Raw genomic sequence first — 576,716 nt, 5'->3', positions numbered from 1 at the left:
ATCTCATTTTATTAAATTAAATATCTCAACGAAATCCCTCTTCAGTTCAAAAAGGAAAATTTTCAGTTCACTATTGATAAAAAATGAGTTAAATCAGTTAACTCCTTTTTCTACTGAAATTGAATCAGTTAACTCCTTATTTTACTAAAATTAAATCTGTTAACTCCCTTTAATTTGGAAATCTCCCTTTATGACTGAACTTCACCTTTAATCCTGTCCGCTGATTGAAATCGATCTCAACTGTTGATGAATTCCAGGAAAATCTATTTAAGATACCCTCATCTCTTCATTTTGAAAGGTTGAATGAGAATTTGCATCGAATTGTTGCTTAAATTCATAGTCACATTTGCTCATATTCACATACGCATAGATCAAGTTTGACCAAAATTTAATCAGATTTAACTACGATTGACTTGAGTTGACTAGTTTCGAAAAGAATTTTGAAATAATTAAATAAAATTATTTAATTAAATGGAGTACTTACTTCTATTTAATTAAATAAAGTCATTTAATTAAATGAGAAGCCATTCCTAATTAATTAAATGAAGTTATTTGATTAAATAAGAAAAGTGTCTATAATTAATTAAAGATTATTTAATTAAATAGAAAAAGTAATTATGAGAGCATATTTTATTTTATTAAATTAAATATCTCAACAAAATCTCTCTTCAGTTCAAAAATGGAAATTTCCAGTTCACTATTGATCAAAAATGAGTTAAATCAGTTAACTCTTTTTTCTAATCAAATTGAATGAGTTAACTCCTTATTTTACTCAAATTAAATCCGTTAACTCCCTTTAATTTGGAAATCTCCATTTATGACTGAACTTCACCATTAATCCTGACCGTTGATTGAAATCGATCTCAACCGTTGATGAATTCCAGAAATGTCTATTTAAGAGGCCCTCATCTCTTCATTTTGAAAGGTTGAATGAGAATTTGGATCGAAGTTTTGATGGAATTCATACTCACATTTGCTCATATTCACATACGCAAAGGTCAAGTTTGACCAAAAGTTGACCAGATTTAACCATGGTTGACTTGAGTTGACTAGTTTCGAAAAGAATTTTGAAATAATTAAACGAAATTATTTAATTAAATGGATTACTTGCTTCTAATTAATTAAACCAAGTCATTTAATTAAATGTGAAGCCATTCCTAATTTATTAAATGAAGTTATTTAATTAAATAAGAAAAGTGTCTCTAATTAATTAAAGATTATTTAATTAAATAGAAAAAGTAATTATGAGAGCATATCTGATTTTAGTAAATTAAATATTTCAACAAAATCTCTCTTCAGTTCAAAAAAGAAAATTTTCAGTTCACTTTTGATCAAAAATGAGTTAAATCTGTTAACTCCTTTTTCTACTCAAATTGAATCAGTTAACTCCCTATTTTACTCAAATTAAATCTGTTAACTCCTTTTAATTTGGAAATCTCCCTTTATGACTGAACTTCACCTTTAATCCTGACCGTTGATTGAAATCGATCTCAACTGTTTATGAATTCTAGGAAAGTCTATTTAAGAGACCCTCATCTCTTCAATTTGAAAGGTTGAATGAGAATTTACATCGAATTGTTGCTCGAATTCATACTCACATTTGCTCATATTGACATATGCAAAGATCAAGTTTGACCAAAAGTTAACTAGATTTAACCACGGTTGAATTGAGTTGACTAGTTTCGAAAAGAATTTTGAAATAATTAAATGAAATTATTTAAATAAATGGAGTATTTACTTCTAATTAATTAAACAACGTCATTTAAGTAAATAAGAAGCTATTCCTAATAAATTAAATGAAGTTATTTAATTATATAAGAAAAGTGTCTATAATTAGTTAAAGATTATTTAATTAAATAGAAAAAGTAATTATGATAGCATATCTCATTTTATTAAATTAAATATCTCAACAAAATCTGTCTTCAGTTCAAAAAGGGAAATTTCCAGTGCACTATTGAGCAAAAATGAGTTAAATTAGTTAACTCCTTTTTTTTACTCAAATTGAATCAGTTAACTCCTTATTTTACTCAAATTAAATTCGTTAACTCCCTTTAATTTAGAAATCTCTCTTTATGGCTGAACTTCACCTTTAATCCTGACCGTTGATTGAAATCGATCTCAACCATTGATGAATTCTAGGAAAGTCTATTTAAGAAACCCTCATCTCTTCATTTTGAAAGGTTGAATGAGAATTTGCATCGAATTGTTGCTGGAATCCATACTCACATTTGCTCATATTCACATACGCAAAGATCAAGTTTGACCAAAAGTTGACCAGATTTAACCACAGTTGATTTGAGTTGACTAGTTTCAAATTTTTTTTTGAAATAATTAAACGAAATTATTTAATTAAATGGAGTACTTACTTCTAATTAATTAAACAAAGTTATTTAATTAAATGAGAAGCCATTCCTAATTAATTAAATGAAGTTATTTAATTGAATAAGAAAATTGTCTCTACTTTATTAAAGATTATTTAATTAAATAGAAAAAGTAATTATGAGAGCATATCTCATTTTATTAAATTAAATATCTCAACAAAATCTCTCTTCAGTTCAAAAAGGGAAATTTCGAGTTCACTATTGATCAAAAATGAGTTAAATTAGTTAACTCTTTTTTCTACTCAAATTGAATCAGTTAACTCCTTATTTTACTCAAATTAAATCTGTTAACTCCCTTTAATTTGTAAATATCCCTTTATTACTGAACTTCACCTTTAATTCTGACCGTTGATTGAAATCGATCTCAACCGTTGATGAATTCCAGGAAAGTCTATTTAAGAGACCCTCATCTCTTCATTTTGAAATGTTGAATGAGAATTTGCATTGAATTGTTGCTGAAATTCATACTCACATTTGCTCATATTCACATACGCAAAGATCAAGTTTGACAAAAAGTTGACCAGATTTAACCATGGTTGACTTGAGTTGACTAGTTTCGAATTTTTTTTTGAAATAATTAAACGAAATTATTTAATTAAATGGAGTACTTACATCTAATTAATTAAACAAAGTCATTTAATTAAATGAGAAGCCATTCCTAATTAATTAAATGGAGTTATTTAATTAAATAAAAAAAGTTTCTCTAATTAATTAAAGATTATTTAATTAAATAGAAAAAGCAATTATGAGAGCATATCTCATTTTAGTAAATTAAATATCTCAACAAAATCTCTTTCAGTTCAAAAAGGGAAATTTCCAGTTCCCTATTGATAAAAAATGAGTTAAATTAGTTGACTCCTTTTTTTATTCAAATTGAATCAGTTATTCCTTATTTTACTTAAATTAAATCTGTTAACTCCCTTTAATTTGGAAATCTCCCTTTATGACTGAACTTCACCTTTAATCTTGACCGTTGATTGAAATTGATCTCAACCGTTCATGAATTCCAGGAAAGTCTATTTAAGAGAACCTGATCTCTTCATTTTGAAAGGTTGAATGAGAATTTGCATCGAATTGTTGCTGGAATTCATACTCACATTTGCTCATTTTCACATACGCAAAGATCAAGTTTGACCAAAAGTTCACCAGATTTAACTACGGTTGACTTGAGTTGACTAGTTTCGAAAAGAATTTTGAAATAATTAAATGAAATTATTTAATTAAATGGAGTACTTACTGTATATGAGCAATGTTAGTATGCTAATAGAAACCAAATTTAAATGAAGCTTCTACAAACTAAACAAAATTCATAAACTTCAAGATAGACTAAGATGAACTCTCAATTGAGAATATGAGCCATTAATGGGCTCTCTCAATGAGAAGTTCTCTTGTTGAGTAGCTTTGTCTAAATAGATAGGATGTTTGCTCAAGCTTATGCTTCAAAAAGGGCTTCAAATGAAATTGGAATTTGAGTGTGAGTGTATGGTTTTGATGTAAAATGGCTTCTCAAAATGGCATTATGACTTTACTTCATGGATTGTGTTATTTTGCAAAGGGAAAGGATCCAATTTATAGGCAAGAGGCTTGAGGGATTGAGGGCTAAGATGCAAGGATGGGAAAAAGCTTATGGAGGGCTCAGATTGCATGAGAGGAGAGCACATGGATTGTGCTTCTTTACAGCCAATCAAAGAGTGACACATGTCACATGGTGAGAGGATGGAGGAAAGGGGAAGGATGAGTCAACAAAGGAGGCTCAAGAGATAAAATCTTCATAAAGACCCTCATAATGGCTTGTAAGAGCAATAAAAGGGCTTGGAAGAGTCATTTATGGCCTAGTGGACTTCATAAAGTTTTATGGTTGAGATATTTTGAGGGAGATGAGAGCAATTTAGATTTGGGCTTGATTAGGAGGGTTTTAAGCTTGCTTAGGATTGTGCAAATGAGTAGAGGATGGATTATGATGGTTTAGGATTAGCTTAGGGATAGGCAAGTGGATGGCATTTAATGAGGGTGGGTGAAGGAGGAGATATTTGTTAACTTTGGCTTGGGTTAGTAAGTTTTAACCCATGTTTAGGGAATGTGACAAGGTTAGGAGGGGATTAGGATTACGGTTAAAGACATCTTCTAGAAGAGTCTAGGCTTTGGATGAGGATGAAGACTTTCTAGAAGAGTCTAGAATTTCTTAGGATGAGGATGAAGACTTTCTAGAAGAGTCTAGAACTTCTTAGGATGAGGATAAAGACTTTCTAGAAGAGTCTAGAACTTCTTAGGATGAGGATAAATTAGATTTTTTGGAAATAAATAAATTTTTATTTATTTCAAGGGTTTGGGTTGAGAAGATATTTATTAAAACTTTTTTAATAAACATGAGGATTAATATTTAATCTTAATTAAATATTTTGAGTTGGGATTAGGGGTAGCAAATGATGGGATTATCCTTTAATCAAAATTAAAGAAGGATTAGAAGATTTTGGAAGAGGTTAGTGGTCTTAAGGAAATTGGCCAAATTTTGGGCAAAAAATAATTTTTTTATTTATTTTGGGTTTTTTGGTCAATTTATTAATTAAATAATTAATAAATAAGGAAATAATGTTTAAATAAGATTTAAACATTTTTGGGAGGGATTCCTTAATTAAATATTTTTAATTAAGATAAAGGGATTTAATGGCACAAAAATAAATAAATTAATTAATTAATAAATGATGATTTCATCAGAAATTTTTCAGAAAATAAAAATACTTTATTTTTTAAAGGTTTTTAGGTGTCTACACTTATTTCTAATTAATTAAACAAAGTCATTTAATTAAATGAGAAGCCATTCCTAATTAATTAAATGAATTTATTTAATTAAATAAGAAAAGTGTCTATAATTAATTAAAGATTATTTAATTAAATAGAAAAAGTAATTATGAGAGCATATCTCATTTTATTAAATTAAGTATCTCAACAAAATCTCTCTTCAGTTCAAAAAGGGAAATTTCTTGTTCACTATTGATCAAAAATGAGTTAAATTAGTTAACTCCTTTTTCTACTCAAATTGAATTAGTTAACTCCTTATTTTACTCAAATTAAATCCGTTAACTCACTTTAATTTGGAAATCTCCCTTTATGACTGAACTTCACCTTTAATCCTGACCGTTGATTGAAATCGATCTCAACCGTTGATGAATTCCAGGAAAGTCTATTTAAGAGACCCTCATCTCTTCATTTTGAAAGGTTGAATGAGAATTTGCATCGAATTGTTGCTGGAATTCATACTCACATTTGCTCATATTCACATATGCAAAGATCAAGTTTGACCAAAAGTTGACCAGATTTAACCACGGTTGACTTGAGTTGACTAGTTTTGAAAAGAATTTTGAAATAATTAAACAAAATTATTTAATTAAATGGAGTACTTATGTCATGCCCAAACTATGAGGGTAGAAACAAGCAATTTTTTTTTTAAAATTATAATTATTAAATAAAGTGCTCTAACTTGAAATGTTTGAGATAACAGTTTAAGTATAGGTTCTCTACATTAAGTCTTAAGATTATAAACTTGAGGAGAAATAAATCGTTAAATGGAAGTTTCACTATAAGATTGATATTAACATCTGTTTCATTAACTCATTAGTCTAACATAACCTCATTTTTAACAGAACATACTTATTGGTTAAAAATTTTACTTAATTTAAATCTAAATTAATCAATCTACAACCAACTGTATGATTAGTACTAATCTTATAAGATAAGATATAACTACACAATGTACTTGAAACCCTTTGGATATACTAATTAAATTTGTTACTTAATTAAACTAATTTCTAGATAAAATTAATGTATCAAATTTCAACCACACTATTCTATGAACTAACGTAACTTACTTTATCATTTAGGTGGGATGCTTAATTACACTAATATAAGAAAAATTTAAAAAATTGAACTAACCAACAACATGCATACCAACTATACCAAAAAAAGTAAAGAAAAATACTCAACTATCTTCTAACAATAATTGTCATAATTTTGAAAACTTACTAACAAGAAATAATAACAACTAAAACATATACTACACTATTCCACCGACATGTTTAAATTATATCCTAAATTAACACTAGAACTAGAATAATAAAACATCTTGCAAATATCGAAATTACCAAATGATACTAGTCATTAATATTTAAAATGTTACAAATACAAACATGAAACTAATTAACTAGTCCTAACTAAAACAAATTTAAAATCAACATAATACTAGACTTACTTAATTCAAAACTAGAAGAAAATAACTAAGCCAATTTAATACTTTAAACTTTAAACTATCCTAACATTACCACTACAAGGGCTATACATGCTAACAACAAAATAACATTAATAACTACTAACTTAATAAAATGAATTATATAAATAAAGAAAACTAATAACAATACTAAGTAATATTAATCCATGAATAAATGTACATGATAAAATTCCACCAATTTTTAAAGCTAATATTTTTTAAATGGCAAACAAACTAAACTAAAATAAGGTAACTAACATTCTAACTTAAACGAATTTATTCTAAAACTATCCTAACATCTAATCCTACTAAACCAATACTTAAACTAACAATCTTAACACAAAACTGACTTACTATCTTAAGCATAGTTTCCTACTCTAACTCCTAACTGAACAATCCCCTAACCCACCCTCAACTAACTTACACTTGGCAAAGGGGACAAGTGGACTGTCCCATCCACTTTCCCCATTCTCCCATGTAAGAACATGCTACCCTAGGATGCTTGGCACGCTACCCAAGGAGTTGGAGCGCTGCCCAATAACAGTCCACTTTAAGGGAATTTTGGAGATCCCAAAAAGGAAGGTGGTGTCAGCAAAAGGGAGTTAAACCTTTTCTTGGTTTGAAAGCTGCCCCACCCACTTGCCTTGGACGTCCATCAAGGAAGTGACTCGCTGTCCCATGACTGAATTTTGCAGTCCAAGTACACTCTCTCCTAGGGAAGTACGCTTGGGGTGGTAGAGGGGTGAAGGAATAAGAGTTTTGGAATAATAACAGACTGCACACCATTAATGTCTTTTTTCATTCAAATTGCCATATCTCATGGGTCAAGGAAAAGATGTTGACAAGAATTCGCTGGCTATGAGGAGAATTAGAATTAATTACATTGTCCTGAGAGATATGACTAGCCTTTCCTTACCAATTATGTTTGTATGGACATAGAAGCCTAAGGTCACAAGGGTTAATAGCAATCAAGTCTAGTGATTAGGTTAGGATAGCTATAAGGTGGTAGTAAATGCATAAAGTTTTGTTGGTGAGAAGTGTCACAAGATGCCCATTTGATATTTTAATTATAAATGCATTTAATTTATAATCTTTTTTTTTTTAAAAGTTTAATATTAGATTTTAGTTGCAAACCGAAGAAATAATACAGAGAATATTCTTTGTGACCTAGGAGGGAATTAAATTGTTTTCCCATACATTTTCTAGAGAGGGTTTTTATACCTGGAGATGCACTTTTTTTTTTAAGCCCATTTTAGACTAAGTGTTGGCATATTACTTTTGCTATATTTATATTATCTTAAGAGTACATTCTTCCCTAAGGATTACATGGATCCTAACAAACATACTAACAAGGATGAAAACAAGGTTTATAATTTCTCCTTCTCTCCAATAATCTAAGTTTTATCAATCATACTATATTCAAGGTGTGTGTTCATGCTTTAAAATTTCAAGAAGATACATAATCTCTTAGTTCAATTGATTTGTTCATAAGGAAATTTAACAAGGAAGAGATAATTTGAGTTCCCAAAGTAAGAATTTTAATTCATCTAATACTTATACATCAACTTGGAAGTTTCATTCTATCAAATTATTCTTCATTAACAATTTAAAAATTTGAAATATCACAATTCATGACATGATCCATTATTCTATTTCCTCATCTACATATGCAATTTTTTTGAAATCACATGAGAACAATGCAAGGAGATTCCCATAATCTTTTCTTTTCTCTATTATTCATCCTGGTTCAAGGCTCCATCGAGAAAGAACCAGTAAGAAAACTCGATGTCTTTGCCACTACATCAATGTCAATTACAACTTACAAAATATTACAATTCAAGGAGTTTTCTTCAAGGATTCCACAAGAGGACTTTTATCAAATGTCTACATTGCATCAAGGGTAAACATGAAAGAGACAAGAACCAACATGGAGGTAACAACACAAGGAGATAAGAAAATTGAACATGCATTCCCACCCGGTTGCACAATAGGTCCAACAATGAACCAATATAGGGGAAAGGTTGATTTTCTCAATAGGAGAAGCCAATCACCATACCTTCACTTAGCCCTTTCAGGGCTAAAACTTCAATAATTTCCATTCTTTCACAAGGCCCTTTCGAGGCTATATCCACAAGGATTTTCATTCTTTTCCACATTCAAAAATTCTCAATAACAACAACATATGGGATGACAAGTAGGGGCCCATACGCCCTACCCTTTCTCCCTCCTCTCTCCATGAGAGGAGACTCTACACTATTGAGGTCCAACTAATGCCCTTTCCTCAAGCATGGCCACTTCTTCCCTATCCAAGGGTGAGTGTTGCCAAAAACATCCACATGAAAATCTCTCAAAAACAATCAACACACCAAGAAGGCATATGAATAACATCAAAAGAAAACAAGATAAAATTCCTCCCAAATCCACCCCCAACACACAACAAGAAATGCAAAACTACATAATGTCTCCAACATGATTCAAGCAAGATTCAAAATATGAACACACATAAAGAACCATTCATGGAGTGAAGAACTCCTACCTTCATAAGGAGTTATGGCAATGCTGGTTTGAGAAGAGCTTCCCTTTCTTCCTTCAATCTTCAAGACATCCTCCAAAACTAGAGGATTGGGTGACAAAACTAAACTCCCCCAAAAATGCCTCTAAGTATGTTCCTTGACTCCACTAAGCTTCAAGTAACTCAAGATGGAGGTCTGGTTTCACTAACCCAAGTAAAGAGCAACACATTTTGGAAATCAGCCTATAATAGGGTTTTTAAGAGACCCTAAGAGTCAACCTAGGAGGCTAGAGGGTTGGGAAGTACCCCCACCCATACCCTTACCCATAGGGATACTTAAATTTAGTGTTTCTATGCCTTTAAAGGCTTACTAGGAACAATTAAAAGTTAGGAGAATAGTAAGGTCAAATTACAACCTTTAAAGAATTACAATATAAGGTTAACACAAAATTAACAAGTAGTTTAGCTCCACTTTTTCGTTGAGTTGTCTCGGCTAATTTTTCTGCACACTCATTGCACACATCAGTAGATCCAAAACCACTTGCATAATGTGAATTACATATTAGATGAATTATATAAATTAAAGCATCCATTTCCCAATAAATAATTGTTTATCTAATTCTACTCATATTTCTAACCTTTCAACTTGCATAACCAAATGTGTTAGTGTTGCATAAATTTTCTTCATCGTTATGCATATTTATAAGCATTAAATGACAAAATCAAATAACTGAAGTAAACATCACACATCGTAAAAATAGCTCAACAATGTTCAATGTATCCAATAATGTTCTGACATAACAAGCATGAGTATCAAAATAACAATGTATCATCAGTGCTAGGATGGGTCAAGGCGAGGCCTCACAACTTACTTCTAATTAATTAAATGAAGTTATTTAATTAAATGATAAGCCATTCCTAATTAATTAAATAAAGTTATTTAATTAAATACGAAAAGTGTCTCTATTTAATTAAAGATTATTTTATTAAATAGAAAAAGTAATTATGAGAGCATATCTCATTTTATTAAATTAAATATCTCAAAAAAATCTCTCTTCAGTTCAAAAAGGGAAATTTTCAGTTCATTATTGATAAAAAATGAGTTAAATCAGTTAACTCTTTTTTCTACTCAAATTGAATCAGTTAACTCCTTATTTTACTCAAATTAAATCTGTTAACTCTCTTTAATTTGGAAATCTCCCTTTATGACTGAACTTCACCTTTAATCCTGACCATTGATTGAAATTGATCTCAACCATTGATGAATTCCAGGAAAGTCTATTTAAGAGACCCTCATCTCTTTATTTTGAAAGGTTGAATGAGAATTTGCATCGAATTGTTGCAGGAATTTACACTCACATTTGCTCATATTCACATACGCAAAGATCAAGTTTGACCAAAAGTTGACCAGATTCAACCACGATTGACTTGAGTTGACTAGTTTTGAAAAGAATTTTGAAATAATTTAAAAAAATTATTTAATTAAATGGAGTACTTACTTCTAATTAATTAAACAAAGTTATTTAATTAAATGAGAAGCCATTCATAATTAATTAAATGAAGCTATTTAATTAAATAAGAAAATTGTCTCTAATTAATTAAAGATTATTTAATTAAATAGAAAAAGTAATTATGAGAGCATATCTCATTTTATTAAATTAAATATCTCAACAAAATCTCTCTTCAATTCAAAAAGAAAAATTTCCAATTCACTATTGATCAAAAATGAGTTAAATCAGTTAACCCCTTTTTCTACTCAAATTGAATCAGTTAACTCCTTATTTTACTCAAATTAAATCTGTTAACTCCCTTAAATTTGGAAACCTCCCTTTATGACTGAACTTCACCTTTAATCCTGACAGCTGATTGAAATCGATCTCAACCATTGATGAATTCCAAGAAAGTCTATTTAAGAGACCCTCATCTCTTCATTTTGAAAGGTTGAATGAGAATTTGCATCAAATTGTTGCTGAAATTCATACTCACATTTGTTCATATTCACATACGCATAGATCAAGTTTGACAAAAAGTTGACCAGATTTAACCATGGTTGACTTGAGTTGACTAGTTTCAGTTTTTTTTTTTAAATAATTAAATAAAATTATTTAATTAAATGGAGTACTTACTTCTAATTAATTAAACAAAGTCATTTAATTAAATGAGAAGCCATTCCTAATTAATTAAATGAAGTGATTTAATTAAATAAGAAAAGTGTCTCTAATTAATTAAAGATTATTTAATTAAATAGATAAAGTAATTATGAGAGCACATCTCATTTTATTAAATTAAATATCTCACAAAAATCTCTCTTCAGTTCAAAAAGGAAAATTTCTAATTCACTATTGATAAAAAATGAGTTAAATTAGTTGACTCTTTTTTCTACTCAAATTCAAACAGTTAATTCCTTATTTTACTCAAATTAAATCCGTTAACTCCCTTTAATTTGGAAATCTTCTTTTATGACTAAACTTAACCTTGAATCCTGACTGTTGATTGAAATTGATCTCAACCGTTGATGAATTCCAGGAAAGTCTATTTAAGAGACCCTCATCTCTTCATTTTGAAAGGTTGAATAAGAATTTACATCAAATTGTTGCTGAAATTCATACTCACATTTGTTCATATTCACATACGCAAACATCAAGTTTGACCAAAAGTTGACCAAAGTAAACCACAGTTGACTTGAGTTGAGTAGTTTCGAAAAGAATTTTGAAATAATTAAACGAAATTATTTAATTAAATGGAGTACTTACCTCTAATTAATTAAACAAAGTCATTTAATTAAATGAGAAGCCATTCCTAATTAATTAAATGAAGTTATTTAATTAAATAATAAAAGTGTCTCTAATTAATTAAACATTATTTAATTAAATAGATAAAGAAATTATGAGAGCATATCTCATATTATTAAATTAAATATCTCACCAAAATCTCTGTTCAGTTCACAAAGGAAAATTTCCAGTTCACTATTGATAAAAAATGAGTTAAATTAGTTGACTCATTTTTCTACTCAAATTGAATAAGTTAATTCCTTATTTTACTCAAATTAAATCCGTTAACTCCCTTTAATATGGAAATCTCCCTTTATGACTGAACTTCACCTTTAATCCTGACCGTTGATTGAAATCAATCTCAACCATTGATGAATTTCAGAAAAGTCTATTTAAGAGATCCTCATATCTTCATTTTGAAAAGTTGAATGAGAATTTGCATCGAATTGTTGCTGAAATTCATACTCACATTTGCTCATATTCACATACGCAAAGATCAAGTTTGACTAAAAGTTGACCAGATTTAACCACAGTTGACTAGTTTCGAAAAGAATTTTGAAATAATTAAACGAAATTATTTAATTAAATGGAGTACTTACTTCTAATTAATTAAACAAAGTTATTTAATTAAATGAGAAACCATTCCTACTTAATTAAATGAGGTTATTTAGTTAAATAAGAAAATTGTCTCTAATTAATTAAAGATTATTTAATTAAATAGAAAAAGTAATTGTCAGAGCATATCTCATTTTATTAAATTAAATATCTTAACAAAATCTCTCTTCAGTTCAAAAAGGGAAATTTCTAGTTCACTATTGATCAAAAAAGTGTTAAATCAGTTAACTCATTTTTCTACTAAAACTGAATCAGTTAACTCCTTATTTTACTCAAATTAAATCTCTTAACTCCCTTTAATTTGGAAATCTCCCTTTATGATTAAACTTCACCTTTAATCTTGACCGCTGATTGAAACCGATCTCAACTGTTGATTAATGCAAGGAAAGTCTATTTAAGAGACCCTCATCTCTTGCTTTTGAAATGTTGAACGAGAATTTGCATCGAATTGTTGCTCGAATTCATAATCACATTTGCCCATATTCACATACGCAAAGATCAAGTTTGACCAAAAGTTGACCAGATTTAACCACAGTTGACTTGATTTGACTAATTTCGAAAAGAATTTTGAAATAATTAAACAAAATTATTTAATTAAATAGAGTACTTACTTATAATTAATTAAACAAAGTTATTTAATTAAATGAGAAGCCATTCCTAATTAATTAAATGAAGTTATCTAATTAAATAAGAAAAGTGTCTCTAAATAATTAAAGATTACTTAATTAAATAGAAAAAGTAATTATGAGAGCATATCTCATTTTATTAAATTAAATATCTCAACAAAATCTCTCTTCAGTTCAAAAAAGAAAATTTTCAGTTCACTATTGATAAAAAATGAGTTAAATCAGTTAGCTCCTTTTTCTACTCAAATTGAATTAGTTAACTCCTTATTTTACTCAAATTAAATCTATTAACTCCCTTTAATTTAAAAAATTTCTTTTATGACTGAACTTCACCTTTAATCCTGACCGTTGATTGAAATTGATCTCAACCGTTGATGAAGTCTAGGAAAGTCTATTTAAGAGAACCTCATCTCTTCATTTTGAAAGGTTGAATGATAATTTGTATCGAATTGTTGCAGGAATTCATACTAAGATTTGCTCATATTCTCATATGCAAAGATCAAGTTTGACCAAAAGTTGATCAGATTTAACCACGATTGAGTTGAGTTGACTAATTTCGAAAAGAATATTGAAATAATTGAAAAAAATTATTTAACTAAATGGAGTACTTACTTCTAATTAATTAAACAAAGTTATTTAATTAAATGAGAAGCTATTCCTACTTAATTAATTGAAGTTATTTAATTAAATAAGAAAAGTGTCTCTAATTAATTAAAGATTATTTAATTAAATAGAAAAAATAATTATGAGAGCATATCTCATTTTATTAAATTAAATATCTCAACAAAATCTCTCTTAAGTTCAAAAAGGAAAATTTCTAGTTCACTATTGATAAAAAATGAGTTAAATCAGTTAACTCTTTTTTCTACTGTAATTGAATCAGTTAACTCATTATTTTACTCAAATTAAATCTGTTAACTCCCTTTAATTTGGAAATCTCCTTTTATGACTAAACTTCACCTTTGATCCTGACCGTTGATTGAAATCGATCTCAACCGTTGATAAATTTCAGGAAAGTCTATTTAAGAGACCCTCATCTCTTCATTTTGAAAGGTTGAATGAGAATTTGCATCGAATTGTTGCTGGAATTCATACTCACATTTGCTCATATTCACATACGCAAAGATCAAAATTGACCAAAAGTTGAGCAGATTTAACCACAGTTGACTTGAGTTGACTAGTTTCGAATTTTTTTTAAATAATTAAACGACATTATTTAATTAAATGGAGTACTTACTTCTAATTAATTAAACAAAGTTATTTAATTAAATGAGAAGCCACTTCTAATTAATTAAATGAAGTTATTTAATTAAATAAGAAAAGTGTCTCTAATTAATTAAAGATTACTTAATTAAATAGAAAAAGTAATTATGAGAGCATATCTCATTTTATAAAATTAAATATCTCAACAAAATCTCTCTTCAGTTCAAAAAGGGAAATTTCCAGTTCACTATTGATCAAAAATGAGTTGAATTAGTTAACTCCTTTTTCAACTCAAATTGAATCAGTTAACTCCTTATTTTACTCAAATTAAATCTGTTAACTCCCTTTAATTTGGAAATCTCCCTTTATGACTTAACTTCACCTTTGATCTTGACCGTTGATTGAAATCGATCTCAAACGTTGATGAATTCCAGGAAAGTCTTTTTAAGAGACCCTCATCTCTTCATTTTGAAAGGTTGAATGAGAATTTGCATCGAATTATTGCTGGAATTCATACTCACATTTGCTCATATTCACATATGCAAAGATCAAGTTTGACCAAAAGTTGATTAGATTTAACCATGGTTTAATTTAGTTGACTAGTTTCGAAAAGAATTTTGAAATAATTAAACGAAATTATTTAATTAAGTTGAGTACTTACTTCTAATTAATCAAAGTTGTTTAATTAAATGAGAAGCCATTCCTAATTAATTAAATGAAGTTATTTAATTAAATAAGAAAAGTGTCCTTAATTAATTAAAGATTACTTAATTAAATAGAAAAAGTAATTATGAGAGCATATCTCATTTTATTAAATTAAATATCTCAACAAAATCTCTTTTTAGTTCAAAAAGAGAAATTTCCAGTTCACTATTGATCAAAAATGTGTTAAATCAGTTAACTCCTTTTTCTACTCAAATTGAATCAGTTAACTACTTATTTTACTCAAATTAAATCTGTTAACTTACTTTAATTTGGAAATCTCCATTTATGTTTAAACTTCACCTTTAATCCTGACCGTTGATTGAAATCGATCTCAACCGTTGATTGAAATCGATCTCAACCGTTGATGAATTCTAGGAAAGTTTATTTAAGAGACCCTCATCTCTTCATTTTGAAAGGTTCAATGAGAATTTGCAACGAATTGTTGCTCGAATTCATACTCACATTTGCTGATATTCATATACGCAAAGATCAAGTTTGATCAAAAGTTGACTAGATTTAACCACGGTTGACTTGAGTTGACTAGTTTCGAAAAGAATTTTGAAATAACTAAACGAAATTATTTAATTAAATGGAGTATTTACTTCTAATTAATTAAAAAAAGTTATTCAATTAAATGAGAAGCCATTCCTAATTAATTAAATGAAGTTATTTAATTAAATAAGAAAAGTGTCTCTAATTAATTAAAGATTACTTAATTAAATAGAAAAAGTAATTATGAGAGCATATCTCATTTTATTAAATTAAATATCTCAACAAAATCTCTCTTTAGTTCAAAAAGGAGTTAAATCAGTTAACTCCTTTTTCTACTCAAATTGAATCAGTTAACTCTTTATTTTAATCAAATTAAATCTGTTAACTCCCTTTAATTTGAAAATCTCCCTTTATGACTGAACTTAACCTTTGATCTTGACCGTTGATTAAAATCGATCTCAACCGTTGATGAATTTCAGAAAAGTCTATTTAAGAGACCCTCATCTCTTCATTTTGAAAGGTTGAATGAGAATTTGCATCGAATTGTTGCTGGAATTCATACTCAGATTTGATCATAATCACATATGCAAAGATCAAGTTTGACCAGAAGTTGACCAGATTTAACCACGGTTGACTTGAGTTGACTAGTTTCGAAAAGAATTTTGAAATAATTTAAAAAAATTATTTAACTAAATGGAATACTTACTTCTAATTAATTAAACAAAGTTATTTAATTAAATAAGAAACGTGTCTGTAATTAATTAAAGATTATTTAATTAAATAATAAAAGTAATTATGAGAGCATATCTCATTTTATTAAATTAAATATCTCAACAAAATCTCTCTTCAGTTGAAAAAGAAAAATTTCCAATTCACTATTGATAAAAAATGAGTTAAATCAGTTAACTCCTTTTTCTACTCAAATTGAATTAGTTAAGTCCTTATTTTACTCAAATTAAATCTTTTAACTCCCTTTAATTTGGAAATCTCCCTTTATGAATGAACTTCACCTTTGATCATGACCATTGATTGAAATCGATCTCAACCGTTGATGAATTTCAGGAAAGTCTATTTAAGAGATCCTCATCTCTTAATTTTGAAAGGTTGAATGAGAATTTGCATCGAATTTTTGCTGGAATTCATACTCACATTTGCTCATATTCACATACGCAAAGATCAAGATTGACCAAAAGTTGACCAGATTTAACCACAGTTGACTTGAGTTGACTAGTTTCAATTTTTTTTTTGAAATAATTAAACAAAATTATTTATTTAAATGGAGTACTTACTTCTAATTAATTAAACAAAATTATTTAATTAAATGAGAAGTCATTCCTAATTAATTAAATGAAGTTATTTAATTAAATAAGAAAAGTGTCTCTAATTAATTAAAGATTACTTAATTAAATAGAATAAGTAATAATGAGAGCATATCTCATTTTATTAAATTAAATATCTCAACAAAATCTCTTTTCAGTTCAAAAAGAAAAATTTTCAATTAACTATTGATAAAAAATGAGTTAAATCAGTTAACTCTTTTTTCTACTCAAATTGAATTAGTTAACTCCTTATTTTACTCAAATTAAATCTATTAACTCCCTTTAATTTGGAAATCTCCCTTTATGACTGAACTTCACCTTTGATCTTGACCGTTGATGAATTCCAGAAAAATCTATTTAAGAGACCTTCATCTCTTCATTTTGAAAGGTTGAATAAGAATTTGCATCGAATTGTTACTGAAATTCATACTCACATTTGCTCATATTCACATACGCAAAGATCAAGTTTGACCAAAAGTTGACCAGATTTAACCACGGTTGACTTGAGTTGACTAGTTTCAAATTTTTTTTTAAAATAATTAAACAAAATTATTTAATTAAATGGAGTAATTACTTCTAATTAATTAAACAAAGTTATTTAATTAAATGAGAAGCCATTCCCAATTAATTAAATGAAGTTATTTAATTAAATAAGAAATGTGTCTCTAATTAATTAAAGATTACTTAATTAAATAGAAAAAGTAATTATGAGAGCATATCTCATTTTATTAAATTAAATATCTCAACAAAATCTCCTTTCAGTTGAAAAATGAAAATTTTCAGTTCACTATTGATCAAAAATGAGTTAAATCAGTTAACTCCTTTTTCTACTCAAATTTAATCAATTAAGGTAAATTGAATTTGGCTAACTCTTAACTCCATTAAGGTAATTAGACAAGTTATCTAATAATACATAACATAACAATTCTACTTATAGTAATGTTATAATAATAACTCCATGTCAATTAATCCATTAACATTACATTCTCTTCATTATCATTTCTTAAATTATTTAATATATATTAAATAATATTTAATATACATTAAATAATTAATATTAAAAGTCATCCATTCTCTATTGAATTCAATATCTCTGTCCATCAGCTCTATCTACAAACTTTCCATTAAAAATCTCCATTAATTCAGTTAGAACATTCTTATTAGTCTTTAGACTAATTATTAAATTCTAATTATATTGCTTTGATATATTATTTTTATGAAGTTAAAGCATAAAGAATTGTTGGTTATGGGAAATGGAAAAATATCTATCCTTGAATAAAATAGTCCAAGTACGACGACCATATCTCCCTAATGAACTGTTGGATCGAGCTGAAATTGAAATAATGGTGAGAGGGCCAAGTTGCGTCAATTCTGACCAGAGCGATCGAATAAATTTGATCTCAATAAAAAGTTATGAATGACCGAGTTCAAGTCTATCCAAGGGGCAGCGACAAGACAGTTTGTGATGAATTAAGAATTTTTCCTAAAAGGTAATTATTTTCTAAATTTACCCATTCATCCATCTAATAGGTTTGTCCGTACACATATGAAAATATAATTTGATAGAAAGATTACATCTAACCATTCAAATTTTTAACTTAAAATTTTTATTTTTATTTGAAATCTTATCTATCTAATTTCACAATATAAATTCGAACCCAAATCCGATTCAAATCTAATTTCTTTCTCATTTAGAACTAGGGTTTTCTATTATTTTTTTTGCAACCCTACATATCTAGATTCCAATTTCAAATTGTAAATTCAATCACAGAGAGTATTCAGACACATATAACAAACACGATGAAGACTTGAAGAGAAATAGTGGAAAGAGAGTATGTGAATATCACGAGTGCACCTAGACACTGATGCTAAATTTGTCATGACTCAGAAGTCCATAGAAAATCCCTTCCTTCTCCATCATTCACAATTCCTTCAAGATCCAAGCCAACTGAATCCTTCAAGTGACTAGAAGTCCTAGAAGGAACATAGAAGCATGTAGAAAATATATGAGCATATGAACTTCTCCAATGCATGTAAGCCTTGAAGCTTCCATTTTAAGCTTGTAGCTTGTAGCTTCCATTTAAGTTTGTAGCTTCCATTTAAGCTTTCATTTAAGCTTGTCCAAACACACTAGGAGAGCCTCTATTTAAAAGCCTCTAAGATGCATCTAGAGTGTCTCTAGAAACAATTAGAAGATAAGCATGACAACCAAGCATGAGTCTTCTCCAACCTTCTAGATAAGTCTTCAAGTTGTAGACACCATGTGCTCAAATAAAATGCTAACTTTTAAGTGTAGATAATTAGTGCATTCTTAGAGTGCAAACTCCAGTGTTGTCTACATGACAACTCTCGAGAATTTGCAAACTCCTATGTGAGCAAATATTACAAATAATGCATAATAATTAATATAATATTTACTTTACTCTTTCCAATTTAATTTATTTATTTATTAAATCTCATTCACTAACTTTAATAATTCCACTTTTTAATTTTAATATATTTATATTTTAGTCACATGAAATTTAGAATATTTTAATAATTTAAAATATATTTTCCACTTTTAAATTTCATTTTCAAAACTTAATTTGCTAAAATATTTATTAGCTTTAATAATATTATTATTTAGTTATTTATTTAAAAATGAGCTCCAAATATATTATTATCAGAATAAATATTATCACATTCCAAATTTAAACTTTTAACTTTTTATCTTCAAATTTAATAATTAATTTTCTAATTAATTAAATAAAATAAATATTAAAATATCATATTAATTTTTCATTTAATTAAACCATTAATTAAATCTTTTAAGTAGGCTTAATTAATAAAAATTACATCAAAGACTCACAAGGTAAAAATATGAAAATCTATCATAGTCAAAATACATACAAAATCAAACCAAAGGTTTAAATCACAAATTACGTCATCTGACGCATTTGGAGGGTACTCAACTCAGATACTTGTCCTAATTTTTCAATTAAATCAAATAAATTAAAGGGTTGGGATTTGGACTTGAGATTTTATCTCTCCTCTCTTATGATTGAGATAATGTGATAGGGTACGCTCATCCTGGCAATTCAGAGAAGTCAATACCCAGTACCTGCAACCTGCATAAAAACTATGCATGTACAAGCACAATATATACTAAACTAAACAGGCAATGGAAGGAAGTGGTGCATCGTATAGATCCCGACTAGTAGGTGACTACGACTCCCTTCTTTAACCACATTAAACACGGCATACAAAAACAAACACGCACACCATACACATTCAAGTATGGGGTAAGTATCCATAAGAAAACACATATGATAATAAATCACCTTACTAATCATCAGTAATCACTACAAACACTGAAAATAATCATCATGGATACATGAAATGCAAAATCTAAGTAATCTCATCACATAATAAACTGAATCCATAACATAATATCTTATAATCATAGCAACATTGATAACCATCAACATAAAACTAGCTCTTAACAGAGTTCAGTGATTAGCAAAAATGTGAACTAGGGGCAAGCACTACAATTCACATACTCAAATATCAAGTTTGACAAAAAGATGACCAAATTTAACCACGGTTGACTTGAGTTGACTAGTTTCAAAAAGAATTTTGAAATAATTAAACGAAATTATTTAATTAAATAGAGTACTTACTTCTAATTAATTAAACAAAGTTATTTAATTAAATGAGAAGCTATTCCTAATTAATTAAGTGAAGTTATTTAATTAAATAAGAAAAGTGTCTCTAATTAATTAAAAATTATTTAATTAAATAGAAAAAGTAAAAATGAGAGCATATCTCATTTTATTAAATTAAATATCTCAACAAAATCTCTCTTCAGTTCAAAAAGGGAAATTTCCAGTTCACTATTGATCAAAAATGAGTTAATCAGTTAACTCCTTTTTCTACTCAAATTGAATCAGTTAACTCCTTATTTTACTCAAATTAAATCTGTTAACTCCCTTTAATTTGAAAATCTCCCTTTATGACTGAATTTCAACTTTAATCCTGACCGTTGATTGAAATCAATCTCAACCGTTGGTGAATTCCAAAAAGTCTATTTAAGAGACCCTCATCTCTTCATTTTGAAAGTTTGAATAAGAATTTGCATCGAATTGTTGCTGAAATTCATAATCACATTTGCTCATATTCACATACGCAAATATCAAGTTTCACGAAAAGTTGACCAAATTTAACCACAGTTGACTTGAGTTGACTAGTTTCGAAAAGAATTTGGAAATAATTAAATGAAATTATTTAATTAAATGGAGTACTTACTTCTAATTAATTAAACAAAGTTATTTAATTAAATGAGAAGCCATTCCTAATTAATTAAATAATTATTTAATTAAATAAGAAAAGTGTCTCTAATTAATTAAAGATTATTTAATTAAATAGAAAAAGTAATTATGAGAGCATATCTCATTTTATAAATTAAATATCTCAACAAAATCTATCTTCAGTTCAAAAAGGAAAATTTTCAGTTCACTATTGATCAAAAATGAGTTAAATCAGTTAACTCTTTTTTCTACTCAAATTGAATCAGTTAACTCTTTATTTTACTGAAATTAAATCTGTTAACTCCCTTTAATTTGGAAATCTCCCCTTATGACTGAACTTCACCTTTAATTCTGACCGTTGATTGAAATCGATCTCAACCGTTAATGAATTCGAAAAAAGTCTATTTAAGAGACCCTCATCTCTTCATTTTGAAAGGTTGAATAAAAATTTGCATCGAATTGTTGCTGGAATTCATACTCACATTTGCTCATATTCACATACGCAATGATCAATTTTGACCAAAAGTTGACCAGATTTAACCATGGTTGACTTGAGTTGACTAGTTTCAAAATTATTTTTGAAATAATTAAACAAAATTATTTAATTAAATGGAGTACTTACTTCTAATTAATTAAACAAAGTTATTTAATTAAATGAGAAGCCATTCCTAATTAATTAAATGAAGTTATTTAATTAAATAAGAAAAGTGTCTCTAATTAATTGAAGATTATTTAATTAAATAGAAAAAGTAATTATGAGAGCATATCTCATTTCATTAAATTAAATATGTCAACAAAATCTCTCTTCAGTTCAAAAAGGGAAATTTTTAGTTCACTATTGATAAAAAATGAGTTAAATCAGTTATCTAGTTTTTCTACTCAAATTGAATCATTTAACTCCTTATTTACTCAAATTGAATCTGTTAACTCCCTTTAATTAAGAAATGTCCCTTTATGACTGAACTTCATGTTTAATCTTGACCATTGATTGAAATCGATCTCAACTGTTGATGAATTCCAATAAAGTCTTTTTAAGAGACCGTCATCTCTTCATTCTGAAAGGTTGAATGAGAATTTGCATTGAATTGTTTCTAGAATTCATAGTCACATTTGCTCATATTCACATACGCAAAGATCAAGTTTGACCAAAATTTGACCAGATTTAACCACGGTTGACTTGAGTTGACTAGTTTCGAAAAAAAATTTGAAATAATTAAACAAAATTATTTAGATAAATGGAGTACTTGCTTCTAATTAATTAAACAAAGTTATTTAATGAAATGAAAAGCTATTCCTAATTAATTAAATGAAGTTATTTAATTAAATAAGAAAAGTGTCTCTAATTAATTAAAGATTATTTAATTAAATACGAAAAGTAATTATGAGAGCATATCTCATTTGATTAAATTAAATATCTCAACAAAATCTCTCTTCAGTTCAAAAAGAGAAATTTTCAGTTCACTATTGATAAATAATGAGTTAAATGAGTTAACTCCTTTTTCTACTCAAATTAAATCAGTTAACTCCTCATTTTACTCAAATTAATTCTGTTAACTCCCTTTAATTTGGAAATCTCTATTTATGACTGAACTTCACCTTTAATCCTGACCGTCGATTAAAATCGATCTCAACCGTTGATGAATTTCAGGAAAGTCTATTTAAGAGACCCTCATCTCTTCATTTTGAAAGGTTGAATGAGAATTTGCATCGAATTGTTGCTGGAATTCATACTCACATTTTCTCATATTCACATGAGCAAAGATCAAGTTTGACCAAAAGTTGACCAGATTTAACCACGGTTGACTTGAGTTGACTAGTTTCGAAAAGAATTTTGAAATTATTAAACGAAATTATTTAATTAAATGAAGTACTTAGTTCTAATTAATTAAACAAAGTTATTTAATTAAATGAGAAGCCATTCCTAATTAATTAAATGAAGTTATTTAATTAAATAAGAAAAGTGTCTCTAGTTAATTAAAGATTATTGAATTAAATAGAAAAATTAATTATGAGAGCATATCTCATTTTATTAAATTAAATATCTCAACAAAATCTCTCTTTAGTTCAAAAAGGGAAATTTTCAGTTCACTATTGATGAAAAATGAGTTAAATTAGTTAACTCCTTTTTCTACTCAAATTGAATCAGTTAACTCCTTATTTTACTCAAATTAAATCTGTTAACTCCCTTTAATTTGGAAATCTCCTTTTATGACTGAACTTGACCTTTAATCCTGACCGTTGATTGAAATCGATCTCAACCGTTGATGAATTCCAGAAAAGTTTATTGAAGAGAACCTTATCTCTTCATTTTGAAAGGTTGAATGAGAATTTGCATTGAATTGTTGCTGGAATTCATACTCGCATTTGCTTATATTCACATACACAAAGATCAAGTTTGACCAAAAATTGACCAGATTTAACCACTGTTGATTAGTTTCAAAAAGAATTTTGAAATAATTAATCGACATTATTTAATTAAATGAAGTACTTACTTCTAATTAATTAAACAAAGTTATTTAATTAAATGAGACACCATTCCTAATTGATTAAGTGAATTTATTTAATTAAATAAGAAAAGTGTCTCTAATTAATTAAAGATTATTTAATTAAATTGTAATGCCTCGCCAAGGGATCCAAAGAATTTCACTATGTTTGTCAAACAATTTTTTTTTAAAATATGAAAGACAAATCATTCACAACACTTACGGAAGCAATAGTAACATCCAACTGAAAATAAACATAATATACATAACATATTATATTCTTTAAAGATCTCTTAACGTTGAATCACATCTAAATTAACTTATTCATCTAACATCACATCTTTATGAAATAACAATGATACATCCAATGTTCTTAAACAATAGACAAGTATCTTTCTGTAATTACATTTTAATTTGGCTCAACTATCCACTGTACATGTTACAAGGTATGAAAAACTTAAAAGAATATACATCTATATAAATAAAGTACATCATCATCTAATATTAATCCATGATGCGATTAAAGTAAATGAAACCACATATCATACATGATACATCATCACAAAAGATATAAACATCCATCACAAAATATAGTCATATATCACAAACATAATAAATTAATTGCACGGTTCCTCCCAACCGTAAATAGCATTATTAGACTATCGTGGATCCTAGCCATCCCTCTGTGCGTAACATTCCAAAGCACCAAAGAGATCATCGGTATAAACATAGTAGGAATGTCACTCCTAAAACATCCTACTAACATGAAAAGTAAAGCATAAGATATCATCATCTAACATATACAAATCATCAGTATAAGAAACATACCAATAAATACATCCATCATAAGGTATATCATCTATCATAATGATCCAAGAACATAATGAAGATAAATACCAACCAAGAATGCTCCAACCACGGTGTCTCGGACGAATCTCAAATGATAAGAGTGGAAAATACACTACCACCCGATCGCGTGAAACTTAAGTGGTCCACTCCCACCGTCCTGAGGAGATAATCTCAAGTCTTAAACAGTCTATCAAAGTCACATAGCACGAAAACTCTCTAAGTCCAGGAATCCTAAAAGTATACTAACTCAAAGGTTCCAATCACACAAAATTGACATCTAATTCTCAGAGGCACACAATGACATGTAAGAAACCTACTATGCAAGCGAGAAAGTGTCATCGCAATTATCACGTACAAGTTACCCTGGCAGTTAGCTAAATTCCATAGGTCCATACTGATCTCATGCGGCCACTAGTATCCTCTCATACTGACAAGGCATACTACGGAATGCACGGTCGTAACCATGCGTTCTCACTACTCCCATCCTAGCTTGTACAAGCGCTCAAGGCATGGGCGAGAACCAAACAATTATTTTTTTAGGCTCATTTAATCCCCATTTAATGTGTAAATGTTATCACTTATTAACCAAACTTACAATGAGTTACCCTGACAGCCACTTAGGGCCCCGACCCTCATTGCAAGCCACTTCCCGACACTACAAGTAGATTACCTACCCTAAGCTCATGGAATCATAAATCACCACAGTCCTATACAAGCGACTGTAAAGAAAATCCAAAAGATAATCCTTAAAAAAGAATCATCAAATATCCATAATAAAAGCATCAAATGTCCATAAGAAGAATCATCAAATCACCAAGATAAGAATCATCAAATCTCCATGAGCATTTGAAAAAGCATCCATAGAAAATCATGACCACAACAGTTCTCTATTGGCAACTGAAGGTAGCACTGATAATCATAAGTATTCATTGGTTCTTAATAACCAAAATATATCTCAAAATAAATCACAATATCCATTAGTTTTCAACAAGCAACCAAGAATATTTTAAAATCATACTGATCGAAGACTCTAAAATGGTTGAGTCAAACATGTCACAACATGACATCATCAAAAAATAAATCAACATTTTAGTCCCATCATGGCAACTACAAAATAATACAAGGATAACTAATTGATGACTCAAAAATGATTAGCTCAAGTGTCTCATACACATATCTCAGCTTCATACATGAAGACTGATGAACAATAACAATCAGTAAATACAAACATTTCATAGAGCATACGATCACATAACCATGGTTGGACTTATAAAGATCGAGACCAAATAAGATCAACATACCATCACATCTCATAACCCCCGAGCCTTTGGTAACAACCTAGGACTCGTCAACACTAGTCAACCCAAAACCCAAAACAAGAAGCATTTAGAATACACGATGCAAACACATGTTTTGGTTTACTAAATTCACATAGTTGATTAATGTGTAGGGGTTTTTTCAATTTTCATTTCAAGTATACTTCGTGTCTAAGTTTCATCATTTGACCTACAGGTCTACCCAATTGTTTCCCGATAGCATTATCCTTTCATTATTAAGAATTACATTCTATGAATAACTTAAGGATGAATATTCACTAAACTGATCATTATTGACCTTTAATCAACTTGTTCTCTTTATTTAACTATGATCTATATTCTAATTGATTAACTCTTCTCTAATTTTACTTCAACTCTCAACATAATCAAAGAATCATTATTCGTTTATAAAAGAATCAATTACTAGTCTTCGAATAAGAAGAATATAATTTTATTAAAATGATCAATTAAATCAATAGGTACACCATCCATGACCTATTAACATTCTAATAGTTTTCAATTCAATATTACTAAGTCTCACCATTAAAACATCTAAAGTCGTTATTCAAGTCATAAGAATAAGACCTATCAACTTGATATCAATATTTCTACAATCTCATTAAAAGAATTATATTAATTAAATCTTCTATTACATAACATAATTATTAATTAAATCTAATTAACTCTAATTAATTCAATTAATAATTACAAATTCAGTTGACTAATAACTAACAATAGTTTGTGCGTAAAAAGTCATCTACAATCCAAATATTCATATTAATAGTTCAATAACTAATAACAAGTTTAAAAAAATCTACGATAACAGATTCTTTATTAGTTTTGCTAACAATGATGTCACTAGTAAATTAAATATAACTACCTTAAGAATCGTTCTCCGGATAAGATAATTTGTCCAAAATAATCTTTGATGATTCTAAGTATAATGATCACCAACTTCATTAATCACAATTTCATTCATGATAACATGAATTCATTTCCATTGTATTTTTCCCCTCTTAATTTGATCTCAACTAAATTCTTAATACTATACTTCAATTATTAACTAATCTCAATTAGATTGAACTTAATTGAATCTATATATAAACTTATCTATACTATCTTTCATTAATAATTTGTTAAACTTAACAATTATTAATAAATAATAACTTACTAATAATTTCAATATTCAATTATAATAATTGATATTCGAACCAATCAATGAATAACAACTAAATCATTAATATCTCTTTTCTTTTAATTTTCTCTCACTTAAAAATTCATTTACTTAAATTGTCTAATAATTAATTACACTTCTTCTATTATTAATTAATCTTAATTAAATTTGATTTAATTAGATTAGATAATAAACTATATAAAACTACTGCATATTAATAAGATTCTACTAAGGGAAGATTACAATAATATCTTTAATTCATTTCATGCTTTGATATATTATTTTTGTGAAGTTTAAGCATAAAGAACTCTTGGTTATGAGAAATAGAAAAATATTTGTCTTTGAATAAAACAGTCTCAATACGACGACCATATCTCCTTAATGAACCGTTGGATCGGGCTAAAATTGAAATATGTTGGAGAGGGTCAAGTTGCGCCAGTTCTGACTGGAGTGATCGAATAAATTTAGTCACGATAAAAAGTTATTAATAACTGACTTCGGGTCTATCTAAAGGGAAGCGACAGGAGAATTTGTGATGAATTAAGAATTTTCTCTTAAAATAATTGTTTTCTAAACATATTCATTAATCCATCCAATAGGTTTAACTATAAATTTGAAATCATCTTTCTCAATTTGATTCTAATTCGAACCCAAACCCGTTTAGATCCAATTTCTTCCTTAATTGGATCTAGGGTTTTCTATTATTTTCTTCACAACCAAATAAAATATCTAGATTCCAATTTCAAATTGTAGATTCAATCACAGAGAGTATTTAGACACATATAACAAACACGATGAAGACAAAAAGAGAAATAGTGGAAAGAGAATATGCGAATATCACGAGTGCACCTAGACACTGATGCTAAATTTGCCATGCCTCAGAAGTCCATAGAAAATCCCTTCCTTCTCCATCATTCGCAATTCCTCCAAAATCCAAGCCAGCCGAATCCTCCAAGTGACTAGAAGTGCTAGAAGAAGCATAAGAATATGTGGAAACATATGAGCATGTAGAAGCATATGAGCTTCTCAAATTCATGTAAGCTTTGAAGCTTCCAATTTAGAATGAAGCTTGTAGCTTGTAGCTTCTATTAAGCTTTCATTTAAGCTTGTCCAACCACACTAGGAGAGCTTCTATTTAAAGGCCTCTAAAATGCATCCAGAGTGTCTCTAAAAACAATTGGAAGATAAGCATGACAACCAAGTATGAGTCTTCTCCAACCTTCTAGATAAGTCTTAAGGTTGTAGATACCATGTGCTCAAATAAAATGCTAACTTCTAAGTATAGACAACTTGTGCATTCTTAGAGGGCAAACTCCTATGTTGTCTACATGACAACTCTCGAGAATTTGCCAACTCCTATGTGAGCAAATATTAAAATACTGCACATTAATTAATATAATATTTACTTTACTCTTTCCAATTTAATTAATTTATTTATTAAGTCTCATGCACTAACTTTAATATCTCCACTTTTCAATCTTAATATTTTTATATTTTAAGCATATGAAATCTAGAATCTTTTAATAATTTAAAATATATTTTCCACTTTTAGATTTCATTTTTCAAAACTTAATTGCCAAAATATTTATTAGCTTTAATAATATTATTATTTAGTCATTTATTTAAAAATGAACTCCAAATATATTATTATTAAAATAAATATTGTCACATTCCAAATTTAATATTATAACTTTTATCTTCAAATTTAATTATTTTATTTAATTAATTTTTCAATTAATTAAATAAAATAAATATTAAAATATCATATTAATTTTTCATTAAATTAAAAAATTAATTAAATCTTTTAATTAGGCTTAATTAATAGAAAATACATCAAAGACTCATAAGGTAAAAATATGAAAACCCATCATAGCCAAAATACATACAAAATCAAACCAAGGGTTAATATCATGAATTACGTCATTTGACGCATTCAGAGGGTACTCAACTCAGATACTTGTCTTAATTTTTCAATTAGGGAAAATAGCTTAAAGGGTTGAGATTTGAACTTGAGAATTTATCTCCCCGCTCTTATCATTGAGATAATATGATAGGGTACGCTCATCCTGGCAATTTAGAAAAGTCGATACCTGGTACCTATAACCTGCATAAAAACTATGCATGTACAAGCACAATATATACTAAGCTAAATAAGCAATGGCAGGAAGTGGTGCATCGTGTAGATCCTGACTAACAGGTAACTACGACTCCCTTTCTTAACCACATCAAACATGCCATACAAAAGAAAACACACAAAACAAACACGCACACCATACACATGCAAGTATGGGGTAAGTATTCATAAGAAAACACATATGATAATAAACCATCTAACTAATCATCATCAATAACTGAAAGAAATGTAATGATCATCATCAATAATTGTGAACACTAAAAATAATCATCATACATACATGAAATGTAGAGTCTAAGTAATCTCATCACATAATAAACTGAATTCATAGCACTATATCTGATAATCTCAAAAGAATGCTGCTAACCAACAACATAAAACTAGCTCTAAAAGAGTTCAACAACGATTACAAAATGCAATCCAAGGGCAGGTACTACATAAATAGAAAAAGTAATTATGAGAGTATATGACATTTTATTAAATTAAATATCTCAACAAAATCTCTCTTCAGTTCAAAAAGGAAAATTTCCAGTTCACTATTGATCAAAAATGAGTTAAATGAGTTAAATCTTTTTTCTACTCAAATTGAATTAGTTAACTCCTTATTTTACTCAAATTAAATTTGTTAACTCCCTTTAATTTAGAAATCTCCCTTTATGACTGAACTTCACCTTTAATCCTAACCATTGATAAATTCTAAGAAAGTCTATTAAAGAGACTCTCATCTCTTCATTTTGAAAGGTTGAATGAGAATTTGCATCGAATTGTTGCTGGAATTCATACTCAAATTTACTCATATTCACATACGCAAAGATCAAGTTTGACCAAAAGTTGACCAGATTTAACCACGGTTGACTTGAGTTCACTAGTTTCGAAAAGAATTTTGAAATAATTAAACGAAATTATTTAATTAAATGGAGTACTTACTTCTAATTAATTAAACAAAGTTATTTAATTAAATGAGAAGCCATTCCTAATTAATTAAATGAAGTTATTTAATTAAATAAGAAAAGTGTCTCTAATTAATTGAAGATTATTTAATTAAATAGAAAAAGTAATTATGAGAGCATATCTCATTTTATTAAATTAAATATCTCAACAAAATCTCTCTTTAGTTCAAAAAGGAAAATTTCGAGTTCACTATTGATAAAAAATGAGTTAAATTAGTTGACTCCTTTTTCTACTCAAATTGAATTAGTTAACTCCTTATTTTACTCAAATTAAATTTGTTAACTCTTTTTAATTTGGAAATCTCCTTTTATGACTGAACATCAGCTTTAATCCTGAACGTTGATTGAAATCGATCTCAACCGTTGATGAATTTCAAGAAAGTCTATTTAAAAGACCCTCATCTCTTCATTTTGAAAGGTTGAATGAGAATTTGCATCGAATTGTTGCTAGAATTCGTACTCACATTTTCTCATATTCACATACACAAAGATCAAGTTTTACCAAAAGTTGCCAGATTTAACCACGGTTGACTTAAGCTGACTAGTTTCAAAAAAAATATTGAAATATTTAAACGAAATTATTTAATTAAATGGAGTACTTACTTTTAATTAATTAAAAAAAGTTATTTAATTAAATTAGAAGCCATTCCTAATTAATTAAATAAAGTTATTTAATTAAATAGAAAAACTGTCTCTAGTTAATTAAAGATTATTTAATTAAATAGAAAAAATAATTATGAGAGCATATCTCATTTTATTAAATTAAATATCTCGACAAAATCTCTCTTCAGTTGAAAAAACAAAATTTTCAGTTCACTATTAATAAAAAATGAGTGAAATCAGTTAACTCTTTTTTTTACTCAAATTGAATCAGTTAACTCCTTATTTTACTCAAATTAAATCTGTTAACTTCCTTTAATTTGAAAATATCCCTTTATGACTGAATTTCACCTTTAATCCTGACGGTTGATTGAAATTGATCTCAACCATTGATGAAATTCAGGAAAGTCTATTTAAGAGACTCTCATCTCTTCATTTTGAAAGGTTGAATAAGAATTTGCATCGAATTGTTGCTAAAATTTCATACTCACATTTGCTCATATTCACATACGCAAAGATCAAGTTTGACATAAGGTTGACCAGATTTAACCACGATTGACTTGAGTTGACTAGTTTCGAAAAGAATTTTGAAATAATTCAATGAAATTATTTAATTAAATGGAGTACTTACCTCTAATTAATTAAACAAAGTTATTTAATTAAATGACAAGCCATTCCTAATTAATTAAATGAAGTTATTTAATTAAATAAGAAAAGTGTGTCTAATTAATTAAAGATTATTTAATTAAATAGAAAAAGTAATTATGAGAGCATATCTCATTTTATTAAATTAAATATCTCAACAAAATCTCTCTTCAGTTCTAAAAGGGAAATTTTTAGTTCACTATTGATAAAAAATGAGTTAAATCAGTTAACTCCTTTTTCTACTCAAATTGAATCAGTTAACTCCTTATTTTACTCAAATTAAATTTGTTAACTCCCTTTAATTTGGAAATCTCCCTTTATGACTGAACTACACCTTTAATCCTGACCGTTGATTGAAATCGATCTCAACCGTTGATGAATTCTAGGAAAGTCTATTTTAGAGACCCTCATCTCTTCGTTTTGAAAGGTTGAATGAGAATTTGCACCGAATTGTTGTTGAAACTCATACTCACATTTGCTCATATTCACATACGAAAACATCAAGTTTGACCAAAAGTTGACCAGATTTAACCATGGTTGACTTGAGTTAACTAGTTTCGAAATTTTTTTTGAAATAATTCAACGAAATTATTTAATTAAATGGAGTACTTACTTCTAATTAATTAAACAAAGTTATTTAATTAAATGAGAAGCCATTCCTAATTAATTAAATGAAGTTATTTAAGTGAATAAAAAAAGTGTCTCTAAATAATTTAAGATTATTTAATTGAATAAAAAAAGTAATTATGAGAGCATATCTCATTTTATTAAATTAAATATCTCAACAAAATCTCTCTTCAGTTCAAAAAGGAAATTTTTTGTTCACTATTGATAAAAAATGAGTTAAACCAGTTAACTCCTTTTTATACTCAAATTAAATCAGTTAACTCTTTATTTTACTTAAATTAAATCTGTTAACTCCCTTTAATTTGGAAATCTCTCTTTATGACTGAACTTCACCTTTAATCTTGACAGTTGATTGAAATCGATCTCAACCGTTGATGAATTTTAAGAAAGTCTATTTAAAAGACCCTCATCTCTTCATTTTGAAAGGTCGAATGAGAATTTGCATCGAATTGTTGCTGGAATTCGTACTCACATTTGCTCATATTCACATACGCAAAGATTAACTTCGACAAAAAAAATGACCAGATTTAACCACGGTTGACTTGAGTTGACTAGTTTCGAAAAGAATTTTGAAATAATTAAACAAAATTATTTAATTAAATGGAGTACTTACTTCTAATTAATTAAACAAAGTTATTTAATTAAATGAGAAGCCATTCCTAATTAATTAAACGAAGTTATTTAGTTAATCAAGAAAACTGTCTATAATTAATTAAAGATTATTTAATTAAATAGAAAAAGTAATTATGAGAGCATATCTCATTTTATTAAATTAAATATCTCAACAAAATCTCTCTTTAGTTCTAAAAGGAAAATTTTTAGTTCACTATTGATCAAAAATGAGTTAAATCAGTTAACTCCTTTTTCTACTCAAATTGAATCAGTTAACTCCTTATTTTACTCAAATTAAATCTATTAACTCCCTTTAATTTTGAAATCTCCCTTTATGACTAAACTTCACCTTTAATCCTGACCGGTGATTGAAATCAGTCTCAACCATTGATAAATTCCAAGAAAGTCTATTTAAGAGACCCTCATCTCTTCATTTTGAAAGGTTGAATGAGAATTTGCATCAAATTGTTGCTGAAATTTATACTCACATTTGCTCATATTGACATACACAAAGATTAAGTTTGACCAAAAGTTGGCTAGATTTAACCACAGTTAACTTGTGTTGACTAGTTTCAAAAAAGAATTTGAAATAATTAAACAAAATTACTTAATTAAATGGAGTACTTACTTCTAATCATTAAACAAAGTTATTTAATTAAATGAAAAGCTATTCCTAATTAATTAAATGAAGTTATTTAATTAAATAAGAAAAGTGTCTCGAATTAATTAAAAAATTATTTAATTAAATAGAAAAAGTAATTATGAGAGCATATCTCATTTTATTAAATTAAATATCTCAACAAAATCTCTCTTCAGTTCAAAAAGGGAAATTTCTAGTTCACTATTGATCAAAAATGAGTTAAATCAGTTAACTCCTTTTTCTACTCAAATTGAACAATTAACTCCTTATTTTACTCAAATTAAATCTGTTAACTTGTTTTAATTTGGAAATCTCCCTTTATGATTGAACTTCACCTTTAATCCTGACTATTGATTGGAATCGATCTCAACCGTTGATGAATTTCTGGAAAGTCTATTTAAGAGACCCTCATCTCTTCATTTTGACAGGTTGAATGAGAATTTGCTTTGAATTGTTGCTGGAATTCATACTCACATTTTATCATATTCACATACCCAAAAATTAAGTTTGACCAAAAGTTGACCAAATTTAACCACGGTTGACTTTAGTTGACTAATTTTGAAAAGAATTTTGAAATAATTAAACAAAATTATTTAATTAAATGGAGTACTTACTTCTAATTACTTAAACAAAGTTATTTAATCAAATGAGAAGCCACTCCTAATTAATTAAATGGAGTTATTTAATTAAATAAGAAAAGTGCCTCTAATTATTTAAAGATTATTTAATTAAATAGAAAAAGTAATTATGAGAGCATATCTCATTTTATTAAATTAAATATCTCAATAAAATCTCTCTTCAGTTCAAAAAGGAAAATTTTCAGTTCACTATTGATAAAAAATGAGTTAAATCAGTTGACTCTTTTTTTTGCTCAAATTGAATCAGTTAACTCTTTATTTTACTCAAATTAAATCTGTTAACTTTCTTTAATTTGAAAATCTCCCTTTATGACTGAACTTCAACTTTAATCCTGACCGTTGATTGAAATCGATCTCAACCGTTGATGAATTCCAGGAAAGTCTATTTAAGAAACCCTCATCTCTTCATTTTGAAAGATTGAAAGAGAATTTGCATTGAATTGTTGCCGGAATTAATACTCACATTTGCTCATATTCACATACGCAAAGATCAATTTTGACCAAAAGTTGACCAGATTTAACCACGAGTGATTTGAGTTGACTAGTTTTCAAAAAAATTTAGAAATAATTAAACAAAATTATTTAATTAAATGGAGTACTTACTTCTAATTAATTAAAAAAAGTTATTTAATTAAATGAGAAGCCATTCATAATTAATTAAATGAAGTTATTTAATTAAATAAGAAAAGTGTTTCTAATTAATTAAAGATTATTTAATTAAATAGAAAAAGTAATTATGAGAGCATATCTTATTTTATAAAATTATATATCTCAACAAAATCTCTCTTCAGTACAAAAAGGGAAATTTCCAGTTCACTATTGATAAAAAATGAGTTAAATCAGTTGCCTCCGTTTTCTACTCAAATTGAATCAGTTAACTCCATATTTTAGTCAAATAAAATCTGTTAACTCACTTTAATTCGGAAATCTCCCTTTATGACTGAACTTCACCTTTAATGCTGATCGTTGATTGAAATCGATCTCAATCGTTGATGAATTCCAGGAAAGTCTATTTAAGAGACCCTCATCTCTTCATTTTGAAAGGTTGAATGAGAATTTGCATCGAATTGTTGCTGGAATTCATACTAACATTTGCTGATATTTACATAGGCAAAGATCAAGTTTGACGAAAAGTTTACCAGGTTTAACTATGGTTGACTTGAGTTGACTAGTTTCGAAAATAATTTTGAAATAATCAAACAAAATTATTTAATTAAATGGAGTACTTAGTTCTAATTAATTAAACGAAGTTATTTAATTAAATGAGAAGCCATTCCTAATTAATTAAATGAAGTTATTTAATTAAATAAGAAAAGTGCCTCTAGTTAATTAAAGATTATTTAATTAAATAGAAAAAGTAATTATGAGAGCATATCTCATTTTATTAAATTAAATATTTCAACAAAATCTTTCTTTAGTTCAAAAAGGGAAATTTCCAGTTCACTATTGATCAAAAATGAGTTAAATGAGTTAACTCCTTTTTCTACTCAAATTGAATCAGTTAACTCCTTATTTTACTCAAATTAAATTTTTTAACTCCCTTTAATTTGAAAATCTCCCTTTATGACTGAACTTCACCTTTAATCTTGACTGTTGATTGAAATTGATCTCAACCGTTGATGAATTCTAGGAAAGTCTATTTAAGAGACCCTCATCTCTTCATTTTGAAAGGTTCAATTAGAATTTGCATCGAATTGTTGCTGGAATTCATACTCACATTTGCTCATATTCACATACGCAAAGATTAAGTTTGACCAAAAGTTTATCAGATTTAACCACGGTTGACTAGTTTCGAAAAGAATTTTTAAATAATTAAACAAAATTATTTAATTAAATGGAGTACTTACTTCTAATTAATTAAACAAAGTTATTTAATGAAATGAGAAGCCATTCCTAATTAATTAAATAAAGTTATTTAATTAAATAAGAAAAGTGTCCCTAATTAATTAAAGATTATTCAATTAAATAGAAAATGTAATTATGAGAGCATATCTCATTTTATTAAATTAAATATCTCAACAAAATCTCTCTTTAGTTGAAAAAGAGAAATTTCCAGTTCACTATTGATCAAAAATGAGTTAAATCTGTTAACTCCTTTTTCTACTCAAATTGAATTAGTTAACTCCTTATTTTACTTAAATTAAATCTGTTAACTCCCTTTAATTTGGAAATCTCCATTTATGACTGAACTTCACCCTTAATCGTGATCGTTGATTGAAATCGATCTCAACCGTTGATGAATTCCAGGAAAGTCTATTCAAGAGACCCTCATCTCTTCATTTTGAAAAGTTGAATGATAATTTGCATCGAATTGTTGCTTGAATTCATACTCACATTTTCTCATATTCACATACGCAAAGATCAAGTTTGACCAAAAGTTGACCAGATTTAACCACGGTTGACTTGAGTTGACTAGTTTTGAAAAGAATTTTGAAATAATTAAACGAAATTATTTAATTAAATGGAGTACTTACTTCTAATTAATTAAACAAAGTTATTTAATTAAATGAGAAGCCATTACTAATTAATTAAATGAAGTTATTTAATGTGAGGCCTCGCCGCGACCCTTTGTAGCCTTAGTTTTTGCTTTATCTTTTTGTTACTAACGACTCGATATGTCGAGATATTATCTGATACTTAGAACATATTATATTATTTCATATTATGTGATGTTACTTTCAGATATATTGATGTTTGTCATTTAATGTTTTATGTATATGTATGTTGATGAAAACGGTAAATGTACGATTGATACCTTGATTTAAGAGTTTATTTTTATGGTTAAGAATTAAGTAGGATGAAAGAAACCCTGATTGATGTATGGTTCAATTTATGTGAATTTTTGATACATATACATGTGATTTTCAAGACTACTGATGTGTGCAATGAGTGTGTAGATATGTACAGAACTGATCTCTATGTGCTAATTTTGGAAACCTTATTGTTCGTAATTCAAGTATTGTACTATGAGATGTATGTATTTTTATTTCTATGTTCAGTGAATATTAATGTTGTAATTATGTTCTTTTAGTGTCGCTTGACACTCGTAAATTGTTTATGTGCTTCAGTGTGTTTTTTAGAGTTATTTGTTTAAACTTTGGACCGAGGTTGGTTTAGTTGGTGTCAGTTTTCTTTTGGGTTCTTAATCGAGGTTAGTCTTCCCTTAATCCAGATTAGTGTTTAATCTGCATTTTAGAGTTTTTAGTTTGATCCTAATTATTTCCTAGCCTTTGTTTGGCTCTAAACCTATTCCTAAGGCTTCAAAACATGGAATATTTATACCCCAGGGGTATGGGTATGGGTATGGGGTAGGGGTCTTTTCCAACCCCTAAGCCCCCTTTGTTGACTTTTGAGGCCACTCAAAAAGTCTCTTTTTGCCTATGTGCGAAAATTGTAAGTGGTTGCCATGAGTTGTCTTACCCCACCTCCACTTAGTGTTTAACCATGGTATGGGTTGAGTTAGGAGTTTCTATAACTGTAAGTGGGTGTGTGAAGTTATTGGTCATTTTGGGTGGTTGAGTTTGAGGCTTATTTAGAGGCCCTTCTTGGACTTATGGAGGTGGTTACCAAATCTCTACATTTAGAGAGGAGTTTTGAAGATTGAAGGAAGGAAGTGGAAACTCTACTCAAATTTGTTCATTGCCATTACCTCTTTGTGCAAGTAGGAATTGTCATCTCCCTTGTTCAGATTTCATTCTTGTTTCATGCTTATGCTACCTTGTTGTTGTTTCAATGTTTATATGTTTTGTGGGTATGTTGAGAAGCTTTGAAAACCATGTTATTTTTGGATGATTTTATTTCATGTTCATGTTTGCAATTTTGAGATTTTTTCTGCATGGGTGTTTTGGTATTACTCACCCTTGGAGAGGGTAGAAGTGACCAATTTTGGGAAAGGTCTGTTTAGTCGGACTCCAATCAGTGTAGAGTCTCTTCTCAGGATGAGAAGAGGGAGAAAGGGTAGGGTGTTATGAGCCCCTACCTATCAGCACAAACCTTGTATAATTATGGTATGTTGAAATGGAAGAACGGAAGTTTTTGGTATATAGCCTCGATTGGGCATTTATTGGTGTTGTGCTTGACTTCTCTTGGTTGGAAGAATCCACCTTTCCCTAGTGTTGATTCATTATGAATCTTATAGTGAAAACCTTTTATGAATATGCATGTTTGTCTTGTTTCTTGGTCATGCTTGTTATCACCTGTTCAGATTTTGTTTCCTCGGTTTCTAGAAATGTGTTGCAGAATTGGATATGGAACCCTTGTTGAGGGTCATGAAGGAAATTTCATTTAAGTTTTATATTCAGAATTGAAATCCTATGTAATTTGTATCTCAAAACTATGTTGTAATGGCAACGAAGCCGGGTTTTCTTCTTGATTCTTTCCCGGCTGAACCCTTGAATCAGGTTGTTAATAAAATAAGTGATTGAGTAATCCTTGGTTCTCTTGAAGTTTTTGTATTTTATTTCATCACTTGAATGTATATTAAAGATGAGATGAATCGATGATGTTCAATTATGCAAGATTCAATTTGTAAATGTATGGTATCTCTTTTGAGTTTGATATGATTTAGTTCATGGTTGTTTGTGTTGAAAGTAAATTTGCAAGAACATGTAGGAAAGAATTATGTTAAGATATCCAAACTTAAATTTGAAACATGATAGAGGAAAGAACTCAGTGTGTTTTGATACTCCCTACAAATGAATAGAGCATTATCTTTTTTTGATCTCTTTATTTTCTCAATTGCCCTAAGATTAGTTAGTCTCTATGTTATTCAAATTTTGCTCCATCAGTTATAGTAGATAGTTAAATGAATATATAGTTGATTTTGTTGAGCATGATACATAATAAGGTGATAATTTAATATCATTATGAATTAAAACACTAATCTTATAAAACTCCATAGTAAGACTTAAACCTACAAGTAAATTTTCAAATGCATGTAAAAAAAAAAAAAAAGGCCTGTAGGAGCACATATATCATTCTGAAAATTGTATGGCAAAAAAAAAAAAAGTTCATACTATTACAGTTTAATATAGTAATAGACCCTTAATGATTTAAAAATAATACTTTATAAAAATCTAAATATCCTAGCTTCTTATATCCTTTCCTACCATATAAACTTTATTGTCATTAATGTTTCCTCACCTCTACTTGGACATCAGTTGGAGGAAGGTTTCAAAATATTTATATAAAAATGTTTTATTTACTTACTCTTTGTATCATCATAATGATGACATCACCCCTATTCTGCACCCCACCTTGACTTTGTGCTTGTCTCAGCTCATGAGGAAACGTGAGGCCTTGGGATGAAGTGACAACATATATTTAAAACCTTATTCTTTTCCCCATGTCCCATCCCCTCTGTCTGAGCGCTCAATTGCATTCTCATTTATGAAAGTTGTTGTTGCTATGTTTAAAGTTTGCTTGGGCATTGTTTCCTTTGTTGGGGCCTACCATCATACTGCCCACGTACTTGACCCAAGGTTGGACTCCACCTTGCAGACCTTGGGCTACGTGGGGTAGCTTTGGTATCTGCCCAAGTATGTTGGTAGGGGGTGTAGGGGTGGGGGGGGGGGGGGGGGTGAGGGTTAGGTTAGATGGTTAGGTGTAAGTTAGTATTAAGTTTTGTTTTTTTGTTAGTTATTTTGTTTAATATTAGATTAGTGTAGAATATGTTTTAGTAAGTATTTATTTTTATTATTGTCTTTTCATATTTTTTTTAATTAAGCAAATTTTAAATGTAAATTAATGTGTTAGTTGATATTAGTAGATAGTTAACTATTTAAAGATTAAGTTAGTTGTTCATTTTGTTAATTTAAATTATTTTTGTTTTTAGTTAGTAGCATATATTCAATTTTATAGTTACTTTATTTATGTTTTTGCTAATTGTTATTTATTTTAATTAGTTAAGTTGTAAACGTAAATTAAGTAAGTTTTAGTTAGTTATTACTTGTGTTATTGGTGTAATCCATTGTTCAAAATTTTAATATATAATTTTCTTAGTAATGTTAGTTTTTATATTGATGATATATTAGTTAAATATAATTTAGCTTAGTTTTGTATCAAAAATTAAGATAGAATTCAATTGGAGTTAGTTTAGTTTTAAAGCAATTTAGTTGTTTTACTATTTTAGAAAGTTTTAAATTAATGATTGGTTAATTAATAGACTTTATTAAAATGATAATCAGAATGATTGCTTTAAAATTATAACTAATAATGTTTTAGTTTTGCTAAAGTATTGTTAAAAATTGTAGATAATGTTTCATAAAATATTTTTATTATCTTAATTTAAATTCATCTGGTCATTATATTAGAAATGTTTTATTTGATTTTTTATAAAATTATGATTGGAATAAAATTAAGTATAGTTTATCTAGGTGTATGGGTACATGCAATATGTCCCTTAATGAGTTCTTGTTTTGATAATTCGAATGAATTTAAGAGAAGTCAGTTTTAATTTATTTAAGTATAGATATTAGATTTAGATAGTTTAGGTTTTTAGATTTGTTTTAATTGTTTTTTTTTTTTAGGAAGCTTTAAATTTCATAATTAGTTAGAATTTATTTAGTTGTTAGTGGATTAAATTTAAAATTAGTAAGTTTATGATAGTTGATCTTTATGTTAAAATAGTTGGAATGTTTAAGTTAATAAATTATATATATATATATATATATATATATATATGTATATATATATATGTATATATATATATGTATATATATATGTATATATATATATGTATATATATATGTATATATATATATATGTATATATATATATATATACATATATATATGTATACATATATATATGTATACATATATATATATATATATATATATATATTCAGTTTTAATTTTAGTTAATTGTTTTCTTAGAGTGACTTTTTTATATCGATTAAGATTGTCAATCGATAATTGTCCAAGAGATTTATAGTTGATGTTGATTAGATACTTTCAATTAATCTAAACTCGAATACATTATCATTGTCATCTAAATAATGGTTTCATATTGTTGTAAGTTAATTATATAACGTATCCTTTGATCGATATCAAGCTTATAACAAAAACTTCAATATCTTAACGATGTAATCGTACTCATGTTTATAATCTTAAGACATAATGGAGAGAACTTTTACTAAAACTTCTATCTCAGTCATTTCAAACTTAGAGAAATTTAATTATTATTAAAAAAAAAAAAATTGTGTTTATTTTTATTGCCCTCATAGTTTGGCCATGACATTTAATTAAACAAGAAAAGTGCCTCTAATTAATTAAAAATTATCTAATTAAATAGAAAAAGTAATTATGAGAGCATATCTCATTTTATTAAATTAAATATCTCAACAAAATCTCTCTTCAGTTCAAAAAGGGAAATTTTCAGTTCACTATTGATAAAAAATGAGTTAAATGAGATAACTCCTTTTTCTACTCAAATTGAATTAGTTAACTCATTATTTTACTCAAATTAAATCTGTTAACTCCCTTTAATTTGAAAATCTCCCTTTATGACTAAACTTCACCTTTAATCCTGACCGTTGATTGAAATCGATCTCAACCGTTGATGAATTCCAGGAAAGTCTATTTAAGAGACCCTTATCTCTTCATTTTGAAAGGTTGAATGAGAATTTGCATCGAATTGTTGCTGGAATTCATACTCAGATTTGCTCATATTCACATACGCAAATATCAAGTTTGACCAAAAGTTGACCAAATTTAACTACGGTTGACTTGAGTTGACTAGTTTTGAAAAGAATTTTGAAATAATTAAACAAAATTATTTAATTAAATGGAGTACTTACTTCTAATTAATTAAACAAAATTATTTTATTAAACGAGAGGCCATTCCTAATTAATTAAATGAAGATATTTAATTAAATAAAAAAAGTACCTCTAATTAATTAAAGATTATTTAATTAAATAGAAAAAGTAATTATGAGAGCATATCTCATTTTATTAAATTAAATATCTCAACAAAATCTCTCTTCAATTCAAAAAGGGAAATTTCTAATTCACTATTGATAAAAAATGAGTTAAATTAGTTAACTCCTTTTTTCACTCAAATTGAATCAGTTAACTCCTTATTTTACTCAAATTAAATCTGTTAACTCCCTTTAATTTGGAAATCTCCATTTATGACTGAACTTCACCTTTAATCCTGGCCGTTGATTGAAATCGATCTCAACTGTTGATGAATTCCAGGAAAGTCTATTTAAGAGACACTCATCTCTTCATTTTGAAAGGTTGAATGAGAATTTGCATCGAATTGTTGCTGTAATTCATACTCACATTTCCTCATATTCACATACGCAAAGATTAAGTTTGACCAAAAGTTGACCAGATTTAACCATGGTTGACTTGAGTTGACTAGTTTCGAAAAGAATTTTCAAATAATTAAACAAAATTATTTAATTAAACATAGTACTTACTTCTAATTAATTAAACAAAGTTATTTAATTAAATGAGAAGCCATTCCTAATTAATTAAATGAAGTTATGTAATTAAATAAGAAAATTGCCTCTAATTAATTAATGATTATTTAATTAAATAGAAAAAGTAATTATGAGAGCATATCTCATTTTATTAAATTAAATATCTCAACAAAATCTCTCTTCAGTTCAAAAAGGGAAATTTCCAGTTCACTATTGATAAAAAATGAGTTAAATCAGTTAACTCCTTTTTCTACTCAAATTGAATCAGTTAACTCCTTATTTTACTCAAATTAAATTTGTTAACTCCTTTTAATTTGGAAATCTCCCTTTATGACTGAACTTCACCTTTAATCCTGACCGTTGATTGAAATCGATCTCAACCGTTGATGAATTCTAGGAAAGTCTATTTAAGAGACCCTCATCTCTTCATTTTGAAAGGTTGAATGAGAATTTGCATCGAATTGTTACTGGAATTCATACTCACATTTTCTCATATTCACATACGCAAAGATGAAGTTTAACCAAAAGTTGACCAGATTTAACCATGGTTGACTTGAGTTGACAAGTTTCGAAAAGAAGTTTGAAATAATTAAACAAAATTATTTAATTAAATAGAGTACTTACTTCTAATTAATTAAACAAAGTTATTTAATTAAATGAGAAGCCATTCTTAATTAATTAAATGAAGTTATTTAATTAAAAAAGAAAAGTGTCTCTAATTAATTAAAGATTATTTAATTAAATAGAAAAATTAATTATGAGAGCATATCCCATTTTATTAAATTAAATATCTCAACAAAATCTCTCTTCAGTTCAAAAAGGGAAATTTCCAGTTCACTATTGATAAAAAATGAGTTAAATCAGTTAACTCTTTTTTCTACTCAAATTGAATCAGTTAACTTCTTATTTTACTCAAATTAAATCTATTAACTCCCTTTAATTTGGAAATCTCCTTTTATGACAAAACTTCACTTTTAATCCTGACCGTTGATTGAAATCGATCTCAACCGTTGATGAATTCCAAGAAAGTCTATTTAAGAGACCTTCATCTCTTCATTTTGAAAAGTTGAATGAGAATTTGCATCGAATTGTTGCTGCAATTCATACTCACAATTGCTCATATTCACATACAAGAAGATTAAGTTTGACCAAAAGTTGACCAAATTTAACCACGGTTGACTTGAGTTGACTATTTTCAAAAAGAATTTTTAAATAATTAAACGAAATTATTTAATTAAATTGAGTACTTACTTCTAATTAATTAAACAAAGTTATTTAATTAAATGAGAGGTCATTCCTAATTAATTAAATGAAGTTATTTAATTAGATAAGAAAAATGCTTCTAATTAATTAAAGATTATTTAATTAAATAGAAAAAGTAATTATGAGAGAATATCTCATTTTATTAAATTAAATATCTCAAAATAGTCTATCTTCAGTTTAAAAAGGGAAATTTTCAGTTCACTATTGATCAAAAATGAGTTAAATCAGTTAACTGCTGTTTTTACTTAAATTGAATCAGTTAACTCCTTATTTTACTCAAATTAAATCTATTAACTCCCTTTAATTTGAAAATTTGTCTTTATGACTAAACTTCACCTTTAATCCTGACCATTGATTGAAATCAATCTCAACTGTTGATGAATTCCAGGAAAGTCTATTTAAGAGACCCTCATCTCTTCATTTTGAAAGGTTGAATGAGAATTTGCATCGAATTGTTGCTGGAATTCATACTCACATTTGCTCATATTCACATACGCAAAGATTAAGTTTGACCAAAAGTTGATTTGTTTTAATCACAGTTGACTTGAGTTGACTTGTTTCGAAAAGAATTTTTGAAATAATTAAACAAAATTATTTAATTAAATGGAGTACTTACTTCTAATTAATTAAACAAAGTTATTTAATTAAATGAGAAGCCATTCCTAATTAATTAAATGGATTTATTTAATTAAATAAGAAAAGTGCCTCTAATTAATTAAAGATTATTTAATTAAATAGAAAAAGTAATTATGAGAGCATATCTCATTTTATTAAATTAAATATCTCAACAAAATCTCTCTTCAATTCAAAAAGGAAAATTTTCAGTTCACTATTGATCAAAAATGAGTTAAATCAGTTAACTCCTTTTTTTACTCAAATTGTAATGCCTCACCAAGGGATCTAAAGAATTTCACTAAGTTTACCAAACAATTTTTTTTTTTTTAAATATGAAAGTAAAACTATTCATAACATTCGCGGAAACAATAGCAACAATTCAAGTAAACATATCATACATAACAGATTACATTCTTTTAATATCCGTTAACATTGAATTACATCTAAACTAACTATTCATCTATCATTACATCCTCATGAAATAAGAATGATACATCCAACATTCTTAAACCATATACAAGTGTCCATTTTGTAACTACATTTTAGTTTAGCTCAATCATACACTATACATGATACAAGGTATGAAAGACTTAAAAGAATAAACATCTGTGTAAATACAGTACATCAACATCCAATATTAATTCATAATGAAATTAAAGTTAATAAAATCACATGTGATACATAATACATCAACATCATAAAGATATAAACATCCATCACAAAATATAACCATATATCACAAACATAAATAACTAAGTGCACGGTTCCTCCCAACTGTAAATAGCATCATTAGACTATCATGCATCCTAGCCATCCCTCCATGCGTAACATTTCAAAGCACCGAAGAGATCATCGGTATTATCATAGTAGGAATGTCACTCCTAAAACATCCTACTAACATGCAAAATAAAGCATAAGATAACATCAACTAACATATGCTAAGCAACTATGAAAGGATACCACCCGACCACGTGAAACCTAAATGGTCCACTCCCACCGTACTGAGGAGATAATCTCAAGTCCCAACAGGCTATCCAAAATCACATAGCAAAATTTTTTATAAGTCCAAGAATCCTAAAAGTATACTAACTCAAAAGTACCATCACAAAATTGACATCTAATCCTAGAGGCACAACAATAAGTACACCACCAAAGGTACAAAAAATCTATAGAGGAGACTCAGGCTACATACTAGGGAGTGTCATCACATAGCTGCTTGAGTTACCCTGGACTGGTCTCTCATTAGACCCTGAACCCTCAAGCGTTGAGTTACCCTGGACTGGTTACTCTGAACTCCGGACCCTCAACGTGGCACATGTGAAAACCAAGAAGCCCTCTCAAGAAGACGAGACACTTCTCCCATCCTTAGTCTATACAAGCACTCAAGACATGGGTGGTTTAAATATCTCTAACTTATCTTTTTATTGTGTTTTCCCTCATAAATTTTAATTACTAGATTATCACTTGTTACATAACTTGCATTAGGTTACCCTGGTACTGACCACTTTGGGCCCCGAACCCCTATGCAAGCCACTCCCATAGTCATGTACCTAGACAACCTCTCCTAGTAAATCCACAGTTGTGTCCCATACCACAACACTCATAAAAATCAAACTCAGTTCCTTAATAGACAACCTGATAGTAAGATGGTTCTCCCATCCAAGAACACATAAAATCTCCACAAAATATGAATCACAATATCGATTGGTTCTTAACAAGCAACCGAAAATATCTCAAAATAATACTGATCAAAGACTCCAAAATGGTTGAGTCAAACATGTCACAACATGACATCATCAATAAATAAATCAACACTTTAGTCCCATCAAGGCAACTGGAAAATAATCCAAAGATAACTGATCGATGACTCAAAAATGGTTAAGTCAAGTGTCTCAGATACAAATAACTCAGCTTCACTCAAGAAGATTGATAAGCAATAACAATCAGTAATACAATCATCTCATAGAGCATACAATCACATAACCATGGTTGGATTTATAAAGATCAAAATTAAGACATCATCATGATATCACAATCATAACCCCCGAGCCTCTGGTAGACATCCTATAATTGGTCAACACTAGTCAACCCAAAACTCAAAACAAGAAGCATATATAATACACAATGCAAACACATATTTTGGTTTATTAAAATCACATACTTGATCAATGTGTAGAGGTTTTAGTTTTCCATTTGCAAGTATACTTCAAGTGTATAGGATTTATCATTTGACCTACACGTCAACCCATATGTTCTCCGATAGCATTATCCTTCCATTATTAAGAATTACATTTTAAGAATAACTTAAGAATAAATATTTACTCATTAAACTGATCATCATTGATCTTTAATTAAATTGTTTTCTTTATTTAACTATGATCCATATTCTAATTGATTAACTCTTCTCTAATGTTACTACAACTTTTCGAGATAATCAAAAGATCATTATTCATTAAATTATAAAAGAACCAATTATCAATCTTCGAATAAGAAGAATATAACTTTATTAAAGTGATCAATTAACATAAAAACACAATCCATGACCTTTTAACATTCTAATAGTTCTCAATTAAATATTACTAAAGTTTGAGCCTTTTAATTTATTCGTTATCATCGTTGACAACCATATAATATCTAAAGTCATTATTCAAGTCATGAGAGTACGACTTGTCAACTTTGATATACATACTTCACAACTTTGCTAGAGGAATCAATATTAGCATATCAATTAAAAATTTATTACATAACTTAATTATTAATTAAATCTAATTAACTCTAATTAATTTAATTAATAATTACATATTCATGACAACGTTCCAATTAATATTAGTTGACTAATAACTAACTATAATTTTGTAAGTTAAAAGTCAACTATAATCTAGTACACAAATATTCATATTCATAGTTCAATAATAATAACTTGTTAATATTTAATAACAAGCTATATTGGGAATCTTATTAATAAATCTATAATGACCACATTCGTCATCCTTTCAACAATGTTTCCATTTTTATTTTAATAATAAGTTATAATAAATCCTCAATACCAAGTATTATTATCTCAAATAAATTTTCCCTACATACGTTGATTCAATTAATTAATACTCTTCCAAATTATTAACCAATTCAATTTGATTAATATCTTTTACAGTACTTAAATCATTAATTAATCTCCTCTAGATTAACTCTAATCATATTAATTGATAACTATTTAAACTATTTACACTATTATTTATTAATAGTTTGTTAGACCCAACAAACATTAATAAATAATAAACTCATCAAAACTATTATTAATCGATCTAGAGAACTTTACATAAGCTTCATTAGTTAACTCTTAATACTATTAAGGTATATCAATAATTTAGTTAATAATATATAACGTATTAATAATATCATAGTAATTCAAATTATAACAATGTTATAACAGTGACTCCATGTCAATTAAATCTTAATCCATTATTATTAAAGTCTCCTCATTTAAAAACGTAATATAAAATTACCATCTCTAAATTATTTAACATATATTAAATAGTGTTTAATATACATTATAAAAAGTCCACTATATAAACTATATTAAATTTTTTTAAAAAAAATTTTCTCTTATTTAAAAATTCATTTACTTAGATTGACTAATAATTAATTACACTTCTTCTACTATTAATTAATCTTAATTAAATTTGATTTAATTAGATTAGATAATAAACCATATAAAACTAATGCATATTAATAAGATTTTAATGAGGAAAGATTACAATAATATCTTTAATTCATTCCATGCTTTGATATATTATTTTTGTGAAGTTTAAGCATAAAGAACTCTTGGTTATGAGAAATGGAGAAATATCTGTCTTTGAATAAAATAGTCCCAGTATGAGGGTCATATCTCCCTAATGAACCATTGGATCGAGCTGAAATTGAAATATGTTGGAGAGGGTCAAGTTGCACCAATTCTGACTGGAGCGATCGAATAAATTAGATCACGATAAAAAGTTATGAATGACTGAGTTCGAGTCTATCCAAGGGGCAGCGACAGGGCAGTTTGTGATGAATTAAATTTTTTTCTTAAAAGGTAATTGTTCTCTAAATTTACCCATTCATCCATCTAATAGGTTTGTCTGTACGCATCTCAAAATATAATTGATAGAAAGATTACATCTAACCACTCAAATTTTTAACTTAGAATTTCTATTTTAATTTCAAATCTTGTCTATCTAATTTCACAATATAAATTCGAATCCAAACCCAATTCAGATCTAATTTTTTTCTTAAATTGAGGCTAGGATTTTCTAATTGCTTTCTTTGCAACCAAATAAATACATATCTAGATTCCAATTTAAAACACGATGAAGACAGGAAGAGAAAGAGTGCAAAAGAAATATGTGAATATCACGAGTACACCTGGACACTGATGTTAATTTGCCTTGCTTCAGAAGTCCATAGAAAATCCCTTCCTTCTCCAACATTTGCAATTCCTCCATGATCCAAGCCAACCAAAATTCCTACGTGACTAGAAGTGCTAAAAGAAGCATAAGAGCATGTAGAAACATATGAGCATGTAGAAGTATATGAGCTTCTCAAATGCATGTAAGCTTTGAAGTTTGAAGCTTCCATTTTTAGCTTGAAGCTTGTAGCTTGTAGCTTCCATTAAGTTTCCATTCAGCTTGCCAAAACACACTAGGAGAGCCTCTAAGATGCATCTAGAGTGTCTTTAGAAATAATCAGAAGATAAGCATGACAACCAAGCATGGGTCTTCTCCAACCTTCTAGATAAGTCTTAAGGTTGTAGAGACCCTGTGCTCAAATAAAATGCTAACTCCTAAATGTAGAACACTTATGCATTCTTAGAATGCAAACCCCTATGTTGTCTATATGACAACTCTCGAGAATTTGCCAACTCCTATGTGATCAAATATTAATATAATATTTGATTTACTTTTTTCCAATTTAATTAATTTATTTTATAAATCTCATGCACTAACTTTAATAACTTCACTTTTCAATCTTAATATATTTATATTTAAATCACATGAAATCTAGAATCTTTTAATAATTTTAAATATATTTTGCACTTTTAAAATTCATTTTCAAAACTTAATTGCTAAAATATTTATTAACTATAATAATATTATTATTTAGTCATTTATTTAAAAATGAACTTCAAATATATTATTATTAAAATAAATATTATCACATTCCAAATTTAATATTATAACTTTTATTTTCAAATTTAATTATTTTATTTAATTAATTTCTTAATTAATTAAATAAAATAAATATTAAATACCATATTAATTTTTCCATTTAATTAAACTATTAATTAAATCTTTTAATTAGGCTTAATTAATAGAAAATACACTAAAGACTCACAAGAATAAAATACGAAAATCCATCATAGCCAAAATACATACAAAATCAAACCAAGGGTTAATATCACGAATTACGTCATCCAACGTATTCGGAAGGTACTCAACTCAGATACTTGTCCTAATTTTCAATTAAAATAAATGGCTTAAAGGGTTGGGATTTGGACTTGAGAATTATCTCCCCTATCTTATCATTGAGATAATGTGATAGGGTACGCTCATCCTGGTAATTCAGAGAAGTCGATACCTGGTACTTGCAACTTGCATAAAAATTATGCATGTACAAGCACAATATATACTAACTAAACAGGCAATGGTAGGAAGTGGTGCATCGTGTAGATCTCGACTAGCAGGTGACTATGACTCCCTTCCTTAACCATATCAGACATGTCATACAAAAGCAAACACGCAAAGAAAACACGCACACCATACACATGCAAGTATGGGGTAAGTATCCATAAGAAAACACATATGATAATAAATCATCTTACTAATCATCATTAATAACTGCAAACACTGAAAATAATCATCATGCATACATGAAATGTAAAATCTAAGTGATCTCATCACATAATAAACTGAATCTATAACACAATATCTGATAGTCTCAAAACAATGTTGCTAACCATCAACATGAAAGTATCTCCAAAAGAGTTTGGCAATGACAGCAAAAATGCGACCTAGGGGCAGGCACTACACAAATTGAATCAGTTAACTCCTTATTTTACTCAAATTAAATCTGTTAACTCTCTTTAATTTGGAAATCTCCCTTTATGACTGAACTTCTCCTTTAATCCTGACCGCTGATTGAAATCGATCTCAACCGTTGATGAATTTCAAGAAAGTCTATTTAAGAGACCCTCATCTCTTCATTTTGAAAGGTTGAATGAGAATTTGCATCGAATTGATGCTGAAATTCATACTCACATTTGCTCATATTCACATACACAATGTAATGCCCCACCAAGGGATCCAAAGAATTTTACTAAGTTTGCCAAACAATTTTTTTTTTTTAAACATGAAAGATAAAATTATTCATAACATTTGTGGAAGCAATAGTAACAATTCAAATAAAAATAAACATAACATATATACATAACAGGCTACATATTTTAAAAATTCTTTAACGTTGTATCACATCTAAATTAATTATTTATCTAACATCTCATCCTTATGAAATAACAATGATACATCCAATGTACTTAAACAATATACAAGTGTCCTTTTGTAATTATATTTTAGTTTAGCTCAATCATTCACTGTACATATCACAGGGTATGAAAAGCTTAAAAGAATAAACATCGAAGTAAATAAAGTACATCATCATCATCTAATATTAATCTATGATGCAATAACATAAATGAAACCACATATCATACATGATACATCATCACAAAAGATATAAACATCTATCACAAAAGATAACCATATATCACAAACATAAATAACTAAGTGCACGGTTCCTCCCAACCATTAATAGCATCATTAGACCATCGTGGGCCCTAGCCATCCCTCCGTGCGTAACATCCCAAATCACCGAAGAGATCATCGGTATTAACATAGTAAGAATATCACTCCTATAAACATCCTACTAACATCCAAAGTAAATCATAATAAATCATCAACTAACATATGCAAATCATCAATGTAAGGAACATACCAGCAAATACATTCATCATAAGGTATATTATCTATCATAATGCTCCAAGAACATAATGAAGAATAAATACCAACCAAGTATACTCCAGCTACGGTGTCTCGAACGAATCTCAAATGATAAGAATGAAAATACACTACCACCCGACCACGTGGAACCTAAGTGGTCCACTCCCACCATGCTGAGGAGATAATCTCAAGTCCCAAACAGGATATCAATACACATAGCATAGAAAGTTTAAGAATCCTAAAAATATACTAACTCAAAGGTTCCAATCACACACAAAACTGACATCTAATTCCTAGAGGCACACAAAGACATGTAGGAAACCTACTCTGCAAGCGAGAAAGTGTCATCGCAATTATCACGTACAAGTTACCCTAGCAGTTAGCTAAACTCCACGGGTCCATATTGATCTCATGCGGCCACTAGTATCCTCTCATACTGACGAGGCATACTACGGAATGCACGGTCGCAACCATGCGTTCTCATTACTCCCATCCTAGCTTGTACAGGCACTCAAGACATGGGTGAGAACATCAAAACAATTATCTTTTTAAGTTTATTTAATCCCCATTTAGTGTGTAAATGTTATCACTGATTAACCAAACTTACAATGAGTTACCCTGTCAGCCACTTAAGGCCTCGGCCCCCATTGCAAGCCACTTCCCGACACTACAAGTAGATTACCTACCCTAAGCTCATGGAATCATAAATCTCAAAATCATAAAAGATAATCCATAATAAAATTATCAAATATGCATAAAAGCATCAAATATCCATAATAAGAATCATCAAATCTCTAAGATAAGAATCATCAAATCTCCATGAGCATCTGAAAATGAATCCATAAAAAATCATGACCACAACAGTTTTCTATTGGCAACTGAAGGCATCACTGATAATCATAAGTATCAATTGGTTCTCAATAACCAAAATATATCTCAAGATAAATGGCTCTCAACAAGCAACCAAGAATATTTCAAAATCATATTGATCGAAGATTCCAAAATGGTTGAGTCAAACATGTCACAACATGACATCATCAAAAAATAAATCTATATTTCAGTCCCATCATGGCGACTAAAAAATAATCCAAGCATAACTGATCGATGACTCAAAAATGATTAGCTCAAGTGTCTCATACACATACCTCTCAGCTTCACACATGAAGACTGATAAACAATAACAATCAGTAAATACAAACATTTCATAAAGCATACGATCACATTACCATGGTTGGGCTTATAAAGATCGAGACCAAATAAGATCAACATGCCATCACATCTCATAACCCCCGAGCCTCTGGTAACAACGTAGGACTGGTCAACACTAGTCAACCCAAAACTCAAAACAAGAAGCATATAGAATACATGAACCAAACACATGTTTTGGTTTACTAAATTCACATAGTTGAATAATGTGTAGGGGTTTCCAGTTTTCTATTTGCAAGTATATTTTCAAGTGTATAAAGTTATCATTTGATCTACAAGTCAACCCATCTGTTCCCTGATAGCATTATCCTTTCATTATTAAGAATTACATTCTAAGAATAACTTAAGGATAAATATTCACTAAACTGATCATCATTGACCTTTAATTAAATTGTTCTTTTTATTTAACTAAGATCCATATTCTAATTGATTAAATCTCCTTTATAAATCAAGGATCATTATTCATTTATAAAAGAACCAATTCTCAAACTAATAAGAATTATAACTTTATTAAAATGATCAATTAAATCAAACAATTAACATAAGTACACCATCCATGACCTATTAACATCTAATAGTTTTCAATTCAATAATACTAAGTCTCACCATTAAAACATCTAAGGTCATTATTCAAGTCATGAGAATAAGGCCTATCAACTTTGATATCAATATTTTACAACCTCGTTAAAAGAATCATATCAATTAAATCTTTATTACATAACATAATTATTGATTAAATCCAATTAACTTTAGTTAATTGATTTAATTAATAATTTCACAACCAAACCATCAACCCAATGAATATTTAGTTGACTAATAACTAAAAGTCAACCATACACAAATGTTCATATTCATAGTTCAAAAATATTAACTTGTTAATATTTAATAACAAGCTATGTTGGGAATTTTATTATTAAATCTTTAATAATCACATACATCACTCTGCAATAATGTTCTCATTTATATTTTAATAATAACAAGTTATAATAAATCCTCAATACCAAGTATTATTATCTCAATAAGTTTTCCCTATGTATGATAATTCAATTAATTAATACTCTAAATTATTAACCAATTCAATTTGATTAATATCTTTTATAGTACTTCAATCATTAACTAATCTCCTTTAGAGTAACTCTGTTCGTATTTATTGATAACTATTTAAACTATTTATACTATTATTTATTAATAGTTTGTTAGATCCAACAAACATTAATAAATAATAAACTTATCACAACTATAAATAATCAATCTAGAGAACTTTTACATAGAACTTCATTAGCTGACTCTTAATACCATTAAGGTATTCAAACGTATTAACCAATAACATAATAATTTAATCTTAATCCAATATCATTTAGAATTTCTTAATTTAAATCAACATAATATAAATTATCATCTTATAATTATTTAATCAATATTAAAATCAACCATTAGACTCCATTTTCTAATTGTTCTAATAATATTTTGTCTATATAAAAGTTGTTTGAAAAAGATCCCTATCACAAACCAATAAGACTCATTGTAGATTTTAATATGAATAATTTTCAAATTCTTAGCATTATCATCTTCATTAAACAACTCTAAAATTGTTTGATAGTATTCAATATACATTACAAAAAGTCCACTATATAAACCATATTAAAATCTCTTTTCTTTTAATTTTCTCTCATTTAAAAATCTATTTACTTAGATTGACTAATAATTAATTACACTTCTTCTACTATTAACTAATCTTAATTAAATTTGATTTAATTAGATTAGATAATAAATCATATAAAACTAAATATCTGTCCTTGAATAAAACAGTCCCAGTATGACGGCCATATCTCCCTAATGAACCATTAGATCGGGCTGAAATTTAAATATGTTGGAGAGGGCCAAGTTGCGCCAATTTTGACTGGAGCGATCGAATAAATTCGATTTTGATAAAAAGTTATGAATAACTGAGTTCGAGTCTATCCAAGAGGCAGCGACAGGACAATTAAAAATTCATTTTTAAAAGATAATTGTTCTCTAAATTTAACCATAAAAAAGTTTATTCATATGCATCTAAAAATATAATTGATAGAAAGATTACATCTAATCATTCGAATTTTCACCATAAAATTTTTAATTTAATTCCAAATCTTGTCTATCTAATTTCACAATATAAATTCGAACCCAAACCCAATTAAGATCTAATTATTTCTCCTTAATTGGATCTAAAAATTTTCTTTTGTTTTCTTTTCATCCAAATAAAATATCTAGATTCTAATTTCAAATATAAAGAGTATTCAGACACATAAAATAGATATGATGAAGACAGGAAGAAAAATAGTGCAAAGGAAATATGAGAATATCACGAGTGCACCTGGACACTGATGCTAATTTGCCATGTCTCAGAAGTCCATAGAAAATTCTTTCCTTCTCCATCATTCACAATTCTTCCAATAATCCAAGCCGATCGAATCCTCCAAGTGATTAGAAGTGCTAGAAGGAGCATAGAAGCAAGTAGAAAATATATGAGCATATGAATCTTCTCCCATGCATGTAAGCTTTGAAGCTTCTATTTTTTTTTAACTTGCAGCTCCCATTAAGCTTGTAGCTTCTATTAAGCTTTTCATTTAAGCTTCTATGAATGCTTGAATATCAAGAGCTCTCAAGAAACTTTTGGAATGCTTCTTGAAACCGCTGAAAAGTGTAACCAACTAAGCATGGGTCTTTTTCAATTCTTTTTGATGAGTCATAAAATTGTAGACACTTTGTGCTTAATTGATGCACTAACTCCCATGTTGTTGACACATGTTAATTCTCATGCAAGCTTATAACTTCAATTTACTTTTTAAATAATCTCTATTTAAATTTTATAACTTTTCAATTTTTATAACTTTTATTATTATTTTATAATTATTATTAATTTTAATTTCTAGTTTTCTTTTATTTAATTCTTTTTCTCCAATAATTCACATTTAATTAATTACAATCAAAATATCAAAGATCATGATATTTTATTAATTTTCTCAAATAAATAATTTGATAATTAAATCTATTTATTAAGACTTAATTAATGAAAAATTCACCATAGACTTCCATAGTAAAATATGAAAACCCATCATAGAACAAATCATACAAAATAAATTTAAAGTGTTAAAAATCATGAAATATGTCATCCGACACATTCGGTGGGTATTCAACTCAGATACTTGTCCTAATTGAAAAATTAGGACAAATGGCTCAAAGAGTTGAGATTTGGACTTGAGAATTTATCTTCCCTCTCTTATCATTGAGATAATGTGATAGGGTACACTCACCCTAGCAATTCAGGGAAGTCGATACCCGGTACTTGCAACCTGCATAAAAACCATGCATGTACAAACACAATATATACAAAACTAAATAGACAATGGTAAGAAGTGGTGCATTGTGTAGATCCTGACTAGTAGGTGACTACGACTCTCTTCCTTAACCACATCAATAACGCCATAAAAAAGCAAACACGCAAGGCAAACACACACACCATACACATGCAAGTATGGGGTAAGTATCCATAAGAAAGCACATATGATAATAAATCATCATTAATAATTGAAAACAATGTAATAATCATCATCAATAATTGTGAATACTAAAAATAATCATCATACATACATGAAATGTAGAGTCTAAGTAATCTCATCACATAATAAACTAAATTCATAGCACAATATCTAATAATCTCAAAAGAATGCTACTAACCAACAACATAAAACTAGTTCTAAAAGAGTTCAGCAACGATAACAAAATGTGAACCAGGGGCAAGCACTACACGCAAAGATCAAGTTTGACCAAAAGTTGACCAAATTTAACCACAGTTGACTTGAGTTGACTAGTTTCGAAAAGAATTTTGAAATAATTAAACGAAATTATTTAATTCAATGGAGTACTTACTTCTAATTAATTAAACAAAGTTATTTAATTAAATGAGAAGCCATTCCTAATTAATTAAATGAAGTTATTTAATTAAATAAGAAAAATGTCTCTAATTAATAAAAGATTATTTAATTAAATAGAAAAAGTAAATATGAGAGCATATCTCATTTTATTAAATTAAATATCTCAACAAAATCTCTCTTCAGTTCAAAAAGGGAAATTTTCAATTCACTATTGATCAAAAATGAGTTAAATTAGTTAACTCCTTTTTCTACTCAAATTGAATCAGTTAACTCCTTATTTTACTCAAATTAAATCTGTTAACTCCCTTTAATTTGGAAATCTCCCTTTATGACTGAACTTCACCTTTAATCTTGACCGTTGATTGAAATCGATCTCAACCGTTGATGAATTCTAGAAAAGTCTATTTAAGAGACTCTCATCTCTTCATTTTGAAAGGTTGAATGAGAATTTGTATCGAATTGTTGCTGAAATTCATACTCACATTTGCTCATATTCAAATACACAAAGATCAAGTTTGACCAAAAATTGACCAGATGTAACTACAGTTGACTTGAGTTGACTAGTTTCGAAAAGAATTATGAAATAATTAAATAAAATTATTTAATTAAATGGAGTACTTACTTCTAATTAATTAAAGAAATTTATTTAATTAAATGAGAAGCCATTCCTAATTAATTAATTGAAGTTATTTACATAAATAAGAAAAGTATCTCTAATTAATTAAAGATAATTTAATTAAATAGAAAAAGTAATTCTGAGAGCATATCTCATTTTATTAAATTAAATATCTCAAGAAAATCTCTCTTCAGTTCAAAAAAAGAAATTTCCAGTTCACTATTGATCAAAAATGAGTTAAATCAATTAGCTCTTTTTTCTACTCAAATTGAATCAGTTAACTCCTTATTTTACTCAAATTAAATCTGTTAACTCCCTTTATTTTGGAAATCTCCCTTTATGACTGAACATCACCTTCAATCCTGACCGTTGATTGAAATCGATCTCAACCGTTGATGAATTTCAAAAAAGTCTATTTAAGAGACCCTCATCTCTTCATTTTGAAAGGTTGAATGAGAATTTGCATCGAATTGTTGCTAGAATTCATACTCACATTTGCTCATATTCACATACATAAAGATCAAGTTTGACTAAAAGTTGACCAGATTTAACCACGGTTGACTTGAGTTGACTAGTTTTGAAAAGAATTTTGGAATAATTAAACAAAATTATTTAATTACATGGAGTACTTATTCTAATTAATTAAACAAAGTTATTTAATTAAATGAGAAACCATTCCTAATTAATTAAATGAAGTTATTTAATTAAATAAGAAAAGTGTCTCTAATTAATTAAAAATTATTTAATTAAATAGAAAAATTAATTATGAGAGCATAACTCATTTTATTCAATTAAATATCTCAACAAAATCGCTCTTCAGTTCAAAAAAAAAAAATTTCAGTTCACTATTGATAAAAAATGAGTTAAATCAGTTAGCTCCTTTTTCTACTCAAATTGAATCAGTTAACTCATTGTTTTACTCAAATTAAATCAATTAACTCCATTTAATTTGTAAATCTCCCTTTATGACTAAACTTCACCTTTTTGACTAAACTTCACCTCTAATCCTGACCGTTAATTGAAATCGATCTCAACCGTTGATGAATTCCAGGAAAGTCTACTTAAGAGACCCTCATCTTTTCATTTTGAAAGGTTGAATGAAAATTTGCATCGAATTGTTGCTAGAATTCATACTCACATTTGCTAATATTCACATACAAAAAGATCAAGTTTGACCAAAAGTTAACCAGATTTAACCACGGTTGACTTTAGTTGACTAGCTTCAAAAAGAATTTCGAAATAATTAAACGAAATTATTTTATTAAATGAAGTACTTACTTCTAATTAATTAAACAAGATTATTTAATTAAATGAGAAGCCATTGTTAATTAATTAAATGAAGTTATTTAATTAAATAAAAAAATGGTCTCTAATTAATTAAAGATTATTTAATTAAATTGAAAAAGTAATTATAAGAGCATATCTCATTTTACTAAATTAAATATCTCAACAAAATCTCTCTTTAGTTCAAAAAAGAAAATTTCCAGATCACTATTGATCAAAAATGAGTTAAATCAATTAACTCCTTTTTCTACTCAAATTGAATCAGTGAACTCTTTATTTTACTCAAATTAAATCTGTTAACTCCCTTTAATATGGAAATTTTTCTTTATGACTGAGCTTCACCTTTAATCTTGACTGTTATTTGAAATCGATCTCAACCGTTGATGAATTCTAGGAAAGTCTATTTAAGAAACCCTCATCTCTTCATTTTGAAAGGTTGAATGAGAATTTGCATCGAATTGTTACTGGAATTCATACTCACATTTGCTCATATTCACATACGAAAAGATCAAGTTTGACCAAAAGTTGACCAAATTTAACCATGGTTGACTTTAGTTGACTAGTTTTAAAAATAATTTTAAAATAATTAAATGAAATTATTTAATTTAATGGAGTACTTACTTCTAATTAATTAAACAAAGTTATTTAATTAAATGAGAAGCCATTCTTCACTAATTAAATGAAGTTATTTAATTAAATAAGAAAAGTGTCACTAATTAATTAAAGATTATTTAATTAAATGAAAAAAGTAATTATGAGAGCATATCTCATTTTATTAAATTAAATATCTCAACAAAATCTCTCTTGAGTTCAAAAAGGGAAATTTTCAGTTCACTATTGATAAAAAATGAGTTAAATCAGTTAACTCCTTTTTGTACTCAAATTGAATCAGTTAACTCTTTATTTTACTCAAATTAAATCCATTAACTCCCTTTAATTTGAAAATCTCCCTTTATGACTAAACTTGACTTTTAATCCTAACCGTTGATTGAAATCGATCTCAACCATTGATGAATTCCAAGAAAGTCTATTTAAGAGACCCTCATCTCTTCATTTTGAAAGGTTGAATGATAATTTGCATCAAATTGTTGGTGGAATTCATACTCATAGTTGCTCATATTCACATACACAAAGATCATGTTTGACCAAAAGTTGACCAGATTTAACGACGGTTGACTTGAGTTGATTAGTTTTGAAAAGAATTTTGAAATAATTAAATAAAATTATTTAATTAAATAAAGTACTTACTTCTAATTAATTAAACAAAATTATTTAATTAAATGAGAAGCCATTTCTAATTAATTAAATGAAGTTATTTAAATAAATAAGAAAAGTGTCTCTAATTTATTTAAAATTATTTAATTAAATAGAAAAAGTAATAATGAGAGCATATCTTATTTTATTAAATTAAATATCTCAACAAAATCTCTCTTAAGTTGAAAAAGAGAAATTTTCAATTCACTATTGATAAAAAATGAGTTAAATCACTTAACTCATTTTTCTACTCAAATTGAATTAGTTAACTCCTTATTTTACTCAAATTAAATCTGTTAACTCTTTTTAATTTGGAAATCTCCCTTTATGACTGAACTTCAACTTTACTCCTGACCGTTGATTGAAATCGATCTGAACCGTTGATGAATTCTAGGAAAGTCTATTTAAGAGACCCTCATCTCTTCATTTTGAAAAGTTGAATGAGAATTTGCATCGAATTGTTCCTGAAATTCATACTCACATTTGCTTATATTCACATACGCAAAGATCAGGTTTGACCAAAAGTTGACCAGATTTAACTACAGTTGACTTGAGTTGACTAGTTTCGAAAAAAAATTTAAAATAATTAAACGAAATTATTTAATTAAATGGAGTGCTTACTTCTAATTAATTAAACAAAGTTATTTAATTAAATGAGAAGCCATTCCTAATAAATTAAATGAAGTTATTTAATTAAATAAGAAAAGTGTCTCTAATTAATTAAAAATTATTTAATTAAATAGAAAAAAAAATTATGAGAGCATATCTCATTTTATTAAAATAAATACCTCAAAAAAATCTCTCTTTAGTTCAAAAAGAGAAATTTTCAGTTCACTATTGATAAAAAATGAGTTAACTCCTTTTTCTACACAAATTGAATCAGTTAACTCCTTATTTTACTTAATTTAAATCTATTAACTCCCTTTAGTTTGGAAATCTCCCTTTATGACTGAACTTCACTTTTAATCCTGACCGTTGATTGAAATCGATCTCAACTGTTGATGAATTTCAGGAAAGTCTATTTAAGAGACCATCATCTCTTCATTTTGACAGGTTGACTGAGAATTTGCATCGAATTGTTGCTAGAATTCATACTCACATTTGCTCATATTCACATACGCAAAGATCAAGTTTGACGAAAAGTTGACCAAATTTAACCACGGTTGACTTGAGTTGACTAGTTTCAAAAAGAATTTTGAAATAATTAAATAAAATTATTTAATTAAATGGAGTACTTACTTCTAATTAATTAGACAAAGTTATTTAATTAAATGAGAAGCCATTTCTAATTAATTAAATGAAGTTATTTACTTAAATAAGAGAGGTGCATCTAATTAATTAAGGATTATTTAATTAAATAGAAAAGAAATTATGATAGCATATCTCATTTTATTAAATTAAATATCTCAACAAAATCTCTCCTCAGTTCAAAAAGGGAAATTTTCAGTTCACTATTGATAAAAAATGAGTTAAATCAGTTGACTCTTTTTTCTACTCGAATTGAATCAGTTAACTCTTTATTTTACTCAAATTAAATCTGTTAACTCCCTTTAATTTGGAAATCTCCCTTTATTGTTGAACATCACCTTTAATCCTGACCGTTGATTGAAATCGATCTCAACCGTTGATGAATTCCAGAAAAGTCTATTTAAGAGACCCTCATCTCTTCATTTTGAAAGGTTGAATGAGAATTTGCATCGAATTGTTGTTTGAATTCATACTCACATTTGTTCATATTCACATACGCAAAGATCAAGTTTGACTAAAAGTTGATCAGATTTAACCACGGTTGACTTGAGTTGATTAGTTTCGAAAAGAATTTTGATATAATTAAACAAAATTATTTAATTAAATGGAGTACTTACTTCTAATTAATTAAACAAAGTTATTTAATTAAATGAGAAGCCATTTCTAATTAATTATATGAAGTTATTTAATTAAATAAGAAAAGTGTCTCTAATTAATTAAAGATTATTTAATTAAATAGAAAAAGTATTTATGAGAGCATATCTCATTTTATTAAATTAAATATCTCAACAAAATCTCTCTTCAATCCAAAAAGGGAAATTTCTAGTTCACTATTGATCAAAAAGGAGTTAAATCAGGTAACTCTTTTTTCTACTCAAATTGAATCAGTTAACTACTTATTTTACTCAAATTAAATCTGTTAACTCTCTTTAATTTGAAAATCTCTGTTTATAACTGAACTTCACCTTTAATCTTGACCGTTGATTGAAATCGATCTCAACCGTTGATGAATTCTAAAAAAGTCTATTTAAGAGACGCTTATCTCTTCATTTTGAAAGGTTGAATAAGAATTTGCATCGAATTGTTGCTGAAATTCATACTCGCATTTGCTAATATTCACATACGTAGAGATCAATTTTCACCAAAAGTTGAGCAAGTTTAACTACGGTTGACTTGTGTTGACTAGTTTGAAAAAGAATTTTGAAATAATTAAACAAAATTATTTAATTAAATGGAGTACTTACTTGTAATTAATTAAACAAAGTTATTTTATTAAATGAGAAGTCATTCTTAATTAATTAAATGAAGTTATTTAATTAAATAAGAAAAGTGTCTCTAATTAATTAAAGACTATTTAATTAAATCTAAAAAGTAATTATGAGAGCATATCTCATTTTATTAAATTAAATATCTCAATAAAATCTCTCTTCAGTTGAAAAAGGGAAATTTCCTGTTCACTATTGATCAAAAATGAGTTAAATTAGTTAAATCCTTTTTCTACTCAAATTGAATTAGTTAACTCCTTATTTTACTTAAAAATTAAATCTGTTAACTCCCTTTAATTTGGAAATCACCCTTTATGACTAAACTTCACCTTTAATCTTGACCGTTGATTGAAATCGATCTCAACCATTGATGAATTCTAGAAAAGTCTATTTAAGAGACTCTCATCTGTTCATTCTAAAAGGTTGAATTAGAATTTGCATCGAATTGTTGATGGATTTCATACTCACATTTACTCATATTCACATACGCACAGATCAAGTTTGAGCAAAAGTAGACTAGATTTAACTACGATTGCCTTGAGTTGACTAGTTTTGAAAAAAATTTTGAAATAATTAAACGAAATTATTTAATTAAATGGAGTACTTACTTCTAATTAATTAAACAAAGTTATTTAGTTAAATGAGAAGCCATTCCTAATTAATTAAAATAAGTTATTTAATTAAATAAGAAAAGTGTCTCTAATTAATTAAAGATTATTTAATTAAATAGAAAAACTAATTATGAGAGCATGTCTCATTTTATTAAATTAAATATCTCAACAAAATCTCTCTTCAGTTCAAAAAGAGAAATTTCCATTTCACTATTAATAAAAAATGTGTTAAATCAGTTAACTCCTTTCTCTACTCAAATTGAATCAGTTAACTCCTTATTTTACACAAATTAAATCTGTTAACTCTCTTTAATTTGGAAATCTCCCTTTATGACTGAACTTCACCTTTAATCCTTACCGTTGATTGAAATTGATCTCAACCGTTGATGAATTTTAGGAAAGTCTATTTAAGAGACCCTCGTCTCTTCATTTTGAAAGGTTGAATGAGAACTTGCATCGAATTGTTGCTGGAATTCATAGTCACATTTGAGCATATTCACATATGTAAAGATCAAGTTTGACCAAAAGTTGACCAAATTTAACCACAGTTGACTTGAGTTGAGTAATTTCGAAAAGAATTTTGAAATAATTAAATGAAATTATTTAATTAAATGGAGTACTTACTTCTAATTATTTAAACAAAGTTATTTAATTAAATGAGAAGCCATTCATAATTAATTAAATGAAGTTATTTAATTAAATAAGAAAAGTGTATCTAATTAATTAAAGACTATTTAGTTAAATAGAAAAAGTAATTATGAGAGCATATCTCATTTTATTAAATTAAATATCTCAACAAAATCTCTCTTCAGTTCAAAAATTTTTTTTTTTAGTTCACTATTGATCAAAAATGAGTTAAATCAGTTATCTCCTTTTTCTACTTAAATTGAAATAGTTAACTCTTTATTTTACTCAAATTAAATTTGTTAACTCCCTTTAATTTGTAAATCTCCCTTTATGACTGAACTTCACCTTTAATCCTGACCGCTGTTTGAAATCGATCTCAACCGATGATGAATTCCAGGAAAGTCTATTTAAGAGACCCTCATCTCTTCATTTTGAAAAGTTGAATGAGAATTTGCATCGAATTGTTGCTGGAATTCATACTCACATTTGTTCATATTCACATACGTAATGATCAGGTTTGACCAAAAGTTGACAAGATTTAACCACGGTTTAATTGAGTTGACTAGTTTCGAAAAGAATTTGTGAATAATTAAACGAAATTATTTAATTAAATAGACTATTTACTTCTAATTAATTTTAAAAAGTTATTTAATTAAATGAGAAGCTATTCCTAATTAATTAAATGAAGTTATTTAATTAAATAAGAAAAGTGTCTCTAATTAACTAAAGATTATTTAATTAAATAGAAAAAGTAATTATGAGAGCATATCTCATTTTATTAAATTAAATATCTCGACAAAATCTCTCTTCAGATCAAAAAGGAAAAATTTCTACTTCACTATTGATAAAAAATGAGTGAAATCAGTTAACTCCTTTTTCTACTCAAATTTAATCAGTTAACTCTTTATTTTACTCAAATTAAATCTGTTAACTGTCTTTAATTTGAAAATCTCTCTTTATGACTGAACTTCACCTTTAATCCTGACCGTTGATTGAAATCGATCTCAATGGTTGATGAGTTTCAAGAAAGTCTATTTAAGAGACCCTTATCTCTTCATTTTGAAAGGTTGAATGAGAATTTTCATCGAATTGTTGCTGGAATTCATACTCACATTTGCTCATATTCACATACGCAGAGATCAAGTTTGACCAAAAGTTGACAAGATTTAACCACGGTTGAATTGAGTTGACTAGTTTTGAAAAGAATTTGTAAATAATTAAACAAAATTATTTAATTAAATGGAGTACTTACTTCTAATTAATTAAAAAAAGTTATTTAATTAAATATAAGCTATTCTTAATTAATTATATGAAGTTATTTAATTAAATAAGAAAAGTGTCTCTAATTAATTAAAGATTATTTAATTAAATAGAAAAAGTAATTATGAGAGCATATCTAATTTTATTAAATGAAATATCTCAACAAAATCTCTCTTCAGTTCAAAAAGAGAAATTTCTAGTTCACTATTGATAAAAAATGAGTTAAATCAGTTAACTCCTTTTTTTACTCAAATTGAATCAGTTAACTCCTTATTTTACTCAAATTAAATTTGTTAACTCTTTTTAATTTTAAAATCTCCCTTTATGACTGAACTTCACCTTTAATCCTGATCGTTGATTGAAATCGATCTCAACTGTTGATGAATTTCAGGAAAGTCTATTTAAGAGACCCCCATCTCTTCATTTTGAAAGGTTGAATGAGAATTTGCATCGAATTGTTGCTGAAATTCATACTCACATTTGCTCATATTCACATACACAAAGATCAAGTTTGATTAAAACTTGACCAGATTCAACCATGGTTGACTTGAGTTGACTAGTTTTGAAAAGAATTTTGAAATAATTAAACAAAATTATTTAATTAAATGGAATTCTTACTTCTAATTAAATAAACAAAGTTATTTAATTAATTGAGAAGCCATTCCTAATTAATTAAATGAAGTTATTTAATTAAATAAGAAAAGTGTCTCTAATTAATTAAAGATTACTTAATTAAATAGAAAAAGTAAATATGAGAACATGTCTCATTTTATTAAATTAAATATCTCAACAAAATCTCTCTTCAGTTCAAAAAGAGAAATTTCAAGTTCACTATTGATCAAAAAAGTGTTAAATCAGTTAACTCCTTTTTCTACTCAAATTGAATCAGTTAACTCCTTATTTTACTCAAATTAAATCTGTTAACTCCCTTTAATTTGGAAATCTCCCTTTATGACTGAACTTCACCTTTAATCCTGACCGTTGATTCAAATCAATCTCAACCGTTGATGAATTCTAAGAAAGTCTATTTGAGAGACCCTCATCTTTTCGTTTTGAAATGTTGAATGAGAATTTGCATCGAATTGTTACTGGAATTCATACTCACATTTTCTTATATTCACATATGCAAAGATCAGGTTCGATCAGAAGTTGACCAGATTTAACCAAGGTTGACTTGACTTGACTAGTTTCGAAAAGAATTTTGAAATAATTAAACAAAATTATTTCATTAAAAGGAGTACTTACTTCTAAATAAATGGAGTTATTTAATTAAATAATAAAAGTGTCTCTAATTAATTAAAGATTACTTAATTAAATAGAAAAAGTAATTATGAGAGCATATCTCATTTTATTAAATTAAATATCTCAACAGAATCTCTCTTCAGTTCAAAAAGGGAAATTTTCAGTTCACTATTGATAAAAAATGAGTTAAGTGAGTTAACTCTTTTTTCTACTCAAATTGAATCAGTTAACTCTTTATTTTACTCAAATTAAATTTATTAACTCCCTTTAATTTGAAAATCTCCCTTTATGACTGAACTTCACTTTTAATCCTGACCGTTGATTGTAATCGATCTCAACCGTTGATGAATTCGAAGGTTGAATGAGAATTTGCATTGAATTGTTGCTGAAATTCATACTCACATTTTCTCGTATTCACATACGCAAAGATCAAGTTTGACCAAAAGTTGACCATATTTAACCACGATTGACTTGAGTTGACTAGTTTCGAAAAGAATTTTGAAATAACTAAATGAAATTATTTAATTAAATGGAGTACTTACTTCTAATTAATTAAACAAAATTATTTCATTAAATGAGAAGCCATTCCTAATTAATTAAATGAAATTATTTAATTAAATAAGAAAAGTGTCTCTAATTAATTAAAGATTATTTAAATTAATAGAAAAAGTAATTATGAGAGCATATCTAATTTTATTATATTAAATATCTGAACAAAATCTCTCTTGAGTTCAAAAAGGGAAATTTTCAGTTCACTATTGATCAAAAATGAGTTAAATCAGTTAACTCCTTTTTCTACTCAAATTTAATCACTTAACTCCTTATTTTACTCAAATTAAATCTATTCACTCCCTTTAATTTGGAAATCTCCCTTTAAGATTGAACTTCACCTTTAATCTTGACCGTTGATTGAAATCGATCTCAACCGTTGATGAATTCCAAGAAAGTCTATTTAAGAGACCCTCATCTCTTTATTTTGAAAGGTTGACTGAGAATTTGTTGTCATGCCCAAACTAAGAGGGCAAAAACACACACAACTTTTTTTTTTTGAAAATTGATTAATAATTAATATTTAAACATGCTCTACGTTTGATATGACTGAGATAGAAGTTTTAGTATAGGTTCCCTACATTGCATCCTAAGGTTATAACATGAAGACGATTGCATCGTTAAGATATTAAAACTTTTGTGATAAGATTGATATCGATCATTAATTTAAACAGATAGTTAATTAGTCTAATATGATTCATGGGACTAACCATCTTAATTAAACCCATTAATATTTACATCTAATACTAACTATCTTTTACAAAGTTAATTTAATAAAACAATTTATTAAAAACCAAATTAACAAGATTCAATTTACTATGAACATCTCTAAAATCTAAGATTTAACTTAAATCTAACCAAAATTTAACTTAAATTAAATACCATATTCAGTTTTACATATATCTAAAACAATACTAAAAAAAATATTACAAAACTAAATAATTTAACATTAATATAAAAACAACTAAATTAATCTAAAAACAAAATGAATTAACTTTAATATAACCAACCAATCATAATTCTAAACTTAATTAAATATTAATCTAACTTTAATGACTATTACTCAAATATACTAATAAATTAATACTACTTAAAAAATATATATATATAAATATTGAAATGTAAACAAACATAACTAAACCACAAAAACAATTTAACTAAACTAACTAATCTAAACTAATTCTAACAATCATGAAACTAAAGCAATTAACTCTTAAAAAAAAAAATTAATAAATCTAACTTATACTATCCTAAACCCCTAACCCCCTACACTAACATGCACCCTAGCCTCACTAGCCCTTGGGACAGCGCTCTGCCCGAGGCCACAAACTACAGAGCCGCCCCCTCTCTAACAAAAACTTGCGGCCAAAAAGGGTAAGGCACGAGTTGCGATAGCAACTCAATAAAGGCTCATTTCAGCCAAAGAAAACTGAGGCTATTATCATGTGCAGGAGGATGGGACATGGGGTGACGTCATCCCATGTGATGACCTACCCAAACTAAAATATTAAAATCTCTCCCTCCAAAACTGACGTCCATCACACATTGATTGCAAAAAGTTTTGCAGATAGCAAGGATGGATAGGAATAGGATATTTAGTATAATCAAAAATTACTCATAACAATTTTAAATGTTATTTAAATTAGAATGTATTTTATATTCTTAAATCAAAATATAAAAGGAATCTTTTAAAAGATTCTCTGTTGCAATGAGGGAAATTAAATTTTCTCTTCATACAAAAACCAGAGAGATAAATGGACACCTATAGCAAGTTATTCTTTGCTATTATTCATTTTATGTTATACACATGATTTTCTTCTTTTGTAATCTAGGATACTCAATATACGATAGTGCAAGGATAATTTGAAAATATTTATAAATTAAGTATAGTCTTTAAAAATGGTGATTCACTTAACATTCAAACATTAAACTTAATACAATGGATATACATTCCATGATAAGGCTTGCTATGGAACTATCTGAATTGTTCCTATCTATGCATTATGAAGTTTAAAAACCACTTTCTCAAAGATGGACATTATATTCTCATGCAAATTTAAATTTGAATGTACATTCACAGCTACTATACACTAGAACCAAAATGATAATAATAATCAACAAGGATAATCATTTCTATGAATACTATCTCTGCTATGATATCAAATTTAATTTGGAAAATACTTTTGTTTATCACTCAAACATCAAGTATTCTAAATTCTTGAGAGATGTTTCTATCCAAGACAATGAGACAACCAAATTTTGGCAATGAAATTCTCTTCCTTGATGTTCTTATACTAGACAAAGGTGGTGGTCACAATAATGCATGGTAAATTTGATCTCCTAAATAACTTGAATTGCAATAGATCAACTATAGCCATTGTTTTCTTTCCTCAATCATAATTTTCATTTTGAACATAAAAAGAATTAGAAAATTTTGCTTACTAAACTATCATCATTTCAACCTAATTTTTGATGTGCATCCATCCAAAATAATGTGTTACAAAATTTAATCACATGCCCAACAATTATGCTCAAAACACCAATTTTATTTGTAAACCTGATTCAAGGCTCAGCCGGGAAAGAATCAAGAAGAAAACTCGGCTTCGTTTCCATAAACAATAAGGTTTAAAAAACACAATTTACAATAGGATCTCAATCCCAAATTTCAATAATTTAATCAAATTTTCTTCATGATCATAATCAAGGAGTTTGTAATGTTTTTTGAATCTCATTTCAAGAACCCTGGAGGAAACCAATATCAGATCGGGTGACAACCAAGCAGAACCCAAAAGAACATCAAGCATGCATAATCATACGTGGTTTACACAATAGGATTCACAATGAATCAAGACTAGGGAGAGGTGGATTCTTCCAACTGGAGAAGTCAAACACAACACCAATTTAGATGCCCAATCAGGGCCAATAACCAAGAACTTCCGTTCTTCCATTTAAACTTGCCATACTCATACCAGGTTTGTGCTAATGGGTAGGGGCCCATAACACCCTACCCTTTATCCCTCTTCTCATCCTGAGAAGAGACTCTACACAGGCTAGAGTCCAACTAAACAGACCTCTCCAAAAATTGGTCACTTCTGCCCTCTCCTAGGGTGAGTAATACCAAAACACCCATGCAAGAAAACTGAAAATTGCAAACATAAACAAGAAAGGAAAACAACCAAAATAACATGGTTTACAAATCTTCCCAACATACCCACAACCATACAACAGTGAAACAACAACAAAGTAACAAGAACATGAAATAAAACATAAAAATTGAATAAGGGAAATGGGAGTTTCCTACCTTCACAAAGAGGTAATGGAAATGAACCAGTTTGAGTAGAGTATCCCCTTCCTTCAAGCTTCAAGAAAACTTCTCTAAATGTACAGATTGGGTAACAAAAAAAACTAGTCCAAGGAAGGCCTCTAAAATAAGCCTCCAACTCAACCACCCAAAAGGAGCAATAACTATCTCCACCCACTAGCCACTCTAGAAACTCCTAACTCAACCTACACCATGGTTAAACCTTAAAAAGAGGTGGGGTAAGACAACTCATGACAACCACTTGCAATTTTCGCACAAAGGCAAAAAGGGGACTTTTGAGTGACCTCAAAAGTAAAAAAAAGGGGCTTAGGGGTTGGAAAAGACCCCTAACCCATACCCATACCCTTTGGTTAGAATAAAAACATGCTAAAAGCCTAAGAAAAGAGGTTTAGAGACAAATAAAATCTAGGAATGAGATAGGTCCATCTAACAACTCTAACTTGCAAATTAAGCACTAATTCGAATTAGGGATGACTAACCCTAATTAAGAACCTAATAGAAAATTCACACTAACTTGAATCCAAAAGTTAAACAATTAACCCTAAACAGCACACCGAGGCACATAAACATTTTACAAGTGTCAAGCGACACTGAAAGAACATAATTACGAACATTAACACTCACTGAACAAGGATGATGCATACATACATCACACAATACAATTACGTGAATTACGAACAACAAGGTTTCTAAAATTAGCACATGGAGATCAGTTCTGTTTCTCCGTAGAGTTTCTCGGCTAAATATCTGCACACTCATTGCACACATCAGTAGTCCCATAAAATCACATGTACATAAATGTATACGTATTCAGAATTCACATAAATTAAAACATACATCAATAAAGTTTCTTCATCCTACATAATTCTTAACCATTTGAAATATCTTAAATCAAATCTCAATCCTACATTTACTGATTTCGTCAACATACATATACATGAACATTAAATGACAATCATCAAATATATCTGAAAATAACATCACACAACATGAAATAATAAAATATGTTCTAAGCATCAGATAATGTCTCGACATCTCGAGTCGTGGATAACAAAATAAGAGTAATGTATCACTATGCTACGATGGGTCGGGGCGAGGCCTCACATTTGCATCGAATTTTTGCTGGAATTGATACTCACATTTGCTCATATTCACATACGCGAAGATCAAGTTTGACCAAAAGTTGACTAGATTTAACTAGGTTGACTTCAGTTGACTAGTTTTGAAAAGAATTTTGAAATAATTAAACGAAATTATTTAATTAAATGGAGTACTTATTTCTAATTAATTAAACAAAGATATTTAATTAAATGAGAAGCCATTCCTAATTAATTAAATAAAGTTATGTAATTAAATAAGAAAAGTGTCTATAATTAATTAAAGATTATTTAATTAAATAGAAAAAGTAATTATGAGAGCATATCTCATTTTATTAAATTAAATATCTCAACAAAATCTCTCTTGAGTTCAAAAAGAGAAATTTCTAGTTCACTATTCATCAAAAATGAGTTAAATCAGTTAACTCCTTTTTCTACTCAAATTGAATCAGTTAACTCCTTATTTTACTCAAATTAAATTTGTTAACTCCCTTTAATTTGAAAATCTACCTTTATGACTGAACTTCACCTTTAATCCTGACTGTTGATTGAAATCGATCTCAACCATTGATGAATTTTAGGAAAGCCTCTTTAAGAGACCCTCATCTCTTCATTTTCGAAGGTTGAATGAGAATTTGCATCGAATTGTTGCTGGAATTCATACTCACATTTGCTCGTATTCACATACGCAAAGATCAAGTTTGATCAAAAGTTAACCAGATTTAACCACGATTGACTTGAGTTGACTAGTTTCGAAAAGAATTTTGAAATAACTAAATGAAATTATTTAATTAAATGGAGTACTTACTTCTAATTAATTAAATAAAGTTATTTCATTAAATTAGAAGCCATTCGAAATTAATTAAATGAAATTATTTAATTAAATAAGAAAAGTGTCTCTAGTTAATTAAAGATTATTTAAATTAATAAAAAAAGTAATTATGAGAGCATATCTCATTTTATTATATTAAATATCTCAACGAAATCTCTCTTCATTTCAAAAAAGAAAATTTTCAGTTCACTATTGATCAAAAATAAGTTAAATCAGTTAACTCCTTTTTCTACTCAAATTGAATCAGTTATCTCCTTATTTTACTCAAATTAAATGTGTTAACTCCCTTTAATTTGAAAATCTCCCTTTATGATTGAACTTCACCTTTAATCCTGACCGTTGATTGAAATCGATCTCAACCGTTGATGAAATCTAAGAAAGTTTATTTAAGAGACCCTCATCTCTTCATTTTGAAAGGTTGAATGAGAATTTGCATCAAATTGTTGCTGGAATTAATACTCACATTTGCTCATATTCACATACGCAAAAATCAAGTTTGACCAAAAGTAGACCAAATTTAACCACGGTTGACTTGAATTGACTAGTTTCAAAAAAAAATTTGAAATAATTAAATGAAATTATTTAATTAAATGGAGTACTTACTTCTAATTAATTAAACAAAGTTATTTAATTAAATGAGAAGTCATTCCTAATTAATTAAATGAAGTTATTTAATTAAATAAGAAAAGAGTCTCTAATTAATTAAATATTATTTAATTAAATAAAAAAAGTAATTATGAGAACATATCTCATTTTATTAAATTAAATATCTCAACAAAATCTCTCTTCAATTCAAAAGGAGAAATTTTCAGTTCACTATTGATAAAAAAATGAGTTAAATCAGTTAACTCCTTTTTCTACTCAAATTAAATCAGTTAACTCCTTATTTTACTCAAATTAAATATGTTAACTCCCTTTAATTTGGAAATCTCCTTTTATGCCTGAACTTCACTTTTAATCCTGACCGTTGATTGAAATCGATCTCAACCTTTGATGAATTGCAGGAAAGTCTATTTAAGAGACCCTCATCTCTTCATTTTGAAAGGTTGAATGAGAATTTGCATCGAATTGTTACTAGAATTCATACTCACATTTGCTCATATTCACATACGCAAAAATCAAGTTTGACCAAAAGTTGACTAGATTTAACCACGGTTGACTTGAGGTTACTAGTTTCGAAAAGAATTTTGAAATAATTAAACGAAATTATTTAATTAAATGGAGTATTTCCTTCTAATTAATTAAACAAAGTTATTTAATTGAATGAGAAGCCATTCCTAATTAATTAAATGAAGTTATTTAATTAAATAAGAAAAATGTCTCTAATTAATTAGAGATTATTTAATTAAATGGAAAAAAAAATTATGAGAGCATATCTCATTTTATTAAATTAAATATCTCAACAAAATCTCTTTTCAGTTCAAAAAAAGAAATTTTCAATTCACTATTGATAAAAAATGAGTTAAATAAGTTAACTCCTTTTTCTACTCAAATTGAATCAATTAACTCCTTATTTTACTCAAATTAAATCTGTTAACTCATTTTAATCTGGAAATCTCCCTTTATGACTGAACTTCACCTTTAATCCTAACTGTTGATTGAAATCGATCTCAACCGTTGATGAATTCTAGGAAAGTCTATTTAAGAGACCCTCATTTCTTCGCTTTGAAAGGTTGAATGAGAATTTGCATCGAATTGTTGCTGGAATTCATACTCACATTTGCTCATATTCACATACGCAAAGATCAAGTTTGACCAAAAGTTCACCAGATTTAACCACGGTTGACTTGAGTTGACTAATTTCGAAAAGAATTTTGAAATAATTAAACGAGATTATTTAATCAAATAGAGTACTTACTTCTAATTAATTAAACAAAGTTATTTCATTAAATGCGAAGCCATTCCTTATTAATTAAATGAAGTTATTTAATTAAATAAGAAAAGTGTCTCTAATTAATTAAAGATTATTTAAATTAATAGAAAAAGTAATTATGAGAGCATATCTCATTTTATTATATTAAATATCTCAACAAAATCTCTCTTCAGTTCAAAAATAGAAATTTGCAGTTCATTGTTGATAAAAAATGAGTTTGATCAGTTAACTCCTTTTTCTACTCAAACTGAATCAGTTAACTACTGATTTTACTCAAATTAAATCTGTTAACTCCCTTTAATTTGGAAATCTCCCTTTATGACCGAACTTCACTTTTAATCCTGACCGTTGATTGAAATCGATCTCAACCGTTAGGGAATTCTAAGAAAGTCTATTTAAGGGACCCTCATCTTTTTATTTTGAAAGTTTAAATGAGAATTTGAATCGAATTGTTGATGGAATTCATACTCACATTTACTCATATTGACATACGCAAAGATCAAGTTTGACAAAAAGTTGACCAGATTTAACCATGGTTGACTTGAGTTGACTAGTTTCTAAAAGAATTTTGAAATAATTAAACAAAATTATTTAATTAAATGGAGTACTTAATTCTAATTAGTTAAAAAAAGTTATTTAATTACATAAGAAATGTGTCTCTAATTAATTAAAGATTCTTTAATTAAATAGATAAAGTAATTATTAGAGCATATCTCATTTTATTAAATTAAATATCTCAACAAAATCTCTCTTCAGTTCAAAAAGGGAAATTTTCAGTTCACTATTGATAAAAAATGAGTTAAATCAGTTAACTCCTTTTTCTACTCAAATTGAATCAGTTAACTCCTTATTTTACTTAAATTAAATCTGTTAACTCCCTTTAATTTGGAAATCTCCCTTTATGACTGAGCTTTACATTTAATCCTGACTGTTGATTGAAATCGATCTCAACCGTTGATGAATTCCAAGAAAGTCTATTTAAGAGACCCTCATCTTTTCATTTTGAAAGGTTGAATGAGAATTTGCATCGAATTGTTGCTAGAATTCATACTCACATTTTCTCATATTCACATATGCAAAGATCAAGTTTGACCAAAAGTTGACCAGATTTAACCACAATTGACTTGAGTTGACTAGTTTCGAAAAGAATTTTGAAATAATTAAACGAAATTATTTAATTAAATTGAGTACTTACTTCTAATTAATTAAACAAAGTTATTTAATTAAATGAGAAGCCATTCCTAATTAAATAAATGAAGTTATTTAGTTAAATAAGAAAAGTGTCTCTAATTAATTAAAGATTATTTAATTAAATAGAAAAATTAATTATGAGAGCATATCTCATTTTATTAAATTAAATATCTCAACAAAATCTCTCTTCAGTTCAAAAAGGGAAATTTTCAATTCACCATTGCTAAAAAAATGAGTTAAATAAGTTAACTCCTTTTTCTACTCAAATTGAATCAGTTAACTCCTTATTTTACTCAAATTAAATCTGTTAACTCCCTTTAATTTGGAAATCTCCCTTTATGCCATAACTTCACCTTTAATCCTGACCATTGATTGAAATCGATCTCAACCATTGATGAATTCCAGAAAAGCCTATTTAAGAGACCCTCATCTCTTCATTTTGAAAGGTTGAATGAGAATTTGCATCGAATTGTTGCTAGAATTTATACTCACATTTTCCCATATTCGCATATGCAAAAATCAAGTTTGACCAAAAGTTGAGTAGATTTAACCATGGTTGACTTGAGTTGACTAGTTTAGAAAATTTTTTTGAAATAATTAAACGAAATTATTTAATTAACTAGAGTACTTCCTTCTAATTAATTAAACAAAGTTATTTAATTGAATGGGAAGCCATCCCTAATTAATTAAATGAAGTTATTTAATTAAATAAGAAAAGTGTCTCTAATTAATTAAAGATTATTTAATTAAATAGAAAAAGTAATTATGAGAGCATATCTCATTTTATTAAATTAAATATCTCAACAAAATCTCTTTTCAGTTCAAAAAGAGAAATTTTCAATTCACTATTGATAAAAAATGAGTTAAAAGAGTTAACTCTTTTTTCTACTAAAATTGAATCAATTAACTCCTTATTTTACTCAAATTAAATCGGTTAACTCCCTTTAATTTAGAAATCTCCCTTTATGACTGAACTTCACCTTTAATCCTGACCGCTGATTGAAATCGATCTGAACCGTTGATGAATTCCAGGAAAGTCTAATTAACAGGCCCTGATCTCTTCATTTTGAAAAGTTGAATGAGAATTTGCATCAAATTGTTGTTGGAATTCATACTCACATTTGCTCATATTCACATACGCAAAGATCAAGTTTGACCAAAAGTTGACCAGATTTAACCACAGTATGACTTGAGTTGACTAGTTTCAATTTTTTTTTGTAAATAATTAAACTAAATTATTTAATTAAATAGAGTACTTACTTCTAATTAATTAAACAAAGTTATTTAATTAAATGAGAAGCCATTCCTAATTAATTAAATGAAGTTATTTAATTAAATAAGAAAGGTGTATCTAATTAATTAAAGATTATTTAATTAAATAGAAAAAGTAATTATGAGAGCATATCTCGTTTTATTAAATTGAATATCTCAAAAAAATCTGTCTTAAATTCAAAAAGAAAAATTTCCAGTTCGTTATTGAAAAATATGAGTTAAATCAGTTAACTCCTTTTTCTACTCAAATTGAATCAGTTAACTCCTTATTTTACTCAAATTAAATTTGTTAACTCCCTTTAATTTGGAAATCTCTCTTTATGACTGAACTTCACCTTTAATCCTGACCATTGATTGAAATCGATCTCAAGCGTTGATGAATTCCAGGAAAGTCTATTTAAGAGACCCTCGCCTCTTCATTTTGAAAGGTTGAATAAAAATTTGCATCGAATTGTTGCTGGAATTCATACTCACATTTGCTCATATTTACATACGCAAAGATCAAGTTTGACCAAAAGTTGACCAGATTTAACCACAGTTAACTTGAGTTGACTAGTTTCGAAAATAATTTTGAAATAATTGAACAAAATTATTTAATTAAATGGAGTACTTACTTCTAATTAATTAAACAAAGTTATTTAATTAAATGAGAAGCCATTCCTAATTAATTAAATAAAGTTATTTAATTAAATAAGAAAAGTGTTTCTAATTAATTAAAGATTATTTAATTAAATAGAAAAAGTAATTATGAGAGCATATCTCATTTTATTCAATTAAAAATCTCAATAAAATCTCTCTTCATTCCAAAAAAAAAAATTTCCAGTTCATTATTGATAAAAAATGAGTTAAATGAGTTAACTCTTTTTTCTACTCAAATTGAATCAGTTAACTCCTTATTTTACTCGAATTAAATCTGTTAACTCCCTTTAATTTGGAAATCTCCCTTTATGACTGAACTTCGCCTTTAATCTTGACCATTGATTGAAATCAATCTCAACTGTTGATGAATTCCAGTATTAATTAGAGACACTTTTCTTATTTAATTAAATAACTTCATTTAATTAATTATAAATGGCTTATCATTTAATTAAATAATTTTGTTTAATTAGTTAGAAGTAAGTACTCCATTTAATTAAATAATTTCGTTTAATTATTTCAAAATTCTTTTCAAAACTAGTCAACTCAATTCAACCGTGGTTAAATCTGGTCAACTTTTGGCTAAACTTGATCTTTGTGTATGTGAATATGAGCAAATGTGAGTATGAATTCCAGCAACAATTCGATCTAAATTCTCATTTAACCTTTCAAAATGAAGAGATGAGGGTCTATTAAATAGACTTTCTTAGAATTCATCAACAGTTGAGATCGATTTCAATCAACGGTCAGGATTAAAGGTGATGTTCAGTCATAAGGGGAGATTTCCAAATTAAAGGGAGTTAACAGATTTAATTTGAGTAAAATAAAGAGTTAACTGATTCAATTTGAGTAAAAAAAAGAGTTAACTGATTTAACTCATTTTTGATCAATAGTGACGTAAAAATTTTCTTTTTTTGAACTGAAGAGAGATTTTGTTGAGATATTTAATTTACTAAAATGAGATATGCTCTCATAATTACTTTTTCTATTTAATTAAATAATCTTTAATTAATTAGAGACACTTTTCTTATTTAATTTAATTACTTCATTTAATTAATTAGGAATGGCTTCTCATTTAATTAAATAACTTTGTTTAATTAATTAGAAGTAAGTACTCCATTTAATTAAATAACTTCTTTTAATTATTTCAAAATTCTTTTCGAAACTAGTCAACTCAAGTCAACCGTGGTTAAATCTGATAAACTTTTGGTCAACCTTGATCTTTGCATATGTGAATATGAGAAAATGTAAGTATGAATTCCAGCAACAATTCTATGCAAATTCTCATTCAACCTTTCAAAATGAAGAGATGAGGGTCTCTTAAATAGACTTTCCTAAAATTCATCAACGGTTGAGATCAATTTCAATCAACGGTCAGGATTAAAAGTGAAGTTCATTCAAAAAGGGAGATTTCCAAATTAAAGGGAGTTAACAGATTTAATTTGAGTAAAATAAGAAGTTAACTGATTCAATTTGAGTAGAAAAAGGAGTTAACTGATTTAACTCATTTTTTATCAATAGTGAACTAAAAATTTCCCTTTTTGAACTGAAGAGAGATTTTGTTGAGATATTAAATTTAATAAAATGAGGTATGCTCTCATAATTACTTTTTTTTATTTAATTAAATAATCTTTAATTAATTTGAGACACTTTTCTTATTTAATTAAATAACTTCATTTAATTAATTAGGAATGGCTTCTCATTTAATTAAATAATTTTGTTTAATTAATTAGAAGTAAGTACTTCATTTAATTAAATAATTTCGTTTAATTATTTCAATTTTTTTTTCAAAACTAGTCAACTCAAGTCAACCATGGTTAAATCTAGTCAACTTTTGGTCAAACTTGATCTTTGCGTATATGAATATGAGCAAATGTGATTATGAATTCTAGCAACAATTCGATGCAAATTCTCATTCAATCTTTCAAAATGAAGAGATGAGGGTCTCTTAAATAGACTTTCCTGAAATTCATCAATGGTTGAGTTCGATTTCAATCAACGATCAAGGTTAAAGGTGAAGTTCAGTCATAAAGGGAGATTTCCAAATTAAAGAGAGTTAGCAGATTTAAGTTGAGTAAAATAATGAGTTAACTGATTCAATTTGAGTAGAAAAAAGAGTTAATTGATTTAACTCATTTTTTATCAATAGTGAACTGAAAATTTTCCTTTTTGAACTAAAGAGAGATTTTGTTGAGATATTTAATTTAATTAAATGAGATATGCTCTCATAATCACTTTTTCTATTTAATTAAATAATCTTTAATTAATTAGAGACACTTTTCTTATTTAATTAAATAACTTCATTTAATTAAGTAGGAATGGCTTCTCATTTAATTAAATAACTTTGATAATTAATTAGAAGTAAGTACTCCATTTAATTAAATAATTTTATTTAATTATTTCAAATGTAGTACTTGCCTCTAGTTCGCATTTTCTATTCTTTGCTGAACTCTTTTAGAGCTAGTTTTATATTGTTGATTAGTAGCATTTTTTTGAGACTATCAGATATTGTGCTATGGATTCAGTTGATATGTGATGAGATTACTTAGATTTTTCATTTCATGTATGTATGATGATTATTTTCAGTATTTACAGTTATTAATGATGATTAGTAAGATGATTTATTATCATATGTGTTTTCTTATGAATACTTATCCCATACTTGCATGTGTATGGTTTGTCTGTTTGCTTTACGTGTTTGCTTTTGTATGGCGTATCTGATGTGGTTAAGTATGGGAGTCATAGTCACCTGCTAGTCAGGATCTACACGATACACCACTTATTGTCATTGCCTGTTTAGTTTAGTATATTGTATTTATACATGCATAGTTTTTATATAGATTGCAAGTACTGGGTATCGAGTTCCCTGAATTGTCAGAATGAGCATACCCTATCATACTATCTCAATGATAAGAGAAGGGAGATAAATTCTAAAATACAAATTCCAACCCTTTAAGCCATTTGTTCTAATTGAAAAATTAGAACAAGTATTTGAGTTGAGCACCCTCCGAATACATTGGGTGACATAATTTGTAATTTAAACCTTTGGTTTGATTTTGTATGTATTTTGGCTATGATGGGTTTTCATATTTTTACCTTATGAGTCTTTGATGTATTTTCTATTAATTAAGCCTAATTAAAAAAAATTAATTAATGGTTTAATTAAGTAAAAAATTAATATGATATTTTAATATTTATTTTATTTAATTAATTGAAAAATTAATTAAATAAAATAATTAAATAAAATAATTAAATTTGAAAATAAAAAGTTAAAAGTTTAAATTTGGAATGTGACAAAATTTATTTTAATAATAATATATTTGAAGTTCATTTTTAAATAAATGACTAAATAATAATATTATTAAAGCTAACAAATATTTTAACAATCAAGTTTTGAAAATGAAATTTAAAAGTGAAAAATATATTTAAAATTATTAAAAGATTCTAGATTTCATGTGATTAGAATATAAATATATTAAGATTGAAAAGTGGCATTATTAAAGTAAGTGCATGAGATTTAATATATAAATAAATTAAATTAGAAAGAGTAAAAGTAAATATTAAATTAATTAATGTGCATTATATTAATATTTGTTCACATAGGAGTTGGTAAATTCTCGAAAGATGTCATATAGACAACACAGGAGTTTGCACTCTAAGAATGCATAAGTTGTCTACACTTAGGAGTTAGCATTTTATTTGAGCACATGGTGTCTACAACCTTATGACTCATTTAGAAGGTTGGAGAAGACTCATGCTTGGTTGTCATGCTTATCTTCTAATTTTTTCTAGATACACTCTAAATGCATCTTAGAGGCTTTTAAATAGAGGCTCTCCTAGTGTGTTTGGACAAGCTGAATGGAAGCTACAAGCTACAAGCTTCAAGCTAAAATGGAAGCTTCAAAGCTTACATTTATTGAGAAGATCATATGCTTCTACATGCTCATATATTTTCTACATGCTTCTATGCTTCTTCTAGCACTTCTAGTCACTTGAAGGATTCGGTTGGCTTGGATCTTGGAAGAATTGCAAATGATGGAGAAGGAAGGGATTTTTTATGGACTTCTAAGGCATGGCAAATTAGCATCAGTGTCCAGGTGCACTCATGATATTCACATATTCTCTTTGAACTATTTCTCTTCCTATCTTCATCATGTCTATTATATGTGTCTGTATACTCTTGTAAATGAATCTACAATTAAATTGGAATCTAGATATGTAGAGTTGCAAAGAAAATATTAGAAAACCCTAGATCCAATTAAGGAAGAAATTAGATCTAAATGGGTTTAGGTTCGAATTAGAATCAAATTGATAAATAGATTTGAAAAAAAAAATTCTTAATCTATAGTCAAACCTATTTAGAAATTAATGAACAATTATTTTAAGAGAAAATTCTTAATTCATCACAAACTGTCTTGTCGTTGCCCCTTGAATAGACCCGAACTCAGTCATTCTTACATTTTTATCGTGATCAAATTTATTCGATCGCTCTGGTCAGAAGTGATGCAACTTGGCCCTCTCCAACATATTTCAATTTCAGCCTGATCCAACAATTCATTAGGGAGATATGACCATCGTACTGAGACTATTTTATTCAAGGACAGATATTTCTCCATTTTCCATAACCAAGAATTCTTTATGCTTAAACTTCACAAAAATAATATATCAAAACATGGAATGAATTATGATATTATTGCAATCTTCCCTTATTAGAATCTTATTAATATGCATTAGTTTTATATGGTTTATTATCTAATCTAATTGAATCAAATTTAATTAAGATTGGTTAATAGTAGAAGAAGTGTAATTAATTATTAGTCAATCTAATTAAATAAATTTTTAAATGAGAGAAAATTAAAAGAAAAGAGATTCTAATATAGTTTATATAGTGGACTTTTTATAATGTATATTGAATACTATTTAATATATTAAACAATTTTAGAATTGTTTAATGAAGATGATAATGTTAAGAATTTGGAGATTATTCGTGTTAAAATCTACAATGAGTCTTATTGGTTTGTGATAGGGATCTTTTTCAAACAACATTTATATAGACAAAATATTATTAGAACAATTAGAAAATAGAGTCTAATGGTTGATTTTAATATTGATTAAATAATTGTAAGATGATAATTTATATTATATTGATTTAAATTTAGAAATTCTAAATGATATTGGATTAAGACTGAATTATTATGTTATTGGTTAATACATTTGAATACCTTAATGAAGTTAACAGTTAGCCAAATATTAACTAATGAGTTTATGGAAGGATTCTATAGATCGAGTATTTATAGTTTGAAGAGTTTATTATATATTAATGTTTGTAAGGACTAACAAACTATTAATAAATAATGGTTTAAATAGATATCAACAAATTTGATTAGAATTAATCTAGTGGAGATTATTTATTGATTGAAGTTTTGTAAAATATAATAATTTTTGGAATTGGATTATAATTGATTTTAATCAATTGATATTCATTGAGTTGTCAATATAATTATATTATGCGATATAATTTTAACTTGAAATGATTATCATTAATACGAAATCGTTAAGAAAGATGAATGTAGTCATTATGGATAAGATTTCTAAAATAACTTATTAATAATATTATTATTAAAATATTAATATTTGTGTATTGGATTGAAGTTGACTTTGACATACAAACTATTGTTAGTCAACTAATACTCATTGGGTTGACGGTTTGGTTGTGAAATTATTAATTAACTCAATTAACTAGAGCTAATTGGATTTTAATTAATAATTAAGTTATGTAATAGAGATTTAATTGATATAATTCTTTTAATAAGATTGTAGAAATATCGATATCAAAGTTGATAAGTCTTATTCCGATGACTTGAATAATGACTTTAGATATTTTAATGGTGTAGACTTAGTAATATATAATTGAGAATTATTAGGATGATAAAAGGTCAAGGATTGTGAACCGATATTAATTGATCGTTCTAATAAAGTTATAATCTCTTATTCAAAGAATGATAATTGGTCCTCTTATAATATAACAAATAATGATCTTTGATTATGTTGAAAAGTTGAACATTAAAGAAGAGTTAATCAATTAGAATATGGATTATAGTTAAATATAGAGGGCAATTTAATTAAAAGTCAATGATGATCAGTTTAATGAATATTTATCCTTAAGTTATTCTTAGAATGTAATTCTTAATAATGGAAGGATAATGCTATCGGAGAACAATTGGGTTGACTTGTAGGTCAAATGATGGAACTTAAGACACTAGAAAGTATACTTGTAAACAGAAAATTGGAAACCCCTACACATTATTCAACTATGTGAATTTAGTAAACCAAAACATGTGTTTGCATCGTGTATTCTATATGCTTCTTGTTTTGGATTTTGGGTTCACTAGTGTTGACTAGTCTTAGGTTGTGACCAGAGGTTCGGAGGTTATGAGATGTGTTGGCATGTTGATCTTAATTGGTCTCGATCTTTATAAGCTCAATCATGGTAATGTGATCATATGCTCTATGAAATGTTTGTATTTACTGATTGTTATTGTTCATTAGTCTTAATGTGTGAAGTTAAGATGTATGTGTATGAGACACCTGAGCTAATTATTTTTGAGTCATCAATCAGTTATCTTTGAATTATTTTCTAGTCACCATGATGGGGCTGATGCTTTCTTGGTTGGTATTTATCTTCATTATGTTCTTGGATCATTATGATAGATGATATACCTTATGATGGATGTATTTATTGGTATGTTTCTTATATTGATGATTTGCATATGTTAGATGATGTTATCTTATGCTTTACTTTGCATGTTAGTAAGATGTTTTTAGGAGTGACATTCCTACTATGTTAATACTGATAATCTCTTTGGTGCTTTTGAATGTTACGCATGAATGGACGGTTAGGATCTACGATGGTCTAATGATGCTATTAACAGTTGGGAGAAACTGTGCACTTAGTTATTATGTTTGTGATATATGGTTATCTTTTATGATGGATGTTTATATCTTTTGTGATAATGTAACATTTATGATATGTGGTTTCATTTACTTTAATTGAATCATGGATTAATATTGGATGATGATGTACTTTACTTACACATATTTTTATTCTTTTAAGCTTTTCATACCTTGTAACATGTACTGTGGATGATTGAGCAATCTAAAATGGGATTACTAAAAATGACACATGTAATATTGTTTAAGAAACATTGGATGTATCATTGTTATTTCATAAGAATGTGATGTTAGATGAATAGTTAATTTAGATGTCATTCAACGTTAAGAGATCTTTAAAGAATGTAATCTGTTATGTTATTTTCAGTTGAATGTCACTATTCCTTCCACAAATGTTATGAATGGTTTTGCTTTTATGTTTAAAACAAAAAAATGTTGAGCAAACTTAGTGAATTTTTTTTTGGATCCCTTGGCGGAGCATTACATGAAAATTCTTTTCGAAACTAGTCAACTCAAGTCAACTGTGGTTAAATCTGGTCAATTTTTCATCAAACTTGATCTTTGCGTATGTGAATATGAGCAAATGTGAGTATGAATTCCAGCAACAATTCTATACAAATTTTCATTCAACCTTTCAAAATAAAGAGATGAGGGTCTCTTAAATAGACTTTCTTGAAATTCATCAACGGTTGAGATCGATTTCAATCAACGGTCAGGATTAAAGGTGAAGTTCAGTCATAAAGGGAGATTTCCAAATTAAAGGGAGTTAACTGATTTAATTTGAGTAGAAAAAAGATTTAACTCATTTAACTCATTTTTTATCAATAGAGATTTTGTGGAGATATTTAATTTAATAAAATGAGATATGCTCTCATAATTACTTTTTCTATTTAATTAAATAATCTTTAATTAATTAGAGACACTTTTCTTATTTAATTAATTAGGAATGGCTTCTCATTTAATTAAATAACTTTGTTTAATTAATTAGAAGTAAGTACTCCATTTAATTAAATAATTTTGTTTAATTATTTCAAAAGTCTTTTCGAAACTAGTCAACTCAAGTCAACCGTGGTTAAATCTAGTCAAATTTTGGTCAAACTTAATCTTTGCGTATGTGAATATGAGCAAATGTGATTATGAATTTCAGCAACAATTCGATGCAAATTCTCATTCAACCTTTCAAAATGAAGAGATGAGGGTCTCTTAAGTAGACTTTCCTAAAAATCATCAACGGTTGAGATCGATTTCAATCAATCGTTAGGATTAAAGGTGAAGTTCAGTCATAAAGGGAGATTTCTAAATTGAAGGGAGTTAATAGATTTAATATGAGTAAAATAAGGAGTTCAGTGATTCAATTTGAGTAGAAAAAGGAGTTAACTGATTTAACTCATTTTTTATCAATAGAGAACAGAAAATTTCTCTTTTTGAACTGAAGAGAGATTTTGTTGAGATATTTAATTTAATAAAATGAGATATGCTCTCATAATTACTTTTTCTATTTAATTAAATAATCTTTAATTAATTAGAGACACTTTTCTTATTTAATTAAATAACTTCAATTAATTAATTAGAAATGGCTTCTCATTTAATTAAATAACTTTGTTTAATTAATTAGAAATAAGTACTCCATTTAGTTAAATAATTTTGTTTAATTATTTAAATTTTTTTTTCGAAACTAGTCAACTCAAGTGAACCGTGGTTAAATCTGGTCAACTTTTGGTCAAACTTGATTTTTGCATATGTGAATATGAGCAAATGTGAGTATGAATTCCATCAACAATTCAATGCAAATTCTCATTCAGCCTTTCAAAATGAAGAGATGAGGGTCTCTTAAATAGACTTTCTTGGAAGTCATCAACGGTTAAGATTGATTTCAATCAACAGTAAGGATTAAAGGTGAAGTTCAGTCATAAAGGGAGATTTTCAAATTTAAGGGAGTTAACAGATTTATTTTGAGTAAAATAAGGAGTTAACTGATTCAATTTGAGTAGAAAAAGGAGTTAACTCATTTAACTCATTTTTTATCAATAGTGAACTGGAAATTTTTCTTTTTGAACTAAAGAGAGATTTTGTTGAGATATTTAATTTAATAAAATGAGATATGCTCTCATAATTACTTTTTCTATTTAATTAAATAATTTTTAATTAATTGGAGACACTTTTCTTATTTAATTAGATAACTTCATTTAATTAATAAGGAATGGCTTCTCATTTAATTAAATAACTTTGTTTAATTAATTAGAAGTAAGTACTCCATTTAATTAAATAATTTCATTATTAAACGAAATTATTTAATTAAATGGAGTACTTACTTCTAATTAATTAAACAAAATTATTTAATTAAATGAGAAGCCATTCCTAATTAATTAAATGAAGTTATCTAATTAAATAAGAAAAGTGTCTCTAATTAATTAAAGATTATTTAATTAAATAGAAAAAGTAATTATGAGAGCATATCTCATTTTATTAAATTAAATATCTCAACAAAATCTCTCTTCAGTTCAAAAAGGGAAAGTTTCAGTTCACTATTGATAAAAAATGAGTTAAATAAGTTAACTCTTTTTTCTACTCAAATTGAATCAGTTAAATCCTTATTTTACTCAAATTAAATCTGTTAACTACCTTTAATTTGGAAATCTCCCTTTATAACTAAACTTCACCTTTAATGCGGACCGCTGATTGAAATCGATCTCAACTATTGATGAATTTTAGGAAAGTCTATTTAAGAGACCCTGATCTCTTCATTTTGAAAGGTTGAATGAGAATTTGCATCGAATTATTGCTGAAATTCATACTCACATTTTCTCCTATTCGCATACACAAAGATCAAGTTTGACCAATAGTTGACTAGATTTAACCACGGTTGACTTTAGTTGACTAGTTTCAAAAAGAATTTTGAAACAATTAAATGAAATTATTTAATTAAATAGAGTACTTACTTCTAATTAATTAAACAAAGTTATTTAGTTAAATGAGAAGTCATTCCTAATTAATTAAATGAAGTTATTTAATTAAATAAGAAAAATGTTTCTAATTAATTAAAGATTATTTAATTAAATAGAAAAAGTAATTATGAGAGCATATTTCATTTTATTAAATTATATATCTCAAAAAAATCTCTCTTCAGTTCAAAAACAGAAATTTCCAATTCATTATTGATCAAAAATGAGTTAAATCAGTTAACTCCTTTTTGTACTCAAATTGAATCAGTTAACTCCTTATTTTACTCAAATTAAATCTGTTAACTCCCTTTAATTTGGAAATCTCCCTTTATGACTGAACTTCACCTTTAATCCTGACCGTTGATTGAAATCGATCTCAACCATTGATGAATTTCAGGAAAGTCTATTTGAGAGACCCTCATCTCTTCATTTTGAAAGGTTGAATGAGAATTTGTATCGAATTGTTGCTGGAATTCATACTCACATTTTCTCATATTCACATACGCAAAGATCAAGTTTGACCAAAAGTTGACCAGATTTAACCACGGTTGACTTGAGTTGACTAGTTTCAAATTTTTTTTTGAAATAATTAAACAAAATTATTTAGTTAAACGAAGTACTTACTTCTAATTAATTAAAGAAAGTTATTTAATTAAATGAGAATGTGAGGCCTCGTCCCGACCCATCGTAGCATAGTGATGCATTACTATTATTTTTTTGATATTCACGACTCGAGATGTCGAGACATTATCTGATGCTTAGAACATATTTTAATATTTCATGTTGTGTGATGTTATTTTCAGATATATTTGATGATTGTTATTTAATGTTTCATGTATATGTATGTTGATGAAATCAGTAAATATAGGATTGAGATTTTGAGTTAAGATATTTTAAATGATTAAGAATTATGTAGGATGAAGAAACCTTTATTGATCTATGTTTTAATTTATATAAATTTCTGATACATATACATTTATGTACATGTGATTTTACGGGACTACTGATGTGTGCAATGAGTGTGCAGATATTTTAGCCGAGAAACCCTACGGAGGAACAAAACTGACCTCTATGTGCTAAATTTTAAAACCTTGTTGTTCGTAATTCACATATTTGTATTGTGAGATGTATGTATGCATCTTCCTTGTTCAGTGAATGTTAATGTTCGTAATTATGTTCTTTCAATGTCGCTTGACACTTGTAAACTGTTTATGTGTTTCGGTGTGCTGTGTAGTGTTAATTGTTTAACCTTTAGACCAAGCTAGTTTAAGTTAGTGTCAATTTACTATTGAGTTCTTAATCAAGGTTAGTCATCCCTTAATCCAGATTAGTGCTTAATTTGCAAGATAGAGTAGTTAGATAGACCTATTTTATTCTTAGATTTTATTTGACTCTAAACCTCTTTCCTAAGGCTTTTAAACATGTTAATTTTCTAACTAAAGGGTATGGGTATGGGTTAGGGGTCTTTTCCAACCCCTAAGCCCCTTTTTTTGACTTTTGAGATCACTCAAAAAGTCCCTTTTTGCCTTTGTGCGAAAATTGACCATAGTTATCTTGAGTTACCTCACCTCATCTCCACTTAGGGTTTAACCATGGTGTAGGTTGAGTTAGGAGTTTCTAGATTTGTTAGTAGGTGGAGATAGTTATTGCTCCTTTTAGGTGGTTGAGTTGGAGGCTTATTTAGAGGCCTTCCTTGGACTAGTTGGTTGTTACCCAATCTCTACATTTAGAGAGGAATGCTTGAAGGTTGAAGGAAGGAAAGGGATACTCTACTCAAACTTGTCCATTGCCATTACCTCTTTGTGAAGGTAGGAAATTCTCATCTCCCCTATTCAGTTTTTATGGTTTGTTTCATAATTCATGCTACCTTGTTGCTGTTTCACTGTTTGTATGGACGTGGGTATGTTGGGAAGATTTGATAACCATGTTACTTTGGTTGTTTTTCCTTTCTTGTTTATGTTTGCAATTTTGAGTTTTTCTTGCATGGGAGTTTTGGTATTACTCACCCTTGGAGAGGGCAGAAGTGACCAATTTTGGGAAAGGTCTGTTTAGTTGGACTCCAACCAGTGTAGAGTCTCTTATCAGGATGAGAAGAGGGATAAAGGGTAGGGTGTTATGGGCCCCTACCCATCAGCACAAACCTGGTATGAGTATGGCATGTTTAAAAGGAAGAACGGAAGTTCTTGGTTATTAGCCCCGATTGGGCATCTGAATTGGTGTTGTGCTTGACTTCTCCTGTTGGAAGAATCCACCTTTCCCTAGTCTTGATTCATTATGAATCATATTGTGTAAACCATGTATGATTATGCATGTTTGATTTTTTTTTGGTTCTGCTTGGTTGTCACCCGATCGGTTATTGGTTTCCTCCATGGTTCTTGAAAAGAGATTCAGAAAACATTACAAATTCCTTGATTTTGACCACGAAGAAAAATTTGATTTAATTGTTGAAATTTGGGATTGAGATCCTATTGTAAATTGTATTTTAAACCTTATTGTAAATGGCAACGACACCGGATTTTCTTACTAGTTCTTTCCCGATGGAGCCTTGAACTAGGATGCATAATAGAAAAAAAAAAGAGATTTATGAAATTATCCTTGCAATGTTTCCTTGTGAATTTAAAAATTTGGCTTATGTTTGTGAGAAAATTGTTGGTAGATAATGTCTTGAATTATGAATGTTCAAGTTTTAATTATGATAATGAAGAGTTGAATTGATATAGTGAGTTTCAAATATGATGTATAAGTATTATGATGAGATCAAATCAAGAGCAAACCCTATATTATGAAATCAAAGATATTTCATTTCTTGATAAATTTCATGGTGGTTATAATCAAATTTGAATTAGAATAATCCACCACCTTTTTTTTAAAAATTATGTGTATAGTATCATTCACCTCCTAAGTTCTTCAAATATGATCAATTGGACTGAGAGGTTGTATTCTTGAAATCAAAAATAATAATAATAATCATAATTTAGAACTCATACCATGTTCTTGAAGAATTAATATAAAACATACATGTTTAAATAAGAGATTGAGAGACTATACCTAATGTACTCCCTTGCATTGGAATGCTTGTATAAAGGAAAAATGTTAATAATAGATTTGATTAAATCCTTAGTAACATAAATGAAATGCATAAAATAACATGACCATGCCTTGTTAAAATTTTGCTTCAAAAAAAAAAATATGCACTCCCAGGAGTAAAAACTCTCTGGAAAATACATGAGGAGAAAATTTCATTCCTTCCAAGACCACAGAGCATATTCTTGAATTAATTCCTTCCTAAGAGAATAAAGAAATAAAATAAATCTTATGTTAATCTCATGGGTGCATAAAATTGAATATATAAATATGTATATTTTAAAAAGTCAATATCTATATTATCACCTATAAAACTTTATGAATTTATTGCTTACTCCTTGGCCTTGGGCATCAGTTTAAACTTGTTTTAAAAAGGTTTTTTTGTGTCTTTTCTCAAGTCAAAGTGGTTGGATGGGAGGGTGACGTCATCCTGCCACCTTGTCCCATCCCCATCCTCCTCCATTTCTAGCAGCCAGTTTTGGGAAGGTGACATTTATGTTGGGAGAGGAAATTGTGGTGGTCATTTTCTTTCCTTTTAACTCCCTTGCTCATCTCTGTTCACGTGCCCACCTCTTGGGTTGCATTTCCTCTACTTTGGGCTGCGTGGAAAGATGGGTGGAGAGAGCTATGTCATGACATGACATAGATTTTGGACGTTGGCTTAGCTTTTGGGTTTGTATTAATGTTGCAAGTTGATTTTTGTTCAAAAAAAACATCAGACTTCATCTCCTCCATGCTCCTGCGTACCTTTTCCTTGATGTGAAGGCTTGGGGTTGCGTGGGGCCTAGGAAGAGGTGTAGGGAGGGGTCAAATTGACCTGACTGTTAGCCAAGTGGAATGATTAGTGGTTAGGGGTAGGTTAGCTTGGATTAGTATAGACTAGAGTTAGTAGGTAGGTTAGTTGTTAGTAAGTTTCATTGTTTCTTATGTTTATTAGTTTTATTATTATTAAGTTTTGTTTTAGTAAGTGGTTTTAGTATTTAGTTTAAATTAAGTTAAATTATGAACTTGTTATAGTCAATTTGTTTAAAGTTCATTTATATTTCTTGATTAAGGTTAGATAGTTTTAAATTTTATTTAATTTGTAAAGTGAAGTTCTATTTAAAAGATTGGACGTTCTTTCATGAATGATTAGATCAACTATAGATTTAATTAGTTAGTTTAAGATAAATTAGTTTAATATGAAATTATTATTAAATTTAGTTTAGATTTAATTTATATTCGATTAAATTTTTTTGTTGGAAATTAAGCTAAGCTAGAGATTTAAGAAATGTTGGTATTAATAGTACTTTTGAAAATTTGTTTAAATTAGTGTCCTAATAGCTTAAGTTATTCGAATAATCTAAACCCAATATTCTTTAGATTGTTATTAAAACAATTTTTGCATGATTGTTTAAGCAATGTAATAACGAATCAGTAAACATTTATATCAACCTAATGACAATGTACTTCAGAATCCTGACAATGTATTCCTCCACAAAAGTTTTTAAACCAAGGATGTTGTAGAGAAACTTTTCTTAAACTAAAATCAATCTTTTCAAACTTAGAGCATGTTTAATTATTAATTATTATTCAAAAAAAAAATATTGTGTGTGTGTTTTGCCCTCGTAGTCTGGGCATGACATTTTGGTATCAGAGCCTGTGTTTCAAAACTAGGAACCTTAACCATTGTGCTTCCTAAACTTAACTCAAATTTTTAATTGTGTAGATGCCACCTGTTACTCATAATCGGCGAGGCAGAGGTTGTAGGACTAGGGGTGGTAGAGCGGGACAGGAGGATGGACCACCTCCACCTCCACCTCCACCACCACCGAACCTGAACTAGGACATTATAGGTGCACTTCAGACTTTGATCGGTGTAGTTCAGCAAAGAGTGGTACCTATAGTTCAGCCAGTTCAGCAGATTCCAGTAGTGGAACCAGAGGGACCTAGAGGAGGTGGGCCCAGAGTCAGAGAGAGGACTAGGAGTCCCCCACCGAGACAGATAGAGGGTCAAGGTGAACACGAGGAAGAGTCCATACACCAGAGAGGACCCCTTTTTGACAGACCTCCTAGATATGTAGGAGATGACATCAGGGAATTGATTCGACTCGGACCACCATTGTTTACCAGTACCATTGAGGGTTCAGTAGTAGAGGCATGGTTGCAGAGCTTATAGCGGTGCTTTGGGTTATGCCCTTATGAGAGTAATCTAAAAGCACGCCTAGCAATTCATCAGTTGAGAGGGGATGCCTCCAACTGGTGGCATCATGAGGAGATCATTGGTGGAGTGAGGATGGACACCCTCACATGGGAATCTTTCCTAGAAACATTTTGAGAGAGGTACTTGTCAGAGCATTTTCGATAGAAACAAATAGAGGAGTTCCATTCTCTTTATCAGAGAGGCCTTACAGTGGCTCAGTACAAGAGTAGGTTTCTCGAGCTCCTTCCTTATGTGGAATACATGAAGGACAAGAAACTACGGGTGCATCGCTTTATCATGGGTCTGAATTTCTCTCTTCAGGGCCCAGTTTGGATGGCCTTCCCTACCACCTTTAGACAGGCAGTGGAGATAGCACTAGTTGCTGAGGATACTCGAGGTAGGCAGGAGTCACGAGATCAGTCTTAGAACCGAAACTCCTCCCAGCAGAAACCCCCTTGGAAGGGGAATCAAAACTATGCAGCAGGGTCCTCTAGGGGCCAGTAGTCTCAGCAGCAACAGCAAAAACCTTCTCAGGGTTATCAGGGCTCTAAGCCCAAGCAGTGGCAGTCATAGGGTCCTAGGCAGGATCAGAAAGTACAGGGCCCACAGTCACAGTCAGTGAAGACTCAGCAGTCTTCTAGGGGAGGATTCAACAGATCTAGCAGGTTAGGAGGCCCACAGCAGTCTGGGTCACAAGGTGCACGATCTTATACTCATGGACCATGCTACACTTGTGGTGGAATGGGTCATATAGCTAGGGAGTGTCCGTAGGGACAGGCATCCAGTGGTCAGAGCAGGGCTTTTTCAGAGTCGATAGTTGGTGACATGGGTAGATCCCATAGAGTTTTTGCAGTGATTGACAACCCCCAGGCTGAGCATCAGGCCATAGTTATCGAGGCTACAGGTATTATACAGGGTCGTATGGTTGCAATTTTATTTGATTTCAGGGCTACTGACTCTTTTATATCTCCATTTGTGGTGGAGCGTTGTGGGCTAGTGGCAGTTAGACAGGATGTTAGTTGGGAGGTAGAGTTAGCCTCAGGAGCCAGAGTGTCAGTTAGTTCCATGGTGCGGAGTTGTCAGATGTAGATTGGAGACATGTCCACTAGGACTAATCTACGCATTACCCCTCTAGGTTCTTATGATGTTTTTCTTGGCATGGATTGGCTTTATGCCCACAGCGCCAAGATGGATTGTCAACAAAATAGGGTGGAATGTGTGGATGATGATGGTATCTCTAGGGAGATCTTCAAAGTGAAGAGGCCAGTGTCCCTTCGTATGATTTTCGCTATGCAGCTTAGACGGTGCATGTGAAAGGGTTGTCAGTTGTTTGCTATCACTATTAGTGAAAGAGAAGTAGATTCAGAAAGGGAACCATCCCTTGATGATTTTTCAATCCTTCAGGAGTTTGCAGATGTGTTTTTTTCAGAGCTTCCTGGTAGGCCTCCACCTCAAGCAGTGGATTTTCATATAGACCTAGTGCCAGGAGTCGAGCCAGTTTCGAGAGCACCATACAGGATGACTACTCATGAGCTTAGTGAGCTAAAGGCTCAGTTGGAGGAACTCTTGGAGAAGGGGCATATTCGACCTAGTGTGTCACCTTGGGGTGCACTGGTGATCTTTGTCAAGAAGAAGGATGGATCACTTAGGTTGTGTATTGATTATCGACAATTGAACAAAGTAACCATCAAGAATCAATATCCTCTTCCCAGAATCGATGATCTCTTTGACCAATTGCAGGGTGCCTGAGTATTTTCAAAGATTGACTTAAAGTCGGGTTACCATCAGTTGAGGATTGTGGATAGTGATATCTCCAAGACAACTTTTCGTACTAGGTATGGCTACTACGAGTTCACCGTGGTACCCTTTGCCCTTACAAATGCTCCAGCTGTATTCATGATCCTCATGAATGGAGTATTTTGTACCTTTTTGGATAAGTTTTTCGTTGTGTTTCTTGATGACACTATGATTTATTCTCATGATGAGAGAGAGCTTGAAGAGCACCTGAGACAGGTATTGCAGAAGCTGAGAGAGAATTAGTTGTTTGGTAGCTTGTCGAAGTGTGCATTCTTCAGACCCGAGATACATTATTTGGGTCATCTCATATCAGGTGATGGTGTCTCAGTAGACCCATCAAAGATCAGGGCTATCATGGATTGACAAGCACCCACCAGTGTTACTGAAGTGAGGAGCTTTATGGGGCTACCAAGTTATTACTGACACTTCATTTCAGGATTCTCTAGATTGGCACACCCCATCACTTCTCTTCAGAGGAAGGGGAAGAAATACAAGTGGACAGAGAAGTGTGGTAGAGCTTTTGAAGAGCTCAAGAGAGCCCTCATGAGTGCACCGATTCTTGCAGTACCAGATCCTGTCGCAAATTTTGTGGTGTGCACCGATGCATCTTTAGATGGTTTAGGAGCAGTCCTTATGCAGGAAAGACGACCTATTTCCTTTGAGTCTAGGAAGTTTAGGACTCATGAACTCAATTATCCTACTCATGACCTAGAACTAGCGGCAGTGGTTCATGCCTCGATGAGATGGCGACATTGATAAAAAATGAGTTAAATCAGTTAACTCCTTTTTTTACTCAAATTGAATCAGTTAACTCCTTATTTTACTCAAATTAAATCTATTAACTCCCTTTAATTTGGAAATCTCCCTTTATGACTGAACTTCACCTTTAATCCTGACCGTTGATTGAAATCGATCTCGACCATTGATGAATTCCAGGAAAGTCTATTTAAGAGACCCTCATCTCTTCATTTTGAAAGGTTGAATGAGAATTTGCATCGAATTGTTGCTAAAATTCATACTCACATTTGCTCATATTCACATACGTAAAGATCAAGTTTGACCAAAAGTTGACCATATTTAAACACGGTTGACTTGAGTTCACTAGTTTCAATTTTTTTTTTGAAATAATTAAACAAAATTATTTAATTAAATAGAGTACTTACTTGTAATTAATTAAAAAAAGATATTTAATTAAATGAGAAGCCATTCCTAATTAATTAAATGAAGTTATTTAGTTAAATAAGAAAAGTGTCTCTAATTAATTAAAGATTATTTAATTAAATAGAAAAAATAATTATGTGAGCATATCTCATTTTATTATATTAAATATCTCAAACAAAATCTCTCTTCAGTTCAAAAAGGAAAATTTCCAGTTCACTATTGATAAAAAATGAGTTAAATCAGTTAACTCCTTTTTCTACTCAAATTGAATCAGTTAACTCCTTATTTTACTCAAATTAAATCTATTAACTCTCTTTATGAATGAAGTTTACCTTTAATCCTGACCGTTGATTGAAATCGATCTCAACCGTTGATGAATTCCAGAAAAGTCTATTTAAGAGACCCTCATCTCTTCATTTTGAAAGGTTGAATGAGAATTTGTATCGAATTGTTGCTAGAATTCATACTCAAATTTGCTCATATTCACATACGCAAAGATCAAGTTTGACCAAAAGTTGACCAGATTTAACTACGATTGACTTGAGTTGACTCCCTTTAATTTGGAAATCTCCCTTTATGACTGAACTTCACCTTTAATCCTGATCGTTGATTGAAATCGATCTCAACCGTTGATGAATTCAAAGAAAGTCTATTTAAGAGACCCTCATCTCTTCATTTTGAAAGGTTGAATGAGAATTTTCATCAAATTGTTGCTAGAATTCATACTCGCATTTGGTCATATTCACATACGTAGAGATCAAGTTTGACCAAAAGTTGACTAAATTTAACAACGGTTGACTTGAGTTTAATAGTTTTGAAATTTTTTTTGAAATAGTTAAACAAAATTATTTAATTAAATGGAGTACTTACTTCTAATTAATTAAACAAAGTTATTTAATTAAATGAGAAGCCAATCCTAATTAATTAAATGAAGTTATTTAATTAAATAAGAAAAGTGTCTCTTATTAATTAAAGATTATTTATTTAAATAGAAAAAGTAATTATGAGAGCATATCTCATTTTATTAAATTAAATATCTCAATAAAATCTCTCTTCAGTTCAAAAAGAGAAATTTTTAGTTCATTATTGATAAAAAATGAGTTAAATGAGTTAACTCTTTTTTCTACTCAAATTGAATCCGTTAACTCCTTATTTTACTTAAATTAAATCTGTTAACTCCCTTTGATTTGGAAATGTCTCTTTATGACTGAACTTCACCTTTAATCCTGACCGTTGATTGAAATCGATCTCAAGCATTGATGAATTCAAGGAAAGTCTATTTAAGAGACCCTCATCTCTTCATTTTGAAAGGTTGAATGAGAATTTGCATCGAATTGTTGCTAGAATTCATACTCACATTTGCTCATATTCACATACGTAAAGATCAAGTTTGATCAATAGTTTACCCGATTTAACCACGGTTGACTTGAGTTGACTAATTTCAAAATTTTTTTTGAAATAATTAAACGAAATTATTTAATTAAATAGAGTACTTACTTCTAATTAATTAAACAAAGTTATTTAATTAAATGAGAAGCCATTCCTAATTAATTAAATGAAGTTATTTAATTAAATAAGAAAAGTGTCTCTAATTAATTAAAGTTTATTTAATTAAATAAAAAAAGTGATTATGAGAGCATATCCCATTTTATTAAATTAAATATCTCAACAAAATCTCTCTTTAGTTCAAAAAGAGAAATTTTCAGTTCACTATTGATAAAAAATGAGTTAAATTAGTTAACTCCTTTTTCTACTTAAATTGAATCAGTTAACTTCTTATTTTACTCAAATTAAATCTGTTAACTACCTTTAATTTGGAAATCTCTCTTTATGACTGAACTTCACCTTTAATCTTGACTGTTGATTGAAATCGATCTCAATCGTTGATGAATTTCAGGAAAATCTATTTAAGAGACCCTCATCTCTTCATTTTGAAAGGTTGAATTAGAATTTCTATCGAATTGTTGCTGAAATTCATACTCACATTTGCTCATATTCACATATGCAAAGTTCAAGTTTGACCAAAAGTTGACCAGATTTAACTACTATTGACTTGAGTTGACTAGTTTTGAAAAGAATTTTGAAATAATTAAACGAAATTATTTAATTAAATGAAGTACTTACTTTTAATTAATTAAACAAAGTTATTTAATTAAATAAGAAAAGTGTCTCTAATTAATTAAAGATTATTTAATTAAATAGAAAAAATAATTATGAGAGTATATCTCATTTTATTAAATTAAATATCTCAACAAAATCTCTTTTCAGTTCAAAAAGGGAAAATTTCAGTTCACTATTGATAAAAAATTAGTTAAATTAGTTAACTTCTTTTTCTACTCAAATTGAATCAATTAACTCCTTATTTTACTCAAATTAAATTTGTTAACTTTGTTTAATTTAGAAATCTCCCTTTATGACTGAACTTCACCTTTAATCCTAACTGTTGATTGAAATTGATCTCAACCGTTGATGAATTCAAGGAAAGTCTATTTAAAAGACCATCATCTCTTCATTTTGAAAGGTTGAATGAGAATTTGCATCGAATTTTTGCTAGAATTCATACTCACATTTGCTCATATTCACATACGCAAAGATCAAGTTTGACCAAAAGTTGATCAGATTTAATCACGGTTTATTTGAGTTGACTAGTTTTAAAAAGAATTTTGAAATAATTAAACGAATTTTTTTAATTAAATGGAGTACTTACTTCTAATTAATTAAATCAAGTTATTTAATTAAATGAGAAGTCATTCCAAATTAATTAAATAAAGTTATTTAATTATATAAGAAAAGTGTGTCTAATTAATTAAAGATTATTTAATTAAATAGAAAAAGTAACTATGAGAGCATATCTCATTTTATTAAATTAAATATCTCAACAAAATCTCTCTTCAGTTCAAAAATAGAATTTTTCAGTTCACTATTGATCAAATGTAGTGCCTGCCCCTGGTTCACATTTTGTTATCGTTGCTGAACTCTTTTAGAACTAGTTTTATGTTGTTGGTTAGCACCATTCTTTTGAGATTATCAGATATTGTGCTATGGATTCAGTTTATTATGTGATGAGATTACTTAGACTCTACATTTCATGTATGTATGATGATTATTTTTAGTGTTCACAATTATTGATGATGATTATTACATTGCTTTCAATTATTAATGATGATTAGTAAGATGCTTTATTATCATATGTGCTTTCTTATGGATACTTACCCCATACTTGCTTGTGTATGGTGTGCGTGTTTGTCTTGCATGTTTGCTTTTGTATAGCTTGCCTGATGTGGTTAAGGAAGGGAGTCGTAGTCACCTGCTAGTCGGGATCTACACGATACACCACTTCCTACCATTGTCTATTTAGTTTAGTATATATTGTGTTTGTATATGCATAGTTTTTATGTAGGTTGTAGGTACCAGGTATTCACTTCTCTAAATTGCTAGGATGAGCGTACCTTATCACATTATCTCAATGATAAGAGAGGGGAGATAAATTTTCAAGTCCAAATCTCACCCCTTTGAGCCATTTGTCCTAATTGGAAAATTAGGACAAGTATCTGAGTTGAATACCTACCGAATGTGTCGGATGACATATTTCATAATTTTTAACCCTTTAGATTTATTTTGTATGATTTGTTCTATGATGAGTTTTCATATTTTATCTTGGAGGTCTATGGTGAATTTTTCATTAATTAAGTCATAACAAATAGATTTAATTAATAAATTATTTATTTGAGAAAATTAATAAAATATCACGATCTTTGATATTTTGATTGTAATTAATTAAATGTGAATTATTGGAGAAAATGAATTAAATAAAAGAAAACTAGAAATTAAAATTAATAATAATTATAATATAATAATAAAGTAATAAATAAAATAATAATAATAAAAGTTATAAAAATTAAAATGAAAGTTATAAAATTTAAATAGAAGTTATTTAAATAGTAAATTGGAGTTATAAGCTTGCATGAGAATTAACATGTGTCAACAACACGGGGGTTAGTGCATCAATTAAGCACAAGGTGTCTACAATTCTATGACTTATCAAAAAGAATTAGAAAAGACCCATGCTTAGTTGGTAACACCTTTCAGCGGTTTCAAGAAGCATTCCAAAAGTTTTTTGAGAGCTATTGATATTTAGGGATTCATACAAGCTTAAATGAAAAGCTTAATGGAAGCTATAAGCTTAATGGAAGCCTCGAGCTACAAGCTAAAAAAAAATAAAAGCTTCAAAGTTTACATGCATGGGAGAAGATTCATATGCTCATATATTTTCTACTTGCTTCTATGCTCCTTCTAGCACTTCTAATCACTTGGAAGATTCGATCGGCTTGGATTATTGGAAGAATTGTGAATGATGGAGAAGGAAAGGATTTTCTATGGACTTTTGAGGCATGAAAAATTAGCATCAGTGTCTATGTGCACTCGTGATATTCTCATATTCCCTTTGCACTCTTTCTCTTCCTATCTTCATCATATCTGTTTTATGTGTCTGAATACTTTTTGTATTTGAAATTGAAATTTAGATATTTTATTTGGATGAGAAGAAAATAATAGAAAAATCCTTGTTCCAAATGAAAAAGAAATTAGATCTTAATCGAGTTTGGGTTCGAATTTATATTAAATTAGAAAGACAAGATTTGGAATTAAAATAGAAATTTTATGGTGAAAATTCGAATGATTAGATGTAATCTTTCTATCAATTATATTTTTAGATGCATATGAACAAACCCTTTTATGGTTAAATTTAGAGAACAATTATTTTAACAGGAAATTCTTAATTCAACACAAATTGTCCTGTCACTGCCCCTTGGATAGACCTGAACTTAGTCATTCATAACTTTTTATTGAGATCGAATTTATTCGATAGCTCCGGTCAGAATTCGTGCAACTTGACCCTCTCTAACATATTTAAATTTCAGCCTAATCCAACTGTTCATTAGGGAGATATGGCCATCATACTGGGACTGTTTTATTCAAAGACAGATATTTTTCCATTTTCCATAACCAAGAGTTCTTTATGCTTAAACTTCACAAAAATAATATATGAAAGCATGGAATGAATTAAAAATATTATTGAAATCTTCCCTTATTAGAATCTTATTAATATGCATTAGTTTTATATGGTTTATTATCTAATCTAATTAAATCAAATTTAATTAAAATTAATTAATAGTAGAAATGTAATTAATTACTAGTCAATCTAAGTAAATGGATGAGAAAAAATTAAAAGAAAAAAGATGCTAATAATTTAGTTGTTATTCATTGATTGGTTCGAATATCAATCATTATAATTGAATATTGAAATTATTAGTGAGTTATTATTTATTAATAATTGTTAAGTTTAACAAATTATTAATGAAAGATAGTATATATAAGTTTATATAATTATTAATTGATTCAATTAAGTTCAATCTAATTGAGATTAGTTAATAATTGAAGTATAGTATTAAGAATTTAGTTGAGATCAAATTAAGGGGGGGAAAATACAATGGAAATGAATTCATGTTATCATGAATGAAATTGTAATTAATGAAGTTGGTGATCATTATACTTAGAATCATCAAAGATTATTTTGGACAAATGATTACCTATTGATTAATGGTAAATTTTATCCGGGGAAGGATTCTTAAGGAAGTTATATTTGATTTACTAGTGACATCATTGTTAGCAAAAATAATAAAGAATCTGTTATCGTAAATTTATTTTAACTTGTTATTAGTTATTAAACTATTACTAATCCTAATGTTAATGAAATGGAATATAGTTGATTGATAATTAGTTGAATCAAATGAGGTTTAACTAAATGATTATCAATAATATGAGTTTGTCAAAGAAAAGTTACTTTTCATTGATAGAATGGCGAAGGTGGTCATTATAGATTTATTAATAAGATTTCCAACATAGCTTATTTATAACAAGTTATTGAACTATTAATATGAATATTTAGATTGTAGATGACTTTTTATGTACAAACTATTGTTAGTTATTAGTCAACTGGATTTGTAATTATTAATTGAATTAATTAGAGTTAATTAGATTTAATTAATAATCAAGTTATGTAATAGTGTTTTAATTGATATGCTAATATCGATTCCTCTAGCAAAGTTGTGAAGTATTTACATCGAAGTTGATAAGTCATACTCTCATGACTTGAATAACGACTTTAGATGTTTTAATGGTGAGATGTAGTAATATTGAATTGAAAACTATTAAATGAAAAAAGTCATAGAATCATGTGCCTATGTTAATTGGTAAATTAAATTGATCATTTTAATTAAGTTATAATCTTCTTAATCGAAGATTGATAATTGGTTCGTTTATGAATGAATAATGATCCTTTGATTATGTTGAAATGTAGAAGTAACATTAAGGAAGAGTTGATCAATTAGTACTATGGATCTTAGCAAGTAAAGCAAATGATTTAATGAGTAAATATTTATCCTTAAGTTATTCTTAGAATGTAATTTTTAATAATGGAAGGATAATGCTATTGGGGAACAAATGGATTGACTTGTAGGTCAAATGATGAAACTTAAAACACTTGAAGTATACTTGCAAACAAAAAATTGGAAACTCCTACACATTATTCAACTATGTGAATTTAGTAAACCAAAACATGTGTTTGCATCGTGTATTCTATATGCTTCTTGTTTTGAGTTTTGGGTTGACTAGTGTTGACTAGTCCTAGGATGTTACCAGAGGCTGGGGGGTTATGAGATGTGATGGAATGTTGATCTTATTTGGTCTTGATCTTTATAAGCCCAACCATGGTAATGTGATTGTATGCTCTATGAAATGTTTGTATTTATTGATTGTTATTGTTCATCAGTCTTCATGTGTGAAGCTGAGATGTATGTGTATGAGACATTTGAGCTAATCATTTTTGAGTCATCGATCAGTTATCCTTGGATTACTTTCTAGTCGCCATGATGAGACTGAAATGTGGATTTATTTCTTGATAATGTCATGTTGTGATATGTTTGACTCAACCATTTTGGAGTCTTCGATCAATATGATTTTGAGATATTCTTGGTTGCTTGTTGAGAACCATTTATCTTGAGATATATTTTGGTTATTAAAAACCAATTGATACTTATGATTATCAGTGATGCCTTCAGTTGCCAATAGAAAACTATTGTGGTCATGATTATCTATGGATGCTTTTTCAGATGCTCATGGAGATTTAATAATTCTTATCTTGGAGATTTGATGATTTTTATTATGGATATTTGATGCTTTTATGCATATTCGATGATTTTTATTATGGATTATCTTTTTATGATTTTGAGATTTATGATTCTATGAGGTTAGGGTAGGTAATCTACTTGTAGTGTCGGGAAATGGCTTGCAATGGGAGCCAAGATCCTAAGTGGCTGCCAGGGTAACTCATTGTAAGTTTGGTTAATAAGTGATAACATTTACACACTAAATGAGGATTAAATGAACTGAAAAAGATAATTGTTTTGATGTTCTCGCCCATGCCTTGAGTGCTTGTACAGGCTAGGATGGGAGTAGTGAGAACGCATGGTTGCGACCGTGCATTCCGTAGTATGCCTCGTCAGTATGAGAGGATATTAGTGGCCGCATGACATCAGTATGGACCCGTAGAGTTTAGCTAACTGCTAGGGTAACTTGTACATGATAAATGCGATGACACTTTTCCGCTTCATAAATTGATATCCTGTTTGGGACTTGAGATTATCTCCTCAGCACGGTGGGAGTGGAAAACTTAGGTTCCACGCGGTTGGGTGGTAGTGTATTTTCACTCTTATCATTTGAGATCCGTTTGAGACACCGTGACTGGAGTATCCTTGGTTGGTAATTATTCTTCATTATGTTCTTGAAGCATTATGATAGATAATATACCTTATAATGGATGTATTTACTGGTATGTTTCTTATATTGATGATTTGTTTTACTTTGCATATGTTAGTTGATGATTTATTATGTTTTACTTTGCATGTTAGTAGGATATTTTAGGAGTGACATTCCTACTATGTTAATACCGATGATCTCTTCGGTGCTTCGGAATGTTGCACACAAAGGGATGGCTAGGATTCACGATGGTCTAATGATACTATTTACAGTTGGGAGAAACCGTGCACTTAGTTATTTATGTTTGTGATATATGGTTATCTTTTGTGATGGATGTTTATATCTTTTGTGATGATGTATCATGTATGATATGTGGTTTCATTTATGTTATTGCATCATGGATTAATATTAGATGATGATGATGTACTTTATTTACTTGGATGTTTATTCTTTTAAGCTTTTCATACCTTGTGATATATACAGTGGATGATTGAGATAAACTAAAATATAATTACAAAAGGACACTTGTATATTGTTTAAATACATTGAATGTATCATTTTTATTTCATAAGGATGAGATGTTAGATGAATAGTTAATTTAGATGTGATACAACGTTAAGGAATCTTTAAAAAATGTAAGCTGTTATGTATATATGTTATGTTTATTTTTATTTGAATTGTTGCTATTGCTTCCGCAAATGTTATGAATGGTTTTATCTTTCATATTTTAAAAAAAAAAATTGTTTAGCAAACTTAGTAAAATTCTTTAGAACCCTTGGCGGGGCATTACATCAAAAATGAGTTAAATCAGTTAACTCTTTTTTCTACTCAAATTGAATCAGTTAACTCCTTATTTTACTCAAATTAAATCTATTAACTCTCTTTAATTTGGAAATCTCCCTTTATAATTGAATTTAACCTTTAATCCTGACCGTTGATTGAAATCGATCTCAACCGTTGATGAATTTCAGGAAAGTCTATTTAAGAGACCCTCATCTCTTCATTTTGAAAGGTTGAATGAAAATTTGCATCGAATTGTTGCTAAAATTCATACTCACATTTGCTCATATTTACATACGCAAACATCAAGTTTGACCAAAAGTTGACCAGATTTAACCACGGTTGACTTGAGTTGACTAGTTTCGAAAAGAATTTTGAAATAATTAAACAAAATTATTTAATTAAATAGAGCACTTACTTCTAATTAATTAAACAAAGTTATTTAATTAAATGAGAAGCTATTTCTAATTAATTAAATGAAGTTATTTAATTAAATAAGAAAAGTGTCTCTAATTAATTAAAGATTATTTAATTAAATAGAAAAAGTAATTATGAGAGCATATCTCATTTTATTAAATTAAATATCTCAACAAAATCTCTCTTCAATTCAGAAAAAGAAATTTTTAGTTCATTATTGATCAAAATTGAGTTAAATCAATTAACTCCTTTTTCTACTCAAATTGAACCAGTTAACTCCCTATTTTACTAAAATTAAATCTGTTAACTCCCTTAAATTTGGAAATCTCCCTTTATAACTGAACTTCACCTTTAATCCTGACCGTTGATTGAAATCGATCTCAACTGTTGATGAATTCCGGAAAAGTCTATTTAAGAGACCCTCATCTCTTCATTTTGAAAGGTTGAATGAAAATTTGCATCGAATTGTTGTTGAAATTCATACTCACATTTTCTCACATTCACATACGCAAAGATCAAGTTTGATCAAAAGTTGACCAGTTTTAACTACAGTTGACTTGAGTTGACTAGTTTCAAAAAGAATTTTGAAATAATTAAACGAAATTATTTAATTAAATAGAGTACTTACTTCTAATTAATTAAACAAAGTTATTTAATTAAATGAGAAGCCATTCCTAATTAACTGAATGAAGTTATTTAATTAAATAAGAAAAGTGTCTCTAATTAATTAAAGATTATTTAATTAAATAGAAAAAGTAATTATGAGAGCATATCTCATTTTATTACATTAAATATCTTAGCAAAATCTCCCTTCAGTTCAAAAAGGAAAATTTTCAGTTCACTATTGATAAAAAATGAGTTAAATTAGTTAACTCTTTTTTCTACTCAAATTGAATCAGTTAACTCTTTATTTTACTCAAATTAAATCTATTAACTCCCTTTAATTCTAAAATCTCCCTTTATGACTGAACTTCACATTTAATCCTGATTGTTGATTGAAATCGATCTCAACCATTGATGAATTCCAAGAAAGTCTATTTAAAAGACCCTCATCTCTTCATTTTAAAAAGTTGAATGAGAATTTGCATCAAATTGTTGCTGAAATGGTTACCCACATTTTCTCATATTCACATACGCAAAGATCAAGTTTGACCAAAAGTTGACTAGATTTAACCACAGTTGACTTGAGTTGACTAGTTTCGAAAAGAATTTTAAAATAATTAAATAAATTTATTTAATTAAATCGAGTACTTCTAATTAATTAAACAAAGTTATTTAATTAAATGAGAAGCCATTCCTAATTAATTAAATGAAGTTATTTAATTAAATAAGAAAAGTGTCTCTAATTAATTAAAGATTCTTTAATTAAATACAAAAAGTAATTATGAGAGCATATCTCATTTTATTAAATTAAATATCTCAACAAAATCTCTCTTCAGTTCAAAAAGGGAAATTTCTAGTTCACTATTGATAAAAAATGAGTTAAATCAGTTAACTCTTTTTTATACTCAAATTTAATCAGTTAACTCTTTATTTTACTCAAATTAAATCTGTTAACTCCCTTTAATTTGAAAATCTCCCTTTATGACTGAACTTCACCTTTAATCCTGACCGTTGATTGAAATTGATCTCCACCGTCGATGAATTCCAAGAAAGTCTATTTAAGAGACCCTCATCTCTTCATTTTGAAAGGTTGAACGAGAATTTGCATCGAATTGTTGCTAGAATTCATACTCACATTTGCTCATATTCACATACGCAAAGATAAAGTTTGACCAAAGGTTGACCAGATTTAATCACGATTGAATTGAGTTGATTAGTTTCGAAAAGAATTTTGAAATAATTAAACGAAATTATTTAATTAAATGGAGTACTTACTTCTAATTAATTTTACAAAGTTATTTAATTAAATGAGAAGCCATTCCTAACTAATTAAATGAAGTTATTTAATTAAATAAGAAAAGTGTCTCTAATTAATTAAAGATTATTTAATTAAATACAAAAAAATAATTATGAGAGCATATATCATTTTACTAAATTAAATATCTCAACAAAATTTCTATTTAATTTAAAAAGAGAAATTTTTAGTTCATTATTGATAAAAAATGAGTTAAATCAGTTAACTCTTTTTTCTACTCAAATTGAAACAGTTAACTCCTTATTTTACTCAAATTAAATATGTTAACTCCCTTTAATTTGAAAATCTGCCTTTATGACTGAACTTCATTTTTAATCCTGGCCGTTGATTGAAATCGATCTCAACTGTTGATGAATTCCAAGAAAGTCTATTTAAGAGACCCTCGTATCTTCATTTTGAAAGGTTGAATGAGAATTTGCATCGAATTGTTGCTGGAATTCATACTCACATTTGCTCATATTCACATATGCAAAGGTCAAGTTTGACCAAAAGTTGACCAGATTTAACCACGGTTGACCTGAGTTGACTAGTTTCGAAAAGAATTTTGAAATAATTAAACGAAATTATTTAACTAAATGGAGTACTTACTTATAAATAATTAAACAAAGTTATTTAATTAAATGAGAATCCATTGCTAATTAATTAAATGAAATTATTTAATTAAATAAGAAAAGCGTCTCTAATTAATTAAAAATTATTTAATTAAATAGAAAAAGTAATTATGAGAGCATATCTCATTTTATTAAATTAAATATCTCAAAAAAATCTCTCTTTAGTTCAAAAAGAAAAATTTCTAGTTCACTATTGATAAAAAATGAGTTAAATCAGTTAACTCTTTTTTGTACTCAAATTTAATCAGTTAACTCCTTATTTTACTCAAATTAAATCTGTCAACTCCCTTTAATTTGGAAATCTCCCTTTATGACTGAACTTCACATTTAATCCTGACTGTTGATTGAAATCGATCTCAACCATTGATGAATTCTAAGAAAGTCTATTTAAGAGACCCTCATCTCTTCATTTTGAAAAGTTGAATGAGAATTTGCATCAAATTGTTGTTGGAATTGTTACCCACATTTTCTCATATTCACATACGCAAAGATCAAGTTTGACCAAAAGTTGACCAAATTTAGCCACAGTTGACTTGAGTTGACTAGTTTCGAAAAGAATTTTGAAATAATTAAATGAAATTATTTAATTAAATGGAGTACTTACTTTTAATTAATTAAACAAAGTTATTTAATTAAATGAGAAGCCATTCCTAATTAATTAAATGAAGTTATTTAATTAAATAAGAAAAGTGTCTCTAATTAATTAAAGATTCTTTAATTAAATACAAAAAGTAATTATGAGAGCATATCTCATTTTATTAAATTAAATATCTCAACAAAATCTCTCTTCAATTCAAAAAGGGAAATTTCTAGTTCACTATTGATAAAAAATGAGTTAAATCAGTTAACTCTTTTTTGTACTCAAATTTAATCAGTTAACTCTTTATTTTACTCAAATTAAATCTGTTAACTCCCTTTAATTTGGAAATCTCCCTTTATGACTGAACTTCACCTTTAATCTTGACCGTTGATTGAAATTGATCTACACCGTTGATGAATTCCAAGAAAGTCTATTTAAGAGACCCTCATCTCTTCATTTTGAAAGGTTGAATGAGAATTTGCATCAAATTGTTGCTAGAATTCATACTCACATTTGCTCATATTCACATACGCAAAGATCAAGTTTGACCAAAGGTTGACCAGATTTAACCACAATTAAATTGATTTGACTAGTTTCGAAAAGAATTTTGAAATAATTAAACAAAATTATTTAATTAAATAGAGTACTTACTTCTAATTAATTTTACAAAGTTATTTAATTAAATGAAAAGCCATTCCTAACTAATTAAATGAAGTTATTTAATTAAATAAGAAAAGTGACTCTAATTAATTAAAGATTATTTAATTAAATATTAAAAAAAAATTATGAGAGCATATCTCATTTTACTAAATTGAATATCTCAACAAAATTTCTCTCCAGTTCAAAAACAGAAATTTTCAGTTCATTATTGATAAAAAATGAGTTAAATCAGTTAACTCCTTTTTCTACTCAAATTGAATCAGTTAACTCCTTATTTTACTCAAATTAAATATGTTAACTCCTTTTAATTTGGAAATCTCCCTTTATCACTGAACTTCATCTTTAATCCTGATCGTTGATTGAAATTGATCTCAACTATTGATGAATTCCAAGAAAGTCTATTTAAGAGACCCTCATCTCTTCATTTTGAAAGGTTGAATGAGAATTTGCATCGAATTTTTACTGGAATTCATACTCACATTTGCTCATATTCACATACGCAAAGGTCATGTTTGACCAAAAATTGACCAGATTTAACCACGATTGACTTGAGTTGACTAGTTTCAAAAAGAATTTTGAAATAATTAAACGAAATTATTTAACTAAATGGAGTACTTACTTCTAAATAATTAAACAAAGTTATTTAATTAAATGAGAAACCATTGCTAATTAATTAAATGAAGTTATTTAATTAAATAAGAAAAGTGTCTCTAATTAATTAAAAATTATTTAATTAAATAGAAAAAGTAATTATGAGAGCATATCTCATTTTATTAAATTAAATATCTCAACAAAATCTCTCTTTAGTTTAAAAAGGGAAATTTTCAGTTCACTATTGATAAAAAATAATTTAAATCAGTTAACTCTTTTTTTTTACTCAAATTGAATCAGTTAACTCCTTATTTTACTCAAATTAAATCTGTTAACTCCCTTTAATTTGAAAATCTCCCTTTATGACTGAACTTCACCTTTAATCCTGACTGTTGATTGAAATCGATTTAAACCGTTGATGAATTCTAGGAAAGTCTATTTTAGAGACCCTCATCTCTTCATTTTGAAAGGTTGAATGAGAATTTGCATCGAATTGTTGCTGGAATTCATACTCACATTTGCTCATATTCACATACGCAATGATAAAGTTTGACCAAAAGTTGACCAGATTTAACCTAGTTGACTTGAGTTGACTAGTTTCAAAAAGAATTTTGAAATAATTAAATGAAATTATTTAATTAAATGGAGTACTTACTTCTAACTAATTAAACAAAGTTATTTAATTAAATGAGAAGCCATTCCTAATTAATTAAATGAAGTTATATAATTAAATAAGAAAAGTGTCTCTAATTAATTAACGATTATTTAATTAAATAGAAAAATTAATTATGAGAGCATATCTCATTTTATTAAATTAAATATCTCAACAAAATCTCTCTTCAGTTCAAAAAGGGAGATTTCTAGTTCACTATTGATCAAAAATGAGTTAAATCAGTTAACTCATTTTTTTACTCAAATTGAATCAGTTAACTCATTATTTTACTCAAATTAAATCTGTTAACTCTATCAGAGCCTAGTTTCAACATTGGGAGCTTTGGATATATTGAAATGCTACTAGTTATTAACTAGTTGAATAAAACAAAAACTTAAAACTATCATGTGTATCTTTTTCAAACTGAAAACTTGAAAGTAAGTGAACTGAAACAAATCTTAAAACTGTTACTTGCATTTTTTTTATATTTCAACACTTAGCTTTCAAAATTGAAAATCTAAACAAAGGCAAAACTAAAAATTGAAACTCATTCTAGCTGCAAAACATGTATCTTTTATCTATGTTGTAAGGTAGTAAACCTCTGTTTATCTTTGCAATCATTAAGTTGCTCTTGTTTAGAATGAATTAAGAGATCTATTTTAGTAGTTGTTAAAAGAATGAATGTTGGATCGATATGATTTTCGGTTTACCATTAAACCAGAATCATATTGCTCTAAGGGTGTTGTAATATCCTCAGTGGAAACATGTTTCTCTACAAAGGGAAAGGGTTCAATGGGACCCACATAGTGAGTATCTTAGTTTTTTATTCCTCTAGGCTTCCAGGAGTAAGCCTAATCCCAGGAGGGGTGGATGTAGTGCCTGCCCCTGATTCACATTTTGTTATCGTTGCTGACATCTTTTAGAACTAATTTTATGTTGTTGGTTAGCAGCATTCTTTTGAGATTATCAAATATTGTGCTATGGATTCAGTTTATTATGTAATGAGATTACTTAGACTCTACATTTCATGTATGTATGATGATTATTTTTAGTGTTCACAATTATTGATGATAATTATTACATTGCTTTCAATTATTAATGATGATTAGTAAGATGATTTATTATCATATGTGCTTTCTTATGGATACTTACCCCATACTTGCATGTGTATGGTGTGTGTGTTTGCCTTACGTATTTTTTTTTGTATGACGTGTCTGATGTGGTTAAGGAAGGGAGTCGTAGTCACCTGCTAGTCAAGATCTACACGTTGCACCACTTCCTACCATTGTCTATTTAGTTTAGTATATATTGTGTTTGTACATGCATAATTTTTATGCAGGTTGCAGGTAGCGGGTATCAACTTCCCTGAATTGCCAAGATGAGCGTACCCTATCATATTATCTCAATGATAAGAGAGAGAGAGATAAATTCTTAAGTCCAAATCTCAACCTTTTGAGTCATTTGTCCTGATTAAAAAATTAGGACAAGTATCTGAGTTGAATACCCACCGAATGTATCGGATGACATATTTCATGATTTTTAACCATTTAGATTTATTTTGTATGATTTGTTCTATGATGGGTTTTCATATTTTATCTTGGAGGTCTATGGTGAATTTTTCATTAATTAAGTCTTAATAAATAGATTTAATTAATAAATTATTTATTTGAAAAAATTAATAAAATATAATGATCTTTGATATTTTGATTGTAATTAATTAAATGTGATTTATTGGGAAAAATAAATTAAATAAAAGAAAACTAGAAATTAAAATTAATAATAGTTATAAAATAATAATAAAGTAATAAATAAAATAATAATAATAAAAGTTATAAAAATTAAAATGAAAGTTATAAAATTTAAAACGAAGTTATTTAAAAAGTAAATTGGAGTTATAAGCTTGCATGAGAATTAACATTTGTCACAACATGGGAGTTAGTGCATCAATTAAGCAGAAGGTGTCTACAATTCTATGACTCATCAAAAAGAATTGGAAAAGACCCATGCTTAGTTGGTGACACCTTCCAGCTGTTTCAAGAAGTATTCCAAAAGTTTTTGGAGAGCTCTTGATATTTAGACATTCATAGAACCTTAAATGAAAAGCTTAATGGAAGCTACAAGCTTAATGGAAGCCTCGAGCTACAAGCTAAAATAAAATAGAAACTTCAAAGATTACATGCATAGGAGAAGATTCATATGCTCATATATTTTTTACTTGCTTCTATGCTCCTTCTAGCTCTTCTAATCACTTGGATGATTCGATCGGCTTGGATTCTTGGAAAAATTGTGAATGATGGAGAAGGAAGGGATTTTCTATGGACTTCTGAGGCATGGCAAATTAGCATCAGTGTCTAGGTGCACTCGTGATATTCTCATATTCCCTTTGCACTCTTTCTCTTCCTGTCTTCATCATATCTATTTTATGTGTCTGAATACTCTCTGTATTTGAAATTGGAATCTAGATATTTTATTTTGATGAGAAGAAAATAATAGAAAAATTTTAGATCCAATTAAGGAGAAATAGTTAGATCTTAATCGGGTTTGGGTTTGAATTTATATTGTGAAATTAGATAGACAAGATTTGAAATTAAAATAGAAATTCTAAGTTAAAAATTCGTATGATTAGATATAATCTTTCTATCAAATTATATTTTCAGATGCATATGGACAAACCTATTAGATGGATGAATGGATAAATTTAAAGAGCAATTATATTTTAAGAGAAAATTCTTAATTCATTACAGATTGTCCTGTCGTTGCCCCTTGGATAGACCCACACTCAGTCATTCATAACTTTTTATTGGGATCGAATTTATTTGATCGCTCCAATCAGAATTGGTACAACTTGGCCCTCTCTAACATATTTAAATTTTAGCCCGATCCAACAGTTCATTAGGGAGATATGGCCATCGTACTAGTACTGTTTTATTTACGGACAGATATTTCTTCATTTCCCATAACTAAGAGTTTTTTATGCTTAAACTTCACAAAACTAATATATCAAAGCATGAAATGAATTAAGATATTATTGAAATATTTCCTTATTAGAATCTGATTAATATGCATTAGTTTTATATGGTTTATTACCTAATCTAATTAAATCAAATTTAATTAAGATTAGTTAATAGTAGAAGAAGTGTAATTAATTATTAGTCAATCTAAGTAAATGGATGAGAGAAAATTAAAAGAAAAGAGATTTTAATATAGTTTATATAGTGGCCTTTTTATAATGTATATTGAATACTATTTAATATATATTAAACAATTTTAGAGTTGTTTAATGAAGATGATAATGTTAAGAATTTGAATATTATTCATGTTAAAATCTATAACGAGTCTTATTAGTTTGTGATAGGGATCTCTTTCAAACAACGTTTATATAGAAAAAATATTATTAGAACAATTAGAAAATGGAGTCTAATGGCTGATTTTAATATTGATTAAATAATTGTAAGATGATAATTTATATTATGTTGATTTAAATTTAGAAACTCTGAATGATATTGGATTAAGACTGAATTATTATTTTTGGTTAATACGTTTGAATAACTTAATGGAGTTAAAAGTTAGCCAAATATAAACTAATGAGTTTATGGAAGGATTCTATAGATTGAGTATGTATAGTTTGAGGAGTTTATTATTTATTAATGTTTGTAAGGACTAGCAAACTATTAATAAATAATGGTTTAAATAGATATCAACAAATTTGGTTAGAGCTAATCTAGTGAAGATTAGTTAATGATTGAAGTACTGTAAAAGATATTAATCAAATTGAATTGGTTAATAATTTAAAATATTAATTAATTGAATTATCGTACATAGAAAAAACTTATTTGAGATAATAATATTTGGTATTGAAAATTTATTATAACTTATTATTATTAAAATAAAAATGAGAACATGACAAATGTGGTCATTATAGATTTATTAATAAAATTTCCAATATAGTTTGTCATTTAATATTAACAAGTTATTATTATTGAACTATGAATATGAACATTTGTGTATGGTTGACTTTTAGTTATTAGTCAACTAAATATTCATTGGGTTGATGGTCTGGTTGTGAAATTATTAATTAAATCAATTAACTAAAGTTAATTAAGTTTAATCAATAATTAAGTTATGTAATAATGTTTTAATTGATATGCTAATATCGATTCCTCTAGCAAAGTTGTGAAGTATTTACATCGAAGTTGATAAATCGTACTCTCATAACTTGAATAACGACCTTAGATGTTTTAATGGTGAGACTTAGTATTATTGAATTAGAAACTATTAGATGCTAATAGGTCATGGATGGTGTACCTATGTTAATTATTTGATTTAATTGATCATTTTAATAAAGTTATAATTCTTCTTAGTTTGATAATTGGTTCTTTTATAAATGAATAAAGATTCTTAATTTATGAAGGAAGGTTAATCAACTAGAATATGGATCATGATTAAATATAAAAGACAATTTAATTAAAAGTCAATGATGATCAATTTAGTGAATATTTATCCTTAAGTTATTCTTAGAATGTAATTCCTAATAATGGAAGGGTAATGCTATCGGAAAACAATTGGGTTGACTTGTAAGTAAAATGATGAAACTTAAAACACTTGAAGTATACTTGCAAACAGAAAATTGAAAACCCCTACACATTATTCAACTATGTAAATTTAGTAAACCAAAATATGTGTTTGCATCGTGTATTCTATATGCTTCTTGTTTTGGGTTTTGGGTTGACTAGTGTTGACCAGTCTTAGGATGTTACCAGAGGCTCGGGGGTTATGAGATATGATGGCATGTTGATCTTATTTGGTCTCGATCTCTATAAGCCCAACCATGGTAATGTGATCGTATGCTCTATGAAATGTTTGTATTTACTGATTGTTATTGTTCATCAGTCTTTATGTGTGAAGCTGAGATGTATGTGTATGAGACACTTGAACTAACCATTTTTGAGTCATCGATCAGTTATCCTTAGATTATTTTCTAGTCGCTATGATGGGACTGAAATATGGATTTATTTCTTGATGATGTCATGTTGTGACATGTTTGACTCAACAATTTTGGAGTCTTTGATCAGTATGATTTTGAGATATTCTTTATTTCTTGTTGAGGACCAATGGATATTGTGATTTATCTTGAAATATATTGTGGTTATTGAGAACCAATGATTATTATGATTATCAGTGATGCCTTCAATTGCCAATAAAGAACTATTGTGGTCATGATTTTCTATAGATGCTTTTTCAGATGCTCATGGAGATTTGATGATTCTTATCTTGAAGATTTGATGATTCTTATTATAGATATTTGATGCTTTTATGCATATTTGATGATTTTATTATGGATTATCTTTTGTGATTTTGAGATTTATGATTCCATGAGTTTAGGGTAGGTAATCTACTTGTAGTGTTGGAAAGTGGCTTGCCATGGGGGCCGAGGCCCTAAGTGGCTGCCAGGGTAACTCATTGTAAGTTTGGTTAATAAGTGATAACATTTACACACTAAATGGGGATTAAATGAACTTAAAAAGATAATTGTTTTGATGTTCTCGCCCATGCCTTGAGTGCTTGTACAGGCTAAGATAGGAGTAGTGAGAACGCATGGTTGCGACTGTGCATTCCGTAGCATGCCTTTTCAGTATGAGAGGATAATAGTGGCCACATTAGATCAGTATGGACTCGTGGAGTTTAGCTAACTGCTAGGGCAACTTGTACGTGATAAATGCGAGACACTTTCTCGCTTGCAGAGTACGTTTCCTGTATGTTATTGTGTGCCTCTAGGAATTAGATGTCAATTTTGTGTGTGTTGGAACCTTTGAGTTAATATACTTTTAGGATTCCTAAAATTTTTATGCTATGTGTATTGATATCCTCTTTGGGACTTGAGATTATCTCTTCAGCATGGTAGGAGTGGACCACTTAGGTTCCACGCGGTCGGGTGGTACTGTATTTTCACTCTTATCATTTGAGATCCGTCCAAGACACCATGGTTGGAGTATCCTTGGTTGGTATTTATTCTTCATTATGTTCTTGGAGCATTATGATAGATAATATACCTTATGATGGATGTATTTACTGGTATGTTTTTTATATTGATGATTTGCTTTACTTTGCATATGTTAGTTGATGATTTATTATGCTTTACTTTGTATGTTAGTAGAATGTTTTAGGAGTGACATTCCTACTATGTTAATATCGATGATCTCTTCGGTGCTTTGAAATGTTACGCACGGAGGGATGACTAAGATCCATGATGGTCTAATGATGCTATTTACGGTTGAGAGAAACCTTGCACTTAGTTATTTATGTTTGTGATATATGGTTATCTTTTGTGATGGATGTTTATATCTTTTGTGATGATGTATCATGTATGATATGTGGTTTCATTTATGTTACTGCATCATGGATTAATATTAGATGATGATGATGTACTTTATTTACTTGGATGTTTATTCTTTTAAGCTTTTCATACCCTGTGATATGTACAGTGGATGATTGAGCTAAAACTAAAACATAATTACAAGAGAACACTTGTATATTGTTTAAGTACATTGGATGTATCATTGTTATTTCATAAGGATGAGATGTTAGATGAATAGTTAATTTAGATGTGATACAACGTTTAGGGATCTTTAAAGAATATAGCCTGTTATGTTTATTTTCATTTGAATTGTTGTTGTTGCTTCCGTAAATGTTATGAATGGTTTTATCTTTCATGTTTTAAAAAAACAAATTGTTTGGCAAACTTAGTAAAATTCTTTGGATCCTTTGGGGGGCATTACAAACTCCCTTTAATTTGGAAATCTCCATTTATCACTGAACTTCAACTTTAATCCTGACCGTTGATTGAAATCGATCTCAACCGTTGATGAATTCCAAGAAAGTCTATTTAAGAGACCCTCATCTCTTCATTTTGAAAGGTTGAATGAGAATTTGCATCAAATTGTTGCTGGAATTCATACTCACATTTGCTCATATTCACATACGCAAAGATCAAGTTTGACCAAAAGTTGACTAGATTTAACCACGGTTGACTTGAGTTGACTAGTTTTGAAAAAAAATTTGAAATAATTAAAAAAAATTATTTAATTAAATGTACTTTCTTCTAATTAATTAAACAAAGTTATTTAATTAAATGAGAAGCCATTCCTAATTAATTAAATAAAGTTTTTTAATTAAATAAGAAAAGTCTCTATAATTAATTAAAGATTATTTAATTAAATAGAAAAAGTAATTATGAGAGCATATCTCATTTTATTAAATTAAATATCTCAACAAAATTTCTCTTCAGTTCAAAAAAGAAAATTTCCAATTCATTAGTGATCAAAAATGAGTTAAATCAGTTAACTCTTTTTTCTACCCAAATTGAATCAGTTAACTCCTTATTTTACTCAAATTAAATCTGGTAACTCCCTTTAATTTGGAAATCTCCCTTTATGACTGAACTTCACTTATAATCGTGACCGTTGATTGAAATCGATCTCAACCATTGATGAATTTCAGCAAAGTCTATTTAAGAGACCCTCATCTCTTCATTTTGAAAGGTTGAATGAGAATTTGCATCGAATTGTTGCTGAAATTAATACTCAAATTTGCTCATATTCACATATGCAAAGATCAAGTTTGACCAAAAGTTGACCAGATTTAATCACGGTTGACTTGAGTTGATTAGTTTCAAAAAAAATTTAAAATAATTAAACAAAATTATTTAATTAAATGGAGTACTTACTTCTAATTAATTAAACAAAGTTATTTAATTAAATGAGAAGCCATTCCCAATTAATTAAATGAAGTTATTTAATTAAATAAGAAAAGTGTCTCTAATTAATTAAAGATTATTTAATTAAATAGAAAATGTATTTATGAGAGCATATCTCATTTTATTAAATTAAATATCTAAACAAAATCTGTCTTCAGTTCAAAAAGGGAAATTTTCAGTTTACTATTGATAAAAAATGAGTTAAATCAGTCAACTCCTTTTTTTACTCAAATTGAATCAATTAACTAATTATTTTACTCAAATTAAATCTGTTAATTCCCTTTAATTTGGAAATCTCCCTTTATGACTGAACTTCACCTTTAATCCTGACCGTTGTTTGAAATCGATCTCAACCGTTGATGAATTCAAGTAAAGTCTATTTAAGAGACCCTCATCTCTTCATTTTGAAAGGTTGAATGAGAATTTGCATCAAATTGTTGCTGGAATTCATACTCACATTTGCTCATATTCACATACGCAAAGATCAAGTTTGATCAAAAGTTGACTAGATTTAACCACGGTTGACTTGAGTTGACTAGTTTCAAATTTTTTTTAAAAATAATTAAACGAAACTATTTAATTAAATGGAGTATTTACTTCTAATTAATTAAACTAAGTTATTTAATTAAATGAGAAGCCATTCCTAATTAATTAAATGAAGTTATTTAATTAAATAAGAAAAGTGTCTCTAATTAATTAAAGATTATTTAATTAAATAGAAAAAGTAATTATGAGAGCATATCTCATTTTATTAAATTAAATATCTCAACAAAATCTTTCTTCAGTTCAAAAAGGGAAATTTCCAGTTCACTATTGATCAAAAATGAGTTAAATCAGTTAACTCCTTTTTTTACTCAAATTGAATCAATTAACTAATTATTTTACTCAAATTAAATCTGTTAATTCCCTTTAATTTGAAAATCTCCCTTTATGACTGAACTTCACCTTTAATCCTGACCGTTGATTGAAATTGATCTCAACCGTTGATGAATTCTAAGAAAATCTATTTAAGAGACCCTCATCTCTTCATTTTGAAAGGTTGAATTAGAATTTGCATCGAATTGTTGTTGAAATTCATACTCACATTTGGTCATATTCACGTACGCAAAGATCAAGTTTGACCAAGAGTTGACTAGATTTAACCATGGTTGACTTGAGTTGACTAGTTTCGAAAAGACTTTTAAAATAATTAAACGAAATTATTTAATTAAATGGAGTACTTACTTTTAATTAATTAAACAAAGTTATTTAATTAAATGAGAAGCCATTCCTAATTAATTAAATGAAGTTATTTAATTAAATAAAAAAAGTGTCTCTAATTAATTAAAGATTATTTAATTAAATAAAAAAAGTAACTATGATAGCATATCTCGTTTTATTAAATTAAATATCTCATCAAAATCTCTCTTCAGTTCAAAAAGGGAAATTTTCAGTTCATTATTGATAAAAAATGAGTTAAATGAGTTAACTCCTTTTTCTACTAAAATTGAATCAGTTAACTCTTTATTTTACTCAAATTAAATATGTTAACTCCTTTTAAATTGGAAATCTCCCTTTATAACTGAGCTTCACCTTTAATCTTGACCGTTGATTCAAATCAATCTCAATCGTTGTTGATTTTCAAGAAAGTCTATTTAAGAGACCCTCACCTCTTCATTTTTAAAAGTTCAATGAGAATTTGCATCAAATTGTTGCTGAAATTCATAGTCACATTTGCTCATATTCACATACGCAAAGATCAAGTTTGACCAAAACTTGACCAGATTTAACCACAGTTTACTTGGGTTGCCTAGTTTCAAATTTTTTTTTGAAATAATTAAACGAATTATTTAAATAAATGGAGTACTTACTTCTAATTAATTAAATAAAGTTATTTAATTAAATGAGAAGCCATTCCTAGTTAATTAAATGAAATTATTTAATTAAATAAGAAAAGTGTCTTTAATTAATTAAAGATTGTTTAATTAAATAGAAAAAGTAATTATGAGAGCATATCTCATTTTATTAAATTAAATATCTCAAAAAAATCTTTCTTTAGTTCAAAAAGGGAAATTTCCAGTTCACTATTGATAAAAAATGAGTTAAATGAGTTAACTCATTTTTCTACTCAAATTGAATCAATTAACTCCGTATTTTACTCAAATTAAATTTGTTAACTCCCTTTAATTTGGAAATCTCGCTTTATGACTGAACTTCACCTTTTAATCCTAATCGTTCATTGAAATCGATCTCAACCGTTGATGAATTCATAGAAAGTCTATTTAAGAGACCCTCATCTCTTCATTTTGAAAGGTTGAATGATAATTTGCATCAAATTGTTGCTGGAATTTATACTCACATTTGCTCATATTCACAAACGCAAAGATCAAGTTTCACCAAAAATTGACTAAATTTAACCACAGTTGACTTGAGTTGACTAGTTTCGAAAAGAATTTTCAAATAATTAAATGAAATTATTTAATTAAATGGAGTACTTACTTCTAATTAATTAAACAAAGTTATTTAATTAAATGAGAAGCCATTCCTGATTAATTAAATGAAGTTAGTTAATTAAATAAAAAAAGTGTCTCTAATTAATTAAGGATTATTTAATTAAATAGAAAAAGTAATTATGGGAGCATATCTCATTTTATTAAATTAAATATCTAAATAAAATCTCTCTTAAGTTCAAAAAGGAAAATTTTCAGTTCACTATTGATAAAAAATGAGTTAAATCAGGTAACTCTTTTTTCTACTCAAATTAAATCTGTTAACTCCGTTTAATTTGGAAATCTTCTTTTATGACTGAACTTCACCTTTAATCCTGACCGTTGATTAAAATCGATCTCAACCATTGATGAATTCTAGAGAAGTCTATTTAAGATACCGTCATCTCTTCATTTTAAAAGGTTGAATGAGAATTTGCATCGAATTGTTGCTGGAATTCATACTCACATTTTTTTATATTCACAAATGCAAAGATCATGTTTGACCAAAAGTTGACCAGATTTAACCACGGTTGACTTGAGTTGACTAGTTTCAAAAAAAATTTGAAATAATTAAATAAAATTATTTAATTAAATGGACTACTTACTTCTAACTAATTAAACAAAGTTAATTAAATGAGAAGTCATTCCTATTTAATTAAATGAAGTTATTTAATTAAAGAAGAAAAGTGTCTCTAATTAATTAAAGATTATCTAATTAAATAGAAAAAGTAATTATGAGAGCATATCTCATTTTAATAAATTAAATATCTCAAAAAAATCTCTCTTCAGTTCACAAATGAGTTAAATAAGTTAACTTCTTTTTCTACTCAAATTGAATTAGTTAACTCCTTATTTTACTCAAATTAAATCTGTTAACTCCTTTTAATTTGAAAATCTCCCTTTATGACTGAACTTCACCTTTAATCCTGATCGTTGATTGAAATCGATCTCAACCGTTGATGAATTTATGGAAAGTCTATTTAAGAGACCCTCACCTCTTCATTTTGAAAGGTTGAATACGAATTTGTATCAAATTATTGCTAGAATTCATACTCACATTTGCTCATGTTCACATATGGAAAAATCAAGTTTTAGCAAAAGTTGAACAGATTTAACCACGGTTGACTTGAGTTGACTAGTCTCGAAAAGAATTTTGAAATAATTAAATAAAATTATTTAATTAAATGAAGTACTTACTTCTAATTAATTAAACAAAGTTATTTAATTAAATAAGAAGTCATTCCTAATTAATTAAATGAAGTTATTTAATTAAATAAGAAAAGTGTCTCTAAGTAAAGATTATTTAAATAAATAAAAAAAGTAATTATGAGAGCATATCTCATTTTATTAAATTAAATGTATCAACAAAATCTCTCTTTAGTTCAAAAAGGGAAATTTTTAGTTTACTATTGATCAAAAATGAGTTAAATCAATTAACTCCTTTTTCTACTCAAATTGAATCAGTTAACTCCTTATTTTACTCAAATTAAATCTGTTAACTCCTTTTAATTTAAAAATCTCTCTATATGACTGAACTTCACCTTTAATCAAACCGTTGATTTAAATCGATCTCAACCGTTGATGAATTCAGGAAAAGTCTTTTTAAGAGACCCTCATCTCTTCATTTTGAAAAGTTGAATGAGAATTTGCATCGAATTGTTGCTGAAATTCATACTCACATTTGCTCATATTCACATACGCAAAAATCAAGTTTGACAAAAAGTTTTTCAGATTTAACTACGATGGACTTGAGTTGACTAGTTTCAAAAAGAATTTTAAAATAATTAAATGAAATTATTTATTTAAAAAGAGTGTTTACTTCTCATTAATTAAAAAAAGTTATTTAATTAAATGAGAAGCCATTCTTAATTAATTAAATGAAGTTATTTATTTAAATAAGAAAAATGTCTCTAATTAATTAAAGATTATTTAATTAAATAGAAAAAGTAATTATGAGAGTATATCTAATTTTATTAAATTAAATATCTCAAAAAAATCTCTCTTCAGTTTAAAAATGGAAATTTTCAGGTCACTATTGATCAAAAATGAGTTAAATCAGTTAACTCCTTTTTCTACTCAAATTGAATTAGTTAACTCTTTATTGTACTCAAATTAAATCTGTTAACTACCTTTAATTTGGAAATCTTTCTTTATGACTGAACTTCACTTTTAATCCGGACCGTTGATTGAAATCAGTCTCAATCGTTGATGAAGTCTAGGAAAGTCTATTTAAGAGAGCCTCATCTCTTCATTTTGAAAGGTTGAATGAGAATTTGCATCGAATTGTTGCTGGAATTCATACTCACATTTGCTCATATTCACATACGCAAATATCAAGTTTGACCAAAAGTTGACGAGATTTAACCACGGTCGAATTGAGTTGAATAGTTTTGAAAAAAAATTAAAATAATTAAACAAAATTATTTAATTAAATAGAGTACTTACTTCTAATTAATTAAACAAAGTTATTTAATTAAATAAGAAGCCGTTCCTAATTAATTAAATGAAGTGATTTAATTAAATAACAAAAGTCTCTCTAATTAATTAAAGATTATTTAATTAAATAGAAAAAGTAATTATGAGAGCATATCTCATTTTATTAAACTATATATCTCATCAAAATCTCTCTTCAATTCAAAAAGGGAAATTTTCAGTTCACTATTGATCAAAAATGACTTAAATAAGTTAACTCATTTTTCTACTCAAATTGAATAAGTTAACTCTTTATTTTACTCAAATTAAATCTGTTAACTCTCTTTAATTTGAAAATCTCCTTTTATGACTAAACTTCACCTTTAATCCTGACCGTTGATTGAAATCGATCTAAATCGTTGATGAATTCCAAGAAACTCTATTTAAGAGACCTTCATCTCTTCATTTTGAAAGGTTGAATGAGAAGTTGCATCGAATTGTTGCTGGAATTTATACTCACATTTGCTGATATTCACATACGCAAAGATCAAGTTTGACCAAAAGTTGACCAAATTTAACCACAGTTGACTTGAGTTGACTAGTTTCGAAAACAATTTTGAAATAATTAAACTAAATTATTTAATTAAATGAAGTACTTACTTATTATTAATTAAACAAAGTTATTTAATTAGATGAGAAGCCATTCCTAATTAATTAAATGAAGTTATTTAATTAAATAAGAAAAGTGTCTCTAATTAATTAAAGATTATTTAATTAAATAAAAAAAGTAATTATCAGAGCATATCTAATTTTATTAAATTAAATATCTCATCAAAATCTCTCTTCAGTTCAAAATAGAAAATTTTCAGTTCGCTATTGATAAAAAATGACTTAAATCAGTTAACTCCTGTTTCTACTCAAATTGAATCAGTTAACTCTTTATTTTACTCAAATTAAATCTGTTAACTCCTTTTAATTTTTAAATCTCCCTTTATGATTGAACTTCACCTTTAATCCTGACCGTTGATTGAAATCGTTCTCAACCGTTGATGAATTCAAAAAAAATCTATTTAAGAGACCCTTATCTCTTCATTTTGAAAGGTTGAATGAGAAGTTGGATCGAAATGTTGCTGAAATTCATACTCACATTTGCTCATATTCACATACGCAAAAAATAAGTTTGACCAAAAGTTGACCAGATTTAACCACAGTTGACTTGAGTTGATTAGTTTCGAAAAGAATTTTGAAATAATTAAACGAAATTATTTAATTAAATAGAGTACTTACTTCTCATTAATTAAACAAAGTTATTTAATTAAATGAGAAGTCATTCTTAATTAATTAAATGAAGTTATTTAATTAAATAATAAAAGTGTCTCTAATTAAGTAAAGATTATTTAATTAAATAGAAAAAGTAATTATGAGAGCATATCTAATTTTATTAAATTAAATATCTCAACAAAATCTCTCTTCATTTGAAAAAGGAAAATTTCTAGTTCACTATTGATAAAAAATGAGTTAAATTAGTTAACTCCTTTTTCTACTCAAATTGAATCAGTTAACTCTTTATTTTGCTCAAATTAAATCTGTTAACTACATGTAATTTGGAAATCTCCCTTTATGACTGAACTTCACCTTTAGTCCTGATCGTTGATTGAAATCGATCTCAACCGTTGATGAATTCCAAGAAAGTCTATTTAAGAGACCCTCATTTCTTCATTTTGAAAAGTTGAATGAGAATTTGCATTGAATTGTTGCTGGAATTCATACTCAGATTTGCTCATATTTAAATATGCAAACATCAAGTTTGACCAAAAGTTGAGATGATTTATCCACTGTTGACTTGAGTTGACTAGTTTCGAAAAGAATTTTGAAATAATTAAATGAAATTATTTAAATAAATGGAGTACTTACTTTTAACTAATTAAACAAAATTATTTAAATAAATGAGAAGCCATTCCTAATTAATTAAATGAAATTATTTAATTAAATAAGAAAAGTGTCTCTAATTAATTGAAGATTATTTAATTAAATAGAAAACGTAATTATGAGAGCATATCTCATTTTATTAAATTAAATATCTCAACAAAATTTCTCTTCATTTCAAAAAGGGAAATTTCCAGTTCACTATTGATCAAAAATGAGTTAAATCAGTTAACTCCTTTTTCTACTGAAATTGAATCAATTAACTAATTATTTTACTTAAATTAAATCTGTTAACTTCATTTAATTTGAAAATCTTCCTTTATGACTGAACTTTACCTTTAATCCTGACCGTTGATTGAGATCGATCTCAACTGTTGATGAATTTAAGGATAGTCTATTTAAGAGACCCTCATCTCTTGATTTTGAAAAGTTAAATGAGAATTTGCATCGAATTGTTGCTGGAATTCATACTCACATTTTCTCATATTCACATACGCAAAAATCAAGTTTGACCAAAAGTTGACTAGATTTAACCACGGTTGACTTGAGTTGACTAGTTTCAAAATTTTTTTAAAAATAATTAAATGAAAATTTTTAATTAAATGGAGTACTTACTTCTAACTAATTAAACAAAGTTATTTAACTAAATGAGAAGCCATTCTTAATTAATTAAATGAAGTTATTTAATTAAATAAGAAAAGTGTCTCTAATTAATTAAAGAATATTTAATTAAATAGAAAAAGTAATTATAAGAGCATATCTCATTTGATTAAATTAAATATCTCAACCAAATCTCTCTTTAGTTCAAAAAGGGAAATTTCATGTTCACTATTGATCAAAAATGAGTTAAATCAGTTAACTCATATTTCTACTCAAATTGAATCAGTTAACTCTTTATTTTACTCAAATTAAATTTGTTAACTCCCTTTAATTTGGAAATATCACTTTATGACTGAACTTCACCTTTAATCCTGACCGTTGATTGAAAATCGATCTCAACTATTGATGAATTCAAGAAAAGTCTATTTAAAAGACCCTCATCTCTTCATTTTGAAAGGTTGAATAAGAATTTGCAACGAATTGTTTCTGGAATTCATACTCACATTTGCTCATATTCACATATGCAAAGATCAAGTTTGACCAAAAGTTGACCAGATTTAACCACGGTTGACTTGAGTTGACTAGTTTCGAAAAGAATTTTGAAATAATTATACAAAATTATTTAATTAAATGGAGTACTTACTTCTAATTAATTAAACAAAGTTATTTAATTAAATGAGAAGCCATTCCTAATTAATTAAATAAAGTTATTTAATTAAATAAAAAAAGTGTCTCTAAATAATTAAAAATTATTTAATTAAATGAAAAAAGTAATCATGAGAGCATATCTCATTTTATTAAATTAAATATCTCAACAAAATCTCTCTTCAGTTCAAAAAGAAAAATTTTCAGTTCACTATTGATCAAAAATGAGTTAAATCAGTTAACTTTTTTTTCTACTCAAATTGAATCAGTTAACTCCTTATTTTACTCAAATTAAATCTGTTAACTCCATTTAATTTGAAAATCTTCATTTATGATTGAACTTCACCTTTAATCCTGACCATTGATTGAAATCGATTTCAACCGTTGATGAATTCCAATAAAGTCTATTTAAGAGACCCTCATCTCTTCATTTTGAAAGGTTGAATGAGAATTTGCATCGAATTGTTGCTGGAATTCATACTCACATTTGCTCATATTCACATACGCAAAGATAAAGTTTGACCAAAAGTTGACTAAATTTAACCACGGTTGACTTGTGTTGACTAGTTTCAAAAAAATTTTTGAAATAATTAAACAAAATTATTTAATTAAATGGAGTACTTACTTCTAATTAATTAAACAAAGTTATTTAATTAAATGAGAAGCCATTTCTAATTAATTAAATGAAGTTATTTAATTAAATAAGAAAAGTGTCTCTAATTAATTAAAGATTATTTAATTAAATAGAAAAAAGTAATTATGAGAGCATATATCATTTTATTAAATTAAATATCTCAACAAAATCTCTCTTCAGTTCAAATAGAGAAATTTCTAGTTCACTATTGATAAAAAATGAGTTAAATCAGTTAACTCATTTTTCTACTCAAATTGAATCAGTTAACTCCTTATTTTACTTAAATTAAATCTGTTAACTCTTTTTAATTTGGAAATCTTCCTTTATGACTGAACTTCATTTTTAATCCTGACAGTTGATTGAAATCGATCTCAACCGTTGATGAATTCCAAGAAAGTCTATTTAAGAGACCCTCATCTCTTCATTTTGAAAGGTTGAATGAGAATTTGCATTGAATTGTTGGCGAAATTCATACTCACATGTGCTCATATTCACATACGCAAAGATCAAGTTTGACCAAAAGTTGACCAGATTTAACCATGGTTGACTTGAGTTGACTAGTTTCGAATAAAATTTTAAAATGATTAAATGAAATTATTTAATTAAATGGAGTACTTACTTCTAATTAATTAAACAAAGTTATTTAATTAAATGAGAAGCCATTACTAATTAATTAAATGAAGTTATTTAATAAAATAAGAAAAGTGTCTTTAATTAATTAAAGATTATTTAATTAAATAAAAAAAGTAATTATGAGAGCATATCTCATTTTATTAAATTAAATATCTCAACAAAATCCCTCTTCAGTTCAAAAAAGAAAATTTCTAGTTCACTATTGATAAAAACATAAGCTAAATGAGTTAACTCTTCTTTCTACTCAAATTGAATCAATTAACTCCTTATTTTACTCAAATTAAATTTGTTAACTCCTTTTAATTTATAAATCTCCCTTTATGACTGAACTTCACCTTTAATCCTGACCGTTGATGAATTCACGAAAAGTCTATTTAAGAGACCCGCATCTCTTCATTTTAAAAAGTTAAATGAGAATATGCATCAAATTGTTGCTGGAATTCATACTCACATTTGCTCATATTCACATACGCAAAGATCAAATTTGACCAAAATTTGACTAGATTTAACCACGATTGACTTGAGTTGACTAGTTTCAAAAAGAATTTTGAAATAATTAAACAAAATTATTTAATTAAATGGAGTACTTACTTCTAATTAATTAAACAAAATTATTTAATTAAATGAAAAGCCATTCCTAATTAATTAAATGAAGTTATTTAATTAAATAAGAAAAGTGTCTCTAATTAATTAAAGATTATTTAATTAAATATAAAAAGTAATTATGAGAGCATATCTCATTTTATTAAATTAAATATCTCAACAAAATCTCTCTTGAATTAAAAAAGGAAAATTTTATGTTCACTATTGATAAAAAATGAGTTAAATCAGTTAACTCCTTTTTCTACTCAAATTGAATCAGTTAACTCCTTATTTTACTCAAATTAAATCTGTTAACTCCCTTTAATTTGAAAATCTCTTTTTATGACTGAACTTCACTTTTAATCCTGATTGTTGATTGAAATCAATCTCAACCGTTGAGGAATTCCAGGAAAGTCTATTTAAGAGACCCTCATCTCTTCATTTTGAAAGGTTGAATGAGAATTTGCATCGCATTGTTGCTGAAATTCATACTCACATTTGCTCATATTCACATACGCAAAGATCAAATTTGACCAAAAGTTGACTAGATTTAACCATAATTGACTTGAGTCGACTAGTTTCGAAAAAAAATTTAAAATAATTAAACGAAATTATTTAATTAAATGGAGTACTTACTTCTAATTAATTAAACAAAGTTATTTAACTAAATGAGAAGCCCTTCCTAATTAATTAAATGAAGTTATTTAATTAAATAAGAAAAGTGTCTCTAATTAATTAAAGATTATTTAATTAAATGGAAAAAGTAATTATGAGAGCATATCTCATTTTATTAAATTAAATATCTCAACAAAATCTCTCTTCAGTTCAAAAAGAGAAATTTTCAGTTCGCTATTGATAAAAAATGAGTTAAATCAGTTATCTCCTTTTTCTACTCAAATTGATACAGTTAACTCCTTATTTTACTCAAATTAAATCTATTAACTTCTTTTAATTTGAAAGTCTCCCTTTATAACTAAACTTCACCTTTAATCCTGATCATTGATTGAAATCGATCTCAACCAGTGATGAATTTCAGGAAAGTCTATTTAAGAGACCCTCATTTTTTCATTTTGAAAGGTTGAATGAGAATTTGCATGGAATTGTTGCTGGAATTCATACTCACATTTTCTCATATTCACATATGCAAAGATCAAGTTTGACCAAAAGTTGACTAGATTTAACCACAGTTGACTTGAGTTGACTAGTTTTGAAAAAAAAATTTAAATAATTAAATGAAATTATTTAATTAAATGGAGTACTTACTTTTAATTTATTAAACAAAGTTATTTAATTCAATGAGAAGCCATTCCTAATTAATTACATGAAGTTATTTAATTAAATAAGAAAAGAGTCTCTAATTAGTTAAAGATTATTTAATTAAATAGAAAAAATAATTATGAGAGCATATCTCATTTTATTAAATTAAATATCTCAACATAATCTCTCCTCAGTTCAAAAAGGAGAATTTCCAGTTCACTATTCATCAAAAATGAGTTAAAGCTGTTAACTCCCTTTAATTTGTAAATCTCCCTTTATGACTGAACTTCACCTTTAATTCCGACCGTTCATTGAAATCGATCTCAACCGTTGATGAATTCTTAGAAAGTCTATTTAAGAGACCCTCATCTCTTCATTTTGAAAGGTTAAATGAGAATTTGCATCGAATTGTTGCTGAAATTCATAGTCACATTTGCTCATATTCACATACGCAAAGATTAAGTTTGACCAAAAGTTGACCAAATTTAACCACGGTTGACTTGAGCTGACTAGTTTCGGAAAGAATTTTGAAATAATTAAATAAAATTATTTAATTAAATGGAGTACTTACTTCTAATTAATTAAACAAAGTTATTTAATTAAATGAGAAACTATTCATAATTAATTAAATGAAGTTATTTAATTAAATAAGAAAAGTGTCTCTAATTAATTAACGATTATTTAGTTAAATAGAAAAAGTAATTATGAGAGCATATCTCATTTTATTAAATTAAATATTTGAACAAAATCTCTCTTCAGTTGAAAAAGGGAATTTTTCAGTTCTGTAGTGGCTGCCCCTGGTTCACATTTTGTTATCGTTACTGAACTCTTTTAGAACTAGTTTTATTTTATTGGTTAGCAGCATTCTTTTGAGATTATCAGATATTGTGCTATGGATTCAGTTTATTATGTAATGAGATTACTTAGACTCTACATTTCATGTATGTATGATGATTATTTTTAGTGTTCACAATTATTGATGATGATTATTACATTGGTTTCAATTATTAATGATGATTAGTAAGATGATTTATTATCATATGTGCTTTCTTATGGATACTTACTCCATACTTGCATGTGTATGGTGTGTGTGTTTGGCTTGCGTGTTTGATTTTGTATGGCGTGTCTGATGTGGTTAAAGAAGGGAGTCGTAGTCACCTGATAGTTGAGATTTACATGATGCACCACTTCCTATCATTGTCTGTTTAGTTTAGTATATATTGTGTTTATACATTCATAGTTTTTATGCAGGTTGGAGGTACCGGGTATCGACTTTCTCTAATTGCCACGATGAGCGTACCCTATCACATTATCTCAATGATAAGAGAGAGGAGATAAATTCTCAAGTCCAAATCTCAACCCTTTGAGTTATTTGTCTTAATTGGAAAATTAGGACAAGAATCTGAGTTGAATACCCATTGAATGTGTCGGATGACATATTTCATGATTTTTAACCCTTAAGATTTATTTTGTATGATTTGTTTTATGATGAGTTTTCATATTTTATCTTGAAGGTCTATGATAAATTTTCTATTAATTAAATCTATTTGTTAAGACTTAATAAATAGATTTAATTAATAAACTATTTATTTGAGAAAATTAATAAAATATCATGATCTTTGATATTTTGATTGTAATTAATTAAATGTAAATTATTGGAAAAAAGAAATTAAATAAAAGAAAACTAAAAATTAAAATTAATAATAAAAATAAAATAATAATAAAGTAATAAATAAAATAATAATAATTAAAGTTATAAAAATTAAAATGAAAGTTATAAAATTTAAATAGAAATTATTTAAAAAGTAAATTAGAGTTTTAAGCTTGCATGAGAATCAACATGTGTTAACAACATGGGGGTTAGTGCATCAATTAAGCACAAGTTTTCTACAATTCTATGACTCATAAAAAAGAATTGGAAAAGACCCATGCTTAGTTGGTGACACCTTTCAACGGTTTTAAGAAGCAATCCCAAAGTTTCTTGAGAGCTCTTTATATTTAGGCATTCATAGAAGCTTAGGGAAAGGGGGTTGAGAGCAATTGGAGCATTGGAGGACTTAAGAACTCTGAAGAAGGGAGCTTGCTTTGCGGATTTTCTGATGAAGAGCGAATTAGCATTAGAACTCGAGTAAATTTTTGTGGTTTTTCTTATGCTATTTCCACATCATGCATTCCTGTATTCTTTGTGTCTTCCATATGTCTTCTGAGGAATTTCATATTTTTATTGTATGCCTTTTCAATTTGGGCAATTAAATTTATTTGAGAATTTTATATGCATGGATTTAAAAAAAAAGAGAAAACAAGTTTGGGTTCGAATTAGAATCAAATTTAAATAGATTTGAAAATGGTTTCAAGATTTATGGCCAAATTCATTAGTAAAATTATTGGATAAATTTAGAAAACAATTACCTTTTAAGAAAAAAAATTTAATTGTTCTGTTGCTGCCCTTTGGATAGACCTGAACTCAGTCATTCATAACTTTTTATCGTGATAAAATTTATTCGATCGCTCTAGTCAAAATTGGCGCAACTTGACCCTCTTCAACATATTTAAATTTCAGCCCAATCCAACGATTCATTAGGGAGATATGGCCGTCGCACTGGGACTATTTTATTCAAGGACAGATATTTCTCCATTTTCCATAACCAAGAGTTCTTTATCATTAAACTTCACAAAAATAATATATCAAAGCATGGAATGAATTAAAGATATTATTGAAATCTTCCTTTATTAGAATCTTATTAATATGCATTAGTTTTATATGATTTATTATCTAATCTAATTAAATCAAATTTAATTAAAATTAATTAATAGTAGAAGAAGTGTAATTAATTATTAGTCAATCTAAGTAAATGGATGAGAGAAAATTAAAAGAAAAGAGATTTTAATATAGTTTATATAGTGGACTTCTTATAATGTATATTGAATACTATTTAATATATATTAAACAATTTTAGAGTTGTTTAATGAAGATGATAATGTTAAGAATTTGGAGATTATTCATGTGATAGGGATCTCTTTCAAACAATGTTTATATAGACAAAATATTATTAGAACAATTAGAAAATGGAGTCTAATGGTTGATTTTAATATTGATTAAATAATTGTAAGATGATAATTTATATTATGTTGATTTAAATTTAGAAACTCTGAATGATATTGGATTAAGACTGAATTATTATGTTATTGGTTAATACATTTGAATACCTTAATGGAGTTAAGAGTTAGTCAAATATTAACTAAGAAGTTTATGGAAGGATTCTATAGAGTGAGTATGTATAGTTTGAGGAGTTTATTATTTATTAATGTTTTTTAAGGACTAGCAAACTATTAATAAATAATGGTTTAAATAGATATCAACAAATTTGATTAGAGTTAATCTAGTGGAGATTATTTATTGATTGAAGTTTGGTAAAAGATAATAATTTTTGGAGTTGAATTATAATTGATTTTTAATCAATTGATACTCATTGAGTTGATATTATAACTATGATATTAATAATTAAGTTGTGCGATAGAGTCTTATTTGAAAAGATTAATGATAATTAGTCCTCTTATAATATAACGAATAATGATCCTAAAAAAGTTGAAAGGTTAATCAATTAGAATATGGATCATGGTTAAATATAAAAGACAATTTAATTAAGGTCAATGATGATTAGTTTAGTGAATATTTATTTTTAAGTTATTTTTAGAATGTAATTCTTAATAATGGAAGGGTAATGCTATCGGGGAACAATTGGGTTGACTTGTAGGTCAAATGATGAAACATAAAACACTTGAAGTATACTTGCAAACAGAAAACTAAAAACCCCTACACATTATTCAACTATGTGAATTTAGTAAACCAAAACATGTGTTTGCATCGTGTATTCTATATGCTTCTTGTTTTGGATTTTGGGTTGACTAGTGTTGACCAGTCCTAGGATGTTACTAGAGGCTCGAGGGTTATGAGATGTGATGGCATGTTGATTTTATTTGGTCTTGATCTTTATAAGCCCAACCATGGTTATGTGATCGTATGCTCTATGAAATGTTTGTATTTGTTCTTTAGCATTCATGTGTGAAGCTGAGATGTATATATATCTGAGATGATTGAGCTAATCATTTTTGAGTCATCGATCAGTTATCCTTAGATTACTTTCTAGTCGCCATGATGAGACTGAAATGTGGATTTATTTTTTGATGATGTCATGTTGTGACATATTTGATACAACCATTTTGGAGTCCTCGATCAGTATGATTTTTTAGATATTCTTGGTTGCTTGTTGAGAACCATTTATCTTGAGATATATTTTGGTTATTGAAAACCAATTAATACTTATGATTATCAGTGATGCCTTCAGTTGCCAATAGAGAACTGTTGTCATGATTTTCTATGGATGCTTTTTCAAATGCTCATGGAGATTTGATGATTCTTATCTTGGTGATTTGATGATTCTTATTATGGATATTTGATGCTTATATTGTGGATATTTGATGATTTTTTTTATGGATTATTTTTTGAATTTTCTTTACAGTCGCTTGTACAGGATTGTGTTGATTTATGATTCCACGAACTTAAGATAGGTAATCGACTTGTAGTGTCAGGAAGTGGCTGCCAAGGTAACTCATTGTAAGTTTGGTTAATAAGTGATAACATTTACACACTAAATGGGGATTAAATGAACCTAGAAAGATAATTGTTGATGTTCTCACCTATGTCTTGAGTGCTTTTACAGGCTAGGATGGAAGTAGTGAGAACGCATGGTTGTGACTGTGCATTCTATAGTAGGCCTCATCAGTATGAGAGGATACTAGTGGCCGCATGAGATCAGTATGGACTCGTGGAGTTTAGCTAACTGCCAGGGTAACTTGTACGTTATAAATGCGATAACACTTTTTCGCTTGCAGAGTAGGTTTCCTACATGTCTTTGTGTGCTTCTGAGAATTAGATGTCGGTTTTGTGTGATGGAACCTTTGAGTTAGTATACTTTTAGGATTTCTGAACTTTTTATGCTATGTGTATTGATATCCTATTTGGGACTTGAGATTATCTCCTCAACACGGTGGGAGTGGACCACTTAGATTCCACGCGGTCGGGTGGTACTGTATTTTCACTCTGATCATTTGAGATCCATCCGAGACACCGTGGCTGGAGTATCTTTGGTTGGTATTTATTCTTCATTATGTTCTTGGATTATTATGATAGATAATATACCTTATGATGGATGTATTTACTGGTATGTTTCTTATATTGATGATTTGCTTTACTTTGCATGTTAGTAGAATGTTTTAGGAGTGACATTCCTACTATGTTAATATCGATGATCTTTTTGGTGCTTTGGAATGTTACGCACGGAAGGATGGCTAAGATTCACGATGGTCTAATGATGCTATTTACGGTTGGGAGGAATCATGCACTTAGTTATTTATGTTTGTGATATATGGTTATCTTTTGTGATGGATGTTTATATATTTTGTGAGGATGTATCATGTATGATATGTGGTTTCATTTATGTTATTGCATCATGGATTAATATTAGATTATGATGATGTACTTTATTTAATTGAATGTTTATTCTATTAAGCTTATCATACCTTGTGATATGTACAGTGGATGATTGACCTAAACTAAAATATAATTACAAAAAGACACTTGTATATTGTTTTAGTACATTGGATGCATCATTGTTATTTCATAAGGATGGGATGTTAGATGAATAGTTCATTTAGATGTGATACAACGTTAAGGGATCTTTAAATAATGTAGCCTGTTATATATATATATATATATATGTTATGTTTATTTTCATTTGAATTGTTGCTATTGCTTTCGCAAATGTTATGAACGGTTTTATCTTTCATGTTTAAAAAAAAAAAATGTTTGCCAAACTTAGTAAAATTCTTTGGATCCCTTGGCGGGGCATTACAAGTTCACTATTGATAAAAAATGAGTTAAATCAGTAAACTCCTTTTTCTACTCAAATTGAATCAGTTATCTCCTTATTTTACTCAAATTAAATCTGTTAACTCCCTTTAATTTGGAAATCTCCCTTTATGACTGAACTTCACATTTAATCTTGACGATTGATTGAAATTGATCCCAACCGTTGATGAATTCCAAAAAAGTCTATTTAAGAGACCCTCATCTCTTCATTTTGAAAGGTTGAATGAGAATTTGCATCGAATTGTTGCTAGAATTCATACTCACATTTGCTCATATTCACATATGCAAAGATCAAGTTTGACCAAAAGTTGACCAGATTTAACCACGGTTGACTTGAGTTGACTAGTTTCGAAAAGAATTTGAAAATAATTAAACAAAATTATTTAATTAAATGAAATACTTACTTCTAATTAATTAAACAAAGTTATTTAATTAAATGAGAAGCCATTCCCAATTAATTAAATGAAGTTATTTAATTAAATAAGAAAAGTGTTTCTAATTAATTAAAGATTATTTAATTAAATAGAAAATGTAATTATGAGAGCATATCTCATTTTATTAAATTAAATATCTCAACAAAATCTCTCTTTAGTTCAAAAAGAGAAATTTTCAGTTCACTATTGATAAAAAATGAGTTAAATCAGTTAACTCCTTTTTCTACTCAAATTGAATCAGTTAACTAATTATTTTACTCAAATTAAATCTGTTAACTCCTTTTAATTTAGAAATCTCCCTTTATAACTGAACTTCACCTTTAATCCTGACCGTTGATTGAAATCGATCTAAACCGTTGATGAATTCTAGGAAAGTCTATTAAAGAGACCCTCATCTCTTCATTTTGAAAGGTTGAATGAAAATTTGCATCGAATTGTTACTGGAATTCATACTCACATTTGCTCATATTCACATACGCAAAGATCAAGTTTGACCAAAAGTTGACCAGATTTAACCACGATTGACTTGAGTTGACTAGTTTTGAAAAGAATTTTAAATTTTAAAAAAAAAATTAAATAATTAAATGGAGTACTTACATTTAATTAATTAGACAAAGTTATTTAATTAAATGAGAAGCCATTCTTAATTAATTAAATGAAGTTATTTGATTAAATAAGAAAACTGTCTCTAATTAATTAAAGATTATTTAATTAGATGGAAAAAGTAATTATGAGAGCATATCTCATTTTATGAAATTAAATATCTCAACAAAATCTCTCTTCAGTTCAAAAAGTGAAATTTTTAGTTTATTATTGATAAAAAATGTGTTAAATTACTTAACTCCTTTTTCTACTCAAATTGAATCTGTTAACTCCTTATTTTACTCAAATTAAATCTGTTAACTCCTTTTAATTTGGAAATTTTCCTTTATGACTGAACTTCACCTTTAATCCTGACCGTTGATTGAAATCGATGTCAACCGTTGATGAATTCCTGAAAAGTCTATTTAAGAGACCCTCATCTTTTGATTTTGAAAGGTTGAATGAGAATTTGTATAGAATTGTTGCTAAAATTCATACTCACATTTGCTCATATTCACATACGCAAAGATCAAGTTTGACCTAAAGTTGACCAGATTTAACCATGGTTGACTTGAGTTGACTAGTTTCGAATTTTTTTTTGAAATAATTCAATGAAATTATTTAATTAAATGCAGTACTTACTTTTAACTATTTAAACAAAGTTATTTAATTAAATGAGAAGCTATTCCTAATTAATTAAATGAAGTTATTTCATTAAATAAGAAAAGTGTCTCTAATTAATTAAAGATTAATTAATTAAATAGAAAAAGTAATTATGAGAGCATATCTCATTTTATTAAATTAAATATGTCAACAAAATCTCTCTTCAGTTCAAAAAGGGAAATTTTCAGTTCACTATCGATAAAAAATGACTTAAATCAGTTAACTCCTTTTTCTACTCAAATTGAATCAGTTAACTCCTTATTTTACTCAAATTAAATCTGTTAACACCCTTTAATTTGGAAATCTCCCTTTATGACTGAACTTCACCTTTAATCCTGACCGTTGATTGAAATTAATCTCAACCGTTGATGAATTTCAGGAAAATCTATTTAAGAGACCCTCATATCTTCATTTTGAAAGGTTGAATGAGAATTTGCATCGAATTGTTGTTGGAATTCATACTCACATTTTCTCATATTCACATTCGCAAAGATCAAGTTTGACCAAAAGTTGACCAGATTTAATCACAGTTGACTTGAGTTGACTAGTTTCGAAAAGGATTTTGAAATAATTAAACAAAATTATTTAATTAAATAGAGTACTTACTTCTAATTAATTAAATAAAGTTATTTAATTAAATGAGAAGCCATCCCTAATTAATTAAAAGAAGTTTTTTAATTAAATAAGAAAAGTGTCTCTAATTAATTAAAGAATATTTAATTAAATAGAAAAAATAATTATGGGAGCATATCTCCTTTTATTAAATTAAACATCTCAACAAAATCTCTCTTCAGTTCAAAAAGGAAAATTTCCAGTTCACTATTGATCGAAAATGAGTTAAATCAGTTAATTCTTTTTTCTACTCAAATTGAATCAGTTAACTCCTTATTTTACTCAAATTAAATTTGTTAACTCCCTTTAATTTGAAAATCTCCCTTTATGACTGAACATCACCTTTAATCCTGACTATTGATTGAAATCGATCTCAACCGTTGATGAATTTCAGGAAAGTCTATTTAAGAGACCATCATGTCTTCATTTTAAAAGGTTGATTGAGAATTTGTATTGAATTGTTGCTAGAATTCATACTGACATTTGCTCATATTCTCATACGTAAAGATCAAGTTTGACCAAAAGTTGACCAGATTTAACTACGATTGACTTGAGTTGACTTGTTTCGAAAAAAAATTGAAATAATTAAATGAAATTATTTAATTAAATAGAGTACTTACTTCTAATTAATTAAACAAAGTTATTTAACTAATTGAGAAGCCATTCCTAATTTATTAAATGAAGTTATTTAATTAAATAAGAAAATTGTCTCTAATTAATGAAAGATTATTTAATTAAATAGAAAAAGTAATTTTGAGAGCATATCTCATTTTATTAAATTAAATATCTCAACAAAATCTCTCTTCAGTTCAAAAAGAGAAATTTTGAGTTCACTATTGATAAAAAATGAGTTAAATGAGTTAACTCTTTTTCTACTCAAATTGAATCAGTTAACTCCTTATTTTACTCGAATTAAATCTATTAACTATCTTTAATTAGGAAATCTCCCTTTATTACTGAACATCACCTTTAATACCGACCGTTGATTGAACTCGATCTCAATTGTTGATGAATTCTAAGAAAGTCTATTTAAGAGACCCTCATCTCTTCATTTTGAAAGGTTGAATGAGAATTTGCATCGAATTGTTGCTGGAATTCATACTCACATTTGCTCATATTCATATACGCAAAGATCAAGTTTGATCGAAAGTTGACCAGATTTAACCACGTTTGACTTGAGTTGACAAATTTTGAAAAAAATTTTGAAATAATTAAACGAAATTATTTAATTAAATGGAGTACTTGCTTCTAATTAATTAAACAAAGTTTTTCAATTAAATGAGCAGCCATTCCTAATTAATTAAATGAAGTTATTTAGTTAAATAAGAAAAGTGTCTCTAATTAATTAAAGATTATTTAATTAAATAGAAAAATTAATTATGAGAGCATATCTCATTTTATTAAATTAAACATCTCAACAAAATCTCTCTTCAGTTCAAAAAGAGAAATTTCCAGTTCACTATTGATCAAAAATGAGTTAAATCAGTTAGCTCCTTTTTCTACTCAAATTGAATCAATTAACTCCTTATTTTACTCAAATTAAATGTTTTAACTAACTTTAATTTGGAAATCTCCCTTTATGACTGAACTTCACGTTTAATCCTGATCGTTGATTAAAATTGATCTCAACCGTTGATGAATTCCAAAAAAGTCTATTTAAGAGACCCTCATCTCTTCATTTTGAAAGGTTGAATGAATATTTGCATCGAATTGTTGTTAGAATTCATACTCACATTTGTTCATATTCACATACGCAAAGATCAAATTTAACCAAAAGTTGACCAGATCTAACCACGGTTGACTTGAGTTGACTAGTTTCAAATTTTTTTTAAAAATAATTAAACGGAATTATTTAATTAAATGGAGTTATTACTTCTAATTAATTAAACAAAGTTATTTAATTAAATGAGAAGTTATTCTTAATTAATTAAATAAAGTTATTTAACGAAATAAGAAAAGTGTCTCTAATTAATTAAAGATTATTTAATTAAATAGAAAAAGTAATTATGAGAGCATATCTCATTTTATTAAATTAAATATCTCAACAATATCTCTCTTCAGTTCAAAAAGGAAAATTTTCAGTTCACTATTGATCAAAAATGAGTTAAATCAGTTAACTCATTTTTCTACTCAATTTAAATCAGTTAACTCCTTATTTTACTCAAATTAAATTTGTTAACTGCTTTTAATTTGGAAATCTTCCTTTATGACTGAACTTCACCTTTAATCCTGACCGTTGATTTAAATCGATCTCAACCGTTGATGAATTCTAGAAAAGTCTATTTAAGAGACCCTCATCTCTTCATTTTAAAAGGTTGAATGAGAATTCGCATTGAATTGTTGTTGGAATGCATACTCACATTTGCTCATATTCACATACGCAAAGATCAAGTTTGACCAAAAGTTGACCAGATTTAACTACAATTGACTTGAGTTGACTAGTTTCAAAAAAAAAATTGAAATAATTAAATAAAGTTATTTAATTAAATAGTGTACTTACTTCTAATTAATTAAACAAAGTTATTTAATTAAATGAGAAGGCATTCCTAATTTATTAAATGAAGTTATTTAATTAAATTAGAAAAGTGTCTCTAATTAATAAAATATTATTTAATTAAATAGAAAAAGTAATCATGAGAGCATATCTAATTTTATTAAATTAAATATCTCAACAAAATCTCTCTTCAGTTCAAAAAAAGAAATTTCCAGTTAACTATTGATCAAAAATGAGTTAAATCAGTTAACTCTTTTTTCTACTCAAATTGAATCAGTTAACTCCTTATTTTACTCAAATTAAATCTATTAACTCCCTATAATTTGAAAATCTCTCTTTAATACTGAACTTCACCTTTAATCCTGACCGTTGATTGAAATCGATCTCAACCGTTGATGAATTCCAAGAAAGTCTATTTAAGAGACCCTCATCTCTTCATTTTGAAAGGGTGAATGAAAATTTGCATCGAATTGTTGCTGGAATTCATACTCACATTTGCTCATATTCACATTTGCTCATATTCACATACGCAAAGATTAAGTTTGGCCAAAAGTTGACCAGATTTAACCACGGTTGACTTGAGTTGACTAGTTTCAAAAAAAATTTTGAAATAATTATACGAAATTATTTAATTAAATGGAGTACTTACTTCTAATTAATTAAAAAAAGTTTTTAAATTAAATGAGAAGCCATTCCTAATTAATTAAATGAGGTTATTTAATTAAATAAGAAAAGTGTCTCTAATTAATTAAAGATTATTTAATTAAATAGAAAAAGTAATTATGAGAGCATATCTCATTTTATTAGATTAAATATCTCAACGTAATCTTTCTTCAGTTCAAAAATGGAAATTTCTAGTTCACTATTGATAAAAAATGACTTAAATTAGTTAACTCCTTTTTCTACTCAAATTGAATCAGTTAACTCCTTATTTTACTCAAATTAAATCTGTTAACTCCCTTTAATTTAGAAATCTCCCTTTATGACTAAACTTAAACTTTAATCATGACCGTTGATTGAAATCGATCTCAACCGTAGATGAATTTCAGGAAAGTCTATTTAAGAGACCCTCATCTCTTCATTTTGGAAGGTTGAATGAGAATTTGCATCGAATTGTTGCTGGAATTCATACTCACATTTGCTCATATTCACATACACAAAGATCAAGTTTGACCAAAAGTTAACCAGATCTAACCACGGTTGACTTGAGTTGACTAGTTTCGAAAAGAATTTTGAAATAATTAAATGAAATTATTTAATTAAATGGAGTACTTACTTCGAACTAATTAAAAAAAATTATTTAATTAAATGAGAAGCCATTCCTAATTAATTAAATGAAGTTATTTAATTAAATAAGAAAAGTGTCTCTAATTAATTAATGATTATTTAATTAAATAGAAAATGTAATTATGAGAGCATATCTCATTTTATTAAATTAAATATCTTTAGAAAATCTCTCTTCAGTTCAAAAAGGGAAATTTCCAGTTCACTATTGATGAAAAATGAGTTAAATCAGTTAACTCCTTTTTCTACTCAAATTGAATCAGTTAACTGTTTATTTTACTCAAATTAAATCTGTTAACTCCCTTTAATTTGAAAATCTTCCTTTATGACTAAACTTCACCTTTAATCCTGACCGTTGATTTAAATCAATCTCAACCGTTGATGAATTCTAAGAAAGTCTATTTAAGAGACCCTCATCTCTTCATTTTAAAAGGTTGAATGAGAATTCGCATTGAATTATTGCTGGAATTCATACTCACATTTGGTCATATTCACATATGCAAAGATCAAGTTTGACCAAAACTTGACCAGATTTAACTACAATTGACTTGAGTTGACTATTTTCAAAATAAAATTTGAAATTATTTAATTAAATAGAGTACATACTTCTAATTAATTAAACAAAGTTAATTAATTAAATGAGAAGCCATTCCTAATTTAGTAAATGAAGTTATTTAATTAAACAAGAAAACTGTCTCTAATTAATGAAAGATTATTTAATTAAATAGAAAAAGTAATTATGAGAGCATATCTAATTTTATTAAATTAAATATCTCAACAAAATCTCTCTTCACTTCAAAAAGAGAAATTTTCAGTTCACTATTGATCAAAATTGAGTTAAATCATTTAACTCCTTTTCCTACTCAAATTGAATCAGTTAACTCCTTATTTTACTCAAATTAAATCTGTTAACTCCCTTTAATTTGGAAATCTCTATTTATGACAGAACTTCACCTTTAATCTTGACCGTTGATTGAAATCGATCTCAACCGTTCATGAATTCTAGGAAAATCTATTTAAGAGACCCTCATCTCTTTATTTTGAAAGTTTGAATGAGAATTTGTATCGAATTGTTGCTAGAATTCATACTCACATTTGCTCATATTCACATACGCAAAGATCAAGTTTGACCAAAAGTTGACCAGATTTAACCATGATTGACTTGAGCTGACTAGTTTCGAAAAGAATTTTCAAATAATTCAACGAAATTATTTAATTAAATGGAGTACTTACTTTTAACTAATTAAACAAAGTTATTTAATTAAATAAGAAGCCATTCCTAATTAATTAAATGAAGTTATTTAATTAACTAAGAAAACTGTCTCTAATTAATTAAAGATTATTTAATTAAATAGAAAAAGTAATTATGAGAGCATATCTCATTTTATTAAATTAAATATCTGAACAAAATCTCTCTTCGGTTCAAAAAGAGAAATTTTCAGTTCACTATTGATAAAAAATGAGTTAAATTAGTTAACTCCTTTTTCTACTCAAATTGAATCAGTTAACTCCTTATTTTACTCAAATTAAATCTCTTAACTCTCTTTAATTTAGAAATCTCCCTTTATGACTGAACTTCACCATTAATCCTGACCGTTGATTGAAATCAATATCAACCGTTTATGAATTTCAGGAAAGTCTAGTTAAGAGACCCTCATCTCTTCATTTTGAAAGGTTGAATGAGAATTTGCATCGAATTGTTGCTTGAATTCATACTCACATTTGCTCATATTCACATACGTAAAGATCAAGTTTGACCAAAAGTTGACCAAATTTAACTATGATAGACTTGAGTTCACTAGTTTCGAAAAAAAATTGAAATAATTAAACGAAATTATTTAATTAAATAGAGTACTTATTTCTAATTAATTAAACAAAGTTATTTAATTAAATGAGAAGCCATTCTTAATTTATTAAATGAAGTTATTTAATTAAATAAGAAAAGTGTCTCTGATTAATGAAAGATTATTTAATTAAATAGAAAAAGTAATTATGAGAGCATAGCTCATTTTATTAAATTAAATATCTCAACAAAATCTCTCTTCAGTTCAAAAAGAGAAATTTCTAGTTCACTATTGATCAAAAATGAGTTAAATGAGTTAACTCTTTTTTCTACTCAAATTGAATCAGTTAACTCCTTATTTTACTCAAATTAAATTTGTTAACTCTCTTTAATTTGGAAATCTCCCTTTGATGCAAAAAGAGGGGTAAAAATTTATTAAGATAGAAAGGAATACAACAAGGAGAGCTCAACAAGGAGCTCGATCCTGAGCAACAAGATCATCAAATTCTTGCACCATCTCAAAGGACAGTTGCCCCCTATCCCTAATATTCCAACCCGGATCATGACTAGAAGCCCATTTGGCTAAACAATCAACAGGTCTATTCCATTCTCGCAAAATATACTTGAACCTAATGAACTGAAAAGAGGAAGAGAAAAAAAGAATCTGCTTAACAACAGTGGCCAGCTGCCAACTAACATCCTCAAGCTCTTGCAAAGAAAGCATGTTCACCACCACCTGGGAATCAGACTCACAAATAATCTTACTCCATCCCCACAAGCAACATTGTTCCACAGCATATAAAATAGCCTGAGCTTCCATGAGATTGTTAGTATAATCACCCTTATGAATTGAGAAGAAAAATTTAACATTCCCAGAACTACAACGAGCCACTCCGCCAATACCAGCCGGACCAGGATTCCCACGAGAAGAACCATCAGTGTTAATTTCCAGAACTCCTTAGGGAGGAGGAGTCCAATGCCCATCCCGGTTAACTCGACCCTTCCTCTGATGGTGAAGCTGCCTGGACATAGAAGGAAACCTATGAGCTGCAACCCCATCCTGCAGATGAAAATTGAGGCGATTATAGATAGCAAGATCAACCGGATCCATACCCCCATCAAGCTCACACTTCACAAGAATAGTTTCCTGGAGAGAATGTGATATTTTCCACCAAAGATGCAAAACACCAAGCTGAACATCTTGGAATATGCGACGATTCCTCTCCAACCAGATATGCCAAAGCATGAAAGATGGGCCAGCAATCCAAGCAGCATGGAGAGAAGAAGACTTGGAGGGAGCACTACCCAAGTGAGCCCAGAACTCAAGCAAAGAGGAAGCATGCCGACAAGAGAAACCCCAAGCGCTCCACCAAAGGTGCCATATCTGAGTAGAATAGGAGCAATGGAAGAATAGATGGGAGACAGACTCCTCTCCATTGCCACACAAAACAGAATAAGAGGGGCCCTAAAATCCATGTTTACAAAGATTATCCCAGGTAAGACAACGGTTGTGAGCCACTAGCCACATGAAAAAATTGCACTTGGACCAAGAAATTTTATTCCAGACTTGCTTCCACCAAGGGACCTCAGCATCCCCAAATAATTGTCTAGTTATCTCCTGATACCCAGCAGAGACATGATAATTACCAGACAAGGTACCGCCCCAAGCCAATACATCTGGACCAAGCAAAGAGGAACACTCTCTAGAGGCTAGAATTTGAGAAAGCTCTTGACGATCCATGTCTGTACCTCCAGGAGGCCAATCAGAGGAATGCTTCCATCTATAACCAACAACAGGTCCCAATTGATAAGGAGTCTTGTAATGAGCCACTTTATCCCATCCAGCGGCCAGAAAAGAGTCACAAAGAGGTTGAAGATGAGGGTATATGGATAAAATGGAAGGGAATCCATCCCAAGCATCAAACCAAAACAAAGCCTGAGAACCTCGTTTACATATCCAGAATAGACCCCTCTTCACCAACATCGCACCTGTCTTCAAAGTATGCCAAACCATTGAGCTAGGACCTTCAAGAGGAAGTGCAGAAATAGAGCAAGTATCAGCACCATGAAAATATTTATGAGTGATAATACGAGCCCAAAGTTGATGCTGTCTAGAGCACCATCGCCAATAAAGTTTAGCAGCCAAAGCTTGTCTACTCAATAGAGCAGAACGAAGACAAAGACCACCCTCTTTTTTAGGCCTACAAACAGTTGCCCAATTAACCAAGCTCCATTTAGTACTACACAAATTACCACTCCAAAGGAATTGTTGAGAAAGAGCATCAAACTCCTTGAGAAAGTAAATAGGTGCAGCATGAACCATGCTTCTATAAGTAGGAAGAGCTTGGATAATAGCTTGAAGAAGAGTAACCCGGGCAGCAGTAGAAAGCCATCTATGAGTCTAATGATTTACCTTATCCTGAAGCTTGGTAATCAAATTTTTCCAGAAGAGACGTGGCTGCCTGGAAACAGCAATAGGAATGCCAAGATAATTCAATGGAAGTGAACCTATCTGAAACCGTAGGATACCAACAATCCTGTGCTGAATAGAATCAGGAGTGTTAAAAAAGTAAATCAAAGATTTGTGCTCATTAACTTTCTAGCCTGAAGCTACCAAATAAATGTCCAAAGCATGTCGAAAGGCTTCAGCTTCCTTGATCCTAGCAAGACCGGCAAGAGCAGAATCATCAACAAATTGAAGATGGGAAAGAGAAGGTAAGCCATTACCCCACCGCCAGCCTTGAATAGAATTCTGGGACACCTAATGCTTAATGAATCTTCCCAAGCCTTCAGCCATGATGATGAATAGATATGGGGAGAGAGGGTCACCCTAGCGGAGGCCTCTAGAAGCACCAAATAGTTGTGAAGGTTGACCATTAATAAGAATAGCAAAAGAGGCAGAAGTAACGCAACTCATAATCCAACTCACCCAGTTAGAGCTAAATCCAAAAGAAAGAAGAATACTCCTTAGGAAGCTCCATTTAACTCTAGCCATATCCAGCTTAACAAACATGGCTCTCTCCCTTGAAGTAGCCATAGAGTGAATAGCCTCAGTAGCAATAACCACCCCATCCAAAATTTGTCTTCCAGCAACAAAACCACCTTGTTCTTCTGAGATAATAATGGGAAGCCACCTTTTCAGTCTCTCAGCAATCAGCTTAGTAAAAACTTTGTAGACCACATTACATAAGGCAATTGGTCTAAAAAACTCCAATTGATTAGCACCCTCTCTCTTAGGAATAAGAGTCAAGAATGTAGAGTTCAAAGCTCGAAGCATCTGCTTGTTAGCATAGGATTCTTTAACCACCTCCAACAAATCATGATTAGTGATGTCCCAAAATTCCTGAAAGAATTCAACTGGAAAACCATCAGGACCAAGAGCTTTCCCCTTAGGCATGCCAAAGACCACCGCCTCCAACTCTTCCAAAGAGATAGGACGCATGAGATAATCATTCATTTCCTAAGTGATAAGGGAAGGAATACAGGACAAAATAATATTTTCTTCATTATCAGCAGGAGGAGAGTCCTTAGAGAAGAGGGTAGAGAAGTACGAAATAGCCTCCTGGAACAAAGCTGGCAAGGAATTCAGTTGGATACCTTGAGAATTAACCAAAGAAGAGATAGTGCTCTGATTTCGGTGAGATTGCACTGTTTTATGGAAAAAGGCAGTGTTTCGATCACCTTCCTGGAGCCAATCAACTCGAGCCTTTTGCTTCCAAAAAATTTTCTCTCGAAGTTCCCATTCTTCTAGAGCTCTAGAAGCAAGGGATTCAGCCTGGCCAAGATCCTCCGAGAAACCTCGATCTCTAATCTCCCTTGTGATGACATCAAGATTTTCTTGAGCAAGCCTCTTCATAAAGTGAAGATTCCCAAAGCATTGCCTATTCCATATCTTGAGCTGCCTTTTAACATATTGAAGCCTTTTAGAAAATGAGAACATTGCAGTACCATATGCAGGGGCACCATCTTTCCACCAACAAAAAACAAAATCATGAAGAGAGGAGTCATGAAGCCACATCAACTGGAACTTAAAAGGAGGATGCTTCGGAACATAAGCCCCTATAGCGGAAAATTTGATTGGCCAATGATTTGAACCCCTCCAATCAAGGATTTCTGAAGAGATAGTAAGGGTGCCACTAAGCCAAAAGCAAGAAACAAGAAATCTATCCAAGCGTTCTGAGATAGCAGCACCACCAGTCCTGCGATTATTCCAAGTATAGAGGCCATTAGAAGGCTTAACATGAGAGAGATGTGAAAGAGATATGTGTTGCTGAACAAGAGCAGAAGAAGGCCCCAATCTAGCCAAACCACCATGCTTCTCTTCCAGACTTAAAACTGAATTGAAGTCCCCTGCTAACACCCAAGGATGATAAGGATGACAATTTCTAACATATTGAATATGTTCCCAAAGTTCCTCCTTTCCCACAAGATCAACAGGTGCATACACATTAGTAACCATGATTACCTCTCTTGAGTCTAGAGCAGAAGCTACCATAGAAAGAGCTGAGCGAGAAGACATCCAGCCAAGAGGAGAAATTTTTTGAGGATCCCAAAATATAGCTAAACCACCAGCACTGCCTGTTGCCCCAACACACTGGCATTGGCCACGAGACCAAATACTAGAGGCATATTGGACCATAGACTCCACAGAGAGCTTAGTCTCTTGGATACAAAAAACATCAGGACTATGATCAACCACCAAGTTATGAATAGCCTTTTTTCTAGGGATGCTATTCAACCCCCTTACATTCCATGAGAGAATAATCATCATTGGGTAGATTTGGGAAAATAAGAATCCAAAGGTTTCACTGAACCAGACTCAATCAATATATCTCCTGTGAGTTTAATCTTCTCTTGGTCTGTTTTGTGCCCACTCCTTAGAGGGGGAGTAGAAGAAGCCCGCTTAAAGGGTCAAGGCAGCAACCCCAAGGGGAGAGGAGATCCCTTGCCCTTACCTGATGGTAGCACATCCTTAACCAAGTCAGCCAAAATAACATCATCATCTTCCAACACTGCAGGAGTCACCAGAGCCACTGTCACAGGAGCTACAGGAACCTCACAATTCTGATATACTATAACTTGAGATGCCCCACAAGCATCATTAGGAACAGATCTCTCATTTGGGCAAGCTAGATCAGAAGAGATAGGAGGAGGAATACCCTCCTCTAGAATCATACTATCCAGCACCTCAAAACAGTTAAAACCTGAATCAGATAATCTTTCTTTCAAAGGCCTCTTTTGACCACGTCCCTTAGCTCGAGGACGAACAGGGGTAAATCCATCGTTATCCTACATTGGAGCCTTACCCTTACCTATAGCATCTTTTGGATTCATCCCCTTGGTAGTATTAACCATTTGAGATTGTCCTTTTCTTGTAGTATCTACCAAACCACCAGCATTTCCAGCTGTAGATAGATCCACTCCTTTGAAACTCGAGTTACGGGGGCACTGCTGCAGTAAATGACCATACTCATGAAAAATTTGGCAATGGAAAGGGAGGGATTCATAATCTAACTGCTGCACCCAAGAAGAATCCCCTAGACAAATTTCCAAAGAATTTGGTAATGGGTTATTCAAATTAATTTCAACACAAATTCTAGCAAAAGAAATAACCTTTTTATTGAGGGTTTGTTGTGCGATCGCAGCTGGCTTCCCCAACAAAGCAGCAATTTGTCGAAGGATGTCTTCACACCAAAATTCCAAGGGAAGACGAGGCAAGTGAACCCAAACTAGCACTGTTGAAGGGAGATCATCAGTAGAATTAAAACTTGAATGCCAAGGTTTGACAAATAACCCCACATTGTTGTAGAAATAAGGGCCTCCTTCAAAAACACGATCACGATTAGACATGCAAGAGAATACAACAAAAAAAAACTATTCCCTGCCAACATAATCTCCATATCGCCTTCCGCCTGCCAAGAGCGGTGGATCCATGCCTCAAGAGTGGATAGGGAAATCCGGATTCCAAGAAATTTGCATATCAAAGCATGCTTGGTCCAATAATCAATGTCCTCCATTACAGCCATTGGAGGAATAACCAAAACAGGGCGATCATGGCTACGTGGAAGACAACCATTAACTTTTTTCAGCTTGGAGCTCTCCCATGAATAAAATGATTCAGATCGCATTGCATGTATAGTTGGAGAAGAACCATCTGTTCTCACCAACGGAGAAGAAATCCCAGGCCTTTCCATGCAAATAATAAAACCCCCAATCCAAAATTGACTACAGAAGATCTCCAAAAACACCAACGCAAATTATGTCTAGTAGCTAACAATCCAAACAGAACAGAAAAAATAGTAAAGATCAAACACCAAGAATAGGCTAGGGGAAAAACCCTAGCCCAGCCGGCAGCCAACGCTTCTCAGAGACTCCATCCCGAAAACCTCCATCCATCAAGAATTCCTCTCAAAAATTCTCAAAAGGGTTTGTGGTAAACCTAGTGTAACTCGAACCGGAGTTGATTGAAATCGATCTCAACCGTTGATGAATTTTAGGAAAGTCTATTTAAGAGACCCTCATCTCTTCATTTTGAAAGGTTGAATGAGAATTTGCATCGAATTGTTGCTAGGTTTCATACTCACGTTTTCTCATATTCATATACGCAAAGATCAAGTTTGACCAAAAGTTGACCAAATTTAACCACAGTTGACTTGAGTTGACTATTTTTGAAAAGAATTTTGAAATAATTAAATGAAATTATTTAATTAAATGGAGTACTTATGAGAGCATATCTCATTTTATTAAATTAAATATTAATTAAATATTATTTAATTAAATATAAAAAGTAATTACGAGAGCATATCTCATTTTATTAAATTAAATATCTCAACAAAATCTCTCTTCAGTTCAAAAAGAGAGATCTCCAGTTCACTATTGATCAAAATTGAGTGAAATCAGTTAACTCTTTTTTCTACTCAAATTAAATCAGTTAACTCCTTATTTTACTCAAATTAAATCTGTTAACTCTCTTTAATTTGGAAATCTCCCTTTATGACTGAACTTCATGTTTAATTCTGACCATTGATTGAAATCGATCTCAACTATTGATGAATTCTAGGAAAGTCTATTTAAGAGACCCTCATCTCTTCATTTTGAACGGGTGAATGAGAATTTGCATCAAATTGTTGCTGGAATTCATACTCACATTTGCTCATATTCATATACGCAAAGATCAAGTTTGACCGAACGTTGACCAAATTTAACCACGGTTGACTTGAGTTGACTAATTTTGAAAAGAATTTTTAAATAATTAAATGAAATTATTTAATCAAATGGAGAACTTACTTCTAATTAATTAAACAAAGTTTTGAAATTAAATGAGTAGCCATTCCTAATTAATTAAATAAGAAAAGTGTCGCTAATTAATTAAAGATTATTTAATTAAATAGAAAAAGTAATTATATGAGCATATCTCATTTTATTAAATTAAATATCTCAACAAAATCTCTCTTAAGTTCAAAAAGAGAAATTTCTAGTTCACCATTGATCAAAAATGAGTTAAATCAGTTAACTCCTTTTTCTAGTCAAATTGAATCAGTTAACTCCTTATTTTACTCAAATTAAATGTTTTAACTCGCTTTAATTTGAAAATCTCCCTTTATGACTGAACTTCACCTTTAATCCTGATTGTTGATTAAAATCGATCTCAACCATTGATGAATTCAAGGAAAGTTTATTTAAGAGACCCTCATCTCTTCATTTTGAAAGGTTGAATGAGAATTTGCATCGAATTGTTGTTGAAATTTATACTCACATTTGCTCATATTCACATACGCAAAGGTCAAGTTTAACTAAAAGTTGACTAGATCTAACCACGGTCGACTTGAGTTGACTAGTTTCGAAAAAAAATTTAAAATAATCAAACAAAATTATTTAATTAAATGGAGTAATTACTTCTAATTAATTAAACAAAGTTATTTAATTAAATGAGAAGCCATTCCTAAGTAATTAAATGAAGTTATTTAATGTAATAAGAAAAGTGTCTCTAATTAATTATAGATTATTTAATTAAATAGAAAAAGTAATTATGAGAGCATATCTCATTTTATTAAATTAAATATCTCAACAAAATCTCTCTTCAGTTCAAAAAGGGAAATTTCCAGTTCACTATTGATAAAAAATGAGTTAAATGAGTTAACTCCTTTTTCTACTCAAATTGAATCAGTTAACTCCTTATTTTACTCAAATTAAATCTGTGAACTCCCTTTAATTTGGAAATCAATTTATGACTGAACTTCACCTTTAATCTTAACCATTGATTGAAATCGATCTCAACTGTTGATGAATTCTAAGAAAGTCTATTTAATAGACCCTCATCTCTTCATTTTGAAAGGTTGAATGAGAATTTGCATCGAATTGTTGCTGGAATTCATACTCACATTTGCTCATATTCACATAGGCAAAGATCAAGTTTGACCAAAAGTTGACCAGATTTAACCAGGGTTGACTTGAGTTGACTAGTTTCGAAAAGAATTATTAAATAATTTTAAAAAATTATTTAATTAAATGGAGTACTTACTTCTAATTAATTAAACAAAGTTATTTAATTAAATGAGAAGCCATTCCTAATTAATTAAATGAAGTTATTTAATTAAATAAGAAAAGTGTCTCTAATTAATTAAAGATTATTTAATTAAATAGAAAAAGTAATTATTAGAGCATATCTCATTTTATTAAATTAAATATCTCAACAAAATCTCTCTTCAGTTCAAAAAGAGAAATTTTCAGTTCTCTATTCATCAAAAATGAGTTAAATCAGTTAACTCCTTTTTCTACTCAAATTGAATCAATTAACTCCTTATTTTACTGAAATTAAATCTGTTAAATCCCTTTAATTTGGAAATCTCCCTTTATGACTGAACTTCAGCTTTAATCCTGACCGTTGATTCAAATCGATCTCAACCGTTGATGAATTTCAGGAAAGTCTATTTAAGAGACCCTCATCTTTTCATTTTGAAAGGTTGAATGAGAATTTGCATCGAATTGTTGCTGGAATTCATATTCACATTTGCTCATATTCACATACACAAAGATCAAGTTTGACCAAAAGTTCACTAGATTTAACCATGGTTGACTTGAGTTGACTAGTTTCGAAAAGAATTTTAAAATAATTAAACAAAACTATTTAATTAAATGGAGTACTTACTTCTAATTAATTAAACAAAGTTATTTAATTAAATGAGAAGTCATTCCTAATTAATTAAATGAAGTTATTTTTTTAAATAGGAAAAGTGTCTCTACTTAATTAAAGATTATTTAATTAAATAGAAAAAGTAATTATGAGAGCATATCTCATTTTATTAAATTAAATATCTCAATAAAATCTCTCTTCAATTCAAAAAGGGAAATTTCCATTTCACTATTGATAAAAAATGAGTTAAATCAGTTAACTCTTTTTTCTACTCAAATTGAATCAGTTAACTCCTTATTTTACTGAAATTAAATCTCTTAACTTCCTTTAATTTGGAAATCTCCCTATATGACTGAACTTCACATTTAGTTCTGACCGTTGATTGAAATCGATCTCAACCGTTGATGAATTCCAGGAAAGTCTATTCAAGAGACCCTCATCTATTCATTTTGAAAGGTTGAATGAGGATTTGCATCGAATTGTTGCTGGAATTCATACTCACATCTACTCATATTCACATACGCAAAGATCAAGTTTTACCAAAAGTTGACCAGATTTATCCACGGTTGACTTGAGTTGACTAATTTCGAAAAGAAATTTTAAATAATTAAACAAAATTATTTAATTAAATGGAGTACTTTCTTCTAATTAATTAAACAAAGTTATTTAATTAAATGAGAAGCCATTCCTAATTAATTAAATGAAGTTATTTAATTAAATAAGAAAAGTGTCTCTAATTAATTAAAGATTATTTAGTTAAATAGAAAAAGTAATTATGAGAGCATATCTCTTTTTATTAAATTAAATATCTCAACAAAATCTCTCTTCAGTTCAAAAAGCAAAATTTCCAATTCACTATTGATAAAAAATGAGTTAAATCAGTTAACTCCTTTCCATACTCAAATTGAATCAGTTAACTCCTTATTTTACTCAAATTAAATCTGTTAAATCCCTTTAATTTTGAAATCTCCCATTATGACTGAACTTCACCTTTAATTATGACCGTTGATTGAAATTGATCTCAACCGTTGATGAATTCCAGGAAAGTTTATTTAAGAGACCCTCATCTCTTCATTTTGAAAGGTTGAATGAGAATTTGCATCGAATTGTTGCTGGAATTCATAATCATTTGCTCATGTTCACATATGCAAAGATCAAGTTTGACCAAAAGTTGACCAGATTTAACTACGGTTGACTTGAGTTGACTAGTTTCGAAAAGAATTTTGAAATAATTAAATGAAATTATTTAATTAAATGGAGTACTTACTTCTAATTAATTAAACAAAGTTATTTAATTAAATGAGAAGCCATTCCTAATTAATTAAATGAAGTTATTTAATTAAATAAGAAAAGTGACTCTAATGAATTAAAGATTATTTAATTAAATAGAAAAAGTAATTATGAGAGCATATCTCATTTTATTAAATTAAATATCTCAACAAAATCTCTCTTCAGTTGAAAAAGGGAAATTTTCAGTTCACTATTGATAAAAAACGAGTTAAATTAGTTAACTCCTTTATCTTCTCGAATTGAATCAGTTAACTCCTTATTTTACTGAAATTAAATCTGTTAACTCCCTTTAATTTGGAAATCTCTCTTTATGACTGAACTTCACCTTTAATCCTAACCGTTGATTGAAATCGATCTCAACCGTTGATGAATTCCATTAAAGTCTATTTAAGAGACCCTCATCTCTTCATTTTGAAAGGTTGAATGAGAATTCGCATCGAATTGTTGCTAGAATTCATACTCACATTTGCTCATATTCACATACGCAAAGATTAAGTTTAAGCAAAAGTTGACCAGATTTAACCACAGTTGACTTGTGTTGACTAGTTTCAAAAAAAAATTTGAAATAATTAAACGAAATTATTTAATTAAATGGAGTACTTCTAACTAATTAAGCAAAATTTTTAAATTAAATAAAAAGCCATTCCTAATTAATTAAATGAAGTTATTTAATTAAATAAAAAAAGTGTCTCTAATTAATTAAAGATTATTTAATTAAATAGAAAAAGTAATTATGAGAGCATATCTCATTTTATTAGATTAAATATCCCAACGAAATCTTTCTTCAGTTCAAAAAGGAAAATTTCTAGTTCACTATTGATTAAAAATGACTTAAATTAGTTAACTCCTTTTTCTACTCAAATTGAATCAGTTAACTCCTTATTTTACTCAAATTAAATCTGTTAACTCTCTTTAATTTGGAAATCTTCCTTTATGACTAAACTTCACCTTTAATCATGACCATTGATTGAAATCGATCTCAACCATTGATGAATTTCAGGAAAGTCTATTTAAGAGACCCTCATCTCTTCATTTTGGAAGGTTGAATGAGACTTTGCATCGAATTGTTTCTGGAATTCATACTCACATTTGCTCATATTCACATACACAAAGATCAAGCTTGACCAAAAGTTGACCAGATCTAACCACGATTGACTTGAGTTGACTAATTTCGAAAAGAATTTTGAAATTATTTAATTAAATGGAGTACTTACTTCTAACTAATTAAAAAAAGTTATTTAATTAAATGAGAAGCCATTCCTAATTAATTAAATGAAGTTATTTAATTAAATAAGAAAAGTGTCTCTAATTAATTAATGATTATTTAATTAAATAGAAAAAGTAATTATGAGAGCACATCTCATTTTATTAAATTAAATATCTCGAAAAAATATCTCTTCAGTTCAAAAAGGGAAATTTCGAGTTCGCTATTGATAAAAAATGAGTTAAATCAGTTAACTCCTTTTTCTACTCAAATTGAATTAGTTAACTCTTTATTTTACTCAAATTAAATCTGTTAACTCCCTTTAATTTGGGAATCTCACTTTATGACTGAACTTCACCTTTAATCTTGACCATTGATTGAAATCGAGCTCATCCGTTGATGAATTCGAGGAAAGTCTATTTAAGAGACCCTCATCTCTTTATTTTGAAAGGTTGAATGAGAATTTGCATCGAATTGTTGCTGGAATTCATACTCACATTTGCTCATATTCACATACGCAAAGATCATGTTTGACTAAAAGTTGACTAGATTTAACCATGGTTGACTTGAGTGGACTAGTTTCAAAAAGAATTTTGAAATAATTAAACTAAATTATTTAATTAAATTGAGTACTTACCTCTATTTAATTAAACAAAGTTATTTAATTAAATGAGAAGTCATTCTTAATTAATTAAATGAAGTTATTTAATTAAATAAGAAAAGTGTCTCTAATTAATTAAAAATTATTTAATTAAATAGAAAAAGTAATTATGAGAGCATATCTCATTTTATTAAATTAAATATCTCAACAAAATCTCTCTTCAGTTCAAAAAGGAAAATTTCCAGTTTACTATTGATCAAAAATGTGTTAAATTAGTTAACTCTTTTTTCTACTCAAATTGAATCAGTTAACTCCTTATTTTACTCAAATTAAATCTGTTAACTCCTTTTAATTTGAAAATCTCGCTTTATGACTGAATTTCACCTTTAATCTTGACCGTTGATTGAAATCGATCTCAACCGTTGATGAATTCCAGAAAAGTTTATTTAAGAGACCCTCATCTCTTCATTTTGAAAAGTTGAATGAGAATTTGCATCAAATTGTTGTTGGAATTCATACTCACATTTGCTCATATTCACATATGCAAAGATCAAGTTTGACCAAAAGTTCACGACATTTAACCACGGTTGACTAGAGTTGACTAGTTTTGAAATTTTTTTTGAAATAAGTAAACGAAATTATTTAATTAAATGGAGTACTTACTTCTAATTAATTAAACAAAGTTATTTAATTAAATGAGAAGCCATTCCTAATTAATTAAATGAAGTTATTTAATTAAATAAGAAATTGGCTCTAATTAATTAAAGATTATTTAATTAAATATAAAAAGTAATTATGAGAGCATATTTCATTTTATTAAATTAAATATCTCAACCAAATCTCTCTTCAGTTCAAAAAGGGAAATTTTCAGTTCACTATTGATAAAAAATCAGTTAAATCAGTTAGCTCCCTTTTCTACTAAAATTGAATCAGATAACTCTTTATTTTACTCAAATTAGATCTGTTAACTCCCTTTAATTTGTAAATCTCCCTTTATGACTGAACTTCACCTTTAATCCCGACCGTTGATTGAAATCGATCTCAACCTTGATGAATTCTAGGAAAGTCTATTTAAGAGACCCTCATCTCTTCATTTTGAAAGGTTGAATGACAATTTGCATCGAATTGTTGCTGGAATTCATACTCACATTTTCTCATATTCACATACGCAAATATCAAGTTTGACCAAAAGCTGACTAGATTTAACCACGGTTGACTTGAGTTGACTAGTTTCGAAAAGAATTTTGAAATAATTAAACGAAATTATTTAATTAAATGGAGTACTTACTTCTAATTAATTAAACAAATTTATTTAATTAAATGAGAAGCCATTGCTAATTAATTAAATGAAGTTATTTAATTAAATAAGAAAAGTGTCTCTAATTAATTAAAAATTATTTAATTAAATAGAAAAAGTAATTGTGAGAGCATATCTCATTTTATTAAATTAAATATCTCAAAATTAAAATCTATTGTAGTGCCTACCCTTGTTCACATCTTTTCTGGACATTATTAATATTATCAGACTATGATAGACTAATTTTATGTTGATAGATTAGTGATATTGTTTCGACATTATTAGACATTATGTTATGGATTCAGTGGTTATAAGATGAGATCATTTAGACTTTACAAATCATGCATACAAGATGATCATTATATTATTTTCAGTTATTATTGATGATTAGATGGATGGTTTATTATCGTATGTGTTTTATTATGGATACTTACCCCATACTTGCATGTGTATGGTGTGCGTATTTTCTTATTGTAATGCATTTCTGATGTGGTTAAGGAAGGGAGTCGTAGTCACCTGCTTAGTCAGGATCTACACGATGCACCACTTCCTATCATTTTCTGTTTAGGTTAGCATCATATATATTATATGTACATGCATGGTTTTTCTTTAGGTTGCAGGTACCGGGTATCGACTTCCCTGAATTGCCAAGATGAGCATACCCTATTATACTATCTCAATGATAAGAGAAGGGAGATAAATTCTCAAGTCCAAATCCCAAACCCTTAAACCAATTGTCCTAGTGAGGTAGGACAAGTATTTGAATATTTTACCCACTGAATATGTCGAATGACATAATTCGTGATTTTTAACCCTTTAGACTGATTTTGAGTGATTTGCTCTCTTATGGGTTTCCATATTCTAACTTGGAGGTCTATGGTGAATTATCTATTAATTAAGTCTTAATAAATAGATTTAATTAATAAATTAATAATTTGAGGAAATCTATATAAAATATCATGTTATTTGATATTTTGATTATAATTAATTAAATGTGAATTATTGAGGAAAAATGAATTAAATAAAAGAAAATTAGAAATTAAAATTAATAATAATCATAAAATAATAATAAAGTAACAAATGAATAATAATAATAAAATTTATAAAGTTAAAATGAAAGTTATAAATATTTAAATAGAAATGATATAAAAAGTAAATTGGAGTTATAAGCTTGCATGGGAATTAACGCACTTCCGTATTTCTCATGTGTCAACAACACGGGGGTTAGTGCATCAATTAAGCACATGGTGTCTACAACCCTATGGCTCATCTTGAAGATTGGAAAAGACCCATGCTTAGTTGGTGACACCTTCCAGCTATTTCTAGAAGCATTCTAGATGTTTCCTAAAAGCTCTTTATATTCAGGCATTCATAGAAGCTTAGACACAGCGTTGGGAGAGAAATTGGAGCATTGGAGGACTCGATAATTCTGAAGAAGGGAGGAGCTTGCTCTGCGGATTTTTTGAGGAAGAGCGATTTAGCATCAGAATCTGGGTAGATTCTTGTCATTTTAATTATGCTATTTTCGCATCTCACATTCCCTGTCTTCTTCCTATCTTCCATATGTCTTCTGAGAAGTTTCATATTTATATGCATTTTCAATATGGGTAGATTAATTTTATTGGAGAATTTTATATGCATTCATAATTGCAAATATAATCTTTGTGAAAAAAAAAAAATACATGGTTATATATTCAGATATGCATACATATACATATATATATTTATATATATGCATATGTATACATTTATTATGGATCTATTATAAAATTTGATTATATATATATACATACATACATACATACATACATACATACATACATACATACATATATATATACCTATGTATATTTATATATAATGCACCGAATTGAGCGATTGATAAATCACAGTGGGAAATTTAATAAATCACATCGCGATTCATATCGCATGAAACAAGTGTATATTATAATGCCGTGGGCACGATTCGTACCCCGTGCTTGCAAAAGGAAGAGACCTACCGTCACAAGTCTATGGCAATAGGGGTACTACAGACCCACTGTCGGCACAGTGCCTGTGACCATAGGTACTGCGTACCGTAGCAAGAGTTTGGGGGGGGGGGCGTTTAATTGATGTTAATGTTAAGCAAAAAAAATGTTATGTTAAAACGTTTATAAACAATCGATTCACATTGCTATATAATATGGTGTCAATTGAAATTATTAAATCGATTTTATGAAAACGTATTAATATATATATATATATATATATATATATATATATATATATATATATATATATATATGTAAATAAGTAATTTATAAATTTAAGTTATTATTATTTGATCAATGATTTATATTGAAGATTTATTTTCATAAAGGTGACTATTTAATAACTTTTAGCTATTTAATAATTTAATTGTTTTAAATTATTAAATAAGGAATTTATAGTTTGGTGGGGGATGTATCAAACAAATATTATAAATTGGAAAATGGATTTTTTTTAGTTCTGTTAAGGAAAACTTATATCCAAAAACAATATGAGTGTTTCTCCATTCATTCTTCAAACTTGGGAACTTAAACTGAGATCTCTACAATTCAAGTTGTAAAACCAAAACATGTGTTTATATTGTGTATTCTTTATGCTATTGTTTTGGGTTTTGGGTTGACTAGTGTTGACCAGTATAGGACATCTACCAGAGGCTTGGGGGTTATTTGATTGTGGTGACATGATGATGTTTTAATCTCGATCTTTATAAACCCAACCATGGTTATGTGATGGAATGCTCTATGTATTGGTTGTGATTACTGATTGTTATAGTTGAGATTCTTATGTATGAGACACTTGACTTAACCATTATTTTGGTCATTGATCAGTTATCCTTGGTTATTTTCTAGTCGCCATGATGAGACTGAAATGTGGATTTATTCTTGGTGATGTCATGATGTGACATGTTTGACTCAACCATTTTTGGAGTCTTCGATCAGTATGATTGAGATATATATTTTGGTTATTGAGAACCATTGAATATTTGATTATCAGTGATACTTCAATTGCCAATAGAGAGCTATTGTGTTCATGATTTTCTATGGATGTTAGCTCATGGAGATTTGATGCTTTTAAGCATATTTGATGATTTTATGGTTTATCTTTTGTGATTTTGAGATTTATGAGTCCATGAGCATTAGGGTAGGATATCTACATGTAGTGACAGGAAGTGGCTTGCAATGGGGGCCAGGGCCCTAAGAGGCTGCCAGGGTAACTCATTGTAAGTTGGATTAATAAGTGATAACATTCACACCTAATACTAACTAAATGAACCTAAAAAGATAAGTGTGTTGTTCTTGCCCATTCCTTGAGTGCTTGTACATGCTAGGATGGGAGTAGTGAGATGCATGGTTGCGACCTTGCATTCTGTAGTATGCCTCGTCAGTATGAGAGGATACTACTGACCACATGAAATCAGTATGGACCCATGGAGTTTAGTTAACTGCCAGGGTAACTTGTACGTGATAATTGTGATGACACTTTTCCACTTGCATAATAGGTTCCTACATGTCATTGTGTGCCTCTGAAATTAGATTTCAGATTTTCTATTTGGAACCTTGAGTTAGTATACTTTTAAGATTCCTATACTTATAGAGATATGTGTTATGTGATTTTGATAGCATGTTTGGGACTTGAGATTATCTCCTTAGCACGGTGAGAGTGGACCACTTAGGTACCACGCGGTCGGGTGGTAGTGTATTTTCCACTCTTATCATTTTGAGATTCATTGAGACATCGTGGCTGATGCGTCCTTCATGATGGTGGATATCTATCCTTTTTCATTGATGATTAGCATATGTTAGATGATGTTATCTCATGCTTTTATTTGCATGTTAGATTACTTTCTACATATGATGTTGTATATATTAGAATTGACATTCCTACTATGTAATACCCATGATCTCTTCAGTGATTTGGAATGTTACACATGGAGGGATGGATAGGATCCACGATGGTCTAATGATGCTATTGACATTTGGGAGGAACCGTGCACTTAGTTTATTATGTTTTATCTTTATGATGGATGTATATGTTTTTGTATCATGTGATTATCTCTACTTTGATGTATCATGGATTAGAATAGGATGATGTACCTTATTCTATGTATGTATATTTTTTGAGGTTGTCATACCCTATGACATGAACAGTGGATGATTGAGTATTTGAAATGTAATGTATAAACATTGGACTTATCATTATTATTTCATGTGGATGTTGTACTAGATGGATTCATGTATGTAATTCAACGTTAAGGGATCTTAAAGAATGCAATCTGTTATGTATGTTATGATGGACAATGATATTGCTTCCATTATTGTGCATGAGTTATATATATGGTATTTATTTTCAAAAAAAAAAAAAATGCTACTAAACTTAGTGAAATTTTAGGTTAATTCTTTGGAACCCTTGGCGGGGCATTACATTTGGTATCAAAGCCCGCATTTCTACATTGGGAGCTCTGGGTATTTTTGAACAACTAGAACTTTGAACTATTAAGTGTAACTTTCCAAACTTGATCTAGGTGAATTGAAATAGGACTCAAACTGTTACTTGAATATTTTTCATACATCAACACCTAGTTTCAAAACTGGAAATTTTAGTTAAACCTAAACATAGAACTCAACTTAGTAACTTGTACTATTGTAGGATGGTATCTGGGACTAGGTCTTTTGTTAGAGGTTGTGGTAGAGGCCGTGTTCGTGGCACAGCTATCAGTGTCCATGAGTCTACCCATGAGGGATTAGCTCATGTATAGAGCAGGGAAGAGCACTCTTGTAGGCAGTAGGAAGAGAGTCGTAGAGAGGACCAAGCCAAGTCTGAGGAGGTTGGTTTGAGGTAGATGATGCAAACTATTCTAGAATGTCTACCTCCTGTTCAAGAACAGCCTAAAGTGCATTAGACAGAACAAGAGCATAGACCCATATCTAGAAGTCCTCGGAAGGAACGTTAGAGGTCCATTGTGTCCACTTAGATGAAGGATCTTTCAAGATCCAAGGTTAAGCCTTTCAATGGGCAAGGTTCTGTTTATGTGGCTAAGCAGTGGCTTATTTCCCTCGACAAATTTTTTGCCATGGAGTAGTTCGACAACAATGTTAAGTCAAGATTTGCGATCACTAATTTAGATAATTTTGGGGCCACTTGGTGGACGATTGAGGAGAAGTTGGGAATTGATATGAGCAATCTTACATGGGAGTTATTCCTAGAAAGTTTTCATGAACGATTCCTACTAGAGGAATGGAAAAAACAAAGGGCTGATGAATTTCATAATCTTAGACAGTGCATTTTTTCAGTGACCAAGTATGAGCGTAAGTTTTATGAGCTTATGCCTTTTTTAGGGTTCAGTGAAAATTCCGCTCAGTTGACAGAACACTTTATTAGGGGTTTGAATAACCGTATTATTGGGGGAGTTAAGGTATTTGAGCCAAAAACATTCAAGGATGCGGTGCATCAAGCTATCCTTGTTGAGCAAAGTGTCAACCTTGGTCAAGGTGGTTTTTGAAGAGTGCCAACAGCATCAAGATCTAAAAGCAACTACAATTCAGGTGGTAACAAGAAGTTTTCTTTCTCTAAGGGGAAACAGTATCAGCAGCAGTCTCAACAGACACAGCAACAGAAGGGATCGAATTCTCAAGCTCAAGGTGGTGGCAAAGGTGCTAACACCAAAAACAACCACAATGCTCAATGCAATAAACAGAATCAGTCCAATTAGCTAGCTCAGAGTAGCCAGTCTTTTGTGAGCAGGAACAGTCACCAGCAATCAAATGTACCACCTATGGGAAGAGGTTTTGGCAAAAATATGAAATGCTTTTCATGTGGTTAGATTGGACATTATGCAACTCAGTGTCCACAACGAGCACCTCAGTTTCCAGGACCTAGACCTATCGTTTTAGAGCCTACAATTAGTGATGCAGGTAGAGCTCTTAGAGTTTTTGCAGCAGTTGATCGGCATCAGTTAGATCATTAGGGAATAGTGGTTGAGACCACAGGTGCTATTAGAGGTATATCTCTTTCGGTATTGTTTGATTCAGGAGCTATAGATTCATTTATTTCACCATCTATAGTTTCTAAGTGTAAGTTGGATGCGATGAAGCAAGATCGTGGTTGGCAAGTGGAACTAGCCTCAGGCATTAAGGTCTCCACAGATTCTGTAGTTCATAAGTGTGGGCTTAGCTTAGGAAGCTTTGATACTGTAGTGGATCTTCGAATCATACCCCTTGGTTCCTATAATGTGGTTTTAGGCATGGATTGGCTTGGATCTCATAGAGCTAGTATAGATTGCAAGAAGAAGATTATTATGTTCCAAGATGATTAAGGGAATGATGTGCAGATAGTTGGGATAACGAGGCCTATATCTCTATGGATGATTTCTACTATGTAATTGAAGTGAAGTTTTCGGAAGGGATGTCAGATATTTTCTGTTATGGTAAATGATATTGATGAAGAAGATCCCATGAGGGAGACTTTAGATCACCTAATTTTGCAGGAGTATGCAGATGTTTTTCCAAGTGAGATTCTAGGCATGCCTCCAAAGAGGGACATTAAATTTAGTATTGATCTGATTCCTGGAGGGGAGCCTATCTCTAAAGCTCTTTATCGCATGACGACATAGGAATTGGGTGAGCTACGTCTTCAGCTAGAGGAACTTCTGGCCAAAGGGAGCATTGAACCTAGTGTATCACCATGGAGAGCTCCAGTGCTCTTTGTGAAGAAGAAAGACGGTTCTTTGTGCCTTTGTATTGACTATAGACTGTTGAATTAGGTGACTATTAAGAATAGGTATCCTTTCCCTAGGATTGATGACTTATTTGATCAGATCAAGGGAGCTACTGTATTCTCCAAGATTGATCTTAAGTCAGGATACCACCAGCTTTGCATTAAGGAAGAAGATATTCACGAGACTACTTTTCAAACTCGTTACAGGCATTATGAGTTCACAGTGGTACCTATTGGATTGACTAATGCTCCATCGGTTTTTATGAGTTTGATGAATGGTGTGTTTTGATCTTATCTGGACAGGTTTGTACTCGTGTTTCTTGATGACATATTGATATATTCTAAGACTTAGAAGGAGCATTAGGAACACCCGCAGTTGGTTTTGCAGTGTTTAAGGGACAATCAGCTTTATGCCAACGCAGCTAAGTGTGAATTCTTCAAAATGGAGATTCAGTATTTAGGGCATGTTATTTCAGGTGATGGTATTTCAGTGGATCCTACAAAGATTTAGGTGATAATAGATTGGCCAACAGTGACTAATGTGTCAGAGATTTGTAGTTTCATGGGGTTAGCTGGTTATTATCGTAGATTTGTCCAAAACTTCTCTCGGAATGCACATCCTATCACTTCTCTTCAAAGGAAAGGAAAGAAGTTTGTATGGACAAAGAAATGTGAGGAAGCTTTCCAGAAGCTCAAGGAGCTTTTGACCAGTGCACCGATTCTAGTTGTACCTGATCTAGAAGGTGATTTCATGGTATGTATAGATGCTTCTCTTGAAGGGATTGGGGCAGTGTTGATGCAGAATGGACGGGTGATTGCGTATGAATCATGCAAGCTCAAGGATCATGAGTTAAATTATCTTACACATGATCTTGAGTTAGCGGCAGTAGTTCATACTTTGACAAGGTGGAGACATTTCTTTTTGGGGCACATATTTGAGCTACATAGTGATCATCGTAGTCTTTAGTACATTTTTACTTAGCCTAATTTGAATGCTCGCCAAAGGCGATGGATGGAGTTTCTATGCGAATATGATTTTGAGGTTAAGTACATTCAAGGTAAGGATAATGTGGTGGTGGATGCTTTGAGTCGTAGGAGACATGTGTTATCATCAATGACTCTTAGTGTGGATTTGAGGAGTCGGATTCTTTAGGCACTTCCTACGGATTCATGGTATCAAGAAGTGTGTAGAGAGATTGATTCAGGAAGATCTTTGGAAGGTAAATTTGTAGGTTACGTTCGAGAATCAGATGGTCTTTTAAGATATTTGGGGAGGATTTATATGCCATTTTCGGATGAGCTTCGTACCTTGATTCTGGGAAAAGCCCATCGTACACCTTACTCAGCACATCCAGGTGTCAAGAAGATGCATGCTGGATTGAGACATTTGTTCTTTTGGTCTGGGATGAAGCGAGATATTGCTGATTTTGTGGCTAGGTGCCTTGAGTGTTAGAGAGTTAAGGTAGAACATCAGCACCCAACTGGACTTTTGCAGACTAATCTTATTCCTTCTTGGAAGTGGGATATCATCTCCATGGATTTCATAGTAGGATTACCTATGACAGTTCGACGTCATGATGCTATCATGGTCACCGTTGATCGGTTGACTAAGGTGGCACATTTTTTACTGATTAGGTCTTCCTACACAGTAGCTTCTGTAGCTAATGTCTTAATGGGTGATATTGTGATATTACATGGTATTCCTAGAAAGATCATTTCTGATAGGGATCTTGTATTCACATTCGCATTCTGGACATCGCTGCAGCATAAGCTTGGAGTGCAGTTAAACTTCAGTTTGACATATCATCCAGAGACTGATGGTCAGACAGAGAGGGGGAATCAAGTTTTGGAGGATATGTTACGGATGTATGTGATGGATAGGAAGACACATTGGGAGGATTACCTCTACTTAGTGGAGTTTTCTTACAACAACGGATATCATAGTTCTATTGGTATGGCACCATTTCAGGCATTATATGGGCGTCCTTGTCGTACACCATTGAGTTGGGACAGTCTTGAGGATCGCATCCTATTGGGACCTGAGATGCTTCGTGATATGGAGCAATAGGTAGTGCATATCCGTGAGCATTTGACTATGGCACATGATAGGTAGAAGAAGTATGCCGATGCTCATAGGATTGATAAGCAATTTGCTGTGGGTGATAAAGTTTTCTTGAGAGTGCGACCGCAAAAGAGCCTGATTCGATATGGAAAGGGTTCTAAGATAGCACCTCACTTTGTAGGACCATTCAAGATTTTGGAGAGGATTGGCCTGATTGCTTACCGCCTTGCTCTACCACCCAGCCTAGCTCACATTCATGATGTTTTCCATGTTTCAGTGCTTCGGCAGTATATTCCTGATATTGTACATGTTCTTGATTGGAATGTGTTGCAGGTAAAGGATGGGCAGCTGGCTTTGGAGCTGATTCATATTCTGGAACAGCGGAGGTTGACCCTCAGGGGTCGAACCATCAAGCAGGTAAGCGTCCAATGGGACCCTACTAATGATTCTTCCACTACTTGGGAGGATGCAGCTAGATTGAGGGAGTTATATCCCTACTTGTTTGTAGGCTTCCAGGAGTAAGCTTTACCCAAGGGGAGGTGGATGTAGTGCCTACCCTTGTTCACATCTTTTCTGGACATTGTTAATATTAACAGACTATGATAGACTAGTTTTATGTTGATAGATTAATGGTATTGTTTTGAAATTATCAGACATTATGTTATGGATTTAGTGGTTATAAGATGAGATCATTTAGAATTTACATTTCATGCATACATGATGATCATTATATTGTTTTCAATTGTTATTGATGATTAGATGGATGGTTTATTATCTTATGTGTTTTATTATGGATACTTACTCCATACTTGCATGTGTATGGTGTGCATGTTTTCTTATTGTATGGCATTTCTGATGTGGTTAAGGAAGGGAGTCGTAGTCACCTGCTTAGTCAAGATCTACACGATACACCACTTCTTGCCATTGTCTATTTAGCTTAGCATTATATATATTATATGTACATGCATGGTTTTTCTGGAGGTTGCAGGTACCGGGTATTGACTTCCCTGAATTTCCAGGATGAGCGTACCCTATTATGCTATCTCAATGATAAGAGAAGGGAGATAAATTCTCAAGTCCAAATCCCAAACCCTTAAACCAATTGTCCTAGTGAGGTAGGACAAGTATCTGAATATTTTACCCACCGAATGTGTCGGATTACATAATTCATGATTTTTAACCCTTTAGACTAATTTTGTGTGATTTTCTCTATGATGGGTTTTCAAATTCTATCTTGGAGGTCTATGGTGAATTATCTATTAATTAAGTCTTAATAAATAGATTTAATTAATAAATTAATGATTTGAGGAAATTAATATAAAATATCATGTTATTTGATATTTTGATTATAATTAATTAAATGTGAATTATTGAGGAAAAATGAATTAAATAAAAGAAAATTAGAAATTAAAATTAATAATAATTATCAAATAATAATAAAGTAACAAATAAATAATAATAATTAAAGCTATAAAGTTAAAATGAAAGTTATAAATATTTAAATAGAAATTATATAAAAAGTAAATTGGAGTTATAAGCTTGCATGAAAATTAACGCACTTCTCTATTTATCATGTGTCAACAACACGGGGGTTAGTGCATCAATTAAGCACATGGTGTCTACAACCCTATGGCTCATCTTGAAGGTTGGAAAAGACCCATGCTTAGTTGGTGACACCTTCCAGCTGTTTCTAGAAGCATTCTAGATGTTTTCTAAAAGCTCTTTATATTCAGGCATTCATAGAAGCTTAGACACAGCATTGGGAGAGAAATTGGAGCATTGGAGGACTCGAGAATTCTGAAGATGGGAGGAGCTTGCTCTGCGGATTTTCTGAGGAAGAGCGATTTAGCATCAGAATCCAGGTAGATTCTTGTGATTTTAATTATGCTATTTTCGCATCTCACATTCCCTGTCTTCTGAGAAGTTTCATATTCATTTCGCATCATGATTCATATCGCATAAAACAAGTGTATATTATAATGTCGTGGGCACGATTCGTACCCCGCGCCTGCGGAAGGCAGAGACCTGCCATCGCAGGTCTGCGGCGATAGGGGTACTACGTACCTACTGTTGGCGCAGTGCCTACGATCACAGGTACTGCGTACCACAGCAAGAGTTTGGGGGAGGTTTAATTCATGTTAATGTTATGCAAAAAAAATGTTATGTTAAAATGTTTGTAAACAATCGATTCACATTGCTATATAATATGGTGTCAATCGAATTGTTAAATCGATTTTATGAAAACGTATTAATATATTTACATATGTATGTATGTATATATATATTTAAATATATATATATATATGTAATATGTAAATAAGTTATTTATAAATTTAAGTTATTATTATTTGATCGATGATTTATATTGAAGATTTATTTTCATAAAGGTGACTCTTTAATAACTTTCAACTATTTAATAATTTAATTGTTTTAAATTATTAAATAAGGAAGTTTTAGTTTGGTGGGGGATGTATCAAACAAATATTATAAATTGGAAAATGGATTTTTTTTAGTTCTGTTAAGCAAAACTTATATCCAAAAACAATATGAGTGTTTCTCCATTCATTCTTCAAACTTGGGAACTTAAACTGAGATCTCTACAATTCAAGTTGTAAAACCAAAACATGTGTTTACATTGTGTATTCTTTATGCTATTGTTTTGGGTTTTGGGTTGACTAGTGTTGACCAGTATAGGACGTCTACCACAGGCTTGGGGGTTATGTGATTGTGGTGACATGATGATGTTTTAATCTCGATCTTTATAAACCCAACCATGGTTATGTGATGGAATGCTCTATGTATTCGTTGTGATTACTAATTTTTATAGTTGAGATTCTTATGTATGAGACACTTGACTTAACCATTATTTTGGTCATCGATCAGTTATCCTTGGTTATTTTTTAGTCGCCATGATGGGACTGAAATGTGGATTTATTCTTGGTGATGTCATGATGTGACATGTTTGACTCAACCATTTTTGGAGTCTTCGATTAGTATGACTGAGATATATATTTTGGTTATTGAGAACCATTGCATATTTGATTATCAGTGATACTTCAGTTGCCAATAGAGAGCTGTTGTGTTCATGGTTTTCTATGGATGTTAGCTCATGGAGATTTGATGCTTTTAAGCATATTTGATGATTTTATGGTTTATGTTTTGTGATTTTGAGATTTATGAGTCCATGAGCATTAGGGTAGGATATCTACATGTACAGGCTAGGATGGGAGTAGTGAGATGCATGGTTGCGACCTTGCATTTCGTAGTATGCCTCGTCAGTATGAGAGGAAACTAGTGGCCGCATGAAATCAGTATGGACCTATGGAGTTTAGCTAACTGCCAGGGTAACTTGTACGTAATAATTACGATGACACTTTCCTGCTTGCATAGTAGGTTCCTACATGTCATTGTGTGCCTCTAGGATTAGATGTCAGATTTTGTGTTTGGAACCTTGAGTTAGTATACTTTTAGGATTTTTGGACTTATAGAGATATGTGTTATGTGATTTTGATAGCCTATTTGGGACTTGAGATTATCTCCTTAGCACGGTGGGAGTTGACCACTTAGGTACCATGCGGTCGGGTGGTAGTGTATTTTCCACTCTTATCAGTTTGAGATTCATTGAGACATTGTGGCTGATGCGTCCTTCATGATGGTGGATATGTATCATTTTTCATTGATGATTATCATATGTTAGATGATGTTAACTTATTCTTTTATTTCCATGTTAGATTATTTTCTACATATGATGTTGTATATATTAGGAGTGACATTCCTACTATGTAATAACGATGATCTCTTCGATGATTTGGAATGTTACGCAAAGAAGGATGGCTAGGATCCACCATGGTCTAATGATGCTATTGATGTTTGGGAGGAACCGTGCACTTAGTTTATTATGTTTGATCTTTATGATGGATGTATATGTTTTTGTATCATGTGATTATCTCTACTTTGATGTATCATAGATTAGAATAGGATGATGTACCTTATTCTATGTATGTATATTTTTTGATGTTGTCATTCACTATGACATGAACAGTGGATGATTGAGTATTTGAAATGTAATGTATAAACATTGGACTTATCATTATTATTTCATGTGGATGTTGTACTAGATGGATTCATGTATGTAATTCAACATTAAGAGATCTTAAAGTATGTAATCTGTTATGTATGTTATGATGGACAATGCTATTGCTTCCGTTATTGTGCACGAGTTATATATATGGTATTTATTTTCAAAAAAAAAAAAATGCTACTAAACTTAGTGAAATTCTAGGTTAATTCTTTGGAAGCCTTGGCGGGGCATTACATCTCTTCAATTCAAAAAGGGAAATTTCTAGTTCACTATTGATCAAAAATGAGTTAAATAAGTTAACTCCTTTTTCTACTCAAATTGAATCAGTTAACTCTTTATTTTACTCAAATTAAATCCGTTAACTCCCTTTAATTTGGAAATCTCCCTTTATGACTAAACTTCACCTTTAATCCTGACCGTTGATTGAAATCGATCTCAACTGTTGATGAATTCCAGGAAAGTCTATTTAAGAGACCCTCATCTCTTCATTTTGAAAGGTTGAATGAGAATTTGCATCGAATTGTTGCTGGAATTCATAATCACATTTGCTCAAATTCACATATGCAAAGATCAAGTTTGACAAAAAGTTGACCAGATTTAACCACGGTTGACTTGAGTTCAGTAGTTCTGAAAAGAATTTTAAAATAATTAAACGATATTATTTAATTAAATGGAGTACTTACTTCTAATTAATTAAACAAAGTTATTTAATTAAATGAGAAGCCATTCCTAACTAATTAAATGAAGTTATTTATTTAAATAAGAAAAGTTTCTCTAATTAATTAAAGATTATTTAATTAAATAGAAAAAGTAATTATCAGAGCATATCTCATTTTCTTAAATTAAATATCTCAACAAAATCTCTCTTCAGTTCAAAAGGGGAAATTTCCAGTTCACTGTTGATCAAAAAAGAGTTAAATCAGTTAACTCCTTTTTCTACTCAAATTGAATCAGTTAACTCCTTATTTAACTCAAATTAAATCTGTTAACTCCCTTTAATTTGGGAATTGCCCTTTATGATTGAACTTCACCTTTAATCCTGACCATTGATTGAAATTGATCTCAACAGTTGATGAATTCCAGGAAAGTCTATTTAAGAGATCCTCATCTCTTCATTTTGAAAGGTTGAATGAGAATTTGCATTGAATTGTTGCTGGAATTCATACTCACATTTGCTCATATTCAAATACGCAAAGATCAAGTTTGACCAAAAGTTGACCAGATTTAACCATGGTTGACTTGAGTTGACTACTTTCAAAAAAAAATTTGAAATAATTAAATGAAATTATTTAATTAAATGGAGTACTTGCTTCTAATTAATTTAAAAAAGTTATTTTATTAAATGAGAAGCCATTCCTAATTAACTAAATGAAGTTATTTAATTAAATAAGAAAAGTGTCTCTAATTAATTATAGATTACTTAATTAAATAGAAAAAGTAATTATCAGACATATCTCATTTTATTAAATTAAATATCTCAACAAAATCTCTCTTCAGTACAAAAAGGGAAATTTCCAGTTCACTATTGATCAAAAATGAGTTAAATCAGTTAACTCCTTTTTCTACTCAAATTGAATAAGTTAACTCCTTGTTTTACTCAAATTAAATCTGTTAACTCTCTTTAATTTGGAAATCTTCCTTTATGACTGAACTTCACGTTTAATCCTGACCATTGATTGAAATCGATTTCAACCGTTGATGAATTCAAGGAAAGTCTATTTAAGAGACTCTCATCTCTTCATTTTGAAAGGTTGAATGAGAATTTAAATCGAATTGTTGCTGGAATTCATACTCACATTTGCTCATATTCAAATACGCAAAGATCAAGTTTGACCAAAAGTTGACCAGATTTAACTACGGTTGACTTGAGTTGACTAGTTTCGAAAAGAATTTTAAAATAATTAAACAAAATTAATTAATTAAATTGAGTACTTACATCTAATTAATTAAACAAAGTTATTTAATTAAATGAGAAGCCATTCCTAATTAATTAAATGAAGTTATTTAATTAAATAAGAAAAGTGTCTCTAATTAATGAAAGATTATTTAATTAATTAGAAAAAGTAATTATGAGAGCATATCTCATTTTATTAAATTAAATATCTCAACAAAATCTCTCTTCAGTTCAAAAAGAGAAATTTCCATTTCACTACTGATAAAAAATGAGTTAAACCAGTTAACTCCTTTTTCTACTCAAATTGAATCAGTTAACTTCTTATTTTACTCAAATTAAATCTGTTAACTCCCTTTAATTTGGAAATCTCCCTTTATGACTGAACTTCACCTTTAATCTTGACGGTTGATTGATATAGATCTCTACCGTTGATGAATTCTAGGAAAGTCTATTTAAGAGAACATCATGTCTTCATTTTGAAAGGTTGAATGAGAATTTGCATCGTTGCTGGAATTCATACTCACATTTCCTCATATTCACATATGCAAAGATCAAGTTTGAGGAAAAGTTGACCAGATTTAACCACGGTTGACTTGAGTTGACTAGTTTCTAAAAGAATTTTAAAATAATTAAACAAAATTATTTAATTAAATGAAATACTTACTTCTAATTAATTAAACAAAGTTATTTAATTAAATGGGAAGCCATTCCTAATTAATTAAATGAAGTTATTTAATTAAATAAGAAAAGTGTCTCTAATTAATTAAAGATTATTTAATTAAATAGAAAAAGTAATTATGAGAGCATATCACATTTTATTAAATTAACTATCTCAACAAAATCTCTCTTCATTTCAAAAAGGGAAATTTCCAGTTCACTATTGATCAAAAATGAGTTAAATCTGTTAACTCCCTTTAATTTGAAAATCTCCCTTTAGGACTGAACTTCAGCTTTAATCCTGACCATTGATTGAAATCGATCTCAACCGTTGATGAATTCCAGGAAAGTCTATTTAAGAGACCCTCATCTTGTCATTTTGAAAGGTTGAATGAGAATTTACATCGAATTGTTGCTGAAATTCATACTCACATTTGCTCATATTCACATATGCAAAGATCAAGTTTGACCGAAAGTTAATCAAATTTAACCACGGTTGACTAGAGTTGACTAGTTTCGAAAAGAATTTTGACATAATTAAACAAAATTATTTAATTAAATGGAGTACTTAATACTAATTAATTAAACAAAGTTATTTAATTAAATGAGAAGCCATTCCTAATTAATTAAATGAAGTTATTTAATTAAATAAGAAAAGTGTCTCTGATTAATTAAAGATTACTTAATTAAATAGAAAAAGTAATTATGAGAGCATATCTCATTTTATTAAACTAAATATCTCAACAAAATCTCTCTTAAGTTCAAAAAGGGAAATTTCCAGTTCACTATTGATCAAAAATGAGTTAAATCAGTTAACTCCTTTTTCTACTCAAATTGAATCAGTTAACTCCTTATTTTACTCAAATTAAATCTGTTAACTCCCTTTAATTTGGAAATATCTCTTTATGATTGAACTTCACCTTTAATCCTGACCGTTGATTGAAATCGATCTCAACATTTGATGAATTCCAAGGAAGTCTATTTAAGAGACCCTGATCTCTTCATTTTGAAAGTTTGAATGAGAATTTGCATCGAATTGTTGCTGGAATTCATACTCATGTTTGCTCATATTGACATACGCAAAGATCAAATTTCAACAAAAGTTGATCAGATTTAACCACGGTTGACTTGAGTTGACTAGTTTCGAAAAGAATTTTGAAATAATTAAATAAAATTATTTAATTAAATGGAGTACTTACTTCTAATTAATTAAACAAAGTTATTTAATTAAATGAGAAGCCATTCCTAATTAATTAAATGAAGTGATTTAATTAAATATGAAAATTTCCTCTAATTAATTAAAGATTATTTAATTAAATAAAAAAAGTAATTATGAGAGCATATCTCAATTTATTAAATTAAATATCTCAACAAGATCTATCTTTAGTTCAAAAAGGGAAATTTCCAGTACACTATTGATAAAAAATGAGTTAAATCAGTTAACTCCTTTTTCAACTCAAATTGAATCAATTAACTCTTTATTTTACTCAAATTAAATCTGTTGACTCCCTTTTATTTGGAAATCTCCTTTTATGACTGAACTTCACCTTTAATCCTGACCGTTGATTGAAATCGATCTCAACCATTGATGAATTTCAGGAAAGTCTATTTAAGAGACCCTCATCTCTTCATTTTGAAAGGTTGAATGAGAATTTGCATCGAATTTTTTCTGGAATTCATACTCACATTTGCTCATATTCAAATATGCAAACATCAAATTTGACCAAAATTTGACCAGATTTAACCACGGTTGAATTGAGTTGACTAGTTTCAAATTTTTTTTTGAAATAATTAAACGAATGTAGTTAATTAAATTGAGTACTTACTTCTAATTAATTAAACAAAGTTATTTAATTAAAAGAGAAGCCATTCCTAATTAATTAAATGAAGTTATTTAATTAAATAAGAAAAGTGCCTCTAAATAATTAAATATTATTTAATTAAAAAGAAAAAGTAATCATGAGAGCATATCTCATTTTATTAAATTAAATATCTCAACAAAATCTCTCTTCAGTTCAAAAAGCGAAATTTCCAGTTCACTATTGATCAAAAATGAGTTAAATGAGTTAACTCATTTTTCTACTCAAATTGAATCAGTTAACTCCTTATTTTACTCAAATTAAATCTGTTAACTCCCTTTAATTTGGAAATCTCCATTTATGAATGAACTTCACCTTTAATCCTGACCGTTGATTGAAATCGATCTCAACCGTTCATGAATTTCAGGAAAGTCTATTTAAGAGACCCTCATTGCTTCATTTTGAAAGCTTGAATGAGAATTTGCATCGAATTGTTGCTGGAATTCATACTCACATTTGCTCATATTCACATATGCAGAGATCAAGTTTGACCAAAAGTTGACCAGATTTAACCACGGTTAACTTGAGTTGACTAGTTTCGAATTTTTTTTTGAAATAATTAAACGAAATTATTTAATTAAATAGAGTACTTACTTCTAATTAATTAAACAAAGTTATTTAATTAAATGAGAATTCATTCCTAATTAATTAAATGAAGTTATTTAATTAAATAAGAAAAATGTCTCTAATTAATTAAAGATTATTTAATTAAATAGAGAAAGTAATTATGAGAGCATATATCATTTTATTAAATTAAATATGTCAACAAAATATCTCTTCAGTCCAAAAAGGAAAATTTCTAATTCACTATTGATAAAAAATGAGTTAAATCAGTTAACTATTTTTTCTGCTCAAATTGAATCAGTTAACTCCTTATTTTACTCAAATTAGATCTGTTAACTTGCTTTAATATAGAAATCTCCCTTTATGACAAAACTTCATCTTTAATCCTGACCGTTAACTTAAATCGATCTCAACCGTTGATGAATTCTAACAAAGTCTATTTAAGAGACCCTCATCTCCTCATTCTGAATGGTTTATCGAGAATTTGCATCGAATTGTTGCTGGAATTCATACTCACGTTTGCTCATATTCACATATGGAAAGATCAAGTTTGACCAAAAGTTGACCAGATTTAACCACGGTTGACTTGAGTTTACTAATTTTGAAAAGAATTTTGATATAATTAAATGAAATTATTTAATTAAATGGAGTACTTCTAATTAATTAAACAAAGTTATTTAATTAAATGAGAAGCTATTCCTAATTAATTAAATGAAGTTATTTAATTAAATAAGAAAAGTGTCTCTAATTAATTAAAGATTATTTAATTAAATAGAAAAAGTAATTCTGAGATCATATGTCATTTTATTAAATTGAATATGTCAACAAAATCTCTCTTCAGTTCAAAAATGAAAATTTCTAGTTCACTATTGATAAAAAATGACTTAAATCAGTTAACTCCTTTTTCTACTCAAATTGAACCAGTTAACTCCTTATTTTACTCAAATTAAATCTATTAACTCCCTTTAATTTGGAAATCTCCCTTTCTGACTAAACTTCACCTTTAATCCTGACCGTTGATTGAAATCGATCTCAACCGTTCATGAATTCTAGGAAAGTCTATTTAAGAGACCCTCATCTCCTCAGTTTGAAAGGTTGAATGAGAATTTGCATCAAATTGTTGCCGGAATTCATACTCACATTTACTCATATTCACATACGCAAAGATCAAGTTTGACCAAAAGTTGACCAGATTTAATCGCGGTTGACTTGAGTTGACTAGTTTCAAATTTTTTTTTGAAATAATTAAACAAAATTATTTAATTAAATGGAGTACTTACTTCTAATTAATTAAACAAAGTTATTTAATTAAATGAGAAGCTATTCCTAATTAATTAAATGAAGTTATTTAATTATATAAGAAAAGTGTCTCTAATTAATTAAAGATTATTTAATTAAATAGAAAAAGTAATTTGAGAGCATATCTCATTTTATTAAATGAAATATCTCAACAAAATCTCTCTTCAGTTAAAAAAGGGAAATTTTTAGTTCACTATTGATCAAAAATGAGGTAAATCAGTTAACTCCTTTTTCTACTCAAATTGATTCAGTTAACTCCTTATTTTACTCAAATTAAATCTGTTAACTCCCTTTAATTTGGAAATCTCCCTTTATGACTAAACTTCACCTTTAATCCTGACCGTTGATTGAAATCGATCTCAACCGTTGATGAATTCCAAGAAAGTCTATTTAAGAGACCCTCATCTCTTCATTTTGAAAGGTTGAATGAGAATTTGCATTGAATTGTTGTTGGAATTCATTCTCACATTTGCTCATATTCACATACACAAAGATCAAGTTTGACCAAAACTTGACCAGATTTAACCACGGTTGACTTGAGTTGACTAGTTTCGAAAAGAATTTTGAAATAATTAAACGAAATTATTGAATTAAATAGAGTACTTACTTCTAATCAATTAAACAAAGTTATTTAATTAAATGAGAAGCCATTCCTAATTAATTAAATGAAGTTATTTAATTAAATAAGAAAAGTGTCTCTAATTAATTAAAGATTATTTAATTAAATAGAAAAAGTAATTATGAGAGCATATCTCATTTTATTAAATTAAATATCTCAACAAAATCTCTCTTCAGTTCAAAAAAAGAAATTTCCAGTTCACTATTGATAAAAAATGAGTTAAATCAGTTAACTCCTTTTTCTACTCAAATTGAATTAGTTAACTCCTTAGTTTACTACAATTAAATTTTTTAACTCCCTTTAATTTGGAAATCTCCCTTTATGACTAAACTTCACCTTTAATCCTGATTGTTGATTTAAATTGATCTCAACCGTTGATGAATTGCAGGAAAGTCTATTTAAGAGACCCTAATCTCTTCATTTTGAAAGGTTGAATGAGAATTTGCATCGAATTGTTGCTAGAATTCATACTCACACTTGCTCATATTCACATAGGCAAAGATCAAGTTTGACCAAAAGTTAACTAGATTTAACCACGGTTGACTTGAGTTGACTTGTTTTGAAAAAAAAATTTAAATAATTAAACGAAATTATTTAATTAAATGGAGTACTTACTTCTAATTAATTAAACAAAGTTATTTAATTAAATGAGAAGCCATTCCTAATTAATTAAATGAAGTTATTTAATTAAATAAGAAAAGTGTCTCTAATTAATTAAAGATTATTTAATTAAATAGAAAAAGTAATTATGAGAGCATATCTCATTTTATTAAATTAAATATCTCAACAAAATCTCTCTTCAGTTCAAAAAAAGAAATTTCCAGTTCACTATTGATAAAAAATGAGTTAAATCAGTTAACTCCTTTTTCTACTCAAATTGAATTAGTTAACTCCTTAGTTTACTACAATTAAATTTTTTAACTCCCTTTAATTTGGAAATCTCCCTTTATGACTAAACTTCACCTTTAATCCTAACCGTTCATTGAAATCGATCTCAACCATTGATGAATTCCAAGAAAGTCTATTTAAGAGACCCTCATCTCTTCATTTTGGAAGGTTGAATGAGAATTTGCATCGAATTGTTGCTGGAATTCATATTCACATTTGCTCATATTCACTTACACAAAGATCAAGTTTGACCAAAAGTTGACCAGATTTAACCATGGTTGACTTGAGTTGACTAGTTTCGAAAAGAATTTTGAAATAATTAAACGAAATTATTTAATTAAATGGAGTACTTACTTCTAATTAATTAAACAAAGTTATTTAATTAAATGAGAAGACATTCCTAATTAATTAAATGAAGTTATTTAATTAAATAAGAAAAGTGTCTCTAATTAATTAAAGATTATTTAATTAAATAGAAAAAGCAATTATGAGAGCATATCTCATTTTATTAAATTAAATATCTCAACAAAATCTCTCTTGTAGTGCCTACCCTCGTTGACATCTTTTCTAGACATTGTTGATATTATTAGACTATGATAGACTAGTTTTATGTTGATAGATTAGTGGTATTGTTTTGACATTACCAGACATTATGTTATGGATTCAGTGGTTATAAGATGAGATCATTTAGACATTACATTTTATGCATACATGATGATCGTTATATTATTTTCATTTATTATTGATGATTAGATGGATGGTTTATTATCTTATCTGTTTTATTATGGATACTTACCCCATACTTTCATGTGTATGGTGTGCATTTTTTCTTATTGTATGGCGTTTCTGATGTGGTTAAGGAAGGGAGTCATAGTCACCTTCTTAGTCAGGATCTACACGATGCACCACTTCCTGCCATTGTCTGTTTAGCTTTGCATTATATATACTATATGTACATGCATGATTTTTTTGCAAGTTGCAGGTACCGGGTATCGACTTCTCTGAATTACCAAGATGAGCGTACCCTATTATACTATCTCAATGATAAGAGAAGGGAGATAAATTTTCAAGTCCAAATCGCAAACCCTTAAACCAATTGTCCTAGTGAGGTAGGACAAGTATCTAGATATTTTACCTACCGAATGTGTCAGATGAAATAATTCATGATTTTTAACGTTTTAGACTGATATTGAGTGATTTGCTCTATGATGGGTTTTCAGATTCTATCTTGCAGGTCTATTGTGAATTATCTATTAATTAAGTCTTAATAAATAAATTTAATTAATAAATTAATCATTTGAGGAAATTAATATAAAATATCATGTTATTTGATATTTTGATTATAATTAATTAAATGTGAATTATTGAGGAAAAATGAATTAAATAAAAGAAAATTAGAAATTAAAATTAATATTAATTATAAAATAATAATAAAGTAACAAATGAATAATAATAATAAAATTTATAAAGTTAAAATGAAAGTTATAAATATTTAAATAGAAATTATGTAAAAAGTAAATTGGAGTTATAAGCTTGCATGGGAATTAACGCACTTCTCTATTTCTCATGTGTCAACAACACGGGAGTTAGTGCATTAATTAAGCACATGGTGTCTACAACCCTATGGCTCATCTTGAAGGTTGGAAAAGACCCATGCTTAGTTGGTGACACCTTCCAGCTGTTTCTAGAAGCATTCTAGATGTCTCCTGAAAGCTCTTTATATTCAGGCATTCATAGAAGCTTAGACACAGCATTGGGAGAGCAATTGGAGCATTGGAGGACTCGAGAATTCTGAAGAAGGGAGGAGCTTGCTCTACAAATTTTCTGAGGAAGAGTGATTTAGCATCAGAATCCGGGTAGATTCTTGTGATTTTAATTATGCTATTTTTCGCATCTCACATTCCCTGTATTCTTCGTATCTTTCATATGTCTTCTGAGAAGTTTCATATTTATATGCATTCTCAATATGGGTAGATTAATTTTATTGGAGAATTTTATATGCATTCATAATTGTAGATATAATCTTTGTGATAAAACAAAAAAACATACATGGTTATATATTCAAATCTGCATATATATATATATATATATATATATATATATATATATATATATATATATATATATATGCATATGTATACATTTATTATGGATCTATTATAAAATTTGATTATATATACATATTTATATATATGCATATGTATACATTTATTATGGATCTATTATATATATACATACATATATATATATATATATATATATATATATATATATATATATATATATATATATATATATATATATATATATATATATATATATATATATATATATATATATATATATATATATATACCTATGTATATTTATATATAATGCACCGAATTGAGCGATTGATAAATCATAGTGGGAAATTTAATAAATCACATTGCTATATAGTATGGTGTCAATAGAAATTGTTAAATCGATTTTATGAAAACGTATTAATGTATTTACATATGTATGTATGTATATATATATTTATATATATATATATATGTGTGTGTGTGTGTGTGTGTGTGTGTGTGTGTGTGTGTGTGTAATATGTAAATAAGTTATTTATAAATTTAAGTTATTATTATTTGATCAATGATTTATATTGAAGATTTATTTTCATAAAGCTGACTATTTAATAATTTAATTGTTTTAAATTATTAAATAAAGAATTTATAGTAGGATGGTATCTGGGACTAGGTCTTCTATTAGAGGCCATGGTAGAGGTCGTGGTCGTGGCAGAGCTATCAATGTCCATGAGTCTTCCCATGAGGGATCGGCTCATGTAGAGAGCAGGGAAGAGCACTCTAGTAGGCAGAAGGAAGAGAGCCATAGAGAGGACCAAGCTGAGTCTGAGGAGGTTGGTTTGAGGCAGATGATGCAAACTATTCTAAAACATCTACCTCCTATTCAAGAACAACCTAAAGTGCATCAGACAGAACAAGAGCATAGACCCAGATCTAGAAGTCCTCGAAAGGAACGTCAGAGGTCCATTGTGTCCACTCAGATGAAGGATCTTTCAAGATCCAAGGTTAAGCCTTTCAATGGGCAAGGTTCTGGTTATGTGGCCAAGCAGTGGCTTATTTCCCTAGATAGGATTTTTTGCCATGTGGGAGTTCGACAGCATTGTTAAGGCAAGATTTGCAATCACTAATTTAGAGAATTTTGGGGCCACTTGGGGCTAATTTTATTAGGGGTTTGAATAACCGTATTATTCGGGGAGTTAAGGTATTTGAGCCATTAACCCTCAAGGATGCAGTGCATCGAGCTATCCTTGTTGAGCAAAGTGTCAACCTTGGTCAAGGTTATTTTGTAGGAGTGCTAGCGGCATCAGGATCTAAAAGCAACTATAATTTAGGTGGTAACAAGATGTTTTCTTTCTCTAAGGGGAAACAGTATCAGCAGAAGTCTCAATAGATACAGCAACAGAAGGGATTGAATTCTCAAGCTCAAGGCGGTGGCAAAGGTGCTAGCACCAAGAACAACCGCAATGCTCAACACAATAAATAGAATCAGTCCAATTAGCCAGTTCAGAGTAGCCAATCTTTTGTGAGCAGGAACAGTCGCCAACAATCAAATGTACCACCTATGGGAAGAGGTTTTGGCAAAAATATGAAATGCTTTTCATGTGGTTAGATTAGACATTATGCAGCTCAGTGTCCTCAGCGAGCACCTCAGTTTTCAGGACCTAGACCTACCGTTTTAGAGCCTACAGTTAGTGATGCAGGTAGTGCTCATAGAGTTTTTGCAGTAGTTGATCAGCATCAGGCAGATCATCAGGGAACAATGGTTGAGACCACAAGTGCTATTAGAGGTATATCTCTTTCAGTATTGTTTGATTCAGGAGCTACATTTTCATTTATTTCACCATCTATAGTTTCTAAGTGTAAGCTGGATGCGGTGAAGCAAGATCATGGTTGGCAAGTGGAACTAGCCTCAGGCATTAAAGTCTCCACAGATTTTTTAGTTTGTAAGTGTGGGCTTAGCTTAGGAAGCTTTGATACTGTAGTGGATCTTCGAATCATACCCCTTGGTTCCTATAATGTGGTTTTAGGCATGGACTAGCTTGGATCTCGTAAAGCCAGTATAGATTGCAGGAAGAAGATTATTATGTGCCAAGATGACCAAGGGAATGATGTGCAGATAGTTGGAATACCAAGGCCTATATCTCTGTGGATGATTTCTGCTATGCAATTGAAGCGAAGTTTTTAGAAGGGATGTCAGATATTTGTTGTTATGGTAAATGATCTTGATGAAGAACGTCCCATGAGGGAGACTTTAGGTCACCTGATTTTGCAGGAGTATGCAGATGTTTTTCCAAGTGAGATTCCAGGCATGCCTCCAAAGAGGGACATTGAATTTAGTATTGATCTGATTCCTGGAGCGGAGCCTATCTCTAAAGCTCCTTATCGCATGACAACACTGGAATTGGGTGAGCTACGTCTTCAGCTAGAGAAACTTTTGGCCAAAGGTAGCATTCGACCTAGTGTATCACCATGGGGAGCTCCAGTGCTCTTTGTGAAGAAGAAAGACGGTTCTTTGCACCTTTGTATTGACTATAGACAGTTGAATAAGGTGACTATTCAGAACAGGTATCCTTTACCTAGGATTGATGACTTATTTGATCAGATCAAGGGAGCTACAGTATTCTCCAAGATTGATCTTAAGTCAAGATACCACCAGCTTCACATTAAGGAAGCAGATATTCACAAGACTACTTTTCAAACTCGTTACGAGCATTATGAGTTCATAGTGGTACCTTTTGGATTGACTAATGCTCCATCGATTTTTATGAGTTTGATGAATGGTGTGTTCCGATCTTATCTGGATAGGTTTATACTCGTGTTTCTTGATGACATATTGATATATTCTAAGACTCAGAAGGAGCATGAGGAACACCTGTGGTTGGTTTTGCAGTGTTTAAGGAACAATCAACTTTATGCCAACGCAACTAAGTATGAATTCTTCAAAACAGAGATTCAGTATTTAGGGCATGCTATTTCAGGTGATGGTATTTTAGTAGATCCTACAAAGATTCAGGTGATAATAGATTGGCCAACACCGACTAATGTGTCAGAGATTCGTAGTTTCATGGGGTTAGCTGGTTATTATCGTAGATTTGTCCAAAACTTCTCTCGGATAGCACATCCTATCACTTCTCTTCAAAGGAAAGGAAAGAAGTTCGTATGGACAGAGAAATGTGAGGAAGCTTTCCAAAATCTCAAGGAGCTTTTGACAAGTGCATCGATTCTAGTTGTACCTGATCTAGAAGGTGATTTCATAGTATGTACAGATGCTTCTCTTGAAGGGATTGGGGCAGTGTTGATGCAGAATGGATGGGTGATTGCGTATGAATCACGCAAGCTCAAGGATCATGAGTTAAATTATCCTACACATGATCTTGAGTTAGTGGCTGTAGTTCATGCTTTGACAAGGTGGAGACATTTCTTTTTTGGGCATAGATTTGAGCTACATGGCGATCATCATAGTCTTCAGTACATTTTTACTCAGCCTAATTTGAATGCTCGCGAAAGGCGATGGATGGAGTTTCTATGCGAATATGATTTTGAGGTTAAGTACATTCAGGGTAAGGAGAATGTGGTCGCGGATGCTTTGAGTCGCAGGAGACATGTGTTATCATCGATGACTCTTAGTGTGGATTTTGTAGTGCCTACCCCTAAGTCGCATTTCTGTTATCATTGCCAAACTCTTTTAGGCCAATTTATGTTTGATGATTAGTATTATTATTTTAAAGATTATCAGATGTTGTTTTACACTCAGTTTATTATATGATGAGATTACTTGGTACTCTATATTTCATGCATGTATGATGATTATTCAATATTTTCAGTTATCGATGACGATTAGTTAGATGGTTTATTATCACATGTGCCTTCTTATGGATACTTACCCCACACTGCATGTGTATGGTGTGCGTGTTTGTTTTATTTATGTATGGTGTTTCTAATGTGGTTAAGGAAGGGAGTCGTAGTCACCTGCTAGTTCGGATCTACAGGATGCACCACATCCTGCCATTGTCTATTTAGATTAGAATATTGTGTTGGTACATGCGTGGATTTTATGCAGGTTGCAGGTACCGGGTATCAACTTCTCTAAATTGCCAGGATGAGCGTACCCTATCGCATTGTCTCAATGGTAAGAGAGGGGAGATAAACTCTTAAGTCCAAATCCTAAACCCTGTAGCCAATTGTCCTAATTGATAATTAGGACAAGTATCTGAGTTAAGTACCCTCCGAATGCATCAAAGGATGTAATTTCGTGATTATGACCCTTTTTGTTTGATTTAGTATGTGTTTTTCTATGTTGGGTTTTCGTATGATGTTATATGAGTCCTTGCTGTGTTTTCTATTAATTAAGTCTAATTAAAAAGATTAATTAAAGATTTAATTTAATGGAGAATTAATATGATATCTTTAATATTTAATTAATTGAGAAATTAATTAAATAAAAGAATTAAATTTGGAAATTAAAGTTCAAAGATAAATTTAAAACAGGATAATATTTATTTAATTTAATAATAATATATTGGAGTTCATTTTTAAATAAATGCTAAATATTATTGTTAATTAAATTAATTAAATATGTTATCAATTAAGTTCTAAAATAAATTAAAAGTTGAAAGATATTAAATTATAAAGAATTCTAGATCACATGAAATAAGCATGAGTTTAAAAATGAGAATTAAATTAAAAGATTAAATAATAGAAATTAATAACGTTATTTTAATTTCATAAAGTGCACATGAGATTAAAGTAATAAATTAATTTAAAAATTGAAGTCAAGTGGAATATTAAATAAAGTTATTTAATAAATCAACTTAATGTGCATGAAAGATGAATGCAAAATAAAATAAAAGATAATAAAGGTTAATTTGGAGTTAACTGAGTTGTGCAAAGAGTCTTCTCGGGTAAATGCACAATTAGTGCCCCGATTTGAGGAGAAATTGCTTATCACAACTTTGGGGGTTCATTTTTGAGATATACGAAGTTGGACGGAAATTTTTGGGGAGACATATTTTGGAAGCGATTTTCAAAAGGCGAATACCAAAGAAAGATTTTGGGAAGAAGGTTATTGAGAGAAGCGAATTCTCTTACAGTTCCTGGAGATTTCATAATAGCATCAGGATAAGGTAGGGTCTTGTGTTGTTGATTATCGATTAAATACGCAATTATCCTTTCCTGTCTTCTTCATGTCTGGGGTTTGTAAATCCAAATTCTCTGTGATGAAACTTTTAAGCTTTCAATATTGTGAATTTATTAATTGTTCGTCAATAATTTCTGTATCCATGGAGACTGGATGAATTATTAGAACCCTTGCTTTCTTGATTTAGAAATTAAGATTTAATTAGGTAAGGGTTTTGAATGTAAAATTGAAAGTTCTAAGTTTTAAAAATATATATATTATATATATTTTCCTTGGAGGATATTGTCTTAATGAAAATTAAATAAAACTAAATTTAAAATAAATATTATTTATTATATATATATATTTATTGTTTTAATAAAATTAAATAAATCTAATTTAAAATAAAATTAATTAATTTATACTTTTATTAAAATCAAAATTGGAGATTTGTTTTAAATTTAAAAAAAAAAATTAAAATTAAAAAAATATATATTTGGGGTGGGGCGGGGCCACCACTTCCCACGCCCCACACTCTTTCCTATGCTACCGCAACAGGTGGTACTACTGCCTGTGGCAGCAGTAACACCTGCGGTCGCAGGTGGACGGCAGGCCGGCGGGCCTTTAAAAATGCCATTTTTAAAATAAAAAAAAGTATTACGATTTAAATTTTTATAAATCATTTTAAAATAAAAAACGTTTAAAATAGAATTACTTTATTTAATATTGTTATTAGATAATTTAAAATTATTAAATTTTAAATTATATTGAAATTTTATTATTATTTATTAACAATTTTATAAATAAATAAATTATTAATAAATATAATATGATTCTTTATGTATCATTAATTAATTTTAGTTATAGTTTGACTTAATTAAGATTAATTAAATCGAATATTTGTGTAAGAAAGTTTAACATTATAACATCGATTTTAATGGAAGCTCAGATTATTATAATCAACAAGGATTATTAATAATTTAATTATTACCTTAGATTGTTTTAGGACTTTGACTTAAAATCAATTAAGGGTAATTAGGTGTTTCATTTGGAGTTAGGAACGGGTTAATTTGTAAAGGTGAACTATGGGTTCTATCTGTTTAAAATATACGTTCAACTGGAAATGGAAACCTCACATAGTATATTATCAATCAAATTGAACTATAAAACTTTTTATTTGAAAATAAACACTGAAAACTGAAACCTTATTATTTAACTCAACTGTATATTTCAAATCAAAACTAATTGTGAGACTATGATGTTTTCTATATATTGTTTATGTTTGAGTGTTATGGGGTTGGTTTAGCATTGACCAGTTTAGGTTGTCCCCAGAGGCTCGGGGTTGTGAATGTGATGTTATGATGATTTGTTCTTGATCTTTTCAAACCAACCAAGGTAATGTGATAGTATGCTCTATGATGGATGTATTTACTGTTTGTTATTGCTTTCCAGTTTCCTTGTGTGAAGCTGAGGTGTATGTATTTGAGATACCTAACTTAACCATTTTTGAGTCTCGATCAGTTATACTTTGATTGCTTTTCGATCGCTTGAGAGGACTGAAGTGTTTGTTATGTTCTTGATGATGTCATGTTTTGACTTGACCATTTTGGAGTCTTCGATCAGTATTGTAATTTACTATTGAGATACTTTCTGGTTGCTCATTGGAGAACCATTGGATTTTGTGATTTATCATTGATGCCTTCAGTTGCTGATAGAGAACTGTCATGATCATATGATTATTATTTGATGTTTATTTGTTGCTCATGAAGAACTAATGTAATTTTGTGGCTTATCTTTTTATGATGTTTTTCAGTTGCTTGTATAGGACTGAGGTGATTTTATTATGATTCTTGATTTGTAATTTCATGAGCCTAGGGTAGGTTATCTATGTGTAGTGTCGGGAAGTGGCTTGCAATGGGGATCGGGGCCCTAAGAGGCTGCCTGGAGTAACCCATTGTAAGTTGATTTAATAAGTTAAAACATTTACACTAAATGGGAAAAAATGAACCTAACAAGATAATTGTATGTTCTCTCCCATGCCTTGAGTGCTAGTACAGACTAGGATGGGGTAGAGAGAACGCTTGGTTACGACCTTGCATTCCATAGTATACCTCGTCAGTACGAGAGGATACTAGTGGCCGTAGGGATCAGTAGGGACTCGGGATTCCTAAGGGATTCCTCGGGTAACTTCTACGTGACTTTTGCGATGACACTTTCCTGCTTGCATATTAAGTTTCCTACATGTCTTTGTGGTGCCTCTGGGTCTAGATGTCTATCTATGTTGGAACCCTTGAATTAGTATACTTTTAGGATTTCCCAAACTTAGAGAGTACTTGTGTTTTTTGTTTTGATACCCTGTTTGGGACTTGAGACTATCTCCTCAGCATGGTGGGAGTGCACCATTTAGGTTCCACGCGGTCGAGTGGTAGTGTTTTTTACTCTTACCATTGAGATCCATTCCGTGGTCACCGTGGCTGGAGTTTTCGTGATTGGCATTTACATTCACTATGTTCTTGGATTATTATGATGGATGGTTAGATTTTATGATAGATGTTTTATCATTATGGATGTATGGATGTATCATGTATGGTGAATAGTTTCATATATTTTTACGGTACTTGGTATCATGAATTTGAGGATGTTGTATCTTTATCTTTACATATGTATATTCTTTTAAGCCTTTCATACCCTGTGACTTATACAGTGGATGATTGAGCATTCCGAATTAATTTGTCGAGAGGCATTCGGAACAAATGTATATTATGGACATGGGACTTTCTGATTATTCTTTCATATGTATGTGATAGTTGTTAGACTTAGAATTAATTAAATTTAAACGTGACTCAACGTCTTGGGATCTTTAAGAAATGTAACTTACAATGTATGTTGTCGATGATTACATGTTATTGCTTTCGCTACTATGTGTTTGATGTGTATGTTATACCTTCTTATTTAAAAAAAAAAAATGTTTAGCAAACTTAGTGAAACTTTAGGTTAATTCTTTTGGATCCCTTGGCGGGGCGTTACATCTGGTATCAGAGCTTGGTTTCTACATTGGGAGCTCTGGGTATATTGGAATGCCACTAGTGTTAACTAGTTGAACAAAAATGAAAAATTTAAACTATCATGTGTATCTCTTTCAAACTGAAACTTGAAACTAGTTGAACTGAAACATTACGTAAACTATTAGTTACCTATTTTTCATACTTCAACACTTAGACTTCAAAACTGAAATTATAGGTAAATTGAAAATTGAAAATATCTTGTTTGCAAAACATGTGTCTTTTATCTATGTGTTTCAGTAGTATGTTTCATGGTTATTTTACCATCTTGTGTCTTGGATATTATTGTAGGATGGTATCTGGGATGAGATCTTCCGTTAGAGGCCATAGCCTTGGCTGTGGCAGAGGTCGTGGACAAGGCAGAGGTATTAGTGTTCATGAGTCTATCCACGAGAGCCCCATTCAAAAAGAGAACCATAGAGAGGAGCATGCTGACTCAGAGGAGGTTGACATGAGGAAAATGATGCGAACCATCATTGATCGCCTACCTCTTGTTCTTGAGCAGGATAGAGCACATCAGGCAGGACATGAGCATATAACTAGGTCTAGGAGCCCTCTGAGGGATTGACATAGATCCATTGTATCTTCACAGATGAAGAACCTTTAGAGGTCCAAGGTCAAGCCCTTTAATGGGCAGGGTTCTGGATATGTAGCTGAGCAGTGGTTTATTGCACTTGACAAGATTTTTGCTATGCAGGACTTTGACAGCAATGTCATAGCGAGGTTTACTATCACCAACCTAGAGTTCTTTGAGGCCACCTAGTGGACTATTGAGGAAAAGAAGATGGGCATTAGCATGGGTAGTGTCACTTGGGAGATTTTCTTAGAGAGCTTCCGTGAGCGATTCCTACCAGAGGAATGGAAGCAGCATAGAGCAGATGAGTTCCATAACCTGAGACAGTTCACTATGACCATTGTAGAGTATGAACGCAAGTTCTATGAGCTCATGCCTTTTTAAGGATTCAGTGACAACCCAGCATAGTTGGCACAATATTTCATTAGAGGTTTGAACAACCATTTAATTGGGGGTGTTAAGGTGTTTGAACCTAAAACCCTCAAGGATGCGGTACATCGAGCCGTCCTTGTAGAGCAGAGTGTGAACTTAGGACACGGGGGTTTTGTAGGAGCACCTTCAGCATTAGGATCGAAGGGTGGTCAGGGAACAGGTGGCAATAGGAAACCTCCTTCTAGGGGTAATCAGTGGCAGGAAGGTACTTATCCTCCAGCTCAGAGTGGTGGTGGTGGTTCCAATACTAGGAACTATCATAACGCTCAACGCAACAAGCACATCCAGTATGACCAACCATCTCAAAGTGTTCAGTCTTATCCTAGTGGGGGTAGTTTCCAGCAGTCTAGTGCACCTAGAGTTCAGAGGAGCTTCAATGGAGAGTGTTTCTCATGTGGACAACGCGAACACAAGTCGTCTCGTTGCCCTCAAGGGAAACCACAGTTCTCAGGCCAGAGATTCGCAGCTTCAAAACCTACAGTTGGTGGCATGGATAGAGCCCAGAGAGTGTACTCAGTGGAGTCTTATCCTCCTACGGGGGGAAAGGGTCCAATGGGACCCGCACAGTGAGTCCTTAGCTTTTCTTTTGTTGTAGGCTTCAAGGAGTAAGCCTAAGTCTAGGGGGGTGGATGTAGTGCCTGCCCCTAAGTTGCATTTCTGTTATCATTGCCAAACTCTTTTAGGCCAATTTATGTTTGATGATTAGTATTATTATTTTAGAGATTATCAGATGTTGTTTTACACTCAGTTTATTATATGATGAGATTACTTGGTACTCTATATTTCATGCATGTATGATGATTATTCAATGTTTTTAGTTATCGATGACGATTAGTTAGATGGTTTATTATCACATGTGCCTTCTTATGGATACTTACCCCATACTGCATGTGTATGGTGTGCGTATTTGTTTTATTTATGGATGGTGTTTTTGATGTGGTTAAGGAAGGGAGTCGTAGTCACCTGCTAGTCGGGATCTGCACGATGCACCACTTCCTGCCATTGTCTGTTTAGATTAGAATATTGTGTTTGTACATGCGTGGATTTTATGCAGGTTACAGGTACCGGGTATTGACTTCCCTGAATTGCCAGGATGAGCGTACCCTATCGCATTGTCTCAATGGTAAGAGAGGGGAGATAAACTCTTAAGTCCAAATCCTAAACCCTGTAGCCAATTGTCCTAATTGATAATTAGGACAAGTATCTAAATTAAGTACCCTCTGAATGCATCAAAGGATGTAATTTCATGATTATGACCCTTTTTGTTTGATTTAGTATGTGTTTTTCTATGTTGGGTTTTCGTATGATGTTATATGAGTCCTTGCTGTGTTTTCTATTAATTAAGTCTAATTAAAAAGATTAATTAAAGATTTAATTTAATGGAGAATTAATATGATATCTTTAATATTTAATTAATTGAGAAATTAATTAAATAAAAGAATTAAATTTGGAAATTAAAGTTCAAAGATAAATTTAGAACAGGATAATATTTATTTAATTTAATAATAATATATTGGAGTTCATTTTTAAATAAATGCTAAATATTATTGTTAATTAAATTAATTAAATATGTTATCAATTAAGTTCTAAAATAAATTAAAAGTTGAAAGATATTAAATTATTAAGAATTCTAGATCGCATGATCTAAGCATGAGTTTAAAAATGAGAATTAAATTAAAAGATTAAATAATAGAAATTAATAACGCTATTTTAATTTCATAAAGTGCACATGAGATTAAAGTAATAAATTAATTTAAAAATTGAAGTCAAGTGGAATATTAAATAAAGTTATTTAATAAATCAACTTAATGTGCATGAAAGATGAATGCAAAATAAAAGAAAAGATAATAAAGGTTAATTTGGAGTTAACTGAGTTGTGCAAAGAGTCTTCTCGGGTAAACGCACAATTAGTGCCCCGATTTGAGGAGAAATTGCTTATCACAACTTTGGGAGTTCATTTTTGAGATATACGAAGTTGGACGGGAATTTTTGGGGAGACATATTTTGGAAGCGATTTTCAAAAGGCGAATACCAAAGAAAGATTTTGGGAAGAAGGTTATTGAGTGGAGCGAATTCTCTTACAGTTCCTGGAGATTTCATAATAGCATCAGGATCAGGTAGGGTCTTGTGTTGTTGATTATCGATTAAATACGCAATTATCCTTTCCTGTCTTCTTCGTGTCTGGGGTTTGTAAATCTGAATTCTCTGTGATGAAAGTTTTAAGCTTTCACTATTGTGAATTTATTAATTGTTCGTCAATAATTTCTGTATCCATGGAGACTGGATGAATTATTAGAACCCTTGTTTTCTTGATTTAGAAATTAAGATTTAATTAGGTAAGGGTTTTGAATGTAAAATTGAAAGTTCTAAGTTTAAAATATATATATATATATTATATATATTTTCCTTGGAGGATATTGTCTTAATGAAAATTAAATAAAACTAAATTTAAAATAAACATTATTTATTTTATATATATATTTATTGTTTTAATAAAATTAAATAAATCTAATTTAAAATAAAATTAATTTATTTATACTTTTATTAAAATCGAAATAGGAGATTTGTTTTAATTTTTTTTTTAAAAATTAAAATTAAAAATATATATATTTGGGGTGGGTCGGGGCCACCACTTCCCATGCCCCACACTCTTTCCCACGCTGCCATAGCAGGTGGTACTGCTGCCTACGGCAGCATTAACACCTGCGATCGCAAGTGGACGACAGGCCGGCGGACCTTTAAAAATGCCATTGTTTTTATAAAAAAAAAGTATTACGATTTAAATTTTTATAAATCATTTTTTTAAAAAAAATGTTTTAGATAGAATTACTTTATTTAATATTGTTATTAGATAATTTAAAATTATTAAATTTTAAATTATATTGAAATTTTATTATTATTTATTAATAATTTTATAAATAAATAAATTATTAATAAATATAATATGATTCTTTATGTATCATTAATTAATCTTAGTTATAGTTTGACTTAATTAAGATTAATTAAATCGAATATTTGTGTAAGCAAGTTTAATATTATAACATCGATTTTAATGGAAGCTCAGATTATTATAATCAACAAGGATTATTAATAATTTAATTATTACCTTAGATTGTTTTAGGACTTTGACTTAAAATCAATTAAGGGTAATTAGGTGTTTCATTTGGAGTTAGGAACGGGTTAATTTGTAAAGGTGAACTATGGGTTCTATATGTTTAAAACATACGTTCAACTGAAAATGGAAACCTCACATAGTATATTATCAATCAAATTGAACTATAAAACTTTTTATTTGAAAATAAACATTGAAAACTGAAACCTTATTGTTTAACTCAACTTTATATTTCAAATCAAAACCAATTGTGAGACTATGATGTTTTCTATATATTGTTTATGTTTGAGTGTTATGGGGTTGGTTTAGCATTGACCAGTTTAGGTTGTCCCCAGAGGCTCGGGGTTGTGAATGTGATGTTATGATGATTTGTTCTCGATCTTTTCAAACCAACCAAGGTAATGTGATAGTATGCTCTATGATGGATGTATTTACTGTTTGTTATTGCTTTCCAGTTTCCTTGTGTGAAGCTAAGGTGTATGTATTTGAGATACCTAACTTAACCTTTTTTGAGTCTCGATCAGTTATACTTTGATTGCTTTTCGGACGATTGAGAGGATTGAAGTGTTTGTTATGTTCTTGATGATGTCATGTTTTGACTTGACCATTTTGGAGTCTTCGATCAGTATTGTAATTTACTATTGAGATACTTTCTGGTTGCTCATTAGAGAACCATTGGATTTGGTGATTTATCATTGATGCCTTCAGTTGCTGATAGAGAACTGTCGTGATCATATGATCATTATTTCATCCTTATCTGTTGCTCATAAAGAACTAATGTAATTTTGTGGCTTATCTTTTTATGATGTTTTTCAGTTGCTTGTATAGGACTGAGGTGATTTTATTATGATTCTTGATTTGTAATTTCATGAGCCTAGGGTAGGTTATCTATGTGTAGTGTCGGGAAGTGGCTTGCATTGGGGATCGGGGCCCTAAGAGGCTGCCTGGAGTAACCCATTGTAAGTTGATTTAATAAGTGAAAACATTTACACTAAATGGGAGAAAATGAACCTAACAAGATAATTGTATGTTCTCTCCCATGCCTTGAGTGCTAGTACAGACTAGGATGGGGTAGAGAGAACACTTGGTTATGACTTTGCATTCCATAGTATGCCTCGTCAGTACGAGAGGATACTAGTGGCCGTAGGGATCAATAGGGACCCGAGATTCCTAAGGGATTGCTCGGGTAACTTCTACGTGACTTTTGCGATGACACTTTCCCGCTTGCATATTAGGTTTCCTACGTGTCTTTGTGGTGCCTCTGGGTCTAGATGTCTATCTATGTTTGAACCCTTGAGTTAGTATACTTTTAGGATTTCCTAAACTTAGAGAGTACTTGTGTTTTGTGTTTTGATACCCTGTTTAAGACTTGAGACTATCTCCTCAGCGCGGTGGGAGTGGACCATTTAGGTTCCACGCGGTCGGGTGGTAGTGCTTTTTACTCTTACCATTGAGATCCGTTCCGTGGTCACCATGGCTGGAGTTTTCGTGATTGGCATTTACTTTCACTATGTTCTTGGATTATTATGATGGATGCTTAGATTTTATGATAGATGTTTTATCATTATGGATGTATGGATGTATCATGTATGGTGAATAGTTTCATATATATTTTACGGTACTTTGTATCATGAATTTGAGGATGTTGTATCTTTATCTTTACATATGTATATTCTTTTAAGCCTTTCATACCTTGTGACTTGTACAGTGGATGATTGAGCATTCTGAATTAATTTGCCAAGAGGCATTCGCAACAAATGTATATTATGGACATGGGACTTTCTGATTATTCTTTCATATGTATGTGATAGTTGTTAGACTTAGAATTAATTAAATTTAAACGTGACTCAACGTCTTGGGATCTTTAAGAAATGTAACTTACAATGTATGTTGTCGATGATTACATGTTATTGCTTTCGCTACTATGTGTTTGATGTGTATGTTATACCTTCTTACTTTAAAAAAAAAAATGTTTAGCAAACTTAGTGAAACTTTAGGTTAATTCTTTTGGGTCCCTTGGCGGGGCATTACAGATTTGAGGAGTCGGATTCTTCAGGCACTTCCTACAGATTCATGGTATTAGGAAGTGTGTGGAGAGATTGATTCAGGAAGATCTTTGGAAGTAAATTTGCAGGTTATGTTCGAGAATCAGATGGTGTTTTAAGACATTTGGGGAGGATTTATGTGCCATTTTTGGATGAGCTTCGCACCTTGATTCTGGCAGAAGCCCATCGTACACCTTACTCAACACATCCAGGTGTCAAGAAGATGCATGCTGATTTGAGACGTTTATTCTTTTGGTCTGGGATGAAGTGAGATATTGCTGATTTTGTGGCTAGGTGCCTTGAGTGTCAGAGAGTTAAGGCAGAATATCAACACCCGACTGGACTTTTGCAACCTAATCTTATTCCTTCTTGGAAGTGGGATATCATCTCCATGGATTTCATAGTAGGATTACCTATGACAGTTCGACGTCATAATGCTATCATGGTCACCGTTGATCGGTTGACTAAGGTGGCACATTTTTCACCGATTAGGTCTTCCTACACAACAGCTTCTGTAGCCAATGTCTTTATGCATGATATTGTGAGATTACATGGTATTCCTAAAAAGATCATTTCTGATAGGCATCTTGTATTCACATCCGCATTCTAGACATCGCTGGAGCATGAGCTTGGAGCGCAGTTAAACTTCAGTTCAACATATCATCCAAAGATTGATGGTCAGACAGAGAGGGTGAATCAGGTTTTGGAGGATATTTTATGGATGTATGTGATGGATAGGCAGACACATTGGGAGGATTACCTCTACTTAGTGGAGTTTGCTTACAACAACGGATATCATAGTTCTATTGGTATGGCACCATTTCAAGTATTATATGGGCATCCTTGTCATACACCATTGAGTTGGGATAGTCTTGAGGATCGCATCCTATTGGGACCTTAGATGCTTCATGATATGGAGCAATAGGTAGTGCGTATCTGTGAGTATTTGACTACGATATAGGATATGCAGAAGAAGTATGCCGATGACCATAGGATTGATAAGCAATTTTTTGTGGGTGATAAAGTTTTCTTGAGAGTGGGACCATGAAAGAGTCAAATCCGTTATGGAAAGGGTTCTAAGCTAGCACCTCGCTTTGTGGGACTGTTCGAGATTTTGGAGAGGATTGGCCCAGTTGCTTCATGCCTTGCTCTACCACCTAGCCTAGCTCACATTCATGATGTTTTCCATGTGTCAGTGCTTCAACAGTATATTCTTGATATTTTACATGTTCTTGATTGGAATGCATTGCAGGTAGAGGATAGGCTGCTGGCTTTGGAGCCGGTTCATATTCTAAAGTAGCGGAGGTTGACCCTCAAGGGTTGAACCATCAAGCAGGTAAGGGTCCAATGGAACCCTACTGATGATTCTTCAGCTACTTGGGAGGATGCAGCTAGATTGAGGGAGTTATATCCCTACTTGTTTGTAGGCTTCCAGGAATAACCCTTACCCAAGGGGGGGTGGATGTAGTGCCTACCCGCATTCACATCTTTTTTGGACATTGTTAATATTATCAGACTATGATAGACTATTTTTATTTTGATAGATTAGTGGTATTGTTTTGACATTATCAGAAATTATGTTATGGATTTAGTGGTTATAAGATGAGATCATTTAGACTTTACATTTCATGCATACATGGTGATCGTTATATTGTTTTCAGTTATTATTGATGATTAGATGGATGGTTTATTATCTTATGTGTTTTATTATGGATACTTACCCCATACTTGCATGTGTATGGTGTTCGTGTTTTCTTATTGTATGGCATTTCTGATGTGGTTTAGGAAAGGAGTCATAGTCACTTGCTTAGTCAAGATCTACATGATGCACCACTTCCTGCCATTGTCTGTTTAGCTTAGCATTATATATATTATATGTACATGCATGGTTTTTTTGCAAGTTGAGGGTACTGGATATCGACTTCCCTGAATTTTCAGGATGAGCGTACCCTATTATACTATCTCAATGATAAGAGAAGGGAGATAAATTCTCAAGTCCAAATCCCAAACCCTTAAACCAATTGTCCTAGTGAGGTAGGACAATTATTTGGATATTTTACCCACCGAATGTGCCGGATGACATAATTCGTGATTTTTAACCCTTTAGACTAATTTTGAGTCATTTTCTCTATGATGAGTTTTCATATTCTATCTTGGAGGTCTATGGTGAATTATCTATTAATTAAGTCTTAATAAATAGATTTAATTAATAAATTAATGATTTAAGGAAATTTATATAAAATATCATGTTATTTGATATTTTGATTATAATTAATTAAATCTGAATTATTGTGGAAAAATTAATTAAATAAAAGAGAATTAGAAATTAAAATTAATAATTATTATAAAATAATAATAAAGTAACAAATAAATAATAATAATAAAAGTTATAAAGTTAAAATGAAAGTTATAAATATTTAAATAGAAATTATATAAAAAGTAAATTGGAGTTATAAGCTTGCATGGAAATTAACGCACTTCTCTATTTCTTATGTGTCAACAACACGAGGGTTAGTGCATCAATTAAGCACATGGTGTCTACAACCCTATGGCTCATCTTGAAGGTTGGAAAAGACCCATGCATAGTTGGTGACACCTTCCAGCTATTTTTAGAAGCATTCTAGATGTTTCTTGAAAGCTCTTTATATTCAGGCATTCATAGAGGCTTAGACACAGCGTTAGGAGAGGAATTGGAGCATTGGAGGACTCGAAAATTTTGAAGAAGGAAGGAGCTTGCTCTGCAAATTTTCTAAGGAAGAGCGATTTAGCATCAGAATCCGGGTAGATTCTTGTGATTTTAATTATGCTATTTTCGCATCTCACATTCCCTGTCTTCTTCGTGTCTTCAATATGTCTTCTGAGAAGTTTCATATTTATATGCATTCTCAATATGGGTAGATTAATTTTATTGGAGAATTTTATATGCATTCATAATTGTAGATATAATCTTTGTGAAAAAAAAAAAAAAACATACATGGTTATATATTCAGATCTGCATACATATACATATACATATATATATATATATATGCATATGTATACATTTATTATGGATCTATTATAAAATTTGATTTTATATATATATATATATATATATATATATATATATATATATATATATATATATATATATATATATATATATATATATATATATATATATATATATATATATATATATATATATATATACCTATGTATATTTATATATAATGAACCAAATTGAGCGATTGATAAATCGTACTAAGAAATTTAATAAATCGCATCGTGATTCATATCGCATAAAACAAGTGTATATTATAATGTCGTGGGCATGATTCGTACCCTGCACCTGTGGAAGGCAAAGATCTACTGTCACAAGTCTGCGGCGATAGGGGTACTACGTACCCGCTGTCAACGTAGTGCCTGCGACCGCAGGTACTGTGTACCGCAGCAACAGTTTGTGAGAGGTTTAATTGATGTTAATGTTATGCAAAAAAAATTTTATGTTAAAACGTTTGTAAACAATCGATTCACATTGCTATATAATATGGTGTCAATTGAAATTGTTAAATTGATTTTATGAAAACATATTAATATATTTACATATGTATGTATGTATATATATATTTAAGTATATATATATATATATATACATATACATATATATATATACATATATACATATATATATACATATACATATATATATATATACATATATATATATACATATATATATATATATACATATATATATATACATATATATATATATACATATATATACATATATATGTATATATATATGTATATATATATATATGTATATATGTATATATGTAATATGTAAATAAGTTATTTATAAATTTAAGTTGTTATTATTTGATCAATGATTTATATTGAAGATTTTTTTTCATAAAGGTGACTCTTTAATAACTTTCAACTATTTAATAATTTAATTGTTTTAAATTATTAAATAAGGAATTTATAGTTTGGTGGGGGATGTATCAAACAAATATTATAAATTAGAAAATGGATTTTTTATAGTTCTGTTAAGAAAAACTTATATCCAAAAACAATATGAGTGTTTCTCGATTCATTCTTCAAACTTGGGAACTTAAACTGAGATCTCTACAATTCAAGTTGTAAAACCAAAATATGTGTTTACATTGTGTATTCTTTATGCTATTGTTTTGGGTTTTGGGTTGACTAGTGTTGACCAGTATAGGACGTCTACCAAAGGCTTGGGGGTTATGTGATTGTGGTGATATGATGATGTTTTAATCTCAATCTTTATAAACCCAACCATGGTTATGTGATCGAATGCTCTATGTATTGGTTGTGATTACTGATTGTTATAGTTGAGATTCTTATGTATGAGACACTTGACTTAACCATTATTTTGGTCATCGATCAGTTATCTTTGGTTATTTTCTAGTCGCCATGATGGGACTGAAATGTGGATTTATTCTTCGTGATGTCATTATGTGACATGTTTGACTCAACCGTTTTTGGAGTCTTCGATCAGTATGATTGAGATATATATTTTGGTTATTGAGAACCATTGGATATTTGATTATCAGTGATACTTTAGTTGCCAATAGAGAGCTGTTGTGTTCATGATTTTCTATGGATGTTACCTCATGGAGATTTGATCCTTTTATGCATATTTGATGATTTTATGGTTTATCTTTTGTGATTTTGAGATTTATGAGAATTAGGGTAGGATATCTACATTTAGTGACAGGAAGTGGCTTGCAATGGGGGCCGGGGCCCTAAGAGGCTGCCAGGGTAACTCATTGTAAGTTGGATTAATAAGTGATAACATTCACACCTAATACTAACTGAATGAACTTAAAAAGATAAGTGTTTTGTTCTCACCCATGCCTTGTGTGCTTGTACAGGCTAGGATGGGAGTAGTGAGATGCATGGTTGCGACCTTGTATTTTGTAGTATGCAAAGATCAAGTTTGACCAAAAATTGACCAGATTTAACCATGGTTGACTTGAGTTGACTAGTTTCAAAAAGAATTTTGAAATAATTAAATGAAATTATTTAATTAAATGGCGTACTTACTTCTAATTAATTAAACAAAGTTATTTAATTAAATGAGAAGCCACTCGTAACTAATAAAATGAAGTTATTTAATTAAATAAAAAAAGTGTCTCTAATTAATTAAAGGTTATTTAATTAAATAGAAAAAGTAATTATGAGAGCATATCTCATTTTATTAAATTAAATATCTCAACAAAATCTCTTCAGTTCAAAAAGGAAAATTTCCAATTCACTATTGATAAAAAATGAGTTAAATCAGTTAACTCCATTTTCTACTCAAATTGAATCAGTTGACTCCTTATTTTACTCAAATTAAATATGTTAACTCCCTTTAGTTTGGAAATCTCCCTTTATGACTGAACTTCACCTTTAATCTTGACCATTGATTGAAATCAATCTCAACCATTGATGAATTCTAGGAAAGTCTATTTAAGAGACCCTCATCTCTTCATTTTGAAAGGTTGAATGAGAATTTGCATCGAATTGTTGTTGGAATTCATACTCACATTTGCTCATATTCACATACGCAAAGATCAAGCTTGACCAAAAGTTGACCAGATTTAACCACGGTTGACTTGAGTTGACTAGTTTCGAAAATAATTTTGAAATAATTAAACGAAATGATTTAATTAAATGGAGTACTTACTTCTAATTAATTAAACAAAGTTATTTAATTAAATGAGAAGCCATTCCTAACTAATTAAATCAAGTTATTTAATTAAATAAGAAAATTGTCTCTAATTAATTAAAGATTATTTAATTAAATAGAAAAAGTAATTATGAGAGCATATCTCATTTTATTAAATTAAATATCTCAAAAAAATCTCTCTTCAGCTCAAAAAGGGAAATTTCTAGTTCACTATTGATCAAAAATGAGTTAAATTAGTTAACTCCTTTTTCTACTCAAATTGAATCAGTTAACTCCTTATTTTACTCAAATTAAATCTGTTAACTTCCTTTAATTTGCAAATCTCCCTGTATGACTGAACTTCATCTTTAATCATGACCGTTGATTGAAATCGATCTCAACCATTGATGAATTCTAAGAAAGTCTATTTAAGAGACCGTCATCTCTTCATTTTGAAAGGTTGAATGAGAATTTGCATCGAATTGTTGCTGGAATTCATACTCACATTTGCTCATATTCACATACGCAAAGATCAAGTTTGACCAAAAGTTGACCAAATTTAACCACAGTTGACTTGACTTGACTAGTTTCAAAAAGAATTGTGAAATAATTAAATGAAATTATTTAATTAAATGGAGTACTTACTTCTTATTAATTAAACAAAGTTATTTAATTAAATGAGAAGTCATTCCGAACTAATTAAATGAAGTTATTTAATTAAATAAGAAAAGTGTCTCTAATTAATTAAAGATTATTTAATTAAATAGAAAAAGTAACTATGAGAGAATATCTCATTTTATTAAATTAAATATCTCAACAAAATCTCTCTTCAGTTCAAAAAGGGAAATTTCCAGTTCACTATTCATAAAAAATGAGTTAAATCAATTAACTCCTTTTTCTACTCAAATTGAATCACTTAACTCATTATTTTACTCAAATTAAATTTGTTAACTCCCTTTAATTTGAAAATCTACCTTTATGACTGAACTTCACCTTTAATCCTGACCGTTGATTGAAATCGATCTCAACCATTGACGAATTTCAAGAAAGTCTATTTAAGAGACTGTCATCTGTTCATTTTGAAAGGTTGAATGAGAATTTGCATCGAATTGTTGCTGGAATTCATACTCACATTTTCTCATATTCACATACGCAAAGATCAAGTTTGACCAAAGGTTGACCAGATTTAACCACGATTGACTTGAGTTGATTAGTTTCGAAAAGAATTTTTAAATAACTAAATGAAATTATTTAATTAAACATAGTACTTACTTCTAATTAATTAAACAAAGTTATTTAATTAAATCAGAAGCCATTCCTAACTAATTAAATCAAGTTATGTAATTAAATAAGAAAAGTGTCTCTAATTAATTAAAGATTGTTTAATTAAATAGAAAAAGTAATTATGAGAGCATATCTCATTTTATTAAATTAAATATCTCAACAAAATCTCTTTTCAGTTGAAAAAGGGAAATTTCCAGTTCACTATTTATAAAAAATGAGTTAAATCAGTTATCTCCTTTTTCTACTCAAATTGAATCACTTAACTCCTTATTTTACTCAACTTAAATCTGTTAACTCCCTTTAATTTGGAAATCTCCCTTTATGACTGAACTTCACCTTTAATCCTCACCATTGATTGAAATCGATCTCAACCGTTGACGAATTTCAAGAAAGTCTATTTAAGAGACCCTCATCTCTTCATTTTGAAAGGTTGAATGAGAATTTGCATCGAATTGTTGTTGGAATTCATACTCACATTTGCTCATATTCACATACGTAAAGATCAAGTTTGACAAAAAGTTGACCAGATTTAACCACAGTTGACTTGAGTTGACTAGTATCAAAAAGAATTTCGAAATAATTAAACGAAATTATTTAATTAAATGTAGTACTTATTTCTAATTAATTAAACAAAGTTATTTAATTAAATGAGAAGCCATTCCTAACTAATTAAATGAAGTTATTTAATTAAATAAGAAAAGTGTCTCTAATTATTTAAAGATTATTTAATTAAATAGAAAAAGTAATTATGAGAGAATATCTCAATTTATTAAGTTAAATATCTGAACAAAATCTCTCTTTAGTTCAAAAAGGGAAATTTCCAGTTCACTATTGATAAAAAAATGAGTTAAATTAGTTAACTCCTTTTTCTACACAAATTGAATCAGTTAACTCCTTATTTTACTCAAATTAAATCTGTTAACTCCCTTTAATTTGGAAATCTCCCTTTATGATTGAACTTCACCTTTAATTCTCACTGTTGATTGAAATCGATCTCAACCGTTGATGAATTCAAAGAAAACTCTATTTCAGAGACCCCCATCTCTTTATTTTGAAAGGTTGAATCAGAATTTTCATCGAATTATTGCTGGAATTCATACTCACATTTGCTCATATTAACATATGTAAAGATCAAGTTTGACCAAAAGTTGACCATATTTAACCACGACTAAATTGAGTTGATTAGTTTCAAAAAATTTTTTGCAATAATTAAACGAAATTATTTAATTAAATGGAGTACTTACTTCTAATTAATGAAAAAAAGTTATTTAATTAAATGAGAAGCCATTCCTAACTAATTAAATGAAGTTATTTAATTAAATAAGAAAAGTGTCTCTAATTAATTAAAGATTATTTTATTAAATAGAAAAAGTAATTATGAGAGCATATCTCATTTTATTAAATTAAATATCTCAACAAAATCTCTCTTCAGTTCAAAAAGGGAAATTTTCAGTTCACTATTGATCAAAAATGAGTTAAATCAGTTACCTCCTTTTTCTACTCAAATTGAATTAGTTAACTCCTTATTTTACTCAAATTAAATCTGTTAACTCCCTTTAATTTGGAAATCTCCCTTTATGACTGAACTTCACCTTTAATCCTGACCATTGATTGAAATCGATCTCAACCGTTGATGAATTACAGGAAAGTCTATTTAAGAGACCCTCATCTCTTCATTTTGAAAGGTTGAATGAGAATTTGCATCAAATTGTTGTTGGAATTAATACTCACATTTGTTCATATTCACATATGCAAAGATCAAGTTTCACCAAAAGTTGACCAGATTTAACCACGGTTGACTTGAGTTGACTAGTTTCGAAAAGAATTTTGAAATAATTAAAAAAAATATTTAATTAAATGGAGTACCTCTAATTAATTAAACAAAGTTATTTAACTAAATGAGAAGCCATTCCTAATTAATTAAATGAAGTTATTTAATTAAATAAGAAAAGTGTCTCTAATTAATTAAAGATTACTTAATTAAATAGAAAAAGTAATTATGAGAGCATATCTCATTTTATTAAATTAAATATCTCAACAAAATCTCTCTTCAGTTCAAAAAGGGAAATTTTCAGTTCACTGTTGATCAAGAATGAGTTAAATTACTTAACTCCTTTTTCTACTCAAATTGAATTAATTAACTCCTTATTTTACTCAAATTAAATTTGTTAACTCCCTTTAATTTGGAAATCTTCCTTTATGACTGAATTTCACCTTTAATCCTGACTGTTGATTGAAATCGATCTCATCTGTTGATGAATTGCAGGAAAGTCTATTTAAGAGACGCTCATCTCTTCATTTTGAAAGGTTGAATGAGAATTTGCATCGAATTGTTTCTGGAATTCATACTCACATTCGCTCATATTCACATATGCAAAGATCAAGTTTGACGAAAAGTTGACCAGATTTAATCACGGATGACTTGAGTTGACTAATTTCAAAAAGAATTTAAAAATAATTAAACAAAATTATTTAATTATATGCAGTACTTACTTCTAATTAATTAAACCAAGTTATTTAATTAAATGAGAAGCCATTCCTAACTAATTAAATGAAATTATTTAACTAAATAAGAAAAGTTTCTCTAATTAATTAAAGACTATTTAATTAAATAGAAAAAGTAATTATGAGAGCATATCTCATTTTATTAAATTAAATATCTCAACAAAGTCTCTCTTCAGTTCAAAAAGGGAAATTTTCAGTTCACTATTGATCAAAAATGAGTTAAATCAGTTAACTCCTTTTTCTACTCAAATTCAATCAGTTAACTCTTTATTTTACTCAAATTAAATCTGTTAATTCCCTTTAATTTGGAAACCTCCCTTTATGACTGAACTTCACCTTTAATTCTAACCGTTGATTGAAATTAATCTCAACCGTTGATGAATTTAAAGAAAGTTTATTTAAGACACCCTCATCTCTTCATTTTGAAAGGTTGAATGAGAATTTGCATCGAGTTGTTGCTGGAATTCATACTCACATTTGCTCATATTCACATACGCAAAGATCAAGTTTGACCAAAAGTTGACCAAATTTAACCACGGTTGACTTGAGTTGACTAGTTTCGAAAAAAAATTTGAAATAATTAAACGAAATTATTTAGTTAAATGGAGTACTTACTTCTAATTAATCAAACAAAGTTATTTAATTAAATGAGAAGCCATTCCTAATTAATTAAATGAAGTTATTTAATTAAATAAGAAAAGTGTCTCTAATTAATTAAAGATTATTTAATTAAATAGAAAAAGTAATTATGGGAGCATATCTCATTTTATTAAATTAAACATCTCAACAAAATCTCTCTTCAGTTCAAAAAGGGAAATTTTCAGTTCACTATTGATAAAAAATGAGTTAAATCAGTTAATTCCTTTTTGTACTCAAGTTGAATCAGTTAACTCCTTATTTTACTCAAATTAAATTTGTTAACTCCCTTTAATTTACAAATATCCCTTTATGACTTAACTTCACCTTTAATCCTGACCATTGATTGAAATCGATCTCAACCGTTGATGAATTCCAAAAAAGTCTATTTAAGAGACCCGCATCTCTTCATTTTGAAAGGTTGAATGAGAATTTGCATGGAGTTGTTGCTGGAATTCATACTCACATTTGCTCATATTCACATACGCAAAGATCAAGTTTGACCAAAAGTTGACCAGATTTAACCATGATTGACTTTAGTTGACTAGTTTCGAAAGTAATTTTGAAATTATTAAACGAAATTATTTAATTAAATAGAGTACTTACTTCTAATTAATTAAACAAAATTATTTAATTAAATGAGAAGCCATTCCTAATTAATTAAATGAAGTTATTTAATTAAAGATTAAAAGTGTCTCTAATTAAATAAAGATTATTTAATTAAATAGAAAAAGTATTTATGAGAGCATATCTCATTTTATTAAATTAAATGTATCAACAAAATCTCTCTTCAGTTCAAAAAGGGAAATTTCCAGTTCGCTATTGATCAAAAATGAGTTAAATTAGTTAACTCCTTTTCCACTCAAATTGAATCAATTATCTCCTTATTTTATTCAAATTAAATCTGTTAACTCCTTTTAATTTGGAAATCTCCCTTTATGACTAGACTTCACCTTTAATCCTGACCGTTGATTGAAATCGATCTCAACCATTGATGAATTCTAGGAAAGTCTATTTAAGAGACCCTCATCTCTTCATTTTGAAAGGTTAAATGAGAATTTGCATCGAATTGTTGCTGAAATTCATACTCACATTTTCTCATATTAACATATGTAAAGATAAAATTTGACCAACAGTTGACCAGATTTAAACATGATAATTAAATAAAATTATTTTATTAAATGGAGTACTTACTTCTAATTAATTAAACAAAGTTATTTAATTAAATGACAAGCCATTCCTAATTAATTAAATGAAGTTATTTAATTAAATAAGAAGAGTGTGTCTAATTAATTAAAGATTATTTAATTAAATAGAAAAAGTAATTATGAGAGCATATCTCATTTGTTTAAATTAAATATCTCAACAAAAGCTCTCTTCAGTTCAAAAAGGGAAATTTTCAGTTCACTATTGATCAAAAAAGATTTAGATCAGTTAACTCCTTTTTCTACTCAAACTGAATCAGTTAACTCCTTATTTTACTCAAATTAAATCTGTTAACTCCTTTTAATTTAGAAATCTCCCTTTATGACTGAACTTAACCTTTATTCCTGACCGTTGATTGAAATCGATCTCAACCGTTGATGAATTCAAGGAAAGTCTATTTAAGAGACTCTCATATCTTCATTTTCAAAGGTTGAATGAAAATTTTCATCGAGTTTTTGCTAGAATTCATACTCACACTTTTTCATATTCACAAACACAAAGATCAAGTTTGACCAAAAGTTGACCAGATTTAATCACGGTTGACTTGAGTTGACTAGTTTCAAAATTGTTTTGAAATAATTAAATGAAATTATTTAATTAAATTGAGTACTTACTTCTAAATAATTAACCAAAGTTATTTATTTAAATGAGAAGCCATTCCTAATTAATTAAATAAAGTTATTTAATTAAATAAGAAAAGTGTTTCTAAATAACTAAATATTATTTAATTAAATAGAAAAAATAATTATGAGAGCATATCTCATTTTATTAAATTAAATATCTCAACAAAATCTCTCTTCAGTTCATAAGGGGAAATTTTCAGTTCACTATTGATCAAAAATGAGTTAAATCGGTTAACTCCTTTTTCTACTCAAATTGAATCAGTTAACTCCTTATTTTACTCAAATTAAATCTGTTAACTCCCTTTAATTTGGAAATCTCCCTTTATGACTGAACTTCACCTTTAATCCTGACTGTTGATTAAAATCGATCTCAACCGTTGATGAATTTCAGGAAAGTCTATTTAAGAGACCCTCATCTCTTCATTTTGAAAGGTTGATTTAGAATTTGCATCGAATTGTTGCTGGAATTCATACTGACATTTGCTCATATTCACATACGCAAAGATTAAGTTTGACCAAAAGTTGATCAGATTTAACCACGGTTGACTTGAGTTGACTAGTTTGGAAAAGAATTTTTAGATAATTAAACGAAATTATTTAATTAAATGGAGTACTTACTTCTAATTAATTAAACAAAGTTATTTAATTAAATGAGAAGCCATTCCTAATTAATTAAATAAAGTTATTTAATTAAATAAGAAAAGTGCCTCTAATTAATTAAAAATTATTTAATTAAATAGAAAAAGTAATAATGAGAGCATATCTCATTTTATTAAATTAAATATCTGAACAAAATCTCTCTTCAGTTCAAAAAGGAAAATTTCCAGTTCACTATTAATAAAAATTGAGTTAAATCAGTTAACTCCTTTTTCTACTCAAATTGAATCAGTTAACTCCTTATTTTACTCAAATTAAATTTGTAAACTCCTTTTAATTTGGAAATCTCCCTTTATGACTGAACTTCACCTTTAATCCTAACCGCTGATTGAAATCGATCTCAACCATTGATAAATTTCAGGAAAGTCTATTTAAGAGACCCTCATCTCTTCATTTTGAAAGGTTGAATGAGAATTTGCATCGAATTGTTGCTGGAATTCATACTCACATTTTCTCATATTCACATACGCAAAGATCAAGTTTGACCAAAAGTTGACCAGATTTAACCACGATTGACTTGAGTTGACTAGTTTCGAAAAGGATTTTGAAATAATTAAATAAAATTATTTAATTAAATGGAGTACTTACTTCTAATTAATAAACAAAATTATTTAATTAAATGAGAAGCCATTCCTAATTAATTAAATGAAGTTATTTAATTAAATAAGAAACAGTCTCTAATTAATTAAAGAATATTTAATTAAATATAAAAAGTAATTATGAGAGCATATCTCATTTTATTAAATTAAATATCTCAACAAAATCTCTTTTTAGTTGAAAAAGGGAAATTTTCAGGTCACTATTAATCAAAAATTAGTTAAATCAGTTAACTCCTTTTTCTACTCAAATTGAATCAGTTAACTCCTTATTTTACTCAAATTAAATCTGTTAACTCCCTTTAATTTGAAAATGTCCCTTTATGACTGAACTTTCACCTTTAATCCTGACCGTTGATTGAAATCGATCTCAACCATTGATGAATTTCAGGAAAGTCTATTTAAGAGACCCTCATCTCTTCATTTTGAAAGGTTGAATGAGAATTTGCATCGAATTGTTGCTGGAATTCATACTCACATTTGCTCATATTCACATACACAAAGATCAAGTTTGACCAAAAGTTGACCAGATTTAACAACGGTTGACTTGAGTTGACTAGTTTCTAAAAGAATTTTTAAATAATTAAACGAAATTATTTAATTAAATAGAGTACTTACTTCTAATTAATTAAACAAAGTTATTTAATTCAATGAGAAGCGATTCCTAATTAATTAAATGAAGTTAAAAGTGTCTCTAATTAATTAAAGATTATTTAATTAAATAGAAAAAGTAATTATGAGAGCATATCTCATTTTATTAATATAAATATCTCAACCAAACCTCTAGTGCCTACCCTCGTTCACATCTTTTTTGGACATTGATGTTATTATTATCAGACTGTGATAGACTAGTTTTATGTTGATCGATTAGTGGTATTGTTTTGACACTATCAGACATTATGTTATGGATTCAATGGTTATAAGATGAGATCATTTAGATTTTGCATTTCATGCATAAATGATGATCATTATACTATTTTCAGTTATTATTAATGATTAGATGGATGGTTTATTATCTTATGTGTTTTATTATCGATACTTACCTCATACTTGCATGTATATGGTGTGCATTTTTTTTTATTGTATGACATTTCTGATGTGGTTAAGAAAGGGAGTCATAGTCACCTGCTTAGTCGCAATCTACATGATGCACCACTTCTTGCCATTGTTTGTTTAGCTTAGCATTATATATATTGTATGTACATGCATAGTTTTTTTGCAAGTTGCAGGTACTGAGTATCGACTTTCCTAAATTGCCAGGATGAGCGTACCCTATTATACTATCTCAATGATAAGAGAAAGGAGATAAATTCTCAAGTACAAATACCAAACCCTTAAACCATTTGTCCTAGTGAGTTAGGACAAGTATCAGAGTTGAGTACCCACCGAATGTGTCGGATGACATATTTCGTGATTTTAAAATCGCATTGTGATTTGAGTTTGGTTTTAAATTATATAAAATTTTATTTGCAACGTTATTTCATATGAGATTTGGATATGAATCTTGATTTTGTTGCAATATCATCAATTAGTAAATGTTATTTTATATATATATGTGTGTGTGTGTGTGTATATATATATGTATATATAATTAATTATAAATGAATATTATAAAGTTCTAAATTAATGGATCACTCTTTTAATGATTTAAAATATTGATATTGAGCTTGTCAATTATGAAGAGATATGAATAATTAATTTAATTAAACTTAGTTTAATTAAGATTAGTTATTAGAATATACAATCAAAGTTTTGATTCATTGAGAGTGTCAATTTTCAAAAAATGTTATATAAACAAAATATTATTAGATCAATTAGAAAATTGAGTCTAGTAGTTTTTGGGAGAAACTTTTATCTATCAAACAAATACATGGGTTAGGAAAAACATGAAATTTCTCCACTTAATATAATTTGGAAAAATGTAAATTGAGACTTTTAAATTCAAATTTGAAAACTTAGCAAAACCAAAACATGTGTTTACATTGTGTATTCTTTATGCTATTGTTTTGAGTTTTTGGTTGACTAGTGTTGACCAGTATAAGACATCTATCAGAGGCTTGGGGGTTATGTGATTGTGGTGACACGATGATGTTTTAATCTTGATCTTTATAAACCCAACCATGGTTTGTGATGGAATGCTCTATGTATTGGATTGGATTACCGATTGTTATACTTGAGATTCTTGTGTATGAGACTCTTGACCTAACCATTATCTTGGTCATCAATCAATTATCCTTGATTATTTTCTAGTCGCCATGATGGGACTGAGATGTGGATTTATTCTTGATGAGGTCATGTTGTGACATGTTTGACTCAACCATTTTTGGAGTCTTCGATCAATATGATTGAGATATATATTTTGGTTATTGAGAACCATTGGATATTTGATTATCAATGATACTTCAGTTGCCAATAGAGAGCTGTTGTGTTCATGATTTTCTATGGATGTTAGCTCATGGAGATTTGACGCTTTTATGCATATTTGATGATTTTATGGATTATCTTTTGTGATTTTGAGATTTATGAGTCCATGAGCATTAGGGTAGGATATCCGCATGTAGTGATGGGAAGTGGCTTGCAATGGGGGCCGGGGCCCTAAGAGGCTGCTAGGGTAACTCATTGTAAGTTGGATTAATAAGTGATAACATTCACACCTAATACTAACTGAATGAACCTAAAAAGATAAGTGTTTTTTTCTCGCCCATGCCTTGAGTGCTTGTACAGGCTAGGATGGGAGTAGTGAGATGCATGGTTGAAAACTTGTATTCCGTACTATGCCTCGTCAGTATGAGAGGATACTAGTGGCCGCATAAAATTAGTATGGACCCGTGGAGTTTCGCTAACTGCCAGGGTAACTTGTACGTGATAATTGCGATGACACTTTCTCGCTTGCATAGTAGGTTCTTACATGTCATTGTGTGCCTCTGGAGATTAGATGTCAGATTTTGTGTTAGGAACCTTTGAGTTAGTATAATTTTAGGATTCCTGGACTTATGGAGATTTGTGCTATGTGATTTTGATAGCCTGTTTGGGACTTGAGATTATCTCCTCAGCATGGTGGGAGTGGACCACTTAGGTACCACGCAGTCGGGTGGTAGTGTATTTTCCACTCTTATCATTTTGAGATTCATTGAGACATCGTGGTTGATGCGTCCTTCATGATGGTGGATGTGTATCCTTTTTGATTGATGATTAGCATATGTTAGATGATGTTATCTTATGCTTTTATTTGCATGTTAGATTAGTTTCTACATATGATGTTGTATATATTAGGAGTGACATTCCTACTATGTTAGTACCGATGATCTCTTTGGTGATTTGGAATGTGACGCACAGAGGGATGGCTAGGATCCACGATGGTCTAATGATGCTATTAACGGTTAGGAGGAACCGTGCACTTAGTTTATTATGTTTGATCTTAATGATGGATGTATATGTCTTCTATGATGTTGTATCATGTGATTATCTCTACTTTGATGTATCATGGATTAGAATAGGATGATGTACCTTATTCTATATATGTATATTCTTTGTGCCTATCATACCCTGTGGCATGTACAGTGGATGATTGCGCATTCTGGAATGTAATTCAAAAAAGGACATTTGTATATTGGATGTATCATTATTATTTCATGTGGATGATGTACTAGATGGATTCATGTATGTAATTCAACATTAAGGGATCTTAAAGAATGTAATCTGTTATTTATGTTATGTTTACTTTCAGATGGACAATGTTATTGCTTCCATTATTGTGCATAAGTTATATGTGATGTTTACTTCTATGGAAAAAAAAGGCTACTAATCTTAGTGAAATTCTAGGTTTATTCTTTGGATCCCTTGGCGGGGCATTACATTTGTTATCAGAGCCCGAGTTTCTACATTGGGAGCTCTGGGTATTTTGGAACAACTAGAACTTTGAACTATCAAGTGTATGTGTTCAATTTGAAAACTAGGTGAATTGAAATAGAACTTGAACTGTTACTTGTATATTTTTCATACTTCAACACTTAGTTTTCAAAACTCAAAATTTTATTTAAACATAGACATAGAACTGAACTTAGTACCTTGTATTATTGTAGGATGGTATCTGGGACTAGGTCTTCTATTAGAGGTCGTGGTAGAGGCCGTGGACGTGGCAGAACTATTAGTGTCCATGGGTCTGCCCATGAGGGATCGGCTCATGTAGCGAGTAGGGAAGAGCACTCTAGTAGGTAGCAGGAAGAGAGCCGTAGAGAGGACCAAGCTGAGTCTGAAGAGGTTGGTTTGAGACAAATGATGCAGAATATTCTAGAATGTCTACCTCCTGTTCAAGAACAGCCTAAATTGCATCAGACAGAACAAGAGCGTAGACCCAGGTCTAGGAGTCCTCCGAAGAATCGTCAGAGGTCCATTGTGTCCACTCAGATGAAGGATCTTTCAAGATCCAAGGTTAAGCCTTTCAATTGGCAAGGTTTTGGTTATGTGGCCGAGCAGTGGCATATTTCCCTCGACAAGATTTTTGCCATGTAGGAGTTTGACAAAAATGTTAAGGGAAGGTTTGTGATCACTAATCTAGAGAATTTTGGGGCCACTTGGTGGACAATTGAGGAGAAGAAGTTGGGAATTGATATGAGTAGTGTTACATGGGAGTTATTCTTGGAGAGTTTTTGTCAAGGATTCCTACCAGAGGAATGGAAACAACAAAGGGCGGATGAATTTCATAATCCTAGACAGTACACTTTGTCAGTGACCGAGTATGAGCATAAGTTTTATGAGCTTATGCCTTTTTCAAGTTTCAATGAAAATTCAGCTCAGTTGACACAACATTTTATAAGGGGTTTGAATAACCGTATTATTGGGGGAGTTAAGGTATTTGAGCCAAAAACCCTCAAGGATGCGGTGCATCGAGCAATCCTTATTGAGAAAAGTGTTAACCTTGGTCAAGGTGGTTTTGTAGGAGCGCCAGCAACATCAGGATCTAAAAGCAACTACAATTCAGGTGGTAACAAGAAGATTTCTTTCTCTAAGGGGAAACAGTATCAGCAGTAGTCTCAACAGACACAGCAGCAGAAGGGCTCAAATTCTCAAGCTCAAGGCGGTGGCAAAGGTTCTAACACCAAGAACAACCATAATGCTCAACGCAATAAAAAAAATGAGACCAATTAGCTAGCTCAGAGTAGCCAGTCTTTTGTTAGTAGGAACAGTCACCAGCAATCTAATGTACCACCTATGGGAAGAGGTTCTGGCAGAAATACGGAATGTTTTTCATGTGGTTAGATTGGATATTATGTAGCTATGTGTCCTCAACGAGCACCTCAGTTTTCAGGACCTAGACCTACAGTTTTAGAGCCTACAGTTGATGATGCAGGTAGAGCTCATAGAGTTTTTGCAGTAGTTGATCAGCGTCAGGAAGATCATCAAGGAACAGTGGTTGAAACCAGAGGTGCTATTAGAGGTATATCTCTTTTAGTATTGTTTGATTCAGGAGCTACAGATTGATTTATTTCACCATCTATAGTTTCTAAGTGTAAGCTGGCTGTGGTGAAGCAAGATCATGGTTGGCAAGTGGAACTAGCCTCAGGCATTAAGGTTTCCATAGATTTCGTAGTTCATAAGTGTGGGCTTAGTTTAGGTAGCTTCGATATGGTAGTGGATCTTCAAGTCATACCCCTTGGTTCCTATGATGTGGTTTTAGGCATGGAATGGCTTGGATCTCATAGAGCCAGTATAGATTGAAGGAAGAAGATCATTTTGTGCCAAGATGACCAACGGAATGATGTGTAGATAGTTGGGATACCGAGGCCTATATCTCTGCGGATGATTTCTGCTATGCAAATGAAGCAAAGTTTCCATAAGGGATGTCAGATATTTTCTGTTATGGTAAATGATCTTGATGAGGAAGATCTTGTGAGGAAGACTTTGGATCACTCAATTTTGCAGGAGTACACGGATGTTTTCCCAAGTGAGATCCCAGGCATGCCTCCAATGAGGGACATTGACTTCAGTATTGATCTAATTCCTTGGGAGGAGCCTATCTCTAAAGTTCCTTATCACATGACTACACAGGAATTGGGTGAGCTACGTCTTCAGCTAGAGGAACTTCCGGCCAAAGGGAGCATTTGACCTAGTGTATCACCATGGGGAGCTCCAATGCTCTTTGTGAAGAAGAAAGACGGTTCTTTGCACCTTTGTATTGACTACAGACAGTTGAATAAGGTGACTATTAAGAACAGGTGTCCTTTGCCTATGATTGATGACTTATTCGATCAGATCAAGGGAGCTACAATATTCTCCAAGATTGATCTTAAGTCAGGATACCACCAGCTTCACATTAAGGAAGCAGATATTCAAAAGACTGCTTTACGAATGCGCTATGGGCATTATGAGTTCACAGTGGTACCTTTTGGGTTGACTAATGCTCCATCAGTTTTCATGAGTTTGATGAATATTGTTTTTCAATCATATCTTGACAGGTTTGTACTTGTGTTTCTTGATGACATATTGATATATTCTAAGACTCAGAAGGAGCATGAGGAACACCTATAGTTGGTATTACAGTGTTTAAGGGACAATCAGCTTTATGCTAATGCAGCTAAGTGCGAATTCTTCAAATCAAAGATTCAGTATTCAGGGCATGTCATTTCAGGTGATGGTATTTTAGTGGATCCTGCAAAGATTTAGGCAGTAATAGATTGGCCGACACCAACTAATGTGTCAGAGATTCATAGTTTCATGGGTTTAGCTGGTTATTATCGCAGATTTGTCCAAAACTTCTCTAGGATAGCACATCCTATCACTTCTATTCAGAGGAAAGGAAAGAAGTTTGTGTGGACAGAGAAATATGAGGAAGCTTTCCAGAAGCTCAAGGAGCTTTTGACCAGTGCACCGATTCTAGCCGTACCTGATCTAGAAGGTGATTTCATGGTATGTACAGATGCTTCTCTTGAATGGATTGGGGTAGTGTTGATGCAGAATGGACGGGTGATTGCATATGAATCACATAAGCTCAAGGATCATGAGTTAAATTATCCTACGCATGATCTTGAGTTAGCATCAGTAGTTCAATCTTTGACAAGGTGGAGACATTTCTGGTTAGGGCACAGATTTGAGCTAGACAGCGACCATCGTAGTCTTCAGTACATTTTTACTCAGCCTAATTTGAATGCTCCCCAGAGGTGATGGATGGAGTTTCAATGCGAGTATGATTTTGAGGTTAAGTACATTCAGGGTAAGGAGAATGTGGTGGCGGATGCTTTGAGTTGCAGGAGACATGTGTTATCATTGATGACCCTTAGTGTGGATTTGAGGAGTTGAATTCTTCAGGCACTTCCTACAGATTCCTAGTATCAAGAAGTGTGCAGAGAGATTGATTCAGGAAGATCTTTGGAAGGTAAGTTTGCAGGTTACGTTCGAGAGTCAGATGGTCTTTTGAGACATCTGGGGAGAATTTATGTGCCATTTTCAGATGAGCTTCGCACCTTGATACTGGCAGAAGCCCATCGTACACCTTACTCAACACATCTAGGTGTCAAGAAGATGCATGCTGATTTGAGACGTTTGTTCTTTTGGTCTAGGATGAAGCGGGATATTGCTGATTTTGTGGCTAGGTGCCTTGAGTGTCAAAGAGTTAAGGCAGAACACCAACACCCAGCTGGACTTTTGCAATGGGATATCATCACCATGGATTTTATAGTAGGATTACCTATGACAGTTCGATGTCATGATGCTATCATGGTCACTGTTGATCGGTTGACTAAGGTGGCACATTTTTCACCCATTAGGTCTTCCTACACAACAGCTTCTGTAGCTAATGTCTTTATGCATGATATTGTGAGATTACATGGTATTCCTAAAAAGATCATTTCTGATAGGGATCTTGTATTCACATCCGCATTCTAGACATTGCTTCAGCATGAGCTTGGAGCGCAGTTAAACTTCAGTTTGACATATCATCCAAAGATTGATGGTCAGACAGAGAGGGTGAATCAGGTTTTGGAGGATATGTTACGGATGTATGTGATGGATAGGCAAACACATTGGGAGGATTATCTCTATCTAGTAGAGTTTTCTTACAACAACGAGTATCATAGTTCTATTGGTATGGCACCATTTCAGGCATTATATGGTCGTCCTTGTCGTACACCATTGAGTTGGGATAGTCTTGAGGATCACATCCTGTTGGGTCTTGAGATGCTTCATGATATGGAGCAATAGGTAGTGCGTATCCATGAGCACTTGACTACGACACAAGATAGGCAGAAGAATTATGCTGATGCTCATAGGATTGATAAGCAGTTTGCTGTGGGTGATAAGGTTTTCTTGAGAGTGCGACCGTGAAAGAGTCTGATCCGGTATGGAAAGGGTTCTAAGCTAGCACCTCATTTTGTGGGACCATTCAAGATTTGTGGGAGGATTGGCCCGGTTGCTTACCGTCTTGCTCTAAAGCCCAGCCTAGCTCGCATTCATGATGTTTTCCATGTTTCAGTGCTTAGGTAGTATATTCCTGATATTGTGCATGTTCTTGATTGGAATGCATTGTAGGTATAGGATGGGTAACTGGTTTTGGAGCCGGTTCGTATTCTGGAGTAGCGAGGGTTGACCCTCAGGGGTCAAACCATCAAGCAGGTATGGGTCCAATGGGACCCTACTGATGATTCTTTAGCTACTTGGGAGGATGTAGCTAGATTGAGGGAGTTATATCCCTACTTGTTTGTAGGCTTCTAGGAGTAAGCCTAACCCAAGGGGGGGTGGATGTAGTGCCTACCCTCGTTCACATCTTTTCTAGACATTGATGCTATTATTATCAGACTGTGATAGACTAATTTTATGTTGATGGATTAGTGGTATTGTTTTGACACTATCAGACATTATGTTATGGATTCAGTGGTTATATGATGAGATCATTTAGATTTTACATTTCATGCATACATGATGATCATTATACTATTTTCAATTATTATTGATAATTAGATGGATGGTTTATTATCTTATGTAATTTATTATGGATACTTACCCCATACTTGCATGTGTATGGTGTGCGTGTTTTCTTATTGTATGGCATTTCTGATGGGGTTAAGGAAGGTAGTCGTAGTCACCTGCTTAGTTGAGATCTACACGATGCACCACTTCCTGCCATTGCCTGTTTAGCTTAGCATTATATATATTGTAGGTACATGCATGATTTTTCTACAGGTTGCAAGTACTGGGTATTGACTTTCCTGAATTGCCAAGATGAGCGTACCCTATTATACTATCTCAATGATAAGAGAAGGGAGATAAATTCTCAAGTCCAAATCCCAAACCTTTAAACCATTTGTCCTAGTGAGTTAGGACAAGTATCAGAGTTGAGTACCGACCGAATGTGTTGGATGACATATTTCATGATTTTTAACCCTTTAGACTGATTTTGAGTGATTTTCTCTATGATGGGTTTTCATCTTTTATCTTGGAGGTCTATGGTGAATTTTCTATTAATTAAGTCTTAATAAATGGATTTAATTAATAAATTAATTATTTGAGAAGATTAATATAAAATATCATGTTATTTGATATTTTGATTGTAATTAATTAAATGAGAATTATTGAGAAAAATGAATTAAATAAAAGAAAATTAGAAATTAAAATTAATAATAATTATAAAATAATAATAAAGTAATAAATAAATAATAATAATAAAAGTTATAAAAATTAAAATGAAAGTTATAAATATTAAGATAGAAATTATATAAAAAGTAAATTGGAGTTATAAGCTTGCATGGGAGTTAACACACTTTTCTATTTCTCATGTGTCAACAACACGGAGGTTAGTACATTAATTAAGCACATGGTGTCTACAACCCTATGGCTCATCTTGAAGGTTGGAAAAGACCCATGCTTAGTTGGTGACACCTTCCAGCTGTTTCTAGAAACATTCTAGAGGTTTCCTGAGAGCTCTTTATATTCAGGCATCCCTAGAAGCTTAGACATAGTGTTTGGAGTGCAATTGGAGCATTGGAGGATTCGAGAATTCTGAAGAAGGGAGCTTGCTCTGCGGGTATTCTGAGGAAGAGCGAATTAGCATCAAAATCCGAAAAGATTCTTGTGATTTTACTTATGCTATTTCCACATCTTTCATTCCCTGTCTTCTTCATGTCTTCCATATGTCTTCTGAGGAATTTCATATTTTTATTGTATGCATTCTCAATATGGGCAATTGAATTTACGTGAAAATCTTTATATGCATAGATCTAAAAGAAAACGAGGCTAGGGTTTAAATTCATAGCCAAACCTATTAGATTATTTATTGGATAAATTTCAAGATCAAAGATTTAAAGGAAAATTTTGAAAATTAGAATTTCTAAGTAAACTGAGCATATTCTTGAATCTGCATACACACACACACACACACACACACATATATATATATATATATATATATATATATATATATATATATATGTGCTATGATGGTGATAAACTCCGCGTGTATATATATACACACACACACATATATATATACATATATATACCCATATATATATATATACATACATATGTATATATATACATATATAGTAATCGAATGTCAAATCGCGATAGAGTTTCATGTTAATGGTATTTCATATCGCATGGGAGCATTTTTATAGAAAAACGTTATTGAAAATCGTGTTAAAAAAAAAATATATATATATATATTATGTTGGGCGGGTATTATATACCCCACCCATCGCAGGCTTGTGAGATCATAGGGTACCTACGACCGCAGTGTACCTGCGATCCGCAATGTACCTGTGGTGTGGATGTATTGGGCCGCGCAATTTTAAAATCGCATTGCGATTTGAGTTCGGTTTTAAATTATATAAAATTTTCTTTGCAACATTATTTCATATGAGATTTGGATATGAATCTCGATTTTGTTGCAATATCATTAATTATTAAATGTTATTATATATATATATTTATGTATGTATATATATATATATGTATATAAGTATATATGTATATATGTATATAAACAAAATATTATTAGATCAATTAAAAAATTGAGTCTAGTAGTTTTGGGGAGAAACTTTTATCTATCAAACAAATACATGGGTTAGAAAAAACGTGAAATTTTTCCACTTAATATAATTTGGAAAAACGTAAACTGAGACTTTTAAATTCAAATTTGAAAACTTAGCAAAACCAAACCATGTGTTTACATTGTGTATTCTTTACACTATTGTTTTGGGTTTTGGGTTGACTAGTGTTGACCAGTATAGGATGTCTACCAGAGGCTTGGAGGTTATGTGATTGTGGTGACATGATGATGTTTTAATCTCAATCTTTATAAACCCAACCATGGTTTGTGATGGAATGCTCTATGTATTGGATGTGATTACTAATTGTTATAGTTGAGATTGTTGTGTATGAGACTCTTGACCTAACCATTATTTTGGTCATCGATCAGTTATCCTTGATTATTTTCTAGTCACCATGATGGGACTAAGATGTGAATTTATTCTTGATGATGTCATGTTGTGACATGTTTGACTCAACCATTTTTGGAGTCTTCAATCAGTATGATTGAGATATATATTTTGGTTATTGAGAACCATTGGATATTTGATTATCAGTGATACTTCAGTTGCCAATAGAGAGTTGTTGTGTTCATAATTTTCTATGGATGTTAGCTCATGGAGATTTGACGCTTTTATGCATATTTGATGATTTTATGGATTACCTTTTGTGATTTTGAGATTTATGAGTCCATGAGCATTAGGGTAGGATATCTACATGTAGTGACGGGAAGTGGCTTGCAATTGGGGTCGGGGCCCTAAGAGGCTGCCAAGGTAACTCATTGTAAGTTGGATTAATAAGTGATAACATTCACACCTAATACTAACTGAATGAACCTAAAAAGATAAGTGTTTTGTTCTCGCCCATGCCTTGAGCGCTTGTACAGGCTAGGATGGGAGTAGTGAGATGCATGGTTGCGACCTTGCATTTCGTAGTATGCCTCATCAGTATGAGAGGATACTACTGGCCGCATGAAATTAGTATGGACCCGTGGAGTTTAGGTAACTGCCAGGGTAACTTGTACATGATAATTGCGATGACACTTTCCCACTTGCATAGTAGGTTCCTACATGTCATTGTGTGCCTCTGGAGATTAGATGTCAGATTTTGTGTTAGGAACCTTTGAGTTAGTATACTTTTAGGATTCCTAGACTTATGGAGATTTGTGCTATGCGATTTTGATAGCCTGTTTGGGACTTGAGATTATCTCCACAGCACGGTGGGAGTGGACCACTTAGGTACCACGCGGTCGGGTGGTAGTGTATTTTCCACTCTTATCATTTTGAGATTCATTGAGGCATCATGGTTGATGCGTCCTTCATGATGGTGGATGTGTATCCTTTTTCATTGATGATTAGCATAGGTTAGATGATGTTATCTTATGCTTTTATTTGCATGTTAGATTACTTTCTAGATATTATGTTGTATATATTAGGAGTGACATTCCTACTATGTTGTATATATTAGGAGTGACATTCCTACATTCATACTCACATTTGCTCATATTCACATACACAGAGATAAAGTTTGACCAAAAGTTGACCAGATTTAACGACGGTTGACTTGAGTTGACCAATTTTGAAATTTTTTTGAAATAATCAAAAGAAATTATTTAATTAAATGGAGTACTTACTTCTAATTAATTAAACAAACTTACTTAATTAAATGAGAAGCCATTACTAATTAATTAAATGAAGTTATTTAGTTAAATAAAAAAAGTCTCTCTAATTAATTAAAGATTATTTAATTAAATAGAAAAAGTAATTATGAGAGCATATCTTATTTTATTAAATTAAATATCTCAACAAAATCTCTCTTCAGTTAAAAAAGGGAAATTTCTAGTTCACTATTGATCAAAAATGAGTTAAATTAGTTAACTCCTTTTTCTACTCAAATTCAATCAGTTGACTCCTTATTTTACTCAAATTAAATCTATTAACTCCCTTTAATTTGAAAATCTCCCTTTATGACTGAACTTTACTTTTAATCCTGACCGTCGATTGAAATCGATCTCAACCGTTGATGAATTCCACGAAAGTCAATTTAAGAGACCCTCATCTCTTCGTTTTGAAAGGTTGAATCAGAATTTGCATCGAATTGTTGCTGGAATTCATACTCAGATTTGCTCATACTCACATACGCAGAGATCAAGTTTGACCAAAAGTTGACTAGATTTAACCATGGTTGACTTGAGTTGACTAGTTTCGAAAAGAATTTTGAAATAATTAAACGAAATTATTTAATTAAATGGAGTACTTACTTCTAATTAATTAAACAAAGTTATTTAATTAAATGAGAAGCCATTCCTAATTAATTAAATGAAGTTATTTAATTAAATAAGAAAACTGTCTCTAATTAATTAAAGATTATTTAATTAAATAGAAAAAATAATTATGAGAGCATATCTCATTTTATTAAATTAAATATCTCAACAAAATCTCTCCCTAGTTCAAAAAGGGAAATTTCTAGTTCACTATTGATAAAACATGAGTTAAATCAGTTAACTCCTTTTTCTACTCAAATTGAATCAGTTAACTCCTTATTTTACTCAAATTAAATCTGTTAACTCCCTTTAATTTGGAAATCTCCCTTTATGACTGAACTTCACCTTTAATCTTGACCGCTGATTGAAATCGATCTCAACTGTTGATGAATTATAGGAAAGTCTATTTAAGAGACCCTCATCTCTTCATTTTGAAAGGTTGAATGACAATTTGCATCAAATTGTTATTGGAATTCATACTCACATTTGCTCATATTCACATACGCAGAGATCAAGTTTGACCAAAAGTTGACCAGATTTAACCATGGTTGACTTGAGTTGACTAGTTTTGAATTTTTTTTTGAAATAATTAAACAAAATTAGTTAATTAAATGGAGTACTTACTTCTAATTAATTAAACAAAGTTATTTAATTAAATGAGAAGCCATTCGTAATTAATTAAATGAAGTTATTTAATTAAATAAGAAAAGTGTCTCTAATTAATAAAAGATTACTTAATTAAATAGAATAAGTAATTATGAGAGCATATCTCATTTTATTAAATTAAATATCTCAACAAAATCTCTCTTCAGTTCAAAAAGAGAAATTTCCAGTTCACTATTGATAAAAAAAATGAGTTAAATAAGTTAACTCCTTTTTCTACTCAAATTGAATCAATTAACTCCTTATTTTACTCAAATTAAATCTATTAACTCCCTTTAATTTAGAAATCTCCCTTTATGACTGAACTTCACCTTTAATCTTGACCATTGATTGAAATCGATCTCAACCGTTGATGAATTCCAGAAAAGTCTATTTAAGAGACCCTCATCTCTTCATTTTGAAAGGCTGAATGAGAATTTGCATCGAATTGTTACTGGAATTCATACTCACATTTGTTCATATTCACATACGCAGAGATCAAGTTTGACCAAAAGGTGACCAGATTTAACCACGATTAACTTGAGTTGACTAGTTTCGAAAAGAATTTTGAAATAAATAAACAAAATTATTTAATTAAATGGAGTACTTACTTTTAATTAATTAAACAAATTTATTTAATTAAATGAGAAGCCATTCGTAATTAATTAAATGAAGTTATTTAATTAAATAAGAAAAGTGTCTTTATTTAATTAAAGATTATTTACTCAAATAGAAAAAGTAATTATGATATTATCTTATGCTTTTATTTGCATGTTAGATTACTTTCTACATATGATTTTGTATATATGAGGAGTGACATTCCTACTATGTTGTATATATTAGGAGTGACATTCCTACACTCATACTCACATTTGCTCATGTTCACATACGCAGAGATTAAGTTTGACCAAAAGTTGACCAGATTTAACCACAGTTGACTTGAGTTGACAAGTTTCAAAAAGAATTTTAAAATAATTAAACGAAATTATTTAATTAAATGGAGTACATACTTCTAATTAATTAAACAAAGTTATTTAATTAAATGAGAAGCCATTACTAATTAATTAAATGAAGTTATTTAGTTAAATAAAAAAAGTGTCTCTAATTAATTAAAGATTATTTAATTAAATAGAAAAAGTAATTATGAGAGTATATCTCATTTTATTAAATTAAATATCTCAACAAAATCTCTCTTCAGTTCAAAAAGGGAAATTTTCAGTTCACTATTGATGAAAAATGACTTAAATCAATTAACTCCTTTTTCTACTCACATTGAATCAGTTAACTCCTTATTTTACTCAAATTAAATCTGTTAACTCCCTTTAATTTGGAAATCTCCCTTTATGACTGAACTTCACCTTTAATCCTGACCGTTGATTGAAATCGATTTCAACCATTGATGAATTCTACGAAAGTCTATTTAAGAGACCCTCATCTCTTAATTTTAAAAGGTTGAATGAGAATTTACATTGAATTGTTGCTAGAATTCATACTCACATTTGCTCATATTCACATACGCAGCGATCAAGTTTGAGCAAAAGTTGACTAGATTTAACCACGGTTGACTTGAGTTGACTAGTTTCGAAAAGAATTTTTAAATAATTAAATGAAATTATTTAATTAAATGGAGTACTTACTTATAATTAATTAAACAAAGTTATTTAATTATATGAGAAGCCATTCCTAATTAATTAAGTGAAGCTATTTAATTAAATAAGAAAAGTGTCTCTAATTAATTAAAGATTATTTAATTAAATAGAAAAAGTAATTATGAGAGCATATCTCATTTTATTAAATTAAATATCTCAACAAAATCTCTCTTCAGTTCAAAAAGGGAAATTTTCAGTTCACTATTTATTAAAAATGAGTTAAATCAGTTAGCTCATTTTTCTACTCAAATTGAATTAATTAACCCCTTATTTTACTTAAGTTAAATCTGTCAACTCCCTTTAATTTGGAAATCTCCCTTTATGACTGAACTTCAACTTTAATCCTGACCGTTGATTGAAATCGATCTAAACCGTTGATAAATTCTCGGAAAGTCTATTTAAGAGACCCTCATATCTTCATTTTGAAAGGTTGAATGAGAATTTGCATCCAATTATTTCTGAAATTCATACTCACATTTTCTCATATTCACATACGCAAAGATCAACTTTGACCAAAAGTTGACCAGATTTAACCACATTTGACTTGAGTTGACTAGTTTAGAAAAAAAAATTGAAATAATTAAATGAAATTATTCAATTAAATGGAGTACTTACTTCTAATTAATTAAACAAATTTATTTAATTAAATTAGAAGTCTTTCCTAATTAATTAAATGAAGTTATTTAATTAAATAAGAAAAGTGTCTCTAATTAATTAAAGATTATTTAATTAAATAGAAAAGTAATTATGAGAGCATATCTCATTTTATTAAATTAAATATCTCAACAAAATCTCTCTTCAGTTCAAAAATGAAAATTACCAGTTCACTATTGATAAAAAATGAGTTAAATCAGTTAACTCCTTTTTCTACTAAAATTGAATCAATTAACTCCTTATTTTATTTAAATTAAATCTGTTAACTCAGTTTAATTTGGAAATCTCCCTTTATGACTGAACTTCACCATTAATCCTGACCGTTGATTGAAATCGATCTCAACCGTTGATGAATTCCAAAAAAGTCTATATAAGAGACCCTCAGCTCTTCATTTCGAAAGGCTGAATGAGAATTTCTATCAAATTGTTGTTGGAATTCATACTCACATTTGCTCATATTCACATACGCAGAGATCAATTTTGACCAAAAGTTGACCAGATTTAACCACGGTTAACTTGAGTTGACTAGTTTCGAAAAGAATTTTGAAATAAATAAACAAAATTATTTAATTAAATGGAGTACTTACTTCTAATTAATTAAACAAATTTATTTAATTAAATGAGAAGCCATTCCTAAATAATTAAATGAAGTTATTTAATTAAATAAGAAATGTTTCTCTTATTAATTAAAGATTATTTAATTAAATAGAAAAAGTAATTATGAGAGCATATCTCATTTTATTAAATTTAATATCTCAACAAAATCTCTCTTCAGTTCAAAAAGGGAAATTTCCAGTTCACTATTGATACAAATGGAGTTAAATCAGTTAACTCCTTTTTCTACTCAAATTGAATCAGTTAACTCCTTATTTTACTCAAATTAAATCTGTTAACTCCCTTTAATTTGGAAATCTCCCTTTATGACTAAACTTAACCTTTAATCCTGACCGCTGATTGAAATCGATCTCAACCGTTGATGAATTATAGGAAAGTCTATTTAAGAGTCCCTCATCTCTTCATTTTGAAAGGTTGAATGAGAATTTGCATCGAATTGTTGCTGGAATTCATACTCACATTTGCTCATATTCACATACGAAAAGATCAAGTTTGACCAAAAGTTGACCAAATTTAATGATGGTTGACTTGAGTTGACTAATTTTGAAAAGAATTTTTAAATAATTAAACAAAATTATTTAATTAAATGGAGTACTTACTTCTAATTAATTAAACAAAGTTATTTAATTAAATGAGAAGCCATTCCTAATTAATTAAACGAAGTTATTTAATTAAATAAGAAAAGTGTCTCTAATTAATTAAAGATTATTTAATTAAATACAAAAAGTAATTATGAGAGCATATCTCATTTTATTAAATGAAATATCTCAACAAAATCTCTCTTCAGTTCAAAAAGGGAAATTTCCAGTTCACTATTGATTAAAAATGAGTTAAATCAGTTAACTCTTTTTTCTTCTCAAATTGAATAAGTTAACTCTTTATTTTACTCAAATTAAATCTGTTAACTCCTTTTAATTTCGACGTCTCCCTTTATGACTGAACTTCACCTTTAATCCTAACCGCTGATTGAAATCGATCTAAATAGTTGATGAATTTCAGGAAAGTCTATTTAAGAGACCGTCATCTCTTCATTTTGAAATGTTGAATGAGAATTTGCATTGAATTGTTGCTAGAATTCATAATCACATTTTCTCATATTCACATACGCAGCGATCAAGTTTGAGCAAAAGTTAACTAGATTTAACCACGGTTGACTTGAGTTGACTAGTTTTGAAAAGAATTTTTAAATAATTAAATGAAATTATTTAATTAAATGGAGTACTTACTTATAATTAATTAAACAAAGTTATTTAATTACATGAGAAGCCATTCCTAATTAATTAAGTGAAGCTATTTAATTAAATAAGAAAAGTGTCTCTAATTAATTAAAGATTGTTTAATTAAATAGAAAAAGTAATTATGAGAGTATATCTCATTTTATTAAATTAAATATCTCTAAAAAATCTCTCTTCAGTTCAAAAAGGGAAATTTTCAGTTCACTATTGATAAAAAATAAGTTAAATCAATTAACTTCTTTTTCTACTCACATTGAATCAGTTAACTGCTTATTTTACTCAAATTAAATCTGTTAACTCCCTTTAATTTGGAAATCTCCCTTTATGACTGAACTTCACCTTTAATCCTAACCATTGATTGAAATCGATCTTAACCGTTGATGAATTCTAGGAAAGTCTATTTAAGAGACCCTCATCTCTTCATTTTGAAAGGTTGAATGAGAATTTTCATCGAATTGTTGTTGGAATTCATACTCATATTTGCTCATATTCACATACGCAGAGATCAAGCTTGACCAAAAGTTGACCAGATTTAACCACGGTTGACTTGAGTTGACTAGTTTCGAAAAGAATTTTGAAATAATTAAACAGAATTATTTAATTAAATGGAGTACTTCTAATTAATTAAACAAAGTTATTTAATTAAATGAGAAGTCATTCCTAATGAATTAAATGAAGTTATTTAATTAAATAAGAAAAGTGTGTCTAATTAATTAAAGATTATTTAATTAAATAGAAAAAGTAATTATGAGAGCATATCTCATTTTATTAAATTAAATATCTCAACAAAATCTCTCTTCAGTACAAAAAAGAAAATTTCCAATCCACTATTGATAAAAAATGAGTTAAATAAGTTAACTTCATTTTCTACTAAAATTGAATCAGTTAACTCCTTATTTTACTTAAATTAAATCTGTTAACTCCCTTTGATTTGGAAATCTTTCTTTATGACTGAACTTCACTTTTAATCTTGACCGTTGATTGAAATCGATCTCAATCGTTGATGAATTCCAAGAAAGTCTATTTAAGAGACCCTCATCTCTTCATTTTGAAAGGTTGAATGAGAATTTACATCGAATTGTTGCTAGAATTCATACTCACATTTGCTCATATTCAAATACGTAAAGATCAAGTTTGACCAAAAGTTGACCAGATTTAACCACAGTTGACTTGAGTTGACGAGTTTCGAAAAGAATTTTGAAATAATTAGATGAAATTATTTAATTAAATGGAGTACATACTTCTAATTAATTAACCAAAGTTATTTAATTAAATGAGAAGCCATTCATAATTAATCAAATGAAGTTATTTAATTAAATAAGAAAAGTGTATCTAATTAATTAAATATTATTTAATTAAATAAAAAAATTAATAATGAGAGCATATCTCATTTTATTAAATTAAATATCTCAACAAAATCTCTTCTCAGTTCAAAAAGGGAAATTTTCGGTTTACTATTGATAAAAAATGAGTTAAATCAGTTAAATCTTTTTTCTACTCAAATTGAATAAGTTAACTCGTTATTTTACTCAAATTAAATCGGTTAACTCCTTTTAATTTGGAAATCTCCCTTTATGACGAAACTTCATCTTTAATCTTGACCGTTGATTGAAATCGATCTCAATCGTTGATGACTGCCAAGAAAGTCTATTTAAGAGACCCTCATCTCTTCATTTTCAAAGGTTGAATGAGAATTTGCATCGAATTGTTGTTGGAATTCATACTCACATTTGCTTATATTGACACACGCAAAGATCAAGTTTGATCAAAAGTTGAGCAGATTTAGCCACGATTGACATGACTTGACTAGTTTCGAAAAGAATTTTGAAATAATTAGATGAAATTATTTAATTAAATGGAGTATTTACTTCTAATTAATTAAACAAAGTTATTTAATTAAATGAGAAGCCATTCGTAATTAATTAAATGAAGTTATTTAATCGAATAAGAAAAGCGTCTCTAATTAATTAAAGATTATTTAATTAAATAGAAAAAGTAATTATGGGAGCATATCTCATTTTATTAAATTGAATATCTCAAAAAAATCTCTCTTCAGCTTGAAAATGGAAATTTTCAGTTCACTATTGATAAAAAATGAGTTAAATCAGTTAGCTCCTTTTTCTACTCAAATTGAATCAGTTAACTCCTTATTTTACTTAAATTAAATCTGTTAACTCCCTTTAATTTCGAAATCTCCCTTTATGACTTAACTTCACTTTTAATCTTGACCGTTGATTGAAATTGATCTCAACCGATGATGAATTCCCAGAAAGTCTATTTAAGAGACCCTTATCTCTTCATTTTGAAAGGTTGAATGAGAATTTGCATCCAATTATTGCTGGAATTCATACTAACATTTTCTCATATTCACATACGCAAAGATCAAGTTTGACCAAAAGTTGACGAAATTTAACCACGGTTGCCTTGAGTTGACTAGTTTCAATTTTTTTTTTGAAATAATTAAATGAAATTATTTAATTAAATAGAGTACTTAATTCTAATTAATTAAACAAAGTTATTTAATTAAATGAGAAGCCATTTCTAATTAATTAAATGAAGTTATTTAATTAAATAAGAAAAGTGTCTCTAATTAATTAAAGATTATTTAATTAAATAGAAAAAGTAATTATGAGAGCATATCTCATTTGTTTGAATTTAATATCTCAACTAAATCGCTCTTCAGTTCAAAAAGGGAAATTTTCAGTTCACTATTGATAAAAAATGAGTTAAATCAGTTAACTCCTTTTTCTACTCAAATTGAATCAATTAACTCCTTATTTTATTCAAATTAAATCTGTTAACTCCCTTTAATTTGGAAATCTCCCTTTATGACCGAACTTCAACTTTAATCCTAACTGTTGATTGAAATCGATCTCAACCGTTGATGAATTCCAAGAAAGTCTATTTAAGAGACCTTCATCTCTTCATTTTGAAAAGTTGAATGAGATCTTGCATTGAATTTTTGCTAGAATTCATACTCACATTTGCTCATATTCACATACACAAAGATCAAGTTTGACCAAAAGTTGACCAGATTTAACCATGGTTGACTTGAGTTGACTAGTTTCAATTTTTTTTTCCAAATAATTAGACAAAATTATTTAATTAAATGGAGTTCTTCTAATTAATTAAACAAAGTTATTTAATTAAATGAAAAGCCATTCCTAATTAATTAAATGAAGTTATTTAATTAAATTGGAAAAGTGTCTCTAATTAATTTAAGATTATTTAATTAAATAAAAAAAGTAATTATGAGAGCATATCTCATTTTACTAAATTAAATATCTCTAACAAAATATCTCTTCATATCAAAAAGGAAAATTTCTAGTTCACTATTGATAAAAAAAGAGTTAAATCAGTTAACTCCTTTTTCTACTAAAATTGAATCAATTAACTCCTTATTTTACTCAAATTAAATTTGTTAACTCCCTTTAATTTGGAAATCTCCCTTTATGATTGAACTTCATCTTTAATCCTGACCGTTGATTGAAATTGATCTCAACCATTGATGAATTCTAGAAAAGTCTATTTAAGAGACCCTCATCTCTTCATTTTGAAAGGTTGAATGAGAATTTGCATCGAATTGTTGCTGGAATTCATACTCACATTTTCTCATATTCACATACGCAAAGATCAAGTTTGACCAAAAGTTGACCAGATTTAACCATGATGGACTTGAGTTGACTAGTTTTGAAAAGAAATTTGAAATAATTAAACGAAATTATTTAATTAAATGGAGTACTTACTTTTAATTAATCAAACAAAGTTATTTAATTAAATGAGAACTCATTCCTAATTAATTAAATAAAGTTATTTAATTAAATAAGAAAATTTTCATTAATTAATTAAAGATTATTTAATTAAATAGAAAAAGTAATTATGAGAGCATATCTCATTTTATTAAATTAAATATCTCAACAAAATCTCTCTCCAGTTCAAAAAGAAAAATTTCCAATTCACTATTGATAAAAAATGAGTTAAATCAGTTAACTCCTTTTTCTACATAAATTCATTCAGTTAACTCCTTATTTTACTCAAATTAAATCTATTAACTCCCTTTAATTTTGAAATCTCCCTTTATGACTGAACTTCACATTTAATCCTGACCGTTGATTGAAATCAATCTCAACTGTTGATGAATTCTAGGAAAATCTATTTAAGAGACCCTCATCTCTTCATTTTGAAAGGTTGAATGAGAGTTTGCATCGAATTGTTGCTAGAATTCATACTCACATTTGCTCATATTCACATACGGAAAGATCAAATTTGACCAAAATTTGACCAGATTTAACCACGGTTGACTTGCGTTGACTAGTTTTGAAAAGAATTTTGAAATAATTAGACAAAATTATTTAATTAAATGGAGTACTTACTTCTAATTAATTAAACAAAGTTATTTAATTAAATGAGAAGCCATTCCTAATTAATTAAATGAAGTTATTTAATTAAATAAGAAAAGTGTCTCTAATTAATTAAAGGTTATTTAATTAAATAGAGAAAGTAATTATGAGAGTATATCTCATTTTATTAAATTAAATATCTCAACAAAATCTCTCTTCAGTTCAAAAAGTGAAATTTCCAGTTCACTATTGATCAAAAATGAGTTAAATGAGTTAACTCCTTTTTCTACTCAAATTGAATCAGTTAACTCCTTATTTTACTCAAATTAAATCTGTTAACTCCCTTTTTGACTAAACTTCACCTTTAATCCTGACCACTGATTGAAATTGATCTCAACCATTGATGAATTCTATTAAAGTCTATTTAAGAGACCCTCATCTCTTCATTTTGAAAGGTTGAATGAGAATTTGCATCAAATTTTTGCTGGAATTCATACTCACATTTGCTCATATTCACATATGCAAAGATCAAGTTTGACCAAAAGTTGACTAGATTTAACCATGGTTGCCTTGAGTCGACTAGTTTCGAAAAGAATTTTGAAATAATTTTTAAAAATATTTAATTAAATGGAGTACTTACTTCTAATTAATTAAACAAAGTTATTTAATTAAATGAGAAGCCATTCCTAATTAATTAAATGAAGTTATTTAATTAAATAAGAAAAGTATCTCTTATTAATTAAAGACTATTTAATTAAATAGAAAAAGTAATTATGAGAGCATATCTCATTTTATTAAATTAAATATCTCAACAAAATCTCTCTTCAGTTCAAAAAGGGAAATTTCCATTTCACTATTGATAAAAAATGAGTTAAATCAGTTAACTCCTTTTTCTAGTCAAATTGAATCAGTTAACTCCTTATTTTACTCAAATTAAATTTGTTAACTCTCTTTAATTTGGAAATCTTCCTTTATGACTGAGCTTCACCTTTAATCCTGACCGTTGATTGAAATCGATCTCAACTGTTGATGCTCAACTGTTGATGAATGCTAGGAAAGTCTATTTAAGAGACCCTCATCTCTTCATTTTGAAAGGTTGAATGAGAATTTGCATCGAATTATTGCTGAAATTCATACTCACATTTGCTCATATTCACATACGCAAAGATCAAGTTTGACCAAAAGTTGACCAGATTTAACCACGGTTGACTTGAGTTGACTACTTTCAAAAAGAATTTTGAAATAATTAAACAAAATTATTTAATTAAATGGATTACTTACTTCTAATTAATTAAACAAAGTTATTTAATTAAATGAGAAACCATTCCTAATTAATTAAATGAAGTTATTTAATTAAATAAGAAAAATGTCTCTAATTAATTAAAGATTATTTAATTAAATAGAAAAAGTAATTATGAGAGGATATCTCATTTTATTAAATTAAATATCTCAACAAAATCTCTCTTCAGTTCAAAAAGGAAAATTTCCTGTTCACTATTGATCAAAAATGAGTTAAATCAATTAACTCCTTTTTCTACTCAAATTGAATCAGTTAACTCCTTATTTTACTCAAATTAAATCTGTTAACTCCCTTTAATTTGGAAATCTTCCTTTATGAGTGAACTTCACCTTTAATCCTGACCGTTGATTGAAATCGATCTCAACCGTTGATGAATTCCAGGAAAGTCTATTTAAGAGACCCTCGTCTCTTCATTTTGAAAGGTTGAATGAGAAGTTGCATTGAATTGTTGCTGGAATTTATACTCACATTTGCTCATATTCACATACGCGAAGATCAAGGTTGACCAAAAGTTGACCAGATTTAACCATGGTTGACTTGAGTTGACTAGTTTCGAAAAGAATTTTGAAATAATTTAACGAAATTATTTAAATTTTTTTTCGAAAAAGAGGGGTAAAAACTATATTGAAATTGAGATCAAATCAGTACAAAACAGAACAGGGCCTAAACCTTAGGAAACACTAGAAACCACAAAAAAATCATAGAGGCAAAATCAACTCTCTCTGATTCCACTTATATCCTCTGACAATGTTCTCTCCAATTCTTGATGTAACTCACCTGGCAATTGCTCCCACTCATCAATCCGCCAACCATCTACATTTCCAGATGCCCACTTTTCCAATCTATCAGCTGCCCTATTCCACTCCCTTGGAATATTGGTATAAGACACTGAATCCATCATAGAACTAACCTGTAAAATCTTTTGCACTATCAAAGACAGCTCCCAACTAACATCCGAACACTTCCTCTCAAGTAGAAGATTCATAAGAACCTGAGAGTTAGATTCACAAATCACCTTGTGCTACCCCAAAGCATATGCCCTCTACAACACATAAAGAATAGCCAAACCTTCCATTCTATTAACAATTTGCATCCCTTTATTGATTGAGAATATAAAAGCCACCCTTCCAGAAGAGTCCCTGCCAATCCCACCTATACCAGCAGGCCCTGGGTTTCCCCTAGATGAACCATCAGTATTAATTTTCAAAATGCCATCCGGAGGGGACATCCACTTCCCTATCCTTTGGACTTTATGTTTCTCCCTTCTGCCTCTCCTAACACAGGCCAATTTTGGAGAAATTCCTTGAATTCCAAACCTATCAACCATTACAGCATCGTCCCTCTCGAGAGGCATCACCACCTCACTTTTAGCTAAGATTGTGTCCTGAATCATTCCCAGGATTCTACTCCAAACTTGCTGAATCCCCAAAGGTTCGCCCCAAAATATTCTCCGATTTCATTCTATCCAGACTTGCGAAAGCAAAAAGGTAGGACTAGTATACCAAACATCCTGCAAAAAGGAAGCCAGGGATGGGGGCCTCCCTAGTCTCAACCAAAACTCTGTCAGAGAGGAGGCGTGAATGCACAGGCGTTTCCAAACCTCCCACCATAAATGCCATAACTGTAGAGTGAAAGAGCATTGGAAGAATAAATGCATAGAGTCTTCTTCCCCACTACTACACAGAATACATCTCGACGGGCTGAAAAAACCCCTCTTCTGAATAGTGTCCCCATGTCAGACACCTGTTCCAAGCCAAGGTCCAAATAAAGCAGTTACATTTTGGCCAAGAAAACTGATTCCAAACTTTCTTCCACCAATGAACCTCCCCTCCCACTAGCTGCTGGGAGAGCAACTCCTAATAACCAAAGGAAACAGTATAAATGCCCTTGGGATTAGGGGACCAGGCCAACACATCCACACCCCAAAGGGCATTATAGTCCCACCCCAAAAGAATGAACTAGAGCTCAGCCCACTCCACTTTCGAACCAAGAATAGGCCACTCCTCCGGATTCTTCCACCTTGCCTCCACCAGCTGACCCTAAGGGGAAAAGGATTTAAAGTCACACACTCTAGACCATTCAGCATCACAAAAACTCTAAGCCAGCCTATGCAAATGAGGATACTGAACAACCAAGGGAGGATACCCATCCCAAGCATCATGCCAGAACTGAGCCTTTGAGCCACTCTTGCAGATCTAGTGTAAGCCACCCTTAATGCACGTCGCTCCTTTCTTGAGAGTACTCCAAATCACAAAGCCTTTCCCACACAAGCCATACTGAGGAATATCATTATGGAGGATCCCTGGAAGGTACTTCAAAGATAAAATCCTAGCCCAGACCTATTCCTTTTCCACACAGCAACGCCACTACAATTTAGTAGCCAGAGCAGTACCAGTCAGCACTGATTGTTGTAAGCCAAGACCACCAAACTGTTTTGGACTACAGACAACCTCCCATTTGAAAAGACTCCACTTGGTTGAAGATAGATTACCAGCCCATAAAAATTGTCTTGCTAAGGAATCCAATTCCCTAACAAAGCTCAACGACGCCACCTAAACCATACTCCTATAGAGAGGAAGAGCTTGAACCACAGATTGAATCAGTTGGACCCGTCCCGCAAAGGAAAGCCAGCGGTGAGACCAATGAGTAACTTTAGCTCAGAATTTATCAAGAATAACCTGCCCTGATTCCTTAGAATGCCTACCACCAGAGATAGGAATGTCGAGGTAGAACATCAAAAGACTTCTAATTTGGAATCTGAGAATATGAGCGATTCTCCTCTGAATAGAAGGTGGAGTATTAAAGAAATAAATGGAAGATTTGTCCTCATTAATCATCTGACTTGAAGCAACAAGATAAACATCCAACACTCTGCGTATATTAGAAGCCTCCTGAACGGTAGCCATATCCATCAAGGCTGTATCATCCAAAAACTATAGGTGAGATTGCACAAGGAGACCTCCACCCCATTGTCATCCTTGAATAAAGCCCCCTTCCACATTATTATTTATCAACTGGCCCAGACCTTCTGCCAAAAGAAGAAACAAATAAGGAGATAGGGGATCGCCTTGCCGTAAACCTCAAGAAGCACCAAAGAGATTAGAGTGTTCTCCATTAATCAAGATTGAGAAAGAAGTCGAATTCACACAACTCAAAACCCACCAAATCCATTCCTCCTCAAAACCAAAGGCACCCAGAATCCTTTGGAGAAAGGACCAACAAACTCTGTCATATGCCTTAGCCATGTCCAACCTAATGAACATAGCCTTGTCTTTAGAATTGGCCATAGAGTGAATAGTCTCAATTGCCACAACCACCCCATCTAGGATCTGGCACCCCATCACAAAGCCACTCTGTTCTTTAGAAATTAACTTGGGAAGCCACTTTTTAAACCTGTTAGCTATTAGCTTAGATATAATTTTATAAACAACATTGCATAAAGAGATAGGGAAAAATTGACTAATCTGATCAGCCCCTTCCTCCTTGGGGATGAGAGCAAGGAAAGTAGAATTCAGAGCTTGAAGCATTTGCTTGTTTCTCTGGGATTCTTGAACAACTACCAGTAAATCTATCTTGATAATATCCCAAAATTCCTGGAAGAACTCAATCAAAAAGCCATCTGGACCTGGAGCTTTTCCTTTCTTCATTTGGAAAACAGTCCCCTCTAATTCCTCCAAAGACATGGAACTCATAAGATGCTCTTTCATTTCCAAAGAGACTAAAGAAGGAATACAAGAAAGGACCTGGGCCTCTTCAACCGAGTCCCCTTGTGAAACCTCCTTAAATAAAGACTCAAAATACTGTACAACTTCGCTGAAAATATCCTGAGAAGAATAGAGCATCTCTCCCCTAGCATTCACCAAGGTTGATATGGAGTTACCATGTTGTTTGGCCTTAACTGAATTGAAGAAGAAAGTAGTATTCTTATCACCTTCTTGAAGCCATACAATATGAGCTTTTTGTTTCCAGTAGATTTCCTCTCTCAGTTCCCACTCCTCTAAAGTTTTCAGAGCCCTAGCTTCCTCCTGCAACAAATAATCTGACACTCCCTCTTCCCTTAACAACCTGGTAATATCATTCAACTCAGCATGGGCCGCATATTTCTCTTGTAAAATATTACCAAAGTAATACCTATTCCATCTTTTAAGCTGAAATTTAACATATTGTAGGAGTTTAGCAAAGATATACATTGTTGTACCAAAGGCAGGTCTACCATCCTTCCACCACTTAGCAACATAGCCATATAGGTCAGGGTCCCTTAACCACATAAGTTGGAATTTAAAAGGTGGCTTCTGAGGCAACTGATTGGAGGAAATAACTAACTTAATGGACCAGTCATCCGACCCTCTCCAATCTAAAATCTCAGACTTGGATGACCATAATCCACCCACCCAAAAACAAGACACCATGAATCAATCTAGTCTTTCCGTAATGCAATTATCTCCTATTCTTCTATTATTCCAGGTGAACTAGCCATTACTAGGCTTGATATCAACAATATTGAGTGCCAAAATGTTATCCCAAAGAAGCACAAAGGAGGGCTCAAGTCTTGCGATACCCCCCGGTTTTTCAGAGAGATCTAGAATAGCATTAAAATCTCCAGCAATAATCCATGGTAGATAAGGAAATAACCCACGAACAAAATGAATATTATTCCATGTAAGAATCTTACCTTGGAGCTCAATAGGGGCATAGACATTGGAGAGAAGAACATACTCTCTTGATTCATAGCATAGAGAGACCAAGGAAATAGAAGATCCCTACGCTCCAATGCACTAACATTGACCATTCTTCCACAATTTAGGAGCTATACTCATCATACTCTCAACAGAAACTTTGGTCTCCTGAAGAAAAAGAACATCGGGAGAATGAATTCTAACCAAATCTCAAACAACTTTTTGTCTAGGGCTGTTGTTCAAGCCCCTTGCATTCGATGAAATAATGATCATTTCTCGGAAGCCGAGAAATGAGAATCCAAGGTCTTGACAGCTCTTCACTCCACTAGATTCTCACCAATCATCTTAATCTTCTCCATGTCCTTCTTACGCCCACTTTTACCACTTTTCTCAGAAACCCCCTTCTTGCCATCCTTCTGAAGAATACCAAAGTGAGGAGAAGACTTGCCACGCTTATCCATATCTGAAACTACACTCCTTGCAGGAAGGGCCGCGCCCCCTACTTCTTGATCCCAACCAGCATTTAACCCCATAGACACCTGAGCCCCTGCCTACACATCAGTGACCATAGGCATAGCAGGTTCAACCTGTGGAGCAAGAGGAGGGCGGAAGAGACAATCTCCTGATCAGGCTCCACAACCAATTGAGCCAAGCTACTAGATCTCGGAATAACTTCTTGCTGCCCCAGCTCATCTAGGACTTCACATCTATTAAAGGTATCCTCCTTCTATCTCTCCATCAAAGTCCTCTTTTGACCTCTATTACGGCTATGAGCCTTGACCTGTACAAAGCCCTCAGCATCCTTTTCCTCTCCTGAATTTGGCTTCTTCCCTTTATCAGCCCCAAGATTGTGACAAGGAGGGGGCGTAGGCTATTGATCAACCGGCTTGGCCTTCGGGCACCCACGCAGCAGGTGGCCATATTCATGACAAAGTCAACACCAGAAGGGAAGGGTCTCATAATCGAGTTGCTGCACCCAAGAATGTGAGCCAACACACAATTCAACTTCATCTAGCAATGGTCTGCTCAAATCAAGCTCCACACAGATTCGAGCAAAAGTCATAACCCTTTTCCCAAGGGTTTGGGTTGAGGACCCAACCAGTTTCCCCAACATCGAAGCAAGCATATGGAAAACATCTTCGCGACAACACTCTATTGGAAATCTGGGTAGCCAAACTCACACTAGAACCCAATTCGGAAGCTCCTCAGAGGGGTTAAAGCTTGCATGCCATGGCTTCACAAATAATCCAACCTAGTTGTAAAAATAGGGCCCGCCCTCAAAAACCCTGCTATGATCTGCCATGCAGGTGAATGTAACCATGAAAAAGTTGTTTGCAAGCAACGTAACATCCATTTCACCCTCTGGCTCCCAGACTCTTTGAGCCTAGTTTTCTAGAAATTGAAGGGATACTCTTAAACCCAAAAATTTATGGTACAATGAATGCTTTGAATAGTGTTCCACATCCTCAGTAGTCAACTCATAACAGATTACCAATTTAGGTCTTTCTTTGCACCGCTCCAAGCACCCGTTAATCTTTATGATCCGGGAACTGCTAGACAGATTTGATGCTATAACTCCTAAACTCTGAGAAAAAAGGGCATTATCAAACACCCTCTCCCCTTGATTTGGCAGATGCATGTCCTCTGCATCATGCAAATCAATGTCCGGTGAGACCCCTGACAGCTCACCCCTCATCATTCTACCCCCAGCCTAGAGAAAACATAGTAGGGGACCACGAACTAGGCGTCGCGTGCCCCACCATTCTCACAGCCCGCAGACTAACCGAAGACCAGAGAACAACCTGCAAAAATTGGCGCAAAAGACCAGGCACACACCCTCACGGCAACTGGAACACCTTCTGCTGCAGACGCACGCACAGAAGACTCAAAATGGAGCTAGGGCACAGCAGTCTTAGCTCATCAAACTTGCACAGAAATCCATTGCGTTCACCTCCAATCACGCCTATCTCAATTAACGAAATTATTTAATTAAATGGAGTACTTACTTCTAATTAATTAAACAAAGTTATTTAATTAAATGAGAAGCCATTCCTAATTAATTAAATAAAGTTATTTAATTAAATCAGAAAAGTGTCTCTAATTAATTAAAGATTATTTAATTAAATAGAAAAAGTAATTATGAGAGCATATCTCATTTTATTAAATTAAATATCTCAACAAAATCTCTCTTTAGTTCAAAAAGGGAAACTTTCAGTTAACTATTGATCAAAAATGAGTTAAATCAGTTAAGTCCTTTTTCTACTCAAATTGAATCAGTTAACTCCTTATTTTACTCAAATTAAATCTGTTAACTCCCTTTAATTTGGAAATCTCCCTTTATGACTGAACTTCACATTTAATCCTGACTACTGATTGAAATCGATCTCAACCATTGATGAATTCCAAGAAAGTCTATTTAAGAGACCCTCATCTCTTCATTTTGAAAGGTTGAATGAGAATTTGCATCGAATTGTTGCTGGAATTCATACTCACATTTGCTCATATTCACATACGCAAAGATCAAGTTTGACCAAAAGTTGACTAGATTTAACCACAATTGACTTGAGTTGACTAGTTTCGAAAAGAATTTTGAAATAATTAAACAAAATTATTTAGTTAAATGGAGTACTTACTTCCAATTAATTAAACAATGTTATTTAATTAAATGAGAAGCCATTCCTAATTAATTAAATGAAGTTATTTAATTAAATAAGAAAAGTGTCTCTAATTAATTAAAGATTATTTAATTAAATAGAAAAAGTAATTATGAGAGCATATCTCATTTTATTAAATTAAATATCTAAACAAAATCTCTCTTCAGTTCAAAAAGAGAAATTTTCAGTTCACTATTGATAAAAAATGAGTTAAATCAGTTAACTCCTTTTTCTACTCAAATTGAATCAGTTAACTCTTTATTTTACTCAAATTAAATCTGTTAACTCCCTCTAATTTGGAAATCGCCCTTTATGACTGAACTTCACCTTTAATCCTGACCGCTGATTGAAATCGATCTCAACCATTGATGAAATCCAGGAAAGTCTATTTAAGAGACCCTCATCTCTTCATTTCGAAAGATTGAATGAGAATTTGCATCAAATTGTTGCTGGAATTCATACTCACATTTGCTCATATTCACATACGCAAAAATCAAGTTTAACCAAAAGTTGACCAGATTTAACCACAGTTGACTTGAGTTCACTAGTTTCGAAAAAAAATTGAAATAATTAAACAAAATTATTTAATTAAATAGAGTACTTAATTCTAATTTTTTTAAATTTTTTTTTTAAAAAATGCGCCTAGTAAACTTTTTAACGTGACCGGTAGCGCTGGCGCGACACGCCCACCGGTAATACCAACGCTTTGACCTGGAGCTATGAACCAGTGAGACCACAAACGGGGGACCTCATCCCCATGAGATTTGAACTTGGATGGCAAGGATAACAATGCAACAACTTAACCATCACAACATGCCACTATTGGCAAAAGGGTTTGTGGTAAACCTAGTGTGACTCGAATCGGAGTTGATGCATAGCACCGGGATCATTAGCCTAACACTACGCCACACGACTCGTCTTCACACCAACTCGGCTACTCACTCACCCTTAGTACTTAATTCTAATTAATTAAACAAAGTTATTTAATTAAATGAGAAGTCATTCCTAATTAATTAAATAAAGTTATTTAATTAAATAAGAAAAGTGTCTCTAATTAATTAAAGATTACTTAATTAAATAGACAAAGTAATTATGAGAGCATATCTCATTTTATTAAATTAAATATCTCAACAAAATCTCTCTTCAGTTCAAAAAGGGAAATTTTCAGTTCATTATTGATCAAAAATGAGTTAAATCAGTTAACTCCCTTTTCTACTCAAATTGAATTAGTTAACTCCTTATTTTACTCAAATTAAATCTATTAACTCCCTTTAGTTTGGAAATCTCCCTTTATGACTGAACTTCACATTTAATCCTGACTGTTGATTGAAATCGATCTCAACCGTTGATGAATTCTAGGAAAGTCTATTTAAGAGACCCTCATTTCTTCATTTTGAAAGGTTGAATGAGAATTTGCATTGAATTGTTGCTAGAATTCATACTCACATTTGCTCATATTCACATATGCAAAGATCAAGTTTGACGAAAAGTTGACCAGATTTAACCACGGTTGACCTGAGTTGACTAGTTTCAAAAAGAATTTTGAAATAATTAAACGAAATTATTTAACGAAATAGAGTACATAATTCTAATTAATTAAACAAAGTTATTTAATTAAATGAGAACCCATTCCTAATTAATTAAATGAAGTTATTTAATTAAATAAGAAAAATGCCTCTAATTACTTAATTAAATAGAAAAAGTAATTATGAGAGCATATCTCATTTTATTAAATTAAATATCTCAACAAAATCTCTCTTCAGTTCAAAAAGGAAAATTTTCAGTTCACTATTGATAAAAAATGAGTTAAATCAGTTAACTCCTTTTTCTACCCAAATTGAATCAGTTAACTCCTTATTTTACTCAAATTAAATCTGTTAACTCCTTTTAATTTTGAAATCTCCCTATATGACTGAACTTCAGCTTTAATCCTGACGGTTGATTGAAATCGATCTCAACCGTTGATGAATTCCAGGAAAATCTATTTAAGAGACCCTCATCTCTTCATTTTGAAAGGTTGAATGAGAACTTGCATCGAATTGTTGCTAGAATTCATACTCACATTTGCTCATATTCACATATGCAAAGATTAAGTTTGACCAAAAGTTGACCAGATTTAACCACGGCTGACTTGAGTTGACTAGTTTCGAAAAGAATTTTGAAATAATTAAACAAAATTATTTAATTAAATGGAGTACTTCTAATTAATTAAACAAAGTTATTTAATTAAATGAGAAGCCATTCCTAATTAATTAAATGAAGTTATTTAATTAAATGAGAAAAGTGTCTCTAATTAATTAAAGATTATTTAATTAAATAGAAAAAGTAATTATGAGAGCATATCTCATTTTATTAAATTAAATATCTCAACAAAATCTCTCTTCAGTTCAAAAAGGAAAATTTTCAGTTTACTATTGATCAAAAATGAATTAAATCAGTTAACTCCTTTTTCTACTCAAATTGAATCAGTTAACTCCTTATTTTATTCAAATTAAATTTGTTAACTACATTTAATTTGGAAATCTCCCTTTATGACTGAACTTCACCTTTAATCCTGACCGTTGATTGAAATCGATCTCAACCATTGATGAATTCCAAGAAAGTCTATTTAAGAGACCCTCATCTCTTTATTTTGAAAGGTTGAATTAGAATTTGCATCGAGTTGTTGTTGGAATTCATACTCACATTTGCTTATATTCACATACGCAAAGATCAAGTTTGACAAAAAGTTGACCTGATTTAACCATGGTTGACTTGAGTTGACTAATTTCAAGAAATTTTTTGAAATAATTAAACAAAATTATTTAATTAAATGGAGTACTTACTTCTAATTAATTAAACAAAGTTATTTAATTAAATGATAAGCCATTCCTAATTAATTAAATGAAGTTATTTAATTAAATAAGAAAAGTGTCTCTAATTAATTAAAGATTATTTAATTAAATAGAAAAAGTAATTATGAGAGCATATCTCATTTTATTAAATTAAATATCTCAACAAAATCTCTCTTCAGTTCAAAAAGGGAAATTTCTAGTTCACTATTGATCAAAAATGAGTTAAATCAATTAACTCCTTTATCTAGTCAAATTGAATCAGTTAACTCCTTATTTTACTCAAATTAAATCTGTTAACTCTCTTTAACTTGAAAATCTCCCTTTATGACTGAACTTCACCTTTAATCCTGACAATTGATTGAAATCGATCTGAACCGTTGATGAATTCTAGGAAAGTCTATTTAAGAGACCCTCATCTCTTCATTTTGAGAGGTTGAATGAGAATTTGCATCGAGTTGTTGCTGGAATTCATACTCACATTTTCTCATATTCACATACGCAAAGATCAAGTTTGACCAAAAGTTGACCATATTTAACCACGGTTGACTTGAGTTCACTAGTTTCGAAAATGATTTTGAAATAATTAAATGAAATTATTTAATTAAATGGAGTACTTACTTCTAATTAATTAAACAAAGTTATATAATTAAATAAGAAGGCATTCGTAATTAATTAAATGAAATTATTTAATTAAATAAGAAAAGTGTCTCTAATTAATTAAAGATAATTTAATTAAATAGAAAAAGTAATTATGAGAGCATATCTCATTTTATTAAATTAAATATCTCAACAAAATCTCTCTTTAGTTCAAAATGGGAAATTTTCAGTGCAGTATTCATAAAAAACGAGTTAAATCAGTTAGCTCCTTTTTCTACTCAAATTGAATCAGTTAACTCCTTATTTTACTCAAATTAAATTTGATAACTCCCTTTAATTTGGAAATTTTCCTTTATGACTAAACTTCACCTTTAATCCTGACCATTGATTCAAATCGATCTCAACTGTTAATGAATTCCAAGAAAGTCTATTTAAGAGACCCTCATCTCATCATTTTGAAAGGTTGAATGAGAGTTTGCATCGAGTTGTTGCTGGAATTCACACTCACATTTGCTCATATTCACATACGCAAAGATCAAGTTAGACCAAAAGTTGACCAGATTTAACCACGGTTGACTTGAGTTGAATAGTTTCGAAAAGAATTTTGAAATAATTAAACGAAATTATTTAATTAAATGGAGTACTTACTTCTAATTAATTAAACAAAGTTATTTAATTAAATGAGAACCCATTCCAAATTAATTAAATGAAGTTATTTAATTAAATAAGAAAAGTGTCTCTAATTAATTAAAGAATATTTAATTAAATAGAAAAAGTAATTATGAGAGCATATCTCATTTTTTTATATTAATTATCTCAACAAAATCTCTCTTCTGTCCAAAAAGGGAAATCTCAGTTCACTATTGATAAAAAATGAGTTAAATCAGCTAACTCCTTTTTCTACTCAAATTGAATTAGTTAACTCCTTCTTTTACTGAAATTAATTCTGTTAACTTCCTTTAATTTGGAAATTTTCCATTATGACTAAAGTTCACCTTTAATCCTGACCGTTGATTCAAATCGATCTCAACTGTTAATGAATTCCAAGAAAGTCTATTTAAAAGACCCTCATCTCTTCATTTTGAAAGGTTGAATGAGAATTTGCATCGAGTTGTTGCTAAAATTCATACTCACATTTGCTCATATTCACATACGCAAAGATGAAGTTTGACCAATAGTTGACCAAATTTAACCACGGTTGACTTAAGTTGACTAGTTTCGAAAAGACTTTTGAAATAATTAAACGAAATTATTTAACTAAATGGAGTACTTACTTCTAATTAATTAAACAAAGTTATTTAATTAAATGAGAAGCCATTCCTAATTAATTAAATGAAGTTATTTAATTAAATAATAAAATTGTCTCTAATTAATTAAAGATTACTTAATTAAATAGAAAAAGTAATTATGAGAGCATATCTCATTTTATTAAATTAAATATCTCAACAAAATCTCTCTTCAGTTCAAAAAGAGAAATTTTCAGTTCACTATTGATCAAAAATGAGTTAAATAAGTCAACTCCTTTTTCTACTCAAATTGAATCAGTTAACTCCTTATTTTACTCAAATTAAATCTGTTAACTCCCTTTAATTTAGAAATCTCCCTTTATGACTGAACTTCACCTTTAATCCTAACCGTTGATTGAAATCGATCTCAACTGTTGATGAATTCCAAGAAACTCTATTTCAGAGAACCTCATCTCTTCATTTCGAAAGGTTGAATGAGAATTTGCATCGAGTTGTTGCTGGAATTCATAATCACATTTGCTTATATTCACATACGCAAAGATCAAGTTTGACCAAAAGTTGACCAAATTTAACCACGGTTGACTTGAGTTGACTAGTTTCGAAAAGAATTTTAAAATAATTAAACGAAATTATTTAATTAAATGGAGTACTCACTCCTAATTAATTAAACAAAGTTATTTAATTAAATGAGAAGCCATTCTTACTTAATTAAATGAAGTTATTTAATTAAATAAGAAAAGCGTCTCTGATTAATTAAAGATTATTTAATTAAATAGAAAAAGTAATTATGAGAGCATATCTCATTTTATTAACTTAAATATCTCATCAAAATCTCTCTTCAGTTCAAAAAGGGAAATTTTCAGTTCACTATTGATAAAAAATCAGTTAAATAAGTTAACTCCTTTATCTACTCAAATTGAATCAGTTAACTCCTTATTTTACTCAAATTAAATCTGTTAACTCCTTTTAATTTGAAAATTTTCCTTTATGACTCAACTTCACCTTTAATCCTGACCGTTGATTGAAATCGATCTCAACCGTTGATGAATTCCAAGAAAGTCTATTTAAGAGACCCTCATCTCTTCATTTTGAAAGGTTGAATGAAAATTTGCATCGAGTTGTTGCTGGAATTTATACTCACATTTTCTCATATTCACATACGCAAATATCAAGTTTGACCAAAAGTTGACTAGATTTAACCACGGTTGAATTGAGTTGACTAGTTTCAAAAAAAAATTTGAAACAATTAAACGAAATTATTTAATTAAATGGAGTACTTACTTCTAATTAATTAAACAAAGTTATTTAATTAAATGAGAAGCAACTCCTAATTAGATAAATGAAGTTATTTAATTAAATAAGAAAAGTGTCTCTAATTAAGTAAAGAATATTTAATTAAATAGAAAAAGTAATTATGAGAGCATATCTCATTTTATTAAATTAAATATCTCAACAAAATCTCTTTTCAGTTCAAAAAGGTAAATTTTCAGTTCACTATTGATAAAAGATAAGTTAAATCAGTTAACTCCTTTTTCTACTCAAATTGAATCAGTTAACTCCTTATTTTACTCAAATTAAATCTATTAACTCCCTTTAATTTGGAAATTTCCCTTTATTACTGAACTTCACCTTTAATCCTGACCGTTGATTGAAATCGATCTCAACCTTTGATGAATTCCAAGAAAGTCTATTTAAGAGACTCTCATCTCTTCATTTTGAAAGGTTGAATGAGAATTTGCATCGAGTTGTTGCTGGAATTTATACTCACATTTGCTTATATTCACATACGCAAAGATCAAGTTTGACCAAAAGTTGACCAGATTTAACCACTGTTGAATTTAGTTAACTAGTATCGAAAAGAATTTTGAAATAATTAAACGAAATTATTTAATTAAATGGAGTACTTACTTCTAATTAATTAAATAAAGTTATTTAATTAAATGAGAAGCCATTCCTAATTAATTAAATGAAGTTATTTAACTAAATAAGAAAAGTGTCTCTAATTAATTAAAGATTACTTAATTAAGTAGAAAAAGTAATTATGAGACCATATCTCATTTTATTAAATTAAATATCTCAACAAAATCTCTCTTCAATTCAAAAAGGAAAATATTCAGTTAACTATTGATCAAAAATGAGTTATATTAGTTAACTCTTTTTTCTACTCAAATTGAATCATTTAACTCCTTATTTTACTCAAATTAAATCTGTTAACTCCCTTTAATTTGGAAATCTCCCTTTATGAATGAACTTCACCTTTAATCTTGACCATTGATTGAAATCGATCTCAACCGTTGATAAATTCCAGGAAAGTCTATTTAAGAGACCCTCATCTCTTCATTTTGAAAGGTTGAATGAGAATTTGCATCAAGTTGTTGTTGGAATTCATACTCACATTTGTTCATATTCACATAAGCAAAGATCAAGTTTGACCAAAAGTTGACCAGATTTAACCACGGTTGACTTGAGTTGACTAGTTTTAAAAAGAATTTTTAAATAATTAAACGAAATTATTTAATTAAATGGAATACCTACTTATAATTAATTAAACAAAGTTATTTAATTAAATGAGAAGCCATTTCTAATTAATTAAATGAAGTTATTTAATTAAATAAGAAAAGTGTCTCTAAATAATTAAAGATTACTTAATTAAATAGAAAAAGTAATTATGAGAGCATATCTCATTTTATTAAATTAAATATCTCAACAAAATCTCTCTTGTGTTCAAAAAGGGAAATTTTCAGTTCACTATTGATCAAAAATGAGTTAAATCAGTTAACTCTTCTTTCTACTCAAATTGAATCAGTTAACTCTTTTTTTTACTCAAATTAAATCTGTTAACTCCCTTTAATTTGAAAATCTCCCTTTATGACTGAACTACACCTTTAATCCTGACCATTGATTGAAATCGATCTCAACCATTGACGAATTCTAGGAAAGTCTATTTAAGAGACCCTCATTTCTTCATTTTGAAAGGTTGAATGAGAATTTGCATCGAATTGTTGCTAGAATTCATACTCACATTTGCTCATATTCACATACGCAAAGATCAAGTTTAACCAAAAGTTGACCAGATTTAACCACGGTTGATTTGATTTGACTAGTTTCAAAAGGAATTTTGAAATAATTAAATGAAATTATTTAATTAAACGGAGAACTTACTTCTAATTAATTAAACAAAGTTATTTAATTAAATAAGAAGTCATTCCTAATTAATTAAATGAAGTTATTCAACTAAATAAGAAAATTGTCTCTAATTAATGAAAGATTATTTAATTAAATAGAAAAAGTTAAATCAGTTAACTCCTTTTCCTACTCAAATTGAATCAATTAACTCTTTATTTTACTCAAATTAAATCTGTTAACTCTGTTTAATTTGGAAATCTCCCTTTATGACTTAACCTCACCTTTAATCCTGACCGTTGATTGAAATCGATCTCAACCGTTGATGAATTTCATGAAAGTCTATTTAAGAGACCCTCATCTCTTCATTTTGAAAGGTTGAATGAGAATTTGCATCGAATTGTTGCTGGAATTCATACTCACATTTGCTCATATTCATATATGCAAAGATCAAGTTTGACTAAAAGTTGACCAGATTGAACAACGGTTGACTTGAGTTGACTAGTTTTGAAAAGAATTTTGAAATAATTAAACGAAATTATTTAATTACATGGAGTACTTACTTCTAATTAATTAAACAAAGTTATTTAATTAAATGACAAGCCATTCCTAATTAATTAAATGAAGTTATTTAATTAAATAAGAAAAGTGCCTCTAATTAATTAAAGATTATTTAATTAAATAGAAAAAGTAATTATGAGAGCATATCTCATTTTATTAAATTAAATATCTCAACAAAATTTTTCTTTAGTTCAAAAAGGGAAATTTTCATTTCACTATTGATCAAAAATGAATTAAATCAGTTAACTCTTTTTTCTACTCAAATTGAATCAGTTAACTCCTTATTTTTCTCAAATTAAATCTGTTAACTCACTTTAATTTAGAAATCTTCCTTTATGACAGAACTTCACCTTTAATCCTGACCGTTGATTGAAATCGATATCAACCATTGATGAATTCTAGAAAAGTCTATTTAAGAGACCCTCATATCTTCATTTTGAAAGGTTGAATGAGAATTTGCATCGAATTGTTGCTGGAATTCATACTCACATTTGCTCATATTCACATACACAAAGATCAAGTTTGACAAAAAATTCACCAGATTTAACTACGGTTGACTTGAGTTGACTAGTTTTGAAATTTTTTTTGAAATAATTAAACAAAATTATTTAATTAAATGAAGTACTTACTTCTAATTAAATAAACAAAGTTATTTAATTAAATGAGAAGCCATTCCTAATTAATTAAATGAAGTTATTTAATTAAATAAGAAAAGTGTCTCTAATTAATTAAAGATTATTTAATTAAATAGAAAAAGTAAGTATGAGAGCATATCTCATTTTCTTAAATTAAATATCTCAACAAAATCTCTCTTCAGTTCACAAAAGGAAATTTTTAGTTCACCATTGATAAAAAATGAGTTAAATCAGTTAACTCATTTTTATACTCAAATTGAATCAGTTAACTCCTTATTTTACTCAAATTAAATCTGTTAACTCCCTTTAATTTGAAAATCTCCCTTTATGACTAAACTTCACCTTTAATCCTGACCGTTGATTGAAATCGATCTCAACCGTTGATGAAATCCAAGAAAGTCTATTTAAGAGACCCTCGTCTCTTCATTTTGAAATGTTGAATGAGAATTTGCATCGAATTGTTGCTGGAATTCAAAATCACATTTGCTCATATTCACATACGCAAAGATCAAGTTTGATCAAAAGTTGACCAGATTTAATCAGGGTTGACTTAAATTGACTAGTTTCGTAAAGAATTTTGAAATAATTAGACGAAATTATTTAATTAAATGGAGTACTTACTTCTAATTAATTAAACAAAGTTATATAATTAATGAGAAGCCATTCCCAATTAATTAAATGAAGTTATTTATCTAAATAAGAAAAGTGTCTCTAATTAATTAAAGATTACTTAATGAAATAGAAAAAGTAATTATGAGACCATATCTCATTTTATTAAATTAAATATCTCAACAAAATCTCTCTTCAGTTCAAAAACGAAAATATTCAGTTAACTATTGATCAAAAATGAGTTATATCAGTTAACTCTTTTTTTTACTCAAATTGAATCATTTAACTCCTTATTTTACTCAAATTAAATCTGTTAACTCCCTTTAATTTGGAAATCTCCCTTTATGAATGAACTTCAGCTTTAATCTTGACCGTTGATTGAAATCGATCTCAGCCGTTGATGAATTCCAAAAAAGTCTATTTAAGAGACCCTCATCTCTTCATTTTGAAAGGTTGAATGAGAATTTGCATCAAGTTGTTGCTGGAATTCATACTCACATTTGTTCATATTCACATAAGCAAAGATGAAGTTTGACCGAAAGTTGACCAGATTCAACCACGGTTGACTTGAGTTGACTAGTTTTGCAAAGAATTTTGAAATAATTAAACGAAATTATTTAATTAAATGGAGTACTTACTTATAATTAATTAGACAAAGTTATTTAATTAAATGAGAAGCCATTTCTAATTAATTAAATGAAGTTATTTAATTAAATAAGAAAAGTGTCTCTAATTAATTAAAGATTACTTAATTAAATAGAAAAAGTAATTATGAGAGCATATCTCATTTTATTAAATTAAATATCTCAACAAAATCTCTCTTCAATTCAAAAAAAGAAATTTTCAGTTCACTATTGATCTAAAATGAGTTAAATCAGTTAACTCCTTTATCTAGTCAAATTGAATCAGTTAACTCCTTATTTTACTCAAATTAAATTTGTTAACTCATTTTAACTTGAAAATCTCCCTTTGTGACTGAACTTCACCTTTAATACTGACCATTGATTGAAATCGATCTGAACCGTTGATAAATTTCAGGAAAATCTTTTTAAGAGACCCTCATCTCTTCATTTTGAAAGGTTGAATGAGAATTTGCATCGAGTTGTTGTTGGAATTCATAATCGCATTTTCTCATATTCACATACGCAAAGATCAAGTTTGACCAAAAGTTAACCAGATCTAACCACGGTTCGCTTGAGTTGAATAGTTTCAAAAACAATTTTGAAATAATTAAATGAAATTATTTAATTAAATGGAGTACTTAGTTCTAATTAATTAAACAAAGTTATTTAATTAAATGAGAAGCAACTCCTAATTAGATAAATGAAGTTATTTAATTAAATAAGAAAAGTGTCTCTAATTAAGTAAAGAATATTTAATTAAATAGAAAAAGTAATTATGAGAGCATATCTCATTTTATTAAATTAAATATCTAAACAAAATCTCTCTTCAGTTCAAAAAGAGAAATTTCCAGTTCACTATTGATCAAAAATGAGTTAAATCAGTTAACTCCTTTATCTACTCAAATTGAATTAGTTAACTCCTTATTTTACTCAAATTAAATCTGTTAAGTCCCTTTAATTTGAAAATGTCCTTTTATGACTGAACTTTCACCTTTAATCTTGACCGTTGATTGAAATCGATCTCAACCATTGATGAATTCCAGGAAAGTCTATTTAAGAGACCCTCATCTCTTCATTTTGAAAGGTTGAATGATAATTTGTATCAAATTGTTCCTGGAATTCATACTCACATTTGCTCATATTCACATACGCAAAGATCAAGTTTGACAAAAGTTCACCAGATTTTTCCACGGTTAACTTGAGTTGACTAGTTTCGAAAAAAAATTTAAAATAATTAAACGAAATTATTTAATTAAATGGAGTACTTACTTCTAATTAATTAAACAAAGTTATTTAATTAAATGAGAAGGCATTCCTAATTAATTAAAGATTACTTAATTAAATAGAAAATGTAATTACGAGAGCATATCTCATTTTATTAAATTAAATATCTCAACAAAATCTCTCTTCAGTTCAAAAAGGGAAATTTTCAGTTCACTATTGATAAAAAAATGAGTTAAATCAGTTAACTCCTTTTTCTACTCAAATTGAATCAGTTAACTCTTTATTTTACTCAAATTAAATCTGTCAACTCCCTTTAATTTGGAAATTTCCCTTTATGACTGAACTTCACCTTTAATCCTGACCGTTGATTGAAATCGATCTCAACCGTTGATGAATTCCATGAAAGTATGTTTAAGAGACTCTCATCTCTTCATTTTGAAAGGTTGAATGAGAATTTGCATCGAGTTGTTGTTGGAATTCATACTCACATTTGCTCATATTCACATACGCAAAGATCAAGTTTGACCAGAAGTTGACCAGATTTAATCAAGGCAGACTTGAGTTGACTAATTTCGTAAAGAATTTTGAAATAATTAGATGAAATTATTTAATTAAATGGAGTACTTACTTCTAATTAATTAAACAAAGTTATATAATTAAATGAGAAGCCATTCCAAATTAATTAAATGAAGTTATTTAATTAAATAAGAAAAGTGTCTTTAATTAATTAAAGATTACTTAATTAAATAGAAAAAGTAATTATGAGACCATATCTCATTTTATTAAATTAAATATCTCAACAAAATCCCTCTTCAGTTCAAAAAAGAAAATATTCAGTTAACTATTGATCAAAAATGAGTTATATCAGTTAACTCCTTTTTCTACTTAAATTGAATCATTTAACTCTTTATTTTACTCAAGTTAAATCTGTTAACTCTCTTTAATTTGGAAATCTCCCTTTATGAATGAACTTCACTTTTAATCTTGACCGTTGATTGAAATCCATCTCAACCGTTGATGAATTCCAAGAAAGTCTATTTAAGAGACCCTCATCTCTTCATTTTGAAATGTTGAATGAGAATTTGCATCAAGTTGTTGCTGGAATTCATACCCACATTTGGTCATATTCACATATGCAAAGATCAAGTTTGACCAAAAGTTGACCAGATTTAACCACGGTTGACTTGAGTTGACTAGTTTTGAAAAGAATTTAGAAATAATTAAACGAAATTATTTAATAAAATGGAGTACTTACTTATAATTAATTAAACAAAGTTATTTAATTAAATGAGAAGCCATTTCTAATTAATAAATAAAGTTATTTAATTAAATAAGAAAAATGTCTCTAATTAATTAAAAATTACTTAATTAAATAGAAAAAGTAATTATGAGAGCATATCTCATTTTATTAAATTGAATATCTCAACAAAATCTCTCTTCAGTTCAAAAAGAGAAATTTCCAGTTCACTGTTGATAAAAAATGAGTTAAATTAGTTAACTCTTTTTTCTACTCAAATTGAATCAGTTAACTCATTATTTTACTCAAATTAAATCTATTAACACCCTTTAATTTTAAAATCTCCCTTTATGACTTAACTTCATCTTTAATCTTGACTGTTGATTGAAATCGATCTCAACCGTTGATGAAATCTAGGAAAGTCTATTTAAGAGACCCTCATCTCTTCATTTTGAAAGGTTGAATGAGAATTAGAATCGAATTGTTGCTAGAATTCATACTCACATTTGCTCATATTCACATACGCAAAGATGAAATTTGACCAAAAGTTGACCAGATTTAACCAGGGTTGACTTCAGTTAACTAATTTTAAAAAGAATTTTAAAATAATTAAACAAAATTATTTAATTAAATGGAGTACTTACTTCTAATTAATTAAACAAAGTTGTTTAATTAAATGAGAATCCATTCGTAATTAATTAAATAAAGTTATTTAATTAAAGAAGAAAAGTGTCTCTAATTAATTAAAGATTATTTAATTAAATAGAAAAAGTAATTATGAGAACATATCTCATTTTATTAAATTAAATATCTCAACAAAATCTCTCGTCAGTTCAAAAATAGAAATATCTAGTTCACTATTGATCAAAAATAAGTTAAATCAGTTAACTCCTTTTTCTGCTGAAATTGAATAAGTTAACTCGTTATTTTACTCAAATTAAATCTGTTAACACCTTTTAATTTGGAAATCTCCCTTTATGACAGAACTTCACCTTTAATCCTGACCGTTGATTGAAATCGATCTCAACTATTGATGAATTCCAAGAAAGTCTATTTAAGAGACCCTCATCTCTTCATTTTGAAAGGTTGAATGAGAATTTCCATCGAGTTGTTGATGGAATTCATACTCACATTTGCTCATATTCACATACGCAAAGATCAAATTTGACCAAAAGTTGACCAGATTTAACCACGGTTGACTTGACTTGACTAGTTTCGAAAAAAATTTGAAATAATTAATCGAAATTATTTAATTAAATGGAGTACTTACTTCTAATTAATTAAACAAAGTTATTTAATCAAATGAGAAGACATTCCTAATTAATTAAATGAAGTTATTTAACTAAATGAAAAAAGTGTCTCTAATTAATTAAAGATTACTTAACTAAATAGAAAAAGTAATTATGAGAGCATATCTCATTTTATTAAATTAAATATCTCAACAAAATCTCTCTTAAGTTCAAAAATAGAAATTTTCAGTTCACTATTGATAAAAAATGAGTTAAATCAGTTAACTCCTTTTTTTACTCAAATTGAATCAGTTAACTCCTTATTTTACTCAAATTAAATCTCTTAACTCCCTTTAATTTGGAAATCTCCCTTTATGACTGGAGTTCACCTTTAATCCTGACCGTTGATTGAAATCGATCTCAACCGTTGATGAATTTCAGGAAAGTCTATTTAAAAGACCCTCATCTCTTCATTTTGAAAGGTTGAATGCAAATTTGCATCGAATTGTTGCTGAAATTCATACTCACATTTGTTCATATTCACATACGTAAAGATCAAGTTTGACCAAAAGTTAACCAGATTTAACCACGGTTGACTTGAGTTGACTAGTTTCGAAAAGAATTTTGAAATAATTAAACGAAATTATTTAATTAAATGGAGTACTTACTTCTAATTAATTAAACAAAGTTATTTAATTAAATAAGAAAACTGCCTCTAATTAATTAAAGATTATTTAATTAAATAGAAAAAGTAATTATGAGAACATATCTCATTTTATTAAATTAAATATCTCAACAAAATCTCTCTTCAGTTCAAAAAGAGAAATTTCCAGTTCACCATTGATCAAAAATGAGTTAAATCAGTTAACTCTTTTTTCTACTCAAATTGAATCAGTTAACTCCTTATTTTACTCAAATTAAATCTGTTAACTCTCTTTAATTTGAAAATCTCCCTTTATGACTGAACTTCACCTTTAATCCTGACCGTTGATTGAAATCGATCTCAACCGTTGATGAATTTCAGGAAAGTCTATTTAAGAGACCCTCATCTCTTCATTTTGACAGGTTGAATGAGAATTTTCATCAAATTGTTGTTGGAATTCATACTCAAATTACTCTTCATTAACAAATTAAAAACTTGAAATATCACAATTCAAGACATTATCTATGATTCTATTTTCTCACCTATATATACAAATTTATTTATTTATTTTTGAAATCACATGAGGACAATGCAAAGAGATTTCCATAATCTTTTCCTTTATCTATTATTCATCCCATTTTGATGTGCATCCATCTAAATTAAAATTTATGTTTAAAACACAAGATAACCAATTATACTTAAACACCAATTTTGTTGACAAACCTGATTCAAAGGCTTAGCCGGAAAAAAATCAGGAAGAAAACCCGACTTCGTTGCCAATCCAACAAAGTTTTGAGATACAAGTTACACAGGATTTCAATCCTGAATTACAACACTTAAATGAAATTTCCTTCATGACCCTCAACAAGGGTTCCATATCCAATTCTGCAACACATCTCTATGAACTGTGGAGGAAACAAAATCTGATAAGGTGATAACAAGCATGACCAAAAAAAAAATCAAACATGCATAATCATACAACGTTTTCACTATAGGATTCACAACGAATCAACACTAGGGAAAGGTGGATTCTTCCAACTAGGAGAAGTGAAGCACCACACCAAACAGATGCCCAATCGGGGCTATAAACCAAGAACTTCCATTCTTCTATTTCAACATACCATAATCATACCAGGTTTGTGCTGACAGTTAGGGGCCCATAACACCCTACCCTTTCTCCCTCTTCTCATCATGAGAAGAGACTCTACACTAGTTGGAGTTCGACTAAACAGACCTTTCTCAAAATTGGTCACTTCTGCCCTCTCCAAGGGTGAGTAATACCAAAACACCCATGCAAAAAAAGTTTCAAAATTGCAAACATAAACATGAAAGGAAATCATCCAAAAATACATGGTTTTCAAAGCTTCCCAACATACCCACAAACATACAAACATTGAAACAACAAAGAAGTAGCATAAGTATGAAACTAAAAAAGAATCTGAACAAGGGAGAGAATTCCAACCTTCACAAAGAGGTAATGGAAATGAACAAGATAGAGTAGAGTTTCCCTTTCCTTCCTTCAACCTTCAAGAACTCCTCTCTAAATGTAGAGATTGGGTAACAACCTCTACTAGACCAAGAAAGGCCTCTAAATAAGCCGCCACTCAACCACCCAAGGGATCAATAACTACACCCACCCACTAACAGGTCTAGAAACTCCTAACTCAACCCACACTATGGTTAAACCCTAAGTGGAGGTGGGGTAATGAAACTCATGGTAACCACTTGCAATTTTCGCACAAAGGCAAAAATGGACTTTTTGAGTGGCCTCAAAAGTCAACAAAAGGGGCTTAGGGGTTGGAAAAGACCCCTAACCCATACCCATACCCTTTGGGTATAATAATTTCATGATTTAAAGCCTTAGGAATAGGTTTAGAGCCACACAAAGGCTAAGAAATAAATAGGATCAAACTAACAACTCTAAAAAGTAAATTAAGCACTAATTTGGATTAGGGATGACTAGCCTCGATTAAGAACCAATCAGTAAACTGATACTAACTTAAACCGACTTAGGTCCAAGGGTTACACAGCTAACCCTAACTAGCACGCTAAAGAGCACAAACAATTCACGAGTGCCAAGTGACACTAAAAGAACATAGTTACGAACATTGACATTAATTGAACACAGAAATACAATACATACATCTCATAGTACAATACTTGAATTACAAACAACAAGGTTTCCAAAATTAGCACATTGAGATTAGTTCTGTTCCTCCATTGGTTTCCTCGGCTAAAAATTTGCAAACTCATTGCACACATTAGTAGTCCTATAAAATCACATGTACATAAATGTATACGTATCAAAAATTCTCATAAATTAAAACATACATCAATAAGGGTTTCTTCATCCTGCTTAATTCTTAATCATTTAAAATCTCTCAAATCAAAGTCTCAATCCTACATTTACCGATTTCATCAACATACATATACATGAAACATTAAATGACAATCATCAAATATATTTGAAAGTAACATCACACAACATGAAATAATAGAGTATGTTCTAAGCATTAGATAATGTCTCAACATCTCGAGTCGTGAGTCTCAAAATGATAAAGTAACAACTAAGGCTACGAAGGATCAGGGCGAGGTCTCACATCCTTCCCCACTAGGCATGAACTTCCTCCTGGAATTCATCAAAAGATAAGGGTATTGAGATCGCATCTGTGCTGCATCCTCCCAAGAAATCATGACCTCATCGTGACATTCCCACTAGACCCTAACTTGGTCCAGCTCTCGACCTCGAGGAGCTAGGGTCTGTCGAGCAATAATAAGGATAGTCTCTAGCACTAACTAGCTGACCAACTCCACCTGTAGCCTCAATAACTGTACCCTGATGCTCAATCTAACGGTTGTCAACCGCTGTAAAAACTCTGTGGGACCTGCCCATGTCTCCAACTGTCGACTCTGAAAAAGCCCCTCTCTGACCACTGAATGACTGTCCCTGAGGACAATCTCTAGCTATATGACCCATGTCTCCACAAGTATAGCATGGTCCTTGGGTATAAGATCATGCATCCTGTGATCCAGACTGTTGTGGACCTCCTGACTTGCTAGACCCACTGTATCCACCCCTGGAAGACTGCTGAGTCTCCATTGCCTGTGACTGTAGGGCCTGTACTTTCTGATCTTGCTGTGACTGCCACTGCTTGGGCTCGGAGCCCTGGTAACCCTGTGAGAGTACCTGCTGCTGTTGAGACTATTGGCCCTTAGAGGACCCTGGTGTATAATTCTGATTCCCTTTCCAAGGGGATTTTTGCCAGGTAGAGTTTCGGTTCTGAGACCGATCTTGTGATTCTTGTCTACCCCAAGTATCCTCCGCTACTAGTGCTATCTCCACTACCTGTCTGAAGGTGGTAGGGGAGGCCATCCGAACTGGACCTCGAAGTGAGAAATTCAGACCCATGATAAAATGATGTACCCGTAGTTTCTCGTCCTTCATGTATTCCACATAAGGAAGGAGCTCGAGAAACCTACTCTCATATTGTGCCACTGTAAGACCTCTCTAATAAAGAGAATGGAACTCCTCTATCTGTTTCTATCAGAAATGCTCTGACAAGTACCTCTCTTGAAATCTTTCTAGGAATGATTCCCATGTGAGGGTATCCATCCTCACTCCACCTATGATCTCCTCCTGATGCCACCAATTGGAGGCATCCCCTCTTAACAGATGAACTGGTAGGCATGCCTTTAGATTACTTCCATAGGGTCATAATCCAAAGCACCGTTGTAGGCTCTGCAACCATGCCTCTGCTACTGTCCCCTTAGTAGAACCAGTAAATAATGGTGGCCCAAGTTGAATCAATTCCTTGATATCATCTCCTATATGTCTAGGAGGTCTGTCAAGTGGGGGTCTTCTCTGGTCTATTGACTCTCCTTCATGCTTATCCTGCCCCTCTAACTATCTCGGCGGGGGACTCCTAGTCCTCTCCCTGCCTCTAGGCCCGTCTCCTCCAGGTCCCTCTGCTTCCACTACTAGAATCTTCTAAACTGGCTGAACTATAGGTACTACTCTCTACTGAACTACACCGATCAAAGTCTAAAGTGCATCAATAATGTCCTGGTTTGGGTTCGGTGGTGGTGGAGGTGGAGGTGGTCCATCCCCCTGTCCTGCTCTACCACCTCTCGCCCTATGACCTCTGCCTCATTGGTTGCTTCGAGTAACAAGAGGCATCCTACACAATTAAATGTTTAGTTTTGAGTTTCAAAAGCATAAGGGTTTAAGGTTCCTAGTGTTGAAACACGGGGTCTGATAAAATTTGTTAACTCCCTTTAATTTGGAAATCTAACTTTATGACTGAACTTCACCTTTAATCTTGACTGTTGATTGAAATCGATCTCAACCATTGATGAATTCCAGGAAAGTCTATTTAAGACACCCTCATCTCTTCATTTTGAAAGGTTGAATGAGAATTTGCATCGAATTGTTGCTGGAATTCATACTCACATTTGCTCATATTTACATACATAAAGATGAAGTTTGACCAAGAGTTGACCAAATTTAACCACGGTTGACTTGAGTTGACTAGTTTCAAAAAAAATTTGAAATAATTAAACGAAATTATTTAATTAAATGGAGTACTTACTTCTAATTAATCAAACAAAGTTATTTAATTAAATGAGAAGGCATTCCTAATTAATTAAATGAAGATATTTAATTAAATAAGAAAAGTGTCTCTAATTAATTAAAGATTATTTAATTAAATAAAAAAAGTAATTATGAGAGCATATCTCATTTTATTAAATTAAATATCTCAACAAAATCTCTCTTCAGTTCAAAATGGGAAATTTTCAGTTCACTATTGATCAAAAATGAGTTAAATTAGTCGACTCCTTTTTCTATTCAAATTGAATCAGCTATCTCCTTATTTTACTCAAATAAATATGTTAACTCCTTTTAATCTGTAAATCTTCCTTTATGACTGAACTTTACCTTTAATCCTGATCGTTGATGGAAATCGATCTCAACCGTTGATGAATTTCAAGAAAGTCTATTTAAGAGACCCTCATCTCTTCATTTTAAAAGGTTGAATGAGAATTTGCATCAAATTGTTGCTTGAATTAATACTCACATTTGCTCATACTCACATACATAAATATCAAGTTTGACCAAAAGTTGACCAGATTTAACCACGGTTGACTTGAGTTGACTAGTTTCTAAAAAGAATTTTGAAATAATTAAACAAAATTATTTAATTAAATGGAGTACTTACTTCTAATTAATCTATCAAAGTTATTTAATTAAATGAGAAGTCATTCCTAATTAATTAAATGAAGTTATTTAATTAAATAAGAAAAGTGTCTCTAATTAATTAAAGATTATTTAATTAAATAGAAAAAGTAATTATGAGAGCATATCTCATTTTATTAAATTAAATATCTCAATAAAATCTCTCTTCAGTTCAAAAAGGGAAATTTCCAATTCATTATTGATCAAAAATGAGTTAAATCAGTTGACTCCTTTTTCTACTAAAATTGAATCAGTTAACTCTTTATTTTACTCAAATTAAATCTCTTAACTCCCTTTAATTTGGAAATCTCCCTTTATGACTGAACTTCACCTTTAATTCTGACCGTTGATTGAAATCGATCTCAATCATTGATGAATTCCACGAAAGTCTATTTAAGAGACACTCATCTCTTCATTTTGAAAGGTTGAACTAGAATTTGCATCGAATTGTTGTTGAAATTCATTCTCACATTTGCTCATATTCATATACTCAAAGATCAAGTTTGACTAAAAGTTGACCAAATTTAAACATAGTTGACTTGAGTTGACTAGTTTTGAAAAAAAATTTGAAATAATTAAACGAAATTATTTAATTAAATGGAGTACTTACTTCTAATTGATTGAACAAAGTTATTTAATTAAATTAGAAGCCATTCCTAATTAATTAAATGAAGTTATTTAATTAAATAAGAAAAGTGTCTCTAATTAATTAAAGATTATTTAATTAAATAGAAAAAGTAATTATGAGAGCATATCTCATTTTATTAAATTAAATATCTCAACAAAATATCTCTTCAGTTCAAAAAGGGAAATTTCGAGTTCACTATTGATTAAAAATGAGTTAAATCAGTTAACTCTTTTTTCTACTTAAATTGAATCAGTTAACTTCTTATTTTACTTAAATTAAATCTGTTAACTCCATTTAATTTCGAATCTCCCTTTATGACTGAACTTCACCTTTAATCCTGACCGTAGATTGAAATCGATCTCAACCGTTTATGAATTCCAGGAAAGTCTATTTAAGAGACCCTCATCTCTTTATTTTGAAAGGTTGAATGATAATTTGCATCAAATTATTGCTGGAATTCATACTCACATTTGGTCATATTCACATATGCAAAGATCAAGTTTGACCAAAAGTTGACCAGTTTTGACCACAGTTGACTTGAGTTGACTAGTTCCGAATTTTTTTTGAAATAATTAAACGAAATTATTTAATTAAACAGAGTATTTACTTCTAATGAATTAAACAAAGTTATTTAATTAAATGAGAAGTCATTCCTAATTAATTAAATGAAGTTATTTAATTAAATAAAAAAAGTGTCTCTAATTAATTAAAGATTATTTAATTAAATAGAAAAAGTAATTATGAGAGCATATCTCATTTTATTAAATTAAATATCTCAACAAAATCTCTCTTCAGTTCAAAAAGGGAAATTTCCAGTTCACTATTGATCAAAAATGAGTTAAATCAGTTGACTCATTTTTCTACTCAAATTCAATCAGTTAACTCCTTATTTTACTCAAATTAAATCTATTAACTCCTTTTAATTTTGAAATCTCACTTTATGACTGAACTTCACCTTTAATACTAACCGTTGATTGAAATCGATCACAACCGTTGATGAATTTCGAGAAAGTCTATCTTTATTTTGAAAGGTTAAAAGAGAATTGGCATCAAATTGTTGCTGGAATTGATACTCACATTTGCTCATATTCACATATGCAAAGATCAAGTTTGACCAAAATTTGACCAGATTTAACCATAGTTGACTTGTGTTGACTAGTTTCAAATTTTTTTTTGAAATAATTAAGTGAAATTATTTAATTAAATGGAGTACTTACTTTTAATTAATTAAACAAAGTTATTAAATTAAATGAGAAGCCATTCTTAATTAATTAAATGAAGTTATTTAAATAAATAAGAAAAGTGTCTGTAATTAATTAAAGATTATTTAACTATAGAAAAAGTAATTATAAGAGCATATCTCATTTTATTAAATTAAATATCTCATAAAAACCTCTCTTTAGTTCAAAAAGGGAAATTTCTAGTTCACTATTGATCAAAAATGAGCTAAATTAGTTAACTCCTATTTCTACTCACCTATTTCTACTCAAATTGAATCAGTTAACTCTTTATTTTACTCAAATTAAATCTGTGAACTCTCTTTAATTTATAAATCTCCCTTTATGACTAAACTTCACCATTGATCCTTACCGTTGATTAAAATCGATCTCAACCGTCGATGAATTCCAAGAAAGTCTATTTAAGAGACCCCCATCTCTTCATTTTGAAATGTTGAATGAGAATTTGCATTGAATTGTTGGTGGAATTCATACTCAAATTTGCTCATATTCACATACGCAAAGATCAGGTTTAACCAAAACTTGATCATATTTAACCACCGTTGACTTGAGTTGACTAGTTTCAAAAAAAAATTAAATAATTAAATGAAATTATTTAATTAGATGGAGTACTTACTTCTAATTAATTAAACAAAGTTATTTAATTAAATGAGAAGCCATTCCTAATTAATTAAATGAAGTTATTAAATTAAATTAAAAATGTGTCTCTAATTAATTAAAGATTATTTATCTAAATAGAAAAAGTAATTATGAGAGCATATTTCATTTTATTAAATTAAATATCTTAACATAATCTCTCTTTAGTTCAAAAAGGGAAATTTTTAGTTCACTATTGATAAAAAATGAGTTAAATCAGTTAACTCCTATTTCTACTCAAATTGAATCAGTTAACTCCTTATTTTACTCAAATTAAATCTGTTAACTCCCTTTAATTTGGAAATCTCCCTTTATGACTGAACTTCACCTTTAATCCTAACCGTTGATTGAAATCGATCTCAACTGTTTATGAATTCTAGGAAAGTCTATTTAAAAGACCCTCATCTCTTTATTTTGAAAGGTTGAATGAGAATTTGCATCGAATTATTGTTGGAATTCATACTCACATTTGCTCATATTCACATACGCAAATATCAAGTTTGACCAAAAGTTGACCTGATTTAACTACGGTTCACTTGAGTTGACTAGTTTCGAAAAAAAAATTGAAATAATTACACGAAATTATTTAATTAAATGGAGTACTTACTTCTAATTAATTAAACAAAGTTATTTAATTAAATGAGAAGCCATTCCTAATTAATTAAATGAAGTTATTTAATTAAATAAGAACAGTGTCTCTAATTAATTAAAGATTATTTAATTAAATAGAAAATGTAATTATGAGAGCATATCTCATTTTATTAAATTAAATATCTCAACAAAATCTCTCTTCAGTTCAAAAAAGAAAATTTTCAGTTCACTATTGATAAAAAATGAGTTAAATCAGTTGACTCCTTTTTCTACTCAAATTGAATCAGTTAACTCCTTATTTTACTCAAATTAAGTCTGTTAACTCCCTTTAATTTGGAAATCTCCCTTTATGACTAAACTTCACCTTTAATCAGTACCGTTGATTGAAATCGATCTCAACCGTTGATGAATTCCAGAAAAGTCTATTTAAGAGACCCTCATCTCTTCATTTTGAAAGGTTGAATGAGAATTTGCATCGAATTGTTACTGGAATTAATACTCGCATTTGCTCATATTCACATACAAGAAGATCAAGTTGGACCAAAAGTTGACCATATTTAACCACACTTCACTTGAGTTGACTAGTTTCAAAAAAAAATTTAAAATAATTAAACAAAATTATTTAATTAAATGGAGTACTTACTTCTAATTAATTAAACAAATTTATTTAATTAAATGAGAAGCCATTCTTAATTAATTAAATGAATTTATTTAATTAAATAATAAAAATGTCTTTAATTAATTAAAGATTATTTAATTAAATAGAAAAAGTAATTATGAGAACATATTTCATTTTATTAAATTAAATATCTCAACAAAATCTCTCTTCAGTTCAAAAAGGGAAATTTCTAGTTCACTATTGATCAAAAATGAATTCAATTAGTTGACTCCTTTTTCTAATCAAATTGAATCAGTTAACTACTTATTTTACTCAAATTAAATCCGTTAACTCTGTTTAATTTGGAAATCTACTTTTGTGACTAAAATTCACATTTAATCTTGACCGTTGATTGAAATCAATCTCAACCATTGATGAATTCTAGGAATGTCTATTTAAGAGACCCTCATCTCTTCATTTTGAAAGGTTGAATGAGAATTTGCATCGAATTGTTGCTGGAATTCATACTCACATTTGCTCATATTCACATACGCAAAGATCAAGTTTGACCAAAAGTTGACCTGATTTAACCACGGTTGACTTGAGTTGACTAGTTTCAAAAAAAAATTGAAATAATTAAATGAAATTATTTAATTAAATGGAGTACTTACTTCTAATTAATCAATAAAAGTTATTGAATTAAATGAGAAGCCATTCTTAATTAATTAAATGGAGTTACTTAATTAAGTAAGAAAAGTGTTTCTAATTAATTAAAGATTATTTAATTAAATAGAAAAAGTAATTATAAGAGCATATCTCATTTTATTAAATTAAATATCTCAACAAAATCTCTCTTTAGTTGAAAAAGAGAAATTTTCAGTTCACTATTGATAAAAAATGAGTTGAATCAGTTGACTCCTTTTTCTACTCAAATTAAATCAGTTAACTCCTTATTTTACTCAAATTAAATCTGTTAACTCCATTTAATTTGGAAATCTCCCTTTATGACTGAACTTCAACTTTAATCTTGACCGTTGATTGAAGTCGATCTCAACCATTGATGAATTCGAGAAAAGTCTATTGAAAGACCCTCATCTCTTCATTTTGAAAGTTTGAATGAGAATTTGCATCGAATTGTTGCCGAAATTCATACTCACATTTGCTCGTATTCACATACCCAAAGATCAAGTTTGACCAAAATTTGACCAGATTTAACCACGATTGACTTGAGTTGACTAGTTTCAAAAAAAATTTTAAAATAATTAAATGAAATTATTTAATTAAATAGAGTACTTACTTCTAATTAATTAAACAAAGTTATTTAATTAAATGAGAAGCCATTCCTAATTAATTAAATGAAGTTATTTAATTAAATAAAAAAAGTGTTTCTAATTAATTAAAGTTTATTTAATTAAATAGAAAAAGTAATTATGAGAGCATATCTCATTTTATTAAATTAAATATTTCAACAAAATATCTCTTCAGTTCAACAAGAGAAATTTCCAGTTCACTATTGATAAAAAATGAGTTCAATCATTTGACTTCTTTTTCTACTCAAATTGAATCAGTTAACTCCTTATTTTACTACATCCAGGGGCAGAAACTACAGTTGACTTGAGTTGACTAGTTTCGAAAAATGAAAACTTAAAACTATCATGTGTATTTCTCTCAAACTGAAAACTTGAAAACTAGGTGAACTGAAAACAGAATTTAAAACTGTTACTTGCATATTTTTTATACTTCAACACTTAGCTTTCAAAATTGAAAATTCTACAAAAAACTTAAATGAGGGCAAAACTGAAAATTGAAACTTATTCTAGTTGCAAAATATGTATCTTTTATCTATGTTTCAAGGTAGTATACCTTTGTTTATCTTTGCAAGCATCAAGTTGCTCTTGTTTAGAATGTATTAAGGGATATATTTCAGTAGTTGTTAAAGGAATGATGACGGATTGATATAGTTTTCGGTTTACTATTAAACCAAAATCATATTGCTCTAAGTGTGTTGTAAAATTCTCAGTGGAATCATATTCCCCTGTAAGGAGGAAAAGGGTTCAATGGAACCCGCATAGTGAGTATCTTACCTTTTCATTCTTGTAGGCTTCCAAGAGTAAGCCTAATCCCATGGGGGGTGGATGTAGTGCCAAATTTAACCACAGTTGACTTGAGTTGACTAGTTTCAAATTTTTTTTTTAAATAATTAAACGAAATTATTTAATTAAATGGAGTACTTACTTCTAATTGATTAAACAAAGTCATTTGATTAAATGATATGTCATTCCTAATTAATTAAATGAAGTTATTTAATTAAATAAGAAAAGTGTCTCTAATTATTTAAAGATTATTTAATTAACTAGAAAAAGTAATTATGAGAGCATATCTCATTTTATTAAATTAAATATCTCAACAAAATCTCTCTTCAGTTCAAAAAAAGGAAATTTTTAGTTCGCTATTGATTAAAAATGAGTTAAATGAGTTAACTCTTTTTTCTACTTAAATTGAATGAGTTAACTCCTTATTTTACTTAAATTAAATCTGTTAACTCCTTTTAATTTGGAAATCTCCTTTTATGACTGAACTTCACCTTTAATCCTAACTGTTGATTGAAATCGATCTCAACCATTTATGAATTCCAGGAAAGTCTATTTAAGAGACCCTCATCTCTTTATTTTGAAAGGTTGAATAAAAATTTGCATTAAATTGTTGCTGGAATTCATACTCACATTTTCTCATATTCACATACACAAAGATCAAGTTTGACCAAAAGTTGACCTGATTTAACCACGGTTGACTTGAGTTGACTAGTTTCAATTTTTTTTTTGAAATAATTACATAAAATTATTTAATTAAATGGAGTACTTAGTTCTAATTAATTAAACAAAGTTATTTAATTAAATGAGAAGCCATTCCTAATTAATTAAATGAAGTTATTTAATTAAATAAGAAAAGTGTCTCTAATTAATTAAAGATTATTTAATTAAATAGAAAAAATAATTATGAGAGCATATCTCATTTTATTAAATTAAATATCTCAACAAAATCTCTCTTCAGTTCAAAAAAGAAAATTTTCAGTTCACTATTGATCAAAAATGAGTTAAATCAGTTAACTCCTATTTCTACTCAAATTGAATCAGTTAACTCTTTATTTTACTCAAATTAAATCTGTTAACTCCCTTTATTTTGAAAATCTCCCTTTATGACAGAACTTCACCTTTAATCCTGACCGTTGATTGAAATCGATCTCAACCGTTGATGAATTCTAGGAAAGTCTATTTAAGAGACCCTCATCTCTTCATTTTGAAAGGTTGAATGAGAATTTGCATCGAATTGGTGCTAGAATTCATACTCACATTTGCTCATATTCACATACGCAAAGATCAAGTTTGACCAAAAGTTGACTAGATTTAACCACGATTGACTTGAGTTGACTAGTTTCGAAGACAATTTCTAAATAATTAAACGAAATTATTTGATTAAATGGAGTACTTACTTCTAATTAATTAAACAAAGTTATTTAATTAAATGAGAAGCCATTCCTAATTAGTTAAATGAAGTTATTTAATTAAATAAGAAAAGTGTCTATAATTAATTAAAGATTATTTAATTAAATAGAAAAAGTAATTATGAGAGCATATCTCATTTTATTAAATTAAATATCTCAACAAAATCTCTCTTCAGTTCAAAAAGGGAAATTTCCAGTTCACTATTGATCAAAAATGAGTTAAATGAGTTAACTCCTTTTTCTACTCAAATTAAATCAGTTAACTCTTTATTTTACTCAAATTAAATCTGTTAACTCCCTTTAATTTGGAAATCTCCCTTTATGATTGAACTTCACCTTTAGTCTTGACCGCTGATTGAGATCGATCTCAACCGTTGATGAATTCCAAGACAGTCTATTTAAGAGACCCTTGTCTCTTCATTTTGAAAGGTTGAATAAGAATTTGCATCGAATTGTTGCTGGAATTCATACTCACATTTACTCATATTCAGATACGCAAAGATCAATTTTGACCAAAAGTTGACCAGATTTAGCCACAGTTGACTTGAGTTGACTAGTTTCAAGAAGAATTTTGAAATAATTAAACCAAATTATTTAATTAAATGGAGTACTTACTTCTAATTAATTAAACAAAGTTATTTAATTAAATGAGAAGCCATTCCTAATTAATTAAATGAAGTTATTTAATTAAATAAGAAAAGTGTCTCCAATTAATTAAAAATTATTTAATGAAATAGAAAAAGTAATTATGAGAGCATATCTCATTTTATTAAATTAAATATCTTAACAAAATTTCTCTTCAGTTTACAAACGGAAATTTTCAGTTCACTATTGATCAAAAATGAGTTAAATCAGTTAACTCCTTTCTCTACTCAAATTCAATCAGTTAACTCCTTAATTTACGCAAATTAAATCTATTAACTCCCTTTAATTTGGAAATCTCCCTTTATGACTAAACTTCAACTTTGATCCTGACTGCTGACTGAAATCGATCTCAACCGTTGATGAATTTCAGGAAAGTCTATTTAAGAGACCCTCATCTCTTCAATTTGAAAGGTTGAATGAGAATTTGCATCGAATTGTTGCTGAAAGTCATACTCACATTTGGTCATATTCACATATGCAAAGATCAAGTTTGACCAAAAGTTGACCAGATATAACCACAGTTGACTTGAGTTGACTAGTTTCGAAAACAATTTTAAAATAATTAAACGAAATTATTTAATTAAGTGGAGTACTTACTTCTAATTAATTAAATAAATTTATTTAATTAAACGAGAAGCCATTCCTAATTAATTAAATGAAGCTATTTAATTAAATAAGAAAAGTGTCTCTAATTAATTAAAGATTACTTAATTAAATAGAAAAAGTATTTATGAGAGCATATCTCATTTTATTAAATTAGATATCTCAACAAAATCTCTCTTCAGTTCAAAAAGGGAAATTTCCAGTTCATTATTGATCAAAAATGAGTTAAATGAGTTAACTCTTTTTTCTAATCAAATTGAATCAGTTAACTCCTTATTTTACTCAAATTAAATCTGTTAACTCCCTTTAATTTGGAAATCTAACTTTATGACTGAACTTCACCTTTTATCAAAGCCCGTGTTTAAACATTGGAAGCTCTGGGTATATTGGAATGCTACTAGTTATTAACCAGTTGAATAAAACGAAAACTTAAAACTATCATATGTATCTCTTTCAAAATGAAAACTTGAAAACTATGTGAACTGAAAAAAGAATTTAAAACTGTTACTTGCATATTTTTCATACTTCAACACCTAGCTTTCAAGATTGAAAATTCTACTAAAAATTTAAATATGGACAAAACTAAAAATTGAAACTTATTCTAGTTGCAAAACATGTATCTTTTATCTAATTTTTAAGGTAGTATACCTTTGTTTATCTTTGCAAGCATCAAGTTGCCCTTGTTTAGAATGTATTAAGAGATATATTTCAGTAGTTGTTCAAGGAATGATGTCGGATCGACATGGTTTTCGGTTTACTATTAAACCAAAATCATATTGCTCTCAGTGTGTTGTAAAATTCTCAGTGGAATCATATTCCCCTGTAAGGAGGAAAATAGTTAAATGGGACCAGCATAGTGAGTATCTTAGCTTTTCATTCTTGTAGGCTTCCAGGAGTAAGCCTAATCCAAGGGGGGGTGGATTTAGTGCCAAATTTAACCACAGTTGACATGAGTTGACTAGTTCCAAATTTTTTTTTGAAATAATTAAACGAAATTATTTAATTAAATGGATTACTTACTTCTAATTGATTAAACAAAGTTATTTAATTAAATGAGAAGCCATTCCTAATTAATTAAATGAAGTTATTTAATTAAATTAGAAAAGCATCTCTAATTAATTAAAGATTATTTAATTAAATAGAAAAAGTAATTATAAGAGCATATCTAATTTTATTATTTTAAATATCTCAACAAAATCTCTCTTCAGTTCAAAAAGGGAAATTTCCAGTTCACTATTGATAAAAAATGAGTTAAATCGGTTAACTCCTTTTTCTACTCAAATTGAATTAGTTAACTCCTTATTTTACTCAAATTAAATCTATTAACTCCCTTTAATTTTGAAATCTTCATTTATGACTGAACTTTAGCTTTAATCCCGACCGCTCATTGAAATCGATCTCAACCATTGATGAATTCCAGGAAAGTCTATTTAAGAGACCCTGATATCTTCATTTTGAAAGGTTGAATGAGAATTTGCATCGAATTGTTGCTGGAATTCATAATCACATTTGCTCATATTCACATACGCAAAGATCAAGTTTGACCAAAAGTTGACCAAATTTAACCACAGTTAACTTGATTTGACTAGTTTCGAAAATTTTTTTGAAATAATTAAACGAAATTATTTAATTAAATGGAGTACTTACTTCTAATTAATTTAACAAATTTATTTAATTAAACGAGAAGTCATTCCTAATTAATTATATGAAGTTATTTAATTAAATAAGAAAAGTGCCTCTAATTAATTAAAGATTGCTTAATTAAATATAAAAAGTAATTATGAGAGCATATCTCATTTTATTAAATTAAATATCTCAACAAAATCTCTCTTCAGTTCAAAAAGGTAAATTTTCAGTTCACTATTGATAAAAAATGAGTTAAATCAGTTAACTCCTTTTTCTACTCAAATTGAATCAGTTAAATCCTTATTTTACTCAAATTAAATCTGTTAACTCCCTTTAATTTGGAAATCTCCCTTTATGACAGAACTTCAACTTTAATCCTGACCGCTGATTGAAATCGATCTCAACCGTTGATGAATTACAGGAAAGTCTATTTAAGAGACCCTCATCTCTTCATTTTGAAAGGTTGAATGAGAATTTGCATCGAATTGTTGCTGGAATTCATACTCACATTTGCTCATATTCACATATGCAAAGATCAAGTTTGACCAAAAGTTGACCAGACTTAACCACGGTTGACTTGAGTTGACTAGTTTCGAAAAGAATTTTGAAATAATTAAACAAAATTATTTAATTAGATGGAGTACTTACTTCTAAATAATTAAACAAAATTATTTAATTCAATGAAAAGCCATTCCTAATTAATTAAATGGAGTTATTTAATTAAATAAGAAAAGTGTCTCTAATTAATTAAAGATTACTTAATTAAACAGGAAAAGTAATTATGAGAGCATATCTCATTTTATTGAATTAAATATCTCAACAAAATCTCTCTTCAGTTCAAAAAGGGAAATTTCAAGTTCACTATTGATAAAAAATGAGTTAAATCAGTTAACTCTTTTTTTTACTCAAATTGAATCAGTTAACTCCTTATTTTACTCAAATTAAATCTGTTAACTCCCTTTAATTTGAAAATCTTCCTTTATGACTGAACTTCTCCTTTAATCCTGACCATTGATTGAAATCAATCTCAACCATTGATGAATTCCAGGAAAGTCTATTTGAAAGACCCTCGTCTCTTCATTTTGAAACATTGAATGAGAATTTGCACCGAATTGTTGCTGAAATTCATACTCACATTTGGTCATATTCACATATGCAAAGATCAAGTTTGACCAAAAGTTGACCAGATTTAACCACGGATGACTTGAGCTGACTAGTTTCGACAAGAATTTTGAAATAATTAAACGAAATTATTTAATTAAATAGAGTACTTACTTCTAATTAATTAAACAAAGTTATTTAATTAAATGAGAAGCCATTCCTAGTTAATTAAATGAAGTTATTTAATTAAATAAGAAAAGTGTCTCTAATTAATTAAAGATTATTTAATTAAATAGAAAAAGTAATTATGAGAGCATATCTCATTTTATTAAACTAAATATCTCAACAAAATCTTTATTCAGTTCAAAAAGGGAAATTTTCAGTTCACTATTGATCAAAAATGAGTTAAATCAGTTAACTCCTTTTTCTACTCAAATTGAATCAGTTAACTCCTTATTTTACTCAAATTAAATCTGTTAACTCCCTTTAATTTGGAAATCTCCCTTTATGACTGAACTTCACCTTTAATCCTGACCGTTGATTGAAATTGATCTCAACCATTGATGAATTCTAGGAAAGTCTATTTAAGAGACACTCATCTCTTCATTTTGAAAGGTTGAATTAGAATTTGCATCGAATTGTTGCTACAATTCATACAAACATTCGCTCATATTCACATACACAAAGATCAAGTTTTACCAAAAGTTGACCAGATTTAATCACGGTTGACTTGAATTGACTTGTTTCGAAGAGAATTTTTAAATAATTAAACAAAATTATTTAATTAAATGGTGTACTTACTTCTAATTAATTAAACAAAGTTATCTAATTAAATGAGAAGCCATTCCTAATTAATTAAATGATGTTATTAATTAAATTTAAAAAGTGTCTATAATTAATTAAAGATTAATTAATTAAATAGAAAAAGTAATTATGAGAGCATATCTCATTTTATTAAATTAAATATCTCAACAAAATCTCTCTTCAGTTCAAAAAGGGAAATTTTCAGTTCACTATTGATCAAAAATGAGTTAAATCAGTCAACTCTTTTTTTTACTCAAATTAAATCGGTTAACTCCTTATTTTACTGAAATTAAATCTGTTAACTCCCTTTAATTTTGAAATCTCCGTTTATGACTAAACTTCAGCTTTAATCGTGACCGCTGATTGAAATCGATCTCATCCGTTGATGAATTCCAAGAAAGTCTATTTAAGAGACCCTCATCTCTTCATTTTGAATGGTTGAATGAGAATTTGCATCGAATTGTTGTTGGAATTGATACTCACATTTGCTCATATTCACATACGCAAAGATCAAGTTTGATCAAAAGTTGACCAAATTTAATTATGGTTGACTTGAGTTGACTTGTTTAAAAAAAAATTCAAATAATTAAACGAAATTATTTAATTAAATGGAGTGCTTACTTCTAATTAATTAAACAAATTTATTTAATTAAACGAGAAGCCATTCCTAATTAATTAAATGAAGTTATTTAATTAAATAAGAAAAGTGTTTCTAATTAATTAAAGATTACTTAATTAAATAGAAAAATTAATTATGAGAGCATATCTTATTTTATTAAATTAAATATCTCAACAAAATCTCTCTTCAGTTGAAAAAGGGAAAATTTTAGTTCACTATTGATCAAAAATGAGTTAAATCAGTTAACTCTTTTTTCTGCTCAAATTGAATCAGTTAACTTCTTATTTTATTCAAATTAAATCTATTAACTCCCTTTAATTTGAAAATCTCCATTTATGACTGAACTTCACGTTTAATCCTGACCATTGATTGAAATCGATCTCAACCGTTGATGAATTCCAAGAAAGTCTATTTAAGAGACCCTCATCTCTTCATTTTGAAAGGTTGAATGAGAATTTTCATCGAATTTTTGCTCATATTCAGATATGCAAAGATCAAGTCTAGTGCCTACCCCTAGTTCACATTTTGTTATCTTTGCTTAACTCTTTTAGAACTAGTTTTATGTTGTTGGTTAGCAGCATTATTTTGAGATTATCAGATATTGTACTATGGATTCAGTTTATTATGTGATGAGATTACTTAGACTCTAGATTTCATGTATGTATGATGATTATTTTTAGTGTTCACAATTATTGATGATGATTATTACATTACTTTCAATTATTAATGATGATTAGTAAGATGATTTATTATCATATGTGCTTTCTTATGGATACTTACCCCATACTTGCATGTGTATGGTGTGCGTGTTTGCCTTGCGTATTTTTTTTGTATGACGTGTCTGATGTAGTTAAGGAAGGGAGTCGTAGTCAACTCCTAGTCAGGATCTACACAATGCACCACTTCATACCATTGTCTGTTTAGTTTAGTATATATTTTGTTTGTACATGCATAGTTTTTATGCAGGTTGTAGGTACCGAGTATCGACTTCTCTGAATTGCCAAGATGAGCGTACCCTATCACATTATCTCACTGATAAGAGAGGGGAGATAAATTCTCAAGTTCAAATCCCAACCCTTTGAGCCATTTGTCCTAATTGAAAAATTAGGACAAGTATCTGAGTTGAATACCCACCGAATGTGTCAGATGACATATTTCGTAATTTTTAACCCTTTAGATTTATTTTGTATGATTTATTCTATGATGGATTTTCATATTTTATCTTGGAGGTCTATGGTGAATTTTTCATTAATTAAGTCTTAATAAATAGATTTAATTAATTATTTATTTATTTGAGAAAATTAATAAAATGTCATGATCTTTGATATTTTGATTGTAATTAATTAAATGTGAATTATTGGAGAAAAAGAATTAAATAAAAGAAAACTAAAAAATAAAAATAATTATAATTATAAAATAATAATAATAAAAGTTATAAAAATTAAAATGAAAGTTATAAAATTTAAATAGAGATTATTTAAAAAGTAAATTGGAGTTATAAGCTTGCATGAGAACTAACATGTGTCAACAACACGGGGGTTAGTGCATCAATTAAGCACAACGTGTCTACAATTCTATGACTCATCAAAAAGAATTGGAAAAGACCCATGCTTAGTTGGTGACACCTTTCAGCAGTTTCAAGAAGCATTTCAAAAGTTTCCTGAGAGCTCTTGATATTCAGGCATTCATAGAAGCTTAAATGAAAAGCTTAATGAAAGCTACAAGCTTAATGGAAGCCACGAGCTACAAGCTAAAATAGAAGCTTCAAAGATTACATGTATGGGAGAAGATTCATATGTTCGTATATTTTTTACTTGCTTCTATGCTCTTGCTAGCACTTCTAATCATTTGGAAGATTCGATCGGCTTGAATTTTTGGAAGAATTGCGAATGATGGAGAAAGAAGGGATTTTCTATGGTCTTCTGAGGCATGGCAAAGTAGCATCAGTGTCCAGGTGCACTCGTGATATTCTCATATTCCCTTTGCACTCTTTCTCTTCCTGTCTTCATTATATCTATTTTATGTGTCTGAATACTCTCTATGATTGAATCTACTATTTGAAATTGGAATCTAGATATTTTATTTGGATGAGAAGAAAAACAATAGAAAAACCCTAGTTCTAAATGAGAAAGAAATTAGATTTTAATCGGGTTTGGGTTCGAATTTATATTAATTTAGAAAGACAAGATTTGAAATTAAAATAGAAATTTTATGGTAAAAATTCGTATGATTAGATGTAATCTGTCTATCAATTATATTTTTAGATGCATATGAACAAACCTTTTTATGGTTAAATTTAGAGAACAATTATTTTAACAGAAAATTCTTAATTCATCACAAACTGTCTTGTCGCTGCCCCATGGATAGACCCGAACTCAATCATTCATAACTTTTTATTAGGATCAAATTTATTTGATCGCTCCAGTCTGAAGTGGCACAACTTGGCCCTCTCCAACATATTTCAATTTCAGCTTGATCCAACGGTTCATTAGGGAGATATGGCCGTCGTACTGAGACTGTTTTATTCAAAGATAGATATTTCTCCATTTTTTATAACTAAGAGTTCTTTATGCTTAAACTTCACAAAAAATAATATATCAAAGCATGGAATGAATTAAAGATACTATTGCAATCTTCCCTTATTAGAATCTTATTAATATGTATTAGTTTTATATAGTCTATTATCTAATCTAATTAAATCAAATTTAATTAAAATTAGTTAATAGTAGAAGTGTAATTAATTATTAGTCAATCTAAGTAAATAGATTTTTAAATGAGAGAAAATTAAAAGAAAAGAGATTTTTAATATAGTTTATATAGTGGACTTTTTATAATGTATATTAAATAATTTAGAGATAGTAATTTTATATTACATTTTTAAATGAAGAGACTTTAATGATAATGGATTAAGATTTAATTGACATGAAGTCACTATTATAACATTGTTATAATTTGAATTACTATGGTATTATTAATATGTTTGAATACCTTAATGGAGTTAAGAGTTAGCCAAATATTAACTAATGAGTTTATGGAAGGATTCTATAGATTGAGTATGTATAGTTTGAGGAGTTTATTATTTATTGATATTTGTAAGGACTAGCAAACTATTAATAAATAATGGTTTAAATAGATATCAACAAAATTTGATTAGAGTTAATTTAGTGAAAATTATTTATTGATTGAAATTTGGTAAAAGATAATAATTTTTGGAGTTGGATTATAATTGATTTTTAATCAATTGATATTTATTGAGTTGATACTATAACTATGATATTAATAATTAAGTTGTGCGATAGAGTCTTATTTGAAAAGATTAATGATAATACGAATTTGTTAAAGAAATGTTGGTTTTCTTTGAAAGATGACGAATATAGTCATTTAAGATTTTCAATAATTATTATTGAATTATTAATATGAATATTTGTGTACTAGATTATAGTTGACCTTAGTCTTACAGAATTTTAGTTAGTTATTAGTCAACTGATATTAATTGGAACAATGCTATGGTTATGCAACTATTAATTAAATCAATTAACTAGATTTAATTAATAATTAAATTATGTAATAGAGATTTAATTGATATAATTCTTAAACAATATTGTTAAAATATTGGTATCAAAAGTTGGTAAGTCTTATGACTTGAATTATGATTTTAGATATTTTAATGGTGAAGACTTAGTAACATATAATTAAATATTAGGTCATAGAATTGTGTACCTAAGTTAATTGGTGGATTTAATTGATCATTTTAATAAAGTTATAATCTTTCTATTTGAAGATTGATAATTAGTTTTTTTATAAATGAATAATGATCCTTTGATTATGTTGAAAAGTTGAATTAATGATAAGGAAGAGTTATTCAATTAGTAATTTTGATCTTAGCAAATAAAGCGAATGATTTAATTAAAGACCAATAAGTAAATACTTATCCTTAAGTTATTTTTAGAATGTAATTCTTAATAATGGAAGGATAATGCTATCGGGGAACAAGTAGGTTGACTTGTAGGTCAAATAATGATAACTTTAAACACTTGAAGTATACTTGCAAACAGAAAACTAAAAACTCCTACACATTATTCAACTATGTGAATTTAGTAAACCAAAACATGTGTTTGCATCGTGTATTCTATATGCTTATTGTTTTGAATTTTGGGTTGACTAGTGTTGATCAGTCCAAGGATGTTACCAGAGGCTTAGGAGTTATGAGATGTGATGGCATGTTGATCTTATTTGGTCTTGATCTTTATAAGCTCAACCATGGTAATGTGATCGTATGCTCTATAAAATGTTTGTATTTACTAATTGTTATTGTTCATCAGTCTTCATGTGTGAAGTTGAGAGGTATGTGTATGAGACACTTGAGCTAATCATTTTTGAGTCATCAATCAGTTATCCTTGGATTATTTTCTAGTCGCCATGATGGGACTGAAATATGGATTATTTTTTTGATGATGTCATGTTGTGATATGTTTGACTCAACTATTTTGGAGTCTTCGATCAGTATGATTTTGAAATATTCTTTGTTGCTTGTTGAGAACCATTTATCTTGAGATATATTTTGGTTATTGAGAACCAATTGATACTTATGATTATCAGTGATGTCTTCAGTTGCCAATAGAGAACTATTGTGGTCATGATTTTCTATGGATGCTTTTTTAGATGCTTACGGAGATTTGATGATTCCTTATTTTGGAGATTTGATGATTCTTATTATGGATATTTGATGCTTTTATGCATATTTGATGATTTTATTATGGATTATCTTTTATGATTTTGAGATTTATGATTTCATGAGCTTAGGGTAGGTAATCTACTTGTAGTGTCGGAAAGTGGCTTGCAATGGGGGCTAAGGCCCTAAGTGGCTGCCAGGGTAACTCATTGTAAGTTTGGTTAATAAGTGATAAAATTTACACACTAAATGGAGATTAAATGAACCTAAAAAGATAATTTTTCATGCTCTCGCCCATGCCTTGAGTGCTTGTACAGGCTAGGATGGGATTAGTGAGAACGCATGGTTGCGACCGTCCATTCCATAGTATGCCTCGTCAGTATGAGAGGATACTAGTGGCCGCATGAGATCAGTATGGACCCGTGGAGTTTAGCTAACTACCAGGGTAACTTGTACGTGATAAATGCGATGACACTTTCTTGCTTGTAGAGTAGGTTTCCTACATGTCATTATGTGCCTCTAGTAATTAGATGTCGATTTTGTGTGTGTTGGAACCTTTGAGTTAGTATACTATTAGGATTCCTGAACTTTTTATGCTATGTGTATTGATATCCTGTTTGGGACTTGAGATTATCTCCTCAGCATGGTGGGAGTGGACCACTTAGGTTCTACGCAGTCGGGTGGTAGTGTATTTTCACTCTTATCATTTGAGATCGGTCTGAGACACCGTGGCTGGAGTATCCTTAGTTGGTATTTATTCTTCATTATGTTCTTGGAGCATTATGATAGATAATATACCTTATGATGGATGTATTTACTGGTATGTTTCTTATATTGATGATTTGCTTTACTTTGCATATGTTAGTTGATGATTTATTATACTTTACTTTGCATGTTAGTAGGATGTTTTAGGAGTGACATTCCTACTATGTTAATACCGATGATCTCTTCGGTGCTTTGGAATGTTACGCATGGAGGGATGGCTAGGATCCACGATGGTCTAATGATGCTATTTACAGTTGGGAGGAACCATGCACTTAGTTTATTATGTTTGTGATATATGGTTATATTTTATAATGGATGTTTATATTTTTTGTGATGATGTATCATTTATGACATATGGTTTCATTATGTTATTGCATCATGGATTAATATTGGATGATGATGTACTGTATTTATATGGATGTTTATTCTTTTTAGCTTTTTATACCCTGTGATATGTATAGTTGGTGATTGAGCAATCTGAAATGTAATTACTAAAAAAGACACTTGTATATGGTTTAAGAATGTTGGATGTATCATTGTTATTTCATAAAGATGGGATGTTAGATGAATAGTTAATTTAGATGTGATACAATGTTAAGGGATCTTTGAAGAATGTAATCTGTTATGTTATGTTTACTTTCAGTTGGATGTTACTATTGCTTCCTTAGATGTTATGAATGGTTTTATCTTTCATGTTTAAAAAAAAATTGTTTGGAAAACTTAGTAAAATTCTTTGGATCCCTTGGCGGGGCATTACAAATTGTCTCTAATTAATTAAAGATTATTTAATTAAATAGAAAGAGTAATTATGAGAGCGTATCTCATTTTATTAAATTAAATATCTCAACAAAATCTCTCTTCAGTTCAAAAAGGGAAATTTCCAGTTCACTATTGATCAAAAATGAGTTAAATGAGTTAACTCCTTTTTCTACTCAAATTGAATCAGTTAACTTCTTATTTTACTCAAATTAAATCTGTTAACTCCCTTTAATTTGGAAATCTCCCTTTATGACTGAACTTCACCTTTAATCCTGACCGTTGATTGAAATCGATCTCAACTGTTAATGAATTTCAAAAAAGTTTATTTAAGAGACCCTCATCTCTTCATTTTGAAAGGTTGAATGAGAATTTGCATCGAATTGTTGCTGGAATTCAAACTCACATTTTCTCATATTCACATACGCAAAGATCAAGTTTGACCAAAAGTTGACCAGATTTAACCACAGTTGACTTGAGTTGACTAGTTTCGAAAAGAGTTTTGAAATAATTAAATGAAATTATTTAATTAAATGGAGTACTTACTTCGAATTAATTAAACAAAGTTATTTAATTAAATGAGAAGCCATTCCTAATTAATTAAATGAAGTTATTTAATTAAATAAGAAAAGTGTCTCTAATTAATTAAAGATTATTTAATTAAATAGAAAAAGTACTTATGAGAGCATATCTCATTTTATTAAATTAAATATCTCAACAAAATCTCTCTTTAGTTCAAAAAGAGAAATTTCCAGTTCACTATTGATAAAAAAATGAGTTAAATCAGTTGACTCTTTTTTCTACTCAAATTGACACTAGTAAATTTAGGCTTAATTTGCGATGTAAAAAGGTCTCAATTTCGACAAGAGTATGTTGCTAAAGTGACCAAAGTCGTCGTCGCACAAATTTGGTCAGTTTTCTGCGAAATTCATTTTGCGTCAGAATTTCGACTACATAAATGTGGATTTACTGACACAAATTTCGTCGAGTACTCTAGTCAACACAAACTGTTATTTTCTCAATTTCGACGTAAACTTGCCCAAGTTTTTGTCGAAATTCTGACCAAAGATGCTTAGCTTTCGACGTCGGTGCTATACTCACGACCTAAAAGGTTGCTAGTTTGGTGTCTCAATTGCGACGAATATTGGTCGCAATTGAGACCAAAATGTGTCGCAATTGAGACGCGCTATCCCATTTTTTTTGGAAGCTTTTCTCTCATAGGAGCGTTCAAAACTACACAAAACTTGATTATAAAGCATAATTGCTTGTTGCATGAGAGTCAAGGTGGGTAAAAGCACAGAGCTGTGTCACCATTTGTGATATAAAAACTGGTTTTAGTCAAATTTTATTTCTTTATCAAAACTCAATTATTTTCAAAACTAAAAATACCCTTTTATAGATCTTAGATTCAATATCATCATTATATAAATTTTTGAGTGTTTTGATTAGTTATAATATGTTATAATCTCAAAATATTATAAGTTGATATTTCAACATTTCAAAAGATGCTCTCTCAAAAAATGAAAAAAATAGTAAATCATATCAAAAAAATATAAAAATTATATTTATCACTAGAGGAGAGAGTCCTCTTCACGAATATGTAATTTTTTTCAAGAGTGTATAGATTTGATAAGGAAGTTTTGACGAGAGGGAAAAACTGTTGGATTCTGACAAGGTCGAACTTGAGTACTTATAACTAAAAAAATATACATCAAAAATAATTATTTCTTTTTTTGTTCACTAGCTATACATGTCATCTATAATCTATTTTCAAATTAGAACAAAAAAAGATGATTTTCACATACTTGTTTGACGGAAACTACATCCTATATTTTTATAGTTTAAAAAGGGACTTCAAAAGAAAATAAAATGAATAAATTCTTACTCAAAAAAATTATAAAAACTATGGGCATAAAATTCATACAATTATACACATTTCATTAGTTTACATCATCTTCATATTTTAAACACAAATACTATTTTTTTGTCATTAATGTTGAACTGTCACATTCTGATATCACGTTTCTTTATAAAAGGTGACATAGGTTTGTGCTTTTACCCAGGTATCATGCACATTTCTTCTTCCACACCATTGTTTCATTCGTCAAATGATTTATTTTATACAAAACAACAGGAAGGAGGAAGAAATGTGCACGATATCCTGTTTCCACCGAGCAATTATGCTTTACAACTCAAATTTTGTGGAGTTTAGAAGGCTCTTATGAGAGCAAAGGCTTTGCAATAGTTGGCACAGCGCGTCTAAATTTTGGTTCCTGCAGGGAAGAATAAAATTAGAAAATTATTATTTATCAGGAATGAAAGCCAATAATTTCATCTATTTTTCAAACAGATAAACGTGACAAAAAAACTTACAGTTCTAATCACATCATCATAAGAGCGCATATATAACTATAACTATAACTGTCTAAAACCAACATAATTTACAAATATCCACAATTCAAATATTATCCCTTGATGTTTTCTTTAATAATGCTCCAATGCCTTAGGGCATTCAGTTAGAAACTTCAAAATTAATGCTATCAAGTTAGATGTCGTTTCATAGCCACCAAGGATAAGGTCCATAATAAGATTCAATATCTCTTCATCCATAATGTATATTAATGCTATCAAGTTAGTTGTTTTATTAATAAGATTCAATATCTCTTCATCAATATACCTCTGGTTCTCGATGGAGACATGCTCCAATCAATAGGAAATGTCATCATGAAGCAGGAGGTGAGGTTGAAGGATTTTATGGAGGCATTCGGAAGTTAATTACAGAGGAAGAGATTTTAGCCTGGAAGAAGTTGTGGCCAAAAGAATCGCTAGAATGATTGATTGTTACATTAGAATTATCATCATTTAACATTAAAGCTGCATGCATATTGGAATGGATGACATCATTGTTAAGTGCATTTGATGATAGCACATTTGTTTAGGATATACATAGAGAATGTCAAGAGTGTTGTTGACAACTTTTGTATTTCTTTTGGCTTTTTCATGTTGGTTAGTCTACTAACCCTAACTCATCTCATCTAGGTCATATCAAATCTTGATAAAGGCTAGTTTGCAACAATTTAACTTCTAATAGCTAGTTTGTAAAAGTAGTTAAAATAACTTGTTAGTAATACAATTATCTTCATAAGGAGGTCTAATTTGCATTCTCAGTACAACACTCACCCAAATATGCTTTCAAAAGGTATTTAAACAACAATTAGATCTTGACAAAATTAGATATGAAAGTGGAAATGATAATCAGGTTATGTACCTTTTTTTCATCTCGTTTGCGCTTGTTTTCCTTAACCTTTTCTTGAAGATTTGCAATGTACTTATCAGATATCTCTCGAGAGAAGCTTTCATCACTAATTGCCCTGAATATTCATATCCAATATATTTATAGCTACTATTAGTTTAAGGTACATGATAACTACCTTTAATTACTCACAATAAGATTAATTCCTGATAGTGGCTCTTTTACCTATATGCTTTCGCATCTTTGAGAAAAGGTATGCAATCCTCCCATTCTGAGGAAGCAACAATTTCCTGAAATGGAAAAACAATATATAACTAATTTATCGTTACATAGATAGAAATTCGTTTATGATAAGAATATAAATTCATTCATATTCAGGATTTTTAATGTACAAAACTCTGTGAAATTTTACTCCAGGTGTAAAAGTAGTAGAGGAAAAAGAGACTGCATTAGAAGGATATTTTCCAAAATGAATAATGTAAACCTTCAGAGAATAAAGCAAAGCCGTGAAATCATCTGCCAGCCTTTCCCTCCTTTTTGCTTCTTTCTCTTCCTTTTCCTTTACTTGTTCAATCACTTCTTCAAACACAAGCTGCAAGCAATACACAGGATGTTAGTAAGACCTAAAAAAATAATATATCCCAAAACAACTTGCATTACTTTCAACATTTGCGATTGTTTCAGTTTAACCTAATAAAAATCCATTATCCACTAATGAGAATAGACTAATGCATTTGTGATAGCAATTCACTTCCAGCAACTACTTACCAGTGCAAATGAGTCAAAACATAATATAGCTGATGCAATGATCGAATCAGTTAGGAACCAGAGTCATATGGAACATAAGGATAAGATCCTTGTTTGTATAAATAGTAGTTACTAGGAACATAACAATATGTGACAACATTGTTCAAAGACAAATACCAAATACTTTTATTGTGAAGTCTTCTGTAGCTGAGACAAAAAATCTAGAAATGTAACCAGAACAAACCTTAAGATCTGTTTCAGATGCAGCAGCCAAATCATATAGTTCCCCAATGGAGGCTTTGAACTTGTCAAGAGTCCATGTTGATGTTACTGCGAGCTGCAATCATTACATCGAAAAGATTACAATATATTTTACATCCAATGGAAAATCTTAAAGCACAAAAGGCACACCTTTCCTAACTCCATAGCATCTTTTATGTTTGATTTGTCCTCCTGGTATTGCCAAAGATACATATTCAAAAAATGGTTACATCAAAGGAATCAAACATACATTGCCTTGAGTAATAATGATTGCAAGCCTGATTGTGAAAGTGTAATTAAATCCTGCAATCAAATCATTAAAATATACAAAAATAAGACAGATGAAAACTATGGAAGCACACTACTCTCTCATTCTAGACAACCTTTTGAATCGTTTGTACTTCTTCCTCCTCCAAATCAGATATAACACGTCAAAATTTTAGGATGTTCTCAGATCATTAGGTATGACAGCTTTTGGAAAGATAAGATGCTTGTAACCGAAGCCATTATCCACATAATGACAGCAAACTATTCATCAATCAAGATAAAAACCAAATAGCTTTCCAAACACAGGCATTTCACAGCTATGCCATCTCCAACGCGCCTTCCAAATTCGAGTACAACAATATGGGTTCTAAGATTACACCAAAAGTAGGTCCAAAGAGAAAGTCAGATAAATTTGTAGGTTAACATGTGTATAAAACACAAGATCACAATTTCCTGCAGGCAAGACTTTAAGATAGAAAAAAAAGAATGTGAATTTGAGATTTGTTGGGATACCTTGCAAAGTCATTACAATTTTAGAGATTCCTGACTTCAGAATTCATAAAAGAAATGGAATAACATTTTAACGAAGATCAATTGGGGTTATAAAACCCAAGCATGAAATTGAGGAATAGGACAAAGAATGAAATGTCATTAGTTTATCAATCTAATTTCGTGTTCATGTTTTATGCTCACCATAACCTTCCTACCCATCTCAAATATTATAATGTGAGCAAATGCTGAAAACTCACCTTGGTTGAGTGACTTGTCCACCCTTTTGATTCCCTCCATTGTTGAAAGAACTAAAATATATCAACAAATTAAGTGTTAGTGAAACTACTTGAACAAATGAAAGGGAAAAGTTAACAAATTTTGTACAATCTAAGGGATTTATTGTGAATTAAGTAGACTTTGAGATCGTTTGATTTCTAACATATGATAATAGATCACACTATTGAAACATTGATATAACAAGAATACAATATATTGAAAAATAACAACAAAAAGCATTACATATTGTAAAAATAATAATATGTACCAGAGATGCAAGGGGTGAGGACGCCATCTCCTATAACCATAAAAGTCCCCACAAGGGCTAGTATTAACAAACATCTCTTGGAAAAGTTACTTTGTTCAAGAGCTTCATTTATCCTAATGGCTCTATTGGGCTGTCTACCTACAACTTCAAGTGTATATGAGGAGAGTTTCCTATCTTCTTCCTGGTGATTGGGTATCATGTTGACATTTGCATGGTGACAAATCAAAGAATAAAGAGAAAACATTCTACCTGCAAAAGAAACCATCCCTTTAAACTTAGAACACATGTTTTCACATCAAAAAGATCAAACTTTGACCTAAAAACAAAGTGAAACTAGAGCTGTTATAATCTTACCATCTCCATTATCATTGGCCCACAATACAATGAAGATGTATTTGATGAGGGGCAAAAGAGTGAGAGAATATATGATCAAAGACAAAGCCCCAAGAACATCATCAGGATGTTTGATGCCATCAGGAAAAGTACTCGCATACACATAAAGTGGTGATGTTCCTATGTCCCCATAAACCACACCAATACTCTGAAACGCCAATTGCACAACTGCAGCCATGCTCAACATCTGAGAAATAGGATTTTTCATAAAGCAATGTTAGAATAGTTACTAAAATGGTCATAAACTATGTTGTTATAGTAAAAGAATACTTTAACTTAAGAGAAAAAAACTATACAATATTAAAACATGATATCGTGCTTTAAAAACTAAAAAGGTACCTGTAACAAAGAACTTCATTTCGACTTGCTAATTGGTTGCCACTATTAACTATAAGCTTATCTTTAAAGTTTGAGCTTCACTTGGTTTCGAGAATAGTTAAATATTCTCTACTTAACAGGGCCAACCACGTGAAGGTGGAAGCTCATTTGGCCCCTCCCCCCCCCCCCCCCCTAACATCACTCTAAATTCCCCATTAACATTTAATAACATTCAATTCATCCATTTTTGAAATAGAACATTCAATCATTATAATCACATGATAACATTCATTAACAGATAAAATTCATAAACACACAACATTCACTAATAATTCATTAACATACAACATTCAAGAGTAAGTCATTCATGAATAATCATCTCTTTTTTGCTTTCTTGTCATTTCTTTTTTTCATAAAATTTCTAAGAGGAATATCAATGTCCTCGTTAGGATCCCCCTCCTCTACTGGTTCTAACACATGTCTCCTCCTCATCCGTTCAGGAACACTATGAGGCCACTACACCAAAGGGGGGTCCACTGCAATAACAAGTACTTCATGAGGTTAAATTCCCACCATTTTATATTAGTGAATTACGAGTTTTTATTTAAGTAAAAGAACTATAAATCAAAAAATTAATTTAAAAGAACAAAACATAGATTTTCTTTACCTGAATGTGCCACATGATCTACTTGTTGATCAGTCTGAACATCCTTTGGCACTCGTTCAGCACGACATGATTCTATATCCTCAACACAAAAAGTTTATACCAAGTTCAATTAAAGATGTTAAATTGTATTAATAATTACATAATTAGTTTTAAATAACAAATGAGCACCTCCATTGACGGTACGATGCACATCAGGGGCTTCATGATGTTGCGTATGATTTGTGTCAGGATTAACAAGCTGCATTGCAATGTCATGCACATTATTATCAAATAAATTGTTGCTCAAGTATTCAATTTCTAATATATTTTTTGGCATATTTACCTGTGCACATGATGCAGGAGACTGTTCGGTTGGGGCAATGGAAGCTTGCCATAGGCGTTTAGCCACCACTGCATAGCCTCGCCTTTGTTGCCTTTGATGTGTCCTACAACCTATGAAAAGTTTGAAATATGTTATATGATATAAAGAGAATACTAGAATCATTGTGGAAACATTTACTTCACTTGGGTTTGATGTCTTTGGAGGAAAAAATGCGCTATATGTATGGGTTTGATTTCCTGGTCAAAATTCATGGGATATTTTTACTGAGATCCTTGAGAAAGAACATAGTTACAACTCCAGGAAGTGGGTTTGGACCCGCAGGTGAAGGTTTTATAAGGGTGAGTGCCTTTGGTCACAGAGAGAACATATTAGAAGCTTCATTTGTCAATATATCTTATGTAGGATTTATGCCCAGATTGAGATTGAGATTTATAAGCAATTGTGTCAGCATATGAATTACATACCTTTCATATTTACAATAAAAAAATTTAAAAACCAAAATTGAGGATTATGCGTGGTAGTATGTTGGAGAAATAACTCCTATTCTAGGGATTTTGACAAACTAGCATAGCGAGAAATATTGAATTCAAAAGGATGAGAATGTGAAGGAACAAGAGGTGCAGGTGAAGGTTCAAATCACATGAAAAGTCATTTGTACACACTGTGAATTTTGTTGTACATTATGTTGTATTTTAAGAGTGCTCCCCCAAGGTAGATGTGTTAGGCTTGGTACTTTGTCTCTTTACTTCACTGATATATGTGTTTGAATTAGTCTACACACAAATAATTAACATGTTACCAAAGTTGATACGCCTTTTGTGAGCTTGCAAAGAGCTAAGGAACAGAAGAGAAAGATTGGAAGCAGGGTGATATCAGGAAAAATCTCTTAATGAGTTTCCATCTTTACAGTTTCCACAGGAGAAAAAGCAGGGATTCCCTAAAAAGGATAATCTATTGGTTGGGTATAGACACATAATCCATGTGATCAAAGCTTCAGCAGCAACAAAAAATACTAAAAAAGAAGAATGGATTTTAGATGTGGTGGAAATGCTCAGCTTTAAATTCTTTAGGATTCTCAGACTACATTGTTATCTAAAGATAGAGATTAGATTTTGTGATGCTTCACACTTAAATCTGATGTATAGTGTATATGCACTTCTTTTTTGATATGCAACAAAGCACAAAATGGAATTGATGACAGTATAAAATAACAATCACTAATGACAACATTATATACTATTATCATAGTTAACAGAATACTATAGAATATAGGATTTGATATCTTCAATGATAAATTTCATCAGGATTTACATGCAGATTAAGTGCAGATTTGATGCACACATGACCCAAAAGAAAACAGGGGATAGGAAACTCAAGATAGCGAGCAATTATTGTAAAAGAAAGGGAAAGTCAACAAGTATAGTGGTCAAGGCATTGCCTATTTTTATGACTCAAAATCTAACATGGTACATCATATTACAAGATTCGATTGTTACAACTTTGAGTAGGAATTTCTTAGTTGAATTAGAGTTTGAGTTCAGCGAAGATAAAATTTGAGAAAAGAACCCATAGGAGACATAGGCTCTAAAATTTGTCACTAAATATGAATAAAGGGCTTCATTTTGTCAATATATCTTATGTAGGATTTATGCCCAGATTGAGATTGAGATTTATAAGCAATTGTGTCAGCATATGACTTACATACCTTTCATCAATAGATAGATTAAATTGAGCTAGTTGAAATTGTTGATACTGAAGTTGAACCCTAAATTTTCTCATTAATGTACTAGTAGTTAATACTATTGCATACCTTTTTGGATTTGCTGGTGCACTTTCTTCTGGCGGACATTGCCCTTTCTCCTTTGCATCCAAAATGAACTCATTCCAGTCCCTCGCTAAAACAAAGGGAGGACACTCATACTTTGGGTTGTGGACGAGGCTCTTTCTATATGTGTCCCTCACAACCTTGAGATGTCTGGCAGCTTTTTGTAACAATTTCTTACGATCAAAAATATTACTACCAAACTCATGCTCTATATCTTTGATGAGCCCATCTTTTAATTTTTGAGATTGGTAGTTCCACCTTTTAAGAAAAAACACAAAATTGTTAGATATAGCTAGTATAAGAAAAGAATCGAATGAAAGGAAAAATGTTACACCAATTAATGATATGAAAAAAAATAGTGGGATAAAATTAGTTCAGTTATGATGTACAACAACCTAGTACATATGGTGGGCTCGAATCTTCACAGCGTGAGGTCATAAAGCCTCCTATAAAATGTATCATTTCTTGCAAAAAATGTCATGGGATAATTAATAGTAAAAACCATTAAAATGAATCATATGAAAGAAGACTCCCACTTTTGGTTCTCTGTAGAAAAATTAGTTAGTATCTTCTACTCAAAACATGAAATTGCAATGTACCAAATTCCTAAACTAGAGAATTACTAGTAGAGACAAAAGGTCATTGATAATTCAGATGATCCTACCAAACCCATAATAAAAAGGAATTCCAGAATAATTAAACAACTTGCACAATACGACACACTAAAGGTCATGAGGCATCACTCCACATCAAAAGCCCTTGCATTCACCACTTCCTATCATGTTTACATCTTGCAATAAAATCCTTATTACAATATAAAAAATAATTATTTAAAGTACCTGGAAGCTTAGGACATTTCAAAGGCATTAATTCATTATCATCAATCAACAATGATGTCTCCATAGATCCCGTGCTAGAAACACGGGTAGCTCCAGGAAATGACGGTGAATTATCACCAATAGATATACTATGATCTGCATTTGGTGGCATACCAGATGGTGCATCTCCTACCACAAAAAAAACAATACACTATGTGATGCATCCCAAGATTAAAGTACATATTATCAACTCATAATTAACACAAAACCAAATATAGCAAAACAAGGATTTACTAGTTGGATGTCCCCTTGTTGCCGACATTGCAGTCGGCAATCTCGTACGAGCATCCGTCAACCTCGTAGGAGTCTCCTGCACTAGATGACTTGAACAATACATTGTTAGCAAAGACATTCTGAAATAATAAAAGTAAGAGTTAAGAAGTTTTGAATGTTCGAAATAAAAAATTCCTTCTAACTTGTCAACTAAAAGATTATTTTACCAGTGGCAGCCGGAACTCTGCTACTACTGCCCTCACCACATTGTCCTTGACCACATTCTGGATCAATTCCCAAAAATTCTTGTATAACAAGAATTTAGTAGTTAAAGTTTCTTACAACTCTTTTAAAAAGTTGCATCAATAAAGTATTTTTGCACATATTACATATTTTACTTCACAACATAAAAGATTATAAAATATAAATCTTTATTGAACTTTTGTTATAACTAAATATTCATTGGAGCTTACTTCATAACGCTGAGCTTGCGCTTTCAATTCTGATAGCCTCTTCCTCATCTCCTTGGGTCCCATATTTGCCTCATCCAAAATTTTCATTGCTTCTAAATTAATTTGCCTAATTTTTTTTTCAACATTTTTTATAAAATTGGGAGTATCAGCAATATCGACCTCATCAGAATGCATAGCTAGTGGCTCGCTGGTCACTGCTACTGCTTTACCCTTATCCTAAACATCAAATTGTGAGAGGAATATCAGTAAAACTATCATAAAAACTCAAAAACCGTAAATAAAATAACGTAATAATATAACATTTTTCAACTATCTAATTTGTACAATTTCAAAAAGGTTTACCCTCACTGAAGAAGGGGTGGGAGTAGCATCCTACTGACCTCTATCATCTGTCGGATCCATATCATCTTGTCACAAAGACTAAACATAAAAAATTCAGCTAACTGAAAGCAATAGACAGCAAAAAAAAACTTATTAACAAAATGGTAAATAGTACTTACAACCCTCATGATAGTAACATTGTTTGTATCTATGCGATTAAAATGGTAATCAATTAGCAGTTCTTCCCCTGCACTTATTGATTTTATTGCACAAACAAAAACTTCATTCCCCTCACGCGCCTCAAATATGCAATTGGGTTGCTTACTAGTTGAAGCAGGTCGCGTACTATTTATAAAACCTGCAATATTACCTATTGCTTTTGGTCTCCCATCAATGTACATAGCAAATCTTTTACTTTGATCATTTTCTTTCCGTTGTATATAATTAGCTGATACCCCATACCTACGCATACTTTTTTAATATCAAACAATCCGCATCCAATCATTGTAATTATAACATGGACCGACATACTTCAACAATTCGACAACTTTGTTGTAACATACCTTTATCCCATCCATGGAAAATAGGCCCAAACCATGTAATGAGGATGGAGCAATGCGATATATCCTCTCATTAACACAAAAATCTGTGTTAATTGGAGGTAGCTCATTGGGTATCCATTCTTTCTCAATGTGTGAGTACCGAAAGGGCACCTTGATGTCGCCTTTGGTCTCATCATCATAAGAACATGACCCCCCATTAGGAAGGAAAAATTGCATGCGTTTATCAAATTTTTTTCTATTCTTTTGACCTCTAGTTGATCTCCCTCTTTTAGCCATACTACATGTAGAGCTTTCATCTACCATTTCCTCATTTCCCTCATTTGATGTAGATAGATCTGACAAGTACCTATTTGGTGGGTCCTGCAATCCATCAAATGGAAAGTGAAAGTGACATATATAAAATGTAGTAAGTTGAAAGTGATTATACAATTATATTTCTATACGGACCTTCTTTGTCTATATATACATTATATGATTATATAATGTCTATTTATAACATACGTGCTCAATGATAAACAAGAAGAATATAAGAAAATTATGTCTATTTATTGACTTATACCTGCTGATCCATGTCACTATGCACAATCCATGCCAAACGGGTCAAATCTCCTGTAGTTAATTGACTGTTTGCAAAAAGGGTGACAATCAGACACAATATAAATATTGGTAATTATAAATAACCTATGTTGCAATCATTAGAAATGAACACAATAAATATGTAATCAAATTTCCTGAATATGTTAATCATTTACCTTAAGTTAGCTAAAAATTACATGATACATGTTTGCTACAAATAACTTAGAAGACAACATGAACAATAGGCAACATCACAAACATGTCAACAAAAGGGGTGACGATGTACCTGTAGTCAATTGACTATTTGCAAAAAGGGTCATAATCATACACAACATAAACATTGGTAACTATAAATAACATATGTTGTAATTATTAGAAATGAACACAATAAATATATAATCAAATTTCCTGCATATGTTAATAATTTATCTTAAGTTTGCTAAAAATTACATGATACATGTATGCTACAAATAACTTAGAAGACAACATGAACAATATGCAACATTGTAAACATGAACAAATTTACCTTATATAAGGAATGCAAGATCGTCAACAGAAGGGGTGACGACATTTGTAGTCATTGATTATCTTCTTCTTCTTCTTCATCATCATCATCATCATCATCATCATTGCCATCATCACCATCATCATCGCCATCATCACTATCGCCATCATCATCATCATCGCCATCATCATCATCATCATCACCATCACCATCACCATCATCGTCATCACCATCATCTTGATCTTCATCATCTGCTTCTTCATCATCTTCAATATCTTTTTCTTCCATAACATTATACTTTATCGACCTTCCTCTTGGATCATGTCTAACAACAAATGACCAACCCTGTTTATTTGGAACCTCTGAGTAAAACACTTGCTCACATTGGCTAGGAAGAACATAGGGCTCATCTCCAATTGGCTCAAAACGACCTTGTATTGATCATTGTAAATCCATTATCATGTTGAATAACCGTTCTATCTGGATCATTTTGATTTAGTCGTAATATGTACCATTTGATGAAAAATAGAACTACTTTGAAGGTGTTAAATTCAAACTCAATTATATCATCCAAGATGCCATAGTATTGATTTTGAGATTGTTGAGGATGTATGTCACTTCTAGATGATATATTGGTGACCTCAAAAACTGCAGTTATCCCAGAATCACAAGTTTTCTTTGTGTCATCCAACCTTTTTATGCGGAATTTGTGGCCATGATAGTACATATCTTTGTGGTGCTTGACCTGCAATTTTTGAAGTCTGTGTCAATTATTTGCATTGTGAGTTGATACGAAACATACATCGAGTTATGATCATTAATAAATTTCTACGTACCTCTCCACCTCTTAAACCATTTACTAGATCAACTACCATCATCATAACATTGTAATTTCCATTACGATGAGCTTCTATAACCAATGAACCAACACCTTCCCATGTTAATGAGCAACCATTTTTTTGACATCGTTCAATCCATTCTGTCATCCAATCAAGATTGTTCGCAATATACAAATGTAATGCATCCCAATCTCGACCACCTGTTTCAAATAAATACGCCAATTAAAAATAACTTATATTGAATATTTATATGAATTAATTAACTACAATAAAATCTTATATTTACCTCTCACTTTCCTCGATCTACCTTTGCCCATCAAGTACTCCCCTTCGAATTTTTTAATTGAGTTGGGATCCCAAATACGATCTACATGGATGTTTGCTGCAAACTTAGGAAGATATTCAGTAATGTACACCATGGTCTGGTATACCATATATCCCTCCACCATGGAACCCTCGGGATGTGCTCGCTAGTGAATGAAGCCTTTCAAAAATTTCAAGTGCCTCTCAACCATCCACATTGACCTAGTTGGTACAGGTCCACACAATTCAATCTCCTCAACTTGATGTATGAGGTAGTGTTCTTGTGCATTGAAAAAACTTGGAGGTAGACACTTTTGCATTTCACAAATCAGAAGAGGAATTTTTCTCTTCCAATATTTTATATCTTCTTTATTGATTTCTTTAGATGACAACCACCTCATGTATTTTCCAAGATCATATATAACCTGTTTGACATTGTTGGCAAAGTGGTGTGTGAGAGATAGACGTAGAACCTACTGCAATATTTGTAAAATGATCTTGTCAATATTTTATAAAAGAATACAATTGAAACTACATGCAGTATATAAATATATAGTGAATACAAAATAACATGAATTACCTTAATAAATGTATGCCAATTGTGTGTTTTCAACCCTGGCCCAAATTCGCTTTTATTTGATATGACATTGTTTATGTTCGCAGCAAACCCTGTGGGAAATCGTATTTTTTTTATGACTTCTTTTATAGCATTGCTCTGCTGCTCTGATAATAACCAACTAAGGGAACTTGTATCAATCCAGTCTCCATTGTTATTTGGTCGAATACCATTTTTCATTGCATGGTTGGATTCTTCAATGTCACTACAAGTTTTGACAATTTGATCTTTGTCATGCCTTCCATCCAAGATTTTCCATAATGTCTCTGCTACATTCTTTCCAATATGCATAGGATCAAACAAATGCACAATTGGGAGTTGCTCGTAGTATGGCAACCTAGTAAATTGTGTAGGATAATTTTTTAGTCATTTTGGAAGTTGGACATTGATGTCTTGACGACCTTCACAACCATCAATCACATCATCAGTAAACAAAACACAATATCGAAATATAAATTTGAAACAAAAAGCATCAAATGGAATGATATTACCTCGACGATTTATTTTATTGTATGCCAACTTCCATAGGTGAGGTGTCATTCTCTGTGGCTTTGATGTAGTCTCTTCTAGACCATTGAAAAGATGTTTTTCGATAATTCGATACTTATGATTTCTGTGCAGAAAGTGTCTATTCTCATCAAGCACCTGCTTTCTTTAACTTTTTGAATGATGAGATTTCATCTTTGGACCACAAACTAGACATGCAAATTTACCCTTTGTCTAAAGACCTACAAGATCGTGTATAATTGGATTAAATGTGTTAACTTTGATATACCAAAAAAGAGGTGTCAAGAAGAGAACATACCACAAAAATGTGTTAGCCCAGGGACATCGTGTATTGTCCATACAAGCATTGCATGAAATTGAAATTGTCTTTGTCCTATTGGTCTACAAATGTCATACATAGTAACCCCATTCCATAACACCACCAAATCGTCGATAAGGGGTTCAATATATACGTTGATATCTTTGACTTGGTACTTACCTAGTTGAACGAGCAAAAACATTACATAATTATTTTGACCATTTGATGGATTAGTAATAATAAATTAATTTAGATGACCACTAAATCAAAAAATACTTGAAACAATCAGTGTCAACATTATGTGCTCTCTCTTTATGGACAACCAAGGAGGTATGTTATTATTGATAACAAAAACAGGCCACACTGAGTAAGCAGATCTCATCTCTCCATAAGGATTGACACAGTCTGCTGCCAATGAAAGCTTGAGATTACGAGGTTCTTCTTTAAAGTGTGGCCATTTTTCCTGTATTTCCTTAAATGCCGAACCATCTGCAGGCATTCGCATAATGTCATCTTGACTTCTATTGCGTGCATGGTAATCCATAAATTGTGCCAAGCTATGGAACTTGAATAATCGTTGCAGACGTGGAATAATGGGAATATGTCGAACAACCTTGCGAGGCACCTTTTTTGTTAATAGATCTGATTGATATCTACTGATATGAGAAGTAGGGCATTGTGTTGCAAATTCATGATGTTTATAATATATAATATGATCGTTCGGACATGCATCTATTGTTTGATACCCCATTCCAATATCTTTCATGATGGCAGATAATTCTTGGTACGAGCGAGGTAGAATGTTTGATGGTGGTAACAAACACTCACCTATCGACCTATGACCAAAAATATAATTTCTTAATTTAAAGAATATTAATTGCTACACGAACCCAATGTTAATTGTAAGGGAACTAAGAGTAAAATAATGAAAGAAGATGGCATACCTTAACATACGTGTCATTGCTACATTGGATAAACCATTCATTACCTTCAAGTTCACCAATAGCAATACAGCGGCAAGAAGAGTTGTTTTGGAGCCTTCATATAGGGGTTGCTCTGCCTTCTCAAGTAAAGGTACATCAAACTCTACATCATCATCAGCATCATCATCATCATCATTATCATCTTGATCATTGTGATCATTTTGATCATTGTGATCTTCATCATCCTGATCTTCTTCCATGGTATCATTACCTTCTACTTTAGTATTCACAACTCCACATTCCCTCGTTTGGAAATCCACATTCTCTGAATTGTCATGGTCCATAACATGAAACTCAGGGATGTTGACCTATATGAAAATGATTACCTTATATTAACCATGACCATGATGTCATCATCAAATCATGTCTCATGTAATTTATAAACTATTAAAATACATACCAATGGGCGATACTCGTTTCCCCCTTTAATGTGACCATGTTTCCTACAATGTTGCTTAGCTGTTGTGATTAGATATCTTCGAGTCTTTAAGCCCTTACACATTTTGCAAGGACAATAACATTTTCCATCACCTTTTCTTTTTAAGTTAGACCGCAGTCTAGCAATTGCCTCCCTATTTTTTTGTGCGTTGATATCGTCAGACATGGTCTTTCTTGAATGGAATGACTTGGTGGAAGAAGGATGATTTTTTTGCAACCTGCAGATGGAGTAGTAAGAGGAAGACACATATAAAAAGGAGTATGGTCTCTAAACCAAGTAGGAGTTAGGACATGTTGGAGTGGGGTCAGCCCAAGATATTTTGGAATCTTGAAGAACCTGGTAAAGGGTATCTGGAAAGGTGAAAATAAACAAGTATTTTTACAGCTACAAAGGAGGAATCGAGAGCATTATAAATAATGAAGAAGAAACTTAAATCCATACAAGTTCACCTCTGTTTACAATTTGACCTTTCTGCAAGTGAAATATGACAATATAAAAAATTTCCAATCACATTTTCACTTTAAAAAGAACACCAAATATACCTTTGCTACAATATCTTCTTCAAATTCTTCAGAACTACAAGCTCCTGTGCAGAAAAAAGATGAGATGTACTAAGTAATTTTTGATGGTCAATATTTAAACAAATCGACTATCAAAAAAACAATTTATGAAGTTCAGTTGCTTTATTATGTACTGAAGACTTGGCAAGATGTTCCCAAGTCTATCTATAGAATGCCTAACTGCATGGTTGTTTTCAAATAGTCTAGTATGGTGCCGCTTTTGAACAACAACAAATGTCACTGGGGCTAGTAATTTGGCTCAAGAAATACACAAGCCTATTGACACCACAGAACTTTTAGTTCATCATATAGCATTCAGTTGTCTTCTTTAACAAAATCCAAAGAGAATACAAACAAACTAATGAGCCGTGTCTATCTCAATTGAATAGCAAGTACTATAGTGAGTGTTAGGAAACTGACCTTGCGAATAGCATCCAGTTCATAAAGTATTAGGAAAGTGACCTTGCTGATTAGTTTAACATAGATTGGTGAATAGAAAATTCAAAATAAAAATCTAATTTTTTTCCACACTTGTTCAAACCATATAATGAAATGACAAAAAATGAATTGTATACAAAGACCATATTGTAGGCTGTCCAAGTTGAAAGTGAATAGATGACCTTTATGGGGTGCTGTACCAAGTGGAGCAAGTATGTGAGAGCTTGAAGATGAAGGGCTCCTATTTTGGGGCCAATATTTGGTGGTTTCGAGGTGCCTAGGGAGAACCTTTGATGCTAAGTCTTAGTTATGTAGACTTTGGCGAATCTGGTGAGCTTTCTACGAGTTTGTACCTGTTGTATCAGCAGCCACTATGCCCTATTCCAGACCTTTAGTATTCTAATTGACATCAATTATAAGTGTGCATCCAGATGTTAGCTACAATTGATTAGGGTGGCTTTTAGTGTGTATCAGTATAATTTGACATGTGTGATGGCAGTATCAACTTGTTATCAACATCTTACATTATTTAGAAGAGGTGTAGTTCAGTGGGTAAATGTTCGGTCATTGTGGGAATGGTATTCTATGCTTTCTGTTAGGTTAATTTGTGTTGTTGCAGCAGTCTAATTTTATAATCTGAATGGTGTATCAGTTTGTTTCAATAATATTCTTCTTATTTTGCTATATTATAATGCATCTCACTATAATGTCCCCTTTTTGACATGACATTCAATAATAAAAATAAAAAGTAAAAATAAAAAAAATTAAAATAACATGTAATATAATTATAATTTAATTAAGTTTAGTGAATGATCAAAATGAATGCAATAAAGAGTTATGAGTATTGAAGGATTAAGATATAAAGGAGAGACCATTCAATATTTAAATTTATATTGGAAAAGGTAGAAACGAATACTTATTGATTTAACTCAATTTATAATTGTTATTTAAATATTTCTTAAAATAACATAATCCTTAATCTTTTTTTTAATTCTCTTCCAACTATCTCTATTTAGTGCCTACCATGTTTATGTGCATGTTTTTTATGTGTTTTGGATAATAAGTCTAATTTAATTTGTCTATGGACTAAGACCTTAAATTATTGAGCTTCTCTTTGTTTTGTGAAAACTATAGCATTCTCTACTTAATAGGGCCAACCACGTGAAGGTGGAAGCTCATCATGGCCCCTCCTAGGAGTCTCTTATGACCCTTTACAACATTTTAAGAGCTCTAAGATTTATTCTTAGGGATCGTAAATGGTCGTAAAGGGTCATAAGGGATCTTAGGACACAACAACTAAGAAATATAATTGTAAGCATCATGGTCACATTTTTTTGGAATCAATGTAATTGAGTTGTATACCCAAGCAATGAAGTGCATCTAGAAAATGAAACTACAACCTATTGGGATTGAGACAAACCTTATAAAACAAAAGCAGCTAGGAATGATCGCTTGCCAATATCTATTAAATAGATTTGTTGGAGGACCTTGTATTCATGAGCTACAGATGTATTTAGCAACTGTTGGCAAGCGATCATTCTTACAGATGAATTTGACTTGGAATTGAAGGTGTGGAAGTTGCTTTGCATTGCTTGGGTACACAACCCAATTACGTTTCCAAAAAAATGTGACCATGATGCCTACAATTATGTTTCTTAGCTATTGTGAAATCTACATATTTGATAGGAGAAGCATTTGAAGTTTATGTTGTGAATCCACTAAATAGAGTCAAGATTTGATTTGGGAATGTTGGTCAGATGATCTGAGAGAAAGAATGGACAGACAGATGGAGAGAGAGATAATACAAGTGGTAGAAAGAGCCATGCCATTTGCAGGACGCCACCATCCTTTTGGTAGATCAAAGGAAAAAATGGTAAGGACTATAATACACATTGTCCTCAAGAATATTATCTAGGAGTCTTTCTATCACTTGTATTATCTGTCTCTCCATCTGTCTCTCAACTCTTTCTCTCAAATCATTAGACCATTATTCTCAAATCAAATCTATTAAATCAACAAAAATAAGTTTGACCCTATTTAGTGAATTCACAGTTTCTTTTGCATTCAAGACCAGGATTAATGCATACGCAGCAACCTGATACCAATCACCCATTACATGTCAACTATTAAAGCTTGTCAAACAGTTGTTGAGTTGTACTTCATAAGAGTTAGGTGCTCTTGCACCATAGACAGAGATGCTGATGTAAGGTATGATGTTACTGACTTCCCTCTTAGCGCCCTAGTCCACCAACTCATACATGAAACCATGGGACAAAAAAGAAAAAATGTTGGATTTAAAAGCTTTTCTGATCGGTTATTAGGAGTATGAACGAGGTCTGCATGTCAGATTTGAATGAAGCCCTAATATTCATTCAAAGCCCCCACACCAATATCGGCATGGAGGCTTCGAGTGAAGCCCCTTGGGACCTTCATTCAAAGATTTGGCTTCATTTGAAGCCCCTAAAATTTAGCTTCCCCACTTTCCATGATAGAAGCCAATTGTTTTACAAGAGTCAAAAACAGTTTGTCCTCCATTGTAGAAGCCACTTGTAATACACAATTGTTTCATGCAAATCAGAGTCCACAGAATTTACCATCAATCTCTTTCAATAGCTTAGTCCATCTTATCCACTGCACAATAATTCAGAGGAATGTGCCAAGGCATTCCAAATCTTTTCCAATGTATAGACATGTGTCTTAAAATGGACCCACATATAAGATAAGATTCAATGTATATCTGCACGAAATGAAGCTGAATTCTGAAACCATTTAGCTTTTATTTATTTCAGTATGGCCCATTTAATTGTCTATATAAATGTCAAAATGCAAGAGATATTGAATTGAGTATAATAAATTAGAGAGGAACAACCAATATCTTTGGTAAATGCAGTGAAATTGAAGTGTGTAGCATTTGCTGCACTGCCATTATTACCAACACAAGTATCTCAGTGTGAAAGGAAGAGAAGGCAATCAAGAGGTCAGGTGAGGTATGCATTCAATGTGAGTTCAAGTAAAAGTGTGGAAGTGGAAAGAGAGGAGAGGATTGAGATTGTGGAAGAGATTCTGTCTGTTGAGTGGCCTGAAAGTCTTTCTATACTCAATTTTGAGGATTTGTCAGTTTACTATGAACCACTTGTCTTCAAAGCTCAAGTAGATTTTGTTATAAATGTTTTTGTTATTATGTATTAAGTTTCAATAGATTCAAATCTAAGATTTCCATGATGAAAAATATACAATTTAATTTGATTGTCTCAAATTGCTTTTATCAATTTTTGAAATCACACCCATCATTAGAATTATATAGATCTCAGAAAGTAGAAAAAAATTATGAACTATAATTAATTTTCATGATTCTTAATTCAGATATATAAATCAGAATTGAGGTGTTTGTAAGTGTGAGGAAGCCAAAACTTATGGACAAGAGATTTTTCTATTGAATGTTTATGGTAGAAATGATCAAAGGCCCTGTATTTGACAGTCACAGGTTTTTGACAATTTGTATAAAGTTTTCCCTTTTATCTAATACAAGCTTATGAATTTTGAATCTATTTTAGTAAAAAGAACAGCAATACGGGCATCCACTTTGGCTTCCAATAGAATCCTAGTTGGATCTATTTACCACTCAAATTTATGTTTTCTCACTCCTTAGCTTTTTCCTTGGAGTAGAGATAAATTTTAAAGAAAATATTAATAGATTATATAAATAAATCTTTTAAATTCACATATGTGCTAGTTTTAACATTTGAAAAATTTAGTTAATTTTTTTTACATTTACACTAGCCTATATCTTTTTCATAAGAAATATTTTGGTATTAATTTTTTTTTGTAAAGATTTAATTTTTTATTATAATATATTACTATAATAAAAATATATTAAAGCAAATATTAATTGACATTGTGGTAAATATTAATAAAAATATATTAAAGTAAATATTACTATAATAAAAATTACGAAGACAAGGCGGATTTTGTGTTGCTGAACAAGAAAGCATATTTCTAACTGAAGTATTGACATAAAAAGTTTAGTAACTATCCTAGAAAGTAATCTTGACGAAAGAGAGCATATTCTTAAAGTAGTGACTTGGTAGAAATCCATTAAAAATGTCCATTAAAAAACACAATGCAGCCTGAATATGTCAGTATATGGCAGAGAGTTTTACATGGCATTCTTGGGATAAATAGAATAGTAGGCAAGCCCTATTCAAGAATGAAAAAGCTTTTTTTTTTTCCAAGGAGAGGACTTCTATCAAGAGAAATCATTAAATGTGGAGTGCACTTTGTAACAGACACAAAAGATTGCATGAAAGTTGTGAAAGGGGTGCAGAAGATGCTCACTTTTTCCTTGCAGAGTGACAAGTAGTTGGTGTTGCTGTTTCTATTAGTGTGAATTATGCAAAGTAGCCAATTGCATTTGATAAGAAACTCAGTGTCAATTCAGATGACATCCGTTTCAAAGGAAGAAGACCTGATAAAGATAAGGCTCTTCAAGCCGTAAGAAGATCAAAAGTGTTCAAAATTCAAGAACCCTACACAGTCGAGAGAAGACAGAGTGTGCAGAGTTTCCCCTGATAGTTGAGATCATGAACATAATCCAAATAGGTAGTTCATGGAAAGTCGCATAGTATGAGTGAAGAATCTAATGAGATGATACACTGCATATCATAAAAAGGATGCCCCAAAAAAGAGTTACAGACTACAATCCTTATCCCTAATTATGTAATCTGATCTATGCCGGAAGCTAATCATGTCACTCCCTAAAATCTCTACCCTTAGTTTCACCATTTTAAGATTTATGTATTCACCCATGTTTTATACAATTTTTTACATTTTTCTGTGCAATTTTCCAATCATTACCTCAATAGACATACCCGTAGTATACGGTAATAAGTTGAAAGATTGACCACATGATGACCATTTTGACTGTGATGTTAAACGATGTCTTGCATGGGCTATATAATTGAGATATTAAATAATTTTTAGGAAGGTCCATTTTTATTATGGTGTGTGATGTGGTCTTGTTGAATAAAAGATTTGGAAAAAGATGTGTGGTGTAAATGGCATTCAACTATGAGTGTTGTGGCCTGCCACCCAACTCATTTGTTCCCCAATGCTATGAGAAGCGATCTCTTCAAAGATTTATTTAATGTTGTTTGGCTTCCTATAAATGCCTATGAAACCATCTAATTTAAGTAAAATATCGAAAATTCAGAGATAAAAGTTGTTTCTTTGAAAAGCCGCTGTTCTGAATGACCCACTAACCATTTTTATCACTATCTGATATAAATGGTTAGTAATAAAAATGGTACTGTGATCGGTTGGAGTTCCTTCACAAATGAGAATAAGTGGAATGTTATGCCTATACAAATCAAAACATTGAACCAACTTTAATTTTATACAATAACCAATTAATATGAATGCACGTAAGCGCATCAATTATTCCCACCTCCGAGCGAATCAGCAAAAAAAAGGTGCCGCCACCTGCCTGGGCGGGCCTGAATGGCCTACTATTCGCTAGGGGAAGGCCCCTAAACAGATTATTGCTAACCCTGGGAAACAGATTGGTTGAAACCAACCTAACCTACCCAACTATCGCTAACGGGGGTCCAAATCAGTAATCTTCGTTCAAACTATCATAAACCCATCAACTGATGTCAAAGCATAATGCAGTAGACTGTTTGAAAGCAATTTCAAATAGAAATAGAAATGAAATGCACCCAATACATTATTTTAAAGGCACATTGCAATGGTTTTCATAAATTAGTCTAATGGAATCACATGGAACTCCTCAAAATTTTAGACGTGCCCTCAAAATTTCTACAATCAAACACACCAGATCAGACGTGCCCTCGTGCCAAGACGTTCCCTCGCACCAATGTAGATGGAGACCCTTGTGCCAATGTTGATGACCCTTATGCCAATGTTGATGGAGACCCTCATGCCAAAGCCAGATGAAAAGGATTTGTAGCAGAGCCAATGTTGATGGAGACCCTGGCTCGCACCAAAGCCAAATGAACCTCGTGCAAAAGCCAAATGAAATGTTTTGCCCTTTTTTTTTTTTTTATGCTTCCCCGTGTGTCACAATTTTGACCAAAACAATTGGTCGCAATTGCGACCAACATAGGCTAGTTATTAAAAAAAAAAAAAATTTGCTTTATAACGCGACCAAGCAAACCATTTAAAAAACTTGGTCGCAATTTTTGGTCGCAAAATGACCTCAAATGCACTAGTGTGAATCAGTTAACTCTTTATTTTACTCAAATTAAATCTATTAACTCCCTTTAATTTGAAAATCTCGCTTTATGACTGAACTTCACCTTTAATCTTGACCGTTGATTGAAATCGATTTCAAACATTGATGAATTCCAGGAAAGTCTATTTAAGAGACCCTCGTCTCTTCATTTTGAAAGGTTGAATGAGAATTTGCATCGAATTGTCGCTACAATTCATACTCACATTTGCTCATATTCACATACGCAAAGATGCAGTTTGACCAAAAGTTGACCAGATTTAACCACGGTTGACTTGAGTTGACTAGTTTCAAAAAGAATTCTAAAATAACTAAAAAAAATTATTTAATTAAATGGAGTACTTACCTCTAATTAATTAAACAAATTTATTTAATTAAATGAGAAGCCATTCCTAATTAATTAAATGAAGTTATTTAACTAAATAAGAAAAGTGTCTCTAACTAATTAAAGATTATTTAATTAAATAGAAAAAGCAATTATGAGAGCATATCTCATTTTATTATATTAAATGTCTAAACAAAATCTCTCTTCAATTCAAAAAGAGAAATTTTTACTTCACTATTAATCAAAAATGAGTTAAATTAGTTAACTCCTTTTTCTACTCAAATTCAATTAGTTAACTCCTTATTTTACTCAAATTAAATCTGTTAACTCCCTTTAATTTGGAAATCTCCCTTTATGACTGAACTTCATCTTTAATCTTGACCATTGGTTGAAATTGATCTCAACCGTTGATGAATTCCAAGAAAGTCTATTTAAGAGACCCTCATCTCTTCATTTTGAAAGGTTGAATGAGAATTTGTATCGAATTGTTGCTGAAATTCATACTCACATTCGCTCATATTCACATACGCAAAGATCAAGTTTGACCAAAAGTTGACCAAATTTAACCACGGTTGACTTGAGTTGACTAGTTTCGAAAAGAATTTTGAAATAATTAAACGAAATTATTTAATTAAATGGAGTACTTACTTCTAATTAATTAAACAAAGTTATTTAATTAAATGAGAAGCCATTCCTAATTAATTAAATAAAGTTATTTACTTAAATAAGAAAAGTGTCTCTAATTAATTAAAGATTATTTAATTAAATAGAAAACATAATTATGAGAGCATATCAAATTTTATTAAATTAAATATCTCAACAAAATCTCTCTTTAGTTCAAAAAGGAAAATTTCCAGTTCACTATTGATAAAAAATGAGTTAAATTAGTTAACTCCTTTTTCTACTTAAATTGAATCAGTTAACTCTTTATTTTACTCAAATTAAATTTGTTAACTCCCTTTAATTTGGAAATCTCCCTTTATGACTGAACTTCACCTTTAATCCTGACCGTTGATTGAAATCGATCTCAACCGTTGATGAATTCTAGGAAAGTCTATTTAAGAGACTCTCATCTCTTCATTTTGAAAGGTTGAATGAGAATTTGCATCAAATTGTTGATGGAATTCATACTCACATTCGCTAATATTCACATATGCAAAGATCAAGTTTGACCAAAAGTTGACCAGATTTAACCACGGTTGACTTGAGTTGACTAGTTTCAAAAAGAATTTTGAAATAATTAAATGAAATTATTTAATTAAATGGAGTACATACTTCTAATTAATTAAAAAAAGTTATTTAATTAAATGAGAAGACATTCCTAATTAATTAAATGAAGTTATTTAATTAAATAAGAAAAGTGTCTCTAATTAATTAAAGATTATTTAATTAAATAGAAAAACAAACTATGAGAGCATATCTCATTTTATTAAATTAAATATCTCAACAAAATCTCTCTTCAGTTCAAAAAGGGAAATTTGCATTTCACTATTGATAAAAAATGAGTTAAATCAGTTAACTCCTTTTTCTACTCAAATTGAATCAGTTAACTCCTTATTTTACTCAAATTAAATTTGTTAACTCTTTTTAATTCGGAAATCTCCCTTTATGACTGAACTTCACCTTTAATCCTAACCGTTGATTGAAATCGATCTCAATTGTTCATGAATTCAAGGAAAGTCTATTTAAGAGACCCTCATCTCTTCATTTTGAAAGGTTGAATGAGAATTTACATCGAATTGTTACTGGTATTCATACTCACCTTTGCTCATATTCACATACGCAAAGATCAAGTTTGCTCAAAAGTTCACCAAATTTAATCACGACTGACTTGAGTTGACTAGTTTCGAAATTTTTTTTGAAATAATTAAATGAAATTATTTAATTAAATGGAGTACTTACTTCTAATTAATTAAACAAAGTTATTTAATTAAATGAGAAGCCATTCCTAATTAATTAAATGAAGTTATTTAATTAAATAAGAAAAGTGTCTCTAATTAATTAAATAGAAAACGTAATTATGAGAGCATATCTCATTTTATTAAATTAAATATCTCAACAAAATCTCTCTTTAGTTCAAAAAAGAAAATTTCCAGTTCACTATTGATCAAAAATGAGTTAAATTAGTTAACTCCTTTTTTTACTTAAATTGAATCAGTTAAATTCTTATTTTACTAAAATTAAATCTGTTAACTCCCTTTAATTTGGAAATCTCCTTTTATGACTGAACTTCACCTTTAATCCTGACCGTTGATTGAAATCGATCTCAACCATTGATGAATTCCAGGAAAGTCTATTTAAGAGACCCTCATCTCTTCATTTTGAAAGGTTGAATGAGAATTTGCATCGAATTGTTGGTGGAATTCATACTCACATTCACTCATATTCACATACGCAAAGATGAAGTTTGACCAAAGGTTGACAAGATTTAAGCACGGTTGACTTGAGTTGACTAGTTTCAAAAAGAATTTTGAAATAATTAAACGAAATTATTTAATTAAATAGAGTACTTACTTCTAATCAATTAAACAAAGTTATTTAATTAAATGAGAAGCCATTCCTAATTAATTAAATGAATTTATTTAATTAAATAAAAAAAGTGTCTCTAATTAATTAAAGATTATTTAATTAAATAGAAAACGTAATTATGAGAGCATATCTCATTTTATTAAATTAAATATCTCAACAAAATCTCTCTTTAGTTCAAAAAGGAAAATTTCCAGTTCACTATTGATCAAAAATGAGTTAAATTAGTTAACTCCTTTTTTTACTTAAATTGAATCAGTTAAATTCTTATTTTACTAAAATTAAATCTGTTAACTCCCTTTAATTTGGAAATCTCCTTTTATGACTGAACTTCACCTTTAATCCTGACCGTTGATTGATATCGATCTCAACCGTTGATGAATTCCAGGAAAGTCTATTTAAGAGACCCTCATCTCTTCATTTTGAAAGGTTGAATGAGAATTTGCATCGAATTGTTGGTGGAATTCATACTCACATTCACTCATATTCACATACGCAAAGATGAAGTTTGACCAAAGGTTGACAAGATTTAACCACGGTTGACTTGAGTTGACTAGTTTCAAAAAGAATTTTGAAATAATTAAACGAAATTATTTAATTAAATGGAGTACATACTTCTAATTAATTAAACAAAGTTATTTAATTAAATGAGAAGTCATTCCTAATTAATTAAATGAAGTTATTTAATTAAATAAGAAAAGTGTCTGTAATTAATTAAAGATTATTTAATTAAATAGAAAAAGAAATTATGATAGCATATCTCATTTTATTAAATTAAATATCTCAACAAAATCTCTCTTCAGTTCAAAAAGGGAAATTTCCAGTTCACTATTGATAAAAAAATGAGTTAAATCAGTTAACTCCTTTTTCTACTCAAATTGAATCAGTTAACTCCTTATTTTACTCATATTAAATCTGTTAACTCCTTTTAATTTAGAAATCTCCGTTTATGACTTAACTTCACCTTTAATCCTAACCGTTGATTGAAATCGATCTCAATTGTTCATGAATTCTAGGAAAGTCTATTTAAGAGAGCCTCATCTCTTCGTTTTGAAAGGTTGATTGAGAATTTGCATCGAATTGTTCTTGAAATTCATACTCACATTTGCTCATATTCACATACGCAAAGATCAAGTTTGACCAAAAGTTCACCAGATTTAACCACGGTTGACTTGAGTTGACTAGTTTCGAAAAGGATTTTGAAATAATTAAATGAAATTATTTAATTAAATGGAGTACTTACTTCTAATTAATTAAACAAAGTTATTTAATTAAATGAAGTTATTTAATTAAATAAGAAAAGTGTCTCTCATTAATTAAAGATTATTTAATTAAATAGAAAAAGTAATTATGAGAGCATATCTCATTTTATTAAATTAAATATCTCAACAAAATCTCTCTTTAGTTCAAAAAGTGAAATTTCCAGTTCACTATTGATAAAAAATGAGTTAAATTAGTTAACTCCTTTTTCTACTCAAATTGAATTAGTTAACTCCTTATTTTACTGAAATTAAATCTGTTAACTCTTTTTAATTTGGAAATCTCCCTTTATGACAGAAATTCACCTTTAGTCCTGACCGTTGATTGAAATCGATTTCAATTGTTCATGAATTTCAGGAAAGTCTATTTAAGAGAGCCTCATCTTTTCATTTTGAAAGGTTGAATGAGAATTTGCATCGAATTAATGCTGGAATTCATACTCACATTTGCTCATATTCACATACGCAAAGATCAAGTTTGAGCAAAAGTTGACTAGATTTAACCACGGTTGAGTTGAGTTGACTAGTTTCGAAAAGAATTTTGAAATAATTAAACAAAATTATTTAATTAAATGGTGTAGTGCCTGCCCCTGGTTCACATTTTGTTATCGTTGCTGAACTCTTTTAGAGCTAGTTTTATGTTGTTTGTTAGCAGCATTCTTTTGAGACTATCAGATATTGTGCTATGGATTTAGTTAAAACATGATGAGATTACTTGGTACTCTACATTTCATGTATGTATGATGATTATTTTTAGTGTTCACAATTATTGATGATGATTATTACATTGCTTTCATTTATTAATGATGATTAGTAAGATGATTTATTATCATATGTGTTTTCTTATGGATACTTTCCCCATACTTGCATGTGTATGGTGTGCGTGTTTGCCTTGCGTATTTACTTTTGTATGGCATGTCTGATGTGGTTAAGGAAGGGAGTCGTAGTCACCTGCTAGTCGGGATCTACACGATGCACCACTTCCTACCATTGTCTGTTTAGTTTATTATATATTGTGTTTTTACATGCATGGTTTTTATGCAAGTTGTAGGTACCAGGTATCCACTTCCCTGAATTGCTAGGATGAGTGTATCCTATCACATTATCTAAACAAAATCTCTCTTCAGTTCAAAAAGGGAAATTTCCAGTTCACTGTTGATAAAAAATGAGTTAAATGAGTTAACTCCTCTTTCTACTCAAATTGAATTAGTTAACTCTTTATTTTACTCAAATTAAATCTGTTAACTCCCTTCAATTTGGAAATCTCCTTTTATGATTTAACTTCAGCTTTAATCCTGACCGTTGATTGAAATCGATCTCAACCGTTGATGAATTTTAGGAAAGTCTATTTAAGAGACCCTCATCTCTTCATTTTGAAAGGTTGAATGAGAATTTGCATCGAATTGTTGCTGGAATTCATACTCACATTTGCTCACATTCACATACGCAAAGATCAAGTTTGACCAAAAGTTGACTAGATTTAACCATGATTGACTTGAGTTGACTAGTTTCAGAAAGAATTTTGAAATAATTAAACGAAATTATATAATTAAATGGAGTACTTACTTCTAATTAATTAAACAAAGTTATTTAATTAAATGAGAAATCATTTCTAATTAATTAAATGAAGTTATTTAATTAAATAAAAAAAGTGTCTCTAATTAATTAAAGATTATATAATTAAATAGAAAAAGTAATTATGAGAGCATATCTCATTTTCTTAAATTAAATATCTCAACAAAATCTCTCTTTAGTTCAAAAACGAAAATTTCTAATTCACTATTGATAAAAAATGAGTTAAATCAGTTAACTCCTTTTTCTACTCAAATTGAATCTAGTTAACTCCTTATTTTACTCAAATTAAATCTATTAACTCCCTTTAATTTGGAAATCTCCCTTTATGACTCAACTTCACTTTTAATCCAGACCGTTGATTGAAATCGATCTCAACCGTTGATGAATTTTAGAATTGTATATTTAAGAGACCCTCATCTCTTCATTTTGAAAGGTTGAATGAGAATTTGCATCGAATTGTTGCTGGAATTCATACTCACATTTGCTCATATAAACATACACAAATATTAAGTTTGACCAAAAATTGACCAGATTTAACCACGGTTGACTTGAGTTGACTAGTTTCGAAAAAAATTTTGAAATAACTAAATGAAATTATTTAATTAAATGGAGTACTTATTTCTAATTAATTAAACAAATTTATTTAATTAAACGAGAAGCCATTCCTAATTAATTAAATGAAGTTATTTAATTAAATAAGAAAAAAGTCTCTAATTAATTAAAGATTATTTAATTAAATAGAAAAAGTAATTATCAGAGCATATCTCATTTTATTAAATTAAATATCTCAACAAAATCTCTCTTCAATTCAAAAAGGAAAATTTCTAATTCACTATTGATAAAAAATGAGTTAAATCAGTTAACTCCTTTTTCTACTCAAATTGAATTAGTAAACTCTTTATTTTATTCAAATTAAATCTGTTAACTCCCTTTAATATGGAAATCTCCCTTTATGACTGAACTTCACATTTAATCCTAACCGTTGATTGATATCGATCTCAACCGTTTATGAATTCTAGGAAAGTCTATTTAAGAGACCTTCATCTCTTCATTTTGAAAGGTTGTATGAGAATTTGCATAGAATTGTTGCTAGAATTTATACTCGGATTTTCTCATATTCACATATGCAAAGATCAAGTTTGACCAAAAGTTGACCAAATTTAACCATGGTTGACTTGAGTTGACTAGTTTCAAAATTTTTTAAAAAATAATTAAACGAAATTATTTAATTAAATGGAGTACTTACTTCTAATTAATTAAAAAAAGTTATTTAATTAAATAAGAAGCCATTCCTAATTAATTAAATGAAGTTTTTTAATTAAATAAGAAAAGTGTCTCTAATTAATTAAAGATTATTTAATTAAATAGAAAAAGTAATTATGAGAGCATATCTAATTTTATTAAATTAAATATCTCAACAAAATCTCTCTTCAGTTCAAAAAGAGAAATTTTCAGTTCACTATTGATTAAAAATGAGTTAAATGAGTTAACTCCTTTTTCTACTCAAATTGAATCAGTTAGCTCCTTATTTTACTCAAATTAAATTTGTTAACTCCCTTTAATTTGAAAATCTCCCTTTATGACTGAACCTCACCTTTAATCCTTTCCGTTGATTGAAATCGATCTCAACCGTTAATGAATTCCAGAAAAGTCTATTTAAGAGACCTGTAATGCCCCGCCAAGGGATCCAAAGAATTTCACTAAGTTTGCCAAACAATTTTTTTTTTTTAAACATAAATTATAGACCATTCACAACATTGCGGAAGCAATAGTAACATCCAACTGAAAATAACATAACATAAAAGATTACATTCTTTAGAGATCCCTTAACGTTGAATTACTTCTAATCATAACTATCCATCTAACATCACATCCTTAACAATGAAATAACAATGATACATCCAATGTTCTTAAACCATATACAAGTGTACATTTTAGATTGCTCAATCATCCACTATACATGTTAGAAAGTATGAAAAGTTTAAAAGAATAAACATCCATGTAAATAAAGTACATCATCATCCAATAGAAACCACATTTCATACATGATACAACATCACAAAAGATATAAGCATCCATCATGTAAGATAACCATACATCACAAACATAAATAACTAAGTGCATGGTTCCTCCCAACTGTTAATAGCATCATTAGACCATCATGGATCCTAGCCATCCCTCCGTGCGTAACATTCAAAAGCACCGAAGAGATCATCGGCTATTAACATAGTAGGAATGTCACTCCTAAAACATCCTACTAACATGCAAAGTAAAGCATATGATAACATCATCTAACATATGCAAATCATCAATACAAGAACATACCAGTAAATACATCCCTCATAAGGTATATCATCTATCATAATGATCCAAGAGCATAATGAAGATAAATACCAACCAAAAATACTCCAGCCACGGTGTCTCAATGGATCTCAAATGATAAGAGTGGAAAATACACTACCACCCGACCGTGTGGAACCTAAGTGGTCCACTCCCACCGTGCTAAGGAGATAATCTCAAGTCCCAAACAGGCTACCAAAATCACATAGCATAAATCTCTATAAGTCTAGGAATCCTAAAAGTATACTAACTCAAAGGTTCCATTCACACAAAATTGACATCTAATTCTCAGAGGCACAACAATGACATGTAGGAAACCTACTCTGCAAGCGGGAAATTGTCATCGCATTTATCTCGTACAAGTTACCCTGGCAGTTAGCTAAACTCCATGGGTCCATACAGATCTCATGTGGCCACTAGTATCCTCTCATACTAATGAGGCATACTATGGAATGCAAGGTCGCAACCATGCGTCTCACTACTCCCATCCTAGCCTGTACAAGCGCTTAAGGCATGGGCGAGAAACAAAACTCTTATCTTTTTAGGTTCATTTAATCCCCATTTAGTGTGTAAATGTTAGCACTTATTAACCAAACTTATAATGAGTTATCCTGGCAGCCACTTAGGGCCCTGGCCCCCATTGCAAGCCACTTCCCGACACTACAAGTAGATTACCTACCCTAATGCTCATGGAATCATAAATCACCACAGTCCTGTACAAGCGACTGTAAAGAAAATCCAAAAGATAATCCATAAAAAGAATCATCAAATATCCATAATAAGAATCATCAAATCTCCAAGATAAGAATCATCAAATCTCCATGAGCATCCGAAAAGCATCTATAGAAATCATGACCACAACAGTTCTCTATTGGCAACTGAAGGCATCACTGATAATCATAAGTATCCATTGGTTCTCAATAACCAAAATAAATCATCACATCCATTGGTTCTCAACAAGCAACCAACAATATCTCAAAATCATACTGATCGAAGACTCCAAAATGGTTGAGTCAAACATGTCACAACATGACATCATCAAGAATAAATCCACATTTTAGTCCCATCATGGTGACTAGAAAATAAACCAAGGATAACTGATCGATGACTCAAAAATGATTAGCTCAAGTGTCTCAAATACATATATCTCAGCTTCACACATGAAGACTGATGAACAATAACAAACATTTCATAGAGCATACGATCACATAACTATGGTTGGGCTTATAAAGATCGAGACCAAACAAGATCAACATGCCAACACATCTCATAACCCCCGAGCCTCTGGTAACAACCTAGGACTGGTCAACACTAGTCAACCCAAAACCCAAAACAAGAAACATATAGAATACACGATGTAAACACATGTTTTAATTTTGCTATTATCTCATAGTTGAATAATGTGTAGGGGTTTCTTTTTCCATTTTCAAGTGTAGGGTTTCAGTTTCCATTTTCAAGTATAGTCAAGTGTCTAAGTTTCATCATTTGACCTACAAGTCAACCCATTTGTTCCCCAATAGCATTATCCTAAGAATAACTTAAGGATAAACATTTACTCATTAAATTGATCATCATTGACCCTTAATCTCTTTGATTAACTTTCCTATAATGTTACTTCAACTTTTCACATAAATCAAGGATCATTGTTCGTCAAAATGTAAGAAAGTCAATTACTAGTGTCTGAATAAGAAGGTTATAACTTAATTAAAATGATCAACTTGATCAATCAATTAACATAGGTACACCATCCATGACCTATTAACATCTAATAGTTTCCAATTCAATATTACTAAGTCTCACCATTAAATCATCTAAGGTTATTATTCAAGTCATGAGAGTACGACTTATCAATTTCGATGTAAATACTTCACAACTTTGCTAGAAAATTGATATTAGCATCTTAATTATCAATTAAATATAATTAACTCTAATTAATTAATTAAATTAATAATTTACATAACCATATCATGACCTAATTAATAACTAGCCATAAGGTATAAGTTTGAAGGTCAACCATAATCCGACCTAATGTAATTAGATCATATAAAAACCAATTAAAGGTTAACCACACTTAGGAATGTTAACATTGTCAAAGAATAATAGACTTGTGATTAAATATTATAATAACAAGTTTATTAAGACTTAATAATAATTACTATTGTCAGCTTGTCAGTAAACATTGTTATCAGCATGACTATTATAACGTCAACGATTATAAAACATTAATAAATATTCATAGCATTATTTATCTTAATTAATTAATACTAAAACTCTAAACATTATTAAAATAATGTGACTACAATATAATTAATATATTAATACCATCCTAAATTATATTAAAATAAATATAAACTAGTTCAAATACAACATTCTAACGCACAACCTTGTAACCTTGTATAAAGCTGATAGCAAGTAAAGTGTGGCCTTGCGGGTTTCTATAAAGAGACTGTCAGCTTGATACCACCTGCAGTGAATCACAAAGTACAATATGCTCATGTGACATGGGACAGTTAAGATGGGGAGTGGAGTGGATTTAATAACTATTCTGACTATGGTGTTGTTAATATTGGCCTCTCAAGTTTTGCACAGAGGGCGAATCGGATGAACAAAGCCATATACTATCACTACTCATGTCTTGGAGTAGTTGTGGCACTTGAGAGAGTGTTAATGAATGAATTCTAAATGTATATTGCACCTGTCTAAAAATTTAAATGGTACTCATGAGTGCCTTTGTTTAAGACGCGATCTCCACCATAATTACATGAAACACGCAGAACATGAGAGAAACATGAGTCCCACTACATCTGCAAAGATTTAGGGGGGATGCTAGAGATGCCAAATGGCCACTGGTTTATTGAGATGTGCGGTTCTTCATATTTATTACTGTAGTCAGTTATATTGTGGTTGTCGTGCTGATGCCAATGAAGGCCATCGAACAAGGTAGGATAGGGTGAGTGGAAGTATGATGGTCTTGGAAACTCGCCCCCCCCCCCCCCCCCCTCCATCGCAAGTATATTGCATGGTACGAGTTTAGCACTGTGATTATCATAGTGTAGGCCTACAATAATGCCACTAAAAGAGACAACAAGATTGCGAGAGGGTGCGGTCGATACCACTCCCGCTTATTCTATGCTTTATGACCAATTCTAAAGTGTTATAGTAGAGTTTTAAATTGAAAATCTTACCTTCGTCAACTAAGGGACTGTTAGGTTATTGAGAATAATCATGTGGTGGTGCAATATCACTGCCCCACCAAAGATACATAGGTCCTGTGGGTTTCCCACAACGATCAGCATCACTGAAAGTTGTAGCCCGTGGGACAAAATATAACTTAATTCCAAACACAGATATCCTTAACAATAATCAAATACCTCAATTCGAATTTCATAATCTCCTCCGGGCATAGTAAAAGGGCTTATTTAAATTACCATCTCTTACACATGATAGTCGTGCTACCTTCTCACTGATTCTGCCATCGTAGAGACATTAGGAACACCGAGTCATAATGGTTAAGTAGGGAGTACACGTCCATTCCCAATTTACATTTTTTTTTTTAAATTACAAATTGGAGGAGTGCCCGTCTCGATGTGATGAGAATCACTTGGACCTAGGGAAATAATCTCTAAATTGGATCGACAACAATCAAAATTCTGATGGGAAGCCGAAGACATGGCCGAATGTGTTTGCGACGGAAATAGTCTCGTGGGTATTATCTCCACCCTTGCGACCCTGTTGTATAGTAGCCTATTCAGCTAGTTGATTGTATTGCTTTTAACAAGATCTCAATCAGAGTATAATAGGTCTATTTTAACTTAAGGATATCATGATTATCAAAAGTTCACATAAATTAGATAGAAGTCAAAGGAATTCAGATATTATATCTTCAATTCAACCTTCTATCAAATTTCCAAATTCAATCCCTATTAATCTGAAAATTCATTTCGAACCCCAAACCCATTTTAGGACTAATTTTCTTCCATTAGAGAGATGAGAGTTTCCTAAATGGGTTTACTCTAAAATTATCTCATTGTTTTTCCTTCGTAAATAAATAGAATCAACATGCGTATACATTTCACAATATAGCAATAATAATAAAGACAAGAAAGAGAGAGGGAGTAATGAAATATGTGGAATGATCATGAGTACTTAGCTGGACTCTGATGCTAGACCACTACGCCTCCCGAGTCCATAGATAAGTCCCCTCCCTCAACATTCACAATTCCTCTAGCAATTGAACCTCCAAGTGTCTAAGAGTGCTTGTAGAAGCATAAGAGCATGTAGAAATGTATGAGGATGGAGAAACATATGGGCCTGAAGAAGAATATGAGCACGTAATCTTGAAGCTTCCATTTTAGCTTGAAGCTTGTAGCTTCCATTAAGCTTCCATAAAGCTTTCATTTTTTTGCTTGTCCAAACACACTAGGGGAGCCTCTATTTAAAGGCCTCTAAGATGCATCTAGAGTGTCTCTAGAAACAACTAGAAGATAAGCATGACAACCAAGCATGAGCCTTCTCCAACCTTCTAGATAAGTCTTAAGGTTGTAGACACCATGTGCTCAAATAAAATGCTAACTTCTAAGTGTAGACAACTTGTGCAAAATTAGAGTGCAAACCCCTGTGTTGTCTACATGACAATTCCCAAAAATTTGCCAACTCCTATGTGAGCAAATATTAAAATAATGCACAATCATTAATTTAATATTTACTTTTACTCTTTCCAATTTAATTAATTTATTTATTAAATCTCATGCACTAACTTTTATAATTCCACTTTTCAATCTTAATATATTTATATTTTAAGCACATGAAATTTAGAATCTTTTATTAATTTAAATATATCTTCCACTTTTAAATTTCATTTTCCAAAGCTTAATTGCTAAAATATTTATTAGCTTTAATAATAATAATATTTAGTCATTTATTTAAAAATGAACTCCAAATATATTATTATTAAAATAAATGTTGTCGCATTCCACATTTAAACTTTTAACTTTTATCTTCAAATTTAATTATTTCATTTAATTAATTTCCCAATTAATTAAATAAAATAAATATTAAAATATCATATTAATTTTCTATTAAATTAAACCATTAATTAAATCATTTAATTAGGCTTAATTAATAGAAAATACATCAAAGACTCTCAAGGTAAAAATATGAAAATCCATCATAGCCAAAATACATACAAAATCAAACCAAAGGTTTAAATCACGAATTACGTTATCCAACGTATTCGAAGGGTACTTAACTCAGATACTTGTCCTAATTTTCCAATTAGAACAAATGGCTTAAAAGGTAAGGATTTGGACTTGAGAATTTATCTCCCCTCTCTTATCATTGAGATAGTGTGATAGGGTACGCTCATCCTGGCAATTCAGGGAAGTCGATACCCGGTACCTGCAACCTGCATAAAAATCATGCATGTACAAGCACAATATATACTAAACTAAACAGGCAATGGCAGGAAGTGGTGCATCGTGTAAATTCTGACTAGTAGGTGACTACAACTCCCTTCCTTAACCACATCAGACACGCCATACAAAAGCAAACACACAAAGAAAACACGCACACCATACACATGCAAGTATGGGGTAAGTATCCATAATAAAACACACATGATAATAAATCATCTAACTAATCATCATTAATAACTGAAAGCAGTGTAATGATCATCATACATACATGAAATATATAGTTTAAGTAATCTCATCACATAATAAACTGAATCCATAGCACAATATCTGATAATCCCAAAACAATGCTGCTAACCAACAACACAAAAATAACCCTAAAAGAGTTCAACAATGTTAGCAAAAATGTCAACTAGGGGCAGACACTACATCCACCCCCCCTGGGATTAGGCTTACTCCTAGAAGCCTACAAGAATGAAAAGCTAAGATACTCTCTATGTGAGTCCCATTGAACCCTTTCTCCCTATAGAGAAATATGATTCCACTGGGAATATAACAACACCCTTAGAGCAATATGATTCTGGTTTAATAGTAAACCGAAAACCTAGTTTCAAGTTTTCAGTTTGAAAGAGATACACATGATAGTTCAAAGTTTTCGTTTTGTTCAACTAGTTAACAACTAGTGACATTCAAATATACCCAGAGCTCCCAATGTTGAAACTCGGGCTCTGATACCAAATGCAATGCCCCGCCAAGGGATCCAAAGAATTTCACTAAGTTTTCCAAACAAATTTTTATTTTAAAACATAAATTATAGACCATTCACAACATTGCGGAAGCAATAGTAACATCCAACTGAAAATAACATAACATAAAAGATTACATTCTTTAGAGATCCCTTAACGTTGAATTACTTCTAATCATAACTATCCATCTAACATCACATCCTTAACAATGAAATAACAATGATACATCCAATGTTCTTAAACCATATACAAGTGTACATTTTAAATTGCTCAATCATCCACTATACATGTTACAAAGTATGAAAAGCTTAAAAGAATAAACATTCATGTAAATAAAGTACATCATCATCGAATAGAAATCACATTTCATACATGATACAACATCACAAAAGATATAAACATCCATCATGTAAGATAACCATACATCACAAACATAAATAACTAAGTGCATGGTTCCTCCCAACTGTTAATAGCATCATTAGACCATCATGGATCCTAGCCATCCCTCCGTGCATAACATTCCAAAGCACCGAAGAGATAATCGGCTATTAACATAGTAGGAATGTCACTCCTAAAACATCCTACTAACATGCAAAGTAAAGCATAGGATAACATCATCTAACATATGCAAATCATCAATACAAGAACATACCAATAAATACATCCCTCATAAGGTATATCATCTATCATAATGATCCAAGAGCATAATGAAGATAAATACCAACCAAGAATACTCCAGCCACGGTGTCTCAATGGATCTCAAATGATAAGAGTGGAAAATACACTACCACCCGACCGCGTGGAACCTAAGTGGTCCACTCCCACCATGCTAAGGAGATAATCTCAAGTCCCAAACAGGCTATCAAAATCACATAGCATAAATCTCTATAAGTCTAGGAATCCTAAAAGTATACTAACTCAAAGGTTCCATTCACACAAAATTGACATCTAATTCCTAGAGGCACAACAATGACATGTAGGAAACCTACTCTGCAAGCGGGAAAGTGTCATCGCATTTATCTCGTACAAGTTACCCTGGCAGTTAGCTAAACTCCACGGGTCCATACAGATCTCATGCGGCCACTAGTATCCTCTCATACTGACGAGGCATACTATGGAATGCAAGGTCGCAACCATGCACATCACTACTCCCATCCTAGCCTGTACAAGTGCTCAAGGCATGGGCGAGAACCAAAACTCTTATCCTTTTAGGTTCATTTAATCCCCATTTAGTGTGTAAATGTTATCAGTTATTAACCAAACTTACAATGAGTTATCCTGGTAGCCACTTAGGGCCCCGGCCCCCATTGCAAGCCACTTCCTGACACTACAAGTAGATTATCTACCCTAATGCTCATGGAATCATAAATCACCATAGTCCTGTACAAGCAACTGTAAAGAAAATCCAAAAGATAATCCATAAAAAGAATCATCAAGTATCCACAATATAAGTATCAAATATCCATAATAAGAATCATCAAATCTCCAAGATAAGAATCATCAAATCTCCACGAGCATCCGAAAAGTATCCACAAAAATCATGACCACAACATTTCTCTATTGGCAACTGAAGGCATCACTGATAATCATAAGTATCCATTGGTTCTCAATAACCAAAATAAATCATCACATCCATTGGTTATCAACAAGCAACCAACAATATCTCAAAATCATACTGATCAAAGACTCCAAAATGGTTGAGTCAAACATGTCACAACATGACATCATCAAGAATAAATCCACATTGTAGTCCCATAATGGTGACTAGAAAATAAACCAAGGATAACTAATCGATGACTCAAAAATGATTAGCTCAAGTGTCTCAAATACATACATCTCAGCTTCACACATGAAGACTAATGAACAATAAAAAACATTTCATAGAGCATACGATCACATAACCATGGTTGGGCTTATAAAGATCGAGACCAAACAAGATCAACATGCCAACTATTGATAAAAAATGAGTTAAATCAGTTAACTCCTTTTTCTACTCAAATTGGATCAGTTAACTCCTTATTTTACTCAAATTAAATCTGTTAACTCCCTTTAGTTTGGAAATCTCCCTTTATGACTAAACTTCACCTTTAATCTTGACCGTTGATTGAAATCGATCTCAACTATTCATGAATTTCAAGAAAGTCTATATAAGAGACCCTCATCTCTTCATTTTGAAAAGTTGAACGAGAATTTGTATCGAATTGTTGTTATAATTCATACTCACATTTGCTCATATTCACATACGCAAAGATCAAGTTTGCCCAAAAGTTGACCAGATTTAATTACGGTTGAATTAAGTTGACTAATTTTGAAATTGTTTTTTAAATAATTTAAAAAAATTATTTAATTAAATGGAGTACTTACTTCTAATTAATTAAACAAAGTTATTTAATTAAATGAGAAGCCATTCCTAATTAATTAAATGAAGTTATTTAATTAAATAAGAAAAGTGTCTCTAATTAATTAAAGATTATTTAATTAAATAGAAAAAGTAATTATGAGAGCATATCTAATTTTATTAAATTAAATATCTCAATAAAATCTCTCTTCAGTTCAAAAAGGGAAATTTTCAGTTCACTATTGATAAAAAATGAGTTAAATTAGTTAACTCTTTTTTCTAATCAAATTGAATCAGTTAACTCTTTATTTTACTCAAATTAAATCTGTTAACTCCCTTTAATTTGGAAATCTCCCTTTATGACTGCACTTCACCTTTAATCCTGACCGTTGATCAAAATCGATCTCAACCATTGATGAATTCCGAGAAAGTCTATTTAAGAGACCCTCATCTCTTCATTTTGAAAGGTTAAATGAGAATTTGCATCGAATTGTTGCTGAAATTGATATTCACATTTGCTCATATTCACATACGCAAAGTCAAGTTTGATAAAAAGTTGACCAGATTTAACCACGGTTGACTTGAGTTGACTAGTTTTGAAAAGAATTTAGAAATAATTAAACGAAATTATTTAATTAAATGGAGTACTTACTTCTAATTAATTAAATAAATTTATTTAATTAAATTTGAAGCCATTCCTAATTAATTAAATGAAGTTATTTAATTAAATAAGAAAAGTGTCTCTAATTAATTAAAGATTATTTAATTAAATAGAAAAAGTGTTTGTGAGAGCATATCTCATTTTATTAAATTAAATATCTGAACAAAATCTCTCTTCAGTTCAAAAAGGGAAATTTTCAGTTCACTATTGATAAAAAATGAGTTAAATCAGTTAATTCTTTTTTCTACTCAAATTGAATTTGTTAACTTCTTATTTTACTCAAATGAAATCTGTTAACTCCCTTTAATTTAGAAATCTCCCTTTATGACTGAACTTCATCTTTAATCCTAACTGTTGATTGAAATTGATCACAACCATTGATGAATTCCAGGAAAGTGTATTTAAGAGACCCTCATCTCTTCATTTTGAAAGGTTGAATGAGAATTTGCATCGAATTGTTGCTGAAATTCATACTCACATTTGCTCATATTCACATATGCAAAGATCAATTTTGACCAAAAGTTGACCAGACTTAACCACGGTTGACTTGAGTTGACTAGTTTCGAAAAGAATTTTGAAATAATTAAACGAAATTATTTAATTAAATGGAGTACTTACTTCTAATTAATTAAACAAAGTTATTTTATTAAATGAGAAGTCGTTCCTAATTAATTAAATGAAGTTATTTAATTAAATAAGAAAAATGTCTCTAATTAATTAAAGATTATTTAATTAAATAGAAAAAGTAATTATGAGATCATATCCCATTTTATTAAATTAAATATCTCAACAAAATCTCTCTTCAGTTCAAAAATAGAAATTTCTAGTTCACTATTGATAAAAAATGAGTTAAATGAGTTAACTCCTTTTTCTACTCAAATTGAATCAGTTAACTCCTTATTTTACTCAAATTAAATTTGTTAACTCCCTTTAATTTGGAAATCTCCCTTTATGACTGAACTTCAACTTTAATTCTTACCGTTGATTGAAATCGATCTCATCCGTTGATGAATTCCAAGAAAGTCTATTTAAGAGACCCTCATCTTTTCATTTTGAAAGGTTGAATGAGAATTTTCATCGAATTGTTGTTGGAATTCATACTGACATTTGCTCATATTCACATACGCAAATATCAAGTTTGACCAAAAGTTGACTAGATTTAACCACGGTTGACTTGAGTTGACTAGTTTTGAAAAGAAATTTGAAATAATTAAACGAAATTATTTATTTAAATGGAGTACTTACTTCTAATTAATTAAACGAAGTTATTTAATTAAATGAGAAGTCATTCCTAATTAATTATAAGAAGTTATTTAATTAAATAAGAAAAGTGTCTCTAATTAATTAAAGATTATTTAATTAAATAGAAAAAGTAATTATGAGAGCATATCTCATTTTATTAAATTAAATATCTCAACAAAATCTATCTTTAGTTCAAAAAGGGAAATTTTCAGTTCACTATTGATCAAAAATGAGTTAAACCAGTTAACTCCTTTTTCTACTCAAATTGAATTAGTTAACTCCTTATTTTACTTAAATTAAATCTGTTAACTCCCTTGAATTTGGAAATCTCCCTTTATGACTGAACTTCATATTTAATCCTGACCATTGATTGAAATCGATCTCAACCATTGATGAATTCTAGCAAAGTCTATTTAAGAGTCCCTCATCTCTTCATTTTGAAAGGTTGAATGAGAATTTGCATCAAATTGTTGCTAGAATTCACACTCACATTTGCTCATATTCACATACGCAAATATCAAGTTTCACCAAAAGTTGACCAGATTTAACCACGGTTGACTTCAGTTGACTAATTTTGAAAAGGATTTTGAAATAATTAATAGAAATTATTTAATTAAATGGAGTACTTACTTCTAATTAATTAAACAAAATTATTTAATTAAATGAGAAGCCATTCCTAATTAATTAAATGAAGTTATTTAATTAAATAAGAAAAGTGTCTCTTATTAATTAAATATTATTTAATTAAATTAAAAAAGTAATTATGAGAGCATATATCATTTTATTAAATTAAATATCTCAACAAAATCTCTCTTCAGTTCACAAAGGGAAATTTCCTGTTCACTATTGATCAAAAATGAGTTAAATCAGTTAACTCCTTTTTCTACTCAAATTGAATCAGTTAACTATTTATTTTACTCAAAATAAATCTGTTAACTCCCTTTAATTTAGAAATCTCCCTTTATGACTGAACTTCACCTTTAATCCTGACCGTTGATTGAAATCGATCTCAACCATTGATGAATACCAGGAAAGTGTATTTAAGAGACCCTCATCTCTTAATTTTGAAAGGTTGAATGAGAATTTGCATCGAACTGTTATTGGAATTCATACTCACATTTGCTCATATTCACATACGCAAAGATCAAGTTTAACCAAAAGTAGACCAAATTTAACCATGGTTGACTTGAGTTGACTAGTTTCAAAAAAAATTTGAAATAATTAAACGAAATTATTTAATTAAATGGAGTACTTACTTCTAATTAATTAAATAAAGTTATTCAATAAAATGAGAAGCCATTCCTAATTAATTTAATGAAGTTATTTAATTAAATAGGAAAAGTGTCTCTAATTAATTAAAGATTATTTAATTAAATAGAAAAAATAATTATGAGAGCATATCTCATTTTATTAAATTAAATATCTCAACAAAATCTCTCTTCAGTTCAAAAAGGGCAATTTTCAGTTCACTATTGATCAAAAATGAGTTAAATCAGTTAAATCTTTTTTCTACTCAAATTGAATCAGTTAACTCCTTATTTTAGTCAAATTAAATCTGTTAACTCCCTTTAATTTGGAAATCTCCCTTTATGACTGAACTTCACCTTTAATTCTGACCGTTGATTGAAATCGATCTCAACCGTTGATGAATTCCAAGAAAGTCTATTTAAGAGACCCTCATCTCTTCACTTTGAAAGGTTGAATGAGAATTTGTATCGAACTGTTGCTGGAATTCATACTCACATTTGCTCATATTCACATACGCAAAGATCAAGTTTGACCAAAAGTTGACCAGATTTAGTCACAGTTGACTTGAGTTGACAATTTTCAAAAAAAATTTTGAAATAATTAAACAAAATTATTTAATTAAATGGAGTACTTACTTCTACTTAATTAAACAAAGTTATTTAATTAAATGAGAAGCCATTTCTAATTAATTAAATGAAGTTATTTAATTAAATAAGAAAAGTGTCTCTAATTAATTAAAGATTGTTTAATTAAATAGAAAAAGTAATTATGAGAGCATATCTCATTTTATTAAATTAAATATCTCAACAAAATCTCTCTTCAGTTCAAAAAGGGAAATTTCCAGTTTACTATTGATCAAAAATGAGATAAATCAGTTAACTCCTTTTTCTACTTAAATTGAATTAGTTAACTCCTTATTTTACTCAAATTAAATCTGTTAACTCCCTTTAATTTGGAAATCTCCCTTTATGACTGAACTTCACCTTTAATTCTGACCGTTGATTGAAATCGATCTCAACCGTTGATGAATTCCAGGAAAGTCTATTTAAGTGACCCTCATCTCTTCATTTTGAAAGGTTGAATGAGAATTTGCATCGAATTGTTGTTGGAATTCATACTCACATTTGCTCATATTCACATATGCAAATATCGAGTTTGATCGAAAGTTGACCAAATTTAACCACGGTTGACTTGAGTTGACTAGTTTCGAAATGAATTTTGAAATAAGTAAACGAAATTATTTAATTAAATGGAGTACTTACTTCTAATTAATTAAAAAAGTTAACTAATTAAATGAGAAGCCATTCCTAATTAATTAAATGAAGTTATTTAATTAAATAAGAAAGGTGTCTCTATTTAATTAAAGATTATTGAATTAAATAGAAAAAGTAATTATGAGAGCATATCTCATTTTTATTAAATTAAATATCTCAACAAAATCTCTCTTCAGTTCAAAAGGGAAAGTTTCAGTTCACTATTGATAAAAAATGAGTTAAATCAGTTAACTGCTTTTTCTACTCAAATTGAATCAGTTAACTCCTTATTTTACTCAAATTAAATCTGTTAACTCCCTTTAATTTGGAAATCTCCCTTTAAGACTGAAATTCACCTTTAATCCTGACCGTTGATTGAAATCGATCTCAACTGTTGATGAATACCAAGAAAGTCTATTTAAGAGACCCTCATCTCTTCATTTTGAAAGGTTGAATGAGAATTTGCATCAAATAGTTGTTAGAATTCATACTCACATTTGCTCATATTCACATACGCAAAAATCAATTTTGACCAAAAGTTGACCAGATTTAACCACGGTTGACTTGAGTTGACAAGTTTCGAAAAGAATATTGAAATAATTAAATAAAATTATTTAATTAAATGGAGTACTTACTTCTAATGAATTAAACGAAGTTATTTAATTAAATGAGAAGCCATTCCTAATTAATTAAATGAAGTTATTTAATTAAATAAGAAAATTGTCTCTAATTAATTAAAGATTATTTAATCAAATAGAAAAAGTAATTATGAGAGCATATCTCATTTTATTAAATTAAATATCTCAACAAAATCTCTCTTTAGTTCAAAAAGAGAAATTTCCAATTCACTATTGATAAAAAATGAGCTAAATTAGTTAACTCCTTTTTCTACTCAAATTGAATCAGTTAACTCCTTATTTTACTCAAATTAAATCTGTTAACTCTCTTTAATTTGGAAATTTTCCTTTATGACTGAACTTCACCTTTAACCCTGACCGTTGATTGAAATCGATCTCAACCGTTGATGAATTCTAGGAAAGTCTATTTAAGGGACCCTCATCTCTTCATTTTGAAAGGTTGAATGAGAATTTGCATCGAATTGTTGCTGGAATTCATACTCACATTTTCTCATATTAACATACGCAAAGATCAAGTTTGACCAAAAGTTGACCAGATTTAACGACGATTGACTTGAGTTGACTAGTTTCAAATTTTTTTTTGAAATAATTAAACTAAATTATTTAATTAAATGGAGTACTTATAATTAATTAAACAAAGTTATTTAATTAAATGAGAAGCAATTCCTAATTAATTAAATGAAGTAATTTAATTAAATAAGAAAAGTGTCTCTAATTAATTAAAGATTATTTAATTAAATAGAAAAAGTAATTATGAGAGCATATCTCATTTTATTAAATTAAATATCTCAACAAAATCTCTCTTCAGTTGAAAAAGAGAAATTTTTAGTTCACTATTGATTAAAAATAAATTAAATTAGTTAACTCCTTTTTCTACTAAAATTGAATCAGTTAACTCCTTGTTTTACTCAAATTAAATCTGTTAACTCTTTTTAATTTGGAAATCTCCCTTTATGACTGAACTTCACCTTTAATCCTGACCGTTGATTGAAATCAATCTTAACCGTTGATGAATTCCATAAAAGTCTATTTAAGAGACCCTCATCTCTTCATTTTGAAAGGTTGAATGAGAATTTGCATCGAATTGTTGCTGGAATTCATACTCACATTTTCTCATATTCACATATGCAAAGATCAAGTTTGACCAAAAGTTGACCAGATTTAAACACGGTTGACTTAAGTTGATTAGTTTCGAAAAGAATTTTGAAATAATTAAACGAAATTATTTAATTAAATGAAGTACTTACTTCTAATTAATTAAATAAAGTTATTTAGTTAAATGAGAAGCCATTCCTAATTAATTAAATGAAGTTATTTAAGTAAATAAGAAAAGTGTGTCTAATTAATTAAAGATTATTTAATTAAATAGAAAAAGTAATTATGAGAGCATATCTCATTTTATTAAATTAAATATTTCAACAAAATCTCTCATCGGTTCAAAAAGAAAAATTTCCAGTTCACTGTTGATAAAAAATGAGTTATATGAGTTAACTCCTTTTTCTACTCAAATTGAATCAGTTAACTCCTTGTTTTACTCAAATTAAATCTGTTAGCTCCCTTTAATTTGGAAATCTCCCTTTATGACTGAACTTCACCTTTAATCCTGACTGTTGATTGAAATCGATCTCAACCGTTGATGAATTCCAAGAAAGTCTATTTAAGAGACCCTCATGTCTTCATTTTGAAAGGTTGAATGAGAATTTGCATCAAATTGTTTGTCATGCCCAAAATCTAGGGCAAAACACACACAATTTTTTTATTTTTTTTATTTTACATTTAAATTTCTAATCCAAATCAAATTTATTAATTTTAACATTTACAATTAAAATTGAAAACTAGTCTTATTTCAAATAGATCGATAAGAAAACCTAGACTTTATTCTAAACTATTATGAGATTTAAGTCCAATCGTTACCTTGCCAATATTACAATTAATCTAACTAATTCACAATAGTATGAAACTTAGGAAGTAAACATTAGAATTATCTTAATTGAAACATTCCAATTTCTAGTTAAAACTTTTTAAATTAGCTAATTTGATACTCTAACATCTAAATACACTTTTATATACTGACATCCGTACCAACATAGAAACATAATATCTCTCTTACTATTATCTAATATCTACAATTCTAACTAAGTTTTAATACTACTCCTATTAAAAATTAAATATAAATTTAAATCCTAACTAACATTTAATGAACTATCCTATAGTTACATACTATCTATTTCACAACTTACACTAACATTAAAACAAAAATCACATAACATAAATGAATTAAAACTTCTACACTATACCACTAAATTAGATTATATGACCATTAATAAGATTTGGAAGTATAAAATTTAATTCTTTAACAACATACCTATGAAACTATCTAACTCAACACCTTAATAGTAAAACAATTACTTAAACAAATCAACATTACTAATACTTAGAGTAACAAATATTAAGAACCTTACCTGCAAAATTAATAGGCAAAGACAAATAACTTAACAAGACTTAAACTTCCATAGCTAAATTTAACTATTTTATTACTTAACTCTAATAAATTGTCACAAAACTAATGTTCTAATCTTAACACTAATCCATAGTAAAATACTATTATTAAAACATAAAAGCAACTAACAATAAAAAAACATAACTAACTTACTATCTTAAAACATAGTAACCTATACTAACCCCACTAACCTAAAATCTATCACTAACTAATACTGACATACTAACTATAAACTAATTATCCTAACATTTGAAAATAAACCCACCCTCAAATCGCATGCCTAACCCACAGTACCCATCATGGGGGCCTGCCCACGCGCTGCCCAAGGCCTGCGTGTGGCAGGACCGTCCCCTATCCATGCATGGGGGACACGCCTCGCAGGACGACCTGCATCTCCATGGTGGCAAGAGAAAGTGCGGGTGCTTCCCCACGTCTCCCTTCTGCAACGCACGTACCTCCGACAGGTCCGCGCATGATGTGGGGGGAAATGGAAGTTGGTGAGTACCCATTTCCCCCCCCCTTCCTCCCTTAAATATATATGCTAAAACATTAACTCTCCTGCCCTCCTACATGATGCGACCCAGTACTTGCTGGCAGGAGATGGATTTTTTTTTTTTTTTTTATTACAAATTTTTTTTAAGGAAATCTTTTATGCAATCTAACTTGTGTCACAAGTCTTAAGGAAATTAAATGCTAAAAGTTTTATTGGTAAGAAGGATGTCAACAACATTTTTCTATAGCATATTTAAATTTTGAAAATAAATGATATATATATTTTTTTAAAGATTTAATAATGGTGTTTATTTGAGATTTAAGAGAATAATACAGAGAATATTCTCTATGAGTAGAAGGATTAAATTTACTTCCATACATTTTCCAGAGAGCCTTTTTGGGCCTGGAGGTGCACTTTTTTTTTGAAAGCCAATTTTTGGCTAACAGTTGGCATTTTTTGATATACATCTTTATCTCAATAATGCATTCCAACCTAATGACAACATAAATTATTATAACCAGTATCAAGTTCCAAGGTTATGCAAGGGGTATGTTGGTGTCTTACATCTCATAATTTTGATTTATTTGTTCACTACATCACAATGTGAATCTTCCTTCTATTTGAATTTAAGGAATACATGATCTTTAGATCAATCGTCTATATTCAACATGAAACCTTGCAATGAAGGAGTTAACCTTGTGAATCTTATCAAGGAATCATGACACTAAATTCAGAATAAAACAAAAAGGTGATGAATAATTCTTATCGAATTCAATTGTATCACTATTGTAACTTAACAATGAAAATGCTAGCTTGGTGATCACAATATAGGATTGATATTATAACATGGTAATGTTCAACATTGAATTGAAACTTCAACACATCCATTTGCCTTTTACTATTATAATTGAAACTCAAAATTTCCAATTCTAGACATTTGCTATCATTCTAATTTTTTCACAACATATGCAAAAATTGAAATCACATGAGATCAATGCAAGGGAATTTTCATAATCTTTTCTTTCCTCTATTATTCATCCTGGTTCAAGGCTCCATCAGGAAAGAACCAGTAAGAAAACCCGATATCTTTACCACTACATCAAACTTCCATTACAAGCTACATGATATTACAATTCCTTGAGATTTCTTCCAGGATTCCACAAGAGAACTTTTATCAAAAGTCTACATTGCATCAAGGGGAAACATGAAAAATAAAGGAAACAACATGGGGATAACATCATAAGGAGACACGCAAAATGAACATACATTCCCACCCGGTTGCACAATAGGTCCAACAATGAACCAATATAGGGGAAAGGTGGATTTTCTTAATAGGAGAAGTCAATCACCATACCTTCACTTAGCCCTTTCGGGGCTTAAAACTCCGAGAATTTCCATTCTTTCTCAAGGCCCTTTCGAGGCTACATCCACAAGGATTTTCATTCTTTACCATATTCAAGAGTTCTTAATAACAACAAGGTATGGGATGACAAGTAGTGGCCCATACACCCTACCCTTTCTCCCTCCTCCCTCCATGAGAGGAGACTCTACACTATTAAGGTCCAACTAATGCCCTTTCCCCAAGCATGGCCACTTCTTCCCTACCCAAGGGTGAGTTTTTCCAAATACATCCCCATGAAAATCTCTCAAAAACAATCAACACACCAAGAAGGCATAAGAATAACATCAAAGAAAGCAAGATTAAATCCCTCCCAATACCACCCTCAACACACAAGCAAGGAATGCATATCTACACAATGTCTCCAACATGATTCAACAAGATTTCAAGCATGGACACACACACAAAGAACCATTCATGGAGTAAAGAACTTCTACCTTCATAAAAGAGTTATGGCAATGGTGGTTTGAGAAGAGCTTCCCTTCTTCTTTCTTCAATCTTCAAAGCTTCCTCCAAACTAGAGGATTGGGTGACCAAAAAACTAAAGTTCCCCCAAAAAGGCCTCTAAGTATGGTCCTTAACCCCACTAGGGTTCAAGTAACACAAGATGGAGGTTGGTTTTACTAACCCAAGTAAAGGACAACCCATTTTCGAAATCAGCCTATAATAGGGTTTTTAAGAGACCCTAAGAGTCAACCTAGGAGGCTAGAGGGTTGGAAAGTACCCCCACCCATACCCTTATCCATAGGGGTGCTTAAATTTAATGTTGTTAAGCCTCTAAGGGCTTATTAGGAATAATTAAAAGTTAGTAGCATAGTAATATCAAATTACAACCTTTAAAGAATTACAATATAAAATTAGCACAAAATTAACAAGAAATTTAACTTCGTTTCTTCCATTGGGTTATCTTGGCTGATTTCCCTGCACACTCATTGCACACATCAGTAGGTCCAAAATCACGTACATAATGTGAATTAACATGCTAAGGGAAATTATATATAATTTAAAGCATCTACTTCTTAATAAATAGTTGTTTATCTAATTCTACTCATATTTCTAGCCTTTCGACTTGCATAACCAAATGTGTTAGCTTGCATACATTTTCTTTCATCATTATACATATTTATAAGCATTAAATGGCAAAATCAACTAACTGAAGTAAGCATCACACATCACAAAATAGCATAACAAAGTTCAGTGTATCCAATAATGTTCTGACATGTTAGCATGAGTATCAAAAATAACAATGTATCATAGGTGCTAGGATGGGTCGGGATGAGGCTTCACACCCTCCCCCACTAGGCATGAACTCCCTCCTGGAGTTCATAAAAAAGATAAGGGTACTGTGTAGCATCCTCCCAAAAGGCTATAACCTCATCATAGCAATCCCACTGGACTCTAACCTGGTCTAGCTCTTGACCTCGAAGTGCTACGGTCCGTCGGGCAAGAATACGGATGGGCTGTAGCGCTAGCTGGCCGTCTGACTCCACCTGCAAAGCATCCCAATCTATAACATGAGACTCATCATAAATATATCCTCTGAGTACGGAAATGTGAAACACATCGTGGATGCGTGATAGGCAAGGTGGCAGGGCTAAACGGTAGGCAACTGGTCCTATCCTCTCTAGGATCTCGAACGGTCCAACGAATCGGGGTGCCAACTTAGAGCCCTTTCTAAATCGAATTGGACTCTTATGTGGCCGCACCCTCAAGAAGACTCTATTGCCAACTTGATATTCTTGATCTATCCTCTTCGCATCTGCATACTTCTTCTGTCGATCCTATGCCTCTCTCAGGTGTTGTCTAATTAGAGTCACCTGCTGCTCCATCTCCTTAACCAACTGAGGGCCAATAGATACTCGGTCCTCGATCCTGTCCCAACTCAATGGCATCCTGCAAGGTCTCCCATACAAGGCCTCATAAGGCGGCATACCTATGGAAGAATGGTGCCCATTGTTATAGGAAAACTCGACAAGATGTAGGTATTCCTCCCACTTGACCTGATGGTCCATCACATACATACGCAACATGTCCTCCAAAACCTGATTCACTTGCTCAGTCTACCCATCGATCTGAGGATGGTACGCTGTACTAAAATTGAGCTTATTGCCCAATGCCAACTGCAATTCCCTCCAAAAAGATGAGGTGAACAACGAGTCCCTATCGAAGATGATCTTACGGGGAATGCCATGAAGTCTAACAATATCCCGTAGAAACACCTACACTATGTTCCATGCTATATATGTAGTATGCACGGGAGAGAAGTGGGAAACTTTGGTCAATGTGTCAACTATCACCAAAATAGCATCATGTCGATGAGATGACAAGGGGAGACCAACAATAAAGTCCATAGATATAACATCCCACTTCCACTTCGCGATCTCATGAGGCTGAAGGAGCCCATCGGGATGCCGATGCTCCGCCTTCACCCTCTGACACTCAAGGCATCTCGCAACTATATTAGCAATCTGCACTCTCATGCCTGGCCAATGATATAGCTTCCTCAAATCTGCATGCAACTTCTTAACACCAGGGTGCGCTGCATAAGGTGCTCTGTGAGCCTCAAGTATAATGAACTCTCGCAATCCCCTAGTGAGGGGTACATACATACCTCCTCTATGGCGCAAGAGTCTGTCAGACTCCAAGGAATACTCTGAATACTTCCCTTCTAAGGGTCTCTGAGAATGCACCACTTGACTAACCTCTATATAAAGCTCATCCGCTGGCAAGTGCTGAAGAATCCTTTCCCTCAAATCAGTACATGTATTCATAGATGATAACTCATGGCGCCTTCTACTTAAGGCATCCGTAAGTACATTCTCCTTTCCCTTGATGTAGTGAACATCAAAATCATACTCACAAAGGAACTCCACCCACCTTCTCTACCTAGTGTTAAGGTTCGGCTATGTGAATATGTACTGCAAGCTCTGGTGGTCGGAATGAAGCTCAAATCTATGACCTAGTAGAAAGTGTCGCCACCTCACTAAGGCATGAACTACTGCCGCAAGCTCTAGGTCATGAGTAGAGTAGTTGAGTTCATGAGTCTTTAACTTCCTAGACTCGAAGGAAATGGGTCAGCCATCCTGCATAAGAACTGCTCCTATGTCGTCCAAAGATGCATCAGTGCACACTACGAAGTTCACGGATGGATCTGGTACTGCAAGAATTGGTGCACTCGTGAGGGCTCTCTTGAGCTCTTGAAAAGCTCTGTCACACTTCTTCGTCCACTCATGCTTCTTTCCCTTCCTTTGAAGAGATGTGATGGGATGTGCCAATCTAGAGAATCCTACAATGAAGCATCGATAGTACCCTACTAGCCCCATAAAGCTCCTCACCTCAGTGACACTGGTGGGTGCCGGCCAATCCATGATGGCCCTAATCTTTGATGGGTCTACTGAGACTCCATCGCCTGATATGAAATGACCCAAATAACGTATCTCAGGTCTAAAGAATGCACACTTTGACAAGCTGCCAAACAATTGGTTCTCCCTCAATTTCTGCAATACCTGTCTCAAGTGCTCTTCATGCTCCTGCTCATTATGAGAATATATCAAGATGTCATCCAAGAAAACAACCAAAAACTTATCCAAAAAGGTACAAAATACTCCATTCATGAGGCTCATGAATACAGCGGGAGCATTCGTGAGGCCGAATGGTACCACAGTGAACTCATAATGGCGATACCTAGTACGAAATGCAGTCCTAAAAATATCACTATCCACAATCCTCAACTGATGATAGCCTGACTTGAGATCAATCTTTGAAAATACCCGAGCACCCTGTAACTAATCAAAGAGGTCATCAATCCTAGGAAGAGGGTATCGGTTCTTGATGGTTACTTTGTTCAATTGTCGATAATCAATACACAACCTAAGTGATCCATCATTCTTCTTATCGAAGATCACTGGTGCACCCCAAGGTGACACACTAGGTCGAATATGCCCCTTCTCTAAGATTTCCTCCAACTAAATCTTAAGTTCACTAAGCTCATGGGTAGTCATCCTATACGATGCTCTCGATACTGGCTCTGCTTCTGGCACAAGATCAATATGAAAATCCACTGCTCTAGGTGGAGGCCTACCAGGAAGCTCTGAAGGAAAAAAATTTGCAAACTCCTGCAATATAGGAAAATCATCAAGGGATGGCTCCCCCTCAGGAAAAACATCATAAGAACCTAGAGGGGTAATGCGTAGATCAGTCCTAGTGGACATGTCTCCAATCTGCATCGAACAACTCCGCACCATGGAACTAACCGACACTCTAGCTCCTGAGGCTAACTCTACCTCCCAACTAACATCCTATCTAACTGCCACTAGCCCGCAACGCTCCACCACTAATGGAGATATAAAAGAGATAGTAGCCCCAGAATAAAATAAAATTGCAACCATACGACCTTGTATAATACCTGTAGCCTCAATAACTATGGCCTGATGCTCAGCCTAGCAGTTGTCAACTGCTACAAAAACTCTATGGGATCTACCCATGTCACCAACTGTCAGCTCTGAAAAAGCCCTGCTCTGACCACTCGATGCCTGTCCCTGCAGACACTCTCTAGCTATATGTCCCATGCCACCACAAGTGTAGCATGGTCCGCGAGTATAAGATCATGCACCCTGTGACCTAGACTGTTGTGGGCCTCCTGACCTGCTAGATCTGTTGAATCCTCCCCTAGAAGATTGCTGAGTCTTCACTGACTGTGACTGCGGGGCCTGTACTTTCTGATCTTGCCTAGGACCCTATGACTGCCACTGCTTGGGCTTGGAGCCCTGATAACCCTGAGAAGGTTCCTCCTGCTACTGTTGGGATTTTTGTTGCTGAGACTGCTGGCCCCTAGAGGACCCTGCTGTATAGTTTTGATTCCCTTTCCAAGGGGTTTTTTTCTTGGAGGAGTTTCAGTTCTGAGACCGATCCCGTGACTCCTACCTACCTCGAGTATCCTCAGCAACTAGTGATATCTCCACTGCCTGTCTAAAGGTGGTAGGGAAGGCCATCCTAACTGGGCCGTGAAGAGAGAAATTCAGACCCATGATAAAGCGATGCACCCGTAGTTTCTCGTCCTTCATATATTCCACATAAGGAAGGAGCTTGAGAAACCTACTCTCGTACTGAGCCACTGTAAGGCCTCTCTGATAAAGAGAATGGAACTCCTCTATCTGTTTCTGCCAGAAATGCTCTGACAAGTACCTCTCTCAGAATCTTTCTAGGAAAGATTTCCATGTGAGGGTGTCCATCCTCACTCCACCAATGATCTCCTCTTGATGCCACCAGTTGGAGGCATCCCCTCTCAACTGATGAACTGCTATGCATGCTTTTAGATTACTCCTATAAGGGCATAACCCAAAGCACTGTTGTAAGCTCTGCAACCATGCCTCTGCTACTATACCCTCAGTGGTACCGGTAAACAATGGTGGTCCAAGTCGAATCAATTCCCTGATGTCATCTCCTATATGTCTAGGAGGTTTATCAAAAGGGGGTCCTCTCTGGTGTATGGACTCTTCCTCGTGTTCACCCTGACCCTCTATCTATCTCGGTGGGGGACTCCTAGTCCTCTCTCTAACTCTGGGCCTACCTCCTCCGGGTCCCTCTGCTTCCACTACTCGAATCTAATGAATTGGCTGAACTACAGGTACCACTCTCTGCTGAACTACACCGATCAAAGTCTGAAGTGCATCTATAATGTCCTGGTTTGGGTTCGGTGGTGGTGGAGGTGGAGGTGGTGGTGGTCCATCCTCCTATCCCGCTCTACCATCCCTAGTCCTACGACCTCTGCCTCACCGATTATGAGTAACAGGCGGCATCTACACAATTAAAAGTTTGAGTTAAGTTTAGGAAGCACAATGGTTAAGGTTCCTAGCATTGAAACACGGGCTCTAATACGAAAATATCATGCCCATACTACGAGGGCAAAAAAAAAAACACACACAATTTTTTTTTTTTGAATAATAATTTATAATTAGAAAGTTCTAAGTTTGAAATGATTGTGATAAGATTGATATCGATCATTAATTTAAAACAGATTGTTAATTAGTCTACTAAAATATGATACATGGGATTAACCATCTAAATTAAACCCATTAATATTTACATCTAATACTAACTATCTTTTACAAAGTTAATTTTAATAAATCAATTTATTAAAAAACCAAATTAACAAGATTCAATTTAATACGAACATCTCTAAAATCTAAGATTTAACTTAAATCTAACAAAAATTTAACTTAAATTAAATACCATATTCAGTTTTACATATATCTAAATCGATACTAAAAATATTACAAAACTAAATAAATTAACATTAATATAAAAACAACTAAATTAATCTAAGAACAAAACTAATTAAATTTAATATAACCAACTAATCATAATTCTAAACTTAATTACATTTTAATCTAACTTTAATAACCATTACTAAAATATACTAAACAACTAAATAATTAACTAAACTAACTAATTCAACTTATTCTAAACTAACATCTATACTAACTTATTTAAACATACTAATCTATATTAAAAAATAAAATAGATAAAAAAATAAACTTAAATCTAAACCTGACCTAAATACTAACCTAACCTACCCTAAGCCACCTACACGCTACTCTCAAAAGCCCTTAAACCATATGTGACTCACGTCACATCTTCCCTTGCCACCTCAACATTAGGCAGCGCTTCCCAAAGGACATCCGCTTCCAAAGCGCTATCCTTGGGACAACACTCTGCCCCAAATACCCTGCGCAGACCTCACCAAAAGGTGAATTGACCAGCAAGGAAGGCAGACATAAAAGTCTTGCCAAAATGATAAAGGCCCAAACACAAAAAGGTAAGCGCTCCAAACCATAAGGGGGATGGGACATGGGGGTGGCTAGGGTGACGTCACCCCCACCATGTTAAATGATGATAGCAAAAACTTTTTAACTAAAACTTTATTAAAATGCTTTTCAAAGTTGACGTGCAAGGGGGAAGGATAAATGTAGTAAAGACAATAAAGTTTATTAGGTAGTTAGGATATTTAGTATATTCAAAAATTGCTCATAACAAATTTAAATATTATTTAATATAGAATATTTTTTATTTTTTTATTTTTTTCAAAGAGATCAAAAGGAATATTCTCTGTCTGAACAAGAGGATAAATTCTTTCTCCATACAATTTCCAGCATCCTGTAGGTGGATGTTTTGGAAATTTCTCTTAAGGATGGTATGAAAAGTTATTTTACTCTCTTTTTTTTTTGATCAAAAATTGAAATACTAACATATTGACAATGTTATCCCAAGTATTAATTTTTTTTTTTAAAGTTTCTTATGGCTTACAAAATTAATAATGCTTCTTTTAAATCTATTAGATGATTAAGGTAGGATTCAATGAAATTTCTATCACATCTAAATAGATTGATTCAAGGACTAAATTCATTATTAATTTCCTTTATAGGCAAATCTATAATGACTTGATACAACCATAACCTATCAAGAGTTTGAATTATTTGTTTCATTCAATAATGCAATGCTTTATCATTAGGATCTAAAAGTGAAACTGCATGCATGATCATAGTTTTCATTTTCAACATATATGAAAGCTTGGAATTTTGCCAACTTTAACATCATCAATTCCTTCCTACTTGGTTTCCTACCCAAGTAGTCTAAGTTACGCATGATAAGATATTACAATGGTAGTGTGAGTTACTCATTGGACTACGTATGGTTTAGGATGATAATTCATATAACAATCAACATAAAACTTAATGCAGCCGATAAGCAATCCATGGCAAGGTTAAAGATAACTAACTGATTTATGCTTTAAAAATTTAAGGAGATACAAGATCTCTTAGTCCAATTGATTCGTTCATAAGAAAATTTAACAAAGAAGAGATAATTGAGTTCTCAAGGTAGGAATCCTGATTCATCTGATACTTATACATCAACTTGGAAATTCATTCTATCAAATTGTTCTTCCCTAACAATTTAAAAACTTGAAAAAATCATAATTCATAACCTTATCCGTTATTCTTATTTTTTTTTTTTTTTTATGTGCAACCATATTAAATTTAATACACAATTTAAATCACATGATAACCAAATATGCTCAACACCAATTTTATTGGTAAACCTGATTCAAAGGCTCAGCCGGGAAAGAATCAGGAAGAAAACTTGGCTTCATTGCCATTTACAATAAGGTTTAAAATACAATTTACAATAGGATCTCAATCCCAAATTTCAAAAATTAAATCAAATTTTTCCTCATGATCAAAATCAAGGAATTTGTAATGTTTTCTGAATCTCATTTCAAGAACCATGGAGGAAACCAATATCTGATCAGGTGACAACCAAGCAGAACCAAAAGAAATTCAAACATGCATAATCATACATGGTTTACACAATAGGATTCACAATGAATCAAGACTAGGGAAAGGTGGATCCTTCCAATAGGAGAAGTCAAGGACAACACCAATTCAGATGCCCAATCGGGGCTAATAACCAAGAACTTTCGTTCTTCTATTTAAACATGCCATATTCATACTAGGTTTGTTCTCATAGGTAGAGGCCCATAACACCCTACCCTTTATCCCTCTTTTCATCTTGAGAAGAGACTCTACACTGGTTGGAGTCCAACTAAACAGACCTCTCCCTAAATTGGTCACTTCTGCCCTCTCCAAGGGTGAGTAATACCAAAACACCAATGCAAGGAAAACTCAAAATTGCAAACATAAACATGAAAGGAAAACAACCAAAATAACATAGTTTTCAAATTTTCCCAACATACCCACAACCATACAAACAGTGAAACGACAACAAGGTAGCATGAACATGGAACAAAACATAAAAACTGAATAAGGGAGATGAGAATTTCCTACCTTCTTAAAGAGGTAATGGCAATGAACAAATTTGAGTAGAGTATCCCCTTTCCTTTCTTCAACCTTCAAGCATTCCTCTCTAAATGTAGAGATTGGGTAACAACCAACTAGTCCAAGGAAGGCCTCTAAATAAGCCTCCAACTCAACCACCCAAAAGGAGAAATAACTATCTCCACCTACTAACAAATATAGAAACTCCTAACTCAACCTACGCCATGGTTAAACCCTAAGTGCAGATGAGGTGAGGTAACTCAAGATAACCGTGATCAATTTTCGCACAAAGGCAAAAAGGGACTTTTTGAGTGTCCTCAAGAGTCAAAAAAAGGGGCTTAGGGGTTGGAAAAGACCCCTAACCCATACCCATACCCATTGGGTATAATAATAACATGATTAAAAGCCTTAGGAAAGAGGTTTAGAGTCAAAAGAAATCTAGGAATAAAATAGTTCCAACTCAGTACTCTAACTTGCAAATTAAGCACTAATCCGGATTAGGGATGACTAACCCCGATTAAGAACCCATTTAGCAAACTGACACTATCTTAAACCAACTTGGTCCAAAGGTTAAACAATTAACCCTAAAAAGCACACTAAAGCACATAAACATTTTACAAGTGTCAAGCGTCACTAAAAGAACATAATTATGAACATTAACATTCACTGAACAAAGAGATGCATACATACATCCCATAGTACAAATATGTGAATTACGAACAACAAGGTTTTCAAAATCAGCACATAGAGATCAGTTATGTTCCTCCATGGGGTTTCTCGGCTAAATATCTGCACACTCATTGCACACATCAGTAGTCCCGTAAAATCACATGTACATAAATGTATACGTATCAGAAATTTACTTAAATTAAAACATACATCAATAAAGGTTTCTTTATCCTACATAATTCTTAACCATTTAAAATATCTTAAATCAAAGTCTCAATCCTACATTTACTGATTTCATCAACATACATATACATGAAACATTAAATGACAATCATCAAATATATCTGAAAATAACATCACACAACATGAAATAATAAAATATGTTCTAAGCATCAAATAATGTCTCGACATCTCGAGTCGTGAATATCAAAAACAAAAAAAATAGTAATGCATCACTATGCTATGATGGGTTGGGATGAGGCCTCACATCCTCCCCCACTAGGCATGAACTTCCTCCTGGAGTTCATAAAAAAGGTACGGGTACTGAGATCGCATCTGCGTTGCATCCTCCCATGAAGCGGTGACCTCATCGTAACAATCCCATTGGACCCTAACCTGGTTCAACTCTTGGCCTTGAAGTGCTAGGGTCCGTCTGGCAATAATGCGGATAGGCTCCAGTGCTAGTTGTCTATCTGACTCCACCTATAAAGCATCCCAATCTATAATATGAGACTCATCATAAATGTATCCTCTAAGTACTGAAATATGAAACACATCGTGGATGCGTGACAGGGTAGGTGGCAAGGCTATACGGTATGCAACAGGTCCTATCCTCTCAAGGATCTCGAACGGCCCAACAAACCGGGGTGCCAACTTAGAGCCCTTTCCGAAACGAATCGGACTCTTGTGTGGTCGCACCCTCAAGAACACTCTATCACCAACCTGATACTCTCGATCTGTCCTCTTTACATCTACATACTTCTTCTGCCTATCTTGTGCCTCTCTCAGGCATTGTCTAATCAAGGTCACCTGCTGCTCCATCTCCTTTACTAACTGGGGACCTATAGATACCCGATCCTCGATCCTGTCCCAACTCAAGGGTGTCCTGCACAGTCTCCCATACAAAGCCTCATACGGCGGCATACCTATGGAAGAATGATGCCCATTGTTATAGGCAAACTTGACAAGGTGTAGGTATTCCTCCCATTTTACCTGATGATCCATCACGTACATACATAGCATGTCCTCCAAAACCTGATTCACTCACTCGGTCTGGCCATCGGTCTGAGGATGGTATGCTGTACTAAAATTGAGCCTGGTGCCCAAAGCCGATTGCAACTCTCTCCAAAATGAAGAAGTGAACAAGGAGTTTCTATCAGAGATGATCTTATGGGGAACACCATGAAGTCTAACAATGTCCCGCAAGAACACCTGAGCTATGTCTCGTGCTGTGAATGTAGTACACACGGGTGCAAAATGGGCAACCTTGGTCAATGTGTCAACTATCACCAAAATGGCATCATGGCGAGGAGATGACATAGGAAGACCAACAATAAAATCCATAGATATAGTGTCCCATTTCCACACTGCAATCTCATGTGGTTGGAGAAGCCCATCAGGATGACGGTGCTCCGCCTTCACCCTCTGGCACTCGAGGCCTCTTGCAACTATGCTAGCAATCTGCACTCTCATGCCTGGCCAATGATACAACTGCCTCAAATCTGCATGTAACTTCTTAACACCGAGGTGTGCTGCATAAGGTGCTCTATGAGCCTCAAGTACAATGAGCTCGCGTAAACCCGCAATGGAAGGTACATACATACGTCCCCTATGATGCAAAATTCCATTGGACTCCAAGGAATACTCTCCAAACTTCCCTTCTAAGGGTCTCTGGGAATGTACTAACTGACTAACTTCTGCATAAAGCTTGTCAGCTGGTAAGTGCTGCAAAATCCGCTCTCTCAAGTCAGTGCAAGTAGTCACAAATGAAAGTTCATGGCGCCTTCTGCTTAAGGAATCTGCAACCACATTCTCCTTTCCCTTGATGTAATGAACATTAAAATCATACTCACACAGGAACTCCATCCACCTTCTTTGCCTAGCATTAAGGTTTGGCTGAGAAAATATATACTGCAAGCTTTGGTGATCGGAATGAAGCTCGAATCTATGACCCAGAAGGAAATTTTGCCATCTCACCAAGGCATGAACCACTGCCGCTAGTTCTAGGTCATGAGTAGGATAATTGAGTTCATGAGTCTTCAACTTCTTAGACTCAAAGGAAATAGGTCATCCTTCCTGCATAAGGACTGCTCCTAAACCATCTAAAAATGCATCGGTGCACACCACAAAATCTACAACAGGATCTGGTACTGCAAGAATCGATGCACTCGTGAGAGCTCTCTTGAGCTCTTCAAAAGCTCTACCACACTGCTTTGTCCATTCGTACTTCTTCCTCTTCCTCTGAAGAGAAGTGATGGGGTGTGCCAATCTAGAGAATCCTGAAATGAAGCGTCGGTAATAACTTGCTAGCCCCATAAAGCTTCTCACTTCAGTAACACTGGTGGGTGCTGGCCAATCCATGATAGCCCTGATCTTTGATGGGTCTACTGAGACACCATCACCTGATATGACATGAACCAAATAATGTATCTTGGGTCTGAAGAATGCACACTTCGACAAGTTGCCAAACAACTGATTCTCTCTCAGCCTCTGCAATACCTGTCTCAGGTGCTCTTCATGCTCTCTCTCATCATGAGAATAAATCAGAATGTCATCAAGAAAAACAACCACAAACTTATCCAAAAATGTACAAAATACTCCATTTATGAGGCTCATGAATATAGCTGGAGCATTCGTAAGGCCAAAAGGTACCACGGTGAACTCGTAGTGGCCATACCTAGTACGAAAAGCTATTTTGGGGATATCACTATCCACAATCCTCAACTGATGGTAACCCGACTTTAGGTCAATATTTGAAAATACTCGAGCACCCTGCAACTGATCAAAGAGATCACCAATTCTGGGAAGAGGATATCAGTTCTTGATGGTCACTTTGTTCAATTGCCGATAATCGATACACAACCTAAATGATCCATCCTTCTTCTTGACAAAGATCACCGGTGCACCCCAAGGTGACACACTAGGTCGAATATGCCCCTTCTCCAAGAGTTCCTCCAAATGAGCCTTTAGCTCACTAAGCTCATGAGTAGTCATCCTGTATGGTGCTCTCGAAACTGGCTCGGCTCTTGGCACTAGGTCTATATGAAAATCCACTGCTCGAGGTGGAGGCATACTAGGAAGCTCTGAAGGAAACACATTTGCAAACTCCTGAAGGATTGGAAAATCATCAAGGGATGGTTCCCTTTCTAAATCTTCCTCTCTGTCACTAATAGTGATAGCAAACAACTGACAACCCTTTCGCATGCACCGTCTAAGCTGCATAGCGGAAATCATACGAAGGGACACTGGCCTCTTCACTCCGAAGATCTCCCTAGAGATACCATCATCATCCACACATTCCACCCTCTTCTATCGACAATCCATCTTGGCGCTATGGGCATAAAGCCAATCCATGCCAAGAACAACATCATAAGAACCTAGAGGGGTAATGCGTAGATCAGTCCTAGTGGACATGTCTCCAATCTGCATCGAACAACTCCGCACCATGGAACTAACCGACACTCTGGCTCCTAAGGCTAACTCTACCTCCCAACTAACATCCTGTCTAACTGCCACTAGCTCGCAATGCTCCACCACTAATGGAGATATAAAAGAGTCAGTAGCCCCGGAATCAAATAAAACTGCAACCATACGGCCCTGTATAATACTTGTAGCCTCAATAGCTGTGGCCTGATGCTCAGCCTGGCGGTTGTCAACCGCTATAAAAACTCTATGGGATCTACCCATGTCACCAACTGTCGGCTCTAAAAAAGCCTTGCTCTGACTACTAGAGGCCTATCCCTGCGGACACTCCCCAGCTATATGTCCCATGCCACCACAAGTGTAGCATGGTCCGCGAGTATAAGATCGTGCACCCTATGACCCAGACTACTATGGGCTTGTTGACCTGCTAGATCCATTGAATCCTCCCCTAGAAGACTATTGAGTCTTCACTGACTGTGACTGCGGGGCCTGTACTTTCTGATCCTGCCTAGGACTCTGTGACTGCCACTACTTGGGCTTGGAGCCCTGATAACCCTGAGAAGGTTTTTGCTGCTGCTGCTGGGGTTTTTGCTGCTGAGACTGCTGGCCCCTAAAGGACCGTGCTATATAGTTCTGATTCCCTTTCCAAGGGGGTTTTTGCTGGGAGGAGTTTCGGTTCTGAGATCGATCCCATGACTCCTTCCTACCTCGAGTATCCTTAGCAACTAGTGCTATCTCCACTGCTTGTTTGAAGGTCGTAGGGAAGGCCATCCTAACTGGGCCCTGAAGAGAGAAATTCAGACCCATGATAAAGCGATGCACCCATAGTTTCTCTTCCTTCATATATTCCACATAAGGAAGGAGCTCGAGAAACCTACTCTCGTACTGAGCCACTGTAAGGCCTCTCTGATAAAGAGAATGAAACTCCTCTATCTGTTTCTACCGGAAATGCTCTGACAAGTACCTCTCTCAGAATCTTTCTAGGAAAGATTCCCATGTGAGGGTGTCCATCCTCATTCCACCAATGATCTCCTCCTAATGCCACCAGTTGGAGGCATCCCCTCTAAACTGATGAACTGCTAGGCGTGCTTTTAGATTACTCCCATAAGGGCGTAACCCAAAGCACTGCTATAAGCTCTGCAAACATGCCTCTGCTACTGAACCCTCAGTGGTACCGGTAAACAATGGTGGTCCAAGTCAAATCAATTCCCTGAAGTCATCTCCTATATGTCTAGGAGGTCTTTCAAAGGGGGGTCCTCTCTGGTGTATGGACTCTTCCTCGTGTTCACCTTGACCCTCTATTTGTCTTGGTGGGGGACTCCTAGTCCTCTCTCTAACTTTGGGCCCGCCTCCTCCGGGTCCCTCTGCTTCCACTACTGGAATCTGCTGAACTGGCTGAACTACAGGTACCACTCTTTGCTGAACTACACCGATCAAAGTATGAAGTGCATCTATAATGTCCTAGTTTGGGTTCGGTGGTGGTGGAGGTGGAGGTGGTGGTGGTGGAGGTGGTGGTGGTCCATCCTCCTATCCCGCTCTACCACACCTAGTCCACTGACCTCTACCTTGCCGCTTACGAGTAACAGGCGACATCTACACAATTAAAAGTTTGAGTTAAGTTTAGGAAGCACAATGGTTAAGTTTCCTAGCATTGAAACACGGGTTCTGATACCAAAATGTCATGCCCATACTACGAGGGCAAAAAAAAAACACACACACAATTTTTTTTTTTTTTGAAAAATAATTTATAATTAGAAAGTTCTAAGTTTGAAATGATTGTGATAAGATTGATATCGATCATTAATTTAAAACAAATTGTTAATTAGTCTACTAAAATATGATACATGGGATTAACCATCTAAATTAAACCCATTAATATTTACATCTAATACTAACTATCTTTTACAAAGTTAATTTTAATAAATCAATTTATTAAAAAACCAAATTAACAAATTCAATTTAATATGAACATCTCTAAAATCTAAGATTTAACTTAAATCTAACCAAAATTTAACTTAAATTAAATACCATATTCAGTTTTACATATATCTAAATCGATACTAAAAATATTACAAAACTAAATAAATTAACATTAATATAAAAACAACTAAATTAATCTAAGAACAAAACTAATTAAATTTAATATAACCAACTAATCATAATTCTAAACTTAATTACATTTTAATCTAACTTTAATAACCATTACTAAAATATACTAAACAACTAAATAATTAACTAAACTAACTAATTCAACTTATTCTAAACTAACATCTATACTAACTTATTTAAACATACTAATCTATATTAAAAAATAAAATAGATAAAAAAATAAACTTAAATCTAAACCTGACCTAAATACTAACCTAACCTACCCTAAGCCACCTACACCCTACTCTCAAAAGCCCTTAAACCATATGTGACTCACGTCACATCTTCCCTTGCCACCTCAACATTAGGCAGCACTTCCCAAAGGACATCCGCTTCCAAAGCGTTGTCCTTGGGATAGCGCTCTGCCCCAAATACCCTGCGTAGACCTCACCAAAAGGTGAATCGACCAGCAAGGAAGGCAGACATAAAAGCCTTGCCAAAATGATAAAGGCCCAAACACAAAAAGGTAAGCGCTCCAAACCATAAGGGGGATGGGACATGGGGGTGGCCAGGGTGACGTCACCCCCCCCCATGTTAAATGATGATAGCAAAAACTTTTTAACTAAAACTTTATTAAAATGCTTTTCAAAGTTGACGTGCAAGGGGGAAGGATAAATGTAGTAAAGACAATAAAGTTTATTAGGTAGTTAGGATATTTAGTATATTAAAAAATTTCTCATAAAAAATTTAAATATTATTTAAATTAGAATATATTTTATATTTTTATTTTTTTCAAAGAGATCAAAAGGAATATTCTCTGTCTCAACAAGAGGATAAATTCTTTCTCCATACAATTTCCAGCATCCTGTAGGTGGATGGTTTGGAAATTTCTCTTAAGGATGGTATAAAAAGTTATTTTACTCTTTTTTTTTTTTATCAAAAATTGAAATACTAACATATTGACAATGTTATCCCAAGTATTAATTTTTTTTTTTTAAGTTTCTTATGGCTTACAAAATTAATAATGCTTCTTTTAAATCTATTAGATGATTAAGGTAGGATTCAATGAAATTTCTATCACATCTAAATAGATTGATTCAAGGACTAAATTCATTATTAATTTCCTTTATAGGCAAATCTATAATGACTTGATACAACCATAACCTATCAAGAGTTTGAATTATTCGTTTCATTCAATAATGCAATGCTTTATCATTAGGATCTAAAAGTGAAACTGCATGCATGATCATAGTTTTCATTTTCAACATATATGAAAGCTTGGAATTTTGCCAACTTTAACATCATCAATTCCTTCCTACTTGGTTTCCTACCCAAGTAGTCTAAGTTACGCATGATAAGATATTACAATGGTAGTGTGAGTTACTCATTGGACTACGTATGGTTTAGGATGATAATTCATATAACAATCAACATAAAACTTAATGCAGCCGATAAGCAATCCATGGCAAGGTTAAAGATAACTAACTGATTTATGCTTTAAAAATTTAAGGAGATACAAGATCTCTTAGTCCAATTGATTCGTTCATAAGGAAATTTAACAAAGAAGAGATAATTGAGTTCTCAAGGTAGGAATCTTGATTCATCTGATACTTATACATCAACTTGGAAATTCATTCTATCAAATTGTTCTTCCCTAACAATTTAAAAACTTGAAAAAATCATAATTCATAACCTTATCCATTATTCTTATTTTTATTTTTTTTTATGTGCAACCATATTAAATTTAATACACAATTTAAATCACATGATAACCAAATATGCTCAACACCAATTTTATTGGTAAACCTGATTCAAAGGCTCAGCCGTGAAAGAATCAGGAATAAAACTCGGCTTCGTTGCCATTTACAATAAGGTTTAAAATACAATTTACAATAGGATCTCAATCCCAAATTTCAACAATTAAATCAAATTTTTTCTCATGATCAAAATCAAGGAATTTGTAATGTTTTCTGAATCTCATTTCAAGAACCATGGAGGAAACCAATATCTGATCGGGTGACAACCAAGCAGAACCAAAAGAAATTCAAACATGCATAATCATACATGGTTTACACAATAGGATTCACAATGAATCAAGACTAGGGAAAGGTGGATTCTTTGAACAGGAGAAGTCAAGGACAACACCAATTCAGATGCCCAATCGGGGCTAATAACCAAGAACTTTCGTTCTTCTATTTAAACATGCCATATTCATACTAGGTTTGTGCTCATAGGTAGAGGCCCATAACACCCTACCCTTTATCCCTCTTTTCATCTTGAGAAGAGACTCTACACTGGTTGGAGTCCAACTAAACAGACCTCTCCCTAAATTGGTCACTTCTGCCCTCTCCAAGGGTGAGTAATACCAAAACACCAATGCAAGGAAAACTCAAAATTGCAAACATAAACATGAAAGGAAAACAACCAAAATAACATAGTTTTCAAATTTTCCCAACATACCCACAACCATACAAACAGTGAAACAACAACAAGGTAGCATGAACATGGAACAAAACATAAAAACTGAATAAGGGAGATGAGAATTTCCTACCTTCTCAAAGAGGTAATGGCAATGAACAAATTTGAGTAGAGTATCCCCTTTCCTTTCTTCAACCTTCAAGCATTCCTCTCTAAATGTAGAGATTGGGTAACAACCAACTAGTCCAAGGAAGGCCTCTAAATAAGCCTCCAACTCAACCACCCAAAAGGAGCAATAACTATCTCCACCTACTAACAAATCTAGAAACTCCTAACTCAACCTACACCATGGTTAAACCCTAAGTGCAGATGAGGTGAGGTAACTCAAGATAACCATGATCAATTTTCGCACAAAGGCAAAAAGGGACTTTTTGAGTGACCTCAAAACTCAGAAAAAGGGGCTTAGGGGTTGGAAAAGACCACTAACCCATACCCATACCCTTTGGGTATAATAATAACATGATTAAAAGCCTTAGGAAAGAGGTTTAGAGTCAAAAAAAATCTAGGAATAAAATAGGTCCAACTCACTACTCTAACTTGCAAATTAAGCACTAATCCGGATTAGAGATGACTAACCCCGATTAAGAACCCATTTAGCAAACTGACACTATCTTAAACCAACTTGGTCCAAAGGATAAACAATTAGCCCTAAAAAGCACACTAAAGCACATAAACATTTTACGAGTGTCAAGCGACACTAAAAGAACATAATTATGAACATTAACATTCACTGAACAAAGAGATGCATACATACATCCCATACTACAAATATGTGAATTATGAACAACAAGGTTTCCAAAATTAGCACATAGAGATTAGTTCTGTTCCTCCATGGGTTTCTCGGCTAAATATCTGCACACTCATTGCACACATCAGTAGTCCCGTAAAATCACATGTAAATAAATATATACGTATCAAAAATTTACTTAAATTAAAACATACATCAATAAAGGTTTCTATATCCTACATAATTCTTAACCATTTAAAATATCTTAAATCAAAGTCTCAATCCTACATTTACTGATTTCATCAACATACATATACATGAAACATTAAATGACAATAATCAAATATATCTGAAAATAACATCACACAACATGAAATAATAAAATATGATCTAAGCATCAGATAATGTGTCGACATCTCGAGTCGTGAATATCAAAAAAAAAAATAGTAATGCATCGCTATGCTACAATGGGTCGGGGCGAGGACTCACAGAGAATTTGCATCAAATTGTTGCTGAAATTCATACACACATTTGCTCATATTCGCATACGCAAAGATCAAGTTTGACTAAAAGTTGACTAGATTTAACCACGGTTGACTTGAGTTGACTAGTTTGGAAAAGAATTTTGAAATAATTAAATAAAATTATTTAATTAAATGGAGTACTTACTTCTAATTAATTAAAAAAAGTTATTTAATTAAATGAGAAGCCATTCCTAATTAGTTAAATGAAGTTATTTAATTAAATAAGAAAAGTGTTTCTAATTAATTAAAGATTACTTAATTAAATAGAAAAATTAATTAAGAGAGCATATCTCATTTTATTAAATTAAATATCTCAACAAAATCTCTCTTCAATTCAAAAAGGGAAATTTCTAGTTCACTATTGATAAAAAATGAGTTAAATGAGTTAACTCCTTCTTCTACTCAAATTGAATCAGTTAACTCCTTATTTTACTCAAATTAAATTTGTTAACTCCCTTTAATTTGAAAATCTCCCTTTATGACTGAACTTCACCTTTAATCCTGACCGTTGATTGAAATCGATCTCAACTGTTGATGAATTCCAGGAAAGTCTATTTAAGAGACCCTCATCTCTTCATTTTGAAAGGTTGAACGAAAATTTGCATCGAATTGTTGCTCGAATTCATACTCACATTTGCTCATATTCACATACACAAATATCAAGTTTGTCCAAAAGTTGACTAAATTTAACCACGGTTGACTTGAGTTGACTAGTTTCGAAAAGAATTTTGAAACAATTAAACAAAATTATTTAATTAAATGGAGTACTTACTTCTAATTAATTAAACAAAGTTATTTAATTAAATGAGAAGTCATTCATAATTAATTAAATGAAGTTATTTAATTAAATAAGAAAAGTGTCTCTAATTAATTAAAGATTACTTAATTAAATAGAAAAAGTAATTATGAGAGCATATCTCATTTTATTAAATTAAATATCTCAACAAAATGAGTTAAATGAGTTAACTCCTTCTTCTACTCAAATTGAATCAGTTAACTCCTTATTTTACTCAAATTAAATTTGTTAACTCCCTTTAATTCAGAAATCTCCCTTTATGACTGAACTTCACCTTTAATCCTGACCGCTGATTGAAATCGATCTCAACCGTTGATGAATTTCAAGAAAGTCTATTTAAGAGACCCTCATCTCTTCATTATGAAAGGTTGAATGAGAATTTGTATCGAATTGTTGCTGAAATTCATACTCACATTTGCTCATATTCACATACGCAAATATCAAGTTTGACCAAAAGTTGACCAGATTTAACCACGGTTGACTTAAGTTGACTACTATAAAAAAAATTTAAAATAATTAAACAAAATTATTTAATTAAACAGAGTACTTACTTCTAATTAATTAAAAAAAGTTATTTAATTAAATGAGAAGCCATTCCTGATTAATTAAATAAAGTTATTTACTTAAATAAGAAAAGTGTCTCTAATTAATTAAAGATTACTTAATTAAATAGAAAAAGTAATTATGAGAGCATATCTCATTTTATTAAATTAAATATTTGAACAAAATCTGTCTTCAGTTCAAAAAGAAAAATTTCCAGTTCACTATTGATCAAAAATGAGTTAAATCAGTTAACTCCATTTTTTAGTCAAATTGAATCAATTAACTCCTTATTTTACTCAAATTAAATATGTTAACTCTCTTTAATTTGGAAATCTCCCTTTATGACTGAACTTCACCTTTAATCTTGATCGCTGATTGAAATCGATCTCAACTGTTGATGAATTCAAAGAAAGTCTTTTTAAGAGACCCTCATCTATTCATTTTGAAAGGTTGAATGAAAATTTGCATCGAATTGTTGCTGGAATTCATACTCACATTTGCTCATTTTCACATATGCAAAGATCAAGTTTGATCAAAAGTTGACTAGATTTAACCACGGTTGACTTTAGTTGACTAGTTTCGAAAAGAATTTTGAAATAATTAAATGAAATTATTTAATTAAATAGAGTACTTGCTTCTAATTAATTAAACAAAGTTATTTAATTAAATGAGAAGCCATTCCTAATTAATTAAATGAATTTATTTAATTAAATAAGAAAAGTGTCTCTAATTAATTAAAGATTACTTAATTAAATAGAAAAAATAATTATGAGAGCATATCTCATTTTATTAAATTAAATATCTCAACAAAATCTCTCTTCAGTTCAAAAAAGGAAATTTTCAGTTCACTATTGATAAAAAATGAGTTAAATCAGTTAACTCCTTTTTCTACTCAAATTGAATCATTTAACTCCTTATTTTACTCAAATTAAATCTGTTAACTCCCTTTAATTTGGAAATCTCCCTCTATAACTGAACTTCACCTTTAATCCTGACCGCTGATTGAAATCGATCCTAATCATTGATGAATTTCAGGAAAGTCTATTTAAGAGACCCTCATCTCTTCGTTTCTGAAGGTTGAATGACAATTTGCATCGAATTGTTGCTGGAATTCATACTCACATTTGCTCATAGTCACATACGCAAAGATCAAGTTTGACCAAAAGTTGACCAAATTTAACCACGATTGAGTGGAGTTGACTAGTTTCGAAAAGAATTTTGAAATAATTAAATGAAATTATTTAATTAAATGGAGTACTTACTTCTAATTAATTAACCAAGTTTATTTAATTGAATGAGAAGCCATTCTTAATTAATTAAATGAAGTTATTTAATTAAATAAGAAAATTGTCTCTAATTAATTAAAGATTACTTAATTAAATAAAAAAAGAAATTATGAGAGCATATCTCATTTTATTAAATAAAATATCTCAACAAAATCTCTCTTTAGTTCAAAAAGGGAAATTTCCAATTCTCTATTGATAAAAAATGAGTTAAATCAGTTAACTCCTTTTTCTACTCAAATTGAATCAGTTAACTACTTTTTCTACTCAAATTGAATCAGTTAACTCTTTATTTTACTCAAATTAAATCTGTTAACTCCCTTTAATTTGGAAATCTCCCTTTATTACTGAACTTCACCTTTAATCCTGACCACTGATTGAAATCGATCTCAACCATTGATGAATTCTACGAAAGTCTATTTAAGAGACCTTCATCTCTATATTTTGAAAGGTTGAATGAGAATTTGCATCGAATTGTTGCTGGAATACATACTCACATTTGCTTATATTCACATACGCAAAAATAAAGTTTGACCAAAAGTTGACCGAATTTAACCACAGTTGACTTGAGTTGAATAGTTTCGAAAAGAATTTTGAAATAATTAAACAAAATTATTTAATTAAATGAAGTATTTACTTCTAGTTAATTAAAAAAAGTTATTTAATTAAATGAGAAGTCATTCCTAATTATTTAAATGAAGTTATTTAATTAAATAAGAAAAGTGTCTCTAATTAATTAAAGATTACTTAATTAAATAGAAAAAGTAATTATGAGAGCATATCTCATTTTATTAAATTAAATATCTCAACAAAATCTCTCTTCAGTTCAAAAAGAAAAATTTCCAGTTCACTATTGATCTAAAATGAGTTAAATCTGTTAACTCCTTTTTCTACTCAAATTGAATCAGTGAACTCCTTATTTTACTCAAATTAAATCTGTTAACTCCCTTTAATGTGAAAATCTCCCTTTATGACTGAACTTCACCTTTAATCTTGACCACTAATTGAAATCGATCTCCACTGTTGATGAATTCCAGGAAAGTCTATTTAAGAGACCCTCATCTCTTCATTTTGAAAGGTTGAATGAGAATTTGCATCGAATTGTTGCTGGAATTCATACTCACATTTTCTCATATTCACATACGCAAAGATCAAGTTTGACCAAAAGCTGACAAGATTTAACCATGGTTGACTTGAGTTGATTAGTTTTGAAAAGAATTTTGAGATAATTAAACGAAATTATTTAATTAAATGGAGTACTTACTTCTAATTAATTAAACAAAGTTATTTAATTAAATGGGAAGCCATTCCTAACTAATTAAATGAAGTTATTTAATTAAATAAGAAAAGTGTCTCTAATTAATTAAAAATTATTTAATTAAATAGAAAAAGTAATTATGAGAGCATATCTCATTTTATTAAATTAAATATCTCAACAAAATCTCTCTTCAGTTCAAAAAGGGAAATTTTCAGTTCACTATTGACCAAAAATGAGTTAAATCAGTTAACTCCTTTTTCTACTCAAATTGAATCAATTAACTCCTTATTTTACTCAAATTAAATCTGTTAACTTCCTTTTTTTTGGAAATCTCCCTTTATGACTGAACTTCACCTTTAATCCTGACCGTTGATCGAAATCGATCTCAACCGTTGATGAATTCTAGAAAAGTCTATTTAAGAGACCCTCATCTCTTCATTTTGAAAGGTTGAATGAGAATTTGCATCGAATTTTTCTTGAAATTCATACTCACATTTGCTCATATTCACATATGCAAAGATCAAGTTTGACCAAAAGTTGACCAGATTTAAACACGGTTGACTTAAGTTGATTAGTTTCGAAAAGAATTTTGAAATAATTAAACAAAATTATTTAATTAAATGAAGTACTTACTTCTAATTAATTAAATAAAGTTATTTAGTTAAATGAGAAGCCATTCCTAATTAATTAAATGAAATTATTTAAGTAAATAAGAAAAGTGTCACTAATTAATTAAAGATTATTTAATTAAATAGAAAAAGTAATTATGAGAGCATATCTCATTTTATTAACTTAAATAACTCAACAAAAGCTCTCTTCAGTTCAAAAAGAGAAATTTCCAGTTCACTATTGATCAAAAATGAGTTAAATCAGTTAACTCCTTTTTCTACTCAAATTGAATCAGTTAACTCCTTATTTTACTCAAATAAAATCTGTTAACTCCCTTTAATTTGGAAATCTCCCTTTATGACTTAACTTCACCTTTAATCCTAACTGTTGATTGAAATCGATCTCAACTGTTGATGAATTCCAGGAAAGTCTATTTAGGAGACCCTCATCTCTTCATTTTTATAGGTTGACAGAGAATTTGCATCTAATTTTTGCTAGAATTCATACTCACGTTTGCTAATATTCACATACGCAAAGATCAAGTTTGACCAAAAGTTGACTTGATTTAACCATGGTTGATTTGAGCTGACTAGTTTCAAATTCTTTTTTGAAATAATTAAATGAAATTATTTAATTAAATGAAGTACTTACTTCAAATTAATTAAACAAATTTATTTAATTAAATGAGAAGCCATTCCTAATTAATTAAATGAATTTATTTAATTAAATAAGAAAATTGTCTCTAATTAATTAAAGATTATTTAAATAAATAGAAAAAGCAATTATGAGAGCATATCTCATTTTATTAAATTAAATATCTTACCAAAATCTCTCTTAAGTTCAGAAAGGAAAATTTCCAGTTCATTATTGATAAAAAATGAGTTAAATCAGTTGACTCCTTTTTCTACTCAAATTGAATTAGTTAACTTCTTATTTTACTCAAATTAAATTTGTTAACTCCCTTTAATTTGGAAATCTCCCTTTATGACTGAACTTCACATTTAATCCTGACCATTGATTGAAATCGATCTCAACCGTTGATGAATTCCAAGAAAGTCTATTTAAGAGACCCTCATCTCTTCACTTTGAAAGGTTGAATGAAAATTTGCATCAAATTGTTGCTGGAATTCATACTCACATTTGCTCATATTCACATACGCAAAGATCAAGTATGACCAAGAGCTGACCAGATTTAACCACGGTTGACTTGAGTTGACTAGTTTCGAAAAGAATTTTGAAATAATTAAACGAAATTATTTAATTAAATGGAGTACTTACTGTAGAACAAGAATTAGTATGCAAAGAACATTAACAAATAAAGTAAACATTCACAAATCAAAAACTAAATTCACATATATGCTTAGACAAAGAAAGCAAACAAGAAGTGCAAACCTCACAAGAGAAAACACTCCATGCTTTCTTGATTCTGTAGATGTGTCCTTTTGTTGTGGATGTATGCTCAAGATGCTCAAAAGCTACTTCAATGGAGATGGGTAATGGCAAATTGGTAGCTTTGTGAGCTCTCAATTTGGCATTATAAGGGTGTGGTTGATGGCTTTGGTTCTCAAAATAGCATGGTAACTTTAGCTCAAAGATTGTTGATGAAATGGCTTGGGAGGGGATTCAATTTATAGGCTAAGGGGTAGAGGGATGGAGGGCTTAGATGCAAGGATGGATGAAAGCTTAAGGAGGGCTAAGATGCACTCAAAGGGGAGCACATGGATTGTGCCTGTTTAGCACCAATGGAAAGGTGACACTTGTCACAGGGAGGATGAGTGTGAGAGGGTAGGGTAAAGGGTTGGTTAAAGGCATGATGAGTCGGGTTTAGTATGTAAGAGGGATGTAAGAGGAATGAGTGTGGAAGAGGGAAGAGTGTGGAAGATGGGTGTAAGAGTCATGAGTGGGCTTGTAAGAGTCTTTATGTTTTGTAAGAGCACTCATGACTTAGTAGTTGGGTTTTTTTGAGGGGAGACTTTGGTTTGGATTAGGAAAGTCTTAAACTTGTTTAAGGAATGTGACAACATTAGGGAGTGGATTAGGCTTGGGTTTAGGATTAGATTAGAGATGTTAGAGATGTGCAAGTGGATGGCATTAATGAGGGTGGGTGAGTTAGTGGCTAAGCTTGGTTAGTATGGGTGGATGGGGTGGATTAGGCTAAATGGAGGATTAGAGATAGGTTAGGGGTTTTTGAATTTGAGGATTTCATTTATCAAATAGATTTATTTAATATATGGGGATTTTTGGAATTAGATAGAAGAATAGGATTTAATTGATAAATAATAGATTATTTGATTTATCAATTAGGACTATAGATGATTAATAAAATTAATCAACTAGGGATAAGAATTTAATTAATAATGCCTTTTTAGATAACTAAATAGGATTACTAAAATAGTGTAATCAAATTTAGGTGTCTACATTTTGCCCCTCTTTGACATAGTGTTAAGACAACACTATTTCAAAGAAGTTTGAATGAAGACGACACGAGGAAGATGTTTTAGCAACAAGGTTGCCCTAGTCTCGGATAAGAAGAGGAGTGACTAGACTTAGATGATGCCCCCTCAAGAAGGCGACGGGGAGAGAAATGAGGCTCGACAACTTCTTGAAAAGTACAAGAAATTGAGACGAGCTGAGATGCAGGTTGGCGAAGAGAAGGGGCTGAATTAGCTCAAACTCTCACTATGGGAGAATGATAAAGGGAAATCAGAGGCACAATAGTAAAGCAAGCTTAAGACTTTCTAGGATTAGGGGGGGCAGATGGAGGAGCGGAGCACTATAAAAGGAATCCATGGTAGGGAGATGGATGATAGAATGATAAAACTGATGCAACAGGATTTCAAAGAGTCAGACTGGCGGAAGATGGGTTTCGGAGATCCCTAGGACTAGGATTGTGGATACCTAAAGCTAAGCATGAGGAATGATTCAAAGAGATATTGATGCATAAGCTAGGGTAGGAGCGACAGATGTAGGATATGGATGGGGGATAATGGAGATGAAGGAAATCCATTGAAGCTTTTTGAGCGGGGGGGATACTTCAAAGAGAAGTACCACCATGTAGTTGAGCACTAGATTTTCTATAGGACTGTTGGTTAATTGCCAAGGTTACCAAGAACATCAAGGCCTTTTCACCAACCGTCCAGAGGACTGACAAACTAACTCGAAACAAACATGCAAGGATTGCCCCAGTATCACCCATGAATCCTAGAGGAAGCAGCGTGGAAACGACACTAGGTAACCCACAAGCAGAAAAAGAAAACAAGCAAAAGACTTAATCAAGACCTTACGCTCTAATTGCCCCATTCGCAGCATACCATGATATGGAAGATCATGGCAACCTTGTGGAGGGAACAAGGAGATTGCTTGGAAAAGATATTTCAAGACCCAAAAGGGAAGATCCCAAATCAAAAGAAAGCAAAAATCCAAAAGAGAATTGTTTGCCAATGAGATGGGTAGGACGAGGTACCAACGGACCAAGATCAGACATGAGGAAAGCTATATCTCGCAAGGATCTATCAGAGAGCACCTAAGATGATGGATCTGGATGAGTGATGCATTTGGCAACCTGAACTAAGAAGGATAACACTTTGGTGACAGGAGATCTAGCTAAAGAATGCATTGAAATATCTAACCAAGGTGTGCGATGTGTGGAAGATGTTGACCAAGGATGAACTAACACGAAAGCCGAATAGATACAATGATACTAAGCTAAAGAGGATGTACAAGCTGACAGACCAAGATATGTTACAAATGTACAAGTTTGTTCATGTTTTGGTTTTTTGTGAGATGGAAATGTTTGTGAAGGATGGGATGTCTATAATAGTTGATAGGTGGATAGGTAGATGGTTTGTGAAAAGTTTAAGGAAAATGGGATTCTGTGTGTGCATGTGATAGGATACAGGCTAGGATACAAGATTATTTACAAGCTGGAATATGGTGCAAGCTTTGGACAAGATTCAGATATATACAAGGTATGCTACAAGATTTACAAGGTATAATACAAGCTTTGGTACAAGATTTACAAGCTGTACAGGAGGTATTGACAAGCTCCATCAGATTTTGGATATTTGATTGGAACATCAAGGGAACGAGCAGGTGTTTTATGAGATGGTGGGTGGATGGATGAGGGATAGGATAGTGATAGATAATGGATTAGTCTTTAGCACACAAGGTGCTTGAATTACCAAGTTTTCACCAAGGTACCTATCCAAGGCACTTGAATTGCCAAGTTTTCACCATTGGACGCTTATTTCTCTTTACTATTTTTTTTTTTTGTATTTTTTTTTTTTTTTTCAAAAGCTGGGTATACCAAGGATCTTCAAGCATAGAACTTCTTGAGATGAATGATGTTAGTGGGATCATTCAAGAGTTCTCCTTCTGGTGTAGATAATTGATAGTCTCCGAAGCCAAAGGAGGCAATAACCACATAGGGACCAAGCCATGTAGGTTCAAACTTGCCTTTCTTTTCTCGATCTGCTTGGACTTTCATATTTTCTTTGAGGACCATGTCACCTAGCTGAAAGTGTCATGGGAGCACCTTCTTGTTGAAATTCCTTTTGAGACGAGTTTGATAGACTATGAGATGGTCATAGGCTTGTTGTCTCTTCTCGTCTAAGAGATCTAGCTAGGTGAGTCGAGCTACTCTGTATTCTTCATCTGAGATTTGCCCTCGCAAAGATATGCGTAGTGAGGGAAGTTCAACTTCTAAGGTTAATACCGCTTCGGCACCATAGACTAGGGAGTATGGAGTTGTGCCTGTGGATGTACGGAAGGAAGTTCGATAGGCCCATAGAGCTGGATTTATTTGAAGGTGCCAATCACGGCCGGAATCATTGACAACTTTCTTTAGGATTTTGAGGAGGGTTTTATTAGTTGCCTCTGCCTGGCCGTTACCTTGTGGGAAATATGGGCTAGAAAAGCGGTGATGGATGTGGAGGGAAGTGCATAATTCTTCCACGTTGAGATTTTCAAAGTTACCGCTGTGGTCAGTGAAGATGGTGGATGGGATGCCGAAGCGGCAAACAATGTGGTACAAGATGAACTTGGAGACTTGAACTCTTGTAGCTGAGACTAGGGGGACTGCTTCCACCCACTTAGTGAAATAGTCTATAGCTTTTATTATCCATTTATGTCTATCAGATGAGAGAGGGGTGATAGTTCCAACTAGATCAAGGCCCCAACAAGCGAAAGGCCAAGGTGGTGCAATAGGCTGTAGATCTTGTGCTGAAGCGTGCACAAGATTTGCATACTGCTGACATGGGAGACACTTTCTGACAAAGTCACAAGAGTCTTCTTCAATGGTAGGCCAATAGTAGCCTGCTCTAAGGATTTGTCGTGCTAGGATAATACCACTCGTGTGGGCACCGCAAAGTCCAGAATGTACTTCTTTTAATGCCATTGTGGCCTCATTTTCATCTAAACATCGAGAGAGAGTATCGTGATAACCCCGACAATATAGGGTATTGGCTATGATAACATAGCAGGATGATTTTCGGATGAGGTTCTGGCGTTGGGTACGTGTGAGGTGAGGGGATATGATACCATCGTTAAGGTAAGCGTGAATTTCATGGTACCAAGGGGATTGGGGACCAACCAAGATACAAACACGGTTTGAATCCTCATTCGCATAGGCAGGTGTGAGGAGCTGCTCAACTAAAAACTCATACTGCATAGCTTCTTGGGGAATTTCCAAGAGCGAGTCGATAGTGGCCATGGCATTTGCTGCCTTGTTCTGCATTCAAGGCACTTGTGTAAACTGAAGCTTTGTAAAATGCTGGGTCAACTGATCAACTAGTTCTTTGTAGGGTAATAGCTTTTCATCTTTGGTTTGATATTCATTTAAGACTTGTCTGATGATGAGTTGGGAATCACCAAAGACTTGTAACTCAGTGATATTCCATTCTGCAGCTATCTTTAATCCTGCTACAAGAGCTTCATATTCTGCTATATTGTTGGTGTTATGGAATTGTAGCTTGAAGGCTTTTGGAATGTAATCTCCTTAAGGTGTAACTAATAATATTCCTGCCCCTGATCCATGAGAGGTGTATGAGCCATCAAAATAAAGCTTCCATGGGGGCTGTTCTTCAATTAGGCAGATATGCTCATCTGGAAATTTTGTGAGCAAAGGATATGCATCTACTAGAGGTGCATCAGCTAGGTTATCTGCTATAGCTTGCCCTTTGATTGCCTTTCTATCCACATACTGGATGTCAAACTCACTTAGTAGCATAACCCATTTGGCCAAACGGCCTGTAAGTGCTGTTCTGGAGAGCATATACTTGAGAGGGTCAATCTTGGAGACTAGTTGGATGGTATGACTTAGCATGTAGTGGCGAAGCTTTTGAGTTGAGAAAATAACTGCCAAACAAGCTTTTTCCATAGGAGTGTAATTGAGTTCATAACCAACTAGGGTTCTACTGATATATTAGATGGCTCTCTCTCTGCTATAGTCATCATGTTGTGCTAGAAGTGCCCCTAGAGCAATAGGTGTTGCTGATATATACAAGATCAAGGGACGACCAGGAACTGGTGGAACCAAGATAGGGGGATTGGTGAGGTACTGCTTGAGCTGATCAAAGCTGCGCTAACATAAAAGATCCCACTTGAAGTTCTCATTCTTCTTTAGCAAGTGTGAAAATGGTGTACACTTATTTGCAAGTTGGGAGATGAAGTGCCAGATAGATTGAAGTTTTCCCTGAAGAGAGTGAAGCTATCACAGTGTCTGGGGAGGAGGCATGTTTAAGATAGCCTTGACCTTTTTGGGGTCGATCTCTATACCTCGTTTAGAAACTATGAAGCCTAGAAGCTTGCCAGATGTGACCCCAAAGACACACTTCTTGGGATTTAGCATGAGATGATATTGGGCCAACCTATCAAAGAATTTCTCCAGGTCAGCAAGATGATCCATGAAGGTGTGAGATTTGACTAGGATATCGTCCACATAATCCTCCAAAATGCTATGGATAAGATCATGGAAAATGGCTGTCATGGCTCTTTGATAGGTAGCCCCAGCATTCTTTAGGCCAAAAGGCATCATGGTGTAGCAAAAGGTTCCCCAAGGGGTAGTGAATGCTGTCTTATGCTGTTCCTCTTCTGCAATCTTGATTTGATTATACCCAGAAAATCCATCCATAAGGGACAGAATTTCATGTCCAGCTGTAAGATCTACAATCATATCTATGTTGGGCAAGGGAAAATCATCCTTTGGACAAGCTTTGTTAAGATCTCTAGAATCAGTGCAGATTCTGATGTCACCGGAAGGCTTAGTGACAGGGACCATGTTGAAGATCCATTCTAAGTAGTCGATAGGTCAGATAACCTTAGCAGCTAACATTCTTTCTAGTTCAGCTTTGACTAGTAATGCCACCTTGGGGTGCATTTTTCTAAGCTTTTGTCTGACGGGCTTGATCTTTGGATCGACTGCAAGATGATGAACTACAAGCTTTGGATCAAGTCCTGGCATGTCCTGATATGACCATGCAAATCGACCAATGTTCTCTCCTAAAACCTCAAAGAGGAGGTCAGCTTGGTCTTGTGATAGGGATGCAACAATGTGAACAATTCTAGGGATCTCTGAAGAACCAATGTTGACTTCTCTAGTATCCTCTATTAGAATAGAAGACACCTCTGGTCGATTATCTTGAGGAGGCAATACTAAATCCTCACGTTCTGCTTGTGGCTCTGGATTTTCTTGCTGAGGAGTTCTCTTCGCTGCCTTAGATAGTCCTAGATTTACCTTAGTTCCAGTTTTAGGTGTATCGAAACTAGGTTGGGGATTTTCTCCAAAATACCCCTTGGGATCTAGCTTGTAGATGTAGGCAGAATCTGGCTTTGTCTTCTTATGAGGAGTTTCAGCTCCCATGAATCTTAGAAGCACTTCCTCTGATGCGAACTCATCAATATGTATGACACTTGGTTGGTCCCAATCTATGAGTTGTGGATGAGCAAGTGGTAGGTCAATGAGATGGATGGATAGTTCTCGAAGAACAGAGTCTCCTAGGAAGATTTGGTCTGGGATATCGTCGTAGGCTCTCTTTTCAACTTCCTCAAGAATGTCTTCGATTTCGACAAGGTCGTGGTGGATGTTCGAAAAAGCATGACCGTTCTCGTTGGTGCCCCCAGTTGTGGGTATGCCAAAGCCAAGACCTGACTTTATTTTCCAATTATGTGCTTCGATGGGACATTGCATGCCCGTTTCTTCTAGTCCTAGTCCACCTCCTTGATAGTTCCATTTTTCAGTGATGAGCTTATGTTGTTGGGGATACTTCTGGCTGAAGTGATCAAGGCGTGCTTGATTTCTTGGAGGTGCATCCTTATGTAGCCAATTGTTGATATCTGGAGTGAGCTCCTCATGAAGAGGGGTTTTTGAGGACACAAAGGTGGTTGGGCCAAACTGTTTGTATTGAGGAGGTGTAATCTCCTTAGCTTTGTGATATGTTGGCCGTCCATGGGTATGTGGATCAAGTGGGATTGCTCCGACAGCAAATGCATCTGATAAACTATATTCTCCACAACCTTTGTTGTTGATCTTTATAGTAGATAGGGTGGAGGCAAGGATGGTTTCTGCGTCATTACAAGTGTGGGATGAGCTGGCGATGGCTATGCCGATGTCTATTCCAGGGCAATGGTTTGTATATGAAGCTTCAACTGCATTGCAGTAAGCAAAGGGTTCTGGATCATCATAGATGGTTACCTTAGTGCCCTGATGCAAAAATTTGATGCACTGATGGTAGGTGGATGGAACGGCCTTCATAGCATGAATCCATGGGCGACCGAGGAGGATGTTAAATGGTAGGTTTAGATCAACAACATGGCAAACTGTCTCTTGAATGACTGGCCCAACCTTGATTGGTAGCAAAATAGTCCCTTCTGTGGTCCTTTCCAAGTTGTCATAAGCTTTGATGGTGATAACCTCACTGATCATATTTGCCTCAGTATACCCAGCTTGTTTTATGAATTTTAGGGTGCAAATGTTCAAGGCTGATCCATTATCTATCATTACTCTTTTCACGGCAAAATTGGATACCATGATGGCTATGCGAAGCGGAAGGGTGTGATCTGGGTCAACCGCGGGTATGTCGGTGGGTTTGAAAGATAAGGCACATGAGGATGAAAGGTGTCTAACAAGATTACAAAAATCAGTAGCATTGATATCAGAAAGGACACGGGATTCTATGAGAGCACTGTTAAGGATGTCTTTGTACACAGGACTAGTGCGGAGAAGGTCTAAAATGGATATTTGGGCTGGCATGTTCCCAAGGTGTTCCAAGATATTGTACCGGCTTTTTGATGGAGCTAATGGTGTTGATGAAACTGGTGGGCCTACGATGTTAAATCGCGCTCTTCGAGTGGTGACCACACACTCATTGTCTGGTCCTCGGATATTGATAACATTGACAGAAGGCTCTTTCTCAGATATACAACCTATAAGGCTACCATAGTCTATATAGGATGAAGTGTGGTCATTGTTCTTCCCATGCTGTTGGTTTGGCTGGCGGTTGTTGGTGTTGTTTTGGATAGGTGCTTTTCCAAGATTTTGGTTGTTGTGTGGAGGAGAAGCATTTTGATAAATCTGTAAGCCTGCATTGGGAGAGGTTTGGGCACCAACAGTGATTTCCTTCCGATCAATGAGGTCTTGCACATAGTCTTTCAGTTTCATGCATCTGAGGGTGGTGTGACCATTTACCCTATGGAACTTGCAATACTCATTGTCCTTGTACCATGTAGCTTTGGATTGGCTTGGATCAATTTGCTGAGTAGGAGGAAATTTGATGAGGTTTTCCTTAGCCAATTTCTCAAAAATAACATCCAATGGCTCACCAAGGGGTGTATAGTTTCTAGGTGCAGGTTGGAATCTGGGCTTTTGCCCTGCAGCTACATTGATGGCATTAGCTTGATTGTTAGACCCTTGAAAGTTGGGTCTTGTATTGTGGTTTTGATAGCTTTGGTTATTTCGTTGTTGGTAATTGGTAGCTTGTTGGTTATTTGTTTGATATGGTGGGTTAGACTGGTTTTGAGAAGGACCAACGATATTCACATGTCTGGTGTCAGTAACCCCATCTGTTGCAACATGCTTTTTTTTGTTCCAATACCTAGACTTGTCATTGGAATGTGATTGATTTTGGTTGGCCTCTTTGTAAATCTTTACCACACCATCTTTGATGAGTCCTTGCTCAAGGATCATTCCTTTCTCTTTGATATCCTTATAGGTCTGCAAACAGTTCATGGTCATGTGGTGAGCCAAGCTAGGATGTGCATTATCAATAAACATTTTCACCACATGGCATTCTGGCAAGGTGCAGGATATGCGGGTGGTAAGGGTTTGCCATCTTTGCAGGTATACGGCAAGGCTTTCTCCACCTTTTTTCTTGGTGTGGACAAGATCAACTATTGATAGCTCTGTTTCAACAAGATGGGCATATTGGGCTACAAATGCCTCAGATAATTCAACAAAGTTTTTAATTGTGCCATAGGGGATTCTATAAAACCATTCAAGAGCTGGTCCAGCCAAGCTTTTGGGAAAAAGGTGCAAGACGAAGACATCATTGTATGCCACGTCCTGGCAATGCATGTAAAATTCTTTGATATGTGTGACAGGGTCTCCTTTTCCTCTGAATTTTTTAAATTTAGGTACCTCAAAGTGTTTGGGAAATGGTGTCGTGGTAATGGCTCTGTCAAATGGGTAAGGACACACATTCTCAAACTTGAATGTCTTTGGATCATTCCCTTCTTGGATGGCTTTCAGAGCTGTCTTCATTTGCTCCCACTCTGAATTGATAGGTGATGGTTGGGGTGCCCCCAATGTAGGAGTGCCTTGAGGTAGGTATGTGCTAGATGGGGCCACTGAATATGGATGGTTGTGAGGGATTTGTTGATAGGGATTGTACATTGTTTGGGTAGCTGCATGGTGGATGACGGGTTGTTGGGGGGGAGGTGGCGCATATTGCTGCATGTGCTGCGAGGCTTGCTGTTGATATGGAATTTGAGGTTGGGATTGAGGAACATAAGCCGGCTTTGGGATAAATGGATTGCTTTGTGGAGGTAAGGTATAAGATGGTTGTGAGGCTTGGGGAAAGGATCAGAGGGCTTGTGGGGTTTGACCAATATATGTGGGTTGTACCCCCATTTGGGATGGTATCTGCAAATAATTGGTGGTTGGCTGGGGTGGTGGATTACCTCCTAGAAGTGGCATTGAAAATTAGTTGGTAATAGGAGGTAATGGATTAGTTGGTGGTGGAGGTGGTGGGAATTGAAAGCTTGGGAATGGAATTGATGGGGTTTGATAGCTTGGTGGCTGGATTTGGAAGCTTGGTATAGTGGTGGCAGGAGCTGGGGTCACTTGGGAGCTTGGTAGAAGATTGGCAGTAGCTTGTGGGTTTTGATAGCTTTGTGGAGTGAAGGTAGTAGCTTGTGAATTTGTGGCTGGTGGTATTGAGCTCCCAAGACTTAATGGAAATGATGGGATTGTACTTTGGGCTGTGGTGAACAAGCTGTGGGCGATGAAAGGTTGATTACTTGGCCCCATGGGTGGCATCCCTGTTGTATATTGCTGAGGTTGGCCAAAGATGCTAGCACTGATTTGGGAGATGGGTGGATTTGGAAGGCTGGGTTGGGGAGCAGCAGCAATAGTGAAGGGGGTGAACGGTGAGGTGTTTGGGTAAAGGGGGTTTGGAGCGGAGAGGTATGAACCAAGGATGGAGTGGTGGTGGCTGGGTTGGCTTGCGGCATGGAGATTTCAACTTGGGTGGATGATGGTATGTTTGGGTCTGTTGGGTCATATGGATTGGCTGGAGGCTCTTCTTTTGGAATATATTGAGGATAATTTGGATCATAAGAGCCTATGGGTGGTGGCAGCTGCCCAAACAACGGGTGAGATGGATCTGATAATGGAGGGGGTCTTCCAAAGTCAAAGGTTCCTACATTGTCCCTTCGAAAATTAGCCATGATTGTCTCTTTGTTTTTGTCTATAATGGCGTTTACCAATACTGCATTTCCTGGTTGGTTCATGAAAGCTTCAATGTCAGTAGGTGATGGCATAGCTTGCTCTGGGCTGAAGGATGGCTGAGTGCTCAAGGGGGGTGAGGCTATTCGATCCAAATGATAGGGCTCCATTGTTTCTTTCTTCTTGGCTAAGCGAGTGACGCGTGGCATGAAAAATGCTCCTAGGGATGAGATGCAATAATGCTGATGGATGCAAAAGGGGGAAGGCTTTTCTATGCAAATGATTTCTTGGGTTGAGGCAAAGCTATATGACAAAACCTAAGGAGGATTGGGTTGGGGATTCTAACTTCAAAGATATGTTGTCAAAGCACAAAAGGTCTGCTTTCCTATGTGCAAGCTTGGTGGTGATTGCGTCAACTTAAGGATAGACTGATGATCCTTTAGGAAGAACACGAGATTGACCACTTGCGGATCCCAACCTTTAGCTCAAGGTGATGAGGGATAACAAGTGACAAAGCTAGATTACCCTAGACAAAGCTCTGTCAAAAGGATAACCTTGGTGAGATTGGTGGATTTGGAAGATTTTAGGAATGGCAAACTTTTAGCAAGGTGACAACAATTTTGAAAGCTTAGATGTGCAGATTTTTGATTGCTGGCTAGATGGTTTGATTCTAAATGAGATGGATGAGCTAATAATGCTTAAGGGGATAACCTAAGATGGCTGGCTTTTCTACAAATATGACTCTAAAGTGAAGCTTATCCAAGAAGATGGGGAGAAACAAGGGTGTCTAATCATATAAATCATGCCTAGTTGGTAAGGCATAAGCAAGATTAACTCCTGGATGTTGGATAAATTTGATGGTGCGCTCTAACCAGGCCTCTTGAAATGCTTCATCGGTAGCTTTGTCCTCTGCTTTGTGGAGTTTGGCAATTCGTGGGCTTGGTGTTATTTCTTTTCTCTTGGCTGAAAGTTCTTGGTATGCTAGAGATGGCTTGAGTTTGACCTTGTGAAACTTCTGTTTGGGTTTGGGTTGTTCTGACATAAATTCTTGAATTTGCTTGGCTTTGGGAAAAATCTCAGTTGTTTTGCTTCAACTTGTTCAACTTCCAAAATAGGCAGTGACTACGCTAAGTGTGCCCTAAGCTAGGATTGACCAAGTTTGGCAAACATTCATTCAATGAGTAAAATAAAAACAAGCAATAGATAGGAACACCCAGATAGAAGTTTGTGGTTCTTAGAATGTGATACTTGCGCCAAGGAGTGTGTATGTTCTACAAATGTTTCGATCAGTCACTCCAAACACATTAACATCCTAGATGGTTTTCTGCAAGGCTGACAATTGGTTTAGCTAGGGAGTCCTCGATATACGCAAGGTACGTGAGGCCCAAATCCGTAGATGAGACCAAAAGGATGTCACACAGCCGAGAGGAGCGGTAACCCACTTCTCCTCTTTCACTTCTCAAGGGTATAAAGTTCCTTGAGGCTTAGCCCGAATGACAAAATCTTGATCCCAAGAGAGGTGTCTTTCGATTCACCTCCCGATTCTTATACTCCGCCAGAATGCTGGAGTTGAGGTCGTCCAAGGGGTGATGAAATCCCCAAGCAGGCCTCCTAAAAAGAAACAAGGTTTTGGATCCTAATCTTATGCACCCAAGATGGCCTCGAAAGACGACAAGGGGAGAGAAGACTTGGATGACCTTGGGCTAAAAAACACGCTTGTTCTTTTACCAACTGACTCTTATGTGTGCTAATCTAGACTTTGCAAGCACTCATGTTTAAGAGACAATGTTCAATTCCAACTTAAAGCGCCAACAAAAGTAAATCGATCGAAGAATGCAAACAATAAGAAGAGTTATGGTCAACAAAAGCAAACTCGCGTGCCCGGAGGCCCTCCACGTCAAGTATCGATTAATTTTCTTTAAGGCATTCAAGATTGAGTATGAGTTTGTTTTAAGCCCAAAACAAAAGTGTGTGAGATTCGATTTCAAGCGCGTGCCCGGAGGGTCTCCATGTCAGTTTTTGTTCAATTTTAGTGCCCAAACTTGAAGTGTGATCGATTTACTCTAGAGTTTTGGCCATTTAAGAATTTTGATAAAGTTAAAGCAAACGTTCAAAGACCAAGTGAGTGAGTTAGATTGTGGAACATTTAACACCTTTTTCAAGTAGACCCATCCCCATAAATGGCGCTGAGATTGCAACCAATGGTTAATATTTGATGGTTGATTAGAAAAGAGGTGAGTCCAAGGAACTACTCAAATTGATTTTTGTAAATTTGTATTTTAACTTAACAAAGTTTCTTAAATGTCCAAAAATCAAACTTTACCTAGATTGCATGTGAAAAAGAAATTTTTTTTGTTCAATTTTAGAAGCTCCAAATGAAGTGTTTGATATTGTAATGGTTAATTGATCCTTGGCATTCAAGATTGGATTTTTTGTTTTAAGCATGCATTCCAAGGAAAGTTGATTTTAATTCATGACATTCAAGAGTGTGTTTTGAGCAACATTCATTCAATGGAAAATGTGTTTAACCATTCAAGTTCATTTTTTTAGCAACATGCATTCAAATACAAATGGTTAAACATTCAAGTTCATTTTTTAGCAACATGAAAACCTGCAAGAAACATGGTTAGTGGTTCCATATGTGCTCCAACCTGCAATGAGACAAAAAAAAAAGCAATTTAGTTAGTTAGCCAAAATCTTCAAAAATGAGAGCTTAACTATGGGAAAAATTTTTTTAACTTTTTTTGTTGTTTTTTCTACGCGTAAAAATGCTTAAAATGCTACAAAGTGCAGAAATAAAGATTTTTCAAATAGAAATGCAACAAAAGCAGGCAGAGACGACAGTCTATCAAGCAGAGACGCCACAATACGAAGACGCTGAAATACAGAGACGCTAGTATTCGAAGACGACAAAACAAATTTGCTGCACAGAAAATAGGTGACAAGCAGAGACGCCGATTTGTGCAGATGCAGATTTTCGCAGACGACAATTTTCGCAGACACGGGTTTTCACAGATGTCGATTTGCGCAGATGTGAATTTTCGCAGACATCGATTTTTGCAGACGCGGATTTTCGTAGATGTCGATTTGCGCAGACGCGGATTTTTGCAGACGTCGATTTTCGCAGACGCGGATTTTCGCAGACAGAACAGGTTGCAGACGCCAAAACTGCGCCAAAAAAGCTGAAAAATGCGAAATTTTTTTTTTAGATGGTATTTCTTCTTCTTAAGTGCGTTCTTTAACCTGCAAAAACAAGCAAAACACCCTCACAACACACTCAAACAACAACAAACATTAGATGGTTAGAAAAATGACATATAGATGAAAATAGATGATTAAATGACCCATAGTGGGGTCCCACCGGGCGTGCCAAAATGTAGAACAAGAATTAGTATGCAAAGAACATTAATAAATAAAGTAAACATTCACAAACCAAAAACTAAATTCACATATATGCTTAGACAAAGAAAGCAAACAAGAAGTGCAAACCTCACAAGAGAAAACACTCCATGCTTTCTTGATTCTATAGATGTGTCCTTTTGTTGTGGATGTATGCTCAAGATGCTCAAAAGCTGCTTCAACGGAGATGGGTAATGGCAAATTGGTAGCTTTGTGAGCTCTCAATTTGGCATTATAAAGGTGTGATTGATGGCTTTGGTTCTCAAAATAGCATGGTAACTTTAGCTCAAAGATTGTTGATGAAATGGCTTGGGAGGGGATTCAATTTATAGGCTAAGGGGTAGAGGGATGGAGGGCTTAGATGCAAGGATGGATGAAGGCTTAAGGAGGGCTAAGATGCACTCAAAGGGGAGCACATGGATTGTGCTTGTTTAGCACCAATGGGAAGTTGACACTTGTCACAAGGAGGATGAGTGTGAGAGGGTAGGGTAAAGGGTTGGTTAAAGGCATGATGAGTCGGGTTGAGTATGTAAGAGGGATGTAAGAGGAATGAGTGTGAAAGAGGGAAGAGTGTGGAAGATGGGTGTAAGAGTCATGAGTGGGCTTGTAAGAGTCTTTATGTTTTGTAAGAGCACTCATGACTTAGTGGTTGGGTTTTTTTGAGGGGAGACTTTGGTTTGGATTAGGAAAGTCTTAAACTTGTTTAAGGAATGTGACAACATTAGGGAGTGGATTAGGCTCGGGTTTAGGATTAGATTAGAGATGTTAGAGATGTGCAAGTGGATGGCATTAATGAGGGTGGGTGAGTTAGTGGCTAAGCTTGGTTAGTATGGGTGGATGGGGTGGATTAGGCTAAATGGAGGATTAGAGATAGGTTAGGGGTTTTTGAATTTGAGGATTTCATTTATCAAATAGATTTATTTAATAAATGGGGATTTTTGGAATTAGATAGAAGAATAGGATTTAATTGATAAATAATAGATTATTTGATTTATCAATTAGGACTATAGATGATTAAGTAAATTAATCAACTAGGGATAAGAATTTAATTAATAATGCCTTTTTAGATAACTAAATAGGATTACTAAAATAGTGTAATCAAATTTAGGTGTGTACACTTACTTCTAATTAATTAAACAAAGTTATTTAATTAAATGAGAAGCCATTCCTAAGTAATTAAATGAAGTTATTTAATTAAAAAAGAAAATTGCCTCTAATTAATTAAAGATTATTTAATTAAATAGAAAAAGTAATTATGAGAGCATATCTCATTTTATTAAATTAAATATCTCAACAAAATCTCTATTCAGTTCAAAAAGGGAAATTTCCAGTTCACTATTGATCAAAAATGAGTTAAATCAGTTAACTCCTTTTTCTACTCAAATTGAATAAGTTAACTGCTTATTTTTCTTAAATTAAATCCGTTAACTCCCTTTAATTTGGAAATCTCCCTTTATGACTGAACTTCTCCTTTAATCCTGACCGTTGATTGAAATCGATCTCAACCGTTGATGAATTCTAGAAATGTCTATTTAAGAGACCCTCATCTTTTCATTTTGAAAGGTGGAATGAGAATTTACATCGAATTGTTGCTGGAATTCATACTCTCATTTGCTCATATTCACATACGCAAATATCAAGTTTGACCAAAAGTTGACCGGATTTAACCACGGTTGACTTGATATGACTAGTTTCGAAAAGAATTTTGAAATAATTAAACAAAATTATTTAATTAAATGGAGTACTTACTTCTAATTAATTAAACAAAGTTATTTAATTAAATGAGAAGCCATTCCTAATTAATTAAATGAAGTTATTTAATTAAATAAGAAAAGTGTCTCTAATTAATTAAAGATTATTTAATTAAATAGAAAACGTAATTATGAGAGCATATCTCATTTTATTAAATTAAATAACTCAACAAAATCTCTCTTCAGCTCAAAAAGGGAAATTTTCAGTTCACTATTGATCAAAAATGAGTTAAATAAGTTAAATCCTTTTTCTACTCAAATTGAATCTGTTAACTCCTTATTTTACTCAAATTAAATCTATTAACTCCCTTCAATTTGGAAATCTCCTTTTATGACTGAACTTCACCTTTAATCCTGACCGTTGATTGAAATCGATCTCAACCATTGATGAATTCCAGGAAAGTATATTTAAGAGACCCTCATCACTTCATTTTGAAAGGCTGAATGAGAATTTGCATCAAATTGTTGTTGTAAGTCATACTCACATTTGCTCATATTCACATATGCAAAGATCAAGTTTGACCAAAAGTTGACCAGATTTTATGTCATGCCCAAACTACGAGGGCAAAAACAAACAATTTTTTTTTTTCTTTTATAATAATAAATAATTAGACATGCTCTAAGTTGAAAAGATTGATAATAGTTTTAGTACAGGTTCTCTACATTACGTCTTAGGATTACAAACATGAGGACGATTACCTCGTTAAGATTGATGTCGATAGACTCGTGTTCCTACATTAACTTTCAACAATAAGAAACAATTATTTAAAAGACAATATAATGTATTCGAGTTTAGATTCATTGTAAGTACATAACCAGAATCAACTATAGAACTCTTAGACAATTATCAATTTACAAATTAATCGATATTAGAAAGTCACTGTAAGGACAACCAACTTAACTGGAATTAAAACTGAACATATATCAAATTTATTAACTTTTAGACTTTACAACTATTTTAACATATTAATAAACCATCAAAATCTTACTAACTAAACATAAATCAATAATATATTTAGACTAGTTTAAAATCATTATAGTAGAGAGCTAAAGTTATACTAATTTAATTGACGATAGAACTTATAAAATTGATATTAATTTAACATCCTACTTATGGAACTTAAATTAAACTATATCCTAAAACTAAATCATTTAAAGTTTAAGAATCTTTCTAGAATGATACTAACATTAGTTCATAACTAAAATTGAATGAAAGAAATCTAAACTAAAACATACTATGACAATTAATATTTTAAACGTACCCATTAACCTTCCTTACCAATGAGCACTAGTGTTACGCTAATTAAACCTTTACTAACCACTTAATTTTAAACCTAACTTTATTAGATTTAAAACATTTCTAAAGGTAATACAATATGCTTAATGTAACTACGATTAGATAATAAGATTGCACAGGCTTTCATAACTTACCAATCTTAACATTTCAATAGACAATTAACTCCAACATACCTATACAATCTAATCATTCAATTTAATGTTCACTATTAAAGTTGGTGACCATAGCACAAATTCAATGAATCTATATTTAATCTAAACTTTATCTGAACTATCATAACTTTAAGTCCATATTAAAATCAAACTATAAGGCTCACTATAGTATTAAAACTAATTAAGGAAACGTTAAAATTGTTTTAATCAAAGTATTCAAATTTCACATTTTAAACTTTTTGAGTTAAAACTAATTTAATATTTTTGCATCCAAATCACTATTTAGCATTACCATCATTACTAAACCTAAAATCAAACATTACCTCCTAATACCATAAAAATTACTAATCTAGTTTATAGATTAATGCCATACTTAAATTTTAAAATATAAACAATCTATAACTTAACATCTTTACTTACCTGGATTTCATGCTCAGATACTACACTATTGCAACATATAATGCCAAACTAAATATTCAAAGAACTTGTTAAAGTCCTCTTACAAATCTAATTACGATTAAATGCGGAAACATATAAAACACCTAATACACTAACATGGAATACTAGGTACTTTCTAATAAAATAAGATAAGTACTACTGATCAATAATAATAACGAACTAATCGTAATTTTAACATACACCCAAAACTAACTTAAACATAAATATTAATCCTGACTAAATTAAATATTACTAAAATAATTCACTTAAAGATAAACATTAACTAAAACAAGACTTAACTAAAATAAATACTAATTACAACACTAACTTCTAACATAACTAATCCCAATACTAACATTGTAATTATAAAGCAACCAGACTAAAACCACCCAAAAATTAAAAAAAAAACGTTTAATAACTAAACTAAACTAAATATTACAAAGATAATAAAACTAGCTAACATTCTAACCTATACTCTAACTAAGGAATCTTATCTACTAACTATACTATACAAAACTAACTTAATGACAAAAAAAAACTATCAACTAAATCTAACTACAACCTAAGACCTAGAGGATTGCACACGCGCGTGTCCCCATATCCCAATGGGCAGTGCGCTGCCCAAGGTCTGTGTACTGCAGACCTGTCCCTTACTGTGCTTGCGTGAGTGGTGGGAGGTTTAAACCTGCGCATGGGGAGAAGTATGGGGGGGGTAGATCAAAGGTGTAAGTGTTGGGTTTAATTTTTAAACATTCTCCTTGCTCCCACCATTAATGTGACATGGCCAGCGACTGACCCTCGTACACATGAGGCAGGTAGGAGGGTGAGGCCCACGCCTGCCAATATAGTAGCAAATATAAACAAAGGAAAAGAAAAAGGGAGGGCATTGACTTTTAAAAAGTTATTTAGGTGAATAGGGTAGGAGATGCTAGGCAAAATGAATATAAAAATTAAGTTTAATATATTATATATGTTTACTTGCATCAACGGATGTGCTTATAGGATTGCATAGATTTCTTAATTAATTTTGTGTTATTTTATTTGCTTTAGAAAGGAATCATTTCAAGAATATGCTCTGTGCACTTGGAGAAATAAAATTTCTCTCCATACATTTTCCAGAGAGGTTTTTTTTTTTTTTTTTTTTTTTTCTCCTAGAGTTGCACATTTGTATATGGAAGTCAAAAATTTTGACTGGGTATAGCCATGATATGAATTGATAGAAAAGGAACAACATAGAAATTTATCAATTCTATTGTCACATTGATTTCCTATCAACAAGCATATTAACAAAAAGCACATAAGGATATCATCTCTTTAACTTTCATCTCATAATTTATGTTGCTATCTATTTATCATACATCCAAATGTATGTTCTATTTATTTTGGAATCAATGAAACACCAAAATCTCTTAATCAAATTGATTTTTATTTTATCTTAATGAACTTAACAAGGAATATGATCATATATCCAAAATTTCACAAGGTAATGGGTAATTCTTAATCAAATCTAATTGTTTTTAATTTTGCTTCTGGATTTGATTGTGTTCGTTTTTTTAGCATCAACGTTTCAGATCACACTCTGTGATCCATCACTTTTTCATTCTTGCATTCTCTCATCCTGATGATGGATCACAGAGTGTGATCCGAAATGTTGATGCTAAAAAAATGAACACAATCAAATCCAGAAGCAAAATTAAAAAGTCTAATGGATTGTGGAAACCTAATCAAATTGAAATTTAATTGTGTTTCTAATGGAACTTAACAATGAAAGAGATAACTTGGTGATCTCAAGAAGGATTATTATTACATGTCAATACTCCAAACATCGAATTGAAACTCAACACATCATTTGCCTTTCATTACCATGATTGAAAACTTGCAAATTGTATAACTCAAGACATCATCTATCATCCTATTTTCTCACTTACATAACCCAAATTTGAAATCACAAGAAGTCATTGCAAGGTAGATTTCATAATCTCTTTTTTTTTTCTTCTCTATTATGCATCCTGGTTCAAGGCTCCATCGGGAAAGAACCAGTAAGAAAACCCGATGTCATTGCCAATCCTTCACAACATAAATTTACATATGATTACATAAAATTTACAATTCAATGATAATCTCATCAAGCTTCTTCACAAGACTTTCTTCTTTTAACTTCAAATCATCATGGAAACACAAGGAGAACAAGGCTGACCCAAGGTAATTCAACACAACACAAAGACACATTTCAAGACACACCCATCCCGGTTTAACACAATAGATCCATCCATAGGACCTTATTAGGGGGGGAGGTGGATTTTCCCAATGGGAGATGTCAATCACCATAACTTAACATAACCCTTTCGGGGTTAAAACTCAGGAACTTTCTTTGTTCCTCAAATGCCCTTTCGAGGTTAATTCAATAAGGATTTTCTTTCCTTTCCATACTCAAGTTTTCACAATATCAACAAGGTATGTGATGACCGGTAGGGGCCCATACACCCTACCCTTTTTCTCTCCTCTTACCATGAAAGGAGACTCTGCACCATTGAGGTCCAACTAAAGCCCTACCCCCACATGGCCACTTCTTCCCTATCCAAGGGTGAGTAATGCCAAATACAACCCCATGAAAGTCCCTCAATACAATACATCAAGATGAACAAGAACACATCAAGAACAACACAAAGGAAACCCTCCAAATCAACCCAACATACAAGAAAACAACAATTAACAACACAACACAATGTGCAAGAACAAGCATGATCAAACATGGAGAAAACAAAATACAAAACCAAGAATCCTACCTTCACCAAGGAGTGATGGTAACAATGAAGGTTTGAGAAGAGCTTCCTTTTTCCTCCTTTTCTCTCTCACTATCCTCCAAGCTTTCTCTAAAAAAATAGAGATTGGGTGACCCCCCCAAAACTCCTCCAAAATCCACTAAATAGGTTCCCTTCACTCAACTAGGCTTCATGAGACCCTAGGATGGAGTTTGGGTTCCACTCAAGTGGGTGACAAGCCATTTTCGCAATCAACCATAAATGGGATTTTTTAGTGACCCTAAAAGTCAACTAGGGTGGCTAAAGTGGGTGGAAAGTACCCCCAACCCATACCCTTACCCATGGGTGCTTAAATTTAACATTTTTAAGCCTTAGAGACTTGGTAGGAACACATAGAAGTTAGGAAATACTAAAATCAAATAACAACCTTTAAAGGTGGACAATACAAAGACGACACAAATCAAACAAGGGGTTCAGCTTGTCTCTCCATTGGATTTTCCGACTAGCTTTCTTGCACACTCGTTGCACATGTCAGTAGTCCAAGAAACATATAGGTCAAAAAAATGCATTAAAATTTTCATGAAATTAAAGACATCCATTTTCCACAATTCAATTATTTGTCTTTTCCTATTCATTAAAATTGGAAAATTCAAAGTATTAGTTGCATTCATTTACTTCATCAGCATATATGTTATAAGGCATTAAATGACATAAATCAAATATCTAAAGTAAACCATCATACATCATAGATAGAATGATAGTGTTCAGTGCATCAATAATGTTCTGACATAACGAGTCAAAAGTATCAAAATAACAGAGTATCATCAATGCTAGGATGGGTCGGGGTGAGGCCTCACATCCTCCCCCACTAGGCATGAACTTCCTCCTGGAGTTCATAAAAAAGATAAGGGTATAGAGATCGCATTCGTGCTACATCCTCCCAAGAAATTGTGACCTCATCATAACATTCCCCCTAGATCCTAACTTGGTCCAGCTCTTGACCTCGAGGAGCTAGGGTTTGTTGGGTGGTAGTATGGATAGTCTCTAGCGCTAACTGGATGACCAATTCCACCTGTAGCCTCACTAAATATACCCTGATGCTCAATCTGGCAGTTGTCAACTGCTACGAAAACTCTGTGGGACCTGCCCATGTCTCCAACTGTTGGCTCTGAAAGAACCCCTCTTTGACCACTGGATGACTGTCCCTACAGGCACTCTCTAGCTATATGACCCATGCCACCACAAGCATACCATGACCCTCGGTATAAGATTGTGTATCCTGTGATCTTGACTGCTGTGGGCCTCCTGACCTGCTCGACCCACTGTATCCACCACTGGAAGACTGTTGAGTCTGTATTGACTGTGACTGTGGTGCATGTGCTTTCTGATCCTGCTACAACTGCCACTACTTGAGCTTGGAGCCCTGGTAACCCTGTGAGAATTCCTAATTAATTAAATGAAGTTATTTAATTAAATAAGAAAAGTGTCTCTAATTAATTAAAGATTATTTAATTAAATAGAAAAAGTAATTATGAGAGCATATCTCATTTTAGTAAATTCAATATATCAACAAAATCTCTCTTCAGTTCAAAAAGGGAAATTTCCAATTCACTATTGATCAAAAATGAGTTAAATTAGTTAACCCCTTTTTCTACCCAAATTGAATCAGTTAACTCCTTATTTTACTCAAATTAAATCTGTTAACTCCCTTTAATTTGGAAATCTCCCTTTATGACTGAACTTCACCTTTAATCCTAACCATTGATTGAAATCAATCTCAACCATTGATGAATTCCACGAAAGTCTATTTAAGAGACCCTCATCTCTTCATTTTGAAAGGTTGAATAAGAATTTGCATCGAATTGTTGCTAGAATTCATACTCACATTTGCTCATATTCGCATACGCAAAGATCAAGTTTGACCAAAAGCTGACCAGATTTCACCACGGTTGACTTTAGTTGACTAGTTTTGAAAAGACTTTTGAAAGAATTAAACGAAATTATTTAAATAAATGGAGTACTTACTTCTAATTAATTAAACAAAGTGATTTAATTAAATGAGAAGCCATTCTTAATTAATTAAATGAAGTTATTTAATTAAATAAGAAAAGTGTCTATAATTAATTAAAAATTATTTAATTAAATAGAAGAAGTAATTATGAGAGCATATCTCATTTTATTAAATTAAATATCTCAACAAAATCTCTCTTCAGTTCAAGAAGGGGAATTTTCAATTCACTATTGATCAAAAATGAGTTAAATTAGTGAACTCTTTTTTCTACTCAAATTGAATCAGTTAACTCCTTATTTTACTCAAATTAAATCTGTTAACTCCCTTTAATTTGGAAATCTCCCTTTATGATTAAACTTCACCTTTAATCTTGACCGTTGATTGAAATCGATCTCAACCGTTGATGAATTCCAACAAAGTCTATTTAAGGGACCCTCATCTCTTCATTTTGAAAGGTTGAATGAGAATTTTCATCGAATTGTTGCTGGAATTTATACTCACATTTGCTCATATTCACATACGCAAAGATGAAGTTTGACCAAAAGTTGACTAGATTTAACCATGGTTGACTTGAGTTGACTAGTTTCAAAAAGAATTTTGAAATAATTAAACGAAATTATTTAATTAAATGGAGTACTTACTTCTAATTAATTAAACAAAGTCATTTAATTAAATGAGAAGCCATTCCTAATTAATTAAATGAAGTTATTTAATTAAATAAGAAAAGTGTCTATAATTAATTAAAGATTATTTAATTAAATAGAAAAAGTAATCATTAGAGCATATCTCATTTTATTAAATTAAATATCTCAACAAAATCTCTCTTAAGTTCAAAAAGGGAAAATTCAAGTTCACTATTGATAAAAAATGAGTTAAATCAGTTAGCTCATTTTTCTACTCAAATTGAATCAGATAATTCCTTATTTTACTCAAATTAAATCCGTTAACTCCCTTTAATTTGGAAATCTCCCTTTATGGCTGAACTTCACCTTTAATCCTGACCGTTGATTGAATTAGATCTCAACCGTTGATGAATTCTAGGAAAGTCTATTTAAGAGACCCTCATCTCTTCATTTTGAAAGGATGAATGAGAATTTGCATCAAATTGTTGCTGGAATTCATACTCACATTTGCTCATATTCAAATACGCAAAGATCAAGTTTGACTAAAAGTTGACCAGATTTAACCACAGTTGACTTGAGTTGACTAGTTTCGAAAAGAATTTTGAAATAATTAAACAAAATTATTTACTTAAATGGAGTACTTACTTCTAATTAATTAAACAAAGTTATTTAATTAAATGAGAAGTCATTCCTAATTATTTAAATGAAGTTATTTAATTAAATAAGAAAAGTGTCTCTAATTAAATAAAGATTATTTAATTAAATAGAAAACGTAATAATGAGAGCATATCTCATTTTATTAAATTAAATAACTCAACAAAATCTCTCTTCAGTTCAAAAAGGGAAATTTTCAGTTCACTATTGACCAAAAATGAGTTAAATAAGTTAACTCCTTTTTCTACGCAAATTGAATCTGTTGACTCCTTATTTTACTCAAATTAAATCTGTTAACTCCCTTTAATTTGGAAATCTCCCTTTATGATTGAACTTCACCTTTAATCCTGACAGTTGATTGAAATCGATCTCAACTGTTGATGAATTCCAGGAAAGTCTATTTAAGAGACCCTCATCTCTTCATTTTGAAAGGTTGAATGAGAATTTGCATCGAATTGTTGTTGTAAGTCATACTCACATTTTCTCATATTCACATACGCAAAGATCAAGTTTGACCAAAAGTTGACCAGATTTAACCACGATTGACTTGAGTTGACTAGTTTCGAAAAGAATTAAACGAAATTATTTAGTTAAATGGAGTACTTACTTCTAATTAATTAAACAAAGTCATTTAATTAAATGAGAAGCCATTCCTAATTAATTAAATGAAGTTATTTAATTAAATAAGAAAAGTGTCTCTAATTAATTAAAGATTATTTAATTAAATAGAAAAAGTAATTATGAGAGCATATCTGATTTTAATAAATTAAATATCTCAACAAAATCTCTCTTCAGTTCAAAAAGGGAAATTTTCAGTTCACTATTGATAAAAAATGAGTTAAATCAGTTAACTCCTTTTTCTACTCAAATTGAATCATTTAACTCCTTATTTTACCCAAATTAAATCTGTTAACTCCCTTTAATTTGGAAATCTCCCTTTACGACTAAACTTCACCTTTAATCCTAACCATTGATTGAAATCGATCTCAACCATTGATGAATTTCACGAAAGTGTATTTAAGAGACCCTCATCTCTTCATTTTGAAAGGTTGAATGAGAATTTGCATCGAATTGTTGTTGGAATTCATACTCACATTTGCTAATATTCACATACGCAAAGATCAAGATTGACCAAAAGCTGACCAGATTTAACCACGGTTAACTTGAGTTGACTAGTTTTGAAAAGAATTTTGAAATAATTAAACAAAATTATTTAATTAAATGGAGAACTTACTTCTAATTAATTAAACAAAGTCATTTAAATAAATGAGAAGCCATTCTTAATTAATTAAATGAAGTTATTTAATTAAATAAGAAAAGTGTCTATAATTAATTAAAAATTATTTAATTAAATAGAAAAAGTAATTATGAGAGTATATCTCATTTTATTAAATTAAATATCTCAACAAAATCTCTCTTTTGTTCAAAAAGGGGAATTTCCAGTTCACTATTGATCAAGAATGAGTTCAATTAGTTAACTCCTTTTTATACTCAAATTGAATTAGTTAACTCCTTATTTTACTCAAATTAAATCCATTAACTCCCTTTAATTTGGAAATCTCCCTTTATAACTAAGCTTCACCTTTAATCCTGACCGTTGATTAAAATCGATCTCAACCGTTGATGAATTCCAAGAAAGTCTATTTAAGGGACCCTCATCTCTTCATTTTGAAAGGTTGAATGAGAATTTCTATCGAATTGTTGTTGGAATTCATACTCACATTTGCTCATATTCACATATGCAAATATCAAGTTTTACCAAAAGTTGACTAGATTTAACCATGGTTGACTTGAGTTGACTAGTTTTGGAAAGAATTTTGAAATAATTAAATGAAATTATTTAATTAAATGGAGTACTTACTTCTAATTAATTAAACAAAGTCATTTAATTAAATGAGAAGCCATTCCTAATTAATTAAATCAAGTTATTTAATTAAATAAGAAAATTGCCTCTAATTAATTAAAGATTATTTAATTAAATAAAAAAAGTAATTATGAGAGCATATCTCATTTTATTAAATTAAATATCTCAACAAAATCTCTCTTCAGTTCAAAAAGGGAAATTTCCAGTTCACTATTGATAAAAAATGAGTTAAATCAGTTAACTCCTTTTTCTACTCAAATTGAATCAGTTAACTCCTTATTTTGCTCAAATTAAATCTGTTAACTCCCTTTAATTTGGAAATCTCCCTTTGTGACTGAACTTCACCTTTAATCCTAACCATTGATTGAAATTGATCTCAACCATTGATGAATTCCATGAAAGACTATTTAAGAGAACCTCATCTCTTCATTTTGAAAGGTTGAATGGAAATTTGCATTGAATTCTTGCTGGAATTCATACTCACATTTGCTCATATTCACATACGCAAAGATCAAGTTTGACCAAAAACTGACCAGATTTAACCACGGTTGACTTGAGTTGACTAGTTTTAAATTTTTTTTTGAAATAATTAAACAAAATTATTTAATTAAATGGAGTACTTACTTCTAATTAATAAAACAAAGTCATTTAATTAAATGAGAAGCCATTCTTAATTAATTAAATGAAGTTATTTAATTAAATAAGAAAATTGTCTATAATTAATTAAAAATTATTTAATTAAATAGAAAAAGTAATTATGAGAGCATATCTCATTTTATTAAATTAAATATCTCAACAAAATCTCTCTTCAGTTCAAAAAGGGGAATTTTCAGTTCACTATTGATCAAAAATGAGTTAAATTAGTTAACTCCTTTTTCTACTCAAATTGAATCAGTTAACTCCTTATTTTACTCAAATTAAATCCGTTAACTCCCTTTAATTTGGAAATCTCTCTTTATGACTAAACTTCACCTTTAATCCTGACCGTTGATTGAAATCGATCTCAACCGTTGATGAATTTCAAGAAAGTCTATTTAAGAGACCCTCATCTCTTCATTTTGAAAGGTTGAATGAGAATTTTCATCGAATTGTTGCTGGAATTCATACTCAGATTTGCTCATATTCAAATACACAAAGATCAAGTTTGACCAAAAGTTGACTAGATTTAACCATGGTTGACTTGAGTTGACTAGTTTCGAAAATAATTTTGAAATAATTAAACGAAATTATTTAATTAAATGGAGTACTTACTTCTAATTAATTAAACAAAGTCATTTAATTAAATGAGAAGCCATTCCTAATTAATTAAATGAAGTTATTTAATTAAATAAGAAAAGTGTCTATAATTAATTAAAGATTATTTAATTAAATAGAAAAAGTAATTATGAGAGCATATCTCATTTTATTAAATTAAATATCTCAACAAAATCTCTCTTAAGTTCAAAAAGGGAAATTTCCAGTTCACTATTGATAAAAAATGAGTTAAATCAGTTAACTCCTTTTTCTACTCAAATTGAGTTAGTTAACTCTTTATTTTACTCAAATAAAATCTGTTAACTCCCTTTAATTTGGAAATCTCCCTTTATGACTAAACTTCACCTTTAATCCTGACCGTTGATTGAAATCGATCTCAACCGTTGATGAATTCCATGAAAGTCTATTTAAGAGACCCTCATCTCTTCATTTTCAAAGGTTGAATGAGAATTTGCATCGAATTGTTGCTGAAATTCATACTCACATTTGCTCATATTCACATACGCAAAGATCAAGTTTGACCAAAAGTTGACTAGATTTAACCACGGTTGACTTTAGTTGACTAGTTTTGAAAAGAATTTCGAAATAATTAAACAAAATTATTTAATTAAATGGAGTACTTAGTTCTAATTAATTAAACAAAGTCATTTAATTAAATGAGAAGCCATTCACAATTAATTAAATGAAGTTATTTAATTAAATAAGAAAAGTGTCTCTGATTAATTAAAGATTATTTAATTAAATAGAAAAAGTAATTATGAGAGCATATCTCATTTTAGTAAATTAAATATCTCTACAAAATCTATTTTTAGTTCAAAAAGGGAAATTTCCAGTTCACTATTGATCAAAAATGAGTTAAATCAGTTAACTCCTTTTTCTACTCAAATTGAATCATTTAACTCCTTATTTTACTCAAATTAAATCTGTTAACTCTCTTTAATTTGGAAATTTTCCTTTATGACTGAACTTCACCTTTAATCCTGACCGTTGATTGAAATCGATCTCAACCATTGATGAATTCTAGGAAAGTCTATTTAAGAGACCTTCATCTCTTCATTTTGAAAGGTTGAATGAGAATTTGCATCGAATTGTTCTTGAAATTCATACTCACATTTGCTCATATTCACATACGCAAAGATCAAGTTTGACCAAAAGTTGACCAGATTTAAACATGATTGACTTGAGTTGACTAGTTTCGAAAAGAATTTTGAAATAATTAAATGAAATTATTTAATTAAATGAAGTACTTACTTCTAATTAATTAAACAAAGTTATTTAATTAAATGAGAAGCCATTCCAAATGAATTAAATGAAGTTATTTAATTAAATAAGAAAAGTGTCTTTACTTAATGAAAGATTATTTAATTAAATAGAAAAAGTAATTATGAGAGCATATCTCATTTTATTAAATTAAATATCTCAACAAAATCTCTCTTCTGTTCAAAAAGGGAAATTTTCAGTTCACTATTGATCAAAAATGAGTTAAATCAGTTAACTCATTTTTCTACTTAAATTGAATCAGTTAACTCCTTATTTTACTCAAATTAAATCTGTTAACTCCCTTTAATTTGGAAATTTCCCTTTATGACTGAAGTTCACCTTTAATACTGACCGTTGATTGAAATCGATCTCAACCGTTGATGAATTCCAGTAAAGTCTATTTAAGAGACTCTCATCTCTACATTTTAAAAGGCTGAATGAGAATTTGCATCGAATTGTTGCTGAAATTCATACTCACATTTGCTCATATTCACATACAGAAAGATTAATTTTGACCAAAAGTTGACCAGATTTAACCACGGTTGACTTGAGTTGACTAATTTTGAAAAGAATTTTGAAATAATTAATTGAAATTTTTTAATTAAATGGAGTACTTACTTCTAATTAATTAAACAAAGTCATTTAATTAAATGAGAAGCCATTCCTAATTAATTAAATGGAGTTATTTAATTAAATAAGAAAAGTGTCTCTAATTAATTAAAGATTATTTAATTAAATAGAAAACTTAAATATGATAGCAGATCTCATTTTAGTAACTTAAATATCTCAACAAAATCTCTCTTCAGTTCAAAAAGGGAAATTTCCAGTTCACTATTGATCAAAAATGAGTTAAGGCAGTTAACTCCATTTTCTACTCAAATTGAATCAGTTAACTCCTTATTTTACTCAAATTAAATCTGTTAACTCCTTTTAATTTGGAAATCTCCCTTTATGACTGAACCTCACCTTTAATCCAGACCATTGATTGAAATCGATCTCAACCGTTGATGAATTCCAGGAAAGTCTATTTAAGAGACCCTCATCTCTTCATTTTGAAATGTTGAATGAGAATTTGCATCGAATTGTTGCTGGAATTCATAATCACATTTTCTCATATTCACATACGCAAAGACCAAGTTTGACCAAAAGTTGACCAGATTTAACTATGGTTGACTTGAGTTGACTAGTTTCAAAAAGAATTTTGAAATAATTAAACAAATTTTTTTAATTAAATGGAGTACTTACTTCTAATTAATTAAACAAATTTATTTAATTAAATCAGAAGCCATTCTTAATTAATTAAGTGAAGTTATTTAATTAAATAAGAAAAGTGTCTCTAATTAATTAAAGATTATTTAATTAAATAGAAAAAGTAATTATGAGAGCATATGTCATTTTATTAAATTAAATATCTCTACAAAATCTCTCTTCTGTTCAAAAAGGGAAATTTCCAGTTCACTATTGATAAAAAATGAGTTAAATCAGTTAACTCCTTTTTCTACTCAAATTGAATCAGTTAACTCCTTATTTTACTCAAATTAAATTTGTTAACTCCCTTTAATTTCAAAATCTCCCTTTGTGACTGAACTTCACCTTTAATCCTGATGGCTGATTGAAATCAATCTCAACGATTGATGAATTCTAGGAAAGTCTATTTAAGAGACCCTCATCTATTCACTCTGAAAGGTTGAATGAGAATTTGCATCAAATTGTTGCTGGAATTCATACTCACATTTTCTCATATTCACATATGCAAAGATCAAGTTTGACCAAAAGTTGACCATATTTAACCACGGTTGACTTGAGTTGACTAGTTTTGAAAAGAATTTTGAAATAATTAAACAAAATTATTTAATTAAATGAATTACTTACTTCTAATTAATTTAAAAAAGTTATTTAATTAAATGAGAAGCCATTCCTAATTAATGAAATGAAGTTATTAAATTAAATAAGAAAAGTGTCTTTAATTAATTAAAGATTATTTAATTAAATAGAAAAAGTAATTATGAGAGCATATCTCATTTTATTAAATTGAATAACTCAACAAAATCTCTCTTCAGTTCAAAAAGGCAAATTTCCAGTTCACTATTGATAAAAAATGAGTTAAATAAGTTAACTACTTTTTCTACTCAAATTGAATTAGTTAACTACTTATTTTACTCAAATTAAATCTATTAACTCCCTTTACTTTGGAAATCTCCCTTTATGATTGAACTTCAACTTTAATCCTGACCGTTGATTGAAATCAATCTCAATCATTGATGAATTCTAGATTTAAGAAACCCTCATCTCTTCATTTTCAACAATTGAATTAGAATTTGCATTGAATTGTTGCTGAAATTCATACTCACATTTGCTCATATTCATATACGCATAGATCAAGTTTGACCAAAAGTTGACCAAATTTAACCACGGTTGACTTCAGTTGACTAGTTTCAAAAAGAATTTTGAAATAATTAAACAAAATTATTTAATTAAATGGAGTACTTACTTCTAATTAATTAAACAAAGTCATTTAATTAAATCAAAAGACATTCCTAATTAATTAAATGAAGTTATTTAATTAAATAAGAAAAGTGTTTCTAATTAATTAAAGATTATTTAATTAAATAGAAAAAGCAATTATGAGAGCATATCTCATTTTAGTAAATTAAATATCTCAACAAAATCCCTCTTCAGTTCAAAAAGGGAAATTTCCAGTTCACTATTGATCAAAAATGAGTTAAATCAGTTAACTCCTTTTTCTACTCAAATTGAATCAGTTAACTCCTTATTTTACTCAAATTAAATCTGTTAACTCCCTTTAATTTGAAAATCTTTCTTTATGACTGAACTTCGCCTTTAATCCTGACCGTTGATTGAAATCGATCTCAACCGTTGATGAATTCCAGAAAAGTCTATTTAAGAGACCCTCATCTCTTTAGTTTGAAAGGTTGAATGAGAATTTGCATCGAATTGTTGCTGGAATTCATACTCACATTTGCTCATATTGACATACGCAAAGACCAAGTTTGACCAAAAGTTGACCAAATTTAACCATGGTTGACTTGAGTTGACTAGTTTCAAAAAAACAATTGAAATAATTAGACGAAATCATTGAATTAATTAAGAATGGCTTCTCATTTAATCAAATAAATTAATTTAATTAATTAGGAGTAAGTACTCCATTTAAACAAATAATTTCATTTAATTATTTCATAATTTTTTTCGAAACTACTCAACTCAAGTCAACCGTGGTTAAATCTGGTCAACTTTTGGTCAAACTTGATCTTTGCGTATGCGAATATGAGAAAATGTGAGTATAAATTCCAGTAACAATTTGATGCAAATTCTCATTCAACCTTTCAAAATGAAGAGATGAGGGTCTCTTAAATAGACTTTCCTGAAATTCATCAATGGTTGAGATCGATTTCAATCAACGGTCAGGATGAAAGGTCAAGTTTAGTCATAAAGGGAGATATCCAAATTAAAGGGAGTTAACAGATTTAATTTGAGTAAAATAAGGAGTTAACTGATTCAATTTGAGTAGAAGGAGTTAACTGATTTAACTCATTTTTGATCAATAGTGAACTGGAAATTTCTCTTTTTGAACTGAAGAGAGGTTTTGTTGAGATATTTAATTTAATAAAATGAGATATTTTCTCATAATTTTATTTTCTATTTAATTAAATAATCTTTCATTAATTAGAGACACTTTTCTTATTTAATTAAATAACTTCATTTAAGTAATTAGAAATGGCTTCTCATTTAATTAAATAACTTTGTTTAATTAATTAGAAGTAAGTACTCCATTTAATTAAATAATTTTGTTTAATTATTTCGAAAAAAATTTGAAACTAGTCAACTCAAGTCAACCGTTGTTAAATCTGGTCAACTTTTGGTCAAACTTGATCTTTGCATATGTGAATATGAGCAAATGTGAGTATGAATTCTAGCAACAATTCGATGCAAATTCTCATTCCAGCTTTCAAAATGAAGAGATGAGGGTCTCTTAAATAGACTTTCATAGAATTCATCAACGATTGAGATCAATTTCAATCAACGGTCAGGATTAAAGGTGAAGTTCAGTCATAAAGGGAGATTTCCAAATTAAAGGGAGTTAACAGATTTAATTTGAGTAAAATAAAGAGTTAACTGATTTAACTCATTTTTGATCAATAGTGAACTGGAAATTTCCCTTTTTGAACTAAAGACGGATTTTTTTGAGATATTTAATTTAATAAAATGAGATATGCTCTCATAATTACTTTTTCTATTTAATTAAATAATCTTTAATTAATTAGAGACACTTTTTTGATTTAATTAAATAACTTCATTTAATTAATTAGGAATGACTTCTCATTTAATTAAATAACTTTTTTTAATTAATTAGAAGTAAGTACTCCATTTAATTAAATAATTTCGTTTAATTATTTCAAATTTCGTTTCGAAACTAGTCAACTCAAGTCAACTATGGTTAAATCTGGTCAACTTTTGGTCAAACTTGATCGTTGCGTATGTGAATATGAGCAAATGTGAGTATGAATTCCTACAACAATTTGATGCAAATTCTCATTCAACCTTTCAAAATGAAGAGATGAGGGTCTCTTAAATAGACTTTCTTAGAATTCATCAACGGTTGAGATCGATTTCAATCAACGATCAGGATTAAAGGTGAAGTTCAGTCATAAAAAGAGATTTCCAAATTAAAGGGATTTAATAGATTTAATTTGAGTAAAATAAAGAGTTAACTAATTCAATTTGAGTAGAAAAAGGAGTTAACTGTTTTAACTCATTTTTGATCAATAGTGAACTGGAAATTTCCCTTTTTGAACTGAAGTGAGATTTTTTTGAGATATTTAATTTACTAAAAAGAGATATGCTCTCATAATTACTTTTTCTATTTAATTAAATAATCTTTAATTAATTAGAAACACTTTTCTTATTTAATTAAATAACTTCATTTAATTAATTAGGAATGGCTTCTGATTTAATTAAATGACTTTGTTTAATTAATTAGAAGTAAGTACTCCATTTAATTAAATAATTTCATTTAATAATTTCAATTTTTTTTTGAAACTAGTCAACTGAAGTCAACCGTGGTTAAATCTGGTCAACTTTTGGTCAAACTTGATCTTTGCGTATGTGAATATGAGTAAATGTGAGTATGAATTTCAGCAACAATTCGATGCAAATTCTCATTAAACCTTTCAAAATGAAGAGATGAGGGTCTCTTAAATAGACTTTTCTGAAATTCATCAGCGCTTGAGATCGATTTCAATCAACGGTCAAGATTAAATTTGAAGTTCAGTCATAAAGGGAGATTTCCAAATTAAAGGGAGTTAACATATTTAATTTGAGTAAAATAAGGAGTTAACTGATTCAATTTCAGTAGAAAAAGGAGTTAACTGATTTAACTCATTTTTGATCAATAGTGAACTAAAAATTTTCTTTTTTGAACTGAAGAGAGATTTTGTTGAGATATTTAATTTAATAAAATGAGATATGCTGTCATAATTACTTTTTCTATTTAATTAAATAATCTTTAATTAATTAGAGACACTTTTCTTATTTAATTAAATAACTTAGTTTAATTAATTAGGAATGGCTTGTTGTGAGGCCTCGCTCCGACCCTTCATAGCCTTAGTTGTTATTTTATCATTTTGAGTCTCACGACTTGAGATGTCGAGACATTGTCTAATACTTAGAACATATGATATTATTTCATGCTATGTGAAGTTACTTTTAGATATTTGATGTTTTGTCATTTAATGTTTTATGTATATGTATGTTGATGAAATTAGTAAATGTAGGATTAATACTTTGATTAAGAGATTTTAAATTATTAAGAATTAAGTAGGGGTAAGAAACCCTTATTGATGTATGTTTCAATTTATGTCAATTTCTGATACGTATATACATATGTACATTTGATTTTACGGGACTACTGATGTGTGCAATGCGTGTGCAGATACTTAGCCGAGAAACCCTACAGAGGAACAGAATTGATCTCTATGTCCTAATTTTGGAAACCTTGTTGTTTGTAATTCATGTATTGTAGTGTGAGATGTATGTATGTATCTTTCTATGCTCAGTGAATGTTAATGTTTGTAATTATGTTATTTTAGTATTGCTTGACACTTGTAAATTGGTTATGTTCTTCAGTATGTTGATTAGGGTTAGTTGTGTAACCTTTGGACCTAGGTTGGATTTAAGTTAGTGTCAGTTTGCTAATTGGGTTCTTAATCGAGTTTAGTCATCCCTAATCTAGATTAGTGCTTAATTTGCATTTTAGAGTTGTTAGTTGGTCCTAATTATTTTTTAGCTTTTGTTTGGCTCTAAACCTATTCCTAAGGCTTTAAATCATGAAATTATTAAACTCAAAGGGTATGGGTATGGGTTAGGGGTCTTTTCCAACCCCTAAGCCCCCTTTTTTGACTTTTGAGGTCACTCAAAAAGTCTCTTTTTGCCTTTGTGCGAAAATTGACCATGGTTCCATGAGATACCTCACCCCACCTTCTTTTGGTGTCTAACCATAGTGTGGGTTGAGTTAGGAGTTTCTAGAATTGCTAGTGGGTGGAAGTAGTTATTGCTCATTTTTGGTGGTTGAGTTGGAAGCTTATTTAGAGGCCCTGCTTGGACTTGTGGAGGTGGTTACCCAATCTCTATATTTAAAGAGGAGATTCTTGAAGATTGAAGCAAGGAAAATGAAGCTCTACTCAAACTTGTTCATGGCCATTACCTCTTTGTGAAGGTTGGAATTCTCATCTCCCTTGTTCAGATTTCATTCTTGATTCATGCTTATGCTACCTTGTTGTTGTTTCAATGTTTGTATGTTTGTGGGTATGATGGGAAGCTTTGAAAACCATGTTATTTTTGGATGATTTCCTTTCATGTTTATGTTTGCAATTTTGAGGTTTTTCTTGCATGGGTGTTTTGTTATTACTCACCCTTGGAGAGGGCAGAAGTGACCAATTTTGGGAAAGTTCTGTTTAGTCGGACTCCAACCAGTGTAGAGTCTTTTCTTAGGATGAGAAGAGGGAGAAAGGGTAGGGTGTTATGGGCCCCTACCTGTCAGCACAAACCTTGTATGATTATGGTATGTTGAAATGGAAGAACGGAAGTTCTTGGTATATAGCCTCGATTGGGCATCTGTTTGGTGTTGTGCTTGACTTCTCCTGGTTGGAAGAATCCACCTTTCCCTAGTTTTAATTCATTGTGAATCCATTGCGTAAACCATGTATGATTATGCTTGTTTGATTGTCTCTTGGTTATGCTTGGTTGTCACCTGATCAGATTTTGTTTCCTCCACAGTTCGTAGAAATGTGTTGCAGAATTAGATATGGAACCCTTGTTGAAGGTCATGAAGGAAATTTCATTTAAGTGTTGTAATTCAGGATTGAAATCCTATGTAAATTGTATCTCAAAACTTTGTTGGATTGGCAACAAAGTGAAAAGTTTCTTTTTAAAAATTACCTCCACATCATTGGATCGCATGAGTTGGGAGGCCTGCCACTGTACAACACTGACCTTGTGCAGTGGTCATATCTTCTTGTTTTGCGCTGGCTTGGCCTTGCTTGTTTTTTTGTAATGTATTGAAGTTTTGTTTTAATTTAAACTTTCTTTCCACCCTCCCTGCTAGTCGCCACCTCATGGTTGTAGTCTGCGCACATTTCTCTATGTCTTGGTCTGCGGTTGTGTGGATTGGCCAGAGTGCTGTCCCAAGGACAGCGCTTGGGAAGCGCTGCCCAAGGCTGTAGGGTTGGGGTTGTAGGAGGGTAGGTTAGATATAGGTGTTAGTAGTATTTTGTTATTTTTTAATTTGTGTTTTAGTTAATGTTTAAAATAAGTTAGTAATTAAAATTTTAGATTAGTTAGAAGTAGATTTAGATAGGGTAGTTAGTATATGTTAAGTTATTTAGTTAAGTTATTTTATTAGTATTAAATTAAGTTAGTTTAGATTATTGTATATTAGTTAAATTGGCTTAGTTTAGATTTAATTTAGCTGGTATTTTAAAATATAGTTTAGCTTAGTTTTGTATAAAAAATTAAGATAGAATTCAATTGGAGTTAGTTTAGTTTTAAATCAATTTAGTTGTTTTACTATTTTATAAAGTTTTAAATTAATGATGGGTTAATTAATAGACTTTATTAAAATGATAATCAGAATGATTGCTTTAAAATTATAGCTAATAATGTTTTAATTTTGTTAAAGTATTGTTAAAAATTGTAAATAACGTTTCATGAAATATTTTAATTATCTTAATTTAAATTCAAATGGTCATTTTATTAGAAATGTTTTATTTAATTTTTATAAAATAACGATTGGAATAAAATTAAGTATAGTTTATATAGGTGTATGGGTAGATGCGATATGTCTTTTAATGAGTTCTTGTTTTGATAATTCGAATGAATTTAAGAGAAGTCAGTTTTAATTTATTTAAGTACAGATATTAGATTTAGATAGTTTAGTTTTTTAGATTTGTTTTAATTGTTTAATTTTTTTTAGGAAGCTTTAAATTTCATAATTAGTTAGAATTTATTTAGTTGTTAGTGGATTAAAATTAAAATTAGTAAGTTTATGATGTTGATTAGATTATTTCAATTAATCTAAACTCGAATACATTTACATTATCATCTAAATAATGGATTCATATTGTTGTAAGTTAATAAAATAACGTATCCTATAATCGATATCAATCTTATAACAAAAGCTTCAATATCTTTACGATGTAATCGTACTCATGTTTATAATCTTAAGACATAATGGAGAGAACCTTTACTAAAACTTCTATCCCAATCATTTCAAACTTAGACCATGTTTAATTATTAATCATTATTCAAAAAAAAAAATTGTGTTTTTGCCCTTGTAGTTTGCGCATGACACTTCTCAATTAATTAAATAACTTTATTTAATTAATTAGAAGTAAGTACTCCATTTACTTAAATAATTTCGTTTAATTATTTCAAAATTCTTTCCGAAACTAGTCAACTCAAGTCAACCATGGTTAAATCAGGTCAACTTTTGGTCAAACTTGATCTTTGCGTATGTGAATATGAGCAAATATGAGTTTGAATTCTAGCAACAATTCGATAGAAATTCTCATTCAACCTCTCAAAATGAAGAGATGAGGGTCTCTTAAATAGACTTTCATCGAATTCATCAACGATTGAGATCGATTTCAATCGACGATCAGGATTAAAGGTGAAGTTCAGTCATAAAGGGAGATTTCCAAATTAAAGGGAGTTAACAAATTTATTTTTAGTAAAATAAGAAGTTAACTGATTCAATTTGAGTTGAAAAAGGAGTTAATTGATTTAACTCATTTTTTATCAATAGTGAACTGGAAATTTCCCTTTTTGAACTGAAGAGAGATTTTGTTGAGATATTTAATTTAATAAAATGAGATATGCTCTCATAATTACTTTTTCTATTTAATTAAATAATCTTTAATTAATCAGAGACACTTTTCTTATTTAATTAAATAACTTTATTTAATTAATGAGGAATGGCTTCTCATCTAATTAAATAAGTTTGTTAAATTAATTAGAAGTAAGTACTCCATTTAATTAAATAATTTCGTTTAATTATTTCAAAATTCTTTTCGAAACTAGTCAAGTCAAGTCAACCGTGGTTAAATCTGGTCAACTTTTCGTCAAACTTGATCTTTGCATATGTGAATATAAGCAAATGTGAGTATGAAATCCAGCAACAATTCAATGCAAATTCTCATTCAACCTTTCAAAATGAAGAGAGGAGGCTCTCTTAAATAGACTTTCCTAGAACTCATCAACAGTTGAGATCAATTTCAATCAACGGTCAGGATTAAAGGTGAAGTTCAGTCATAAAGTTATATCTCCAAATTAAAGGGAGTTAACAGATTTAATTTGAGTAAAATAAGGAGTTAACTGATTCAATTTGAGTAGAAAAAGGAGTTAACTGATTTAACTCATTTTTTATCAATAGTGAACTGAAAATTTTCCTTTTTGAACTGAAGAGAGATTTTGTTGAGATATTTAATTTAATAAAATGAGATATGCTCTCATAATTACTTTTTCTATTTAATTAAATAATCTTTTATTAATTAGAGAAACTTTTCTTATTTAATTAAATAACTTCATTTAATTAATTAGCAATGGCTTCTCATTTATATAAATAACTTTGTTTAATTAATTAGAAGTAAGTACTTCATTTAATTAAATAATTTCATTTAATTATTTCAAAAAAAAAATTGAAACTAGTCAACTCAAGTCAACCGTGGTTAAATCTGGTGAACTTTTGGTCAAACTTGATCTTTGTGTATGTGAATATGAGCAAATGAGTATGAATTCAAGCAACAATTCGATGCAAATTCTCATTCAACCTTTCAAAATGAAGAGATGAGGGTCTCTTAAATAGACTTTCCTGCAACTCATCAACGGTTGAAATCGATTTCAATCAACAGTCAAGATTGAAGGTGAAGTTCAGTCATAAAGGGAGATTTCCAAATTAAAGGGAGTTAACAGATTTAATTTGAGTAAAATAAGGAGTTAACTGATTCAATTTGAGTAGAAAAAGGAGTTAAATGATTTAACTCATTTTTTATCAATAGTGAACTGGAAATTTCCCTTTTTGAACTGAGGAGAGATTTTGTTGAGATATTTAATTTAATAAAATGAGATATACTCTCATAATTACTTTTTTTAATTTAATTATATAATCTTTAATTAATTAGAGACACTTTTTAGTATTTAATTAAATAACTTCATTTAATTAATTAGGAATGGCTTCTCATTTAATTAAATAACTTTGTTTAATTAATTAGAAGTAAGTACTCCATTTAATTAAATAATTTCCTTTAATTATTTCAAAATTCTTTTCAAAACTAGTCAACTAAAGTCAACCATGGTTAAATCTGGTCAACTTTTGGTCAAACTTGATCTTTGCGTATGTGTATATGAGCAAATGTGAGTATGAATTCCAACAACAATTCGATGCAAATTCTCATTCAACCTTTCAAAATGAAGAGATGAGGGTCTCTTAAATAGACTTTCCTGGAATTCATCAACAGTTGAGATCGATTTCAATCAACGGTAAGGATTAAAGGCGAAGTTCAGTCATAAAGGGAGATTTCCAAATTAAAAGGAGTTAACAGATTTAATTTGAGTAAAATAAGGAGTTAACTGATTCAATTTGAGTAGAAAAAGGAGTTAACTGATTTAACTTATTTTTGATCAATAGTGAACTGAAAATTTCCCTTTTTGAATTGAAGAGAGATTTTATTGAGATATTTAATTTAATAAAATGAGATATGCTCTCATAATTAGTTTTTTTAATTTAATTAAATAATATTTAATTAATTAGAGACACTTTTCTTATTTAATTAAATAACTTCATTTAATTAATTAGGAATGGTTTATCATTGAATTAAATAACTTTTTGTAATTAATTAGAAGTAAGTACTCCATTTAATTAAATAATTTCGTTTAATTATTTCAAATTTTTTTTGAAACTAGTCAACTCAAGTCAACCGTGGTTAAATCTGATCAACTTTTGGTCAAACTTGATCTTTGCGTCTGTGAATATGAGCAAATGTGAGTGTGAATTCTAGTAACAATTCGATGCAAATTCTCATACAACCTTTCAAAATGAAGAGATGAGGGTCTCTTAAATAGAATTTCCCAGAATTCATCAATGGTTGAGATCGTTTCAATCAACGGTCAGGATTAAAGGTGAAGTTCAGTCATAAAGGGAGATTTCCAAATTAAAGGGAGTTAACAAATTTAATTTGAGTAAAATAAGGAGTTAACTGATTCAATTTGAGTAAAAAAATGAGTTAACTGATTTAATTCATTTTTTATCAATAGCGAACTAAAAATTTCCCTTTTTGAACTGAAGAGAGATTTTGTTGAGATATTTAATTTAATAAAATGAGATATGCTATCATAATTATTTTTTTATTTAATTAAATAATCTTTAATTAATTAGAGACACTTTTCTTATTTAATTAAATAACTTCTTTTAATTAATTAGGAATGGCTTCTCATTTAATTAAATAACTTTGTTTAATTAATTAGAAGTAAGTACTCCGTTTAATTAAATAATTTCATTTAATTATTTCAAAATTATTTTTGAAACTAGTCAACTCAAGTCAACCGTGGTTAAATTTGGTCAACTTTTGGTCAAACTTGATCTTTGCGTATGTGAATATGAGCAAATGAGTATGAATTCCAGTAACAATTCAATGCAAATTCTCATTCAACCTTTCAAAATGAAGAGATGAGGGTCTCTTAAATAGACTTTCTTGAAACTCATCAACGGTTGAGATCGATTTCAATCAACAGTCATGATTAAAGGTGAAGTTCAGTCATAAAGGGATATTCCCAAATTAAAGGGAGTTAACAGATTTAATTTGAGTAAAATAAGGAGTTAACTTATTCAATTTGAGTAGAAAAAGGAGTTAAATGATTTAACTCATTTTTTATCAATAGTGAACTGGAAATTTCCCTTTTTGAACTAAAGAGAGATTTTGTTGAGATATTTAATTTAATAAAATGAGATATGCTCTCATAATTACTTTTTTTTAATTTAATTAAATAATCTTTAATTAATTAGAGACACTTTTCTTATTTAATTAAATAACTTCATTTAATTAATTAGGAATGGCTTCTCATTTAATTAAATACCTTTGTTTATTTAATTAGAAGTAAGTATTCCATTTAATTAAATAATTCCATTTAATTATTTCAAAATTATTTTCAAAATTAGTCAACTCAAGTCAACCATGGTTAAATTTGGTCAACTTTTGGTCAAACTTAATCTTTGCTTATATGTACATGAGCAAATGTGAGTATGAATTCCAACAACAATTCGATGCAAATTCTCATTCAACCTTTCAAAATGAAGAGATGAGGGTCTCTTAAATAGACTTTCGTGGAATTCATCAACGGTTGAGATCGATTTCAACCAATGGTAAGGATTAAAGACAAAGTTCGGTCATAAAGGGAGATTTCCAAATTAAAAGGAGTTAACAGATTTAATTTGAGTAAAATAATGAGTTAACTGATTCAATTTGAGTAGAAAAAGGAGTTAACTGATTTAACTCATTTTTTATCAATAGTGTACTGGAAATTTCCCTTTTTGAACTGAAGAGAGATTTTGTTGAGATATTTAATTTAATAAAATGAGATATACTCTCATAATTACTTTATTTATTTAATTAAATAATCTTTAATTAATTAGAGACACTTTTCTTATTTAATTAAATAACTTCATTTAATTAATTAGGAATGGCTTCACATTTAATTAAATAACTTTATTTAATTAATTAGAAGTCAGTACTCCATTTAATTAAATAATTTCATTTAATTATTTCAAAATTCTTTTCGAAACTAGTCAACTCAAGTCAAGCATGGTTAAATCTGGTCAACTTTTGGTCGAACTTGATCTTTGCGTATGTGTGTATGAGCAAATGTGACTATGAATTCCAACCACAATTCGATGAAAATTCTCATTCAACCTTTCAAAATGAAGAGATGAGGGTCTCTTAAATAGACTTTCCTGGAATTCATCAACGGTTGAGATCGATTTCAATCAACAGTCAGGATTAAAGGTGAAGTTCAGTCATAAAGGGAGATTTCCAAATTAAAGGGAGTTAACATATTTAATATTCTACTTGACTTCTATTTTAAATTAATTTATCACTTTAATCTCACGTGCACTTTATGAAATTAAAATAACATTATTAATTTCTATAATTTAATCTTTTATTTTATTACTCAAATTTAAACTCATGATTAGATCATGCGATCTAAAATCCTTTAATAATTTAATGTCTTTCAACTTTTTAAATTAATTTTAGAAACTTAATTGATAACATATTTAATTAATTTAATTAACAATAATAATTAGCATTTATTTAAAAATGAACACCAATTATATTATTATTAAATTAAATAAATATTATCCTATTCTAAATTTATCTTTGAACTTTAACCTCCAAATTTAATTCTTTTATTTAATTAATTTCTCAATTAATTAAAGATTAAAGATATGATATTAATTCTCCATTAAATTAAATAATTAATTAATCTCTTTAATTAAACTTAATTAATAGAAAACACATCAAGGACTCATATAACAACATACGAAAACCTTACATAGAAAAACACATACTAAATCAAAACAAAAAGGGTCATAATCTCGAAATTACATCATTTGATGCATTCGGAGGGTACTTAACTCAGATACTTATCTTAATTATCAATTAGGACAATTGGCTAAAGAGTTTAGGAATTGGACTTAAGAGTTTATCTCCCCTCTCTTACCATTGAGACAATGCGATAGGGTACGCTCATGCTGGCAGTTCAAGAAAGTCGATACCTGGTACCTGCAACCTGCATAAAATTCACACATGTACAAACACAATATTCTAAGCTAAACAGACAATGGCAGGAAGTGGTGCATCGCGTAGATCCTGACTAACAGGTGACTATGACTCCCTTCCTTAACCACATCAGAAACACCATACATAAATAAAACAAACACGCACACCATACACATGCAAGTATGGGGTAAGTATCCATAAGAAAGCACATGTGATAATAAACCATCTAACTAATCATCATCGATAACTGAAAATATTGAATAATCATTATACATGCATGAAATATAGAGTACCAAGTAATCTCATCATATAATAAACTGAGTGTAAACCAACATTTGATAATCTCTAACATAATAATACTAATCATCAAACATAAAATTAGCCTAAAAGTGTTCGACAAAAATAACATAAATGTGAACTAGGGGCAGGCACTACATCCACCTCCCCTTGACTTAGGCTTACTCCTGGAAGCCTAAAAGAATGGTAAAGTTAAGAACTCACTGTGTGGGTCTCATTGAACCCTTTACCCCTATATGAGGATATGGTTGTACTGAGAACACTGCAACACAGTTAGAGCAATATGATTCTGCTTTAATAGTAAATCGAAAACCATATTGATCCGACATTCATTTTAACGAATACCGAAATAGATTCCCTACAACATTCTAAACAAGGATCAACATCTTAAATTCATTGGAAAATATACAAGTTATGATGTATAGATAAAAGATACATGTTTTGCAAGCAAGATAGTTTCAATTTTCAGTTTACCTATAATTTCAGCTTAAGTATAATTTCAGTTTTGAAGTCTAAGTGTTGGAGTATGAAAAATATGCAACTAATAGTTTACATCATGTTTCAGTTCAACTAGTTTCAAGTTTCAGTTTGAAAGGGATACACATAACATTTTAAAATTTTCATTCTTGTTCAATTAGTTAACACTAGTGGCATTCCAATATACCTAGAGCTCCCAATGTAGAAACTCGGGCTCTGATACCAGATGTAACGCCCCGCCAAGGGATCCAAAAGAATTAACCTAAAGTTTCACTAAGTTTGCTAAACATTTTTATTTTTTTAAAGTAAGAATGTATAACATACACATCAAACACATAGTAGCGGAAGCAATAACATGTACTCATCGACAACCATTCCTTGCAAGTTACATTTCTTAAAGATCCCAAGACGTTGAGTCACGTTTAAATTTAATTAATTCTAAGTCTAACAACTATCACATACATATGAAAGAATAAACAGAAAGTCCCATGTCCATAATATACATTTGTTCTGAATGCCTCTTGGCAAATTAATTCGGAATGCTCAATCATCCATTGTACAAGTCACAGGGTATGAAAGGCTTAAAAAGAATATACATATGTAAAAATAGAAATGCATCAACCTCCACGAATCAATGATACAAAGTATAGTAAAGATATATATAAAACTACTCACCATACATGATACATCCATACATCCATAATGATAAAACATCGATCATAAAATCTAACTCAAGGGTTCCTAAAAAGATCGACATCTAAACCCAGAGGTAGCACAAAGACACGTAGGAAACCTAATATGCAAGCAGGAAAGTGTCATTGCAAAAGTCACGTAGAAGTTATCCGAGCAATCCTTTAGGAATCTCGGGTCCCTAGTGATCCTAGCGGCCACTAGTATCCTCTCATATTGAGAAGGCATACCACAGAATGCAAGGTCATAACCAAGCATTCTCTCTACCCCATCCTAGTCTGTACTAGCACTCAAGGCATGGGAGAGAACATACAATTAATCTTATTAGGTTCATTTTACTCTCATTTAGTGTATATGTTATCACTTATTAAAACAACTTACAATGAGTTACCCTGGCAGCCACTTAATGCCCCGTCCCCCATTGCAAGCCACTCCTCGACACTACATAAAGATAACCTACCCTAGGCTCATGAAATCACAAATCGCAAAATCACCTCAACCCTATACAAGCAACTAGAAAGCATCAAAAGATAAGCCACAATAATCACATCAGTTCTCCTCGAGCAACTGGAAAGCATCAAATAATAATCATAATGATCACAACAGTTCTCTCTCAGCAACTGAAGGCATCAATGATAAATCACAAAGTCCAATGGTTCTCCAATGAGCAACCAGAAAGTAACCCAATAGTAAATTAAAATACTGATCGAAGACTCCAAAATGGTCAAGTCAAAACATGACATCATCAAGAACATAACAAACACTTCAGTCCTCTCAAGAGACCAAAAAGCAATCCAAGTATAACTGATTGAGACTCAAAAATGGTTATCAAATATAACTGATCGAGACTCGAAAATGGTTAAGTCAAGTATCTCAAATACATACATCTTAGCTTCATTAATTGTTAATTTATTAATATTAAACAAAAATTATTAATAAATTAATATTTACAAACTATGTTAAATGCATTTAATATTTATTTATTAAATATTAATAAAGATAAAACTATTATTAATTTAAAATATATTATAATTTTATTAATTAAAAATTTTAAATCATAATAATTTTTTTTTTAAATAATAAAAATTATATAAAAAAAAAAAATGAAATTAACAAAGTCTTTTAAAGAAATGTTTAAAGCCCGTCGGCTTTGCTGCAGGCCTGCGATCGTAGGGCCTGCGGCGGCAGGTACTTTGTACCTACTGTTGCAGTACCTGTGATGCAGGTACTGTCGGCCCGCCAACAGTGGGGATGGGTACGGGGTGATTTACTCCCACCCACTAAATAAATTTTTTGTTTTATATATTATTTTTAAAAAAAACAAAAACAACGAATTTGTTTTTTAACAATTTCTTTTTTTTTGAATTGAAATTTAATTTCGTTTAAATATAAATATATATATATATATAAATATATAAATTTATAAATATACTAACTCAATTCCTCTTTAATATATAAACATATAAATATATTAAAGAATTGCCTCTTTTTTTTATATTAGTATAGAAATATAGTCAACCATCCAAACTTCTAATCTAGAATTTCAGTATTAGATTCAACCCTTCCCATTTAAATCTCATGTATACAGAAGTTTATACACAAGCATCTGATAAATTCCAATATTGTAATGTTTAAACATTCCTCACAAAGAATTTCAGATTTACAAACCCCAGACATGAGGAAGACAGGAAAGGATAATTGCGTAATAAATCGATAATCAAAAACACAAGACCCTACCTGATCCTGATGCTATTATGTAATCTCCAGGAACTGTAAGAGAATTCGCTTCCCTCAATAACCTTCCTCTAGAAAATTTTCTTGGTCTTAGCCTTCTGAAATTTTCTTCCAAAAGTAGTCTCCCAAAAATTCCCATCCAAATACGTGTCCCCCTAGAAGAACCCCCAAAGTTGTGATAAGCAATTTTCTCCTCAAATTGGGGCACTAATCAAGAAGACTCTTTGCACAACTGAGTTAACTCAAATTAACCTTTCTTATCTTTTCTTTCATTATGCATTCATCTTTTATGCACATTAAGTTGATTTATTAATTAGCTTTATTTAATATTCTACTTGACTTCTATTTTAAATTAATTTATTACTTTAATCTCACGTGCACTTTATGAAATTAAAATAACATTATTAATTTCTATAATTTAATCTTTTAATATTTTACTCAAATTTAAATTCATGCTTAGATCATGCGATCTAAAATCCTTTAATAATTTAATGTCTTTCAACTTTTTAAATTAATTTTAGAAACTTAATTGATAACATATTTAATTAATTTAATTAACAATAATAATTAGAATTTATTTAAAAATGAACACCAATTATATTATTATTAAATTAAATAAATAGTATCCTATTTTAAATTTATCTTTGAACTTTAACCTCCAAATTTAATTCTTTTATTTAATTAATTTCTCAATTAATTAAATATTAAAGATATCATATTAATTCTCCATTAAATTAAATAATTAATTAATCTTTTTAATTAGACTTAATTAATAGAAAACACATCAAGGACTCATATAACAACATATGAAAACCTTACATAGAAAAACACATACTAAATCAAAACAAAAAGGGTCATAATCTCAAAATTACATCATTTGATGCATTCGGAGGGTACTTAACTCAGATACTTATCCTAATTATCAATTAGGCCAATTGGCTAAAGGGTTTAGGAATTGGACTTAAGAGTTTATCTCCCCTCTCTTACCATTGAGACAATGCGATAGGGTACGCTCATGCTGGCAGTTCAGGAAAGTCGATACCCGGTACCTGCAACCTGCATAAAATCTACGCATGTACAAACACAATATTCTAAGCTAAACAGACAATGGCAGGAAGTGGTGCATCGTGTAGATCCTGACTAACAGGTGACTACGACTCCCTTCCTTAACCACATCAGAAACACCATACATAAATAAAACAAACACGCACACCATACACATGACAGTATGGGGTAAGTATCCATAAGAAAGCACATGTGATAATAAACCATCTAACTTATCATCATCGATAACTGAAAATATTGAATAATCATCATACATGCATGAAATATAGAGTACCAAGTAATCTCATCATATAATAAACTGAGTGTAAACCAACATATGATAATCTCTAACATAATAATACTAATCATCAAACATAAAATTAGCCTAAAAGAGTTCGACAAAAATAACATAAATGTGAACTAGGGGCAGGCACTACATCCACCTCCCCTTGACTTAGGCTTACTCCTGGAAGCCTACAAGGATGGTAAAGTTAAGAACTCACTGTGCGGGTCCCATCAAACCCTTTCCCCCTATATGAGGATATGGTTGTACTGAGAACACTGCAACATAGTTAGAGCAATATGATTCTAGTTTAATAGTAAATCGAAAACCATATTGATCCGACATTCATTTTAATGAATACCGAAATAGATTCCCTACAACATTCTAAACAAGGATCAACATCCCAAATTCATTGGAAAATATACAAGTTATGATGTATAGATAAAAGATACATGTTTTGCAAACAAGAGAGTTTCAATTTTCAGTTTACCTATAATTTTAGTTTAAGTATAATTTCAGTTTTGAAGTCTAAGTGTTGGAGTATGAAAAATATGCAACTAATAGTTTACATCATGTTTCAGTTCAACTAGTTTCAAGTTTCAGTTTGAAAGGGATACACATAACAGTTTAAAGTTTTCGTTCTTGTTCAATTAGTTAACACTAGTGGCATTCCAATATACCCAGAGCTCCCAATGTAGAAACTCGGGCTCTGATACCAGATGTAACGCCCCGCCAAGGGATCCAAAAGAATTAACCTAAAGTTTCACTAAGTTTGCTAAACATTTTTTTTTTTTAAAAGTAGGAATGTATAACATACACATCAAACACATAGTAGAGGAAGCAATAACATGTACTCATCGACAACCATTCCTTGCAAGTTACATTTCTTAAAGATCCCAAGACGTTGAGTCACGTTTAAATTTAATTAATTCTAAGTCTAACAACTATCACATACATATGAAAGAATAAACAGAAAGTCCCATGTCCATAATATAGATTTGTTCTGAATGCCTCTTGGCAAATTAATTCGTAATGCTCAATCATCCACTGTACAAGTCACAGGGTATGAAAGGCTTAAAAAGAATATACATATGTAAAAATAGAAATGTGTCAACCTCCACGAATCCATGATACAAAGTATAGTAAAGATATACATATAAAACTATTCACCATACATGATACATCCATACATCCATAATGATAAAACATCTATCATAAAATCTAACCATCCATCATAATAATCCAAGAACATAGTGAAGATAAAGGCCAACCAAGAAAGCTGTAGCCACAGCGACTACGGACGGATCTCAATGGTAAGAGTAAAAGCACTACCACCCGAACGCATGGAACCTAAATGGTCCACTCCCACCACGCTGAGTAGATAGTTTCAAGTCCCAAATAGGATAACAAAACCTATAATCATAAATACTCTCTAAGTCCAGGAAATCCTATAAGTATGCTAACTCAAGGGTTCCTAAAAAGATCGACATCTAAACCTAGAGGTACCACAAAGACACGTAGGAAACCTAATATGCAAGCGGGAAAGTGTCATCGTAAAAGTCACGTAGAAGTTACCCGAGCAATCCCTTAGGAATCTCGGGTCGCTAGTGATCCCTGTGGCCACTAGTATCCTCTCATATTGACAAGGCATACCACGGAATGCAAGGTCATAACCAAGCATTCTCTCTACCCCATCCTAGTCTGTACTAGCACTCAAGGCATGGGAGAGAACATACAATTAATCTTATTAGGTTCATTTTACTCTCATTTAGTGTATATGTTATCACTTATTAAAACAACTTACAATGAGTTACCCTGGCAGCCACTTAGGGCCGCAGCCCCCATTGCAAGCCACTCCCCAACACTACATAAAAATAACCTACCCTAGGCTCATCAAATCACAAATCACAAAATCACCTCAGCCCTATACAAGCAACTAGAAAGCATCAAAAGATAAGCCACAATAATCACATCAGTTATCCACGAGCAACTGGAAAGCATCAAATAATAATCATAATGATCACAATAGTTCTCTCTCAGCAACTGAAGGCATCAATGATAAATCACAAAGTCCAATGGTTCTCCAATGAGCAACCAGAAAGTAACCCAATAGTAAATTACAATACTGATCGAAGACTCCAAAATGGTCAAGTCAAAACATGACATCATCAAGAACATAACAAACACTTCAGTCCTTTCAAGTGACCGAAAAGCAATCCAAGTATAACTGATCGAGACTCAAAAATGGTTATCAAATATAATTGATCGAGACTCGAAAATGGTTAAGTCAAGTATCTCAAATACATACATCTCAGCTTCACACAAGGAAATTGGAAAGCAATAACAAACAATAAACACAATCATGTCATAGAGCACTTCATCACATCACCATGGTTGGGTTAAGAAAGATCAAGACCAAATCATCATGACATCACATTCACAATCCCGACCCTCTCGTAACAACCTAAACTGGTCAATACTAGAACAACCCCAAAACACAGAGAATACAAAGAAAACATCAAAGTCTCAGAGATTGGTTTTGAAAGTATTTTATTGAGTTAAGGTAAGGTTTATGTTTCAGTTTAATGTCGAATTCAAGTAACTAGGTTTTCACAACTACCCTTTACGATTAACCCATTTCTATAATAACTTTCATTAAATCAATAATCCAAATCTATAATTTAGTCAAATAATATTCATTATCAATTAACTTAATTAAACTAATTTTAATTAAATTAATCAATAATTGCTTGTTCTACTTACTTATCTTAATCTATTCATTAATTGTTAATTTATTAATATTAAACCAAAATTATTAATAAATTAATATTTACAAACTATGTTAAATGAATTTAATATTTATTTATTAAATATTAATAAAGATAAAACTATTATTAATTTAAAATATATTATAATTTTATTAATTAAAAATTTTAAATCATAATAAAATTTTATTTAAATAATAAAAATTATACATAAAGAAAACATGAAATTAACAAAGTCTTTTAAACAAACGTTTAAAGCCCGTCGGCTCTGCCGCAGGCCTACAGTCGCAGGGCCTGCGACGGCAGGTACTTTTTACCTGACATCGCAGTACCTGTGATGCAAGTACTGTTGGTCCACCGACAGTGGGGGTGGGTACGGGGTGATTCCCTCCCCCTCACTAAATACATTTTTTGTTTTATATATTATTTTAAAAAAAACAAAAACAACGAATTTGTTTTTTAACAATTTCTTTTTTTTTTAATTGAAATTTAATTTCGTTTAAATATAAATATATATATATATATATATATAAATATATAAATTTATAAATATACTAACTCAATTCCTCTTTAATATATAAACATATAAATATATTAAAGAATTGCCTCTCTTTTTTATATTGGTATAGAAATATAGTCAACCATCCAAACTTTTAATCCAAAATTTCGGTATTAGATTCAACCTTTCCCATTTAAATCTCATGTATAAAGAAGCTTATACACAAGCATATGATAAATGCCAATATCGTAATGTTTAAACATTCCTCATAGAGAATTTCAGATTTACAAACCCCAGACACGAAGAAGACAGGAAAGGATAATTGCGTAATAAATCGATAATAAAAAACACAAGACCCTACCTGATCCTGATGCTATTATGCAATCTCCAGGAACTGTAAGAGAATTCGCTTCCCTCAATAACCTTCCTCTGGAAAACTTTCTTGGTCTCAGCCTTCTGAAATTTGCTTCCAAAAGTAGTCTCCTAATAATTTTCGTCCAAATACGTGTCCCCCTAGAAGAACCCCCAAAGTTGTGATAAGCAATTTTCTCCTCAAATCGGGGTACTAATTGTGCGTTCATCCGAGAAGACTCTTTGCACAACTGAGTTAACTCAAATTAACCTTTCCTATCTTTTCTTTTATTATGCATTCATCTTTTATGCACATTAAGTTGATTTATTAATTAACTTTATTTAATATTCTACTTGACTTCTATTTTAAATTAATTTCTTACTTTAATCTCACGTGCACTTTATGAAATTAAAATATCATTATTAATTTCTATAATTTAATCTTTTAATTTATTACTCAAATTTAAACTCATGCTTAGATCATGCGACCTAAAATCTTTTAATAATTTAATGTCTTTCAACTTTTTAAATTAATTTTAGAAACTTAATTGATAACATATTTAATTAATTTAATTAGCAATAATAATTAGCATTTACTTAAAAATGAACACCAATTATATTACTATTAAATTAAATAAATATTATCTTGTTCTAAATTTATCTTTGAACTTTAACCTCCAAATTTAATTCTTTTATTTAATTAATTTCTCAATTAATTAAATATTAATGATATCATATTAATTCTCCATTAAAATAAATAATTAATTAATCTTTTTAATTAGACTTAATTAATAGAAAACACATCAAGGACTCATATAACAACATAGGAAAACCTTCCATAGAAAAACACATACTAAATCAAAACAAAAAGGGTCATAATCCCGAAATTACATCATTTGATGCATTCGGAGGGTACTTAACTCAGATACTTATCCTAATTATCAATTAGGACAATTGGCTAAAGTTTTTAGGAATTGGACTTAAGAGTTTATCTCCCATCTATTACCATTGAGACAATGCGATAGGGTACACTCATCTTGGCAGTTCAGGGAAGTCGATACCCAACACCTGCAACCTGCATAAAATCCATGCATGTACAAACACAATATTCTAAGCTAAACAGACAATGGCAGGAAGTGGTGCATCGTGTAGATCCCGACTAGCAGGTGACTACGACTCCCTTCCTTAACCACATCAGAAACACCATACATAAATAAAACAAACACGCACACCATACACATGCAAGTATGTGGTAAGTATCCATAAGAAAGTACATGTTATAATAAACCATCTAACTAATCATCATCAATAACTGAAAATATTGAATAATCATCATACATGCATGAAATATAGAGTACCAAGTAATCTAATCATATAATAAACTAAGTGTAAACCAACATCTGATAATCTCTAACATAATAATACTAATCATCAAACATAAAATTAGCCTAAAAGAGTTTGACAAAAATAACATAAATGTGAACTAGGGGCAGGCACTACAATATTTAATTTAATAAAATGAGATATGTTGTCATAATTATTATTTTTATTTAATTAAATAATCTTTAATTAATTAGAGACACTTTTCTTATTTAATTAAATAACTTCTTTTAATTAATTAGGAATGGCTTCTCATTTATTTAAATAACTTTGTTTAATTAATTAGAAGTAAGTACTCCATTTAATTATTTCAAAATTCTTTTCGAAACTAGTCAACTCAAGTCAACCGTGGTTAAATTTGGTCAGCTTTTAGTCAAACTTGATCTTTGCGTATGTGAATATGAGCAAATGAGTATGAATTCCAGCAATAATTCGATGCAAATTCTCATTCAACCTTTCAAAATGAAGAGATGAGGGTCTCTTAAATAGACTTTCCTGAAACTAATCAACGGTTGAGATTGATTTCAATCAACGGTCAGGATTAAAGGTGAAGTTCAGTCATAAAGGGATATTTCCAAATTAAAGGGAGTTAACAGATTTAATTTCAGTAAAATAAGGAGTTAACTGATTCCAAAAAATAGGGGTAAAAATTTATTAAGACAGAAAGGAATACAACAAGGAGAGCTCAACAAGGAGCTCGATCTTGAGCAACAAGATCATCAAATTCTTGCACCATCTCAAAGGACAGTTGCCCCTTATCCCTAATATTCCAACCCGGATCATGACTAGAAGCCCATTTGGCTAAAAAATCAGCAGGTCTATTCCATTCTCGTGGAATATACTTGAACCTAATGAACTGAAAAGAGGAAGAGAAGAAAAGAATATGCTTAACAACAGTGGCCAGCTGCCAACTAACATCCTCAAGCTCTTGCGAAGAAAGCATGTTCACCACCACCTGGGAATCAGACTCACAAATAATTTTACTCCATCCCCACAAGCAATACTGTTCCACAGCATATAAAATAGCCTGAGCTTCTATGAGATTGTTAGTATAATCACCCTTATGAATTGAGAAGAAAAATTTAACATTCCCAGAACTACAACGAGCCACTCCACCAATACCAGCCGGACCAGGATTCCCACGAGAAGAACCATTAGTGTTAATTTTCAAAACTCCACAGGGAGGAGTCTAGTGCCCATCCCAGTTAACTCGACCCTTCCTCTGATGTTGAAGCTGCCTGGACATAGAAGGAAACCTATGAGCCACAACCCCATCCTGCAGATGAAAATTGAGGCGATTACAGATAGCAAGATCAACCGGATCCATACCCCCATCAAGCTCACACTTCACAAGAATAGTTTCCTAGAGAGAATGTGATATTTTCCACCAAAGATGCAATACACCAAGCCGAACATCTTGGAATATGCAACGATTCCTCTCCAACCAGATATGCCAAAGCATGAAAGATGGGCCAACAATCCAAGCAGCATGGAGAGAAGAAGACTTGGAGGGAGCACTACCCAAGCGAGCCCAAAACTCAGGCAAAGAGGAAGCATGCCGACAAGAGCAACCCCAAGTGCTCCACCAAAGGTGCCATATCTGAGTAGAATAGGAGCAATGGAAGAACAGATGGGAGACAGACTCCTCTCCATTACCACACAAAACACAATAAGAGGGGCTCTGAAATCCACGTTTACAAAGATTATCCCAGGTAAGACAACGGTTGTGAGCCACTAGCCACATGAAAAAATTGCACTTGGACCAAGAAACTTTATTCCAGACTTGCTTCCACCAAGGGACCTCAGCATCCCCAAATAATTGTCTAGTTATCTCCTGATACCTAGCAGAGACATGATATTTACCAGACAAGGTACCGCCCCAAGCCAATACATCTGGACCAAGCAAAGAGGAACACTCTCTAGAGCCCAAAATTTGAGAAAGCTCCTGACGATCCATGTCTGTACCTCCAGGAGGCCAATCAGAGGAATGCTTCCATCTATAACCAACAACAGGTCCCAATTGATAAGGAGTCTTGTAATGAGCCACTTTATCCCATCCAGCGGCCAGAAAAGAGTCACAAAGAGGCTGAAGATGAGGGTATATGGATAAAATGGAAGAGAATCCATCCCAAGCATCAGACCAAAACAAAGCCTGAGAACCTCCTTTACATATCCGGAATAGACCCCTCTTCACCAACATCGCACCTGTCTTCAAAGTATGCCAAACCATTGAGCCATGACCTTCAAGAGGAAGTGCAGAAATAGAGCAAGGATCAGCACCATGAAAATATTTATAAGTGATAATACGAGCCCAAAGTTGATGCTGTCCAGAGCACCATCGCCAATAAAGTTTAGCAGCCAAAGCTTGTCTACTCAATAGAGCAGAACGAAGACCAAGACCACCCTCCTTTTTAGGCCTACAAATAGTTGCCCAATTAACCAAGCTCCATTTAGTACTACGCAAATTACCACTCCAAAGGAATTGTCGAGAAAGAGCATCAAACTCCTTGAGAAAGTAAATAGGTGCAGCATGAACCATGCTTCTATAAGTAGGAAGAGCTTGGATAACAGCTTGAAGAAGAGTAACCCGGGCAGCAGTAGAAAGCCATCTATGAGTCCAATGATTTACCTTATCCTGAAGCTTGGTAATCAAATTTTTCCAGAAGAGACGTGGCTACCTAGAAACAACAATAGGAATGCCAAGATAAGTCAAAGGAAGTGAACCTATCTAAAACCGTAGGATACCAACAATCCTGTGCTAAATAGAATCAGGAGTGTTAAAAAATTAAATGAAAGATTTGTGCTCATTAACTTTCTGGCCTGAAGCTGCCAAATAAACGTCCAAAGCATGTCGAAAGGCTTCAACTTCCTTGATCCTAGCAAGACCGGTAAGAGCAGAATCATCAACAAATTGAAGATGGAAAAGAGAAGGTAAGCCATTACCCCACCGCCAGCCTTGAATAGAATTCTGGGACACCTGATGCTTAATGAATCTGCCCAAGCCTTCAGCCATGATGCTGAATAGATATGGGGAGAGAGGGTCACCCTGGCGGAGGCCTCTAGAAGCACCAAATAGTTGTGATAGTTGACCATTAATAAGAATAGAAAAAGAGGCAGAAGTAATGCAACTCATAATCCAACTCACCCAGTCAGAGCTAAATCCAAAAGAAAGAAGAATACTCCTTAGGAAGCTCCATTTAACTCTATCGTAGGCCTTAGCCATATCTAGCTTAAAAAACATGGCTCTCTCCCTTGAAGTAGCCATAGAGTGAATAGCCTCAGTAGCAATAACCACCTCGTCCAAAATTTGTCTTCCAGCAACAAAACCACCTTGTTCTTCTGAGATAATAATGGGAAGCCACCTTTTCAGTCTCCCAGCAATTAGCTTAGTAATAACTTTGTAGACCACATTAGATAAGGCAATTGGTCTAAAAAACTCCAATTGATTAGCACCCTCTCTCTTAGGAATAAGAGTCAAGAATGTAGAGTTCAAAGCTCGAAGCATCTGCTTGCTAGCATAGGATTCTTTAACCACCTCAAACAAATCATGATTAATGATGTCCCAAAATTCCTGAAAGAATTCAACTGGAAAACCATCAGGACCAGGAGCCTTCCCCTTAGGCATGCCAAAGACCACCGCCTCCAACTCTTCCAAAGAGATAGGACGCATGAGATAATCATTCATTTCCTGAGTGATAAGGGAAGGAATACAGGACAAAATAATATTTTCTTCATTATCAGCAGGAGGAGAGTCCTCAGAGAAGAGGGTAGAGAAGTACGAAATAGCCTCCTGGAACAAAGCTGGCGAGGAATTCAGTTGGATACCTTGAGAATTAACCAAAGAAGAGATAGTGCACTGATTCTGGCTAGATTGCACTATTTTATGGAAAAAGGCAGTGTTTCGATCACCTTCCTGGAGCCAATCAACTCGAGCCTTTTTCTTCCAAAAAATTTCCTCTTGAAGTTCCCATTCTTCTAGAGCTCTAGAAGCAAGGGATTCAGCCTGGCCAAGATCCTCCGAGAAACCTCGATCTCTAATCTCCCTTGTGATGACATCAAGATTTTCTTGAGCAAGCCTCTTCATAAAGTGAAGATACCCAAAGCATTCCCTATTCCATATCTTGAGCTGCCTTTTAGCATATTGAATCCTTTTAGAAAATGAAAACATTGCAGTACCATATGCAGGGGCACCATCTTTCCACCAACAAAAAACAAAATCATGAAGAGAGGAGTCACGAAGCCACATCAACTGGAACTTAAAAGGAGGATGCTTCGGAACATAAGCCCCTATAGCGGAAAATTTGATTGGCCAATGATCTGAACCCCTCCAATCAAGGATTTCTGAAGAGATAGTAAGGGTGCCACTAAGCCAGAAGCAAGAAACAAGAAATCTATCCAGGCGTTCTGAGATAGCAGCAACACCAGTCCTGCGATTATTCGAGTTATAGAGGCCATTAGAAGGCTTAACATCAGAGAGATGCAAAAGAGATATGTGTTGCTGAAGAAGAGCAGAAGAAGGCCCCAATCTAGCCAAACCACCATGCTTCTCTTCCAGACTTAAAACTAAATTGAAGTCCCCTGCTAACACCCAAGGATGATAAGGATGACAATTTCTAACATAATGAATATGTTCCCAAAGTTCCTCCTTTCCCACAAGATCAACAGGTGCATACACATTAGTAACCATGATTACCTCTCCTGAGTCTAGAGCAGAAGCTACCATAGAGAGAACTGAGCGAGAAGACATCCAGCCAAGAGGAGAAATTTTTTGAGGATCCCAAAATATAGCTAAACCACCAGCACTGCCTGTTGCCTCAACACACTGGCATTGGCCACGAGACCAAATACTAGAGGCATGTTGGACCATAGACTCCATAGAGAGCTTAGTCTCTTGGATACAAAAAACATCAGGACTATGATCAACCACCAAGTTATGAATAGCCTTTTCTCTAGGGATGCTATTCAACCCCCTTACATTCCATGAGAGAATAATCATCATTGGGTAGATTTGGGAAAATGAGAATCCAAAGGTTTCACTGAACCAGACTCAATCAATATATCCCCTGTGAGTTTAATCTTCTCTTGGTCTGTTTTGCGCCCACTCCTTAGAGGGGGAGAAGAAGAAGCCTTCTTAAAGGGTTGAGGCAGCAACCCCAAGGGGAGAGGAGATCCCTTGCCCTTACCTGATGGTAGCACATCCTTAACCAAGTCAGCCAAAACAACATCATCATCTTCCAACACTACAGGAGTCACCAGAGCCGCTGTCACAGGAGCTACAGGAACCTCACAATTCTGATATACTACAACTTCAGATGCCCCACAAGCTTCATTAGGAATAGATCTCTCATCTGGGCAAGCTGGATCAGAAGAGATAGGAGGAGGAATACCCTCCTCTAGAACCATACTATCCAGCACCTCAAAACGGTTAAAACCTGAATCAGATAATCTTTCTTTCAAAGGCCTCTTTTGACCACGTCCCTTAGCTCGAGGATGAACAGGGGTAAATCCATCCTTATCCTGCATTGGAGCCTTACCCTTACCTATAGCATCTTGTGGATTCATCCCCTTGGTAGTATTAACCATATGAGATTGTCCTTTCCCTATAGTATCTGCCAAACCACCAGCATTGCCAGCTATAGATCGATCCACTCCTTTGAACTCGAGTTACAGGGGCACTGCCGCAGTAAATGACCATACTCATGACAAATCTGGCAACGAAAAGGGAGGGATTCATAATCTAACTACTGCACCCAAGAAGAATCCCCCAGACAAATTTCCAAAGAATCTGGTAATGGGTTATTCAAATTAATTTCAACACAAATTCTAGCAAAAGAAATAACCTTTTTATCGAGGGTTTGATGTGCGATCGCAGCTGGCTTCCCCAACAAAGTAGCAATTTGTCGAAGGATGTCTTCACGCCAAAATTCCAAGGGAAGACGAGGCAAGTGAACCCAAACTGGCACTGTTGAAGGGAGATCCTCAGCAGAATTAAAACCTGAATGCCAAGGTTTGACAAATAACCCCACATTGTTGTAGAAATAAGGGCCTCCTTCAAAAACATGATCATGATCAGACATGCAAGAGAATACAACAAAAAAATAACTATTCCCTGCCAACATAATCTCCATATCGCCTTCCACCTGCCAAGAGCGGCGGATCCATGCCTCAAGAGTGGATAGGGAAATTCGGATTCCAAAAAATTTGCATATCAAAGCATGCTTGGTCCAATAATCAATGTCCTCCATTACAGCCATTGGAGGAATAACCAGAACAGGGTGATAATGGCTACGCGGAAGACAACCATTAACTTTTTTCAGCTTGGAGCTCTCCCCTGAATAAAACAATTCAGATCGCATTGCATGCATAGTTGGAAAAGAACCATCTGTTCTCACCAACGGAGAAGAAATCCCAGGCCCTGCCATGCAAACAATAAAACCCCCAATCCAAAATTGACTGCAGAAGATCTCCAAAAACACCGATGCAAATTATGTCTAGTAGCTAACAATCCAAACAGAACAGAAAAAATAGTAAAGATCAAACACCAAGAACAGGCTAGGGGAAAAACCCTAGCCCAGCCGGCAGCCAACGCTTCTCAAAGACTCCATCACATCAAATTTTTTTGAGTTAACTAATTCAATTTGAGTAGAAAAAGGAGTTAAATGATTTAACTCATTTTTGATCAATAGTGAACTGGAAATTTCCCTTTTTGAACTGAGGAGAGATTTTCTTGAGATATTTAATTTAATAAAATAAGATATACTCTCATAATTACTTTATTTTATTTAATTAAATCGTATTTAATTATTTACATACACTTTTCTTATTTAATTAAATAACTTCATTTAATTAATTAGGAATAGCTTCTAATTTAATTAAATAACTTTTTTTAATTAATTAGAAGTAAGTACTCCATTTAATTAAATAATTTCGTTTAATTATTTCAAAATTCTTTTCTAAACTAGTCAACTCAAGTCAACCATGGTTAAATATGGTCAACTTTTGGTCAAACTTGATCTTTGCGTATGTGTATATGAGCAAATGTGAGTATGAATTTCAACAACAATTCGATGCAAATTCTCATTCAACCTTTCAAAATGAAGAGATGAGGGTCTCTTAAATAGACTTTCCTGGAATTCATCAACAGTTGAGATCGATTTCAATCAACGGTAAGGATTACAGGCAAAGTTCAGTCATAAAAGAAGATTTCCAAATTCAAGGGAGTTAATAGATTTAATTTGAGTAAAATAAGGAGTTAACTGATTCAATTTGAGTAGAAAAAGGAGTTAACTGATTTAACTCATTTTTTATCAATAGTGAACTGGAAATTTCCCTTTTTGAACTGAAGAGAGATTTTGTTGAGATATTTAATTTAATAAAATGAGATATGCTCTCATAATTACTTTTTTTATTTAATTAAATAATATTTAATTAATTAGAGACACTTTTCTTATTTAATTAAATAACTTCATTTAATTATTTAGGAATGGCTTCTAATTTAATTAAATAACTTTGTTTAATCAATTAGAAGTAAGTACTCCATTTAATTAAATAATTTCGTTTAATTATTTCAAAAAAAATTTGAAACTAGTCAACTCAAGTCAACCGTGGTTAAATCTGGTCAACTTTTGGTCAATCTTGATCTTTGCGTCTGTGAATATGAGCAAATGTGAGTATGAATTCTAGCAACAATTCGATGCAAATTCTCATTCAACCTTTCAAAATGACAAGATGAGGGTCTCTTAAATAGACTTTCCTTGAATTCATCAATGGTTGAGATCGATTTCAATCAATGGTCAGGATTAAAGGTGAAGTTCAGTCATAAAGGGAGATTTCCTTATTAAAGGGAGTTAACAGATTTAATTTGAGTAGTTAACTGATTCAATTTGAGTAAAAAAATGAGTTAACTAATTTAATTCATTTTTGATCAATAGTGAACTGAAAATTTCCCTTTTTGAACTGAAGAGAGATTTTGTTGAGATACTTAATTTAGTAAAATGAGATATGCTCTGATAATTACTTTTTCTATTTAATTAAATAATCTTTAAATAATTAGAGACACTTTTCTTATTTAATTAAATAACTTCATTTAATTAATTAGGAATGGCTTCTCATTTAATTAAATAACTTTGTTTAATTAATTAGAAGTAAGTACTCCATTTAATTAAATAATTTTGTTTAATTATTTCAAAATTCTTTTTGAAACTAGTCAACTGAAGTCAACCGTGGTTAAATCTGGTCAACTTTTTGTCAAACTTGATATTTGCGTATGTGAATAAGAGCAAATGTGTGTATGAATTCCAGCAACAATTCGATGCAAATTCTCATTCAACCTTTCAAATGAAGAGATGAGGGTCTCTTAAATAGACTTTCTTCGAACTCATCAACGATGAGATCGATTTCAATCAACGATCAGGATTAAAGGTGAAGTTCAGTCACAAAGGGAGATTTCTAAATTAAAGGGAGTTAACAGATTTAATTTGAGTAAAATATAGAGTTAGCTGATTCAATTTGAGAAGAAAAAGGAGTTAACTGATTTAACTAATTTTTTATCAATAGTGAAGTGAAAATTTCCTTTTCTGAACTGAAGAGAGATTTTGTTGAGAGATTTAATTTAATAAGATGAGATATGCTCTCATAATTACTTTTACTATTTAATTAAATAATCTTTTATTAATTAGAGACAATTTTCTTATTTAATTAAATAACTTCATTTAATTAATTAGAAATGGCTTCTCATTTAATTAAATAACTTTGTTTAATTAATTCGAAACTAGTCAACTCAAGTCAACTGTGGTTAAATCTGGTCAACTTTTGATCAAATCTGATCTTTGCGTATGTGAATATGAGCAAATGTGAGTATGAATTCCAGCAACAATTCGATACAAATTCTCATTCAACCTTTCAAAATGAAGAGATGAGGGTCTCTTAAATAGACTTTCATGGAACTCATCAACAGTTGAGATCGATTTCAATCAACGGTCAGGATTAATGGTGAAGTTTAGTCATAAAGGGAGATTTTCAAATTAAAGGGAACTAACAGATTTAATTTGAGTAAAATAAGGAGTTAACTGATTCAATTTGAGTAGAAAAAGTAGTTAACTGATTTAACTCATTTTTGATCAATAGTGAACTAGAAATTTCTGTTTTTGAACTGAAGAGAGATTTTGTTGAGATATTTAATTTAATAAAATGAGATATGCTCTCATAATTATTATTTTTATTTAATTAAATAATTTTTAATTGATTAGAAACACTTTTCTTATTTAATTAAATAACTTCATTTAATTAATTAGGAATGGCTTCTCATTTAATTAAATAACTTTGTTTAATTAATTAGAAGTAAGTACTCCATTTAATTAAATAATTTCATTTAATTATTTTTAAATTCTTTTCGAAACTGGTCAACTCAAGTCAACCGTGGTCAAATTTGGTCAACTTTTGGTCAAACTTGATCTTTATGTATGTGAATATGAGCAAATGTGAGTTTGAATTCTAGCAACAATTCGATGCAAATTCTCATTCAACCTTTCAAAATGAAGAGATGGGGGTCTCTTAAATAGACTTTCCTCGAATTCATCAACGGTTGAAATCGATTTCAATCAACGATCAGGATTAAAGGTGAAGTTCTGTCATAAAGGGAGATTTTAAAATTAAAGGGAGTTAACAGATTTAATTTGAGTAAAACAAGGAGTTAACTAATTCAATTTGAGTAGAAAAAGGAGTTAACTGATTTAACTCATTTTTGATCAATAGTGAATTGGAAATTTCCCTTTTTGAACTGAAGAGAGATTTTGTTGAGATTTTTAAATATAATAAAATAAGATATGCTCTCATAATTACTTTTTCTATTTAATTAAATAATCTTTAATTAATTAGAGACAATTTTCTTATTTATTTAAATAACTTAATTTAATTAATTAGGAATGGCTTCTCATTTAATTAAATAACTTTGTTTAATTATTTAGAAGTAAGTACTCCATTTAATTAAATAATTTTGTTTAATTATTTCAAAATTATTTTTGAAACTAGTCTACTCAAGTCAACCGTGGTTAAATCTGGTCAACTTTTGGTCAAAGTTGATCTTTGCGTATGTGAATATGAGCAAATGTGAGTGTGAATTTCAGCAACAATTCGATACAAATTTTCATTAAACCTTTCAAAATGAAGAGATCAAAGTCTCTTAAATAGACTTTCCTGGAATTCATTAACGGTTGAGATCGATTTCAATCAACGGTCAGGATTAAAGGTAAAGTTCAGTAATAAAGGGAGATTTCCAAATTAAAGGGAGTTAACAGATTTAATTTGAGTAAAATAAGGAGTTAACTGATTCAATTTGAGTAGAAAAAGGAGTTAACTGATTTAACTCATTTTTTATCAATAGTGAACTGAAAATTTCCCTTTTTGAACTGAAGAGAGATTTTGTTGAGATATTTAATTTAATAAAATGAGATATGCTCTGATAATTACTTTTTTTATTTAATTAAATAATCTTTAATTAATTAGAGACACTTTTCTTATTTAATTAAATAACTTCATTTAATTAATTAGGAATGGCTTCTCATTTAATTAAATAACTTTTCTTAATTAATTAGAATTAAGTACTCCATTTAATTAAATAATTTCGTTTAATTATTTTAAAATTCTTTTCGAAACTAGTCTACTCAAGTCAACCGTGGTTAAATATGGTCAACTTTTGGTCAAACTTGATCTTTGCTTATGTGAATATGAGCAAATGTGAGTATGAATTCCAGCAACAATTCGTTTCAAATTCTCATTCAACCTTTCAAAATGAAGAGATGAGGGTCTCTTAAATAGACTTTCTCGGAATTCATCAACGGTTGAGATCGATTTCAATCAACAATCCGGATTAAAAATGAAGTTCTGTCATAAAGTGAAATTTCCAAATTAAAGGGAGTTAACAGATTTAATTTGTCTAAAATAAGGAGTTAACTGATTCAATTTGAGTAGAAAAAGGAGTTAACTGATTTAACTCATTTTTGATCAATAGTGAATTAAAAATTTCTCTTTTTGAACTGAAGAGAGATTTTGTTGAGATATTTAATTTAACAAAATGAGATATGCTCTCATAATTACTTTTTCTATTTAATTAAATAATCTTTAATTAATTAGAGACACTTTTCTTATTTAATTAAATAACTTCATTTAATTAATTAGGAATGGCTTCTCATTTAATTAAATAACTTTGTTAAATTAATTAGAAGTAAGTACTCCATTGAATTAAATAATTTCGTTTAATAATTTCAAAATTTCTTTCGAAGCTAGTCTACTTAAGTCAACTGTGGTTAAATCTGATCAACTTTTGGTCAAACTTGATCTTTGCGTATTTGAATATGAGCAAATGTGAGTATGAATTCTAGCAACAATTCGATAAAAATTCTCATTAAACTTTTCAAAATGAAGAGATCAAGGTCTCTTAAATAGACTTTCCTGGAATTCATTAACCGTTGAGATCGATTTCGATCAACGGTCAGGATTAAAAGTGAAGTTCTGTCATAAAGGGAGATTTCCAAATTAAAGGGAGTTAACAGATTTAATTTGAGTAAAATAAGGACTTAACTGATAAAATTTGAGTAGAAAAAGGAGTTAACTGATTTAACTCATTTTTGATCAATAGTGAATTAGAAATTTTCCTTTTTGAACTGAAGAGAGATTTTGTTGTGATATTTAATTTAATAAAATGAGATATGCTCTCATAATTAATTTTTCTATTTAATTAAATAATCTTTAATTAATTAGAGACACTTTTATTATTTAATTAAATAACTTCATTTAATTAATTAGGAATGGCTTCTCATTTAATTAAATAACTTTGTTTAATTAATTAGAAGTAAATACTCCATTTAATTAAATAATTCCGTTTAATTATTTCAAAATTCTTTTCAAAACTAGTCAACTAAAGTCAACCGTAGTTAAATCTGGTCAACTTTTGGTCAAACTTGATCTTTGCGTATGTGAATATGAGCAAATGTGAGAATAAATTCTAGCAACAATTCGATGCAAATTCTCATTCAACCTTTCAAAATGAAGAGATGAGGGTCTCTTAAATATACTTTCTTTGAATTCATCAACGGTTGAGATCGATTTCAATCAATGGTCAAGATTAAAGGTGAAGTTCAGTCATAAAGAGATATTTCGAAATTAAAGGGAGTTAAGAGATTTAATTTGAGTAAAATAAGGAGTTAACTGATTCAATTTGAGTAGAAAAAAGAGTTAACTGATTTAACTCATTTTTTAATCAATAGTGAACTGAAAATTTCCCTTTTTGAACTGCAGAGAGATTTTGTTGAGATATTTAATTTAATAAAATGAGATATGCTCTCATAATTACTTTTATAATTTAATTAAATAATCTTTAATTAATTAGAGACACTTTTCTTATTTAACTAATAGCTTCGTTTAATTAATAAGGAATGGCTTCTCATTTAATTGAATAACTTTGTTTAATTAATTAGAAGTAAGTACTCCATTTAATTAAATAATTTTGTTTAATTATTTTAAAATTCTTTTCGAAACAGGACAACTCAAGTCAGCCATGGTTAAAACTAGTCAACTTTTTGTCAAACTTGATCTTTGCGTATGTGAATATGAGCAAATGTGAGTATGAATTCTAGAAAAAATTTGATGCAAATTCTCATTCAACCTTTCACAATGAAGAGATGAGGGTCTCTTAAATAGACTTTCCTGGAATTCATCAAAGGTTGAGATCGATTTCAACCAACGGTCAGGATTAAAGGTGAAGTTCAGTCATAAAGGGAGATTTCCAAATTAAAGGGAGTTATTAGATTTAATTTGAGTAAAATAAGGAGTTAACTGATTCAATTTGAGTAGAAAAAGGAGTTAACTGATTTAACTCATTTTTGATCAATAGTGAACTGAAAATTTCCCTTTTTCAACTGAAGAGAGATTTTGTTGAGATATTTAATTTAATAAAATGAGATATGCTCTTATAATTACTTTTTCTATTTAATTAAATAATATTTAATTAATTAGAGAAACTTTTTTTAATTAATTAAATAACTTCATTTAATTAATTAGGAATGGCTTTTCATTTAATTAAATAACTTTGTTTAATTAATTAGAAGTAAGTACTCCATTTAATTAAATAATTTCGTTTAATTATTTCAAAATTCTTTTTGAAACTAGTCAACTCAAGTCAATTGTGGTTAAATCTGGTCAACTTTTGGTCAAACTTGATCTTTGCGTATGTGAATATGAGCAAATGTGAGTATGAATTCCAGCAACAATTCGATTCCAATTCTCATTCAAGCTTTCAAAATGAAGAGATGAGGGTCTCTCAAAATAGACTTTTCTGGAATTCATCAACGGTTGAGATCGATTTCAATCAACGGTCAGGATTAAAGGTGTAGTTCAGTCATAAAGAGAGATTTCCAAATTAAAGGGAGTTAACAGATTTAATTTGAGTAAAATAAGAAGTTAACTAATTCAATTTGAGTAGAAAAAAGAGTTAACTGATTTAACTCATTTTTTATCAATAGTGAACTACAAATTTCCCTTTTTGAACTGAAGAGAGATTTTGTTGAGATATTTAATTTAATAAAATGAGATATGCTCTCATAATTACTTTTTCTATTTAATTAAATAATCTTTAATTGATTAGAGACAATTTTCTTATTTAATTAAATAACTTCATTTAATTAATTAGGAATGGCTTCTCATTTAGTTAAATAACTTTGTTTAATTAATTAGAAGTAAGTACTCCATTTAATTAAATAATTTTGTTTAATTATTTCAAAATTCTTTTCAAAACTAGTCAACTCAAGTCAACCGTGGTTAAATCTCGTCAACTTTTCGTCAAACTTGATCTTTGCGTATGTGAATATGAGCAAATGTGAGTTTAAATTCCAGCAACAATTCGATACAAATTCTTATTCAACCTTTCAAAATGAAGAGATGAGGGTCTCTTAAATAGACTTTCCTGGAACTCATCAATGGTTGAGATCGATTTCAATCAACGGTGAAGATTAAAGGTGAAGTTCAGTCATAAAGGGAGATTTCCAAATTAAAGGGAGTTAACAGATTTAATTTGAGTAAAATAAGGAGTTAACTAATTCAATTTGAGTAGGAAAAGGAGTTAATTGGATTAACTCATTTTTTATCAATAGTGAATTGGAAATTTCCCTTTTTGAATTGAAGGGAGATTTTGTTGAGATATTTAATTTAATAAAATGAGATATGCTCTCATAATTACTTTTTCTATTTAATTAAATAATCTTTTATTAATTAGAGACACTTTTCTTATTTAATTAAATAACTTCATTTAATTAATGAGGAATGGCTTCTCATTTAATTAAATAACTTTGTTTAATTAATTAGAATTATGTACTCCATTTAATTAAATAATTTTGTTTAATTATTTAAAAAAAAAATCGAAACTAGTCAACCCAAGTCAACTATGGTTAAATCTGGTCAACTTTTGATCAAATTTGCTCTTTTCGTATGTGAATATGAACAAATGTGAGTATTAATTTGAGCAAAAAATTGATGCAAATTCTCATTCAACCTTTCAAAATGAAGAGATGAGGGTCTCTTAAATAGAGTTTCTTGGAACTCATCAATGGTTGAGATCGATTTCAATCAGCGGTCAGGATTAAAGGTGAAGTTCAGTCATAAAGGGAGATTTCCAAATTAAAGGGAGTTAAAAGATTTAATTTGAGTAAAATAAGGTGTTAATTGATTCAATTTGAGTAGAAAAAGGAGTTAACTCATTTAACTCATTTTTGATCAATAGTGAACTGAAAATTTTCCTTTTTGAACTGAAGAGAGATATTGTTGAGATATTTAATTTAATAAAATAAGATATGCTCTCATAATTACTTTTTCTATTTAATTAAATAATCTTTAATTAATTAGAGACACTTTTCTTATTTAATTAAATAACTTCATTTAATTAATTAGGAATGGCTTCTCATTTAATTAAATAACTTTGTTAAATTAATTAGAAGTAAGTAGTCCATTGAATTAAATAATTTTTTAAAATTATTTTAAAATTCTTTTCGAAACTAGTCTACTTAAGTCAACCGTGGTTAAATCTGGTCAACTTTTGGTCAAACTTGATCTTTGCGTATGTGAATATGAGCAAATGTGATTATGAATTCTAGCAACAATTCGATGCAAATTCTCATTCAACCTTTCAAATGAAGAGATGAGGGTCTCTTAAATAGACTTTCTTCGAACTCATCAACGATGAGATCGATTTCAATCAACGATCAGGATTAAAGGTGAAGTTCAGTCACAAAGGGAGATTTCTAAATTAAAGGGAGTTAACAGATTTAATTTGAGTAAAATATAGAGTTAGCTGATTCAATTTGAGAAGAAAAAGGAGTTAACTGATTTAACTAATTTTTTATCAATAGTGAAGTGGAAATTTCCTTTTCTGAACTGAAAAGAGATTTTGTTGAGAGATTTAATTTAATAAGATGAGATATGCTCTCATAATTACTTTTACTATTTAATTAAATAATCTTTTATTAATTAGAGACAATTTTCTTATTTAATTAAATAACTTCATTTAATTAATTAGAAATGGCTTCTCATTTAATTAAATAACTTTGTTTAATTAATTCGAAACTAGTCAACTCAAGTCAACTGTGGTTAAATCTGGTCAACTTTTGATCAAATCTGATCTTTGCGTATGTGAATATGAGCAAATGTGAGTATGAATTCCAGCAACAATTCGATACAAATTCTCATTCAACCTTTCAAAATGAAGAGATGAGGGTCTCTTAAATAGACTTTCATGGAACTCATCAACGGTTGAGATCGATTTCAATCAACGGTCAGGATTAAAGGTGAAGTTTAGTCATAAAGGGAGATTTTCAAATTAAAGGGAACTAACAGATTTAATTTGAGTAAAATAAGGAGTTAACTGATTCAATTTGAGTAGAAAAAGTAGTTAACTGATTTAACTCATTTTTGATCAATAGTGAACTAGAAATTTCTGTTTTTGAACTGAAGAGAGATTTTGTTGAGATATTTAATTTAATAAAATGAGATATGCTCTCATAATTTTTTTTTTTATTTAATTAAATAATTTTTAATTGATTAGAAACACTTTTCTTATTTAATTAAATAACTTCATTTAATTAATTAGAAATGGCTTCTCATTTAATTAAATAACTTTGTTTAATTAATTAGAAGTAAGTACTCCATTTAATTAAATAATTTCATTTAATTATTTTTAAATTCTTTTCGAAACTGGTCAACTCAAGTCAACCGTGGTCAAATTTGGTCAACTTTTGGTCAAACTTGATCTTTATGTATGTGAATATGAGCAAATGTGAGTTTGAATTCTAGCAACAATTCGATGCAAATTCTCATTCAACCTTTCAAAATGAAGAGATGGGGGTCTCTTAAATAGACTTTCCTCGAATTCATCAACGGTTGAGATCGATTTCAGTCAACGATCAGGATTAAAGGTGAAGTTCTGTCATAAAGGGAGATTTTAAAATTAAAGGGAGTTAATAGATTTAATTTGAGTAAAACAAGAAGTTAACTAATTCAATTTGAGTAGAAAAAGGAGTTAACTAATTTAACTCATTTTTGATCAATAGTGAACTGGAAATTTCCCTTTTTGAACTGAAGAGAGATTTTGTTGAGATTTTTAAATATAATAAAATAAGATATGCTCTCATAATTACTTTTTCTATTTAATTAAATAATCTTTAATTAATTAGAGACAATTTTCTTATTTATTTAAATAACTTCATTTAATTAATTAGGAATGGCTTCTCATTTAATTAAATAACTTTGTTTAATTATTTAGAAGTAAGTACTCCATTTAATTAAATAATTTTGTTTAATTATTTCAAAATTATTTTCGAAACTAGTCTACTCAAGTCAACCGTGGTTAAATCTGGTCAACTTTTGGTCAAAGTTGATCTTTGTGTATGTGAATATGAGCAAATGTGAGTGTGAATTTCAGCAACAATTCGATACAAATTTTCATTAAACCTTTCAAAATGAAGAGATCAAAGTCTCTTAAATAGACTTTCCTGGAATTCATTAACGGTTGAGATCGATTTCAATCAACGGTCAGGATTAAAGGTAAAGTTCAGTAATAAAGGGAGATTTCCAAATTAAAGGGAGTTACCAGATTTAATTTGAGTAAAATAAGGAGTTAACTGATTCAATTTGAGTAGAAAAAGGAGTTAACTGATTTAACTCATTTTTTATCAATAGTGAACTGAAAATTTCCCTTTTTGAACTGAAGAGAGATTTTGTTGAGATATTTAATTTAATAAAATGAGATATGCTCTGATAATTACTTTTTTTATTTAATTAAATAATCTTTAATTAATTAGAGACACTTTTCTTATTTAATTAAATAACTTCATTTAATTAATTAGGAATGGCTTCTCATTTAATTAAATAACTTTTCTTAATTAATTAGAATTAAGTACTCCATTTAATTAAATAATTTCATTTAATTATTTTAAAATTTTTTTCGAAACTAGTCTACTCAAGTCAATCGTGGTTAAATATGGTCAACTTTTGGTCAAACTTGATCTTTGCTTATGTGAATATGAGCAAATGTGAGTATGAATTCCAGCAACAATTCGATTCAAATTCTCATTCAACTTTTCAAAATGAAGAGATGAGGGTCTCTTAAATAGACTTTCTCGGAATTCATCAACGGTTGAGATCGATTTCAATCAACGATCCGGATTAAAGATGAAGTTCAGTCATAAAGTGAAATTTCCAAATTAAAGGGAGTTAACAGATTTAATTTGTCTAAAATAAAGAGTTAACTGATTCAATTTGAGTAGAAAAAGGAGTTAACTGATTTAACTCATTTTTTATCAATAGTGAATTAAAAATTTCTCTTTTTGAACTGAAGAGAGATTATGTTGAGATATTTAATTTAACAAAATGAGATATGCTCTCATAATTACTTTTTCTATTTAATTAAATAATCTTTAATTAATTAGAGACACTTTTCTTATTTAATTAAATAACTTCATTTAATTAATTAGGAATGGCTTCTCATTTAATTAAATAACTTTGTTAAATTAATTAGAAGTAAGTACTCCATTGAATTAAATAATTTCGTTTAATAATTTCAAAATTTCTTTCGAAGCTAGTCTACTTAAGTCAACTGTGGTTAAATCTGATCAACTTTTGGTCAAACTTGATCTTTGCGTATTTGAATATGGGCAAATGTGAGTATGAATTCCAGCAACAATTCAATAAAAATTCTCATTAAACTTTTCAAAATGAAGAGATCAAGGTCTCTTAAATAGACTTTCCTGGAATTCATTAACCGTTGAGATCGATTTCGATCAACGGTTAGGATTAAAGGTGAAGTTCAGTCATAAAGGGAGATTTCCAAATTAAAGGGAGTTAATAGATTTAATTTGAGTAAAATAAGGACTTAACTGATAAAATTTGAGTAGAAAAAGGAGTCAACTGATTTAACTCATTTTTGATCAATAGTGAATTAGAAATTTTCCTTTTTGAACTGAAGAGAGATTTTGTTGTGATATTTAATTTAATAAAATGAGATATGCTCTCATAATTAATTTTTCTATTTAATTAAATAATCTTTAATTAATTAGAGACACTTTTATTATTTAATTAAATAACTTCATTTAATTAATTAGCAATGGCTTCTCATTTAATTAAATAACTTTGTTTAATTAATTAGAAGTAAATACTCCATTTAATTAAATAATTTCGTTTAATTATTTCAAAATTCTTTTCAAAACTAGTCAACTAAAGTCAACCGTAGTTAAATCTGGTCAACTTTTGGTCAAACTTGATCTTTGCGTATGTGAATATGAGCAAATGTGAGTATAAATTCTAGCAACAATTCGATGCAAATTCTCATTCAACCTTTCAAAATGAAGAGATGAGGGTCTCTTAAATATACTTTCTTTGAATTCATCAACGGTTGAGACCGATTTCAATCAATGGTCAAGATTAAAGGTGAAGTTCAGTCATAAAGAGATATTTCGAAATTAAAGGGAGTTAAGAGATTTAATTTGAGTAAAATAAGGAGTTAACTGATTCAATTTGAGTAGAAAAAAGAGTTAACTAATTTAACTCATTTTTTAATCAATAGTGAACTGAAAATTTCCCTTTTTGAACTGAAGAGAGATTTTGTTGAGATATTTAATTTAATAAAATGAGATATGCTCTCATAATTACTTTTATAATTTAATTAAATAATCTTTAATTAATTAGAGACACTTTTCTTATTTAACTAATAGCTTCGTTTAATTAATAAGGAATGGCTTCTCATTTAATTGAATAACTTTGTTTAATTAATTAGAAGTAAGTACTCCATTTAATTAAATAATTTTGTTTAATTATTTTAAAATTCTTTTCGAAACAGGACAACTCAAGTCAGCCATGGTTAAAACTAGTCAACTTTTTGTCAAACTTGATCTTTGCGTATGTGAATATGAGCAAATGTGAGTATGAATTCTAGAAAAAATTTGATGCAAATTCTCATTCAACCTTTCACAATGAAGAGATGAGGGTCTCTTAAATAGACTTTCCTGGAATTCATCAAAGGTTGAGATCGATTTCAACCAACGGTCAGGATTAAAGGTGAAGTTCAGTCATAAAGGGAGATTTCCAAATTAAAGGGAGTTATTAGATTTAATTTGAGTAAAATAAGGAGTTAACTGATTCAATTTGAGTAGAAAAAGGAGTTAACTGATTTAACTCATTTTTGATCAATAGTGAACTGAAAATTTCCCTTTTTCAACTGAAGAGAGATTTTGTTGAGATATTTAATTTAATAAAATGAGATATGCTCTCATAATTACTTTTTCTATTTAATTAAATAATATTTAATTAATTAGAGACACTTTTTTTAATTAATTAAATAACTTCATTTAATTAATTAGGAATGGCTTTTCATTTAATTAAATAACTTTGTTTAATTAATTAGAAGTAAGTACTCCATTTAATTAAATAATTTCATTTAATTATTTCAAAATTCTTTTTGAAACTAGTCAACTCAAGTCAATTGTGGTTAAATCTGGTCAACTTTTGGTCAAACTTGATCTTTGCGTATGTGAATATGAGCAAATGTGAGTATGAATTCCAGCAACAATTCGATTCCAATTCTCATTCAAGCTTTCAAAATGAAGAGATGAGGGTCTCTCAAAATAGACTTTTCTGGAATTCATCAACGGTTGAGATCAATTTCAATCAACGGTCAGGATTAAAGGTGTAGTTCAGTCATAAAGAGAGATTTCCAAATTAAAGGGAGTTAACAGATTTAATTTGAGTAAAATAAGAAGTTAACTAATTCAATTTGAGTAGAAAAAGAGTTAACTGATTTAACTCATTTTTTATCAATAGTGAACTACAAATTTCCCTTTTTGAACTGAAGAGAGATTTTGTTGAGATATTTAATTTAATAAAATGAGATATGCTCTCATAATTACTTTTTCTATTTAATTAAATAATCTTTAATTGATTAGAGACACTTTTCTTATTTAATTAAATAACTTCATTTAATTAATTAGGAATGGCTTCTCATTTAGTTAAATAACTTTGTTTAATTAATTAGAAGTAAGTACTCCATTTAATTAAATAATTTTGTTTAATTATTTTAAAATTCTTTTCAAAACTAGTCAACTCAAGTCAACCGTGGTTAAATCTCGTCAACTTTTCGTCAAACTTGATCTTTGCGTATGTGAATATGAGCAAATGTGAGTTTAAATTCCAGCAACAATTCGATGCAAATTCTTATTCAACCTTTCAAAATGAAGAGATGAGGGTCTCTTAAATAGACTTTCCTGGAACTCATCAACGGTTGAGATCGATTTCAATCAACGGTGAAGATTAAAGGTGAAGTTCAGTCATAAAGGGAGATTTCCAAATTAAAGGGAGTTAACAGATTTAATTTGAGTAAAATAAGGAGTTAACTAATTCAATTTGAGTAGGAAAAGGAGTTAATTGGATTAACTCATTTTTTATCAATAGTGAATTGGAAATTTCCCTTTTTGAATTGAAGGGAGATTTTGTTGAGATATTTAATTTAATAAAATGAGATATGCTCTCATAATTACTTTTTCTATTTAATTAAATAATCTTTTATTAATTAGAGACACTTTTCTTATTTAATTAAATAACTTCATTTAATTAATGAGGAATGGCTTCTCATTTAATTAAATAACTTTGTTTAATTAATTAGAATTATGTACTCCATTTAATTAAATAATTTTGTTTAATTATTTCAAAAAAAAATCGAAACTAGTCAACCCAAGTCAACTATGGTTAAATCTGGTCAACTTTTGATCAAATTTGCTCTTTTCGTATGTGAATATGAACAAATGTGAGTATTAATTCGAGCAAAAAATTGATGCAAATTCTCATTCAACCTTTCAAAAGGAAGAGATGAGGGTCTCTTAAATAGAGTTTCTTGGAACTCATCAATGGTTGAGATCGATTTCAATCAGCGGTCAGGATTAAAGGTGAAGTTCAGTCATAAAGGGAGATTTCCAAATTAAAGGGAGTTAAAAGATTTAATTTGAGTAAAATAAGGTGTTAATTGATTCAATTTGAGTAGAAAAAGGAGTTAACTCATTTAACTCATTTTTGATCAATAGTGAACTGTAAATTTTCCTTTTTGAACTGAAGAGAGATATTGTTGAGATATTTAATTTAATAAAATAAGATATGCTCTCATAATTACTTTTTCTATTTAATTAAATAATCTTTAATTAATTAGAGACACTTTTCTTATTTAATTAAATAACTTCATTTAATTAATTAGGAATGGCTTCTCATTTAATTAAATAACTTTGTTAAATTAATTAGAAGTAAGTACTCCATTGAATTAAATAATTTTTTTAAATTATTTTAAAATTCTTTTCGAAACTAGTCTACTTAAGTCAACCGTGGTTAAATCTGGTCAACTTTTGGTCAAACTTGATCTTTGCGTATGTGAATATGAGCAAATGTGATTATGAATTCTAGCAACAATTCGATGCAAATTCTCATTCAACCTTTCAAAATGAAGAGATCAAGGTCTCTTAAAAAGACTTTCCTGGAATTCATCAACGATTGAGATCGATTTCAATCAACGGTCAGCATTAAAGGTGAAGTTCAGTCATAAAGGGAGATTTCAAAAATAAAGGGAGTTAACAGATTTAATTTGAGTAAAATAAGGAGTTAACTGATTCAATTTGAGTAGAAAAAGGAGTTAACTGATTTAACTCATTTTTGATCAATAGTGAACTGAAAATTTCCCTTTTTGAACTAAAGAGAGATTTTGTTGAGATATTTAATTTAATAAAATGAGATATGCTCTCATAATTACTTTTTCTATTTAATTAAATAATCTTTAATTAATTAGAGACACTTTTCTTATTTAATTAAATAACTTTATTTAATTAATTAGGAATGGCTTGTCATTTAATTAAATAACTTTGTTTAATTAATTAGAAGTAAGTACTCCATTTAATTAAATAATTTCATTTAATTATTAATTTTTTTTTTTGAAACTAGTCAACTCAAGTCAACCGTGGTTAAATTTGGTCAACTTTTGGTCAAACCTGATCTTTGCGTATGTGAATATGAGTAAATGTGAGTATACTAACTCAAAGGTTCCATCACACAAAATTGACATCTAATTCCCAGAGGCACACAATGACATGTAGGAAACCTACTCTGCAAGCGAAAAAGTATCATCGCAATTATCACATACAAGTTACCCTCGCAGTTAGCTAAACTCCACGGGTCCATATTGATCTCATGCGGCCACTAGTATCCTCTCATACTAACGAGGCATACTATGGAATGCACAGTCACAACCATGCGTTCTCACTACTCCCATCCTAGCCTGTACAAGCACTCAAGGCATGAGCGAGAACATCAAAACAATATTCTTTTTAGGTTCATTTAATCCCCATTTAGTGTGTAAATGTTATCACTTATTAACCAAACTTACAATGAGTTACCCTGGCAGCCACTTAGGGCCCCGGCTCCCATTGCAAGCCACTTCCCGACACTACAAGTAGATTACCTACCCTAAGCTCATGGAATTATAAATCTCAAAATCATAAAAGATAATCCATAATAAAATCATCAAATATGCATAAAAGCATCAAATATCCATAATAAGAATCATCAAATCTCCAAGATAAGAATCATCAAATCTCCATGAGCATCTGAAAAAGCATCCATAGAAAATCATGACCACAACAGTTCTCTATTGGCAACTGAAGGCATCACTGATAATCATACGTATCAATTGGTTCTCAATAACCAAAATATATCTCAATATAAATGGTTATCAACAAGCAACCAAGAATATCTCAAAATCATACTGATCGAGGACTCCAAAATGGTTGAGTCAAATATGTCACAACATGACATCATCAAGAAATAAATCCATATTTCAGTCCCATCATGGCGACTAGAAATTAATCTAAGGATAACTGATCGATGACTTAAAAATGATTAGCTCAAGCATCTCAGATATATATACATCTTAGCTTCACACATGAAGGCTGAAGAACAAATACAACATTTCATAGAGCATACGATCACATAACTATGGTTGGGCTTATAAAGATCAAGACCAAATAAGATCAACATGCCATCATATCTCATAACCCCCGAGCCTCTGGTAACATCGTAGGACTGATCAACACTAGTCAACCCAAAATCCAAAACAAGAAGCATATAGAATACACGATGCAAACACATGTTTTGGTTTACTAAATTCACATAGTTGAATAATGTGTAGGGGTTTTCAGTTTTCTGTTTGCAAGTATACTTCAAGTGTTTTAAGTTTCATCATTTGACCTACAAGTCAACCCAATTGTTCTCCGATAGCATTACCATTCCATTATTAAGAATTACATTCTAAGAATAACTTATAAATATTCACTAAACTGATCATCATTGACCTTAATTAAATTGTCTTTTATATTTAACCATGATCCATATTCTAATTGATTAACCTTTCAACTTTTTTTTAGGATCATTATTCATTATATTATAAGAGGACCAATTATCATTCTTTGAATAAGAGATTATAACTTTATTAAAATAATCAATTACATCAATCAATTAACATAGGTCCATATTCTAATAGTCCTCAATTAAATATTACTAAGCCTTCACCATCAAATATCTAAGGTCATCATTCAAGTCATAAGAATAAGACCTATCAACTTGATATCAATATTTCTACAATCTTATTAAAATAATTATATCAATTAAATCTTCATTACTTAACTTAATTGTTAATTAAATCTAATTAACTCTCATTGATTGATTTAATTAATAATTAGATAATCTACATTACAAAAATTCCACTATATAAACTATATTAAAAGTCTCTTTTTTTAAAATTTTCTCTCATCCATTTACTTAGATCGACTAGTAATTAATTACACTTCTTCTACTATTAACTAATCTTAATTAAATTTGATTTAATTAAATTAGATAATAAATCATATAAAACTAATGCATATTAATAAGATTCTAATAAGGAAAGATTTCAATAATATCTTAATTCATTCCATGCTTTGATATATTATTTTTGTGAAGTTTAAGCATAAAAAACTCTTGATTATGGGAAATGGAGAAATATCTGTCCTTGAATAAAATAGTCTCAGTACGATGGTCATATCTCTCTAATGAACTATTGGATCAGGTTGAAATTTAAATATGTTGGAGAGGGCTAAGTTGCGCCACTTCTGACCAGAGCGATTGAATAAATTTGATCCCAATAAAAAGTTATGAATGACTGAGTTCGGGTCTATCCAAAGGGCAGCGATAGGACAATTTGTAATGAATTAAAAATTTCCTGTTAAAATAATTGTTCTCTAAATTTAACCATAAAATGGTTTTGTTCATATGCATCTAAAAATATAATTGATAGAAATATTACATCTAATCATTCGAATTTTCAACTTAAAATTTCTATTTTAATTTCAAATCTTGTCTTTCTAATTTAATATAAATTCGAACCCAAACTCGATTAAAAATCTAATTTCTTTCTCATTTGGAACTAGGGTTTTTCTATTGTTTTCTTCTCATCCAAATAAAATATCTAAATTCCAATTTCAAATACAAAGAGTATTCAGACACATAAAACAGATATGATGAAGACAGGAAGAGAAAGAGTGCAAAAGAGAATATGAGAATATCACTAGTGCACCTAGACACTGATGCTAATTTGCCATGCCTCAGAAGTCCATAGAAAATTCCTTCCTTCTCCATCATTCACAATTCTTCTAAGAATCCAAGCCGGTCGAATCCTCCATGTCATGCCCAATAAGTAAGGGACAGTAACACACACAAAAATTTTTTTTTTTTTTTTGAGCAAAAGGAACTATAGTTAAATAAGATAACATGGGAGAGATAGTTTGGTGAACTTAACGTTTCTGAGACACTTAACTAGAGAAGTTAAATGACTAATCCCTTTTAAAATAAAGTCCAATCCCCCTTCAATTGTTTTAATGATTCTTTAATTTATCACCTTCTAAGGAAGACACTAGGTTATCACAACACTGAATCAATATGTTTAACTAACATGCTGACTGAATGACATCTATCTCTAAATGACATATTCTTGTTTTAACTACATTTTAACTATGAACAATATACCACCAACCTTATGATGAATTAATTAACTAGCCCCTTCTATATAACTTAATAACTGATCGCCATTACAAATTTAGTCATTATCATTAAGACGAGTTGAAACTCTAAAAGATCAATTAAACTTAGCTACTCAATGCATACTATCTACGTTTTAATTTATAATACTCTCCAACCTATTTATATCATTCCAATTTATTAATCTATCAATTACAATTAAATTGAAAACCTGAATCTATTCCAATTAAATCTATAAGTGCAACTAAACTTTATTCAACTATTACAAATTTAAGTCCACTATCTAAATGTCAATATTAAGATTTATCTAACCAACTCACAATAATAACAAAAGACTAAATAACAATACGGAATAAGGTTCAACTATAACTAGAGGTGACAAAAATAAAAATAAAAATAAATAACAACTAATTTAAAATTAGCTTTATGATATTAACAAAACACAAACCACTACTACTAGCTTAATACTATCCTAAGTTAACACTAACATCTATACTAATGTCTATACTAACATAAAAACATTATACTAGTTTCTAATAATATAAATTAACTACTGATCTCACATTAAACAAATCTATTACTAATTTAGCTGACAACTAAAACTAAACTATCTTAAATGTGACTCTATGATCTAAGCACCTCATAAAAGATCATCCCTAAAATTTGAATCTCTAAACTTTCATTAATGCCAACTATGCACTGTTCTCAACACAATATACTATTCTTCCCCCTTACCCAAACGCCTATCCACCTTAACCCGTGTGCTAACAACCTCCTTAACTTTTTCCCATGCGAAATTGGATCCCAAAACATGGTTCAAACTTAGCATTTTGTTATAAAGACTCCACCTACTTCCAAGCTCGCACCCCATTCAAGATGGGGCCCAACCCAAGGTTGGCGACATAGGGGCAGTGGTGACTAGACGTTTCCTAACCCATGTCAGGCTTAGACAGTGCTAAATGCGCTTGAAAAGTTGGGAGGCGTGGGTGGAAATGATGGGGAGGTGGGTCCCCCATCCTCCCTATTTAATAACCATGCAACATCTTGGTCGCCTAGTTTTCTAATAGGCAGCAACTTGATCAATGTTAGTTGTATTCTTTTTTTTTTGTTAAATATTTTATTGTTAAAGGTCCCATCCATATGCTGGCTCGACCTTCACTAGGAGAGTTCATCATTAATTCTTTTTGACTCTAGATTGGAATGATAGTGAGTTGTACCTTAGGTGCTTCTTTTAGATTGTTCATTTATGTTATGTCATACTTGTAAATTAGGTATTCTATTATTTTATTTAGAAGATACTACAATATATTCTCTGATTATTATATTGGTCTGTATTAGTAGGTATTATTTCTACTACTTCCATATAAAATCCAGAGAATAGTTTGTGTGTCTACAACAAGCTTTAAGTTTTATACCTTATAACTTATCTATCCTCTATTTGTTTCTCTCTACTACCATAGTCTAAGGCATCACACTATCTATTGCAATGTTACATTAGAGAATCTTAAATTATGTTTGATAATCTAATTTTGATGATCTTTTTGCTCCATTTGGCCAATAGCCTCAACACTAACAACACATAAGAAGTCATGACAGAATTCTTATATGAAAGAGGTCTGACTATTCTCATCCAAGGATTTAGAAAATTGGAGATGCCTTATATATATAGTTCACAAATTTTCAAATATCTTAACATTCAGAATAATATTCATAACATGACCATGAACCAATTGCAAATTCATTATCTCAGCAATTTATTCTCTACAATAAAAAAACTAACTCTTCACCTCTATAAACTTATATTCAAGACATTTCAAACAACATTACCATTACATTGAATTTCTCTTTCATGATACTCCTATAATACACAAAGGTGGTAAACTTAACATATCAATTAAAACCAATGGAAATACTTTTAACTACACTAGATTTCTTATAATCCTTTCCATTAACAGTTAAACTATGCCATTAACATCTTCTCACAATACATATGCAAATTCTGAAAACACATAAGAGCATTACAAGGAGACTTTCATAATCAATTTCTTTCTCCATTATTCATCCTGGTTCAAGGCTCCATCGGGAAAGAACCAGTAAGAAAACTCGATGTCTTTGCCACTACATCAAATTCAATTACAATTTACATAATATTACAATTCAAGGAGATTTCTTCAAGGGTTCCACAATAGAACTTTTATCAACTGACTTCATTGCATCAAGAGTAAACATGGAAGATAATCATCACAAGGAGATAAGCAAAATGAACATACATTCCCACCCGCTTGCACAATAGGTCCAACAATGAACCAATATAGGGGAAAGGTAGATTTTCTCAATAGGAGAAGTCAATCACCATACCTTCACTTAGCCCTTTCGGGGCTTAAAACTTCAAGAATTTCCATTCTTTCTCAAGGCCCTTTCGAGGCTACATCCACAAGGATTTTCACTCTTTACCATATTCAAGAATTCTCAATAACAACAAGGTATGGGATGACAAGTAGGGGCCCATACACCCTACCCTTTCTCCCTCCTCTCTCCATGAGAGGAGACTCTACACTATTGAGGTCCAACTAATGCCCTTTCCCCAAGCATGGCAACTTCTTCCCTATCCAAGGGTGAGTGTTTCCAAATACATCACCATGAAAATCTCTCAAAAAGCAATCAACACTCCAAGAAGGCATAAGAATAACATCAAAGAAAACAAGGTAAAATCCCTCCCAATACCACCCTCAACACACAAGCAAGGAAATGCATATCTACACAATGTCTCCAACATGATTCAACAAGATTAAAAATATGAACACACACAAAGAACCATTCATGGAGTGAAGGACTCCTACCTTCAAAAAAGGGTTATGGAAATGGTGGTTTGAGAAGAGCTTCCCTTTCTTCCTTCAATCTTCAAGACTTCCTCCAAAACTAGAGGATTGGGTGACAAAAAAAAAAAAAAAACTAAAAGTTTTTTCCAAAAGGCCTCTAAGTATGGTCCTTAACCCCAATAGGATTCAAGTAACTCAAGATGGAGGTTGGTTTTAATAACCCAAGTAAAAGACAACCCATTTTCGAAATCAGCCTATAATAGGGTTTTTAAGAGACCCTAAGAGTCAACCTAGGAGGCTAGAGGGTTGGAAAGTACCCCCACCCATACCCTTATCCATAGGGGTGCTTAAATTTAATGTTTCTAATCTTTTAAAGGCTTATTAGGAACAATTAAAAGTTAGGAGAATAGCAAGATCAAATTACAACCTTTAAAGAATTACAATATAAGGTTAGCACAAAATTAACAAGTAGTTTAGCTCCGTTTTTCTGTTGAGTTGTCTTGGCTAATTTTCCTGCACACTCATTGCACCCATCAGTAGGTCCAAAACCACATGCATAATGCGAATTACATATTAGAGGAATTACATAAATTAAAGCATCCATTTCTAAGAATTAGTTGTTCATCTAATTCTACTCATATTTCTAACCTTTCGACTTGCATAACCAAATATGTTAGTGTTGCATACATTTTCTTTCATCATTATACATATTTATAAGCATTAAATGGCAAAATCAAATAACTGAAGTAAGCATCATACATCGCAAACTAGCATAACAGTGTTCAGTGTATCCAATAATGTTCTGACATGTCAGCATGAGTATCAAAATAACAGTGTGTCATCGGTGCTAGGATGGGTTGGGGTGAGGCCTCACACTCCAAGTGATTAGAAGAGTTAGAAGGAGCATAGAAGCAAGTAGAAAATATATGAGCATATGAATCTTCTCCCATACATGTAAGCTTTGAAGTTTCTATCTATTTTTTAGCTTATAGCTCGAGACTTCCATTAAGCTTGTAGCTTCCATTAAGCATGTAGCTTCCATTAAGCTTTTCATTTAAACTTCTATGAATGCCTAAATATCAAGAGCTCTCAAGAAACTTTTGGATTGATTCTTGAAACCGTTGAAAGCTGTCACCAACTAAGCATGGGTCTTTTTCAATTCTTTTTTGATGAGTCATAGAATTGTAGACACCTTGTGCTTAATTGATGCACTAACCCTCGTGTTGTTGACACATGTTAATTCTCATGCAAGCTTATAACTCCAATTTACTTTTTAAATAATCTCTATTTAAATTTTATAACTTTCATTTTAATTTTTATAACTTTTATTATTATTATTTTATTTATTACTTTATTATTATTTTATAATTATAATTATAATTTCTAATTTTCTTTTATTTAATTCTTTTTCTCCAATAATTCACATTTAATTAATTATAATCAAAATATCAAAAATCATGATATTTTATTAATTTTCTCAAATAAATAATTAATTAATTAAATCTATTTATTAAGACTTAATTAATGAAAAATTCACCATAGACCTCCAAGATAAAATATGAAAATCCATCATAGAACAAATCATACAAAATAAATCTAAAGGGTTAAAAATCATGAAATATGTCATCCGACACATTCGATATGTAAGTAACAGTTTTAAGTTCAATTTCAGTTCACCTAGTTTCAAGTTTTCAGTTTGAAAAAGATACACATGATAATTTTAAATTTTCGTTTTATTCAACTAATTAATAACTAGTAGCATTCCAATATATCCAGAGCTCCCAATATTGAAACTCGGGCTCTAATATACTCCATTTAATTAAATAATTTCATTTAATTATTTCAAAACTAGTCTACTCAAGTCAATCATGGTTAAATATGGTCAACTTTTGGTCAAACTTGATCTTTGCGTATGTGATTATGAGCAAATGTGAGTATGAATTCCAACAACAATTCGATGCAAATTTTCATTCAACTTTTCAAAATGAAGAGATCAAGGTCTCTTAAATAGACTTTCCTGAAATTCATCAACGGTTGAGATCGATTTCGATCAACGGTCAGAATTAAAGGTGAAGTTCAGTCATAAAAGGAGATTTCTAAATTAAAGGGAGTTAACAGATTTAATTTGAGTAAAACAAGAAGTTAACTGATTCAATTTGAGTAGAAAAGAGAGTTAACTGATTTAACTCATTTTTTATCAATAGTGAACTGGAAATTTTCCTTTTTGAACTGAAGAGAGATTTCAATGAGATATTTAATTTAATAAAATGAGATATTCTCTTATAATTACTTTTTCTATTTAACTAAATAATCTTTAATTAATTAGAGACACTTTTCTTATTTAATTAAATAACTTCATTTAATTAATTAGGAATGGCTTCTCATTTAATTAAATAACTTTGTTTAATTAATTAGAAGTAAGTACTCCATTTAATTAAATAATTTCATTTAATTATTTCAAAATTCTTTTCAAAACTAGTCAACTCAAGTCAACTGTGGTTAAATTTGGTCAACTTTTGGTCAAACCTAATCTTTGCGTATGTGAATATGAGCAAATGTGAGTATGAATTCTAGCAACAATTTGATGCAAATTCTCATTCAACCTTTCAAAATGAAGAGATGAGGGTCTCTTAAATAGACTTTTCTGGAACTCATCAACGGTTCAGATCGATTTCAATCAACAGTCAGGATTAAAGGTGAAGTTCGGTCATAAAGGAAGATTTCCAAATTAAAGGGAGTTAACAGGTTTAATTTGAGTAAAATAAGGAGTTAACTGATTCAATCTGAGTAGAAAAAGGAGTTAACTAATTTAACTCATTTTTTATCAATAATGAAATGGAAATTTCCCTTTTTGAACTGAAAAGAGATTTTGTTGAGATATTTAATTTAATAAAATGAGATATGCTCTCATAATTACTTTTTCTATTTAATTAAATAATCTTTAATTAATTAGAGATACTTTTCTTATTTAATTAAATATCTTCATTTAATTAATTAGGAATGGCTTCTCATTTAATTAAATAGTTTCATTTAATTATTTCAAAAAAAATTTTGAAACTAGTCAACTCATGTAAACCGTGGTTAAATTTGGTCAACTTTTGGTCAAACTTGATCTTTGCATATGTGAGTATGAGCAAATGTGAGTATGAATTCCAGCAACAATTCGATGCAAATTCTCATTCAACCTTTCAAAATGAAGAGATCAAGGTCTCTTAAATAGACTTTCTTAGAATTCATCAACGGTTGAGATCGATTTCAATCAACGGTCAGGATTAAAGGTGAAGTTCGGTCATAAAGGGAGATTTCCAAATTAAAGGGAGTTAACAGATTTAATTTGAGTAAAATAAGGAGTTAACTGATTCAATTTGAGTAGAAAAAAGAGTTAACTGATTTAACTCATTTTTTATCAATAATGAACTAAAAAAATTTCTTTTTGAACTTAAGAGAGATTTTGTTGAGATATTTAATTTAATAAAATGAGATATGCTCTCATAATTACTTTTTCTATTTAATTAAATAATCTTTAATTAAATAGAGACACTTTTTTTATTTAATTAAATAACTTCATTTAATTAATTAGGAATGGCTTGTCATTTAATTAAATAACTTTGTTTAATTAATTAGAAGTAAGTACTCCATTTAATTAAATAATTTCATTTAATTATTTCAAAATTCTTTTCGAAACTAGTCAACTCAAGTCAACCGTGGTTAAATCTAGTCAACTTTTTGTCAAACTTGATCTTTGCGTATGTGAATATGAGCAAATGTTATTATGAATTCCAGCAACAATTCGATGCAAATTCTCATTCAACCTTTCAAAATGAAGAGATGAGGGTCTCTTAAATAGACTTTCCTGAAATTCAACAATGGTTGAGATCGATTTTAATCATCGGTCAGGATTAAACGTGAAGTTTAGTCATAAAAGGAGATTTTCATATTAAAGGAAGTTAACAGATTTAATTTAAGTAAAATAAGGAGTTAACTGATTCAATTTGAGTAGAAAATGTAGTTAACTGATTTAACTCATTTTTTATCAATAGTGAACTGAAAATTTCCCTTTTTGAACTGAAGAGAGATTTTGTTGAGATATTTAATTTAATAAAATGAGATATGCTCTCATAATTACTTTTTCCGTTTAATTAAATAATCTTTAATTAATTAGAGACACTTTTCTTATTTAATTAAATAACTTCATTTCATTAATTAGGAATGGCTTCTCATTTAATTAAATAACTTTGTTTAATTAATTAGAAGTAAGTACTCCATTTAATTAAATAATTTTGTTTAATTATTTTAAAATTCTTTTTGAAACTGGTCTACTCAAGTCAACCGTGGTTAAATCTGGTCAACTTTTTGTCAAACTTGATCTTTGCGTATGTGAATATGAGCAAATGTGAGTCTGAATTCCAGCAACAATTCGACGCAAATTCTCATTCAACCTTTCAAAATGAAGAGATGAGGGTCTCTTAAATAGACTTTTTTGAAATTCATCAACGGTTGAGATCGATTTCAATCAATGGTCAGGATTAAAGGTGAAGTTCAGTCATAAAGGGAGATTTCCAAATTAAAGGGAGTTAAAAGATTTAATTTGAGTAAAATAAGGACTTAACTGATTCAATTTGAGTAGAAAAAAATGGTTAACCGATTTAACTCATTTTTTATCAATAGTGAACTAAAAATTTCCCTTTTTGAACTGAAGAGAGATTTTGTTGAGATATTTAATTTAATAAAATGAGATAGACTCTTATAATTACTTTTTCTATTTAATTAAATAATCTTTAATTAATTAGAGACACTTTGCTTATTTAATTAAATAACTTCATATAATTAATTAGGAATGGATTCTCGTTTAATTAAATAACTTTGTTTAATTAATTAGAAGAAAGTACTCTATTTAATTAAATAATTTCATTTAATTATTTTAAAATTCTTTTTGAAACTGGTCAGCTCAAGTCAATTGTGGTTAAATCTGGTCAACTTTTGGTGAAATTTGATCTTTGCGTATGTGAATATGAGTAAATACGAGTATGAATTCTAGCAACAATTTGATGCAAATTCTCATTCAACCTTTCAAAATGAAGAGATGAGAGTCTTTTAAATAGACTTTCCTAGAATTCATTAAAGGTTGAGATCGATTTCAATCAACGGTTAGGATTAAAGGTGAAGTTTAGGTATAAAGGGAGATTTTCAGATTAAAGGGAGTTAACAGATTTAATTTGAGTAGAAAAAGGAGTTTACTGATTTGTAGTGCCTGCCCCTATTTCGCATTTTGTTATCATTGCTGAACTCTTTTAGAACTAGTTTTATGATGTTGGTTAGCAGCATTTTGTTGAGATTATCAGATACTGTGCTATGGATTTAGTTAAAACATGATGAGATTACCTGATACTCTACATTTCATGTATGTATGATGATTACTTTTAGTATTCACAATTATTGATGATGATTATTACATTGCTTTCAATTATTAATGATGATTAGTAAGATAATTTATTATCATATGTGCTTTCTTATGGATACTTACCCCATACTTGCATGCGTATGGTGTGCATGTTTGGCTTGTGTGTTTGCTTTTGTATGACGTGTCTGATGTGGTTAAGGAAAGGAGTTGTAGTCACCTGCTTGTCGGGATCTACATGATGCACCACTTCCTACCATTGTCTGTTTAGTTTAGTATATATTGTGTTTGTACATGCATGGTTTTTATGCAGGTTGCAGGTACCGGGTATCGACTTCTTTGAATTTCTAAGATGAGCGTACCCTATCACATTATCTCAATGATAAGAAAGGGGAGATAAATTCTCAAGTCCAAATCTCAACCCTTTGAACTATTTGTCCTAATTGAAAAATTAGGACAAATATCTGAGTTGAATACTCATCGAATGTGTCGGATGACATATTTTGTGATTTTTAACCCTTTATATTTATTTTGTATGATTTGTTCTATGATGGGTTTTCATATTTTATCTTGGAGGTCTATGGTGAATTTTTCATTAATTAAGTCTTAATAAATAGATTTAATTAATAAATTATTTATTTAAAAAAATTAATAAAATATCATGATTTTTAATATTTTGATTGTAATTAATTAAATGTGAATTATTGGAAAAAAAGAATTAAATAAAAGAAAACTAGAAATTAAAATTAATAATAATTATAAAATAATAATAAAGTAATAAATAAAATAATAATAATAAAAGTTATAAAAATTAAAATAAAAGTTATAAAATTTAAATAGAGATTATTTAAAAAGTAAATTGGAGTTATAAGCTTGCATGAGAATTAACATGTGTCATCAACACGAGGATTAGTGCATCAATTAAGCACAAGGTGTCTACAATTCTATGACTCATAAAAAAAAATTGAAAAAGACCCATGCTTAGTTGGTGACATCTTTTAGCGGTTTCAAGAAGCAATCCAAAGGTTTCTTGAGAGCTCTTGATATTTAGGCATTCACATAAGCTTAAATGAAAAGCTGAATGAAAGCTACAAGCTTAATGGAAGCTTCGAGCTACAAGCTAAAAAAATAATATAAACTTCAAAACTTACATGCATGAGAGAAGATTCATATGCTCATATATTTTTTACTTGCTTCTATGCTCCTTCTAGCTCTTCTAATCACTTGGAGGATTCGATCAGCTTGGATTCTTGAAAAAATTGTGAATGAGGAAGAAGGAAGGAATTTTTTATGGACTTCTGAGCGATGGCAAATTAGCATCAATGTCTAGGCGCACTCGTGATATTCTCATATTCCTTTTGCACTCTTTCTATTCTTGTCTTCATCATATCTATTTTATGTGTCTGAATACTCTTTGTATTTGAAATTTGAATCTAAATATTTTATTTGGATTAGAAGAAAATAATAGAAAAATCCTAGATCCAATTAAGAAAAAATAATTAGATTTTAATCGAGTTTGGGTTCGAATTTATATTGTGAAATTAGATAGACAAGATTTGGAATTAAAATATAAATTTTATGGTAAAAATTCGAATGGTTAGATGTAATCTGTCTATCAATTATATTTTTAGATGCATATGAACAAACCCTTTTATGATTAAATTTAGAGAACAATTACATTTTAAGAGGAAATTCTTAATTCATCACAAATTGATCTGTCGCTGCCCCTTGGATAGACCCGAACTCAGTCATTCATAACTTTTTATTGGGATCAAATTTATTCGATCGCTCTGGTCATAATTGACGCAATTTGGCCCTCTGCAACATATTTCAATTTCAGCCCGATCCAACGGTTCATTAGGAAGATATGGCCGTCATACTGAGACTGTTTTATTCAAGGATAGATATTTCTCCATTTTCCATATCCAAGAGTTCTTTATGCTTAACTTCACAAAAATAATATATCAAAGCATGGAATGAATTAAGATATTATTGAAATCTTCTCTTATTAGAATCTTATTAATATGCATTAGTTTTATATAGTTTATTATCTAATCTAATTAAATCAAATTTAATTAAGATTAATTAATAGTAGAAGAAGTGTAATTAATTACTAGTCAATCTAAGTAAATGGATGAGAGAAAATTTTTTTTAAAAAATTTTTAATATAGTTTATATAGTAGACTTTTTATAATGTATATTGAATACTATTTAATATATATTAAACAATTTTAGAGTTGTTTAATGAAGATGATAATGTTAAGAATTTGGAGATTATTTATGTTAAAATTTACAATGAGTCTTCTTGGTTTGTGATAGGGATCTCTTTCAAACAACATTTATATAGACAAAATATTATTAGAACAATTAGAAAATGGAGTCTAATAGTTGATTTTAATATTGATTAAATAATTGTAAGAAGATAATTTATATTATGTTGATTTAAATTTAGAAACTCTGAATGATATTGGATTAAGACTGAATTATTATGTTATTGGTTAATACGTTTGAATACCTTAATGGAGTTAAGAGTTAGCCAAATATTAATTAATGAGTTTATGGAAGGATTCTATAGATCGAGTATGTATAGTTTGAGGAGTTTATTATTTATTAATATTTGTAAGGATTAACAAACTATTAATAAATAATGGTTTAAATAGATATCAACAAATTTGATTAGAGTTAATCTAGTGGAGATTATTTATTGATTGAAGTTTGGTGAAAGATAATAATTTTTGGAGTTAGATTATAATTGATTTTTAATCAATTGATATTCATTGAGTTGATATTATAACTATGATATTAATAATTAAGTTGTGCGATAGAGTCTTATTTGAAAAGATTAATGATAATACAAAATTGTTAAGGGAATGTTGGTATTCTTTGAAAGATGATGAATATGGTCATTTAAGATTTTCAATAATTATTATTGAATTATTAATATGATCTTTTGAGTATTGAATTATAGTTGACTTTTATCATAAAAAATTATAGTTAGTTATTAGTCAACTGATATTAATTGGAATGTTTCTATAATTATGTAATTATTAATTAAATCAATCAATGAGAGTTAATTAGATTTAATTAACAATTAAGTTAAGTAATGAAGATTTAATTGATATAATTCTTCTAATAAGATTGTAGAAATATTGATATCAAGTTGATAGACCTTATTCTCATGACTTGAATAATAACCTTAGATATATAATGGTGAGACGTAGTAATATTGAATTGAAAACTATTAAATGACAAAAGTCATGGAATCATGTACCTATGTTAATTGATCATTTTAATGAAGTTATAATATTCTTACTCGAAGATTGATAATTAGTTCTTTTATGAATAAATAATGATCTTTTTATTATTTTATTTAATTAGTACTATAGATTTTAGCAAATAAAGCAAATGATTTAATGAGTAAATATTTATCCTTAAGTTATTCTTATGATAATTCTATCGGAGAACAAATGGGTTGACATGTAGGTCAAATGATGAAACTTAGACACTTGAAGTATACTTGGAATGAAAACTGGAAACCCCTATACATTATTCAACTATGTGAATTTAGTAAACCAAAACATATGTTTGCATCGTGTATTCTATATGCTTCTTGTTTTAGGTTTTGAGTTGACTAGTGTTGACCAGTTCTAAGTTGTTACTAGAGGCTTGGAGGTTATGAGATGTGATGGCATGTTGATCTTATTTGGTCTTGATCTTTATAAGCCCAACCATGGTTATGTGATTATATGCTCTATGAAATATTTGTATTTGTTCTTCAGCCTTCATGTATGAAGCTGAGATGTATATATATCTGAGATGCTTGAGCTAATCATTTTTGAGTCATCGATCAGTTATCTTTGGATTACTTTTTAGTCGCCATGATGGAACTGAAATGTGAATTTATTTCTTGATGATGTCATGTTGTGACATGTTTGACTCAACCATTTTGGAGTCTTCGATCAGTATGATTTTGAGATATTCTTGGTTGCTTGTTGAGAACTATTTATTTTGAGATATATTTTGGTTATTGAAAACCAATTGATACTTATGATTATCAGTGATGCCTTCAGTTGTCAATAGAGAACTATTGTGGTAATGATTTTCTATGGATGCTTTTCGGATGCTTATGGAGATTTGATGATTCTTAGCTTGGAGATTTGATGATTCTTATTATGGATATTTGATGCTTTTATGCATATTTGATGATTTTATTATGGATTATCTTTTATGATTTTGAGATTTATGATTCCATGAACTTAGGGTAGGTAATCTACTTATAGTGTCGGGAAGTGGCTTGCAATGGGGGCCAAGGCCCTAAGTGGCTGCCAAGGTAACTCATTGTAAGTTTGGTTAATAAGTGATAACATTTACACACTAAATGGAGATTAAATAAACTTAAAAAGATAATTGTTTTGATGTTCTCATCCATGCCTTGAGTGCTTGTACATGCTAGGATGGGAGTAGTGAGAACGCATGGTTGTGACCTTGCATTCTGTAGTATGCCTCGTCAATATGAGAGGATACTAGTGGCTGCATGAGATCAGTATGGACCCGTGGAGTTTAGCTAACTACCAAGGTAACTTGTACGTGATAATTACGATGACACTTTCTCGCTTGCAGAGTAGGTTTCCTACATGTTTTTATGTGCTTCTGGGAATTATATGTTAGTTTTGTGTGTGTTGGAACCTTTGAGTTAGTATACTTTTAGGATTCCTGAACTTTTTATGCTATGTGTATTGATATCCTTTTTGAGACTTGAGATTATCTCCTCAACACGGTGGGAGTGAACCACTTAGGTTCCACGCGGTTGGGTGGTAGTGTATTTTCACTCTTATCATTTGAGATCCGTCCGAGACACCGTGGCTGGAGCATTCTTGGTTGGTATTTATCTTCACTATGTTCTTGAATCATTATGATAGATGTTATACCTTATGATGAATGTATTTATTAGTATGTTTCTTATATAGATGATTTGCATATGTTAGATGATGGTATCCTATGCTTTACTTTGAATGTTAGTAGGATGTTTTAGGAGTGACATTCCTACTATGTTAATACCGATGATCTCTTCGGTGCTTTGGAATGTTACGCACGGAGGGATGGCTAGAATCCATGATAGTTTAATGATGCTATTTACGGTTGGGAAGAACTGTGCACTTAGTTATTTATGTTTGTGATATATGATTATCTTTTGTGATGGATGTTTGTATCTTTTGGAATTATGTATCATGTATGATATGTGGTTTTATTTATGTTATTGCATCATGGATTAATATTAGATAATGATGATGTACTTTATTTACTTGGATGTTTAATACCCCGTGATATGTACAGTGAATGATTGAGCTAGACTAAAATATAATTACAAAAGGACACTTGTATATTGTTTAAGTACATTGGATGTATCATTGTTATTTCATAAGGATGAGATGTTAGATGAATAGTTAATTTAGATGTGATACAACGTTAAGGGATTTTTAAAGAATGTAGCATGTTATGTATATATGTCATGTTTATTTTCATTTGAATTGTTGCTATTGCTTCTGCAAATGTTATGAATGGTTTTATCTTTCATGTTTAAAAAAAAAATTATTTGGCAAATTTAGTAAAATTCTTTGGATCTCTTGGCGGGGCATTACATTTGGTATCAGAGCCCGAGTTTCAACATTGAGAGCTCTGGGTATATTAGAATGTCACTAGTTGTTAACCAGTTAAACAAAAACTTTGAACTATTAGGTGTATCTCTTTCAAACTGAAAATTTGAAACTAGGTGGACTGAAATAGAACATAAAACTGTTACTTTCATATTTTTCATACTTCAACACTTAGCTTTCAAAATTGAAAATTCTACTGAAAACTTAAATGAAGGCAAAACTAAAAATTGAAATCAAAATTGAAAATTCTACTGAAAACTTAAACAAAGGCAAAACTAAAAATTGAAAACTTATTCTAGTTGCAAAACATGTATCTTTTATCTAAGTTTCAAGGTAGTATACCTTTGTTTATCTTTGCAAGCATTAAGTTGCTCTTGTTTAGAATGTATTAAGGGATCTATTTTTTAAAAGAATGTTGGATCAATGTAATTTTTGGTTTACTATTAAACCAGAATCATATTGCTCTAAGGGTGTTGTAATATCTTCAATGGAATCATGTTTCCCTATAGAAGGAAAGGGTTCAATGTGACCCACATAGTGAGTATCTTAGTTTTTCATTCCTGTAGGCTTCCAAGAGTAAGCCTAATCCCAAGGGGGGTGGATGTAGTGCTTGCCCTTAGTTCACATTTTCTTATCATTGCTGAACTCTTTTAGAACTAGTTTTATGATGTTGCTTAGCAGCATTCTGTTGAGACTATAAGATATTGTGCTATGGATTTAGTTAAAACATGATGAGATTATTTGGTACTCTACATTTCATGTATGTATGATGATTATTTTTAGTGTTCACAATTATTGTTGATGATTATTACATTACTTTCAATTATTAATGATGATTAGTAAGATGATTTATTATCATATGTGCTTTCTTATGGATACTTACCTCATACTTGCATGTGTATGGTGTGCGTGTTTTTCTTGCGTATTTTCTTTTGTATGGCATGTCTGATGTGGTTAAGGAAGAGAGTCGTAGTCACCTGCTAGTCGGGATCTCCACGATGCACCACTTCCTACCATTGTTTGTTTAGTTTAGTATATATTGTGTTTGTACATGCATGATTTTTATGCAGGTTGCAGGTACCGGGTATTGACTTCTCTGAATTGCCAAAATGAGTGTACCCTATCACATTATCTCAATGATAAGAGAGGGGAGATAAATTCTCAAGTCCAAATCTCAACCCTTTGAGTCATTTGTCTTAATTGGAAAATTATGACAAGTATCTGAGTTGAATACCCACCAAATGTGTCGAATGACATATTTCGTGATTTTTAACCCTTTAGATTTATTTTGTATGATTTGTTCTATGATGAGTTTTTATATTTTATCTTGGAGGTCTATGGTGAATATTTTATTAATTAATTCTTAATAAATAGATTTAATTAATAAATTATTTATTTGAAAAAAATAATAAAATATCGTGATCTTTGATATTTTGATTGTAATTAATTAAATGTAAATTATTAGAAAAAAAAATTAAATAAAAGAAAACTAGAAATTAAAATTAATAATAATTATAAAATAATAATAAAGTAATAAATAAAATAATAATAATAAAAATTATAAAAATTAAAATGAAAGTTATAAAATTTAAATAGAGATTATTTAAAAAGTAAATTGGAGTTATAAGCTTGCATGAGAATTAACATGTGTCATCAATACGAGGGTTAGTGCATCAATTAAGCACAAGGTGTCTACAATTCTATGACTTATCAAAAAAGAATTGGAAAAGACCCATGCTTAGTTAGTGATACCTTTCAGCGGTTTCAAAAAGTAATCCAAAGGTTTCTTGAGAGCTCTTGATATTCAGGCATTCATAGAAGCTTAAATGAAAAGCTAAATGGAAGCTACAAGTTTAATGGAAGCCTCAAGCTACAAGCTAAAAAAAAATAGAAACTTCAAAGCTTACATGCATGAGAGAAGATTCATATGCTCATATATTTTCTACTTGTTTCTATGCTCCTTCTAGCTCTTCTAATCACTTGGAGGATTCGATTGACTTGGATTCTTGGAAGAATTGTGAATGAGGGAGAAGGAAGGGATTTTCTATGGACTTCTGAAGCATGACAAATTAGCATCAGTGTCTAGGTGCACTCGTGATATTCTCATATTCCTTTTGCACTCTTTCTCTTCTTATCTTCATCATATCTGTTTTATGTGTCTGAATACTCTCTGTATTTGAAATTGAAATCTAGATATTTTAGTTGGATGAGAAGAAAACAATAGAAAAATCCTAGATTCAATTAAGGAGAAATAATTAGATCTTAATCGGGTTTGGATTTGAATTTATATTGTGAAATTAGTTAGACAAAATTTGGAATTAAAATAGAAATTTTATGATGAAAATTTGAATGATTAGATGTAATCTGTCTATCAATTATATTTTTAGATGCATATGAACAAACCCTTTTATGGTTAAATTTAGAGAACAATTACATTTTAAGAGAAAATTTTTAATTCATCTCAGATTGACCTGTCGCTGCCCCTTAGATAGACCCGAACTCAGTCATTCATAACTTTTTATTGGGATCAAATTTATTCGATCATTCCGATAAAAAATGGCGCAACTTGGCCCTCTCCAACATATTTTAATTTCAGCCCGATCTAAAGGTTCATTAGGGAGATATGACTGTCGTACTGAGACTGTTTTATTCAAGGACAGATATTTCTCCATTTCTCATATCCAAGAGTTCTTTATGCTTAACTTCACAAAAATAATATATCAAAGTATGGAATGAATTAAGATATTATTGAAATCTTCTCTTATTAGAATCTTATTAATATACATTATTTTTATATGGTTTATTATCTAATCTAATTAAATCAAATTTAATTAAGATTAATTAATAGTAGAAGAAGTGTAATTAATTACTACTCAATTTAAGTAAATGGATGAGAAAAAATTACAAGAAAAGAGATTTTAATATAGTTTATATAGTAAAATTTTTATAATGTATATTGAATACTATTTAATATATATATTAAACAATTTTAGAGTTGTTTAATGAAGATGATAATGTTAAAAATTTGGAGATTATTCAATTTAAAATCTACAATGAATCTTATTGGTTTGTGATAGGGATCTCTTTCAAACAACGTTTATATAGACAAAATATTATTAGAACAATTAGAAAATAGAGTCTAATGGTTGATTTTAATATTGATTAAATAATTGTAAGATGATAATTTATATTATTCTGATTTAAATTTAGAAACTCTGAATGATATTGGACTAAGACTGAATTATTATGTTATTGGTTAAAACGTTTGAATATCTTAATGGAGTTAAGAGTTAGTCAAATATTAACTAATGAGTTTATGAAAAGATTCTATAGATCGAGTATGTATAGTTTGAGGAGTTTATTATTTATTAATGTTTGTAAGGACTAACAAACTATTAATAAATAATAGTTTAAATAGATATCAACAAATTTGATTAGAGTTAATCTAGTGGAAATTATTTATTTATTAAAATTTGATAAAAGATAATAATTTTTGAAGTTGGATTATAATTGATTTTTAATCAATTGATATTCATTGAGTTGATATTATAACTATGATATTAATAATTAAGTTGTGTAATAGAGTCTTATTTGAAAAGATTAATGATAATACGAATTTGTTAAGGGAATGTTGGTATTCTTTGAAAGATGACGAATATGGTCATTTAAGATTTTCAATAATTATTATTGAATTATTAATATGATCTTTTGAGTATTGAATTATAGTTGACTTTTATCATACATAATTATAGTTAGTTATTAGTCAACTTATATTAATTGGAACGTTGTTATGATTATGTAATTATTAATTAAATCAATCAATGAGAGTTAATTAGATTTAATTAACAATTAAGTTAAGTAATGAAGATTTAATTGATATAATTCTTCTAATAAGATTGTAGAAATATTGATATCAAGTTGATAGGCCTTATTCTCATGACTTGAATAATAACCTTAGATGTTTAATTGTGAGACATAGTAATATTGAATTGAAAACTATTAAATAACAAAAGTCATGGAATCATGTACCTATGTTAATTGATCATTTTAATGAAGTTATAATCTTTTTATTCAAAGATTGATAATTGGTTCTTTTATGAATAAATAATGATCCTTTTATTATGTTATCTAATTAGTACTATGGATTTTAGCAAATAAAGTAAATGATTTAATGAGTAAATATTTATCCTTAAGTTATTCTTATGATAATGCTATCGGGGAACAAATGGGTTGACATGTAGGTCAAATGATGAAACTTAGACACTTGAAGTATACTTGGAATGAAAACTGGAAATCCCTACACATTATTCAACTATGTGAATTTAGTAAACCAAAACATGTGTTTGCATCATGTATTCTATCTGCTTCTTGTTTTAAATTTTGGGTTGACTAGTGTTGACCAGTCCTAGGTTGTTACCAGAGGCTCTGGGGTCATGAGATGTGATGGCATGTTGATCTTATTTGGTCTTGATCTTTATAAGTCCAACCATGGTTATGTGATCGTATGCTCTACGAAATATTTGTATTTGTTCTTCAGCCTTCATGTGTGAAGCTGAGATGTATATATATCTGAGATGCTTGAGCTAATCATTTTTGAGTCATTGATCAATTATCCTTGGATTACTTTGTAGTTACCATGATGGGACTAAAATGTGGATTTATTTTTTGATGATGTCATGTTGTGACATGTTTGACTCAACCATTTTGGAGTCTTCGATCAGTATGATTTTGAGATATTCTTGATTTCTTGTTGAGAACCATTTATCTTGAGATATATTTTGGTTATTGAGAACCAATGGATATTTATGATTATCAGTGATGCCTTCAGTTGCCAATAGACAACTGTTGTGGTCATGATTTTCTATGAATTCTTTTTGGATGCTCATGTAGATTTGATGATTCTTATCTTGGAGATTTGATGATTCTTATTATGGATATTTGATGATTTTATGCATATTTGATGATTTTATTATGGATTATCTTTTATGATTTTGAGATTTTTGATTTCATGAGCTTAGGGTAGGTAATCTACTTGTAGTGTCGAGAAGTGGCTTGCAATGGGGGTCGGGGCCCTAAGTGGCTGCCAGAGTAACTCATTATAAGTTTTGTTAATAAGTGATAACATTTACACACTAAATGGAGATTAAATGAACTCAAGTCAACCGTGGTTAAATCTGGTCAACTTTTGGTCAAACTTGATATTTGCGTATGTGAATATGAGCAAATGTCAGTATGAATTCCAGCAAGAATTTGATGCAAATTCTCATTCAACCTTTCAAAATTAAGAGATGAGGGTCTCTTAAATAGACTTTCATGGAAATCATCAACAGTTGAGATCGATTTCAATAACCGGTCAGGATTAAAGGTGAAGTTCAGTCATAAAGGGAGATTTTCAAATTAAAAGGAGTTAACAGATTTAATTTGAGTAAAACAAGGAGTTAATTGATTCAATTTGAGTAAAAAAAGGAGTTAACTGATTTAACTCATTTTTGATTAATAGTGAACTGAAAATTTTTCTTTTTGGACTAAAGAGAGATTTTGTTAAGATATTTAATTTAATAAAATGAGATATGCTCTCATAATTACTTTTTCTATTTAATTAAATAATCTTTAATTAATTAGAGACACTTTTCTTATTTAATTAAATAACTTTATTTAATTAATTAGGAATGGCTTCTCATTTAATTAAATAACTTTGTTTAATTAATTAGAAGTACTCCATTTGATTAAATAATTTCATTTAATTATTTAAAAAAAAAATTTGAAACTAGTCAGCTCAAGTGAACCGTGGTTAAATTTGGTCAACTTTTGGTCAAACTTGATATTTGCGTATGTAAATATGAGCAAATGTGAGTATGAATTCTAGCAAGAATTCGATGTAAATTCTCATTCAACCTTTCAAAATGAAGAGATGAGGGTCTCTTAAATAGACTTTCTTGGAATTCATCAACGGTTGAGATCAATTTCAATCAACGATCAGGATTAAAGGTGAAGTTCGGTCATAAAGGGAGATTTTCAAATTAAAGGAAGTTAACAGATTTAATTTGAGTAAAATAAGGAGTTAACTGATTCAATTTGAGTAGAAATAGGAGTTAACTGATTTAACTCATTTTTTATCAATAGTGAACTGAAAATTTCCCTTTTTGACCTGAAGAGAGATTTTGTTGAGATATTTAATTTAATAAAATGAGATATGCTCTCATAATTACTTTTTCTATTTAATTAAATAATCTTTAATTAAATAGAGACACTTTTCTTATTTAATTAAATAACTTCATTTAATTAATTAGGAATGGCTTCTCATTTAATTAAATAACTTTGTTAAATTAATTAGAAGTAAGTACTCCATTTAATTAAATAATTTCATTTAATTATTTCAATATTCTTTTCGAAACTTGTCAACTCAAGTCAACCATGGTTAAATCTGGTCAACTTTTGGTTAAACTTGATCTTTGCATATGTGAATATGAGCAAATGTGAGTATGAATTCCAGCAACAATTTGATGCAAATTCTCATTCAACTTTTCAAAATGAAGAGATGAGGCTCTCTTAAATAGACTTTCTTGGAATTCATCAACAGTTGAGATCGATTTCAATGAACGGTCAGGATTAAAGGTGAAGTTCAGTCATAAAGGAAGATTTTCAAATTAAAGGGAGTTAACATATTTAATTTGAGTAAAATAAGGAGTTAACTGATTTAATTTGAGTAGAAAAAGTAGTTAACTGATTTAACTCATTTTTTATCAATAGTGAACTGGAAATTCAAGTATGAAAAATATTCAAGTAACAGTTTAGGTTCTGTTTCAGTTCACCTAGTTTCAAGTTGAAGAGATACACTTAATAGTTCACAGTTCTAGTTGTTCCAAAATACCCAGAGCTTCCAATGTAGAAACTCGTGCTCTGATACCAAATGTAATACTCCGCCAAAGGATCCAATGAATTAACCTAAAATTTCACTAAGTTTGGTAACATTTTTTTTTCTTTTTTTCATGAAAATAAATACCATACATAACTTATTCACAATAACGGAAGCAATAGCAATGTCCATCTGAAAAGTAAACATAACATACATAATATATTACATTCTTTAAGTTCCCTTAACGTTGAATTACATACATGAATCAATCTAGTACAACAACCACATGAAATAATAATGATAAGTCCAATGTTCATACATTACATTTCCAAATGCTCAATCATCCACTATACATGTCACAGGGTATGAAGGCTTAAAAGAATATACATAAGTGAAATAAGGTACATCATCCTATTCTAATCCATGATACATCAAAGACAATCACATGATACATCATCATAGAAGACATATACATCCATCATAAAGATCAAACAAAATAAACTAAGTGCACGGTTCCTCCCAACCGTTAATAACATCATTAGACCATCGTGGGCCCTAGCCATCCCTCCGTGCGTAACATCCCAAATCACTGAAAGAATCATCAGTATTAACATAGTAGGAATGTCACTCCTAACATATACAACATCATATGTAGAAAGTAATCTAACATGCAAATATAAGCATAAGATAACATCATCTAACATATGCTTATCATCAATGAAAGGATACATATCCACCATCACGAAGGATGCATCAGCCACGATGTCTTGATGAATCTCAAATAATAAGAGTGAAAAATACACTACCACCCGACCGCGTGGTACCTAAGTGGTCCACTCCCATCGTGCTGAAGAGATAATCTCAAGTCCCAAACAGGCTATCCATAACACATAGCACAAATCTCTATAGTCCAGGAATCCTAATAGTATACTAACTCAAAGGTTCCAATCACGAAACTGACATCTACTTTCCAGAGGCACACAATGACATGTAGGAACCTACTATGCAAGCGAGAAAGTATCATCGCAATTATTACGTACAAGTTACCCTGGCAATTAGCTAAACTCCACGAGTCCATACTCATTTCATGCGGCCACTAGTATCCTCTTATACTGACGAGGCATACTACGGAATGCAAGGTCACAACCATGCGTCTCACTACTCCCATCCTAGCCTGTACAAGCACTCAAGGCATAGGCGAGAACAAAACACTTATCTTTTTAGGTTCATTTTGTTAGTATTAGGTGTGAATGTTATCACTTATTAATCCAACTTACAATGAGTTACCCTGGCAGCCTCTTAGGGCCCCAACCCCCCATTGCAAGCCACTTCCCGTCACTACATGCAGATATCCTACCCTAATGCTCATGGACGCATAAATCTCAAAATCACAAAAGATAATCCATAAAATCATCAAATATGCATAAAAGCATCAAATCTCCATGAGCAAACATCCATAGAAAAACATGAACACAACAACTCTCTATTGGCAACTGAAGTATCACTGATAATCAAAGTATCCAATGGTTCTCAATAACTAAAATATATATCTCAATCATACTGATCGAAGACTCCAGAAATAGTTGAGTCAAACATGTCACAACATGACATCATCAAGAATAAATCCACATCTCAGTTCCATCATGGCGACTAGAAAATAATCAAGGATAACTGATCGATAACTCAAAAATGATTAGCTCAAGTGTCTCATACACATACATCTCAGCTTCACACATGAAGACTGATGAACAAATACAAACAGTAAATACAAACATTTCATAGAGCATATAATCACATTACCATGGTTGGGGTTATAAAGATCGAGACCAATTAAGATCAACATGCCAACACATCTCATAACCCCTCGAGCCTCTGGTAACAACCTAGGACTGGTCAACACTAGTTAACCCAAAACAAGAAGCATATAGAATACACGATGCAAACACATCTTTTGGTTTTGCTAAGTTTTCAAATTTGAATTAAAAAATCTCAGTTTACGTATTCTCAAATTATATTAAGTGAAGAAATTTCACATTTTTCCTAACCCATGTATTTGTTTGATAGATAAAAGTTTCTCCTCAAAACTACTAGACTCCATTTGCTAATTGTACTAATAATATTTTGTCTATATAAATGTTGTTTGAAAAAGATCCCCAAACCAATAAGACTCATTGTAGATTTTAACATGAATAATCTCCAAATTCTTAACATTATCATCTTCATTAAACAATTCTAAAATTGTTTAATATATATTAAATAGTATTCAATATACATTATAAAAATTTCACTATATTAAAATCTCTTTTCTTTTAATTTTCTCTCATTTAAAAATCCATTTACTTAGATTGACTAATAATTAATTACACTTCTACTATTAACTAATCTTAATTAAATTTGATTTAATTAGATTAGATAATAAACCATATAAAACTAAAGCATATTAATAAGATTCTAATAAGGGAAGATTGCAATAATATCTTTAATCCATTTCATGCTTTAGTATATTATTATTTTTTTGTGAAGTTTTAGCATAAAGAACTCTTGGTTATGGGAAATGAAAAAATATCTGTCTTTGAATAAAATAGTCTCAGTACGAGGGCCATATCTCTCTAATGAACTATTGGATCGGGCTGAAATTGAAATATGTTGGAGAGGGCCAAGTCATGCCAATTCTGACTAGAGCGATCGAATAAGTTTGATCACAATAAAAAGTTATGAATGATTGAGTTCGGGTCTATCCAAGGGGCAGCGACAGGGTAGTTTGTGATGAATTAACAATTTCCTCTTAAAATAATTGTTCTCTAAATTTAACCATAAAAGAGTTTATTCATACGCATCTAAAAATATAATTGATAGAAAGATTACATCTAATCATTCAAATTTTCACCATAAAATTTCTATTTTAATTTCAAATCTTGTCTTTCTAATTTAATATAAATTCAAACCCAAATCCGGTTCATATCTAATTATTTCTCCTTAATTGGATCTAAGGTTTTTCTATTATTTTCTTCTCAACCAAATAGCATATCTAAATTCCAATTTCAAATTACAGATTCAATCATAGAGAAGTTTCAGACACATATAACAAATACGATGAAGACAAGAATGCATGATGCAGAAATAGCATAAGTAAAATCACAAGAATCTACTCAGATTCTTATGCTAACTCGCTCTTCCTCAGAAAACTTGCAGAGCAAGCTCCCTTCTTCAGAGTTCTTGAGTCATCCAATGCTCCAATTGCTCTCCACCTCTCCCTAAGCTTCTATGAATGCCTGAATACAAAGAGCTCTCAAGAAACCTTTGGAATGCTTCTTGCAACCGCTGAAAGGTGTCACCAACTAAGCATCGGTCTTTTTCAATTCTTTTTGATGAGTCATAGAATTGTAAACACCTTGTGCTTAATTGATGGACTAACCCCCGTGTTGTTGACACATGTAAATTCCCATGCAAGCTTATAACTCCAATAATTTATATTTAAATTTTATAACTTTTACTTTAATCTTTTATAACTTTAATTATTATTATTTTATTTATTACTTTATTATTATTTTATAATTATTATTAATTTTAATTTTTAGTTTTTTTTTATTTAATTCTTTTTTCTCAATAATTCACATTACAATCAAAATATCAAAGATCATGATATTTTATTAATCTTCTCAAATAAATAATTTATTAATTAAATCTATTTGTTAAGACTTAATTAATAGAAAATTCACCATAGACCTCCAAGATAAAATATGAAAACCCATCATAGAACAAATCATACAAAATAAATCTAAAAGGTTAAAAATCATGAAATATGTCATTCGACACATTCGGTGGGTATTCAACTTTGATACTTGTTCTAACTCACTAGGACAAATGGTTTTTAGGTTTCGGATTTGGACTTGAGAATTTATCTTCCTTCTCTTATCATTGAGATAGTATAATAGGGTACGCTCATCCTGGCAATTCAGAGAAGTCGATACCCGGTACCTACAACCTCTACAAAAACCATGCATGTACATACAATATATAATGCTAAGCTAAACAGACAATGGCAGGAAGTGGTGCATCATGTAGATCCCGACGAAGTAGGTGATTACGACTCCCTTCCTTAACCACATCAGAAACGCCATACAATAAGAAAACACACACACCATACACATGCAAGTATGGCGTGAGTAACCATAATAAAACACATGAGATAATAAACCATCTAACTAATAATCATTAATAACTGAAAACGATGTAATGATCATCATACATACATGAAATGTAAAGTCTAAATGATCTCATTATATATCAACTGAATCTTTATCATAATATCTGATAGTGTCAAAACAACACCACTAAACCATCAACATAAAACTAATCTACATAGTCTGATAACAATAAGTCTAGAAAAGACGTGAACGAGGGTAGGCACTACATTTTATCAATAGTGAAATGAAAATTTTCCTTTTTGAACTGAAGAGAGATTTTGTTGAGATAATTAATTTAATAAAATGAGATATGCTCTCATAATTACTTTTTCTATTTAATTAAATAATTTTTAATTAATTAGAGACATTTTTCTTATTTAATTAAATAACTTCATTTAATTAATTAGGAATGGCTTCTCATTAAATTAAATAACTTTGTTTAATTAATTAGAAATAAGTACTCCATTTAATTAAATGATTCCGTTTAATTATTTCAAAAAAAAATTCAAAACTAGTCAACTCAAGTCAACCGTGGTTAAATCTGATCAATTTTTGGTCAAACTTGATCTTTCCATATGTGAATATGAGCAAATGTGAGTATAAATTCCAACAACAATTCCATGCAAATTCTCATTCAACCTTTCAAAATTAAGAGATGAGGGTCTCTTAAATAGACTTTTCTGGAATTCATCAACGGTTGAGATCGATTTCAATCAATGGTCAGGATTTAAGGTGAAGTTCAGTCATAAATAGAGATTTTCAAATTAAAGAGAGTTAACAGATTTAATTTGAGTAAAATAAGGAGTTAACTGAATCAATTTGAGTAGAAAAAGAAGTTAACTAATTTAACTCATTTTTATCAATAGTGAATTGGAAATTTCTCTTTTTGAACTCAAGAGAGATTTTGTTGAGATATTTAATTTAATAAAATGAGATATGCTCTCATAATTACTTTTTCTATTTAATTAAATAATCTTTAATTAATTATAGACACTTTTCTTATCTAATTAAATAACTTCATTTAATTAATTAGGAATGGCTTCTCATTTAATTAAATAACTTTGTTTAATTAACTAGAAGTAAGTACTCCATTTAATTAAATAATTTCGTTTAATTATTTCAAAATTCTTTTCGAAACTAGTCAACTCAAGTCAACCATAGTTAAATCTGGTCAACTTTTGGTCAAACTTGATCTTTGCGTATGTGAATATGAGCAAATCTGAGTATGAATTCCAGCAACAATTTGATGCAAATTCTCATTCAACCTTTCAAAATGAAGAGATGAGGGTCTCTTAAATAGACTTTCCTTGAATTCATCAATGGTTGAGATCGATTTCAATCAACGGTCGGGATTAAAGGTGAAGTTTAGTCGTAAAGGGAGATTTCTAAATTAAATGGAGTTAACAGATTTAAGTTGAGTAAAATAAAGAGTTAACCGATTCAATTTGAGCAAAAAAAGGAGTTAACTAATTTAACTCATTTTTTATCAATAGTGAACTGAAAATTTCCCTTTTTGAACTGAAGAGAGATTTTGTTGCGATATTTAATTTAATAAAATGAGATATGCTCTCATAATTACTTTTTCTATTTAATTAAATAATCTTTAATTAATTAGAGAAACTTTTCTTATTTAATTAAATAACTTCATTTAAATAATTAGGAATGGCTTCTTATTTAATTAAATAGCTTTGTTTAATTAATTAGAAGTAAGTACTCCATTTAATTAAATAATTTTGTTTAATTATTTTAAAATTCTTTTCAAAACTAGTCAACTCAAGTCAACCATGGTTAAATCTGGTCAACTTTTGGTCAAACTTGATTTTTGCGTATGTGAATATGAGCAAATCTGAGTATGAATTCTAGCAACAATTTGATGCAAATTCTCATTCAACCTTTCAAAATGAAGAGATGATGGTCTCTTAAATAGACTTTCCTGGAATTCATCAATGGTTGAGATCGATTTCAATCAACGGTCAGGATTAAAGGTGAAGTTTAGTCATAAAAGGAGATTTCTAAATTAAATGGAGTTAACAGATTTAAGTTGAGTAAAATAAGGAGTTAACCGATTCAATTTGAGCAAAAAAAGGAGTTAACTAATTTAACTCATTTTTGATAAATAGTGAACTGGAAATTTCCCTTTTTGAACTGAAGAGAGATTTTGTTGAGATATTTAATTTAATAAAATGAGATATGCTCTCATAATTACTTTTTCTATTTAATTAAATAATCTTTAATTAATTAGACACACTTTTCTTATTTAATTAAATAACTACATTTAATTAATTACGAATGGATTCTCATTTAATTAAATAACTTTATATAATTAATAAGAAGTAAGTACTCCATTTAATTAAATAATTTTGTTTAATTATTTCAAAAAAAAATTCGAAACTGGTCAACTCAAGTCAACCATGGTTAAATCTGGTCAACTTTTGGTCAAATTTGATCATTGCGTAAGTGAATATGAGAAAATGTGAGTATGAATTCCAGCAATAATTCAATGCAACTTCTCATTCAACCTTTGAAAATTAAGAGATGAGGGTCTTTTAAATAGACTTTCTTGGAATTCATCAACAGTTGAGATCGATTTCAATCAACGGTCAGGATTAAAGGTGAAGTTCAGTCATAAAGGGAGATTTTCAAATTAAATGGAGTTAACAGATTTAATTTGAGTAAAATAAGGAGTTAACTGATTCAATTTGAGTAGAAAAAGAAGTTAACTGATTTAACTCATTTTTGATCAATAGTGAACTAAAAATTTCCCTTTTTGAACTGAAGAGAGATTTTGTTGAGATATTTAATTTAATAAAATGAGATATTCTCTCATAGTTACTTTTTCTATTTAATTAAATAATCTTTAATTAATTAAAGACACTTATTTTATTTAATTAAATAACTTCATTTAATTAATTAGGAATGGCTTCTCATTTAATTAAATAACATTGTTTAATTAATTAGAAGTAAGTACTCCATTTAATTAAATAATTTCATTTAATTATTTCAAAATTCTTTTCGAAACTAGGCAGCTCAAGTCAACCATGGTTAAATCTGGTCAAATTTTGGTGAAACTTGATCATTGCATATGTGAATATGAGCAAATGTGAGTATGAATTCCAGCAACAATTCGATGCAAATTCTCATTCAACCTTTCAAAATAAAGAGATGAGGGTCTCTTAAATAGACTTTCCTGGAATTCATCAACGGTTGAGATCCATTTCAAAAAACGGTCAGGATTAAAGGTGATGTTCAGTCATAAAGGGAGATTTCCAAATTAAAGGGAGTTGTTAGATTTAATTTGACTAAAATAAGGAGTTAACTGATTCAATTTGAGTAGAAAAAGGAGTTAACTGATTTAACTCATTTTTGATCAATAGTGAACTGAAAATTTCCCTTTTTGAACTGAAGAGAGATTTTGTTGAGATATTTTATTTAATAAAATGAGATATGCTCTCATAATTACTTTTATAATTAAATTAAATAATCTTTAATTAATTAGAGACGCTTTTCTTATTTAATTAAATAACTTTATTTAATTAATTAGGAATGGCTTCTCATTTAATTAAATAACTTTGTTTAATTAATTAGAAGTAAGTACTCCATTTAATTAAATAATTTCGTTGAATAATTTCAAAAAAAAAATTTGAAACTAGTCAACTCAAGTCAACCGTGGTTAAATTTGGTAAACTTTTGGTCAAACTTGATCTTTGCGTATGTGAATATGAGCAAATGTCAGTATGAATTCCAGCAACAATTCGATGCAAATTCTAGTTCAACCTTTCAAAATGAAGAGATGAGGGTCTCTTGAATAGACTTTCCTAGAATTCATCAACAGTTGAGATCGATTTCAATCAACGGTCAGGATTAAAGGTGAAGTTCAGTTATAAAGGGAGATTTCCAAATTAAAGGGAGTTAATAGATTTAATTTGAGTAAAATAAGGAGTCTACTGATTCAATTTGAGTAGAAAAAGGAGTTAACTGATTTAACTCATTTTTGATCAATAGTGAACTGGAAATTTCCCTTTTTGAACTGAAGAGAGATTTTGTTGAGATATTTAATTTAATAAAATGAGATATGCTCTCATAATTACTTTTTTTATTTAATTAAATAATCTTTAATTAATTAGAGACACTTTTCTTATTTAATTAAATAACTTCATTTAATTAATTAGGAATGGCTTCTCATTTAATTAAATAACTTTGTTTAATTAATTAGAAGTACTCTATTTAATTAAATAATTTCGTTTAATTATTTTAAAATTCTTTTCGAAAGTAGTCAACTCAAGTCAACCATGGTTAAATCTAGTCAACTTTTAGTCAAACTTGATCTTTGCGTATGTGAATATGAGCAAATGTGAGTATGAATTCCAACAACAATTTGATGCAAATTCTCATTCAACCTTTCAAAATGAAGAGATGAGGGTCTCTTAAATAGACTTTCCTAGAATTCATCAATGGTTGAGATCGATTTCAATCAACGGTCAGGATTAATGGTGAAGTTCAGTCATAAAGGGATATTTCCAAATTAAAAGGAGTTAACAGATTTAATTTGAGTAAAATAAAGAGTTAACTGATTCAATTTGAGTAGAAAAAAGTGTTAACTGATTTAACTCACTTTTGATCAATAGTGTACTAGAAATTTCCCTTTTTGAACTGAAGAGAGATTTTGTTGAGATATTTAATTTAATAAAATGAGATATGCTCTCATAGTTACTTTTTTTATTTAATTAAATAATATTTAATTAATTAGAGACACTTTTCTTATTTAATTAAATAACTTCATTTAATTAATTAGGAATGGCTTCTCATTTAATTAAATAAGTTTGTTTAATTAATTAGAAGTAAGTACTCTATTTAATTAAATCATTTCATTTAATTATTTCAAAATTCTTTTCAAAACTAGTCAACTTAAGTCAACCGTGGTTTACTCTGGTCAACTTTTGGTCAAACTTGATCTTTGCGTGTGTGAATATGAGCAAATGTGAGTATGAATTCCAACAGCAATTCGATGCAAATTCTCATTCAACCTTTCAAAATGAAGAGATGAGGGTCTCTTAAATAGACTTTTCTAGAATTCATCAATGGTTGAGATCGATTTCAATCAATGGTCAGGATTGAAGGTGAAGTTTAGTCATAAATGGAGATTTCCAAATTAAAGGGAGTTAACAGATTTAATTTGAGTAAAATAAAGAGTTAACTAATCCAATTTGAGTAGAAAAAGGAGTTAACTGATTTAACTCATTTTTGATTAATAATGAACTGGAAATTTCCCTTTTTGAATTGAAGAGAGATTTTGTTGAGATATTTAATTTAATAAAATGAGATATGCTCTCATAATTACTTTTTCTATTTAATTAAATAATCTTTAATTTATTAGAGATACTTTTCTTATTTAATTAAATAACTTCATTTAATTAATTAGGAATGGCTTCTCATTTAATTAAATAATTTTTTTAAAATTAATTAGAAGTAAGTACTCCATTTAATTAAATAATTTCGTTTAATTATTTCAAAATTCTTTTCGAAACTAGTCAACTCAAGTCAACCGTGGTTAAATCTAGTCAACTTTTGGTCAAACTTGATCTTTACGTATGTGAATATGAGGATAAGTGAGTATGAATTCTAGCAACAATTCGATGCAAATTCTCATTCAGCCTTTCAAAATGAAGAGATGAGGGTCTCTTAAATAGACTTTCCTTGAATTCATCAATGGTTGAGATCGATTTTAGTCAACGGTCAGGATTAAAGGTGAAGTTCAGTCATAAAAGAAGATTTCCAAATTAAAAGGAGTTAACAGATTTAATTTGAGTAAAATAAGGAGTAAACTGATTCAATTTGAGTAGAAAAGGGAGTTAACTGATTTAAATCATTTTTTATCAATAGTGAACTGGAAATTTCACTTTTTGAACTGAAGAGGGATTTTGTTGAGATATTTAATTTAATAAAATGAGATATGCTCTCATAATTACTTTTTCTATTTAATTAAATAATCTTTAATTAATTAGAGACACTTTTCTTATTTAATTAAATAACTTCATTTAATTAATTAGGAATGGCTTCTCATTTAATTAAATAACTTTGTTTAATTAATTAGAAGTAAGTACTCCATTTAATTAAATAATTTCGTTTAAATATTTTAAAATTCTTTTTGAAACTAGTCAACTCAAGTCAACTGTGGTTAAATCTGGTCAACTTTTGGTCAAACTTGATCTTTGCATATGTGCATATGAGCAAATGCGAGTATGAATTCCAACAACAATTTGATGCAAATTCTCATTCAACCTTTCAAAATGAAGAGATGAGGGTCTCTTAAATAGACTTTTTTGAAATTCATCAACGGTTGAGATCGATTTCAATCAACGGTCAGGATTAAAGATGAAGTTCAGTCATAAAGAGAGATTTCAAAATTAAAGGGCGTTAACAGATTTAATTTGAATAAAATAAGGAGTTAACTGATTTGATTTGAGTAGAAAAAGAAGTTAACTGATTTGTAATGCCCCACTAAGTGATCCAAAGAATTAACCTAAAGTTTGCCAAACAATTTTTTTTTAAAAACATGAAAGTAAAACCATTCATAACATCTACAGAAGCAATAGTAACATCCAACTGAAAGAAAACATAACATAACAGGTTACATTCTTTAAAATCCCTTAACGTTGTATCAATTCTAAATTAACTATTTATCTAACAACACATGAAATAACAATGATACATCCAATATTCTTAAACCATATACAAGTGTCCTTTTAGTAATCCCATTTTAGATTGCTCAATCATCCATTATACATGTTACAAAGTTTGAAAGGCTTAAAAGAATACACATCCGTATAAATAAAATACATCATCATACTAACTCTAATCCATGATGCAGTAACATAAATGAAACCACAAATCATATATGATACATCATCTCAAAAGATATAATCGTCCATCATAAAAGATAACCATATACCACAAACATAAATAACTATGTGCACGGTTCCTCCCAACCATAAATAGCATTATTAGATCATCGTGGATCCTAGCCATCCCTCCATGCGTAACATTCCAAAGCACTAAAGAGATCATCGGTATTAACATAGTAGGAATGCCACTCTTAAAACATCCTACTAACATGCACAGTAAAGCATAGGATACCATCATCTAACATATGCAAATCATCAATATAAGAAACATACCAGTAAATACATCCATCATATGGTATATCATCTATCATAATGCTCCAAGATCATAATGAAGATAAATACCAACCAAGAAAGCATCAGCCATGGTGTCTCAAATGGATCTCAAATGATAAGAGTGGAAAATACACTACCACTCGACCACGTGGAACCTAAGTGGTCCACTCCCACCGTGCTGAGGAGATAATCTCAAGTCTCAAGAATATCAAATCACATAGCACAAACACTTTCTAAAGCAGGAATCCTAAAAGTATACTAACTCAAAAGTTCCAATCACAAAATTGACATCTAATCCCAGAGGCACAACAATAAGTACACCACCAAAGGTACACAAAATCTATAGAGGAGACTTAGGCTACATACTAGGGAGTGTCATCACATGGCTGCTTGAGTTACCCTGGACTGGTCTCTCATTAGACCCCAAACCCTCAAGCGTTGAGTTACCCTGGACTGGTTACTCTGAACCTCGGACCCTCAACATGGCACATGTGGAAACCAAGAAGCCCTCTCAAGAAGACGAGGCACTTCTCCCATCCTTAGTCTATACAAGCACTCAAGGCATGGGTGGTTTAAATATCTCTTACTTATCTTTTTAGTGTGTTTTCCCCCCTATAAATTTTAATTACTAGATTATCACTTATTACATAACTTGCATTAGGTTACCCTGGTACTGACCACTTCGAGCCCCAGACCCCTATGCAAGCCACTCCCATAGTCATGTACCTAGACAAACTCTCCTTGTCATCCCCAAAAGTAATGGCAAAAAGACACACAACAATTTTTTTTTAAAATTAAAAATGCTCGAAGTTTGGTATGCTTGTGTTCACAATTAAAGCAAAGGTTCTCTATATTTAATCTTAGGTTTATAATCTTCACACGTGAATCAGTCATTAATCTAACTTTCATCATAATTAAGCTTAAGCTAATTCAAAAATCTACAATCCTTAGTTTAAAACCGAATTAACGCAAACTATCTTAAAATAATTATTAACTAAATTAAATACAATCTAAACCCAAACTTTGCTTAAATTATATACTACATTAAATCTTACACAATCAAATTGGAACTAATTAATATTCCCAAAATTAACTAGTGTCCTACGCTAACACTAACTTAAGCTTTTAATTCATTTTAATTAATTAATTCCATTAATCTTAACATTACGTCTAAAACTTTAAACTTTAATAATATATATATCTAAAACATAACTAAGCTACAAAACATATTAATCACTTAAAAATTAAAACTAACCATAATTAAACTAAAACTAATTATACTACAAACTTTATAATCTAAATGAACACATATTTCCTACTTCTATTAACAATTAAAATAACTTAGGCAGTTAATATCTAAACATGTAGTTTAAACTACAAATACAAACTAACCAATTGATAACTTAAAACTACCCTTAAATGGCTACTAACCTAATTAAAACTTAAAATAATAAAACTACACAATTTTAAAACATTAATGCATGACATAAAACTAATTTTAATAAAATCTAAACTAGCCTATACTAAACTAACTACTACTGCACTAGCCTAAACAACTAAAGGCTCAACCCCAACCCTCTTAACCCCTAGCTTCATTACCTAACCCTACTCCCTAGACAAGTGGCCTAGCCAAGACTTGGCTTCCCTACATTAAGACCATGCTGCCCCATGGTCTTTTACGCTGACCAAGGTTTGTCAACGCAGACCTGCACTCTCCCCCTTGCATGAGCAGTGCCCAGCAAGAAAGCATACGCATGGGTTTAGAAATACATGGGGAATAAAGTCTTAGCAAGGGTAGATTTACTTCACAACTCTCTTGTCCCCCTCTTTTGATGTGACAAGGGTTAGAGCTTGGTACAAGTAAATGTACAACCAATGGCAGGTGAGAAGATATTCCAATGCCCAGGTTTCTCATGGAAAAAGGCCTAAGTTTCTGCTTCGATTTGACCAGCCTTGTACCACGTGTACAGAGGCAGTTGGGAAGTATGATTACACCTCACTGAGCATGGGACGCCATCCAATAAGAGCACTAGGTGGAAAGGGGGGGTGGGTAAAAAGGTTAAGTTAAATTGAGTTGCTTGCTAACTTTTAAGCAATGTAAGCTCACTCTCTTTCACACACAATGTCATTACCATGACAGACCAGTACATGAGCACGTAGGGAATTAGTCCCATACTCCATCAATGCAACATGTAATTGTTGTTGTCAATAAGCCTGCGCCAAGGGGAAAGAAGATTAAGGTTTAAAGTTTTATAGGTAGACTATAGGGTATTTAGGATAGAAGACGGGGTAGTAATTGCATAAAGATAATTAGGTAGGATAGATAGGATATATGTATAATAATTCTTATTTTCATTATTTCATTTGATTTATATTATTTATAGAACTAGCAATAATTTTAATTAAAATTCTAATAGAATAATTTAGGGAATATTCTCTGTCACTAGGGGAATTAAAATTTCTTCTCATACATTTTCCAGTGAGCCTTTTAAGCCTGGAGATGCAATTTTTTTTTGAAAGCCAATTTTGGCTAAGTGTTGGCATGCTTTCTTGCTTAGGTTCTTTAATATGCAAGATGAATTTAAACAATTCTAGAGTTAATAGAGTTCCTATGAACAAGCACACTAATGCCAAAAGGACACAAGGGATTATAATTATCCTTCTATAATAGTTCATGTTAATTCAATCATCTAAAGGCAAGGTTGTATGTTTTATCTATAGTCATCATAGTAAGGTGTGTGTTCTTTCTTCATTATTTAAAATCAGAGAAATTCAAGTCTCTTAATCAATTGCTCTTGTTCTTAGGAATCTTAGCAAGGGATTATGAACCACTATTCAAAATTCAAAAGGTGATGAATTAATCCTTATCAAATTTAATTGTATCACTATTGTAACTTAACAATGAAAGTGCTAGCTTGGTGATCACAACATAGGATTGATACTATAACATGTTAATGTTCAAAATATTGAATTGAAACTTCAACACATCCATTTTCCTTTCATCTTCATAATTGAAACTCAGATTTTCCCAATTCAAGACATTAACTATCATTCTAATTTCTCACATACATATGCCAAAATTTGAAACCACGTGAGAGCAATGCAAGCAAATTTTCATAATCTTTTCTTTCCTCTATTATTCATCCTGGTTCAAGGCTCCATCGGGAAAGAACCAGTAAGAAAACTCGATGTCTTTGCCACTACATCAAATTCAATTACAATTTACATAATATTACAATTCTATGAGATTTCTTCAAGGATTCCACAATAGAACTTTTATCAAATGACTTCATTGCATCAAGAGTAAACATAGAAAATACAAGAAACAACATGGAGATAACAACACAAGGAGATAAGCAAAATGAACATACATTCCCACCTGATTGCACAATAGGTCCAACAATGAACCAATATAGGGGAAAGGTGAATTTTCTCAATAGGAGAAGTCAATCACCATACATTCACTTAGCCCTTTCGGGGCTATATTCACAAGGATTTTCATTCTTTACCACATTCAAGAATTCTCAAGAACAACAAGGTATGGGATGACAAGTAGGGGCCCATACACCCTACCCTTTTTTTTTTCCCTCCTCTCTCTATGAGAGGAGACTCTACACTATTGATGTCCAACTAATGCCCTTTCCCCAAGCATGGCCACTTCTTCCCTATCCAAGGGTGAGTGTTGCCAAATACATCCCCATGAAAATATCTCAAAAAAACAATCAACACACCAAGAAGGAATAACATCAAAGAAAACAAGATAAAATCTCTCCCAATACCACCCTCAACACACAAGAAAGGAATGCATATCTACACAATGTCTCCAACATGATTCAACAAGATTCAAAACATGAACACACACAAAGAACCATTCATGGAGTGAAGAACTCCTACCTTCATAAAAGAGTTATGGCAATGGTGGTTTGAGAAGAGCTTCCCTTTTTTCTTTCTTCAATCTTCAAGGCTTCCTCCAAAACTAGAGGATTGGGTGACAAAAAAACTAAACTCCCCCCAAAAAGCCTCTAAGTATGGTCCCTAACCCCACTAAGCTTCAAGTACCTCAAGATGGAGGTTTGGTTTCACTAACCCAAGTAAAGAGCAACCCCATTTTCGAAATCAGCCTATAATAGGGTTTTTAAGAGACCCTAAGAGTCAACCTAGGAGGCTAAAGGGTTGGAAAGTACCCCCACCCATACCCTTACCGATAGAGGTACTTAAATTTAATGCTTCTAAGCCTTTTAAGGCTTATTAGGAATAATTACAAGTTAGTAGAATAGTAAGATCAAATTACAACCTTTAAAGAATTACAATATAAATTAGCACAAAATTAGCAAGAAATTTAACTCCGTTTCTTCCATTGGGTTATCTTGGCTAATTTTCCTGCACACTCATTGCACACATCAGTAGGTCCAAAAAAAATCACGTGCATTATGTGAATAACATGCTAAAGGAAATTATATATATATATAATTTAAAGCATCTACTTCTTAATAATTAGTTGTTTATCTAATTCTACTCATATTTCTAGCCTTTCGACTTGCATAACCAAATGTGTTAGCTTGCATACATTTTCTTTCATCATTATACATATTTATAAGCATTAAATGGCAAAAATCAACTAACTGAAGTAAGCATCACACATCGCAAAATAGCATAACAATGTTCAATGTATCCAATAATGTTCTGACATAACAAGCATGAGTATCAAAATAACAATGTATCATAGGTGCTAGGATGGGTCGGGGTGAGGCCTCACACTCCTAAGCACAAAAATCCACAGTTGTGTCCCATACCACAACACTCATAAAGATCAAACTCGGTTCCTTAATAGGCAACCTCGCAATAAGATGGTTCTCCCATCCAAGAAGACATAAAAGCACCACAAAATATACCTCATAAATATAATCTCCAACATGAATCACAATATCCATTGGTTCTTTAACAAGAAACCAAAATATATCTCAAAATCATACTGATCGAAGACTCCAAAATGGTTGAGTCAAAACATGTCACAACATGACATAATCAAGAAATAAATCAACATTTCAGTCCCATCATGGCGACTAGAAAATAATCAAGGATAACTGATCGATGACCAAAATAATGGTTAGGTCAAGTGTCTCATACACAAGAATCTCAACTATAACAATCAGTAATCACATCCAATACATAGAGCATTCCATCACAAACCATGGTTGGATTTATAAAGATCAGAATTAAGACATCATCATGACATCACAATCATAACCCCTTGAGCCTCTGGTAGACATCCTATAACTGGTCAACACTAGTCAACCCAAAACCCAAAACAAGAAGCATATAGAATACACAATGCAAACACATGTTTTAGTTTAATAAATTATATAGTTGGGATAAATGTGGGGTTTCATTTTTGCCATATATTTTAAGTGAATAAGATTCATCATTTAATCTATATGTCAAGCCATATATCCCTCGTTTGAGACATAGAATCAAACCATTGGACGATACAAATCAACTTTTGAATGTTTAATTAGTAATTGTCTTAGAGCACTTCAAGAATGATCATTTATTTAAAATAATCTTCCCTTGTTTTAAAACAAGATCACCGTCAATCTTATTAATAGTTCAATAGTACATAATTTTGTTAGACACTTATGTCAATATCTCATTTCTTTTGAGTTGATCTTACTTAAAATCCATTCACCCAAGTTAACTGTTAATTAATTACAATTCTTCCAATATAACTAATCTTAATTAAATTAATTTTAATTACATTAATTAACACTAATGCATAATAAGGAGATTTCAATTTCCATATAAACTTTCGAGTCAATAAGAGTCGCCATTGTGTTTTTGCTCCTGTACATTTAATAAGTCATAACATGGCTTGAAAGTAAGTAATAGTATTTGACTATTGATCCAAACCTAACCCAAATCCTTAAATAAAAACTTAATTGAGAACTCCCTAAATTTTATCATAATTCAAACCTCTCAATTAAATTATTATTTATAATAATTTAATTAAACACCATTTCAAGTGGTTAATAATAACCCACATTGCTTTAAATAAAGTTTATAACTCCTTATAGAAAAACTAGTATTTAATACTCCATATTTAGTAATTACAACCTCTAAAGGAAAAAAAAATATTATTTAATAATTAATAATTAATATTAATTATTAAATAATAATCATACATTACTATTTTATAAGTTAAAACCTATTACTGGTTGAATAAGAATAATATATTCTAGATAACATATAATAGTTTCAATATCATTTAATATATTACTACAACCCTACAAAATTGTGCAGTTGAGTCTTATCAATCAAGCTTGCGAGACATCTTAAAAAGATACCTCGCATCTACATCAGCGTACTAATTCATATGCAAAAGCTTCAAAATGAATTTGTTAAGAAAGCTTTAGAGATTTTCTGGTATCTAGAGCATGAACATTAATTCGATAGTGCACGCAGAAAATGCCCATCTTCAGTGAGGAGACCTTCCCACTTTCAAATTGGGAAATTTTCTATTATTAAAAGAGGACACCATGAAACTTACTATATAAAAAAATAATGCAAATGTCTTTTATAGACGGTGCATAATATCAACCCAGGGTTGTGCGAAAAGACCATCTATATTAACAGCACCACTACATGCTGAATTGTCTTATCATAGTCTTGAGTTGTTTGTATCCTTGTCGTGAGACATTATCAATGCCCCCTATTGATTGTAAAAGGATAAAAGTCCCCATTTGTGGATTTCTCATGATGTATCTCTGCATCACAAGAAGTCTAAGTCATCTTTACCCATTGATTATGACATGCCACGGCTTCAATCTTCATGCTCTGCAATTGAACAGGGATTGTGCCTATTGGTTTGCTATTTGTTAGCCGTTTGATTACTCATTCTTTTTGTGATCCTCATAATAGTATAGAAGATCGTAAAACCTTAAAAGCTCAGGTAAATGAGATAATAAACTATATTTGAGAATGACGTATATAACTAAAGGTAGGACCAAGCATGATGTGTTCGATTGGTGAGATCTATACATAAATCATAAAACAAACCCTAACTATATATATATATGTTTTTATCATAATAAATTATTAACAACCACCCTTTATAATTCTCATAGGTATGAGCCTAAGCTATTATAGCCACTGCCAACAATAGAAAAATGGTTTTATGCTACTGCTATTGCTCAGCGATGGATATTGTGGGGATTGGTGACTTCTTTTGTTTCATAAATTATACTGGTTGAAAGTAATATTGATCAAATCAATCAGTTCCAAATTCATCGCCCACACATAGAGACTGTAATCAGTGTGCTTTCTTGGAGTATTCTGTATGGCGCGTAGTGGAGGTAAGATATATATATATATATATATATATATATATAAAAGGCTCTAACCCAAGGAGAGACGGATACAAGGAGGCTAGTCTTTCCCGATCTCCGGGTACTCTATGAGGGAGTATTCAAATGTAACTAAATCATTGTATAATGATTGCACCGCTGACCTAAAAACATAGACGTCGTGCGGCCGGGAAGGGGTGCTGCATTAGCAGCAGAGCCTACTGCTCGATCAACATGGAAAAGGTGACAAGGAGAAAGGTGAGGGACACAAGATCGTTCCCTCTCGGCTCCTTATATATATGTGTTCTCAACAATTTAGATGGGAAATTCCTTGATCTATCATCATCACTCCTAGATCTAATGTATCACTAAGTCCTCGAATCATATAAAACAATGAAGCATATAAACTTCATTAATCTGTCTATTGTTACATCAGTTTCTGCTAAATTTGGAATCGCAGAGCAGTACCATTGAGTACATCATCTAAAGCAATCACTTACATTCAATCAAGATGTAAGACAGCTACGGGTCAACCTTAGATAAAGTTTCAATGAGTTGTTGGAAAAAGAACACATTCATCACTTAATTTTCAATTCTATCTTAAATTCTTTCCTGACTTATTTCACCAATTTGAATTCTACTCATGGAATGATAGATTCATATATTTTTGAACTTTCCTATAGCCAACAATGTCATGAAATCTAACAGTCATTCACAAAGAGTTATTCTACCAACACTAACAGACATGAAGAAGGTAGAAGAAGAGAGTGTAATGGAATATACAGAATGATCTTGGGTACTTAGCTGGACTCTGATGCTAAACCACTATGCCTTCGGAGGCCGTAGGTATATCCCCTCTTTCTTCAACGTTCACAATTCCTTCGACAATCGAACCTCCTTCCGAGTGTCTAGAAGCACTTGTAGAAGCAGACGAGGATGTTGAAGCATATGAGCTTCTCAAATGCATATAAGCTTGTAGATGCCTATCAAGATGATCATATACACTAAGAGAGCCTCTATATAAAGGCCTCTAAGATGCATCTAGAGTATCTCTAGAAACAACTAGAAGATAAGCATGATAACCAAGCATGGGTCTTCTCCAACCTTCTAGATGAGTCTTAAGGTTGTAGACACCATGTGCTCAAATCAAATGCTAACTCCTAAGTGTAGACAACTTAGTGCATTCTTAGAGTGCAAACCCCTATGTTGTCTACATGACAACTCCCGAGAATTTGCAAACTCCTATGTGAGCAAATATTAAAATAATGCACAATAATTAATATAATATTTACTTTACTCTTTCCAATTTTAATTAATTAATTTATTAAATCTCATGCACAAACTTTAATAACTCCACTTTTCAATCTTAATATATTTATTTTATAATCACATGAGATTTAGAATCTTTTAATAATTTTAAAATATATTTTCCACTTTTAAATTTCATTTTCCAAAACTTAATTTGCTAAAATATTTATTAGCTTAATAATATTATTATTTAGTCATTTATTTGAAAATGAACACTAAATATATTATTATTAAAATAAATATTGTCACATTACAAATTTAAACTTTTAACCTTTTATTTTCAAATTTAATTATTTTATTTAATTAGTTTTCCAATTAATTAAATAAAATAAATATTAAAATACTATATTAATTTTCCATTTAATTAAACCATTAATTAGGCTTAATTAATAGAAAATACATCAAAGACTCATAAGGTAAAAATATGAAAATCCATCATAGCTAAAATACATACAAAATCAAACCAAAGGTTTAAATCACGAATTACGTCATCTGACGCATTCGGAGGGTACTCAACTCGGGTACTTGTCTTGATTTTCCAATTAGGACAAATGGCTTAAAGGGTTGGGATTTGGACTTCAGAATTTATCTCCCCTCTCTTATCATTGAGATAGTGTGATAGGGTATGTTCATCCTGGCAATTCAGGGAAGTCGATACCTGGTACCTACAACCTGCATAAAAACCATGCATGTACAAGCACAATATATATACTAAGCTAAACAAGCAATGGTAGGAAGTGGTACATCGTGTAGATCCCAACTAGAAGGTGACTACGACTCCCTTCCTTAACCACATCAGACACGCCATACAAAAGCAAACATGCACACCATACACATGCAAGTATGGGGTAAGTATCCATAAAAAAACACATATGCTAATAAATCATCTTACTAATCATCATTAATAACTGCAAACACTAAAAATAATCATCATGCATACATGAAATGTAAAATCTAAGTGATCTCATCACATAATAAACCGAATCCATAGCATAATATCTGATAATCTCATAAGAATGTTGCTAACCAACAACATAAAACCAACTCTAAAAGAGTTCAACAATGATAACAAAATGCGAACTAGGGGCAAGCACTACATCCACCCCTCTTGAGATTAGGCTTACTCCTAGAAGCCTACAAGAATAAGAAACTAAGTTACTCACTTTGCGAGTCCCATTGACACCTTTCCTCCCTATAGGGAAACATGATTCCACTGAAGATACTATAACACACTTAGAGGAATATGATTCTGGTTTAATGGTAAACCGAAAACCATATCGATCCGACATTTATCCTTTTAACAACTACTAAAATAGATCCTCTAATACATTCTAAACAAGAGCAACTTAATGCTTACAAAGATAATCAAGGGCATATTACCTTACAACATAGATAAAAGATACTTGTTTTGCAACTAGAATAAGTTTCAATTTTCCAGTTTTACCCATGTTTAGGTTTAAGTAAAATTTTCAGTTTTGAAAGCTAAGTGCTGAAGTATGAAAAATATGCGAGTAATAGTTTTAAGTTCTATTTCAGTTCACTTAGTTTCAAGTTTTCAGTTTGAGAGAAATACACATGATAGTTCAAAGTTTTCATTTTGTTCAACTAGTTATTAACTAGTGGCATTCAAATATACCCAGAGCTCCCAATGTTGAAACTCGAGCTCTGATACCAAATGTAATGCCCTGCTAAGGGATCCAAAGAATTAACCTAAAGTTTGCCAAACAATTTTTTTTAAAAACATGAAAGTAAAACCATTCATAACATCTGCGGAAGCAATAGTAACATCCAATTGAAAGAAAACATAACATAACAGATTACATTCTTTAAAATCCCTTAACATTGTATCAATTTTAAATTAACTATTTATCTAACAACACATGAAATAACAATGATACATCCAATATTCTTAAACCATATACAAGTGTCCTTTTAGTAATCCCATTTTAGATTGCTCAATCATCCACTGTACATGTTACAAGGTTTGAAAGGCTTAAAAGAATACACATCCGTATAAATAAAATACATCATCATACTAACTCTAATCCATGATGGAGTAACATAAATGAAACCACAAATCATACATGATACATCATCTCAAAAGATATAATCATCTATCATAAAAGATAACCATATACCACAAACATAAATAACTATGTGCACGGTTCCTCCCAACCGTAAATAGCATCATTAGACCATTGTGGATCCTAGCCGTCCATCTGTACGTAACATTTCAAAGCACCGAAGAGATCATCGGTATTAACATAGTAGGAATGTCACTCCTAAAACATCCTACTAACATGCATAGTAAAGCATAGGATACCATCATCTAACATATGCAAATCATCAATATAAGAAGCATACCAATAAATACATCCATCATATGGTATATCATCTATCATAATGCTCCAAGATCATAATGAAGATAAATACCAACCAAGAAAGCATCAGCCACGGTGTCTCAAATGGATCTCAAATGATAAGAGTGGATAATACACTACCACCTGACCACGTGGAACCTAAGTGGTCCACTCCCACCATGCTGAGGAGATAATCTCAAGTCCCAAGAATATCAAATCACATAGCACAAACACTTTCTAAAACAGGAATCCTAAAAGTATACTAACTCAAAGGTTCCAATCACAAAATCGACATCTAATCCCAGAGGCACAACAATAAGTACACCACCAAAGGTACACAAAATCTATAGAGGAGACTTAGGCTACTTACTAGGGAGTGTCATCACATGGTTGCTTGAGTTACCCTGGACTGGTCTCTCATTAGACCTCGAACCCTCAAGCATTGAGTTACCCTAGACTGGTTACTTTGAACCCCGGACCCTCAACATGGCACATGTGCAAACCAAGAAGCCCTCTCAAGAAGACAAGGCACTTCTCCCATCCTTAGTCTATACAAGCACTCAAGGCATGGGTGGTTTAAATATCTCTTACTTATCTTTTTAGTGTGTTTTCCCTGCCATAAATTTTAATTACTAGATTATCACTTATTACATAACTTGCATTAGGTTACCCTGGTACTGACCACTTTGGGCCCCGGACCCCTATGCAAGCCACTCCCATAGTCATGTACCTAGACAACCTCTCCTAAGCACAAAAATCCACAATTCTGTCCCATACCACAGCACTCTTAAAGATCAAACTTGGTTCCTTAATAGGCAACCTAACAATAAGATGGTTCTCCCATCCAAGAACACATAAAAGCACCACAAAATATACCTCATAAATATAATCTCCAACATGAATCACAATATCCATTGGTTCTTTAACAAGAAACCAAAATATATCTCAAAATCATACTGATCGAAGACTCCAAAATGGTTGAGTCAAAACATGTCACACCATGACATCATCAAGAAATAAATCAACATTTCAGTCCCATCATGGCGACTAGAAAATAATCAAGGATAACTGATCGATGACCAAAATAATGGTTAGGTCAAGTGTCTCATACACAAGAATCTCAACTATAAAAATCAGTAATCACATCCAATACATAGAGCATTCCATCACAAACCATAGTTGCATTTATAAAGATCAGAATTAAGACATCATCGTGACATCACAATCATAACCCCTTGAGCCTCTGGTAGACATCCTATAACTGGTCAACACTAGTCAACCCAAAACCCAAAACAAGAAGCATATAGAATACACAATGCAAACACATGTTTTAGTTTACTAAAATTACATAGTTGGGATAAATGTGGGGTTTCATTGTCGCCATATATTTCAAGTGAATAAGATTCATCATTTAATCTATAGGTCAACCCATTTATCCCCTCGTTTGAGACATAGAATCAAACCATTGGACGATACAAATCAACTTTTGAATGTTTAATTAGTAATTGTCTTAGAGCACTTCAAGAATGATCATTTATTTAAAATAATCTTCCCTTGTTTTAAAACAAGATCACCGTCAATCTTATTAATAGTTCAATAGTACAAAATTTTGTTAGACACTTATGTCAATATCTCATTTCTTTTGAATCGATCTTACTTAAAATCCATTCACCCAAGTTAACTGTTAATTAATTACAATTCTTCCAATATAACTAATCTTAATTAAATTAATTTTAATTACATTAATTAACACTAATGCATAATAAGGAGATTTCAATTTCCATATAAACTTTCGAGTCAATAAGAGTCACCATTGTGTTTTTGCTCCTGTACATTTAATAAGTCATAACATGGCTTGAAAGTAAGTAATAGTATTTGACTATTGATCCAAACCTAACCCAAATCCTTAAATAAAAACTTAATTGAGAACTCGCTAAATTTTATCATAGTTCAAACCTCTCAATTAAATTACTATTTATAATAATTTAATTGAACACCATTTCAAGTGGTTAATAATAACCCACATTGCTTTAAATAAAGTTTATAACTCCTTAGAGAAAAACTAGTATTTAATACTCCATATTTAGTAATTACAACCTCTAAAGGAAAAAAAAATATTATTTAATAATTAATATTTAATATTAATTATTAAATAATAATCATACATGACTATTTTATAAGTTAAAACCTATTACTGGTTGAATAAGAATAATATATTCTAGATAACATATAATAGTTTTAATATCATTTAATATATTACTACAACCCTACAAAATTGTTTAGTTGAGTCTTATCAATAAAGCTTGAGAGACATCTTAAAAAGATACCTCGCATCTACATCAGCATACTAATTCATATGCAAAAGCTTCAAAATGAATTTTTTAAGAAAGCTTTAGAGATTTTCTGGTATCTAGAGCTTGAACATTAATTCGGTAGTGCATGCAGAAAATGCCCATCTTCAGTGAGGAGAGCTTCCCACTTTCAAATTGGGAAATTTTCTATTATTAAAAGAGGACACCATGAAACTTACTATATAAAAAAATAATGCAAATGGCTTTTATAGCCCATGCATAATATCAACCCAGGGTTGTGCAAAAAGACCATCTATCTTAACAGCACCACTACATGCTGAATTGTCTTATCATAGTCTTGAGTTGTTTGTATCCTTGCCGTGAGACATTATCAATGCCTCCTATTGATTTTAAAAGGATAAAAGTCCCCATTTGTAGATTTCTCATGATGTATCTTTGCATCACAAGAAGTCTAAGTCATCTTTACCCATTGATTATGACATGCCACAGCTTCAATCTTCATGTTCTGCAATTGAACATGGACTATGCCTATCGGTTTGCTATTTGTTAGCCATTTGATTACTCATTCTGTCTGTGATCCTCATAATATAATAGAAGATCGTAAAACATTAAAAGCTCATGTAAATGAGATAATAAACTATATTTGAGAATGACGTATATAACTAAAGGCAGGACCAAGCATGATGTGTTCGATTGGTGAGATCTATACATAAATCAGAAAACAAACCCTAACTATATATATATATATATATATATATGTGTGTGTGTTTTTATAATAATAAATTATTAACAACCACCCTTCATAATTCTCATAGGCATGATCCTAAGCTATTATAGCCGCTACCAACAATAAAAAAATGGTCGTTCGCTATTGCTATTGCTCAGCGATCGATATTGTGGGGATCGGTGACTTCTTTTGTTTCATAAATTATACTAGTTGAAAGTAATGTTGATCAAATCAATGAGTTCCAAATTCATCGCCCGCACATAGAGACTATAACCAGTGTGCTTGCTTGGATTATTCGGTATGGCATGTAGTGGAGGTAAGATATATATATATATATATATATATATATATATATATATATATATATATATATATATAAGGCTCTAACCCAAGGAGAGACGGATACAAGGAGGCCAGTCTTTCCCGATCTCCGGGTACTCTATGAGGGAGTATTCAAATGTAACTAAATCATTGTATAATGATTGCACCGCTGACCTAAAAACATAGACGTCGTGCGGCCGGGAAGGGGTGCTGCATTAGCAGCAGAGCCTACTGCTCGATCAACATGGAAAAGGTGACAAGGAGAAAGGTGAGGGACACAAGATCGTTCCCTCTCGGCTCCTTATATATATGTGTTCTCGACAATTTAGATGGGAACTTCCTTGATCTATCATCATCACTCCCAGATCTAATGTATCACTAAGTCCTCGAATCATATAAAACAATGAAGCATATAAACTTCATTAATCTGTCTATTGTTACATCAGTTTCTGCTAAATTTGGAATCGCAGAGCAGTACCATTGAGTACATCATCTAAAGCAATCACTTACATTCAATCAAGATGTAAGACAGCTACGGGTCAACCTTAGATAAAGTTTCAATGAGTTGTTGGAAAAAGAACACATTCATCACTTAATTTTCAATTCTATCTTAAATTCTTTCCTGACTTATTTCACCAATTTGAATTCTACTCATGGAATGATAGATTCATATATATTTGAACTTTCCTATAGCCAACAATGTCATGAAATCTAACAGTCATTCACAAAGAGTTATTCTACCAACACTAACAGACATGAAGAAGGTAGAAGAAGAGAGTGTAATGGAATATACAGAATGATCTTGGGTACTTAGCTGGACTCTGATGCTAAACCACTATGCCTTCGGAGGCCGTAGGTATATCCCCTCTTTCTTCAACGTTCACAATTCCTTCGACAATCGAACCTCCTTCCGAGTGTCTAGAAGTGCTTGTAGAAGCAGACGAGGATGTTGAAGCATATGAGCTTCTCAAATGCATATAAGCTTGTAGATGCCTATCAAGATGATCATATACACTAAGAGAGCCTCTATATAAAAGCCTCTAAGATGCATCTAGAGTATCTCTAGAAACAACTAGAAGATAAGCGTGACAACCAAGCATGGGTCTTCTCCAACCTTCTAGATGAGTCTTAAGGTTGTAGACACCATGTGCTCAAATCAAATGCTAACTCCTACGTGTGGACAACTTAGTGCATTCTTAGAGTGCAAACCCCTGTGATGTCTACATGACAACTCCCGAGAATTTACAAACTCCTATGTGAGCAAATATTAAAATAATGCACAATTATTAATATAATATTTACTTTACTCTTTCCAATTTTAATTAATTTATTTATTAAATCTCATGCACTAACTTTAATAACTCCACTTTTCAATCTTAATATATTTATATTTTAATCACATGAGATTTAGAATCTTTTAATAATTTTAAAATATATTTTCCACTTTTAAATTTCATTTTTCAAAACTTAATTTGCTAAAATAATTATTAGCTTAATACGAATATTATTTAGTCATTTATTTGAAAATGAACACTAAATATATTATTATTAAAATAAATATTGTCACATTACAAATTTAAACTTTAAACTTTTTATGTTTAAATTTAATTATTTTATTTAATTAATTTTCCAATTAATCAAATAAAATAAACATTAAAATACTATATTAAGTTTCCATTTAATTAAACCATTAATTAGGCTTAATTAATAGAAAATACATCAAAGTCTCATAAGGTAAAAATATGAAAATCCATCATAGCCAAAATACATACAAAATAACACCAAAGGTCTAAATCACGAATTACGTCATCTGAGGCATTCAGAGGGTACTCAACTCGGGTACTTGTCCTGATTTTCCAATTAGGACAAATGGCTTAAAGGGTTGGGATTTGGACTTGAGAATTTATCTCCCCTCTCTTATCATTGAGATAGTGTGATAGGGTACGCTCATCCTGGCAATTCAAGGAAGTCGATACCCGTTACCTACAACCTGCATAAAAACCATGCATGTACAAGTACAATATATATACTAAGCTAAACAGGCAATGGCAAGAAGGGGTGCATCATGTAGATTTCGACCAGCAGGTGACTACGACTCCCTTCCTTAACCACATCAGACACCCCATACAAAAGAAAACATGCACACCATACACATGCAAGTAAGGGGTAAGTATTCATAAAAAAACACATATGATAATAAATCATCTTACTAATCATCATTAATAACTGGAAACACTGAAAATAATCAGCATGCATACATGAAATGTAAAATCTAAGTGATCTCATCACATAATAAACTGAATTTATAGCACAATATCTGATAATCTCATAAGAATGCTACTAACCAACAACATAAAACCAGCTCTAAAAGAGTAAAACAATGATAACAAAATGCAAACTAGGGGCAAGCACTACATGATTTAACTCATTTTTTATCAATAGTGAACTAGAAATTTCCCTTTTTGAACTGAAGAGATATTTTGTTGAGATATTTAATTTAATAAAATGAGATATGCTCTCATAATTACTTTTTCTATTTAATTAAATAATCTTTAATTAATTAGACACTTTTCTTATTTAATTAAATAACTTCATTTAATTAATTAGGAATGGCTTTTCATTTAATTAAATAACTTTGTTTAATTAATTAGAAGTAAGTACTCTATTTAATTAAACAATTTCATTTAATTATTTCAAAATTCTTTTCAAAACTAGTCAACTCAAGTCAACCGTGGTTAAATTTGATCAATTTTTGGTCAAACTTGATCTTTGCGTATGTGAATATGAGCAAATGTGAGTATGAATTTCAACAAACATTCGATGCAAATTCTCATTCAACCTTTCAAAATGAAGATATGAGGGTCTCTTAAATAGACTTTTTTAGAATTAATCAACGGTTGAGATCGATTTCAATCAACGGTCAGGATTAAAGGTGAAGTTCAATCATAAAGGGAGATTTCCAAATTAAATGGAGTTAATAGATTTAATTTGAGTAAAATAAGGAGTTAACTGATTCAATTTGAGTAGAAAAAGATGTTAACTGATTTAACTCATTTTTTATCAATAGTGAACTAGAAATTCCCTTTTTGAACTGAAGAGAGATTTTGTTGAGATATTCAATTTAATAAAATGAGATATGCTCTCATAATTACTTTTTCTATTTAATTAAATAATCTTTAATTAACTAGAGACACTTTTCTTATTTAATTAAATAACTTCATTTAATTAATTAGGAATGGCTTCTCATTTAATTAAATAAATTTTTAAAATTAATTAGAAGTCAACCGTGGTTAAATCTAGTCAACTTTTGGTCAAACTTGATATTTGCGTACATGAATATGAGCAAATGTGAGTATGAATTCCAGTAACAATTCGATGCAAATTCTCATTCAACCTTTCAAAATGAAGAGATGAGGGTCTCTTAAATAGACTTTCTCGGAATTCATCAACGATTGATATTGATTTCAATCAATGATCAAGATTAATGGTGAAGTTCAGTCATAAAGGGAGAATTCCAAATTAAAGGGAGTTAATAGATTTAATTTGAGTAAAATAAGGAGTTAACCTATTCAATTTGAGTAGAAAAAGGAGTTAACTGATTTAACTCATTTTTGATCAATAGTGAACTGGAAATTTCCCTTTTTCAACTGAAGAGAGATTTTGTTGACATATTTAATTTAATAAAATGAGATATGCTCTCATAATTAATTTTTCTATTTAATTAAATAATCTTTAATTAATTAGAGACACTTTTCTTATTTAATTAAATAACTTCATTTAATTAATTAGAAATGGCTTCTCATTTAATTAAATAAATTTATTTAATTAATTAGAAGTAAGTACTCCATTTAATTAAATAATTTTGTTTAATTATTTCAATTTTTTTTCGAAACTAGTCAACTCAAGTCAACCGTGGTTAAAATTGGTCAACTTTTGGTCAAACTTGATCTTTGCATATGTGAATATGAGCAAATGTGAGTATGAATTCCAGCAACAATTCGATACAAATTCTCATTCAACCTTTCAAAATGAAGAGATGAGGGTCTCTTAAATAGACTTTCCTAGAATTCATCAACGGTTGAGTTCGATTTCAATCAACGGTCAGGATTAAATGTGAAGTTCAGTCATAAAGGGAGATTTCCAAATTAAAGGGAGTTAACAGATTTAATTTGAGTAAAATAAGGAGTTAAGCGATTCAATTTAAGTATAAAAAGGAGTTAACTGATTTAACTCATTTTTGATCAATAGTGAACTAAATATTTCTCTTTTTGAACTGAAGAGAGATTTTTTTGAGTTATTTAATTGAATAAAATGAGATATGCTCTCGTAATTACATTTTCTATTTAATTAAATAATTTTTAATTAATTAGAGACACTTTTCTTAATTAATCAAATAACTTCATTTAATTAATTAGGAATGGCTTCTCATTTAATTAAATAACTTTGTCTAATTAATTAGAAGTAAGTACTTCATTTAATTAAATAATTTCGTTTAATTATTTCAAAATTCTTTTCGAAACTAGTCAACTCAAGTCAATCTTGGTTAAATTTGCTCAACTTTTGGTCAAACTTGATCTGTGCGTATGTGAATATGGGCAAATGTGAGTATTAATTCCAGCAACAATTCGATGCAAATTCTCATTCAACTTTTCAAAATGAAGAGACGAGGGTCTCTTAAATATACTTTTCTGGAATTCATCAACGGTTGAGATCGATTTCAATCAACGGTCAAGATTAAAGGTGACGTTCAGTCATAAAGGGAGATTTCCAAATTAAAAGGAGTTAATAGATTTAATTTGAGTAAAATAAAGACTTAACTGATTCAATTTGAGTAGAAAAAGGAGTTAACTGATTTAACTCATTTTTTATCAAGAGTGAACTGGAAATTTCCCTTTTTGAACTGAAGAGAGATTTTGTTGAGATATTTAATTTAATAAAATGAGATATGCTCTCATAATTACTTTTTCTATTTACTTAAATAATCTCTAATTAATTAGAGGCAACTTTTTTTATTTATTTAAATAACTTCATTTAATTAATTAGGAATGGCTTCTCATTTAGTAAAATAACTTTGTTTAATTAATTATAAGTAAGTAGTCCATTAAACTAAATAATAACTAGTTTCGAATAGATAATTGAAATAATTAAACGAAATTATTTAATTAAATGGATAACTTACTTCTAATTAATTAAACAAAGTTATTTAATTAAATGGGAAGCCATTCCTAATTAACTTAATAAAGTTATTTAATTAAATAAGAAAAGTGTCTCTAATTAATTAAAGATTATTTAATTAAATAGAAAAAGTAATTATGAGAACATATCTCATTTTATTAAATTAAATATCTCAACAAAATCTCTCTTCAGTTCGAAAAGGGAAATTTCCAGTTCATTATTGATAAAAAATGAGTTAAATGAGTTAATTCCTTTTCCTACTCAAATTGAATCAGTTAACTCCTTGTTTTACTCAAATTAAATCTGTTAACTCACTTTAATTTGGAAATCTCCCTTTATGACTGAACTTCACCTTTAATCCTGACCATTGACTAAAATCGATCTCAACCGTTGATGAATTCCAGGAAGGTCTATTTAAGAGACCCTCATCTCTTCATTTTGAAAGGTTGAATGAGAATTTGCATCGAATTGTTGCTGGAATTCATACTCACATTTGCTCATATTCACATACGCAAAGATCAAGTTTAACCAAAAGTTGAACATATTTAACTACGATTGACTTGAGTTGACTAGTTTCGAAAAGAATTTTGAAATAATTAAACGAAATTATTTAATTAAATGGAGTACTTAATTCTAATTAATTAAACAAATTTATTTAATTAAATGAGAAGCCATTCTTAATTAATTAAATGAAGTTATTTGATTAATTAAGAAAAGTGTCTCTAATTAATTAAAGATTATTTAATTAAATAGAAAATGTAATTATGAGAGCATATCTCATTTTATTCAATTAAATATCTCAACAAAATCTCTCTTCAGTTCAAAAAGAGAAATATTTAGTTCACTATTGATAAAAAATGAGTTAAATCAGTTAACTCCTTTTTATACTTAAATTGAATCACTTAACTCCTTATTTTACTCAAATTAAATCTGTTAATTCCCTTTAATTTGGAAATCTCCCTTTATGACTGAACTTCACCTTTAATTCTGATCGATGATTGAAGTCAATCTCAATCATTGATGAATTCCAGGAAATTCTATTTAAGAGACCCTCATCTCTTCATTTTGATAGGTTGAATGACAATTTGCATCAAATTGTTGTTGGAATTCATACTCACATTTGCTCATATTCACATACGCAAATACCAAGTATGACCAAAAGCTGACCAGATTTAACCACGGTTGACTTGAGTTGACTAGCTTCGAAAAGAATTTTGAAATAATTAAAAAAAATTATTTAATTAAATGGAGTACTTACTTCTAATTAATTAAAAAAAGTTATTTAATTAAATGAGAAGTCATTCCTAATTAATTAAATGAAGTTATTTAATTAAATAAGAAAAGTGTCTCTAATTAATTAAAGATTATTTAATTAAATAGAAAAAGTAATTATGAGAGCATATCTCATTTTATTAAATTAAATATGTCAACAAAATCTCTCTTCAGTTGAAAAAGGGAAATTTCCAGTTCACTATTGATCAAAAATGAGTTAAATCAGTTAACTCCTTTTTCTACTCAAATTGAATTAGTTAACGCCTTATTTTACTCAAATTAAATCTATTAACTTAATTTGGAATTCTCCCTTTATGACTGAACTTCACCATTAATCTTGACCATTGATTGAAATCGATCTCAACCGTTGATGAATTCGAGTAAAGTCTGTTTAAGAGTCCCTCATCTCTTCATTTTGAAAGGTTGAATGAGAATTTGCATCGAATTGTTGTTGGAATTAATACTCACATTTGCTCATTCACATATGCAAAGATCAAGTTTGACCAAAAGTAGACCAGATTTAACACTGTTGACTTGAATTGGCTAGTTTCGAAAAGAATTTTGAAATAATTAAATGAAATTATTTAATTAAATGGAGTACTTACTTCTAATTAATTAAACAAATTTATTTAATTTAATTAGAAGCCATTCCTAATTAATTAAATGAAGTTATTTAATTAAATAAGAAAAGTTTCTCTAATTAATTAAAAAATATTTAATTAAATAGAAAAAGTAATTATGAGAGCATATCTCATTTTATTAAATTAAATATCTTAACAAAATCTCTGTTTAGTTCAGAAAGGGAAATTTCAAGTTCACTATTGATTAAAAATGAGTTAAATCAGTTAACTCCTTTTTCTACTCAAATTGAATTAGTCAACTCCTTATTTTACTCAATCTAAATATGTTAACTCCCTTTAATTTGGAAATCTCCCTTTATGAATGAACTTCACCTTTAATCCTGATCGTTGATTGAAATCGATCTCAACCGTTGATGAATTCTCAGAAAGTCTATTTAAGAGACCCTCATCTCTTCATTTTGAAAGGTTGAATGAGAATTTGCATCGAATTGTTGCAGGAATTCATACTCGCATTTGCTCGTATTCACATACGCATAAATAAAGTTTGACCAAAAGTTAACCAAATTTAACCACGGTTGACTTGAGTTGACCAGTTTCGAAAAGAATTTTGAAATAATTAAACGAAATTATTTAATTAAATGGAGTACTTACTTCTAATTAATTTTAAAAAATTATTTAATTAAATTAGAAGCCATTCCTAATTACTTAAATGAAGTTATTTAATTAAATAAGAAAAGTATCTCTAATTAATTAAAGATTACTTAATTAAATAGAAAAAGTTATTATGAGAGCATATATCATATTATTAAATTAAATATTTCAACAAAATCTCTCTTCAGTTGAAAAAGGGAAATTTCCAGTTCACTATTGATCAAAAATGAGTTAAATCAGTTAACTCCTTTTTCTACTCAAATTGAATCAGTTAAATTCTTATTTTACTAAAATTAAATCTATTAACTCCCTTTAATTTGGAAATCTCCCTTTATGACTAAACTTCACCTTTAATCCTGACTGTTGATTGAAATCGATCACAACCATTGACGAATTCCAAGAAAGTTTATTTAAGAGACCCTCATCTCTTGATTTTGAAAGGTTGAATGAGAATTTACATCAAATTGTTGCAGGAATTCATACTCACATTTGCTCATATTCACATACGCAAAGATCAAGTTTGACCAAAAGTTGACCAAATTTAACCACGGTTGACTAGTTTCGAGAAGAATTTTAAAATAATTAAATGAAATTATTTAATTAAATTGAGTACTTACTTCTAATTAATTAAACAAAGTTATTTAATTAAATGAGAAGCCATTCTTAATTAATTAAATGACGTTATTTAATTAAATAAGAAAAGTGTCTCTAATTAATTAAAGATTATTTAATTAAATAGAAAAAGTAATTACGAGAGCATATTTCATTTTATTAAAATAAATCTCTCTTCAGTTCAAAAAGGGAAATTTCCAGTTCACTATTGATAAAAAATGACTTAAATTAGTTAACTCATTTTTCTGCTCAAATTTACTCAGTTAACTCCTTATTTTAATCAAATTAAATCTGTTAACTCCTTTTAATTTGGAAATCTCCCTTTATGACTGAAATTCACCTTTAATCCTGACCGTTGATTGAAATCAATCTCAACCGTTGATGAATTCTACGAAAGTATATTTAAGAGACCCTCATCTCTTCATTTTGAAAGGTTGAATGAGAATTTGCATCGAATTGTTGCTGGAATTCATACTCACATTTGCTCATATTCACATATGCAAATATCGAGTTTGACCAAAAGTTGACCAGATTTAACCACGGTTGACTTGAGTTGACTAGTTTTGTAAAGAATTTTTAAATAATTAAACGAAATTATTTAATTAAATAGAGTACTTACTTCTAATTAATTAAACAAAGTTATTTAATTAAATGAGAAGCCATTCCTAATTAATTAAATGAAATTATTTAATTAAATAAGAAACGTGTCTCTAATTAATTAAAGATTGTTTAATTAAATAGATAAAGTAATTATGAGAGCATATCTCATTTTATTAAATTAAATATTTCAACAAAATCTCTCTTCAGTTCAAAAAGAAAAATTTTCAGTTCACTATTGATCAAAAATGAGTTAAATCAGTTAACTCCTTTTTCTACTCAAATTGAATCAGTTAACTCCTTATTTTACTCAAATTAAATCTGTCAACTCCCTTTAATTTGAAAATCTTCCTTTATGACTGAACTTCACCTTTAATCCTGACTGTTGTTTGAAATCGATCTCAACCGTTGATGAATTCCAGGAAAGTCTATTTAAGAGACCCTCACCTCTTCGTTTTGAAAGGTTGAATGAGAATTTGCATCGAATTGTTGTTGGAATTCATACTCACATTTTCTCATATTCACATATTCAAAGATCAAGTTTGATCAAAAGTTGACCAGATTTAACCATGGTTGACTTGAGTTGACTATTTTCGAAAAGAATTTTTAAATAATTAAATAAAATTATTTAATTAAATGGAGTACTTGCTTATAATTAATTAAACAAAGTTATTTAATTAAATTAGAAGTCATTCCTAATTAATTAAATGAAGTTATTTAATTAAATAAGAAAAGTGTCTCTAATTAATTAAAGATTATTTAATTAAATAGAAAATGTAATTATGAGATCATATCTCATTTTATTAAATTAAATATCTCAACAAAATCTCTTTTCAGTTCAAAAAGGGAATTTTTTAGTTCACTATTGATAAAAAATGAGTTGAATCAGTTACCATTTTTTTCTACTCAAATTGAATCCGTTAACTCCTTATTTTACTCAAATTAAATCTGTTAACTCCCTTTAATTTGGAAATCTCCCTTTATGGCTGAACTTCACCTTTAATCTTGACCATTGATTGAAATTGATCTGAACCGTTGATGAATTCTAGGAAAGTCTATTTAAGAGACCCTCATCTCTTCATTTTGAAAGGTTGAATGAGAATTTCCATTGAATTATTTCTTGAATTCATAGTCACATTTGCTCATATTCGCATATGCAAAGGTCAATTTTGACCAAAAGTTTACCAGACTTAACCACGGTTGACTTGAGTTGACTAGTTTAGAAAATAATTTTGAAATAATTAAATGAAATTATTTAGATAAATGGAGTACTTACTTCTAATTAATTAAACAAAATTATTTAATTAAATGAGAAGCCATTCCTAATTAATTAAATGACGTTATTTAATTAAATAAGAAAAGTGTCTCTAATTAATTAAAGATTATTTAATTAAATAGAAAAAGTAATTAGGAGAGCATTTCTCATTTTATTAAATTAAATATCTCAACAAAATCTCTCTTTAGTTCAAAAAGGGAAATTTTCAATTCACTATTGATCAAAAATGAGTCAAATTAGTTAACTCCTTTTTCTATTCAAATTGAATCAGTTAACTCCTTATTTAACTCAAATTACATCTGTTAACTCCCTTTAATTTGGAAATCTCTCTTCATGGTGTCTTCTGCTTAAGGCATCTGCAACAACATTCTCCTTTCCCTTGATGTAATGAACATCAAAATCATACTCACACAGGAACTCCATCCACCTTCTTTGCCTAGCATTAAGGTTCGGTTGAGAAAATATGTACTGCAAGCTCTGGTGATCAGAATGAAGCTCGAATCTATGACCCAGAAGGAAATATCGCCATCTCACCAAGGCATGAACCACTGCCGCTAGTTCTAGGTCATGAGTAGGATAATTGAGTTCATGAGTCTTCAACTTCCTAGACTCAAATGAAATAGGTTGTCCTTCCTGCATAAGGACTGCTCCTAACCCATCTAAAGATGCATCAGTGCACACCACAAAATTTGCAACAGGATCTGGTACTGCAAGAATCGACGCACTCGTGAGGGCTCTCTTAAGCTCTTCAAAAGCTCTACCACACTTCTCCGTCCACTCGTACTTCTTCCCCTTCCTCTGAAGAGAAGTGATGGGGTGTGCCAATCTAGAGAATCCTGAAATGAAGTGTCGGTAATAACCTGCTAGCCCCATAAAGCTCCTCACTTCGGTAACACTGGTGGGTGCTGGCCAATCCGTGATAGCCCTAATCTTTGATGGGTCTACTGAGACACCATCACCTGATATGACATGATGCAAATAATGTATCTCGAGTCTGAAGAATGCACACTTCGACAAGCTGCCAAACAACTGATTCTCTCTCAACCTCTGCAATACCTGTCTCAGGTGCTCTTCATGCTCTCTCTCATCATGAGAATAAATCAGAATGTCATCAAGAAACACAACCACAAACTTATCCAAAAAGGTACAAAATACTCCATTCATGAGGCTCATGAATACAGCTAGAGCATACGTAAGGTTGAAAGGTACCACGGTGAACTTGTAGTGGCCATACCTAGTACGAAAAGCTGTCTTGGAGATATCACTATCCACAATCCTCAACTGATGGTAACCCGACTTTAGGTCAATCTTTGAAAATACTTGGGCACCCTGCAATTGGTCAAAGAGATCATCGATTTTGGGAAGAGGGTATCAGTTTTTGATGGTTACTTTGTTCAATTGCCGATAATCAATACACAACCTAAGTGATCCATCCTTCTTCTTGACAAAGATCACCGGTGCACCCCAAGGTGACACACTAGGTCGAATATGCCCCTTCTCCAAGAGTTCCTCCAACTGAGGCTTTAGCTCACTAAGCTCATGAGTAGTCATCCTATATGGTGCTCTCGAAACTGGCTCAGCTCTTGGTACTAGGTCTATGTGAAAATCCACTGCTCGCGGTGGAGGCATACCAGGAAGCTCTGAAGGAAACACATCTGCAAACTCTTGAAGGATTGGAAAATCATCAAGGGATGGCTCCCTTTCTGAATCTTCCTCTCGATCACTAATAGTGATAGCAAACAACTGACAACCCTTTTGCATGCACCATCTAAGCTGCATAGCAGAAATCATACGAAGGGACACTAGCCTCTTCACTCCGAAGATCTCCCTAGAGATACCATTGTCATCCACATATTCCACCCTCTTCTGTCGATAATCCACCTTAGTGTTGTGGGCACAAAGCCAATCCATGCCAAAGACAACATCATAAGAACCTAGAGGGGTAATGCGTAGGTCAGTCCTAGTGGACATGTCTCTCATCTACATCTGACAACTCCGCACCATGGAACTAACTAACACTCTAGCTCCTGAGGCTAACTCTACCTCCCAACTAACATCCTATCTAACTGCCACTAGCCCACAACGCTCCACCACAAATGGAGATATAAAAGAGTCAATAGCCCCAGAATCAAATAAAACTGCAACCATATGGCCCTGTATAATACCTGTAGCCTCGATAACTTTGGCCTGATGCTCAGCCTGGCGGTTGTCAACCGCTGCAAAAACTCTATGGGATCTACCCATGTCACCAACTGTCGGCTCTGAAAAAGCCCTGCTCTAACCACTGGATGCCTATCCCTGCGGACACTCCCTAGCTATATGACCCATGCCACCACAAGTATAGCATGGTCCGCGAGTATAAGATCGTGCACCCTGTGACCCAGACTGCTGTGGGCCTCCTGACCTGCTAGATCTATTGAATCCTCCCCTAGAAGACTGCTGAGTCTTCACTGACTGAGACTGTGGGGCCTGTACCTTCTGCTCCTGCCTAGGACCCTGTGACTGCCACTGCTTGGGCTTAGAGCCCTGATAACCCTGAGAAGGTTTCTGCTGTTGCTGCTGGGGTTTTGGCTGCTGAGACTGTTGGCCCCTAGAGGACCCTACTGTATAGTTATGATTCCCTTTCCAAGGGGGTCTCTGCTGGGAGGAGTTTCAGTTCTGAGACCAATCCCGTGACTCCTGCCTACCTCGAGTATCCTCAGCAACTAGTGCTATCTCCACTGCCTTTCTAAAGGTGGTAGGGAAGGCCATCCTAACTGGGCCCTGAAGAGGGAAATTCAGACCCATGATAAAGTGATGCACCCTTCATGTATTCCACCCTTCATGTATTCCACATAGGGAAGGAGCTCGAGAAACCTACTCTCATACTGAGCCACTGTAAGGCCTCTCTGATAAAGAGAATGGAACTCCTCTATCTATTTCTGCTGGAAATGCTCTGACAAGTACCTCTCGCGAAATCTTTTTAAGAATGATTCCCATGTGAGGGTGTCTATCCTCACTCCACCAATAATCTCCTCCTGATGCCACCAGTTGGAGGCATTCCCTCTCAACTGATGAACTGCTAGGCATGCTTTTAGATTACTCCCATAAGGGCATAACCCAAAGCACCGATGTAAGCTCTCCAACCATGCCTCTGCTACTGAACCCTCAGTGGTACCGGTGAACAATGGTGGTCTGAGTCGAATCAATTCCCTGATGTCATCCCCTACATGTCTAGGAGGTCTGTCAAAAGGGGGTCCTCTCTGGTGTATGGACTCCTTCTCATGATCACCCTGACCCTCTATCTGTCTCGGTGGGGGACTCCTAGTCCTCTCTCTGACTCTGGGCCCGCCTCCTCTGGGTCCCTCTACTTCCACTACTGGAATCTGCTGAATTGGCTAAACTACAGGTACCACTCTTTGCTGAACTACACCGATCAAAGTTTGAAGTGCATCTATAATGTCCTGGTTTGGGTTCAGTGGTGGTGGAGGTGGTGGTGGTCCATCCTCCTATCCCGCTCTAACACCCATAGTCTTACGACCTCTGCCTCACCGATTACAAGTAACATGCGGCATCTACACAATTAAAAGTTGAGTTAAGTTTAGGAAGCACCATGGTTTAAGGTTCCTAGTGTTGAAACACAGGCTCTGATACCAAAATGTCATGCCCAAACTATGAGGGCAAGAACACAACAATTTTTTTTTTTAAAATTTAAAAATTCAACATGCTCTAAGTTTGATATGATTGAGATAGAAGCTTTAGTACAGGTTCTTTCATTACAATCCTAAGGTTTTAAACATGAGGATGATAACATCATTAAAATTTTAAAACTTTTGTTATTAGATTAATCTCGATAAAATTATGATATTATATTAACTTATAATGATATGCAATAAAACTTACATAGATAACAATGTGCATGAATTCGAATCTCAAATTACTTGCAATATCAAATCAATCAAACCTACATTAAAACTTATTTAAATAGCCAATTAATCGATAAATTAAAACTATTTAATGGTTAAAACAGTAAGAGTACATTTAAAATTAAAACTAACTAAATTAGTATTTATAAAATTAACCCATAACGAAGTAACTAAAAATTATTAACAATTACAACAAAAGTCCTTAAGCAAAACATAAAATAACGTTAAACTTTATTAAATCAACTAATTATACTTTAACGATTTAAGGTTTCATTTTAAACTAACTATATAACTAATTGGTTATAAGTCAACTTCACACATAATGCTAACTTAAGACTTGATTAGGTTAAACAATTTACTCTTTAACAAATTTAAACTAAAACAACATAATTAAACAACCATCTAATAAATACTAAACTATCTAAATTAATACTAAATCATATTCTAAATTTCTAGCTACATTAAATTTGAAATACAATTAAATCAAATACTACTAACTAAGCCTACCTACTAACTAACACCTAACCACTAACCCTCCTGCCCTAAGATCTTACCTACACCCTAGCCCCTAACATCCACTTGGCTACAAGTCAAGTCGATCTGACCCCTCCCTACACCTCTCCCTAGGTCTCACGCAACCCCAAGCCTGCACAAAAAGGAAAAAGGTACGTAGGGGAGATGAAGTTTAAGTTTTAAACAAGCATTAACTTGAAACATCAATACCACCCCAAGGCTAAGCCAATGTCCAAAACTAATGTCATGTCATGACAAGCTCTCTCCACCCCACTTGCCACGTAACCCAAGGTAGGGAAAATGCAACCCAAGAGGTGGGCACGTGAACAGAGGTGAGCAAAGGAGTTTTAAGGAAATGAAAGTGACCACCTCAATTTCCTTTCTCAACATAAATGCCACCTTCCCCAAACTGGCCGCTAGGAATGGATAAGAATGGGGATGGGACAAGGTGGCAGGATGATGTCACCCACCCATCCCATCCACTTTGACTTGAGACAGACACTAAAGACCCTTTTAAAACAAGGTTAACTGACGTCCAAGGCCAAGGAGAGCAATGAATACATAAAGTTTTATTGGTGGAAGGAAGGATATAATGATGTTAACTTTTTTTTTTTTTTAAATATACATATTTATATATTCAAAATTATGCACCCATGAGATTAACATAATATTTATTTGTTTCTTATTTCATTAGGAAGGAATCTGAGTAAGAATATGCTCTGTGGTCTTGGAAGGAATGAAATTTCTCCTCATGTATTTTCTAGAGAGTTTTTACTCCTGGGAGTGCATTTTTTTTTTTTTTGAAGCAAAATTTTAACAAGGCATGGTCATGTCATTTTCTGCATTTCTTTTATGTTACTAAGGGTTTGAATAAATCTATTATTAACATTCTTCCTTAATACAAGTATTCCAAAGCAAAGGAGTACATTAGGTATAGTCTCTCAATCTCTTATTCAAACATGTATGTTTTATATTAAGTCTTCAAGGACATGGTATGAGTTCTAAATTCTGATTATTATTCTTATTGATTTCAAGAATACAACCTCTCAGTCCAATTGATCATATTTGAAGAACTTAGGAGGTGAATGATACTATACACATAATTAAAAAAAAAGGTGGTGGATTATTCTCATTCAAATTTGATTATAACCACCATGAAATTTATCAAGAAATGAAATATCTTTGATTTCGTAATATAGGGTTTGCTCTTGATTGATCTCATCATAATACTTATACATCATAATTGAAACTCACTATATCAATTCAACTCTTCATTATCGTAATTAAAACTTGAACATTCATAATTCAAGACATTATCTATGATTCTATTCTCCCATCTATATATATGCAACTTTATTTATTCTATTTTGATGAGCACTCATACGACTGAACATTATGATCAAATATTATGAGAACCAAATACACTCAACCATTATTTTATTGGCTAACCTGATTCAAAGGCTCAGCCGAAAAAGAATCAGGAAGAAAACCCGGCTTTGTTGCCATATACAATAAGGTTTAAAAATACAATTTACAATAGGATCTCAATCCATATTTTCAATAATTTTATCAAATTTTCTTCATGATCATAATCAAGGAGTTTGTAATGTTTTCTGAATCTCATTTCAAGAACCATGGAGGAAACCAATATCTGATCGGGTGACAACCAAGCAGAACCAAAAGAACATCAAGCATGCATAATCATACATGGTTTACACAATAGGATTCACAACGAATCAAGACTAGGGAAAAGTGGATTCTTCCAACAGGAGAAGTCAAGCACAACACCCATTCAGATGCCCAATCGGGGCTAATAACCAAGAATTTCCATTCATCCATTTAAACTTGCCATACTCATACCAGGTTTGTGCTGACGGGTAAGGGCCCATAACACCCGACCCTTTATCCCTCTTCTCATCCTGAGAAGAGACTCTACACAGGTTGGAGTCCAACTAAACAAACCTTTCCCAAAATTGGTCACTTCTTCCCTCTCCAAGGGTGAGTAATACCAAAACACCCATGTAAGGGAAACTCAAAAATTGCAAACATAAACAAGAAAGGAAAACAACCAAAAAGATATGGTTTTCAAATCTTCCCACATACCCAAAACCATACAACAGTGAAACAACAACAAGATAACATGAACATGAAACCAACCATAAAATCTGAATAAGGGAGATGAGAATTTCCTACTTTCACAAAGAGGTAATGGCAATGAAACAAGTTTGAGTAGAGTATCCCTTTCCTTTCCTCAAGCTTCAAGAAAATCTTCTCTAAAAGTAGAGATTGGGTAACAACCCACTAGTCCAAGGAAAGCCTCCAAATAAGCCTCCAACTCAACTACCCAAAAGGAGCAATAACTATTTCCACCCACTAGCCACTCTAGAAACTCCTAACTCAACCTACACTATGGTTAAACCCCAAGTGGAGATGAGGTGAGGTAACTCAAGATACCCATGATCAATTTTCGCACAAAGGCAAAAAGGGACTTTTTGAGTGACCTCAAAAGTCAAAGCAAGGGGCTTAGGGGTTGGAAAAGACCCCTAACCCATACCCATACCCTTTAGTTAGAAAAAAACAAGTTTTAAAGCCTTAAAAAGAGGTTTAGAGTCAAATAAAATCTAGGAATAAAATAGGTCCAACTTACTACTCTAACTTAAACCAACTTGGTCCAAAAATTAAACAATTAACCCTAAACAGCCACTGGAGCACATAACCACTTTACGAGTGTCAAGCGAAAATGAAAAAACATAATTACAAATATTTAACATTCACTGAGCAAGGAAGATGCATACATACATCTCACAATTAAAATACGTGAATTACGAACAACAAGGTTTTCAAATTTAGCACATGGAGATCAGTTCTGTTCCTCTGTAGGCTTTCTTGGCTAAATATCTGCACACTCATTGCACACATCAGTAGTCCCATAAAATAATATGTACATAAATGTATACGTATTCAGAAATTCACATAAATTAAAACATACATCAATAAGGGTTTCTTTATCCTACTTAATTTTTAACCATTTAAAATATCTTAAATCAAAGTCTCGATCCTACCTTTACTGATTTCATCAACATACATATACATGAAACATTATATGACAATCATCAAATATATCTGAAAATAATATCACACAACATGAAATAATAAAATATGTTCTAAGCATCAGATAATGTCTCGACATCTCGAGTCGTGAATAAAAAAAAAAAGGGTAATGTATCACTATGCTACAATGGGTCGGGGCGAGGCCTCACAACTTACTTCTAATTAATTAAACAAAGTTATTTAATTAAATGAGAAGCCATTCCTAATTAATTAAATCAAGTTATTTAATTAAATAAGAAAAGTGTCTCTAATTACTTAAAGATTATTTAATTAAATAGAAAAAGTAATTATGAGAGCATATTTCATTTTATTAAATTAAATATCTCAACAAAATATCTCTTCAGTTCAAAAAGGGAAATTTCCAGTTCATTATTGATCAAAAATGACTTAAATCAGTTAACTCCTTTTTCTGCTCAAATTTAATCAGTTAACTCCTTATTTTACTCAAATTAAATCTATTAACTCCCTTTAATTTGGAAATCTCCCTTTATGACTGAACTTCACCTTTAATCCTAACCGTTGATTGAAATCAATCTCAACCGTTGATGAATTCCAGGAAAGTCTATTTAAGAGACCTTCACCTCTTCATTTTGAAAGGTTGAATGAGAATTTTCAACGAACTGTTGCTGGAATTCATACTCACATTTGCTCATATTCACATATGCAAAGATAAAGTTTGACCAAAAGTTAACTAGATTTAACCACGGTTGACTTGAGTTGACTAGTTTCGTAAAGAATTTTTAAATAATTAAACGAAATTATTTAATTAAATGGAGTACTTACTTCTAATTAATTAAAGATAGTTATTTAATTAAATGAGAAGCCATTCCTAATTAATTAAATGAAGTTATTTAATTAAATAAGAAAAGTGTCTCTAATTAATTAAAGATTATTTAATTAAATAGAAAAAGTAATTATGAAAGCATATCTCATTTTATTAAATTAAATATCTCAACAAAATTTCTCTTCAGTTCAAAAAGGAAAAATTTCAGTTCACTATTGATAAAAAAATGAATTAAATCAGTTAACTCCTTTTTCTACTCAGATTGAATCAATTAACTTCTTATTTTACTCAAATTAAATCTGTTAACTCCCTCTAATTTGAAAATCTCCATTTATGACTGAACTTCACCTTTAATCTTGACTGTTGTTTGAAATCGATCTCAACCGTTGATGAATTTGAGGAAAGTCTATTTAAGAGACCCACATCTCTTCATTTTGAAAGGTTGAATGAGAATTTGCATTGAATTGTTGCTGGAATTCATACTCACATTTGCTCATATTCACATATGCAAAGATCAAGTTTGACCAAAATTTGACCAGATTTAACCACGGTTGACTTGAGTTGACTAGTTTCAAAAAGAATTTTAAAATAATTAAACAAAATTATTTAATTAAATGGAGTACTTGCTTCTAATTAATTAAACAAAGTTATTTAATTAAATGAGAAGCTATTCCTAATTGATTAAATGAAGTTATTTAATTAAATAAGAAAAGTGTCTCTAATTAATTAAAGATTATTTAATTAAATAGAAAAAGTAATTATAAGAGCATATCTCATTTTATTAAATTAAATATCTCAACAAAATCTCTCTTTAGTTCAAAAAGTGAAATTTCCAGTTCCCTATTGATAAAAAATGAGTTACATCAGTTAACTCCTTTTTCTACTCAAATTGAATCAGTTAACTCTTTATATCACTCAAATTAAATCTGTTAACTCCCTTTAATTTGGAAATCTCCCTTTATGACTGAACTTCACCTTTAATCCTGACCGTTGATTGAAATCGATCTCAACCGTTGATGAATTCTAGGAAAGTCTATTTAAGAGACTCTCAGCTCTTCGTTTTGAAAGGTTGAATGAGAATTTGCATCGAATTATTGCTGGAATTCATACTCACATTTGCTCATATTCACATATGACAAGATCAAGTTTGACCAAATGTTGAACAGATTTAACCATGGTTGACTAGAGTTGACTAGTTTCGAAAAGAGTTTTGAAATAATTAAACGAAATTATTTAATTAAATAGAGTACTTACTTCTAATTAATTAAACATAGTTATTTAGTTAAATGAGAAGCCATTCCTAATTAATTAAATGAAGTTATTTAATTAAATAAGAAAAGTGTCTCTAATTAATTAAAGATTATTTAATTAAATAGAAAAAGTAATTATGAGAGCATATCACATTTTATTAAATTAAATATATCAACAAAATCTCTCTTTAGTTCAAAAAGGGAAATTTCTAGTTCACTATTGATCAAAAATGAATTAAATCAGTTAACTCCTTTTTCTACTCAAATTGAATCAGTTAACTCCTTATTTTACTCAAATTAATTCTGTTAACTCCCTTTAATTTGAAAATCTCCCTTTATGACTAAACTCCACATTTAATCCTGACAGTTGATTGAAATCGATCTCAACTGTTGATGAATTCTAGGAAACTCTATTTAAGAGACCCTCATCTCTTCGTTTTGAAAGGTTGAATGAGAATTTGCATCGAATTGTTGCTGGAATTCATACTCACATTTGCTCATATTCACATACGCAAATATCAAGTTCAACGAAAAGTTGAACGGATTTAACCACGGTTCACTAGAGCTGACTAGTTTCAAATTTTTTTTGAAAGAATTAAACGAAATTATTTAATTAAATAGAGTACTTACTTCTAATTAATTAAACATAGTTATTTAATTAAATGAGAAGACATTCCTAATTAATTAAATGAGGTTATTTAATAAAATAAGAAAAGTGTCTCTAATTAATTAGAGAATATTTAATTAAATAGAAAAAGTAATTATGAGAGCATATCTCATTTTATTAAATTAAATATCTCAACAAAATCTCTCTTCAGTTCAAAAAGGGAAATTTCTAGTTCACTATTGACAAAAAATGAACTAAATCAGTTAACTCATTTTTCTACTCAAATTGAATCAGTTAAATCTTTTTTTTACTCAAATTAAATCTTTTAACACCCTTTAATTTGGAAATCTCCTTTTATGACTAAACTTCACCTTTAATCCTGACCGTTGATTGAAATCGATCTCAACCGTTGATGAATTTTAGGAAAGTGTATTTAAGAGACTCTCATCTCTTCGTTTTGAAAGGTTGAATGAGAATTTGCATCGAATTGTTGCTAGAATTCACACTCACATTTGCTCATATTCACATAAGAAAAGGTCAAGTTTGACCAAAAGTTGACCAGATTTAACCATGGTTGACTTGAGCTGACTAGTTTCGAAAAGAATTTTGAAATAATTAAATGAAATTAATTAATTAAATGGAGTACTTACTTCTAATTACTTAAACAAAGTTATTTAATTAAATGAGAAGCCATTCCTAATTAATTAAATGAAGTTATTTAATTAAATAAGAAAAGTGTCTCTAATTAATTTAAAATTATATAATTAAATACAAAAAGTAATTATGAAAGCATATCTCATTTTATTAAATTAAATATCTCAACAAAATCTCTCTTCAGTTCAAAAAGGGAAATTTCCAGTTCACTATTGTTTAAAAATGAATTACATCAGTTAACTCCTTTTTCTACTCAAATTGAATCAATTAACTCTTTATTTTACTCAACTTAAATCTATTAACTCCCTTTAATTTGAAAATCTCTCTTTATGACTGAACTTCACCTTTAATCTTGACCATTGATTGAAATCGATATCAACCATTGATGAATTATAGGAAAGTCTATTTAAGAGACCCTCATCTCTTCATTTTGAAAGGTTGAATGAGAATTTATATCGAATTGTTGCTGGAATTCATACTCACATTTTCTCATATTCACATACGCAAAGATCAAGTTTGAGCAAAAGTTGACCAGATTTAACCACGGTTGACTAGTTTCGAAAAGAATTTTGAAATAATTAAACAAAATTATTTAATTAAATGGAGTACTTACTTCTAATTAATTAAACAAAGTTATTTAATTAAATGAGAAGCCATTCCTAATTAATTAAATGAAGTTATTTAAATAAATAAGAAAAGTGTCTCTAATTAATTAAAGATTATTTAACTAAATAGAAAAAGTAATTATGAGAGCATATCTCATTTTATTAAATTAAATATCTAAACAAAATTTCTCTTCAGTTCAAAAAGGAAAACTTCTAGTTCACTATTGATCAAAAATGAGTTAAATGAGTTAACTCCTTTTTCTACTCAAATTGAATCAGTTAACTTCTTATTTTACTCAAATTAAATCTGTTAACTCCGTTTAATTTGAAAATCTCTCTGTATGACTGAACTTCACCTTTAATCATGACCATTGATTGAAATCGATATCAACTGTTGATGAATTCTAGGAAAGTCTATTTAAGAGACACTCATCTCTTCGTTTTGCAAGGTTTAATGAGAATTTGCACCAAATTTTTGCTAGAATTCATACTCACATTTGCTCATATTCACATGCGCAAAGATCAAGTTTGACCTAAAGTTGACCAGATTTAACCACGGTTGACTTGAGTTGACTAGTTTTGAAAAGAATTTTGAAATAATTAAACGAAATTATTTAATTAAATGAAGTACTTACTTCTAATTAATTAAACAAAGTTATTTAATTAAATCAGAAGTCATTCCTAATTAATTAAATGAAGATATTTAATTAAACAAGAAAAGTGTCTATAATTAATTAAAGATTATTTAATTAAATAGAAAAAGTAATTATGAGAGCATACCTCATTTTATTAAATTAAATATCTCAACAAAATCTCTCTTTAGTTCAAAAAGGGAAATTTTCAGTTCACTATTTATGAAAAATGAGTTAAATTAGTTAACTCCTTTTTCTACTCAAATTGAATCAGATAACTCCTTATTTTACTCAAATTAAATCTGTTAACTCCCTTTAGTTTGGAAATCTCCCTGTATGACTGAACTTCACCTTTAAATCCTGACCGTTGATTGAAATCGATCTCAACCATTGATGAATTATAGAAAAGTCTATTTAAGAGACCCTCATCTCTTCATTTTGAAAAGTTGAATGAGAATTTGCATCGAATTGTTGCTGGAATTCATACTCACATTTGCTCATATTCACATACGCAAAGATCAAGTTTGACCATAAGTTGACCACATTTAACTACGGTAGACTAGTTTTAGAAAAAAATTTGAAATAATTAAATGAAATTATTTAATTAAATGGAGTACTTACTTCTAATTAATTAATCAAAGTTATTTAATTAAATGAGAAGCCATTCCTAATTAATTAAATGAAGTTCTTTAAATAAATAAGATAATTGTCTCTAATTAATTAAAGATTATTTAATTAAATAGAAAAAGTAATTACGAGAGCATATCTCATTTTATTAAATTAAATATCTCAACAAAATCTCTCTTCAGTTCAAAAACATAAATTTCAAGTTCACTATTGATAAAAAATGAATTAAATTAGTTAACTCTTTTTTCTACTCAAATTGAATCAGTTAACTCTTTATTTTACTCAACTTAAATCTGTTAACTCCCTTTAATATAGAAATCTGCCTTTATGACTGAACTTCACCTTTAATCCTAACTGTTGATTGAAATCAATCTCAACTATTGATGAATTCTCGGAAAGTCTATTTAAGAGACCCTCATCTCTTCGTTTTGAAAGGTTAAATGAGAATTTGCATCGAATTGTTGCTAGAATTCATACTCACATTTGCTCATATTTACATACGCAAAGATCAAGTTTGACCAAAAGTTGACCAGATTTAACCACGGTTGACTTGAGTTGACTAGTTTAGAAAAGAATTTTGAAATAATTAAACGAAATTATTTAATTAAATGAAGTACTTACTTCTAATTAATTAAACAAAGTTATTTAATTAAATGAGAAGCCATGCCTAATTAATTAAGTGAAGTTATTTAATTAAATAAGAAAAGTGTCTCTAATTAATCAAAGATTATTTAATTCAGTAGAAAAAGTAATTATGAGAGCATATCTCATTTTATTAAATTAAATAAATCAACAAAATCTCTCTTCAGTTCAAAAAGGGAAATTTTCAGTTCGCTATTGATAAAAAATGAGTTAAATCAGTTAACTCCTCTTTCTACTCAAATTGAATCAGTTAACTCTTTATTTTACTCAAATTAAATCTGTTAACTCCCTTTAATTTGAAAATCTCCCTTTATGACTAAACTTCACATTTTATCCTAACCGTTGATTGAAATTGATCTCAACCGTTGATGAATTCTAGGGAAGCCTATTTAAGAGACCCTCATCTCTTCATTTTGAAATGTTGAATGAGAATTTGGATCAAATTCTTGCTGGAATTCATACTCACATTTGCTCATATTCACATACGCAAAGATCAAGTTTGACCAAAAATTGACCAGATTTAACCACGGTTGACTAGTTTTAAATTTTTTTTTGAAATAATTAAACAAAATTATTTAATTAAATGGAGTACTTACATCTAATTAATTTTAAAAAGTTATTTAATTAAATGAGAAGCCATTCCTAATTAATTAAATGAAGTTATTTAATTAAATATGTAAATTGTCTCTAATTAATTAAAAATTATTCAATTAAATAGAAAAAGTAATTATGAGAGCATATCTCATTTTATTAAATTAAATATCTCAACAAAATCTCTCTTCTGTTAAAAAAGAGAAATCTGTTAACTCCCTTTAATTTGCAAATCTCCATTTATGACTGAACTTCACCTTTAATCCTGACCGTTGATTTAAATTGAGCTCAATAGTTGATGAATTCCAAGAAAGTCTATTTAAGAGACCCTCATCTCTTCATTTTGAAAGGTTGAATGAGAATTTGCATCGAATTGTTGCTAGAATTCATACTATCATTTGCTCATATTCACATACGCAAAGACCAATTTTGACAAAAAGTTTACCAGATTTAACCATGGTTGACTTGAGTTGACTAGTTTTGAAAAGAATTTTGAAATAATTAAATGAAATTATTTAATTAAATGGAGTACTTACCTCTAATTAATTAAACAAAGTGATTTAATTAAATGAGAAGCCATTCCTAATGAATTAAATGAAATTATTTAATTAAATAAAAAAAGTGTCTGTAATTAATTAAAGATTATTTAATTAAATAGAAAAAGTAATTATGAGAGTATATCTCATTTAATTAAATTAAATATCTCAACAAAATCTCTCTTCAGTTCAAAAAGGGAAATTTTCAGTTCACTATTGATAAAAAATGACTTAAATCAGTTAACTCTTTTTTCTACTCAAATTGAATCAGTTAACTCCTTATTTTACTCAAATTAAATCTCTTAACTGCCTTTAATTTTGAAATCTTCCTTTATAACTGAACTTAACCTTTAATCCTAACAGTTGATTGAAATCGATCTCAACAGTTGATGAATTTCAGGAAAGTCTATTTAAGAGACCCTCATCTCTTCATTTTGAAAGGTTGAATGAGAATTTGCATCGAATTGTTGTTGGAATTCATACTCACATTGGCTCATATTCACATACGCAAAGATCAAGTTTGACCAAAAGTTGACCATATTTAACCACGATTTAGTTGAGTTGACTAGTTTCGAAAAGAATTTTGAAATAATTAAACGAAATTATTTAATTAAATGGAGTACTTACTTCTAATTAATTAAAAAAAATTATTTAATTAAATTAGAAGCCATTCCTAATTAATTAAATAAAGTTATTTAATTAAATAAGCAAAGTGTCTATAATTAATTAAAGATTATTTAATTAAATAGAAAAAATAATTATGAGAGCATATCTCATTTTATTAAATTAAATATCTCAACAAAATCTCTCTTTAATTCAAAAAGAGAAATTTTCAGTTCACTATTGATCAAAAATGAGTTCAATCAGTTAACTCCTTTTTCTACTCAAATTGAATCAGTTAACCCCTTATTTTACTCAAATTAAATCTGTTAACTCCCTTTAGTTTAGAAATCTCCCTTTATAACTGAACTTCACCATTAAATCCTGACCGTTGATTGAAATCGATCCAACCATTGATGAATTCTAGGAGAGTCTATTTAAGAGACCTTCACCTCTTCGTTTTGGAAGGTTGAATGAGAATTTGCATCAAATTGTTGCTGGAATTCATACTCACATTTGCTCATATTGACATACGCAAAGATCAAGTTTGACCAAAAGTTGATGAGATTTAACCACGGTTGACTTGAGTTGACGAGTTTCAAAAAGAATTTTGAAATAATTAAACGAAATTATTTAATTAAATGGAGTACTTACTTCTAATTAATTAAACAAAGTTATCTAATTAAATTAGAAGACGTTCCCAATTAATTAAATGAAGTTATTTAATTAAATAAGATAAGTGTCTCTAATTAATTAAAGATTATTTAATTAAATAAAAAAAGTAATTATAAGAGCATATCTCATTTTATTAAATTAAATATCTCAACAAAGTCTCTTTTTGGTTCAGAAAGGGAAATTTCAAGTTCACTATTGATCAAAAATGAGTTAAATTAATTAACTAATTTTTCTACTCAAATTGAATCAGTTAACACTTTGTTTTACTCAAATTAAATATGTTAACTCCCTTTAATTTGAAAATCTTCGTTTATGACTGAACTCCACCTCTAATCCTGACCGTTGATTGAAATCGATCTCAATCGTTGATAAATTTTAGGAAAGTCTATTTAAGAGATCCTCATCTCTTCATTTTGAAAGGTTGAATGAGAATTTACATCGAATTGTTGCTGTAATTCATATTCACATTTGCTCATATTCATATACGCAAACATCAAGTTTGACCAAAAGTTGACCAGATTTAACTATAGTTGACTTGAGTTGAGTAGTTTCGAAAATTTTTTTGAAATAATTATACGAAATTATTTAATTAAATGGAGTACTTATTTCTAATTAATTAAACAAATTTATTTAATTAAATGAGAAGCCATTCCTAATTAATTAAATGAAGTTATTTAGTTAAATATGAAAAGTGTCTCTAATTAATTAAAGATTATTTAATTAAATAGAAAAAGTAATTATGAGAGCATATCTCATTTTAGTAAATTAAATATCTCAACAAAATCTCTCTTCAGTTCAAAAAGGGAAATTTCCAGTTCACTATTGATAAAAAATGACTTAAATCAGTTAACTCGTTTTTCTACTCAAATTGAATCAGTTAACTCCTTATTTTACTCAAATTAAATCTGTCAACTCCCTTTAATTTGGAAATCTCTCTTTATGACTGAACTTCACCTTTAATCCCGACCGTTGATTAAAACCGATCTCAATCGTTGATGAATTCTAGGAAAGTCTATTTAAGAGACCCTCATCTCTTCAGTTTGAAAGGTTGAATGAGAGTTTGAATCAAATTGTTGCTGGAATTCATACTCGCATTTTCTCATATTCACATATGCAAAGATCAAGTTTGACCAAAACTTGACCAAATTTAAGCACGGTTGACTTGAGTTGACTAATTTCGAAAAGAATTTTGAAATAATTAAAAGAAATTATTAAATTAAATGGAGTACTTACTTCTAATTAATTAAACAAAGTTATTTAATTAAATGAGAAGCCATTCCTAATTAATTAAATGAAGTTATTTAATTAAATAAGAAAAGTGCCTATAATTAATTAAAGATTATTTAATTAAATAGAAAATGTAATTATGAGATCATATCTCATTTTATTAAATTAAATATCTCAACAAAATCTCTCTTCAGTTCAAAAATGGAAATTTTCAGTTCACTATTGATAAAAAATGAGTTAAATCAATTCACTCATTTTTATACTCAAATTGAATCAGTTAACTCCTTATTTTACTCAAATCAAATATGTTAACTCCCTTTAATTTTGAAATCTTCCTTTATGACTGAACTTCACCTTTAATCCTGACTGTTCATTGAAATCGATCTCAACCGTTGATGAATTTCATAAAAGTCTATTTAAGAGACCCTCATATCTTTATTTTGAAAGGTTGAATGAGAATTTGCATCGAATTGTTGCTGGAATTCATACTTATATTTGCTTATATTCGCATACGCAAAGATCAAATTTGACCAAAAGCTGACCAGATTTAACCACGGTTGACTTGAGTTGACTAGTTTTGAAAAGAATTTTGAAATAATTAAACAAAATTATTTAATTAAATCGATTACTTACTTTTAATTAATTAAACAAAGTTATTTAATTAAATGACAAGCCATTCCTAATTAATTAAATGAAGTTATAAATTAAATAAGAAAAATGTCTCTAATTAATTATAGATTATTTAATTAAATAGAAAAAGTAATTATGAGAGCATATCTTATTTTATTAAATTAAATATCTCAACAAAATCTCTCTTCAGTTCAAAAAGAGAAATTTCTAATTCACTATTGATAAAAAATGAGTTAAATCAGCTGACTCCTTTTTCTACTCAAATTGAATCAGTTAACTCCTTATTTTACTCAAATTAAATCTATTAACTCCCTTTAATTTGGAAATCCCCCTTTATGACTGAACTTCACCTTTAATCCTGACCGTTGATTGAAATCGATCTCAACCGTTGATGAATTTCAAGAAATTCTATTTAAGAGACCCTCATCTCATCATTTTGAAAGGTTGAATGAGAATTTGCATCGAATTGTTGCTGGAATTCATACTCACATTTGCTCATATTCATATACGCAAAGATCAAGTTTGACCAAAACTTGACCAGATTTAACCACGGTTGACTTGAGTTGACTAGTTTCGAAAAAATTTAAAATAGTTAAACGAAATTATTTTATTAAATGGAGTACTTACCTCTCATTAATTAAACAAAGTTATTTAATTAAATGAGAAGCCATTCCTAATTAATTAAATGTAGTTATTTAATTAAGTAAGAAAAGTGTCTCTAATTAATTAAAGATTATTTAATTAAATAGAAAGAGTAATTATGAGACCATATCTCATTTTATTAAATTAAATATCTCAACAAAATCTCTCTTCAGTTCAAAAACAAAAATTTCCAATTCACTATTGATCAAAAATGAGTTAAATCAGTTGACTCTATTTTTTACTCAAATTGAATCAGTTAACTCCTTATTTTACTCAAATTAAATCTGTTAACACCCTTTAATTTTGAAATCTCCCTTTCTGATTGAACTTCACCTTTAATCCTGACCGTTGATTGAAATCGATTTCAACCATTGATGAATTCTAGGAAAGTCTATTTAGGAGACCCTCATCTCTTTATTTTGAAAGGTTGAATGAGAATTTGTTTCAAATTGTTGCTTGAATTCATACTCACATTTGCTCATATTCACATACGCAAAGATCAAGTTTGACCAAAAGATGACCAGATTTAACCACGTTTGACTTGAGTTGACTAATTTTGAAAAGAATTTTGAAATAATTAAACAAAATTATTTAATTAAATGCACTACTTACTTTCAATTAATTAAACAAAGTTATTTAATTAAATTACAAACCATTCCTAATTAATTAAATGAAGTTAATTAAATAAGAAAAGTGCCTCTAATTAATTAGAGATTATTTATTTAAATAGAAAAAGTAATTATGAGACCATATCTCATTTTATTAAATTAAATATCTCAACAAAATCTCTCTTCAGTTCAAAAAGGAAAATTTCCAGTTCACTATTGATAAAAAATGAGTTAAATCAGTTAACTCCTTTTCTCACTCAAATTGAATCAGTTAACTCATTATTTTACTCAAATTAAATCGGTTAACTCCCTTTAATTTGGAAATCTCCTTTTATGACTGAACTTCACCTTTAATTCTGACCATTGATAGAAATCGATCTCAACCGTTGATGAATTCCAGGAAAGTATATTTAGGAGACCCTCATCTCTTCATTTTGAAAGGTTGAATGAGAATTTGCATCAAATTGTTGCTGGAATTCATACTCACATTTGCTCATATTCACATACGCAAAGATGAAGTTTGACCAAAAGTTGACCAGATTTAACTACGGTTGACTTGAGTTGACTAGTTTTGAAAAGAATTTTGAAATAATTAAAAGAAATTATTTAATTAAATAGAGTAATTACTTCTAATTAATTAAACAAAGTTATTTAATTAAACGACAAGCCATTCCTAATTAATTAAATTAAGTTATTTAATTAAATAAAAAAAGTGTTTCTAATTAATTAAAGATTATTTAATTAAATAGAAAAAGTAATTATGAGGGCATATCTTATTTTATTATATTAAATATCTCAACAAAATCTCTCTTCAGTTCAAAAAAGGGAAATTTTCAATTCACTATTGATCAAAAATGAGTTTAATCAATTGACTCCTTTTTCTACTCAAATTGAATTAGTTAACTCCTTATTTTACTCAAATTAAATCTGCTAACACTCTTTAATTTGGAAATCTCCCTTTATGACTGAGCTTCACCTTTAATCCTTACCATTGATTGAAATCGATCTCAACCGTTGATGAATTCGAGGAAAGTCTATTTAAGAGACCTTAATATCTTCATTTTGAAAGGTTGAATGAGAATTTGCATTGAATTGTTGCTGAAATTCATACTCACATTTGCTCATATTCACATACGTAAAGATCAAGTTTGACTGAAAGTTGACCAGATTTAACCACAGTTGACTTGGGTTGAGTAGTTTCAAATTTTTTTTTGAAATAATTAAACGAAATTATTTAATTAAATTTAGTACTTATTTCTAATTAATTAAACAAAGTTATTTAATTAAATGAGAAGCCATTCGTAATTAATTAAATGAAGTTATTTAATTAAATATGAAAAGTGCCTCTAATTAATTAAAAAATATTTAATTAAATAGAAAAAGTAATTATGGGAGCATATCTCGTTTTATTAAATTAAATACTTCAACAAAATCTCTCTTCAGTTCAAAAAGGGAAATTTCCAGTTCACTATTGATAAAAAATGACTTAAATAAGTTAACTCCTTTTTCTACTCAAATTGAATCAGTTAACTCCTTATTTTACTCAAATTAAATCTGTTAACTCCATTTAATTTAGAAATCTCCCTTTATGACTGAACTTCACCTTTAATCCTGACCGTTGATTGAAATCGATATCAACCGTTGATGAATTTCAAAAAAGTCTATTTAAGAGACCCTCATCTCTTCATTTTGAAAGTTTGAATGAGAATTTGCATCGAATTGTTGCTAGAATTCATACTCACATTTGCTCATATTCACATACACAAAGATCAAGTTTGACCAAAAGTTGATAAGATTTAACCACGGTTGACATGAATTGACTAGTTTCAAATTTTTTTTTGAAATAATTAAACAAAATTATTTAATTAAATAGAAAAAGTAATTATGAGAGCATATCTCATTTTATTATATTAAATATCTCAACAAAATCTCTCTTCAGTTCAAAAAGGGAAATCGCCAGTTCACTATTGATCAAAAATGAGTTAAATTAGTTGACTCCTTTTTCTACTAAAATTGAATCAGTTAACTCCTTATTTTACTCAAATTAAATCTGTTAACTCCCTTTAATTTGGAAATCTCTCTTTATGACTAAACTTCACCTTTAATCCTGACCGTTGATTAAAACCGATCTCAACCATTGATGAATTCTAAGAAAGTCTATTTAAGAGACCCTCATCTATTCAGTTTGAAAGGTTGAATGAGAATTTGCATCAAATTGTTGCTGCAATTCACATATGCAAAGATGAAGTTTGACCAAAACTTGACCAAATTTAACCACGGTTGACTTGAGTTGACTAGTTTCGAAATTCTTTTGAAATAATTAAACAAAATTATTTAATTAAATGGAGTACTTACTTCTAATTAATTTAAAAAAATTATTTAATTAAATGAGAAGCCATTCCTAATTAATTAAATGAAGTTATTTAATTAAATAAGAAAAGTGTCTCTAATTAATTAAAGATTATTTAATTAAATAGAAAACGTAATTATGAGAGCATATCTCATTTTATTAAATTAGATATCTCAACAAAATCTCTCTTCAGTTCAAAAAGAGAAATTTCTAGTTCACTATTGATCAAAAATGAGTTAAATCAGTTGACTCCTTTTTACACTCAAATTGAATTAGTTAACTCCTTATTTTACTCAAATTAAATCTGCTAACACCCTTTAATTTGGAAATCTCCCTTTATGACTGAACTTCACCTTTAATCCTAACCGTTGATTGAAATAGATCTCAACCGTTGATGAATTCTAGGAAAGTCTATTTAGGAGACCTTCATATCTTCATTTTGAAAGGTTCAATGAGAATTTGCATCGAATTGTTGCTGGAATTCATACTCACATTTGCTCATATTCACATACGAAAAGATCAAGTTTGACTGAAAGTTGATCAGATTTAACCACAGTTGACTTGAGTTGAGTAGTTTCAAATTTTTTTTTGAAATAATTACACGAAATTATATAATTAAATGGAGTACTTATTTCTAATTAATTAAACAAAGTTATTTGATTAAATGAGAAGCCATTCCTAATTAATTAAATGAAGTTATTTAATTAAATATGAAAAGTGCCTCTAATTAATTAAAAATTATTTAATTAAATAGAAAAAGTAATTGTGGGAGGATATCTCATATTATAAAATTAAATACCTCAACAAAATCTCTCTTCAGTTCAAAAGGGGAAATTTCCAGTTCACTATTGATAAAAAATGAGTTAAGCCAGTTAACTCCTTTTTCTACTCAAATTGAATCAGTTAACTCCTTATTTTACTCAAATTAAATCTGTTAACTCCCTTTCATTTGGAAATCTCCCTTTATGACTAAACTTCACCTTTAATCCTGACCATTGATTGAAATCGATCTCAACCATTGATGAATTCTAGGAAAGTCTATTTAAGAGACCCTCATCTCTTCATTTTGAAAGTTTGAATGAGAATTTGCATCGAATTATTGCTAGAATTCATACTCACGTTTGCTCATATTCACATACGCAAAGATCAAGGTTGACCAAAAGTTTATAAGATTTAACCACGGTTGACATGAGTTGACTAGTTTCAAATTTTTGTTTGAAATAATTAAACGAAATTATTTAATTAAATGGAGTACTTACTTCTAATTAATTAAACAAAGTTATTTAATTAAATGAGAATCCAATCCTAATTAATTAAATGAAGTTATTTAATTAAATATGAAAAGTGCCTCTAACTAATTAAAGATTATTTAATTAAATAGAAAAACTAATTATGAGAGCATATCTCATTTTATTAAATCAAATATCTCAACAAAATCTCTCTTCAGTTCAAAAAGGGAAATTTCCAGTTCACTATTGATAAAAAATGAGTTAAATCAGTTGACTCATTTTTCTACTAAAATTCAATCAGTTAACTCCTTATTTTACTCAAATTAAATCCGTTAACTCCCTTTAATTTGGAAATCTCTCTTTATGACTGAACTTAACCTTTAATCCTGACCGTTGATTAAAATCGATCTCAACCGTTGATGAATTCTAGAAAAGTCTATTTAAGAGACTCTCATCTCTTTAGTTTGAAAGGTTGAATGAGAATTTGCATCAAATTGTTGCTAGAATTCATACTCGCATTTGCTCATATTCACATACGCAAAGATCAAGTTTGATCAAAAGTTGACCAGATTTAAGCACGATTGACTTGAGTTGACTAATTTTGAAAAGAATTTTGAAATAATTAAACAAAATTATTTAATTAAATGGAGTACTTACTTCTAATTAATTAAACAAAGTTATTTAATTAAATGAGAAGACATTCATAATTAATTAAATGAAGTTATTTAATTAAATAAGAAAAGTGTCTCTAATTAATTAAAGATTATTTAATTAAATAGAAAAAGTAATTATGAGAGCATATCTCATTTTCTTAAATTAAATATCTCAACAAAATCTCTCTTCAGTTCAAAAAGGGAAATTTCTAGTTCACTATTGATAAAAAATGAGTTGAATCAGTTAACTCCTTTTTCCACTCAAATCGAATTAGTTAACTCGTTATTTTACTCAAATTAAATCTGTTAACTCTCTTTAATTTGGAAATCTCCCTTTATGACTGAACTTCACCTTTAATCCTGACCGTTGATTGAAATCGATCTCAATCGTTGATGAATTCGAAGAATGTCTATTTAAGAGACCCTCATCTCTTCATTTTGAAAGGTTGAATGAGAATTTGCATCGATTTGTTGCTGGAATTCATACTCACATTTGCTCATATTCAAATACGCAAAGATCAAGTTTAACCAAAAGTTGACCAGATTTAACCATAGTTGACTTGAGTTGACTAGTTTCGAAAAGTATTTTGAAATAATTAAACGAAATTATTTAATTAAATGGAGTACTTACTTTTAATTAATTAAACAAAGTTATTTAATTAAATGAGAAGCCATTCCTAATTAATTAAATGAAGTTATTTAATTGAAAAAGAAAAGTGCCTCTAATTAATTAAAGATTAATTAATTAAATAGAAAAAGTAATTATGAGAGCATATCTCATTTTATTAAATTAAATATCTCAACAAAATCTCTTTTCAGTTCAAAAATGAAAATTTCCAGTTCACTACTGATAAAAAATGAGTTAAATCAGTTAACTCATTTTTGTACTCAAATTGAATCAGTTAACTCCTTATTTTACTCAAATTAAATCTGTTAACTCCCTTTAATTTGGAAATCTCCCTTTATGACTGAACTTCGCCTTTAATCCTGACCGTTGTTTGAAATCAATCTCAACCGTTGATGAATTCCAGGAAAGTCTATTTAAGAGACCCTCATCTCTTCATTTTGAAAGGTTGAACTAGAATTTGCATCGAATTGTTGTTGGAATTCATACTCACATTTGCTCATATTCACATACGCAAAGATTAAGTTTGACCAAAAGTTGACCAGATTTAACCACGGTTAACTTGAGTTGACTAGTTTCGAAAAGAATTTTGAAATAATTAAACAAAATTATTTAATTAAATGGAGTACTTACTTCTAATTAATTAAATAAAGATATTTAATTAAATGAGAAGCCATTCCTAATTAAAAATAAAATTGCCTCTAATTAATTAAAAATTATTTAATTAAATAGTAAAAGTAATTATGAGAGCATATCTCATTTTATTAAATTAAATATCTCAACAAAATCTCTCTTCAATTTCAAAAGAGAAATTTCCAGTTCACTATTGATAAAAAATGAGTTAAATTAGTTGACTCTTTTTTCTACTGAAATTCAATCAGTTAACTCCTTATTTTACTCAGCTTAAATCTGTTAACTCCCTTTAATTTGAAAATCTCCCTTTATGACTCAATTTCACCTTTAATCCTGACCGTTGATTGAAATCGATCTCAACTATTGATGAATTCCAGGAAATTCTATTTAAGAGACCCTCATCTATTCATTTTGAAAGGTTGAATGAGAATTTGCATCGAATTGTTGTTGGAATTCATACTCACATTTTCTTATACATACACGAAGATCAAGTTTGACTAAAAGTTGACTAGATTTAACCACGGTTGACTAGTTTCGAAAAGAATTTTAAAATAATTAAACAAAATTATTTAATTAAATGGAGTACTTACTTCTAATTAATTAAACAAAGTTATTTAATTAAAAAAGAAGCCATTCCTAATTAATTAAATGAAATTGTTTAATTAAATAAGAAAAGTGTCTCTAATTAATTAAAGATTATTTAATTAAATAGAAAAAGTAATTATGAGAGCATATCTCATTTTATTAAATTAAATATCTCAATAAAATCTCTCTTCAGTTCAAAAAGGGAAATTTCCAGTTCACTGTTGATAAAAAATGAGTTAAATTAGTTAACTCCTTTTTCTACTCAAATTGAATCAGTTAACTCTTTATTTTACTCAAATTAAATTTGTTAACTCTGTTTAATTTGAAAATCTCTCTTTATGACTGAACTTCACCTTTAATCCTGACCATTGATTGAAATCGATCTCATCCGTTGATGAATTCCAGTAAAGTCTATTTAAGAGACCCTCATCTCTTCATGTTGAACGGTTGAATGAAAATTTGCATCAAATTGTTGCTAGAATTCATACTCACATTTGCTGATATTCACATACGCAAAGATCAAGTTTGACCAAAAGTTGACCAGATTTAACCACGGTTGACTTGAGTTGACTAGTTTCAAAATTTTTTTTGAAATAATTAAACGAAATTATTTAATTAGATGGAGTACTTACTTCTAATTAATTAAACAAAGTTATTTAATTAAATGAGAAGCCGTTCCTAATTAATTAAAAGAAGTTATTTAATTTGTGAGGCCTCACCCAATTCGCCATAGTACCAATGAGATAATTGCATTACGGTGATTTTAATCCTATGTTTGATACACTTTTAAGACTGTAGGGTTATGTCATTTTAATATCTGCATTTTGATGATTCGCAATTACCTCTGCATATTATGACCTAATTGATGGATTTAATGATTCTATTTCATGTTGTAAGCTATTGACACTGCTTTAATAGAAATTGAATGGTAGAAATGCTTGTAATATAAGAAGGTAATGTTGAAGTGGAAATTGGAGTTAAAAGATAAATTTTGTTACGCATTGAGACCTAACCCACATACCTAGGGATTCAATAGTTATGGATTCAACATCTTGTCGTAGAATATGAAGTTATTCAGATTATTAAATTGGCCATGTTATGTTGATAAGTAAAGTTTAGTTTTATAGTATTTTGAACATTTTACATGGAAATTGTTAGAAGAAGTAATGTAATTATAAGGAATGAAGTATGGAACTCAAATTTCGAATGTGATATGTAAGTTTTGATATTTTAATATTTTGAAGGTTATATTTGAAATGATTAAGAAAGGGAAAGTTAATTTGAGATGATGAAATATATTCAAGTCTAATGTTGAATGAGATAATGATTTATTTTACATATGCTTATATGATTTTCTTAGACTACTGACGCTCGAGTTTAGTGTGCAGGAATTTGACCATGGGTTAAAGGGGAATTAAGGCTCAAACTACTACAAACATGACATAACCAAGGTTGAATCAGTTGAAAAGATTCAAACCTAATTGTAATGTGTTTTATTTCGTATATGTGAATTGTATGTGTGTGTAGTAGCCTAGTTCATGTGTTATTGTAAAACAAGTCATTTTTTTTAATATAATGTGATATTTTGTGTGTGTCACTTGACACTTGTGCTTGTTATGTGATATGACATGTTATTCGTCAATGGATCATGTGGCCACCTTATTCCGTGATAAATGCCTCAATTGAGGAATTTGATTATTGCCTTAGTCAGTAAAAGGACAAGGTCATCACCTTGGGGAATTTGAAATTTGAATCACCTAGCTTTAGGAGGGTCATAAAGTAACTTTAAGGTAAGTTGGGATTAAAATTAACCCCACCCATGTTAGTACTATAGGCTAGGGAGCTATTAATGACCTCTAGGGTGTCTAGTGGACCTAGGAGACCCCATGGAAATGACATTCTTTATGGAATCCGAAAATGAGAAGGATATATATATAGAGGTATGGCTAAATGAGAAACCACTTGGCTACTCTCTAATTTTAGAGACAGTTAGATTTTGGAGGGAGAGGAGGGGAGGTCTACTGCAACTATCCTTACCCTAGCTTGGACCAAGGTTGGTATCTCAAGCTTGCTTTCTTTTCTTTTTATTTCTTTTAGCATGGTTAAGCCAATCTGCAAGTGTGGAGTTGATCAATGGAGTATGCATTGCATTGCATTGTGGAGTAGTATTCATGTGAGTGTTTGAATTGTGTTCATTCCATGTAGATTAGTGTGACACCATTGTGCATCTTGTTGTATTGTGTGGAGTATTGTGAGTATGAGGTTTGGATTTCCTCTATTTCCTTGTTGCATTATGGGTGTTGATATTGTGTTGTGATAATGTGATGTGCTCTTGAAAATCTCTTGTTTTATTGCTACTTGGTTTTGTTTTCTTGTTGTGCTTGAGTGTTCTTATGGGTGTGGGACTTACACTCACCCTTGTGGGAAGGGAAGAGAAGTCCAGGGTGAATGGGCAGCAGTCAGATTGCATAGTTGAGGACATTAGAGTATGGGCTCCATTGTATGCCATTGTCATATTCATATTTTGCCTTGGAGGAGGATAAGAAAAAAAAAAAAAAAAGGTGAGGAAGGAAGTAACTGAAGTATGGGTTTGTAGGAAGCTAAAGTTGTTGGTTGTGTGTGGTGGAGGATGTTGTGTTGGTAGTGTGTGTGGTGGAAGATGTTTATGAATCCCCGAAAGGGCCTTGTATTTTGTTGATTCAGCCCCAAAAGGGCATGAGTTTTATGGCAAATATGATATGAAATGGTAAACCTCCTTGTGTTTCCACCTTCACCCTATGTTCAAGGTTCCAATGTTGAGCCTTTGTGAAATATCCTTGGGATGGGATTTGTTGCAGTTTTGTTATGTGGTGTATATGTTTCTTACAAGTGTGTATTTGGATTTTGTTTGAGCCTTGTTCCCCTAGCGCAGGGGTGGTCTCTTTGAGGCCTATGGTTGGGTGGAAAGCACCCATGGTCCTTGTTGTTTTGTTGTGATGCATTTGCAAGTTCTTAGAGAAAAATCTTGGAAACTTGGAGTCCTTGTTATCTTCCATGTGCATAGGAGGAGAAGACAATATTGCATTGAGATGATATAGAGAGAAAAACTCCATTTTGTTATGTGAGCCTAAATGTATTGTAAGAGAAAGCTATTGTCTTGGTTTGATTGTCAATGGAAAGGTTGTGAGTGCTCATGTGTAGTAAAAGTATTTTCCATTGTGTATATTATGATATGTTGACTTCACCACCTTTTTGTGTATCATGAGGGTATCACTGAAGATAATTCATTGTAATAATATTGTTGTTTTATTGGATGGTAACACCAATCAGAGATCCAAATTACTTGATGCTCTTGAGTGGAATGCAAAAGAAATTTGATATCATAGAAGAGATAATATTCATAGGAAGGATTATCCTAGTGGATTGCTATTATCATTTTAGTTCCATTGTTTACCAATTGTGAATGTACATTCAAATCTAGATCTGCATAAGAAGATAATGTTGAGAAAATGGTTTCCAAATTTCAGAATTCATAGATAGGGATAATCTAGATAACTTCATATAAAGTCTTGTCATGAAATGTTGAGTTATTGGATTAAGTTAATATTTTGAATGCTAAATGAATCACAATTTTAAAACTATACTTAGTTTATAATTATCTCCTAATTATCCTTGCAATAACTTACCTTGAATATCCTAGATTACAAAAGAAGAAAATCAAGTGATGATATAAAATATACAAGACTTAAGACATAAGCTTGCTGTAGGTGCACATTTTATCCTCTAGAAAATGTATGAGAACGTAAAATAAATCTCTTCTCTTAATACAGACATTAAAATATTCAAGAGTATTCCTTAGACTCCTAGGACCCTATAACCTATAAAACATATTTTAACATAATAAACTAACCATCATATTAATTGCATTAGAAGGGACCTCATATGAGACACATAACTCGAGTCAACACCCTATCAAATCAAAAGAAACTTTTTTTAAAAAAAATATACAATGCTCATGTTAAACAAACCTAAACTAGCACCAAGTAATATTTTAAACAAGACATAGCATGACAAACAACCTACTATATTATCTACCCTAGGCTAGCATGGGTTGGTGAATGAGAAAACAATTTAATATGCTATGGAGACCAAGGTATTTAATTTCTCTGACATGACCAAGACTTATTTCATCCACCTATTCCCTAGGTGCTTTGTGCCTTCAAATATTATATTGGAATACTGTGCAAGTTTATGACATAATTCGAACAACAGGGAATGGCTTCCATTTTGTCCTTCACGCCTTGATTTGCCTTGGAAGAAGTTATGGCATTTTATATGTCTTTCTTCACCCACCTAATTAAGACTAGGATAAACTCCACACTGCAAACAATATGGGACCAAGTAGCAAGTCGATTTAACATGGGAATTCGAAATGCATATCTTCTAGCTCAAAATTAATAGGATTTGACTCATGGAAAAAGCGCCTATGCTTGTCTTGGCCAAAACTTTGGTAAGTGAGTCCACCATGGAGAGAAACCTAAGGAATTTTCTTGGTCTATGGGTAAGTGAAGAAGATTATGGGGTAGTAGCACGTGGGTAGTAGGGTGATTTGGAACTTTGCTAGAGAAAAAGTATTTCATCTTCTTAAAAGAAATGTGAGTGGGGTCAAGTTAATGGACTATGACTAATAGGGTATTTTAGATAGATGGATAGTTAATATGTTCATATGCATTCATTTTGTTACCTTAGTATTAGTAAGGATAGATTATCTTTTAAAATCATTCTTTTATGATATATGTTTATATAAATGAATTGATCATTCTTTTCACTACAATTTCAATTGTAGTAGGTATTGACCCTAATATTAAAATGTGATGTCACTTGCATTAGAGATATAATATGAATAATAAATAGATAATTCAATCTTAATAACTATGTCAATGAAAGATTTAAGTTGGGATATGAAAAAAATAAAAATATACACCCATTGATTTTGGGAACATATTAAATACTCTAGAAAAGTGTTAATTATGTATATATTATTATTTGAATTGATTGCCTAGAGTAGCATAGTTGGCATCAAAGTTGATGATAGTTCTAATGGATGGTTAATCAAGGGTTACATGCATTGAAGAAATGTTAACTCATATGAAAAATTAGTAAAGATGACATTGAAATATGGAGTACAGATTGAAGTAGTAGGTATGAGTATTCTCTTTCCAAACCCTGGGTTAGTAGATGTCAGAGGGATGTCCAACTCAGTGATGATATAGTTGTAACACACATATGTAATGCACCACCAAGGGATCCAAAGAATTAACTTAGAATTTCACTAAGATTAGTAGCATTTTTTTTTTCATGATAGTAAACATCACATATAACTTATGCACAATAACGGAAGCAATAGCAATGTTCATCTGAAAGTAAACATAACATACATAACAGATTACATTCTTTAAGATCCCTTAACATTGAATTACATACATGAATACATCTAGTACAACATCCTCATGAAATGATAAGTCCAATGATTACACATTACATTTCAAATGCTCATTCATCCACTGTACATGTCACAGGGTATGACAAGCTCAAAAATATACATACATAGAATAAGGTACATCATCCTATTCTAATCCATGATACATCAAAGTAGAGATAATCACATGATACACATGATACATCATCATAGAAGACATATACATCCATTATAAAGATCAAATATAATAAACTAAGTGCACGGTTCCTCCCAACCGTTAATAGCATTATTAGACCATCGTGGATCCTAGCCATCCCTCCGTGCGTAACATTTCAAATCACCAAAGAGATCATCGGTACTAACATAGTAGGAATGTCACTCCTAATATATAAAACATCATATGTAGAAAGTAATCTAACATGAAAATAAAATCATAAGATAACATCATCTAACATATGCTAATCATCAATGAAAAAGGATACACATCCACCATCATGAAGGACACATCAACCACGATGTCTCAATGAATCTCAAAATGACAAGAGTGGAAAATACATTACCACCCGACCACGTGGTACCTAAGTGGTCTACTCCCACCGTGCTGAGGAGATAATCTCAAGTCCCAAACAGGCTATCAAAATTACATAGCACAAATCTCTATAAGTCCAGGAATCCTAAAAGTATACTAACTCAAAGGTTCCTAACACAAAATATGACATCTAATCTCCAAAGGCACACAATGACATGTAGGAACCTACTATGCAAGCGGAAAAGTGTTATCGCAATTATCACGTACAAGTTACCCTGGACGTTAGCTAAACTCCATGGGTCCATACTGATTTCATGCGGCCACTAGTATCCTCTCATACTGACGAGGTACACTACAAAATGCAAGGTCGCAACCATGCGTCTCACTACTCCCATCCTAGCCTGTACAAGTGCTCAAGGCATGGACGAGAACAAAACACTTATCTTTTTAGGTTCATTCAGTTAGTATTAGGTGTGAATGTTATCACTTATTAATCCAACTTACAATGAGTTACCCTGGGAGCCTCTTAGGGCCCCGACCCCCTTAGGGCCCTGACCCCCATTGCAAGCCACTTCCCGTCACTACATGCATATATCCTACCCTAATGCCCATAGACTCATAAATCTCAAAATCACAAAAGATAATCCATAAAATCATCAAATATGCATAAAAGCATCAAATCTCCATGAGCTAACATCCATAAAAAATATGAACACAACAGCTCTCTATTAGCAATTGAAGTATCATTGATAATCAAATATCCAATGGTTCTCAATAACCAAAATATATATCTTAATCATACTAATTGAAGACTCCAAAAATGGTTGAGTCAAACATGTCACAACATGACATCATCAAGAATAAATCCACATCTTAGTCCCATCATGGCGACTAGAAAATAATCAAGGATAACTGATCGATGACTAAAATAATGGTTAGGTCAAGAGTCTTATACACAAGAATCTCAACTATAACAATCAGTAATCACATCCAATACATAGAGCATTCCATCATAAACCATGGTTGGGTTTATAAAAATTGAGATTAAAACATCATCATGTCACCACAATTACATAACCCCCAAGCCTCTGGCAGACGTCCTATACTAGTCAACACTAGTCAACCCAAAACCCAAAGCAATAGCATAAAGAATACACAATGTAAACACATATTTTGGTTTTGCTAAGTTTTCAAATTTGAATTTAAAAGTCTTAGTTTACTTTTTTTCAAATTATATTAAGTGGAAAAATTTCACGTTTTTCCTAACCCATGTATTTGTTTGATAGATAAAAGTTTCTCCCCAAAACTATAAGACTCAATTTTCTAATTGATTTAATAATATTTTGTTTATATAACATTGTTTCAAAATTGACACTCTCAATGAATCAAAACTTCGATTATATATTCTAATAACTAATCTTAATTAAACTGAGTTTAATTAAATTAATTATTAATATCTCTTCATAATTGACAAGCTCAATATCAATATTTTAAATCATTAAAAGAGTGATCCATTAATTTAGAACTTTATAATATTCATTTATAATTAATTATATATACATATATACTTATATACATACATACATATATATATATATATATATATATATATATATATATATATATATACATACATAAATATATATATATATACACATACATAAATAAATATATATATATATAATAACATTTAATAATTAATGATATTGCAACAAAATTGAGATTCATATCCAAATCTCATATGAAATAACGTTGCAAATAAAATTTTATATAATTTAAAACCAAACTCAAATTGTGTGGCCCAATACATCCGCACCGTAGGTACACTGCGGTCGTAGGTACCCTGCGATCTCGCAAGCCTGCGGTGGGTGGGGTATATAATACCCGCCCAACATCATATATATATATATATATATATATATATATATATATATATATATATATATAATTTTAACACATTTTTCAATAACATTTTTTATAAAAACGTTCCCATGCGATATGAAATACTATTAACATGAAACTCTATCGCGATTTGACATTCGATTACTATATATGTATATATATATGGGTGTATATATGTATATATATGTGTGTGTGTGTATATATATATACACGCAGAGTTTATCACCATCACAACACATATATATGTATATAATGATATATACATATATGTGTATACAGATTCAAGAATATACACAGTTTACTTAGAAATTCTAATTTTTAAAATTTTCCTTTAAATCTTTGATCTTAAAATTTATCCAATAAATAATCTAATAGGTTTGGCTATGAATTTAAACCCTAGCCCCGTTTTCTTTCAAATCTATGCATATAAAGATTTCCACATAAATTCAATTGCCCATATTGAGAATGCATACAATAAAAATATGAAATTCTTCAGAAGACATATGGAAGACACGAAAAAGACAGGGAATGCAAGATGCAAAAATAGCATATGTAAAATCACAAGAATCTACCCAGATTTTGATGCTAATTCGCTCTTCCTCAGAATACCCACAGAGCAAGCTCCCTTCTTCAGAATTCTCGAATCCTCCAATGCTCCAATTGCACTCTAAACACTATCTCTAAGCTTCTAGGGATGCCTGAATATAAAGATCTCTCAAGAAACCTCTAGAATGTTTTTAGAAACAGCTGGAAGGTGTCACCAACTAAGCATGGGTCTTTTCCAACCTTCAAAATGAGCCATAGGGTTGTAGACACCATGTGCTTAATTAATGCACTAACCCCTGTGTTGTTGACACATGAGAAATAGAAAAGTGCGTTAACTCCCATGCAAGCTTATAACTCCAATTTACTTTTTATATAATTTCTATTTAAATATTTATAACTTTCATTTTAATTTTTATAACTTTTTTTATTATTATTTATTTATTACTTTATTATTATTTTATTATTATTATTAATTTTAATTTTTAATTTTCTTTTATTTAATTCATTTTTCTCAATAATTCTCATTTAATTAATGACAATCAAAATATCAAATAACATGATATTTTATATTAATCTTCTTAGATAATTAATTTATTAATTAAATCCATTTATTAAGACTTAATTAATAGAAAATTCATCATAGACCTCCAAGATAAAATATGAAAACCCATCATAGAGCAAATCACTCAAAATTAGTCTAAAGGGTTAAAAATCATGAAATATGTCATCCGACACATTCGGTCGGTACTCAAATCTGATACTTGTCCTAACTCACTAAGACAAATGGTTTAAGGGTTTGGGATTTGGACTTGAGAATTTATCTCTCTTCTCTTATCATTGAGATAGTATAATAGGGTACGCTCATCTTGGCAATTCAAGGAAGTCGATACCCGGTACCTGCAACCTGCAGAAAAATCATGCATGTACATACAATATATATAATGCTAAGCTAAACAGACAATGGCAGGAAGTGGTGCATCGTGTAGATCTCGACTAAGCAGGTGACTATGACTCTTCCTTGACCACATGAGAAATGCCATACAATAAGAAAACATGCACACCATACACATGCAAGTATGGGGTAAGTATCCATAATAAAACACATAAGATAATAAACCATCCATCTAATCATCAATAATAACTGAAAACAGTATATTGATCATGTATGCATGAAATGTAAAATCTAAATTATCTCATCATATAACCACTGAATCCATAACATAATGTCTGATAGTGTCAAAACAATACCACTAATCCATCAACATAAAATTAGTCTATCATAGTCTGATAATAATAGCATCAATGTCCAGAAAAGATGTGAACGAGGGTAGGCACTGCAACATATGTCTTTTGGAGGTTATTTAGGCTTATGAAATTAATTAATTAAGAATAATAATAATAATAATAATTTAAAAAAAAAGAATTGTGCTTAATGAACATTTAGGGTAAATTTAGGGCATGACATAATTAAATAAGAAAAGTGTCTCTAATTAATTAAAGATTATTTAATTAAATAGAAAAAGTAATTATGAGAGCATATCTCATTTTATTAAATTAAATATCTCAACAAAATCTTTCTTCAGCTCAAAAATGGAAATTTCTAGTTCACTATTGATCAAAAATGAGTTAAATCAGTTAAATCTTTTTTCTACTCAAATTGAATCAGTTAACTCTTTATTTTACTCAAATTAAATCTGTTAACTCCCTTTAATTTGGAAATCTCCCTTTATGACTGAACTTCACCTTTAATCCTAACCGTTGATTGAAATCGATCTCAATCGTTGATGAATTCCAAGAAAGTCTATTTAAGAGACCCTCATCTCTTCATTTTGAAAGGTTGAATGAGAATTTGCATCAAATTGTTGCTGGAATTCATACTCACATTTGCTCATATTCACATATGCAAAGATCAAGTTTGACCAAAAGTTGACCAGATTTAACCATAGTTGACTTGAGTTGACTAGTTTCGAAAAATAAAATTAAATAATTAAAAGAAATTATTTAATTAAATGGAGTAATTACTTCTAATTAATTAAAAAAAATATTTAATTAAATGAGAAGCCATTCCTAATTAATTAAACGAAGTTATTTAATTAAATAAGAAAAGTGTCTCTAATTAATTCAAGATTATTTAATTAAATAGAAAAAGTAATTATCAGAGCATATCTCATTTCATTAAATTAAATATCTCAACAAAATCTCTCTTCAATTCAAAAAGGGAAATTTCTAGTTCACAATTGATCAAAAATGACTTAAATTAGTTAACTCCTTTTTCTACTCAAATTGAATCAGTTAACTCCTTATTTTACTCAAATTAAATCTGTTAACTCCCTTTAATTTGAAAATCTCCCTTTATGACTGAACTTCACCTTTAATCCTGACCATTGATTGAAATCGACCTCAACCGTTGATGAATTCTAGGAAAGTCTATTTAAGATACCCTCATCTCTTCATTTTGAAAGGTTGAATGAGAATTTGCATCAAATTGTTGCTGAAATTCATACTCACATTTGCTCATATTCACAAACGCAAAGATCAAGTTTGATCAAAAGTTGACCAGATTTAACCACGGTTGACTTGAGTTGAGTAGTTTCGAAAAGAATTTTAAAATAATTAAACGAAATTATTTAATTAAATGGAGTACTTACTTCTAATTAATTAAACAAAGTTATTTAACTAAATGAGAACCCATTCCTAATTAATTAAATGAAGTTATTTAATTAAATAAGAAAAGTGTCCCTAATTAATTAAAGATTATTTAATTAAATAGAAAAAGTAATTATGAGAGCATATCTCATTTTATTAAATTAAATATCTCAACAAAATCTCTCTTCAGTTCAAAAAGGAAAATTTCTAGTTAACTATTGATCAAAAATGAGTTAAATTAGTGAACTCCTTTTTCTACTCAAATTGAATCAGTTAACTCCTTATTTTACTCAAATTAAATCTGTTAACTCCCTTTAATTATGAAATCTCCCTTTATAATTGAACTCACCTTTAATCCTGACCGTTGATTGAAATCGATCTCAACCATTGATGAATTGAAATAAAGTCTATTTAAGAGACCCTCATCTCTTCATTTTGAAAAGTTGAATGAGAATTTGCATTGAATTGTTGCTGGAATTCATACTCACATTTGCTCATATTCACATACGCAAAGATCAAGTTTGACCAGAACTTGACCAAATTTAACCACGGTTGAAAAGAATTTTGAAATAATTAAACGAAATTATTTAATTAGATGGAGTACTTACTTCTAATTAATTAAACAAAGTTATTTAATTAAATGAGAAGCCATTCCTAATTAATTAAATGAAGTTATTTAATTAAATAAGAAAAATGTCTTTAATTAATTAAAGATTATTTAATTAAATAAGAAAAATGTCTTTAATTAATTAAAGATTATTTAATTAAATAGAAAAAGTAATTATGAGAGCATATCTCATTTTATTAAATTAAATATCTCAACAAAATCTCTCTTCAGTTGAAAAAAAGAAATTTCTAGTTCACTATTGATAAAAAATGAGTTAAATCAGTGAACTCCTTTTTCTACTCAAATTGAATTAGTTAACTCCTTATTTTACTCAAATTAAATCTGTTAACTCCCTTTAATTCGGAAATCTCCCTTAACTTCACCTTTAATCATGACCGTTGATTGAAATCGATCTCAACCGTTGATGAATTCCAAGAAAGTCTATTTAAGAGACCCTCATCTCTTCATTTTGAAAGGTTGAATGAGAATTTGCATTGAATTGCTGCTGGAATTCATACTCACATTTGCTCATATTCACATACGAAAAGATCAAGTTTGACCAAAAGTTGACCAGATTTAACCACGGTTGACTTTAGTTGACTAGTTTCCAAAAGAATTTTGAAATAATTAACTGAAATTATTTAATTAAATGGAGTACTTACTTTTAATTAATTAAACAAAGTTATTTAATTAAATGAGAAGCCACTCCTAATTAATTAAATGAAGTTATTTAATTAAATAAGAAAAGTGTCTCTAATTAATTAAAGATTATTTAATTAAATAGAAAAAGTAATTATGAGAGCATATCTCATTTTATTAAATTAAATATCTCAACAAAATCTCTCTTTCGTTCAAAAAGGGAAATTTTGAGTTCAATATTGATAAAAAATGAGTTAAATCAGTTAACTCCTTTTTTTACTCAAATTGAATCAGTTAACTCCTTATTTTACTCAAATTAAATCTGTTAACTCCTTTTAATTTGGAAAACTCCCTTTATGACTGAACTTCACCTTTAATCCTGACCGTTGATTGAAATCGATCTCAACTATTGATGAACTCCAGAAAAGTCTATTGAAGAGACCTTAACCTCTTCATTTTGAAAGGTTGAATGAGAACTTGTATCGAATTTTTGGTGGAATTTATAGTCACATTTGCTCATATTCACATACGCAAAGATCAAGTTTGACCAAAAGTTGACCAAATCTAACCACGACTAACTTGAATTGACTAGTTTTGAAAAAAAATTTTAAATAATTAAATGAAATTATTTAATTAAATGGAGTACTTACTTCTAATTAATTAAACAAAGTTATTTAATTAAATGAGAAACCATTCCTAATTAATTAAAAGAAGTTATTTAATTAAATAAAAAAAGTGTCTCTAATTAATTAAAAATAATTTAGTTAAATAGAAAAAGTAATTATGAGAGCATATCTCATTTTATTAAATTAAATATCTCAACAAAATCTCCCTTTAAGTTCAAAAAGGAAAAATTTCAGTTCACTATTGATCAAAAATGAGTTAAATCAGTTCACACCTTTTTCTACTCAAATTGAATCAGAAAAGTTCTTATTTTACTCAAATTAAATTTGTCAACTCCCTTTAATTTGGAAATCTCCATTTATGACTGATCTTTACCTTTAATCCTGATTGTTGATTGAAATTGATCTCAACCGTTGATGAATTTCAGGAAAGTCTATTTAAGAGACCCTCATCTCTTCATTTTGAAAGGTTGAATGAGAATTTGCATTGAATTGTTGCTTGAATTCATACTCACGTTTGCTCATATTCACATACGGAAAGATCAAGTTTGCCCAGATTTAACCACGGTTGACTTGAGTTGACTAGTTTCGAAAAGAATTTTGAAATCATTAAACGAAATTATTTAATTAAATGGAGTACTTACTACTAATTAATTAAACAAGGTTATTTAATTAAATGAGAAGTCATTCCTAATTAATTAAATGAAGTTATTTAATTAAATAAGAAAACTATCTCTAATTAATTAAATATAAAAAGTCATTATGAGAGCATATCTTATTTTATTAAATTAAATATCTCAACAAAATCTCTCTTCAGTTCAAAAAGGGAAATTTTCAGTTCACTATTGATCAGAAATGAGTTAAATCAGTTAACTCCATTTTCTACTAAAATTAAATCAGTTAACTCCTTATTTTATTCAAATTAAATCTGTTAACTCCCTTTAATTTGAAAATCTCCCTTTATAACTGAACTTCACCTTTAATCCTGACGATTGATTGAAATTGATCTCAACCGTTGATGAATTCAAAGAAACTCTTTTTAAGAGACCCTCATCTCATCATTTTGAAAGGTTGAATAAAAATTTGCATCGAATTGTTGCTGGAATTCATACTCACATTTGCTCATATTCACATACGCAAAGATCAAGTTTGACCAAAAGTTGACTAGATTTAACCACGGTTAACTTTAGTTGACTATTTTTGAAACGAATTTTGAAATAATTAAACAAAATTATTTAATTAGATGGAGTATTTACTTCTAATTAATTAAACAAAGTTATTTAATTAAATGAGAAGCCATTCCTAATTAATTAAATGAAGCTATTTAATTAAATAAGAAAAGTGTTTCTAATTAATTAAATATTATTTAGTTAAATAGAAAAAGTAATTATGAAAGCATATCTCATTTTATTAAATTAAATATCTCAACAAAATCTCTCTTCGGTTCAAAAAGGGTAATTTTCAGTTCACTATTGATAAAAAATGAGTTAAATCAGTTAACTCCTTTTTCTACTCAAATTGAATCAGTTAACTCCTTATTTTACTCAAATTAAATCTATTAACTCCCTTTAATTTGGAAATCTCTCTTTATGACAGAACTTCACGTTTAATCCTGACCGTTGATTGAAATCGATCTCAACTGTTGATGAATTCTAGGAAAGTCTATTTAAGAGACCCTCATCTCTTTGTTTTGAACGGTTGAATGAGAATTTGCATCGAATTGTTGTTGGAATTGATGCTCACATTTGCTCATATTCACGTACGCAAAGATGAAGTTTGACGAAAAGTTGACGAAATTTAACCAGGATTGATGTGAGTTGACTAGTTTCGAAAAAAAATTTGAAATAATTAAATGAAATTGTTTAATTAAATAGAGTACTTACTTCTAATTAATTAAACAAAGTTATTTAATTAAATAAGAAGCCATTCCTAATTAATTAAATGAAGTTATTTAATTAAATAAGAAAAGTGTCTCTAATTAATTAAAGATTATTTAATTAAATAGAAAAAGTAATTATGAGAGCATATCTCATTTTATTAAATTAAATATCTCAACAAAATCTCTCTTCAGTTCAAAAAGGGAAATTTTCAGTTCACTATTGCTCAAAAATGAGTTAAATGAGTTAACTCCTTTTTCTACTCAAATTGAATCAGTTAACTCCTTATTTTACTCAAATTAAATCTATTGACTCCCTTTAATTTGGAAATCTCTCTTTATGACTGAACTTCACCTTTAATCCTGACCGTTGGTTGAAATCGATCTCAACCGTTGATGAATTCTAGGAAAGTCTATTTAAGAGACCCTCATCTCTTCGTTTTGAAAGGTTGAATACAAATTTTCATCGAATTGTTGCTGGAATTCATACTCACATTTGCTCATATTCACATACGCAAAGATCAAGTTTGACCAAAAGTTGACCAAATTTAACCATGGTATGACTTGAGTTGACTAGTTTCGAAAAAAAATTTGAAATAATTAAATGAAATTATTTAATTAAATGGAGTACTTACTTATAATTAATTTAAAAAATTTATTTTGTAATGCCCCGCCAAGGGATCCAAAAAATTTTACTAAGTTTGCCAAACAATTTTTTTTAAAACATGAAAGATAAAATCATTCATAACATTTGTGGAAGCAATAGCAACAATTCAAATGAAAATAAACATAATATATATACATAATAGGCTACATTCTTTAAAGATCTCTTAACGTTGTATCACATCTAAATTAACTATTCATCTAACATCCCATCCTTATAAAATAACAATGATACATCCAATGTACTTAAACAATATACAAGTGTCCTTTTGTAATTATATTTTAGTTTAGCTCAATCATCCACTGTACATATCACAGGGTATGAAAAGCTTAAAAGAATAAACGTCTAAGTAAATAAAGTACATCATCATCATCTAATATTAATCTATGATGCAATAACATAAATGAAACCACATATCATACATGATACATCGTCACAAAAGATATAAACATCCATCACAAAAGATAACCATATATCACAAAAATAAATAACTAAGTGCACGGTTCCTCTCAACTGTAAATAGCATCATTAGACCATCGTGGATCCTAGCCATCCCTCTATCTGTAACATTTCAAAGCACCGAAGAGATCATTGGTATTAACATAGTAGGAATGTCACTCCTAAAACATCTTACTAACATGCAAAGTAAAACAAATCATCAATATAAGAAACATACTAGTAAATACATCCATCATAAGGTATATTATCTATCATAATGCTCCAAGAACATAATGAAGAATAATTACCAACCAAGGATACTCCAGCCACAGTGTCTTAGACGTATCTCAAATGATAAGAGTGAAAATACACTACCACCCGACTACGTGGAACCTAAGTGGTCCACTCCCACCATGCTGAGGAGATAATCTCAAGTCCCAAATAGGATATCAATTCACGAAGCACAAATCTCTATAAGTGCAGGAATCCTAAAAGTATACTAACTCAAAAGTTTCAACACACACAAAATCGACATCTAATTCCCAGAGGCACACAATGACATGTATGAAACCTACTATGCAAGCGGGAAAGTGTCATCGCATTTATCACGTACAAGTTACCTTGGCAGTTAGCTAAACTCCACGGGTCCATACTGATCTCATGCGGCCACTAGTATCCTCTCATAACAGATTCTTTATTATTTTTGCTAACAATGATGTCACTAGTAATTTAAATATAGCTTCCTTAAGAATCGTTCCCCGGATAAGATTTACCAAAAATCAATAGATAATCATTTGTCCAAAATAATCTTTGATGATTCTAAGTATAATGATCACCAACTTCATTAATCACAATTTCATTCATGATAACATGAATTCATTTCCATTGTATTTTTCCCTCCTTAATTTGATCTCACCTAAATTCTTAATACTATACTTCAATTATTAACTAATTTCAATTAGATTGAACTTAATTGAATCAATTAATAATTATATAAACTTATTTATACTATCTTTCATTAATAATTTGTTAAACTTAACAATTATTAATAAATAATAACTCACTAATAATTTTAATATTCAATTATAATGATTGATATTCGAACCAATCAATGAATAACAACTAAATCATTAGTATCTCTTTTCTTTTAATTTTTTCTTATCCATTTACTTAGATTGACTAGTAATTAATTACACTTCTTCTATTATTAATTAATCTTAATTAAATTTGATTTAATTAGATTAGATAATAAATCATATAAAACTAATGCATATTAATAAGATTCTAATAAGGAAAGATTTCAATAATATCATTAATTTATTCCATGCTTTGATATATTATTTTTGTGAAGTTTAAGGATAAAGAACTCTTGGTTATGGAAAATAGAGAAATATCTGTCCTTGAATAAAATAGTCTTATTACGATGGCCATATCTCCCTAATGAACTATTGGATCGGGCCAAAATTTAAATATGTTGGAGAGGCCCAAGTTGCACCACTTCTGATGGGAGCGGTCGAATAAATTCGATCTCGATAAAAAGTTATGAATGAATGAGTTCGGGTCTATCCAAGGGGCAGCGACAGGACAATTAAAAAAATTTCTTCTTAAAAGGTAATTGTTCTCTAAATTTATCCAATAATTTCACTAATTGATTTGGCCATAAATCTTGAAACCATTTTCAAATCTATTTCAATTTGATTCTAATTCGAACCCAAACCCATTTCTCTTTTTTTTTAAAATCCATGCATATAAAATTCTCAAATAAATTTAATTATCCAAATTGAAAATGCATACAATAAAAATATGAAATTCTTCAGAAGACATATGGAAGACACGAAAAAGACAGGAATGCATGATGCAAAAATAGCATTAAAAAAATCACAAGAATCTATCCGGATTCTTATGCTAATTCGCTCTTCCTCAGAAAACCCGCAGAGCAAGCTCCCTTTTTCTGAGTTCTTGAGTCTTTCAATACACCAATTGCTTTCCACCCCCTCCCAAGCTTCTATGAATACCTGAATATAAAGAGCTCTCAAGAAATTTTTGGATTGCTTCTTGAAACCGTTGAAAGGTGTCACCAACTAAACATGGGTCTTTTCCAATTCTTTTTAATGAGTCATAGAATTGTAGACATCTTGTGCTTAATTGATGCACTAACCCCCGTGTTGTTGACACATGTTAATTCCCATGCAAGCTTATAACTCCAATTTACTTTTTAAATAATCTCTATTTAAATTTTATAACTTTCATTTTAATTTTTATAACTTTTATTATTATTATTTTATTTATTACTTTATTATTATTTTATAATTATTATTAATTTTAATTTCTAATTTTCTTTTATTTAATTCTTTTTTTCCAATAATCCACATTTAATTAATTACAATCAAAATATCAAAGATCATGATATTTTATTAATTTTCTCAAATAAATAATTTATTAATTAAATCTATTTATTAAGACTTAATTAATGGAAAATTCACCATAGACCTCCAAGATAAAATATGAAAATTCATTATAGAACAAATCATACAAAATAAATTTAAAGAGTCAAAAATCACGAAATATGTCATCTGACACATTCGGTGGGTATTCAACTCAGATACTTGTCCTAATTTTTCAATTAGGACAAATGGCTCAAAGGGTTAGAATTTGAACTTGAGAATTCATCTCCCCTCTCTTATCATTGAGATAATGTGATAGGGTACGCTCATCCTAGCAATTCAAAAAAGTCGATACCTGATACTTGCAACTTGCATAAAAACCATGCATGTACAAACACAATATATACTAAACTAAACAAACAATGGTAGGAAGTGGTGCATCGTGTAGATCCTGACTAGCAGGTGACTACGACTCCCTTCCTTAACCATATCGGACATGCCATACAAAAGCAAAGATGCAAGGCAAACACTCACACCATACACATGCAAGTATGGGGTAAGTATCCATAAGCAAGCACATATGATAATAAATCATCTTACAAATCATCATTAATAATTGAAATCAATGTAATAATCATCATCAATAATTGCGAACACTAAAAATAATCATTATACACACATGAAATGTAGAGTCTAAGTAATCTCATCACATAATAAACTGAATCCATAGCACAATATCTGATAATCTCAAAAGAATGTTGCTAACCAACAACATAAAACTAGTTCTAAAAGAGTTCAGCAATGATAAAAAAATATGAACTAGGGGCAAGCACTACATCCACCCCCCCTAGGATTAGGCTTACTCCTGGAAGCCTACATGAATGAAAAACTAAGATACTCACTATGCGGGTCCCATTGAACCCTTTCCTTCTGTAGGAAAATATGTTTTCACTAACGATATTACAACACCCTTAGAGCAATATGATTCTGGTTTAATGGTAAATCAAAAACTATATCGATCCAACATTTATTCTTTTAACTACTAAAATAGATCCCTTAATTCATTCTAAACAAGAGCAACTTAATGATTGCAAAGATAAACAGAGGTTTACTACCTTACAACATAGATAAAAGATACATGTTTTGCAGCTAGAATGAGTTTCAATTTTTAGTTTTTCCTTCGTTTAGATTTTCAGTAAAATTTTTAGTTTTCAAAGCTAAGTGTCGAAATATAAAAAATATGCAAGTAACAGTTTTAAGTTCTGTTTCAGTTCACCTAGTTTCAAGTTTTGAATTTGAAAAAGATACACATGGTAGTTTTAAGTTTTCATTTTATTCAATTAGTTAATAAGTAGTAGCATTCCAATATACCTAGAGCTTCCAATGTTGAAACTCGGGCTCTGATATCAAATGTAATGCCCCACCAAGGGATCCAAAGAATTTTACTAAGTTTGCCAAACAATTTTTTTTTATACATGAAAGATAAAACCATTCATAACATTTGCGAAAGAAATAGCAACAATTTAAATGAAAATAAACATAACATATATATAACCGGCTACATTCTTTAAAGATCCCTTAATGTTATATCACATCTAAATTAACTACTCATCTAACATCCCATCCTTATGAAATAACAATGATACATCCAATGTACTTAAACAATATACAAGTGTCCTTTTGTAATTATATTTTAGTTTAGCTCAATCATCCACTGTACATATCACAGGGTATGAAAAGCTTAAAAGAATAAAAATCTAAGTAAATAAAGTACATCATCATCATCTAATATTAATCCATGATGCAATAACATAAATGAAACCACATATCATATATGATACGTCATCACAAAAGATATAAACATCCATCACAAAAGATAACCATATATCACAAATATAAATAACTAAATGCACGGTTCCTCCTAACCGTAAATAGCATCATTAGACTATCGTGGATCCTAGCCATCCCTACGTGCGTAAGATTCCAAAGCACCGAAGAGATCATCGGTATTAACATAGTAAGAATGTCACTCCTAAAACATCCTACTAACATATAAAGTAAAGAATAATAAATCATCAACTAACATATGCAAAGTAAAACAAATCATCAATATAAGAAAAATACCAGTAAATACATCCATCATAAAGTATATAATCTATCATAATGCTCCAAGAACATAATGAAAAATAATTACCAACCAAAGATACTCCAGCCACGGTGTCTCAGACAGATCTCAAATGATAAGAGTGAAAATACACAACCACCTGACCGCATGGAACCTAAGTGGTTCACTCCCACCGTGCTGAGGAGATAATCTCAAATCCCAAACAGGATATCAATTCACGAAGCACAAATCTTTATAAGTCCAAGAATCCTAAAAGTATACTAACTCAAAGGTTTCAACACACACAAAATTGACATCTAATTTCTAGAGGCACACAATGACATGTAGAAAACCTACTATGCAAGCAGGAAAGTGTCATCGCATTTGTCATGTACAAGTTACCCTAGCAGTTAGCTAAACTCCATGGGTGCATACTAATCTCATGCAGCCACTAGTATCCTCTCATACTGACAAGGCATACTACGGAATGCACGGTTGCAACCCTGCGTTCTCACTACTCCCATCCTAGCCTGTACAAGCACTTAAGGCATGGGCAAGAACATCAACAATTATCTTTTTAGGTTCATTTAATCCCCATTTAGTGTGTAAATGTTATCACTTATTAACCAAACTTACAATGAGTTACTTTGGCAGCCACTTAGGGCCCCGGCCCCCATTGCAAGCCACTTCTCGACACTATAAGTAGATTACCTACCCTAAGCTCATGGAATCATAAATCTCAAAATCATAAAAGATAATCCATAATAAAATCATCAAATATGCATAAAAACATCAAATATCCATAATAAGAATCATCAAATCTCCATGAGCATTTGAAAAAATATCCATAAAAAATCATGACCACAACAGTTCTCTATTGGCAACTAAAGGCATCACTGATAATCATAAGTATCAATTGGTTCTCAATAACCAAAATATATCTCAAGATAAATAGTTTTCAACAAGCAACCAAGAATATCTCAAAATCATACTGATCGAAGACTTCAAAATGGTTGAGTCAAACTTGTCACAACATGACATCATCAAGAAATAAATCCACATTTCAGTCCCATTATGGCGACTAGAAAGTAATCCAAGGATAACTGATTGATGACTCAAAAATGATTAGCTCAAGCATCTTAGATATATATACATCTCAGCTTCACACATGAAGGCTGAAGAACAAATACAAAAATTTCATAGAGCATACGATCACATAACGATGGTTGGGCTTATAAAGATCAAGACCAAATAAGATCAACATGCCATCACATCTCATAACCCCCGAGCCTCTGGTAACATCCTAGGACTGGACAACACTAGTCAATCCAAAACCCAAAACAAGAAGCATCTAGAATACACGATGCAAACACATGTTTTGGTTTACTAAATTTCTATTGTTGAATAATGTGTAAGAGTTTTCAGTTTTCTATTTGCAAGTATACTTCAAGTGTTTTAAATTTCATCATTTGACCTACAAGTCAACCCAATTGTTCTCTCGATAGCATTACCCTTCCATTATTAAGAATTATATTCTAAGAATTACTTAAGGATAAATATTCACTAAACTGATCATCATTGACCTTAATTAAATTGTCCTTTATATTTAATCATGATCCATATTCTAATTGATTAACCTTTCAACTTTTTTAAGATCATTATTCATTATATTATAAGAGGTCCAATTAGCATTCTTCGAATAAGAGATTATAACTTTATTAAAATAATTAATTACATCAATCAATTAACATAGGTCCATATTCTAATAGTCCTCAATTAAATATTACTAAGTCTTCACTATTAAATATCTAAGGTCATCATTCAAGTCATAAAAATAAGACCTATCAACTTGATATCAATATTTCTACAATCTTATTAAAATAATTATATCAATCAAATCTTTATTACATAACATAATTATTGATTAAATCCAATTAACTTCAGTTAATTGATTTAATTAATAATTTCACAACCAAACCATCAACCCAATGAATATTTAGTTAACTTATAACTAAAAGTCAACCATACACAAATGTTCATATTCATAGTTCAATAATAATAACTTGCTAATTTTTAATGACAAATTATATTAAAAAAATTATTAATAAATCTATAATGACCACCTTCATCATTCTATCAATGAAAACTAACATTTCTTTGACAAACTTGTATTATTGATAATTATTTAGTTAAATCTCATTTGATTCAACTAATTATCAATCAACTATATTCCATTTCATTAACATTAGGATTAGTAATAGTTTAATATCTAATAACAAGTTAAAATAAATCTACGATAATAGATTCTTTATTATTTTTGTTAACAATGATGTCACTAGTAAATTAAGTATAACTTCTTTAAAAATCGTTCTCCGGATAAGATTTACCAATAATCAATAGGTAATTATTTGTCCAAAATAATCTTTGATGATTCTAAGTATAATGATCACCAACTTCATTAATCACAATTTCATTCATGATAACATGAATTCATTTCCATTGTATTTTTCCCCCCTTAATTTGATCTCAACTAAATTCTTAATACTATACTTCAATTATTAACTAATCTCAATTAGATTGAACTTAATTGAATCAATTAATAATTATATAAATTTATTTATACTATCTTTCATTAATAATTTGTTAAACTTAACAATTATTAATAAATAATAACTCACTAATAATTTCAATATTCAATTATAATGATTGATATTCGAACCAATCAATGAATAACAACTAAATCATTAGTATCTCTTTTTTTAAAATTTTTTCTCATCCATTTACTTAGATTGACTAGTAATTAATTACACTTCTTGTACTATTAATTAATCTTAATTAAATTTGATTTAATTAGATTAGATAATAAATCATATAAAACTAATGCATATTAATAAGATTCTAATAAGGGAAGATTTCAATAATATCTTTAATTCATTCCATGCTTTGATATATTATTTTATTGAAGTTTAAGGATAAAGAACTCTTGGTTATGGGAAATGGAGAAATATCTATCTTTGAATAAAATAGTCTCATTACGACGGCCATATCTCCCTAATGAACTGTTGGATCGAGCTGAAAAATCAAAAGAATCTACCTGTATTCTGATGCTAATTAGCTCTTCCTAAGAAAACCTACAGAGCAAGCTCCCTTCTTCAGAGTTCTTAAGTCCTCCAATGCACCAATTACTTGCCACCCCCTCCCAAACTTCTATGAATGCTTGAATATAAAGAGCTCTCAAGAAACCTTTGGATTGTTTGCTGAAAGGTGTTACCAACTAAGCATGAGTCTTTTCCAATTCTTTTTAACGAGTCATAGAATTGTAGACACCTTGTGGTTAATTGATGCACTAACCCCCGTGTTGTTGACACATGTTAATTCTCATGCAAGCTTATAACTCCAATTTACTATTTAAATAATCTCTTTTTAAATTTTATAACTTTCATTTTAATTTTTATAACTTTTATTATTATTATTTTATTTATTACTTAATTATTATTTTATAATTATTATTAATTTTAATTTTTAGTTTTCTTTTATTTAATTCCTTTTCTCCAATAATCCACATTTAATTAATTATAATCAAAATATCAAAGATCATGATATTTTATTAATTTTCTCAAATAAATAATTTATTAATTAAATCTATTTATTAAGACTTAATTAATGGAAAATTCACCATAGACCTCCAAGATAAAATATGAAAACCCATCATAGAACAAATTATACAAAATAAATCTAAAGGGTTATAAATCATGAAATATGTCATCTGACACATTCGGTGGGTATTCAACTCAGATACTTGTCCTAATTTTTTAATTAGGACAAATGGCTCAAAGGGTTGGGATTTGGACTTGAGAATTTATCTCCCCTCTCTTATCATTGAGATAATGTGATAGGGTACGCTCATCTTGGCAATTTAGGAAAGTCGATACTCAGTACCTGTAACTTGCATAAAAACTATGCATGTACAAACACAATATATACTAAACTAAACAGACAATGGTAGAAAGTGGTGCATCATGTAGATCCCGACTAGCAGGTGACTACGACTCCCTTCTTTAACCACATCAGACACGCCATACAAAAGCAAACATGCAAGGCAAACGCGCACACCATACACATGCCAGTATGGGGTAAGTATCCAAAAGAAAGCACATATGATAATAAATCATCTTACTAATCATCATTAATAATTGAAAGCAATGTAATAATCATCATCAATAATTGTGAACGTTAAAAATAATCATTATACATACATGAAATGTAGAGTCTAAATAATCTCATCACATAATAAACTGAATCCATAGCGCAATATCTCATAATCTCAAAAGAATGCTACTAACCAACAGCATAAAACTAGTTCTAAAAGAGTTCAACAATGATAACAAAATGTGAACCAGGGGCAGGCACTACATATTTAATTAAATGAGAAGCCATTCTTAATTAATTAAATGAAGTTATTTAATTAAATAAGAAAAGTGTCTCTAATTAATTAAAGATTATTTAATTAAATAGAAAAAGTAATTACGAGAGCATATTTCATTTTATTAAATTAAATATCTCAACAAAATCTCTTTTTAGTTCAAAAAGGGAAATTTCCAGTTCACTATTGATCAAAAATGAGTTAAATCAGTTAACTCTTTTTTCTACTCAAATTGAATCAGTTAACTCCTTATTTTACTCAAATTAAATCTATTAACTCCCATTAATTTGGAAATCTCCCTCTATGACTAAACTTCTCCTTTAATCCTGACCTTTGATTGAAATTGATCTCAACTATTGATGAATTCCAAGAAAGTCTATTTAAGAGACCTTCATCTCTTCATTTTGAAAGGTTGAATGAGAATTTGCATCGAATTGTTGCTGGAATTCATACTCACATTCGCTCATATTCACATACGCAAAGATCAATTTTTGACCAAAAGTTGACCAGATTTAACCACGGTTGACTTGAGTTTACAAGTTTCAAAATTTTTTTAAAAATAATTAAATGAAATTATTTAATTAAATGCAGTACTTACTTCTAATTCATTAAACAAATTTATTTAATTAAATGAGAAGCCATTCCTAATTAATTAAATGAAGTTATTTAATTAAATAAGAAAAGTGTCTCTAATTAATTAAAGATTATTTAATTAAATAGAAAAAGTAATTATGACAGCATATCTCATTTTATTAAATTAAATATCTCAACAAAATCTCTCTTCAGTTCAAAAAAGGAAATTTCCAGTTCACTATTGATCAAAAATGAGTTAAATGAGTTAACTCCTTTTTCTATTGAAATTGAATCAGTTAACTCCTTATTTTACTCAAATTAAATCCGTTAACTCCCTTTAATTTGGAAATCTCCCTTTATGATTGAACTTCACCTTTAATCCTGACAGTTGATTGAAATCGATCTCAACAGTTGATGAATTCAAGAAAAGACTATTTAAGAGACCCTCATCTCTTCATTTTGAAAGGTTGAATGAGAATTTGCATCGAATTGTTGCTGGAATTCATAATCACATTTGCTCATATTCACATATGCAAACATCAATTTTCACCAATAGTTGACCAGATTTAACCACGATTGACTTGAGTTGACTAGTTTCGAAAAGAATTTTGAAATAATTAAATGAAAATATTTAATTAAATGGAGTGCTTACTTCTAATTAATTAAACAAAGTTATTTAATTAAATGAGAAGCTGTTCCTCATTAATTAAATGAAGTTATTTAATTAAATAAGAAAAGTGTCTCTAATTAATTAAATATTATTTAATTAAATAGAAAAAGTAATTATGAGAGCATATCTCATTTTATTAAATTAAATATCTCAACAAAATCTTTCTTCAGTTCAAAAAGGGAAATTTCTAATTCACTATTGATCAAAAATGAGTTAAATCAGTTGATTCCTTTTTCTACTCAAATTGAATCAGTTAACTATTTATTTTACTCAAATTAAATCTGTTAACTACCTTTAATTTGAAAATCTCCCTTTATGACTGAACTTCACTTTTAATCCTGACCGTTGATTGAAATCGATCTCAACCATTGATGAATTCCAAGAAAGTCTATATAAGAGACCCTCATCTCTTCATTTTGATAGGTTGAATGAGAATTTGCATCGAATTGTTGCTGTAATTCATACTCACATTTCCTCATATTCACATACGCAAAGATCAAGTTTGACCAAAAGTTGACCAGATTTAACTATGATTGACATGAGTTGACTAGTTTCAAAAAAAAAATTGAAATAATTAAACAAAATTATTTTATTAAATGCAGTACTTACTTCTAATTAAATAAACAAAGTTATTTAATTAAATGAGAAGCCATTCTTAATTAATTAAATGAAGTTATTTAATTAAATAAGAAAAAGTGTCTCTAATTAATTAAAGATTATTTAATTAAATAGAAAAAGTAATTACGAGAGCATATCTAATTTTATTCAATTAAATATCTCAATAAAATCTCTCTTCAGTTCAAAAAGAGAAATTTCTAGTTCAATATTGATCAACAATGAGTTAAATCAGTTAACCCCATTTTCTACTCAAATTGAATCAGTTAACTCCTTATTTTAATCAAATTAAATCTGTTAACTCCCTTTAATTTCGAAATCTCCCTTTATGACTGAAGTTCACCTTTAATCTTGACCGTTGATTGAAATTGATCTCAACCGTTGATGAATTCCAAGAAAGTCTATTTAAGAGACCCTCATCTCTTTGTTTTGAAAGGTTGAATAAGAATTTGCATCAAATTGTTGCTGAAATTCATACTCACATTTGCTCATATTCACATCTACAAAGATAAAGTTTGACCAAAAGTTGACCAAATTTAACCACAGTTGACTTGAGTTGACTAGTTTTGAAAAGAATTTTAAACTAATTAAACGAAATTATTTAATTAAATGGAGTACTTCTAATTAATTAAAAAAATTTATTTAATTAAATGAGAAGCCATTCCTAATTAATTAAAAGAAATTATTTAATTAAATAAGAAAAGTGTCTTTATTTAATTAATGATTATTTAATTAAATAGAAAATGTAATTATGAGAGCATATCTCATTTTATTAAAGTAAATATCTCAACAAAATCTCTCTTCAGTTCAAAAAGGGAAATTTTCAGTTCACTATTGATCAAAAATGAGTTTAATCAATTAACTCTTTTTTCTACTCAAATTGAATCAGTTAACTCCATATTTTACTGAAATTAAATCTGTTAACTCCCTTTAACTTGGAAATCTCCTTTTATGACTAAACTTAACCTTTAATCGTAACCGTTGATTGAAATTGATCTCAACCATTGATGAATTCGAGAAAAGTCTATTTAAGAGACCCTCATATCTTCATTTTGAAAGGTTGAATGAGAATTTGCATCGAATTTTTGTTGAAATTCATACTCACATTTGCTCATATTCACATACGCAAAGATCAAGTTTGACTAAAAGTTGACCAGATTTAACCACGGTTGACTTGATTTGTCTAGTTTCAAAAAAAAAAATTAATAATTAAATGAAATTATTTAATTAAATGGAGTACTTACTTCTAATTAATTAAACAAAGTTATTTAATTGAATGAGAAGTCATTCCTAATTAATTAAATGAAGTTATTTAATTAATTAAGAAAAGTGTCTCTGATTAATTAGAGATTATTTAATTTAATAGGAAAAGTATTTATGAGAGCCTATCTCATTTATTAAATTAGATATCTCAACAAAATCTCTCTTCAGTTCAAAAAGGGAAATTTTCAGTTCACTATTGATCAAAAATGAGTTAAATGAATTAACTCTTTTTTCTACTCAAATTGAATCAGTTAACTCCTTATTTTACTCAAATTAAATCAGTTAACTCACTTTAATTTGGAAATCTCCCTTTATGACTTAACTTCACCTTTAATCCTGACCGTTGATTGAAATCGATCTCAACCATTGATGAATTCCACGAAAGTCTATTTAAGCGACCCTCATCTCTTCATTTTGAAAGGTTGAATGAGAATTTGCATCGAATTGTTGCTGGAATTCATACTCACATTTGCTCATATTCACATATGCAAACATCAAGTTTGACCAAAAGTTGAACAGATTTAACCATGGTTGACTTGAGTTGACTAGTTTCGAAAAGAATTTTGAAATAATTAAACAAAATTATTTAATTAAATGGACTACTTACTTCTAATTAATTAAAGAAAGTTATTTAATTAAATGAGAAGCCATTCCTAATTAATTAAATGAAGTTATTTAATTAAACAAGAAAAGTGTCGCTAATTAATTAAAGATTATTTAATTAAATAGAAAAAGTAATTATGAGAGCATATCTCATTTTCTAAAATTAAATATCTCAGAAAAATCTCTTTTCAGTTCAAAAAGGAAAATTTCCAGTTCACTTTTGATGAAAAATGAGTTAAATCAGTTAACTCCTTTTTTCTACTCAAATTGAATTAGTTAACTCCTTATTTTACTCAAATTAAATCTGTTAACTCCCTTTAATTTGGAATTCTCCATTTATGACTGAAATTCACCTTTAATCCTGATCGTTAATTGAAATCAATCTAACCGTTGATGAATTCCAAGAAAGTCTATTTAAGAGACCCTCATCTCTTCGTTTTGAAAGGTTGAATGAAAATTTGCATCGAATTATTGCTGAAATTCATACTCACATTTACTCATATTTGCATACGCAAAGATCAAGTTTGATGAAAAGTTGACCAAATTTAACCACAGTTGACTAGATTCGAATTTTTTTTTGAAATAATTAAACGAAATTATTTAATTAAATGGTGTACTTACTTCTAATTAATTAAACAAAGTTATTTAATTAAATGAGAAGCCATTCCTAATTAATTAAATGAAGTTATTTAATTAAATAAGAAAAGTGTCTCTAATTAAATAAAGATTATTTAATTAAATAGAGAAAGTAATTACGAGAGCATATCTCATTTTATTAAATTAAATTTCTCAACAAAATCTCTCTTCAGTTCAAAAAAAGAAATTTCCATTTCACTATTGATCAAAAATGAGTTAAATGAGTTAACTCCTTTTTCTACTCAAATTGAATCAGTTAACACCTTATTTTACTCAAGTTAAATCTGTTAACTCCCTTTAATTTGAAAATCTCCCTTTGTGACTGAACTTCACCTTTAATCTTGACCATTGATTGAAATCGATCTCAACCATCGATGAATTTCAGGAAAGTCTATTTAAGAGACCCACATCTCTTCATTTTGAAAGGTTGAATGAGAATTTGCATCGAATTGTTGTTAGAATTCATACTCACATTTTCTCATATTCACATACGCAAAGATCAAGTTTGACCAAAAGTTGACCAGATTTAACCACGATTGACTTCAGTTGACTAGTTTCGAAAATAATTTTGAAATAATTAAATGAAATTATTTAAATAAATGGAGTACTTACTTCTAATTAATTAAACAAAGTTATTTAATTAAATGAGATGCCATTCCTAATTAATTAAATGAAGTTACTTAATTAAATAAGAAAAGTGTCTCTAATTAATTATAGATTATTTAATTAAATAGAAAAAGTAATTATGAGAGCATATCTCATTTTATTAAATTAAATATCTCAACAAAATCTCTCTTCAGTTCAAGAAAGAAAATTTCCAATTCACTATTGATCAAGAATGAGTTAAATCAGTTAACTCCTTTTTCTACTGAAATTGAATCAGTTAACTCCTTATTTTACTCAAATTAAATTTGTTAAGTCCCTTTAATTTGGAATTCTCCCTTTATGACTAAACTTCACCTTTAATCCTGACCGTTGATTGAAATCGATCTCGATGATTGATGAATTCCAAGAAAATCTATTTAAGAGACCCTCATCTCTTCGTTTTGAAAGGTTGAATGAGAATTTGAATCGAATTTTTGCTAGAATTCATACTCACATTTGCTCATATTCACATACACAAAGATTAAGTTTGACCAAAAGTTGAACAGATTTAACCATGGTTGACCTGAGTTGACCAGTTTTGAAAAGAAATTTGAAATAATTATGCGAAATTATTTAATTAAATGGAGTACTTACTTCTAATTAATTAAACAAAGTTATTTAATTAAATGAGAAGTCATTCCTAATTAATTAAATGAAGTTATTTAATTAAATAAGAAAAGTGTCTCTAAATAATTAAAGATTATTTAATTAAATAGAAAATGTAATTATGAGAGCATATCTCATTTTATTCAATTAAATATCTCAAAAAAATCTCTCTTCAGTTCAAAAAGGGAAATTTCCAGTTCACTATTGATAAAAAATGAGTTAAATCAGTTAACACCTTTTTCTACTCAAATTGAATCAATTAACTCCTTATTTTACTCAAATTAAATCTGTTAACTCACTTTAATTTGGAAATCTCCCTTTATGACTTAACTTCACCTTTAATCCTGACCATTGACTGAAATCGACCTCAACCATTGATGAATTCTAGGAAAGTCTATTTAAGCGACCCTCATCTCTTCATTTTGAAAGGTTGAATGAGAATTTGCATCGAATTGTTGTTGGAATTCATACTCAGATTTGCTCATATTCACATACGCAAAGATCAAGTTTGACCAAAAGCTGAACAAATTTAACCATGGTTGACTTGAGTTGACTAGTTTCAAAAAGAATTTTGAAATAATTAAACAAAATTATTTAATTAAATGGACTACTTACTTCTAATTAATTAAAGAAAATTATTTAATTAAATAAGAAGCCATTCCTAATTAATTAAATGAAGTTATTTAATTAAATAAGAAAAGTGTCTCTATTTAATTAAAGATTATTTAATTAAATAGAAAAAGTAATTATGAGAGCATATCTCATTTTCTAAAATTAAATATCTCAACAAAATCTCTCTTCAGTTCAAAAAGGAAAATTTCCAGTTCACTATTGATGAAAAATGAGTTAAATCAGTTAACTCCTTTTTTCTACTCAAATTGAATCAGTTAACTCTTTTTTTTTACTCAAATTGAATCAGTTAACTCCTTATTTTACTCAAATTAAATTTGTTAACTCCCTTTAATTTGGAAATCTCCCTTTATGACTAAACTTCACATTTAATCCTGACCGTTGATTGAAATCAATCTCAACCATTAATGAATTTCAGGAAAGTCTATTTAAGAGACCCTCATCTCTTCGTTTTGAAAGGTTGAATGAAAATTTGCATCGAATTATTGCTGAAATTCATACTCACATTTACTCATATTCACATACGCAAAGATCAAGTTTGACGAAAAGTTGACCAGATTTAACCACGATTGACTAGATTTGATTTTTTTTTGAAATAATTAAATGAAATTATTTAATTAAATGGAGTACTTACTTCTAATTAATTAAACAAAGTTATTTAATTAAATGAGAAGCCATTCCTAATTAATTAAATGAAGTTATTTAATTAAATAAGAAAAGTGTCTCTAATTAATTAAAGATTATTTAATTAAATAGAGAAAGTAATTACGAGAGCATATCTCATTTTATTAAATTAAATCTCTTAAGAAAATCTCTCTTCTGTTCAAAAAAGGAAATTTTCATTTCACTATTGATCAAAAATGAGTTAAATCAGTTAACTCCTTTTTCTACTCAAATTAAATCAGTTAACACCTTATTTTACTCAAGTTAAATCTGTTAACTCCCTATAATTTGGAAATCTCTCTTTATGATTGAACTTCACCTTTAATCCTGACCGTTGATTGAAATCGATCTCAACCGTCGATGAATTTCAGAAAAGTCTATTTAAGAGACCCACATCTCTTCGTTTTGAAAGGTTGAATGAGAATTTGCATTGAATTGTTGTTGGAATTCATACTCACATTTGCTCATATTCACATACGCAAATATCAAATTTGACCAAAAGTTGACCAGATTTAACAACGATTCACTTGAGTTGACTAGTTTCAAAAAGAATTTTGAAATAATTAAACAAAATTATCTAATTAAATTGATTACTTACTTCTAATTAATTAAACAATGTTATTTAATTAAATGAGAAGCCATTCCTAATTAATTAAATGAAGTTATTTAATTAGATAAGAAAAGTGTCTCTAATTAATTAAAGATTATTTAATTAAATAGAAAAAGTAATTATGAGAGCATATCTCATTTTATTAAATTAAATATCTCAACAAAATCTCTCTTCAGTTCAAAAAGGAAATTTTCATTTCACTATTGATCAAAAATGAGTTAAATCAGTTAACTCCTTTTTCTACTCAAATTGAATCAGTTAACACCTTATTTTACTCAAGTTAAATCTATTAAATCCCTTTAATTTTGAAATCTCTCTTTATGACTGAACTTCACCTTTAATCCTGACCGTTGATTGAAATCGATCTCAACCGTCGATGAATTTCAGAAAAGTCTATTTAAGAGACCCACATCTCTTCGTTTTGAAAGGTTGAATGAGAATTTGCATTGAATTGTTGTTGGAATTCATACTCACATTTGCTCATATTCACATACGCAAATATCAAGTTTGACCAAAAGTTGACTAGATTTAAAAACGATTGACTTGAGTTGACTAGTTTCAAAAAGAATTTTGAAATAATTAAATGAAATTATCTAATTAAATGGAGTACTTACTTCTAATTAATTAAACAAAGTTATTTAATTAAATGAGAAGCCATTCCTAATTAATTAAATGAAGTTATTTAATTAAATAAGAAAAGTGTCTCTAAATAATTAAAGATTATTTAATTAAATAGAAAAACTAATTATGAGAGAATATCTCATTTTATTAAATTAAATATCTCAACAAAATCTGTCTTCAGTTCAAAAACGGAAATTTTCAATTTACTATTGATAAAAAATGAGTTAAATTAGTTGACTCCGTTTTCTACTCAAATTGAATCAGTTAATTCCTTATTTTATTCAAATTAAATATGTTAACTCCCTTTAATTTGAAAATCTCCCTTTATGACTGAACTTCACCTTTAATCCTAACCGTTGATTGAAATTAATCTCAACCGTTGATGAGTTTCAGGAAAGTCTATTTAAGAGACCCTCATCTCTTCGTTTTGAAAGGTTAAATGAGAATTTGCATCGAATTGTTGCTGGAATTCATACTAACATTTGCTCATATTCACATACGCAAAGATCAAGTTTGACAAAAAGTTGACCAGATTTAACCACGGTTTAATTGAGTTGACTAGTTTCGAAAAGAATTTTGAAATAATTAAACAAAATTATTTAATGAAATTGAGTACTTACTTCTAATTATTTAAAAAAAGTTACTTAATTAAATGAGAAGCACTTAATAATTAATTAAATGAAGTTATTTAATTAAAGAAGAAAAGTGTCTCTAATTTATTAAGGATTATTTAATGAAATAGAAAAAGTAATTATGAGAGCATATCTCATTTATTTAACTTAAATATCTCAACAAAATCTCCCTTCAGTTCAAAAAGAGAAATTTTCAGTTCACTATTGATAAAAAATGAGTTAAATCAGTTAACACCTTTTTCTACTCAAATTGAATCAATTAACTCCTTATTTTAGTCAAATTAAATCAGTTAACTCCCTTAAATTTGGAAATCTCCCTTTATGACTGAACTTCACCTTTAATGCTTACAGTTGATTGAAATCGATCTCAACCGTTGATGAATTCCAGAAAAGTCTATTTAAGAGACCCTCATCTCTTCATTTTGAAAGGTTGAATGAGAATTTGCATCGAATTGTTGCTGGAATTCATACTCACATTTGCTCATATTCACATACGCAAAGATCAAGTTTGACCAAAAGTTGACCAGATTTAACCACGGTTGACTTGAGGTCATTAGTTTCGAAAAGAATTTTGAAATAATTAAACGAAATTATTTAATTAAATGGAGTACTTCTAATTAATTAAACTAAGTTATTTAATTAAATCAGAAGCCATTCCTAATTAATTAAATGAAGTTATTTAATTAAATAAGAAAAGTTTCTCTAATTAATTAAAGATTATTTAATTAAATAGAGAAAGTAATTACGAGAGCATATCTCATTTTATTAAATTAAATATCTCAATAAAATCTCTCTTCAGTTCAAAAAGGGAAATTTCCAGTTCACTATTGATAAAAAATGAGTTAAATCAATTAACTCATTTTTCTACTCAAATTGAATCAGTTAACTCCTTATTTTACTCAAATTAAATCTGTTAACTACCTTTAATTTGGAAATCTCCCTTTATGACTGAAATTCACCTTTAATCCTGACCGTTGATTGAAATCGATCTCAACCGTTGATGAATTTTAGGAAAGTCTATTTAAGAGACCCTCATAACTTCATTTTGAAAGGTTGAATGAGATTTTGCATCGAATTATTGTTAGAATTCATGCTCACATTTTCTCATATTCACATATGTAAAGATCAAGTTTGACCAAAAGTTGACCAGATTTAACCATGGTTGACTTGAGTTGGCTAGTTTAGCTAACTGCCAGGGTAACTTGTACATGATAATTGCGATGATACTTTTTCGCTTGCATAGTAGGTTCCTACATGTCATTGTGTGCCTCTGGGATTAGATGTCAAATTTTTTGTTGGAACCTTTGAGTTAGTATACTTTTAGGATTCCTGGACTTATAAAGATATGTGCTATGTGAGTTTGATAGCCTGTTTGGGACTTGAGCTTATCTCCTTAGCACGATGGGAGTGGACAACTTAGGTACCACGCGGTTGGGTGGTAGTGTATTTTCCACTCTTATCATTTTGAGATTCATTGAGATATCGTGGCTGATGCGTCCTTCATGATGGTGGATATGTATCCTTTTTCATTGATGATTAGCATATGTTAGATGATGTTATCTTATGCTTTTATTTGCATGTTAGATTACTTCTACATATGATGTTGTATTTATTAGGAGTGACAATCCTACTATGTAATACTGATGATCTCTTCGGTGATTCAGAATGTTATGCACGGAGGGATGGCTAGGATCGACGATGGTCTAATGATGCTATTAATGGTCGGGAGGAACCGTGCACTTAGTTTATTATGTTTGATCTTTATGATAGATGTATATGACTTCTATGATGATGTATCATGTGTATCATGTGATTATCTCTACTTTGATGTATCATGGATTAGAATAGGATGATGTACCTTATTCTATGTATGTATATTCTTTTGAACTTGTCATACCCTGTGACATGTACAGTGGATAATTGAGTATTTGAAATGTAATGTATAAACATTGGACTTATCATTATTATTTCATGTGGATGTTGTACTAAATGGATTCATGTATGCAATTCAACGTTAAGGGATCTTAAAGAATGTAATCTGTTATTTATGTTATGTTTATTTTCAGATGGACATTACTATTGCTTCCATTATTGTGCATTAGTTATATGTGGTATTTGCTTTCCAAAAAAAAAAAAAAAAATGCTACTAAATTTAGTGAAATTCGAGGTTAATTATTTCGATCCCTTGGCGGGATTTTACATATTCACATACGCAAAGATCAAGTTTGACCAAAAGCTGACCAGATTTAACCATGGTTGACTTGAGTTGACTAGTTTCGAAAAGAATTTTGAAATAATTAAATAAAATTATTTAATTAAATGGAGTACTTACTTCTTATTAATTAAACAAAGTTATTTAATTGAATCAGAAGTCATTCCTAATTAATTAAATGAAGTTATTTAATTAAATAAGAAAAGTGTCTCTATTTAATTAAATAGAAAAAGTAATTATGAGAGCATATCTCATTTTATTAAATTAAATATCTCAACAAAATCTCTCTTCAGTTCAAAAAGAGAAATTTCCAGTTCACTATTGATCAAAAACGAGTTAAATCAGTTAACTCCTTTTTCTACTCAAATTGAATTAGTTAACTCCTTATTTTACTCAAATTAAATCTGTTAACTCTCTTTAATTTGAAAATCTCCCTTAATGACTGAACTTCACCTTTAATCCTGACCGTTGATTGAAATCGATCTCAACCGTTCATGAATTCCAAGAAAGTCTATTTAAGAGACCCTCATCTCTTCATTTTGAAAGGTTGAATGAGAATTTCCATCGAATTGTTGTTGGAATTCATACTCACATTTGCTCATATTCACATACACAAAGATCAAGTTTGACCAAAAGCTGACCAGATTTAACCATGGTTGACTTGAGTTGACTAGTTTTGAAAAGAATTTTGAAATAATTAAACAAAATTATTTAATTAAATGGAGTACATACTTCTAATTAATTAAGCAAAGTTATTTAATTAAATGAAAAGCCATTCCTAATTAATTAAATGAACTTATTTAGTGAAATAAGAAAAGTGTCTCTAATTAATTAAAGATTATTTAATTAAATAGGAAAAGTAATTATGAGAGCATATCTCATTTTATTAAATTAAATACATCAACAAAATCTCTCTTCAATTCAAAAAGGGAAATTTCCAGTTCACTATTGATCAAAAATGACTTCAATATGTTAACTCATTTTTCTATTCAAATTGAATAAGTTAACTCTTTATTTTACTCAAATTAAATCTGTTAACTCCCTTTAATTTGGAAATCTCCCTTTATGACTGAACTTCACCTTTAATCCTGACCGTTGATTGAAATCGATCTCAACCGTTGATGAATTTCAGAAAAATCTATTTAAGAGACCATCATCTCTTCATTTTGAAAGGTTGAATGAGAATTTGCATCGAATTGTTGCTGGAATTCACACTCACATTTGCTCATATTCACATATGCAAAGATCAAATTTGACCAAAAGTTGAATAGATTTAACCATGGTTGACTTGAGTTGACTAGTTTTGGAAAGAATTTTGAAATAATTAAACGAAATTATTTAATTAAATGGAGTACTTACTGCTAATTAATTAAGAAAAGTTATTTAATTAAATGAAAAGCCATTCCTAACTAATTAAATGAAGTTATTTAATTAAATAAGAATAGTGTCTCTAATTAATTAAAGATTATTTAATTAACTAGAAAAAGTAATTATGAGAGCATATCTCATTTTATTAAATTAAATATCTCAACAAAATCTCTCTTCAGTTCAAAAAGGGGAATTTTCAGTTCATTGTTGATCAAAAATGAGTTAAATGAGTTAACTTCTTTTTCTACTCAAATTTAATCAGTTAACTCTTTATTTTACTCAAATTAAATCTGTTAACTCCCTTTAATTTGGAAATCTCCCTTTATGACTGAACTTCTCCTTTAATCCTGACTGTTGATTGAAATCGATCTCAACCATTGATGAACTCCAGGAAAGTCTATTTAAGAGACCCTCATCTCTTCATTTTGAAAGGTTGAATGAGAATTTGCATCAAATTGTTGCTGGAATTCATACTCACATTTGCTCATATTCACATACGCAAAGATCAAGTTTGAGCAAAAGTTGACCAGATTTAACCACAGTTGACTTGAGTTGACTAGTTTTGAAAAGATTTTTTGAAATAATTAAATGAAATTATTTAATTAAATAGAGTACTTACTTCTAATTAAATGAAGTTATTTAATTAAATAAGAAAAGTTTCTTTAATGAATTAAAGATTATTTAATCAAATAGAAAAAGTAATTATGAGAGCATATCTCATTTTATTAAATTAAATATCTCAACAAAATCTCTCTTCAGTTCAAAAAGAGAAATTTCCAGTTCACTATTGATAAAAAATGAGTTAAATCAGTTAACTCCTTTTTCTACTCAAATTGAATTAGTGAACTCCTTATTTTACTCAAATTAAAATTGTTAACTCCCTTTAATTTGGAAATCTCCCTTTATGACTGAACTTCACCTTTAATCCTGACCGTTGATTGAAATCGATCTCAACCATTGATGAATTCAAGAAAAGTCTATTTAAGAGACCCTCATCTCTTCATTTTGGAAGGTTCAATGAGAACTTGCATCGAATTGTTACTGGAATTCACACTTACATTTGCTCATATTCACATACGCAAAGATCAAGTTTGATCCAAAGTTGGCCAGATTTAACCACAATTTTCTTCAGTTGACTAGTTTTGAAAATGATTTTGAAATAATTAAACATAATTATTTAATTAAATGGAGTACTTACTTCTAATTAATTAAGTAAAGTTATTTAATTAAATGAGAAGTCATTCCTACTTATTTAAATGAAGTTATTTAATTAAATAAGAAAAGTGTCTCTAATTAATTAAAGATTATTTAATTAAATAGAAAAAGTAATTATGATAGCATATCTCATTTTATTAAATTAAATATCTCAACAAAATCTCTCTTCAGTTCAAAAAGGGAAATTTTCAGTTCACTATTGATAAAAAATGAGTTAAATTAGTTAAGTGCTTTTTCTACTCAAATTAAATTAGTTAACTCCGTATTTTACTCAAATTAAATCTGTTAACTCACTTTAATTTGGAAATCTCCCTTTATGACTTAACTTCACCTTTAATCCTGACTGTTGATTGAAATCGATCTCAACCGTTGATGAATTCCAGGAAAGTCTATTTAAAAGACCCTCATCTCTTCATTTTGAAAGGTTGAATGAGAATTTGCATCGAATTGTTGCTGGAATTCATACTCACATTTGCTCATATTCACATACGCAAATATCAAGTTTGACCAAAAGTTGACCAGATTTAACCACGGTTGACTTGAGTTGACTGGTTTTGAAAAGAATTTTGAAAAAATTAAAAGAAATTATTTAATTATATGGAGTACTTACTTCTAATTAATTAAACAAATTTATTTAATTAAATGAGAAGCTATTCCTAATTAATTAAATGAAGTTATTTAATTAAATAAGAAAAATGTCTCTAATTAATTAAAGATTATTAAATTAAATAGAAAAAGTAATTATGAGAGCATATCTCATTTTATTAAATTAAATATCTCAACAAAATCTCACTGCAGTTCAAAAAGGGAAATTTCTAGTTCACTATTGATCAAAAATGAGTTAAATCAGTTGACTCCTTTTTTTACTCAAATTGAATCAGTTAACTCTTTATTTTACTCAAATTAAATCTGTTAACTCCCTTTAATTTAGAAATCTCCCTTTATGACTGAACTTCACCTTTAATCCTGTCTGTTGATTGAAATCGATCTCAATCATTGATGAATTCTAAGAAAGTCTATTTAAGAGACCCTCATCTCTTCATTTTGAACAGTTGAATGAGAATTTGCATCGAATTGTTGCTGGAATTCATACTCACATTGTCATGCCCAAAAATGCCAACAAGTTATGATTTAATATTTAAAAGTCATAATAGGATTAAATGTAGTAAACAAGTTTTCAAATAAATTCACTAAACTTCCTCACGCACATGTATAACTATAAAATTTAAGCACAACTCAAATGCAAATTTTCTTAACATATTTTATACTTAAAATTGTACAGCTAAGTATATATCAATATGTTATCTGATTAATCTAATTTAAAGGAATGTGATTACCAATCATAAAAATGTGCAGTAAGGTAACACCATCACATCTGATTTTCTTTTTTTTTTAAATTACATATGCAAAACTGAAAACAAGCTATAAGGCTCAATGCAAGCATATAACTCGAACACCATTTTATTGGCAAACTTGATTCAAAGGCTCAGCCGAGAAAGAACCAGGAAGAAAACCCGGCTTCATTGCCATTTAGAACAAAGTTTAAAATACAAAATACATAGGATATCAATTCCAATTACAACAATTTAATTGAATTTTCTTCATGATCCTCATCAAGGGATTCAAAACGAATTTTGCAACACATTCAAGAACCATGGAGGGAACAGAATCTGATCGGGTGACAACCAAGCATAACCAAGAGACAATCAAACATGCTTATTCATACATGGTTTACACAATAGGATTCACAATGAATCAAAACTAGGGAAAGGTGGATTTTTCCAACAGGAGAAGTCAAGCACAACACCAAAATAGATGCCCAGTCGGGGCTATAAACCAAGAACTTCCATTCTTCCATTTTAACATGTCATACTCATACGAGGTTTGTGCTGATAGGTAGGGGCCCATAACACCCTACCCTTTCTCCCTCTTCTCATCCTGAGAAGAGACTCTACACTGTTGGAGTCCAATTAAAATGCCCTTTCTCAAAATTGGCCACTTTTTCCCTCTCCAAGGGTGAGTAATGCGAAAACACCCATGCAAGAACATCTCAAAATTCAACAAAAAAAAAGAAGAGAAAACATCCAAAATAGCATGGTTTTCAAAGCTTCCCAACATACCCACAAATACACAAACATTCAAAAAACAACAAGATAGCATAAGCATGAAACAAACATGAAAATCTGAATAAGGGAGATGAGAATTCCTACCTTCACAAAGTGGGAATGGCAATGAACAAGTTTGAGTAGAGCTTTCCCCTTCCTTGCTCCAATCTTCCAAGACTCCTCTCTAAATGTAGAGATTGGGTAACAACCTCAACTAGTCCAAGAAGGCCTCTAAATAAGCCTCAAACTCAACCACCAAAAGGATTAATAACTTCTCCCACCCACTTATAATTCTAGAAACTCCTAACTCAACCCATGCTATGGTTAAACACTAAGTGGAGGTGGGGTAATGAAACTCATGGTAGCCATAGTCAATTTTCGCACAAAAGCAAAAAGAGACTTTTTGAGTGGCCTCAAAAGTCAAAAAAAAGGGCTTAGGAGTTGGAAAAGACCCCTAACCCATACCCATACCCCTTGGGTATAAATATTTCATGTTTTAAAGCCTTAGGAATAGGTTTAGAGCCAAACAAAGGCTAGGAAAATAATTAGGACCAACTAACAACTCTAAAATGCAAATTAAGCATTGATCTGGATTAAGGATGACTAAACTTGATTAAGAACCCAATTAGCAAACTAACACTAACTTAAACCGACTTAGGTCCATGGGTTACACAGCTAACCCTAACCAGCATGCTAAAGAGCACAAACAATTCACGAGTGTCAAGCGACACTAAAAGAACATAGTTACGAACACTAACATTTACTGAACACAGAGAGCTGCATACATACATCTCACAATACAATACTTAAATTATGAACAACAAGGTTTCCAAAATTAGCACATAGGGATCAGTTATGTTCCTCCGTAGGGTTTCTTGGTTAAATATCTGCACACTCATTACACACATCAATAGTCCCGTAAAATCACATGTACATCTATGTATACATATCAAAAATCCACATAAATTGAAACATACATCAATCAGAGTTTCTTTCATCCTACTTATATCCTTAATCATCAAGATTCCAAAAATCAATGTGTTAATCCTACATTTTACTTAATTCATCAACATATATATACGTAAAGCCTTAAATGATGAATATCAAATATCTAAAAGTAACATCACACACCATAAAAAAAAATCAATATGTTCAAGCATCAGATAATGTCTCGATATCTCGATTCGTGAGTATCAAAATAAAAGTAATGTATCACTATGCTACGATGGATCGAGGCAAACTCAGAACATAATGCTTCAATTACTTAACTATTTAATTCATTTCTACTCACATTTAATCATCAGTGATTACATAATCAACATGACATATAACTTATTCATTAATTTAGATTAAATACAAGAATAATCATTGAGGTAACAAAATCAATAACATCATCATTAAGTGAAACACCTTGTATTATTTTTAGTGCAAATTTAATGTTTAATCAGTCGAGACAACATAGTCGTTCTCTAATCTTTAAGTATTAAAGCATGGATGTATCTGTTGTTCTCAATTTTCATTAGGACATCTAGAAAAAAAACTTATAACATTACTCCATATCCATTCAAATCTCCTACAATAGATTTGACAGAGAAATTCATATTTAATAAGTACATGCGAGGAGGGACCTTACATCCTCCCCCACTATCCTTTGACTTCCTCTTGGAAGTTGCACAATTAAAATGTTCATCTTATGCTAAACCTTGTCTAGACATTTTCCAATATTTACTTTTATAAAAAGAATGATTAATGACTCACATACATACTTCTTAAAACATATAGGTCACATATAAACAATTTTCTAATCTAATATAAATATACCTATAGATTTTCTATCAATAATAATATCATAAGATGTTCTAAATCCCACATACCCTAATGTTAAACATCAACTTAATCATCAGGAATCCCTTTTGGTAGGCCCATCATATATCACTTTGCCAACAATTTTTTTTTTATATATAAAAAAAAAGTGCCTCACAATTTAAATTCAACATCAAGGATGAAACATCCAACACAAAAGTCCAAAATCAAAGAAATAAAGAGTGGCCACAATAGTAAAATTTTAATCAAGAAGTGAAGTCATGACTTAGAGGCAAAAACAAAATCATCAATAATACAATGGGCTAAACAGCCCCACATCACACTATTTGACAAAAAGGAAAAAAAAAACATTGAACTACCAATATCTGAAATCAAACAAATAAGAAAATAAATCCAATTACTTACAAAATGCACATTCTTGACATAATGCGGCCATACCAGGGTCATTGAGGATCTTAGGTTTTCCAAATACATTGCAGGGATCTTGAATTGAATATAGATGTTGGTCTAAAGACCATGTCACTCAATCAATGATCGATCTCACATATTCACTACATAATTATCTTTGTCGACATTGCCCTATAATTAGAGTTTTTTTTATACTAAGGGTTTTGTCCCAATCCAAACTCACCCCAAAATGCAAATACGAGGATATTAAAATGAGTCTCCATCAATCCTTTTGTTTTTTATATTAGTTTCTTTTTGAAGACTCTAACATGTGGGGACCTTAGTGACAGTAGAGTTAAACTCTAAGTTGCAAATATAAAACCAAATTTCTTATCCTCAATTCACTATAATTACAAATTAGGGCACATACCCATAATGTTTCTCAAGTCAAATTCACCACAATATATGGGCTGAAGTTGTGTTATCAATCTCACCAAATTGGTATGATCTTGTATACATATACATATATATCAATGTTTTATTTGTTTCATTGTTTACACAAGTTCTAATTATCATCTGTGAATGTACTAAATTCTATTGTCCTTATCAATAACTCCAAATTATTCGATTTTATCAATAACATAAGTTATGTTAAATTAAATCTAATACTTACACACTTAATACACTTGACTAGGTCAATTCTCTAGCAGGGTTAATTCTGCACTTAAAGGTTACCCTACTATCATATTTATACTTGATCTTAGTGATCCATATAACCTATTGGAACTAATTTAAACATTTAAACATTTATGATTAGACAATCACAACATTAACTCATCTTCTATCAGAACCTAAATCATCCTAACAAATTATCATGTCAACTCTTGTCCTATAGGACCTTCAAATAAATACAAGAGCATTATCTCACTCAAGGGCATCCTCTACCCAGAATATTAATATATGCCTAGAACATTTTTAAATACATCTTTAATGATAAATGGATTAATTTTGAGAATAATATAATTTCATATTTCATATTAAGAAATCATAAATATACAACTACTTCTCTTTCCATTATACAAGCTAAACTTTTATTAAATACTTAACTATTTAGCCTAATAGTTTTATATTTAAAAGCAACTTCAAAACATGATAGAACAAATAATTAGAATTATTATCCATTAATCTAATTTATAATCCTAATTTAAGAACAACCATGCCTAAACATTTCAAATAGTTTGAATAAAACAAAGACAACATTACATTTTAAAGTCATAGACTTATTTATTAATAACATTAATATACTCTATTCAAAGGAAATACTATTAATATAAAACAAACTATTATAATACTAACAATTAAAACAAGTTAACTTAGTATACTAATTTGACATCTAACATACAAATCCTAACCTTTAAACTTTAATGCATGTCTTATCTTTAATTATTAACATTATCTAATAAATTAAAACAAACTAAATTTAACATCAAGAATTTACAACTATCTCTACCTTACTAACTAAAATCTAATCACTAATACATACTATAAAAAAAAAACTTTTAACATATCCTAACTTAACATCATAACATAATACCAATCTGAAAATGTAATACTAACCCAAAAAACTAATTTATAATTCTAACATTAAAACTATATAAAAAAAAACAAATCCTAACTTTATCCTAAACTAACTTCAATAACACCTAACTACTAACAATCTAACTAACTAACTAACACACTTCCTAAGCCACACTTATCCTCCTCTAACCCAACTATTTCCAAGTCTGCCTAGGCTCACGTGGGCCTTTCCCAAATGAAGAGCATGCTGCCCAAGACAAACAAAAGCTGCCCAAGGAAGCATGTTCCTTCTTCCTTCTTAGTAAGTATTACGTGAGCCTTAAAAGGAGATTTAATGGTTTGAAAATAACTATATTTTAATATTCTTTCTTGAGTTTGCTGTTTTCAACAAAAGCTGCCCAAAGCTTGGCAAGTTATTTTAATATTCTTTCTTGAGTTTGTTGTTTTCAACAAAAGCTGCCCAAGGCTTCCATACGCAACAACCAAGTCTCCCAAGGAATAAATACGCCTGGCATGGGAGAAGGATAAAGTTGTGAGACAAGACTTTTAAAACGAAACCTGCAACATTTAATACTTTGCCCCTCCAATTTTGATTGGCTCATACAACTGTCATGTAGGTGACATGGGGCACATGTAGTACTTTGTTGAAAATTTTGGAGGCCTTTTCAATGCCTAGCAAGGGAAATGGAGGGTAAGAGTTAATGTTTTTGAATGCTTTGCACATTTCATTTATTATTAAGTTTGACTTGCTTCCTTCAAAGCTTGCCTGCATCATACGTTGGAGAGGGGAGTTATGAATTAAAGAAAAATAGTTGGTTTAGTGTTCTCTTTTTTATTTATTTTATTTTATCTTTATTTGAATTATTCATTATGTTCAAAGAGATATTTAGAGAATCTTAAGAATCTTTAAGATTCTCTGTTGAAAAGGGAAATCAATTTTTTTTCTTTCCATACAAACTCCAGAGAGCATATTTGCTCTAGGAGGTAATTTTTTTCAATTCCATTATATTTTCTAAGTGTAGAATTTTTGAATGTAGAATATATTATCATACCATGGGGAATATATTTTTCTCTCTTAGTTTTAGTCCCTTATTTTTTTTCTAAGTATTGAGTTATTCAATCTATTTAGTTAACCAGAGGAAGCATTTTGTTTTCTCTAAGTTGATTCTAACATCAGGTTTAATATTTTGTTTAAATATTTGAATATGAAGGTTATGCTTCCTGATAATTATGAACATGTAAAATGAAAGTATCATTTATAAACTTGAATTTTCTCAACTTAGTTTAATTATCGGTTTCACAATTTTGAAGGAATGCATTTGTTTATTAAATTTCTACAAGGGAAATCGCTGCTTCATCTAGTAAATTATAAATGTCCACACTTAACATGGACCCATTATTGCCCCAGTGTCATGAAACTAGGCTCTGATACCAAAATGTCATGCCCAAAAATGCCAACAAGTTATGATTTAATATTTAAAAGTCATAATAGGATTAAATGTAGTAAACAAGTTTTCAAATAAATTCACTTAACTTCCTCACACACATGTATAACTATAAAATTTAAGCACAACTCAAAAGCAAATTTTCTTAACATATTTTAAACTTAAAATTGTACAGCTAAGTATATATCAACATGTTATCTGATTAATCTAATTTAAAGGAATGTGATTACCAATCATAAAAATGTGCAGTAAGGTAACACCATCACATCTGATTTTCTTTTTTTTTTAAATTAGATATGCAAAACTGAAAACAAGCTATAAGGCTCAATGCAAGCATATAACTCGAACACCATTTTATTGGCAAACTTGATTCAAAGGCTCAGCCGGGAAAGAACTAGGAAGAAAACCCGGCTTCGTTGCCATTTACAACAAAGTTTAAAATACAAAATACATAGGATATCAATTCCAATTACAACAATTTAATTGAATTTTCTTCATGACCCTCATCAAGGGATTCAAAACGAATTCTACAACACATTCAAGAACCATGGAGGGAACAGAATTTGATCGGGTGACAACCAAGCATAACCAAGAGACAATCAAACATGCTTATTCATACATGGTTTACACAATAGGATTCACAATGAATCAAAACTAGGGAAAGGTGGATTTTTCCAACAGGAGAAGTCAAGCACAACACCAAAATAGATGCCCAGTCGGGGCTATAAACCAAGAACTTCCATTCTTCCATTTTAACATGTCATACTCATATGAGGTTTGTGCTGATAGGTAGGGGCCCATAACACCCTACCCTTTCTCCCTCTTCTCATCCTGAGAAGAGACTCTACACTATTGGAGTCCAATTAAAATGCCCTTTCTCAAAATTGGCCACTTTTGCCCTCTCCAAGGGTGAGTAATGCGAAAACACCCATGCAAGAACATCTCAAAATTCAACAAAAAACAAGAAGAGAAAACATCCAAAATAGCATGGTTTTCAAAGCTTCCCAACATACCCACAAACACACAAACATTCAAAAAACAACAAGATAGCATAAGCATGAAACAAACATGAAAATCTGAATAAGGGAGATGAGAATTCCTACCTTCACAAAGTGGTAATGGCAATGAACAAGTTTGAGTAGAGCTTTCCCCTTCCTTGCTCCAATCTTCCAAGACTCCTCTCTAAATGTAGAGATTGGGTAACAACCTCAACTAGTCTAAGAAGGCCTCTAAATAAGCCTCAAACTCAACCACCAAAAGGATTAATAACTTCTCCCACCCACTTATAATTCTAAAAACTCCTAACTCAACCCATGCTATGGTTAAACACTAAGTGGAGGTGGGGTAATGAAACTCATGGTAGCCATAGTCAATTTTCGCACAAAAGAAAAAAAAGACTTTTTGAGTGGCCTCAAAAGTCCAAAAAAGGGGCTTAGGGGTTGGAAAAAACCCCTAACCCATACCCATACCCCTTGGGTATAAATATTTCATGTTTTAAAGCCTTAGGAATAGGTTTAGAGCCAAACAAAGGCTAGAAAAATAATTAGGACCAACTAACAACTCTAAAATGCAAATTAAGCACTGATCTGGATTAAGGATGACTAAACTCGATTAAGAACCCAACTAGCAAACTAACACTAACTTAAACTGACTTAGGTCCATGGGTTACACAGCTAACCCTAACTAGCATGCTAAAGAGCACAAACAATTCACGAGTGTCAAGAGACACTAAAAGAACATAGTTACGAACACTAACATTTACTGAACACAGAGAGCTACATACATACATCTCACAATACAATACTTGAATTATGAACAACAAGGTTTCCAAAATTAGCACATAGGGATCAGTTATGTTCCTCCATAGGGTTTCTCGGCTAAATATCTGCACACATCAATAGTCCTGTAAAATCACATGTACATATATGTATACGTATCAAAAATCCACATAAATTGAAACATACATCAATAAGGGTTTCTTTCATCCTACTTATATCCTTAATCATCAAGATTCCAAAAATCAATGTGTTAATCCTACATTTTACTTAATTCATCAACATATATATACATAAAACCTTAAACGATGAATATCAAATATCTAAAAGTAACATCACACACCATGAAAAAAATCAATATGTTCAAGCATCAGATAATGTCTCGATATCTCGATTCGTGAGTATCAAAATAAAAGTAATGTATCACTATGCTACGATGGATCGAGGCAAACTCAGAACATAATGCTTCAATTACTTAACTATTTAATTCATTTCTACTCACATTTAATCATCAGTGATTACATAATCAACATGACATATAACTTATTCATTAATTTAGATTAAATACAAGAATAATCATTGAGGTAACAAAATCAATAACATCATCATTAAGTGAAACACCTTGTATTATTGTTAGTGCAAATTTAATGTTTAAACAGTCAAGACAACATAGCCATTCTCTAATCTTTAAGTATTAAAGCACGGATGTATCTGTTGTTCTCAATTTTTATTAGGACATCTAAAAAAAAAACCTACAACATTACTCCATATCCATTCAAATCTCCTACAATAGATTTGAAAGAGAAATTCATATTTAATAAGTACATGCGAGGAGGGACCTTACACACATTTGCTCATATTCACATATGCAAAAAACAAGTTTGACCAAAAGTTGACTAGATTTAACCACGGTTGACTTGAGTTGACTAGTTTTGAAAAGAATTTTGAAATAATCAAAAGAAATTATTTAATTAAATGAAGTACTTACTTCTAATTAATTAAACAAAGTTATTTAATTAAATGAGAAGCCATTCCTAATTAATTAAATGAAGTTATTTAATTAAATAAGAAAAGTTTCTCTAATTAATTAAAGATTATTTAATTAAATAGAAAAAGTAATTATGAGAGCATATCTCATTTTATAAAATTAAATATCTCAACAAAATCTCTCTTTAGTTCAAAAAGGGAAATTTCCAGTTCACTATTGATAACAAATGAGTTAAATCAGTTGACTATTTTTTCTACTCAAATTGAATAAGTTAACTCTTTATTTTACTCAAATTAAATCTGTTAACTCTTTTTAATTTCAAAATCTCACTTTATGACTGAACTTCACCTTTAATCCTAACCGTTGATTGAAATCGATCTCAACCGTTGATGAATTCCAGGAAAGTCTATTTAAGAGACCCTCATCTCTTCATTTTTAAAGGTTGAATGAGAATTTGCATCGAATTGTTGCTGGAATTCATACTCACATTTTCTCATATTCACATACGCAAAGATCAAGTTTGACCAAAAGTTGACTAGATTTAACCAAGATTGACTTGAGATGACTAGTTTTGAAAAGAATTTTGAAATAATTAACCGAAATTATTTACTTACATGGAGCACTTACTTCTAATTAATTAAAAAAGGTTATTTAATTAAATGGAGTACTTACTTCTACTTAATTAAACAAAGTTATCTAATTAAATGAGAAGCCATTCCTAATTAATTAAATAAAGTTATTTAATTAAATAAAAAAAGTGTCTCTAATTAATTAAAGATTATTTAATTAAATAGAAAAAGTAATTATGAGACCATATCTCATTTTATTAAATTAAATATCTCAACAAAATCTCTCTTCAGTTCAAAAAGGGAAATTTTCAGTTCACTATTGATCAAAAATGAGTTAAATCAGTTGACTCTTTTTTCTATTCAGATTGAATCAGTTAACTCCTTATTTTACTCAAATTAAATCTGTTAACTCCCTTTAATTTGGAAATATCCTTTTATGACTGAACTTCACCTTTAATCCAGACCGTTGATTGAAATCGATCTCAACCGTTGATGAATTCCAGGAAAGTCTACTTCAGAGAGCCTCATCTCTTCGTTTTGAAAGGTTGAATGAGAATTTGCATCGAATTGTTGCTGGAATTCATACTCACATTTGCTTATATTCACATACGCAAAGATCAAGTTTGACCAAAAGTTGACCAAATTTAACAACGGTTGACTTGGGTTGACTAGTTTCGAAAAAAATTTGAAATTATTTAATTAAATGGAGTACTTACCTCTAATTAATTAAACAAAGTTATTTAATTAAATGAGAAGCCATTCCTAATTAGTTAAATGAAGTTATTTAATTAAATAAGAAAAGTGTCTCTAATTACTTAAAGATTATTTAATTAAATAGAAAAATTAATTATGAGAGCATATCTCATTTTATTAAATTAAATATCTCAACAAAATCTCTGTTCAAATCAAAAAGGGAAATTTTTAATTCACTATTGATCAAAAATGAGTTAAATCAGTTGACTCCTTTTTCTACTCAATTGAAATCAGTTAACTCCTTATTTTACTCAAATTAAATCTGTTAACCCCTTTTAATTTGGAAATCTCCCTTTATGACTGAACTTCACCTTTAATCCTGACCATTGATTGAAATCGATCTTAACCGTTGATGAATTCCAGGAAAGTCTATTTAAGAGACCCTCATCTCTTCATATTGAAAGGTTGAATGAGAATTTGCATCGAATTGTTGCTGGAATTCATACTCACATTTGCTCATATTCACATACACAAAGATCAAGTTTGACCAAAACTTGACCAGATTTAACCATGGTTGACTTCAGTTGACTAGTTTCGAAAAGAATTTTAAAATAATTAAATGAAATTATTTAATTAAATAGATTACTTACTTCTTATTAATTAAAAAAAAAAATTTAATTAAATGAGAAGTCATTCCTAATTAATTAAATGAAGTTATTTAATTAAATAAGAAAAGTGTCTCTAATTAATTAAAGATTATTTAATTAAATAGAAAAATTAATTATGAGAGCATATCTCATTTTATTAAATTAAATATCTCAAAAAAATCTCTCTTCAGTTCAAAACGGGAAATTTCCAGTTCACTATTGATCAAAAATGAGTTAAATCAATTGACTCCTTTTTCTACTTAAACTGAATCAGTTTATTCTTTCTTTTACTCAAATTAAATCTGTTAACTACCTTTAATTTAGAAATCTCCCTTTTTGACTGAACTTCACCTTTAATCCTGACTGTTGATTGAAATCGATCTCAACCGTCGATGAATTTCAAGAAAGTCTATTTAAAAGACCATCATCTCTTCATTTTGAAAGGTTGAATGAGAATTTGCATCGAATTGTTGCTGGAATTCATACCCACATTTGCTCATATTCACATACGCAAATATCAAGTTTGACCAAAAGTTGACCAGATTTAACCACGGTTGACTTCAGTTGACTAGTTTCGAATTTTTTTTTGAAATAATTAAACAAAATTATTGAATTAAATGGAGTACTTACTTCTAATTAATTAAACAAAGTTATTTAATTAAATGAGAAGCCATTCCTAATTAATTAAATGAAGTTATTTAATTAAATAAGAAAAGAGTCTCTAATTAATTAAAGATTATTTAATTAAATAGAAAAAGTAATTATGAGAGCATATCTCATTTTATTAAATCAAATATCTCAACAAAATCTCTCTTCAGTTCAAAAAGAAAAATTTCCTGTTCACTATTGATCAAAAATAAGTTAAATCAGTTGACTCCTTTTTCTACTCAAATTGAATCAATTAACTCCTTATTTTACTCAAATTAAATTTGTTAACTCCCTTTAAATTGGAAATCTCCCTTTATAACTGAACTTCACCTTTAATTCTAACCTTTGATTGAAATCGATCTCAACTGTTCATGAATTCCAGGAAAGTCTTTTTAAGAGACCTTCATCTCTTCATTTTGAAAGGTTGAATGAGAATTTGCATCGAATTGTTGCTGGAATTCATACTCACATTTGCTCATATTCACATACGCAAAGATCAAATTTGACCGAAAGTATACAAGATTTAACTACGGTTGATATGTGTTGACTAGTTTTGAAAAGAATTTTGAAATAATTAAACGAAATTATTTAAGTAAATGCAATACTTACTTCTAATTAATTAAAGAAAGTTATTTAATTAAATGAGAGGCCATTCCTATTTAATTAAATTAAGTTATTTAATTAAATAATAAAAGTGCCTCTAATTAATTAAAGATTATTTAGTTAAATAGAAAAAGTAATTATGAGAGCATATCTTATTTTATTTTATTAAATATCTTAACAAAATCGCTCTTCAGTTCAAAAAGAGAAATTTCCAGTTCACTATTGATCAAAAATGAGTTAAATCAGTTAACTCCTTTTTCTACTCAATTTGAATCTGTTAACTCATTATTTTACTCAAATTAAATCTGTTAACTCCCTTTAATTTGGAAATCTCCCTTTATGACTGAACTTAACCTTTAATCCTGACCGTTGACTAAAATCGATCTCAACCAATGATGAATTCCAGGAAAGTCTATTTAAGAGACCCTCATCTCTTCATTTTGAAATGTTGAATTAGAATTTGCATCGAATTGTTGCTGAAATTCACACTTAGATTTGCTCATATTCACATACGCAAAGATCAAGTTTGACCAAAAGTTGACAAGATTTAACCACAGTTGACTTGAGTTGACTAGTTTCGAAAAGAATTTTGAAATAATTAAACAAAATTATTTACTGAAACAGAGTACTTACTTCTAATTAATTAAACAAAGTTATTTAATTAAATGAGAAGTCATTCCTAATTAATTAAATGAAGTTATTTAATTAAATAAAAAAAGTGTCTCGCATTAATTAAAGATTATTTAATTAAATAAAAAAAGTAATTATGAGAGCATATCTCATTTTATTAAATTAAACATCTCAAGAAAATCTCTCTTCAGTTCAAAAAGGGAAATTTTTAGTTCGCTATTGATAAAAAATGATTTAAATCAGTTGACTCCTTTTTCTACTCAAATTGAACCAGTTAACTCCTTATTTTACTCAAATTAAATCTGTTAACTCCCTTTAATTTGGAAATCTTCCTTTATGACTGAACTTCACCTTTAATCTTGACCGTTGATTGAAATCGATCTCAACCGTTGATCAATTCTAGGAGAGTTTATTAAGAGACCATCATCTCTTCATTTTGAAAGGTTGAATGAGAATTTGCATCAAATTGTTGCTGAAATTCATACACACATTTGCTCATATTCACATAGGCAAAGATCAAGTTTGACCAAAAGTTGACCAGATTTAACGACGATTGAGTTGAGTTGACTAGTTTCGAAAAGAATTTTGAAATAATTAAATGAAATTATTTAATTAAATAGATTACTTACTTCTAATTAATTAAACAAAGTTATTTAATTAAATGAGAAGCCATTCCTAATTAATTAAATGAAGTTATTTAATTAAATAAAAAAGTCTCTCTAATTAATTAAAGATTATTTAATTAAATAGAAAAAGTAATTATGAGATCATATCTCATTTTATTAAACCAAATATCTAAACAAAATCTCTCTTCACTTCAAAAAGGGAAATTTCCAGTTCACTATTGATAAAAAATGAGTTAAATCAGTTAACTTGTTTTTCTACTCAAATTTAATCAGTTAACTCCTTATTTTACTCAAATTAAATCTGTTAACTCCCTTTAATTTGAAAATCTCCCTTTATGACTGAACTTCACCTTTAATCCTGACCGTTGATTGAACTCGATCTCAACCATTGATGAATTATAGGAAAGTCTATTTAAGAGACCCTCATCTCTTCATTTTGAAAGGTTGAATGAGAATTTGCATCGAATTGTTACTGGAATTCATACTCACATTTTCTCATATTCAAATACGTAAAGATCAAGTTTGACCAAAAGTTGATGAGATTTAACCACATTTGACTTAAGTTGACTAGTTTCGAAAAGAATTTTGAAATAATTAAATAAAATTATTTAATTAAATAGAGTACTTACTTTTAATTAATTAAACCAAGTTATTTAATTAAATAAGATAAGTGCCTCTAATTAATTAGAGATTATTTAATTAAATAGAAAAAGTAATTATAAGAGCATATCTCATTTTATTAAATTAAATATCTCAACAAAATCTCTCCTCAGTTCAAAAAGGGAAATTTTCAGTTCACTATTGATAAAAAATGAGTTAGATCAGTTAACTCCTTTTTCTATTCAAATTGAATCAGTTAACTCCTTATTTTACTCAAATTAAATCTATTAACTCCCTTTAATTTGAAAATCTTCCTTTATGACTGAACTTCACCTATAATCCTAACCATTGATTGAAATTGATCTCAACCATTGATGAATTCCAGGAAAGTCTATTTAAGAGACCCTACACTCTTCATTTTAAAAGGCTGAATGAGAATTTGCATCGAATTGTTGCTGGAATTCATACTCACATTTGCTCATATTCACATATGCAAAGATCAAGTTTGATCAAAAGTTGATCAGATTTAACCACGGTTGACTTGAGTTGACTAGTTTCAAAAAAAAAAATTGAAATAATTAGAGAAAATTATTTAATTAAATGGAGTACTTACTTCTAGTTAATTAAACAAAGTTATTTAATTAAATAAGAATCCATTCCTAATTAATTAAATGAAGTTATTTAATTAAACAAGAAAAGTGTCTCTAATTAATTAAAGATTATTTAATTAAATAGAAAAAAGGTAATTATGAGAGCATATCTCATTTTATTAAATTAAATGTCTCAACAAAATCTCTCTTCAGTTCAGAAAGGGAAATTTTCAGTTCACTATTGATAAAAAAATGAGTTAAATCAGTTAACTCTTTTTTCTACTCAAATTGAATCAGTTAATTCCTTATTTTACTCAAATTAAATGTATTAGCTCCCTTGAATTTGGAAATCTCCCTTTATCACTGAACTTCACCTTTAATCCTAATCTTTGATTGAAATCGATCTCGACCGTTGATGAATTCCAGGAAAGTCTCTTTAAGAGACCCTCACTCTTCATTTTGAATGGTTGAATGAGAATTTGCATCGAATTGTTCCTGGAATTCATACTTACATTTGCTCATATTCACATACGCAAAGATCAAGTTTGACCAAAAGTGACCAGATTTAACCATGGTTGACTTGAGTTGACTAGTTTTGAAAAGAATTATGAAATAATTAAATGAAATTATTTAATTAAATGGAGTACTTACTTCTAATTAATTAAACAAAGTTATTTAATTAAATGAGAAGCCATTCCTAATTAATTAAATGAAGCTTTTTAATCAAATAAGAAAAGTGTCTCTAATTAATTAAAGATTATTTAATTAAATAGAAAAAGTAATTATGAGAGCACATCTCATTTTTTTAAATTAAATATCTCAACCAAATCTCTTTTCAGTTCAAAAAGAGAAATTTCCAGTTCACTATTGATAAAAAATGAGTTAAATGACTTAACTCCTTTTTCTACTCGAATTGAATCAGTTAACTCCTTATTTTACTCAAATTAAATTTGTTAACTCCCTTTAATTTGGAAATCTTCCTTTATGACTGAACTTCACCTTTAATCCTGACCGCTGATTGAAATCGATCTCAACCATTGATGAATTCCAAAAAAGTCTATTTAAGAGATTCTCATCTCTTCATTTTGAAAGGTTGAATGAGAATTTGCATCGAATTGTTGTTGGAATTTATACTCACATTTGCTCGTATTCACATATGCAGAGATCAAGTTTGACCAAAAGTTTACCTGATTTAACCACGGTTGACTTGAGTTGACTAGTTTCAAAAAAAATTTGAAATAATTAAATGAAATTATTTAATTAAATGGAGTACTTACTTTTAATTAATTAAACAAAGTTATTTAATTAAATGAGAAGCCATTCCTAACTAATTAAATGAAGTTATTTAATTAAATAAGAAAAGTGTCTCTAATTAATTAAAGATTATATAATTAAATAGAAAAATTAATTATGAGAGCATATCTCATTTTATTAAATTAAATATCTCAACAAAATCTCTCTTTAGTTCAAAAAGGGAAATTTCCAGTTCACTATTGATAAAAAATGAGTTAAATCAGTTAACTCCTTTTTCTACTAAAATTGAATCAGCTAACTCCTTATTTTACTCAAATTAAATCTGTTAACTCCCTTTAATTTGGAAATCTCCCTTTATGATTGAACTTCACCTTTAATCCTGACCGTTGATTGAAATTGATCTCAACCATTGATGAATTTCAGGAAAGTCTATTTAAGAGACCCTCATCTCTTCATTTTGAAAGATTGAATGAGAATTTTCATCGAATTGTTGCTGGAATTCATACTCACATTTTTTCATATTCACATACGCAGAGATCAAGTTTGACCAAAAGTTGACCAGATTAACTACGGTTGACTTGAGATGACTAGTTTTGAAAAGAATTTTGAAATAATTAAATGAAATTATTTAATTAAATGGAGTACTTACTTCTAATTATTTAAACAAAGTTATTTAATTAAATGAGAAGCCATTCTTAATTATTTAGATGAAGTTATTTAATTAAATTAGAAAAGTGTCTCTAATTAATTAAAGATTATTTAATTAAATTGAAAAATTAATTATGAGAGCATATCTCATTTTATTAAATTAAATATCTCAACAAAATCTCTCTTTAGTTTAAAAGGAGAAATTTTACAGTTCACTATTGATTAAAAATAAGTTAAATCAGTTAACTTCTTTTTCTACTCAAACTGAATCAGTTAACTCCTTATTTTACTCAAATTAAATCTGTTAACTCTCTTTAATTTGAAAATCTCCCTTTATGACTGAACTTCACCTTTAATCTTGACAACTGATTGAAATCGATCTCAACCGTTGATGAATTCCAGGAAAGTCTATTTAAGAGACCCTCATCTCTTCATTTTGAAAGGTTGAATGAGAATTTGCATCGAATTTTTGCTGGAATTCATACTCACATTTGCTCATATTCACATATGCAAATATGAAGTTTGACCAAAAGTTGACTAGATTTAACCACGGTTGACATGAGTTGACTAGTTTCGAAAAGAATTCTGAGTAATTAAATAGAGTAATTACTTCTAATTAATTAAAAAAAGTTATATAATTAAATAAGAAGCCATTTCTAATTAATTAAATTAAGTTATTTAATTAAATAAGAAAAGTTTCTTTAATTAATTAAAGATTATTTAATTAAATAGAAAAAGTAATTATGAGAGCATATCTCATTTTATTAAATTAAATATCTCAACAAAATCTCTCTTCAGTTCATAAAGGGAAATTTTCAGTTCACTATTGATAAAAAATGAGTTAAATTAGTTAACTCCTTTTTCTACTCAAATTGAATCAGTTAACTCCTTATTTTACTCAAATTAAATCTGTTAACTCTCTTTAATTTGAGAATCTCCTTTTATGACTGAACTTCACCTTTAATCCTGATCGCTGATTGAAATCGATCTCACCCGTTGATGAATTCCATGAAAGTCTATTTAAGAGACTCTCATCTCTTCATTTTGAAAGGTTGAATGAGAATTTGCATCGAATTGTTGCTGTAATTAATACTCACATTTGCTCATATTCACATACGCAGAGATCAAGTTTGACTAAAAGTTGAATAGATTTGAACACGGTTGACTTAAGTTGACTAGTTTTGAATTTTTTTTCAAATAATTAAACGAAATTATTTAATTAAATGGGGTACTTACTTCTAATTAATTAAACAAAGTTATTTAATTAAATGAGAAGACATTCCTAATTGATTAAATGAAGTTATTTAATTAAATAAGAAAAGTGTCTCTAATTAATTCAAGATTACTTAATTAAACAGAAAAAGTAATTATTAGAGAATATCTCATTTTATTAAATTAAATATCTCAACAAAATCTCTTTTCAGTTTAAAAAGGGAAATTTTCAGTTCACTATTGATAAAAAAATGAGTTAAATCAGTTAACTCCTTTTTCTACTCAAATTGAATCAATTAACTCTTTATTTTACTCAAATTAAATCTGTTAACTCCCTTTAATTTTCAAATCTCTCCTTATGACTGAACTTCACCTTTAATCTTGACCGCTGATTGAAATCGATCTCAACTGTTGATGAATTTTAGAAAAGTCTATTTAAGAGACCGTCATCTCTTCATTTTGAAATGTTGACTGAGAAGTTGCATCGAATTGTTGCTAGAATTCATACTCACATTTGCTCATATTCAAATATGCAGAGATCAATTTTGACCAAAAGTTGACCAGATTTAACCACGGTTGACTTGAGTTGACTAGTTTCTAATTTTTTTTTCAAATAATTAAATGAAATTATTTGATTAAATAGAGTACTTCCTTTTCATTAATTAAACAAAGTTATTTAATTAAATTAGAAGCCATTTCTAATTAATTAAATGAAGTTATTTAATTAAATAAGAAAAGTGTCTCTAATTAATTAAAGATTACTTAATTTAATAGAAAAAGTAATTATGAGAGCATATCTCATTTTATTAAATTAAATATCTCAACAAAATCTCTCTTCAGTTCAAAAAGAAAAATTTTCAGTTCACTATTGATAAAAAATCAGTTAAATTAGTTAACTCCTTTTTCTACTCAAATTGAATCAATTAACTCCTTATTTTACTCAAATTAAATCTGTTAAGTCCCTTTAATTTGGAAATCTCCTTTTCTGACTGATGTTCACCTTTAATCCTGACAGCTGATTGAAATTGATCTCAACCATTGATGAATTCCAAGAAAGTCTATTTAAAAGACCCTCATCTCTTCTTTTTGAAAGGTTGAATAAGAATTTGCATCGAATTGTTGCTGGAATTCATACTCACATTTGCTCATATTCACATATGCAGACATCAAGTTTGACCAAAATTTGACCAGATTTAACCACAGTTGACTTGAGTTGACTAGTTTCGAAAAGAATTTTTAAATAATTAAATGAAATTATTTCAACAAAATCTCTCTTCGGTTCAAAAAGGGAAATTTTTTGTTCATTATTGATCAAAACTGAGTTAAATCAGTCAACTCCTTTTTCTACTAAAATTGAATCAGTTAACTCCTTATTTTAATCAATTTAAATCTGTTAACTCCCTTTAATTTGGAAATCTCTATTTATGACTAAACTTCACCTTTAATCCTGACCGCTAATTGAAATCGATCTCAACCGTTGATGAATTCCAAGAAAGTCTATTTAAGAGACCCTCAACTCTTCATTTTGAAAGGTTCAATGAGAATTTGCATCGAATTGTTGCTAGAATTCATACTCACATTTGCTCATATTCACATACGCAGAGATCAAGTTTGACCAAAAGTTGACCAGATTTAACCACAGTTGACTTGAGTTGACTAGTTTCAGAAAGAATTCTGAAATAATTAAACAAAATTATTTAATTAAATGGAGTACTTACTTCTAATTAATTAAAAAAATTATTTAATTAAATGAGAAGCCATTCCTAATTAATTAAATGAACTTATTTAAGTAAATAAGAAAAGTGTCTCTAATTAATTAAAGATTATTTAATTAAATAGAAAAAGTAATTATGAGAGCATATCTCATTTTATTAAATTAAATATCTCAACAAAATTTCTCTTCTGGTGAAAAAGGGAAATTTTCAGTTCACTATTCATCAAAAATGAGTTAAATGAGTTAACTCCCTTTTTTACTCCTATTGAATTAGTTAACTACTTATTTTACTCAAATTAAATCTGTTAACTCCCTTTAATTTGGAAATCTCCCTTTATGACTGAACTTCACCTTTAATCCTGACCGCTGATTGAAATCGATCTCAACTGTTGTTGAATTTTAGGAAAGTCTATTTAAGAGACCCTGATCTCTTCATTTTGAAAGGTTGAGTAAAAATTTGCATCGAATTATTTCTGGAATTCATACTCACATTTGCTCATATTCACATACATAGAGATCAAGTTTGACCAAAAGTTGACCAGATTTAACCACAGTTGACTTGAGTTGAGTAGTTTCGAAAAGAATTTTAAAATAATTAAACGAAATTATTAAATTAAATGGACTACTTATTTCTAATTAATTAAATAAAGTTATTTAATTAAATGAGAAGCCATTTCTAATTAATTAAATGAAGTTATTTAATTAAATTAGAAAAGTGTCTCTAATTAATTAAAAATTATTTAATTAAATAGAAAAATTAATTATGAGAGCATATCTCATTTTATTAAATTAAATATCTCAACAAAATCTCTCTTCAGTTCAAAAAATTAAATTTCCAGTTCACTATTGATCAAAAATGAGTTAAATTAGTTAACTCCTTTTTCTACTCAAATTGAATCAGTTAACTCCTTATTTTACTCAAATTAAATCTGTTAACTCCCTTTAATTTTAAAATCTCCCTTTATGACTGAACTTCACCTTTAATACTGACCGCTGATTAAAATCGATCTCAACCGTTGATGAATTCTAAGAAAGTCTATTTAAGAGACCCTCATCTTTTCATTTTGAAAGGTTGAATGAGAATTTGCATTGAATTGTTGCTGGATTTCATACTCACATTTGCTCATATTCACATATGCAAAGATCAAGTTTGACCAAAAGTTGACTAGATTTAACCATGGTTGACTTGAGTTGACTATTTTTTAAAAGAATTTAGAAATAATTAAATGAAATTATTAAATTAAATGGAGTACTTACTTCTAATTAATTAAAAAGGGCTATTTAATTAAATGAGAAGCCATTCCTAATTAGTTAAATGAAGTTATTTAATTAAATAAGAAAAGTATCTCTAATTAATTAAAGATTATTTAATTAACTGGAAAAAGTAATTATGAGAGCATATCTCATTTTATTAAATTAAATATCTCAACAAAATCTCTCTTGAGTTCAAAAAGGCAAATTTCCAGTTCACTATTGATAAAAAATGAGTTAAATCAGTTAACTCCTTTTTCTATTCAAATTGAATCAGTTAACTCCTTATTTTACTCAAATTAAATCTGTTAACTCTCTTTAATTTGGAAATCTCCCTTTATGACTGAACTTCACCTTTAATCTTAACCGCTGATTGAAATCGATCTCAACCATTGATGAATTCCAGGAAAGTCTATTTAAGAGACCCTCATCTCTTCATTTTCAAAGGTTGAATGAGAATTTGTACCAAATTGTTGCTGGAATTGATACTCACATTTGCTCATATTCACATAAGCAAAGATCAAGTTTGACCAAAAGTTGACCAGATTTAACCACGGTTGACTTGAGTTGACTAGTTTCGAAAAGAATTTTGAAATAATTAAACAAAATTATTTAATTAATTGGAGTATTTACTTCTAATTAATTAAACAAAGTTATGTAATTAAATTAGAAGCCATTCCTAATTAATTAAATGAAGTTATTTAATTAAATAAGAAAAGTGTGTCTAATTAATTAAAGATTATTTAATTAAATAGAAAAAGTAATTATGAGAGCATATCTCATTTTATTAAATTAAATATTTCAACAAAATCTCTCTTCAGTTCAAAAAAGCAAATTTTCAGTTCACTATTGATAAAAAATGAGTTAAATCAATTAACTCCTTTTTCTACTCAAATTGCATCAGTTAACTCCTTATTTTACTCAAATTAAATCTATTAACTCCCTTTAATTTGAAAATCTCCCTTTATGACTGAACTTCACTTTTAATCCTGATTGTTGATTGAAATCAATCTCAACCGTTGAGGAATTCCAGGAAAGTCTATTTAAGAGACCCTCATCTCTTCATTTTGAAAGGTTGAATGAGAATTTGCATCGAATTGTTGCTGGAATTCATACTCACATTTGCTCATATTCACATACGCAAAGATCAAGTTTGACCAAAACTTGACCAGATTTAACCATGGTTGACTTGAGTTGACTAGTTTCAAAATTTTTTTTGAAATAATTAAATGAAATTATTTAATTAAATGGAGTACATACTTCTAATTAATTAAACAAAGTTATTTAATTAAATGAGAAGCCATTCCTAATTCATTAAATGAAGTTATTTAATTAAATAAGAAAAGTGTCTCTAATTAATTAAAGATTACTTAATTAAATAGAAAGAGTAATTATGAGAGCATATCTCATTTTATTAAATTAAATATCTCAACAAAATCTCTCTTCAGTTCAAAAAAAGAAATTTCTAAGTCACTATTGATTAAAAATGAGTTAAATCAGTTAACTCCTTTTTTTACTCAAATTGAATCAGTTAACTCTTTATTTTACTCAAATTAAATCTGTTAACTCCCTTTAATTTAGAAATCTCCCTTTATGACTGAACTTCACCTTTAATCTTGACCGCTGATTGAAATCAATCTCAACCGTTGATGAATTCCAAGAAAGTCTATTTAAGAGATCCTCATCTCTTCATTTTGAAAGGTTGAATGAGAATTTGCATCAAATTGTTGCTATAATTCATACTCACATTTGTTCATATTCGCATATGCAAAGAACAAGTTTGACCAAAAGCTGACCAGGTTTAACCACGGTTGACTTGAGTTGACTAGTTTCTAAAGGAATTTTAAAATAATTAAATGAAATTATTTAATTAAATGGAGTACTTACTTCTAATTAATTAAACAAAGTTATTTATTTAAATGAGAAGCCATTCCTAATTAATTAAATGAAGTTATTTAATTAAATAAGAAATGTGTCTCTAATTAATTAAAGATTACTTAATTAAATAGAAAAAATAATTATGAGAGCGTATCTCATTTTATTAAATTAAATATCTCAACAAAATCTCTCTTTAGTTCAAAAAGGGAAATTTCCAGTTCACTATTGATCAAAAATGAGTTAAATCAGTTAACCCCTTTTTCTACTCAAATTGAATCAGTTGACTCCTTATTTTACTCAAATTAAATCTGTTATCCCTCTTTAATTTGGAAATCTCTCTTTATGACTGAACTTCACCTTTAATCCTGACCGCTGATTGAAATCGATCTCAACCGTTGATGAATTCTAAGAAAGTCTATTTAAGAGATCCTCATCTCTTCATTTTGAAAGGTTGAATGAGAATTTGCATTGAATTGTTGCTAGAATTCATACTCACATTTTCTCATATTCACATACGCAAAGATCAAGTTTGACCAAAAGTTGACCAGATTTAACCACGGTTGACTTGAGTTGACTAGTTTCAAATTTTTTTTTGAAATAATTAAATGAAATTATTTAATTAAATAGAGTACTTACTTCTAATTAATTAAACAAAGTTATTTAATTAAATGAGAAGCCATTCCTAATTAATTAAATGAAGTTATTTAATTAAATAAGAAAATTGTCTCTAATTAATTAAAAATTATTTAATTAAATAGAAAATGTAATTATGAGGGCATATCTCATTTTATTAAATTAAATATCTCAAAAAAATCTCTCTTCAATTCAAAAAAAGAAATTTCTAGTTCACTATTGATCAGAAATGAGTTAAATCAGTTAACTCATTCTTCTACTCAAATTGAATCAGTTATCTCCTTATTTTACTCAAATTAAATCTGTTAACTCCCTTTAATTTGGAAATCTCCCTTTATAATTGAACTTCACCTTTAATCCTGACCATTGATTGAAATCGATCTCAATCGTTGATGAATTTCAGGAAAGTCTATTTAAGAGACCCTCATCTCTTCATTTTGAAAGGTTGAATGAGAATTTGCATTGAATCGTTGCTAAACTTCATACTCACATTTGCTCATATTCACATATGTTGTAGTGCCTACCCTCGTTCACATCTTTTCTAGACTCATTGTTGCTATTATTATCAGACTTTGATAGACTATTATTATGTTGATGGATTAGTGGTATTGTTTTGAGACTATCAGACATTATGTTATGGATTCAATGATTATATGATGTGATCATTTAGACTTTACATTTCATGCATACATAATAATCATTATATTGTTTTCAGTTATTAATGATGATTAGTTAGATGGTTTATTATCTCATATATTATATTATGGATACTTACCCCATACTTGCATGTGTATGGTGTGTGTGTTTTCTTATTGGATGGCGTTTCTGAAGTGGTTAAGGAAGGGAGTCATAGTCACTTGCTTAGTCGGGATCTATACGATGCACCACTTCCTACCATTGCTTATTTAGCTTAGCACTATATATATATTGGATGTACATGCATGGGTTTTTCTGTAGGTTGCAGGTACTGGGTATCGATTTGTAGTGCCTGCCCCTGATTCACATTTTGTTATCATTGCTGAACTCTTTTAGAACTAGTTTTATGTTGTTGGTTAGCAGCATTCTTTTGAGATTATCAGATATTGTGCTATGGATTCAATTTATTATGTGATGAGATTACTTAGACTCTACATTTCATGTATGTATGATGATTATTTTTAGTGTTCACAATTATTGATGATGATTATTACATTGCTTTCAATTATTAATGATGATTAGTAAGATGATTTATTATCATATGTGCTTTCTTATGGATACTTATCCCATACTTGCATGTGTATGGTGTGCGTGTTTTCTTATTGTATGGCATTTCTGATGTGGTTAAGGGAGTCGTAGTCACCTGCTTAGTTGAGATCTACACGATGCACCACTTCCTGCCAGTGTCTGTTTAGTTTAGTAGATATTGCGTTTGTACATGCATAGTTTTTATGCAGGTTGCAGGTACTGGGTATCGACTTTCTTGAATTGCCAGGATGAGCATACCCTATCACATTATCTCAATGATAAGAGAGGGAAGATAAATTCTCAAGTCCAAATCCCAACCCTTTGAGTCATTTGTCCTAATTGAAAAATTAGGACACGTATCTAAGTTGAATACCCACCGAATGTGTTGGATGACATATTTCGTGATTTTTAACCCTTTAGATTTATTTTGTATGATTTGTTCTATGATGATTTTTCATATTTTATCTTGGAGGTCTATGGTGAATTTTCCATTAATTAAGTCTTAATAAATAGATTTAATTAATAAATTATTTATTTGAGAAAATTAATAAAATATCATGATCTTTGATATTTTGATTGTAATTAATTAAATGTGAATTATTGGAAAAAAAATTAAATAAAAGAAAACTATAAATTAAAATTAATAATAATTATAAAATAATAATAAAGTAATAAATAAAATAATAATAATAAAAGTTATAAAAATTAAAATGAAAGTTATAAAATTTAAATAGAGTTTATTTAAAAAGTAAATTGGAGTTATAAGCTTGCATGAGAATTAACATGTGTCAACAACATGGGGGTTAGTGCATCAATTAAGCACAAGGTGTCTACAATTCTATGACTCATTAAAAAAGAATTGGAAAAGACCCATGCTTAGTTGGTGACACCTTTCAGCGGTTTTAAGAAGCATTCCAAAGGTTTCTTGAGAGCTCTTGATATTCAGGCATTCATAGAAGCTTAAATGAAAAGCTTAATGAAAGCTACAAGCTTAATGGAAGCCTCGAACTACAAGCTTAAAAAAAAATAGAAACTTCAAAGCTTACATGCATGGGAGAAGATTCATATGCTTATATATTTTTTACTTGCTGCTATGCTCCTTCTAGCTCTTCTAATCACTTGGAAGATTCGATCGGCTTGGATTCTTAGAAGAATTGTGAATGATGGAGAAGGAAAGAATTTTATATGGACTTCTGAGACATAGAAAATTAGCATCAGTGTCCAGGTGCACTCATGATATTCTCATATTCCCTTTGCACTCTTTCTCTTCCTATCTTCATCATATCTATTTTTTGTGTCTGAATACTCTCTGCGATTGAATCTACTATTTGAAATTGGAATCTAAATATTTTATTTGGATGAGAAGAAAACAATAGAAAAACCCTAGTACCAAATGAGAAAAAAATTAAATTTTAATTGGGTTTAGGTTCGAATTTATATTAAATTAGAAAGACAAGATTTGAAATTAAAATAGAAATTTTATGGTTAAAATTTGAATGATTAGATGTAATCTTTCTATCAATTATATTTTTAGACACATATGAACAAACCCTTTTATGGTTAAATTTAGAGAACAATTATTTTAACAGAAAATTCTTAATTCATCACAAATTGACCTGTCACTGCCCTTTGGATAGATCCGAACTCAGTCATTCATAACTTTTTATCGTGATCGAATTTATTCGATCGCTCTAGTTAGAATTGGCGCAACTTGACCCTCTCCAACATATTTAAATTTCAATCCAATCCAACAGTTCATTAGGGAGATATGGCCGTCGTACTCGGACTGTTTTATTCAAGGACAGATATTTCTCCATTTCTCATAACCAAGAGTTCTTTATGCTTAACTTCACAAAAATAATATATCAAAGCATGGAATGAATTAAAGATATTATTGAAATCTTCTCTTATTAGAATCTTATTAATATGCATTAGTTTTATATGGTTTATTATCTAATCTAATTAAATCAAATTTAATTAAGATTAGTTAATAGTAGAAGAAGTGTAATTAATTATTAGTAAATGGATTTTTAAATGAGAGAAAATTAAAAGAAAAGAGATTTTTAATATAGTTTATATAGTGGACTTTTTTGTAATGTATATTAAATACTATTTAATATATATATTAAATACTATTTAATATATATATTAAATAATTTAGAGATGGTAATTTTATATTACGTTTTTAAATGAAGAGACTTTAATGATAATGGATTTAGATTTAATTGACATGAAGTCACTATTATAACATTGTTATAATTTGAATTACTATGGTATTATTAATACGTTATATATTATTAACTAAATTATTGATATACCTTAATGGTATTAAGAGTTAACTAATGAAGCTTATGTAAAGTTCTCTAAATCGATTAATAATAGTTTTGATGAGTTTATTATTTATTAAGGTTTGTTGGGACTAACAAACTATTAATAAATAATAGTGTTAATAGTTTAAATAGTTATTAATTAATATGATCAGAGTTAATCTAGAGGAGATTAGTTAATGACTGAAGTACTGTAAAAGATATTAATCAAATTGAATTGGTTAATAATTTGGAGTATTAATTAATTGAATTATCGTACATAGAGGAAACTTATTTGAGATAATAATACTTGGTATTGGAAATTTATTATAACTTGTTATTATTAAAATAAAATGGAAAGATTGTTGAAAGAATGACGAATGTGGTCATTATAGATTTATTAATAAGATTTCCAATATAGCTTGTTATTAAATATTAACGAGTTATTATTATTGAACTATGAATATGAATATTTGTGTACTAAATTATAGATGACTTTTAACTTCTAAAATTATAGTTAGTTATTAGTCAACTGATATTAATTGGAATGTTGTCTTGGATATGTAATTATTAATTGAATTAATTAGAGTTAATTAGATTTAATTAATAATCAAGTTATTTAATAGTGTTTTAATTGATATGCTAATATCGATTCCTCTAGCAAGTTGTGAAGTATTTACATCGAAGTTGATAGGTCTTATTCTTATGACTTGAATAACGACCTTAGATGTTTTAATGGTGAGACTTAGTATTGTTGAATTGAAAACTATTAGATGTTAATAGGTCATGGATGGTGTACCTATGTTAATTGTTTGATTTAATTGATCATTTTAATAAAGTTATAATTCTTCTTAGTTTGATAATTGGTTCTTTTATAAATGAATAATGATCCTTGATTTATGAAGGAGAGTTAATCAATTAGAATATGGATCTTAGTTAAATAAAGAAATCAATTTAATTAAAGGTCAGTGATGATCAGTTTAATGAGTAAATAATTATCCTTAAGTTATTCTTAGAATAATGCTATCGGGGAACAAATGGGTTGACTTGTAGGTCAAATGATAACTTTATACACTTGAAAGTATACTTGCAAACAGAAAACTGGAAACCCTTACACATTATTCAACTATGTGAATTTAGTAAACCAAAACATGTGTTTGCATCGTTTATTCTATATGCTTCTTGTTTTGGGTTTTGGGTTGACTAGTGTTGACCAGTCCTAGGATGTTACCAGAGGCTCGGGGGTTATGAGATATGATGGCATGATGATCTTATTTGGTCTCGATCTTTATAAGCCCAACTATGGTAATGTGATCATATGCTCTATGAAATGTTTGTATTTACTGATTGTTATTGTTCATCAGTCTTCATGTGTGAAGTTGAGAGGTATGTGTATGAGACATTTGAGCTAATTATTTTTGAGTCATCGATCAATTATCCTTGGATTATTTTCTAGTCACCATGATGGGACTGAAATATGGATTTATTTCTTGATGATGTCATGTTGTGACATGTTTAACTCAACCATTTTGGAGTCTTCAATCAGTATGATTTTGAGATATTCTTGGTTGCCTGTTGAGAACCATTTATCTTGAGATATATTTTGGTTATTGAGAACCAACCGATACTTATGATTATCAGTGATGCCTTCAGTTTCCAATAGAGAACTGCTGTGGTCATGATTTTATATGGATGCTTTTTCAGATGCTCATGGAGATTTGATGATTCTTATCTTGGAGATTTGATGATTCTTATTATGGATATTTGATGCTTTTATGCATATTTGATGATTTTATTATGGATTATCTTTTATGATTTTGAGATTTATGATTCCATGAGCTTAGGGTAGGTAATCTACTTGTAGTGTCGGAAAGTGGCTTGCAATGGGGGTCGGGGCCCTAAGTGGCTGCCAGGGTAACTCATTGTAAGTTTGGTTAATAAGTGATAATATTTACACACTAAATGAGGATTAAATGAACCTAAAAAGATAATTGTTTTTATGTTCTCGCCCATGCCTTGAGCGCTTGTATAGGCTAGGATGGGAGTAGTGAGAACGCAGGGTTGCGACCTTGCATTCCGTAGTATGCTTCATCAGTATGAG

Source organism: Cupressus sempervirens, chromosome 6 (assembly GCF_028749045.1).
Source record: "Cupressus sempervirens isolate cs-2001-9-10 chromosome 6, ASM2874904v1, whole genome shotgun sequence".
In the NCBI taxonomy this organism is placed as follows: Eukaryota; Viridiplantae; Streptophyta; class Pinopsida; order Cupressales; family Cupressaceae; genus Cupressus; species Cupressus sempervirens.
This window is presented reverse-complemented; position numbering follows the sequence as displayed.